This window comes from Anomalospiza imberbis, chromosome 2 (assembly GCF_031753505.1).
Source record: "Anomalospiza imberbis isolate Cuckoo-Finch-1a 21T00152 chromosome 2, ASM3175350v1, whole genome shotgun sequence".
Taxonomy (NCBI): domain Eukaryota; kingdom Metazoa; phylum Chordata; class Aves; order Passeriformes; family Viduidae; genus Anomalospiza; species Anomalospiza imberbis.
In genome coordinates, this window is record NC_089682.1 from 18,758,090 (window position 1) to 19,334,805 (window position 576,716).

The 576,716-nt window shown below is 39.0% G+C and overlaps 5 protein-coding genes, 4 long non-coding RNA genes and 1 other non-coding gene across 20 annotated transcripts; 4 read left to right on the forward strand and 6 right to left on the reverse strand.

Moving 5' to 3' along the window:
- The first annotated feature begins 20,521 nt into the window (after positions 1-20,521).
- LOC137468376 (uncharacterized) lies at positions 20,522-34,066 on the forward strand. Its single transcript, XR_010995902.1, has 3 exons — positions 20,522-20,822; positions 22,094-22,182; positions 33,908-34,066. It is a non-coding gene; the product is annotated as an uncharacterized lncRNA (long non-coding RNA).
- A 3,146-nt stretch (positions 34,067-37,212) lies between these two features.
- TMSB4X (thymosin beta 4 X-linked) lies at positions 37,213-38,823 on the reverse strand. The gene is made up of 3 exons (XM_068180056.1): positions 38,702-38,823; positions 38,006-38,117; positions 37,213-37,673 (listed from the first exon to the last, which is right to left on the reverse strand). The coding sequence occupies exons 2-3, from the start codon at positions 38,103-38,105 to the stop codon at positions 37,639-37,641; spliced, it is 135 nt and encodes a 44-aa protein (XP_068036157.1). The 5' UTR covers positions 38,106-38,117; positions 38,702-38,823; the 3' UTR covers positions 37,213-37,638.
- A 51,933-nt stretch (positions 38,824-90,756) lies between these two features.
- On the reverse strand, positions 90,757-96,715 carry LOC137468378 (toll-like receptor 7). The gene is made up of 2 exons (XM_068180058.1): positions 96,482-96,715; positions 90,757-93,935 (listed from the first exon to the last, which is right to left on the reverse strand). Exons 1-2 carry the CDS (start codon positions 96,482-96,484, stop codon positions 90,795-90,797), a joined length of 3,144 nt encoding a protein of 1,047 aa, XP_068036159.1. The 5' UTR covers positions 96,485-96,715; the 3' UTR covers positions 90,757-90,794.
- An 8,447-nt stretch (positions 96,716-105,162) lies between these two features.
- LOC137468379 (toll-like receptor 7) lies at positions 105,163-112,685 on the reverse strand. Of its 2 annotated transcripts, XM_068180060.1 has the most exons (3): positions 112,430-112,685; positions 112,293-112,339; positions 105,163-108,819 (listed from the first exon to the last, which is right to left on the reverse strand). In XM_068180060.1, exons 2-3 carry the CDS (start codon positions 112,293-112,295, stop codon positions 105,679-105,681), a joined length of 3,144 nt encoding a protein of 1,047 aa, XP_068036161.1. In that variant the 5' UTR covers positions 112,296-112,339; positions 112,430-112,685; the 3' UTR covers positions 105,163-105,678. The 2 variants fall into 2 exon arrangements, with proteins under 2 accessions (XP_068036161.1, XP_068036160.1); XM_068180059.1 differs by having other exon boundaries at positions 112,293-112,430.
- Positions 112,686-117,773: 5,088 nt separating this feature from the next.
- Positions 117,774-141,251, reverse strand: PRPS2 (phosphoribosyl pyrophosphate synthetase 2). 2 transcript variants are annotated; one of them, XM_068180061.1, is made up of 8 exons: positions 141,075-141,251; positions 131,134-131,317; positions 128,460-128,480; positions 125,716-125,814; positions 124,549-124,673; positions 121,862-122,035; positions 118,916-119,075; positions 117,774-118,055 (listed from the first exon to the last, which is right to left on the reverse strand). In XM_068180061.1, the coding sequence occupies exons 1-8, from the start codon at positions 141,194-141,196 to the stop codon at positions 117,963-117,965; spliced, it is 978 nt and encodes a 325-aa protein (XP_068036162.1). In that variant the 5' UTR covers positions 141,197-141,251; the 3' UTR covers positions 117,774-117,962. The 2 variants fall into 2 exon arrangements, with proteins under 2 accessions (XP_068036162.1, XP_068036163.1); XM_068180062.1 differs by lacking the exon at positions 128,460-128,480.
- Positions 141,252-176,398: 35,147 nt separating this feature from the next.
- On the reverse strand, positions 176,399-473,914 carry FRMPD4 (FERM and PDZ domain containing 4). 7 transcript variants are annotated; one of them, XM_068180066.1, is made up of 18 exons: positions 473,536-473,911; positions 288,025-288,141; positions 279,569-279,650; positions 243,091-243,251; positions 240,897-240,999; positions 207,119-207,164; positions 198,468-198,572; positions 197,170-197,277; positions 194,087-194,218; positions 191,908-192,027; positions 191,035-191,171; positions 189,676-189,802; positions 187,274-187,363; positions 186,506-186,688; positions 183,160-183,298; positions 181,513-182,574; positions 179,909-181,180; positions 176,399-178,764 (listed from the first exon to the last, which is right to left on the reverse strand). In XM_068180066.1, the coding sequence occupies exons 2-18, from the start codon at positions 288,044-288,046 to the stop codon at positions 177,416-177,418; spliced, it is 5,238 nt and encodes a 1,745-aa protein (XP_068036167.1). In that variant the 5' UTR covers positions 288,047-288,141; positions 473,536-473,911; the 3' UTR covers positions 176,399-177,415. The 7 variants fall into 7 exon arrangements, with proteins under 7 accessions (XP_068036167.1, XP_068036168.1, XP_068036165.1 ...); XM_068180067.1 differs by lacking the exon at positions 473,536-473,911 and adding an exon at positions 390,745-390,907; XM_068180064.1 differs by lacking the exon at positions 279,569-279,650 and having other exon boundaries at positions 186,506-186,685.
- Positions 227,782-232,591, forward strand: LOC137468381 (uncharacterized). Of its 2 annotated transcripts, none has more exons than XR_010995903.1 (3): positions 227,782-228,108; positions 229,453-229,572; positions 231,334-232,591. It is a non-coding gene; the product is annotated as an uncharacterized lncRNA (long non-coding RNA). The 2 variants fall into 2 exon arrangements; XR_010995904.1 differs by having other exon boundaries at positions 231,530-232,591.
- Positions 414,597-414,680, reverse strand: LOC137469839 (U5 spliceosomal RNA). The gene has a single exon (XR_010996717.1). It is a non-coding gene; the product is annotated as a U5 spliceosomal RNA (small nuclear RNA).
- Positions 473,915-474,090: 176 nt separating the features above from the next.
- On the forward strand, positions 474,091-476,414 carry LOC137468383 (uncharacterized). The gene is made up of 2 exons (XR_010995905.1): positions 474,091-474,268; positions 476,082-476,414. It is a non-coding gene; the product is annotated as an uncharacterized lncRNA (long non-coding RNA).
- A 24,394-nt stretch (positions 476,415-500,808) lies between these two features.
- On the forward strand, positions 500,809-525,268 carry LOC137468384 (uncharacterized). Of its 2 annotated transcripts, none has more exons than XR_010995906.1 (5): positions 500,809-500,900; positions 502,736-502,848; positions 517,052-517,207; positions 517,417-517,779; positions 525,096-525,268. It is a non-coding gene; the product is annotated as an uncharacterized lncRNA (long non-coding RNA). The 2 variants fall into 2 exon arrangements; XR_010995907.1 differs by having other exon boundaries at positions 500,827-500,900; positions 502,733-502,848.
- Positions 525,269-576,716: the final 51,448 nt, after the last annotated feature.

A 576,716-nucleotide genomic window follows, 5' to 3' on the forward strand; every position in this document is an offset into this window, starting at 1 on the left:
TACTACACAAAACCTGAGCTTTCCTCATGTCCTCCTTCTGGCACTTCATCCTATGGCTATTAAAGGGGAAAGGGGTCCCAAAGACCAGGGAAGAAATAATGGAAACAAAGGTGAGATGTTTTTTTCCCTCATCCATCTGAAATTTATTCTACACTCCCCACTTTGAGAAGAATTGGTCTATCTCATATTCCTTCACTCTGACTGGAGTTTTGCGTTTGATAAAAAAGAACCACAACCTAAAAGAAATCAAGGTGGCAACTAGATTTTTGTCTTTTTCTTTAAAAAGCTAAAATAGATTTAAGGAAGAGTTATTATAAGGAATATTCCCAGGTGACTTTTCTTTTGATGTCTTAGTATGGTCTACATTTATTAACTATATAAAATGCCTCCTCTCATTTTAGTGGGTTTTTTTTTCCAGTTTATACAAATGTGATAAAAGGATGCCAATGTTAGAGCTGTGTTTCAGCCCAGCAGGCTGGATAGGAAGGAAACAGGTTTAATTATGGCAAGGTGTGGATTGCTGATACCAATGCATGACTTCTGAATTTACAGCAATCAGTAAAAGATGCTATTTTGCTTTAGAAGGAGAAACATTTCTTGAATGGTGGGAGAGGACACAACTACATGTTGGATTTTTTCAGAAAAGCTTTTACTCTCACATTACCAGGAGGAGAGATGGAACCCCAGCAGACTCAGTTTTAAGCACTGAGGAAATACTAAAGTTTCAGAGTATTGGCATTTTTTTAACTGAAAATTGCTTGATATTTTTATCCTTGCAAACATTTTTAGCATCCAAATTTGATTTAAGTGATTTCCCCAGGCAATTAGGTAAAGAAAGTAGCCCAGTATTATTCATTTATCTTGCTTCATGCTGTTCCTGGTGGCAGAGTGTTGTTTTTCAGTTTCCCATGATTTTTCATGAAAAATGAGAACACTGAATTCTACACTGAACAATGCAGTTCTGCAGTTTTGTTTATTTTTGCAAATGAAAATCCTGGTTCAGCTTTGGACCTAGCACCTTGTGTTAGTATTGGACGTAGAAGCTAGTGTTAGTATGGTGTAGGTTTGGCTGATACATTCCTCCAGATAAAGCATGGTTGGCAAGCCTTAGATCTTCATGCACAAAACAGCCTTTTCTGTAGCACAGCAACCAGAGAAATATACAGGATTAAGTTCATCCACCAGGTTTGTTGTGGTGGTTGAGCTCCTAACTGTTCAGTGTTCCAGAAGGACGAGGATCACTGAGTGCTGATCATGGAGGGTAGGAGCAGAGATTTTTGAAGGCCAGAGGGGAAATACACACTGAACAAGAATGAGAAGAGAGAACAGGGGAAGAACAGAGCTGAGGGAGAAGAAAAAAATTAGAAGCAGACAGTGCAAGACAGAGAAATAAGTGAAACACAGTGGTGCATTGCAGGCACAAAAGCAGAAATGGAAGTGAAAGAGGGGGTGTTTCAAAGGGGCACTGAACACCAGCCCCGGTGATGCTGTGTCAGCATTCCTCATCCATAAAGCACTCAGGTCTCTACCATTCCCTGGCCCAAGCCTGGAGCAGAGGTCTCTCTCATGACTGCAGCTAAGGACACTGCTGTGCCAGCTGCCACAGAAACAGTCCTGCTCTACTCCCCTTAGTCAGGCAGAGCCATACTGAATGAGGCACTCTAGAAAGTGAGGGTACTGCAAAAGAAGGTGGGAAATCCCTCCTGGCTAAGAGAAATAGCCTGGGGTCAAAACATACAAAATCCCAAAGCTTTCCATCACTGCTATTATCACTCCTGATCTATTTTTATGCCAAAGTAGCTTCAGGTATGGTTCCTGCAGTTGGCTGAAGCGAAGAAACTGAAAAAACCATAGCATAGCCCTTCCACACAGTAAGTATCCTCCCAGCAATTAGCCAGCTTACTGGGAAAGAGGAGCCTTGTGGAGTCACGGTCACTTGTTATTTTCATTCTGCCTCGTCAGCCTTTCCTCTGTCTGTGTCACAGAAAAAAAGTCAGTTGCCTGAAACAAACTCCAGTTGATCTGAAGTCTGAACTAGCCCTGACCCTAATGACTCATTTCCATATTTTTCCTATTTGTTCACTAGCCAAGAAAAGTTCCCCTTGGTTTGCCAAATTTTCAAGATTTTCAGTATTTTCAGTATTTGGTTTGTAAGTATGGAGAGATTTTCCTTGTGGATAGTTTGACTTGATCTTTTTATTTGTTCACCCTTGTCTATGTGGTTATGTAGTGTGATAGGCTGGAGCAGACAGGAATGTGCTCCCTTAGGCCTTGCACATTTTCACATTAGTGAGAGATAACTTGGAAGAGGAAACTCTCTTCTGGAGCCCAAGCAACACATCCTAATATTCAATTACCCTCATAGCTGTAGAGAATGTTAGTGAGGCCAGTGCTGCTTATTCTGAAGTATTTGTCTAGTTGTACTGTGTGAATCCAAAGGAAAAGCTGGTCTAAATTTCTCTAGAAATGTTTATCTCTGAGCAGATTTAACTAATTTAATTTCTGCTTTGGTTTTGGTCTGTCTGGTCTCCATGCCACCTCACCACTGGGACAGCCACGCTTGGAGCAGAGCTATCCTTTGAAAGATGTCCGTGATTCATATGCTCCTACCACAGCTCCCTGCAGCAGTTCAAACTACCACTTTACTTGCAGAATAAAACCCAAAGCAGAATTAGGAAGTTCACAGCCAGATTGCTGTGTAATACATTAAACAATTAATCATGCACTCAGTTTGCACACTCTTGTTTTGTCCACAGAAAAGATTTGTGATGACACTTTTGTTATGCTATTTAATACCCTTACACCACTTTACAGGCTGGTAGCTTCTCCTGTCAGTGATAAGGTACACAGCAGGGCAAAGCATCAATGGCAAAGCCTAAATTTTTAATTCAGGAACTCATTAAATGATAAGATAAAATTTGAAAAAAATATTTTATGACTTAATCACAGCCTTGATTTTTAAAAGCCCAGATTTTAACCAGGTTGTTGCTTTCTTAACTGCCTATTGATTTGTGTTCATGATAGCGATATTTTTATAATTTCTGTCAGAGTTATGTTTAAGGCTATCACAAAAATTCATTCCAGCCCTTCTTTTTGCAGTGACCTTTCCGTGCAGATGTTCTGCAGAAAACCCAGTCCCCAGAAAACCCGACAGGGATGAGCCAGGAAATGAAATGCTGAGAATCTCAGGCTTGATCTGGAAGGCAGCCAGGGCACACTCCCAAAAGCAAGCAGCAAGGCTTCTGCCTTGAATGTAGGTCACCACTCACTTATGGAAATTCACTGCTCATGTGAAGAGTGCCATGAAGCAGTGCTTTAGGGAGAATAGACAAACATGTAATGCTCTCTGTGCAGTAATTACAGCGGTGTGAGGGGGAAGGCTCCCAATTGCTTTGGCTTTTTCTACTCCTTTTTCACCACCTCTGTACAAGCTAGGTTTGTTAACATCTGACATCACTAGAGAGATTCCCTGAGGGCACATTTCACTTGGAAGCATAGTTTAAATACAACATTTCTTGATACAAATAAAGCATCTGTCTTTTCTCTTCTTAAATAGATTACACCCAAGAAGTTGTTCCAGGCTAAATTCTATTTTCAAGGTGAGGAGATGTCAACGAACTAATCCCCCATTGCCTCCAGATCCCTGCCCACAAGCTTGCCTGCAGCAATTGATGGGAATCATTCCACCCTTGAGGAATACAAACACACACACAGATATTCATTGTGGAGATCTGACTTCTCATGGGCTCTACTGACACAAACTGCAGAGCATGCTTACTGTTTGCATGTAACCACACAATTCAATATGCTGGTATTGTACTCTGAAAGCAAGGAAGAAATAACTGGTGTGGTCAGAGCTGACAAACTTTTCATCTGTTTTCATTTCACATCATACTCATCAGAAGAACATCTTCCTTCTTATATATCATTCAGTTCCAGGGCAGTAATGCCCAATTCTCTGCTGTTTTTTGAGCCCTTGTTTTGGAGATCCACCACCAGCCACTTAATGATCTGCTCTGCTGGCCACTGTCATCACAGTGTGCCAATATCCTGCACATTCAATAAACCTTAATGTATCTCAGGCATGATGATGCAAAGAAAATGTAAGTATTTAGACAGGTCTCAAAAGACAGCACACTAAAAGTCTTGTATCGGTGCTTCAGTCTCAGATGAAGCCATCAAGGTCTTTCATATTGACTATCTGTTCTGAAAAGACAGCATCTCCTCTTGATAATGGTCCTGTTCCTGCCTTTCCATCCTCCAAAATGTTTATACTGCCCTTTGCATTTACACTCTGTTTTTTCTTAGTTCCTGCATGCATTCCTCTCTGTGACACTCAATCTTTTGATAAAATCACTTTTTTCTCCACTTTTCTGGGAAGTTACACTTCCCAGAAACACACTCCTGATAAATAATGCAGCTGGGTTGCATGATGCACACCCGTGCTGGAGCCTTAGCACTGTAGCTTTGGGCCTCAATGAGTAGTTCCTCCTTGTCTGTGACAACAGGTACTAGAGAAAAGGGCCTCTTATCCACCTGCATAACAGCAGCTGTAAAAGGAAAAGATTCTGCTTGGCAGACAAAAGTAGGGCATCAGGCCCCAATCTCATACAGTCTCAGTTCTGGCTCAAGATCATGATTATTTCATCTTGCTGGGAAATACTCTAGTTGGAGACATGCTGCATCTTAGTTCAGTTACTAGCAGCTAAGAGGAGAAACTCATACAAGTGAGTTTCAGATCCTAATTCTGATACAACTTAAATACAATTTTTAATACAACTGTCAAGACAAAAGGCTTTACTGGCCAATAACCATTTCTGAAGAAATACATTGAGGATTTAGGGAGGACGTAGGGACCTACATCCAAAATTAAACTGGAAAAGAAAACCAAAACAAACAAAAACCCCCCCCCCAAAAAAAAAAAAAAAAAAACCAAAAAAAAAAAAAAAAAAACCAAACCACTGGCTCTGATCTTTGGGAATTTTGTCCTTACTGGTTTAAATTCCTCCACTCCTAGATGTGCAATGCTGAGCATACCTAGAAGTGCCTTGCTGCTAACCTGGTTGAACAGGCTGCCATCCAAGCCTAATCAGTAATCAAAGACTGGACTACAAATTCTCTTTTCTATCAGTTAGCAGCCAGACAGACAAATCTTTCAGTTAAATCTTTCAATTAAATCAACCACAGCCCTTTCTGTAACATAAATCCTGAATTGCCTTGTCACTTGTGCTCCAAAAAAACTCCCACTGCTCTAGCCAGAGTCTGGGCTCACAGCCCTGGTTGCCAAGATGGGGACAGGTTTGCTGTGAGTTCATCAGACACTAAGAAACTTTGTTCAGGGTTTGTGCAATGACACATACAATGAACAGTCCGTGGGACTTGTCTACAAAGTCTCTAGCTCCAAAATACAAGCCTCCACCTATTTAGTACAGGAATAACTCCATTAGATTATAATATCAGGAAATAATGTACTTTATTCAGACACCTATAGGAGAAGGGTACAATAATAGGTGTCTATTGAGAAAAAAATAATAAAATACTCAAAAATCCTTGGTGGAAAGAGCTCATTGACCTTGAGTTCTCAAGGGGAAAATGATTTATGATCCACCATTCTGAATTATTTCTCCTCTGTTCATCTTTATGGCCTAGAGAAGTATTTCTATTATGCAGCTCTAGTTACCAAAAAGATGGATATCTAGTCAGAGTTGATTGTCTAAGGTCACTTAATAGCAGATATGCAGACAGCTCCAGAGGAAAAGCCACTCCTCCCACCTCAGGCACCTTCCTTTGACTCTCCATATTGACCAGAGAAGCTGAGATGACTAGTTCAGACTAGGCAGCTACCTTAAAGTGATGGGTCCCCAGATACCGCCCTGTGTATGTAACTAGACTCTGGTGTGGGTGCAACAGAGAGTCTGTTGCTGCCCCATGTTGGGCCAGGGCTTGTTGCAGGCAGGGCACCCTGTCTGATCCTGCTCCCACTGCCAGACTTGCTCCAGAGCCACAAGCACCTGGCTGAGGAAGCATACTTTCTGAGTGGAGTTGAGTGGAGCAAGAGATTAATGGTCTGGGAAAGATGTTTATGGTGATGATGATGGGGTGAAGGAGATACAAGAAGAGAGTGGTGGTCTCTTATCTCTCCTCTCCCTCTCCCATTGACCTTGGCAATCACATTGACAGCCAGGTAAATCCCATCACACAGGTCTCACACTTCCATCCTCGTACAAGCTCATTTGTTACTGTGAGTGGGCATGTAAGAGATGTGGCTGCCAAAGCTAAGCTGTTGGAGGGAGGAGAGGCAGTGCTACCCCATCTGCAGACCAGAACATGCTGGTCCCCATGTTAGAGCAAACAGCCTCCATGAGGTATTTATGGGAAGGACAGGAAGACAACCAGCATTCAGATATCCTGAATATGCAGATTTATATTTGGAGGCTGTTAGAAATAAAATATTTTAAAGCAATCACATTAATCAGGGACTTCTTATGAATTTACTGCAGTGAGACCCAAATGAAAAAAATCACACGTGCACACTGCATGTAAAGGTTAATCAAAGGCAGCTTCTTCTTTTGGCAGCTACATTCTTCTGCTGGTCTTTGCCAGGAAGCATTTATTCCATTGTTTTTCTTTATTTTTTTCTTTTTTTTTTCATTTATTTTAACTATATATGTGCAACTCCCACTCCCAGGTTTTCTAAAAGTTATATCACACCCATTTTTATATACATGAAGAAGAAAATGGTGAAGCTTTAACATTTAAAATGCTACTTTGACAAATGGGTTTCCAGTAGTTTTGATTGAGACTTTTCTATATCTTTTGTAGAAGGGGATGATGGATCCTTTTTTGCAGACACTGGAGGTAATCCCTTTAAGAAAACCACCTGAACTAGCAGAAAACCTCAGAGCAGCCCCTTTGTCAAGTGGCTATGCAGGCTTGTTGATATATTTGTTCTGGGGACAATGCCTCTTACACACTGACCAGCTGGGAAGCATTTGGAAACATTTTATGGACAGATTCAGCATTAAGTGGTGGGGTTGATGGCAGACTGCAGTGCAAGAATGTAGTATTTAAGCCAGCTTTCAACAAGCCCATGTCATTTTTAGATGCCATTTACCTGGTAGCACTCACCTTGGGGAAGCACAGATGTTGCCTGTGCTCTCATTCACCCAGGCAGATCACCTCACACAGCTTCAATCACAGCCAAGCCATCACAGAAGCCCTAATGGCAGAAGTTGAAAGAGAAGCATTAAATCAAAGCACTACCATTCAGCTGGACAGTGTCCCTGTCTCTCTATGTGCTGCTCCTGCTGGAGGTGGAATGGATCTGTCTGTGTGGGGCAAGACTTGTAGGGCTTCCCAGACCCTCCTGCTGCTGTGAGCCAGTGCTAGGACAAATCCAGGTGGGGATGCTTGGTCCTCTGGTACAGAAACAGGGCTGACACTGGCTGCACTCTGCCACAAGCACCACACTTCCCATAAATCATTAATTTTTAACTTCTTTCAGTCTGTGCCAGGAACTGTAAAATAACTCATCCTCAATTTGAAAAAGAGATTGAGATAAGCCAAGATATTACCTTTCCTCTCTGAAGAATTTTACTCTCCAAGGCCTAGTAGGTACAGCAGGACTGTTAGCACATTTCACCATCTCTGTCCTTTCTTTCTAGCTCCTCACTGGACTTCTCTCATTACAGAAACACTCAAATAATTTTCTTCTTCATGTTCTTATGTAATTTCTAAAATTTACTCTCTGAACTTTCATCTTGTTTAAATTTCTCTTTCTCTCCTTTTTCCATTTCTAGAAAGGTATAAAGGCTAAATGAGGTGAATGAAAGTTTAACCCTACAATGTAGTTGCACTTTCCCAGTCAAGCCCTGGTTCTCAGACTCAAAATTCTTACATTAAAGTTTCTCCTTCAAACTTAGAATAGATGCAGCTAACATGCCTAAAATTTTAAAGGCAGATTTCTGAGTCCTTTTGGCCTTCTAGGTAAATAACTACTTCTGGCTTTGCTCTCAAGATACATCAAGTAGTCATGCTGTCTTCTTTCAAATCTTCACCTGAAATGAGTTTTCATCCTGATTTCTTATTCACATTTAGACTATTTATTTAAAAATTTCTAGTTCATTCAATAAGTTTGCAAGGAAGGTATAAATGAGATCAAAAGCCTACTTTGGTTGCTTTTATATGTCCATGCAAAACAGTATGTTTTATAATCTCAGTGCTTTTCCCCTTAGATACAGTGTCTTTAAAAGCAGTTGATACCATTGCAGCATGTTATCTACAACTGCATTATAAATATCAGTTGTGCTGTCCCAGGCACTCGGGGACATTCTGGTGACATTAAGATGGGTACAGCACAGCAGGAGGGAGGTGGGGTGTTCTGCACCTGGGCTTAGCCATGAGACATGTTTGTTGTTCTTGTGCCACACAACCCTGCCCCTCCAACTAGCTGGAATCCATCCAGAGTCTCCAAGAAGACATAAAATACTGCTTTAGTTTCAGCATGAAAATAATCCCTGCTGTGCAAATATCCATAACTACCCAACCCCTGGCAGGGGCTGGCAATTTTGCTGCAGGTCTTGTTCATGACAGCTTGTCCATCCAGGTCAGGAAAAGGTGGATGATTGGAGTAGCCCTGGGAAACCTGTATAACCACATGCTGCCAAAAACCCATTCAGTGAATGGTTTCCATCTTCCATGCACTTTCATAAAGATTTTTCACAGCATATAAACTGGAGAAGATCAGGATTTCTTCTGGTTAAATGATATTGGTAGTCTGTGGAGAAATACACTTTTCTTGCAAACTGAACAGTTACTACAGAGAAATTTTAGTATAACTTTGATCAGAAAGGGTCTGTTAGGTACAGACAGGTAAATCTCATCTAAGAATTTTGTTTTGTTTTAGTCATGAAACAAAATTCACATTTCCTAAAACAAAACAAATAAAACAAGATGAAAGAGAATAAGAGAAAACAGAGAGAAGGGAAGGGCTAAGATCTGATAAATGTTGGAGACTGTGACCTATTACTTATGAAATTACTGTGCTGTGAAAATAAAAGTTTATTCTGTTCTACTTAGGAATTTAGGTACACAAGACAAACAACATTTCTCTGTTCAAATCCAGCTTTTCAATGGATCAAATACATTGGTAAACATTACAAGCTGTGTTCTAAATTTTTTTTATTCCACCAAATTCTTCTCAGTTTCTTTGGCCATCTCTTATTATCTCCTTAGAGGACACTAGCTTACAAGTTTTCTTTGTATGCTGTTTGTCTCACTGCTATTGCAGGACAAAGTACAGCCATCCAAGATATGTCTCCAGTGCTAAGATGATTCAAAACTGTTCATATGACTTATGTGCTACCTATCCCTACAGACATTTTATTTTGCTTCGCAGCTGCCTTTCCAGATTTTATCTCATTGCCACTTACCATAGTATTTGTTGTGTGGGTGTATTGCTAGTGAACACAGCCTAGCTAGATTTACTTTAAGATGCTGTGAATTTAAACTGCAGTAAGTTATTATGCCTTATCAAAGTGCAAATATTATGTTCCTACCCACATGCCTCTTGCAGAGCTGCAGGTCTTTAGACTGGAGTGAGTCCCTCCTCCTGCCCAGTTAGTATAAAAGCCTAGACAGAGAATTAGGTATCTATTTATGTTTGGAAAATAAAATCAATGAGTCCAAAAGGAATTTAACCAATATTTTGAGCTTGTGTGCACATGTATAGCTGTGGTGTATATCGATATCCAAAAAATTCCTTCTTTCTCTTTCCTATCCCTTCCTCACGTCCACTCGCCACAGCTCAAGTGCACAGTAAAGGTCGCCTATTAGAGGAGTCAGAACAGGAATACAGCGTATCAAAGTCTACCTATTTTGCTCTGGCAGAGCAACCCATGAGGAGGTGGTGCAAGATGATGTCAGCCCCCAGGACGGATCAGAGCTGCCTTTCCTTCAGCAGCCTCCCATCCTGTCCCTACTTTTCTGGTCTGACAGTCAGCACAGCTCAGAGCCTGGCTGTGCAGATGAATTTTAACAAAGTCCTTTGAAAATTAGTGTGGCCACTTCCATTCAGGAACCACATGAGTTTTACTCAAGACCTGCACTGACATACATGAGACCTAGCCCTTGGAATACAAAGCTGGAAATGTTCTTCAGCTGGTGGGGAATTTTGGCTTTTTTTCTTCAGTTCCTATTGCAATTTTTGTCATAACCAAAGAGACCTTGAATTCTGGCAGATAGCATGGAGGAACTGGGAATCCCTGTTCCTCATTACAGTATTAGACTGAGCTGTTCCCAAGGTGTTATGAAACACTGCAGTGGGGTCACAACAGGAAGCACAACTATCATCAGCGAGTAAAACACAGGCATTCCTTCCTATTCTAAGACTCCAGAACTTCCTTATCCTCCAACTCAAAATCCTCTTACAGCTGTTGCATTTATTTAAAGCATTTTTTTTTTCTTATTGCTGCTTGGGACACATTAAGAACCCAACCCCTGCTCAGTCCTTCTGCATGCAGAATTTGCATGAGAAACAGGCAGAAAGAAAATAAAAGATGCTTAACCAATCTTTAGTAGAGATCTTTAAAGCTCTGGACCAAGGTCTGCAGACTGCATTATGTACTCTTCTGGTTCCACCTGAGCTCCTGCCAGAACTTTGTGTCATGCTCCTCCAGCCTCATTTCTCTTTTTCTAATTATGTATGGTGTGCCATCAGGATGGAAAGTAATCTCACAGCCTATTTAATATGTACCTGTTGACTCCCATACAACAATTTAATCAGAATTTGATAAGGTTTGGAAAAAAACCATCTGTTTAGAGCAGGCCAAAAAAGTACAAGCAGTATGAGAAACTGGCTTCTATGGCTCTCAAAAACCATAGAAGGGATTATTTCCAACTAGGTGCAATGCCTGGGTCAGATTCTATTAATTTTATTTATATGAGCAGTCAAACCATGAATAGAGTGACATGACTGCACTAGGTAAGCAGGATCCAGCCTATTATATTCAGCTCCCTCAACACACCTAGTCCTCATTCATCAAGAGTTCCAAGGACATTTTGACCACAGCCAGGCAACACAAACAGCGAGTTTAAGCACAGGATTGTCTGAGCAGTTAAATTTAGGCACATGCTTAAGCATTTCCTGAGTTAAAATTCAGATCAGTTCTTGGGGTTTGGTCTTGCCTGCTCTCATTTGTGGATACAGAGGAAAGTCTTTGTGAAGATGTGGCTGCTTCCAGCCTTCACACAGATTAACATGACACAGTTGAACATTTTTTTGCCAGCTGGGGAGTTTACTGTGTGAGAACGTCTCCAGCTGCACAAAGAAATCAATACCAGTGACCCCCATGAGCTGGATTTCTTTTCCCTCCTTTAAGGCTGACAGTCTGCACAGGCAGAGATGTGAAAGGACTATTGCATAAATCCAGGAGGATGAATGTGAAAGCTGGTTCCCAGGTATATCATGGCTAAGTACCACTGCTGTTGGCTGCAAAAGGGATGGCTTCAGCTCCTGGCCAGGGCTGTGAGCGAGGAAAGGGAGTCCAGCAGTGCAGGCAGTAGTCACACATGGCGTGAGAGCAGCATGTCTGCCTTCATTCACCACTGTGTGCTCAGCACCTTCTTTTAGGAGACAGGTACAGCCTGCTCCATCCTTAGGAGAAAAAGGTTAGCGAAAACATCAATCTGAACATTTTTACTTTATCCTTAGTGCTCTGATGTAATTGATACTTGAGCCCACCCACAGACTACTGGCAGGTTGCAGACAACTTCCCAGTGGCCATCCTGTATTTCCATAGTGCTCAGCTTTTGTTTCAGGATCCTGTAGCAGCTCCAGCTGCACCAGACCTCAGGGCCTCCCCCTGCAAAGCAACCTCTGCAGCTGCAGGATTATCTGGCTGGCAGGGGCAGGGGCTGTTGCCTTTAAGGTTGACTGGCTTCTCAGGCAGGATGCTCGGCACAGTGATACAGGGTAGGTGTATATCACAGCTTCTCAAGGTTAGTCAGCAGCTATTATTAGCCCTGAGGTGTTGATTGAGTGACCCTTTCTTTAACTCTGTAAGTCAGGTACAGACTGCAGAAAAACTTGCAAAAGAGTGAGCAGTGACAGACAAACTTCAGAGGACAAAAACACTGTGATCCAGATGGGTCAGCCTCCCTCAGCCTTCTTGAGTCTCCATCCATCCTGGGTAAACAAACATTAGTGCTGGGTTGCTATGAAATGGTCAGAAAAGGAGGGCAGCAATATAAATTGTAAATTGTGGCTTTCCTTCTGGTATAAAAGTATCTACAGCCAGAGGATTTGATTGACAAAATCAAACCCATTGCATTGCATACCCCCTATGCCCATTGCCTCATGTTTTGTAGCCTTTTGCAGAACACACACAAGTCTAAGAACCAATGTTCATTTTGCAAACAGCTGTTCTGACTGAAAATGGAACTGCCTTGACTGCCTCCTGCCCCAAAATGAAGATCACTCCCTGAACTCCACACATACATAGAAAGAGGTCTTGAGTGAGCTTCTCCTCATCCTCTTCAGAAAAAAATGCACTAGGTTACTCGACCTTGCCCAGATTTCCAGAGCAAACCTTGCTGATTTCCAGAGCAGCTGGTGCAGTAAAAATTGGGCTATTTGAAAATGTTGCAAATCAGGAATTCAGAGTCTCCAGACACTGTCAAAAAACTTGAACCTTGAAATTTATCAATCAAAAATTCTCCACACTAGCACTAAATTATTCAGAACATGTTATTAAAATCATACTGTGAAGTAAAATGGTGCTGTGCACAGACACCCACATTTTCAAATTCACTCGCAGACTCAACTCCGGTTTTGCACATTGTCACAGCTTGTGTCTGAGGTTCTGACAGATACCAAGACTTCTTTCTCCCAGAAAATACGAAAGAACAATACCTGAAATAATGAGCCCAGTGACTAAATTTAAGCACAGCACTGAAAAATATCAGGTCATCGAGATTCTTACACTTTTCCTTGTTAATATGCTGCTTCTTTGAATGCACTGTTTAAAACAAAGTTGAAAATATTAACACTACAAAATGCAGCTGGATTGGATTAAAAAGCAATGGATATTTCCTGAGATAAGTGCTTGTCTGCAAAATTTCAATTCTACAGTAAACTTTATGGATAAATAAATTTTTTTAGTAGATATAAGTATCTGAATTAGGAAATTTAAAAAAATAACAGGCACAATGGGCACATCCAGAAGATGGAAACACTTATCCATGGAAGTTCAGTTTCAGCAAGTCTAAAATACTATTTCTTCAATATTTTTCTTTTTTTTTTCCTTTTGGCAATTGTGAATTTTGTTTGATTTTCTTACAAGTTTGTCTTCTTGTGAGTCTGATAAAAATAATCTTTTCAATCTAAGCTGAAATAGAATGAATTAAGCCCAAGCCACATTGATATTAGCATATAAATGATTCTTACAGAGTCAGTGTGATGTTTATTGTACAGGATTGTTGCAATACAGCATATTTTGCAGGTTCAAGAGACTAATATTTTAGTGCAAAATACCATTTTTGTTATATAGGTAGGCATTGTACTGTGGTACTGAGCGCATTCATTAAAAAAATCTATGAAGCATTATTTTTTCCATATTTTTGCAGCCATTTTTGCTTTGATACAAGGATAAATTTTAAAAGGTAGTCTGCAACTGCTCATCACCAGCAATTATTCTTAATAATATATTTCAGTCACCAAGCTATTCTACTAGACATATGTAAAGTAAGACACACCTCACCAAGGAATGGACAATCTTATAAGGTCTTTTTCTTTTTCCTTATGAAATATCCTGCTTAGAGATATATTGAACAGTTTTTGAACTCCTGAAAGAAGAGGGAAGTGGAGAAGGAGCAAGCAGCATGGTGAATGAGCTGGTTAACAGGGTGATCCAGAGCAACAGCTCAGGTCTCAGCTCTTGAGGTACACTGGTTTACAGTTCAATTCTATAAACATTAGTTCTGCAAGCTGGCAATGACTCTCATCATCCTTTTGTGTTTATAGCAAAAAAAAAAAAAAAAGTAATTCTTTTTCAGGCTGTTAGTATAATAAAACCTCTCTGTCCAATCTGTGTCTGAAGTGTAAATGCCCTGAAAAGGGCTGATGGCTTGAGTCCTTCTCCTGCTCTTGTGCTTCCTTGTATGTAAGTCAGCAATTACACTGTGTAAGCTCATCTTATAAACTACACAGGACAGGGCCAGTTCAGTTCTTGTGATAGCACACCCTCAACCAAACCAATCCTTCCTGAGCAACATGAGGGTCCCCAGCTGCTTCCTTCACAAAACACAAGCACGAAGTATCCCAACCATGGTAACTCTTCCAGAGGACCAGGCACCCAGAGCTCAATGCTGTCTGAGGCTGATCAACACCGCATAGTCACAGGTAGTGGGCAGGAAAAGCATTATCCAGCCTGATCATTGCCTTTTCCTCAAGCCACAAAGCCTTTTCAGCTTCCTCATTCAAATACAAGGGCCAGTCCTACAGCTTTACAGAGAAAATCAGAAATCAAACTCCAGTTTTACTACTCTGGGTGCTTTGTTAGTGAGTTTATAAAGTGCCAGTTGAGAATTCTCATCTCTATTTCTTCAAACTCTGCACTTTCCCTCTCACAGAGGTTCCTCCTGAACGGATGGGTAAAACTGGTTTATGACCCCAGGTATTTAGTCTAACCTTGAGCAAATCAGCAAGGCATGCCAAAGTAGCTGCCAGCAGTGTTCACCCATCCCATCCCTAACTGAGTCCAGCCTCTCAGGCTAAAGACAAAGGTAGAAATCCCCTCACACATCTTCCCAAAACTGGTCACTCATTAAGAAGGAAGATGGCAGATTATGTATAACAAGTTTATTTTCTAAATCCAGAACTGATTGTACCATTATTCTTATTCTCTACTTCCCCCCAATCTTCTTTCTCTTTAGTATACACTCTTTGAGTAATGTGAAAAGTAATCCTATTCTTTCCTTTCTCTCTGCTTAGCTAAATAAGCCAAGATCCAATAACATCTTCTCATTTCTTACTCTCAGTTTCCTCATCACCTTAGTAGAATTCCTCTGGTCCAATTTCAGTTTTAATTCCCTTTTTTTTCCAAATATAAAAAACCCTCTGATATTCTCCAGGTGTTGATTCTGTAGTTTTACTAAAGCTTCCTTTATTTCTGCTGAACATGCTTGGATTGATACGTGATAGAAGTGGATGGAGCAATGTGGTTGGAAAAGGACTGCCTGGGACTACCCCAGACATTCAATCCTGCTCTTGAGAGTCCCTGAGATTGAATCCCAGCATTATCAAACTGGTGGTTCACAGACCTTCAGCCACCATTCCACATTCCCCCTCTCTGCCCTGCTGCCTCTGACATCGGGACCCTGCTCATGAGTCCATGCTCCTGGCTTTGCCCTTTCTGCTTCTGCAATTCACTCTGTTTCTGTTGCTCTGATGGGTCCTCTGGTCCTCTATGAAGAATGATGCTCCATCCTTTTCAGCATTAGTAGCCCCATGCCTCTTCATATTACTGACAAATGTCCTAAGCTTAGGCCACGTTTTGTACCCAGGTGAATAACGATTGGTTTCCAAACACATTCCCGAAGAATATCACTGATTGGTGAATTGGTTTCCAAACACATTCATGAAGAATATCACTGATAACTTCGCTCATTCTGGCTCCCCGTGACATGTTCACCTGATTCCCACACTAACTCCTGTGTGAAACCCTCTCCCCTCATTCCATAAATAGTTGCAATTATATTTCAGCAATGCTCAAGGCACATTGAGTTATTCACAGAAAGCTTAGTAAACAAGCAGTTCAGTAAAATATTATTCTAGGTTTAAAAATGCAGGTTTTTGCTTTTGACAAAAGTAATCATGAAGGCGAGACCTCCTCTTGTATTCTAGGGTGAGGCTGTTGGACAGTTTATTGTTTGAGATATTTAAAATTAAAAATCAGAAGATGCAAACTTAGGATGTATAAATGTAATTTTTTTCTTGTTTTCTGGTGAACTCCAAAATGCTAAAGCTGATCTTTCTCTACTCAATAAAATTAAGAATAATAATAAGAAAAATGCATTCTTAAAAGCATAATGACAAAAGTAAATAATATGCACATAATGAAAAGAAAAAACTAGGTAATAGTTGAAAATACTAAATGCACTATATTTTTTAAAAGTTTAGCTTTGGCAAAATTATTGTGCTGCTCTTGTGCAGCTAGCAAGTGCGACTTGAAAGTCAAATAACACCTTGGAAATTGTATAGCAGATATTTATTGCAACTTCTCCCATCCTCTATTTCCCACTCTCTTTGTAAGACTTGGAAATAAATTGTGTTAGTAAACTGTAAGTGTGAGAATTTTGAAACAGCTAATCTTCACAGGATATTACAGTCATAAATTACCTTTAAAAGTATTGGGGCAGTGATCTGGTTTACAATGCATTATGCAGTTATTGGGAACTATCTCCAGAAGGTGTTATTAATGGGAGCAAAAAGCAGTAGTCAATGAGTTTTTCTGATACAGCAGTGTTAATACCACATCACAGAATTTCTTCAATGAATTTGCAGAAAAAAAAAAAAAAGGATATCTGATTCCTGCCAGCCATGATATAAAAAGAAATGTATTTTGCATGCAGAACTATTGTATCTCTGAAAATTGCCACCAAATTGTCACTGGAAACATCAAATCATCTTTTTGTTCATTTTTGTATTTATTTACCAAAACACTTATCAAGGTCTGAAATCAACAGCCTTTTCTTAAACCATCTGAAAATGCCATCCAGTGAAATTTTCAGATGATTTCCTATTAAAACACAAAAAGACAGCTTTATAGTTAGAAAGCAATAGATTTATAGTTGAGTATGCAACTTGGCAGCTCTGAATATGAGACAGAAATAGAGAGCTGACTTTTGTGGCTACTCCTTTCCTTGTGCCCAAAGATAGCTCTCCCTATCTTTCAGAAACATTGCTTAAGGCTTTTCCCTGACAGACAGGTTGGCTCTGAGCAGAGCCCAGCTAAAATACAGGGTCCAAATCAACAGATCCCAGCCTTCCTCTTGCCAAGTAGTCCACAGGTCTCCCTTACCAGCCTTCTTCTCTTTCAGTTCTTTTTTATTTTCACATTGTGCTGCTTCAGACAGTGCTTTGTTAAGCAAAGCAAAGCCTACCGCTCCTGATATTTTTTATCCTCCCCTGATTTTACAGACCTCTCTTCTGTGACTAGTAAAAGGCAATGCCTTTGGTGACTTGATGCAGAGAGGGCTTTAACTTCATATACTTATATTCAAGGAAACCTGCCCAGTGTCCAGGGACAGCTGGCCTTTGTTCAAGCAAACCAAGACTTTAACATAGGTCACTTCTAGATGTAGGACTCCATGGCTGCCTTTGCCAGCTCGGCATCACCTTGCCAGGTCTCTGGGTATGCTCACAGCCAGGAGCCAGACCCAGAGCCAGAGACACATCCTCTCTGCAGTGCTTGTGATCTGCTGGGCTCCAAAGCTCTACTCAGGGCAGGTTTCACAGAAATTGAGTGAATGCAGTGAAAATGGGTGAATGCAAGGATTTTCACACCATGCAGTAAAATTATACCCAATTCATTTATTTGACAAAAGGGAGAGGCTACAGCTAACAGATTAGCACAACTGAAGTTACAAATTCAGGTGGCCAAATTCAGAGGCATGAAGCTGAGCACTGGGAAGCTGGCCACAGGCAGCAGAAGCCATAGATAGAAGGGCAAAAGCCACAGCAATGAGCCACCCTCCTCCTCTCCACACCGCTCCCAGACGTTGGTGAGAAACACACCAGGGCATATTGCAGTGATAACGTGCTCTAACGCAGTTCCCCTGGTGAAATGCTGGTTTTGGGTTGACAGTGCAGCCTCAGTGTAAAGGGTCAGAGCAGCTGCTGAGCCTCAAACAAGAAACAGGGACGGATGTGGTTCTATGTAATTTTTAGGTGCTGCATTTCTGTGATCAGGAGTGGAGGGAAAATTTAGAAGGGGGTTGTCACCAGCCCCAGGTGTTTGAATCCCTGCCTTGGATTAGGGTGGACTGCTAAAACCTCTTTGCTTGCTCTGGGCTTATGGATTTGTGGAAATCCTAACATTGACCTTCGTTTTGTTATCACATTTGGGATAAACAAAGAACAAGTCAGTGATCTGTATGTATCTTTGAAATAAATAATTTTTAATCACTTCCTCCTTGATTTGATACGAAGACAGTGTCTCTGTGGACTGCTGCCTTTCTCTGTCTCTGAATTAGAGCTCACAGCAGCAGAGACGTGTAGCCTCCTCTCTTCCTCCAGCAGCTGAAAGGAGATATTTGCCAGCGTGTGCTGTGGGGAGCAGAGTCACTTCCTTACCATTTTTGGCCAGAGAAAGAGATTGCACCAAACACGGAAGCACTCATCATTGTGTAGTTCAGGAAAATATTCCAAGCATCTCTTTTGCCTTCCTGCCCATTTTTTTTTCTCTTTGGTAAAGGAAGATGCATATGCTTCCATGTTACATTGTTTGAAAACAAAAGGCTGAGCCGACCCAGACTTGTCTCAACAGTTTTATTTGACCAAGTAGGATTCTGCAGTTGAACTGAATCTGGCTAAAATGCAGTGCAAGCTTCAGCAAGGACATTTATGAACACCCTGGGGCCCAAGTGCCATCACTCAGTGCTGAGGCATGGGAAGGTAGTGCAAGTACCTCCATCACATCTGTCTTTGGGTTTTCCAGCGTGAAACAGCTCAGTGCACTCAGAGTTGAAAACTTGGTCCTCCAGGTTTGGCTGGCACCACCGAGCAAGTGGTGTAAGGCACAACCGGCCTCAGACTTAATTGTAGGGATCTAAGGAAGGCTGAAGGGTGCTGAAGGGGCCCCCTAGGTAATGTCCCACAGGCTGCTCAGGAGGGCATGTCTCTCTTATCCTGGATGGGTGCCCATACACCTCCTGTCCCCCATGAATGCCTCCTGCCCCAAAAGCAGTGCCTCCAGCAAAACACAGTGCCAGCATGACTGATTTGCAGGAAATCAGTGGTTTTGCTTTCAACACACCTTACCCCAGCAGAAGAGCAAGCAAGCGGTGAGAACGATCCAATAGCAATGTGCCCAAGGCATATGGGCTTTTTGCTCAGCTGCCTTGTGCTGGGCTGTGAGATGCCTCCCTTTGCATGGCCCTACAACTGCAGCAGGAAGTCTGCAGAAAAAGGAAATCCATCACTTTCCCTAGGACAGTGCCTCACAAATGTTGTAGCACTTTGTTTTTTTTTCCTCTCAAAGGATGGAGGCTTCAGAGGGTGTGCATGTTGCATTTCTAATTTCAAACTCCTGAAGGAATTCTCCTCTATAGGACTGCTTATGGCCTTGTCACAGGCTTGTGGTGCTCCCTCCCAGGCACATGAGCAGTGCTAGTGAGAGCAGCCATGGGAGTAGGATTCCCAGACAAGCATTATCCCTTGATTACTATTTAGCAGGGTAGGGGTCCATGCCTTACATTGACACACCACAGCACAGGGGGTCAAAAAAATCCCCCTGTCTGGGAAAGCAGTTGATCCGTCTTCTACCAGGGAAGCCTTTCAAAGGCAATTGAAATGAAAAAAGAGCCATTCTTCATTATTAGTAATAATAGCAATAGCAGCAGCAGCAACAGTGATTTGCCTCCATCATTCCCTCCCCTGAAAAGCTTTTAGCCTCATCTGCCTTAGCTTTTAAATTAACAGCATCTGGGAATTTAGAGATTATTGATTACCTGGGTTTCATCCCATTCCTTGGGATTCAACAGGGGTATATCATCACTCTGTGACTGCAGCTGATTCGTAGATCAAGGTTCGTGATTCTCCACCTCTGCAGATGCTCATGGGCTTCTTTCAGAGGCCGCATGCAGAGCTCCAGAGCCTTGCCCAAACTGCTGCTAGAGACCAAAGACGTGCCTCCAGGAAGAAGGTTTAAGGAGTGTCCCCTCCAAATTCCTGGAATGAGAAGGACCAGAAGAAAGATCTTTCTCTGATTACTGCAGATCTTAAATAAGGACAATATTTTCTGGCAAATTTTTTTATCCTGAGAAAAAGTTTAATCCTTCATTTTTCCTAGTAGCAGTCTACAGAGAAAGGTTACTCCTCTACCAAATCTAGGAGTTTCCAGTCACTTTGGAGCTGGCTCTTTCTTCTGTTCCCAGCTGGTTGCTATCCTGCTCTGAAATCCCAAACATTTTCCGAGGATGAAAATAAAGATCTCTCCCCATCTCCTCACAAACCTCTGTGGCACCCTCATGGCAGGGAGAAGTGCACAGCTGAGGGAAGGGGCAGGACAGCCTGAGTGCTGCCTGTCGCTACTACTCTAGTTAATACTCCTAGTAGTTAATAGTACTGCTGCCTGTAGTATTAGCCCCTGCATCTTATCTCAGATCATATGCCACCTCAGCTTTGCCACTCTGAGGCTCAGTGTGGCCTTCTGCCTCATCCAGTGCAGCCCCAGCCTCTGAAATTCATGCCCGGTTTGCCCTCCTTTTTCTGTTTTTGCGCACATTTTCTCCTTGCTTCCTGTCACACTTCAGTGCTCCCTGTGTTTGAGAACAAAACTCTTGACAAATGTCACTGGCAGTTACTACCATGAGCATTAGACAGCTGAGGTTAACCACCAACTTTTGTTTGCATCCCAGAAGTACCTAAAAGATGAGCAGCAGCACTTTTAGGCACAAAATGTTAAAAGCAAAGACTTTTCAGTGTCAGTGACACCTCCCAGTCCTATGATCACTGAGGAGGTGGCTCAAAGCCTGCTCCTGACCACAGCACCCATGGAGGTTTCCCAGTGGAATTAAAGAGTAAGGAGATCCAGGAGCATCAGGTACAGCAGTGCATTATTTGTGTTGTCTTTCGCTTTCACTTTATGATATCAAATATTACTCAGTTTATTGCTTGGTGGATTGATGGTGACTCTGCATGGCAGCTGGTGACTTAATGGCAACACCCCGTCTGTGACAGTGCCATGGTGACCCAAGCCTATGCCCACAGGCTCAGGGATCAAACTGACATTGGGGGATGGTGGGAGAGAAAACCTTGCTGGGTAGAAGCTATGATATTCACTGAGCACCTACTTCTTAGCCTCTGATTCATCTTGAAAGCAGTGCTGGTGGACCCCACAATGCTCACACAGCTGCTTGCTCAGCCAGATGTCACCCCCTCACCCTTGCAAAAAATGGGGTGAAGTAGAAGTTCTTCTAGACAAGAAAAGCCTGACTCATGTCACTAAACACAGCCAATGGGGGGACAAGTTTATTCCTTATCTGCTTGACTCCCATCCATCAGAAGGGCTCTTGAACCAGGTGGCCAGAAGCAGTGGCTGGGTTTAAGGTGTTGCTGAATGATGTGCATGATGAAACTGGCAGAAACTACTCCAGGGTCCCTTACATTACCCATGACTCAGGCATCTATGAAGTTATGCCCCATTCCTGTTAATATTTTTTATCATTTCTTATATATTGTCTGACACTGTGTCAGCTCTACTGTTTTATTAGACTTCCAGGTCAAGGGTTGTGAACTTTTTTGTCATTTGACAGCAAAAAATTTTGATTTTCAGTGAGGATTTCAATATTCTTTGCAACATATGTAGTTCTCCAGATGTCTGAATGCTTATAGAGTCAATACAGGCTTCCAGCATTTATCATGAATAGATTACATGTGTTTGTTTCCCAGCGTGTCCAAAGTTCCCTCTTCATGGCCTCTGACTCCATTATATCATGTCCTTCTCGTATGTGAACTCTTAAATCTAATATTTAAACATTAGCCTGGATGCGATAATATTTTTGGTTTATGTTTTATTCTGCATAGCTCTGGAAAACAGGACTGGAAAGAGTTTTGAGAGGTCATGAGAGAGAAAAAGAGAGAGAGAGAGGGATAGTAAATTCCAGCCAAATGTCTCTTAAATTATGATCAAATGGTAAGTGACTCTGCAAGCTCACAGCCTTCTGGGTCCTGGGACAAGGATGTCTGCAGAAGGAAATAGGTCAAGGGCCATGGCTGATATGGGTAGAGGCTTGGGTTTGTCGCCTCAGGCAGGAAAGGGTGTCTTTAGCTTCTCGAGTATGTGAGGTCTCTGGTGGATCTTCCCTGTTTCAGACATTAGTCAGAAGGAAGTGCCTGCCACTGGCAGTGAACTGATGGTCATCATGGGACTACACAGGGAAAAAATGATGCTAATACATTGGGTAAGAAGGGTGAAATGCAAGTAGTACATATGTTTGCCTTAATACTTTCACAAGCTTTTAAATGCTGAAAGTTGAAGAAATGCTCAGTTGTTTGCGGCTGGTGCACCCATAGTCGCTGCAGGAGGGTACAGTCACACATAACAAGATATGAACACAGCTGCAGTTGTTACGTGACTAAGTATTGCCTGCTGGTGCAAATAATGCCAAAATAGTCACCACATTGCCAATATTCATCTCACTGCTTGGAGAAAAGTAATGGCACAACCAAATAATGCATTACAAAACCACTGCAGCACTGATCTGATCTGATAGTGCTAGTCTAGTAACACCCATGGTTACAGAGCAGGGAAATAGTTCATGCCATGATGATCATAGGATATAAATTATGTATGGCTTCAGCTGCCCTGTGCCCATGCTATTCCCTAGCACGCAGCTGCTAGTTTCCTGCCTTCATGCCATGTGTTAAATTACTATCAAATAATTTAGTTTGCAAAGGAGGTCTGCGGGTCATCTGCTCCTACACTTCACCCAAAGCAGAGCCAAGCTTGCATTTGGATGTTCAGAGCCCTTGGAACTTTGAGGATCTCCAGTGGTGGAGGTCCCCTCTGCTTCCAGTGTTGACTATCCTGATTATCGTAAGCTTTTTTCCGATATACAGCAGTTGCAACTTGCAGGTGGAAAGACTGGTTGTATCCTGTCTATAACATCTCATTACGGCTGGGTTTGCTCCAAGCTGCACAAAGCCAGTTGCTCTTGCAGTCTTTTCTCTTATATCCTGAAGTCCCTGGTTGCTCCCCACTGGATTTGCTTCCATATGTCAATGAGCTTATTGTACTTAAGAGCCCCCTCAAAACATTTTCCCAGCTGTAGTTTCTAACCCTCCATTGTTTTCAATCTTGTAAGATCAAGAATGATTAATCTATTTATTTAAAGGAAATAAAAGAAAAAGTCATATAAGGGCACAATCCCTGGGCTGTCTCTGCATTTAGCATCAGACAGATGGCTCACATTCCACCTGAGTCTCTGGAGGCAGATGCAGTCCAGATCTAAATGGGGAGCTGCTCAGCTGCGGCCATGTCAAATGCTGACCATATGTCACAATGGGTAGTGTCAAGGGGAAGAGGGGAAAACACAGCTTTACAACCCAACTCAAGTGTCCTGCAAATCAGCACCAGAGTCTCTTGTACTGTCTCCTGTTTGCTGTCAATCTTAGAAAGACAAATTTTCTGTCATCAGCTGTCAGGCAAATAAGTTCCCTCAAAGGATGAAAGTCACAATACATAACATCTCCTAATGGCTCATTCTGGAGTATGATCCCCTTCACATGGGACCACAGAACCAGAGAAGTGTCACTGGCCACTTAAAAAGCAGTAAACTTCATTTGGAGGTAAGGATGCAAGAGTAACCCATATGGAGGTGAGTACAGGAGGATGGGAGAGATGGCAGCAGCTACATACAGCCTACAGTAATGGAAAAACTTAGACTGGCTTCTGTCTTTTAAAGGAAAATGCTTCTCACTGTTAACTGTATGGAGAGCTTCAGCTCTGTACTCACTGCTCTGCCTAAGAGCTAGTCCTCCGACCTCAGCTAAATTAAATGCTTGAACCTCACCCAACGATTCCAATAGTGTCACCCAAGATGCATCCTAGGGTCCCATTTCTAAAACCGCTACAAGGCAAACACAAAACAATACAATCAGTACATAAAATTGCAAAAATCATCATCACATCAATATTGATGAGCTCCATATCAGTTTACTGCTTGAATAATACACCAAAAAAGGTAATTGTTTTCAAACTACACAACTGTAGGCAGCAATGTCTATGAAATATACCCAGGTGTCTGAACAAAGGTACTGGGAAAAAGTACATTTGGAATGTCTCACAGACTTACATGGTTATCTTTGACAGACAATCTCTGCGGTGTTTATCAAGGTTCAGAGTCCTTTAATGTGTTTCTGTTTGGGCACTCAGACTCACACACTGTCTTACTAGACAGTAAGAAAATTTTAAACTGAGCTGGACAAACATCTAGAAATAAAAAGCAATGAGTCTAAACACACTATTTCAAACTTCTGCCACAAGTAATGGCCAGCAGTTGTACCACAGAAACGACCGTCATATCAGTGCTGCCCTGGTGGCAGTCCAAAAATACTTGTACCATTGCTAGGCATGACTCAAGAAAAAAGAATTACTTTTGTAGCTGGAAAGAACCAAAGGGCACCACATCCATCTGCTTGCCTTATGGCAGGCTCAGTTTGCTATTTATCGTGAGCGGCGCAGTTTGAATTCCAGCTCCTGCAGCTCGCAGCTCCCCCTTGCCCCTGGCAGGGAGCTGAGCGCGGAGTCAGCCCAGGGCTGCGCTCCCCGCTCGGGCGGTCACCGCGTGTCGCCGAGCCTCGCTGACTGCGTGGGAGTGGGGCTTGAGGAGAAGCTGCTTCCCAGAGGGTGCAAATTACATGCTTAGCAGCCCAGAGAAGGTGCAAAGCACACCCAACCGCGCTGTTCTGGAGTCAGCTATGCTCCTTCCCAAAGGCTGCCCCCTCTCCTTCCCTGTGGAGCATGGCGGGAAGGGAGGGACATGGCAAACCTGGGAAGGAACAGTCTAAAGGCAAGGGAACAAATAGCTGCTGAAACTGGAATTAGTGTCTTGGTGGGAGGTTGGGAGTAAATCTATCATACTTAGCCTCTCTTTCAGCTATTGCAGAGCAGGACATTACATCTAACGATGAACCCAGCAGGTACCATATAGGAACAATATGGCCTGAAGGAGCAGCCACTCTTGTTGCTCCTATAAGTACTCTCTGTTGCTTCTTATAAGAATCCTTACATAAGTATACTCATTATTTATGCAAGACTAGAATCCCAGATTCTTCATCTTAAGAATAGCCAAAAGGACAAATTTCTTGCTGTCTGTTTAGCACCTTCAGAGAACAAAGTAAGGAGGAAAGTGGAAACTCCCGTTCAGCTGACATGGAAAGATGCAATGGCACTGCAGGCACATTGGCTTCACATTGGGGCTTCCACCTTCTGTTACTGCTGGAGGGCCCCAGTCCTTCTCACCCTGCTTCCCTCTCACACCTGACAGAATCAATTCCTGGCTATTATGGAGATACCCATCTGTTTCCAGCTAATGAGAACAAAACTGATAGGAAAGCTTCACCTAAAAACTCACCAAAAATGGGAATACATGGGCTAGTTTTTATCAGAAGAAACACAATGATGTTGTAAAGTAACTGGGAGTTTTGATAACTGTGGACTGTGGTAGACTCCATAGGATCTGCTTTTTAAAATTTGTCCTGAGCCAAATTTTGAAGGGCCCAGTCCTTTAAGGATGACTTCACAGAACAACTGGAGCTACTACCAAAAGAGAGGGTTTTCAATGCAACCATGTGTCCAAACAAATTGGATGCTTTGGCAGATCTGTCTTCACCTGTGCATACTATTCGAATTCCGAAAGCTGACATAAATGTAATGTAGAAGATTGAAGGTAGAAGATAGTCCAGGTATTTAGGCAGTTTGCAGTCTAAACAAGAGAAGTGGCAGCATAATTAAGATTTTTTTTTTTTTTAAGAAATACCAGTTGTTGATGCTGTTAACACTCTGAACACATTTCCTAATTACAAGATGTGCACTACAGTCCCTTCCCTCAGTTTGTGTGGGTGCTCTGGGATCCTTCACTTTCAGCACTGGAGTCTGTCCTTACAGATTAACACAAAGGAGCAGAGTATGAAACACTGTAAATCAGGAAGCATATGGGAATAAACTCAAGGAGTGAAAAACAAAGTAGGAGGAAAACTATATTCCTAAAGGCAGTAGGGCTAGGCAAATGCTACATTTGGTAAATAAGGCTATATATTACCCTATAAATTCTTCACATAACTATGTATTCCGTACTCAGAACTTTTAATACTCTCTGGAGATTACATCCATGTGGTCCTAAATACAGCACTCACTCAACATATGAAATACCCCTGCTAAAATAATTGCAAGGGATCTAGGGGAAAAAGCCAAATAAAACAATCAGTTAGATCCTTTTGTATGAGAGATCAGCCATTTAAACATTTTAATGTTCTTTTAAGTTGTTGGAAGAAAATCAAGACAACAAGATATTAATGGCAGTAAGAGACCTTGATATTTGGTTCATTTCATGGGGGATTTATGAGAGACATATATGCTTACTAAGATTGCTTTCCCTAAAGTGGACTAAGTTTCTATACTTTGACCCTGAACTCTAAAGTCATAATCAACCAAATAATCTCCATAAATTGCACTTTTCTTAAGAGGAAACAAGGCACTGCCCTGTCCCAAATTTTATCTTCTAAATGATGGAAATTCCAGCTAATATTTGCACCTGTTGAAATTATACCAAGAAAATAATTCAGAGAATACTGCATAAGAAAGGTGTACATTTGTATGGTACAAGCTCCACTATTGTTCTAAAATGACTGAACGTTTACCTTTAAGGTAAACTAACCAGAAGACCAAGAAGAGGATAAGTGAGAAAATAGAGGCTTTTAAGATAGCACTGAAAAAGGGCAGTTATTAATTTCCAGCCCTGTGAATTTGTTGCTGAAATATGACTTCCTACTGTGAAACAGCATCATTGCTCACAACTGAGAAAGGAATTAAAAAAATAATAATACCATTTCATTTAATTTTCATTTAATCATCATATACTCATACCTGCTCTCTGAAGGTGGTAAAGTATGCATATTCTTGTCAATTTAGCTACTGACTGAGTTAAAACTATGGAATTTTTTAAAATTGTCATTGTCTTAAGGGATGATGCATGTATGATTGAATTGTCTGAAAAGCAAAGAAGGACCATAGTAAGACCTAGAGGAAATAGAGAGTGGCATCTTATGTGTCTTTTGTCTGACTTTTGTCTAGCTCCAGAGAAACCTTGAAATATAAAATAAATTTTTCTCTAAGCAATGGTAGTGAAGCCTCAGGCTGCCTCCTTATTTTGGTGAGTGTATTGTGGGTTGCTGAGGGATGAGGAAGAAAAAAGGACTGCTCTTGAACAAGGACCAGTTTCCTCAGTCTTGAGAGACAGGGATGGTGATGAGGAGTGCGGATGGTGGTTATTCCCACTGAAGGAATATTCTTTTGCTTCTGCGTGTAGAAAAGTCTGTCTGTGTAGGCACCTTTCTTTTGCTAAACACATCTAGTCATATCATGCAGTAAATGATGTGTCAAGACATATAAATTTACAGTTCCTCCAAATTCAATTTGCAGAGCCATGCATGCTCTCAGTCCAGCTGAGTATTTGAAATGGAACTTGCAAAAAATAAAAGGAGTGCAGTAACAGGCTTTTGTTATAAGGGAATCCACATCATATCTATTAGGCTGGTTTGGTGTTCTAACTTTTGTTTTTTAAAGACCAAAACTAGCAGACAAGTTCCCTTTTGATGTCAACAGAGATGTCTGAAGTAGCTAGCTGCATATCTCCTTGTTTATTGAGATAAAACTCAAGCATATTTTAACATAAAAAGTATTTGTCAGCTGGGTCAAATACATAGTAACTCTAAAAATACTACCAAGAATGTTAAATGCAAATTAAGAGTCATTTTTTGTCTATATATATATATATATATATATATATAATTTTTGTAAGTGCACAGTATACACTAATAAATTGGATTCTGCAAGCTTTCACTGGAGATATTGAGTGCACTATTGAGTGCTGTAATGTTTGAATGTTCAGAAGGGCAAAAGTGTTTGACGACCTTGCTGGAAATCCTGTTTTGCATATTAAGAAAGAAAGTCTGTGTGTGATATGCCCCTTCTAGTCAAGCAATAAACTGTAGATAAATTGTGCTGGATTTGTAATAATGGCCTCACTACTGTCAAATTCAATAATAGTGGCTGAAGGCAGCAGACAGTCCATTACCAGACAGTCCATTACCAGATTAAAAATCTATACTCTGTATCTATGGAAGAAGCAATCTATAAGGGACCACTAACATACATTCATATCACAAAGGATAATTTCTCTGACTTCATTACATTTGTTGAAAGAATTTAGTATATATGGCTGAAATTCAGCATGGTGTTATAAATAATTCATATTGGCAAAGACCAAAGTGCAGGCATTGATCACATAATTAATTGATTTATCTACACAGAGAACAACTGCCAAATCTTTGTTCATTGGTTGGTCCTGCCGGTTACTGCCACCCTTTCTCAGCCTGGAGCATGGCCACTCCATAGAGTCCTCCACACAGGAGTGGACAAGGGTGTAAACTGCTAGTGATTGCTTCATAATCATAAGCTTGTATTGCTTTGTTCTCTCTGGTGGCCCATTTACTTTTAAGAACAATAAAATTTTAGAAAGATACCATGCCTGAAGACACATGTTATTAAGATGCCCATAATACAGCAATGATCTAAGCTATATTACTTCTGTAAAAATATCAGTAAAAAGGAATTTTAAAACATGCTAACTACTGCATGGTACTCCAGTTTCCTATCTGCCTTTAATTCCACATGCATATTTGGATACTGTTCTATGTGAAGGATGATGAGTGAGATGTTCTGTTCCAGGAGAATCCATGTTTTAAGTAGATCCATCTTTGCTGTCTCTGGGCCAGCAGCAAGTAACAAAGATAACAAAGTTTTCAAGATCATTTACCAGAGCTGGGCATGAGGGGATGACCCTCTCCTCCTGCCCTCTTCTAAAGCGCTGCACAGAAGGAAGTTGCCAGGGGCGAGGCTCTCACAGAGACTTGCTGCTACCCTGGACATATCCAGCTGAAGTCGTGGCTGCCCTTCCCATCACCTGAGGCTCCATTATGTCACCTGTCCTGGGGTGGACTCTTACAAAGCCCTGCAGAAACAGCAGTGGTCTTGGCTACTGAGCAAGACGGTGATCAGGGCAGGAAGGCCTTGACCGAACAGTAATGCCTTTTTCTCTCAGCATTTGGGAGCACACTCCATTTGGAAATTTCATTTGTGTGTGTGCGCACTATAAACAAAAGGTTCTCACATTCATTCAGGCCAGTTTTGCATTGAGCTGAATCCTAACCAAGTGCAAAGCTGTCTCCTCTCCCTGCTGACTCTAAAGAGAAGCAGCAATGACTCACTGGTCTTCACATGGAGATTTCACACGTTTGCCTTAGCATATATGCCAGCTCCACTACATACAGCCTGTTTAGCTTCGGCACTGCTGACTAGAAGGATGTACAGCACCTCCACATCCCTGCTGTGCAAGATAAGCATACGGTACTGATGGGAAATGTAATTGATTTTACTGGCACAGCCTGTCCTGCAGCTCACAGGCAACAATCTCAAATAATTTAAAGGGATCCAGTAATCTGCTATTAAATTGCAACTATTAGTACATGATGTTGCTTTCTCAAACACCCCAGTGAACTATTTGCAATGGCTTCCTTTCTTTCTTTGTAAATTCAGCCTCCTTCTTTCTTTCTCCTTCCATTTATATCCTTCAAATATACTTATCTGAGCACTCCTGAAGGATGACATGTAGAAAAAAAAAGCTATACCAAGACATAATTACACTGGCATAGCTAACAGAAAAGACCTAGATGTTTCAAATGTCAGTAGATCTGAAGATGTGTGGGCAGGATTTACAACACTGGTATGTTGCCACTGGTAACTGACTGCATTTTTAACCTTCCCACTGCTGGCTAGCAGTGCGAAAAAGGATAAGTCTAGGAATTTAGCACTAGAAATAAACAAGCTCATTACAACTCTCTAAATTTTTTTTTTTGAAGCTGAGGCAAACAAGAGGAAGGATTGTATAAAGGTTAGAGAGGTGCTCTTTCTTCCTAATAGTCAGACTACACAGCACCAACCCTTCCAGTTTGCTGGCACGCAGCTTTTTCCTCTGCTGTATCAGCTGTGAGGACCACTTTTGGTCACTCCATATAGACGGGAAAGAAAAGAGTGACCCTTTTGCTGGCAGTATTTTAAAGGCACAGCCATCTCGGGCAAAAGGTACTTGACAGAGTTCCACTGTCAAAAAGTTGGCAGAAGTTTCCTGCTGAGAGTGAGCAATTTGGAGACACCAAGCAGTCCAACAGACTATTAGACCATATAGCGAAGTCAGACATGATCAGAAGCAGGGAGTGCTTGCTGACAGGGGTGTTACACCCATGATTTTGGTTTGGTAAGCGAGGACCAAAGAGAAGACCATACTTCTTGGGCACATAATGGTGGTGCTATTAGGGTGCTTATCTAGATGGAGGAGAACAAATTTTGGTCAGGATTCAATGAAAAAATAGAATATGTGAAAGAAGACAGTGAGAAGAAAAAGTCTTGAGATATGTGATTGCACTTCATATGTTGTGCAAAGAGGGGGGATACTCCCATTCCTTCTGAGAAGTGGTCATTGCAACAGAGTCCAGGCCAGGAGGCCCCATACAAGCTAGTATAAATTGGGGAGAGTTTATACTATATGGCACTAAAACTATGCTATTGCCCTTAATTAGACACTCAAATAAAAAACGGCCTCATATCTAGAAAACTCACTGAAATGAAGGCAACCACACCTGCTCAACACCTTGGCATTTCATAGGGACTTCACTTCAGCAAGGAGGGTAATTTCATTGGAAGGTGTGAGCATGCAACTACTCTATTACTGTTAACCCTAAATGTGCATTTAGAAGTCTTTTAGGCAACCAAATTAAAAAACTGTGTGAAACCATTCCTGGTCTCAAAACACTTGCTGTTTTTGAGAGTAAACTGTAGATGTCACAGCATTGCCTTTGCTAAAAACAAGCTCTGTGGCTATCAGCTCAAAAATTCCAGCTGAGAATGATATAGAAGAGACAGTGCTCTACTCGTGCTGCAGTGCATGTGATTTAACAGCTCTTCCATTTAAAGACCTTTAGGAGAATGCCAGTCTGTTCCTAGTTTTAACCTTTAAAATGAAGCAAGGACTTCAAGAGCGACTTTGGCATGTCTCAGTGTAACCTACACCTCCTACATGCATCAGGGATGACTTTACAAGCAAAGCACGAGGGAAGCAAACATGTATGAATATGTACAGTCCATGGACCCCTGTAAAGGGATGCATGTCTCCCAGAATTTCACCTCTATTCCTCTTAGCATCATTCTAACTCCTCGTGCTGAGAAGTGGTGTCATTTTTAGCCTCATTAATTTTCAGGGCTTCCCCTTCCCCCCTCCACTTAATGCTGGCAAGTCAGCTACCACGAGTAAAGCAGGCAGCAGATTTTTCTGTGTCTCTCAGAGTGGTAATTAAAGTTGCTAAAAAAAAAAAATTAAAAAATTAAAGAAATGTGAAATTCTTCCCAGGAGCAGTGTTCTCTGTATGATCCAAGCATCAGCTGCTTTTGTAGTTGCAAGCTATGGAGATGAGATTGTCTGTGATCCATCTGTCCTGCCCCAACATGTCAGAGTTATGGGGTATAGCTCAGCTGCTAGGAGATTTCTTATTCCTAATTCATTCTGAAACAATACAGTAGGAGCAAAATCATTGATGCTTTCACCAACTCAATTTCCTTGGGTTTTTTTTGCGACTGCTAGGGAATAATAATTTTTGTATAAAGCTCATCTTTTATTGCTTTCTTGTGAAAGTCATTTTATTATGCCCTCTATGATAAATTTTCATGGGACCTTCTAGCCTTTGGTGTAACGTAAGGACAAGATTTTTTTGAAGAGGTAGGCATCAGGCCCCCCATCAGCCAAAGCCTTCATGCAGGTTGCAGTATCCTTAATCTAGTAATCCATTTCTTTAAGTAATGGATTTATATTTGAGCTGTTTGCCCCGTTCTTTGGATGCAAAGCCATCACTGGGCCAGGACCAAAAGGTTATGGCTGGTCTGCATTCCAGCCTAGTACTAGTAGGGCTTAGGCATTTTGTGTAACTGCTCTATGTGACTGAAACTTTGTGACGGAAGTGATGGGAAAGCTGAATTGAAATGTTAAAATAAAAAAGTCTTTGCTGCCCTGGGGAGCACCCTGGGGCTGCCCCTGGGGCCCACCCTGTGATACTGCCAGCAATACACACCATAGGATGACACTGTGGGTGACCTGCCAACAGGTCTCTCTTCATAGGAACCCAAAATGGTGTGAGTAAACCTGCTGTGAGCCTGGAGGGTGCTCAGCATGCTGAAGATGGTTTCCACTTTGGCAGTGTGAATGCTCAGGGCCATGTCCACTTTTCTATCTGAGGATGTCACTCTGCAATGGCCTCTTTTCCCCCACTACTGGTTCTCACATTAAACATCAAGAAAAATGTGCAGTACAAAGAATGGACTTTTTTATTCACACTGCACAGGGGGTCAGTGGCATTTCTCAGAGGCAGTGTCCAGTTTAGGTGGGAGGATGAAGAATATCCTTCTTTTGGCTCAATTTTCTTGAACAGACCACACGATAAAGAGCAGGTGAGGTGAACTAAGATGCATGAAAAATTAATCTAGCAAATAGTTTTTCTGATTATTATATGGCTCCAAAATCAAAATCAATTATCTTACATCAAAATCTAGCTGAGCAGAAGGCTTTAAAAATAAATTCCAAAACTTCAAGTGATGGTTGAAGAAGTATTTATCCAATTCAAAATATTTTAAAGTGCTATACCTGCTATAAACCATATCATATATAATTATACATCAGATGGAAAGGAAGAACCATTATAAAAAATAAAGCATAAAGTAATATCTGTGGAAATGTGCAAAATACATTAGGTAAGATTTGAACCATCTGAGAATCTGAATTTCGTACTTTTGGTCTATAGAAGTTCATTTTACTTACTTTAGAGACCTGAACGTTACTGCAGTAGTTTCACATCACTAGAAGATACTAGGAATAACTAGTTTGCTCATGGCAGATATTACAGAACACACAAATGCATTCCTCTTCTTGGTTTATTGTTTGTTAGTGGGAGTTGTTTCAATTTTTGGGGATTTTCTTTCCATTTTCAAATATACCTCAAAGTGCAGTATGTGTACTCAATATTTGACGATAACATGCAAACAAAGAGCATTGCAAGTGTCTGTTCATGGAATCTGCAGTGTCTAAAAATCACATGAGATTTTTTCCAGGCCCAAATTTCAAGCCCATGACCACATGCCAAAGATAAAATTATGAGAATTACAATCATGGGAAAAATTTTCTTCATCACTGCAAGCCTTTGGTCAATATAATGTTAAATTTTTTTTAAGACAAAGTTTTGATGGGGAACGTGGTGAATATATGGGGACTATTCAAATGCTGGAAATGTTTTTAAGTTGAGTAAATCCACTCACTCAGTTCCAAAATATTGCTGAAAGGAAAATCTGTGTAAGGCAAAAAAATAAATCTAGAGCTATCAGAAAACCTGAGGTCACAGGAATTGGAAATTAAAAAAACCTCCATATTTAGTCATCTCACTATGGCATTCTTTGCATATTATGGCCTGAAACTAAGGCTCTGCTTAGCCACCAGCAGCTACTTACTGTGAGGGAGCAGTGGCTGCAGAACCTCCACCTTGCCAATTCCCATAACATTGCATGAATCTTGTCGTGCCTGACAGTTTTCATAAAGCTCAAGCTCCATGAGACTGAAAAATCTCCTGAGAACTCCAGATTTTGATTACAAGGAGAAAAAGCGATGTTGTAATCCTCATGACTGTAGAAACAGGAGAAAAAAATTATCTTTGCTCTGCTCCCAATATGCTAAAAGCTCATTAACCCAGAGGCAAATTCAGCATGTCTGAGAACCCACCATGTTTAATTTTTATTTTTTTCTTTCTAAACAGGAAGAAGAGGAAGTCAGAGAGGGCTCTGATATTTTTAAAACCTGGTAAAAGCAATTCTGGTCATTAACTTCAGCTGAAAACAGAGAGAAAAATAAACTCCTGTCATTAAGCTACAGAATTTTGAAACAGGTGTATGGTAAAGCACAGAGTGTTTTGGTTTTATTTAATCACCATATCACAGGGACACTAGCAAATGAAACTGCATACAAATAATGAATAAATGTTGCCTGCAATTCCTTTTCTCTGAATTAACAAAATAGCCCATTTTTAGAATTTGATTGTCTTGCCTATTTGAATTGAAAATGCACAAATCTGGCGCATCACAGGATCTCACAGAGGGACAAACCTGTCATGCAAAGGTTGTTTTGCATAGTCATCCTACTGTATATCAGCAAATAAGCAAGAGCTGCATTTTTTATTACTTTACACCCATTTTAGTATCAGCCCAGTGGAACTATTGCACTGAACACTGTTTCATATGCTCATTGTGTTTTATATGATGCTTGGAGTAGCACAGGGTTCCTTATTAATAAAATTCCGCTGTGCAGCAGATGTGTGTGGCAGCCATATATGATCACAATACACAATAGGAACTGCTCATTTCTACACTGTTTCTAGGGAAGTAAAGGGTTACTAGGGGAAGTGGTGTTTTATCATACATTCAGCATTGCATAAAAATAGCCTAGAAGACCAAAATGCTTACATTGAAGTCTCCACATTTCTTTAATACCACAATGATCTATTTTGGATACTGTTAGCATATGCTTTCTGTCCAATATAAGTATAGTTAATGATATCTGGGAGCATGCATGAAAGGGATAGAAAATCTTCTGAGAAATACTGAGAAAGGAAGAATTTGCTTCAGTACTGGAGGGCAGAGCTTCTCACCACATCACCTCGGCAGAACTGCCTCTCGGATGGGGGTGGGGAGGCAGCAACACCAGACACCATAAGTCTCATAGGGCTGGCAGACTATGCCTGCACAGAGTATGAGATCAAAACCCATATGTTTCTCTTTCTAATGACCCTTTTTCATAACCAGGTTTTGGGCTGTATTTTTTTTTCTAATTAATTTGTGGCTGATGAAAGTTTCTAGACTGACAACTGAAGAGACTGATTTTATTAACAACACTCAACAACCAGTCCAGACACAGTCCTGAGTATTACAATCAAATCCAAGCCTTCGTGTTTCACATCATCAGTTGCATTGCCATGAAATTCAGATGTGACTACCTCAGTACTGCCTATGCAAAGCATAGCAAAGACCTGCCACATTTTTCTTTGAATGTATGAAAAGAGCTGAACAAGGAGCAAAGCAGGGGCATGATAGACTCCAGTCAGTAATCCCTGAATTTGACCTGGAAGGTTTTTTTCACAGTTGATTTTGTAATTTTGTTCAGTCCTTGATGGCAGAATCAGAGCTAGAACAGTAGGAGTGGCTTAGTGCTTTATCTCCTGAAAACAGATCTGAACTTCACCACCTGGAGCTGCAGTTGGTGGTACCCTTTGACCAGCACTGATCACTTTGGATATGCAGTTCTGAAGTCATAGGCCTCATTACTCATTACATTTTTGCTGAACTGTGCTGTATTACAGCATGCACTTTCATTGACTTACACGCAGAGCTGTGTATACCTCATGCTTTGCCTCCCTTAGAAATACCTTGCTGTTTTTTTCCCACAGATAAATCCATACTAAGCAAGTGCTTGCTTCTATTCCCCTGCACACGTGCAGCTCATACTGTACACTTCTGCACCAAGTGGTGTCACATCCCATGTTACCTGATAAGGATCAGTAGCTGGGAGTTGATTAATTGACTTTTCAGAAACTCAGCTTGTAAGTTTCCCATCTTTCCCATTATACATGGGGAATAAAATCAGAGCTTAAACAAGCACAAGAAATGGTCATTTCCTTCCTGAACTCATCACCTTAAATTACTGTGAAGGTCCTTATATGACACCAGGATTTCCCAAATCTTCCCATGGACTGCATCAAAAAATCTCAAGCCTGAACCGAGATTCTTATCAAACACTCAATTCTGCAAGCTTTCCACTGCTGGGGGGCTGGGGATTGTGCCCACAAGCATGTGGCACCCCTCTGGCTGCCATCTTCTCCAGAAGCACAGACATCCACCAAATCTCCAAGGAGAGGAGCCCCACTTCCCTCAGTGGTGTAAAACCAAGGACAGCTTATTGTTGCAGTCAGATGCTTCCAGGAAGCAGTGATAGGATGAAACCCCAAATCTACGTGACCCCACCAAGTCAGCATCCTCAGCAAAACTCAAGCTTCCCCAGAGGGACTAATTTTGCTTTATAGGAATTGGCTGAAATTAATGCAGCCTCAAATCCCTAAGATAAAACTAAAGCACTGCAGAAGCATGCTCACCACCCTCCTACAGGTTATCTGACAGCATTTTTTGTTTCCCAGAATGTTCATTACTCACTCCATTTTGATGAAATTCATGACTACTAAAGTCAACTCCTACTGATCTCCCTGGATCACAGGTTTTACCCGCAGTCATTTGAAGAAAAATAACCAAAAAATTGTCCCAGGCCTGAAAAAATTGCTGTAAACCAGCAATGGAGTGTGGCTATTTGCATGCCAGATTTATTAGGATCTTTATTTTTTAAGTTACTACAAATGTTTTTGTCCCCAAATGGTCCATTTTGAATTTTTAAGAAGACTGTAGCTTTATAAACTTTGAAACCAGTTCTTAGGATCAAGGAGACTGTTACAATATGTTGTTCAAAACATGAGCAACATAGTAGTAAATTTATTTTTATTTCCATGGGACACCAACCACCAAATGCTTTACGAAACTAAAAAGCTTATGTTCCATCTTGGACTTAAAATTCAAGTTACAGCTTCCTTTAAATACCATATCAAAATAACAAGCCTTAATTATTAAACAAACTAATTAGGGGTTTATACAACCGAGGCTGAATCTCTGCAACAGTACAGAATGGTTCTTAATAAAAGAGCTATGCTATGGGTGGGGCAAAGCAATAAACACAGCCCAATTTTTTTTGCCTTTATCAATCTCTATATAAAAGAAATACTTAAAGGAATATACTCACATGGTGACAAATTATAAGATATGCAATTTTTTACTGAAATCTGTCTAAAAACTAGCTTCGAGGATCACAGGTTTATGTATTGGTGAGCACACATATTGAAAAAAATGAGAGTGGTGACTGATGTTTGAGGCATCTCCAAAGGTTTTATAGTATCCTGTGTCTCAGTACCGGCTCTTATGCTTCTTATCCATTGATACAGTTCTCCAAATAGAGGACATAAATACCATCCAGGTTTTAAAACATTTTATTTGCATATTAAAAAAATTGTGCATTCCAATAATTAAAATCATTTGAACAAAAAAAAAAAAATGGCACTCGATTAACTGCATTTTACAGCTCGCAGGACCTTGATACAGCTTTGCATTTATTCGTGTGTTACTCTAGTTTACTGTAGTCCCACCCAAGTTCTTCTTTCATCAACATGCAAGCTCTTTCATGCCACCAGGACCAAAGCCAGACAGGCAGAGGGAAAGGCAGCGCCTTCATTCAGTGTCAGTAGTTCTCTCTATTCTTTTGATGTGAAAGGGGCAGTACAGTCATTTTAAACTTTATCCAACCTCTTTGCATCTTACAAAGTTAAACAGCTAAAAGAAGTAAAATAAGAAGGCAATGCTTGTGGAATGTACAGTGCATAATTTGGAAGGGCAGATTTCATTACGATTCACCCGCTTGCTTCTCCTGTTCAATTGCTAAAAGGGGGGAAAAAACAGAAAAAGAGGAAAAAAAATGAAAACCGAGAACCTGAAATGCATTCACATGACAATTGCTATAAGATGCTAAAATAAATGTATATTTTTAGCTACAGATCAAAACAGGGTGTAGACAATTGTAAATTAAGCTCTGCTAGGCGGTGGGTTCAGGTTTTCGCTGTCTAGCACAGATATAGCCGTGTATCCTCCCTCCACCCTACACCCGCCGCACCCCCGGCTCCCGCCTGCCGCCCCTCTTTGTCTCCTCCCGCCTCCCCCCTTCATCCTTTCCTTCCTCCCTCCCTCCGCGCCTGCTCCTCCCTGCCACTCACTTTCTTTTGAAGGCAGCGGATTTTTCTCTTGCGTCTCTGTCTTCTTCAATTTGGACTTGTCAAATTTCTCGATCTCAGCCATGTCTGGTTTGTCGGACATGTTGGCAGGTGACTCTGCGCACGGAGGGGAAGAGCCCGTTACCCCCGGCCAGGGCTGCCCGGCCCCCCCGGCGCCCCTGCGGAGCCGCGCCCGCCGCACCCAGCGCGGGGACCCGCGGGAGCCGCACGCTCAAGCTCGCTCCAAGTTAAACGCTTCACCCCCGACATATTTAAAAATAATACTAATTTGTAGGAAGCGTCTGTATAATCCAATATCCCAAGCGTTGCGGTTCACCGCCAGTCTCCACCGGGGGCAGGTTCCACTATCTGCGTGCTGCGGAGTACAATAGGGGGGACGCACCCGGCGCCGACCGCGTTTTTAACTCGTTAAGAGAAAAGTAATTTTAAAATATAGCCCTGTGACGGTAACAAAGCCGCCTCGCGCCTCGCACGCCACCGCCCTGCAGCAGCGCGCCCTCAGACAATACCCCCACGCGGACAATAGCCCCCTCCCTTCCTCCTTGCCTCCCTCCCACCCCCCCGGGACAAAAGCCCCCGCGCCCTGCCCTGCCCGCGGCCCCCCCGGCAGGGGTGCCGGGTTCATGCTGCCCGTGCTGAGGGACCCGGGGGGGTGGCTGGGGGTGCGGCGGGACCCACCGGTGTCGCCGCGCGGTGATGCTCAGTCCCGCCGCTCGCTGCTGCCGCCGCTCCGCACGCCAGTATAAAAGGCGCTCGCTGGCGGGGCGGTTTTATCCCCGCGCCTATGCAAATGAGAGGTGATGTCACCAGATTTTGCCGCTTTCCGCGTTTTTTTCTCTCTCTTTTCTTCTTTCCCCCCTTGCTTCCTCCCCCTCCCTTCTTCGCCCAGCCCTCGTCCTCCCCGCGCACACGCGTACACGCACACAAAGCTACACACACACACGCACATACAGACCCGGACACACTCAGAGACACAAGCACAGCTTTCAGCTCGGCTCGTAGCCGAGCATCGCCCCTGACTCCTCGGTCCCTGCCCCGGCCCCGGCCGACGGGAGACATCCCCAGGACGGGCCGGGGGGGCGGCCACTGCCCCTGGCTCCCGGGCCCCCGTCCCGGGGCTGCTGCGTGTCCGGGGCGGGCCGGGCCGGGGGCTGAGACCAGGACAGAGGCAGGGACCGGGGCCAGGGCAGGGGCAGCCGCCGGCCGCCTCCCGCGGCGGCAGAGGGCTGTGTTTGGCTGGAGCCGGGCGGTGCCTCTGCTCCACGTCCCTGCGTGACGCTCGCCTGGTTGAGCAATATCATCTCGCTGATAACGTTACTCAAATGTCGGCATTTAGATGGAATAGCCGGAACCCTCGTCCCTTCAGAGCTCCGGGAGCTGTCGCCGGCGCGCCCCTCAACCCCCCGCTGCCTTTGCATCCCGATGCAGGGACAGCAAAATCCCATTGCTGATGTCGCTGCAACCCTGCTGCAGTGGAAGAAGGGAACCACCCCACAACGCCCCCCGGCCAGGCTTTGGTGCCGGGCCAGCAGACAATGGCTCTGGCCAGATGCCGCCTGGCCCTGCCTCCCCCCGGGCCCGCTCCCTGGCACCGCCCGCCCGGCCCAGTCTGCCTGTGCCCGGAGGGAAAGAGGGCTGGGACCAGGGCTGGGGCCGAGGACGGGGCTCCTTGGGCCCTCGGCTGGGTCAGGGCTGCTGCCTGGCCCCGCTGCGGTGTTCCAGATGTGCTCAGCGGCTCCCTGGGCTCGGGGGACTCCGTGAGGCAGCTCCGAGCAGGAATCGCTGCCAGTCGCAGCATCATCTGGCTTGGTGGGCAGCTGCTGTAGGGGAGGGGGCAGGAGCAAGGAGTGTATGGGACGCGTGATTCCTGTTTCTGCAAATACGGCATTGGGAAATAACTGAAGTATTCACGTGAAAGAGCCGAGAGACGCCGGGGGGAGTATGTGTGCGTGTGCGTGTGGCTGACTGACAGGGAGACGGGGAAATCTCTGCGCCTTTGTCTGGCGGCAGCCCTGCACGGGAGCAAAGGCACGCTCGCTTTCCAGGTCTAAGGGGGTACAGGAGCAGGCATGTGGGAATTCATTTAATTTCTGCTCCTTCTTGTGTACCTGAATGGAAACCATGGAGAGTATTGCTCCCTGCTCTTTGCCCTCCAGCAGGGTATTCGATGCAAGTGTGATTAATGGTGAATTAAAAGCCCTGAGTCACAAGCAGTATTAATACATGCAAGGAGAACTGTAAATACATTTCAGTAAAATCCCTGGGGATGCTGCTTTCTCTGTTTCTCTGTTTCAAGGGGGAGGTTGTCCTCTCTCCCCCTTGGCTGGCTATTTTTCATAGCATTTCCGGAGCTGTATTTTTGAGGAGGTAAAATCTTGTCCCCATGGCAATCCCAACAATACTTTCTATAGTGAACCAGGATTTCCAGTCAGCCCACAGTCTTCCTAAAGTCGAGCTCCATTGCATTTGGAGATGTGGTGTATAAAGTCTAGTTTCCTCCTGCAGTGCATGAGCACCTCCAAAACTGAGATGAACATGGTGTGAGGCAGGAACTGTACAAGACTGAAGGCCAAAGGAACCTCTCAGGAAAGTAAGGACCAGAAATAGATCATATAAATTTGGGATATTTACATATGTTCATAATAATGGCATTAAAAATGTTCCCAAGGGATCTTCTGTGTTGGATACCAACTAAGTCTGCTAGCTTTTGAGCAAGTTCTGTAAAACGAGTTTATGGCCGTTTACAGCTTTGATGCTTTAGGGCATTGAACCTCATGACGGGAATTGTGATATTTCCCTGATGATCAGTTCATAAGCATCCCCAATGACGTTACAGACCCAGACTTTTCAGTTTTGCCAAAGATTTTCCTGATTTTTAAGTGAGAGTAAATGTAATATAAATATTCTTTAGAATTGTTTTCTTCTATGGATTCTCGATCTTCTCGCAGATTTGTCTAAGCAAGTCAGTATTCCCCTGACTTCACTGCAGAAAATGTTCTCCTGAAATTAAAGAACAGCAAATGTTTGTATGACTGGGGTCTGGCTTTTTTTCAGAAACTGCTTGTCCAGTAGCAACATTGCCTTCTTTTCTTCTACTCATTTTGGAACAGAGCCATGGATTCCCTAAATCAGTGTAAGCCACAGCCTAAGATGGAGCTTTGCTGCTATCTGCAAACCAGACTCCACTGCTGAGCTTAGATTCAATTATAGTTCTGAGATACAGTGACAAAAGTTTTACACTGTAGCTGTTTCTCTGCCTTCCCATACCTTTTTTTCTGGTGGAGTAATACTGAGGTAGTCACAGTACTTTAGTAATTGTACATGTACTTTCCATACGAAGACAGGATTGTTCTGGTGAAGCAAAATGAGTGTTGCATTTTGGTGGCAAGAGGTCAGCTAATTTCTGTAGAATTAAATCCTCTCCATAACAGTTTGCATTAGTGGTGTAGCTAGAAAAATTGCACATCTCCTTGTCCTTTTATGTTTGCTTATGTTTGTTATTATTTGGAGAATGCAAGGAAGATACATGTTCATGGAAAACTGTCACGTCAAGTAACTTCTGAGGACAACAAACCACACTTCGATGAGATAGAGCTGACATCCTCAAGAAATGTCCGAGGCCATGAGTTGTAAAGGACAGCTAGCTTAGGAATTCTTAGTTTGGATATTAATGAGCTGATAATTTTTTTTAGTGCTTTATTGAGGTTTGTGTCAGCAATTTCTTACTGTGATTATTAAAAAAAAATAAACAAATCAGCTGAAAAAGTCAACTAATATTTGGTATTGTAGTACCCTGCTAGACATGCCCTCTATCAGTCATTTGCATGTTAAAGGAAAGCACTTTTCAGCACATTGGTGATTCCATTTGCAAGAAGGAAATTGAACCCTTGCTAACAGTTTTCCTGCTAACACCTTCAAGGGATGAGCTAGAACAAGGCAGCAAGTTCTTTCTTGCCTTCTATGAAATTCACATTGCAGGAAAACTGCTAAACCATAGTTCTTGCATCTCATTTGTATGTTCAAATTTGAAGCCTTATAAAAAAACATAAGGATTTCTTCAGGTAAGTACATAGTGATCCTCTTTGCTTAAACGTAATACGAGACTTGCTTAAGGCCATGGAGCAGGGGCTTAATCAGATATTAGCAGCTGTCAGTGGAAGTATCTGTATCTCAAACTCACTTCAGTGGACTTTTCCTTGAACTCTATTCGAAGAATGTTTTGAAACATGATCAGGAGCACAAGTCTTCTAACCTTATGCTTACTCTGCCATAGAGTTTACACATATATTAAAAAAAAGAAAAAAGGAAAAGACCATGTGATGAAGCTCCCAAGGTTAATTCCCACCTCTACCAATGATTCAAATTGGGATTCTAGGCACATAAAATGACTAGCAAGATAAAAATAAACTCTCTATGCAAATTTCTCCATCATATGGGAAATAAATTAAAGAAAGGGAAGCCAAGTGATTGTTTTCCAGGTCTCAGTTTCACATGTGAAATCTTCTTTTCACATGCTTGACTCTCTGAGAGAGGATGCTTTCTCTCACTCAGTATACTGCTAGAGGAAACAGGAGCTGGCAGTGAGCCCGAGAGTGTAAGTGAAGAGACAATCCCTTTGGGCAGTCGCTTTCTGCACTGCCTCCCTGCCAACAGCAGCGGGGTGTTGACAGTGACATCAGGGCTTGGGTGTTCAGTTGTTCAAACACCAGAGCACAATATTTGTGGTGTGCCACATTCCACAAATTGCTACCGACAATTATTATTAAAAAAGGGTAATTGATTCATGGAGCAACGTTTTTCAAAGGCGAACCTTCCCATCCCCCACCACTCGATTTCAGAAGAGGGATTACAAAATGCTTGTCGTAGTTGGACAGGTTCTGGTGCTAATTGGCTTTACAAAAAGCGGCATTTCCTTTTTTACAGTGCTTGACAAAAGGGGAACTTTGCAACAGGTCATGACTTTCAGAAAGTAGTGGGAGAAGAAAAGAGAAGCCAGGCTGGGAAGCTCAGATTGCTGCACAGGAAGCTAAATACCCTCTAGTAGCAGATGCTCCTCTCCCACACCAATCTGCCTGACTCTGTTTTCCCTGCCTTGCCTATACCCGTAAACAATAAATGAAGAGTGCTGAGCCTTTATTTAATGCACACGAAAAGCTGTGACAACGCAACAGTTTGGGAGCCAGGCTATTCAAACACTGCGAGTGGAAGGCTGCCTGTATACCATCAATAATAAAGCAAACAAAATGAAGGGGCCTTCAGCTGTCATTTCTGGCTTTTCAGGGATACTAAAAATTTATTGCCATCATACTCTGAAATTTCTACTAAATGAAGAAGAAGCAAAAGATGTATGTCTCAAAGTTTCATAAGGATATCTGTAAGTTTGCAGGGAACCACCAAACATCCAGTTACTTGTCTTGTGTTTTTCACACAGGGCAGGTAGGTACTTGGTTTAGCAGTGGAATTGGCAGTGCTGGGTTAATTATTGGATTTCACGATCTTACAGGTCTTTTCCTACCTCAGTTATTGTATGATCGTATATGTAAACACTATGTTTGAAAGCTATCTCTAGAAACAGTGTTTGAGTTGCAAAGTACTTGAGAGAACTGAAAACAATACCTTAGCATATCTCCTGCCTAAAGAAAAGCATCTCTGTGATAAAGTTTCACAAGTGCTTGCCATCACTTTCTGAATTTTGCAGCAACTTTTCTCTCATTTTTATGAGTAAAAACAATAATTTTGAATGTTTGTAAATGACAATATCAGCATTATGCATCACAAAAGCATGATGAATCATTTCTCCTAGTGCAACTCAGACACGTCTTGTTCCTGCAATGCTAGGTTTCTCCTAAGCAAAAGTGCTAATTTTATGGCATGTGTATGGGTGTCAATAGAAATTACAAACAGAAATCTCAGGCAAATGAAAAGACTGGATTTTCATGCCATCATTGAATATGAGTTTATTCAATGCAAAGGTAAAGCTAGATAGGCATTTGAAATACTGTGGTGTCCATTCAACATACAAAAGACAAGGCAGCTATTCTTATCAGCTTTCCATTGAAAAAGGAATGACCGAAGTAAACACTCAGAATGAAACAATGACTAATAGCGTCAAACTGCCTAGGCTATTGTATGGGCCTTGGCAGTCCCCTTGAGGATTGCCAGTCCGCCTGTTCTTAAGAAACAGCACAGAAATAAGGAAATACCTGTCAGAGACCATCCCCAAGATACCCACATTGCATACTGTACTCTTAGATGAGTTTCAGAGTGATAAAATGTACCCAGCATCATTAATTCGGTGAATTATGTCTTTCCAAAGTGGGGCTCCCTCCCTCCACAACCAAAATTCTTATGGCAAGTTAGCATGACACAGAAGAGTAGTGTAAGTCACTAAGCATACGGAAGGACTTATTTATCTAGCTTGAAAAACAGCACTACCCGTGAGGCCACACCTGTGTGGTGTGCTCTGTATATAGTTATCTCTGAGCTGGCTTTAAACTAGTGGCAACTTGGGACTCACCCCAGGTTTATTGCTTTATGTTGATTTTCTTGGGTGGATTTTACTGCTTGTGCTGAATGCTGCTAGCCATATCTGAGGCATTTGCTTTAAAACCATCTTAAGCATATTCAGCTATCAAGCTTCTTTCTGCTTTTGGCTTTCCAAACCCATACAAGTGCAACAATCTTTTGTCTCCTGTAAGGTTGTAGGCAGGTGAGGTTTTTCAAAGTTTACATGTGGGTTTATCTATCTAATCTATTTATTTTTCAACACTACTCCCTTCTTAATTTAATTTTAGGAGAAAAGAAAGAAAAAAAGAAAATAGAAGAAAATAAGTTTGCCACCCAACAAGATATAAAAATAGCTAGGAGGTCTGCTCAAAACCTGACACACATCCTTGACATTCAATCTGACACCAGGGTAAGAAGTGAGAGATTAAGCTCTTGAGGTAAAGTACATCCAAGTCATTTAAACTTTCTTGATGTGATGCTTTCTTTATAGTGCCAGTTTGTAAAAAGCAAGGGAGAAGTGCTTCTTGTAACTGCCATAATCCTGGATTTTAGTTGTCTCTGGTGTATTCCACCAGAATCATGGACTAGGTGTGTGTGTGTGTTTGTGTGCGTTTATGTGGGTGTGGGTGTGTGTGTGTGTGTGTGTGTGTTGCAGGTTAACCTTCTTGAGGATGAAAGGCACAGCTCTCATAGCATCTCTCATCTCACAGCTCTCTTATCACCTGACAAATGTGTCCTCAGCCCCCACGCAGTTCCTGAAACTTGCGGGTCTTTTTCTCTCACATTTTTCTTTTAATTTGGAGGGGAATTACAATGTCTAAGTGGAAACAGAAGTGCGGACAGGCAGGGACATCTGTTGTAGCAAAGTGACACATGCAGGTTGTGTGGGTTGAAAAGGACCCTGTGCTTGGTAGGTAATTAGAATTTTCTCAGGTTATATCACGGTCTCAGTCTTTCAAATAATCTTACCTGGACTAGTTTTGCTCTTGAGGCCATTAAGACGGGAGGGGCCTCAGGAATGAACCACTTTGCCCACAGGAGTGTTCAGGTTATTCCACACAGAAAGGTATGGATCAGTGCTAGAGATTAAAAATTGATCAAGCTTGTGATTTTTGTTTTTAAAATGTCAGGCTTAGATGCATACACCCACAGACATGGTTGATGGCAGAAAAAGTAGTGGTGGGAACAGATGGAGAAGTGTCCATTTTCCCTTGAAAGAAGAGGAACCTTCAGCTTTACTCACAGCTTCTGGTGATAACAGGGTCTGTGGCATCTCAAGTTTCACCTTATGCTCATTATCCTAGATACAAATCTGTTTATGTCTAACAGAAACAAAAGCATTCTCTGGCATGTTTTAAAGTTGGTAGGAAGTTTCTACATTTATGAAAAATACAACAGTAACACTAATAGATATTGACATAGTGGATTATTTTAAATATGCCACTACAGGCAGGCAAGCAGAGCTCGTATATGCAGAAAGGTGTACAGCTACCTTGAACCTGAATGCAAGCTATCACACAGAAGGAGACAGAGTAAAAACGTGTAGGTTGCATTTTTTTGAGTCCATGGTCGTTTGCTATTGATATTAATAAGGGTCCAACTTCCATTTATCACAGTTACTCATTGTGGTTACTCATTGTGCCTTATACAGAGCAGCTGTGAAATTGGGGATGGTACCAAACGTTCCAAAGGGAGCACATCTCAACTCATAGCCTCGTGGAATTCAGACTATTGTCTCCCTCACTTTTAATTTAAGTTTTATTTCACAGCAGTGGTCTTCATGAAAAGCATATTCTGGGATAAGAAAGAAGAGTGTCCCTGTAGACTGAACTAGATGTGAGAGTTGTGTGTCTCTGCCCACAAATGACTGACGTGCTGGCGTGCCGACCCGCTGCTGCTCAAGCAGTGTTTGTCCACTCTTAACGAACTGCTGCCACCAGTGGGCTGTGGTTTGTATCGACACTCACTTTTAATGTTACAAGTCCGCAATGCTTGTCATAATAGCCAAAATATTCCAAGAATCCAGGTCTAAAATCAAGCCATGCACGAACAGGACAGCTGGAGGGAGACATGTACTAGATGGAAAGTTTCATTTCTCTCTCAGCAATACACACTCAGCATAGATGTTTATTCTGTTCATTTAGACACACCCTCAAGTTCCTTAGGGGATTATTTTTCTACAATAAACTTTACACTGTATCTGCTAGTGTTAGTCCTGCCATTGCTTAATCCTAACATTGGTTATTTGGAGGGAATGCAATTGTATATGTATAAACTGTCGGGTTCAAATTTTACTGGGGAATGCCATGGGTTTGCACAGATTGCACATCAGTATTCAAAAAAAACCCACAGGCTTTAGACACTGAAGGTCGGCTGCAGCAGAAAAGATCCATACGTGTCCTGAAACAGGCACGTAAGCTACTTTGAGTACCCACTGCTTTGCTCTTGACTAAGTTAATCAAAAGTCTAGAAATTACATCACTCCAGAATTCCTTAATGTTTGATCAGACCATGACTAACACACACCAGAGCCATGACTCCTCAAAAATATGTTTGTTTCTACCATTTCTGTGAGAATGTGGCCAGAGATTGTGGTGATGATAATCCTTATATATATATATATATAAAATATGTGTGTGTGTGTGTGTATACACACACATATAATATGATATAATGATATATCATACATATATATACTGTATACAATACATAGAATATGGAATATGCAATACATATACAATATAAAATGCAGAATACATTAAAAATATAGAGTATGTTTTTAATGCAATTTGAAAAGGTAGTATACCTACAATATTATATTACATTATGCTACATTGACTCAATGTTTTTAGTTATATTTCTTAGCCTGAGGGTCATTCACATTAACATTTTTTACCTTGCTGGAAAATACCATACCCAGGCAGTAAGGGTTAATGTTGCACATCCAGTTCACATACCACTAAAATGAAAGCAAAGCAGCAAGGCAATGGAGAATATTTCCTATTTGGATGTGTTACTAACATGGGCAAAATTATTTAAGAGAAAAAAATTCAGGGTCTTCAGCCAAAAATGGATTTCCTGAAAAGCTTAATCATTGTGGAACATCCCACGTCTCCTTAGCACTGAGGGTAGCAGTATGTACTACATAGCCCACGGTTTGCTCAGGTCTCCCATCTGGACCCCAGGAGCATCCACTGAGCCACACATTTTCACCCATTAAAAGATGGTACTGAATTGAAACACAGCCCTGCAGTGGGGTCGTGCATAAAATTGTTGCTCACATGCAGCTTAAAACTATCACCATCTTTGCTATGAAGTTGAAAAATCTCAAATTTGCTTCAAATTCTTCAAAAGAGTGAGGGACTAGGACTCTGTAAATGTGGGCTGATTCCATTGCTGAATGAGTAATGAATTACAGTGGTCTAATGAGACTCTCTCCTGCTGATCCTGGGGCAGAGTTATAGCAAGAACTTCATTTATCACTTGCTGGTGAGCAAAATGACTGTTCCAGTTCTGCAGTGAGTCTAATCCCATATTTTTGTTCTGTTTGCAATTCCAACACACTGCCATGAGGAAGGCTCTGACCATTAAGGGAGTACTATTAATTAGGTAGTATGCTTTTTTTCCTAAAATTAATTAATATGAGGAAACTAAAATTATATCTCTTCTCCCAGAGTAATACGAGGTTATCAGAAAAATAGGAATGTCACTCTTGGATAGCAGGAGGATGGTACTCAGTTGTTTGTCTCAATTAATCCATAGAATTATGGACTAATTGAGACAAACAAGAAATGAAAGAGTCTGTTGGTGTTTGTTCAAAGATCTTTCTTGAGCCCATACCATTGGGCACAATTGCTTCAGCGTCCTCATCCATCTACAGCATATGGGATTCCAACTCTATGGTTATGTGCTCCATAAATAACTTGCTTCGGATTGGCTGACTTTGCCAATAGCTGCTGTTTACACTGTATTTGGAAAATAAGACAATTTATTTTGAAGATGAAGCAAAGAGGAAACCCTACAATTTATGGAGTTTTTCCTGCCTGAGGGAAGAGAGGACGAGCAAGAAGTATGAAGGGAGTTAATCAAGAGGAAATGCTGAGGCTTTTCAGTTTCCTGTTCTTGGTAAGAATGAGGGACCCAGTGATGAACAACCTGCAGTCAGAGAGATGAGCACTCACTTGTTTTCAATTTAATTTTCAATATTCTAAGTCAGTAAATCACCCCAAAAGCTTTGAAGAAGCAAATCTAATAGGAATCCACATAATCTCATCACAGTCAACTGCTGGGAAAGTACTTTGGTGAGTATACTGAACTGCATACGTTTTATCTAATTGAACATTTGTATGGCTTCATTAGCTGAACTGTAATTTGTTTTAACATATGCTCGGAAAATATTTTATTATGTGTTAATATTGCTTCTGGAAAATATGAAAATGATGCTCCCTAAGACATTAGAATGCAAACCCTAGTAGAACAGAGATTAAACAAGAATAAGTAACTGCTTTATTAAAAAAAAAAAAAAACAACTTATGGGAAACATATTTTATGGGGACTCTGAACTCAGATAGTGAGGAAAAAATAGTGCCATAGATTAGAAACAGACGGGAAAATAGGCTAGAGGTAAATATTCAGGTCTGAGTACAGTAAGTGATCACTTTGGCAGAGTTGCAAGGGCCCATACAAAGACTGAGATATGGATGCTTCTGCATTATTGCTGTGAGAAGCCCACAGTGAAGGGAGGCATGAGACTTTATACTGCTTCAGGAGAACAGACCCTATCTGGGCATTTGTTTCATAACACTTTTCATAAGCTTTACCAAACTCTTCTTAATACCTAGTGGGAATTCACATAGTTAATTTTTAGTTGTATGAGAAATCTTTTTACCAACAGCAGATGCATGGTGTTCCACTCTCACTGCAGATCTGCTTTTGCTACAAGGGCAAGTGATGAACAGATATCTCCAGTTATTCTCTATGCGTCATTCATTACCTTTATTAAATCTTCATCAGGATGCTTTTTATTGTCTTCTTTTCAGAGTAACCAGTGCAGCCCAATCAGGTTCTCTCAAGATGGATATTTGCCATGGCTTTTGAGACTGCCTCTCTGTTTTCTAGGCAGAGAACAGAGCAAAGCATGGTGACCACAGTTCAGTCACGCCAATGGTGCCACCTTGCTTGTCTAGCCAGAGTGATAGTATTGCAACTGAATGCTTAGGCAGTTGTCCCAGATAAGAGCAAACTGGTCATTCATTTAAAGGCTTGATGAAATTTTCAGACTTATTGATTACTTTTCTATTACTCATTGGCTCCTGTGTATTGTTTCCTTTTCTAGAGCTTCTGAATTAGATGGAAAATGGCAGCAAGTGGTCTTTTTTGCAATTCAAACCAGCCCTCCTTCTTTACGTGCATCAGCATTTGCTTTTTACCAGCTCTACAATCATGCTTTTAATAGTAATGCCTAGCAAACTAAACACAATTAGGGAGAAAATAAATAATACCATAAAACAGAGAGCTGGTGTTTGCAGGGGATACTGTTTTGCTGAGGTAAGGCCAAGTGGAGCTGTGCATGAGTTGTATTAATGCACTTATGAATGGATTGCTCAAAATGGGCTATGCTATGTCATTATGCTTTGGACAATTTTTTTGGAGCTCAGCAGTTTGATTACCCTTTGCCTTTAATAATTGAAACTAGACACAGACACAGAAGTCACATATGAGACTGCTCTTTTTATTTCAGCTATTGAATCTTTCGTATATCCAAAGTCCCTTTTGATTTGGGGAAGATAACACAGAAAGTCAGCTGGCATAAAAAGTTGTATATGCTTATTAATCTGGGTAGTTGCCCATCTGCGCTCAGCATCCATAGTAACTCACCTTGAATTTAAAACTTTAAAATAATCCATTATTTCTTTTGCACCAGCTAAGATATTCTATGGATATTACCTAAATTAGTATGCCATTAGCATTTGTCTTTGTCCTGTGGTTTGGTGCCAAAATAGGTCAATTTGGGGGCCCCCCGCTACTATCCCCAGACTATAAGCATGGCTGAGGGTGTATGATATCAGCTGAGATGGGGACATCAGAGACTTACTTTTGATACTTCTAGTCAAAACTGTCTCAGGCAGAGAAAGCTACTCTTTTCAATTAATGGGCAAAGGAAAGGAATGAAAGATTAAGGAAGGATTTGGTAATGGAGAAAGAATGAAGTAAAGAGTGAGAGTGATCAGTCTACCTCAGAGAACTGATTAATTATTTTCTGACACAAAGTTTTGACCCAAGCTTTTTTTTGGGTAAGATTTCAAGAGACGCTGTAAAATGACTTTGTATATATAAATGGGTATTTGGGATAATTTTTCCTTCAGCATCTTAAATACTTTATATAAATCTGCCACTTTTCAAATGATGTATTAAAGTACTTATGTGGTTGCATAATATCAGTATTCCTCTGATATTTTACAAATACATCATCAGCATCAGATGGATGAAATCCAGCCTGCCATAATCCAGATGCCAAACATAGGCAATGCCTCACTGAACAATTCAGTATACAGCCTGGAGAGCAGGAGAAAGAGCCAAATTTGCCTTAATGTTGCTACCATAGGTTTCCTGAAGCCCACAATGGGAGCTCAGGAAGCTGCAGGGGAAGATGCAGTCTGCTCATAATAGTGTTTCCTGGATTAGACTAGGGAAGGACCAGAGGCATCTCCCGCAGGTGGTGCCTTCCACAGGTGCTCAGGGGGACATCAAACCCCTCTGTCCTCCACTTGTGATGTCACCTGGCTCTTTGCAGAGCAAAGGTGCAGCACGTGCTACTGCCTGCTCTTTGTACTCTGCCATCAAAGATGGGGCAACCTCCAGGTAGATGGAGCTACTCAGTCAGACCCTATGGGGTTAAAATTTTATCATACTACGAGAGCATCTTGAACCTCATCTCTCATTCAGACCATGATGGGCTGAAAACATTGCACAAGCATGAGTGCAAAGAGTCTGGCTTGAAACCACTTGGCATGGGACAAGGGGCAAGAAGGGGCATTGCTTGAAACCACAGGATCTCCCATTCCCCAGACAATTTCTGTACCTCCTAGGATTTGTTTCAGAAGGTCTTATTCCCTACCACTCCCTCACCTAGTTGGTGATGTCCATCTGCCTTAATATGGAGTGAGACATACTAAGTATCCACAATCATGAAATAAAAATTTCTGAGCAAATGAGTAGCTAAAACTTAAGCCTCCCTATGAAATTTTAAGGAAAATGAGAAAATATCTTATGCCTTTGGGTGCCAAAACATAAACTCTGTGAGGACTTAATCACACTAGTTTAGACAGATGAAGACAGGAGTGGCATTCAAGCTAAGGGAAGATTGAATTAGACAGTGAGGTTGAGATAAATATATTCAAACTGAATCATTCTGATGAAATTTGACAAGATATTCATGGAGCAAATAAAAGTAATAACTTAGAGGGTTCTTCAAAGAATGTGGAAGAGACAAGAGAGATCTCTGAAAAGCTGTAAAGGTCAAAGTCTACATTAATTTTTAAATGGTTGGATACAGAAACAAAGTGTCATAATATACTTAACAGTCTAACTTCAAGTCTCAGAAAAAAAGATTAAATTCCCAGAAGGTGACATCATGATAAAGAACTGCCAGCAAGGCTCAAGCCAATCCCATTTCTTTCTTTGGATAATGGGAAAGCAATAAGTGTAAAATATCCTGACTCCCTTAGGGCCCATGAGACCACTCCTGTTCTTGTAACCAGACTCAGGAAATACAGCCAGGATGGGAAACCCCTACAAAATGTGTCCACTAAAAGTAAGAATCAGCAATCAGTCTTCTATCAAGGTGAGAGGTGTTTTGAGAGGTGGATTTTTATTAGCAGCCTGACAGACACAGTCTTTAAAAAAAAAAAAAACATGGAAGTGGCTTGGAAAACTTAGTCTCACAGAAAAAATGGCCACTCCCTGATTCCCCCAAATGCTGCTGAAAGCAGCACAGAGGATGCGAGTCATCCTACCTAAAGTCCGTCTGCAGCTGTAGCCCAGACTCTTCCCACAATCAGTGCAACAGTCTTAGATGATTCAGCCAATCCAAGGATAGAGGTTGGGGAAATGAATCACTCTCCAGTTTCCTCTCACTCCCATCCCATTGACCATAGGAGAGTATAGAAGGACTACCTCACAACAGTCACTTAACTTTTAGATTGCTAATAGTAGGTGAGACCTTTAGTCCTTTAGCAGTAACCAGTGAACCACCCAGACTCTCAGAGATATTTGGGTATACTGAATTCTCTTTAAATTCAACATTAAGTAGATCTGATAACTTAACCTGGGATCTGTTGACTGAGTGAGGAGATTCCCATAAGAAATAGGTTTTATGGGGATCTAAAGGCTCTTGCCTGTTCCTGTATTTTCCAGGGAAATCATTGGGCTCACTAAGGACTCCTAAACTTAGGGTGTACTCCTGGGCCACACTCCATGCCATATTACTGAGGGAAAAGGATTGTAATTTGCACAAAGAAATCAATGGAGTTAATGCTGATCCCTACCTCAGTATCCTCTTCCCACACAGGTCACAATGATGTTAGTGGAAGCCTTTCTTGTGAAATAAAGACCTAAAAATTGTATCTTAATGTAAAGAAACCTTGGATGGAAATGCTTCTCTATGTTTTATACTTGGCCCTTTGCAGACATTCTGGAGGGATAGTGGTTTCCAAAATATTGATAATTCTGCTATTGAAAAATTATAAGGATGATTCTCCTTTTGGCATAAAAGGTGATGAGCAGCAGAACTTTATGCACTGAGAGTCAGGAGAGACACCTCTGCTACCCGACAGTATTTTTCACGCAGCCTTTCAATGCTATGTTATTTTGAAAGTTTTTCTTAAAAAAAAAAATTCTGTCACATCTCATCTCTAAGCCAAATGAAGCCTAAACCCACAGCACACACAGAAGTGGAGTCAGGTTGCTAAGGTCTGGAATTAATCAAGCTATTTGGCCCTACACTCCAAGACATTGAGGTACCAGAGCATGTCCAGAGAAGAGCAACAGAGCTGGTGAAGGGTTTGGAGCACAGGTCTTATGAAGAGCAGCTGATGGAGCTGGGCTTGTTTATCCTGGAGAAAAAGGCGACTGAGGAGGTACCTTAGTACTCTCTACAACCACCTGAAAGGAGGTTGCAGCCAGGTAAGGATTGGTTTCTTCTCCCAAGTCACAAACAACAAATCGTGCTATGGGAGGTTTAGACTGGATAATAAGAAAAAATTCCTCACCAAATGGGTAATCAAGCATTGTAACGGGCTGCCCAGGGAAGTGGTTGAGTCATCATTCCTGGAGATATTGAAAGGACGTGGAAATATTGAAAGGACGTGTAGATATGACCCTTAAGGAACATGGTTTAGTGATGGGTTTGGCTACTGGGTTAATGGTGGGACTGTAAAAATGCGGATGTTGGAGTAGTGGTTGCTGCTGCCTATAATCTGTCCCCAACAAGCCTCTCCTGTAGAAAAGCAAGTTGAGTTAACCTTCAGGCAACGCAGTCAGACCCTTACTCAACACTCACCGCAGCTGGCTCAGCAATAGAGGCAAGGAAGGCTCTTTTTGCAGGGTTTTATTCCAGCAAAGGAGATCACATGTGGCTGAAAGGAACCCAGCGAGGCAAAAGAGAAAACAACCATGTGGAGAAGGCAGCTTAAGAAGGGGAAGGGGTGGGGGACGGAGCTAAGGGCTGGGCAGAGGGGTTTGGTCTCCAGGGAAAGGGGGGTGGCCACCAGGGATACCAGTCCAGTGAGGGGACAGGGAAAGGAGAAACCAGGGGAGTTACACAGGGGGAGTTGACACAGAAGTCTATTTGGGAGTCTGTTTATACCCCCAGGAGCACTGACTCTATGGTAAGTAGTTATGGCCATTGCCAGGGCCAAGGACTTGGGAATTGACCGAGGTGGGAGACTTCATGGGATGGTACAGGACTGGATGATCCTAGAGGTCTTTTGCAATGTGAATCTCCAACTCTATGATTCCTACTGGTTAGCAGCACATCTGAACCCAGTGCACAGCCATACCCACCCCCATCCTGTGACCACAGTCCCTGGTCACTTCTCACTCCTCTCACAGCAGCAGTTGCATCAAGGTGCTTGTGTCCCACTGCATCATCACCCTGACACCACCAAGATCTTCAGTGAAGACAGAGGACAAGTTAGTGTTGGTGCAATGACCATGATTTTAGGCACAAGCGGCTTTCTGAATTGGGTTAAAGGACTGGCTTCTCCTCTCCGTTTGGATGGAGACTGAAATCGCAGCATGTGCGAGGATCACTGAGACCAGGAGTGACATTGCACAGCTGAGGTCCAAAGGTCAAACCAAGTTCCATCCCTCTTTTCTTGAGGAAAGGCTTTCTGTGGTGTCTGTCCTGGCCCAAAATGCTCCAGTACATAAACCTGTTTGCTTAATAATATAATTATCATATAATTATAATATAATTTTCATATAGTTAAAGAAACAACCAGAAACTTACATCTTATTAACAGATGCCAATAATTGATCAAGGCAGATGCTTACATGTTTTATTCCCTAATCCATATTTTTAAAGCTTTGTCACAGCTCTCATAGGACAATGCACTTTCTCTTGTGTATTTGGCAGCAGTGTTTGAAACAATAGAAAATTAGTTGTTCCATTACAAAATACTTAAATCCTATGTCCTGATAGAATATGAAAGCAAATACTGAACATAGTCCTGTATTCTTTTCAATCCAACTGTAAGGGGAAATTGCTCTCTCAGGCAGACAGCCTACTGCTGCTGAGATCCTTGAAAGGCTCCACATCCTGAGGGAAGTTGCGTTTAAAATTAGCACACCTGCCTCATGTGTCATCCAGGCAGATCCTGTTGCAGGAAAAAAATTAGATTAATAGGTTGGAAAACAGTAGTTAAATCTTTAATTTTGTCTTGTGAAGATGGAAAGTGATTCCTGGAGTAGGATATGGAGTGCATGATTTTGACACAGTCCACTCACACCAGTTTGAGTATTGGCTGATGCTTTGTAAGGTTCTGTGAACTTTAGGTCTTTATTTTATTTTAAAGCACGTTGTTTTGTTCTTTACCATTTTGTATATTGCAGGATCAATGGATATCTACTTCTATTGAAAGGAGTTTCTTTATATCTTGCAGTTCCATGAGGAGGAAAAAAAAGTGAATCCTAGTTTACTATTGAGGTCACAAAGGTCATGAAAAGCCAAAAGTTTCAATATAATAAACCATTATAATACCATGCAGTTTTATAAATGTATATGTGCACATTCATGTTAATATACTTGTGTGTTTCAGTGGAAAATAACACAAATCAAGCACAGCCTATCTTTTCTCATGGATGCCACTCTTTGCTTGATTCCTGTTCTTCTCCAAGCCTTCTCACACATTCCTAACTATTCTGTTTTCTTTTTCTTTGCATACCTGCCAGATTCTTCCTCTGCCCACAGAAAAATTTCTAGCATGTCTGTCACTATTTATATAGTTTCCAGAAAAATTGTTCTTGCTTGCTTAGTTTTCTAACAATATTAGATCAGATTTGAAAGTACAGTGATGCTTAAAAATAATGATAAACTAAAAAATACCAAGGTATGGCATATAAAGCACATATACTTTTATTTCTTTCCATTTCTATGCAAAAATTTTTGCTTCTCTTTATGTTCTCTGCTTGCATGACCCCTTCAGAATTGCAGCAGCCAGCAGTACTCTGCTGAATTCATTGTACATTCATTTGCCACCTCTGCATGACCTTGTCACACTGAGCTTTGAGCCACGCTGGCTGAGCTGACATTTAATGGCTCCCCACATCCGTTTTGAGAAAGAAACTGAAAGGGAAGTATAGAGTGCAAAAGAACATTTTTTACTTTCTTTCTCTTCTCTCCTTGGCCTCCCCTCCTTGCCTGCCCCCTTCCCCTTTTAGGATTGTCATGCATACAAAGTCACGGAGTTCCTGGGGGGGATGGGGGCGGGAGGAGAAGTGCCCTTAAAGATATGGTTGGGGTTTATTTTCTTTAAGCCAGCTGTTTAAATAGTTAGTCATTCAAAGTTAGTCACTCCAGGCACCCTCTGTGCAGCCACAGGGGGAAATGACCTTCAAGGGTCAAAGACCCTAAGGCTAAGGTAAGTGTCTACTCAGATAAATCCTCAGTGGAAGTATCTGTTTCTCATTGTTGGCCATAACCTGAGCCAAATTTACTCATTAAAATTAAGGGAAGTGCACCCTCCACTCAATACGCTGGGGAGAAATGCAGTCCTGCTCTGAAATGGGTGGAGGGCTGCTAGAAATCAGATGGTTGATCTTTTGGTGAGTGCAGCTGATACTATTTGTGTCTTAACATCTTAAGTGGGTTGGTTAAATGTGCTTTAGCAAGGTGCAAAAGTAGACATTTGGTCCAAGCAGTATTCTTACTAAGTTACAGCATGACAGCTTAAGTGGATGTGGAATGCATTGCTGTAGTTGAGGATGACTGTGGTTTTCTTCCATTTCCTTGACTTTATTTACTCATTCCATTTGCCTGAAGGATTGCTCCAGAGGTTTTTGGCTGCATATTTGAACTATATACTGTAATTAACAAAGTTTCCAGGTGTTCCCCAGAGAGGCGGGCAGGGCCTTCCTAGTTCCATGGCAACACTGGAATGACTGCTGGCTACCAATATTGAAATGTTAATTAGTTAATTGCTCTGTTTGTTTTCTCTAAACTACCTAGAGACAACCTGCCTCCCCCCCACCACACCGACATTCTGGGACTAAAATGCAAATAAGAAAACCCCCTGGGATCATGGGAGTCTTTTTTTGGGGATAAACACACCCCTAAATAAAGAATTAAACACAGTAGAGGGGGATAGACAAATGCCCCAGCTGAGGAAGAGAGAAACATATCCCCTGATCGACTTTTGTCTGTCACCATCACCTAAAGTGACTAGACTAGGCTGGGGCAAGTGGAGACAGAAGAGACAGAGCCCTCTGAGATTGCTACTAGGAAAGGAGTAGGGACAGCTGCTGTTCTGGACTTCAGCAAGAGACTCTGCACTCCACGCCTCTCGGTTGTGCCACAGGGAAGAAGAAGGGACAGCTGCTGCTCTGGACTTCAGTGACAGACCTTGCACGCCTCCTTCCTTTTGGCCACCTGAGAAAGCTACAACAACTGGGGGTGAGCTCCTTTAATAAAGAGCTGAACACTAATAAAGGCATTAGTTCATTTCATATACTATGTTTGTTGAACAGACATTGTAATTAATGGGTAATATTTGTTTTCAAAAGAAAATCTTTAGCTACTTTCCTTCCTCTAATGATTCCTAAAAAAAGGAAAAGGATTAATCTTGGCACAATTTTTCTGGGAAAACTAGAGTGGCAATATGATGATGCTCTGGGTAAATAAGGGAAAACAAACTCCTCCAGGGAAGTAGGTGCATATTTCAAAATAGTTCGATTAAAAAAAAAATCTATTTTTTTTTAAGGGAAGTGATCTTGGCAGCAATCTTCATATTAAGCATGATATGATCTACAAAAGAACTTAGTAATTTCCTTGAATTTAAACACATGGTTAGTCTCATTGTCTATTCCCATGCTAAATGTAATACTTATGCACTTCATTAAAGATAGATTTGCTGCCAGAAAGTGTCACTGTAATTAGATTGTTACAGCTGTGCATATTTGAACCTTACAGCATAATTTCCCTGATTAGCATGATAATTTTTAAGGGCACCTTCTTTCAGAAAATGCAGTTGATTTTTTCAAGTTGTCTTTAGTAAAAAATAGCTTTTGCACAGAGTGGGAGAGGACCTTTTACGATGCTCATAATTCATGCTGCCATATTTTTAGGACAACACCGCACTCTGCTGGTGCAAAGGCTTCCTCTGTCTTGTGGCACTCTGGAAAGGCCTTGGGAAAGAAAACACAGATTCTGGTGAGCTGTTAATATTTTTAACCAAGGACGTGCATTGTCTGCAGGATCCTTATAAATGGATAAATAGGAAATGGTCTTTTTTCCCCTCTCTACTTCTTACTTTAAAGAATAGCCGAAAGTACATAGATATTCTGCAACATTTCCTGCAGTAAAGAACACGTGACTATATGATAAGCACAGCTTGGCTGTCCACACTATTTGCAGGGCTCAATAGGAAGTTCAGTGTCAGATCTAAACATCTTTTGCCATTCCCTGATGTGAATCCCACAGATTGAATTTCCAGTTAGAAATAGGAGCAGTCAGCAGGGTGCAGCCCCAAACCTGCACTCCTAGTGTCCCTTCCCTCTTCACAACTGGTATCATCTCTCCCTCATCTGTATTTTCTGACTCCTGGCCATTAGATGGCAATCGTGACTATCATCTGCTTCCCGGGTTCATGTCCTCTGTTGGCCAAACTGCCTGTGTAGCTTGGCTCCTAAGACAACCTTTTCTTGTCCCTCTCTGCCTTTCTCATCCGTAGCAGCAGTAGTTTTGCAAGGTCTGGTTGTTAAGCCTGGCAGTGGTTTACAGGGAAGAAGGGAATTGTTTATGTTCAGAGGGACATTGTTGTCTTGGCACAAGAAATGTGCCCTCCAGCTGGAAGCAGCAGCATTCCATTAACACTACCAGGAGCTCTCCTCTGTACAGTTTTCTTTCCAGTTTCCCACAATTGCTCCAAGTGGCAGGGCTCTGGCTGGCATTTTAGAGGCACTGGGTTCAGCTTTGTGGCTGTGAACTTAAAAAGTTGCAAGTACATCTATTTATAGCCAAGATTCAAGTTAAAACTGATATATGATGCAAAGACTTTTAGTTGAGAATCTCTGTCATGAGTCTCCCTTTTGGCAGGGATTTGAAGCTTGTCAGATGAATCACCCTGAGGTCAGTTGTTGACTTTCTCCATATTATAGTCCTTAAAGAAGTGTCCTGTTCCAGCAGAGATGGGTTTGTATTTAGCCACAGCCTTTTCTGCCCCTTCCCTGTCTGCAGAGCTGCCATGAGGCCAGAGAGGTTCCTTCTGCAGGAGGTGTCCACCAGCATCCCCACTGAGGTGTGGTCACACCTGGTCAGCTGCAGGAGCCCATGCTCACAAACATCCTGCTCAGCATCAGTAACTGGGTGCAAAGCTGCAGGCTTTGAGCAGCTCCTGATCCACGCTGGAGGCATTTCTGCTTACCTGCCTCTCCAAAACATGCCTTTTCTCCTTCTCACGAAAGAAGGTCAGAGCTGCAGAGTGTGACCTGCCCACCAAAAGGGCGAGATAGAGTCAGATGAGGCTGGAGATGAGAAAGGACCCTGCACCCAGGGCATGTGCTGGAGTTTGGTGAAAGGGGTGGTTGAGCCTGGGAGGTGAGGAAGAGAAACATCACACTGTGGCTCAGAAGAGAAGCTGCTAGATACAATGAGAAAAAGCTGAAACTGTAAAGCCATTTCTAATTTTGGCATTTTCAAAATCTTGAAGGCTGAACCTCCACCTTGCAATTTGGTTCCCTTATGCTGTCTCTAGCTGTGTACTTCTAGGCCCATGCTGTCAGGCAATTAGTCAGCTGTTACGCCGTTTTTAGGGGGGATTTCCCCTGACTGACTTTATGATTTGTTCTGATGGGTGTTTGTCACATGAAAACATAAGTAATGCTATCAGTTGCTAATATATTTAAGGGAAATTATTTTTATAAGGTTTTGATTTGTTTTACATGCTTTTGCCACTGATAAAGGGTTTATGTTGTGATCTTAACACCTGGAAGTCTATACAGTTGTGGTGTATTTTTGGTCTTTGATGCCCTTAAATATAACACATTTTTGTTCTTCCGAGTGACTAAGGGAGTGATGGGGAATTCATAAAGTAGATAGGTAATTAAAATAATCTGTCAAAGAGGGTGAGACTCTGCTTCTGGGGCAAGTAAAACACAAGGAAGACAAGTTAGAAGTAATTGTATTTGCTAAATTGGTATTCTGGGGTTTTTTCACATGTGAAAAATATAAGTTGTCTGGACCAAAAATTATGTCCTTGTAAATCTCACTGTCTTTAATAGTATGGTAAGGCAGTAATTGCAACATAGGAAGAGGGCTTTTACCTGGAAATAGAAATATATTATCACTGTGGATCAGAAATCACAAACACACAGTTCTGTAAATGAAAACACCTTCTGCAGATTTAAAATCTTACCTTTTCTTAAGCTGCTGTTCATAAAAGGGCTGTTAAAAGAGATAATGCAAAAGACTTTTTGGCTTTTTAGCAGAAAAGGTTATAAGAAAACTGCAAGTTATGGCACAGCACCAGTAGAATATGCAGTACAGTTCTGGTTTTTGAGGCTGACATGACAGTACAGGTGTGTCCAGAAAATGGATTTTTTTATTTATTTGCCTAGATCTTTCTATTATCTGTTTCATTACTTGCTTGCTATCAGCAATGTTTATAGAAATAGATTTTACATTTTTTAGTGGCACAAGATAACATTATGTAACATGCATTATTGAACTGCCCTATAACCATAATTAAAAATAAGAAATGAAAAGAATCAACCATGAGAAGAACTTTCTGGCAATCACAGGAGCATGGATTTTATGAAATGTCTTGCTCCAGAAAGTCTGTCAGAAGGACAACATCCCCACAGGAAAGGGGACAAAATACTTTGAGAGAAACATGTTACTGATGCTTAGACTAATGACATCATGGAACAAATCCTGTTCAAGGACCCCCAGTCCGGTCCATTTTGATCAACAGTTACAAAAAGACACACAGTCATGTTAGTTTCAACTCATTTTACTCTAAACATCAACACTGAAAAAATTGAACATGAAATTTCTTTGCAGATTGCAAATGCACCTGTAACTGCTGGGGAATTTTCTCTTTCTCCTAGCTGCCAGGAGTGACACCTCGCAGGAAACATTAGTCAGAAAGTTTCTGATTTCTCAAGCTTTCATTGAGTGTCACCAGAACTAAATATAGAAAGATTATGTAAATAGTAATACTTGGCCTATTTTTGCCACCTCTTTACTAGCAAGGAAATGAAAATAAAATATGAAACTACTTGTAGAAACTCCCCAAATCTGGAAGAGTTAATGTCTTTCTTGAAATAGGCTTTTTGTTAAAATTTAAAAGGATGGTGAAAATAGATAGTGAAAATGCTGCAGTTTTGATAAGTCCTTTTACTGGCAATATTTAGTAAAAAGCCTTGATGTTGTATATGTGATACATCTGAAATTTTCAAAACTGGATTTTTTCACATTCTGGTATCAAACATAAATTTTATTTAAAAATCATTCTTCAATTTTATTTTTACTGGAAGGGTTTAAAATCTGGATTGAATTAAGTTAAATGATAAATTAGGTACTTTTTAATACCAGATTCAGGATTTACAAATTTTCCATTTTGAGGGGAATAACTATTAATAGTTCAGATTTTTTTTTTTTTTTTTTTTTTTTTTTTAAGGTAGAAAGCTGATTCTGCACTGCTTAAACTATAAGGAACAAAATAGCAGGGAAAACACTTTATTATTCTCTGAAAATTTTTTAAGTGTTTTATAAATTATTCAGTTCTAATTGCTTTCCACGTATGTGAAAAATAGTGCCCTATTTCATCACTCAGAAATCATTCAAAATTCCTTTCCCATCTTAATTTAATTTTCTTTGTTTATATTTTTTGAGAAAGCCTTCAGAAAGTAAGAAACTGAAAATCTCTTTCTTTATGCCTAGTTTGGGAATGAACCACAGATGATGGAGACAAAAGGACAACACCACAGATAATTCAAGGACCTGAAGGAGGCAGCAAGGTGGCAGCAGGAATATTCACTCCCTGGTTTTAAGATCAAGGGTAGCTGCCCAGAGTCTCAGGCTCCCCTTATACTTAGTGGAGATGGTCATGCTCCCAAACACAAGGTCTGGGGTTTTTAGGAATCTTGTCTCTGGCTGTAGAGGAGCCAGCATAAGCTTTTACAGTGCCACAAGAGAACATTTTCTGTTTCTGAAAAAGAGATTGATGAGCTAATTATTCTAATTAGCACAAAACTAAAGCCCTCCTGGAAGTTTAGCTGTTTAGCAGCAGCCTATATTATATGCTTTATTTAATTTAAATCATCTCCAAAAGCACATACCCATAAGTATGTCCCAGCTAATCTACTTGTGCCATTGCAATTGCAGGCAGATTTTCCACTAGGTTCAAGGAAGACAAGCACAGAAAAAGTTGATTTCATGTGGAAAAGATTTTTTTTTCTTAAATTAATCTTTGAAGTCCATAAGACTCTAATCAAGAACGCGGAAAAAAGAGATTATTTTTATGAATACTAATATCTTTGGGGAAGACAGAATGTCTCACTTAAGAGTAAATTTGTATTCCTATAACACAATTAATATTCTAAGGAGCAAACCCATATCTTTTGAGAAAGCCCCTAAGTGCCTCCTTGTGTGCTTCCTCTGTGTTTCTTTTCTATTATTAAATAGCTATATTTCAATCACTTTAAATAAATTATATTTAGCTGCTGATATGAGCCATGAAAACTCTGGATTTCCATCACTGCTTTTGTGCCTTCAGGGAACTACGTAAGAGAAAGTATAAATCCAGTTTCCATAAGACAGGAGTATGTACTGAAAGATGAGCAGGTGGTTGAGTGCTTTGGGGGACAATGAATTATTTGAACTGTAAATTATTTTTAAATTAACAATGAAATAGTAAGAATAAATTAATTGAAAGCTAGCAAAGACAAAAAGCACTTAGCAATTCCCCTGGCAAGTGAGGTCATAACTATTTAAGCTGTTTAAATTTATAACATTTATTTCCCAAAAAACCATCAGTATAGCATTTATGAATGGGAACTCCAAGTTATATAATACTATCACACTTCTCATAAAATCAGGCCAAAGCTTTATAGATTCTGACTCTTCCAAACTTCTGTAGTATTTGCAGAACAATTTTCCAGTGAAATTGTAGCCACCTTCACTATTCAGGTGATTTCTATACACTTATAGAACAGTTTCTAAGGCAAAAGTTAATTTTTCTGTCTCATCATTCAGTGAAGTCTGTATAAAATCTCTACTAGCTTTGGTTTTCTGTGCACCCTGCTGTTTATAGACTGCCAGAAAAGACCTTTGACCTTTCCTGCTTCCCAGGCCATTTCTTCCTGGTGTGGCTCAACCCACTTTTCTCCAGGCCAAATGGAAGCTTGGTGTTTTCCCAGTTAGTCAGTCTTGGCTTTTGGGTGTCCTACACAATCTGTGTCTTGTAGGGAGTGGTTTTTGTGGCCATGGATGCAGAGCCAGGGAATTTGTCAGGCAGGGCTATTGTAGCAGTCAAAATAATAAAAAAGAAGAAGTAACACAGTGCTGAAACCTCATTTGGGCACACAGGTCTGTGTTCAATGTGCTCCAAGCTGCCTAAGGTTCTGGTATGGCATAGATGAGATTTGTTTCCAGTCATAGGATGTTTACATTAACATTTTCATATATCCCTACAGAGAAATCAGGAATTGCACAGTAAAAAGGATTCCCTTTATAGCCCAGTTGCATTAAGTAATTTTACTTTTAGACAGGAAGGTTGTTTGCTTTATGTGATGAAAGTGGTTGTAAAAACAGAAATTAGTTATGCCTCACAAAAAAAAAAATATATCAGAAAGCTGGGATAACTTCTTCCATTGAAGTAAAAATACCTGAAAGATAGCAAAGTCTATCTTTCTTTGAAAATGTAGTCAAGATGATTACACATATTTTAGTAATAGAAATTATTATGGATACTATCATTATATGACATTTGTTTTTTATTATACCTAAATTTTTGCTTTTCATCTTAGATAGTTTATTTAAGGGTTTAAGTCTGTGTTTTCCAATCAAAAAGCACAGTAGTTTATTGTTTATAAATTGTTTGGATAAATGCTGTGGACAGTCAAGAAATTTCTGGTGGGTCATTTTATGAAGTTCTTTGTGGCATATATCAAAATACACCAAAATACAAAGATCTCTTCATTGATCTCAATAACTTTCATCTCCCTTTTTCCATAAGTAGCTGAGGTGGTTTCCATAAAACTCAAGCTTTTGTAGAGAGCTGTTGACTATAATAGTCTCTGTGAGTGTGAAATACCAGGGAATCTGATGAGTAGCTGAGGTTGAAATGAGCCACTGATGTCATGGAGTAAATGCCCTTTGCTCAAAAGAGTATCAGCTAAGGCAGGTTGCTCAGGGCTGTGTCCAGTTAGGTTTTGAATATCTCCAAGGATGCAGACTCTGCAACCTCTCTGGGCAAACCATTTCACCCTTGGATTTTTCTTTTGAAGACAAGGGTTTCAGCCCCGCTTTTGCAGGATACTTCACACAGGATCCTGATCTTCAACATCTCATGGTCATGGCAACCAAGGCTGCCCCTGACCTTCACATCCTTGACCAGTTCTGCCTTTTTTGTAAGTGCCAGGGACATTACTGTATAGCACTTCAGAGACACATCCACTCTTGATTTCCAAGAAGACTGTGACAGCTTCCACCATCATTTTGTCCTCTTGGCACCTCCTTATTCATGTGCATACAGCTGAGCTAGACCTTCCTAAATCTTAATTCCTGTTTTGTTTTTTCCAAGGTCTTAAATAAAGAGAGATATAGAAAACTCAGCTTGTATCTCCCTGTCACAATAAAGTCCTACTTTTTTCATTAAGGTCAAATGCGCCTAAAGTAGGCAATTCATGAAAAACATAATGAAACTAAGTCCTCTGTATGACTGTAGAAATAGTTCAGATTGGGTTGGAAGATAAGACTGATATAATTCAGAGCCTATTAAATGCTATTAAAGACAAATTCAAACACAATATCCTTTAAACACTTTCAAATCTCTGTCAGTGAAAAAAACCCAAAACACTGTTTGAACTTGGAAGGCTTTATAAAAGATGGTACAATTAATTTTTAGCAAATATATATCATTGCTTGACTTATCTTCTGGCAAGGGAATATTATTTACACCAGGCCTGTATCAGGTTTTGACTGATTCCCTACTACTAGCATTGTTGTCACTACCCTGTAATAAAGGTGATATTCTGAAAGAATGAGATTAACTTGTGTGATAAATAAGTCTCCAAAACTGCAGTTAGGAAGATTTTTCAGATTTCTGAAAGGCTTAAGATGTTCATCATAAAGTCCTTGAACATCAAACCTCTTCACTACAGTTCCTGGAGGGAAGCAGGTTGCAGGGGGAGTTACACATGTTTATGCTCCTGAGTGTGCATTTCTCTTCTGTGATTGAAAGATGAATCAAGAAGCTATAAATAAAACAGAATAGAAGCTCACTCCAGGCCATTATCTTTTGTTGAGCAGCTGAATTCTAGAACAGCAGGTTTTAGACGTAAAGCCAGCTGGTAGGTGTAGTTAGAGGAGGCTTCCATGTCAGCTGTGTCCTGGCTATCAGAAGGTTTGGGCAGCAGCACCTTCACCCCGACCTCCCCACCAAATCCTGCACTGCTGGTCCAGTGGCTGTAAGGTGTGGAAGGAACAATGCTTTGTGAGGAAAAGGTTAGGATTTTAGAGGGTTTTGTTTGCTTTGGGGGACATTGAAGTTTTTTGTTCCTTTTGTTCAAGGATTATTGTAATGCTGATTCTCCTTCAAAATGCTTCTGTCGTTGTGTAAATACTGAAAGAAATGTTGCTGATGGAAAATGCGCAATTATTTCTCAAATACAGAGTAGTTGAAGGAAATGGAAGCCCAGCTGGTACTTTACATAAATTGTTTTCATCAGCCAGCAATTCCTTAGGATTTGCAAAGCTAGCAAAAGATTCATCTTCAGTTTCCACCATTTTCTTGCATAAATCATGAAGCATTTTGATTGCCTTTGTTTAGTGATTCCTGTGTAGATTCATTTTCATCAGCTTTTTCTGGCCCTGAGAACAATCTTCTGTTCTTGCAGTTTTCTGAGAGTTTCACTTCAATTGCATCTCTATGTGTTCTCCTTTCAGGTGATGTATACTACAGCCAAGAATGACAGAGGAATTATTCATTACAATGGTAAGTGGCAGCATTTGGATACTTGGATTCAGCCAGAGTTTTGGAAATATCAAAGTGCAGTTAATAAAAGACTTGTGACTGAGGCATTCAGGTTTCCTTTTTAGAAAAAGAGACTTTAAATTTTCTTTTAACAGGTACTTAGAACTAGCTTTTAAAAATTCATGGCATAAATACACACATTCATGGACTGTTTTTTTTTTTTCTATGACATTAATATACCTTGCTTTTGCTATTAGAATAGAAAAACATTTAAAAAGAGAGGTAAGTAATTGAATTTGAATTCATGGAGGGACTGTGCACAGCAAGGATTGTGAAGTTCTTCTGGACTTTCATTGCTTTTGTAGAGAAATGAGATGCCTCTCTAAATAAATACCAACAGCATAGACAACAGAGACTACTTAACAGAAAAAGGGTGTATAGTTTATGGTGGATGAAAATGCTAGAAATCTCTCTGAAAGGCTGATCAGACTTTTTTTTATTTTAATATATTTGCATATGAGAGTATGTTTGTACTCCAAAGACAGGTGAAGACAGGAAGAACGCTCACACTGAATGTGAGATATCAAGCTTGTAGCATCAGCACTCAGGCATCTTTATTTCTGTTGTCAACTTTGTTTCTTTCCTTTTTTTTTTTTGGAAGGAAGGTTAAGTATCATAATGCAATGGACCGGTCTCTAATATTTTGAAGCACAATAATGTTTATAAGGAAAGACAAAGAAAAAAATATAAAAACATTGTTATGCAAAATAATGCAAGCATGTGATTAGAAAGAAGCTATTATAATGTTGTAGCCAATATTCAGACATACAAAGGGAAACTTACAAAGAAGACAAGAAGAAGGGAAGAATGTGAGATGAAAGATGTGAAAAGACTATTATCAAAAGGTAGATATTAAAATTCTGATTAAGTGGTAATATGATAGCTGTTGAACTGGTCTGACCGAAGAAAACATTGTTTCCTACAAATAAAATGCATTAAAACTTGTGGTTTTTAAAGCACAAGAAAACATATAAATATATTTAATAAAATCTTAATAAATTATAATATAATAGTTTAGAACAAAGATAAAAAATATCCATAAAACAGGATTACTGGTAGCCCTTAGTATTTCATTAAAATGACTGGTTGTCCAAACAAATCCACTTTTAAGAAGCGTTGGAAAGTCCTTATTTTTCATCACCACAGGATTACCTGGGAGATTTCGTAAGGCAATCCCAGCTTGTACAATACTAAAAAGCATACATTTTTATAAAGCATTTTTTTCTAGAAGGACGATGATTTTCCAGTCAGAACCAGTGAGATTGATTCCAATGACAAATACACAAAGCTATCCTGAATAGTAATCTGTGTTAAGAAAGAGCAAACTCAGCCTCTGATTTCTGAAATCCTTGGCAGCACTTTTGTGTTTTAAAAAATGAAAATACTCATTCTCTTTATCTCTCTGACATAAAAAATGATCTGTGTATAGTAATGGCAAAACTGAAAGCTCTCATCTACTGATAAACTGACACAGAGGGGCCAGCATGTAAACAGAAGTGATCTGTGTTTTTCTAGCACCTTCTCTGGAATAACTGGAAGTCACAATGATTTTAATAGAGTAATTTCTATACTTATCTAGTGTAGGAATATAAGTTCTAATGACAAAAGATGACCAAGAGGGACACAGCCACACATCAAGTTGTTATGCCAGAATAGATCACAAAGCTGGTGACCTATTCAGGAGGAAAAGTACAAAGGAGAGGAAATTACCTGAGCACGGTGCCCACACAACTCTATGCTTTCTGCATAGTAGCTTAAATATTTATGTACATATATATGGCACAATAAACTCCAGCCCCAAGCTTTTATCATGTATGGGAAATTTATGTTTATTGTTCTCATAGATCTTAACAATAGAGTTCACAATGGACACCTCTAGAAACTTTACTGATTATTTAAAATATTATTCTCCGGGGCAATGTTGACAATAAGATAATAAATAAGATAAGCATGATTTTGAAATGTGCATAATAAATATTATAAGCAAAAGTATAAATATATTTTATTTATTTTATGTACAATTCTTGTAGCTTTGTTAATCATTACTGCTGTGTAATATATTCCCTCTAGCCTAAGAGAGGCTTACCAGCTCCTTTTCTTTTTCTTCCCTTGGACAAGCCATTTAGAGAAAGAAAGTGCTCAGATGCTTAGATGGCAGAAACTTTTTCCAATTTCAATTGTGGTGGCATTTGGAAAATGATATTGCTTATGATTATGTTAGATGTTATGAAATTATTTTCATTGCACTCACTCTGAGAATGGCTGTATCATTAGTGAGTCCATCAGTGAGGATGTACCTCACTTGATGTTGGTAAAACATCTTATAAAAAATACAGAGATACAACTGTCCAGCCTCCAGATGTTTAAATACCTCACATCCAAAAACTGTATGAAATACACCGGACCACCCTGACAGTAGGGTGTGTGCAAAGTTTTTCTGCTATGCATATTTTTTTCCTTCCCTCCCTGATAATTAGGACAATAATTTGTTCCTCTGTGAAGCAAGCTGCACTCAGATTTCAGCATGAATTTTAATAAAACCTCAGAGTGTCTCTTCCACTCTGCTAGACACAACTGTTAACTTAAGGACACATCCACAAGTCATAGGATTTGCAGCAGGTTCTTAGTAGGGTAGAGAGACCAAGAACTAAATATGAAAAAAAAAAAAAAACAACCAAAAAAAACCAACCAAAAAAAAAAAAAAAAAAAAAAACAAACCAAAAACTCTGAAGTGACTAACTGCAATTCAATAACCATAATCCAACCCTCTAATCCGAGAAGAAGAAAAAGAAAATTTTCTTTTTTGCCAGTGATATTGAGGAGAAGGATCAATCCTGTTGTATTCGGCTCAGTGGACATAAACACCCCAACCTCTGCTCAGATTGGTGGTTAGATGCATAAATGGCAGGAGGTGGACAGGATTGCAGCATGCCTACATCTCCTACTGCTTGGCATTAGGATGCCTCCTCTTAGTGTGCTGCCTGAGTTGAACTCCACCTTAAGTTGCCATTCTCTGTTCTATGCCCACTTAGAGAAACCTGGATGAAGACTGTGAATTATCTCCCATAGGTAGATATTTATGTAAATATATATATTTACAAAATAAGGCTGTAGCCTTAGAGATCATTGTATTTTGGTGCTTAAATGCCCAGGTGCCTTGGAGGATTCCCCTCAGGTGGGATTTAAGTAATTAGCTATTTTTGTGCCTGGGTATCAGTAAGCCAACATCTATGATAGTTTCACTAAGGGAAGAGAGACAAACAAAAACTGATCTGGCTGAATACCAAAGCCTGCAGGGAGACAAAATCTGGGAAAATGTTCCCAATAATTGCTTGCAGCCACTGTGAGAAAGCTGTAATCACCTGAAATGTTCAATAGCAATACCTCACTTGCTTGAATATTAATTGGGCACTGTTCTGGGAGATCCTGATGGATCTCCTCTTTGCAAGATGAGGCTCCCTGTGTCTTTCATCTCATTATCTCAAAGCACTTTACAGATGCAAAATGATTTGCAAAGGAATTCTGATTATCTACATTGCCCACATGATTAAGGCAAAGCAGAGAGAGACCTCCCAAGTACTCCTGGGTCATTTGAAATGAGCCAAAAGATGTCCTGCACATAAGCAGTAAGCACTCTTAAAAGCAGACATTTCTTCGAAGCTTAAAGGTATGCCTTTCTCTGCATATCTTGTAAGAAGCATCTGTCTGTGCTGTCCCAAACATGCAGGCAAGAATTGCTTTTCTTTTGCCTGGACATGCTGTACCCAGCTGCCTGCCAGATGCACCTGGGTCTCAGGACCTTCCCTCTGGGCACAGCAGGACTCACTTCTTCCCCTTCCCTCCTGGCCAGATTGCAGATGGGTGAACCTCGTGCCTTCTGGTCAGTCAGCACTGCCTCTTGGGTGTCCTCCACAATACCTATGTCATCAGGAGTATTTTCTGTGGCCATGGCCACAGAAATACACACAGCCAGGCCTTTGCTGGGCAGAAGCAGTAGGTATAGAGGGCATCCCAGAAAACGGTTTGTGATTTCTGTCAAAATAATGCTACAGTAAGTAGGAAGTCCTATGAATCTGTGCAGACCAGATCAGATAGTTTCTGTTTGGTGTCAGGAGCTGCTGGCTGTTTTTGATCCTAAAAAGAAAGGCAAAAATGCTATCAGGAAAGTTAACCATGTTATTAATATCCTACAGAAGGGATAGCAATTTATCTTATGCTTCCTCTGATGCTGAGAATCCCCAGTGATACAATGTAAGATAGACTTCTGGCCATGCCATGGCACACTACTCGACTTTCCATCTGTGGTGAGGTCCACTAGCAGGCATCTTCAGAATTTTTATAGGATTTTCTTAGAAGCAAAGCGACTCTATCTGTCATATTTACTGTGGAAAAAAAAGAGAATGTTTGTAGGAAAGCATGCTGCTTCACTTCAAGATAACATCAGGAACATCCTTTTGGCATCACGGCTGGTGACAAACAGGTGCTGCCTATGGGCTCTTTGGTTTGACTGGTTGGCTGCATTTATTGTATGGTAAGGCATGAGGCACAGTCCTCAAAGCCAAGTCATCTATAGTACAGCAGGGCTCAGCGCAGGCCTGCATTGCTCAGCTGTACTGCACATGGATCGTGTTCTCCTCCAAGTCCAATAGCCTGCTGTGTAGGACCCCCACGGCTGTTGTTCAGGTGGTTGTTGTTGCCTGTGGTATAAAGGGAGTAGCAGGCTGTGTACATCAGATGAAGTCATAATTTTGCCCATTTGCCTTTTCACGACATGTTTTTTCAAGCCTTGCAGGTTGACCAGCTCTCTTAGCATGCCGAAATTCAGCTCAAGGCACAAAGGACATCCTATTTCAACAGCACATCCCGCATCAATCTCTGAAATCCTGTCAAGCCTTATCAGTGAAGTGAGCCAAGAATCTCCAGAAGCATCAGCAGCCATGATAAGGCCAAAATTCTGCTGGTTTGACTTCACAGGAGTTAATGCACTGAAGGGTGTAAAGGCAAATGCTTTCACTTTGTTGGTGCTCACACCTAGCATAGTAAGTATGCTTCAGTGGGGATTGTTACCTGTTTAATGTGGGATATACCAAGATGTGTTAGGTTGTGCATATTCTTTAAAAATACACGTTTTTCCCATATCTATCTGTTGACCCATAAAACTTTAAAGTAGTTTCCTTAGAACACTGATACCTTAGGAGGATTACTGCTTCGACGGTTGTCTCTACATGTAGAAAATGCATTCCAACACAAGCTAGAAACCTTCAGGAAAGGGATATTTTCAGTAAATGGCAACTGAGATGTGAGTCCTGCCTATTGTGCCTCACTTGAGTAGTTCTAGATTTTTAATTTTTTTGTACAGCAAAACTAAAAGTAAATTCCAATATAATGTTTGAAAGAGATTTAAATATTTGAAATCACACAGATTGAATTTGTTGCCATTCAAAACCTGACTGTTGTAATGAATAGGGTAATTCAATCAGGTATTTTCCCCAAAGCTTATTAACTGATCTGAGTTAATGAATGTGAGGCTTTTGAAGCTCAGATCCAGTGTTTTTCTAGGTCAGGGTCTGAGTCCAGTTAAAATAAATAGTCCAGGATTTTTTCCTAGCTGAAAGGGTACCTGAAGGGGTACCTGAAAGGGTCAAATAGTCATGTTTTCACCAAGTCAGTCTAACAGACCAGTCTTATCTTTTCCTCAAGGTGACACCTTGCAAATTCATTTCTGTGAGATTATTAACATTTTGAAAAATAATGAAGTTAAGGTTGTTTTATAAATTTTATGCCAGGAAAAAAAAAGCTGACTATTTTAGGGAAACAGTTTTTGAGAGATTTTCAGATAGGTCTTCAAACATACCATGGAAGATTTAGTAATTTTGAAATACTAGAGAAGAAAAAGAATGTGCGAGGTTTAGATACCATCAGCCTAAATTTTTTCCTCAAAATTTAAAGATAACTTTATGCAGAAAGGTCAAATTCTGAAAGAATTTTTAAAAGCTGTTTCTTTCCTGAAATAATTAAATGTAAGTTGTAAAACAGTTCACTGGGGCAAGCTATGAATCCAGATAGCAGAAACAACAGTTGGGGGAGGGTTGGTAATAATTCAAGCATTTAATTAAAGTTTTTGCAATCCACCAAGTGTTTGGATGGAGGTGTTACCCGTGAAGGGCTCACATACAAAATGAGCATTATACAACCTCAGATAATGCCTGCTTGAATTAAGATATTCCATATTAAAAAGTATATTTAAATCTCATCTATGACTGGTCTTTATACAGTTGTGCAAAGGTAACATTCAGTTCCTGAGGACAGCAAGTGGAGAGATGCTCTGGAAAAGCTGCTGAAGAAGAAAGAATGGTTCAGTCAGTGAAACCTGCAAAAGCCCCATCTCCTGAATCAAATTTCTTTCCATGAAGATTGCTTTAGTAGCAGTTCTTCCTCATACAGTTCTGTAAGAACAGTAAATAGATTATAAATGTTCTGTAAATAGAATTGTCAGAGCAAACTCCTGGTAGTGGGAACAGCAGTGTTAACATTTAGTCCTAGTGCTGCAATGAAAGATGAAAACCTGAGTCTTCATGAAGCTTGTTACTGAGAAATAATTTCCCTAATCCAGTTAAGTTGAAAAAAACCAAACAAATGAATTAGATAGGAATTACCTGACACATTATGATTAAGGTTATTCTTTAGGATTTGTGAACTTCTGAAAGACGTCATCAGAAACTGCTTTGGTATGAATATAGGCAAACATCAAAGTGACTGCATTATCATTTATTTCCACTTATTGTTAAAACCTTCAAGCTTCAGTGAAAGACTATGATGAAATGGATTATTTCTGATTTTAAAGTACATGGTAGTTTTCTGGGGTAATAAAAGACTTCTGGTCCATGAGGATCATAAAGAGCAAGCAGAACAGATAGGCTTGGATGCAGACATTTTATTTCCAGGGAAAAACAGTTTTTCTCAAGAGAGAACAGCTGGATGAGCAGTCCATTAATAAAACCTGTAATATGATAATTTTTTCCTATAGGTCTGATAATCACATTCTAGATAATTTTTAATTATACAAAGCATGCATTTATGAAAAGGTCACAAGAAAAACTTAGCTACTTTATAAATGTCATGGATTCTAGTTGTTTATGGGTTTAATAAATTTTTCTCTCCCAAGGTTAAAGAAATGGCATTAGAGGAACAAATAGTATCCTGGGCTGGTTTTGAGGGCACTATTTAACATTGTTTATACTGACTAATCAGTAACATTGGCACATAGTCTGATACAAGAAAAATTATGTGCTTTTCAGGGTAATTTACTTTAGAGAGATGTCATAGTCTGGTCCTTAGACTGAATGGATAGGCATTAGCTGTGCTTCTGCATATTGTCTTCCAGCTTTGTTTCAGCTACGAGGAAACCAGAGTATGTGTTTCAACACCATTCCACATGATGAACCAAAGCACAGCCAGTCAGAGGAGGGGGAGAATTGCTTTCAATTTTAGTTGCTCTATATCTAAAGAAATATGCTGTTGCAGATATAACCTGTGACAAGAAATGGGCATATTAGGGGCTTTTTTGCCCTAAAAATGTTCAGCTGAAGAAAGCATGTCTAATCTGAGGAATGATGTCTATCTGCTGGACACAAATTGCTGAAGCAGAGCAGTAATTAAGGTATTGCCTCCAGTGGAATATTTTGAGCTTTACCTTATTCCTTTGTTTTCAAGGACATGGTATTTTATTTAGCTGAACTGGACATCAGTCACTAATAGCTTATTAGGACTTCTCCAAATGTTTAAGAAAGTGCAAAACCTTCTGGAACCGTAGCTACCAAGGGACTTCCACATCATGTTACCTGCTTTGATGGAAACAGAGTGAAATTATTCTGTGATAGTTGTTCACACCATGATTAGAAACACTTGAAATACTGGCATACATTCTGAGTCCTTGGGTTTGTCCAGATTGAAATCAGAAGCTTAAAAAGTCTGGGTGATAGACTTCATTAGATGACACCCCATATTCAGCATAATAAACATAAAAAATTCAAATATTTTTTAAAGAGATAGAGAATGTAACTTTGTTTAGAAAGTTTTGTAACATAAATTGCAGCTCTTTCTATTACCAGATAGAACTGAGTAATATTTTCAAACAATATTAATATTTCTAATCTTTTCATAGATCAGAGGAACCTGAGACGATTTTTGGACTTGAATACTTGGAAGTATTTTCAAGGTGCGTAAATTTACTTTTCAAAGTAAGCAGCATAATGAGTGGGCATTTAAACTGCAGATGTAATGTTAGCACCAAATTCAGCAAAGAGACCCAAATTAATCTCTCCCCACTCTCAAATGCACCTCTGGCATCTCAGATTTCGAATGAAAGAAATCTTGTGCAGGGATGCACGTTTTCTCAGCTGACAGACCATCTCTGTGATTAACTCATCTTTGTGATTAACTCCTCTCCAAGGCTATCAGAGAGCAAGAATCTCTTCAGTGTCATGTTTTTGTCTCTTTGCTTCTGTGCACTTGCTGCACTTTGACTACATTTTAGAAAAGTAGTGTGGTGGTAGACTTTTATTTTGGTTTTTTTTGTTTTTTTTTTTTCCCTGGCTACAGCATCCTTCCCATCTGACAGTCACAGAGCTGTCTTAAGGAGGAAGAGTTGTTCTGTGCAAATCCCTCCCGGGGTGGTTTGTCACACTCAGCAACTCAAGCTCTGTGTGGATGGCAAAAAGTGAGTTGTGCTGCTCTTTGTGGGATGGTACACTTCTATTTTTTCCTAAAGGAAGAATGACAGTTGCCTAAAAGAAATCATTAACATACAAGAAGTTATTCAAATTTTTTGCAGAAGGGCAGACTTAACTCTTTGAGCAGCTGATTTTTTTCACCAAAAAGGTATTCTGGCTGATTCAAACTTGCTGCTTAACAGAGGTAGGAAGAGATGCACTTCCCCTTATTTCAGTCCAGGCTCACCATTTGAAGGCAGTAAGAGAGCTGATGAGATAGTTGAGTTGTGGGCACAGGAATGTAGTTCCCGCCTCTGCACACGGATATGACAATACTCAGCTCTCAGAAGTGAAGGGTACAGAATATTCTGAATCTTTCCTGAGCAGCTACTTCTTCTCCCCTTTGTACTAAGTAATCTAGTCTGACAAATTTACTGGACTGGTAAAAGCAGTGGGAATTGTTTACTTTCCCATTCTGTACAAACATTTTCAAGATGAAAAATTAAAATGTTTCATTTCAAAATTGCCACAACAAAATGTTTTCACTCATTGAAATTTTTATCTTCAGCCCCTTCTAGCTTACTGAACAAGGTTCATTAACCTGATGTGCAGTTAGAAATTCTGAATATTTAACCAAATACTCAGCTGCTATAGTAACCAGGCTCACTCCCATTCATTTTCAGTTCAGAAAACATGAGGGAACTCACACTGAAATTGTGACTTCACAATTTCAGAATTGAAAGCAGTTCAAATCTCAAAAGCAGTTCCACTGTATTTGCACTCTGAGGGAGGAGTCTTAGCACTTATCTGTTTTCCATGGGCACAGGACAGTATTTTCATACTATTAAAAATATTGTGTGTTGCTGATGTATTCAGACAGATTTGAACATGAGCTACAGTAGGATGAAAATGGATTTAAGGATTGCTTTATGTGAGGGGCACATTTATGGCAACAGGAGTGTCCCAGCAGCAGTGCTTTAAGTAGAAAATAAACAGGAATGTAGGAGATTTATATCTTGAGCTGTCTTCTGCATTTTTTCTGGGTGTGAGGTTAGTATTGCAAATTCTGCTACAAAATAAGGTGTTATTAAATAATATTTCTGAGCTTGTCTTCTCTTCCCTATTTGGTAAGTACTCATCATTTGGATTGGGAAAAGTATATGCCAGGCTAAAGCAGGAAATGCCTCATGTGACCCATACATCGACAATTTACAGGTGATCCTGGGTTTCATGGACATGAGCTATGAGATGAAACTAGAAATGACAGCCCAAACAGTGCAGACATTGCATGCCCTTAAATATGGCAGATTTTAAATAAAGAAAAAAACTGACAGCAGATTTAAAATCCAGGAACTGTGGAGCTTAGTTCAATTAGAGGCAGATTTCAAATACTGTTTATATCCTTAAATTTATCTGGGCTTATGGAAGCATTTGACAGATGCCAGTGCAATTCACTTTGGAACATCTTGAAGGTCTATTGCAGGCCAACAAAAATCATGAACCTCATCAAAGTTTTATGCCAAGGTTCTGCTTGAACAGTTAAAGTAAATGGGAACTTGCATAAATGGGCTAATGAAACTCTCCTGTCAACCATATACTCATGCAAAATCTCACTGTCAGACATTGACTTTATTGCAATAAAGAAAGGAATTAAAATTATATGAAACAAGTATGGAAAAACAGAAAACACTGTACCAGAATACTAAAAAGATACTGTCAGCTCTAGCCTTCTAAATTACTAGACAAAAACTTTGAGGACTGTCCCTCCCTACAAAAAAAAAAAAAAAAAAAAAAAAGACAAAGATACTGCCAATATAATATCCTCCAAAAATGGACCTACTGAGCAACTGCTCCCTCTGTACCACAGTAGGAGACAATGGCATCCAGACAATGGCATCTCACCTCTAAGGAGGATGCCAAGCAAGGGCAGATACCTGAAGCAAAGAATGTCATTAAGTACCAAAGCAGTACCTGGCCTTCAGCATCTTAAACACATTTTCATCACCAGTAGTCTAGACCATATGTGTCCCAGGTTGTCCCTACAGCCAGGAAGAGGTGTGCTTCATAATGTATCATGTACTTTTCTCTCTCAGCTCTGGCAACCTGCTGGAGGGCACCAATCATCCCTAGCTCTCTGCAGTTCCAGAGTTCCTCACAATGGGAACTCGGTGTGCAGATGTAGTGTGTACCCAAATCTTTACTCCTCCTAATGCATTCAGGATATGGCCATGGAGTTGCCATGAAGAGAAGACCATACTACAGACCAAAGTGTGGCTCTCAGAACATGCCTCTGTGTCCTCTGTTCAAATGCAGATGTTGGGAACACACTGAAGGCAGAAGCAAGTGTCTAAATGACCTTGAAAGCAAATGCTTCAGTAAAGATCTAGGAATTGGACAGATTAACTGTATAAAGAACACCAAGACTAAAAGGAAATAGGAATAGCTGATCTCCCAAATGATTCAGAAAAAAAATAAGAAAGTGTATTGTAACTGTATCACAGATAAAGACACAGCAGCAGCTAGAAAAGGAATGGATGGGACAAATAAACACTACATTGGCACAATGCATGCAATTCTTAATCCAAATAGCCAGCCAGAGATTAAATTTTTGTAGATTACTCCAGATAACTGGAGAACTTGAGGTTTGAGTCCAGCATTTTTCTTATTCTTACTGCTCTGCAAGCTTTTGTTCATAAGAATGGACAAGTTATTATTTTCTTGTCAACAACAAAGGTTGCCTCAGCCACAGTAAATACTTTTATTTTCTCAGTACAAGGAGAAAAGGAGTTCCTGGCCAAGGAGTTCTCTTGGCCAGGAACTGCAAAGACTCTTGCTGACTCTTTTCCCATCCCACAATGCTGCCCTTGATGCTTTTGTAGGCTTCTCTTACAAGCTTTCTCACACCACCCAGCTCTCCCTCCCCCACCATTTCTTACTCACACATGCAGAGACACCTGCCTGTGGAGGACCACGCTCAACAAAATTTCTGTTTCCAGGAATTCCAATTCCTGACTTACCTTTGCCTTTCATGCAAAAATAGTGATGAGTGGTTAAAGAGTACTATTTGTCTTCTGACTTTCAGGGAAGAATTTAATGACTTCTCATAATCACTTTATATAACGTGGTGGTGCCCAACAGCTTCAGAAAGTTGTAACACAGACTGCAATAGCAGATACATCTGACCTTGTCTGAGATATAAGGATATCTGATAGTGCAGAATTTCACTACTATTCATCTGCCTAAACATGCAGATAAGTATCAGGCGAGATCTACAAAAATGCTTGCACCTACATTACTTTACAAAGCTACCCCTGAGGACCTGATTCAAAGCCATTGTAGTCACAGAGAAATTACTATTGCCTTTATTAGGATTCAGTTGAGATTAATGTTGCACACTTCTTTGCTGCCCTTTGCTGTCTCTGTTCCTGTGATTTGAATTGCTCCCTCAAGGCATTGCAAAAAAAGGATGGAAATGTTAGCAGCAATGCATGGGAAGTTGAATACTTTTCCTTCTCATTTTGACAGTATCTGTTTAATAGAAAAGAAAAATATTGTTTTAAAACTTAGAATTCTTCTGTTCATATATTTTAAATGATGTTACATCTTTTAAAAATATCTACATCAATAGTGAAATATTTCAATTTGTTGGAAAAGGAATAAACATGTATGCCACTTACTTGCAGCCTCAATAACTGGAGCAGGGTGACTGAAAATCTATCCCATGTTCCTGAAGTAAACATCATGTCCATGGAAATCATGTGCCAGTATTTGATTTCCTCAACACTGTAGAATATATAAAACCTGCCTTCAGTAAATATTTCCCAATATATCAAAATGCCTGATGACAAGGAGTTTATGGCAAAATCTCATTTTCTAGCTGTCCTAGGCACCAAACCAAATGCATTAATTAAAACCTAAGTGTATTAAGCCACCTGAATAAATAAGGGGACAAGTTTTTTGTTGGGTTTTGTTTCGTAATTTTTTTTTTTGTTGGGGTTTTTTAAGGGTATGTGACTGGAAAATGTCTGAATTGGGCAGATTAAAAGGAAGATGGTATCAAAAACTAAGAAACAGGAGCCGGTTACTTTGCAGTTTTGCAGTGGTGGAGAGAGGGGAAAGATGATAAATGGAAAGCAAAAGTAGGGGTGCATGATTGGTCTGCAAAGGAAAAGACATAATGCTGGATTTAAAAAGTTTAAACCTGTGATGGTTAAAGAGGAACATTGTGTACAGAACTGTTCTGCATCAGACCTAATGTCTGCCCCAAGCTCATTGCTATGAACTCTTACCCACAGTGTCACTATTGTGATTGAAGACCTATTTCCAGCATCATCTCTGCTAGCAGAAGAGAACTGACTGCAGAAACTCTGATCAGAGCATGCTAGAGACGTTGTGATACTTGGTTTTCTACTTTCAGCCGGTAAGGTAATCTGATCTAAGGAAAAATACAATTTCCTTTCTGTAAACATCTAATTATCTTTCAGTGATAGATCTATGAGGTTATTAAATTTCTCAAAAACAGACATGTCAGCTTTTCTAAAGTTTGCATCTTTATCAAGAACATTTAGCATTCACTCCTAAGAGTGTTTGTAGAAGAAAATTTGAAGAACTTTGTACATTCTTTGTTTTGCTCTTTGACATAGGTTGTAACAAAATGATGACTTCCTCTATACACAATGATTTTAGGGATTGTAAGTTTTGAGAATGGTTTCAATACCATGACTGGATTTGCCTCTGGTAATTGAAAAATAAACCCTGCTCTTCCAGAGCAGATGAACTCTGTAGAACCTCTCCAGAGGCTATGACCTGACTGAGGAAATCAGATGCAGAAGGGATTCACTCACAGGTCTGGCAGTTTTTGAAAGCATACAGCAGGTATTTTGTGGAGTCAGAATTAAAGTCTTCTTTTTTAAGGATGTATTTGAACACAAGATTTTCCAGAGCAAAGCTCAAGTGGAGAAGTGCAATTGAGGCACTTTGACTCAGATCAAGGTGCTGTAGAGATAGGGGTAGGAGGCTCACACCCAGGACAGGTTGCTGGGGGACAGTAACAACATGGTCAGGTTGGTGAGAGCAGGACAGCCCTAAGTTCTGCAAGAAGATATTTTCCACAGAGTTCACTAAAGTCCCAGTTCCAACCCCCACCAATTTCCTTCAAGACTGAGAAGGTGTTGTAATGGAAAAGATGCTGATGGGCATGAGACCTAATCAGGTCAAGGAGGTGGAAGGCCTCTAGGTACTGTCTCATCATTGCCATTAAGATGTAATTCCTTCAACTTTTTTAAACTTGAGAAAATTGCATTTAATCTATACATAGGCTGAAGACCTCTCCTGGTGACACCCTTTGAACTCAATGTGCCAATTGCAGTCCAGTATCAAAATCTAAACTTTCTCAAATCTGCTAAAATCCTCTAAAAAAGTCATGCTTTTAGGATCGCTCTTTCTTTAGTCCTCCCATGGCCTGACTTGAACTCAAAGTTTGTTGATTCTACTTTTTACATACTAAAATAAAGTATTAATCCTGTAGTACAGATCAAGCAGTGCTCATAGTCTGTATTAAAGTGACCAAGGTGAAATTAGATTGCACTCTGATCATTTACTTGAGGGCAAACACCTTCACATGAATAGAAAATGTAAAAGGTGTTGGCATTAGCTGTTACAAACCTTCAAATCCTCTCCAGTAGATTAAAAATTGGCCTGAAGGAGAAGCTTAAATGATGAAAATGTTATGAATTCCTCTACAATGATAATTCAAAATTTATTTGCACTAACAGCTGGATCACATGCAGCAACAAATCTGAAACATAATGCAATTCTCTAGTGTAGGTATTCCAACACTACACTGTGACACATAACCATGCAAATGCAAAATTACTCCAACCACTTACATAATTAAGAAAAAAAATTAAATATGAATTTGTGCTGAAGGAGATAACTGTTTACTTGTAGAAATGAGAAAGAAATGCTGGCAGCTAATGCAGTGGTTTTACTGGAGTTAGATGAAGAAATTTGTCTCGATATGCAATACAGGTGTGTGTCATCAGCATCGCTGTAGACTGACACAAAGTGTTTCTTGCATGTGATTTTATTTAATGCATGCGCATACAAAACATCTCATACTGGATAGCTAGCACGAGTTATTTTGTCATCTGAAATGAGAACAAAACATAATGACTAAAGAGAATATTGACATTTGAGATCACTGGTGAGTCAGCTTGTTCGCTCTTCAGAAAAAGTTCCCCCATAAAATACAAAGTGAAAGTGAAATAAGGGAGGAGAACAATAAAATGTGTTACGAAAAATACAAAGTAAAATTGTTATGTCTGAGTGATAGGTGGGCAGGTGATGAGCAGACAGGAATGTGAGGATTCAGGAAGAACTAACTGTCTCAAAAATACTCTTCCTCAAGAACTTAATACATCGAACTGAGATTCCAATGTTCCAATCATAGAATAGAATGACTTGAGTTGGAAGGGGACTTATAGATCAAATAGTTCCAACCCTCTGCCATGGGCAGGGAGACCTTCCACTAGACCAAGTTCCTCAGGGCCTGATCCAATCCGGCCTTGAACACTTCCAGGGATGGGGCATCCATAACTTCTCAGGGCAACCTGTCCCAGTGTCTCACCACCCTCACAGAAAGGATTTCTTCCTATTATCTAATCTAAACCTACTCTCTTTCAGTTTGAAGACACTCTCCCTTGTCCTGTCACTACACATCCTTGTAAAAAGTTCCTCTTCATCTTTCTTGTAGGCTCTCTTCAGGTCCTCAAAGGTCACAATTAGGTCACCCCAAAGCTTTTCTTCTCCAGGCTGAACAATCCCAGTTCTTTCAGCGTTTCCTCATAGGAGAGGTGCTCCATCACTCTGATTGTCTTGGTGGCCTTCTCTGGACTTGCTCTAACAGGTCCATGTCTTTCCTGTGCTGGGGATCCCAGAGCTGGAAGCAGTGCTCCAGGTGGGCTCTCACCAGAGTGGAGCAGAGGGGCAGAATCCCCTCCCTCACCCTGCTGGCCAGCGCAGGACATGTTTGGCTTCCTGAGCTGCAAGTCCATGTGGCCAGGTTGTGCCCAGGCTCTCATCCATCAGCACCCCCACGTCCTTCTTGGCAGGGCTGCTCTCCATCTGTCCATCCCCCAGCCTGTGTTGGCACTGAGGGTTGCCCTGACCCAGATGCAGCATCTTGCACTTGGTCTTACTAAACATCAAGATATTTCCATGGGCCCATTTCTTGAGCCTGCCCAGGTCCTTCTGGATGAATCCTGTTCTTCAGGAGCACCAACTGCACCACTCAGGCTGCTGACATCTGAAAAGTTGCCAAGGGTGCACCCAATCCCTTAATCTCATTTGTAATGTTTCATTCAGCCAATATGCATTTTCCATTCATTTACACTACAAGAAATTTTCATATTCTGTCCCTGAAAAACAGTTGCATTGTATAACTGCAGTGCAAAAACTATTGTGCTCTGCTGTAGGCATGACAACATATTGCTATGGAGAGACAAGACACAGAGGGAGAGGGAGAGAAGGAGACAGAAGTTTTAAATTATTTTAGTTATCAGGAATTTATGAAAAGGAGTAAATACAATTTTAGACTTTTTTCCCCTGAACAATATATAACAGTATATAGTATCCAGTATATAACAAATCACAAAAAATCAGAGTTAAGGATACTTAGAGGAAGACTAAGAATTTAGAGGGAAAAAACCTAAAAAATTCACAAGACAGTGAAGTATTAAGTGCCCTTTGTGTGCTATCCTGAATAGTTTATCTTTCATTTAAGTGGTCTTTGGGTCTGGATAATTTTCCTTGTCCTTCAGTCAATGTCTCTGGCCATCCTTCTCAAGCTTACACTCAGTGAAATGTCAATCCTACCTCCAGACAAAGAGGACTAGTTAGGAGGATTGCCACTGAGGCTTAGTCTCCATTATGCCAGTTTGCCTTTAAAGTCCTCTCTGAGCCCTCTGCCCGGTAGCAGAATCAGAAAAAAAATATGTAGGTACGTATGAGAACATGATTGAGTCTGGAGGCCAATGTTGTGAGCTTTATTTTTCCCAAAGAAACAATATTAGAGAGCATTTGTGAGTCTGCATCAGGTTGTCTCATGAAAGGACAGTCTAAACTGGAGAGTTGGACAAGGTGGAGGCATTGTCATTATCCTTTTCTAGCACCCAGCCCTCAGTGCAGCATCATACTGAAGGAAGAGCATCTCCCCTGGAACTCCCTGGGCCTGGGTCCTCCCAGTTAAGAGGGAGCTGCTTGTAGCAGAATTTGGGTTTTGACACTCTGAGCTTCTCTTTCTCAATTTTGGCTTGCAGGCCAACTGCCCACAGAGTGGGCAATTGGAGCATCTGCTCTTCTCCCTTGCTGCTCCTCCAGTCCTGTTATCACCCACACTAGTTTGAAGTGCCTTTCCATGAAACACTAGAAAAGGAGAAGTTTTATTTTTTTTTTAAAGAACTGGCCTATCCAAGAGAATTAAATATCTTTTCATTATACATTAGTAATCACTCATTGTGTGCAAAATTACTAATACAAGAAAATTTTTAAGAACAGTGCGAGACCGGAATTGTCAATTAATTTTTTTGTACCTAACAATAGAATAGTGCTTTGAGAAATTATGTTTCTTTTGTGCTCTTAGGTTCCTCTTTCTTTGGAGCTAGTTGCATATTTAGCTTGCTTTAGAAGTACCATTTATTGAGGTTTTGTTTTTTTTTTTTTTCTTCCAATATGTAAACCACAGTCTTTCTGTGAGATTTATTAATTAGTTTTGTATCCTGTCGACAAAAATTTGAAACCGGGGTTGTTTGTAGAAACCTTCTGTGGTCCATGGCATTAAAATTATTCTTGTTTTGTTTTGTTTGTTTTTTTAAAGTGGAAGATTTTATGGATGCATCTATATGTATATATGCATATATACACAGACACGTATACAGTACATACATGTGTAACAACACTGGGATTAGAGTCTCTGATCAAAGGGGAGAGCATCAGAAGGTCTTAGCTGCTGCAAAGCTGGGCTCCAGCACAGCTCCTCTTTGCAGAAATGGTTGCTCCTCTTTCCCTGTCACCTGCAGAGCTACCCCCCTGATGGCAGGATTTCTGGGACCAGGGATAGAGCCAGAGAGGGTGTACATCACACCTCAGAGCCCACGCATATGCACAGATACAACCACATCAGACTCCAGAAAACTGAAATCCAAATATGTTTGTAATCCATAAAATTAGCATTTCTGCTAGGCAGTTTCTGGGACTGGATCTCACATGAAAGCAAGGTTTCATTCACAGTCATCCATCAGAAGCCAAAGAGCATCTGAGACGAAGCAGTACGAAGAGGGAATCTGTTTTCTTTGATTTGCTCTTTAAATGCATGAGGCAACTGTGTCTGAGGAGTACCTTACACATATTGATCCCCATCCTTAGAAATGTGTTTAGGAAACATTGCCCATGATTGTAACATGATTCCTTTTCTTACTTGGAACAAGTGAGAAAATAGATATGTAGGGTGGAAGATAAGTATTACATGACTAAAGTAATCTCATAACTTATTCTTTATGTGAATCACTTGTTCTAGGACATGTTTGTCCAACCTTTACAAAATTTTGAGTTATCCTTCAAAGTTCAGTGTGTCCCTCTCCCAGAGATCACTGGGCTGAGTCAATGTGCCAACTTACAATCCATGCCAGCATCCTCACTCTTCCCTCTCTCTTTTCAGATCCAGTTGAGGTGCACATCAAAACCAAAGCCCAAGATGGTCACCCACAAGAGGGCCTTCTTCTTTTCTCATGCCAGGTTCTAGAATGGGTCTTGTGTGGAATTGCAAAAGATATCCAGGGTAAAACAACAGAAAAGGTGGTTTCTTGATATTGCAGGGGTGGAAGCTAAAGCCACTAGCTTCTGCTCCCTTTTTCATCACCTCTTTGACACACTGGTATATACCTTTTCCAGCATTAGGTGCAGGCTATACATCACTTCTCCTTCTGCTTCTTGCAGCAGCCCAAATTTCTGGTTGATTTTCAAAGACAAATAGTCAAGCTCTGGGATTTTGATGAGCTGATGCCAGTGCTGCCAGAGGTGGGATTTAAGACACTAAAACACACCCTGTCACAGTGATGCTGTGGAACTTCTGAGAGGAACATACATGGTGAGAAACTACAGGGAAGTATGGAAAGACTTTGACATTTCTTTTTCCAAAGGAGCAAGGGTCAATAAAATTATTTCTTTGAAAGTTCTTTCTTTTGCATCATGAATAGAAGTTCAGGATAGACAAGCAAGAACATGGCTTACTGATTGTTTTTCCTAAGTTAATATTGGAACTAAAATTAAGTCTTAGACCAAGGTAATTAGGTTAAGAAATTTTATTATGAACAGAATACAGGATTCAGTTGCAGTGTTTAAGAGCATAATCTTATATGAATATAATCCTTCCATACGGACTTGTGGACCTCAAATATTGTGGGTAAATTATGGCAAAGAATCACCTGGAAACCAGCCAATAAAAATAAAAGCTAAAACATATTTTATTCTATGTTTCAGGAAATTTTCCTTTGTTCTTCTACATTGAAAGCAATTTATCACTGTGGGAGATCAGTTGGAAATTAGATTTCAATTATTCCTTCAGTTAGCAGAGCAAAAGCATAAAAAATTATGTCAGGGAAAGAAGGAATATTCACAAAGGACTTATTTACAGATTTGCTCTTTGGTTGAAAACTACTTTGTCTGTTGAAAAATACAAGACTGGGCATGTGTGTTTTTAAGCAACACACACTTTCATACCTTCTCACTCTTGTGGAATCTTAATAAAATACTGATAAGATATATGATACCAGAGTTGCAGATATTACTATGGGGAGTATGACACAGATAAATCACATAGCTAAGATAGTGTGACTAGAACTTAGCTTGTAAAATGAAAGAAAATATTCAGAAAAATATTTAGAAACCAAAAGTGGAAGCCTTCCATTTCACAGCTTACAGGCTTTTCCAGAATTATGTCAATCTATTATCACTCTTTCAATAATATCATTGCTAGAAAAAGACTGAAACTTTATTTCCTCATATGTTTCTGAATTCTCATCTGCAAAGATGATTTTGATTTTATGGGAATTTCTCTTTAAAAAAAGCTCAAGTTACCTAGATATGCTTTTGCTCAAAATGTTGCCCTTAGCAGTATGGAGAAACAATAAAGGAAAGAAAATAAAGAGATATAAGGGCATGGATTTTGATCTGTGGCTATTCTGGTACACTTCTTTAGTTCAGGACTGAATATCTTGAACAAAGATACTGTCCCACCAAAAGAAACCACCCTAACCACCTTAGTTTTCAGAACTTAGTAGGGCTTCCTACTGTCTCATACTTTACACACTCAAATTAAAAATTTCTCACCAGGTACATATTTGATTCTCCATTTTGGCTATTCTTCTAATTAAATAATCCCATGTATAATAACCTCTAAGTGCTCATTAACTAAGGAATGCACACAGCTTGCTTTTAGAAGTTGGATATGCAGATTCCCTTTTTAGTTTCAGCAGCAGCATATGGATTTAGTAGAAATTATTTGACTTCTCTGTGCTTTATTTTTATCACTTATACTTCTAGAGATAATGATGGATTAATGTGTGTGTCTTTTGTATTTGGACACAAAATCTGTCTTCCCAAATTAGGAGAATAAATTCCATAGACATTCAGTGAAGTTGAGCTCATCCAGAGGCAACTGAAAGTAATTGTAACCAAAATTATCTGTATATCTTCTTCGCAGTAAATGGAGAAATTTGGCCCGTGGCTGATTTTTTTTCAAATTAACAACCTATCATAGGGTTAATTTCTACAGGCAGATACTTTCAGAACAAGATTGAGGAAATGAAAAGGCAGGGTTAGTCAGAAGACAAAAAATAGGTTCACAGTTGTAGAAGACCTATTGACCCCCAGTGTGATCTACTCACAATGTGTTTTTAAAGATGCTGTTATAAAGTTTCTTTATGAAATATCATGCTTGCTACATAGCACCCCAATTTTATTGCAGAACAAGAGACTAAACAAGCTATGTTGAAATCAGACTTGCTTTGATTTCAGAAGTCACTTCAAATACAAATTTTTCTCACAGGGAAGGCACCTGCAAGTTCCTCATATGTCAGTTCTTAAAAACAGAGAGATCAAAGAAATCAGAGAGGATTTTACAGTCATATAAATCTGTGCTGTAAGTATAGATGATTCTTACTAAATTTCAGTGATTACTATTTTTGTGTCACACTAATGACAGTAATTGTAAATAGCACATTTTTCCTGCCAATTCCAAAAGAATGGTAAAAAATTCAATCAATTCACCAATATTCTTCTTCCTTTATCCGCCTTCTGCTTCTTCCATTCCATGGCCACATAGGCTAAATACCAAATCTAGCCATGGTCTGATACAATTTCTGTAAGGAAGCAGCAACTGATGCAGAACATTCTTTGGTCATCCCAGTGGGTGTTTGTAGTACATCAGATACTTTGATGTCCATGTGACATGGTTATTCAAGACCAACTTATTGCACATGTGAGCCTGGAGCAGCAGCCACTTTGCCTTACTGAAAGTGTTCTCAATGCAAACACCTACAGAGATGATGGAGAAAAATTCTCCCTTTGGGTGGCAATTGAAATGATTGCATCTTGCATCCCTCTTAAACTCATGCATTAAGATGAGCTATTCATAAAATGTCTCTATGATCTCACCTCTGAAGGGAGAATGACATAGAGACTTGTTAATGCAGCTGTAGATGCCCACTTTTAAATTGGCCAAAAATCCATAGTTCCTCCTCCTAACTGACCTCACACCAAATCACAAGCTATACTATCACAACACCCTGATGTACAGAAACCTCAGAACTCTTCAGTAGTTTGTAATTTGGACACAGCCACACCAACCAAGCAAGCAAGCTCCAAGCTCTACCAGAGAGAAGTGGCCAAGTGAGGGGGCACAGCTGTGACAGATGTGCCAACTGGCCTAAGGCATATCTTGTGCCATAGAATGAAATGTCATGCCCAGTATATAAACTGGTGAACTAACACAGAAAGGGATCTGATTGTGGTTTGGAGATGGGTTGTGCATCAGTAAGCAGGTGGTGAGCTATTAATTGTGCATCACTTGTCATTTATGGGCTTTCTTTCTCTCCCTCTGTCTCTCTCTCTTTTTTCTTACTATTTTTGTTGTTGTTGAAATATTATATTTGACTTCATTTTAACTACTAAACTGTCCTTATCTCAACCAGCAAGTGCTACATTTCTTTTCTGATTCATCTTCCCCATCCCACCAGGATGGGGAGAAGTGAGTGAGTGACTGTATGGTGCTTAGTTGCCACTTGGGGTTAAACCACAACATCCTCCCAAGTCACCCAGCCTTGCTTTCACTTTCTTTTATCTTAGCTCCAGAGAAAGATCCCTGGTCAGCCAAGCCAGCCTTCTGCCTCACCAGTTTGATTTCCAGCATTTTGGAGTCACATGTTCCCATGCTCCAAGAAGGTGGTGTTTAAATTTTGACCACACTGGTAGATCCCAGAGTCTTCAAAACCATTTTCCCAAGGGGCCTTACAAACTACTTCCCTGAGCAGCCTGAAGTCTACTCTTCTCACATTCAGAATTTTCCTGGCTATTTTCCTCCTGTCACTAGATATTTTATATTGAACTGCTTCATGGTCCAAAATGTCCACCAATCACCAATTCACTCATGAGACCTTCTTATTAGCAAGCAACATATCAAACAGAATACCTTTCCTAGTCAGCTCCCTTAATACCTGTATCAATTTCTACTAATTTCTACTCATCTCATACCCATCCTGTTCATGCTTCTTAATGGAAGAGGAAAAAAATACCTCTCCTCTCAACCTCAGAAAGACTAAGTGATCTAGTACTCCTGCCCTTGTCAGCGGCTGAGAAAGAGGATCTGCTTCAAATAGACATTTTGTGGGGGAGGCAGAGGGACATGGTGTGGGAGTAACTGTGGGACAGAGGTTCCTGTTTCAAGTACTACCTTGCAGAGAGAGTCACATTACCGCTCATGGTACATTTAGACATACAGATTGGTTAGGCTTACAAACAAAACCACCAGAAATACACATCATTAAAATATAACTCTAAAACTCCCAATTTTTAACCAGGCCCCTATCTTTTTCCTACTTATGTATTCAATCAATAAAAATGTTATGGAAAATTGAGAGGGGAAAACCCTTCTAATCTGTAATATTATTGTATGAAGTTTCTTTTCTTGTGTTTCTTTGTTTTTCTGTCTTGTTGCCAAAAGAAAGGATCAGCCAGAACACTTAGGTGAGGAAATGCACGTGGCATCTGAAATAAACAAGTTTAAAGCAGTTAACAGTGACAACATCAGGCAGAGACATCACCAAGACTAGTTGCCAGAAAAGAAAAGGGGTCAAGAGGGGAGAAGCTGCCCAGACTGCTGCAGACAGAAGCACCCAGCAAGGTGAAAATGTGCTGCTTCTCCCAAAACAGACATCATCTCATCAAGCAGAGAACCTGCCTATGTCATGCTCAGAGGTTTAGGCTGCTGTTACAAAAGGTTTCACTTGAAATACTCTCATGTGTTCAATGAGTCTATACTGTGAAACAGAGTGGGGAACAGACACAGATGTTTACATTTCTTCATTTCTTCAGGTTATCCCTAAAGTCAGACCCATTCCTATCTCAAGTGCTTAGTAGTGCTCCTTCAGCTGCTGTGGGAGAGGGACCTACCGGGGGAACAAAGAGATAAAGGAGTGCTTAAGGCTGCTCTGGAGAACCACAGCACAGCTAAAGAAACGGTGAGAAGAATGCTTTCCTTATGACACCTGATCTTACATGATTTTGATTTCCAAATTCTGTCTAAATTTTCTTCTGGAGGCTGTCATCAGGCTCCAGCCCTGGCTAGAGCAGCTAACACCCAAGCTACAGAAAGGGTGGTCACTCAGGCCTTGGGTGGAAAAAGTCCTCAAACAAATAGTACAACATTAGAAAGGACCCCTAAAGTCCTCAGGGAGGAGCCAGCACAGCCAACAGCCCAGGAGGAAGATGAAAGGCAAAGTGAAAAATTTTAATTGGAAATTAGCAATAAATGTGTCTGAACTTCTGCTATGCTATAGTATAGCTGCATGTTCCCCCTTTCTTACCACCATTTCCACTTTCTCTTCTTTTGCTTTTACTTTCCTTTCTTTGTCTAGTCTCACCTCCTCATTGATTAACTTCATTTTCTCCACCTGCCTTGTGCCTATTCCTCTCTGCTGTCCTGCTCCCCCTCCTTGCTTTCACAAAGCAACCTGCAAGCCCTACAGAACCTGAACTCACATGCCTTCCCATTTTAGCATCTTCCCTTGCTGTACAGAGATCAGTGTAAAGCAAGGTGCATGTCAACTAAACCTCTGTTCGGGCAACACTTTCTATTCAATTTGGAATTATAGGATTTAAAAAGTTATTGTGCCTTTCACCTTGGGGTATAACATCAAGGTGGTATATCTTCCCTGATTTGACAGTTTCTGCAAAGGAAGTTCAGAATCCTTTGTGGAGGATTTTTTTATCTTGTGCATCATAACAATATTGGCAATGAGAGTAGAGCTAAACAGTTTCTTGGAGAAGCTTGTTGTAAGCCAGAGAATTACTCATGGCTATGGCATTTTTCAGGCACTGCCAGAAGTAGGGCTGAGACTGAGGATTAGTTGGCCATTCCAGGACTGAACTTCTGCACAGCCTCTTCCTCAGACGGACATAGCGGGACTTCTGCAAAACCTTCTCAAGAAATATCAAGATAATGACATCCATTTTTTCATCCAGAAGCCGCTGATGAGCCATATAAAATGTTGTCTTGAAGCGGCCACTTTTAATATACCTGTTGGTCAGCACAAAGATGGTTTTTTTGCTCAGCTGAATGCTCTGGGAAAGGTTGTCAAAGACCGGCTGTCCTGGGAGCCAGTCCCTTCCTTCCAGGCATAAATTGAACTGCCTGGCTTTTTGGTTTTCCAGCCTTTCCACCAGCTCTTGCAGCACCCACTCGTTCACAGCTGGATCTTCACTGTCATAGGCAATAAAGGCATCGTAGCAGGCAGCTGCTGAAGACAAGCGCCGATAGCCCTTCAGCCTGGCAGTGCAGTAATGGTAGCTGTACCACACATCCCAGAAGTAGAGATGGCTCATCACTGTGAACACCATCAAGCCAAGGATGGCTGAAGCTGACAGAGCATACAGGATCAAATACGATGTGTCCAGCTCACAGGTGTACAGATCCAAGTAAACCACGCTCTTTCCTTTATGTGCCCCTGGGCCAGCACAGGTGACGTCAGTGGCCAGAAGAGGAATGGTCACCTGCGTCCGATTGATCCACCAGACAAACCACACAGCCTCACAGTTACACTTAAAAGGATTGCCGTGCAAAAGCAGCATCTGCAGGTTGTTAATGACATTTTCAGGGAAGCTAGATTTCTTAATTATTTCAATCCTGTTTGAGCTGAGGTCTAAGTACCTCAGTTCAAAAGCACCTCTGAGAAAATATTTAGTTAAACGTTGAATGCGATTGTTTCGGAGCATCAGTTCTTGGAGAGATGAAGTGCAGTTGGACAGCTCTCGGGGAACATTAGTCAGAAGGTTATTGCTCAGGTCCAGAGTTACTAGGTTCTTCAGAGATGGGAGGTTTCCCCAGATGAAACTCTTCAGTCGATTATTTGTTAAGTTGAGGATCTTGAGACTGGGAGGCATTTCTTCAAAAACACTATGAGGCAAAAAACTGAGTGAGTTGAAGGAAATATCCAGTTCTTCCAGGCTGGTCAGATTCTTGAAGAAGGACAAGTATCTAGCATTACCATCCATCCATAAAGCATCTAAATGATTTCCTCTGAATTCTAAAATTCGAAGAGATTGACTTTCCATTCCTGTATCAATAGTGGTAGAAATGTCATTCTCATTCATCATCAGCTTCCTCAAATGGGCAAGGTTTTTCATAAAACTAAGCACATGAGTAACACCTTCTGCCAGAAAGTAATGCTGGTTATTGCTCAGATCTAGAATTTCTAAAAATTTTAGTTCTTTGAAAGCCATTTGGTATAGCAAATCAACCCTGTTGTTAGAAAAATCCAGATATTTCAATCCAGACAAGTAAGAGAATTCACTTCCATTTAAAGTTTGACTTATTGCATTATCTGACAAGTTGAGACATTTGAGGGAGCTAAGTCCTTGGAAGTCTGAGGGGTTGACAAAAAATACATTGTTTCTGCTCAAATCCAGAGTTTTTCCATAGTTAAGGCAATCTTCCTTAACTGAAGTTTGGTAGGAAGAAGCCTCTATGTCTTTGGAACGGCAGCTTCGCTCATACTCATCATACCTGAAATAATGCATCTCTTGTTGTACTTGCCTGTTGTATTGCTCGACTGAAATGCCAGGATTAGAGCAAAATCCATAGAAGTTGCTTTCCCCTGAAGAAGGAGAAATTTTATTCACTGAGAGGTCAATGAACTTAAGAGCTGGGAATTCTTCAAACACTGTCATGTTTGCAACTTTAATAAAATTAGTCCCGAGATCCAACATGGTTAGATTCCTAAGACTGAGCAGTGGCTGTAGATCTTGTGCCCTCAGTTCTTTAAAGACATAACCCTTGAGCCTCAGGGTTTCCAGGTTAGAGAGGGAGGAAAATGTCTTAGAAAGATTCAAGAAGGGAGAATACACTTTCAATTCAAAGTTAAAGGACAGATCAAGCTGTACAAGGCTAGGGAGAAGTTTCAAGAACTGAGCATCCCCAATCTCCCTCATGAGGAAGTTTTGGGAGAGGTCAAGTTCTTTGAGATTCTTGATGTTTTTAAACCAGCTGCTGGGTATGCTCTGAAGAGAGTTACTGTGAAGCCTCAAAATCCTTAAATTTTCCAAGGAGTCAAAAGCATTTGAATGTATTTGAATCGAGCTCTTGGGGCAGGGAATGCAAGGATATGGGGCATTATAGCAACGTGGGCAATTGCCACTTAGGTCGAGAATTTCTAGGTTGGGAAGGCCACCTAAATCCTGTTCTTGGACCTCTTGAATCATGTTGTTGTAGATATACAGTTCCTTTAAAGTAGATGACAAATTGGGTGGGATTTGTGTTAAGTTGTTGGACTTGAGGGATAGTATGGTTAACTTTTTCAGTGCCAGGAAGGCTGTTTCCTCAATTTCAAATGAAACGTTGCATGGATTGCGGTAGTAACAGTTCTGTCCAAGATACAGTACCGTCACGTTTCCTAGCTCTGAGAAGCTGGCTTTTTGGATAGAAAAGATATGGTTTGCTTCCAGGCTCAGCAAGGTTAAAGTAGCAGGAAGACCTCGGGGTATTTCTGACAGCTGGTTTGCATCCAAGTACAATGACTTCAATCTTGTCAGGGCAGCAAAACTGCCATTCTCAATTTTCAGGGGGCTGGTGCACACATGATCTTTGGGACCCAGTTTGACAGGCACACAGTTGCATCTGAAGTCAATCTCCTGGAGGTTTTCAAGACGATCAAAGGATTTTGAGTAGATGTGGGGAATATGGTTAATACTCAGGGTAAGGTTGGTAGCATTTCCAGGGATCCCTCTGGGGACTTCTGTAAGGCGCCGGTCGGTGCAGTCCACTGTTAGGGTACCTTCTGAAGATTTAACATCACAGGGTAAAGTTTTGGGAAACCAAGCCCCTGACAGCAGCTTTGGGAATACGAAGAGCAAGATAAATGCCAACGCATTTGACATCTTTGCACAAGGTACCTAAAACCCAGGAAAAATAGAGGTATTAGTTTAATGCAATGAGAATATTTCATCTATACACTGGGTCAGGCCAACTATACATCTAAATTCTGGTTCTTGTCTCACACTGACCAGGAATTGATGTGTAAGTAGGATTAGAAGTTTCTGGAAGCATACACTGGTATTTCATTTCCATTTTTTTTTTCCAGAGGACACAGCATTTTATGCAGGTATAAAATGTTATGAGACTAATGAAAGAATGTCTAGCCTAACCAAATGGCCCATGATATTCCAGCAATTGCCTGTCTTCATCTTTTATTGCTGAGCAATGTCCCCCAGGGCCAGGAACATTAGCCAAGGCTAGTGCCTATGGAGCATAGCAGAGAGCTTGTAGGGAAACCATAGTGACTCCTTGCACTGCAAGACATTTTGCTCCATCACATGGGTACCCTTTACTCTGCATCTGACGATGCACACCACAGCAGACCATGAAGTGCTGGGTGTCACCAACCATGGACACAGAACCACCAGTCCGAGTGGGCAATACTGGCAGCCACTGCACATCAAAGTCCACCTTTAAAACGAGGAAGGTCTAGGGATGAGGCATACAGCCATGAGATATCCTGTTATATATGTGGTAAAGGGATTTCCCTGAGATCTGTGGCTGAGGGATTACTCTGGGCATGATGGTGTGCTGAAGTGTGATACATTATCAGGTGGAAACGGGTAACCCTTTTACCCTCAGTCAGCCAGGTCAAAGAGGAAGTGATGCTAAATTTTCACAATTCTCTACTTTCCTTGTGCAAGACCCAAAGTCTTTGTAATTGCTTTGTTGCTCTTGATATCACTCATTTACATATAAGTGGCTGCTCTCTGTCCCCCATTAATGATGGCAGTAACAAAATATTTGACCACAGTCTCTTCCACTTCTCCCAAAAGTATAAACTGGCATTTGAAATCTTAATTGGCAGAGGATGAGAATTGAGTCATTTTATGGACTAGTCAATGGAGTTATTTCTCTCTCTTCACAAAACTAGGGATGTTTCTTTGGTAAGATTTGCACTGGGAGCGCTTACATAGCGCTGTACATTTGTACGTTGCAAGTCTAGTGTATTTATCAATTATCCAATAAATTGCACTACTGGTGCAATGGAAGTGTGTTCATGGAAGTTCTTATTGAACTAAACCAGACTTACAGTCATGAATCAGTAATACTCACAACTGGTGAATCTGTTGAGGAAGGAGATGAGACTTGTAGTGTAAATCAGACTATTGTTACATCTGGGAACCTTACCAGACTTAGTAGTAGTTAATTGGCTCAAATCAGAAATTAAGTCCAGACACATCCAGCCCCTCTGAGTTCTGAGGAACAGCTGGAAAGCAAGGGAGGTTATTTTATGCCAAATTGCTACAAAATTAATGCAACAGGAGGAAAAGTTAATTAGATTCAACCTTCAAAGATGTGATAAACCAAAATAAACACTGTCCAACTATTAAAGTATGACATGGGCAAGGTATGATTGCAGTCTAGATTGAAGGCACAAATTTCTACATGCACTTATATACAGCTATTGCAGTCAGACCCTTAATTTTAGGTGCTTACCTAAGTTTCTCACTTTATTGTCATTAACTTAGGCTGCACTGACATTCAAGAGAGGAAGAAGGGAAGGAAGAGACAGACTGAGAGATCCCTCTCCAGCTGCTGCTTGGCTCTGAAGATGGTGAGAGCTCTGGCTTACTACACACCAAACAGAAAGTAATGCTGCACATTTAGGTGCCTGGAATTAGTTGCAAAGAATCTGGGCTTTGAAAGTCTTCATGAATATGTTTGTAAGTTTCTCATGTAGTTCTGTTTTTTTAGGGACCTAAGTGCAGTTGCAGAGTCAGCCTAGCTCTTTTTGCTTCATTTCTTTGTATGTTCTTCCCTTTCCTGATGATCTTTTTAATGCATTACTTATTTCAACTGTAAAGAGTTACATTCTGGTGCTGTATCTGGCTATTCACATGTGTAAAACCTCGCTTCCATTATAGTACTAGAAAAAACAAAAAGCCTTCTAAATAAGAGCAAAAAGCAATGCTGTCTTGTGCAATGTCTTTGCCATGAAAGGCTTGCTTAAAAGTACAGCTAGAGTAGGGGAGCTGTTCTTTTCTCAGTAATCTATGCTTGGCTTTATAAGAAGTTTGAAAAGAACTAATCTACTGATCTTAACTGGCATGTGCATAAACTCGTAATGATTTAGGGTGTTCTTCAAATAGTCAGCAACAGTACAGCTATGTGTTTCTGAAGGAAGGTTTTTTGCAGGGGTTCCATATATTTGTTCATGGGGGAAAGGCTAGAGAAACATCTCAGAAGTTACAGCAAGTATATGTATATATATATTAGGCTCATTCTGAAGTATAGAAATACAGAAAAATCTTTTCCTTTCATAATTCTCTGCAGCTTCTAATCATAACCGTAAACTGAACCATTTAGAAAACAGAGAAGTAGAATATGTTCTTGAAAATCTTCTACAACAGTTCCACTCAAAAATGTCTAAGAGCAAATTTAAAATAAAAGTTGAACATACCATATTCTTTGTGCTTCCAGGTCTGATAGATTAGATTCTGGGAGAGACCATAAACTGGAGCAGAAGAGAACGGCATCAAAATGGTTTACAGTGGTTCATCTGAGGTGTAGGGTAGAACGTAACATGACATAACCCACTCAAGACAACAGTAATCTACACTGTATCTTCTTTCTCTTCATCTGAACACCAAAGGAAGGCAACTTTAAAATCCTTAATGAGAGAGTATAAGATGAATAAGCTCCTTAATGAGAGAGTATGAGATTAATCAGCTAGGAGACAAAGGCATTATGAAAGGGTAATACTCATGTGATCATGTGATCACCAAAGATTGCAGAAGCTCAAGTTCCTTTTTTTTTTTTTTCTTTTTTTAAATGTAAGCTGCATGAAGGGATTTAATAATTTTTATAATTATTATTTGGGATTAATTTCTGCAGGTACTAGCTTCAAGGATTCAGATCTTTCTGAGAATCCCTTTTGTGCTAATATGAGCAGACAAATCTCTTAAGCTGAATACTTTATGTAGAAATATGGAAGAAATGTCTGTTAAGTGAAAGGAACTTGGGGAAGGGAACCAAAACCAAGACAAAAAGGATAAGGACATAGGTAACTGAATACAAAGAAGTGAAAACTATGTGGAAGAGTGTGCACAAGTTGGATTGTGAATGATTTCTTCAAGTAACCAGCCACATCCCTGGTACATGTCACTGGAATATGAGATGTCTAGTGTTCACTTTGCTTGCATGAAGGTTTTCTAAAACACAACGTCCAGTCACTCAACCTTGCAATTTTTGACAGGTGCTCCCGCAGAGTCTATAACTACAAACTGTGGAAATTTTAATAGCTGTACCAACACTTAGCAGTTTCTTTTGCTCTCAAGTTGATCTTTTTTATTGTTTTAATATTAGGAACTTGTTGTCAACCAGCTAAAAGCTCAAGGAGTTTCAATTCTATGCAAAGTGAAACTGCAGCTTTAGCTGACTGCCAGTAAAATGCAGAGCCTTTCCTTTCTTATCTTTATTTCGTTTTTGCCTATGAAATGTGGGAAGCAAAACAGAGCAATAATTCCCTTCAGAGATTGAGGCAGGGAAAATGGAGGGGAGTTTTCAGAAATCCAGGACTTCTGAATTATAACTTGATTTTGTGAGGCACAGGGAGTCACTGGTTTACGGATTTTAAAAGTTCAGTTTCCCTCAGAAATTGCACAAAATCTCTTTTGCCTCCTCTGAAACTCTGTAACTGAAAGCAGAAAAGTACTTCCTACTACATCACGTGTTAGGGGAGGAACAACTGATATGAATAAATGTATATTACAGCTGCTGTGAGTGAGGAAAATAATTTAAAATTAAGCAGGAGATCTTAATTGTCTTAATCTTACATCTATAAATTTGGTTGATAGCTGGCTTGAAATCAGATTGGTGAACTCACATTTCCTTTTTTTTGTTCCTTTGTCTACAAAAGGTTGCTTTATCTCATTTGTCAAAATTAAGATTCCACTGTGTTTATTTTAAATCTTGATAAGTTTACTTACAGTCCTAAAGTCTTGCTGCAATGTCTTTTCTCTAAAGTGCTGACCCTCATTTCAAGAATAAGGGTACAACTCCATCTATGCATGGTTAATACAACGTTCAGTGTTACATGGCATAATTTACCTATAAAATTAATCAAGAAAGCCAATTATCTTGCTCAGATTTTGAAATTCATAAGTGGAATTTTCAAACTGATATTGCATATAGGTGTTGCAGAAATGTGTTAACAGGCACTAAAAACAACCAAAACAATAAACAGAAGACAGCATGGGAGGAGATTGTCCTACAACAAGGGCAGAGGAAGCACTCAGGGCCTGGTGAAGGAGACAGATCTGTGTTAAGAGCCTACCCAAACTGCCCAGGGTGCTGAGATATGGCCATGGGAACCACTAATACCACAGAAACAGACACTGCCTTTTCTGAAAGCTCAGGCTGCCCCAGGATACCTCAGTACCAGGACTGACTGGTTTACAACAGGTTAAAATCATTTGCTCAAAGCAAAGGTGCCCAGCACTCTTGTTTTTGAAACTGAGTTACCTTCAAGGGAGACAGAAGGTATCCCGCAATAGCTGAAATAAGATGGAGCTATTTTCCAAGTTCTCCAGGGTCCGCACTGCAACTGTGTCCCTTCTGCTTGCCCCTTCCTCATAGGCAGATAAGAGTAGCCACAGACATCATTCCTTCTTTTCTCTGAGGGATGATAAAGAGAAGTGCCAAGGCAGTAATGCTGGAAGTGATGGTGCACGACAATGGAGAAATTGGTGGCAAATCATAAAACTGGCAGGTTTAGAGGAGGTTTGGCACTTGTAAGTGGGATATCCTCAAATCCTGCTTCTTAGTAATGGCATTTCTAGCCTTTTTTCATATTTCATGTAGGTAATCCTGCCATGGTTTATGAAGTCATCTTCAGGCAAGAGCACTGAGGGGACACTAGAACTTCCCCTGCAGGACAATATGGAACTCAGACACTGCTGGACCCAAACAAATCACATAGCAGGAAAGCAACTCCGTATGCAATAAAGGCTTAAGATTATGGCAGGCAAGCTGCTGTAACATAGCTCACATTAGACATGCATGCATGTCAATTTATGGGGTTCCAAAGACCATGAGACATAATTTTTTCATTTATTTTAGACCTTGATATTGTCTTTTTGACAACTGTGCATGACAGTTCTATCTGCGAGGGCTACTATTCAACAGAGATTATTTTGATTCTAATGTCATGAACTCCACTTGAAATGGATTGATTTGTCTCCCTCTATGTATGTATATTTATACATGCAAAACACCTATATACAATAGGAATGTGTTTTGTATAGTGTATATATTGTATATATCTAGATACAGTTGCAGATAGCACAAATGTTTTTACATGTTTAACCAAGTGCAGAGCCCAGCCATTTACAGCGGTGCAGGCTTCCACTCCCAGCCCTGTGACCTTCCTCCCTGGTTGCCCTGGAGTCTGCTGGAGACAGATTTTCCCTTTGCTTTGACACCACTGTTCTCTGAGCCCTGCAAGCCTTAGTGGGACCAGGGGTCTCTTCAGAGCTAAGCAGCAGTGGCACATGCCTCATTCTTGCCTTCCCTGAAAGGTCACTCTACAAGTGAAGTGTTGATGTGTGCCACTGCCACCAGGTACACCCTGCTTCAAACCCTGCTCATGATTGCCAATTCATGAGTCAAGCAGCCATCACCTGTCCCTGAGTGGATCACATCTTCATTACCCTTCACCTCATTCTCAGGCCCTGAAGGTTCTGTGAACCCAGAAGAAAACCCAGACAAACTATTTTTTCTCCTCCCTCCCAGGCTCAAGTTTCCTGGGCAAAAGGTGACTGCTCCCCTCCTTACTGTCCTGGAGGGTCCCAGGCCCCTGGCCCACCAGGCCCCCACGGAAGAGGGAGGTGAAGTGCAGCAGCCCACGGACTAGAGATCCAACCAGTTATGAGGCATAAGTGGGGACCTGAACCAGAGCTGCTGCTGGACAGTGAAACCCATCAACCTCCAGTAGCAGGCATGCCTACACCATTGTTTGCATCCTCTGAGGATGGAGGGAGTGGCTTATTCTTTTATATGTTTTGAGAGTCTAATTATAGTTATATAGTTATATAGCTATATTGATAGAGCAAAGCATGGACTAAGATTTGACTTGATCTGCGCAAGTTTCAAGACACTCAGCATAATAAGTTAGGATTTAGTGATTGGAAATCATAAATTGAAATTTATTATAAAGTCTGTATTATACTACTTTCAGCTTGTACTATGTTAATTTATTTTGTAGAAATCCTGTGGCATTTTAAAAATAACAATTTATGTGCTATACTAATCATAATATCCTATAAACAATGCTTTCATTGTAACTACAATATAGTACTGTTGGAACCCAGGGAACAGGGAATATTCTCTGCCTGTCCTGAGAAATCCTGATCACCAGGAAAACACTGCTTTTAATTTTTGTCCATGGAGAAAGCTTCTAAGACTTTGGGATGAATTGGAATCTTTGAGTGTGTGAAATAGATAGTAGTATAGTTTATCACAGGGTGAAAAACTTAGAGTTTTGGGTTTTTAGTATGGAGATGGGTAGAAAACAAGATGGAGAATTTTGGATGTTGTCTGATCTCCTTCTTGTTCTTCATCTACTCCATTTTCTGCAGTTTTGGGAGCACAGGGTGATAGGTTAGAAAGAACCACAATGCAGATGTTGCGTGGACAGAAAAATAATTAGTTATTGGTAGAAAGGTAGAAATAAAGTATACGTTCTAAGAGTTAATTTGACCAAATAGCTTTAAAAGACCTTAAATCTGCGTGTCTTGTGACTTTGGCGCCTTCTCTTTGTACGCTAAGTCTGAGATGTAGACGGCATGCAGAACTTCTGATAAGAGAAAAATAAACAACAACCTGAAGACTGAAAAACCAAAAGTCCCATCTGTCTCTCATTCCTGGCACAGAACATTTTTAGGGTCTCTTGATGCGGGGTGACCCACAAGGGAGGATTCCACATAGCACCATCATAATTTTGCCAAAGATGAGCTCTTCCCTTAGTGTTAGATGAAAGCCATCCATTATGAATCCTACTAATAAAAGCAGATATCTATGTGTATGTACATGCATGGGGACACAACACCTAATCTGAGCTGGGAATTCAGCAAGCCTCTCTGATTTGCCTATTCTGTACAATTTCTTTTATTTTTTGCCTTCTTTTATGTGTTCTTACAGGTACAGCTGAACATGGGTCTGGAAAAGACAGACATGAGTATCCACAATCACATCTCATTTGTCGTAACAACCATACTGGGTCTGGCTGGCATGGGGGCCTTTTCTCCATAGGAGCTCTCTGGTACCCTGGTACAGATTGGTGACCAAAGCAGTGTGGATTACACTCAAGCATTACACCTGTTGGGGAACTTACAGAGCCTCAAGGCCTTCTCCACTCCTCACACTGGTGAGCAGGCTGTGGGTGAGCCAGAGTCTGGGATGAGGGCACAGCCACGATTATGGAGCTCAGCTGACTAAAGACATAACTCATGCTATTAAGGTTCCACGTGCAGCAATAAAAATGGGGAGGGGTGGCAGGATGTGGATTTAGCTAAAGCAGCCATCACTCAGAGGCTAGCTGGGCACTGGTCTGCTGCCAGGAGGTGGTGAGCAATCACTTTTGTATCATTTGCCTTTTTCTTTTTCCCTTAACTTATTATCCTGGCTTTATCTCTACGCAGGAACTTTCTCTCCAACCAGCTTTCTCTGAACCTGCCCTCCCAATCCTGCCCCCAGCCCGGATGGGTGGGCCTTGGCTGCCAGACAGGGGCAGCTGCCACTTAGCACAGGAGAGACCACAGAGTTCCAGCACTGACAGCAGACACCTGACAAACGACTGCGAGAGGGACTTGTACAGTGAAACACACTCAGGTTTCACTCCCCATAGTCAGTGCCTCAGAAACAGCTTCTGAATGTTTGACATTTAAAACTCCTGGGAGTCTATGACAGGAACTTCCAACAAAGCTGCAAATATCAAATACTCTTACCAAGAGAGCCAAAAATGTTTACTTGCAGTAGGGTAGTGGAATGATTAAAAGTAAGGTTTACAGACAAAATGAGCTAAATCCTCCAATTTCTGATATGCAATGGGTATATTTTCAGTTATCTCAAAAGAATGCTGCAGAGAGAAGAATGTTTCCCTCCAGTCTGAACAGAGAGATCTTCAGACTAGAATCTAGGCATGGACCAGCAAGCATAGAGAATTAAACACCAAACCCCTCACCATTTTCTTTTCTCATGGATTTAAATGCTGTCAAAACAGAGGCAGTTTTCACAGAGCTGTTGGAAGTCACCTGTAACTCTTCAGAAGCATTTTGGGTGTACATACAGTAAGATTAGTTCTGCAATTTTACTTCTGCTCTTTCCCCCATCTCATCCTGTTAAATGCAGTTGAGTGGGTTTGCTTCCAACAATCTGAGAAATACAAATTTCAACTGCTTATGAAATGCAAGTCAGACTCCCAAGGAAATTTAAACATAGTGTCCCTTCTGTCAGACCAAAAATTATCTTATTATGAAGATGTTTACCAGTCTGGTGTGATTAGGTGATTAGCAGTTCATCCTTATGTTCAAGACGGTTGGAGCATGATTTATGAACAAGGTTTGTATGACAGACAATGTTTTATTTGCCTTGTTTCAATGTTTCTCTATTTGACTTGTGCAGGCTGCAATCTGCATAAGAAGAGTTTCAAAAGAAACTCTTTTGAAGAAGAGAAGCCCAAGCAACCTCTTGGCACAAGTAATTTTGAAGCTTTATTTACAGTATTTGTGCACAGGGAAGGCAAATAATTCAGCATTTTATTTGAAACAAAGATCTGATATATAAAGCAACTGAACTGATACAGTGCATTAAATGCCTTTAGTGTAGTACTCAGGTGTAAACTTTGGTATAATGATGTGGCCCCAGCCCTTCGGGGTTATTAACAACTTAACTGCAAAGTTATGTGGGTTAAATGATCTTGGTTTTAAGAAATTTCTTTACCAAATAAAACAATACTGTTGATTCATTGTGTTATTGTGTTATAACATAGTTATAGGCTCGTCAGGAAGGATAGGCTATGCAGGGAAGTCAGGGGATGGCTCTTTATATGAGGGAGGGGTTGGTGACGACATGATTGGGAGTCTCTGGGAAGGATGAAGATGTGTGTTGTTGTATGCTATCAACCACCCATGTGGGACCATGACACTAAGGAATTGTTCCTAAAATAATTAAGAAAATATCTCTAGGTCAGCTGTCCTTGTCCTTATGGATGATCTTAACTTCCTAGACCTCAATTAAGAACACTATACAATGGACACAAGCAGTCTTGAAGCATGCTGAAGATGATTTCTTGGTGGAGATATTAAGGGAAATGACTAGGGAACGTACCCACCTAGATTTGTTGTTTGGAAGCAAAGAGGGATTCATGGGCAAAGTGGTGATTGGTGACTGTCTTGGTCACAATGAGCACAAAGTAGTTGAACTTCAAATCTTCAAACTTCAAACTTCAAACTTCAAACACAACCATAAGAAATCACAGCATCATAAAATAAGGTTGGAAAGTCTAATCATCAACCTAGCACCATGACCATGTTCAACATTAAAACATATCAAGTGCCATATCCACATGCTTTTTGAATAATTGTAGGGATGGTGACTTCACCACTTCCCTGGGCAGTCTGTTCCATTGCTTGGCAACTTTTTCCATGAATTTTTTTTTTCCTAATATCTAATGTAAACCTCCTCTGGTGCAACTCCAGTCCATTTCCTTTTATCCTGTCACTTTCTACATGTGAGAAAAGACTGACTCTCACTGAATACAGCCTCCTTTCAGGTGGTGGTAGAGAGTGATAAGGTCTCCCTGATCCACCTTTTCTCCTGGCTAAACAGTGCTATGGAGAATTATGTAAAAGGATTTACTAAACTCTAGATAGACAACATCCACAGCCTTTCCCTCATCCACTAAGCAGGCCATTTTGTCACAGAAGGAGACCAGCTTGGTCAAGGAAGACCTGCCTTTCATTAACCCAAGCCAGCTGGACCTTATACCCTGGTTGTCCTGTACTTCTTGCGTGATGGCATTGAAGATGATCTTCATGACCTTCACTGGCACCGATGTCAGGCTGACAAGCCTTTAGTTCCCCAGATCCTCCTTTCAATGGTAAAATAAAATCAAAGCATCCACTCTTCTAAATAGGCCCTGATCTTTCTCCTGTTTCTGTTGTAAATCAGTAACACCACCATGATAATTTGGAGAGGAAAAAAATCCTTATTGTCTGTAATATTATATGAGCATTAGTTTTCTTGTTTGTTTTTGTGTTCTTGTCTGTCTGCATGTCTACTAAACTAAATCAAAAAGGGACTATTTAAAGAAAGGACCAGTGTAGAGCAATTTCTGAGAGAAATGGGTCACGATCTGGATGTGCGTGATTTATATGTTTAGAGTGAAGGTTGAGCTACCCCAGCCTCGGCCTCAGATGTGGGACTCGGAGGCCTGAAAACCTGTGGTGCAGTTAAGAATAAGTTTGTGGCGCAGTCAGAAATTATGTTGAGGTATAACACAATGTACTGAACTATCTAGGTGTGAATTATATAGGTCTGCAGGGTGAAACTTTAGCCACCTTAAGACAGGAACAAACAATGTTTGCTTGCCAATGAGAGTGTGCTCACGATTGTAAACTATCTAGAAGTGTATAAAAACTACTGTCTGTAAAAAATAAACAGAGAACGTCGGATTAACCACATTGGTTTGGATCTGCGTTTGTTCCTGTCCAGCCACCCTTTTATTTTTAGTCCCTGTTTTAGACCAGACAGAGGACTTAGGCAAGGAACCACCAGAGGCAGCTGAGATCACAGAATCATAGAATGGTTTGGGTTGGAAGGGATCTGGAAGATATCTAATACGTTGTCTCTTTGATTTAACTGATTTTCTCAATTTGCCTTGTGCCTCTCCCTCTGCCAATCTGCTGTCGTCTTCTTGCACCCATGCACAAGGAATCCCTTTATCTTATGACTCCTTTTCACCTACAGCCTACAAGATCTTCTGAACTCATACCTCTCTGTTTCAGTCCACACACATCCTTCCAAATCTCTTCAGATTTGTGTGCTTTTTGACTGTGCAATTGGGAGAGTTCCTATACCAGACCCAAACCCCTGACATCAGCCCAAACAGAATTTGTATTCCCCAGTTTCCCCACTCAGACAGAAATGGGAGACTCAAAAGCTGAAAGCCTAGGATGAAAAGATAAGAAAGCTTTTATTTTCCCAACTCCTAATATCAAAGAATGGGCTTTTCTAAAGTCATTTCCAGGCACAAATGTGTCAGTGATTTCTTTTCTTGATTTTCATAAATAGAGCAAATAGAGAAACTATACATTTTTATTAAAATCCCATTTATTCCAACAGTGTCTGAACAGCAGCAACTTTAGGCATGGTCCAAACACTCCATCACTCTGTGGATTTAGCATGTTGACCAAGTGTCAACCCACACTTCACCCAACCATAGGAGATGCTGGAAGCCTATAGTGAACAAAAAGCTGGAAGTGGAGATTTTCTGTAACAGTGACTTCCAGGGGGTAGTGCATCATTGCTTGCTGCATACTAAAAAGTGCCAAGCAAGGTGCATGTGCAACATAACAAAATTTAAGGGAAAGGACAAAACTAAACAGTTTCTTGGAGAAGCTTGTTGTAAGCCAGAGAATTACTCATGGCTATGGCATTTTTCAGGCACTGCCAGAAGTAGGGCTGAGACTGAGGATTAGTTGGCCATTCCAGGACTGAACTTCTGCACAGCCTCTTCCTCAGACGGACATAGCGGGACTTCTGCAAAACCTTCTCAAGAAATATCAAGATAATGACATCCATTTTTTCATCCAGAAGCCGCTGATGAGCCATATAAAATGTTGTCTTGAAGCGGCCACTTTTAATATACCTGTTGGTCAGCACAAAGATGGTTTTTTTGCTCAGCTGAATGCTCTGGGAAAGGTTGTCAAAGACCGGCTGTCCTGGGAGCCAGTCCCTTCCTTCCAGGCATAAATTGAACTGCCTGGCTTTTTGGTTTTCCAGCCTTTCCACCAGCTCTTGCAGCACCCACTCATTCACAGCTGGATCTTCACTGTCATAGGCAATAAAGGCATCGTAGCAGGCAGCTGCTGAAGACAAGCGCCGATAGCCCTTCAGCCTGGCAGTGCAGTAATGGTAGCTGTACCACACATCCCAGAAGTAGAGATGGCTCATCACTGTGAACACCATCAAGCCAAGGATGGCTGAAGCTGACAGAGCATACAGGATCAAATACGATGTGTCCAGCTCACAGGTGTACAGATCCAAGTAAACCACGCTCTTTCCTTTATGTGCCCCTGGGCCAGCACAGGTGACGTCAGTGGCCAGAAGAGGAATGGTCACCTGCGTCCGATTGATCCACCAGACAAACCACACAGCCTCACAGTTACACTTAAAAGGATTGCCGTGCAAAAGCAGCATCTGCAGGTTGTTAATGACATTTTCAGGGAAGCTAGATTTCTTAATTATTTCAATCCTGTTTGAGCTGAGGTCTAAGTACCTCAGTTCAAAAGCACCTCTGAGAAAATATTTGGTTAAACGTTGAATGCGATTGTTTCGGAGCATCAGTTCTTGGAGAGATGAAGTGCAGTTGGACAGCTCTCGGGGAACATTAGTCAGAAGGTTATTGCTCAGGTCCAGAGTTACTAGGTTCTTCAGAGAGGGGAGGTTTCCCCAGATGAAACTCTTCAGTCGATTATTTGTTAAGTTGAGGATCTTGAGACTGGGAGGCATTTCTTCAAAAACACTATGAGGCAAAAAACTGAGTGAGTTGAAGGAAATATCCAGTTCTTCCAGGCTGGTCAGATTCTTGAAGAAGGACAAGTATCTAGCATTGCCATCCATCCATAAAGCATCTAAACGATTTCCTCTGAATTCTAAAATTCGAAGAGATTGACTTTCCATTCCTGTATCAATAGTGGTAGAAATGTCATTCTCATTCATCATCAGCTTCCTCAAATGGGCAAGGTTTTTCATAAAACTAAGCACATGAGTAACACCTTCTGCCAGAAAATAATACTTGTTATTGCTCAGATCTAGAATTTCTAAAAATTTTAGTTCTTTGAAAGCAGTTTGGTATAGCAAATCAACCCTGTTGTTAGAAAAATCCAGATATTTCAATCCAGACAAGTAAGAGAATTCACTTCCATTTAAAGTTTGACTTATTGCATTACCTGACAAGTTGAGACATTTGAGGGAGCTAAGTCCTTGGAAGTCTGAGGGGATGACAAATAACACATTGTTTCTGCTCAAATCCAGAGTTTTTCCATAGTTAAGGCAATCTTCCTTAACTAAAGATTGGTAGGAAGAAGCCTCTATGTCTTTGGAACGGCAGCTTCGCCCATACACATCATACCTGAAATAATGCATCTCTTGTTGTACTTGCCTGTTGTATTGCTCGACTGAAATGCCAGGATTAGAGCAAAATCCATAGAAGTTGCTTTCCCCTGAAGAAGGAGAAATTTTATTCACTGAGAGGTCAATGAACTTAAGAGCTGGGAATTCTTCAAACACTGTCATGTTTGCAACTTTAATAAAATTAGTCCCGAGATCCAACATGGTTAGATTCCTAAGACTGAGCAGTGGCTGTAGATCTTGTGCCCTCAGTTCTTTAAAGACATAACCCTTGAGCCTCAGGGTTTCCAGGTTAGAGAGGGAGGAAAATGTCTTAGAAAGTTTCAAGAAGGGAGAATACACTTTCAGTTCAAAGTTAAAGGACAGATCAAGCTGCACAAGGCTAGGGAGAAGTTTCAAGAACTGAGCATCCCCAATCTCCCTCATGAGGAAGTTTTGGGAGAGGTCAAGTTCTTTGAGATTCTTGATGTTTTTAAACCAGCTGCTGGGTATGCTCTGAAGAGAGGTACTGTGAAGCCTCAAAATCCTTAAATTTTCCAAGGAGTCAAAAGCATTTGAATGTATTTGAATCGAGCTCTTGGGGCAGGGAATGCAAGGATATGGGGCATTATAGCAACGTGGGCAATTGCCACTTAGGTCGAGAATTTCTAGGTTGGGAAGACCACTTAAATCCTGTTCTTGAACCTCTTGAATCATGTTGTTGTAGATATACAGTTCCTTTAAAGTAGATGACAAATTGGGTGGGATTTGTGTTAAGTTGTTGGACTTGAGGGATAGTATGGTTAACTTTTTCAGTGCCAGGAAGGCTGTTTCCTCAATTTCAAATGAAACGTTGCATGGATTGCGGTAGTAACAGTTCTGTCCAAGATACAGTACCGTCACGTTTCCTAGCTCTGAGAAGCTGGCTTTTTGGATAGAAAAGATATGGTTTGCTTCCAGGCTCAGCAAGGTTAAAGTAGCAGGAAGACCTCGGGGTATTTCAGACAGCTGGTTTGCATCCAAGTACAATGACTTCAATCTTGTCAGGGCAGCAAAACTGCCATTCTCAATTTTCAGGGGGCTGGTGCACACATGATCTTTGGGACCCAGTTTGACAGGCACACAGTTGCATCTGAAGTCAATCTCCTGGAGGTTTTCAAGACGATCAAAGGATTTTGAGTAGATGTGGGGAATATGGTTAATACTCAGGGTAAGGTTGGTAGCGTTTCCAGGGATCCCTTTGGGGACTTCTGTAAGGCGCCGGTCGGTGCAGTCCACTGTTACGGTACCTTCTGAAGATTTAACATCACAGGGTAAAGTTTTGGGAAACCAAGCCCCTGACAGCAGCTTTGGGAATACGAAGAGCAAGATAAATGCCAACGCATTTGACATCTTTGCACAAGGTACCTAAAACCCAGGAAAAATAGAGGTATTAGTTTAATGCAATGAGAATATTTCATCTATACACTGGGTCAGGCCAACTATACATCTAAATTCTGGTTCTTGTCTCACACTGACCAGGAATTGATGTGTAAGTAGGATTAGAAGTTTTGGAAGGCACATGTTGATTTTTCCCTCAAATGCTTTTTTTATTATATCCTAGAATTCTAGTATTAATTTAAATACCACTCTCTGAAAAATGAAATATTAAAAAAAGATCTCCTGATAAAGTGACAAAGGGTGAATAAAGTCTATGTCTCTGTGAACATTCTTTTTTAAGGGATAATAAGATTTATTAAGCATACTGCAGATTGCCATTGCAAAATAGCATAGATGAGCACAGTTACTTTTTCAAAGGGTATGCAAGATGGATAAAGTCTATATTCACTTAAAAGCTTGTGTAAACTGTCAAAACTTCACTAACAGGTGACTGAGTTCCTAACTCAAATTTAACATTATCATACATATTTTTCCTCTAGTAAGTGTTAGAATGGGTGTAGAGTTGACCTAAGCCAGTTAGTGTCTTTATTTCTATAAAGTTTAATACCAGTTTACATTTTGTCTGCCCAATAAGGGAAGAAGAATGAAAAAAAAATGTATCAATATGAGGTGGGTGCATGAAAATCAAAGGCAAGTTTAAAATTGGGCATGTTCTATAAACAACTAATAATCAGACTCCATAACCAGAGCCAAAATCCCACAGGCATGTTAAAAATCTTCTCTGTCTGTCAAGTCTTTGCCGACTTCATAGGTTTGTGTGTATTATGGAAAAAGCTTTTAATATTTCACAACTTACTAATTACTTCCTCAGCAGCAGTCAGTGTCAAGGAAACCCTGGCTGGCAGGCTGTCAGGCTTGGCTTGTGTGGCACAGGTAGAAAGGCCCTGACCATCTTGCTGCCGTGCCTAGGATCTTAACTGCTTGTGTCTGGTGCTGGTCAAGAGTTTTAAATACAAGACACACCACAAAAATCAACAGCCTCATTTCTCCCTTGAAAACTCAGTGGTAGAGGCTTGCGTAGCACATAGAGGGCTCTTAAGCAACAAGGATTAGTTACGTGTGGCATAATGATTAAATGTCAAAACCCAGTTAAGCAAGTGAATATCGGATGATTAGGTAATATGTTCAAGATACATGGAAATGTTTTTATCTCTTTAGCTGGGACACAAGAACATACAGAGACCTGTCAAGCAGTCTGTGTGAACCCTGTTGAGTGCTGCCAAAGCTGTGCCTTGCAGGTGACACACACTTGGAGGTGAAGTGAGGCTTCCTCTTGCACACCCTGTTTACTCTGAGCACTGTGTCCCCTGTAAAAATTTGTGTTTCTGTGTTACCTTAGAGAACTATGCTGATCTATCTCTGCATCTGTGTATCTGGAAGAGTGCTCTGCTGACTTGCAGAACAGCCAATAGGAGAGAAGACAGATCAAGTCTCACACAACACTGCACTTCTGCTATCTTGTCTCAACATCCATATAGCATCACTTTGGTAATTCCTTCGGTCATCTTTGGAATTACTGAGCCCCCAGTATAGAAGGAAAAATGTAAAAGTCCACTGCAGACCTTGTCTTCAGTGTAACGTGATACAGTGACATGGTGCTACAGTGCTACCACAGTTTCTTTGCCCATTCTGTGGAAGTGCTATGGTGCTTTCTTCTTTTCTGCAGATCCTCTGGGAAAAGACAAGGTAGCTAAATACCATGGCTGGTAGCCATGACTGTCATTCATACAATTATTCAGGAAAGGCTCATACAGACTAACCAGGCCATGCCTGTGTATTCATATTTTATTATCTCCAACTCTTGTGTTTTCATTTGCTAGGTATCAAATTAACCATCATTTGGCTTATTGGAATTCACTTAGGAAACTCACCCAGAGATCACTGGGTAAGACAGCTCACCAGTGTTTTCAGTACAGTCTAGCCAATCCACTTTAGAGCAGGATTAAGTTTTTTGATCTCTTGATGTAGAAAAGCACTTGTATAAAAATGATTAATGAGAATAATCAGTGTAAGTGAGGAGTAAATTTGAAAAAGACAAAAGGTATTCATTTTCTCTCACCACCTGAGCTTTTCAGTAGAACCCTTTCTTCTCCAGTAATGTGGTCAGGGATGTAGGAAGGAGAAGGAAGGACTCTGCCATTGCTATTAAATTATATGGAAAATTGAAGCCCTTTCTTAGAGTGACAAGGGACACTACCAAAGAAAAATCTGGATATATTCTTGAAAAAAATTTGCCTTCCTTCATTCTTTCTCAGGGGACACAGCATATTATTATACATGTAAAGGATGTTAGGAGACTAATGGAATACCAAAGAATGCCTATGCTACCATGGCCTGTAATGTCCCAGCAGCTGCCTGCCTCCATTTCCTGCATTAGCAGACCAATGGACCCCAGAGTTAGTCTGGTTACCCAAGGCAAGTGCCCATGAAGTACAGCAGCACTGAAATTCAAGATAGAGTGGGAGAGAGGAGAGAGAGGCCTCTCTGCAGGAACTGCTCAGTTGGAAGATTGAAAGACATCTGCCTGAGTACACACCAAGCAGAGATTAATGCTGCACATTTAGGTGCCTGACATTAGGTGCAGTGAATCGGGTTTGAAAGTCTTCATGAATATGTTTTTGAATATGTTAAGAAAATACTTTTGAGTCTTTTACAATGCTGAGGTTTTGAACTCTCACATATTTCAGTATTTTTAGGAACCTAAGTGTTGTTGCAGAGCCAGCCTAGCTATTACCATCTTTGTGCTTCATTTCTTTTTATGTTCTTCCCTTTCCTGATAATCTTTTTAATGCATTACTTATTTCAACTGTAAAGAGTTACATTCTGGTGCTGTATCTGGCTATTCACATGTGTAAAACCTTGCATCCATTATAGTACCAGAACAAAAAAAATGACTTCTAATAAGAGCAAAAAGCAATGTTGTCTTGTGCAATGTCTTTGCAATGAGAGGTTTGCTTAAAAGTACAGCTAGAGTAGGGGAGTTGTTCTTTTCTCAGTAATCTATGCTTGGCTTTACAATAAGTTTGAAAAGAACTAATCTACTGATCTTAACTGGCATGTGCATAAACTCGTAATGATTTAGGGTGTTCTTCAAATAGTCAGCAACAGTACAGCTATGTGTTTCTGAAGGAAAGTTTTCTGTAGAGATTCCACATGTATTATAGGTTATGACAGGAGGAAAGGGTAGAGAAAAATAAACACCTAAGAACTTAGAGCATTTTGATAAGACATCCATTGCTCGTTCTGTAGCACTGCTGTACAGTAAGTATTAATGCAAATTAATACTCTATTTTCTGGTCATGATGCACTGCAATTTCTAACCTTAAAAGTAAACCATACCATTTAGAAAACAGAAAAGCAGAATATATTCTTGAAAGTCTTCTATAACAGTTCCATTTAAAGATACCTAAGAGCAATTTTAAAATGAAAGTTTGACGTACCATTTTCTGTGTGATTCCAGGTCTGGCAGATTTGATGCTGGAAGAGACTATAAAATACAGTAGAAGAAAACAGCATCAAAGTGGTTTCCAGTGGTTCAGCTGAGGTGCAGAAGAGAATGGAACATGACATAACTCACTCACGACAACAGCAGAAATCACTACTCTATCACTATTTTTCACCTCGATTGCAACTTGAGAAATAATTGAATGTGAAACAACTGCTGCAACCTACTTCCTCAAACATTTGCACTTTAAACAACAGCACCTCATCTACAGCTCCACCCCCACAGAAATAACTGAGTACTCCTATTTTTCCCCCTTTAAACAAATTCTTACGTTACTCATACATCTATGTGCTTTTATTCTCATATGCTGCAATTTGCTCTCTTCTATGCTACTTTTGAATAGAGATTTCATTTCAAACTGTGTTTTACCTAGATACAGTACCACACCATAAAAAACTATAAGACCTACTCATAAAAAGGTTAACATCCAAACCATGGGGAATTCCAAAGGAAAATTGTGAAATACTTGACCACAAAGTTTAGGCTCAATCAGCAAGGAGAAAAATGTGTTATATAAGCATAAGTCAGTCACTTCAGACTAAACTAAGATCTGAAGAAGCTCAAGTTCCTCCTTTCCCCCACCCCCTCTGTTTAGTGTAAGCTGCATGAAAAGAGAGACGGAAGTTGGTTATTGATGTTAACAATAGTTCAGTTTTGGAAGTTTAGTAATTCTTATTATTATTTGGCATTCACTCCTGATGAAGATAGCTTCAAGAACAGGGACAGTTCTAATTTGAATACTTTATGGAAGAAATGTCTATTAAGTGAATGGGACTTTGGGGAGGGGAAACAAACCCAAGGAGGAAAAAAGGATAGTGGCAAGGGCACAGGAAATTGCATACAGCAAGGTCAAAACTGTGTGGGATAGTGTAGAAGGGCCCAAGCTTAAAACTACATGGATAGACTTATGCTGATGACAATCCAGCATTTCAGAGAACATGGCTTTTTTCACACAGTTTCATGCTTACAAGCCTCCATGCTCACCAGAACAGACTGGTTTGATTTTTAGGATGTTTATTAGGTAGAGTTAGTGGGATCTTTTCATGCTTTCCTTCTCTACATATTTTTTTTTTTACATTTGAAATTGCAATTTATAATTTCTCTGACTATGGTGGAGCTGAGAAATTCATTTCAGGTGATAGGAACATGAAGAATAAACAGGGAAAGAATTTGTAATCATACTTTCAAATTGCCTGTGTTTAGTGTCTGGGTCATATGGACATAAACAGGGAAGTTATACAGCATCACTGCCATTTCAATCGAGGCCTAGAAAAGGGCTTATTAATTCAGAACTATATTTCTCACCTTTTGCCTGAATACTAGAAGTACTGCAATGCAGAATGATTCTTCTCTTTACTGATAACTGGATTATGCTTTTCAAAAAACACTGAGGTTTTCATTGGGAGCTACCATAACTAATGCAAAAATCTTACTAAAATCCTGCTGTGTGTTGAAAGGCCATTCAAGAAATTTCTGGTAGGAGGAAAACCTTCACTCTTCACTAGCAAACACTACACTAGCTACTCTGCTCTGGATATTTCGCTGTGTATGTCACAACAAAGGAAAGATAGCTTCCACTCTAGAATAGCTTATATTATTGACCCTATAGCAAAGATAATGTGCTTAACTTATTATGAAAGAAGATAATGATTTGACACAAGCTGGACTGTGTACGCTGATTTCAAGTACCCAGCCATGTCCCTGCTATGTGACACCAGAACATTAATTGCTTAGTATCTACTTGTTTTGGTTGCAAGTGGGTTTCTTAATCAGTGTCCAATCACCCAAACCAGTAATTTTTTACAGGTGCACAGGGTCTTTGGAAATCTTCCTTGCAATCTAAACCCACAAACTTCAGATATTTTAATATCTAGGCAGACACTCAGAATTTTATTTTGAAATAAGGCTGATTCTTCTTTATATTAGAAACTTGCTGTTACCCATCTAAGAGCACAGGAGTTTCAATTCTGTACAGAGTGAAACTGCAGGTTGAGCTAAACATTAATAGAATTGCAGAGCATGCTTTTGCTGCTTTTTTTTTTCCCGCTAAACCTATGAAATGTGGGAAGCAAAATACAGCAATAATTCCCTTCAAAAGGGGTGGGAGTAAATGCACTGCAGTTCAGAACTCCAGAATATAGTTTGATTTTTGAAGGCACAGGGAGTTACTGGTTTTACTGATTTTAAAAGTTCAGTTTCCCTCAGAAATTGCACAAAATCTCTTGCCTCCTCTGAAACACAAAATAACCAAAAACCAAAAAAGTACTTCCTACTGCATCACGTGTTAGGGGAGGACCCACTGGTAAGAGCAAATGTATATTGCTGCTGCTGTGAGTAAAGAATGCAATTTAAAATAAACCAGGAACCTGCAATTACTTTAGTTGTTCATCTATGAGTTTTGTCATCAGTTGGCTTATAATCAGATTGGTGAATTCACAATTCCTTTTTTCTCCCTTTGTCTTCTAAAAGAAAACTTAAAGCAACTTGCTTTAACTTATTTATCAAAATCAGGATTCATGTGTGTTCATCTTAAATCTGGGTAGTTTATTCACAGTCCTAGGGTCTTGCAGCAATGCCTTCTCTCTAAAGTGCTGACCCTCGTTTCAAGAATGAGGATACAACCCCACCTGTTCATAGTTAATACAACGTTCAGTGTAACATTGCATAATTTACCCATGAAATTATTCAAGAAAAGCAGTTATCTTGCTCAGTCTTTGAAATATATAAATTGACTCTTCAAACTGATGTAGACAGATGTACAAAAAGAACCAAAAAGAGAAATGGATAGCAAAATTGGGGAAATGATAACAAAATCACTTGCAGATGCCTTAAAGCTTCAGTATGTATGATCTGTGTATGTAATGTAAGGTCCTTGCTGAGAGCCGTTGCAAAAATGTATTTGCACACACTAAAACTAACAAAAACTATAATTAGAAGAGAGTATTGAAGGAGACTGGCCTTCATCAAGGGCAGAGGAAGCACTCAGGGCCTTGGTGAGCATGGGTCTAAAGACCAAACAGAAATTAACCTGGCTACTGCAGAAAAAGAGAATAAAGTATGCCTATAAAAGCATTAATAACCAAAAAAGGGCTAAGTAGAATCTTTATCTCAGTTCTGTTTTGGGCCCTTCAGTACAAGAAAAACATTCAGGTTTCACTCCCCACAGTCCAATACCTCAGCACCAGACTCCAAGCATTTGGCATTTAAAACCCCTGGAAGTCTATGACAAGAGCTTCCAGCAAAGCTGCAAACGTCAGATACTCTTACCAAGAAAACCAAAAATGCATACCTGCACTAGGGCAGTGGAAGTCAATATAAAGTTTGTGTACAAATATGAGCTAAATCCTTCAACTTCTGCAATGCAATGTGGTGATTTTTTTTTTTTTTTTTTTTGTTACCTATAAAGAATGCTGCCGAGAGAGGAATGTTTCCCTTCAGGCTGAACTGACAGATCTTCAGACCAGAATCCAGGTATGGACCAGAGAGCATAGAAAATTAAACACCAAACACCTCACCATTTTCTGTTCCCATGGCTTTAAATTCAGTCAAAACAGAGGCAGTTTTCACAGAGCTGTTGGAAATCACTTGTAACTCTTCAGAAGCATTTTGGGTGCACAAGCTGCAGCACATACAGTAAGATTAGTTCTGCAATTTTACTTCTGCTCTTTCCCCCATCTCATCTTGTTAAATGCAGTTGAGTGGGTTTGCTTCCAACAATCTGATCCATAAAGCAACTCAATTCATATAGTGCATCAATTGTATTGTATGCCTTTTGTGTAGTTTTTGGGTGTAAACTTGGCATAATTACGTGACCCCAGACTTGGGGTCTAACAACCTAGTTGCAAAATAATGTGATTATGTGATATTGCATTTAAGAAATTTCTTTACCAAATACTGTAAATTCATTTCCACTGTTGTAACATAATTCTGAAAATTCAACTCTAATGAGGAACTTCTCCAAAAATAAGCAGCTGACCTGAATTCTCACCACAAGAATTTATATACTTTATTTCTGTATTCATCACTGAAAGCAGTACAAGTGAAATTCTGCTTTACTTATTTTTATGGAGAAAAAAAATTTCACAGAAGCAATAGAAAATTACTGGGAAAAAAAAAGACTAATTAGATTTATTCTCAGAGAAGAAAAAAAAAATCCTTTCTGAAGACTGTCTTAACTGGAATGGAAAAATTCACTTCATAATACACCATTGTATTATTATAAATATATCCTCTAATAAGCAAGATTGGATAAAATAAGGGTTTTTTTTTTATGCAGCACTATAGCAAGGAAGCACCTCTCAAGTATGGCAATGCTTTTGTAATTAAAAACTGCAATTTTGGGTAGGAAGCTTGAGTTCCTGTGATCTAGGTGCAAGGATAGTATTTTAATACATATTACTCCTCTAACAGAAAGACTGAAAACAGTTCCTAATAGGCTTCAAAGACCTAATTACAAAATTACAATTTTGAGTCCCAATTCCCCTGCCCTAATTCATTACTGACTGCATTACCCATATTTAACCATAAGCTGTCCTATAACACAACAGGAAAAGTTGTTTTCATAATGATTAATTCTCTAATGTTAAAGCATTCAAGATTAGTTCTGTACCCTAGTTCACTCACTGCACAGTCAAGTATTGTGGTATTTTGTAACAAGAATTTGGAGATGATCCATTGACTGCTTGAAATACCCTGTACTTTCAGATACTTTTCAACCATGGTACAAGACCAGTCTGTGTAAGTGTGTTTAATTTTCTGTTTGGACTTGGCACAATAAATCTTTACAATATTAACAGGAAAGCTTTTATTAAATTAGTCCTATCATCACAATCAGGGAATGTCTAAAACTATTGAAAATAGAAAAAATGAAATTTACACCAAACTGCTCACAATTAAAGCTTGGTCATTGTTTAGACAACTGATATTAATAATACTGGGAATACCAAAACATCAATCTTACAAGATAGCAACTTTACAGAATAGATGTTAAACAAACAATTTAATGTGATGAGAGATTTACAAAAGAAAACAACAGCCCCAAATATCTTGTGGGGAAAAAAAGTGAACATTAGGTGTATCAAACAGGTCATACTATGTATCTGCCAACAGTGCTTCAAAATTAACATGACCTTTCCATATTGTGAGGGCTCACAAAATACTGTTCATGGCACTCAAACATAAACAAAAACCCCCAGCTGTTTGCCCAACAGATTAATAGACACAAGAAACTCAGGTCCATAGCATTTAGCTTAACACAGAGAATGATCTTACACGTATCCATCCCGTTAAGTTCTGTGAACAGTTTGCAGTTCTGTATAGAAAAATGGATCTGACGCAGCAGTTAGCTGAATGTGAGAACAGGCACATAGAAAATCTTGCACAACACGTAAGACTTCCAGACTGTCAAGAGAATTCATAAGGTTTCTGCAAGATGGAGATTTATTGCCCATTTACAAAGAACAAATGGTAATTACAAGACAAATATGATAATTAAACAAACAAGCTCTCAAATTGTACAAAGATAATTTCTCATGGTTGATGTGCATACTTAAAAACAGTGTCAGCTTAAGAGACCTTTGCAAAGATGCAGTGTAATCCCCTGCAGTTACAAGGGGACGTGACTGAACAGGTAAGACACTGATTCACCATTGTGTGTTCTTCGAATTGCCTCTGCCAGGATCATGGAAATGTCAATAAACTGAAAGAAAAATTGAGAAGAAAAATTTGATGGCATGCCAAGAGCAATAAACTACGCAGTTTAGAACCATATAAACAAACATTCCATCTACCTTTGTAGCTTTTATTTCTAGAAAGTAATAAAACATTAAAGCTTAGGCATTGAATATATACATAAGAACTGCAATAATACCAAGTAAGAACTCAGTTTTTGAGTAAGAAAGCACTGATTAGGATCACTGAGCATTGTATTGTTGAGTACTTCTGACAAAGGGCATGTTGTCAAAAAGCCCCACTATTCTTGCCATCAGATGGCAGTGTCTACTTCACATAAATACAGTTTAAAGGAAGCACACCTTTTTAAGTGCTTGCCCTGTTTCAATAAATACCAAATGTTAAGCTTTTAAAAAAATCCAGTAAAGCATTTAAAACCTCAGTCTTTTATGTTTTGCTCCACTCTGTACTAAGGAAAACCTCCAAAAGGGATACACAACTTTACAGAACAATTCCATTTGTGTTTTTCAAGAAAAAATAATGTCACCTGGGATTTCTGTGGCCTCCTCAACAGAATAACTAAGGTTCTACATGCAAATATTGTACGAATAATATTGATTAAAAAAAAAGAAAAATCCAGTCAATTTTATATTTGTCACTTTTCCACAATCAAGCATACTCAAGGTGTGGCAAATACCAAATATTTTGAAGTGCCCTGTTATTTTACTTGAATCCCCTTAAAACAGTTCTTTAGCATGTTTTAGCAAAATGTTTTGCAAAGAATGTATTAAAGAATATTAATTTTATCTCATAGCACAAATTCTAGCACCAGTGAGCGGTGAAACACAAATACCAACTCTAAAAAATTACATAAAAATACCACTGTACCTGTATTTTTGGGCAATGTTTCATTTTCTCTTCTTGGGGGATTGTGTTGGTTACCACAACAGCCTCAAACGATGCATTATTAATCCGAGAGAGGGCAGGACCAGAAAAGATGCCATGAGTCAGAATGGCATAAACTTTAGTAGCTCCAGCAGACATTAACCTGTAGAACACACAAAAATAGCATGCTGTGATGCATGTTTACATACATGGCTATAGATAAAGCTGGATACAAACTGCCAAAATACATTTTACTTACAAAGTCCTACATACAAAATATCTACAAAATAATTCAGACATTTGTATAACCTCAAAAAGTTGGAATTGTCTCAGACAAACCCCCAACAAAAATTATAATTAAATTTAAAAGTTCTTATTTGCAGCAGTGATACTAATCTACAATGCTGCACTTTGGACCACATCAGCACAACATAAAAATGAACTCCAGTACAACCTTTCTATCTTAACCAGGCAAAAAATTAAGTAGGTTGGAGGGCAGTATTCACAACTCTATTATTAAATATGTGCCTCCATTATTTTCTCCCTTTATTTTCATTTGCAATTCAAACAGTTCTGCTTGGAAGGAGTTTCTGAGGAAGAAGAAATGTTAATGATTAAAAGCCTAGCTTACTGCAAAGTTGTGGGAATACATGCTGCTGATCCAAGCCCACAGTGAAGTGATGCATGAGGAGGAAAAAAAGTATAACTCAAAAAACTAGAACATCTTGTGAATGAGTCAAAAATATCCTAATTTAGTTTCTAATAGCTTCAATGCCTCCAGATGCTCAGCTATGTCCTACTTGCTTCTCTATCTAGTCTTAGTAACAGAGGCCCTGAGAAATGGCATTTTATCAGATCATCAAAAAGGCACAGGAGGAAGCATAAGAGAGAAAAAAAAATAAAACCACAGAAACATCGTCTCACTTTGAACAATTTAACAGAACTTAAGTTTTCTGGTCTTTTTCAGCATGACATTTAGTACCTGCAGCCTATAAGCTGTATCCATTACAACAGGGTGAGTATGTACCAAGTGTGTGTACTTCAGTTTTTACTTAATCAAGTTGATTTGATGTACCTGAAAATATATTTCTTAGTTCATCTGCTTGAATCGCATCTAGGTTGCTGAGACATAAAGAGTTCTGAGGAGTATTTTGGTGCATGAGTCTTATTATACACAAAGTACATCCCACCTGGATTTGACATTAATGAAAAGCACTAGTTCATGCCAAGAACATGACACAAGGCAGCATCACTGAAGCAAAAGCATCCTTGTTAGTGAACACTGCAGATGAATGACAGTTTTAGAATTGGGTCTCTAGAAATGTACTGAAGGTAAATAAAGAGTACATCTTTCAAAACAGGAAAGAAATAAAGGTTTTTGACAGGAATTAACTTCCTCTATGCACAAGAGTATTAAAAAGACGTTGGCTAGGCAATTTGTGATTTTGATCTGCAAAGGGCACGGCCTAAAAGAATACTTTGAGATATGATGTAGATTCGAATGCAGATAGCAAACAACTACACAACATCTCCGCAAAATTTCATCCAATTTCCATGAAAATTGTAAGAAACACAAGACTATATGTGAGTTTTTGACATCCTTTATATAGGTGCAAACAGCAAGTCTGCAACTAAGAACTGTAAACTCATGAGATTAACTTTACTTCAAACCACCAAGAACAATGTCTAACTCACTTGTTGCTTTCATACCATTTCCCACAGCATTCCCCTGTGAAAATTTACATCTCGTAGCTTGGACAGGTATACTTTTCACTGCGTAAAAAACTGGTTGGATGGCTGGGCCCAGAAAGTGGTAGTGAATGGAGTTATATCCAGCTGGCAGCCAGTCACTAGTGGGGTTACCCTTAGGGCCAAACCCATTTGATATCTTTATCAGGGATCTGAACAAGCAGACTGTGGGCACCCTCAGTTAGGTTTGCAGGTAACACCAAGTTGAGTGGGAGTGTTGATCTGCCTGAGGGCAGGAAGGCTCTGCAGAGGGATCTGGACAGGCTGGATCAATGGGCTGAGGACATTTGTATGAGGCTCAATAAGGTCAAGTCCTAGGTCCTGCACATTTTTGGTCACAACAAGCCCATGAAGTGCTACAGGCTCAGGGAAGAGAGGCTGGAAAGCTATCTGGTAAAAAAGGACCTGGGGGTGCTGGTTGAGAACCAGATGAACACAAGCCAGCCCTACTACTAACCTGAAAAGAACCAGCATAAAGGCACCTGGAAAACAGAAGTAATCCTTTCTCCTTAGCACTGCTAGAGCCTTAGTTAGGCTAGTGGTTCTACATTCACAAGTTCCTCTTCAAGAAGTGGAACAGCTGGAAGGAATTCAGAAGATGTCACAATTGAACAGAAGTCTAGAAACCTTGTGGAAAGACTGAACATACTCATTACTCAAGAGGGAAATGAGAACTCTTCAACCAACTTTCAGACAGAAGACAGGAAAACTTATGCTCACCTCCCCAGATGAAAAGGACAAGTAGTTTTATGCTTAAGATTTACAGTGAAAACTAATATTACATTTGCATTGGACACGATGGTGAAAATACTTTGCAGTGTTAAATCCAGTAAAGCTTTGTTAAAGATAGCCTAAGGAGAGTGGAAAGGCTCCGTGATGAGGTTCAAGGAGGAAATTATTTTTGAGCTATTGTTTCTGCCTTGGAACTATATAGTGCACAAGATGGACCAAGACCTTTCCAAGTTATGACATTTTATTTATGCTGTGCTCTTCCTAGGTACAGATCATATATTTAGTAAATATTTTCTCAATTCATGTTCTAAATAAGGACACAGCTGAATCACAGAACTGTGACCTATCAACTCAAGGGTCAGAATGACTTTATACTACAGAGGTTAGGTTATAGGCTTTGAGAACAATTTCAGTCATCAGCTTTGAGCGAGTGAGAACTATAGTGAGACAGATCATAGTAACACTTACTTGTCTGCTGCATGACATATTGTGCCACATGTGTCAGCCATATCGTCTACAAGAATTGCTACTCTGTCTTTCACATCACCAACCAAGACCATTCTGTCCACTTCATTTGCCTTCTTTCTTTCCTTATGAATGAGAGCAAATTCCACATTCAGTCTGTCAGCAATTGAAGTAACCCTAAGTTACAGGAAGAAATAGACCATGTTTAGAGAACCATTTTAAAAGAAAAAAACAGTCATACAGATGTATTTGTCACAAAACAGTTTTTGCCTTCTGGCTTTCAAATTACCACAGCAAAAACTTTTGCAAGGAATGAGACAGGCAGAAGCAATCTTAATTCACTGCTAATTATGAACCAGAGTGTCTTAAGCTATACCCCAAAAATTAGTTTTTTAATTGAGTTGACTTTGGTTTTCTGTCACTAAGTGCCTGGCTTTGAAAACATTTCAGCTATTTACAAGCTTTTATTAAGCTGCTGCAATACCAGTCACACTAGGTAATTTAAAGTAGGGGGAAGTCAATTCTAAGCCTACAGGAATGTGCACTTTAACACTCTAACTGAAAAATACCATTGCAGGGTTTAAAACCAAGACAAAGGGAGAAAAAAACTAAACAAGTTAATAGTGATTAATAATTATTTTCACAGTACTTGACTAGTAATCAAGTAGCTTACTTCATTAATAATTCCCTTAGCATATATCTGCTTGACAAAGACCTTTTACAACTCTTCAGGGTGACCTCTGGTGGCCAAACAAACTTCTAATAATAAACTTCTCTTGTTACAGACTTCTGTTTGCTTTTTTCCAGTTTGTTTAAAATAATAGAGCTCTTAGGTATAAAGAGACAGGAATAAACAATTCCATGTTTTTTCCTAAATGCTGATGCAACCTTTTAGCCTACCTTTTTAGACTATGAATGTTGTTTACAAGGTTATTAACATGCATGGTTAATAAAGAATACAATTTTGTTTCTTTACCACTTAAATATGGAAGTTTTAGTTACCGTATTTCAACAAACGGACGATAATCAAAAGCCAAAAAATTTTGGCATTTTTTTATGGATAGTGCTATGGATATTTCATAGCAAGTCTCAATACCTCAGAGTCATTAAGATATCAATAGAATTTCTATGCCTTATCTCATTTGCAACATCTAATAAGCTGGGGAAAAACCAAGCAAGTGGTAAGGAACAAAAGACAATTCAAGTATTTGAAATGAGTGCAAGAAAATGGATTTATTTTAAATTAATATTACAGATTTAAATTTTAAGACCATTTATGTTCAATTTTCACATTCTATTAACTTTTTGTTAGATTTTATTTTGAAGTTCTACATATTTTAAATAGAAAGGTCAAACAATTTTCTTTAGATGTTATTACTGGAGGTTAAGAAGAAGCTATGAATTTATTGAAAACAACATCTACCCCTGCTTCACTAGAAACTGGTTGATTGTATTACAACAGAAAGACACTAAAATAGACTGTACTATCTATATTAAATACAGTGAGTGATTTCTGAAAAATAAATTTTTATGATTAATTTGATAATGCAGAAATACCTGTTAGGGGAAAAAATGCTGTCTTCTGACTTGAATTCTATGCAAAGATTGTATTTTGTGTTAAAAACAAAACCAACATAAAAATCAAATGCAAAAATAACAGTATCCTGATCAGAACAAAGAAATTTAACTGACTAAGTGATCTTCTAATCTTTTAGAATGCTTTCTATGTTCTTCACATTCTTAACTTGATTAATCTAAAAAAACCAAATAAAAAAAAAAAAAAGCAACTAGGGGTTCCACTCAGTCTTATTTCCCTAAAAATCATCACAATATGAATGTTCACAACAGACTCAAGGACTTCAATTAAAATCAAATGATGACAGACTTTCACACTTTTCCCCATACTACATTTCAGACATTTAAATTGCTATTGGCTTACAGGAGTCTTACTTCATTTGTCTTTGTTCCCTCTGCAGCAGCAGCATGAGCAATAAAATCTGAGAATAAGCCTTTTGCCTCAATGCCATGCTTTATGACCTCACCAGCCAGTCTGCTTCTGAGCTTTGGCATTGGTTTATGCTCAATCAATACCAAATAAAACAGAGTCTGCTAAATGAGTAACACATGCTGTGAATGAAGAAAGCCTCCAATGAACTAAGTTTTCAATTTTTACCCTTCGTCACTCAAACTTTCATTCCCTTTTCTAGTATTTATAATGCAAAACTTGGGGTCAGCAGGTTTACATCTGGAAATCAATAATGGAAAGAAAAAAGAAATATGAGTCAAGCAAGCTCTTACCTAAATGCCAGCAGGTACAGTGGGAATAGGCCATATGCTTTGACAGAGAAGGGAAACTTAGGCAGTTCCAGAGCGAAGCAGGAAGAGGTGCAGCAACTTGACTAAAGAAGCAAGCAGCAGGAAAAATCTCTTCCCTCTGGTGGAGGGATTCAGCTAATGAGGCCATATCCAGGGAGAGAGAAAAATATCTTCTTTAGAGTATAGAAAGCTTCTGAATGTTTTCAAGCATGAGCAGCATTGGAAGAACTAGCTGTTCTGTTTTTACAATGCAGTTGGGTTAATCATTGACATACCATATATCTTGCACAATTCACAGAGGAATATAGAAGACTAGACAAACTGGATCATTAACCACTATATGTAAATCTAATTGTTTTAGGCTTGTGTAGTACCTTTTTGCACCACCCGCATCAGGTGAGACTATGATACAGTTTCTCCACTCAGGAATGTTCTCTTTAATCCACTGCAGGACTGCAGGTTCTGCATACAGGTTATCTACTGGAATGTCAAAGAAACCCTAATCCAAAAGAGAAAGACTTTAATGAATATGTGTTTGTATCTTACCTGGAACAAAGACAAAGGGAAAGAACCAAGACATTGCCTTTCATGAGTGGCAGAACTTCATTAGTATTTTACACTGGTCTAATTCAGCTTTTGCTACTACTATCAAATTCTGTTGAAGTCAAATAAATATTAAGATCTCAAAAAATATCACCCAAGACTAGAGAAAAAGGAAACAAGTGCTCTCAATTGATAGAAAAATCAGAAAATATGATCACCTCGAGGCACTCAAGTTAATTCATGCTAGCGAAAGCTCTCAAAACATCCAGTGAATAATACTCAACTTCCATAAATTTCAACTGCTTGACATTAACAGCAGTATTGCAACATGGGGAGGACTCAAACTAAAATGGAATCTTTGTACAAGTTGTAAAAACAAGAAATCTGGTTTAGACCTTTTTATTTATGTGACAGCCATCTAGCATAATAAGAAATTCTGATTAAATGGAGCACCAGAATGGAAACATATGGTGTTTTCTATTAAAAAATAAGTTATATTGAAACAAGGTACACATGAGAATGCTGAATTATGTCTGCTCTGTGTCTGAGGCAAAGGTTTTGTGATTTGTCAGATTCAGCAGTAAGCCAGGTAAGGGTTGCCAGGCTCCATCTCCACTTCTTTTAAGAAAATATTACACCCTTGGCTGTAACAACAAAACTCGGGCAACACTATAATCTCTGACAAGGCAAGATTAAGAGAATTTGCTCCAAGCCAGTATATTTTATATTCTGGAAGCTCTTATATTAGATTTGGCAAATTCTACCAAAGTTCCAATGCACAAATATTTGAAGTAACTACAAAATCACCCCATAAAATCGAGACTGATCTCTTTCTAAAATGGAGCTTCATTAGAAACAGGTAGCAAGACTTTCTCTGAACCCTCACAGTTCTGTACATAGACTTTCAAAATAATGACCAAAGTCACAGATAATTACTATCAGCTTGTCACATTAATTCAGTAGAGCTTCTAGGACAGCAGATAAGAACCAAAAGTTACCTGGATCTGAGAAGCATGCAAGTCCATGGTGATGATGTGGTCAGCCCCTGCAACTGACAACATGTTGGCAACAAGTTTTGCAGAGATTGGTGCACGGCTCTGAGAAATAAAGCACAAACATTTACATTTAAAAAATATTTCTACTAGATGCAAGGAATAAGAGGATTAGCTATTTTTCTTGCTTTTTTCCTTTACAATATTTGGAATCTAGATATGAAAAGCTTCAGAATTTCAGTCAAACCAGCCTGTCAATCTTGTTACTAGGGTTTTGAAACTCAGTAAAGCATTTAGGAAGATCTAAATCTGTTTGCGCAGTCTGCCTAATAATGCTTTGTATTAAAGAGATTGAATTTGGGATATAGTTTTCCAATTCTTCTACTTAAAAGTTTTAGCTAACCTCACTTCCCTACTCCATAGAAACACTCAATTTTATCTTGTTCTAAGAAACATTGCAAAACCTGAAGATCGAAGGCAAAATGAACCCAACTTTTGAGAACACTGCTTTAAAACAATGTTAGTATCAAGCATTTCTTCATAACACTCTAAAGGTTGTGGCAGATCCTTGTTGGCAGGTGTCTTTTACCCTTTTTTTTTTTTTTTAATTTATGTTTAATTCCTGGATGCAATTAGGAGTCTAGAACTACCAAAAGGTACAGGGGAGGATGAAGAAATCCTAAGTGGAATGAATTAAAGAAGAAAAAAAATCTTATTAGCAAAGTTAATGCCAATGTCAAGAGGTTTTTAAAAGCATCAAGGATGCAGAACAAACAAAGAAAGGAAACTATGACTGGAGGATACGTCACTTTTTTTTAGTTACTCCAAAGTTTTTTTCATTTTTTAAGCTCTGTAAAAACCTGTGTTTCCCTAGACAGTTTTCTCTACACTAAACAAAACCTCCTGCTTTCTTTTATTAATCTTTAAATAAGGCTAATAGCTGGCAATAATATTAACATGAAGGCAGAACTGCAAGTCAGAGTTTCCATCCCAATATCAGACTGCTTTCTGCTGGCACATTATTCTCTCCTGCTACATTTCTTTGTCAAACAGCCTCATTTCACCTCCCAGGAACTTCCTCTCCTTCCAGCCCATACACACAATAGCAGAGTATCTCTGCTTTCATTCCATTGATGCTCAAGGGCATAAGTGACAATGAGCTGAATCACTGACAATTTAGCCTGGATGCTTTTCCATCTGTGTCCTGTCAAGAAGCCAATATTTCCATCAAAACTGTTTCTAGTCTAGGTGGACACCGGGCATTTCTCTGTTTTAACCTGCAGATTGACAACAGACTTCCAGAATAGAAACTGAGATACCGCAGTCTCATTTTATGGCCAGATCAAGTTTATCACCATCATTACTGAAATTCTTCATTTTGGAAACCATCCCTTTTGGGTGTTGTGTTTCACAGAACATCACCCCCATTTTGTCTGTGTAAGACACACAGAAAGCAGATGCAACAGCCAGCATAGGTCTCTGCAATTCAGATGCATGTTGCTCCAGAAGAATTCATCATCATTACTGCTTCAGCACAGTTGATTTTCCACTGAGAACAACATTGCTCTTCATTTAAGTTCAGTTCAGTAAGTTACCCAAAGCTTTCTGGATATTTCTATTATTAGTAGCAAATTTTTGTTCATGCCATTTGAATTCCTGATCACTTCGGCTCATTTTAGCACCTGACATTTTTAAGCTGGACTTCAAAATACTCTCAAATCTCTGTTAACTTCTAACAAAAAATATTTAATATCTACTCTTTTCATTTTGTTGCAGTGTTCTCTTACCAGCTCTTTGCAAAACTCTAGTTTAATGCCTCCACTAAGCTGGACTAACAGGTAAATCTGAAATGATAGGTTTGCTCTCCTGCTTGAACTATCCTATCTTTCCAGAATAGACACTTCCCTTCATGGAAACCTCAGCTAACCTAACCTCATTATTCAGAAACTTGGACGACAAAGGTGAATGAGAACCCATGATTTTCCTTATAATGTAGTTTCTAAGGTTCCCTTCTGATGAGAGAGGTAAGACACAGATTCACAGTATTCATTGTTCAATTCTTTGATGTAATTTCAGATTATTTTCAGAATTATTAGTGTGAAATGCAGCATTAGATTATGCACAGAAACTAAATTGTTAAAAAAAAAATCACTTGAATTACCAGTGGCAGGGGGAATTCACAAAGCTAATATAAATAACATCACAAGAGTAACTGTGCAAAGGACACATAGCTGAAAGTAAAAGTTGCCCATTAAGACCAAAGCTCTGTTGCCTTTAAGCATCTTAGTACATTGTCTTGCTCAATATTCATCACATGCACACTGAACAGAAAAAAAAAAAAAAAAAAAAAAAAAAAAAAAAAAAAAAAGGAAATCAAAAGAAAGCCCAAAGATTTATAACTGGAACTTTCACTTCCAAGAAAGCCAGTTGTGAAGTGTATGGATACTGAATGTTCACTAATGCATTACCCACATTTATAATTTCAAAACGAGATTTCCTTTGAAGCCTCAGAAATTGACAGCCATTATCTTGAATATCCAAATAATTTTTTTAAACTAGAATCTAGGCGTTTTCTTGTAGCAATTATTCCACAGGATTACTGTCATGGCCTAGGCGAAACACAACTGAAATCAAGAAGTGAAACTGAAAATGTTCCTAGTTATACATAATGTAACCCAGTAAGTTTCACCCTTCAAGGCCATATTAATGGAAATGTGTAGTGTTAGATTAAAAAAAAAAAAGATACCTACCCAACGCTCCACGGACCCCTTCTACAAATCAAAAAAACAAAGTTACATGAGCTGTAGAACACCAAACTCATCTGTCACTGTACTTCTAACTTATCTCAAAGGCATCTCTGCAGCATCCTACATAAATGTTTCCTGCCCACAGCTTGGAAGGTTGGCATATTAGAGGATGCATAAGTGCAGTAATAGTCAAAGCACAGAAACATCTGAGCTATTTTTAAGTTTAGCTAGCTTGCGCATCAGATATATTCTAGTTTAGGGCAGCATTTGACTGAATCTAAATTAATTTACTGACTCAGTAAGCCTTTGGGGTTACTGGGAACTTATCATTCTCAGTAAGCCTTTGGGGTTTTATAATCTGTTTCTCATTTAAAGATAGTACAGGTTTAGCGCTAACATTTTCAGAGTGGACTAGATTGTTCAGTCTAAGATTTTTACTACAAGGCCCTTTCCTTACATGAATAAATGAAGAGCACTTTCATTGTTCTCAGAAATCATAACTGCACCAGAGGTATGACGAATACATGGTTATTTTAGGCAGCAAGGATTCAGTCTATTTAGCTCATAATGAATTAAAGTCACTAACTTAAATTCAAACTAGAAAACTACATCCATCTACTGAAGATTATACTGCTTCAGTTCACAGTCAAGCAAACTTCAGTTCATAGTCAAGCAACATCTTCCACCACAGAAGAAAATCTGTGTGCAATCAGAGGAAGAAAATGGCTGGCACTTTACTGACACTTCAGCACAAAGCTTGTGCACTCATGATGGGTCAAGGACCAAGTGATCTGATGCAAGCTGGAGGAAAGATGTCCCTGTCAATAAGCTGTCCAATGCTGACAGCTGTATTATAACTTATTTTGCAACACGGAGGTCAACTACCAAGGTTAATTTCCAAAGATGGCAAACATTTTCTCAATTGCAAAACAGAGGGGGGAAAAAAACCCCACAAACAACAACAACAAAAAATATATGCCTACAGTTGTGGAACTCAGTGACACACAGAGGACAGTCTGGAAAAAAAAAACCAACTCAAAATCTCTATTAATCAAAATCACTTTCCTAGGCTATTCATATTCAGATGGCATTTCTGAAATACAAAATGCTCCTGGATGGCATGCTCTGTGCCACCACACTGGAGGGGTGGGTCAGAATGTCTCTGGAAGTCTTCCATGTGAAGTTTGGGTACCCTTGACATGACAATTGAGATGCATGGAAATTTTGGAATATACTTATCCTTTTCCCATACCAAGATAAGTTTGGTACAGCAGAACTTCCCAAATATGAAGTGGGAAATCAAAACATAGTGAGATGCTTTTCCTTCTTTTCAACAAAATGCCAATTGTTACCCTTTCAAGGTCTTTTGATATAAAGTATATCAGCCCTTGTAATCAAGGGAAAGAATCATCCACTACAAAGCACAGCAAAAATGAAGTACCCAGAGACGTAGGCATAGAATAGGGTCTTACTTTTTAATCCTGGAATTCCATTTTTGGAAGTATAACAAGTAGACCATCACTGTAGTAGTATGGTATTACAGAGCCTGCACTTAAATAATTAATATACCAGAAAATAAGTTTTTTAAAAATTTTGTTCTTAGTTATCACAGGCTATTAGATATTTTGTAATAATTGCTATTATTTTTAGCTTCTCCATTACTTCATTCCTGTTAGGTTTTTTATATAAAAGAACATAAAGATCAAGAGAAGGCTTGCAGAATGGTTTGCTTGATGGCCAAAGTGAAAGGGAGGGGGCAGTCCATTTACAGGAAGTAAAGGAGAGAGACAATCTTCGAAAAATACAATCATTGCAATCCAATCTTTAAAGCCAAATTCACATTTCTTATTACTTCTTCTCAAGTGAGCTTACTTTAAGAGTACCATGCATATAACCTATCAAAGGGGTTTTTATTTGTATATATCGTAGAGATAAAGTCCAGTTTTCAATTTTTTAAAATCAGTCTCACTTTCCACAGAGGGTTTAATACTGTGTTACCAACTTGGCTGAACTGATATATTCATCAGTTACGACAGATCAAATTCAGGAAAAGGGCAATAAAATCAGTAGAGCATTTATGGGGTTTCCATACAGTTTCTTTCCTTCATAAATCAAAACAATTATTACACACAGATTTTTTTTTAAATCTGTCTGGCTGTATAAAATAATGCTTTTGTTAATTTCTGTTCTGTATTGTGGATTTTATCAGTTCCTTCCATTTTGCTCTGTTTAACCATCTAAGATAAAACCTACCTACATAATTGTCACAGCATTTTGAATTTAGTATTTAATTCCATGCAATTAAAATTCTTAAAAAGGTGTTCTCTCCACATTAATAGGGATTAAAAAACCCAAAATACTTTGAAAAAGCAGGATAAACTGCCCAATAAAATGCAGTTTTCTAGCAAAGTACTCTGCAATAGACCACATACATAGAATATACCTATTTTTGCAAACTGAAGTCATGTCAATTATCAAAACACAAGCAAAAAAATATTGTCTCACTTCATTCCTTGTGGATAAAATAATTGAACATTTTATCAAGGGAAAAGGATGGCGTGGGGGGGAAATAAAATCTTTCAAATCACTTAAATGTTTATGAAAATTGTTAATCTCCAAAAATTTCAAGTGAGCAAGCTGAACAGAAGCCTTCCAAAATTACACAATTCTTACCTACCTTGTCTTTCTTATCTTGCCTGGCATATGGAAAACATGGAATTACAGCAGTCACTCTGGAGGATGATGCAATCTTGCAAGCATTGATCATGATGAGTAGTTCCATTAAGTTGTCATTTATTTCTCCACAGCCACTCTGGATAATATACACATCTTCCCCTCTCACACTTTCACCAATCTCTACACTGAAAGAGCAGGAGATGATAATTTCAACACTTAAATTATTGGAAAAGCATTACTAAAAAATAAAAATATAAAAAAATCCAGTTATGTTTTAACAAACTACCATAGGTTTTCTGTAAACTTCCCATTTAGAGTAGGATTATTTTTACAGTGATTTCCCTAAAAGCCTCCTTGACAATTTCAATATAAGCCAGTATGGTGTTCATCAGGTCAGCACCAACCAACAGCTATAAAATCTACACCATGATGTTCAAGTAAAGCGTTTTTAAAAGACAAAAATCTTACAGAAAAGCTAAGAAGGCTGCTAATCAACAGCTTATCATGGCTCAACTCTCATATCAGTTTTTCTATTTGCTCTGTGCTTACATGCTTTGGTTCATTATGTGAGTATCTAAGTTTTTTTGTTCTTCCACGGATTTCAAGACAAATTCTGGGATCAATCACTGCTCACACCACGGAATTCAAAAATTAAATTAAACTTAAAAACAAACAGGAAAAATAAAACTGTTGAATGCATAGTTCTTTCTCAATTCTAGATCCAAGCAAAAAATATCTAACTGCTGAACCACACTAACTTTTCACACGTTACTCCAAAACTTACATATAAATATAACAGAGAAACCTTAGTTTTTCCCTAAATCAATGTACATTGTACACAAAACATACAGACTGCCTAAATAATTAAGTAATCAGACCTTGCAAACCCATGCTCTACTATGTTAGTCTCAGTTATGCTAGAATATATTGAGCCCTTATTTCAATGGTTCTATCGTTACCCAAGACACAAATAAGCAGAAGTTTCTGACTGGAAACCATGCAAATGGCCCAGATGTGGGTAGAATAATTTCTCTAATGGGTCCTTCAATGCTGAGGCTTGCTCTAGGCAAACACAGTCCTAACAAGTTTTGTTTATCAGCTCTCAGGGTGCTATGTAAGACTCCTGAGCTTTCCACAGAAAGGAATTTACTGCTTTTAAACATCTTAATGATAAGCACATTTCATTTATCACTATCAAGATAGTTGAGTACATGCTCTCAACTCCCCTATTTGAGTTCTCTGCAGCCTCAAACCAGCTATATAAAGATCATATATTAATTTTTCTCCTTAACCAAATACATTTTTTTTTTTTTGCCTAAGAATGCTACTAGCAGGATTTCTTAAGGTCAAAAGAAAGCAAATCATCAAACATCAGGTCTCTGGAAGGACAGAGGTGGTAAGAGGGACAGCATCATCTGCATATATGTCAGGAAACCTTTCAGAGGTTTTCATCATTCCACAAAGACTCAATTTTTTGGTCACAAAATTGTTATTTCCCTCTCTAAGTTTTTGACTACTGGAATGAGGCCATTCAAAGAATACTGTTTTGATTGAAATATTTTCTAAGTTTGTTTTCCTTTTTGGAGCTGGACAAGTTTTGGTCAACCTTACTTTTTTCAGCAAGATACTAAGTGTGATACATGATTGGAAAAAACTAGCCAGGCTTAAGTAGGAGCCTTCCTGAACACAAACCCAGCTCCATGTGAAGAATCTACTCACAAGTTTACAGATGTGGCTACAATCATTATTATAGCTTTGTGGTTATTGTGAGGGCTTAAAAAAATTCTGATTGCACCCTGACTCAGCAGTTACACAGACCTGCTTTATAATGAGTGTTATCTCATACCACACCTTTGGAATATGCCCAAAGAAAAATTATTTTATTACTTAGGAAAAAAAAAAAAGGAACAGCTAATTTAACAGTCTAACATTACATACTAGGAAAAAAAATTGGCTGAGGGACAGAAGTAAATGATCTTAATGTTCTCTATATACTGAAAGAACACTTGGAGTTGGTTTACTCTTTTTAAAAACTGTCACTTCTATGCACCTCATTTAAAAAAATAACAGTTTTCAGAAGGTCAAGGAATATACTTTCAGATAAATATAGGTCTGGTTAATACCATGTACCTGAAGTGATGATTTTTCCATAGTCATTAACTATTTTTTTCTTATGATCTTGGGCTACCAATAAACATCAACTCGTAAACAACTTAGAAAACAAACATGTTACTTCTTTCTCTCTTAGTGCATTTGAAAAAGAAGTGTAGCTATGTTTTTAAGGCTAGAATGACATACTTACTTGTCACATAGAAATGTGAGTAGTCACATTTCCCAGTCAACAAGACAGAGCTGTGCAACAGATCAGTACGTCTTATTTCCTACCATCTCAAAGAGTGGTGTTAAGAGGTATTGTGTGGACTCAACAAACAGATACGCACAGAGCTGCCTATTTCACCTTCCCCGAGCCAGAGAGTAAAAGATAACCAGTCATTGTGTTGCAAGTGTTCCATCAGATACAGCCTGTACTAACCACACTGGCGGGGGTTTGGGTGGTGTATTTTTGTTGTTGTTGTTGGGGTTTTTTTTGTTTTTTCTGTTTTTTTTTTTTTTTTTTTTTTTTTTTAAACTGGAGGGAGGGGAATTGGCAGTTAGGGTTTGTTTTGGTTTGTGTTTTTTTGCCCTGTCCCTTTCTTTTTTTTCATAGTCAGACAACCAATAAAAGACTATAAACTAAAGAATCTGGTATTTGAATGATGTATTTCAAATATCTATTAGACAACACTAAGCTAACTGCAGTCAAAGTTTGTGACAGCTATCTTATTAACATTACTACTAAATTCCCCCATCTATCATCACCTTATTAACTGTTTATGAGGTTATTTAAACAATTTCACATAGGGCACAGAGGAAGGACACAAAAACAAGCTCTTGCCTCAAGATTACAAGCTCTGTTTATTTTGTGCAATTTAATCAAATTCAGCTATTTGGTAACAGTTTAAATAAATTTCTCTTCAAGAAGAGTCAACAGAACCTGTACATTAAAAGCCCTGACACCACACAATTGTGTTTAAAAGGGAAATTTACAAAAATCAATAGCTCAGAAAAGTAATTAACTCTGAACCAATTGCTTGGCATCCAGAAGCACAAGGCTCTAGCTGGGAAAGATACACATATGACAGGACATGATGAATACCAAGTTTAAGTGTTGGTATCTGCCTTCAACTTGCAAAGGCTGATTTGAGAGTTCAATTTAATAAGTAGAAACTTGGACAGACTAATAACCAGGAATTAAGGATACAGCACAAAACCCAGTTAGGTTATAAACTTATTTCAATGGCTGAAGCATCCATTAAGCAAAAATCAGAACCAGGAGTAATCGCAGATTGCGATCCTTTTGAGCTAGATATATAGTGCAGTCCCAACTGAACTTAGTGATGGGAACTATAAATTTGTATGTCCTAATTAAAAACCAAGCACTTGTGGGGAAATGGGGGATTAGATATGTAGAGCCAGACTAAAAAGGTAAATAATGTAAATACATAATTAGGATGTTCAAATCATACACTTACAAGGGCTCTATGTATTTTTTTAAATAATTACAGCAGTTTAAGTTTCCAGCCATGCTTATAAAAAGTAAGATTTCTCAAGCAAATTAGATGCTAATAAAGTAGATGTGTATTTCAGGCCCTTCCAACACCCAGAGAAGAGGCCAAAAATGAAGGTCTAGAGTCCTCATACAGTGTGCAAATGGATCGATAGCTCAAAAGTGATGAAACAAATCCACATGCTGAGTTTGCAATTCATTGAAACCCAGCCAATGGCAAGCACTGAGCAGCAGGGTGTGTTTGACCTCTTACCTTTGGGAACACATTTCCCAGAGTAAAGTCTTTCAACCCAAGAGTTTTAACTTACTGGGCAAATATTTCATATGATGTAATGTCACATAACAAAGTGGGTACCAGCAAAGCCCAAAACAACAAAGAAACAATAAAAATGCCAGAGCTGGTTTTAAGGCTATATGGATCCCATATCTCCTGGCACCCATGGTGTCCCCTCTACTCTAGGCTTTTCCACTTTGACTAACAGTTCCCCTGCTATATCTCCATTAACAACTGCCCAGTTCTAATGCAGAGCACTGGTATGGTAAACACCAGAAGATAGGAAATATCTTGTTACCCTCCACTCTGGCACACAGCCTGCCACCACAAGGGGAAAACACCTTTTCTTGAGCAAGTTCTGGGTTTAACAATATGCAGTCCAAAAACTACCCTCAAAAATTTGGAAACAAACATCTAACAGGCCTGAACATGTGCAAAAACTCTTCAAAGGCTGAGTACCAAACTCTGCACCTCAGAACACCTGGGACTGTCAGCCATTATTTGCACATATAAGGGGTTTTATTTGGCTTGCCTTTGTTTTATTTTTCTTGGTGGGGGGGGGGGGGGTGAAGGTGGTGTTGTGAGGGTTTTTTTTTGTTTTGTTTGAGTTTTTTGAGGGTTTTTTTTTTTTAATTTCAAGTATTTAGCATCTACACAAAGATAATAGTGCACCATATATGGCAAGGTCAAATAAGTGGCATTCTCAGACCAAAAGCTTTAAAGGATTTAGGTCCTTTTCCAATTCAGAGAAATGAACAGTGCAATAAATGGCCATATTTGCTGTGTCTTCAATTCCCTATACAAACAAAACACTATTGTGGCTTTAACACATACAGAGCGCAGTCCAGAAACAATTTTTACCTTCTCCAACCAAGCTGGTAAAATCTATTTCTCCAGCCTCCTCTTGCTCATGACAATGTAACCAAGCTGGGAGAGAGGGAAACAGCTGCCCCCACTGAGAGTGGCAGACCACAACCAGCCCAGCTGGGAATCACCTGCTCAGCAGCTGGGCAGTATAAAGAAACACTTCATATCCCCATGTGTCTCTAATCCCTACTGTCTTCAGCTGTTCTAACACCAGTTTGTGACTTCAGCTTGCTCATTCCATGGTTAGGGATCTGCAAACACCAAACCATCTACTCAGTGAGGGTGATACAGCTCATGGATGCACACCAGCTGATCCAAAGGAACCAGGTTACACGAGATGCAGTAAGGTCAAGTCCCATCTGAGACAACTGCAGTACAAGGATGGTGATGGGGACATAAGAAGGAAGTCTTAAAACTAGACGACAAATTGTAAATACCTAGGACATAAATTTCCAGGTTTGCTCTTGATTTTTTTCAGTTACTTTCTTCATGAAACAAAGTGATTTAATTTTGCCACTTTGTGTGAAATACAGACTCAAACTCATCCTGGATTCTCCAGGGAAATATCAACTACTTTTTCCTAACTTCCAAGATCAAACATCAGCCCACGACATCCAGTTTAATTTACTCACAAAAAAATGGCTCTCATATCAACAGCACAGATTTTCCCATACAGCAGACAATGTCTGTTCCATATTTCCTTCTGTAAAAGCTAAATGACATTCACTCTTATTTGATGTTTCTGAAACAGTCCAACTTCAGCAGCTGAATAAGGCTGAGGGTAGGAAGCCTTCAAATTCATATGTGCCAGGCAGGACTTCAATTCCCTTCCTCTCTGATCAAGAAAATCTACAAGACTCACTTCAGCCAGTGGGTCTGACAGCAAGAAGCCAGGAATCTCAGAGGAATGGGTGGCAGCACTAACATCTTTCACCAGGAAAAACGTGTGTAAAAGAATGCCATCTGTGAGTAGTTTCTCCATTTTGAGAATAACAAGTACATCAAGGGCAGAGTTAAAATAAATAGTCTTCAGAGAAGGAAGAATACCCTACCTTGTAAGAAAATAAAATTATTTACAAAGTAATGAATTTAATCATATTTTTTCAATTGACTCACCAAAAATATCTGCACTGGGGCTTAACTGTACAGCAACTTTAATTAAATGCCACCTCAGTGTATTTGAAGATAATTTTGCAAAAAGCTTCAGAGTGTTTAATATCTGTATGCATCTGTTACATGTCAGTCTAACAGTTTCATGATGCTGAGGCTACAACAGCCATCCCTGTTTAAGGACTTTCATTCCTTTCTTCTTCCTCCAGCCTCAAAACTGCTGATGACAGTTGGCTTGTGGGGTTTGAAGAAGATAAACTGACTAAGCCCCCACTGCAGTCCTTATCATTTTGCCAGATATATAAGGTGGTGCCACCCAAGCTCCTACCATGACACTGTGGCTGGCACTTAACTGACACACAAGCTGTGCAGACTAACAGTTATTGTCCACAACCAGAGTTTATTGAGGAGCTCTGGTGCTGCATTTGGTAGGGTTGCCTGACTTTAGTAGCCAGCTGAAGGAAAGCATTTCCATACAGTTTAAAGGGAAGGAGGAAAAAAATGGGCAGTAATTGAGTCTGCCAGCAATTTCCCCAACTTTCTCAGCACAGACATTACATTTACCAGCTACAGAACCTGAAAGAATATTGATTGCCTAAATCAGAAGAGGACTGTGATATTATTGCTAGGTACACCAGTCTCTGTACAGACAAAAATGAGAAGCCTTCCCATTTTAAATGTTCTGAAGCTGTAAACATACAGGCACTGGCTATTCAGCCACAGCACTTGTCAGTGGTTGGCCTAACCTCAGCATCAGTTTCTCAAACCCACTTACAGCTGCTGAGAACTGGGACTTAAACCTAAAGCCTGTTTGACTTGAAATATAATGCAAAATATTTAATAACTCTTCCCTTCACTCTATTCTGCAAGCCAGACTAATTACAGCTCTCAAGTGAAAGGCTTCCAGCTAGGACCTTGTGCAAGGATTTCAGCCTGGGGCTGCACACAGTTGTCAACTTATGCATCATTTATATTTAAGAGAATACAGCAAATAGCAAACCAGAGTTTTGAACAAAAGGTAAATCTTCTCTGCAAGTTGCTAACTTAACAGATCTGACAAAACAAGAGTTTGACCCTCAGGCCCAGGCTTATCTGTTTGCATGGGGGATTGCTGGACTGCCACTGGAAGGTTTAAGGTGCTTTGAGCTTTTAAACTATCAGGTTTTAGTATTCTGCAATACTGCAAGTGTATTTCATAATGCCAATACACTTGTTCATAAATTTAAAAATGGAAGAAAAATTATAAAAAAGTACTGTGCTGGAGTCACTGTATATAGGAAGAAGTAATTTTTTGCTTAGATACACACAATTTAACAGTATAGAAAGACTGGAAATCCAGATGCCTCAGGAAAGAACCCCTCTGCATAAGTATCAATTTTACCTGTAGTTTAATTGCAAATACATTGTTGAGGAATTATCTTACTATTATTGCTGGGGATTTTTTTTATAAAGAACATAAGTCTAAAAACTGGAAAGTCAACATCCTGAAGTAACTTGCTAAGAATATTTATTACTTGCAATATTATATAGTGGATACAACTGTACTTGCTGAAGGTGAAACAGGAAATTCAGATTAGACACTCAAAAGAAGGAAGTTGTAAAACAAAACAAATAAACAAATAAAACCCAAACACTTCAAGGTTTAAAATATTAAGCCATATTAGTTCAGGGAATTAAATAAATAAATATAATGTCAGCCTTGCCATGTTGCAACAGAAGCAAACAGAAATAATATTTCTAATAAATACATTCCGTATATGTGTACATCACTACTTCCCTAAAATAATAAACAGGCACTACTAGATTAGCCAAACCACTGACATACTGCAGTCACCACTACCTTCTTTTTAATGGTAGAGAGAAGTTTCCATGCCTGGAAAAATAGGTGTATCCTGAAGCCCAGAATTTCATTAACTTATCTTATAAAATAAAAATACAAATTGTGGAAATCAATTTCTACCTCGGATGAAATCTAAATCAGTTTAGTTCTGCTGTTTGCTATGTTTCAAGCACAGATTAAGATAAATGTCTCTGGAGAAGAAACATTAAAAATATTAGACAAGCTAGCAAGGAAGTCATGCAACCAAATACACAAGTTAAGTTTTATCATGCAGAAAGGAGATCAAAGAGCAATAAAATGAGTATGGGGCTGGAAAGAATTGAAAGAAGATTTAAGCTTTCATTTAATCAGGAATGAATAGAAGAGTTAGAGTGTGCAAACATTAGATTGCATAAACACCAATGGAAGAGGGTTTATAGTAATGCCAGTGAGCATAACTAGAACAAGAGCAACTGCACTGAGAATGCAAAAATGTAGACAGAAAAGGACAAGCTTTGTGAGGGCAATTTTAGAACACATCATGTTAATCTTTCAAAGGAAGCAATGAAAACATGCTTTTTCAGAAGATTCAGAGCAAGAACAGATAAAAAGAAACATACAAGAACTTCAGAGACTAGCCAGATATTTACAGCAGGAACTTGTGTTTCAGAATCAGCTGACAGCCTAGACTCACATACCTATACGGAGAAGCAGTTGCAGTCTTACCAGCTCATGGAGTGAACACACCACTGTCACCCCAATTTAAAATTCTTCATTAAAACTGAGCGAATTAAATAGGTGGGTCATAAAGCTAAGATGACACACTAATAAAGAGAGGTAATATTGATAGAAAAAGCATTGGCAAGCACATTCCCAGACTCCAGGTGAGCAAGCTGTCTTCATGGTTTCACACAGGATTTCTTGCACTGTTACCTGTTACTCCCTGTGTTTGGCTGGCTAGGAAACTGGTATGACTGCACTTCCAGGAGTAAGCCAAAGCCATCACAACAACTTGTATCACTCTCATGTATGACCATCAGTCTTGGACTAGGGAGTGGAGCCCTACAGGAGCTGTAACGGGTCCACCACACAAACACCTGGATGCTAATGCAAAATAAAGACCAGTTGCAAAAAATTCTGCAAGTGTAATTCGACCTAGACCCTTTTTAAAATCTGATCCATCATTACCATCCTGTTCTTATATCTGCCTGTACTCAGACCTACTTACAAAACTGCATGACATACTGTAGTTTATAAGACTATTTTTTTATCCTTAGGTAGCTAAAGGCGATTAACTGCGCAGTTAATTATCTGCGAGCGGCGGGATGCACCTGCCGTCGCAGACGAGCTGTCTGTGCAAACACCGTTCCCACCGCACAGGAGGGAGGATGCTTTTCACCCGGCCAGAGCCGTGCCAGCCCTCCTCCGGCCAAGGAGCTCCCGACGGGAGCGCTCCCGAGCTGGGCCAGCACAAGCCAGCAGGGACACCTGCGGTGCGGTGCTCGTGCTCCGCAGGCGGGGGAAGGGAGGGGGCACAACCAGGGACGAGCGCCGGGCGGGACACACCGCACCACGCCGAGCTCCCGCGGCTGCACCTGCACCGAGCCACCCGTACGCGGGTCCCGCACCGGCTCAGCCGCCCTGGCAGCACCCGCCGCCGGCAGCCCCGGGTGACGCCGCGGCGGGACCCGCCGCCGGCAGCCCCGGGTGACGCCGCAGCGGGACCCGCCGCCGGCAGCCCCGGGTGACGCCGCGGCGGGACCCGCCGCCGGCAGCCCCGGGTGACGCCGCGGCGGGACCCGCCGCCGGCAGCCCCGGGTGACGCCGCGGCGGGACCCGCCGCCGGCAGCCCCGGGTGACGCCGCGGCGGGACCCGCCGCCGGCAGCCCCGGGTGACGCCGCGGCGGGACCCGCCGCCGGCAGCCCCGGGTGACGCCGCGGCGGGACCCGCCGCCGGCAGCCCCGGGTGACGCCGCGGCGGGACCCGCCGCCGGCAGCCCCGGGTGACGCCGCGGCGGGACCCGCCGCCGGCAGCCCCGGGTGACGCCGCGGCGGGACCCGCCGCCGGCAGCCCCGGGTGACGCCGCGGCGGGACCCGCCGCCGGCAGCCCCGGGTGACGCCGCGGCGGGACCCGCCGCCGGCAGCCCCGGGTGACGCCGCAGCGGGACCCGCCGCCGGCAGCCTCGGGGGTGTGTCCGGGGTGCGCCCGTGACGCCAGCGGGGCGTGGGAACGGGACACGCGGTGAGAGGGGGCAGAGGCACACCTGGTCTCCTGGTTGCTGAACTTCTTGGTGACCACCTTGCCCAGCTCCAGCCCGAGCCGGTCCGCCACCCGCTGGGACAGGTCGTGGTGGGAGCTGCCGCTGAACAGCACAATGTTCGGCATGGCGGGGGCGGGCGAGGTCGGGGCTGCGGCGAGAGCGGTAGAGGAGCGCGGGGAGCGCGGTGCGGGGTCAAATAGCGGCGGTGCGAGCCCGCCCCGCCGCCAGGAGCGGGAGGGACCGGGGCGGGGCGAGCCGGGGGCGCCGCGGGGCACAGGTGTGGCCGGCGGCCCTTCGCGGCCACGGGGTGGCGGTCGGGGGGATGGCTGCCACCGCCTCCTCCTCGCCGCTTTCTCCTCCCCGTCCGAGCCCGGTGCGGTCCGTGCCCCGCCAGCCGCCTCTGGAGCGGCGTTCGGCCGGGCCGTTCCTCAGGCGGGCAGGGCTCTCCCCGCGCGTCGCTCCCGCACCTGGAGAGACGCACGAAAGGAAGATCTTCACGGGGGCTCGGCTGCCTAGGGGATATGTGGTTCAGGTGACACCGGCACCTAAAAAAAGCCGAATACAGCTATAGCTAGGTTGATGTGGGGTTAGATAGGTATCTTACTAGTTTTACTTAGCAGAGCTGTCCTTAAATAACCTGTGACCGATTCTGTGTAAACGCTACGCATTTTCCATTAGCTTGGTTTTGTCGATTGTTGCTTAGAAATATGCTCACAAGCAAAGTGCTACCTGAAAACTGACTAAGACAAAAAGGTCTTAACTCTCAGGTAGAGCTGTTTTAATTTGTATGTATAAAAATAGATTGCATTGGATAGGTGACTTCAGAAGCACCTCAGTTTTCCCGCTTTAAGCTTTTTCTTCAAAGAGCAGCGTCTTGAACATGTGGTTATTTATGTTCTGTTCCTAGGATAATTAATGGCTAAATAAACTCCATTCTTGATTAGTCAATTTTTCAACTGAATCTGAAGTCCAGTAAGGATCTTCCTCAAAAAAACCCCAAAAAAACCCCCAGACAGCAACAACAGAAACAAAACCAAAACTAAAAAAAAAAAAAAAAAAAAAAAACAACAACAACAACAAAAAAAAAAACACAACAAAATAAAAAAGAACCAAACAAAAAAAAACCCACACAAGCTAAATTGAATGTTTTGGGTTGGGGAGTTGAGGGTTAGTAGGTTGGGGTTGCCATCATTCTCCTTCTTCTCTGGTCCAGATCCTTGCACAAATTACAGACACTTCTTGCTAAGTATCCCTTCATTGCAGAGGGAATATAAATAAGGGATTTGGCTTATGGAAATATAAGTATTTTGGCTTACCACAGCATAATTCTAGAATCTGTTCTGATATTTGATACATTGCCAGTGTCTCAGCAAACAAAGACTGTTTTTTGGCCCATTCACCGACTTGCCCTCTTTCTATTTTCTTTTTACATAATGAAAAAGAAATGTGTTTAACTGTCAGCACTGTAGGCTTATAAAGCATCTCAAAGTCAAACTTGTGATTCTTCCAGTTCATACATCTTCTTCAAAGACTAATTTTGTAGGTCACATTTTATTCTGAGTTTCTTGCAATTCCAAATTTTGCCCACTGTCCTGATTTTGTTGTGATTTTTAGTACTGATTAGTCTAAAATCTTTAGACTCTGTGACAGGACATCACAGCTGATATTAAGACTGAAAGTTTCAAATCTGTGAAAAAGGAAATTTGTCAATATGACCTCAGGTTTATCAGAACTAAAAGCATTGCTAGACAGAAAAGGGCAATTTGAATTCAAAATAACATAATAAAGGAAAACCATATTTACTGTCCACTCAGTAACACAAGAACTTTTAAAATCGTCTGCAGGACTAGAAAAAAGACAAAAAACCAACTTGGACTGCCCACAGTTTTTTAATATATATTTGCCAGTACTGAACCTTACAATGAAATTGGTGATTGTCTTGATCCACTCTTTTTTCCTTAATGCATCTAGTTAAAACTCTTGTCCTTATAATTAATATATATTCCTTTATCTGCTGGCTTAGCAAGGCAAATTTCTTTTCAGCCCATTAAGACTCTTGTGCCCAACAGCTAATTAGTTTTTATCCAGTAGCTACAATATAGAAATTGCAGATTAAAACTAGTCATGAAGGCTGTCATGCAAAAGAAATAATGGTGATTGACATGCTAAGTGTGATTGTCTTTCCCTTGGTGGTCATAGACTAAAATAGCAGATCAGAATTCAAAAGTTAGCACCATCTCTACTTGAAGCTTTGTACTTTGCTAAAGAAAATAAAAAAAAAAACCACTCTTTCGATAAATGAAAACAATAAGGGAGGTACCTGCCAAACAGGAGAAATTAAAACTCTCAACCAGAAATTGCTTTCTTCCTTTTATCATCTCATTGTGGTTAGAAACAGTCTTGCCTGATGTGTAGGCTGTAATAATCAGGAAAGAATAAGATGCTCTTTTTCTGGTAACTAGTTGTCAGTAAGTATTGGTCAGTTTAGCCAGGACAAAGACTGAAACACCTACAAGTCAGCTGGACCTGAGAAAACATATGTGAATCAGCTCCTGCAACAGGAAGCACTTCCAGCAAAGGTGTGAGAGACAACGAACAATAAGAGACTTCTAAATATCAGAAGCAGAAATCAGAAATTCTCTGATTTACATACAACTGAAAAATTTTTGCCCATCTTGATTTCGTTGCTCTGCAGTATTGCAAATCTTAGCATACAGCTTGCTTTATGATTCTCCTTACTGTTCCCATACTAAAAAATATTACACCATGAAAAAAGTCAAAGTAACTCAGGGCTTTATTAGTTTTTGTATCACAATGCCTTCTGACTGTTTCGTAAGGATTTTTTGTTTGTTTGATTGATTTTTTTCCCTTCCAATTACAAAATTACTTTTATGGGAGAATTTCTGTTGGAGAAAAAACCCCAGACTTAAAAGAACTGACAAAAGTCCCTATTGGACCTCTGGAAATACAATCTGAATATCAAACTATTTAGTTCCTTCATTTTACTGTCATAATTTGCAAGAGTCCATTGACCAATTTCTGCCCTCAGTTACATCATTTAGTTAGCAAATTGTGGCTTTGGTCTTGAAATGGTCATGAAAAATCTGACATTTAAAATAAATAGTTGCTGGCTGTTTTTGTTGTGTGCATTTTCAACTGTTAGTGCACTTCTTTGTCATGATTTCAAGGTTTTCTCAGAATCTCCCTTAAAAACCAAAAAAGCAGCTAATATTTGCTTCTAATCACTTGTCTTCACAGACTTTGGCTTGAAGAGTAAAAAGCAAATATTAGAGGCCTTGATATGGAATAGCAGCAGCTGACAACATTACAGTCACATCTGTCCAAACCTATTATCTCTGCATTTTGAGACCTGTGATTCTATTGTTTTCAAATGCTGATCTGGTTCTTCCAAAGCTTGTTCTATCCTGCAAGTATAAAAACATAAAAAGTTGTTAGATGAATAACCCTACTGAGAAAGCATAAATTTTTGTCATAAAACCCCTAGAGTTGCTCCTACTGCTCCATAACTTCGCATTTTTTTTCATGATCTTGGCCACCCACAGCTTCCAAATTCCCCTCAATGTTCCTAACTTACACATAGCTCCAGTAATCTCCCTCCTAGCTTCCAAATTCCCAATGCTTCCTGGCTTTGCTCTATGGCTTCCCATGATCATTTCTAACATTATCTCTGGATATTTTCTGAATACTGAATATTTCAGTTGCTGCTTCTATTTCAGATCCACAGCTCTGTGATGTCCTATTCAGCTGCTATTGAAATCTCTTTGATCACTTAGCTCCACTTTTCTTTGTCAGCAGATACAACTCCTACTGTCTCACCAACTTTATTCTGGAAAACAGCTCATTGCCCTTGTTACAATTATTCTGAAGGAAGATGCTAAGCCAAACTATTTTCATAAATTTCTTCTAATGTGCATCATACACACCTTTCTTGACTCTAATAATCATCTAATAAGTGCATCTTGTACAGAGGAGTGCATCATGATCAATAGAGACAAAAAAAAAAGAATTTTCAAACTACAGGTTACATAAATTTAACTGTTCACTTCATGCTTTGCTATCTGGACATTTTCACATCAATGTTCTCGACTGTTCTTAGCCCCCTACCTATCTACACAGGGATGTTTTCTTTTTCTCTACCTATTTTTCTCTTAAACTGCCTTTATTTGAGCAGCAGATAATTGTCTTTTGGTGTTTAGAAACCCAGAAAACTCATCATTATTTTTCCAGTCTGATCTTCGATGGATGTGTTTCAAGTGCAGGAAGCAATCACTCGTTATTCTTGTAGCTAGGACAAGTTACAAAACTTACACATATATGTCACCTCATAATGCTGCAGTTTTCCCAGACAGCTTACAAAGTATCTTTCAGGCTTCTTTTATTTAAAGAAGTACTCTCTGGAATCTGTAGTTCATCCTGAGCATAATTTTGTCACATAACCATAACTAAAATGGTCAGCTGTAGGTAGTGTGGGTATTGGTGTTGTTTTGTCCTAGGGGTTTAGACTAGGATCCTTCCATTAGGCTTTCCTGGTGAATCATGAAACATTTAAATTTTTTCAGAGATTTAGTTCCTACTACTAGATCATTTCTCAACTTTTTGTAGGCTGGGTTTTTTTTCCCAAGAGTTTACTTGCAGTTTCTGTAATACCTCTGTCTTAGATCCCTTTACACTGCTGGCTTTTTTTTTTTTTTTTTTTTTTTTTTTTTTTTTTTTTTAAATTTCTTCCATGATTTTTTCTGCTTGAACTACAAAGTATCTCATAATTTTCATGCTTGAATGATGCATCTCTAACCTAGTACCAGGGCTTTTACCTGTTTGCCCCAGTTAGTCAGCCACCAGTCTTCAACATCTTTGTTACCACATGTCTGAGTAAATAAAGGCAAGACAGCAGACTGATCTTGGAATTAAATATTTCTTTGTAAGTCTATATAGAAACAGATTGAAGTTGATTTGCAGAACTCAAGCTCTCGGGATCCGTTACTGGAGAAATGATCATATCAGTGCCAAGGTAAGGTGGAAGGACAGAGCAAATTGTTACGTATCATCCATTCAGGTATCAGAGGCAAAAGACCAAGACTCTTCCGAAGACTGTTTTCTACCCCTTTAAAAACAGCCTTGTTCAAGATAAAGGATCGAAGATTTCCATTTCTTTTGTAAGTCTGAATCTTGTGCATTCTGCTTCAGGCTAATTTAGAAAATTTTAGCTTGTCTTTTATTCATCTTGATTCTAAGTCCAGCCATGGGACTGCAGCTTAGCCTGCTAGCCTGGCTGCTTTCTCTTTAATCTTCTACTAAATGAACACATCACCATGCTGTGTCTCTGTTCTATCAAATCACATTTTGCAAAGGAAAACCATTCTACATGGACATTTTTGATTGGAAAAAGATAAGGAAAGAGAAGCAAACGAGAAGCAAAGAGATCACAATCTGAGACTGCACTCTTTCAAATCATTCTTGCACAACCACAGGCACCTGTTTTTAATCTGAGACTGCACTCTTTCAAATCATTCTTGCACAATCACAGGCACCTGTTTTTGACTCCAGTCAGAGGTGGAATGTCAGGTATCTCTCTCAGATATGTTCTGAGCTAGTGTGGCCTTTCTGATGTTTTATACCTGTGTTCTGACAGCATAAAGTGCCGAGCCAAAATAAGAAAAATCTCCATGCAGGTAGAAGGCCCTTAGTCTATTTTGGAAGTGACAGGATAGACTTTTGTGATGTCTGTGATGCCCATTCTCTAGTTTTGAGTAAAATTTGCCTTGAGAAGTTTGTAGCAATTGTCTTGTGGTTTCTTTGGCTGTGGTTGTGCAATGAGACCCAAGAAGACTTCCTTGCTTCTACATCTGAGTGAATATCCCATGTCAGGATAAGATAAGCAAGTGGACAATTATTTACCAACTACCTCTTGATAACAAAAACCAAGCACACCGAAAGGAAAAGATCTGAAGTACAACTACAGAAACAAAATAGGATTGAAAAAGAGCCCGTATATTACTGAGTCAAAACTTCCCTTCCCCTTCATGTTCCCATACTATAATTCCTATTAAATGCTGCTAGTTACTTTAGAAATTGGCATAGAACCTTCATATAACAATAGACAAAAATATAAGAATATTAACAAAGTAAAACTGAATTTCCTGAATCTGAAATTAGGTATTCCTACAACATTGCTACAAACACAAAGATAATAGATACATCAAACTTAGAATAATAATTTTTTTTTGATATTTCAAAAAGTCCTCAATTGAAGATTCTTTAAATATTTTAAAAATATTTTTGGTGAAAGAAAACCGCAGAAAATATTTTTTGCCTATTTATATATTTTTTTCTAATTGTTAAGTATTTGGAGTTATTATTGAATTGAACTAAGGATTTGGCAAAAACTGGAGAAATATTTTCCCATAAATATTCTGACGAAGGTTTAATCAACTTCACTATAGTGTTATTACATGAGACAGCTTTGTAAGTTGTGTGTTTTATTCAAATCTGGTATGAGAAATATTTTCTTCACTAGAAGTGACAGGCATGCAAATCAAGTTTCACTAACATCAGCATAACAAGTACCAAGAAATAAAAATTTGATGAAATGCAACACGACTTGATACCTCTACTTCATCATAAGTCACTCCATCTTCAAAATGCTCCTTCATATTTGCTGCCTTTGTATATAAATCAGACCAAATGCCTTACAGTCAAAAGCAATTCTCAGTCATCAAGGTCATGCAAAGATTTTGGATAATTTAGCATATTAGACAATCTGCAGCCTTTACCAGAAAAAAAATTAAAAAGAAAAAGAGGGTTACAAATGGGTAAAAAAAATAATAGAGGAATAAATATTGAAGAAATATAATAAGACAGTGACTACTTTATTCTGAAATAATTTTAAAATAGTTCTCAGTAATTTTGTTTCAACATAATGGTATAATAATAACAGACCCTAAAAATATTACATGGTCTTGATTTCTGACCTTGTCTTGTATCCTGACTTTAAATTACTCAAGAAGTTCTGCCCTAATATTCTGTGTAGCATATCAGTGACTAAAATTACTCATAAATAAAATACATAATAATGCATCCATTGATGAACTTCATGATTTGGATGAAGATATCTTTGTATGTGTGTATACTTGTTGCCTTGAGTTCAAGAACCATTTTCATAAAATCATTCTTCAGGATCCTTATATTATTTATATCAAAACAGGACTCTACATTTTAAAATCTTCTTTGAAACATTTAGATCCTTAAAAATCTTTACGTATTCTTATTTTTCCTTCTTCAAATCCTATAAGCTTTTTCCTGCTTCCTGCTCATTTTTATGGAACTATCTTACGAAGGAAAAGGAAAATAAGGTGCATACGTTTTTAAAAAAAGAAATAAATGAAAAACCTCAAGCCATTTCTTGCCTTTGAGACAATCACAGTAACAAAAATCTCACTTGCTGTGAAAGACACTGGGAGCCAGCTCTCCACTAATGGTTATGGCTAAAAGGTCCTTTTGCCTGGGAAAGGCATAGATACATCTTGTTGACTAAGCAGCAGAAATGCAAGTCAGTGGAAATAGTGTTAAGGTTCATGCCAAGAAGGTATATAGTCTTTGTGAATCTCAAGAGATGACATCCAGGCTTGTTTGACCACAAATATCTGTGAAGTATTAACCAGGAGGAGGAGGAGTTTTTTTTCAAATTGACAGCTAAAGCCTTAAGCCTACAAAAGACGAATTTAATGATAGACGGAGTCATCAAATCTGTTGGAAAAGCAAATGTACACAGTACAGCAGTCTTATATACCAGTGAATAAAACATATCTAAGAATTTTCCTTTGCACCAAGGTAAAGTAGTATGCAGTTAGATAAAATCTCTTAGCTCCAAATCAGTGTCTTTGTGCAAACTACCTATTTGTAATGACCCCCAGAATGATGATGAGCTCAACTGCCCCCAGGAAGTATTCGGGGAAAGCACTGGCTAGGAAGGGCCAAGCTCACACCAGGGCACAGTTTAGTGGTTTGTTAGCATAAAGGATCATCCTCTAAAGGTCAGCAGTACCCTCAGACATGCTGAAATCTCCTAGTAAAAGCACAGTTATTCCAGGAAATGTTTCTGGTAATGATTTCTCCATTTCCCTCCCCCCTCTAACCCTCTGTTTTCCCAACCACACAAATTGGAAGCTACTGATGAAGTGGCTGTTCTCAATTTGATTGGCACTAGAAAACATCCACAAACATAAAGATGGGAAGTAAGCCTGGTGAAATTGAATGAGAAGAATTCATTATTGTAAGGAGAGGAAGAAGTCAAGGGATTAGAAGAAATAACAAACTGTAACACACTCAAGGACCTGGCAGATGGAGTCTTCTGGAAACTTAATTTAGACAGAAGACTGCCAGGAAGATAGCATTAAATGAATAGGTTTATAAATGGAGAGTGAACAGCAAACATCTCTGATGTTAGACAAAAAGCAAAGACAAGAAATTACTGTGGCTGTACCAAGAGTTTTAAAACAATGTGAGAATTAAGGAAAAATCAGACAAGGAACAAGGACATCTCTCCATATGTATGAAGTAAACAGTACTAGGGATTAACAAGGGGATAAAAATAAAAGAGTTAAGGGACATAACAGGGATTTAAATTAAGTAATTGAAAAGATATTTTCTTATCAGAAAAAGAAAACTCTTGGAGTTAATTCTGCTCTTGGTAAACTGATTTACCTCTGGAAGTACCTATGTCCACTAACTCTCAAGGAAACCAAAGGCAAAAAGGCAAATATGTTCAGTGTCAGGACTGATAAGTTCATTTTAGAGGTTAAAACCTATTGCTCTACAGAGAAAGAGTAGACTAGAGTGTAGAGTAGGAAATTCAAATACAGAAATGTAAACATTCCTAGAAAGTGAAATGCTTTTGACAGTCTGCTACTGTATCCTATAACCAAGATGTGCTACAGAGGGGGATGATAAGGTGGGTGAAATATTTTCTTGCTCATCAGGCTCAAAGGGTTGTGATCAACTGTACAAAGTTCAGCTGGCAGCTGGTTACCTCCTGCATGCCTGAGGGGTTGATACTGGAGCTAATACTGTTTATTTTATTTATTAACAACCTGAGCAACGGGGCAGAGGTGCACACTCAGGAAGTTCGAACTGGGGAGAGTGGTTGGTAGGCTGGAGGACAGGAGTGCTTATTGAGACAAACTTCAACAGGCTGTATAAATATGCCATCAGGAACCACATGAAAACCTCAACAGTGGTAAATGGCCTGAACTGAGAGAGCAAAAAGCCCAGGAACCAGCTGGGGACAGACCAGCCACAACACAGCTTTACAGAAAAGGACCTGGTGTTCCTGGTGGACAACACATTGAGCATAAAACAGGAATGTGGCAAAGGCAGCCTGGGGCAGCCTGGGCTGCTCTAGCGAGGGTGTGACCAGCAAGGTAAGGCAAGTGTTTCCCTTTTGCTCTGCTCACCTGTTCTGGGGTGCCATGCAGAGCTTGGAGCTCACCAGTACAAGAAAGACACTGGTAGGCTGGAGTCCCGCTATGAGTGATCCACCAGGATGGTCAGAGGGACAGCATCATAAAGGAAGAGGAGAGGGCGAGAGAACTGGGCTGGCTCAGCCTGAAGAAAAGACAGGGATATTGCTGCTGTCTCCGAACACCTCTCGGGGTTGTAGAGATAGTGGAGCCAGACTCTTTTCAAAGGGACAGAATGGTAGGAGAAGAAGCAATGGATGTAGGAAGGTACAAGGGAATTCTGATTAGAAACAGGAAATCCTATTTATCCATGAGGTGGTCTGACACTGAAACAGGTTGCCCAGAGAGGCTATGAAATAGTCATCCTTGGAGACATTCAAAACTCAACAAGACCCTGAGCAACTTAGTCTAATTTTATCTACTTTGAAAAGTCTTTAAAAGTCCCTTAAACTGGACTTAAAATTTGTATGATTCCATAATTACAAAAAATTGCTAATTGATTTTGAAGGCAACCAAGAGTTGGAATTGCTTAATATCTGAGAGGAGCTATTCCCTTCTCAGAAAATGTTTCCTTATGCAACTATTAAGTTGCCTGCAGTAGAAACCTGTATTTTTTCCCCAAGTTTGAAGTAGATGTCACATCAAATCGTAACACAAAAGTAGGTGCTTCAAGGTGGTAAAACCTTGATATTCCTGTCCTGACTCCTCCGTACCTGTCTAAACATAATGGAAACAAGAATGAAGCCATGAAAAGCCTAACACATCCAAGGAGGCAAAATAACCTTTTTAAGCAGCGGGAAAATTAGAGGTCTTCACTGTCACCACTTGAAATAAATCTTAGTCTAAAACCAACCAGAGGAGTTTCTTTGCTTAGAAGAGAAACCTTTGTGCTGCTGTTTTACACTTCATTAGAAATCTTTTACCCATTTCCAATCACCTATATACCCAGTTCCAATCACCTATACAACATGGAAAGTTCTCTGTGCTGAGAACTTAGAATTGGACCATTAATTTAGATTTTCTATTTAAAGAATTAATGCTCTGCATATAAGTACTTTGTCAGTGACTGGTGTTTCAGAATTACATTAGTAAGGGCAGAACAAAACTGCTGCTAGGGTGTCTCTGTTTTCTGTAGGTAAAAAAATTCTGAATTTCACCCAATGCTCACAATCTCACTGTAAAACTACAGATAAAAAGACTGGTTTTTCTGTCTCTAGATCTCAGCATAAGTACTTGTGTGCAACAGAATTTCAGTTTCTGCTATCAGGTCTTACACAGTTTCCAAACCTAGTTCTAAGTTGTCATTCTTTGTCCTGTTTTTAATGATCAGAACAAAAATAAATTATATGTGGTTTTCTTCCATGTAAGGTGACATTATGCTTTTCAGCCCTAGTACTCTTATTGTTTGGCTCAAGCATTCCTATAAAAGAGAGAACCTGACCTCTACATGAAATTTAAGAGAAAACATACTGTTATTCCATGAAGAACACCTCTGAGTGAGTTGGAAATAGGCACAAGTAAAACCGAATAACAGCAGACTCAGGCTTTCATTACCTTGGGAAGGTGGGGGCATTCTAATGGTTGCTCTAAAGATTTTATATGTCCTTATATTCCCAACTATATTTCACTTGCACACTATGTGTGCCTTTTCCTCCATTTTTCTTATTTCCCCTTCACATAACCTGGTGCTCTGTATTCTTCTGGGTCTGATCTCAGCTGCATGCACATCCCAATTCAGTACCACTCCATAAGAGAGACAGACAAGTGATATTTTTTCCTGTTAAATAAACTACCACCTGATGTAATGCTCTGGTAACATGCCCATTTTTCACAGTTTCAGAGCTAAATTTTTGACTAGAAGACCTATGGGGAAAGGCTACTGTTTCTCCCTTATTTATAATACAGAAGCTGTATATTATGGACATCATATAAGACACAGCTATCAAGACCTGAATATCATTATTTTCTTCCAGAGCAGCTATGGGATTTCATACAAAAGGTTATCGTAGTTAGGCTTCTCATAGTCCCCATTCTCCTGGAAAGAAAATCACATGGAACATTTCCACAAATGGATATGGACAGAATAATGATCTCATTAGGGAGAAGCCACTGTGTTCTCAGGAGGAGGAAACATGCCTGTTTTCTTAGAGTGTTTCATCTGAGCTTGGTATGTGCCTTGCCTCTCCATGGGAGGAATTGGTCCCAGCTTTTTGTACATCCTAAAGAAGTGGAAGATGACTACTATTACATAGCTTTATACACCTGCTAGCTTTTATTTAATTTTATTTCCTTGAAATTCAGAATAATCCTTAGGGTGTCGAAGCAGAATAAAATACTACATAATTTTTCCCAGTCTCCTTAAAAGAAGGGGAAGATGATGCATCCCTTCCCTCTATACCTCTGTAAAACCTGATGACTTTGCCTTCAGTCACTAGACCCACTCATCAAAAGGGCACTGGGCAAAAAGTATGTAGAGATATTGCCACTTGTCTCACTTCTGTAGAAATGAAGCATACAGAGAACTGTGAGATGTGAGAGAGGAATCAAAAAAGGAAGGTAACTTTTACTTTTACCTTTTGCAAAAAATGTTCTAGTATTAATAAATGAATCAGGTATTCAAAAGACTCTGGAATACATAAAACCAAAATATTATTTTTTTTAAATTTATTTTGCAGGTAGGCCTTATGCTTGTACCTGGAAGATCAAGATATAAAAATGTCAATCCAAATTTATTGCAGGAAGTAGCTTAATCTAATTTGTTGTGAACATGGAGAAGCTCCTCAGTGGTTTTCCAAAGGCAGTTTCAGGTGCTGTATTGTTTTATCTATATGTTAGTCTATGCTAATATTTTTATTTATATAATTATATTGCAGCCAGATTGGAATGACCCAATTACTTTTTTATCCCATTGTCATTCTAGGATGTTCTGGCACTGTAGTTTGTGATACTATAAAATAAGCAGTATTTAGAATTCAGATGACAAAAGTCTGGATCATCATCAAGAGAATCCTTTTAGGCCCATTTCCAAGTTACTGACTCGTTCCTCAAAGGTAATTTCAGATTCAAGTAGTATCCAGTTCACATCACATTTAACAAAATAAAAGAAATATTGAAGTAAATCTGTTAGCCATGAAACGTGGTGCAGAGACTGAGAAAGGAATGAAAAGAAAAAGGAAAGGAGAAGACACTCTTAAAATATATGAAGAGAAAAAGGGAAGAAAAAATAGAAAGAGAAATGCTGCTGAAACCTCCATGCCTAGGTATCAAGAAAAAAAGGTTGTCTATAATTCTCAAAAATTACTTGCAGACCACTTTCTTGGATCACAATATGGCAGAATGGCTACATAAATAAGCCTTTCAAACTCGCCTGTATAATTTATCTTCTCCAGTCACTGGGAACCTAAAGGTTTCTGAGAGCTTAAAGGGATTTTTAAAAGCAAAATTAGTCAGCAAGCTTATTTATTGTAGCAAGTTAAAAATTAGTTAGTTTGGGGCTCAAACTGCAAGATAAGCAAGAAAAATTAAATGCAAATTTTACCTATCATCCCTAATTTTTTGAATGGATTTAGGGAGACACAAATGGAGAATGCCCAGTGCTCCCTTGTGGGATCCAGGTCTCTCCTTGAAGGTAACAACATGCTGGAAGTAGTCTAGCTTGATTCTCTCACAGGGAGCAAAAATGTTTATTAATTTTGGATCCAGCAAATTGCAATCAAGCCCTGAAAACGAAATTGTCCCCAGCTCTGTAATACTGCTTCTGAAGCCCTCATTTGTGCCCTTAGCCACACCCAAAATGTTTTCAGATGACCAAATGAGCTGTATGAACTCAGGTAAAGGGAGAACACGGATGTTCCAGAGTGATAATTATTTAGTGTATTTTGTGCCAGGGACATACCCTATGAGATAGGATGGGGGAATATTACATACAAACAGAACAAATTTATTTTGTAAATGATGCATTTCATTTTTGTAAATGAACTTATTACATGTGGTTGAAGGTGATATAATAGCCCATCCTCTATCCTAGTGATATTCAGTGTTAAATAAGTATCAGTGTTAAATAACACTGCTGTGACAGGACTACTGATGAGACACATATTATGGTTATACCCGAAGTGGGTTCAAAATCATCAAAACCACAAGAAAAAACGAATCTGAATTCAACTTCATGATGTCTCTGACCACCAAATTACAAAATCCAAAGAAAAGTCTGCTTACTTCACAGTCAGTGCTGCTTGGTTGTTACTAAACCTGAACAGTTTCCTTAGTAAAATTATTTAGAAAATTTTACCCTTATTTACAAATAGTTTTAAGATGGTGCTGGCAATTTACTACTTTTTGCAAATACTGAGTGCTATACATACTGATGCATGCTTCTGCTTGTTTTTGCTGCTGGAGCAAAAAAAAAGGCAATGTACACTTATTTAAATTTCTAAATAAGGAAACAAACCTTCACATCTCCATTGAGAAATGTAATTCTGATTTCCTCTAAGGAAAAATATATGGGGGCTGGGGATGGATGGGGGGAAGATGTGCCTGTTTTGTTCTTTCTGTGCTGTGGTTTGGTTGGGGAGTTTTTTGTTTGGTTGCTTGTTTGGTTGGATTTTTCATGGGGTTTTGTTTGTTTGTTTGTTTGGGGGTTTTGTTTGTTTGTTTTGTTTTGTTGGTTTTTTTCCTTAATATAATTATGGCCATAAATACAGCAAAGGAAAAAAAAAAAACAAATGACAAGAATCTCAAAAAGGAGAGGATGTGTACTTTCAAAGGTCAGAATTAAACGATTTCCACAAATTAGTATTTTTAAGAGTGACATTTTAGCAGCAGAAAAACTCAGCATAAGAACTGACAGCTCTAAAAGATGAACCAGGGAATAACATGGATATGCCCCTAAAGCTCATACCTTGGCCAGGTGTGGGGCCAGTTACTGAATTGTCTGCACTTCCTAGACTCAGAGAACAGCACAGTCTCTCAGGGTATTCTTGCTAAGATGGTTTTACAACATAGTTCCCTCCCTGAGATGCTCTGCTAATGTATTAAATGATCACCCACTGCTTTTATACTGTACAGATTTTACAGTAGATTGAGAACTTTCAGGACAAAACATGAATCACAAAAAGCAATTTCAAACTAACTTTCCTCTAAGTGTTACAGGCAACAATTCTTATTGACCTCTATTTAAAAAAAAAAAATTATTAGGTTAACAGCATTAATAAAATGTTTGTGATTGATGTTTTCCCATAATTCTGCAGAGAATGACTATCAATTCACCAGTGCTCCAGGCTTTTGTGATTTGACTCAGTCTTGCAAGCTTAATGGATGTGATTAAATTATTTTATGCAGAGTAAACATTTGCAGTGTTTCTCTTCTTGCTCCTGTCCCAACCTAAGCAAATAAACTGACTGCCAGCATCAGTCTCATGCTTCTCATGTGAAACCTATTGTGAACTTTCAAAGCCCAGTACTGTAAGAGAGAACCTGATGTACTTCTAAATAAATTCACAGATTAATTTGCTTAACAGTTTTGAACAAGTAAGGTTATGGCCTCTGTCATTTGTCTACAAAGTATTCTGTGGGAAATTAAATGCAGATAGGGAAGAAAATAATTGTTCCCTATTTCTTTTCTGTTGCTTAAAATGTCTCTCCAGAATAAAATATTTCCCCAATATCCGTCCTTTGCTACACAAATAATTTTTCTTTCTTGGAATTTGAAGAGAATTCACAGGAAATAAATCATATAGGTTGTACTTCTGTAATAGAAGGTTGACTTTCTAGAATGAGAAAATCATCCAGTAAAACTGAATGTGGATTAGTTGCTTTCTTTCACAGGCGTCGCATCTAGCATTGCTAAATCCCTGCTGAGACTTCTGTTTGGATGTGAATGCACTGACTGAAAATTTCCTTCAAAGGATTATTTAAAGCATTTACCTATCAATCCTTAAAATCCTTAAATCCTTAAAAGCCTTCTAATTTGTTTACATGCGTTATTCAAGATCATACAATCTGTCAGTGGAAAAAATCAGGACAGGACATCAAGAGTATCCAAGGGTTTGGCCTCCTGTTATAATATCCCAGTTAACAATCTCCTGCCATGTGCACACACTTGCTCTCATCCCTTGCATCACATTGCACAGCTTTAAAATAATTAATATTTGACCTGTTTAGAGATAGCTGGACATCACATTGTTAAAAAACCTGTTTCAAAATCACCTCTAGATTGTAAGAGATGCACTTTTTGAGTTTGGTATCTGCTCAGATCTAATTTTTACAGAGAATATTTTGAAAAAAATTCATTAACTGCTTTCAGGTAAGGTGGTGGTAAAAGACAAACTTTCACTGTAACAAAATATTAGCACTTCCTCAGAGTTCTCAAGCAAAAATGTTTACATTTTGTTACTTGAAATTTGTCACATAATTATTTGCCACACAACACACTGCAGAATAACACTTTTTTTTTTTTCCTAAATCAGTTACTCAATTGATATGTGAATTTCAAATGAGTCTATGAAAAAAAACATATCCAGATCCTCTGCAGCTTTTCCAACCTTGGCCATGACACAGCATACTCATTGCTTAAAAGCAGAGTGAGGTTAAAGATGAAGTCCTGCACTTCTGCAGCCAATTACAGAGTTTTGAAAGGGCCTGGGCTGATGCTGTAAAAATAACATTGGTGAGGTGGCAGTAACTTCCCTGTAGCTGCCGTGGATGGATACAATGGGGGTCAAAACTTTTCTTGTTGAATGTTTCCAGAAGACAGCTGCTTCTTACTCTCAGATCAAAGACCTTATGAGAGAAGAGAGAAGGCAGGGGCCTGGTGCTAGTGATCCCCGCTCTAAACCTCACTTACAATGACTTCGTGTACATGGTCTCTTCTATTAGGATATGAAAAAAACCTAAGATACACCTGTCTTATCTACTCAGGCTAACAACCAGAGGATATGAGAAGAATAAAATCTTCCTTTCAGTAAGGTTATTCATTTGAAGATTTGGTTTTTTTCTTGTTAATTCAGTTCCCACTTGATGACCTTTGGTGCTTACGAAATACAGATGGGAGCAAAAGCAACCAGGATAATTGTTACTGCTAGCCAGGGGTTTCAACATTTTTGTGTACAAACAGTCTCTAGACTGTTCTCATTACAGGTAGCCCTCAAAATCATGGGTCAAGAGAGCTGAAGCAAATTGTGGGGTTCTCCTAATTAGGGGGCATTAGGTGACAGTCTTGGTAAACCCAGGGTGCCTCTGTTTTCCCTGGCAAACTGGTAGTTTACAAACATTATTTAGGATGCTGCTTTTGACCTAGAAAAGCATTTAGAGACAGTTTTTATGAACACCTTTTGCAATGCTAATCAATATTAGCAAAGGTGTTTATCTTCTACATGTTAAAAAAAGATTCTTAGTTTGTCTCTCTGGAATTCACTCCCAAATGTCATTTTAAAATGGCTGCTCCAATTATTTTGACTTTTTAAGAGATACCTAAAGATGTTTCTCTGTGGTCTTATTTAGGTGGGAATTAATTAAATTCTTTAGTTGGTTGGGTTTTTTTTTTTTCCTTTCCTTGGGGATAAGATCATACTATCACTTTTATTCTTGGTAGGGTTCCCAATTTTCTATCCTGTGAGAGAGTACAGATTGGGGCAGGCCACCCAAAGAACAAGGCTCTGAATAGCAGCCCCCAGAATGGAGGGGATGGAAATATTTTTCAGTGTTAGATGCATCTAAAGAATTGAATTAACCAGAGCAGCAAGGCTCCTCTGCCTGAAAAGCCTGAGCTTAGACAAACATCCTCCACCTAAGTGAGACAATGCAGCTGAAGAGGAACATTCAGAGAAAGCAAGTGTGGTAGAGCTGGGCCTGGTGGAGGCAAATGGTTGGGTCATGCAACTGATGATGTTTCCACTGAATCAGGTTTGGTGAGCAAGAAGGCTGAGAAGAAATGTTTCCATGAGCACACCAGCAGCGAGTGGTGCAAGACATTGTCGGACTCTGTCTCACAGAGAAGAAAAACTTTTGGTAGGGAATTGCTGGAAATTCAAGTTTTTTTTTTTTTTTTTTTTTTTTTTTTTTTTTTTGTTGGTTTTCTGGTTCTGTGTTTTTTTGGTTTTTTTTTTTTTTTTTTTTTTTTTTTTGTCACAGCTTTCACTAAAAAAGACCTGTGAAGAAGTGAAGTGTTTAGCACAGCTAATAAGAAATGTCACTTCTGACTGAAATACTCAAAAATGGACTGTAGAGTACTCAGTCATTTTCTACTGAATTTGGCCTCATGTACTTTATGCCAGGGCAATTAAAAATAGAAACTGAAATAAAGCTAGAAAAATGAACAGTGCAAGACATGAGGCACTGAAATCAGAGGATTACATTGAGTTCTTGAAGTCAGTGGAAGTATTCAAGGGTTGTGTCTAACCCATAAATCTGCAGAACTTCAGGAATTAACCTCAAATATGTAATGGATGCCTGAAACAGGGAGTAACATCTGTATAATGGCCTGTAACAACATCAAACAAAACTTTACACAAGCCCTGTTTTTCTGTTTTCCTTTGTTTGATTTTTATGTTTTCTCACATTTTAAAGGCCTTCAGTTTCTTCTGTTACCTGTAATATAAGATTTTTTTTCCTGGCCTCCTTGATCTGATAACTCCATAAAAGCTGAGCTGCAGTCAAAGATATCAAGATGTGCCCATTCAAATAAATCTGGGCTACAAAGCAATATAATTCCTGCAAATGAGAAGCAAACTCTGTTACTGGCAAGATTAATCCCATCAGTATCTACACTTTTACAAACTAGACTTCCATAATTGCACTGGCATCCCAGTCCCCCTACACAGTTTCCATTGAGAGGGGAGTGGAGAAAAAAAACCTCAGCATTTCTTGAGCACAAATAAACTGGCTTCTTTTAGGTATTTTCTTTAAGATGAGAGGAATTCTGTTGCAGAATTGCCCATTGTTTATCTGTTGCCTATAAAGTGAAGGTGGAATGATTAATATTTGTCTGATAAATGTCACACTGAGTGTTAACAGAAAAAAACCATAGTTGGAGTTCTAGTTTTAAAAATAAACAGATACAACAATCAAATCTCCTTGCCTTGCACTGTGACGAGATGCATCCATAAATTTAGAATGAAGCTTTTTTGGTCCATAAGTGGCAGTAGAATAAGTAGCAAAATGAGTTAGCAGAGTCAGTTCATCCCATATTTTTAAAGGTATATTCAGTTAAAATTATCTGTAGCAAATGTTTATATTTTATTGTGAGACTCAGAGGGTCATATTATAAATTTGCTTTCCACTTCATCTCCATTTAGGCTGATACAATACAGATGCTAAAATCTGTTTCTGAACAGATTAATTTGAATCTTCAAAGTCAGGAGCTTTGAAAATCTTCATATCTTCCCATCACTCCCATAAATTGCATGCACATTAGTATTTCTGGGATTTTCATTAAGTGATTTGTCTGTTCTTTCTCTTGATTTTTCTTGCTCTTGGAACAAAAACAAATATGCCCCTTCTGATTTGCTTGTTTAACCTGATAAGGTACTAAGATTAATTTTTTTTTCATTCATTTGCTAATAAGGAGACATTAGCAATCAGAAGATTGTCTCATTAAGGATTTGATTCACACTGCCTGGGGATGTAGCAGCATTTCCCTAGCAGCATTGGCCTTGTTCAACAGATGTTAATGAAGGATTGATTTTGATGCCATCTATAATGAAGACGTGAACTAAAAGATTAGGTCTTTCAGTCAAGCTTATCTGAGATTCTGAAAATAATCGAAAAGCTTAAAGTGACAGACTGGGACAAGACTACTCTAATGTAAACAACCACTAAAAATACCAGGCTATCAAATATTGAGTGCTTGCACAGAAAAACCAGAAATATTAAAATTAATCAGGAAATATTCCAGAATGATTAATTGTTCTCCCCCCACACTTTGTATATACTCAGGAGACGTCAATAAAGCCAACAAATACATTCAATAAGACATGATAACCTGTTTAAACTGGATCAGCATCTACTTTTCCTGGGTAGCTTTAGATAATGTGGAATGAGAAAATAGAATTGAAAGTGGCACCACAATTTAACTTTAAATATTCGTGTCTTTTAAGAACCTAATCTCTATTTTCTAATCTTCTATCACCAGAGATTGATTTTTTACATAACTATAACCAAAATAATTTTAAAAATTTTCTTAACTCCTTTGTGCTTTTTGTTAAAAGTCATGTCATGATTTAAGTATCAAATCTGAGTATGTCAGAGATAAGATGCATTTGCCAGTTTGAGTGAATTTTTCTTGCTTTAAAAAAAGCAGGAAAAAAAACAAAACTAAATTTGCAAATTTTGTTATCTATAACTATTTCTTTGTCATGCACTATGACTTATAAAGTCCTTCTAAAAATCTGATGGAGTTTCTGTCTTTTGAGGGGAGTGATATTGCAGCAATTGATTAGTGTGAGCTGTTTACACAGAAAATAATAGAGCTTAAGTGTTTTCCTTTATTGTGAACCAGGTAGGTCAAATTTAAGATGGCAGCAAAAACAAATATTTAAGTAAAAAATCAGCTTTTATTTTTACTTCCCAATTGAAGTGGCTAATGGACCTTACGGACCTACACAATTTATGAGACTGTAGAGTAACACACCTTTGAAATCAGTGTCTTGGAAAAATTTGTTTGCAGCTAGAGGCACAAACATGCACTTTGGAAATCCACAGAAATATCAATTCACTTTTACAACAAGGAGTATAGAATATTTCAAGGTATATACAGATATCTTATTCTTACTTATATCTTTAATCTCTTTCTTTTTCTGTTAGTCATTTTATACTTTGTATAACCTTTCATTCTTTGTTCCCATTTCCATTTAATTTCTTTTCCTGCTCTAAATAAAAGCATAGAAAAGAGTCTGTACTCAGATATTTGATTTCATTTTGATTGCTGGAAGACCTGAAATTATATTAGAAATATTTCTAAACAAATACACTGTTTCTTTCCCCCCCCCCCCAATTGAAATCTAAAGATAGTAGACTAAATGTAATAAGAAGCTATCTGGCTTTAATATTACCTGATCTAGCAGAGAGAAAAACCCCATATTTTTCATTAAATGCTTCAACATATCTTGCTTAAATGCATGATTATTAAAATAATTTTATTTTTCTTCTGAAGAATTGTCCACACAGTCTCTTTCCAATTCTGCTTGCAGGATATATATGTATAACAGAAGTAAAACTAAGAGTTTGGCTAGAAGAATCAAAGTCTCAGTATTGCTGTAAAATATTGTGTTATCTCCTGGTGGCCTTTTAATGAAAAAAAAATTAAAATGCCTCTCTTCAGAGTTACTTTTTTTTATTGAGAGTCATCATCCAGTCATCATCCATCCTTTCTATCTGAACACAGTGGCTGTCCCTGCCCCAGCTTACGCTCAAGTCTTAGTTCACACTTTTCAATAAAGAAAGGCACATGGTTTTATATAACACTGGAACCATTTATAGTCACTTTTTCCCATCCTGCTTGGAAAATTTGGATATTCTACTTGAATTGGCCACATAATTCAATGATGCAAAGAGATTCCAAGGGTACTGACTTCCCACCCCCATGTCTGAAGATCTTATCCCACTTTTTAGTTTTGTCTGCTTTTCCCACCTCCAAGGTTTGCCAGTGTTTCATCTGCTTGAAAAAAACCCCAACTTTGTATTCAATACTTTTGCTTTGCTGAGGCTGGCAAGGCTCTGAGTCTGTGCTAGTTTTTAGAACAAGAAGTGACAACTTTTCTTGCTACTATGATGCTTGTGTTTTTTTTCTGTTTCCTCTGGGTACTCTCTCTTTGGGATTTCAGGAATCTTCTCATCTATGTCAGCATTCCTCCCCATCTCTGCTTGTTTGACTTGTCTTTGACACATTGTAGGGAAAGTCCAATTCTTTGAGACGTGCCAACACTCTACATATTTGTTTTCCTTTGAAACATTGAAATAGCTTGAAAGCTATTTATGTGTCTGATGGGTTTTTGGTTTATGGGCTTAATTGTTCTGTTTCTTTGCCATTTGTGAAACATAAATGCCCCAGCTTAAAAGCACAATATTATTCTCATGACAAGTTTCATCTACGGCTATGTGACTTTCTCACTTCGTCTAGCACAGCTGTTTGGCATTCCTGATGTTAAGTCTCAAGTATAAGTAAACTCTAACTCAGTTTAAGTTGAGTTATAAACTAAACTGTAACTCTTCTAAACTTTTCATTAAATGAAATGTTCACTCTTCGCTTCTTTACACCAAGTGAACTTCTCATTTCACAATATTTTTATATCACTGTTATTCTGTCAATGTTTTTTACGTTGTATTATTTGGTTTGGTGAGGACAACATTTAGGAAGAATCAGAGACCCTTCAGGATATAAGGGTAGAAAGTGATAGAAATGGGATAAATGTGTAGTGTCAACTGGTAATGGTAACAACCTCAACCACTGGCAGTAATCAGGGACAGAATGATTAAGAGCTCCTGATGTACTGAAAAATGTAAATTTGATGATAGTATGTACATATGAGGTACTGTCAGTAGAGACAGATGATTATCAAAGGCCTGATTAAGCAGATTCTAATGAATCTCCTGGGTTAAAATGGTAGAAGAGTTTGCTGATTAGCTAAAGAAAACCAGAGGAAATGTGAAGTGGAAAAATGCTACCATAGATTGAAAGAGAACAGTTTAAAAGGCCCCAATTGCAACAAAGATTAATGTTGTTTTCACCTCGAAATAAAGAAGAAATTTCTAGCTCTGCAAGGAGAGAGGTTGCAGAACACCTATCCAGGAGAAACAGGTACAAAACCTGTGTGAATATCACTGTAGCATGCAAAGAGATGTGTTTGGGGTTTCTAACTCCAGAAAATTGCCTAAAAATATCAGGGAAGGTCATAAATCAAACACTCAAAATTTGTGACATTTCAAAATTAAACCTTCCTATCCCTGCAAAATTTATGTTGCTGTTTCCTTTATGCATGATTTCTACAGCACTCCTACTCAAAGGACAGGCACTAGGATGTCAGTGGTATATGAAACAGGAACGTGGAAAGCAAAGATATGTGAAGAAGGCAGTACCCAGATATGGCTGTACAGAATGGGATTCTACTCTTTCTCAGAGAAGTTTGACATGTTGAGGTTTCTAGGATGGCTCACAGCATTCTGTATGGATTCTGCCTGAAGAGCACAAGAGCAAAAAGTCTCTGTTTTTACCTGATGTAAAACAAGTCTCAGTGTTAACACCTTTCACTAAGTCAAATGAGTAAATGGGGATATCTGAAGAGGCAAGTCCTGGCTGTTGTTTTAAATTAAAGGAACAATATTATCCACACACAAAGCCTTAATAAATTAAGGATATTGAAGTGATTTTGATTTTTCAATGTTTATTCCGTGCAGGGGTTTTTAACCTTGAAAAGAGTAATAGGAGGAACTAAGGTTTGGGTGATTTTTTGTCTGTTTTACTTTCTGATCTTCATATATGAGCCACTTTTATGCTCTGATTGCTTATTTTGAGGACAGCTCATAAAACAAATTAAATTCAATTTAATTTAAATTAAATTCAATTTAATTCAATTTAGGTTTACAGCCTTTTTTTCCATTTTCAAAGGTATATTTAAGAGGACACTGTTACTCTAAGTTGCCAAACAAATCTGAACTCATGCTGGGTCGAGAAGTGTTTGCAGGAGCAAGTATTACAGTAACTCATGTATTGTAATCATGATCAGGATGGGGCAAGATTGATGGGGTCCAGTCCTAGGAATGTCATCATAAGTTGGGAGAATTTGACAACATTTCAAGATAAATTATTAATAAAGAACCAAACAAATGAATGTTTGCTCTTCAGGTTGCTCCTACAACATTTTGTGCTTTTATTCTGCAGCACCATGAGAAGGGACATAAGTTAATTAACAACTGTTTTACTAGAGCTCCACTGACATCACCGATGATGCACATTCAAAGCAAAGAGTGAAGAGGGCTGGATTGCTTTTGATCTAGTTCTTTTCTGAAGTGTTGGCAGAATATTTTAAAATCATCAAAATGCACTTTGCTCTGTCAACAAATTCACTGCTTTTAAACCAGTTTAACCATCAGACAAAGACCATACTTGGCCAATTTGAACTGAAAAAGAGATATAATGAAAGCTGTGAATACATAATGTGAGTAGTCTCATGGAAATTGATGTGCATCCGAAACAATAAATGTAAACAAACAGCTGTTACAATCCCCTAAAATGATCCATCTGAGATTGTGAGATTCATTTGTAGAAAACCTTGGCCTTTTGAATTGGAATGTAAGAACTACACAAGGATTTTGTGCACCTCTGAGGAAATAACAACATATGCTCAAAGTAAAAACATGGCATTTGCCTCAGAAAAGAGAATCTTTTGACTATTCATTTATAATTATGGCATTATTCCTGAAATTGTGTTTTACATTCTCCATCTGCCTTTTTTCTGCTATTTATTATACTGACCACCAATTTACTTGAAATGGGATTTAGAAATATGAGAAAAGTATAGTTGGGAATTCTGCCCCCTCTAAATCTTGAAAAATACATTTATGTAATTTCTATACAAATGCTAATGAGTGTTCGGGAAGATCTGCTGTTAAACTGTGAACAATTATGAAGGGCTGTTAATCACTCCTATTAAAGTTTGATGCAAAATAAAATATTGAGATTTGTCTAGAACCCAGACACTCCTTTCCAGGCTCTCAAAGCTCATTGCTTTATGTCCAGTACTGGTAGTACAAAGAGCTTAGGGAGGTCAGTGCATGTGTACAAGAAGCTCTGGCAGACAGTGCTGGTCCCTGAGCACTCAGAGAGGCTGGGAAGGCTGGTACATCCCAAACCAAAAGAGTACAGACATGATGGTGCCAAAATCAACACCAGGTTATGTAGTATTATCAGTTATTCTTCCATGTTTCCTTTACTGGCTTAAATATGCTTTTCAAAAAGGCTAATAGGATACCATGACATAAAAGAAGGAAGAGAAAACACTTTAATGATAAATGCAAACAAACAAACAAACACAAAAACCAAACCAAAACAAGATCCCAACAACAAAAAAGGGGAAAATGTAGAAAGCTTCATAGACCTTCTGAACTGATGAAATTCAATACCCTTAAAATTTCTCAGCTGGGTTCTTTCATTTGCTGGCTTTAAAAACAAAGAACTTGAAGATCTATAAGGCAAGTATGAACATTTAAGCTGGTCAGCTAAGATTTCCTTAATAAATTATCAGAGAGAAATGGGCATTTCCTAGATGTGACTTCACTTACCTAATTTTTGATCTTTATTTTTCAGTGATATGAGTAACATCTAGTAGTGCCTATTTCTCTCCAGTTCAAAGGGAGCCCAACATTTGAAGACTTCTGATAAAAACATCTCCAGTCATTTAAATTAATTCTTTTTTTTTTGTTTGTTTTTCAATAACCATATTCTGCTAATGATCCAGTAAAAGAACTTTTGATCCAAGAACCTAAAATACATGTAAGTACCAGAATTCAGTCCTAGCAACTCAAAGAAAATCTTTAACATTACTAGTTCTGGAACTGTTTCTTACTGTTCAGTGCTAAAATGAGCTTTAGTTTCACTTTTAAGCACCTTTGGTGGAATTAATACTCTGTTCAAATTTAAATCAGCAGGATGATCAAACAAAAATAAACCAATTTCATATTAACTTAGCATGAAAAATATGCTAAGTTATCACACAAATGTCTCCAATAGCTTGGGAAAAACTTTCTCCTAAAGTTTCACAGTGCATTAAAACTTTGTAAACAAAAATTTAAAAATGCAAGTATGAATAGGGCAAACAAGGAAAAAAGTCTGAAAAGCTGGGAGATGTGCTCTAACTGACTAAACAACATCCTCAAACATACTGGAAAAAGCTGCACATGCCTTGATTTAAAAGCATTTTTTGTGGAGTTCTTTGTACCTTTCAAAGCACTTTGTTGACTCAAAGATAAGAAGCATCATCAATTCAGTGATGATCAGATGTCACTCAAAGAAGTAGGAGTAGATGACCTTGACAAATGCTAATTGATGTGAGTTAAAATTTAAAACAGTGTGAAGAGAAAGGAGGGGGTGGAGGGGGGCAGAAATCTTCATCTCCCTATATTCAACACTGAGACAAGCTGGTCGTCTAGGCTTTCTACATTGCCAATGGAAAGAGAATAAAAAACACATCCAGGAGGTGATTTATCCCAGACATCTTTGAATGTGCCTCTGGAGATGTCTCTTCCACTCTGTGCATTGACTGCAGAGAGTGTTTATGTGATTTATACCTGATACCCAGCATTTAGACAATTAGAGCCAAGCAAGATGACTTCTGCCCTGGGGAAAGAAGAAAAAGTCCATTGTAACTTAGGAGTTCATAAGTTTTAATTGATTAAGGAGAAGGAACTGGACATACCAGTAATTCACAGAATGACTCTAAGCCACCAGTGTGCTTCAGGCACAAAAGGTAAAAGGCATCCTGTGGTAAGCCAGACAAGAAATTTTCCACAGACAGAGAAGAAATATTACCACTATGTAAAAATTGTTCAGATCTCATCTGGAATTTGATGTACAAGCACCAGTAACAGAAGAGAACAATTTAAATAAAAGATGTATTAGAACTAGTTTTTTAGTCGAGGCTTTGGTAAGAAATTAAAAGCAGTGATGTCCTGGAACATCTGTCTACAAAGAAAGACCCAAGACCCAAAGAAAACCTCAAGTGCTTTTCAGATGGGTCTTGAGCCTGCCTGTCTGCACTGAGAAAACACAAATAGACTCAGCTAGAAGAAGGTACCTTTCAATGCAAAGGTCCTATTGACATAAGAGATATAAACAGTGCAAATTTTTCTGCAAGGAAAAAGACACCCAATCTATTAATGTGTAACTTGTGAAGTGCAAATAAGGACATTTAGGAAGACTAATGCAATTTTAAATTAGATTACTTTTCAAGCTTTGCAAAGAAAACTGCATTTTCCTGACTTTTGGAATAAGCAGGGAAGAAATAAAAAGCAGGAAATAAAAAAAGCTAGATTCCAGTATCTTCCAATTATTAAAATAAGTTGCCAGTGGGGAACTCAGTTAAACAAAATGAAGTTTCTTTTAAAATTTTTTACTGACATTACTGCAATTACAACAATACTGCAATTGTTATAGGAGACCTCAAATCTATACTGACTGTACTGATAATTTTTTTACAGGCAAGACATGCCTTTGTGTAGAATCAGGTTTTTTTCATAATTTAGTGGTTAATTTACTCATTTTTGTGGTCTTTCATACAGCAAGAGAGAAAAACCATTGAAAACTACTTTTTTTTTAATCAGTAAGACTGGCAAGAGAAATTCATTCAGAAAAGAGAACAGGAGCTTTGAAATTGACTTCATAAAATATGAAAAAAAAAATTAAATTGCAATCTTACCTTCATGCCATAAGCATGTGGGCTGAACAGGCTGCCTCCACAGAGACACAAGAGTTGTCCAAGGCTCTTCACGACATTCTTCAAGTTTTGGTGCAGGTCCCTGAACCATTCTGCCTGATGCAATTTGTGTTTTTATGGAGGACATGCTGGCAGGAAGTTCCATCGAAGCATCTCCAAGGCAAAGGTAGTCTGCTTTGTTTGTTTTCCTGGACACAATATTTTACCTGAATCCCTATCAGTGTACAAATGAAGCAGTTGAAAGGCACATCCTCACTTTCACTTGTTCTGGTGAATACTTACCCCTCCTGACTCCTCAAGGAATTACTGCTGCCTTGCTTTTGTAGCTCTTCCATATATTTAAAGAAGATTGGCTTTAATATTCTGTTTCATTAATTTAAAGAGAAGATGCTGCAGTAAACATCTTACTTTTTAGAAGGTAGGAACTACTTTTAAAAGTAAATCACCTAATGAGAAGAAATAAGCATACTTAATGAGAAACATACTCAATGCATCACTTCTTAAGACATAGTTTTCAAGTGCAAAATCTAAGTATCTGAAGTGTATGAAAGAAAACTGAGATCACAGTTACAAGAAGCCAAATTTCAGTATGATAAATAGCTTGTATTGAAGTGTCTAATCCAAGCAGTGTCTTGCATAGGTAGTAATGTGTCAGATGCATTCCATTTGTTGAAACTTGACTAAGCTATAAGGTACATCTGGCTGCTTTAGGCAGCAGCAGCTCAGCTGTACAATTAGCTGTACTATATTTGCGTCCATTATTTGCTTGTGGAAGTGACCTGTAGCAGAAGCCCTAAAAAAGGTATTCAGTGGGGCTGGAAAACATTAAAACTTTCCACCAAATCATGCTGACTTTGGACAAAACTAAGAGAGGGAGCACAAGCAGTTTTCTCCTCTTACTGCAGAAAGCATTTGAAGATAAGCTGGAGAAGTAAGCTTGGGTTTATGCACTTGGAGAAGTTTGATCTTGGGGCTCTGTTTTCTCAAGGTTGCCAGTTCTTTGAGCCATTCATGAAGATTTCAAATCAGAAATTGTGGCGAGGATGCCAGGATGCTCCATTTCAGCAAAATGACAGATAGGGAAATTCTTCAGGCATCCATGGTGTCTGCATTGCCAATCCAGGGACAAACTAGATCCTCAGCTGCATCTGTGGCCATTTCATTGGCAATACAGGTTTAAAGTAAAATTGGGTCCTTTGACATCTCTTTCAGAAAAAAACAAACAGTCCTGGCCATTATGAAAATGGGATTCCCATAAAGTGCTAAGATCACCTCCTTCCATGGATATTGAAAGACTTATTTATATTAAGGAACTCAGCACTTCTACTGAAATCAAACCCTGGAACACAGGCTAAAGCCTTCAGATTGTTACCAACAATACTTAGATACACCATTTTCAAATCTGTCCTATATACAATCTTAGAGTTTAGTACATGAAAAAGAAGATTTACAAGGATAAAGCTGTTGATGACATTTACTGTCACCCCAAGCTGTCATTTGAAAGGCATGAGCAACGTGGGAGAATCTTGCAATGCACTGCCAAAAGGGATTTAAAAAGCATATCTTCTCTCTGAAGAGCAACTCAAAAAACATCATAAAAACAATTACCACTGTGTAACATCTCAGTGTTGCTCATTATCAAATTATTACATAAAAATGGGAGGGTAGTGCTTGTTGTTAGTAGTTCACTGCACATCTGTGTTAGAAGCAACTATCTTATTTTGAGCCTCTGTTCATGGTATGAAATAACAGTAATTTGTTTTATTGTTATAATAGTAATTTCATCTTTGTTGATACAGACTGCTGTCCCGTTATCCTTTATCGTAATCAACAGGTAGAATAGAGAATAGAAATTTGTCTTCAAGAAAGAAACATAACTTACCAGTCTTCTTTAGGATGCACAGACTATAAATAAAGCTGTTCTGATGGTACATCTACACCTTATCCCTCCAGACTGCAGAGATTTTTGCAGTAACCATGGATGATGTATTCACATTGTTATCATCACCTTTGACACAACAGCATAAAACTCTCCATATCGTGCCATAAATTGTTTAAATGATCAGCCACACAGACATGGTCTGAAACATTGAAGCAAGCCCTGCTAATAGAGTTTGTAGAGCTAATAGAACTTCTTTCCTTTTCAACTTTCAAATTAATATCCACATTTGCTCACACTGTGAGACTTCATAAAATTAACTGACACAAATTATCTACCAGAGGTTCTTGACTTTATCAAGTGCTGCGGCAGCTCTCGAGGCAGCTCACCAGAGATGGCACAGTGCCTGGGGAAAGAGTGGTGGATATACTGCGGGTCAGCAACTCAGCAGCCTCACAGAAGCTGTATACTCAGTGGGAAGTATCGATTCCTAAGTTTTATAGCAAAACCTGAGACACCTACCATCCATCTAGATAACTGCTGGATCTGTCAGAGATATACACAGTCTGTATATTCTGAGATAGCCTGGACTACAAATATAAAGGGAGCTCTTTTGCTATTAAAGGTACAAAATAAAGTTTCTTAGAAGCCCAAGGGAAGGTGAAGGAAAGCATAAACAAATAAGTGATGTTAAAGACACTACCTTCAGCAAAAATGATGGCTGCATCTTAAGAGCTGGCCTATCTTTGAAGAGTAAGGTCAAAAAAGGAATCACATGGGTATGCATTTCTCTGGTTTTCTAACAGAGAAAATAACAACAAAGAATGCCACTTTTTTTGGAGAAGAAGAATCCATGAGTGTGGATATTCTCAGTTCAGTCAGAGAGAAAAGAGAGAGAATTCTTCCAGGCCTAGCCTGGGAAAGTTAGGAGAAGGAACGAAAACAATTATTATCTCTCTTTCTGTTCATATTGTTTTTAGATATGTTCTACCACCATGTGCTATTCATAGTGCACCAATGAAATTTTTTCACTTTGAAACCAATCATATTTCACCCTAGCGATCCTGGTTATAAAAGAGGAATGCTACTTATTAATAAAGTTCATTCTTTGCCTTCTAAACATGGAGTCTCTTCATTCCCGTCCCTGCCTCAACAGCAACACATGAGCACATGAAACACCAAATTAAAATTCCTGCAAGTGACTTGCCTGGCAGAGGGAAAGATCTTGATAAGCATAGCTCAAGGCTGTGACAGATGGTAAACAGACTTCATTAAGGGTAAGAAATATGCAACAAAAGACCAGACTGCTTCAGTTTGAGCAGGTAACTTGGAACAGACTGGACTGATGGGAAGGCCAACAACAATATCAATCCAAAAATCTAATCTAGTTAATAATTTACATTCCATTCCATTACTTATAAGGCACAAGAGAAATAGGAGTGTGAAAGAGTGAGTCTTTCTCCATCTGCAGCATGGAGAAAAGCATTTCTAGACTCAGATGAGTCAAATAGCCCACCTTCCACAGGTAACTCACATACCTAACAGGTAGACGAGAAGCAGCAGAAGTTTCTTTGAGAAAGGGAGAAAGTTTTGATATTAAAATTCTGCATCCTTCATCCCACCTTACCCTCAACTGGGGAAACTGAAACTGGGGACACAGGGCCTGGAGGATATGTTTCATCTACATTATCAGGGGACTGTCCAACAGCAGCCTGATAGTTCAACCACTCTCATGAAAGTACTGAAGACACATGAATGAGTATTCAAGATACAGGAAAATTAGCATTTTGGGACAAAAACTGACACATCAATCTGCTTGTGATAGATCCACTGGTATAGCTCAGACAGACAATTTTTGGGGAGGACCTGGTAGATAAAATGCTAATAAATGAATATAGTTCTATATGACATTCTGCCAAGGGCTAATTAAATACTGGAAAAGAGAAAGAAAACCTACACACACCCTTTCCAGGTTATCAAGTTTAAAAATGGGTAATTTAGTGATGAAGTCCTCATTTGAGTGAACAGCTTTAGATATGATAGAAAGCCATTCCTGCAGTTCAGATAATGTGGAACTCCATGATACAGATGTGAAGCTTCCAGTCCTTTGGCCAGTGCTTGTTTAATCCTGTTGCCCAAATGGGCAATCAAACCAGAAGGAATACATCTAATGCCATTTCCTAGAAAGGTGGAAAAGGTAGGCGTCATCCCTCAGTGGAAACTTGATGCTGCCACCACAAGAGAAATTTCTCCCTCTTCAAGTAATATCAATGTTGATGTAGGGACTTTGTCTGTGCTGTCATCCCTGCCACTTAGATTGAAAAGTCCTGCTTCATTTTAGCATCGTGGCAACAGGGAAGCATCACCTGGAGGGTAAGTCTTAGGATAACCATTTCTGGCTGTGTCAAAATGAAAGCCATTCCCTGTGAGAAGGTGACAAGCATTTCAGCTTAGCCAATATTCTCAATATTTTTTTTTTTGTGCTTTGCAGTTTTAGCCTCACAGATGAGAAGACACTTCTTTGGCTACTAGATAAACACCCAAATGCCCTCTCATTCCACTTTTAAAAGTATGGTGAAAGGATCACATCGGTGCCTTGTTTTACAGAGGCACCTCTTAAACAGGTGACAAGACATGAGTCCAGTCTCTCTAATCAAAAAGGCAAAAAGGCAATCCTGAAAGAAGGCATGAACAAATGACAATAACTTAGTTGGCTGTTGAGAAAAACTGAAATAGTTCAAGGTAACATTTGTCAAATGTTTAGAGAATAAGAGAAGACTGTTGCAAATGCAGGTGTCATAAGGAGTAAACACCCCAGAAACCTGAGCAATAAGGTCCACATAAACCCAGTGTAGCAGGACAACCACTTATAAAAAGGAATTCAGAGTATTCTCCTAGTGGAGCAGGTGATATAATACATTCCTTTTGCTCTCTCTTAGCTCTGCAGGCTCAGAGTAAATAATTGCTTCTTTTTTCAGAATGACAAAATTAGCTTTAAAATGCAATTAAGTATTTCCTATTGCATAAAAATGGGCCCCAGTCTCTCTTTGTAAAAGAAATGCACCTCAAAATCAATACTGAAACATTTACATTTGCTAGGGTACAACGGGGTGTTAGGCTAGCTTGCCTTCCCTCCCACCCTTATGAAATCAAAGATTTGCTCCCAGATCTCATGTGCCAGAATTTGTTCTCCCCAGAATCCATTGCTTTACAGGCTCTAAAGGAAGAGTTTTGATTGAGTCTCATGAATTTCCACCCATTGGCATCTTCCAAATTCCATTAGTACTGACAGAAAATTTCAGATTTTACCTTGTGAACACCTATAGGAAAATTTATTTAGTATTTTATTTATTTTATTTTAACTCTTTTATTTATTTTAGTTTAGACTTTGATGATTTGTGTCTCCAGCTCTCAATGGCTTTGGCTAAATCTAGGTCTGAAAACATATTAGCGCTGTTCCACGGATAGTACAGTGGAAGACTGTGATCACCTTCTTTTTGTGCAGAACAGCTACTACTGAATTTTGAGTGGCAAATTAAAAATACTGGTTAGTGTTAGTGCCACATGTTTATCACTAAACTATTTGTGACATGAACCAAGTTTTCAATTTATAACAATTTAATGCTTACTGCAAAGAGACTCTGGCTCTGGCCTTACCCTAGTGAGGCAAATTAATCCCTGATAAAATACTACTAAATTTAACTGGATTTCAGTGCAGTAATCAGGTATCTCGTTGATATAAATTATGTTTAAACAAAGTTACTCAGGAATGCATTTCTCAGCTTTGAATAGTGTGCTAATGTGATTATTTCACATGTCTGGTGAGCCATGACATCAGGACATCAGGAAGCATTCTGGATCTTCCAGTGATCATGACTTGAAGGAGTATTAATGAAATAGAAGGAAAAAAGTGTAGGTATGCAGCTTTGTTTCTTAATATCAAAATGGCAAACTTTGCCCAATTATTTTATAAAACAGCCTGAACTCAAGGACTCAAACATGAAGGTGCCTGTCATTTTGCCAAATTAAAAATCACTAAACATATAGCGTATATAAAAAAGTTTATAAACGTGTTGTATTATATAGTACACAGATGACACTATATCCTTTAGCATTTCTTTACTGCCTTTAGTGCAAGTAGGTACATACTGATGGCATTCCCTCATGTCATGAAGTTAAAATGTGCAATTAATGCAGGAAGCAATTAGGATGCCACACAGGAAGACAAGGTTACCTTAATGCTCAAGATTAATAGAAGCAGCCTATAATTCAGCAGCAATTGATGTACAATTGATATGCCCCAGAATTAATAAAAGTCACATCTATTATCATTCAATACTCTCAGCTGGACAGGACAAGCTGAATCATAGGATCACAGAACAGTTTGACCTGTAAAGGTCATCCTGTCCAACCCCCTGCAATGGGCAGGGACATCTTCAACTAGATGAGGTTGCTCAGAGCCCTATCCAGCCTGACCTTGAATGTTTCCAGGAATGGGACACCTACCACCACTCTGGGCAATCTGTTCCATGCCTCATCACTCTCATAATAAAAAAAATTCTTTCTTGTATCTGTCATTCCAACCCATTATCTCTTTTTGTGCTGCAACAGGCCCTGCTAAAAGGCTTGTCCTCATCCTTCCTATAAGGCCTTTTTTGAGTATTGAAAGGTTGCAATAAGGTCCCCAAAAGTCCAGTAGAAATGAGAATAACTTCTGACAAAGGATTGTGAGACACTAACCTAATATGCCTGTGAATACTAGTGATTCTAGGAGACTGTAGACAAATCATTTCCAGCAGCTGTGCCATTGTACAAAGCTCTCACAAGGCAGCACTTAAAAGCCTGCATATAAATCTGTATGGAGACATTATGAAAAAGACATTCACATGGTACCACATGGGATATATAAAGTCCTGGGGGAAGAAGAAACTGCCTTCTAAGAGATGCCTTAGAGAGCTTGGCTAGATGATCCTATTTATCAAAACTGACAGAAGAGCATGGTGGTGGTTTATGAAATCACACCATGGAGCCCAGTCAAGGGTGACCATGCTAGTCAGGGGCTGCAGCACATGATATATGAGGAAAGACTGAAGAAACTGGTTTTACTCAGTCTGGAGAAGAGAAGTCTTAGGGGAGACTTTATTTCAGCCTACAGCTGCCTGATGAAAGGATAGAGAGAGGACAGAGCCTGACTCTTCTAAAGGATGCGCAGCGATACAATCCAAGGCAATGGATATTGTTGGAACATGGAAAATTCTGATTAGACCTAAAGAATTTTTTGCATTTTTTAGCCATAAATACTGTCAAATATTTGAACTAGTGCCCAGAGAAATTATGGGACATCTATGCTTGGAGGGTGTCCAATAAACCCTTTAAACAGCCCTGAGCACCCTGATCAGATTAGACCTGAGCAGGGGTTGAACTACTTGATTCTATGAAAATGCATTAAAAAGCAGCGGATTCACCCCTCCCCCACCCACCACCACTTGTTAAACACAAAAAAAACCTCCAAAAACAAAACCAAAACTAACCAAACAGGAAAAAACAAACAAACCAAAAAGCACAAAAGAGAGAGAGAGAGACCAGGGACCATAGTTAACTTTAAGGAGCAAAATGAACATGTTTACAATAAGAAAAGTTCTTGAACAGTAAGAAGAACAAAAACCTACTTACCTTTGAAATAAAATTAGATCAATTGAAAAGAAGTGGAATGAAAAGAACTGGACTAAAAATGCTTAAAGTGACATATTCCTATCGATGTCAATGCTTAGTTGTGACAACCTACATTTATTTTTGAAACTTAGTAATTCTAAATCACTGTTGACATTTTTATAAACTCAGGATACTATCAAGGAATAGACACCAACGCAACAGCTCAGCTTGTTTTTTTCCCCCAGTAGTATTTGCAGCACAAGAGCAGCACTCACAGCCCCACTCTGGGCCGCCAGAACGAGAGCACTGAGTGTGAGCACCACACAGGACAAGCTGCTGTCACCCACCAACAGTGTAAGTCAGCCTGCAGCCTACCTCTGAGTGGCCTCCAAAGTGGGTACATGCATGAAGCGAACTGGTCTCAGAAATCAGATTTTTCTACTACAGACAACAGATGAAGCTTCTGGTACTATGTTTCTGAAGATGTTTCTCTGCAGTCAGAAGGAAAGGCATCTTTGAAAGACGGTGTTTTATGAAGTGCATGAAAGTTTTTGTTGGTTTAGTCATTTTAGTTCAGCACAGAAACCTTTGCATGTGCTTTAAGTGAAAGGCTAAGTTTTCAAAAGAAGAGCAGTAATACCCTTTGCACTTGGTGTTTTGAGAAACAGGTGAAAATTGCATACATCAGTTTGGAGAATGGAGGCTGCTGCTCCTTGGTCACTGAGAAGTTCACCAGAGGCTCTTGTAAAAGCCTATTTGCCAGCCAGAACTGAGAGCTGTTTCTTTGGCTGCCTCTAAACACAAGGCTACAAAATTTTTTCCAGAAAGGTTCAGATGGAAGAGATTATTCACAAATTGCCTTTGTCATCACTCAAGAGAAGAACTGTCTCTAGCTGGAAATATTTCAGAGATATTTATTGTATTCTGAAAATTTCATTTTATTTCTAACTTATTTACAGTTAAACATTCAGAATCATAAAATATGAAGTATAAAATATTTAACAAAATAGATGCAGTCCGTGTTGTTCAGGTGCACCATAAATATATGATGAAACAGTAAACAGCATAGGAATTTTCTGATGGTCCTCTCTGTCATTTAGCAGGAAAAAGGGTATGTAGACCTGCCTCATACATTCTGGTCTGACCATTATGGCATCAATCATTCATTTCAGAGAGAACACCACCACCACTCTGGTTTCTGTGTCCTGAGTCCTCCACAGGTACCTTCACCGTCTAAAATGCCAACACTAAAGTTCAATACATCAGATCCCCTCTAAAGTTGGTATATTCACATATTCAATACATTTTTTTAAAATACAGAATTTCCTAGAAAAGAAGAATCAGGTAATTCAGTCCATATCAACAAAAGTCATTTATTATATATATATTCTCTAGTAAGTTATAATAGTCTCTTGGATTTTAAATGTCTTTTTGCTATTTTCAATGCTTAAAAATTATAATTTTAAAACATTAAATATTGTGTTATATACATTATGATTTAATTAATCATTCTAAACATGGAGCATTCTCCAAGTGAAAACTTGGATGAAACAGAAGACAATTTCATTGACATAACAGGCTTTAGAAGTTCACTTCATACAACCATAAATTTGACTATATGAAAAATAGCCAAACATCAATTTGCACCTATATGGGACTTTTTTCTATTTGTTTTTCTGATCTTGGGGATAGGGTTTTTTGGCTGTTGTTTTTGTATAAACTGAAGGACAGATCTAGTCATTACTTTTGTCAATGTTCAGTATTTTAACTTTTTTTAATCTCATACCTATTTTATATAAAATAACAAAATATACAGAGAAAGCTGAGTTTGTTACATTAGTTCATACACATACAGTAAATAAAATTTTTTAATGTATGGCTTTGCAAAGATAGATTATGAAGTGACTTTTGTATTTTATTTGTTTAAAAGCATTTTAAGAGAACGTGTTAGTGTGCTTACAATAGCGGCCATGGTATTCGGATGTCGAGCCAAGAGTTTAATGCTAGGATCACCGGAGGTCTTGCCTGACACTGCTTCTGCAGCCCTCAGAAGACAAATGTAGTTTATTACAACCTCATCTATCTTAGCTATAATTTCCTGTTGCTGTGTTTCAGAGTTCATGACTTTAACTAAACGCATGCAGGCTTCTGTTAAGCAACAGAGTACTTGAAAGCTGGAAGTCATAGCTAAAAGCATTTCCTCAGGGCTTTTATCAGCCATGGCCATTTTCCTGCAGGCACTTCCCAACTGTCTCGATTCCAAAGATAACAGTTGTTTGTACTTAGAAAGTTTAAGGTCATATGTTTCTGGATGTAAATCTTCTCTCTTGCCCATACTTGCTCGGACCAGTGAGAGTAGCTCATTGGCATCCTTTTGTGCTGCAATAAATCCATCAGGCATTGCATATGTCTTCTCTTTCATCACATTTATTTGTGTGATTCGTGCATCGAAGGCTACATCGTTGAGATTCACATCAATTTGGCCACCTTGGGTGTCAGCACTGCTCTTCTCATGCTCCTTGACTGCATCACGTGGGGGCTCAGCAGCTTTCGGGGACTCCAAGACTTTCTGCTCATTGTGACCAGATGACTGAGCAAGTGGTTCTGCGAGCTCACACAGGGTCTGTGGTTCGAGATGTGAGAGCTGATGGCTGTCTCGGTCATCTTCCTCCTCATTGTCATCATTTCCTCTGCTGAGGAAGCAATAGCTAAAGGGGCCCCGACACCTCCAGGTGCTGCTGGTCAGCTTTCGCAAGGGCAGTGTTCGACACTGCTTGGAGTCCTTTTGACTGGTGCCTGTGCCTGAACACCTCTTACTGTCCTTCCTATCAGTGCTGACAAACACACAACTCTGAGAGTAACTTTTTGACAGCTTTTTGCCCAGAGAAAATTCCACCCTTCTCTCCGATTTGGATTCATCCTTTTGGGTGGTGTCCAGGCATTTCAAGCTGGCCGTGGCTGCCTTCTTCTCAAACAGCATCTCAGTGCCTGCAGATCCTCCAATGCTGCTGCTGCTGCTGCTGCGTCTCAGCATTTTCTTGTTCTGCGGCATCCTGAGGCTTCCTCCTATCATGTCATATGGCCATAAACTAACTGTTGCCCCACAAGCCTGATTTACTTTGGGAATGTCACAAGAGTCTTCATTTTGACTTGGCACCTTTGATTCTGATAGCATGGATGATAGCATGATGGAGTCAGCTAGAGGCTGTCTAGGAAAAGCTGTAGGCATGCCTCCTTGTCTTCCCTTTTCAGGCTCTGTGAAAGCTACACTAGGGGTAGTAGAAGAGCAGACAGAATAATTAAGCATCACCCTGATAATATTCATAGGCTGAACTTTTAAATATCTTCTAACAGTCAGTACAAATGGTTTCCTGGTATTTCCCAATGGTTTCCATTCCTCAAAATATTCCATCAAAAATTCATTACAAGTCTTTCATATTTCACTAAAATGCCTTTTACAACCGATCAACAAATTATAATTTATGAATAAGTAATTGTTAATTTCACTACAGCAGACTTACTCAAGAAAAGGAATAGCAAATTACGTACAAAACATCCTAAATTTCCCCTAATATATGGATTGCATGTTTTCTATTAACTAATTAGATTAATAATTTCAGATTAAAACACCTTCTTTAACTGCACCTGAAAGAGTATGGAAAGATGTGTTCATAGCAATTTTGGTTTGTTTTTGTGGCAGTTTTTGGCAGAGAAAGATTATTTCTCATTCTAAATCCTAGTCTGTTCCACTTTTGGATTTTCATGCATTCACACACCACTGCTACATGTGGGTTGCAATCTGAGAAGATGGAAACATTTAAAATCCAACTGAAAGAATTTCAATGCTGTCTCTGAAAACTGCATTTTTTATAACTTTAAAGAAACACCTACTGCCAGATTTTAAAGTAAATTCATGCTTAATAATGTAGTTACATTATTAATAATGTAGTTACATTCTTAACATCTAGAGCTTTTTATTCATATTGGCATGTTTTTGACAACCTGCTAAAACAGCATATAAGATACCTAAGAAATGAATCAAAGGTTTTCCTCTCCTACATTAATATAACTTCTGAAGAATTTCACAATCTAACAAGTATCTGGATCTCAAGTGACTTTAGATTTTGGAGAGGTTTCCAAAGAGTGGAAGAGAGGCCTCTCCATCAGTGGCCCTCCAAATATTATAAATGCAATGAGAGGTTTTTTAAAAAGCTGATCCTTGCATGCAGCTCATCAGAATATCTCAACAAGTAAAATGAACAGAATAAACTGAAGGTCTAAATCTCACTGTCTGCTACAGCCTGATGATGTAGTTCCGAATAAAGATAATAGAAATGTCTTACCTAGACCTCAACATGAACTTGTAACTCTAAGAATAAACAGAAGAAATACTCTATTACTGCTGTACCTGTAGTTTCTTTTATCTTGGGGATCCGATGACATCCTTCTCTCAAAGTGCCGAAAAGTGGTTCAGCATTGATTGCTGAATGCACAACAGGCACCGTCATTCTGTGACACACGGCTTCAGGCTGCTGGTGCAGGTCCTTGTATGTCGTTCCATGGTTTGGAAGAATGGCAGCTCTTTCATCTGCTGGAACATAGGCAATGCCCTTCATTGATGGATCAGAGATGATGTGTTTACCATCAGAGGTACATAGAGGGGATTCAACGGGGGTAGCACACGTGCTACTGCCTGTGCTGCATCCTGCATCCACTGAAGAGCACTGAGAGCTCTGCAGCGAAAAATGGCCTTCACTTTGCAGAGACGACATGCGCTTAGCCAAGTGATACTCACAAAGTCTAGCCACACTCTGCTCAGCTTCTGGAAGCTTTGAAGGATGGTCATCTGCAGATAAATCAGTATCTTCTGCATCATTTAGGTCTTTGGCTGAAGACACGGAAGTCATGTCTGACAGGAAATTTTCACCTTGGCTAAGCCCTGAGGTGTCATCCTGATCTACCTCAGGATCCACTTCATCCTTACAGTCAGTTTCTGTTTTACCAAGGACAGGAACTCTTGGAAAAGTCTTCCCATTAACTGTTTCTGGGCTTGGCTTATCTGCTGCCCCATCATCAGCAGCATACCATCTTTGGCGAAAGGCAGTTCTCTCCACATTAAAAGTGCTTAGGCGCTGGCTATCTCTTGCTGAAAGAGTTCCAAATTTAGCTTTTAGATCTTCATCAGACTCTGCTTTTTTACTTCCCTGTTGCTTTTTCACAGTAGCATTGCCATCAGAGGATGCTTTTACTTCGCTATCTGTCATCTTATTTTTCCTTTTACTAGTGCAAGAATATACCAAGGATCCCATGTGCAATTTGCTAAAATAATCAGTGACAGATTTTGTTTCCATGGTCTCTGGCTCCATTTCCATGTTATCGGAATGAAGAATCTGCTTTGAAGGCACAACTTTTGACTGTAGCTCTGCAGCCTGACCACCAGCCAAAGGCTGTGAGGGCTTCATGCCTGGCCCTCCAGCCTGATTCTTAGAAATGGTAAATTCAGTCTGCTCTTCCACAAGTGGTTGGTAGCCTTCACTTGTGGTCAAAAACATGCGTGCAGTGTTTTCCGACTGTTTCTGTGCTGTGGCTAGTTCAGAGCTTTCAGTCATTTCAGAGGAATTTGTTTCATTGCCAGAATCTGAAGATGACTCAGGGCTATATGCTCGCAGGATAGCTACACCTGCAAGCCACAAAAAATAAGAGTCAATTAAATGACAGCAGCTGAGGCACCTGGATAAGCGACAAGCAAAACGGGGTGTATTAGAGACAAAAATATTCTTTGTAAGAATACTCTGACTTTATTGCACAGTTCCCGAGACAGGTAGTTTAATAACAGTGGTGGCTCCATTAAATATGAAATACGATGTATGCAAAATGATGGCAAAAAAATAAAAGGAAAACTAAAAAAAAAAAACCAAACCAAACCAACCCTCATGAAATGGAGTACTTCCAAAGCTAAATGGATGAGATGGAATGATTTTCAATGAATAAATGTAACTATGGTGAAAGAACCTGAATTGTCATTCGTCTGCTGTTCCTCTGAAGCAGCCAAAGCTTCTAGTGCTTGAAGAGTAGAGACTACAGCATCATCTAGCCCCTTCTCACACTTCCCCTCTGTATTAGTAGGGACAGCATCGATAAGCGACACTGGAATTTCATCATTGCCTAGATTACTGTCTTGCTCCTTGTTGTCTCTAGGCTGTGTTGCTTGATTCTGAGAGTCTTCCTCATCAGAACTGTCCCTGAAACCAGGTGGAGGAGCAGCAATGGCCATGTTTAAGGTATGCAAAAGGAAATCATCTTCATTGTCATCACCTTCCGGAGGTGGAAGTGAAGTCAAATCAATAATGTCATCACTAGAACCAGAAAGGCTGAGAAGAGCAGGCCTATTGATTTCTCCTACCATAATATCTTCTTCACAACTTACTTCATCTTCATCTTCAGCATCATCTGTGTTTTCTGCATAACAGATATCATGCAGCAAAGGCTCTTCTATCCCTTCCGCAGCTCCAAATATTTTACCATCGCTTATAGTTGCGTAAACAGAGTTTGTAGCAAACTGAATGCTTTCAGCATCTGGTGACAACTCCAGGCCTTTAATATCATTGGCATTACTAAGATAAATGGCTCTTTGTTTTTCCAATACTTCTGGACTTTCATCCAAAAGCCTTTCATAGCCAAGAGTCTGGGGACTGATACCATCCAAGTTGGGATCTCCAAATATAAAGGAAACTTTTGCTCCCCTGGGAGAATCCTGTGCTTTCTTGCTAGGTTCCAAACCTGAGAGTGACAGCAATGAAGGCTGGTTAAAATTTCTACTTTCTTCTGTTTCAGCAGGGTCATTTTGCTTGGCCAGATGCTGATCAAATCCACCTGAATTATAAGTATTTTCAATGTACAGATGTCTGTGTTCTTTTTGACACAACAGACTTTCAGAAACATCTACAGTCTTCTGCTTTGGATCAGCAAAGGACATTTGAGCCTCCTGATCTCCTTCAGCCAGGAAAGTGGTAGTTTTTGGTATACAATTCCACTCAGAAGCAAGGATATTATGCTTCCCTCTATTTTCAGGTCCTATAGCATGGTGAAATAAAATCAACATTGTGAAATCAAAGAACAAAGTCAAGTAATTTGTAAACAATTTGTTGATGCTAAGTATTAAACACTCTGAATAGGATAGCTGAACCATCAAATACTTCAGAACAGTGTTTTCAAATTCACCTCTGTTCTAAGTTAAATACCTGTTGACTTAATGACCTAAAGTTTAACTGGTGCTTCTGTATTCTAAAACAAATCTAAACCTTAGCTAGGTACAAATGCTATTCCAGGCATAGTAATACAAAAGCAGCTGGTTTCTACAGCACCATATGTATTCTGACAAAAGATATATGCATATAAAATAATAACACTCACAGGAAGTGTGCATCTGTCTACTAGAATGTGAAGGAAGTTTGACATGTGGTTTATTTTACCATGGAGATGCTATCATAGCCTGGGTATTGGAACACTAAAAAGCTGAATTGAATACTGTGGTGCTAGGTCTGAGCCAGCAATCAGATGTTATTTGACACACCTTTCTATTTATCTGGAGGTGCTCTGGCTTAAGCTGACTTCTGCTTTATACACTGGACCATAGGTAACATGCTGTGAGATAAATACCTGTTTCTCGGCTCCCCACATTTTTCTTGTTGGCCATGTTAAATATTGAACGCCTTGAGTCAACCAGCAGTCTGTAGTATCCAGCTGTTAGGCAAGCAAGATTCATTGCATCTGATGACTCCATCAGAAGAGTAATAGGCTAAGAAGAATACAATCAAGTTAAGGCTGTTCCTCCTTAATTTGTTTGCCTGTTGACAATACTATTACATCAGAGCAAAAGTAATTACATCACAAACACCACATTGAAAAATACACATGAGAATTTATTTTCCTCACTACCAATATCTAACAGTATAAAAAGTTTAGTCAAGATTGGAGCTGTAGTAATGTAGAAGTCCAACTAGACATCTTAACAACTGATTGCTATTTTTCTGAATGAAGCTAACTATTTTAGGACTCTTGCTCCATCTTTTTCTTGCATAGGTATCTTACTCTGGCAAAAGTGCTATTTAATGTTACTCTGAATATGCCCAAGGTGAAGAACCTGGTACATTAGGTGCTGGAGTCTTGCAGTTGTATTGGAATCTGCTGCTTCCCTGAAAATGTGGTGCACTAAGTAAATGCAAAGAAGCCTGACGGGGAAGCAAACAGTCAGGGAAAGTTGAGGTTCATAAAATATAGCAGTCAGGTTAAAGCTATCATTACACTGCAAGACAGGGACAGGTTAAAAGATTTCAGTGTTTGTGGCCTGATGTTACTGAAAAGACAATTGGTGAAAAAATAAGCAGATAAGCAGAGACAAAGAGATCAGAGAAAGATCACCAGAAGGGTGACCAGCAAAGAAAACAAACACAAAACACTAAAAAAAAAAAAAAAAAAAGCTAATCCTAACAGAAAGTGAGACCTCAGAGCTTTGAAAAACTGTGGCTGCCAGGACAGCAAGCATCAGACTCGAGACATCCATGTGAAACTTACTTTAATTAATTTTTCTTTTGCCATTATGTATACATTTTCTTGTCTAAAAAATTGGTTCAAGTCTCTGTAGCTTTTAATACCAAAAACTGCTCTCCTCAAATGTAATTTATTAAGGTGGCTAGCCTCTACAACTCCTAGAAAGTAAATAAAAATGAAGCCCTTACCATGATGCATAGATAGAAATTAGACCACAGACAACCCATCATATCACTCACAGTTTGTAGTGACTCATAGTATTTGGACATTTTTGACAATTTATCATAATTTAGCATGCAGAGCCCACTGTCAAAAGACAGATGCAAGGACCTATATCATTCATTCCAGGAGGAATGCCGCATGCAACAAGGATGGCTCTCCAACCTACTCAACCCCTTACTAGTAAAAAGACAACTGATTCTGATGGAAACTGTGGCAAAAACATAACTGATGATCACAGCTTACTACCAAAGCTTACTACCATAGGTCCGATGAGTTTTTAAAAGCCTGTACTACAGCATCTTGGACAATGATGTTCCAGGTGCCCTGAATGTTGTATAAATTGTTTTCAGCAACTTGGAAAAATATATGAAGGTTTTTTGTTGCTTTAACCTATTTTTGCTACAGCTTGAGCTTCTTTCAAGGTATTCAACTATAGCATTTATAGTTTCTATAAATTATTAAACCTACAGCATATTAATTAATCTCTTCTTTTGAGCAACTACTAAAAACTGACATTTGAAATGCTACATTCGTCTCAATTTTTCTGCAGTGATTGGCAGAAATTGATGAACACTGCAGAACTCTCAGATTTCTGAAAACAATTCTGTGAAGTACTGCTACTCTGCTGAAAAGTTCTGTGACAGCTAAACTTTTATTGCCTGCTTCTGCCAAATGAAACATGTTTGAGAACATATTTAAAGAAACAAAAATAAAATAAAAATCTGAACTGTCTGTTCATTAAGAAAATAATATCATATATAACATTCAGAAGCTGGATCTATGAACCTGCTATTTGGGGGTAAGTGAAAGGATGAAAACATCATTGAGAATACCTACCTGTGTGTGCCTGCATCTCCTTCACAGGACATGGTCACAACCCCTACTTGTGCCCCACAGAGAGGCAACTTTTTGTCAAACTCCACCCAGAGCCTCCTAGATTTTTATTTTATAGTCAGTCTCTCTGGGTTTAAGATCATGTGTTGAAGTGCAAAGAGATGGGGATATGCACAATTAGCAATAAAACAGCAACCATATTATAATATACAACAACATAATACCATGGTAATACATAATACTATGGCATACTGTGCTGCATATTACATATGGGCAGATGGGAAGGATTTCATTTCTATATTACTTTCCCCATCTGTAAAAAGGTGATGATAGCTTTCTTACAAGAAGGCTATGAGTTTAGCACAGTAATGCAGGTAAAGCAGCCTGATATCCTCAGGTGTTACCATTGCTAAGTCAGGTGAAAGAGATGCTGTGTTCACCAACCTGTAAATTTCTCTTAAATTGCTGTCAAAGAGCATCTAGATTATTTTACAACAATGTTTTTTTCATTACCTTAAATACAGAGAAACTGTTCCAGGTCAATACACCTAAAGCACTCAAAGCAAAACCTAGTAATATATTCCTCATGTGTGCTTTTTGTGTATAACTGGGTAAGCAAAAACAAGTGTTAGGTTTTATTTATTTTAATCAAATGTTTTAGTTTCAAATACAATGAGAACTCTACCTTAATTCTCTGGTTATTCAGATTAATGCCCTAGAAAGTCTATGGAAACCTTTCACTTCAAAGCCAAATAGAAACCACACTAAAAACAACCAGGACAGTATAACATACAAAATTCCTCTCATTTTGCCACTAGATGACACACAGATTCAGAGTGTTAAGTGATATTTAAAAGAAATTAAATTACTATAGGTAGACGATGAGCATCTGTGAATACCAAATATACTGGAATTATAAAGGTTAGGATAAACACGATTCATTGCTACAGTTTATTTAATTGGAAACTGTTATGTGGTTACTTGCAGCAAACATGTGGATATAACACTGGATTACAGGGGACACTGGTCCAATGAAGCTGGCAATTCTTTACTGGCAATATGTATACTGTATATGACATTAGAAGGAGCTTAAAAAGAAGTTCAATTTCATCATCACCTTTTTTTACCATGGAAATCCATGAAGACAAAAACAAAGCAAGTTCCTGGGGGTCAGCTGAGAGAAAAATCAAAGTAGAATTCAGGTGCTGGAAAACACCAGCCTAGTACACTGTAGGCCCAACCTGTAATATAAATGTACTGTGACCAAAAAAGAGCTCAAAATGTACTCTCAGAGTACTACTGGCATGGAAATGTTCAGAACAGCATAGCTTTATCTAATACTCAAAGAGAAAAGCATTATTAAAAGATGTATAGCAACACAAATCAATAACAAACTTACTTTTACATCTAAGACATGCAGCTCAACTCTAACACTGCTTTCATCTTCTGTAAACATCTCAATTCTGTTCACGTGGCTGAAGTCTGCCAGGAGAGCCACAAGATTTGTTTTGGTGTTTATCACATGGCTGATTCCATACCGTGGCCCTACTAACAGAGTCACTTCTGAACGCTTTTCTCCCTGCTTTAGCAGAAAAAGAAAGAAAGCACAAGTAAAAAACATGATAGGTACTGCATAGTGACAGAAATCATCACTCCCTTCTTTCAGTCACAGAGAGTTACATTTGCATGGCATTTCTACATTAAAGATCATTATGTTTTTACTAGATAGATACGATACACAAGAGCATACTTAATTAATAATTTCAAAAAAAGTAAAGAAATTTCTTGCTGTATGTTGATTGCACTCTAGATTTTAGGTGGATAGTTAGATGGACAGACGATGGATGGACTCTGCTTCTGTTAAAAGAAAAACTTGGTCATTAAGATTTTTCCAAACTAACAATTTTAGCATTCAATAGATAATTGGATGGTGTTATTTGCTAAGAAAGTGCTATCTATCTCCAAATTCCCAATATAATTTTTATTATGGAAGATATGTTATTTTCAAGATTAATAAACAAAAATTGATTTGGTTCAATAAAAATTATTTTTAAGCATATGAATAGAACCTAAATTTCTAAAGATAATTATATTATCCAGCTTTTGAAAAAAAAATGCATTAGATAAAAAAAATCAAGAGAAGAGACTATTTTAAGAGAAATGTTACCACTAGTGTTGCCTTGAAGACACGCCCTCCATATAATCGTAGATCACTGAGGAACTTTAGATAATGCACCTTGGCTTGCAGAGCAGAGAGCTGAGAAAGGAGAAACAGGGGTAAGAGGTAGTTGTGGAAATAATTACATTATAAAATTCCGAAAGAAAATGTATTTGTGTTTTATAAAGAGAATGGTCTACAATAACAACTCTTTGGAGCCTGAAACTAAGTCTTGAGATGCTTGAGCTTCAGATGAGGTGAAACAATTTCATTCTTAAAATTAATATCTTGCTTGTTTAATTAAAATGCACTGAGGACTTGGGAATGGGCTGATCAGAGCACTTCAAGAACATCCTAACAGCTTTAATGAAAGGAAAATGTTAAAGTATTCCGATTAAACATCTGTTCACTGAGGGATTTCAAGGCTAAGACAGCAGCTTTCCATTCATAAACTCCTTCAGTTCTTAAACGTTTATGTACCTATACAGAGAAAGAGGACAGCTACATATCTTACATTTTGCTAGGTATTTGTGGTGTTGGGCATTTTATTCCACCTTGTTACCGCATTTCCTACTTTCTAAAATAACACTTTTCCACTATATTTAGCAGGTAATAAATCAGGAAGCCAAATACAGCACATGAATACATATGATCATGTCATATAATACATGTCAGAATTTGTCTCCTCTTTTTTTTTTCCTCTGAGCTTAAACTATCTACTTAAAAAAGAAAATTTGGAAATATTTTATGAGACAGAAGTTAAACAAGAAACAGTTAATTTCACCAGTCTGAATCCAAACCTTACACTTCCCTTGTGTAAATCCTTGCATCTGGACGTTTAGAAGATAATATAAAACAATCTCATATCATTTGCTAGTTTCATTCCAGTCACTGGATTTCTAATTCAAAATCTTATTTAATCTTGAACAGCATTTTAAGGGTCTCTATCCTAAATTTTTCCTAGACAACAAGGACGAAATGGAACCAAAGCAGAGCGACTAGTGGCAATGCTTTGCCCTTTGCTGCACCAGGTGATCACTTGGTGCAGAAATACACAAGGGTTGTAAAAAACCAAGAGAATCCTGAGAATGACATGCTTCCCTTCATGAGAAGGAAGACAAGACCCTCCAGAAAGAAATCAGTCAGTTCCTGTGGTGGTACCTACAAGTGAGACAGGAGGGGATGAAGAGCTCAGATGCTTTCTTTTTCAGACCTACCTGCTAAGAAAGCAGGTTGGCAAACATACATTTCCAATGCTCAAATAAAAAAGAATGAAGCAAACCCAAAAAAGTCTGCTTACTGCAGGAAGGGACTGTTACAATACCTCTTCTAGCCAAGAACTGATACTGGTATGCCACTGTAAGACATTTTTCACACCGGTAAGGGCCGCAGCAGTGATGGCTTCCAAAATAAATCCAAATTTATACTACCAAGATAAATAATAAGCAATTGGTGTAATTTAGCTTTGGTTTCAGAAGCACAGGAGACATGCACTGCTTCAGCCTTTCTTCCTGAGGTCAGACACATAAAGCTACGTTCACACTCATGATGTGTTCTGAAACCTCCAAGCAAGATTTCTGCTAATGACAATGAGCTTTAGCTCAGGCACCAGATGTTTTGAGGTTTTTAGGTTCAGAAACAAAGTGTCATGAAGCAGAATTCAGCTCATTTTTTGTCTCAACTAGTCACTCTCAGGTTCTTTTTATAGTCCATGAAGAGACATAAGCATTTCTAGGACACATGAAATCTGACCTATTTCTGGTCCTGAATATGGGATGGGATGAATTGCTTCCTGGAAGTGCGCATTTCTCTCCATTGACTACACATGAGAAGATGACCTGCACTAAGAAACCACATTATGGTGTCTAAAAGTAGTCTCAGCTGCATGCATGTAACAAAGGCATTTCTCAGAGACATTGTCTTATCCATTTTTTCCAGCTGAAGTGAAAGCTTAGTGCTAAGGAAAGTATTTTACAACAGAAAAGAATTACTGCAAGAACCATCATCTATCCAGTTAGATCTTGGCCAGCAAAAAGTCTTTCTCTACAGTGTAACAGAAAACAATCTGAAAAACAGCATTTATGTCAGATGAGACTGAGAATAAAAACTTTCCTAGTAAATCTGCCACTCATAGAAAGTGCAAGTTAATTAAAAAAAATCTATATATGGTTATCATACATGAGGTATTAATAACCAGTTCTCTGTCATTCTCAAGATAAGAAGATAGTTTAGCTGGGGCATAATTAAGTATTTTTAATAGTTCTTGGCTATGTTGAACCAGCATCCAAAGTTAAATCTCTGAAAATATAGTGCCTAGGTGTTTCTCCAAAAGATTAGCTTTAAATGCATCCCGTACATGCCATACTTTTGTTCTTTAAAACATATTTTCCATTAAGATGCAAATGCAATACCTTTTTGCCTGGAGGAACTAGGTTTTGATTTGCTTTGACAAGGTGGGAAAGTGCTTTCTTTATGTTCTTTTCTTTCATGCTTTGCAGCACAGCAGATGGAAGAAAAGTCTCTAATCCCCATTCTTTTCTGCAATAAAAGGCATATATTTAATTTCACATTCCTGTGATGATTATTTATCTAAAGACTGGTGACTACGATGCCAAGTGAATGATTACCTGAAAACAGAAGGAGAGTTGATCAAGTCCAGAATTTTGCAATAACATGTTATTTCTAAAACTTAAACAATTTATTTCTCACAAAAAAGGTATTTTAAAATGATAAATAATCTCTACCCCCTCCATCTCTTCAGTCACGCCATTCAGAAAAGAATGTTTAGGTTTGATATCTAAAGTCTATGTTAAACACCATTTAATTACAATGACAAGCATGATTACAGAATTAAAATAGTAGATAATTTAACAATGCAATGTCAGATTTAATTTTATTTTATTAGTTTCTTTTTGAACATGGAAATCAGAGCCATTTTATTGCCACCTTTATGTCTGAGGGTTGCGGGGGGGGAGGGCTGGGTCATCCTCAAATGCAACCAGTTTGCCTCCATTTACCAAATTCTTTTTCTGCTTGAAGCACACCTTTTGACATAAGACTGACTTCACTTGTAAGTCACTACTTCTGCAGATTCATTAACAGGACAGGATATAACATTGTCTTCAATATGATGGATAATGTCTTCAAGATAGAGTGTGTGACAGTTATTATTTCCATTCTGCAAGCAAACTAAGCAACAGCAACAAAAGGTTTGGGGCTTGGGGTTTTTATTTTGTTGTGGGGTTTTGTTGCCTTTTTTTTTTTAATCCAAGCTGATATACACACATTTGCACTTTTCAATATTTCTTTTTCATTGTAGTTGTATATATGTATATGTAGTTATATATATATGGTGTCTAACATAAGACAGGTACATAGTGTAGTACTTCTGCATTTAAGAAATATCAGAAAATCCAATCTATGACCTACTGTCCTCTGAACCAAGCAATAATCTGAATCTTACTATAATAATCTTTACTAAAACCATAGGATACAGACCATATAAACTTAGATCTTAAATCACTGAAAGCAAATGAGCTAATCATATTTACATTTACAGTCTATTTCACATGCCCAAACAGATGATCAAAAGGTAAACAGGCCAAAAGGACAAAATGCACCACTCTTAACATATCTGAATTTATTTCAGTGACAAAGATTAAATCTAAAGTGGCGCATGCATACAGGCATACTAAAGAAACAACCTTAAATAATCTACAAGTTACTCCTAACGTTTCACTTTTAAAGAACACACAGCATTTTCAACTTACTCTATGTATTTGAGGGAGATTTTCTGAGTTTGCTTGGTGGTCACAGTTGCAATATACATTTGTAATGCAGCCAGTCGCAGGGCAATGTCATATTTCAGTTCTGGTCCAAATCTTTCCTGGACCACATCATTACAGCTCTGCCGAAGAACCAGTAGAGGGAGCATCACGTTAAAAAATCTTGCACTAAAAATAAATTACTGTTTTTTTCTTTTATTTTTCTTCCTTTTTTTTTTTTTTAATTAACTCTTTATGAAAAGTAACCCCTAAGTCAGAAGCAGGACTCTGTTTTCACTTTCAAAGGTGTCAGATATTCATGATATGGACACTAATGAAGAATGCCAGTACTTCTGCCAAAGAGCAAAAGGCATTTTTATTTTCACCTAAGCTCTCGTCAGCCTTCTTGGAGAGAAGACTAATCCTCCATCACAAAGAGTGCTGGGAGGGTGTCAGTATATCTTGATTCAGGATAGCAGGATTCCACCTGGTGAGATACTCAAGAGATCCACCTTCCTTGTACATCAGCTTTCCCATCCCCTTTACTGGAAGCTCCTTTTTGGTCATCATTTCTGTCTGATATTACAGTACCATAAATAAGTATTAACAATTAATTCAGCTTCACTCTTCTCTAAAGCCAAATTTATTTTGGAAAGATATCAAAGCATTACTACTTGGAGAGACTTATGAAAAAAGAGGACTTTGCAGATGATAGAGATTTGCAAATTCCCCAAGTGCATTCATTGGTTTTATGCAGCAGTAATCAAAGCCAGGAATCACTGCAACCAAGCTTTTCTATGTGGAGATGTAAATTTATATATAGAGGAAGTGTATTTTTTTATTCTCCTTTACACTAGCAATGGCTGTGCTTTCACTTACCTGTACATAGAGATACTCAAAAGCAACTGGATCTCTTCTTAAAAGATCAATAGGATCCTTTGGGACAAAGCTAATCCTGAAAAGACATCTCATCTTATGCGAGCCTGGCCTTTGGGTCACCTAGGATAGTGCAATAATAATATTAGGACTTGGCAACCCTGGTAGAACAACAGGGTCTATAGTCTTGGGCAATGTTACCCTGCTCCAGAGCCCTGTGGTAGCAGGAAAAATAATTCTGCCCAAGAAAGAGCTTGGCCATGGGCTACTTATTAAGTTCTTCACCTAAAAACATTGTATATGTAATCTTGTGGAAAGGATTTTTAGACTCCATCAGACATGACTGCCTGATACAACTCATCCTCAAAGCAATAGGATACACTCAAAACCAGGGTGAAGCAACAGATAAAACCGATCTTAACAAAAACCATCCAAGTGAAATGCAAACTGAATTGAGCTTCAGCAGGACTAAAATACATAAAAGAGAAGAGTTAGGTGTTTGGGGAGAGGTCACATTTTATTTCTTAGGCTGTCTGAGAACACAGGTGAGGCCCAACTTGGCAGCTGTTACTCTCACTTTCTCTTGCTTGTTTTAATCCATTAGTCAAATTGAGAGAAATTAGGTCTTTTTCCTGGGTTTTTCTGGATTAAGAGGTCTACTCCATAACTTCTGACTGAGATCCAATGCATTAAAAAATTTAAAAGTCTGCTTTGTGTGTTGGTCAGCAAAACATTTTTAAGCATCTAACTCTGTAATCTGGGTATATTCATAGGAGACCACTGCCTAGCAAAGGAATAATTGGATAACAATCCAAACCCACCACTGTAAGTCATGATCAGCAGCAACATTATAATGGCAAATTAAAATAGTGCTGATTTTACAGGAACTTCAAAGAAGAGACCCTCAGAATTAAAGTAGTTTATGTAATTTATTCATTAGGCTAATGCAGTTAGACAGTTAGGGTACTTTAAAATCAACATATTTACTTGACAAAACTGTACTTTTAAAAATCTCCAATAGAAGTCTTTGTCTTGCTCAAATAATTTTCAAAAGTTCTATTTATTGCACATTGTCTCACCTCTTTCCTAAGTATATAGACATACTCTGTACATATTAATAAAAGTTCCAGATGGGATTTTTGAAAGCTCACTAACTCGGTTTATTCTGATCTTTCTGATTTCAGTGAGAATTTTACCAATAACTTCAAGGAGATGACTGGGCTAGGAGGACAAGTGTTGAGTATTTCTGGATATTGTTCAATCACTGAGTATATACACACAAGAAAAGAATGCTAACATGGCAAAGGCAAGTGCTTAAACATTAGAAAATGCTAGAAAGACTGTTATCTGTTAAACTAAGCTCCTTCACACCATTACACAGACTCTAGTTATAATTACAGGAATTCTGTCATTTAAATTAAGTAATTTTCCATGTCTAAGATTCCATTTCTCCTTTTTCCTTCTTTTTCTAATTTAACTGAAATTAAAAAAAATATGAATTTTTTCCTGAAACACAGAAATATAGTAGAAAATTTCAGGCTAAAAAATTCGGCAAAATGATAAGCAGACAAAATCAAGGTAGTCTGCTGGTAACTGTGAAGAAACTTTAACTTTAGTCACACTTCCCTGATTTAAGGAAGAAAGTCATACCAAGATTTTCTGTGTCACATGTCATCATCAATGAAGTGACATAAGGTACCTCTGTGTAAACAAGCCAAACCTGACTTCATCAGAAAGAGGATTATTCCCTGTCACAGAGATAGAGATCTGTATAATCAAATTGGAACAAAATATCAAAATAAAGCTCTTAAAGAAATTTAGGCAGACTCTGCTTCTCAGAATTGTTACCATGGATTTGCCAGCTGTTGGGTATGTTCGCTAGCTGAGCCTCGTGTGATATGAAAATGTTAGGTAAGCATTTTTCAGATTTCAGTCTGATTTTTTAATTCTTAATATTTTTGAAAGGTCCAATTAAGCAATGAAATATGATGTTTTTATAACAGAAATTTCCTGTGAGAACCTTATTCTTACAATCGCATCTATACACAAATATCCTAGCTATTTGATAGACTGCATCAAACTAAAAAGCTTGCAGCTAACTCATTTGAGTAATGAAAAAGATGGATAATTTACTGATTAAGCCACCTCATTAATATTGGTTTTCATATACCATTACACAAACCTGAGTTAGAGTCTCTTGTTCATGTAGCAAAAGGAGTCTCGTTCCAGATCCTTCAACTCTCTGCTCCAGCATTAGGGAGAAGTGTTCAATACACTTGATGGAAAGCTTTTCTTGGAGTGTTAAGATGACATCCTAATTAACAAAGGATTTATAAAAAGTGTGTAAATTCATGAAATGCTTGGGAACCAGTTCTTCACTGCCACACACCCTGTATGTACCCAGCACAGGGCAGAAATCCAGGCTTTGTGACTGTTTTGCACAAGTTTCCAGGACACCACAACGATTCCTCAAACATCCCCAAGATGGTAACAGATATGAATGTGAGAAATACATAAATGGGATTGCCAGGAATGGACAACATTCTGCTGTGATTTAACATGTAAATCATATTGGTGTGGCCCATAAATCATATCTGTCTCCCTGGAAATAAAACCCATCAGCAAAGGAGAGATGATCTTATTACTATTCTCTTCCCTTTGTTGGGGCCACGTCATCAAGCAGACAAACCAAATTTATAAATTCAACAAAAAAATTTAGATGAATGGCCTTTATTTGTTCTTATGGCAAAAGGTTTTTAAAATTTCACTTCTTGAGTTTTAAATGCTGACAGAAAAGTCAATGATGATGATACCTGTGCAGAGCAATAGCTCTAAACTGATGGACTGCATCAATTTTTAGGGACTCCTGATTAGCCTTTTTCACACTGAATTATGACTAAGGATAGTTAACTTGGGAATGACTGTATCTAAAATAACAGCTAAACAAACCTCTTCACAAAACCATTCAACTAATCCCTGCCTTACTTTCATATAACGCTTTGTGAATGTATGCAGATTATTAATATAATTTGTCAAGGTATCTTTTACTTTAGTGAATACTGTAGGAAAAAGGAATACATAATAACCCATCATTTAGAAATCGTTTCACAGTATGTTGGTGACAAGATTAAAACATTTCCTTCCATCTGAAAGATTTTCAGATATACCTAAGTATCCAGATGGATAGGATTTACTAAGGAGATCATGACGAATTGTAATCCAAATGTTTTAACATAATTTAGGAAGATTAATTGATCAATTACAGCATGTTTATGGAAAATCAAGACCAAACTGGTGGAAGGATGAAAAAATGTACGTGGGAAGATGGTGACAGCTCTCTACAATGTAGAGAATATAAGATAGCATTAATGAATTGCTAGCTATCACTCTAAACAATGAAGGCTAATATTACACTATTCTGACCAATGGGGAATTTATTACTTACATTAAATCTACTTTTATACTTCTAAACTATGCTAAAAGACTATGGGCATAACAGTAATGTGAAGCAACATAATACTAAATATAAGCTTTTAAGAGAGGGTAGTAACAGCACTGCTTTCCACCACTAACTTTTCTGGGCCTTTTAAAATATAAGGCTAAGGCACACAGCCTCTGAATTACTGCACCAAAGTTTTTGCTTTTCCTCTCATCTGATAATTTAAGAGTCAGCCCAGGTGCCATGACCCAACAATATGGAAATTGAGAACTACAGGTTAGGTGCTGCTTGCACCCTTCTTTTTAAGTGGTGAACTACTGGACTGCTAGAGGTGAAAAAACCTGCATTTACCTTGACTCACATAGGTCATGTCACCCCAGTTAAGCAAAGAAGCAACAATCCACACCCATCCATCCATGCATATACACACACATGCAAGAATATGTCATTTATAGCTGTGCAGGCCTCAGAATATGTAATTGCCTGAATTAGATGCAAAGGAAATTATTCTTACCGATAGTCAAAATTACTAGGTTCAAAGCAGGTTTACAACACCAATACAGCTAGGTAACTGAGTCCACATGGGTATCTGTGCCAATGAATCCAGATTTGACATTTGGTTTGATAGTACGTGACACATCCATGACAGAACTACTGAAAACTAATGGAATGTGATGGCCAAAGACTGGTCTTCAGGGGCAAAACGTCCTGGAATAGGTTGGTTGTTTATATGCTCATAACAGAAAACACTAGAAAATGGGCTTGTGCGCTTTAGAAGGGTACGGAGACCTCACTACCTATGTGAGTAATGTCTCCTATTTCTTCACCAGCCAAATTTTCAAATGAACTCAAGGAATTCAATTTCCATGAATGGAATGCTTGTATCCATACCTGCATTCAACTTAAGGCATATATGCTACATTTATTAACAAATGCTTCATGCCATTTTTAAGCTTGACTCTAGCATCTATTTTGCCATCAGACTGGAGTAAATTTCTTGTCTGCCTTAGTAAATAAATCTTTGCTGCTCTAACTGATTGAGCATGCTGCTGTATCACAGTGAGCACAAAGGCAGCCTTTCTTCAAATATGCCTGGTTTTACAATCCCTTTAAACTAGCGAAAGCTGGCATCGCCTGCCTTCATTGATCATTCCACCCATGCCCCTCTCATGTCTCAGTGTCCCAAGCATGCATGCAGCCATGCAGTGAGCTAGATTTGGTAACCAATCCATGTTGAAACTAGCTTCCCCAAACAGTAATGCTAGCCCTGCTGCTTACCATGCTATTCCAAGGCTCTCACAGACATGATGATGCCTCTGATTTAGGAACCCACATGGAACAGTGTCACAGACATTCCCTGGCAGACTCAGTTTTGTGCCAGGGCTTTACCTTTTTATTTCTGCATGTGAAATGTGCTATGGAAAGTGTAAAGGGTACTACACTGAGGCAAGTAATTTATCACCAACATAATCCTACAATATTCCATCCTCAATTTACTGAATGATAAGCTGGATGATATTCAATCAGTAACCAACATCTTAATCTTCTTAGCTCCTGACTTTTGCCGACAAATCATGCTAGTGTTTGGCAGCATATCAAAATGATACAAGCACACAATTTTGATTGTGCTCCAAGCACATTAAAATCATCACTTCTTCTTCACTGACAATAAAATACATTTTTAGGAGCAGAAAAATGGACCAAATCCTCATTATTTCTGAACTAAGAGTCCAGCTCAAACTGAACACACCAGTAATTTTCTTCTTAAAGTGTTCCAAGTAAATGATTATTACTGAAGGTCTCATTCCAAGGAATAGCTAGCTTACCTTTATTGAAGTGCTGCAGTCAAAACGGAAAGATTTGGTTTGTCCATTTTCAAGATATACCTTTAGAACATTTGGCATGAAAAGAAGTGAGTTGTCCTTAACTGTTTCCTGTCAAGCAAATTAGTGGATCAGATTACAACATGCAACGAGAGAAATATAAACCTTGTTCTATCAAGAAGTACATAATTCTGACAGAAAAGCAAAAACTGAGAAGGAAGGTGTTGACCCAAACTGAAAGCAGAAATATCCGTGCCCTGCAAGGGTCTAGCCAGGCTCATTATAGCTGCCCTCTACAGGTTTCTGTCCTGGAAAAATATAACTGCTCACATACATTTTATGTCTGGCTTGGAGTACTCTCTTTCCCTAAATACTATCTGTCTGACAATAAATATTGCCTCTGAAGTTGAAACATTTTCACTAAAATAGATAGATGGATTACTGTTTCTCTGAATATAGTGAGCTATTTAGTGTGTTCAATCTAAAAAATGGAAACTACAGTTGTTAGTAAGGATTACAATCAAGGTAATTAACATGTTCTTTATAGGGGGATATTAAATGCCGCTATTTCTTTTCATCATTTAAGAAGAGCAACATATAACATCGCTACCTAATTTGATGATTCATAACCAGTACAGCAAAATAAAGAGGGAAAAGGAAGGGAAACAAATCTTTGAAGGTTTTGTTTGCTTCTTTTTATTTTAAAAAGCAGAAATTGCTTCAGAAAATATGCAGTATCAATTTAGATTTGGAAGAGAGTTGGCTAAAGACATCAGTGTGGAATGATCCTCTGGCAAATTATGAAAAAGAGCGGGGAGTTCATGTCTGAGGAGGAGCTCAGTGCCTCTCAAAGGGAGGCTGACGTTGCCTGAGGTCTGGAAACAATAAGTTCAAGGAGATAAAACAAATTTTAAAGCAGTCTGTGAGGTTAATCAGTTTTTAAATTAAAATCTTAATCAGTTTTTCTGACATGGTACCTCTCTTGAGCTTATGGATTTTATGAAAACAAAGTTGATCCAAAGAAACCAACAGACAAACACTATCAAGACTATAAAGACAAACATATGTGTTATCACCACAAAATTAATTCACTAGCATCTTAATTTTATTTTAACAGACATTTTTTCATCAAAATGAACTTTAAAAAAGATCTTTGGAAAGCTTCAGAAAAAGAAAAACCCTTCTCTTTGCAAGTCTGTCACTGCTTTTCCTGCCATGCAATTACCTCCCTTTCCAGGCTTGAGCTGTACCTTTGGATGAAATACACAATCCTTTCTGAGGTTAAACAGCTGAATACTCACCGACACCTGCCCATTGATAATTACTTCCTCAGAGAAGCGCACTTTGACAGGATTGGACTTCAATCTTGCCTTTTTTGCAGCACTAATAAAAGCTGATTTAGGAGACTGGAAGAAAAGATGATGACAAGATGTATCACATAACTTAAAATTTTTTTTTCAGTTCAGTTGAATCCTTTTTTCAGTTATTCCCCCTGTTTCTTATATGATGGGAACCCATGCATACAGCAATATTTTGCATGCAGAAGAATGGAAACACAGTCAAACCTTTATGCATCCTAAGGTAATCTCTATGTACATACACATAATCTCTATGTACAAGCACCAGTACATACTGAACATACTGGAAATTATCCCACTGTTAGACTGGAGGAATGAGAAGGGCTCTCAGTGCACACACAAATTCCTGTAGTGCTCCCACAATGACTGCTGCCACCCAACCTTGTCTGCATGAAGGGACACTGACCAGAAACCTACCAGCGACCCTTTCTTTACAGACTGAATGGAAAATCTTTGCATAATCTGTGATCTACTGGATAGACATGCACACAACTTTTGCAAAAAAAGTGTCTATGAGGTCTCCAAATGCAGTGGCATCTCATTGTATTTGTCCACTTCAGAACACAGGTGAAAACCACCAAGAGGCACCTGCAGTCCATCAGGCTTCCCCGGAAGGCATTCCCTAAAGACACCCTCTGCAAGGCATGCCATCAGTATTGACATGTTGTAGGGCTTCATGGATTAGAAGTGTAGACGCATTCCGAGTTTTCTTCTGGGACCTACTTGACTTTTACCTACTAAATCATACAATGAGTTCACCTGCTTTCAGCCCTTGGGAAAAAAAAAATCTCCTCACTTGGGAAATTTGATTAACAGCTACTTTTTAGTAACAAATTAAATATTCAATAGGATTTCTATTTTTAGCAGCAGAAGTGAGGTTGGTTTATTCTCAGGTCAGTTACAAACACAGTGGTTCTGGCATTGCCTCACTTCATTAACTGTGATAATGGGCAATGGAAGACTTTCTCATTTTGGCTGAAAGTCACTGGGCTCTTTTGGGCCAGGTTTTCATCCATTTGTTTTATGAAAATATGAATTAAGAATTTCAGAATTTTACTCTAAGTCCTGGGAAGTGGTCTTACCAGTTTTGAATAAAGACTTACATCACATTGGTTTTCTTGTGAGAAATAAGTGGAGGCACAAGTGGTGATGATCAATGTGGCATGAGAGCTGTCCTTGTAAACATGGGAAGTCTCATTACTATCACTCAAATTCTGACTCAACTAACAATCTGCAGGAGTAATGGAGTAGTCCAAGGTAGAAACAACATTCTTCTCTGTTTCTGTCTCTGATCTCTGCTGAAAGTGCTTTAAAATTTATTTTCTTGTGGTGCAGAAGCCTTGTTTCTAGTAACTAGCTGGAAGAAGTCTAGCTCAATTCTGCATGCCTCAAATCTATCATCACATTGAAAACATGGTAACTATTAACATAGGTTCAGTATCAACTAGTGAACAAGGAATGAACACTGCCACATTCTCCCAGGAAATATCAGAGACATCCAGTAATTCCTGAGGCACAACATAGAATCAAGAAATAAAAAAAAATATTCTTTGCTTTCACAGTTCATTCTTTCTTACCTCTCTAGCACATATGACCACACAATAATCAATAATTGTAAATAACAGAAAATTCAACCCCTTGAACAAACCAAGCCCAAACTCCAGAGTCAGTGCTGAAAAAAGTGGAAGGTCCCTGTGGCAAGCACCCCTTCCCCTTTGGAAGTTTTGAAACAACCTCCAAAGAAAAAAAGAATAGTGAAAAAAAAAAAAAAAAGCATCTCAGGGTGGGGGACCTTGTTAACTTCTTTAGCAAGAGGAGACAACATGGAAATGCTGAAACAATTTAAACACTGCTCTCTGGAGATTAATTCCTAGAAAGACACAGTATAAAACAGTACCATGATTAATATAACAACTCTAGAGATGCCTTCTCTAATTTCCTTCCTCTCCATGTAGTCCTTCTCCGCAATGTGGAAGGGGGATAGTCTATTTGGCGCCCAAGTAATAGAATGCAAACTGGTGCAGCACAGCAGCAGGATTAGGCTACCGGCTTTCCCTTGCAAGAACATGGGGAAAACAGTGGCTTTCTCTTACTATTCTTGCTGAAAAAATCTCTGTGCTGTTGCTTGCTCTTATTACAAATGAGTCACCAGTCTAGCCTCTCTTAACAGGCAGACTGCCAAACTTTTTCTGGATTCTGGCAAGATTATTCCCATACAGCAAATCTAGCGAACCACTATGTGTCCCTATTGCTCTCTACAACTTCTTTCTTTTTCTCTCTACACCCTCAAAAGTCACTTGCAGGAGGCATAAACACTTAAATTATGTTATTGCAAAAATGCAATCGGACAACTAAAGATTTGAACATATGTGGGCTCCCAAGACCCCCTTTGGGATGTGGGGTTTAATGTACCCATTGCACAGCCAGTGGAGCATGCCATGGTATACCATAAAATGTGGTTCTTCTTTCATTTTCACTTTTCTGTGGCAACATGGGAAGGACTCTGGCCCTTTGCCAGGCACTCTGGGTGAGCCTGGAGCAGACTGTTTTCCAAAAAGCTCCAAACTATAAACTAGGGGTGTAAGAAAATGAAACAGCTGTGCCAGGTATTTGGGAGAACATTCTCTGCTGGTTAAAGGTTTGAGTAATAGCACAGCTTTTGCATTTAATTGCGCAATGCCATTGTTTCTACCTCTGCATCAACTTGACACTTGACATTTTCTCGCTGAGAATAGAAGTGTTTCCAAAGGATGTTCAATACCTGGGAAAACAGTTGGGTTTCATTGCCGGAACTCGCCTGTCTAATAAAGCCTCAGCAAGATGATGCGCAGCTCTATTGCATTTTAATGTCTTTAGGTTTGTAGAAGAATGCTATCACTTAATGATTACATAGTGCCAGATAATAATTCATTTATTTGTGATGCTCTGTGTTTTAGCCAAATGGACGCCATTATTCTCAGTTAATGACCTTAAGCAGGAGGTGTTTACGCTAATGGAGGACATCTATTACTGCAAGTAAAGTATTTGCATTGTCACAGATAAAAACAGCTTAATTAAAGTGACTTTTGCAAAATGAGGGCACACATTTTAACAAGGAGTCAAAATAACTCAAAACCCCCCAAACTTTACTCTGTGTGACCTAAGCCCTGTTTCCTATTGAAAGCTCAAATTCATCAGGATTTTAAATAATTTTTACTTGTTTACATAGAATTCAAAGAAAAATATCAGCTGATCATTTCAACACTGCCTAGAGAAACAGCTAGCAAGAAAAATGAAACATTGCACAGAGATATACTTGGAGGAAATAAGAGTGAAGACCTAGACCCTATTTGAACCCTGCTTATAGCGACTGCAATCAATGGGCTTCCCATCAGCAGGGTCAAAACACAAAAGATTGCGGAGCAGACTTTCAGGAAAATGTTACTTTCTCATTTTCTAGACTTCTCAAAATTAGATCCTATATTTGTCAGCAGCATTAGAGCAGGTCATTTATTGATAGACTTTAGAAACAACATCCTACATTATGAGAGAAAATTTTTGATGAAAGTACACATGCCTAGTGCTTCATTTGTACTATAATTTGGGGGAGATTGTGAAGGAAGTGGGTTTTATTTGCTGAAAAAGCCCCTTTGAGTGCTCTTGCCAGTAGAGGTGCTGCAACAGCAAAACCTTTACTCATTCTCAAGAAAAAAAAATGAATTAGTAGCTAAAAGAGAACAGTGTAGTACTGACAGATCATAAAGAAATAGAATGACAGCAGTATAGGACAATCACAAGGTGAAAAGAAAACCTGCTCTGTGACAGTAAGCATCAAAATTAGAAATACTACATTTAAAACTACAGAAATACTATAGTTTTTAAATAGTCACAGAGTGTATATGTGCAATAAATTTTAAGATTGTTGTTTAAAAATAGTCATTAGTTTAATATAAAATATTAAGTTTGCTAGAAAATAAGGAAAAAATTGCGTAAGTGCAAAAAATGAGTTGACTTTTTGGTTCACCGCTAACGGCAATTACAAGCACCATTATTTAACAAGCAAATAAAAGGTGAGTAAGAGGAAGAATTACATTTATTAAGTGGAACAGAACAAAATGCCCAAAGGCAAACTAAATATGGTAATTCATAGTTGCGAACAAGGCTGAAAAGACTACACTGGCTCACAAGAGCATTGTAGAAGAGCAAGTAGGAACATGGAAGAAATAATGTGGAGAAGTTTTACTACACAGTAATTTGTGATAACCACATGGCACTGACAGAGGATCATCAGGAATATTTCTTTGTTAAACTCTTGGCACAAATTTAATTGCTGGAATAGTGGTCAGATCTGGGTTCTCTCTTAAAAAGTTGGCAATCTATCATAGACAATTGTATTTAGTTATTTGCATTATTTATATTTTACCATTTTTAGATGGTAGTCACAGTCTGATCATTAGTCCCACAAACTCTCAATATGATTGTTACCACAACCATTATGATCCATAAATGTCATTTATTGTAGTTTTTCTGCAACAGTTGTGTCTTAAAAGTATAACCATGTTAAAACAAGAAAAATCTCTTTCAAAACAGAAGATCCTATCTTTTTCCCATTGCAAAAATTAATGCACAGCAAAATTGCCATTGATCTCAGCCAGACCTGGACTTCATCCAAGGAGCTTAAGAGATTACTCATGAAAGCAACCTATCAAATGATCTCTGCACATAAAATCTGAAAGGATATCAAACAGACAAGTTATTTAAGTAATGCTTAAAACTTAATAAGGCAACAATCAGAATGATAGTTCATTTACAGAATAAAACAGTCAGAAATTATAATAAAATACCATACTTCCAGAAATCAAAACTTTGAATTGCTTTAACTGCTTGAGCTGCTCGCTGGCCTCCTCAGGAGCACTGGTGATAAGAACCTAACAGAGATTTGTAGAATGATGGAAAGAAAAAGATAGCCTAATACTTTGGCTTAGTCACAATTAAAACGAAATTTTAATGTGTTTTAATGTGTTTAAGCACTAAACAAAACTGAATGCATTTAAGAAAAAATTATCTGCAAAAGCTTTCAAAGAGCGAACTACAGAATACTAAAAATCTAGATTACATCTGCTTTTACCTGCAATCATAAAGGATGGTTACTTAAATGCAAAATCAAACCACATTCTAAATAGCACAAATAAAACCAATTAAGAAATAGCATTTTTGTAATCCATCTTTGCAGATATTTTTCATGCAAGGTTAGAAGGAAAATCACCATCAAGAAGAGAGATTGATGAAATGTTTATAGAGATGCATTTCTGTCAAGAACAGGGAAGAAATTCAGTCTTTATTTAAAAGCTCTTATTTTCCTTTGCCTGGTTTCTACTTCATCACCCCAGTTTTATTGGCAAAACAGTAAAAGGAAACATGAAGGAGGCAAAATTAAACCAATGGGGAAAATACATGTGAATCATAATTTTTGAAGGCATAAATATTATTTCCAAACTGTAAGGCAAATCATATTTGTCAGAGGATCCCCTGCACAGAAGACCAGGACAAGTACACAGCTGGAGTCAGCGACACCCAGGGGTTGCAAGGCTGAAAGAGATGCCAGCAGGCTCAGGCACTACTGACAGCAATGGCGTGGCAGTACGAGGGCTGGCATGGACCTGATGTTCAAAGTGACTCAGGAGTACCCAGGTGACCTTGCAGCCCAAGGTTTGCATAAACTGAGGGGTCTTGCACTGCTTTAAGGCCAAAACTTGTCTGCACAAACTGCCTTCATCCCAAATGCTCCACATCTCTACAGAGACACCCTTGCTTCCACTGCAGAAAAAAATTGAAGCTGAAAACAGTAAGGGGAAGATTCTATGAACAATAAAACCCTGGTCTGGACAGGTAGAGAGCTACAATAACACTGCACAAACGAGATCTGCCAGGGGCAGCAGTCCTGCAGTCAAGGCCCTCCCAACCAGTTCATTTCACTAAGCATCCCAACTTTGGGGTAAAAATCAGTCAATTAAAGCTAGCACCAACATTCAGACATTAATCTCATCTTCTAACTGTTCTGTGCACATTCTTGGGGAGACTATCTTCATGCCTACATGAGCTTAAATGTTTATCACCCCCAAAACCACAAGTGCTTTGTCTGCTGAGGTAGAGCTGGGGGACTCTGACAGACGTACCAGAGTAAGACAATGCAAATTCATGTACAAAATGGGCACATCAGTCCAAATGGCTGACAGAAAAGTGTTTCAGTACCATCCTTAGCTCAGTGACATCTACAGGTATTTCAGCTATTGATTAGATTTTGCTGCTACTTAATAAGAGGAGCAGATTCTGCCTTGTCAGGCCTCACAAAGAGCTTGAACAAATAGGTGTGAATCACAGACTGACACATTTGAAGAATGGAAGGTACCTCAAAGATCATCCAGTTCCAAGCCCTCTGCCATCGTCAGGGATACCTTCTAATAGACAAGGTTGCTCAGAACTCCATCCAACCTGGCCTTGAACAATTCCAAGGATGAAGCATCTTCAGCTTCTCTGGGGACCTTGTTCCAGTGCCTCACCACCCTCAGAGTAAACAACTTCCTTCTAATGTCTAAACCTACTCTGTTTCAGTTCAAAGTTACTACCCCTTGTCCTGTCACTACATGCAACACTTCACACTTGGTTATGTTAAAGCTCAGGAGATTCCCATGGGCTCATTTCTTGAGCCTGTCCAAGTCCCTCTGGTCCTTCAGGTGTGCCAACCATCCCATTTTACTTGGTTTTACTTATAAATCTGCTGAGGATGCACCTATCCCTTTGTCTACGTCATTGACAAAGATGTTAAATAACACTGGTCCCATTACAGACCCCTGAGGAATGCCATTTGTCACTGATGTCCAACTGATGATGGGGATTCTGAGATGTTGACCACAACCCTCTGGATGTGAGCATCCAACAAATTCTTCATCCAACATTCTTCAACAGTGCCCCTAACAAATCCATCTCTCTCCAATTTAGAGAGAAGGATGTTGTGGAGGACTGTGTCAAAGGCTTTACAGAAGCCCTGATAAAAGCTATCTGTAGCCCTTCCCTTGTCCACTGATGCAGTCACTCCATAGAAAGCCACTACATTAGTCAGGCAAGACTTGTCCTTGGTAAAGATACCAGGTCATGACTTTCCTTCTTTTCCAGGTTAAAGGCTGGAGAAGGACTGTACCTGTGCTGTAAGGTCTTCCATTGAACATGGAGTGCATAATTTATTTGGGTTTCAGCTTCCCTTCCATTCAGTGCATACAGGGCTTGCTCTCAGTCCAGCAGCATAATGATAAGAGGTCACAGCACCTCACAGACATAGTGCTATGCTTTGCTGTCCACTTTCAAGGACTACACACAGGTGCACTAAAACACGTCCTTTCTTCACCTGACATTTACAGACAATAATTAAGTCTGTCAATGGATGAAATCTGAATAAAAAAGTGGATGGGGATTTCTTTTCCCCAATTATATATATTCACTGTGACCTAAATCACTGGCTGTAAACCAGCAAGCTTTAAAGGCAGATAGGTTCTTTATTTAGTCAGACTAGGCCTCATTTTCACTTAAGGTGACTGATATTGACCTGATCCCAGATCACATTCCTGACAGAGGTCTTACTGCAGGGTGGCAGCCCTTGCCTGTTTTTGCTGTGGAATGCATGCTTTTCCCCCACAAGTTAGGTGCACTGCAGACTGGCTTCTAGAAAGGTGCAGGACAAATAAAGCTGCATGGCCACCTCAAAACCAACCAGAAAGGCTAATGACTAGTACAAAGACACTGTTGCATTTTCAAGATGTACATTTTGGCAGCTTCATCAGATAAACTTGTTTTCAAGTCTTTGTGTCAAATCCACTTCATCTCTTATTCTTGTGTGAAAAGGATGTGATTACCCCTTGTTAATGAAAACTGCAATGCATCAGTGTAAACAACAGGGAGCCAAGTGGACCTGCTGAATCTGAATTGCTCCTGATGCACAGCTGAGGCCCCTCAGCAGCCCGCAATGTACACATGGCTGTGCATGGACAGATGAGTTTCCTCCCCTGTCTTGCCTTCTCCCATCTTTTCATGGGAGATGGGTTTGAGCTGACAGGTCATGAACCCACTCCCACAAACCAGAGAGCGAGTTGCAAAGTCACATCGCACCTACCAGCTCTGAATGGGCTGCAGTTTCTCCCAGTCCATTCAAGGCAACCTCACATGGTTGCCGGTCTCTCTCTGCTCTCCCTTCACAAGCTGGAGATACCGACAGAGCCCTCCCTCAGATAAGGTACAGCTGGCTTGCTGCAGCAGCCTAACTTTGTGGGACTAGGGCAGAATAAAAAAAAACCAAGGAGCTGCAACAAACAAGAAATTGAAGCAGAACTCAGAATTCTGCTCTACCACTATGAGTTTAAAGACTGTTATTTTTTAATTTACTTATGTAGCCTTTGAGTACAGGGCACAGTAATGCCATCTTAAACACCACCTTCAATAGACACAGCCCTTACTGCACTTCTTTTTATTGCACAGACAATGTAGGGACACAAACAGAATATGGGCAGAAAAAGAAGCTGCTATGTTGCTAGGAAACTAATTCAGAAAACATTGACAATACTTACAGGGTAAGGTTGAACAACAGTAAGGAGGATCGATTCTTTGCAGCTTCTATAAAAAGAAAAAACAAAGTAAGATCAAGTAAAGAGTCATGCTTTTATTCACTATTGATAACTAGCTTTTCTTTTTAATGGAGAAAACTGCAGTTATATGGAAGAATGTTTATTACAATGACATAGCAGAATAATACAGAGATTAATAATATGCCAAAATAATGATAGGTGTGAAGAAATAAGTTTTTTCCAATCTAATGAATTGGCCTAACTTTGCAGTTTATGCTACAAACTTTTTGCTTCATCAGAGAAACGTGCATGCTGCAATAATGGCTGTCTCTAGAAAGAACGAAATAACCTTTGATTAACTGTATTAGTTCAGCATCTGTACTCCATGTGTTTCTTTTACCTACTTTACAAATGCAAGTCACTTTTATACCGTACAGCTCTTGTACACTTCATCTGTTTGAAACAACAGCATTCTTCTCATCTAGATGTGACTAAGTGGCCTAGACAAATAATACATGTATTTTAACTCTTGGTGGGTAGATGGGGGTGGTGGATAACTGTAGAAAAGAAAAGTGGAAGAGGAAGGAAGACAAGACAATCACAGTCAATATCTCTTGTATTACCTTTTGATCAGATGGTTGCAGTGGGTGGTATTAGTTAAGAAAAGGTCAATTGCCATTTTGTTGAGATAGAATTAAATTTCTCTTGGTTTTACTACTTCCAAACATAAATTGTTAATTTATGTGACTTACCACCTGGCTAAATTGACATGGAATTGATTTTGCATGCCTGACCTCTTGAGCAGAACTAACTAAAAAAATCATACTGTACTGGTTGTATATAGGGTCACCTTATAGGCAAAATAACACCTCTGATATGCAACTTAAAAAGCCAAAAGGCAAAAAAAAAAGAAGACAATGAAGGCCTAGTCAGAAAACGGATCTGGAAAACCAGTCTATACTTGATGAAGCAAACACATTACTAAGTGCCAACAGGGATAACAAATTCTACTTTTGCCAAAGCCATCAGTCCTGTAAGGAGCAAAGTCCAATCTAATATCACGTAACTATAAAAAAAAAACTAGTTTGAGCTTCAATTCTTTACTTCTTTTATTAGATATTTGTAACATTACCACATTTTTTTTGGGGAATCTACAAATGCATGTTAAGAAAGGTAATTTATCTCAAAAATCTCATTATCTCTGTGCTATCCACATCTATCCAATTATTATTGCTATATTAACCTAGGTAGGTTAGTACATAGAAAGGCTCACAGTTGTTAGTTTGGGATAAACTGCAGCCCTGGGATAACTGCACCATGACCAACTGATCTTTTCAATTACTTTGAGCTCACTACTTTATGTTTCTCATGCTGTGTATGATTACCAACACCACCACTGCCTCCTGCAGTCTAGCTATGTTAGAGAGTTGTCTTTAAAAATCAAAATCAGCTTCTCCTGAAAATGTTTTTCAGCTATTCATTATTCTTGTATTAAACCTGTCCAGGTGTCAGGCTAGGCAAGATTCATCCTAGATTAGCAGGTGTTTTTTTTTTTTTTTTAGCAAAGATCAAAAGATATATTTTGTGGACAAGGACAAGACCTTCTTGCAAGATAAACACTTGCATTGGAAAGATTCTAGACTCTGCACCATACATTCAACATTTCAGACTATAATAAGACCCTTTGGAGTATCTGGACACAATCATGTGACACATTCAAAAAGTTGGTGTCAAGCACTACACACAAATCCCTCATCACCAGAGTAAACATTTCCTGTAAAACTTGTGCTACATACAAAACACAGCACAGTTACAAAAGAAGTAAGTATTTAATTATCAGCTTTTTTGATCTGCAAAACTCAGTCATGAATCCATTGCTCATTTGAAAACTTTCTCAACTAATGATGACAAAACTCTGCAGCACAGCTCATCTTTTTCACTTCTGGTATGGCTAGCATATCCTATGGATCTACATGATAAACCTGGCACAGCACTGAAGACTGCCAACTGTACCATCTATTGTATATGTCACAAGAATGGAGAAACAATGGAATCACTGACTGTGTTTTGTAACTTAAATGTATGTGGACAAACTTATGCCCCTGTGTGACAGTAGAACATATAGGCCATTAAGTTTGCAGAAACAAGGTACATCATCACACTGAAATGTGAGCTATGTCTTTTAAACAACACCCGAAGCACAGTGGCAAAGGCTAAAAAAAACCCAATTGCAGTCTTAGTTTCACCCTGAAATGTCTTTCCTCATTTAAAATGTGGCTAAATTAAAAAAAAAAAAGAGAGAAAGCATACATTACAGTTATTTTATTACCTTTCATACTCACTTAACAACTACCTAATTATTTCTGTGCTCTTTTAGAGTCACTCAAAACCAAACATCTGCAATATCAGCTTAGAAAACAAGTTGCTGACTTTTTGAGTGCTCTGCCATCTGAGTGGCTAACACCAACATCACAGCAAAATATCTCCATGTTTCTTTCATTTCCTGACATAAGAATCAAATAGTGATAACAAGGCTAAAATCTGAAAAATCTGATGGGAATTTGTGATTCATCTCTCTGTTCTTCTCCGTGTCCTGCATGGTGATTATATTTGTCCATTCTCACTACTCCTCACAGCTACTTAGGCTGCAACAAGAAGAGAATATAGATAGTTTAGTTTGAAAATCAAATTAAGTCTATTATAAAGGTTAAAGCTGCATTACTAAGTATCAGGCATTTCGAGCTGCATGAGGCATTAACATTCAGCTACAATGTCAGCCTCTGTGAACTTGAGGCTGGAAATCACTGCCTCTCTTCTGCATCTTGCTAGCTGGAAGAGAGGAAGGGCAAAGGCTAGTGAGGGACATGGGAGAATCCCAGTATCTGAGCCAAACAGAATAAGTGGGTCTGTTATTCATATGCATCCTACAGCAAATATAGCATATAAATAGAATATATATATATATGTTGCTCTTAAGAAGGAAGAATGAAAAATTGTTTATGCTAATTTATAGCTTCTAGCAATTTTACATAGAGAAATACTTGGGTTTTTTCCCACTGAAGATGAACAAATAAAGAATTAATTAAAGCTATAATAAATAATATAGTTTTCAGGGAATACAATTCAGAAAAATCTTCTAACCATAACTTAGCTGTTTCATTCACAATGAACAATAAATTCTGAAACTCTTGTTCTGAAAGAGTTTTTCTCTGTTATTTTAAAATAATCTCTTTCAATTTGGGTTTCACTATTGATGAGAAAGGTCTGAAGTCCACAATTGCAGATTTTGATGCCATGATCTACAGTATGTTTACACAACATTTTTGAAGTAAGGGAATGGAAATCAATGGGTCAGAAGCTAACTAAAAAATGTAACAAGTTACCTCAAATGCCCTATTCAAAGCTAAGGAAAGTGGAAACTATCTTTCAATATTATGAATATTAACACAGTATTCATAAGCAAAGAGTTTGCAAAGTCACTCTCTTGTGGTACATTTTTAATTATTTCATAGAATGAATCACAGGGTTGGAAGGGACCTTAAAATAATTTAGTTACAACTAAGGATCATTTTTATTTGAGCTGAATATATATTTTTAGATAAAACCCATTTCACAGTATTTATATTCATCTAGGGCAGTTATAAATTTCACTTCCCCAGGCTTGAGCAACAGCTCCTGTGGAAGAGTTTTTCCCAGAGATCCAGGTGTATTTATTTCCAGGGATGGACACATCTTCTGGAAGGACGTTGATGGGACATAATAGACCCAATTTAAGGCAGTTTCCTCATTCTCAGTTGTTATTACACAGCACAGACACACAGAGTGAGCCTTGAGGTCCTGTGATGATGCCAACCTGCCTGAGTTGACCTGGGGCACCTTGATAAATGATCAGACAAACTCAGTATTCATGGACACCCGTGAAATAATGTGGAGGGATCCAGGCAGAAAGGGTTTAAGAAGGGTGTGCTGGGCTGTTTTTGTCACAGAAAAAGCAGCACTGTGCAAACAAAAACACCCAAGCTAAAAGCAATCTGCACCAGACAATCCTCCAGCAAGAGACATGGCATGTGGGGCTTTTCCCTTTCCATTTCCAAAGATAACCCTGCAGAACACAAACTACAGGCAATTGTTCCATGACTCTAATTGACAAGTACAACAGATCACACCAAGCTGGAAGCCATGCTACTGTGGGCAGATACCTTTTGGTCTTTTAATTACATCTACCCATAGATAATCACTGTTTTAGCAGCAGGTGAAGCATCAGACCTCTCCAAGCCTAGGAAGATTTTTTACAGAAAAATTTTTAGGTGAACACAGAAAATTATACTTTCTCTAGAGGCTGTCAATACCTGGCAGAACCAACTGCTGGAAAAGTGGTAATGGGATTTCAGTCTCTGCCTGTTCAGCTGACACCTGGGAACTTTCTCTGAAGATCCTGTACACAGTGAGAGATGGGCATTCCTGCCATCACACCACACAGGCAAAGCAGGGTACACCACACACGGCATTACATCCCCAACTCCATCTCAGAAGACAGTTGCAGGAACGCAGCAAGCAGGAAGCATAGCAGGAAGCTCATGATATAGGACACATCACCACAGAGGTGAGGTCTGGGGTCCCAGTTTAGGGAGGACAGGTAACACTGCATGAAATATAATCCAGAAGATGGGGATATGAAGCCAAGGTGCCAAACTTTGGGTTCAGACACATGAAGAACAACTTAAGAGATGAGCATCAGCTTGGATACTGTTTTCTGGAGTTGACAGAACACAATGATCATAGTCCAGGTCTTATTTTTGGAGATCAGAATGTTGCATTGTAATTCCTGGTATCAGAAGGCAGAGACATCACAATCACATTTAGAAAGCTGTGGCTGCCCTGTCTGCTGGTGTTAATGATATTACCTGTCCTTAGCCTTGCTGCCAATGGAGAGAAATACTCTTGACATCCAAGCAACTTCAGCTTGTGAACTCCTGAACCCTACAGTTTAATTTGCATAGCCTGCTGCTTCACAAAGTCATTAAAATTTAAGTGTGCCATCAAATATGTGAGGGCTTGCAACAGCAGAAGCAATCTGCACAAGAACTTGGGAATTTCACAAGAATCCTGATTGAATGCTTGAGCCCTAAAAACTGTGTAAGTAATGGATGCTTGAAACAGCCACTGCCACATAAAGTATAAAACACATAAGGATGGGATTATTACAACACTGCAGGATCAAACAGCAGCAGAAACACAGCTGAGTGAAAAGATGCTCTGATTCAAACATAAATAACTTCAATAATAGCATACTGAAAATTACTGTCAAAGCAAATTGTGTTCTGTATAAATGTTCTTTATTTTAAAGCCCTGGCATGGTGTGAAAGTCAATCTTTAAAATTGTCACAGTCTACTGCTGGCACTAATTGGAACCCTTGTTGGTAATCTCTATAAGGGGTCAGGGAGTGAATGTGTCTGCAGGCTGAATTACACTCGCTTCCTCTGACAGAAGTGGTCCCTTCAGATCAGGGCTGTGGCACACTGGTGGGCTTTCATACAGCAGATGCCATCTCAGATATCTCTGCAATAAAGGCTTTGAGAATAAAAACGTCTCCTCTTCTTTAAAGCTGTTCATCTGTCAAGCTTTCACATGTACCAAATTCACACTGTTTCCTTCTGTATTAGCACTGTGGCAAGGTGAGCCCTATAAAGTTGTTGAATTTCAGTGCTGTATGATGACTATATTTACCTCTTGTCAAAATAAACCCTCCTCTCACAAATACTCAAAGTTTTCCAGTTGCTCATATTTTAAACTTTAAGGCTGTTAAAACTTTGCAACTGAGCTACTAAAATGTTGATCAAACAGTAAATACTTGTGTATGCTGTAAATACCTGTGCATGCTGTAGAGGAGTGCTTTGGCCAAGCTGCTTGAATACCAACAGCAGCGTTACACTTCTGTGTAACTTCTGAGCAATGTTACCTGCTCCTTACTACACTGGCCTTCAATTAATTCTTGAGGTCACCTCTACGTATTGGCAATATGCAGAAAACTTGACATTGAGGTGCCTTCCTTAGATAATCATTTTCCTACTTACACAGATTTATGATGGCCTCCCTCAACCCCTGAGAGCACTTAGGGTAAAACTTCAAGATGGAGCCGACAACATATTAGGAGTTACTACACTGGAGTTCTCTGATCCAACAGAAGCTGTATGTGCTTATTTTGGTCAGCGTATCAAAAAACAACCAAGAGCCAGAAGAGCATTTGTGTGAATCCGATGGACTGAGACTGTCACCAGGTCCAACTGTTGGCATACCACTGCCAACACCATCACCACATCAATTAATTCATGCTGCATGAAGATGCCATACAGCCAAGGAAAAAAAATGCAGTGCTTATTCCCCTATTAATTAATTGTTCAGCTGTCCTCTTCTAATTAGACTTTCTACACATTAGTTTTAAAGGATCAAAGGCAGACAAAATGAGATAATATTGGTCTCTCAGGTCACTCATCCAGGCCAATGTTCCAGTGCTAGTTTTTCTATCATTAACCACCAAAGTCTCAAAAGCTCTGAGGAAACGTTAATTTTCAAAGTGTAATAAAGAAAATGAATATGAGGCAGACCCAAGATGTCTATTGATGATGTATCTTGAGAAATGGTTCTATGGAGCTTTAATACAATACTAGCAAAGTAAAATATTTGCATAAGAGTTTGGTCTCACCATGGAAAGGTCAGTTCTAGTCTCTTGAAAATTTCTCATCTTTATTTGTCAGACTCTGCTGTTTCCATCAGACTACAATTACTTTTAAATGGCATATCTGTGAGCATTTTGTGTAAGCCCTTTCAGACAATTTCTAAGTGAGCTAAGTGCAATTCTGCTCTCCCATTCAGCAGCTGTCCATGCACAGATCCAGCAGATACACAACACCTGCCCACTTCTCACAATGTTGAGGGATGTTAAACCACGCAGTCAGTTTGGGTTCAGTCATCCTTTGCACTGGCATTCTTATTGAGGATGTCCAGGAACTTGGGCTGTAACAAAACAGCAAAGTTGCAGAACAAAATGCACAACATGGTGAATTCTAACCGTTCCAGAAAATCCAGCCCAATGCTGATAGAACAGACGATGCTTTGAAAGAGTGGCATGAACCACTCACCTGAGGAAGCCACTAAAGTCTTTCATAACCAGCAACGGTTATTAAATACATTCAATTACTTCATCATTTCTTGTGTTCAGTTTTCAAAAACAGAGCCATCATGATATTTCTATAGTAGCATACATTTTCATATAAAGTTTAATTTTAAAAATGCTAAATGTAATAACAACACCCTTCTGTTTTCTAAAATCGCTTCTAAATTTTTGTAAATATATATGGATGGTCAAACTGAGTTCAGAGTTCACTTACTTGGGAGACAGAAAGAAAAGAAATACAACATCTTGAGAACGCCTCTGTACAGGTCTCTTATATTCCTCTACATTATCTGAACTAGAATAAAATAAACTTTCTCATGCTCTCCTGAATTTCCAGCACTTGTTTAGACACCTTGATGCAGTCATATAGTCTCTTGAATTTTTATTTCAATTTTGTTTCAATAGTGGAAACAGATAAAATAATTAAGGTTAAGGCTGAAGGGTACCATGAGACAACTTTTCAAACCGTGGAAATTGGTGTTACTCCATTCACTTATCTCAGTATAACACAGAGATTATCGATATGATCTAGCAATTGAAAAGGATGTTTCAGGGAGTAAACATAATTCTAACATTCACATAATGAAGCCTTGTTGATTTCATCTTCTTTCTTTCAAAGAGATGTTATGTACATTTTCATTTAGAAAGAATTTCTGTCTCTGGTGGCTTATTTTTAATGCCTGTTTTTGCTGACACTATGTTAGAAGGCAACAATCATCACTTTACTCAATAATTTTTTTTCTCTAGTCTGGATGCAGCAGATATGCTCCATGAGAAGGGAAAGTTTTGAGATAATTTGTGCTGGGCTATTTCTCTTCATTTTAAGTGGTAGAGCAGCTTAAACTTATTGTAGCAGGGGTCCCCCTCGGGTAATAATTAGCATTGACACCCATGTTTGCAGAAGGTTGAACAAAAGCTTTATTAAGCTATACTATATGACACTATACTAAAACCTAAACTACTATTATGCTAAAGAAAAACCCGTGACCCTTACAGACAGTCCCGATACAGTGTGACTCCAATTGGTCAAATGAAATCAAAACACCATCGCCAGAGTCCAATTAAGAAATCCCTCTTTGGCAAACAATCTCCATAACACATTCCACATGTGCCAAACAACAGATGTAGCAAATGAAGATAAGAATTGTTTTTCTTCTTTCTCTGAGCTTTCTCACAGCCTTCCCCAGGATTTTCCTGGGAAAGTCTGTGTCTCTATTCAAAGGATATGTGAATACCACATAAACTCAGCCTAGAAGTCAACAAAAACTTCATGGCACAGCTAATGGCTATTTTTGCAGAAATGTAAGTCTGTGCCCAGGTTAAAACTACACTGATGATCAAACAAGCAAGGTGCAGCTCTGCTGTCACAAACCATTAATCCAAAGCTGGACTGGAGAGTGACTGCCTATGGATTTGAAGGAAAGCCTCCTTGCTGGGATGGCTACAGCATTTTCTGGAGCAGGAAAAGCAATATTGCTGTCTTCCACAATGAACACTGCCTCTAGCAGAGCTCTTGTTTGCCTGCCTGGCCTTCACAAAACTTAGGCAATTGATATACTGATACTAATATAATGCAAATTTTACTTCATTAGCACTTATATTCTCCCAACAGTTTCTCCTCTACTCTGATTTTTGACATAGATGGACATACTTTGGACAGAGAAGATCTACCATACATGCTGATGCACTATATTGTATAGTTTTGTACAGTATATTCTAGATACTATGGCAGTTAACAAAAACAATTTTTGGATATCAATAAAAACAACTGTTTAATAAAATGCATTATCTAATGCCAAACACCTTGTATAAATAATTATATCAATGAATTAAAATAAACACTAGCATGACTTGTTCCTTGCTGAGAAACAAGGAAATCACATACTCTAGAATTATACTTCAAATTGGAAATACGAAACTAAAAGAAAAGATAGCTGCAGATGTCAGAAACTATAGAGGAGCAATGCCAGTATCTGTATAATTGCAAAAGCGATTTATGGGAGTTGCATGTTGAAGAGGACGAAAGATCACTAAAGATGAGAAAACCTTACAGATATTTTTACTATGTGACAAATTAACCATAATCTTTTATGATCAGAGCTTCACTTTCATTTGTACTGAAGAATTAGAAACCATTACAGCTGCTATTCATAATCTCTACAGCACTGGCATTTTCATTTTCACATTTGGGCATTGTGTATGTAGTAATGAAAGGTCAGGCATTCACACACATCCTTCATTCCTGAAGCTATTAAATTTTTTCTTTCCTTGAATGCTTTTCAAATAGCAGAACATGAGATAAATTTTGCTGATTAAATGTTAAATGCTTTAGGATCATCTTGTTTTAGAGAGTTATCTGAGTTTTTATTAATAATGCATAACATTCACTTAAGGTTATTTTGTGTTGGAAGTCCTTCACAGCATTATCTTAGCTCAAAGTAATTCAGCCAATAAAGAAAAAGAAATTAGAAGAGGAAGATGCAATCGGAAATGAGACAAAGCTCTTGAATTCTGAAGAATGCTGTATTTTAAGCACTATATTATATACTGTTCTCAGTTCAATACTATTGGCTTTATCATTGTTTCTTAAAAAAAACCCACATTCATTCAAAGAGTGATGGTATTTTTCTTTCAGATGTCTGAACATTATTACTTTTGCTTTTCAGTCTTATCTGCTTTTTTGGGACCAAACTATCTGAGCCAATCTAAGAGCATCTCAATCCTTTGTTATGGAACACAATGCTAGAATAATGTCTTAAATAATTACAGGTTGCTGGAAATGGTTTTAAGAAGTAAATGTTTGAACAAAACAAGATTCATTCAATTCCTCATTAAGAAAAGTTTCAGCAGTGTCTTGAGCATTATGGGTTTTATTATTAGTATTACTGTAATTATCATTATGTCTGCAAGGTTAGACAATTGATGGATACTGAGCTGCAGAGACTAATGCAGAATGATTTTTGCTTACTGCATCTGGAATAGAAAATTGATTGGTCAGATGCCAAAGACATATCCATGTGCCACTGGAACAGTATAAGCGATGGCAAACGTGACTTCATAATGATTTGAAGGAGCAGCCAAAGGGGCTACCTTCACACAGCACACTAATTCAGACAGCAGTCCCAAAGTGCAAACTCTTTGGTTATATTTATATCCTCAACATTATTTAATTTATTTAAGAAGTAGACTGACAGGAGAAGAAATTGAGACAGAACTTCTGCCAGACAATTAACCACCTGTTCCTGTTAAATTGCATTAGTTATTAAAAAGTCCTGCCATGAATATATACCATGTATCTGGAATGTTTCAAATTCAAAGGTTCATGTCCTTTTTAAAAAAATTATTTAAAGGAAAAATGTATTTACTGCGCTAAAATCAATTAGATATAACTTAAAAAATCTATTCTCTTTAAAGCTTTGTCCAATCTTTCAAAATCATATTATTAATTGTAATTTAATAAATCTTATTATTTATGCTGGTTAACCTAAAAATCCATTTATGCTGCTATACCTTTTATGTACTTCCCTTTTTATGTATCACTAGAACAATACATATTTTTTTTTCCATTTTTCTTGGGACAAAAAATCACTAGTATGAGTTTCTCTGAAAACTTTCAAAGCAAATGTATGCTGCTCATAAACATGGTCATTAAGACAAAACTTAATTATACTTAAGCAGAAATTCTTCCCTGATAAATGCAAATATATTGTAAATTAGAGAGGGGGAACGAATGTTTGAAAAGGGGAAAAGAAAATTGCTCTGCAGACTCAAACCAAGCATAAAATGCTGAATGGTTGCATTCTTCTATCCACACAGAAAATGAAGACATAATTGCAGTGCAGTCGGACACAGAGATGTGAGCTCTAGTCTAGATGGGTAACACCAGCAGTAAAAATACGATGCGAGTCTCTTCAGTATCGGTTCTAAAACCGCCCCCGCTTGCCGAGCCAAGCCGATGTTTTGGTGCCCGCACCCGGCAGATTCAAGTTCGCTTGGGGACACGATTCACACAGGGGCCGTGCCCCGGCCCGCCCCAGCCCGCCGCCTTCGCAGCGTCGCCACGCTCTGCGCCGCAGGATAGGGGAAAAAAAAACAAAAAAAAAAAGCTGAAAATGAACCAATTTATCCCTGTCCTCTCCCGCTCCTTAGGAGCTGCGGGTAACAGTCAGGGCCGAAGGAAAGGACAGTAAAACAACTCTGCTCTTCAGGAAAACAGTAAGGGGGAGGGAAGCTGTTCACGGGGGAGGTGAATCACACAGCTCACCACTTAGCTGCAGCCAGAAGGTGGTAGGAGGGAAGATGCGTACTGGTGTAGGGGATAAAGAAGAGGGGACTGACTCGATGTGACTTGCTAAACTGATTTCATAGGTATTTCGCACACCATATATTTGGTGTACTTGTCAGCTGTATTTCGCACACCATATACTTGGTGTACTTGTACTTGCTCGCCGTACGGCTGACAGGGCGCTGCTGCTGCAGCCCGCAGGAGTGCCCGAGCCGCCGCCCTGCACTGGGGGCTCAGAGCGGCGGCGCCGGGGACAGAGCCTGTCCTGGCACAGCCCCTGCTCCCGGCACGGCTCCTCTGCCCAACCAAGCGATTGCTTGGCACAAAACAGTGAGGCGAGTCGTCTTACGCAAGCCGTCTCTAAGCAGAAGCCATGGCAGCGAAGGGGCGAGGGCCCATCGCCGCTGCCGCCTCTCCTGTGGCCGGCGCTCTGAACCAGCCCGTCCGAGCCCATCGCCCTGGGCGCCGGGCGGCGCTGGCAGCGCGGGCGGCGCTCGCTGCCGGCAGCTCTCTGGGGTGGAGCACGCAGGCACTCACTGTGAGCTGCAAATGAGCCGAAGGGAGCGATGGCAACCCAGGGGCTCTGCTGGTCCAGCCAGCACGACCAGCCACGCCGCGCACCCATCCAAACAGAAGATTCACCTCAAGCTGTCTCAGAGCATGAGGGACCACAGCTCAAAGCACTTCTCTAGATGCTTTCTGAAATCAGAGGGACAGCTGCAAATAGCTTCTCCCATCACCAGCATCCTCAGCAAGGTTATAGGCAGCTAGTTTGGGCTAAAGGCCTGGTTTTAAAGACTTGGAGATCATAAAGATGGATTTTCAATCAGGTGTGAGAGAAGTTTTGTTGTTCAGAAATTACCCTGGCCTGTCAAACACACAAACAGAGCAACAGGCTCTGTGGGCTGCACACAGGCTTTTAGGCATCTAGAGTCAGCTACCTGGCCTTTGGATACTGCAGGGCTTGCTCTTGTATTCTGAGCCAACTCATGCTATGCTGCATAAAAATGTATCCTGTATTAGCCATGTAAACAACTTCACCAAGTTTGAGAAGGTGCATGAAGGTGCCCTTCCTACAGAATAACTCCTATAAAAAACAGCCTTGGGGTCTGCAGATTTCTTCTCTTGGATGAACATCCCATTTTCCTCTTTAACAGCTTGTACTTCTGTTTCATCAATAGTATGTTGAGGACTTTCATTTAAAGCTACCTCATGAACTTTAGGCATCACAAATATCCCTAACTTCAGCTGCAACCATGAGATAAGCATAAAAAAAAAGCGCTTCAAAAACCTGCTTGACTTGTACACACTGACAACAATCTATCTGTGCAGGAATAAATTCCTTGTTCCAAGGACATGCATTAAAATTCAGTTCTCAAAGGGGACATAGGAGTGGATTTAGCATGGAAGGATATATGTTCTTTAAGGGCAACAGGTCAAGCCTCAAGATTAAAAATAGACTTGTCAAAATTGAGTCTGACAGAAATCACTGTATCTCTATGTTCCAATGGATATAATATTCTTCATTATGTAGTCAAAAAGTAATTTTTTGAGTTTAATTAGACTGCAAATATGATTTTTAAGAAGAAAATTGAATCACTATTTCAAAATTACATTTACTGCTAATGCTAGAGTGCCAAATTATGAGTATTGGCTGGCAGATTCTTTACATCTACAAGTCAGTAGTCTTTTGCATACATGTAAGCAAGGAGAACAGTTATGAGTCCATCCTCAGGTATAATTTTGGCCTTTAAGTCAGCAAAAAGAAGATGAAAGCAAGAGCAAGATCTAAACAGAGAGGTCACAGGACACTGATGATGCATTTTTATCACCTGCAGCCCTAACTAGACACCAAACTGCCCATATGCATGTCACTACTTCCTTATGTCACACATGGCAAGAGAAGAATAATAATAATGAAAAATAGTTCAAATTTACTAATCTGTTATTCTACAAAAAATAATCCAACTACTAGAAATCTTTTAAACCTTGCAAATCCTTTTAAAAATTTTTTCTTTGTCTTTTTTTTATTTTCAATATACTTTTCATTCCCTAATTCTGTCCTATCCTAACTAAAAGATAATCTCTCGGCAAAAGCTCTTTATCTAAAGGAGCAACATCCACAAAAGCATATAAGGAAAAGAGGCAGGGGAGAGAAGCATATTTATAGAATCACACTCTCAAAGCTAATCATTAAAACAAAAAGTGGAGGAGGAGATCAGAGAGGTTTGAGAGGGTTTATTTTGTTTATTTTCCTCCCTCTACCCTCTCCCCAGCTGCAGCTTCCAAAGAGTCATTCAAAGGTCATACCTTCCCCATGGGTCTTCTAAAGATCTGAACTCCAGAAGGAAAGTTTCAGGAAGGTCACCTGTGAAGGGAATCTTTGCTCTTCAAAATCTGTAAATTCACCATTTGAAGGACATACTATTCACATCTTTAAAGGCAATTATAAACAACCCACAATCCACTCTCCTAGTTCTTTGATTCATCCATTCATTGAGACCAAATATTCAACTTTTGCTTTGCTGTTCTGCATGCTGCTGCTGCCAGTATGATTAACCTATTCAGTGAGCCTGACACACTTCAGCAATCTGGAACATGGGGTGGTGACTTTGTACTTCCCTCACAGTGCTGCTGCTGCCACCTTGTACATCAAAGCAGTGCTTTCCATGAGCAGAGGCCTAAAGACCTCTTTCTGTTCTGTGCATGGGCAAAGAATTCCAGGTGTCCCAAAGGCTCTGTGTATTGCAACAGCCTGCACAACAAAGTCATTGGTTACTCAAAGCCAGCCACTGGAGATGCTTATGGATCCCTACAGCTGGGTGACATGACCTTAGACCTTCCACTCCTTTTTATCTCGCTAGCAGAGGGCTGGCTCTTGGAGGCAGTGAAAGCAAAGTCACCCTCCCTGAGCTGCCTCCCTTGAGCTCGCTATGGGGAGCACAGGAAGAAGGGATGACTCTTCTCCAAGCTGAAATCTTTTCTTCCTGTGTCCTAGGCTGCTTCAGATGCCATTTAGTGGCTGTCCATCTACCCATTATTAAGAAGTAATTTTGAAAATTATACTACTCTGGAAATGTAAGAGTCCCTTCCCTTTGCAGAGTAAGTGTCAGATCCACACAGAGTCATTCCCAATCCAAGGGAAATGGAAAGATGATGATCACTCTATAGTTTTCACTTGAAAAAAGTCATATTTTATATATTCATTAAGGAGGTCTTTGATTATGTGTGCAGCCAATGATGACTGAAGGGAAGAACCTACAGAACCTCTAGGTTCTTGTTGTGCTGCTTTTTAAAGGAAATTCAGGACTGTTGCGGAAAGTGCAGTAAAAATCAAGGGAAGAAAAAAAGTGCTCATGCTTTTTCTAATTAAAAGGGTTGTAGAAACAGATTCTTCCCCAAGAAAGAATATTCTGTACACAAGTCATTGCGTGCTCTCTCTGACCTTTCTCTGAAACAACTGGAGCCAGGTCTATCAAATACAACATGTAGCAATAAAGGATCTCAGATCTATTTGGGCTTGGTGATTCCTAAATGGCTGTTTTCCTCTTCCAAGTGATTAACTTTATCATAAAGCTTGTGATAATGCTCACATTCAGGGGTTACCCAGTACAGACTGTATTGACATTTTTTGTTGCATTTACTACTCATCAAAGTTCTCCTGATCTTCAGCAATCACCACCAATGTATTTGTTATATGGAATGTAAGTTCTAAATAGAATGAACCTTCTCTGCACAAAATGCTTAGTTCAGGAAAGAAAATGAGTTCACTGCAAACCATGTGACAATATGTGCTATAAAGATGGGTGTTATCAATTAACAACATATTTTGTTTTACTTATTGAAGTTTTAATTTAATAGGTCAGAATTTGAAACTGAGGCATTGCTGATTCAGCCTGCTTTGTGTTTTCATCTCTAGCACTGTATTGATACCTGGAAAATTAAACCAGCTAACTTAAGGAAAGTGAAAGCAGAAACATGAAAAGCAATGAAATTTGATTTCAAAAACTTTCCGTTATTACAGAGAAGATGGTAGTAATAATGCAGATAAAGGTAATTATTACAATCCATCAGATAAATGGTCAAACTGCACATAACACTTGTGAGGAAGAGGATGAAGACAAAATTAGGAGGGATGTGGCAAAGGCACAATCACCCTTTTCTCCTCCTCTAACCTCTTTTCATAGTAAAACAGCCTCAGGGAAAAGAAGATGCACTGATTTATATCAGAAACTTTATCTCAGTGCTGTCAAACTCATGCATTAAATAATGGTGTATCAAAGCCTACCATGACTTCAAAGCCATGATGCCAGCTATGATAAACTTCTATCTTTTGTTCTTGCATTCTAGGTCTTTCTGAGCTCATGATTTTATGCTTTCTGCAGTCAAGAAGACCATGCTCTTCCACTGAAACAACACTGGGACTTTTGTCCATTCACCTGAATACCATAACTCATAATGAAGTACCTAACAGTTTAATTTGGACTCATGAAAGAAACAGAGAAAGTGCCTGCTTCCAAATGCCCGCTTTTTTTCCAGCTCCTACATAAAAAAATCCTCTAGTTTTTTTCTGTTCTAGCTAGCAAGTGATGTTGAAGGGTGATATTGCAAACTATGATAGCTCTCAGGTGCAGCCCATGAGCGCCTGCACCCTACCCCAGAGATGCTGATGTGAAATCACTTCAAACATAAAGTGATGCAGTGAAAAAATGGTAGGAAAGTCAGTACACAGACCATTGTACTGATGGACAGAATGAACACAAACATTTTAAACCTCTATATGTTTTCATTTACAGGTTGGGGAATGAACAGATCAAGGGCAGCCCTGTTGAGGAGGACTTGGGGGGCTGTAGATGAGAGGCTGGATTTGACCTGGTAAAATGGACTTGTAGCCCAGAAAATCAAACATGGCCTGGGCTGCATCAAAAGCAGTGTGGCCAGCAGAGTGAGGGAGGAGATTCTGCCCCTCTGTTCTCATGAACAGCTGCATCCAGCTCTGAGATCCCAAGCACTGAAAGGACAGGGACCTGTTAGAGCAAGTCCAGAGGAGGCCACCAAGATGATCAGAGGGACGGAGGACCTCTCCTGTGGGGAAAGGCTGAGAGAATTGGGATTGTTCAGCCTCTAGAAGAGAAGGCTTTGGGGTGACCTGATTGTGGCCTTCCAAGACCTGAAGGGAGCCTACAAGAAAGATGGAGAGAGGCATGTAGTGACAGGACAAGGGGCAGTGGCTGAAAGAGAGTAGGTTTAGACTAGATATTAGGAAGAAATTCTTTACCCTGAGGGTGCTGAGGCACTGGAATAAGTTGTGCAGGAAAGCTGTAGATATCCCATCCCTGGAAGTGTTCAAGGCCAGGTTGGATGGAGCTCTGAGCAACCTCTGTCTAGTGGAAAGATGTGCCTGTCCATGGCAGGGGGTTGGAACTGGATGATATTTGAGGTGCTTTCCAACCCAGGCCATTCTACAATTCTATGATTTATTTACAATTGTCATTTGTTGTAATTTCTACTGTCATAAAACCTCATGCTGGAAAAACTCTTCCAGTGTCCCTCTCCTCTCCTCTCCTCTCCTCTCCTCTCCTCTCCTCTCCTCTCCTCTCCTCTCCTCTCCTCTCCTCTCCTCTCCTCTCCTCTCCTCTCCTCTCCTCTCCTCTCCTCTCCTCTCCTCTCCTCTCCTCTCCTCTCCTCTCCTCTCCTCTCCTCTCCTCTCCTCTCCTCTCCTCTCCTCTCCTCTCCTCTCCTCTCCTCTCCTCTCCTCTCCTCTCCTCTCCTCCTTTTGTTTTGCAACATATAGCATTACCTTAAGAATGGGTCTGGTCTACTTGAAATATCTGATTTTTATGTTGTGTTTTCTGAAAAAAAAAAACGAATGGTGCCTTACTGAGTTTCAGAGAAGGGAGGGTGATGGGAAAGGGACCTGAAGAGGCTGGCATGGGTTATCACTGGGAATGGCATATCCCCTGAACTACCCTAGATCAAATAGGAAAACATTTTATTAAAGCCTGTTATTCCACCATTTGTCAGCTGTATTGTAAAATTAGGAGGCTACAAGTAGAACCACTACAAGTAATCCATGGGATAATCATTAAACAGTCTGATTCAAACCCCACTGAAATCCACCAAAAGACTTCCATCATCTTCAGAAGGCTTTGGATCAGTCATGTTGTTGGAGGATGAACATTGCTCCATTGTTCCATCCCAGGAAAATTACACAAAAAAGCACAACAGGCAGCAAAGCAACACCTTTCCTGCCACTTTTAAAACACCTTTGTCAAATTTTCCCTTAACAAAGCCTTAAGCAAGTAGGGACTTCTTGTCAGAAAGCAAGATATAAACATTTCTAGAAGTAGGCAGTATGTATTTTAGCATGTGTATTATGGACACATCATTTTAGCATGTATATTTATGGACATATCAACATATAAAATATTCATGATGTTTAGAGCTGTCCTTAAACAAAAAGACCAGGCATTACTCTCTGTGCCTGCAAAAACAAATCCACCACGTATCTTCGGTAAACAAAAATTAGTTCATTTAAAAAGCTGTAGAATTGCTTTATTTGCACTTGACTGTTTAACACCCAAGAGTTTCAATAGATCTGGCACTGGCAGGAGAGGGTGAAACAACACTATTACTTTCTCTGTATTATGCTTAATAATTATAAAATGCTGTGTTTTATTGCTCCATTTGCAATAAGAATATTGCTAAACAATTATCTTAACAAATGTACTTTTGATGGAAGAGCCACTGATGTTTGTCTTTATAAATTAAGCTAGTCATAAAAGTCCATATTTATAATAGTATTACCTTATTTGAAATAACAAAATAGTCCATTGGTGGTGCACTATGAGCACCTACTGGGAAATTCATGGAACCTGCCTCATATATTAGATATCTAAATGAACAGCCTTGATAAAAGCATTTTTTTTCTCCTCATTGTTAATAACATATATACAAAAGTACTATAATTATCCTAAAGCAGCAGCTGGAAAAAAAAAAACTCTCATGGAGATATTGGTAATCTGTCAGGAAGAGAGTACAGTGAAGAGAGCAGACAACTAAAAATCCAAATATTCTTTTCTTGAAACAATTTAATTGTTCAAAAGCATCTATCAAATACTTACACAAGCAAATATTAGAATATTTTCCTCAAATTTAGTATTTAGTCAATAGACTATAATTTCTATGGAATATTTTGAAGAGTAGAATATGAAAATATTTAAAAAATATACAGTACAGCAGCTATTCAAAGAAGTTACTGCACACTGCCCTTTGATAAAACATAATCTTTCTAATCAAGGGATTAGTAAAAAAAACTGTTGCTTAAATAAAAAATAAGTTTTAGATCAATAAATCCTATCAGATTAAGGCAATCATGCCATATTCTTGACCACAGTACAACCAAACTAAATTATTACTTCTTCCTACTGTTTCTGACATTCAGAGCTATACTTCTCAAAACAGAATTTCAGGGCAGAAAAAAAGAAATAGTACTGAAATACACTGTAAACTGTCTATGTTCAGCATTGTGTACCAGAAAAGTAACTCCGTGTCATCCTGTATTTGACTTCCACTGAAAAACCAGGTCATGAGCCCCAGCGAAAAAATACACACCTCAAAAAACGAAAAAACAAACAAAACACCAATCAAATAAAAGAAAGAACCTGAAAAATAATTTTAAAAAAAGTAATGTCCTGCGTAGCATCAGTATCTGTTGAGGCTGCAAGTCAGAAGACATCCAGCTGTGGGCAAGCCTTTGAAAGGCTCTGGGCAGCACTAAGCGCAGATAGACAGAATACAGGCATGGGTTACAGCGAACAAGAGCCCAAGAGCAGAAATTTACTGCTGTAAGAGAGAGCTACTCATTTTTCCTCCTTCCTGGAAAACTCACATCTTCCCCAAAAGGACTGATAGTCCCAAAGGAGTAAGTACAGCTTACTCAACTCCTCAAAGTCCAGATTCAGGGATGAGACAGAGCAGTCTTACTATTCTGATGCACTCAGAGATCCAGGACCAACACACAACTTATATCTGTCTTGGTCCAAGCACAAACTTCCCGGCTAAGCGTTGCTGGTAGATGTTTTGTAAAGGCCTTATGTTATGCTAGAGCTATAGCACATCTTTCCAAACAGATAAAAGTTTATAATTTAAAGACTTGAAATGATGAGGAATGACCACAGTTCTCTCTATCTCTTATCTCTCACAATGTTATTAGCTGTGATTTCTTAGGACTAGACTGGACTTGTTTTATCAAGCTGAAAAGGTACCTGCTATCCCAGTTTGTCCTTGGTCAAGTAAACCTGTCTTGATCTGTCCTGCAGCAAGCTAACTAGGCTGAGTTTCTTATGAATCTCATAAAAGGGGAAACTTGTGGTTAATTTTTGCTGCTCTTCCCAAACTACATCCAATTACCAGCACACTTTCAGGAACGGACAGCACTGCAGACCTTCTATGGTTATATATAAAATTTATATTGCCTCCCTACTCCCACTTGATATTCTTATTCTTTTTATATCCATTTTATATTCATTCTATTAGCTACAATGTACTGCTCTGAAAGGTCAGATTCAATGAATTATTTAATGCCACGGCAAGCTGAGGCATGAACTGCTGTATCTTAACAGTCTCTGGTAGTTTCACCCTAGGCTGAGCTTCGTTATGTTAGCCAAAGGGATCTAGAGAGGAATGGTCTCGATACCAGCTTTAATCTACTTGCTCTGAGCAACAGACACAGTCACTCTTGCACTTCACCTTGGCCAGCCTTCTTCTGAAACAAAGTTTTTACTAGCAGAGGCCATATTCAACACACCACAATGGGAAAGAGCACCTCCCTTGTAATGCCAGCACACAACTTTCAAAGCTCCTTTCCCTAAATTTCTGAACTTCTGGAATTTCACCAGCTATTGCCACAACAGTGGTTCCATCAGCTAGATGTGTGAAGACCCAGGTTCAGAGATAGTCACAGAAATGATCAGAGTGTTGGAGCACCTCTGCTATTAAGACAGAATGAGAGAATTGCGATTCTTCAGCCTGGAAAAGCGAAGGCTCCGGGAAGACCCTATATCACCTTCCAGTAAATTAAAGAAGGCCTCTAAGAAAGATGGGGACCAGCTATTTAGCTTGGCCAATGCTGCAAGAGGATAAGAGTTTTTAAACTAAGACAAGATATGTTTAGAATACAAGGAAGAAATTCTTTACTGTCAGGGTGGTAAGGCACTAGAACATGTTACCCAGAGAAGCTGTGGATGCCCCATCCCTGGCAGTGCTCAAGTTTAGATTGGAAGGGGCTCTGAGAAACCTGCTCTAGTGGAATATATCCCTGCCCATTGCAGGGAGGTTGGAAGTAGATGATCTTTAAGGTCCCTTCCAATACAAACTGCTCCATGACGTGCTTATTTTATCATCCTTAAGTACCAGCTTTGCCATGACCTCCAGCTCTGCCCTCCTGAACTCCTCAGCATCTCATAGGAAATGGAGTTCCAGCTGTTGCTGCCTTACTTACGAAATTCTCATGATAACGGCTTCTTCTGTAGGTGAGACAATCTCCAGAGGGATCAATTTAAGTGGACTGTGTATCTTTGGCAAAATGTATGCAGTATCTCTCTCTCTCTCTCTCCCCATAAGTAACCTGTATATCCTATGAACCCCATAAAACTAGTAATACTCATAAAATGATAGGTGTTATAAAAATCCCCTCTACATCTTTCCCCATTTTAACGTGTATTTTTCTTGTAAAAAAGAAATGAAACATGTGTTTTTTTTTTCTACTAGAGAGAATCACAATGGCATGGTAGAATTTGCACCTTTTATCTATCACTTTTAGGTAGAGATAAAGGAAATGTTTCAAAGAAATATTTTAAAACTGTCTAAGCAACTCACCTTATACAGCTTGGCTGTAGAAACCATGTAAAATGGTCATGACAAACCATGTAAAATGTCAAGACAAGATTTTGGGTAACATGAGCTGCAGAACCTCAGGATCTTGTTTCTAAGTAACGCATAAATCCCAAATCCATTATAATAGAGCTTTATGAATCATATTCCTCTCTCTACACACATACATACAAACATGTGCAAATGCCTGCATACAAATGTCGAATATATACTGCATACTTATGGCATGTTATTTGTCCAATAAAAAGAAGTCTTATTTGTTATTTGTCCAATAAACAAGTCTTATTTGTTATTTGTCCAATAAACAAAACTAAAGTCTTACATTAGCAAACTGTATCCTCAGTCTATATATATGGGAGCATAAATTATGCAATTTCCTCTTTCTCCAAAAAAACATTGTTGCTAAAGTATGTGCTGAATTTTCTTCCTCTTTCATATGTCAGTGTGGTACAGCTCCTTCCTTAAACCCGTGGCAGTTTCAATGAATTATTGATGAACTCAAGCCATCTGCTGGACACTGCAACATGACTGTAAATGGTGTAGAACACTAAGAAATTGATTCAATACTTTTTAAGGGGAAAAGGAAGCAGTATCTTTACTAACGCAGTTGTCCTAATATTTAATTAAAGACTTTGAACACAAATAGAATGTCAGATGAAATGCAGAACAAAAGGGTATTTCTGGTCACAAAAGTGCAATTTCCATGTAAAATTGAGCAGTAAGGAGAATGACACAAGATAAAAATTAAAAAGAATATGGATTACAAACACAATTAATTGTTTTAATTTTTTGCTTTCTTCCAACATGGAGAGTTTTTTGCTATTTCTCTTGATAAACTCAGGCAGATGATATTTTCCTTTTAAGACTCTGGCACACTCTAATGACACAGAGAAAATAATATTGAGCAGAAAAGATTAAGTATGGAATGAAGATTTCAGTGTAATGACTAAACCTCATGATTCCTATGGTTTTATGAAATGCAGATGACCTAAAGGATTTTCAACTGCTGTAGCAACCAATTTCTTCTACAAAAGAACTGCTTTTTTCGCACAGTGCTTTCTGAGTAACAGTCCTGCTGAAAAGCTGAAGTGATCATAAAATGAGTAAGTTCCATGATACAAGATGACAAGACCTTTGCCTCTCCTGGAGTCTTGTTTGATTCATAAGCTGAACAAATGTGGTTTTAACTGAACCTCCAATCAAACTGAATTACTTTATTTAACAATATAGACAGTGGACTGCAGGGATTTTCCCTTGTGCAGTAAGTAAAATATATGAAGCTTTAGTCTGCATGAAGAGGAATAGGAGCTAAAAACAATTAACATTTCAGCACATAATATGTAAGAAATATGCCTTTGGGGAAATGTAGGCTGATGGCAATTGGGTTTTATCTCTGCAGTCTCTCCTTTGGTATTTGCAGTCTCTAGTTCGATATTCTAACTTCTTGGTTTCTCAGAACCAGCTCCTTTATTTCTCAAACAAAGCCAAAGCAAGACTAATACCAACATCATTTGGAAGTCACCTGCTTTGAAATACATCATTTGTCTTTCTCCTCTTCCTGTTGCTGCTTTCAGGAAGTTTGTGAAGACTTAGTTGTTGAAAGTCAAGCAAAAAGTCAAAGAGAAAATTATGTCTATGGGGAAAAAAGCCTAAAAAAGCTAAAGTAGTAGCTAAAATACTTTTCTTACACTGCTTGTCATGTGTTGCCTGTAACAAATTACAGATGATCAACTGTCACATCAGAAATCAAGGAAAGCTGACTAATAAATCCCAGAGAAATCTATCACATTAAGCTGCCTTTTGAAGCATTCCATATTTTTAAAATTAATTTCTTATTAGCTGTATTTATTTTCTACTAGCTTCTACTACTTTTTGTCTCAGATTAATGAGAAACTGTTTTTTTCCTTTGATGTTCCACTGTGACCCAGTCATCCCAATCAGTGGTAATATTTAACTGAAGAATCTCACTTTGGGGACTAATGAGTCAGAATATGTAAAACTGTTCTCTTCCCCTTTTAACTAACCTCCTGATTGGGCATATCAGGTAGAGTTAGAAGTAGGTACTCAATCTCTTGGCAATTTTGGAAGTCCTTGTTGGCTGCACTACTGCCAAATTATATGATCTAATTCTGCATTCAAACTTTTCTACTCCATCAACCAACACAGAAGTCCCCACAACATTTATATTCCAACTACATTAATCTATCAACTACTAAGAGAGACTTGAATCACAAAATTATTCTTATTGGAGGGAAACAGGATAGAGAAAGGACTTGCTAGTGATAGTCTTAAGCCTTTTGATCAGATTTTTTAAAAAGCTTCAAAAAACCTCAAAAATCAGGCCTTGCAAACACACAAAGAAAAGAAGTCAGAAAAAAAAAATCAAAGTCAATTGCACTGAGAGCCAGATCCAATTATTTTACAAAACAATTTAATCTAGACATCTCTCAATCAAAAAGAAGTCGCAGAGAGTTTTATCAGACTAGGATTCAGAGAATCATAAAAACATAGAATTGCCTTAGTTGGAAGTGATCCACAAGGACCACGGAAGTCCCACTCCTGGCTGTGCACAGGACCACCCCACGAGTCACATCCCGTGCCTGCAAGTCTTGTCCAAACACTTCTTGAACTCAGTCAGAGTCAGTGCTGTGGCCATTTCCCTGGGGAGCCTGTTCCAGTGCCCAGCCACTCTCTGGGTGAAGAACTTTATTCTTATGTTTAATCTCAACCTCCCCTGATACAACGTCAAGCCTATTTTTGTCTCTTTGCCCCTTCCAATCTAGTTTAACTATTAAGTATTCACTTAGGTACTTTCTAATTTCTCCTATTTTTTGTGCTTTTCCAACTCTTCAGACAAACTACAGGTTATATGTTTCAAGCACTGACATCCCTTACATGTTTTTGGCAGATTGAAAGGCAACATTGCCATAAGAGAAGGAATATGAAATGGAAGTGTAGAGGTAGCCACTGAAAGTGGACCCTAATATTCTGAGGGACAGCCACCTTACAGACACACACAGGTTCAGGAAGCACCATTCTTCATTTTATTTTGCTTTATAGACTAAATGTCATCTGGAAAATAAATAGAATTGTGAAAGTAAAAACTAACTCTGAGAATCAGGAAGACACAGCATCAGCATGCCACAGAGCTAGAGAAAGATCTTGTCATCTTCAGGGACTCCTGAGTCAGCTTCCATGACACAATTCATTAAAATTACACTGTTACAGCAATGGATCATGGAGTACCAACACCTTTCCATGACGTTTGTCTCTGAGTAGGGTTTTACTCATTTACAGTCACTCTCCTTATGTCCCTCCCACCCCAGGGAATCCTGCTTCCACCTTGACAGGGGGAAAAGCCTGAAAACTAAAGATTAAAGATACTTCAAATTAGTGGAAATATACAAGACATTGCAAATTGGTCACAGTCCTTTCACCCTTCTCTCTCAACAGTTTAAATTGCCTTTTATCTCCTATGAACACTGATGCATGTAAAACTGCCACCTTCAAAACAGCATTCCTTATGAAGAGGTAATGTAAATGCCTTTCCCTCATACTATGTACCTGTAGCTGACAGAAGTCTCCAAGGGTCAACTTACAAAAAACATAAAAAATATCACATTTGCCTCTTAGCTCTTGACATCACCTTTGCCATCTTTCTATCAAAATACAGCATTTTGGTGTAATTCAGAGAAACTACAAGCCACTTTATTGACAATGCAATCTACATATCAGTGTTTTAAACAACTACACCTCTGTCATCCTGAAGCTATTTAGGCAGCAGATGAAAACCAGTTAATTTCTGTGATTCATACAGCCAGCACTGGCTCAGGATAAAAGGGAATGCTGATGCCACCAGTGGGAAAAGCCACATTGTGAAAGCCTTCCCAAAGCATCACAGGCCCACAACCATCATGTCTTCTCAGAAATGGCTATGTTTTGCCATTACAATAGCTTCATTAGCTGATGTGTATGTGCTGAATTAGTGAGCAACTGACTGGCAGGATAAGGGAGTTGTAAAATTCCCAGTGAGGGCAAACAGACACTTCTGTAAGGACAGAGTTACTTTGTGAGTTCTGTGCATGCAGTGGTGTCATCTTCCTACTTCACAGCCACTCCATGCTGGCACATGGTGCATGGCACAATCCTCTCCTGTCAGCCTATACTGCTTCCCCAGTCCCAGAAACTGTTCTGCAGAGTCTGGTGTTTCCCAAACAGCTCCTGAAACTGTCTCTGGCTTGTGTTTCTCCTGACTTCTAGTTTCTGCTGATTAAATTTCATAGTGAATACACCTGTGTAAGTATATCTGTCCTGTTGTAATGTCTTCAAGGCATCCACAGAACATTCAAGTACAAACAGCACAATGTAAAGGGCTGGCTTGCCCAACATTGTCTTTGAGGATTTGGAAATGTCATTTCAAAAGAGACATATAATGCAGCTGGAAAAGAGAAACCTTGTGGTAGTTTGACACCTACTTTCCAACCCTCCCTGCCCCACACACAGGATGGGAGACTTTTAGCTACCTCCTGCTACATTACAAGAAGATATAATAGTTTGGTGCATGGGGCTTGCATAAACAGTACAACGAAGGATAAACATCTATTGCAGAGCATGCAATATAAAGGTAATTCATCACATGGAAGCATTAATTCATAATAAACTCAAAGCTGGGTGTTCATTTGAATGACTTTACACGGAAAAAATTACACTGAAACATTGACATCAGTGCATCTGGCTTTAGAGCAAATCTTCCATTTGGACAAGCCAACACTTTTGTTTAGTTGGATGAAAAGCAATGAGCTTATCAGAACAAGCTAATGAGAGCAACATTTGCTGTTTCACATCTGAAGAACCAATCAGTACAGTTACTTGTGTTTTGAGCACAGCTGTTCCACATCTCCATTCATACCCTCACATTCCATAAAGCAACTTGTTAAGGAACAGCTGACTTGAAATTCATCACGGCTGACTCCTTTTTCTAGAGAACAGAGTGAGATGATGACACAACATTTCAAACAGATGACACATCAAGCCTTGAAATTTCAAAAAAGGGCCTAAACTTGCTAATTCTGAGGGCCATTCAGCATGGTTAACACAAAAAGAAAATTAAGTTTATACAACAAATTAAGATCTCAGCATTCGGAACATCTGAACTATCAAGGCCAAACCTTTCTAAACCATGTCAGTCAACTTTCTGCTAAGAATAAGCAAGAATATGAAGCTCCATGCTTTGAGAGGTACGATGGATTTAAAAGAGAACAACCTCCATAGTTGGCATTGATTTTAACAATAACAAGTAATATCTCTCTACAGCTTTCAGCTCTTACAGGCCTTTGAAAAGGTGGGCAGGCATTTCTGAAATGTTATTGCAGATTAGTAATTAAAATCTGGAGGAACCGGAATTAGCCTTCAATATATTAACTCAAGAACAAGAAGCACCACAACAGCCAAGAAAAGAAGATAAATGAGATAATATTAAACGTGTGCTCTCACAGATTCAGAGCTAATTTGAGGTATGATCCAGTTATCTCTGTATTACGTTGCAGAAACACCTCAAAAGATAGAAGATACATATCTAACAACACCCCTCAAGACAGAGAGGAACTGTGTGGCAGTCTGTTATTGTACAGTTTGTTCTTCTGTAGTAGGTTTTAATATTCCTTGTTATAAGTTCATAGTGGTTCAGTCTAGGTACCCCATTTGGCTTCCCTAATGGTTCAGTCCTGAGTTGTTTACCACAGTTTTCCCCACCAAAATGTATGTCAATCCACATGTCAATCCACCTGTACACCTCCCTTGTTCCCTTGTCTCACCCCTGTCTGTCAAAGATAGCACACTCCTTTGGTTCTGGAGTGTTCCCTGCCTTTCATCCCTTCCTCGAAGCAGAATTGGGTTGTGGGGCTTGCTCCCTCCCTGTGTTGGCTTCTATTGGGGAGCCCTTACCCTGCACCCCTCCCCTAATGCCCTGCTATTGGTCAAAGGTTGTGTCCTCCCCGTGTTTCCCCATCCCTATAAAAGTAGCCCCTTCAGGTTCAGATTTGTCACTTGCTCTGCCCTGACTTTGACATTAAACCTTTGGAGACTCAGACAAGTGTCCCTCCCTTATTCCTCTGCCTCGTCTTCCTCGTGCCCTGTGCCTCTGCTGTGCTACCCACGCCGCAGCAATCACCGCCACCCGCGACAGTCTGGGCAGAGACTTGGGGGCGGCCACGCGCATGTCTGCCCGCGGCCACCAGCGGGACAGCGAGCCGGCCAGCCTCCATCCCGTGGCCGTCGAGAGCCAGGTGCAGAACTGACTTCTAATATCCTGACTCTGAGCTCCGTGCATGGGCTAGCTGATCAAATGTAGCTAATTAAATGCCCTGGCAGAAAGCTTATCTCCTTTGATGGCACTTGTAAAACTCTTACTGATCACTTGGTCCAACATTTTGTCCCTTTGTTCACCATTATGTGTTTAAAACGCAAAACACTAGCAATTCATCAATCAGGGCCTGACACAAAGTGGGTACAGCCTCCGGATTTATATACTGAACTGGGAGTATAATGGAGTACCTTCAAATTAAAATGTCTGCATGACTGGTTTTTCAGAAAAAGCAGTTTTCAAAGTTCATGGTTGCTAAGTAGTATCACAGCTAATAGCTTAATATGCTTCATTTTTTTCTCTACGATGCTGATGAAGAAAGAATATCTTTAATAGTAAATCCACCAAAATTACTTCATCCAGTATAAAAAACTGTCTCATCTACATCCAGAAACATTTGAAAAGTGACATTTTCAGCTGCTGTGAGATGATGATGATGAAAGGCCCTGTTACTGAGCTCCCTTTTACGCTTGCATTTAGCTCTGAGGATACAGAGTAGGGAAGGTGGTTCCCTGATATACACAGTCAAATAGGAGTGACAGAATCCTCATTCATTTCACAGTGATGGTGAGGAAGGTCAATATTGATTAAATTCATGTTAGCCCTTAAAATGCAACATGCAGCCTAAAATCCTGGAGGGTTCCTTCTCTCCAGTCTTAAGGCAATACACAATTAAACCCTAAATTCTACTGCAGAATTGAAAGAATCCTCTAGATCCTCTTGGTGAAAACTTGCTGTGACATTAACTTGCCAAAGGAAGAGTTATATCAGAGAGGTTTTTGAGTAATTTCTTTTAAATAGAAAATAGAGCCAACAAGAATAAAAGTTCTTAATGAATTTCACCATTTTCATTTCTTGCTTTTGCAATTTTAGTCTTTTAGTGGAATTCCAGAGGATATCACATACTCATTTACTGCTGTTACAGTTGCAAGGAATGGACTAATCTAGCCTAATTTAGCAACCTAGAAGTCAGGTTTCTACTTAAAAATACTTTTCTGTTCTTCTTTAGTCAGTTTATAATTAAGCTTTCTGCAACAGGCTAGTTTTTCCAAAACAAGTATTTCAGATGGATTACCCTCTTCAGATGCCAATTTCTCCTGGATGGCTGCCTGGATAACTATTTTAATTAAAGTGTGAACAAAGTACCACTACCATGCCACTACTCACAGTATGGCTTATGGAGTATGGAGTACACTTGTGTGTCACTTATAATTTTCAGTAAAATAACTTGCTAAATAAAAAGTTTACATAAGTCGGGATCCTTGTAGACTAATGCCTACTTGATGTAAACTAAGAAAAACAAGTAATTCATGTTATAGGAGTTTCCTATGAACAGCTAATAAGGAAAATTACTTGTTAGATGTTTTTCTTTGTTTCAAAAAAAGGGTTGGTTAAGCTGATTCTTAAACAGGTACAAATGTAACATTAACCAATGATAGTGAGATATATGAACTTCTGAGCAACCAATTAATTGATGCTGTACCTTAATATACCTTCTAATATGTCAGTGTTGCATTGTTGCTCCCCTTCATATAAGGAAAATATTGCTCCATTGTGCCATGACATTAATGTTATCTCAAAGTACTTATTGTTAAGTATGTGTGAAAAGTTTACACAGAATCTGTATCAGCAGCAAAATAAACCCAACATAAATAGCTCCTGATAAATTTTGAACTTGCTGCACTTCAGATACATCCTTTGTATTCTGTTCGCTTGCTACTTGCCTTGACTTGAAGCTTACATCTAGAAAAGTGATCTTGTTTCTTCCTCTTTTTTAAAGTTCTGTAACTGTCTGTCTTGAATGGAATTCATCTTGACCACAGCCTCAAGTGACTTTCATAAAACTGACCTCTCTTTGCAAAGGAAACCATAAACATGACTTCTGAGTTTGTGCTGGAAATAGTTCAGAAGATCACATATGGTGCAAAAGCCATTGAACAGCACCCAGAAATAATGAGTCCAAATGGATTTTGTCTGCAAACCAAACTTGATTCATATTTCTGCCACCCTGGCTTTCAAAGGATGACTTGAACACTAATTAAGTGTTGCCAGTAAAGCAGAGCCAAAAGAATTCAGTGGATCAGAATGACCTACAGGGGATATTTATAATCAATGTACCTGATAATCTCCAGACCTGAGACTTCCTAGGATACAAGAGTGTCCCTCAGTTCTTAAAAAACAAACCAAAATCTCTCACCAGGTTCCTGCTCGGTATCTCCTGGAGTCAGCAGAAGAGGCTCTAACAGTTTTCTACTTAAGGAAGATTATTTTCAGTAATGAATGTTTAAAAAGTCCATACATAATTAAAATACTACAATGCAATAAAAAGCCAATAGGAAAATTTCTAACTTATGCATTGCATTTAATTTTTTGAGTTTTCCTATAGTAAAACCATTATACAAAAGGGAATTTCTTGAAAAAACAGTATATCTATTTCTAATCCTGTAGGAGTAACAGACAATGAATTTGGAGCTGATAGGAAAAGGGCTGAAGAAAATAAAATTATCTAAAAGAAATTACTCTGATTTATTTTGTGGGAAATTTAGAAATAAAGCTAATTTATTGGTTAGGGATATGTTTTTTCCTAACAAAAAAAAATTAATTCACATTTTTCAGTTACGCTTTTTGCTGGATGTTTTGAATTTTTTTTTAAGTTAGACTTTTTTAAGAAAGCAGAAATTGCCTTTTCCATTTTTCTTTTCCTTCAAGCTCATAGCTCTTTTCATAAGTTAATGTTCTGAAATTTTTTTATTGGAAAACAATTAAATATTGTGTTTCATTAAAAACTCAGTTTAACATTCAAGATTGACTTAACATCTAACATTTATGTATACTTTGCTTGGAAGTTTTGGGCTTTCCTAATCCTGGTGAAGTTTGATGCTCACCTGGTTGTGAAATCTACCTTTTTCTTTTCTTATGCAATTTGGGTTTTTTTCTATTTGACATGTTATGATCTTTATATCAGTATTTTGAAAGTAGATTAATTTTTTCCACACTCTCTGCAGTTATAATGACAAATTGTTTGTTGACTTTACAAAAAGCTTTGAGGGAAAGCTGCATAAAAATAGCCACCAAATTTAACATTAATATAAAATATACCTTGTTATACCAAATCAAAAAGAGACCACAGGAAAAAAAATAGTGGTGGAATATCAATTTCTCATTAATGTGTAGCAGTGACCACAAGATAGTACAGTTTAAGACCCTGAAGAACAAAAGGAAGAGGAGTCTAGTCTAAAATCAGAGTGCAGCTTGTTCAGGGTACTGGCAAGCAGGGTCTTTTGGGATGCAGTTCTGAAAGGCCAGAGCTCAGTAGAGCTGGGTGATCTTCACAGAGAGCCTCCTCCAGGTGCCAGAATGGTCTATTCCAATCTGCAAGGAAGTAGGCATGCAAAGCAGGACACCAGTGTGGCTCCACAGAGAAAGCCTGAACAAGACCCAGTGCAAAATGGAAAGAGATGAGATGGAAATGGAGACAGGTTACCCAGGAGAAACAGAGAAGCTGTACCTGGCCAGGAAGTGATGGGGCTTGCAAATCTCAGTTGGCACTGAAACTTACCCAGGGTAGATGAAGGATAACAAGAAGGGTCTCTACAACTAAAAAAGCAGTGAAAGCCAAGGGAAATACAAACTTACTGCTAAATTGAATGGGTAACCTGATGAAGGATACTGAACAAGCTCATATGTTTGATGCTTTCTTGGCTTTGGCCTTTAGCGGTAAGGTCTGCCACCCGGGTCCCTGAGCTCAGTAACAGAGTTTAGGGAACAGAGGCAGACAAAGGCTGAATTAGGGATTGCTTAGGTAAAAGTGGCACTCACAAGTCCATGGGCCTATATGGGATGCATCTAAGGCTGATAAAGAAGTTGGCTCATGTCTTTTTGAAAGGCCACTGGTTAAGAGCTGAAGCACCTACACAGTGTGGTTGTGAGTTGCAATATTTGGAAATATCAAAGACTTGGTTACGCAAGTGCTGAGCAGCCACATCTAACTTTGACATTACCTGGCCCGGAGCAAGAGGTTAGACTGGAAGACCTCCAGAAATCTCCTCTCAGTTCTTCTATGTTTTTTTGATTATGCCCAGTGCATAACCTACACATTTAAAACACCCTCACTGCTGACCACTGAGATGCTGCTACCTGCAGGAAAGCAAGATTCAAAACTTCTCCCATGCACATTGAAAAATGCAGATGCATTGAAGAGTTGCAGATGTATCTAAGCCATATGAAAACCTTCAATTATACAGAAGAGATTCAGTATTTCATTGATGTAAAGAATTGCTGATGCTGTCGTGTCACGACTGCACATTGACAGTGTCTAATCATTCCAGGCATGCCCACTGGCATGAAAAGAAAGCTCTTATTTTCAAAAACTGTAACATACAACCCCAATATATTTCACTCCAAACTTCATCAAAGAATGAGTCTCTGCTAAAATCCCAACAGCAGACAGGTTTTGAGAGCAGAGCTAGAAGTACAGTGTAAGAAAAAACATCACCTAAAGCTTTCCTTGGAATGAAACACTTAATTTGACATTACTTATGTAGTCAATGCAATTGGGAAGGGTGACATTCTAAATGAGTTTCTCATATGAAGGCAGACAGAGAATTAAATATACAATAAATTCAGTTTGTCTCAGTTCTAATCAGTCTATTTTCTTTTCTGTTATTACTATATATTGCTAGAAGCAGAAAATGAGATAGAGATCTTCACTTTGCTTAATATCAAAGAATCAGAGAAAGAATGAAGAAGACATTATTACTGCTTTATTGAGAAACAAAGACCTCAAAAATTAGTATAAGACCCATCTTTGAGGCTTATACCAGTAGTCAACACAGAGCAAAAGACAGAACTTTATTAGAAGCAGGATAGTTCTTTCATCACAAGAAGTCTACTCATCACAAGAAGCTCATAGCAAATTTTGTTTGTTAGTTGACTTGCAGGTTAACACTTTTTTGAAAAAAATCTGAAAATAGATTTTGTTTAATCCCACCTAACACAGATGAAGGCTGTCAGCATTGCTGGCATTTTTATACCATTTCTGCACCATCTTTGGAAGTTTTCTTTCAGCTAAATCCCCAGCAAATGAGCAGCTATTTGCAGGAGGAGTACAACTGCTGTGGCACTTCCTGGACAAATTTCTGTAAACAAATGTGACTTTTCAAAATTACACAGGGAACAGTGAAAACACTGATAGCTGTAAGTTTTGAGGAGAGGTACCTGTACCATTAAAACCTGAGCATCTCTCAGGAATCAACAAGACCCACCAATTCAGAGTTTACACCAATGGGAAGGAGAATACAGAAACAAAAACTGGTGTACAGCAACCAGACTACTGGAATTTAAATTATTCATTCTTAAGTTTATTTTTTTACTTACTTGCCATTTTTCTGTGCAATGCACTTATATTTCTCGTTACTCCAAAAGCAAAATTTATTATATGAATTGCAATACATCTTTTTCTATATCCTTAGCATTTGTCACTGTTCTTCCTATATCCCATTACAAATACTGACATTTGTCCTTTCCGGCCACTTTTTTTGTCTGGTTTTCTGCCTTTTTCTCTTTCCTGCCTGCTTCTTTCATGTAGCTGCATCCCACCTAGACACTTTTTGAGCTTCTCTGTATATTTACATGCATTCATTCACTCTCAAAAATCACCCTACCACATTTTCTTTATTCTCCATATAAAAAAAAAACCTGACTTAACTTTCTTCATTTGAAAAATGAACAGTAATGGAACAGTGAGTGGAGCTTCCATGCTTCAGGAATCATCTTTTCAATAATCCATACCAAAAATAAATACCAGGAGAATACTATTCCTCTTTTGATACCCAAGTACTTTGGAGCTACTCCTGGATGTTTTTATATTTTTCAGCTACTCAAATGACATTTTAAGAGGACACTTCATTTCAATACTAAAATAATTATTCATTCTTCACTATAACTAAAGCAAAATTATTTTCTCTTTTCTCACCCATGAGAAGGCAAGACTTGCTGTACTACTGAATGACTGCACAAGGCAATAAGTCACTGGGTTTGTAGTTTAAGTGACAGGACATCAACTACCTGACAAGGTCGATGACTCTCTCCCTTGGAGCAGTGCTGACTGGCTCATCATTAATCATTATGATCTGATCCCCTGGTATAAGTTTTCCTTCAGAGGGGCCGCCTGCAGACAAATGAAGAAAGAAAAAAAAAGAGCACAGGTTAGCAGACCATTGTAAACACACAGACACTGTTGTTGTTCATATACTACAGGTGTGTTTTTTCTTTAGCTATTACTTTAACTATTTCTGATGTTACCAGTACTCCCTCACAGGAAAATCTTGCAAGCTAGTGGTTTAGCAGCTTCTACTGAAGTTCCTCAAGTTCTAAACCTGTATCTAACCATCTAAACGAAGGGCTCAGTTTTCTGAAGGGCCAAAAGGACCCATAAGCCCTGGACTAATGCAGCCTTTAAGGTGTGATCAACCATATTTCAATCATTCTTGATCAATGTTTGTCTGATATTTTGTAAGACCACCCTGAGAAGGATTTCTTTTCTTGTGAACAAATTATCCTCTTTAACCACAGTTAAGAACAGGAAGTCTTTTTCCATGGTAAATATACCAGATCTTCCTGGTTGCAATACATTGTTTCCTGTCCCAGGCAAAGTAACACCAGAGAACATCTTATTCCTCTTTCCTATGAAACATCACTTACACATTTGAATGTCATTCACAGGTCTCTCCTATGACTTTTCTGTTCTAGGCAAAACAAACCTGTTTTCTTCAATTGAAGACAGAAAGTTTTTATACCCCAGCTGCTTGAATATCTTTTCTGCTGGATTCCTACCACTTGATGAACATGAGCACATCCAAAAGCATTGCTACTTTCAGTTAGACATGAATATTTAGCATTAGTCTGAATAGACAATCAGTCATGTATATGTCTATGTGGTTTGGATTCTGGCACTGCTGAAATGTACATTGAGTGCATTGTATTTTATAAAATGCACATATTACTTTGTTTCTCAGCACAATTACATGCCCAGAAGATGATGTGACATCACCGTTCCTAGTGTAAAGATATATCCTCTGTAGTCTTTGTCTTTACAGTCTGCAATGATGATACATAAAAAACCAAATAATATTACCACTATGAAGATAAAGTCTTAAAAGAAAATTTAAGCATCAAAACCAATTCATTCAACAACTGAGCTAATGCTGATCTTTTCCTCTGTTTGCTTTGAAAACTTTACTCCACTTCCATATCCCACATAAATGGATACAAATCCATGTAGGAGAATGTTGTCCTGAGCTCATATTTCCTCCTATTCACTTGGAACAGAACATAGTAAACACATTTTTCAAATTTTAACATAAAACTACATTAATAATGCCAGGCTGAAAGAAACGAGCTATCTGGATCTAGTTCAAATATTAGTTATACTGCTCACTTCACGTGAAAGCAATGCAAACATAATCAATGCACACACGTTGGTAAATGACATCAGAACTTCATAAAGTCGATTTTGCCTCTCCTCTGCTCTCTGTGGGTGTTCTAGAGAACTTATCGAACAAGAGCAAAGTCAAATCCCTGCCCTTGGCTGCAATTTTACATAACAACTGAACTTTTAAGCATAGAGAGCAGGAGCCTGCTATTTGGGAAATGGATTATCCCTGGTCTGGTGTCTTATAACTTCAAAAAGATCAAAAAACTCACTAATTTTCACCGCAGGTAAGATGTTTAGGGATATCTTTTGACCCAGCTTTTAACCATATAGTTGTACAGATGCCTTCATTAAAGAAAACAAAAGCCAGCAATAGCATCCTCTTTTTCAAAAAGATATATTGTTTTTAGAAACCTACCTTTCTTTGGGAAGATGATTATGAGAATGAAAAATATGCAAGATTTTATCTGAGAATTCAACATACCTCTTGAAAATGCTGATTCAATGGTAATGAAGGTGACAGCAAAGCAATATAAAGATACCAGGGAGAAGACTTTCTTTCCTTGAATGAAATGGGTTAACTTTTTTCAGGCAAACAATAGTAATGGCTCTAAGCAATAACTCCAAACTGGCTTTTTGCCAATAAATTTATGTAATGTTCAAAAATGAGTGTGAGGAAGGAAACCACTGCGTAAGACAAGGCTAAAAATCATATTTGTGATTACTTTGCCTGTCTGAATATTTCAACAGTTGTCAAATTTGTAGCTGCATTTCATCTTAGTAGGCTAAATCAAAGTTTTTTTCTGGGGTCAGGTGGGGAAAACATACCTGGTGTTACTGAGCGTACAACAACTGGCTTTTCACTACCAGCCACAAACCCAAATCCTAGCACAGGATCCCTCCTCATTTCCACTTTCCGAGGGGCTGGAGGGGTTATTTGGCAGCTCTCTATTCGAGGGTCTTCAAATGTGGCTGATTGTGTCATGTGACTGTGAAAAAAAATAAAAGATGGAAAAAGGAAAAAAATCATTAAAACATGATTTTGTGGCATCTACCTGAGCCAAGCAATTTGTGCAACGATATGAGATGAATATCTGAAACGTTCTCACTAGAGGAACTAAAACACCAACTTAATAATTTTCTATTAGATTTTCTTATGCATTAAGTAATAATGCTGCTGGCAGGTCTCAAATAGTAATCGATATTATCAGGCTTAAAGAGGCCTCTTTTTGACAGCACACATTTAATCATATCCTATATATGAAAGAAAAACAACCTGATAATAAAGCCTTTGTCATCTGTGCTTGAATTCTTCATCCTTCAATTTTTGGAAGGGAAAAATAATAGTAGTGGCCTACTCATAATATAAAACACAACAATTAGAGTCTGCCAGCCTTTTTAAAAAGAGGACACACATTTTAATTTGGGGATCTAGCATGTTAAGCAAGTTTCTGAGCTGAATCGTCTCCTTTCCTAAGGCACCCATAACAGCTCAATATTTGCTATTTGGATAAACTATGTGAAATCACATAAAAATGTTCTAGGGCACAAATAAACAAAGAAGATATCAATAAAATATATTTATGTGGAATTACTAAAATACTTTACTTTCTTCTACGTGTTATGACAAAGCCTATTTATTGTACCTAGAAGAAAAAATTCTTGTGGCTGGAGGGAAAGATCTTGAGTTTTCAAGCAGAAAATAGAAAGGATGAAAGCTATCCAACATCATATATCCATGAAATAGGTAACAGTTTAAAAGCATAAAGATTTTAAATTAACATTAATAAACACTGAAAGGCGGCTGATGCTGTACACAGTCAGAACCAAAACATACTTTGCATTTTTCACCCAATGCCCGGAGTCCACACTGAATCACAGCTACCAATTCCCAGTGCCAGTCAGACAGACAAACTGACCACTCGACTGTCATACCCCAAACACCATTCATTGAACTCATGTGCTTCAGGAAACCAAACTACCACTGCAGGCAACAAGCACTATCTGGTCAGCACAGTACTAAGACAGATTTCAGCTCATGGCATCAACCTATTGCAGAGAGAGATTTATCTGACAGATCTCAGATAATATTTGTTTTAAGTTGCCTGATCAAGAGTTAGTTCTTTTTTACCTTCAAGAGACTGTACGTGTGCGAGCACTGAACTGACTCTAGCTCATGGTAAATATATGCAGTAGACAAATGGAGGAAGCCAAGTCCCAACCCCACCTGCAGAGAGGGCACAGGCTCTGAGAAAGGTAACAACATGTGCCCAGCCTAAGAATTCTGAAATGCACATCAGAGAGGCAGATATCCCTACAGCACTAGGCAGTATCATCCATTGGTGTCCTCATAAGTAATTAACATTATGAAAGTCAAGTATTTGATAATTTTACATATAACATGTTATAACGGGAGGGTAAAGGGACATACCGTGCAACCAGCATTGTTGTTCTCACCACCTGTCCCTTTTCCATCTGTGAGTACAACTCCCTGAAGAACTCCAAACTGGCAGTCCATAAGGAGAAAGGTATCATTCAGAGATCTATTTTCAGCATCAATGACAAGCAAAAACTTCTCTGATCTTTCCCCAACACATACACCTTGGGCATGACATCAGTTTACTTTCTCTCCATGGTCTGCTTCATTACTGACACACAGAAGAGCAGCAAAATCTCAGTAAACTCTCAGTGGGAGTCTATTTCTGTTACTGGATTTTTCTAGGGCTTTTCTTCAAAGAAGCTTTCTATCCCTATGACTAGATTCAGTCTGCCTAAGAGTAACATGCTGTCTTTTTATGCATATGATCAGAAGCAGCAGAAGCTACTTCCTTACAAAAATAAGAGAGCAACAGAATATCTCTGTGCTCTCTTAATATATAGGTAAGGTGGGGTCAGCAAAGAAAGTAATTGTTTTTTTACTAGCTAGAGCATCACATCTGATACTTCATTCTCTTCCTCCTCTTCCTCCTGTTTCTCCAGCTTTTGTCAGTTTATTTTAGATAGCATTCTATTTTGGTTTTCCAATGAACTGTTAGAAAACCCAGATAATTATATGCAGACCCGTTAAGAAATCTATCTTCAAGAACTCCCAGGCACCTCTTCTCCATAAATTTCTATTTATGGTTTGTGTTTCTAGATATTCAAACATTTTTTTTCTTTCTAATGAGACAATATTTGAGGTGTCACTGGTCTAAAAAACGATCTATTTCAACTTGAGAACTTTGTTTTGGTAGAGAAGACAAAACAGCATTTTTCACCTCTCTTAGATGATAGCCCCAAAAAGTTAACTTTCCACAAAGATAATCTATTTAATAATTTTTTCCTAATAGCTGTTTCCATTTTTGTAACTGGGGCTCTACAAGCCCAAAAAGAAAGCGCCTTCTGTCCCAAAGAGAAAACACCATATTTACAAGCAATGTGAAAATACTACTTGAGCCTTTGAAAACTACTTTCCTGTCATTGTACTTACTCTGTCTTCTAGAACCTTTGCAATCTGTTTTAAAAAGGAAAAACCTCAAAACAGCCCCAAAACCCCCTAACAAACAGCAGCACTTCACATTCTAAGAGCAGACAGAGATTTGCTTAAAAGAGCAGCCCTGCTTCTGGATGCTCCAGCCCTTGCCTTGGCTGGTGCTGAGGATTTGCAGCAGCACAGCACCAGTTATTCAAAGCCTAAGCAAGAGGATCAGCGAGGAGCAGTCCATCATGATTCTGAGTGGCGCAGCAGACACTATTGATTTTTAAGGTTATCCACCTTGAAATACATCAAGTAAAAAGACTCTGCAGCTCACGCTTCCACAGCTTGCTGCATCAGATATTCTTGTGCCATTCAGTACGTTGGGGTGTATTTCAAGAGAGTAGCAAGATGTGTAAGTATGATCCCAGAAGAGATTAGATGAATGCTCAAAGCTTTTTGTGAGGGTACATTGACAAACCCGCTTCCTCCTGTGGTAAGTTCATTACTGAGATGCCAGTTGTGATACCACACAGTTCAAGACTAATTTGAATTTTGCATTAATTAGAAGTATTTGATCTCCCTCTCAGCTATGAAAAATATTAACTTCTGCAGAATAACTATGCTACGAGTTCCAAACCAGAATCTAATAAGCTTGGACTCAAAAAAGCCACTTTGGGGAACCCTACCCAGAACATCCCTTACTTACTTACTAAGATCTTATCACACTGTGCAAGATCTTAGAAGAATAACTGCAACATTACAAACTTGCTATATGCTTCAAACACCCTAAAACATGTATTTAGATACATTTAGATACAGCTATTACATCATACCTAAAGATTTACTTTTCTCAAGGAAAAATGGGAGAAAAAGAAAAAGCCTGATATTTTAAATATGAACTGTTCTTTCCACGTACCCAAACTCAAGCTGCCTTTAGATTGCCTTTTCAAAGAGAGACACTTATTTCCTCCTATTTTCAACAGCTGATATTAGTCCCTGCTTTACAAAAGGCCATATTCTCTGATGCACTCATGTTGTCAGCAGTGGGAAACTGCTGCCATATGAAGGAGAATAAGTCTTAGAGAATTTCTTGAACAGATATTTTATATACCAGACTCTTCTGAGAGATAAACTACCAGCTATGGAAAATCATAGCAGAAGTGCATTCATAAGCACTTAATCTCAAAAATTCTCTGTGGCAACTGCTCTAGTCAATATAGAAGGTAGCAGGGGAAATGAGAGAGAAGGCAACTGAGTGTGCATGCACCAACACACAAAGCAGAACAGAGATGCTGCAGGGTGGCATAAAATTCATGTGCACACTTACCCGCAAAGGGGCCTACAGTGAGCAAAGGAGGAAGAAAATTGGGAAAGAAAAACACCTTGGGGAGCACTGATCAGCTGCATCATGGCAGCTAGCACCTGCAAACACATTCAGTAGCCCAGGACATTATGAGGAGCCTAATATAACATTTGCATATCCAAATTCATGCTTGGCTTAGTCAGAAGTGTGGTTTAAGACTGACACTTTGAATCTTCACATAATTAGCTTCAAAATTATTAACTTGGTAATATTTTCCATGGAAAGCTTCCTAGCACTGTCCTTATTTAAAACAGAGGCTGAATAATCCAAGAAATATATAAACAAAGACTGCAGTTGAGAGCTTGGTTTAATAATGCTTACTAGTAATTAAAAGCAAAGTATCTGAGTACAATGCTTTTTTAGCCTTTGCATTTTGATATGTCATTCCCTGACATGTCAGAAGGTTTCTTTTTGACAAAAAATGGAGTTTTCATTTCCACAGAGAAATGCTTAGAGCTCTAACTCTTCTAAGAAACTGAAAACTACGGTGTGAACCCAGCGATCCTGGTATGATAAACATTACTTTAGAAATAAGTAACAAATGCACCAGAACAACTTTAGCTCCATTCTGCAAAGACTTCCAAAAAGAAAGCAGAAAAAGTGATACCTCAAACTAAGTTGAATACAACTGCACACCCACAAACTCTAAAACAACTGTAAACAATTAGCTGTTGCATCATATTTGGACAGAGTGGAGACCTGTCGCTTTCAGGTGTCTCATTGCATATTCCCCCATTACAGTTTGTTTCAATTACTTCACAGGTTAACACCAGCTTGCAATTTTGAGGTGTTTAATCCTTAGCTTTTAAATAGTTACAGTATTTCTGCTGTACAGATTGATTTACGTACAAATAGACTCTTTTTCACTTGAGACACAGCAGGTGTAAACTTAGTCAATAACAAAGAACAGTCTGTGGAAATGTCAAATCACTCACAGACCAATGAGTGGAAGTGGGCAAGGAGGATGGAGATAAGGACTTCTTACCAAAGGTTTAATTCATACATAACAAAATCACTTCAAATTGTTGAGCACTGTTAAAATCCTGTCTCATTAATTTGGAGGAGGTGGAGGATCGGCTTTGTTGATTGTAGTTGTGATTTTCAACAAGATCTGTACAAGTTAAGGACACTGAACAAACTTTCATTTACAATTATCCGAGCCCCTGCCATGAGTCTCTGCCCATCCTGCCCCAAAACTGCCTCTTCATACTCTGTGAACTCTGTAATACTCAGAGTCTTGCGGTCTGCACTCAAAATTTAGCACTAAGTAAAATGGCTTGAGACAGATTTTTGGAAACTGATAACATCATGAGGGTATTCTATATTTTCCTGCTTGATAATCTGGAAAGACTACCAAAATAACAATGACAGTTAAAAGAGAACTGTCATAGAGACAAAGAAATATGCAAATACTCCAGAAAATGAAAAACTGATCTTCATTAATTTAGCTTAACTAGTAGCTAAGTATGAAAAATAATTTCCTTCCTTCCTTTCTTCCTGGAACCTCTCAGTATATCCCAAGTTAATTTATTTTCTCTAAGAAATCCCCCAAGAATTATTAAGAACTAGGACACAAGTGTCAAAATCATGCATCAACTGCCTTTTACTTGAAAATGATAATTCAAGAAAAAAGTGCACAAGTAGTTATTACATTGCTCAGTAAAACTGCTGCTCCTACAGAGAATCTGGTGTCTTGACAAACTCATTTTTGCTCCATTTTGCAGGAAACCAGAGAATCGCTCAAAGCTCTAAAATTTTTTTAGACATATTCAACAGACAAAAATTTTATTTTTGGTGTTTAAAAAAGGAGTCAACTTTTAACACTTCAAGAAAACATTCTCTGTATTTTCACTGGTTTTTGTGCAGCTGTATATATCAAGAATTCAGTATCACAGCCACAAAATCCAACTGGGGCTATTTATCAGATGTTTTTGTTTCTTTCTTTCTAGGACTACTTTTTCTTGCCCCAGTGTCAATTTTTTTTTTTTTTAAGCTTCTTGAACAGTTAAATCCTCCAAAGTCAGGTCATTTTATAACACCCTAGAAAATGTTTGGCATATGCCATCTGGATGAACATATGGTATAAATGTAATTAGAAAGAAAAAAGTTTGCTGGTTTCAGAAGAAGCTGGTGACAGCTTTTTTGATAAAATTGGATACAGGGAAATCTGACACGTAAAAAAAATTCAAAATCCACTCTTCCACTGTTGGGCATGATCTGCAATCTAAAGCAATGCAAAGTGAATCAAAATTGCACTGAATAAAACTGACATGAATGCAAATTCAGAGGGCTAAAAGGATTTATACTCAACTTTAGTCAGGCACTGGGAAAACACACTGAAAATATAATTCACTATGACAATTAGGACTCATATTATTACATGTGTAAAATGTGAATACTTCTGCATTATGCCTTATTCTATATAGGAATGCCATATATTGGGAAGAAAAAAAAAACAACTTCTATAGTTAAACCCCACAAAGACATAGTAATAAGTGTCAAGCCCCAACTGCCAACTAGCAGTTGCTTGCTTTGAGTATTGTATCTACAGATTGCTAGAGAAATTATCCTTTAATACTATTCTTCTCTCAGGATAGCCACAAATATTTCAAAAGCTCTGTTCATGATGAACATTGGATTTCCTGTCTCTTGTATTGGGACGGGACTTTACAGGCACATACCAAATAGCAGAAATTGAACAGAAACATTTCAGTGAAAATTGGTGGAGAAAGGGCCACCCAAATGATGGAATTGCCTCCTCTGGAAGTTGAGCATGATGCCAGCCTCTGTCTGACTCTCTGCCCAAAATACACAGCCAACATGGGTGTGCCAATGACAAGTAAGTCTGAACTGCAGCCATGCATATGCGGCACGTAATGCATACGGACAGTCCACCCCTATGCTCCTATGCTCAGTTATGCTCCTACACACTGCTGAGTGGCACTTCTGCACTCAGTTTCAGTTTGCCCCCAGCAAACTTTTTCTACTTGGGTGACACCAGGTTCAGCAGAAATACTCTTGGTTTCAAAGTCTGTCATTGAACAGAGATTCAGGGGCCGATTCTTGAGCAGGATTTCATAGCCAAAGGAAGCTCACAAAATACTCATATGTACAAGACTGCATGCATGAAACTATGGATGAACTGCCTCCCACAAGAAATTCCATGGCAAGTCCTGGGCTGGAGCTGTGCAGACACAGGGTAATCCAAAATGTGGGACAGAGCAAGACAGCATAAATAGCAAATGGCTAACATTGGCTGGTTTGGCCACCAATTGGTCCTTGCCTTTTCCTGGAAAAGAGATTTATGATGCCACAATGTCACTGGTATTTCCTTCCTGAAAGGAGCCCTTTTACAGGTCAAGTCTTGCATATGCAGCATGGGCTGGGTGTTTGGCTACCTGCCTGGCTCAGTGCCTTCAAGAAGGAAACTGTGCAAGATGCTTCTGCTAGAAATCAGAATTACTGGCTTTCCTCCACAGCAGGAACTTCTTACAAAAGTTAGGATTTGAAGTACATCTAGGTTTTATCCTGACATAAAGCATTTTTCTTAAAGTGTTCTGAGTTACTCTGTTTAGGACAGTGAACTACTTTAAGGCCCTTAAAATGATCTGAAATGTAGCTTTTCATTATCCTCTCCACATGCATCAATAAACCCTGTTGCAAGTACAGACATAGAAAAGGGGAAAAAAAATCCAACCTGCAAATACGCAATAAATCCATTTGGGCTGAAAGTGTCCTCTGGAAAATAGAACAAACAACTCCTATTCATCCTGCTTTAGAGATTTCACACTAGCCCCATCAAGAGCAATCTCTTAGCCCTGCCTGGCCCAAGTCTGCAACAAACAGCAGAGACCTGTGCTAAGGGCTGCCAGCATTTCCCATCCGGCAAGAAAAAGGAGCTGCCATCTCCAACTCAACATGGACAGTTTGTCCAACTGAAATGTTATAAAAAGAACAAGGGAGGAGAAGCAGCATGGAAATTGCTTTTAAGGTGCTGATTAGATTAGGAAAGCTACTAACTAAAAAAATCTAGTCTGGTGCAATGCTGGAAGCTTGCTCCATCATATGTCACTCTCTGTAAACACTAAGTGTGGGTAACCTGATGACGGGGTAAGAAGACAGAATGCAGATTTAACGTGCCCGTTGTAACCCCCTGGTAGAGCTGGGCTTAGCATGAACAAACAGCTGAAACACTGAAGCCCCTGCCTTAACAGTTCTGTACCTGCATAACTCTTTGGAACTCAGTACTGTTATGAGCATATGGAGATAAGCAATTACAGCAGAAGCAAAACCCATTTGTTAATCCTTTGAACTTAATCTTCCTCATTCCTTCAGCGACTGAATGGATGAGCAGGTCACAGAAAGGGTTCCGAATTATCTACTCATCTTCTTCCTTTTTAGTTACAGTGGAGGGCTCCTGAACCAAAACTTGTCCTTCTGATGACACCATGTCGACCCAGCATTCCACCAATTGCCTCTTGGGCATAGTGCAACCTTTCTCAGGGGAAATCAAGCATCAGCTGGCAGTGTTAAAACAGGTGAAACACCAGCAAATGGGTTAGTTGATAAGCAGTGGGTACTGAATATTGCAGCTGCTTAGTATATCGACAACCAAGTATTTAAATACTCAGGGATATAAACCCTGAGTTTATATCACCCTGGTCAGTACAGCTCTCTGCACTCAGAAGCAGGCTGCACCTGCTTCTGTATGTTCACTTCAGGAAAGGGCAACACAGCAACCCAGTTAGAAACATTGAGTTTGTTCAAGTTCAGGGTAACACAGAGGAGCAATCTGTACATCAGTACAACAAGCTGTCTCCAGTTTCCCATGCTGGGTATGAATTCTCTTCACTGAAAATTCCAGCACAGGAAAGATTAGGAAATTGCTTTTATAAAGATGTCCAACTCCCACACTGATACAATGACTGCAAGAAAAACCTTTAATTCTCCAGCTACCAGACAGAAAGGGATTTGCAAGCAACCAAGGGGAATAGAATGAATCTAAAAGATTTTCATAACAACTTGTGAAAGTCCCAAAATCAAGCCTTCATGATCTGCAACAAAGTCTTCACAGTTAGTCTTCAAAACAATTCTTCTAGTTCTGTAATTCTGGAGAAGGCCTTCAGGACAGAGAGGAAACAAAGAAACCATCTCTTTCTCCTTTCTTTTAACAAATACAAATAGAGAGGATTACTCTTCTTGACTGCTGATTTGGGAGCATGCCATTATGACTCTTCAGCGAATGCAAAATGAAAAAGAGAACTTAATTGAAATAAGCTAGAATGACAGATTGCACTGATGGGATGTGAGGCTGACAGATAGAGCTGTCGTGCAAAAATTAAGCATAGGATTTTGAAAGGAGAAAAAAATCAGGTGTGCTTGATCTTTGGATTTTTTTCCAAATTATTTTTCTGGACTTACTTTTTCATTCCAAAGTAAGCAGCTAACCTTTCTAAGTGAGAACACTTCTAGTAACCACAGGATATTTTATATATCTTAGAAATAGGAGTGCTGCAGATCATACTGCAGCTTCATTATATCAAAGAAGCTTTTGCTAAAGCCTGCAGGTAATTTCTATTTACCTACTTACCTATGAGAGAAGCTGACCAACTGCCAATCCATTGTGTTTGATAGTATCTACATAAATATTGTTAAAGACACTATGTATGGTAACAATGCACAAGAATCATTACCCCCTTCAATTTGTAACTGCCAGCAAGCTTCCTCAAGAGGTGAAGGAGTTAAAAACTAATATACAACATTTCAAAAAAGATGCATTGGAGTTAAACTAGAGTGACAGCTGCTCTAGGGAAGCCTATTCGGTTAGAAAACCCTTACTTACAGGTGAAGAAAAAGGTCAAACAAAAGTGTCATGTACAGTAACCTTGACACAAAAAAATAAATTATGATGGAAGTTGCAACCAGGCTGATCAACACATCAGATCTCCCTGTGTATCTCAAGGAGACCCAATTCTCTGTAAACAGTGAAATCTCTTAGTAAGGCAAGCAGTTAATTCCAAACTAGAACAATCCGCACTTTGGAGTTCAGAACAATTCTACAGATGGTTTGCTTTCTGTTTAAGCCACAGACATGTCACTCTCCTCTGACATCTAAAGCTGACAAACTCTGCAAAGCCCCATCTCATGAAAAACTTAATTAAAGGCCTTCAACGTTTCATAACCGAGAAAGTACATAAAACACTTTGGAATGTTGGGGTTTTTTAAGGAAAAACAACACTAGTGCAAATCTGACATTAAATACAATGATGAAACAATAACTTTAAAGACTTGGACTTTTAAAAAAACAAATACAACTAAAATGAAATTTTGGTCATTAATACTGCACACCTGTAGTGCACATTTTCAGCCTGGAAACTGTCATGTCTCTTTTTGTACATAGACAGGTCAGACTAACAAAACAGGCCAAACTTGAAGAAAATAAGCCATAACTAACATTCTGAAATATATTAATTTCCTACTTATCTTATGAAACCTAAGAACAAGGATAGATCTGAGCCATTGGCAGTAAATGTAAATCACTTTATCTTGTAAGTGTAGGTCTGCTTAGGATTGGGCTGATCTGGGTTCAGGACTACATGGAAAGAGTGATAGTTGTCAGCCATACAAAACCAAGGGCTTTGGTTTTTTGGCTTTGTTTTCTTTTTTTTTTTTTAGCAAAATCACCACAAAACTAAAATAAGTGCTGAAGTACACACTTATTTAAACATCATTCTTGATGTGATCTGATTATCTGTCTGTAGCTAAATTTAGACCAATACTATCCCCCATTAAGTTTAGTCCATACCATGAGGATAAATTAATTTTGTAGGAAACATTCCAGTGATGAAGTTCCAAATTTACTATGTAAATTACTTCCACTCCATAGGGCATCTCATAAAACAGTGTTTTTCTGATTAGAGAACGCTTCCTGGCCCAAAGCCCCTTAATTTTCAAAGAGCATCATTGGCCTTTAAAACATAGGGTAGAATTTAAGTGGCATGGCACAGCACATGGGAAGAAGAAAAAAAAAAAAAAAAAAGGAGGGAAACATCTGACTAATTATACCAGTAAAACCTCAACTCCTTAGAAAATATACTGTGGCCTCATTTTAGCGAACTTTGGTTTTAAATGCCTGCCATAAAAGTAAAAGAGCATTTCCACCAAGGAATGTGAAGCCAAGCCAAACCAAACTGTCTGAGTTCAGAGAAGGTTAGTGGAACTCATCAAGCGTCTGGAACACAAGCCTTATGAAGAATGGCTGAGGGAGCTGGGAGTGTTTAGTCTGGAGAAGGCTCAGAGGAGACCTTGTCATTCCCTACAACCACCTGAAAGGAGGTTTTAATCACTTGGGGATTGGTCTCTTCCAAGTAACAAGCAGTAGAACAAGAGGAAATGGCATCAAGTTGTGTCAGATGAGATTTAGATTGGATATTTGAAAAATTTCTTAAGCAAAAGGTTTGTCAAGGATTGGAATAGGCTGCCCAGGGAACCAACTCCGGAGGTATTTAAAAGATGTGTAAAAGTGGGGACATGGTTTAGTGGTGAACTTGGCAGTGCTGGGTTAATTGTTGGACTTGATGATCTTTGAGATCTTCTCCAAATTTAATGATTCTATGATTCTCTTCTACATACAATATCTTTGCTGACAGATCAAGGAATTATGCACATCTTGGTCACATCACAGGCTAAAAGTGAAACTAGCAAATAAATTTCTGGACATTTAGTAGACCAATTCTTAATAGAATAAGAAGCCAGTCTATGTAGGAAGCACAAATTCCTCAAAAGCAAAACAGCCCTTCCCATCATTAATTACTCAACAACCAACATTATATTTTTCAAATCACAGAGAGTCTAGTCTATAAATGGAACACACTTTCATAATATAATAATATAGAATTTTTATTTTAAAAAGTATGCAAATCAAATTGTTTTTTCCCAAATCAAGAACTCAGAAAGATTAATTAGAGAAGTTTTACTGATTTCTGACAAGTTTAACTTCAAAAACTACATAATTCAGATTTGGAGCTAGGACAGAAAAAAATCTGTCATATCAGGAAATTAAATTACTCTCTGAATTCTGTTTTGAAACACGAGTCATACATATTCACAATTGATTTAAAACAACTGGAATAAAAACAAAGCAAATTTTATATTTTCTATAATAATTAAAAGATCTGGCAAGAGAAAACAGCAAGTCTTCTTCAGCGATGGATAATTAACCTACTCACTGTTCTGTCAAAATCAACTACTCTACTACTTATGTACATAAACATAAGGAATAGATTTGGAAAAGTTTTAACATTTTAAATCAAATTCATATCCTTGTAGAACACAGTTACTTATTTTCTATTGTGTAAAGAATGAGATCAAGTAAAGCATGAGCAATTCAGGGGATCTTATGTCTGTCCATTATAGTTTTGCTATAAATGAAATAGTAGGAACAAAATAATGTGTTTCAAAGAAGTCTCATTTAAACTTCTGCATCCATATTCTGTAGAGTTATATAGATTACTCTTTTGCCAGTCGTAGGTCCTGTATTTCTACCTCCCAGTTACGGCCTGATCCAAACACATTAAGCTTTAAAAAAAAAAACAACAAAACAAACCAGAAAAAAACTTGCAGCTACAGAAAAAATAGAAAATGTTTTGCAACAAATCTTTCTGTTACACCACTTCAATTAAACTTCTCTTCTTCTGGTCTCCTAAGACAGAAGGATAGGAAAATTAAACCACTTTTAAAATAAACCTGAATTTTTTTTCTTTAGAAAATAGGTAGATGCATGGCAACAATTTAGAATACTCAGGTATGAAAGAAGAATCCCATCCTCACTAGCACAATCTTGGGGGAAAAAAAACCAGCAGCCAAAATCCAGCTAAACGCCAGGCCACATACACATTCTTTAAAGTGTGAAGATGGGAGAGGAAAAAAAGCCCAAGGAACATGAACACACCAAGTCCAGGGTGACTTTTTTCATAGTTGAACCATGAAACAGAAGGAGAAATGGGAAGGAGAGTTGGTAGAGATGACATCAGAGGACAAGCCACTCATCAGCAACTTCTCTATTCCTCTTAAGTGTATATAGTGTGGGAAAAGAGTTGCTACTGCCAACACAAAATTCACAGTCAAACTTCTGGACTGCTGGGAACACTCGATGTTATACCTGTGACATTATCAGTGCAGGAAAAATTACAAGGAAAACTGTCTAGAAGCCTCCATAACTTCCATATCTTACTTCCAGCTTCCTTCCAGAGACCGAAAAAGAAACCCAACTTGTTTTTTTTCCTACCAGGATGCTTTCTTACAGATTAGCTCAAACATCAATCAGTATTTCATTCCTCCCTGAATCCAGAGGCAGCCTGACATATGGTAACATCTAGGTAAAACTCAGCCCAGGCGAGACAAAAGTCTTTGTGGGAAATAGAAAAACATTAGGAAGCCTTGGCAACATTATCATCTCACCATCCGTCAAACTCTGCACTGCCATCCTCAGTCTACTCCATCAGCCTGCATTCCCTGTTCTTCTTCTGGCCATACTGAAAGGACATTATTACCCTGTAAAATCCAGGTGAGGCACTGGTAACCTACAGTAATGAGACCAAAGCAACTTCTGTTTTAAAGGGGTATAATTACTCCAGCACACACAAGCCCAGTTAAAGCCACTTTGTAGGGATCACAGAGTATGGACACCAGTATCCTATTTTCCCAGTTTCAGTGACAATGCCGCTTGGGAAATCTTCTATAGTGGAGCTTAGATCCTTAGAGGAAAAGCCATCACTAATCCAACCCTGAAGCTGTGTACACATTGCCAGATGAAATAAAACATGAGCATGAACTGAATGTTTTCTACAAGAACAAAACCTGTCTCTTCCTCTTAGATCTCCTTGTAGCTGTAACTAAGGGCAAATAGAAGACTGGATTTTCATCTGAGTTTTGCATAGCTCTTGTAAACTTGAGGCTGCAATGCAGCTTCCATATCGAACAGCTGGGAATAAACCTGCATTTATGTGCTGTTAGGGTCAAATCAATCCCTTAGACTGAAACAATATGGCACAGTCTGTCTGGAAAAAAATCTCCAGAAAATATCCAGATCCTCTGCTGCAGTGTGTCTTCCTTTGCATTTGTTTATGCTTTCCTTTACGGACCTTCAGTCAAGACTACACTTGAAGTGTAATCCTTAGGAGAAATTTAAATCAGTTATAGTGGAAGTATTTAATTTGCTCCCTAAATAACAATTCAGATTCTCTTTTAGTGAAAGTTGCAGGGGCAGGGAGAGGAAAAAAAAAAAAAAGAAGCTTGGAATAATTAATCCCTTCTATCAGTTGGAAGACTGCTATAATAGTTTGACCAGGCTCCTGGAGTTATAAAATATGGAGCATTTGGGATTCAAAGCAGACAACTCTCTGCAGCAAAATTAGCAATTCATCTCCATTCTTCTGTATATAAATGAGCAAACAAGTTACAGCCAAAGTGTCTGCCTGCATAGTCTGCTTAGTAATTCTGAATGCAGGACTTTCCAGTGCACAGACACCCGGAATTAATGTTGAAAATACCCTGGCAGTCAGTTATTACTACTGATAAATATTAAATTGGATGGGAGACTGTACTATAAAAACTGAAACTAGAGAAATTAAATAGCTGTGTTTTTTAGCCAGAAAGACATGTCCTCTAAAAGATAAAAAAGAGAATTCTTCAGTAGGTATATATATGCTAATGATTGATGAGAAGAAACTTCAAAGCAGATGAGTCTACAAAGAGGGAGATCTATCATATAAATCTTAATTCATTAATAAAGATTGTCTTGTATAATTGTATCCTACGAATGATGCTGTTGGCACAAAACAACATGGACAGTGTTTACTAAATATGGTAAAGTGCAGTCCTACATTCAATAGAACTCTTTAAAAAAAGTAGTGTTTGGGGGGTTTTGCATGTTAATATTTTGTAAGTACATTATGTGCTTGGATCAGAAGGCAACAAGGCTGGATGCAGTACGTTGTCCTTCCTAATTTTGCACTAACCTCTGAAAGCTCAGCTTTGGTACAAGTATGCTAAGCAGTGCAGTATATGTTTCTGTGCCAAAAAAGTGAAATCATGGACAAATTACCTGATTTCAGGAAAGAAAATTACCTCCATCCCAAGCTATTTATAGAGAAGACTTACTTCATGCTATCAACGAAGGCCATAAACAGCAAATAAAGACTCAACATGCTGCTCGCATGATCACCTGCTCCATTCAAACTTTCACACCCCTCCACTGTGCCATGATCAGAGGGACAATGGTCCTGCAGGAAGGAATGAACTCATGCTGATGAGCTCAGAGCACCACTCCAATGTTTGAATTCAGCTGTGCAGGGGATGATGAGGCAGGCAGCTGCCTTTACCAGTCGGAGGGCCTACGTAAGGCACACATTGCATTCAGACTCAAGTCTCAGTTCACATTACACAATGTTTTCCAAACCTGAGCAGTAAGTCAGGGATTTGGTATCCTCGGCTCTAGCAGCAAGCTCTCAGAGTCTTTTCAAATTAGGGCTGAGATCTTACTGACTGGGAGCTGGGTCTCCAAGCTGTGGGGAGGCACATACACTAAGGAGACACTATAAGTCAAGCATTTTTGATTAGCCTGGGTCTTTTACTAGTGGAAACTTCTAAAATTATTTCCGTGTCTATCTGGATATAGTCCAGCAAATCAGGTCCAGCCAGCTCCAGAAGCAAAGCTCAGTTCAGCATCAATGGTAACACCAGAAACACACTCCCCAGCATGTGCCTGGTCCCTGAGCAGCTACACAGGAAACAAGACCCCAGGTCCAACAGCATGCCTGGGGAGCACTTCTGGAGAGGGCTCAGTTCCTTATGATCTTAATAGATGCTGTAAAAAGGATGACATAACAGGTTCAGGCATACTGGAAGGCATGCTGCTTTTCAGCAAGGCTGGATGGGCAATGCCTATTTATTTAGGCAGCAATTATATTTTTGTAAGAATGGCAGTAAAGGAATGCTTATAGGAATAAAAAAAATACTTTGAGTCCCAGTTTGCCTAATAGCAAGTTATTAGAGTAGCTTATGTAGCTGAGAAAAAAAGCAAGCTTTTAACCAGAAGGTCTTGTTGCCCAAAAGCATGGGTTTGGTTTTTATTGGTTTGTTTTTTTTTCCCAAACTATCTTTGTCATCCCAGTGTAAGGTACTATCTCTGCTAAAAAACACTGCCTCAGTTCTATTTCTAGATCCATCACAGTTACAAAAACACTACCAGCACAAATTTATTCACTGTTCTCAGGGAGGGCTTTTCTGACTCTGTTTTTAATGTACTTCACAGTGGATAATATACTGAGTATAGGCTTATTTACCATACCTCATCTTAGACCAGATTAAATTCAACCATATATATCAGAAAATATCAGTTTGAAAATACTGCTTAGCTGCTCTACTCAGTAAGTCAGCTACAGATCACGATAAATCACACATGGAAAGTAGATGAAGTTTCCTATGCACCACTCTGAAGCTTCCAGACAGATGAAGATTCTGCACTTTTTTGCTTTGCAGCCTAGGGTGCTATCAATGCTTTGGTGACTTCACATATAAAAAGTCTAAAATGCCACAACCTTGTTCACAACAATCAGACAGACACATTTTGTATCTCCTTCTTAAAAAAAACTGAGAGGTAATCAGAAGGCATTTTCTGCCTCAATGACAAGGACTAGCTTCCATGGAAAAGTCCTGCTATCTTGCTTGTTTATCAAAAATGTGGTATAACTAACTAATAGTGAGGCTAAATACAGAGTCAACATGTGCTTGCATATCTCAAAGGAATTTCTAAGAGCTTCTGTAAAGGAATAATTCATTATAACAATAAGGTGCCAAACAAGATACAGTGGCACATAAATCAAGCTTGGGAACAAACCCATCCGCTGACTCTCCCCGCCATTCAGATGATCAATCTCTGCTTAAAGCATACCTGCTCCTGTCAGCACTGCAGCTCTTACCTGCCAAAGCCTGCCATTGACTGGCATTGCCTTTGCTGATGGCCACAGTGCCTGTGGGCTGCCATGAAATTTTTAACCAATGCAAAGCCTAAAGCAGCTTGGTAATAATATAACACTTCATACATTTTGTAAGATTCAATGACAACATAGTGCACCTTTTCAAGTTTACACAGCATGCCTTTAAAGTATCTTTTACCAAGCCTCAAAGAGAAATAATTCCTTTAACATGGGTTCTCTAGGAAAAAGAAATACTTCTTGGCAAAAAATAACTTCTGCCAGCTGGATAACTGACAAAAATGGATATTCATGTTCAGTGAAAAATAAAAATGGAGCTTTACTAAGATAGAAGTGTTCTCCAAGCACATTCTTATTTATCATTTCCCAGGTACTTCTCAAGAGATAACTGATTTTGCTCTGCAAATGGACTAGAAGATTCCCAGTATCCCCAAACTCCCTAATATGTATTTCCCAGTAATATACAAGCACTATTAGCCTAGAACATTTCTGTCTCCCTAGTAGTACCAATAAATTAATTATGCCAGAAGCTGCTCACTGGCTCTGAGAGTAAATGGCACAGAACAGCCTGTGCCAACATTATTACTGCACTGTACTTCTCATTATAGTTATCCTCTTAAACTCCAGAACAGAAGGTATGATGTCCAAAAAGTCTTGTGGGGATTACAAGACCCCTACAGCCTATACTAAATCCCAATCTATCATCACAGTTTATTTGGAAAGTCTTCAGGAAAGGCACATGCATGAGGATGTCAAGGATCATTCTAATCATTCAGCTGATGGCCCCATCAAATTCTTGTCCCTGAAAAAAAAAAAAATCATACAGTACTGCTTAATTTACAAAGGCTTCTATCTCCATGATGTCTAAAACAATATGATCTTTTTGAGAAAGTCTGTAGCTGATTTAGTGCAAATTAAATGATAACAGCAATAAAAATTGTGATAATAGAAGTTTTGGAGTGTAAATTGTCTTGTGTCTCATTCTACTCACATTAATAGAAGTATCATGTCTAGAAAGATTCATAAACATGGCCCTTTAAATACACCTAACAACAATCAACCAGCTTCTGGTCAAAAGGCAAACATTCTTTAAGCACAGCTTCTGCACAGGAAGCACCAAGAATCTACTAACAGATTGCTGGAAGATGAGGTGGTGTATCAGGGGATCTATGGAGTCACAGAGCAATTGAAGCCAGAAATGACCTTTTAAGATTGTCTAGTCCAGACCCTTCTCAAGCAGGGACACTTAAAGCTGGTTGTCCAGAAATGTGTCCAGATGGATTCTGAGCACCTCTGACAATGAAGGCTCCACAACCTCTCTGGGGAAGTGGATTCCAGATGCAGCCACACCAATGCTGAGCAAGGTAGAAAATCACCTTCCTTGACCTGCTAGCAATGGACTTCCTAATGTAGCCCAGAATGTTTGTTGGCTGCCACTGTCCCGAGAGTGCATTCCTAGTTTATGGTCAGCAGAAAAAATCTTCTGCTAAGCAGTTTTCCAGCTAGTCAGGCCCAAGCCTATATTCATGCATGGTGTTGTTCCTCCACCAGTGCAGGACCTTGCATCTCCCCCTCTTGAACTTCATCATGTTCATTTCCCCTTCTTGAACTTCAGCAGGCCTGTTCATTTCTCCAGCCTGTCAGGGTCTCTCTAAATAGCATCACACCCAGTCAGTGCATTAACATTCTCCCAGGTTTTTTTACCACCTGCAACCTTGCTGAGAGTGCACCCTACCTTATCCTTCATGTCTTTAATGCAGTTGCTACTCAGTACTGAGCTCCGTACTCAGTACTCTGGGGTACCATATTAGTGACTGACATCCAAATGGACTTTGCACTACTGATTACAACCCTCTTGACTCAGCCATTCAGCCACTTTTTCATCCACCTAACTTGTTTCACCCTTATTTCATCTTCTTGCCTTTGAGGATCTTATGGAAGATTGTGTAAAACACCACTAAAGTCAAAGCTATCAGCATCCGCTCCTTTCCCTCCAAATCAGTCACATCATTTTAGAAGGCTGTCAGATTGCATAGGCATGATTTACTCTTTCTAATTCCATGGTGATTGTTCTGGATACCCTTCTTGTCCTTCCTCCATATGGAAAACCTTTCTGTGATAAATTGCTCCATCACCTTCCTAGGGATCAAGGTGAGGCTGACCTGCCTGGAGTTCCCCAAATCCCACTCCTTGCCCTTCTGGAAGAGAGACATGATATTTGCTTTTTTCCTCACTTTCAGAAACCTTCCAAAGGTAGCTGAATTGCCTCACAATCAAATAAGCTAGTTCCCTCAACACTCATGTATGAACTCTACCAGGCCTTATGGACTTGTTTACATCCATTTTAAGCATTCCTTAATCAGATCACCCCCCACTAAGGACAAGTCTTGGCTCCAGATTCATAAAGGGATTCATAAAGGCAAGTAAAGATTGAAGCAAAGAAAGCATTGAGTACCTCAGCATTTTCTCTGTCTAATATCAGCAGTATCCCAGAACCATTCAGCAGTGGGCTCACATTTTCTCTTGTCTTTCTTTTGCTGCTGATATACTTCTAAAATCCTTTATTGTTGTCCTTCACATCCCTTGCCAGAATCAAGCCACATGAGTTTTGCCTTTCCTGATACCATCCCTGCCTGACTGGACAGTATCTCTATTCCTCCTGGGTCACCTGTTCCTGCTTCCAGGCTGACTGCTTGTTTGGATGGACCAAATTTGATATTGCAGAAGATCACAGCATCATAAAATAGCCTGAGTTTGAAGGGACTCGACTCACAAGGATCATCAAAGTTCAGCTCCTGGCCCTGTACAGGACAGCCCCAAGACTCATATGATGTGCATGAGAGCATTGCCCAAATGCCTCTTGAACTCTGTCAGGCTTGGTGCTGTGACCACTTCCCAGGAGAGCCTGTTCCAGTGCCCAGCCATCCTTTGGGTGAAGAACCTTTTCCTGACAACTAACCTTATTCTCCCCATCATAGCTTCTCTCATTCCCTGGGTCCTGTCCCTGGTCACCAGAGAGAAGACATCAGTGCCTGCTCCTTTGTGTCCCCTCATGAGGAAGCTGCAGACTACTATGAGGTCTTCCCTCAGTCTCGTCTTCTCCAGGCTGAATGACCTAGTGATCCCATCCAGTCCTCCTATGGCTTCCTCTCTCGATCCTTCACCATCTTTGTAGCTTTTAGACACTCTAATAGCTTTATATCTTTCTTATTGTGGTGCCCAAAACTGCACACAGAACTTGACATGAGGGCGCACCAGCACAGAGTGGAGCAGGACAGTGAACTCCATCAACCTGCTCAAGATGCTTCTTGAAGATCAATCTTGAACTGCTCTTTCCAGGGCCATGGGATACCATAAGATACCATGTGATTCTTCCAAGCAGATACTGAAACAGGCCAAAGCCTGCTTTCCTGAAGTCTAAGGCTGTGGTCCTGGTTTTTGCCCTGCTCCCTCCTCTCACGCTCCTGAACTCCACCATACCATGGCCATTACAGCCAAGGTTCCTCCTAACCTTCATCTCCCCTATGCCACAAAGCTGTTGATTTGTGTTGCATACCAGCAAGTTATGAGGCTGGTTCACATCATCCCTGACAACCTTTGTGTGTAAATGTGAGGCTACTTCCCATGGTTCTGAAGTCTCATCTACTTCTTCCTGGTCAGGTGGCTGTGCTGGTTTTACCTGGGTTCAAGATAATTTCCTTCACAGTGTCTGGTATGAGGCTATGTTTTGGATTTTTGCTGAGCACGGAGTTGATAATATAGAAATGTTTTTTTATTGCCGAGCAGGGCTTACACAGAGCCAAAGCTTTTTCTGCCTTTCCTACTGCCACACTGGTGAGGAAGTTGGGGGTGCAGGGGAGATTGGGAGGGCAAACAGATAGGACAGGTGACCCCAACTGATCAAGGGATGTTCCAGACCATCTGACATCATTCTCAGTACATAAAATGGGGAGAAGAAAGAGAAAGGGGAGGATATTTGAAGTGATGGAGTTTGTCTTCCTAAGTCACTGTTATACATGCTAGGGCCCTGCTCTCCTGGAGATGGCTGAACACCTGTCTGCCCATGGGAAGCAGTGAATTAATTCCTTGTTTTACTTTGTTTGTGTGTGTTGCTTTTGCTTTCCTTATTAAACTGTGTTTATCTCAACTCACAAGTCTTCTATCTTTTACCCTTCCAGTTCTCTCCCTGATCCCACTGCTGGGGCAGTAAGCAAGAATTTCCTGGTGCTTAGCTGCTGGCTGGGGCTAAACCACAACAGTGGCCTAGAGCAGACTTCCTACAGCATCACCCATGTTGGTTTACCTTCCAGTCCTGACCTATACACATGGATCTGGTCATCTCCAATCCCCACAGCAGAATTCTTTGCTTCCCAGCTGCTGTTTCACAAAAAAGATGACACCTCTTCCTTGCCTTCCAGCATAGCCATCCCAAAGAGCCGGTAACTCTCAATTTCTAAATAAAACTTACTGCAAATGCAAAACATTATAGTATCTAATAACATTTTCATTTCTAATCTTAGATAAACATTTTTAAAATCACTTCCATTACTTCCTATACACCAAATAACACAGGCTAAAGTACTTTTAGAAAATAAACCAAACTGAATGGAACAAATAACATAGTACAGGTAAAATACACAGCAGTATATGAGTAAAGCACTACTGTTTGTTATAGACCAAACAAGGAATTGTAGCAAATTAGTTTTATAGTTAACTACTTCAAAGAAAGGCTATGCTTTCTGTATACATACAGGTATGTATATGAACATAAATCACATGGGGGATGTATGACTTATTTCCCAAACATTACATCCCCTAAGGAAAGACACGATAACGGCAACAAAAAGTAATGATGTGTGTTAGCCATTAGGTATGTAATTGGATCCAAAATAAAAACAAAACCAAAGCAAAAAAAAAAAAAAAACCTCCAAAAAACAACAACATTTATTATTATTGTTCATGTTCACAGTTTAAGCTATGCTTGACCATAGATCAAGATTTTTCAGAGTCTAGGAATGAGTGCTTCTTTTCTAAGGATAGATGCTAAACACTTCACATTTTCACAACCTCTGAACCACCCTTTTTTAAGGCTTATAGCACACATGCAAAATTAGTGTCTACTTTAAAAAAATACTTTGCCAAATGTGGAAAAGAAAGAAATAATAGAGTGAGGTAAAAGAGAATTCTATGACATTAATTTTGAAAAAATGTTTTGAGAATATATGCAAAATAAATCATCAAATTTTAAGTGATGTTGCAAAAGAAATTAAAAAGGAGATATTTTAATGCAACTTAGTGGAAGGTTTACTAAAATAAACTAGGATCTATTGCAAAGCAGTTAATTTTTCTAACTTTGTTAACTATTTCAGATGCCTTTGTTTCCTTCAGTCTGTGGAGGTGGGGGTGAAGGTGAGGGGTTGTTCCACTCCACTGAATGCAAAAATAATGATTTTAATCTCCAAAGACAGCTTTCAAAGAAATATATTGAAGATCAAGCGGTTATTTTGCAGTAGAGCAGGTTTCTGTAGAGGTTAGAACAGATCACATGAGCTACATATGCACAATACCAATTTTTCCTGATTCGTTAGTATCCATGAAGAAAGCGGCACAGCTGCTCTCTGCCTTCTAATATTCCCAGTAAGCATATAAAAGAGAGAACAACTGGGATGCAATCCCTCAGCTCCCCCATAAAGCCAAAGTCCTGGAAAGCCGTGAGCCAGTCCTGATTTAACTGCTGTAGGCTTTGGTACAGGATTTTTACTTGCTGAAGTAAAACTTTCAAAATCATCAGAGGAGTGAAGTATCTGGGACTCAAACTGAGCTCATTCCATCTCGGGAGAAACAGTCTCTGGGGACTGGAAAAAACTCCAGCTTTTTTCCTCAGCTTCCCAGGGTCTGGGCATCCAGCAAGCTCCCAATGCACTGGAGAATGACTGTTCCCCACCCAGCATAAGGCTGCATTGTAAAGTCCATCAGTTAAATCTCATCAAAACAGTACCCACAGGCAAGCTGAAGCAAGGCCAAATGAGTCATCTGACAAGTGTCATATTTGGTCCCTGCTCTGCTTCAGTGAGCATTTAATTCGCATTTATGCAACATGAAGCTGTACCATTGTGGCCAGGAATGCTGACTGCTGGATAATCTTGTGCAGGGAACAGGAATCATGAGCTTATCTCACAGTAGATGACGAAACTGACGAACACAGTCATGAATCACTTTGAAAAGCAAATGCAGTTTCTAATATTCAGGCAGTTTTGTGAATCTAGCTATGAATGGACCATTTTGTGTAGAAAAATATGAATTTCTGAAGAAGTGGAGTACTTTTTGTTCTAGTCAGGGAACAACCCGGAAGAGGAGAAACAGTCACACGCATTACATTTGATTTGATCTGAAATAGCAACTGAGCTGAAAAAAACCAATTATTCACAGAATAAAGCTGCAAGTTCTCATAGAATCACAAAATCATTTAGGTTGGAAAAGGTCTTTAAAATCACTGAGCCAAATCATTAACCAAGTACTGCCAAGTCCAACACTAAACCATGTCCCTAAGTGCCACATGTGCATGTCTTTTGAATACTTCCAGGTTATGAAATCACTTCACTGGGCAGCCTATTTCAGAGCTAGAAATGCTTTCTATGACGGAAGTTTTCCTAACATCCAATCTAAGCTTTTCCTAGTGCAACTTTGAGGCCACTTCCTCCCACGCTGTCACCTGGCAGAAGAGACTGACCCCCACCTGGGTACAGCCTCCTTTCAGGTGATTGTAGAGAGTGATAAGGTCCCACCTCAGCCTCCTTTTTTCCAGGCTAAACAACCCCAGCTCCCTCAGCTACTCTTCATGAGTCTTGTATTCCAGACCTTTCAGCACCTCCATTGCCCTTCTCTGGACTTGCTTTGGCACCTCCAAGTCTTTCCTCTAGGGAGGGAAGGGACCCAAAACTGAGCACAAGATTGGAGATGTGGCCTCACCAGTGCCGAGTACAGTGGAATGGTCACTGCCCTAGTCCTGCTGGCCATGCTATTGCTGATACAAACCAGGAGTGCAAGATGGAGGCTGCTAACTGCAACAAAATATAAGAGATTCTCCCTTCCAGAAAAGACTACTGCATCCCTAGAGAGTATTTCCATTAGAAGATAGGTCAGGCTGAAAATCTGAGTCCATCACTAAGGACAACTATCTATTAAAGTGAATATTTGAGTAGTGAGCTGTGAGAAGTCTGAAATCTATGCAGCTTTCAGCCAGAGCTTGGGTGCCGTGGGAAGCCCAGCTGCTGCACTGCAGAGCACAGTACAAGTTTAACCTGCTCCACTTCACAGCAGCCAAAACCTGGGGCTGCCATAGCAAGAGCTGTACTGGTACCCGTGCCAGCTCCGTTAGGGTTGACTGGGCTGCACTGATTGCAGGATTCACAGCAGCTATCACTGTGACTGCAGTGCAAGGAGATTCCTGGGTTTTGACTAGCCCTTTTTTCTTCCTGAGTCACAACTGAGACCCTGATTTAGAAAAATGACCCCATAATGCACTTATCTAAGAGAAATGCATCAAGGTCCCCATAATTAACTCAATAGACCTAATTAAACTCAATCATTTGCAATTTGGGTTCTACTAAGGGGCTGACAGGTCATCCATTCACATCCATAAACATTTATGTGTGGATGATGATTGCAGAACAAGGTCAGAAAAGCTACAGGCAGCCAGCTTCCCATTCACAAAAGCCCAAAGCACACTTTGACTAATATCTCTAATGAAAAAATAAAAATTGAAATGCCTCCATGGTAGCTATTGACAAACACCACAATATGAAACCTTTTTCTACACTTACTCAAACTAGGAAAGGATATTTTTGAGCTCAAGTGGCTGACAAAACAATGAAAGCACAGAGAGAAAAATATGGAAAAAAAAAGAAAAAGAGCTGTTATTCTAGGATTCATGAAACACTGCCGTAGAGGCAGTAGAGCAACTCATGGGAGAAGCAGTAAAATATAAAAAGTGCTTTTGTGTCATTTCTGTTGGTGTAAATCAGTGGGGCTCTGCTGACATTAATGAAACCAACCCGACTTATGGTAGAGACTCTGTCTCTTTATTTCCTGTGATGACAACTAATGTCTAAATTCAACAGCAGATTTTGTAGAAATATATTATTAAAGATCTACAATAACACAGAATGCAAATGTAGTCTGTGCAGGAGAGCAGTATTGTATTCATCTTGTGGTCTCATATTGACAGTGGCAATGATACACATAATTAAAACACTAATAACACCTCTGTGAAAGGCAGCACCACAGCATGAAATGAATACTTCAGAACTACTAGCAGTCACATTTCAGGACAACTAAGTATTATAATTTTGTAAGACAAATTTTGATTCAGTTAGCAAGAACTGCAATACTTAACTCATGTCACTTCTAAACTCTAAAAATGTTTTCATAATGTAAATATGCATATAACACACAGCTAAGTGTTTTGGGCATTTGACAAAACAAACTATTAACATTCATGTTGCAGACTTAATGCTCCCATCCATTTAACAGGCATAAATACAGAGAATTCATATGCAAAAAAATTATAGTAAAACAGGCAGAGCAATAGCAAAGCTTATTACAGGTCATAACTGGATCATGAGCCAGTTCCACTGTGTTGCAAAAAAATTATAGATGTCATTTGACACCTGTTCTCTATCTTTCCTGCTCCTATCTCCTTGTAAGACCAATTCTTCTCCACCTAATCCTTCTCCTCTCATGGTTCCTAATGACTATCTTGTTAAACTCAATTAAACCAAGTCCTGCCACTCACACTAATTCTGCCTTGAATTGTGTCATCCATATTTTTTACCTAGCTTCCCCCTCAGCTCTCCATTCTGATGCCCAGCAGTCGCTATCAGCATACTTCTTTTTAGCTGTGTGATTTTTGGACACATTGCATGGGCACTACTGCTCCTTCTGTGTTTCTGGCAATTTCCAAAATTTTCAGAAGGCTCTTAACACAGGAGAGCTTCACAAAAACAACAACACAAATTATATCCCTGGTTGCAAGGGGATGTGTGGGTCATGTTTCAAATATTTCTCAAACACTGGGAACCAAGCTTTGCAATGCACTTTGGCAAAACAACTTCTGTTTCTCCAGGAAAGGGAAGATATTTTTCAAAATACCAATTAGGTCTCAGAAAAGAGATGGGAACAGAACTTTTCACCGCAGTCAAGGAAAGTATGTAAGGTTACAAGTAGCTGAAAAGTGTCTGCTGATGAAAGGTATTCAGCATCCCTTGTAAAAAGAATGAGATCCTGAAGAACTTGGTAATTTCATGCAAGTTTTGCCAAGATTTTGTAACACCCATAGAGCAGTATAGCTTTCTATAAATCTGCAATGTCTGGCTTAGACAATCATCCTCATTTATTGCAGAGAAAGCACATATAAATAAAAATGTTATGTTCCTGAAGTACTGTTAGAAAGAATTAAAATACGATAGTTGTAATGGCAAATGAGAATCCAAACATCACTGAAAAATGGAGAGCAAACTCCTTGTTTTAACTTGTGATATATTGTGTCTCTTTATCTTTCCCAGAGGTTGAATGACAGAATTTGGAATTGACCGCTTTTGGGACTATGCAGTGAACACACACATTATTCTGTTTTCATAAAGGATTTTTTTTTTTTTTTTAATGCAGAGATAAAGGTGCAGCTGATCAACCAAGAAAAACTAGAAAGCACATTGAAAGAAACAGCTGGCTGTAAAACACAGCCGGGTGAGAAGTGCCACAGGTGACAGGGAAAGCTGGGTGTCATGGGCAGGTGAGGGGGGACCATGTGGAAGATCAAAACATTTGACAGGACCCCAGCCTATACTTGGGAAACTGAACTTGCAAGGCCAACAGCACCAAGAGGAGTGTATTGGTCCTACTGTGTAAAGCTAATGGCATCTAGGTGATGGTTCACAAACACCAAGTTTAGGTGCAGATGTTATGGAAGTGAAACCAATGAGGAAAAGTGATGTGGAGCATGGCACTGGAGAGACCAGAGACAAGGGTCTGCTGTGGGGAAGACCACAGGTGTGGATCAACTACTGGTGACACCCACTTCTGCACAAATATGGGGAGGTTTTGTGTGCATTAGGTATACATGACCCAACAGCAAGCACCCGATATGCAAGATCCAGTTGCTGATGGGTAAGAACAGGATTAGGCTGTTTGTACTGGTCTTGTTCATGGCTGAGCTGTTTGTGCTGATGTGGTGCCTGCAGAGGCACTGGTGGCCTGTGTACATGATCTGGTGGTCATCTGTGTCAGTCCGGAGTGTGTTTGCATGCGGTCATCGGGACTGCATGCTCAGCCTAATGGGGAGCAGGACCAGGGGACAGGAGATTGCAGCAGCCTGGTGCTATCAGACCAGGATGGAAGGAATCCCTTATGATCTAGATGGTCACCAATCTGTCCTCTCTTAAAACATTTTGTACATTTCACTAGCATTACATTAGTTGTTCTACTTTAATTGAAACAACATATATATGTCTGAGAACTCATAAGGAGCATTAGCATTCTATACATTAGGATAAGAAGGGAAAGAGACATTGGAGCAGCCAGAAAGGAGGTCTGATGAAGCGTGTGAAATATTCACCAAACCATTCTGGACATATGTAGCCAGTTTCCTTGCTCCAGTGCCAACCCTTGTTTGACACTATTTTATATCTGTATTTCCTTGTATTGGGTAGTTGTGGTAGGTACTGTAGGGTCTGTGTTGCAACATTGCAAATTGTTGATAGCCTGTTCAAGGAAACTGTTGTCTCTTCATGCCAGGAAAGGTGTGCTATTGATACTGAACAGCGAGAATAAAAGCCAGTCTTTAAAATAAACTAATAAAACCATCAAAGCCCAAAACTAACACCCTCTGTGAAGGTAACTTGTGGTATTAGACTAAGGAAGTTGATTATTACACAGGTTGCCTAAACTATAAAGGCTTTGGCAACTTGTATCATATGCATGCCAAATGAATTCAAATTGTTGGGTGTTTCTCTGAAGAGCTGTGTAAGTAGCACACTTCTAAAGAACTACCATTTATATTACTGGCAGCAAGTCTTCTCACTCAAAAATACCACACATATTACCACAATTAAGCAGAAGTTCACATGAGCAAAAGGATTCCCTAAAGATTGTTTCAAAATAATTATATCAGATACTAGCAATTGCTTTTTTAGATAGGTGGAGAGAAGAGGACAACCAGCATATCCTGATGAAATTAATAACTGATCCTGGTTGTTATCAGAAAACAGTATAAAACTCAAAACTTCCAGAAAGAAATAGTCCTTTAACTTGACCTTATATTTGCAGACTACTTCTATGTTTTGTCCTTTAATAAGATTGGTGATAATGCCTGTTTAGAGAAAGAAAAACATTTTGCTGATACTATGTATAAACACTTCAAGAAAAAAATACTTCCTCTCCTATCTTTCAACAAAAGCATTTTTTAAAATAGGCTTATTCATCATTCTCTGACAGCATTTAGAAAACAGCATTTATCCAGTTTTCCAAAAGCCTGGTCAAATGATATCATCTCCCTGAATATCATCCCATTTAAGTATTTTTATTACCCATATGGTAACTAAAACCACTGATTTTTATTCTGCTTTTATATGGCAATCTAAATTGCCTTGAGTAATCTGTCTAACAGAGATAATTAGATATGATTCATTAATATTTGCAAAAGGTTCTAAGGGCATATAGTGGATTAAGTCTGTTTTGTAAATGTGTTGCTTAGATTTCATGTTATACATGCTAAAGAAATAGGTAAAGTGTCACTTGACTTACAGGAAAACAGGAATGGGAATGATCTGGTTTGCCACCATCTCCAATCTCTTGCTGGCTTACAGTCTATGATATAAACTGTGTCCAACATCCTCCTTTAAATATTTACCCAATAATCATTATTGTAAATACATTTGGGATTACTCAATCCAGTGACCTGGCTGCAAACTTGGAAATTAACTCCGTTGCTTCTCTCTTGCAATTTGAATGTATAGTACCTTTAGGGTTTTTGCCACAAATTACTCTTTTTTTAAAATATTTATTGCTTCTTCCTGGTGTTCATTCCCCCTTGATCATACTTTTGCTGTATTAGACAAATCTAGGTGTTCTTGTCTCCCCTAATTTTTTGCCTCACCAAAACCATTCTAACAGTAGTTTCTGAATTTGTTATGATTTGAATCCCCCCTCTCAAACACATCTAGCTGCAGTAAATAGTAATTCCCTATCTCTACAACAACATTTTCTAGTGAAAATAGCAGATGATGATACTTGGATTTCTCCCAGCAAATCAGCTAATAAATCAAGATTCCTTTCCTCGTCCATTTGAACAATTGCTTTTAGATCATTGGGAAGATTTTGTTATTAATCCTTAATCATTAATCTTTGTGTAAAGAAGACAGACAAGCACAGTAAAATTCAGAGGTCTCCCATTCCCTTTTGTATGGATAAAGAGCCACTGTAAGAACTAATTCATGCTACTCTTCTGCAAAGCCATCTAGTTTCTGCTTTTTATTAAGTTCTTGATGTTGGTCAGTCCTTTTTAACCTTGCCTTACACATCTGTGTCTTTTTTTGCAATGTATTTACAGATGTGGTTATTCAGCTGATTCTGCCTCTCTTATAACAGTATTCAGGTGCATGCACATTACTGAAAGAATTGCGACTTTAGAAAACAGACTATAAATCCAGATGATTAAAAATGTCTTCCTTAAATATGTAACACACTTTTTACAATTCTTAGCATCAGCAGTGTACAAGTGCAGGAGATGTATCTATGTGTGTACATACACACATACATGTCTTTTGTACTCACACACTACTCTATGCCATCATGCTGAATCTTGAAACTGGGATTGGAATAAATCACTCCTGGCTTCTGCTGCCTCTCTCTCCTTTACATTCAAGTTTTTGCCATAAGAATCCCCCTAAGTCTCATATATATCCACATTTAGCTCTCCAGTAAAAACAATGCTTTTCAGATTTACTGAAAGCAGTAGCCTTTCTATAATGCAGCCAATAGACCACTTGCAAGTACTGTCTTGCAAAGCTATCCCAAAATAATTTGAGAGTAGCAAAGTCGGGTGCCAGTAGCAGCTTAGCTGTTGTTGCAGAAAGATCAGTCTGAGTTGTAAAACCTGCTTGAGAAGCCAAATAAATTTTCAGATAGTCCATGCTAACCTTTATGGTAGCCTAGTAATGGCAGACAATCCAAGGAACTTAAAAGCTCATTAGGGAATAAGACACTGATTGGTTACTGCAAACACTTAAGTTTTACTCTTCCATTTAGCAGAGGCATTTAGCATTTGTGCTGTATTCTATGAAAACTTAGCCAAACACTCAACAGAAAATCACTTTTCTATCATTAATATTTACTGACTTAAATATGGCACAATACTTAGTCTGGCAACATGTGGAAAACTTAGCTTTTTAATTTGTCACTGAATGGTACTTGTGAAAAAACTCACATTCAGTTCTTAAGCTTTAACAGAGATTTGGGGAGGAGAGAGTGACAGTAAATCCCTCCTTAAAAAATTAACTTAATCTTTTCATGCTTTAGATTTGCAACCCATAATGAGAATAAAGTCAATGTCTTTCTAGCATCTGCTAATTAAAATGTAACCACTTAGTACATGAGGATCCCAATTTTATGTGGTAGACTTCCTGTGCCCCTGTAGTATGAACAAAAAAAAACAAAACCACTAAAACCAACCAAAACCAAACAAAACTAGCCAAATAAAAAAACCCAAAACAAACAAAAAACAAATAAACAAACAAAACCCCAAAACCTCACCCCCCAACTCCCCCAACATAACAATAACAAAAAAAGAACTCCAGTGACCAAAGCCCAAAATTTTTTGAGCAAATTTCTCTGGAGGTTCTGCTGATTAATTCTTTAAATTTGAGTTCAAAGTCAAACAACAGCATCATTAAGCTAACTGCTACCTGGCTAACTGATTCACACTGCCAAATCTTGAGCATGGGCAGTCATGACATCATTTCTTTCTTAGGCTGTCTGGGATATGCCAGCTCACTCTGAGTACAGCTTGGTGGAAAAGAAGCTTATGGAAAAAATCAAGCCATCCAACCAAACTTCCCCCTCCAAACCGCTCCACTTGAAGCCCTGTCCTGTCACTCTCCCTAACGGCGCCCAGGCTTTTGTCACAGGGCTCAATTGCCTATGCAAGTCACAGAGGCAAGGCTGGGAAACCAGCTGTGCATCTATTACACATTATGTTCAGGTGATAGGGTTCCTCCTTCAGGAACAGTGTTCCTGAAGGCTCACGCCATGAAAGCAGCTGTTTCTATGATCTGCCCATTAGCTTGCACTTGCTTTAATTAATTCTAGTCAGGGAAACTAACAGGACTGTCTCAAATAGAGCTTGAGTATACTGATGGGATTTCTCTTAGCAGGTACTGTTCAAAGCCTTTTGGAAACTTCTGGCCAGTTGTAGTGTGACACTCTGGGGAGCCAAATCTTTTTCAAGACATAGCCACAATTTTGGCACGTGTTTGAAGGCATTGAGACCCGTTTTTTTTATATGTATATTTTAACTAAAAAGATTCCTGACTGGAAAGTTACAGCTTGTCAGTGTGCAACACCATTGCTATGCTTACAGTTTCCTTCTCAGAGATAGATCACTAGCTTGTACTTCCATAGGACCCTGTTAAAAAGGTGGAACTGCATCTTCATTGGATGCTGGCTACAGGAATCATGCAACAAAACCTTTAAATTTCATTACTATGAGCTGCCAAAATCAGCCCCTCGTGGCCTAACCCAAAGTGTCTTTTATCAGTATGGCTTTTTGCCAAGTCTCTTCTGTCCAGCTCAAGGCACTGACTGGATTAAAGAAACCAATAAACACAGCAGCAAGAAGAAAACACTGCACAAAAGGGATTATAAGCAGGAACAGAAATATGAAGTATCTCTTTAGACCCCAGGTAAAACTACTGTTCCCACGTGGTCAAGCCCAGGAACAGCATTATCTAAAACAGTACTCCTCAGAAATCATCTCCTTATCTTTGAAGTTGTTTCTTAAGACACTTCCTCCATATACCCCTGACTTTCTCGTTTACCTTAAGTTTCATCAATGTTTCAGTACTTCTTCCTTCTACATTTGCTGGATGTTTATGCTAGGAGCTAACTTTAACATGGGCTTTTGCTTTTTTTGAATGGTTAAAGAGTGCAGCCATAAACAGACACTCTACACTCACTCCTACCAAATGTGCTTGGTATTCATCTCTTCCTTTACGAACATAGCAGTTACAATGACTTCTAGATATATCTGCCATATTTATTATGAATTTTTAACAAACGTTTTTCATCCCAAGATGCAAAGAAAAAAAAATTGCATTTCAGTATGCAAGGAAGGACATTTTAACATAATGCTGAGTGTCAGACAACTAGGACAATTGAAGCAATGTCTCTTTATAAGAGCACAGCTAAAAAGCCTGTCTCTTTATGCACAGAGACCTGAGCTTATGCTTGAAATTAACAGGGAACCAAAGACATCCAAGACTGCAGAGACTCCCACAATCAAAAGCAAACAACAAAATGTAGCCTGACAGGGTAGGTAAATTCTAATTACAGCTGAAGAGGGTCAGTTGTGGGTCCATCTACAACTTGGTCTCATAAAATGTTTTCCAAGTGTCTTATCTGCTACGCAAGGGTGGGAAGTCCATCCTGCCACAAAGAATGAGAACAGCATGATTCCAAGACCAACCTCAAACTAGTAAGCACTAGTGGTGGGAAGCATACACCTTTCATCTCAACATATTGTGAGCTCAAAATACTGAAAGGATATTCAGAATGCAGAAGCACGGCAGAGTTTACATCTGCCTAATACAGGATGACGAGCTACAGGATGAATTGGTTACACATTGGGGGCAGCTCACTTCTGCATCCCACAGTTTGACAGAAAAGCAACTCTCCAATCAAGACAGTCTGGGAGAAATGGGATTGTCCAGTCTGGAGAAGAGAAGGCTCCAGGCAGACATCAGAGCAGCCTTCCAGTACCTTAAGGGGCCCTACAGGAGAGCTGGAAAAAGCCATTTTACAAAGGCTTTCAATGGCAGGACAAGGAGCAATGGTTGTAATCTGAAAGAGGCTAGATTTAGATTAGATACTAGGAAGAAATTTTTTACTCTGAAGGTGGTGAGGAACTGGAAGACACAAGTTGCCCAAAGAAGTTTTGGATGCCCCATTGCTGGAAGTTTTCAAGGCCAGGCTAGACGCAGTGCTGAGCAACATGGTCTAGTGAAAGCTGTCCCTGTGCACAGCAGGTAGTTGGAACTGATTGATCTTTAAGGTCCCTTTCAAGTCATTCTATGTCACTAGGAACCAAACCAAAAATCAGTCTGAGAAAAGAAAATCAAGCCAATCCTAAGCCACATAACTGAAAGCTGAAAACTACACATGCTAGCAGATGTGCATTTCCAGTAGTATTTAATAAATACACATGAAAAAGCTAGGAATAGAGTCAGAGAGAATCAGAAAAGGGTTGATTAAAGCATTGTCCTATGTCTTCACTGAATATCAGTATGTCTATCTGCACTATAACTTTAGAAGTACATTTCTCATTAAAATTTTTACCTGACAGCACAGCTGCCAATAACCTTCTCTCCTAAGTGAACCTAAAATCACTTAAAAATTAAAAGAAAAATGGTGTTATTATGCTGTTAATTTTTTTTAATTATGGCAAGATTTTTCCATGCTATTTGTATCCTAAATAATATGCCTATCCAGGTTTTAATTATGAAGAGCTAAATAAATCCCATGAGCAAATGCTTATTTGTATCTGTCTGCTAAGTTTCTTCTTGTAATTCCAGCTAATTATTTCCCCTGTCAAGAAAATATTGTCTGAGGTCCCAAGATGTCACAGAAGTAGCTCAATCACTTTCATTTTATGTCTCCCAATGTTCAATACAGAAAATGTAAATTCATTTGTCTACTGCTGGAAGAGCCAGAAATTTGAAATAATCTCTGCACTGTCAGCAGGTCTTTACCTTATGTGCTTAATCCCTGTTACCATGGAGATATTTAATTGCTCAGCGACACAGTTTGATTGGTTTATTTTAAATTGAAGTTCTTCTGTGGAACGGTCCGCGATTCCAGCGAACTTGAGATAAACAGCTTTTAAAATACTGCAGTGAGTCATAATGTTGTCAGTGACTAGATTAATTTGAGTTCAGTTGAACTATTTCTTTACCTGAATCTTATACATATATGACAACATACAAAATATGAGAATTCTTAGAATTATATTTGGGAGCTGAGAATTTTGAGTATAATTAGGCAGTATTTTATTATAAGAAGGGCAATGTAAAACTAAATGAGAAGTAAAATTCAGTAAAATTTTGGTAGTATCATCTTGTCTTTCTAAAACAAATTATCTTCCTGTTTTACAATATCAGTCCAGACAAGAACCTTTCACAAGAGGCTTATACTTTATTTTCTTTACAGAAAACTGTAAATATATTAATATGAGAGAAATTAATCCAACAAGATGAATTAGATTTCCTAAGTGCTGGCTTTCATATACATCAGCATGCAGTTTTTAGTACTTGAGTGTCTGCTGGAAATACAGTATTTCCTGGCATGGCATAACACATTAAGTAACTCATTTAAAATTCTGTACATACACAATGATGAACTGGTAAACTTCAACTGTGCTATTTAAACAGCAGCAATAGAGTGTGCTAACTCTCATACTTTGTCAGCTCTATCACCCAGCTCCAGCACATTTTTCTCTCAATGTCGTAACTGCAGCTCTAGGGGAAATTTTCACCTAGCCTTTGCTGTGAAAGGTCTCAGTTACATCACCAAGTATCAGATAGCTTTGCTTTATTTAATTTTTCAAGCTCATGTCCATTAAGGCCCCATGTACAAGCTGCAGAAAACACCTTTTAGGGGTTTCTAGGGCTGTATTCCCCACTTTATTTTTACATAGCCTGGTTTTACTTCATATGCAGAGTATCTGTATTTGCATCAACTGGGATACCAGCGTGTAACCCAGAATAAGACTTAGCTTCTTACAAACCACTACCACTCTTCCAACCACGTCATGGCTTTGCAGAAACAGAACTTGACACCTTTAATCTCAGTTCTGCAGGGACCACACTGTTTTAGGAGAGAGATGTTTGAAAAAACAGACTCCAGTGGGGCCTATCATTCTCACACAAACTGTTTACAAGAATTAATTTGTTTTACACTCCCAGGAAGGGTATCTTGGTGTACCAAAGCAATGCTTCTACAAAAGCATTTACATGCTGTAATTCACTGATGAGCTGCTGTTACTCCGTATGAAACACCTACCTAGAACACTGTGTACTCCAACAATACTGAAGATTTAATCTTTGCACCTCTGTGTTAATGTACTCTGTGATCCTGGGTTAGAGTACTTTGATTTTTTTTTAATACAGGTTCTACTCCAGAAGTGTTATTCTTTCCTAATCCAGCTTCAAACACACAAGAGTAACAGTGCTCAGGATGCAATTCTCTGATTTTCATGGTGTCCCCATCCAGTTTGTGTTTGGAGAAAACAGAGAGGACTAGCTCAGAAACATTGAATTTGCTGTAGCAGAAGCCCACAGTATGATTCCCTGTACTCCACTTAGGTATAATTACATCCAGGCATCCCAAGGCAAATGACTGAGCCAAAGTTTCTTCTATTCTGAGGAGTCTCACCCACATTCACACCTTCTTGTATAACCCCCCTCACCTTTCCAGTGTGAGAAATACTCTTGGTTCAGTCAGTGAGGGTTCTATGTGTGTGCAGAGGGGACTCAAAAACTGCAAGCCAGTAGAGAGGGAGGGAGCCACGCTGCTGTGACTAGCTCCTGAGTTACAGCACACTAACCAGGTTATGTACAGCTGCCTTACAATGCAATGAACTCTCCATTTTTCCGTGCTCTAGTTAAAATAAAACAGCCCCACAAACCATCATCTCCTTGCTATCATACCCTCCATTATTACGATTTATCCCAGCCAGTATTAACACCACTTTGTCTGTCATATTTATGACTGTTGTATTTATGTCTAGAGCAACATCTCTTTGTGAAGGAAGGACAATCATTAAATCATCCTCTCTTTTCAGGAGGCTGAGCTGATTTAGCAATACTTTCTTTTTCACCATACCTGAGTAGTCTCTAGGCAAACCACTGACATAAACAGGTTGCTATACAATTTTCCTTCTTCTCCTTTCTAATTATTCAGGTTTGCTTTAAACAGTCCCTTCCATTTGTGTATCCCTGCTGCTGCTGATCTCTTCTAGACCCACTCCCCCTTCCACCATATGATTCTGTCCTTGAGTAGGTCAAATCCTTAGCAACAGAAAGCAAATTTGTATTCAGTCTGAAAGAAGCAGAGTAGCACTCTTTCTCTAATAGCACACTATTCATATCAATCGTCTGTATTAGTGACAAGGGAATTAAAAAAAAAAAACATAAAAGAGATAGAAAAAACCAAGAATCACCATACCAATCAGACCTGTTGTCCGCCTGGTCCAGTATTCTTTCTCTGACAGCACTCAGTACCCGCTTCAGAGGAAGGTGCAAGAAACCTTGTAATTATAGAATAACCTGATTAATACAGGAAGTTTCGTCCTAGCCCTAGGCAGTCAGCAGCTGACTCACCCGCTTGTCTGAAACATAAGATTTTATATCTGCTCTAATTTTTTTAATCCTATGCAATTTAACAGTGAAAGTCTTATTACAAACGTATTTTGCAAATGTACATTTCAATCCTATGAAGCATTTTAGGCTTTACTGTAACCTGTAGCTGAGAGTTCTATTTGCTAATTATATAGGTTGTACTATTTTTATCACTGTTAAACTGCCTGCCATTCAATCTCATTGGATGTCCCTTTTAGGGACTCGGGAATAAGTGGGCCAGAGTGTGATTCCACTGCCTTTTTTCCCCTTGGCATCTCACCTGGGAGTGGAGATGCCCGAAGAGGTGCACGGCAGTCAGCCTTTGGCTGGAGGCACTAAACCAGCACACGGGCTGCCTCTGCTCACAGCCCTCACCCAAAGGAAAGGTGCCCTGCACAAGTGATGAGTGCCCGCATGAACGAAGCAGCAGCAGCTGTGCTGCTCATATTTTTGTGAAAATCACATAAATCCCCAATGAATCCAGTCAACATTGTTTCTGTACTTAGAGATGAAAGAATGCAGTGTGCTTAATAAAGTGCTATGTAATGTCATACCTACTGGGCAGAAAGTGGCTCCTGTGACTTCAAACTTTCATTATGGCCTTATGTACTGTGGTAGTTTTAAGGTAAAATAACAACAGCCTTTTCAAAACCCAGGAAGATGAACAACACAGTAACACCAGTCAAGGCTTTCACTATATTTTACTTATACCCATTGATGGCTTTCAGAACCTTCCAACAATGCAAACACCTACAGAACACATGTTGGGGTAGGCTAGACATAACAAAAGAAAATAACAATTTAAAAAAATTGCAGAATGGTCTGATCATCTTCTGTGCTTGTTTATTTTTAAGTAAACTGTGAGCCTCAGTTTTGCATCTGGTATAAATTAGTAGTCCTTAATAAGCAGGATGCTTGCTTGATGGGCCATTAGTATCATCAATGATTGTGTTGTGTCATTCCGCACTGCTGGCCAGCTATGAGAACTGGGTGTACAAACAGAAGCACATAGGCTAGACAGGATGCATCAACAGGCACAGAGCTGAACTTTCAGAAAACAAAACTGAGTTCCTCGTCTAAGCAGCAGACACTAAAAGAATAAGATGAAGACAACTAAAGAAAATTTAGTTAAGTATTTGATTATAGAAGAATATGATAACATTGTTTTATTGCAAAGAAATATTGTACCTTGTATGCTTTGCAAATTTAGGATGTTGTGAGCTACAATAGTTACCAAAGAACACAAATACGTTACCTTTATTTTCTGTACAGGGGAAAATCTGATATTTAAGAATTTCATGTTTCAGGAATAGCACAGCTACTAAGCCAAACAAGGACAACCTAAATGTAATGATTTCACAAGCCAAAAATCATGGAGATTATGTATGCAGGATAACATACCTTAGAGAAAAGAATTAAGCTTGCCAGATACACCTGGAAGAAGTCTAGAATAATTTTCTGATACAAAATACAAAAGCACTAGCAAACAACAAGGCACTCAGGATATCAAAATATGATGTGACACAGAATCATTTAGGTTGGAAAAGACTCCAAGTCCAACCTTTGACCGATTACCACCTTGTCAACTAGACCATAGCACTAGGTGCCACGTAGAGTCATTTCTTGAACACCTCCAGGGATGGTGACTCCACCTGGGCAGTCTGTTCCAATGTTTAACAACCCTTTCCATGAAGAAATTCTTCCTGATGTCCAAGCTGAACCTCCTCTATGGCAGCTTGAGGCTATGTCCTCTCGTTCTGTCACTAGTTGCTTGGGAGAAGCCAACCCTCATCTTGCTATAACTTTTTTCAGGCAGTTGAGAAGAGCAGCAATGTCTGCCCACAGCCTCCTTTTCTCCAGGCTAAACACCCCAGCTCCCTCAGCAGCTCCTTATATGATTCAGCTCTCTAGAGCCTTCACCAGCTCTGTTGCCCTTCTCTGCACACACTCCAGCAACTCAATGTCTTTCTTGAAGTGAAGAGCCTAGAACTGAACACAGAATTTGAGGTGTGACCTCAACAGTGGCCAGTACAGGGGAACAATTACTTCCCTAGTCCTGTTGGTCCCACTATTTTTGATGAAATCCAGGATGCTGTTGGCCATCTCAGCCATCTGAACACATACCAGCTCATGTTCAGCCTGCTGTCAACCAACACCCTCAGGTCCTTTTCCACTGGCCTGCTTTCCAACCACTCTCCCTAAGCCTGTAGTGCTGCAGGGAGTGCTGTAACTGAAGTGCAGGAGCCAGTGACTTGGACTTGTTCAACCTGTCTGACAATCCAGGAGTCAGTCTGTCACATTCACACCACCTAAGCTGGGACCAAGGCCCCTTCACAGCTACACACCCCACACTCATAGTCAGACCAGGTTTCCTTACAAGCTCGACCCCAAGTTTCCCATAGCAGAGTCTCACAGGCCTTGATGCTTAGAATAATTTAATCATGGTGCAATAACAAAATAACAACTTGAGCTGGATGCCTCTGAGGAGGGACTCCAGTAAAAAAGGAAACCTGGGCTTTTATATCCTTACAGTCTAAGCACAGGGAAGTCTGGGATCCTTGGCTCCTGCTGTGTCTCTGAGTGTCCAGTCAACTGACTGGGCCATAGGGCCCTGTGCCGTGCCCTTTGTTATGCAGAGTTGGCAGTTCACAGCCTGAAGTGCCAGCTCCCACCCCATAGAGCTGGATCTGCAGCTCACACTGCAGCTGCACGCCGAGCTACCTGCACTGAATGTATTACTCAACAGAACCTCACGTTACTGGCCTCACCCCATTGATCCAGCCTGTCCAGATCCCTCTGCAGAGTCTTCAAACCTTCCAGCAGATCAACACTCCCACCCCACTTAGTGTTGTCCATGAACATACTGAGGGTGTCCTTGATCCCCTCAACCTGATCTTCAATAAAGGTATTAAACAGCACTGGCCCAGTACCAGCTCTGAGGAACCCCAGTAGGGACTGGCCTCCAACTGCATGTGATACCATTTACTTGGACTGTTCTCTGGGTTCAGCCATACAGCCAGTTTTTAATCCAGTCAAGAGAGCACTGTCCAAGATGTGGGCTGCCAGCTTTTCCGTGAGAATGTCATGGGAGACAATAGCAAAGACTTTGCTGATGTCCAGGTAGCCTACATCTTCAGAGTTTCTCTCATCTGCTAGGTGGGTCACTTAGTCATTTCAACTGCCCTAGCAACCACATCATATTAACATAAATAAAATTTAGAAAGACTTTTGACAAGTAGTACTCTCCCAATTCTGCTGTGTATTCTGAAGATTGACCCATGGGTTCAAGCCAAGCAGTAATAATGCTGCAGGCTTTGATCTCTGGGTGTGCTTCCTTTCATTTCGTGCCTGGGATCCCAACTGTTTGTTCAGTTTGTTCCAGACTGGAGCACAGAAGCAAGCTAATAGGCACAAAGGACAGATGGTCAGGGTCCTTGGAGTCAAATAGGGAGCAAACCAAAGTGGAAACACAGACAGACCCCATCATCCTCGCAGGCAATAGCAAGAATAAGTAAACACAATCAATAAAAATAATAAAGCAAAATAAACATAACCAATAGCACCTCTTGCAAACTAGGATATGGCAATAAACTGACCTAACAGACCCCTCTATCTTGAGAATCTAATAACTAACTACACCTTAGTGGAATCAGTGTGACTTTAAGTTCACATGAGAAGGGCTACACTTCCTTTCAGCTAATTTTATTTCATATTCTCTGGTCTTTATTTGAATGACAGAAAGCAGATCCATGAGAATATCAAAGTATCTCATTCCTTAGGAATTAAACAGCAATAGGAATCAAAAAGGTATGACTTTTGAAGGCAGTGAATGTTGCTTCAACTTGCACCTTAAAGTGCAGTTGCAGGGCAGCTTAAGACAATAAAACTGTTGGAACTCTATTCTCAAACCATTCAGATATTTCAGTGTGGCAGCAATGTTCATCACCTGTTAATATCTATGGTCTGAGCAGAAGGCTGGACAGGCTGACGTTCAGAGGATTCTTCCATGCTAAACCATTCTGCAACTTCCTCAGACCATGGAAAGGACTGGCTTAGAGCAAAACCAACATAAAATTTATTGCTTTCTCCACAGGATTGACTTTTTATTAGCTTTTGACTGTTTATTTCCCTCTATCAACTTCCTCTAGATCTGACAAGCAGCAAAAATTCCAAAAGGGAAAGGACAAAAATGTACAGGTCCAAAAATCAGTAAGATCACAGCAGTGGCAAAAATAAGGACCTAAAATTGCCATGAGGCTAAACCTTTTGTATACAAAATCAGCCAAAACCTTCTGCTCCACATACTATCTCTCTGGAATACTATATTCACACAAAGCCATTTTTAGTAAGTGTCATGCTTTTATTTGAATTAACATTACAGAATTTCTCATAATAATATACTACACAGCATATGTAATAGATGCAAATAAAACACTTAGGACTTTAAAGTGGTTAAATATACCATATTCAAATTATTTCATATTAAAAGTCCAGTTTAATACAGCTTGTGGAATACAGAAACATGCTGGGAGAATTCTAGATGATAGCCATCCTCCCATACTGAAATGTACTACTTATACTACTTATATCATAATCCTATTTCAAGTAAAAGGGGCAAGTTAAAAGAGAATGGGTGAAGTTCTGAAACTTTTATGAACCATGGCCTAAACTTAAGAAAAAATATTTTAGAGGTTTGCAAAATGACCCTGTACAGAAGAGATAATGAATTGATGGCAACATCTGAAAATATTTTGATAAGAGATTCTTCTCACAATTTTACAAAAGCACTGCCTGGCGATGGAAGCTGCCCCTGATTAGCTTATGTCATAAGGGCTTTCAGACATTTGAAAGAAATCAAATTTGCTTCAGCAGAAAGAATAAACATGTCTTCCCATTCATGCCTCAAAGTATTTGCACCAACACTATATAATTACATTTCACCAGAAGATTCTCCTGGATTCTCTCTTCCTCCCACAATTTCAAAACTACAATATGTCTCCTTGCAGTTTAATGGATATGTACATATGGCACAAAGTAAATTATTTAATTAAAAAGCAGTTAAAGTTGCTATGAATTATGTTACTTCCTTGTACAGAACTCACACATACATTTCATTGTGATAATACCTGGTTATACATCTTTAATCAAAACCAAGCAAAGTATTTGAATTGCTTTTTCTCCTTCAGTGTGATGCAATTTGTTAATCTGCATGGCTATAAAAAGCCTTAGAGACAATAAAAATGCTATCTCGCTGATCTCTCTCCTGTCTTTATTGTCATAACAGTCAACAATCATCTCACGATTTCATTCCTAAAATCTAGGTATGAAAATGAAGGAAAGAAAATGAAATTCTGTTTTTATTTATATAGTATCATGAAGTATTTGCAAAAACAGTTGTTTTGAAAGCCAGAGAGAGCTTCTCTGCCAAATAACAGTCACTGTAAGGACAAACACTATGTACACTTCCACAGAGGAATCACTGGCAAGTCACTGGTTCTATTTAGTCTTTGGTAATTCTTCTAAAACCAAGATATATCTAATGGAACAACCCAGTCACATTGCAGTACCACCTGGGCTGATGTTCCCTAGTAATGGTGGATGGCTGGTGACTCGCTGCAGCAGTACGTGGTTCCAAATGGTTTCCTGACTTCATTCTGTTTCCAAAAGTACTGGCTTTTTGCAGAAGTACTGCATTCCTGAGGAGCATCATTTCATGTAAGATGCATTACTACTCTGGAAGCACATCTGTGCACATGCTGCAGCCAATGCTGTTGCTGTAAAACATTCAATACTGTATGAATAGGTACTGTAGGAATATGTACTATAAACCACACAATGTGCAGGTATGTAGCAGTGTTCAACTTGCACCTGAAAATGCTCAGAGATTCCAGTGGGCTGGAAAGTCTGGCACAAAACATCAAAGGCTTCTAGAGTGGCCTCATGCCCTTTAACTCTCAGAGCAGACTATTTTTCTCCATGTAGTCTGCTCTCCACATGCAGAGGAAAATGGAAGAAAGACCAGAACCCAAAAGAGAATGAAAAACAAGCACCTTGTAAGAGCTTGAGAAAAAAACCTAAAGCAACCACCCCAACAACAAAACAACCACAGACCTCGTATTACTTAAGGCATAATTTAGCACTCCCTGTTATGGATTTTTTTTCTTAGATGCAGTTTTCTCAATTTAAGAGAGGGACGTGGCACTTCAGGGTACTAAAAGCCATTCCAAAAAAATAAACAAACTAATCATTAGCTACAGAGGATTAGTAAACATTCCCAAATTGCAAAATTAATGAGTACTACGACACTGATTTTTGTAAGCTAAAGCTGTTCACAGCTACACAAGTGCAGCATCCCGTTATGTGACCAGTGAGAAAAGAGGAGCAATCAAATGTAGCACCTCTCCTCATAATCAGGATATTAATCCTTCAAATGAATCTCATTCACACAGGCAAAAACATGCCAAGTCTGTAGAAAATAGGAATGAGTTGTGCAGGTATCTTCACTAACATGAGTAACAGAAATAACAGTCTCACATCTGCACAGCACTTTGGAGGGTCACCTTTATTTCTTGACAAGCCTAATTAACTCAGGCAGAAAACCTATGCTAATACAGTTATATTGTGCCTGGCATTCAGCTTCACACTGCCCATCTTTCAGACATCCAAAGCATGACAAATACTTGTTGAAGCAAGAAAACAACATTTCAAAGTCAGCTTCTGAGCCCTCATTAACCCAGAAAATTTGTTCCAATTTGGACAGGTCTGAAATTGCTATAAATCTTGAAAGCCTTCAGGTCACCAGGCTGCTACAAATCTTGCTTTGGCTCTGAAAGCAAATGCCTCCTAGGAAGCCAAGGCATACCCTGTGGGCAAAAGGGCTAGGGAAGCAAAGCACAGTTACAGGGATCTTCAGCCTTATGCTTTACAATTATTTTTTTGCAGTTGAAGGATCTTGAGAGAATTAAAGACTTTTAATAGTCAATTAAAAATATGTTTGATCCTTCTACTCTGTGTTAAAAGAATTCTAATTCTCATCCACAACTTTTTCAAGTACCTGCAAGTTTCTAAATAGGTTGATAAAGACAAAAATTAATAATTTAAAAACCCAAAACTTCACAAGAACAGAATCAAAATGCTAACCTTAAAAATGAAATGAAAGCTAAAGAAAAGAATGCCAAGCAGCCAATGGTTCTGCTAACCCACTACCATCACCCCTTTTTAGTGAAGAAGTTCCAAAGCCACCTAAGAGTACATTTGCTAGAACAGCAAAATGTGTTCTATCCAAGGCACCTCAGTGTTTTAAAAAATAATTATGCACAGTTTACAATGGGAAAAGAAAAGCCAATTATGTTTACAATTATATCATACATATTGATATTTATTTTTTAAACCAGAGCTAAAAACTATGGGAGAGCTAAGAATTAGTATATTTACTATACAGGATCCAAACATACACTTTCTTATTACCAGTATAATGAATATATTAGACAAACCTAAAGACCTCACATTGATGCCTTGGAGCAGCTACCTAAAATAGAGGCTAGACAAAATTAAGAGTATAAAAGTGTGTCTTCATTAAAGGCCTTCAATAGGTACACCTTGGGCCAGTAGGCACACCTAAAGACTCTGGGGGTTTTTACCCAAGATGGAAAAGAGTCACAAGTTAAAAGTTTGGTCTATTTCCATATCAGGGGTTAATCCTCCAATTACAGTTTCAGGTAATGAAGTCATTTACTCCAAGTTTGTCCCCCTCCACCCCCTTCACTGTTGTTTACATCTCTCTGGGCCTGAGACAATAAGGTGTCCTTGAGTTTCAGGCCTAGAGAGGAATTGCTTTGTCTGAATAAATAGGAGAACAGTAGCTGACAGGCTGTGGAGTTTTAGAGTTGTACACTAAAGCAGTACAGGATCTGAAAAATATAAAAGCTAAATCCTAAGGCATCAACATGGAGGAGAGTTGGAAGTCTCAGTCAGAACTGACCTGCCTCATTCTTTAAACATGACATTTTTTATTTTTTATTCATCTTTTGTTAATGACCTTACTTATACTTCTCAAAGAATTACAGGTCCTTATATTATGAACATTCTCTTGAGCAAATGAAGTAACCAAGTACCAAAGCAAAGAGCAGAAAGCACAGTCTGAGCTATTCGTGTGCCATGAATCAAACCAGTGACCATAATCCGTGTAGGGCTGAAGCAGGAATTAGGATTCCAAGGCGATACCGTTGAGAGCAGGGCTGCCGTGCTGTGCCCCACACTGCACAGCTCATACTGCCCACGTACCTGATGAAGTAGTCTCTTCCATCTCTGTTTGCCGTCATCTCCCATCCATAAGGTGTCCCCTGGTTCAAGCTCCAGGTCCCTGAAGGGTGAGGCCAGCCTGAAGACTTATTCCTGTGGCTGCAATTTTGGAAATTGTGGAGGGGGAAAAGAGAGGGGAAAAAAAAGTTATTTCTCCCTTGTACTTCATATGATTCACTTGACAACCGAGTACTTTCATAGTTGTGAAATAGAGAGTCAATACCCAGGCAAGGGAACAGAGGTTAGCAGATCTATTTACATTTATGATATTCTTTCAGTCAGTAGAAATATATGCTGTCCTTTCTAACAGAGTTCAAACGTTTGGTTGGTGAATTTGTCATTCTCCATCAGTCCCACATACACAGTGCTAATTTTGAGTAGTTTTTAATAAAAGGAATGGGAAGCATTTTCATTCATCATCACTCCTTGTTCAAATGCCAGCTCTCAGCACAGTTTTAGGGAAAAAAGCCAAAATCAAACCACACACCCACTACATCACTACAGATCACACTCACAGTGCAACACCTGGCACGAGAAGGAGCATCAACTTTCACTCTGTTAGGAAACCATTTTTTGCTTCTTGTGCTGGAATGAAGAAAGGCCATTACACCACTGCACAACACGCTAAACTGACTGAATATGTAAATCTTGTTGCACTTGATCACTATCCATTAAACTCTCCCACCAAATAACCTTTAAAAGGCTGCAGCATCTCTGAGCCCACACACTGTCAAATCCCACTGCTCCAGCACTCTCTGCTAGAATTCCCGCTCCCAAAGTAGAACCCAGCCAGCAGGGCCAGCATTCCCAAGTGACAAGTGTTTCCCCACTAATCTGAAATATTTTGTGAGGTACTGACTCCATACAAAAAAAGATTCAGCTAGCAAGGATCCACCATAATTTCCCACAGGAATAGCCAGTTTGCACACATTCTTTTCCCCTCGCAAAGATTAAGCTAGATATTACTGCACGTTCCCACTTTCTCCTGTGGGATTAAGAGGTTCAGAAGACAACAAACAAGTCTTTTAGCAAAATAGTCAAGCCATTAATATCTATGTACAATCTGAAAAAGGGAAAGAGGAGGAAGAGACAGGGCAACAAAAAAAGCTAAAGACCAGCTAAGGGCATGTGACAGGCAAATAGGAATGAGCACCCAACACTTAACACAATCTGAAATTTTGACATGAAAACCAAACACACACAGAATAAGAGCATGTTTTGAATTAGTTGTCTTCCCCGTTTCTGTCTTTTCTCCACCCATCAAATATATTACAGCTTAGTTTTATGTGCTAGATTTATTTAAGTTCCAATCGTAGCAAGGAATTTACTACCTTTTCCACAGATAGAGACATAAGAACTTCTTTTCTTTAGAGAAACAGAGCACAATGTAACCTGACAAACTCTCCTGAAGGAACAGAATTGGTCTCCATGGACAACTCAACAACTGATTGTAAATTGCTAAATTCAATGTGCATAGTTAATCTTTCCCAAAGGAGGAATGTATCATTAAAAACAAACTAGCTGCTCAACCCTCCCCCTTCATTTCAAATATTAATCACAATTGAGAAAAAATATGGTGCTTCAAAATACAATTTACATGTAAAATAGAGCATTACAATGGAATGCTAGGTATCATTTAGTTTATCAATTACATTAAGTACTCTATCTTTAAGGAATAGAAAAACATTTATGTTATCATGCTCAAACACTGTTATTTGCCATAAGGCATGGCTTAAATCTAATATTAAAAATGCTAGCACTCTTAAAAAAATTAGTTCTTCAAGGCTAATCAAACACATAAATGTCAGATATGCTACACTACCCCAGATAAAAGCAACTAGTCCATTTCTGATCCAAGTAATTTATTAGAGAACAGTCATACAAGGAACAAATCCAAAATACTTTCAACACTCTCTCATGCAGTTTTTTGTTAAGCTGAGCATAAACATTCCTTTTTCTCCATATGTCTGAGAGACAAAGAAAGGGTCCCTTCTTTTAGACAGGAGCCATTCTACAATGTGAGAATGTCAGCTTAACTACATCTACAGAATTCAAATAACACTTTAGAATATTTGGAATCCTAACCACTGCAGTTAACTAAATACACTGGAACATAACCTTTTTTATCAAGGCTCTATAAATGGATACCCATCCATTTAGCAGTTTTCATTTTAATTAGATATGTTTCACAAACCCTGTGCTATAGTTCCACCATCTGTTAAATGGATACAGTGACATTTAAATTCCCAAGCAAAGTACATCAAACTATCAGATAATTTGTAGAAGCATAGGACAGTGATGATGATCAGTATTGTAACTCTCTGCATTCAAATTAAGGGCTCATCTTTGTATGGATTATAGCATTAGTGGATTTTAAGGTAAATCTAATTCCCTTGAAAGCTTTCTTTGATCCCTTAAAACATTAATGGTGTCAGAACTGTATCATATATGACAGGTAGTAAGTGTCCTATTTAACTATAAATATGTCTAGATCTGATCTACTCGTCCAGACTTTTTTATAATCAGTGGGATACAAATTAGCACTTGAGACACTGTATGAACCTACATTAGATGTGTGCAAATTAACAGTGGCTCCACAGGGAAAAAAGACATCATTTTTCCTATAGCTATTGTGCAAGTCAATAATAAACACTCACGTCATAACAATAAAGCAAGGTCTTTACTCTCAGGGGTGACTAGGATTCCCAGCTGCCCGTATGGTCTAGAAAAAGGAGCAAGTGAACTGCATTTTTTTCTACACCTCCCTTCACTTTTTCAAAATAACTCTGTTTGTCTGCAAGAATTCTTTTCAGTGGCCAGAGGGGCAAAAGATAGCAAAGAGGAGATAAATGCCAGAAATGATAAGCAAGTCAGGCATTTCACTTGGGGGAAGAACAAAGTCATCTTGGTAATCTTTAAGTCAAGAGGATGCCTTAGTGGTGAGGAAGATCATCAGGCCCTGGGAGATCCCAGTCCAAATCCTACCTCCATGCTGGTGATCTTGGATAAATCCCTCAGCTCACTGATCAACATTTGCCATTTCCTTCCTGCACAGGCAGAGGAGAAGCACACCAAGACTGCCTAGATTTATGGCACTTACAGAGACCAAAAAGACAAAGAAAATGCACCTTCTATTTCAGCAGAGGCAGCACTGGCACTGCTGTAACTCACTGCCTGCTGTCCATCACCCTCCCTGCTTGCTCACAGCAGTGGGAGAGCCTGGCTGCTGGAGAGCCTTTAGGAACTCAGTTCTTGGCTGTCAAACTTCACCGTGAAAGCTAGGCCAGCACCATGCAAGCAGAGGTCTGAAAATAAGGCAGATTAGCTAAAATATTCCTCAACCTGCTTTTGACATTCCTACTGCAGCAATATAAAACCTAATCTCTCAGAATTGCTTGACATGAAACAATCAGTTCATTAAATCACCAAAGTGGTGATTACTGAAGTGGTGTGTAAGGAATCAATGTGTCCTGTGGAGGGACATTCTGATTGATAATGCAATAGCTCTGTCACAGCAAACATCTTCAGGTCAGCCTTTTTTCTGCCCTGTGCTTGAGTAATGACCTGAAACATGAGATCATATGTAAAGTCTCCTGCACTGTATCAGTGATACATGCTTTATGTGATATGCAGAATATACTCAGCATAAACCATGCCTTAACAAGAAGTGCAAATCCGTAGTATTATAGACCTCTTCTTTAAAGATCAAAACTAGAACAGTTTGAATTTTTAAAGCATACTATTAAAGCCTAATGTCCAGAGCAGTTCAGATAGTGTTAATAATAAACACAGAAAGCAATACCATTTCTTTCAAACATGGAAAAAAATAAAAGTTTAAATAGGTTGAAAAAATAAATTTAAAAAATTAGTATCTACAGCCAATAAGTATGTAATATTGCCCCAAACCATTTTTTTTAACCAGCAATTGGAGATTCCTCTTAATAGGTCTTTGCTATAGAAATCTTGACAGACTTTTTAATTGTGCCACCTCTATAGCTCAAGCCTGTAAATTCTGTTGTAAATGTTGTTCTTCTCTGAACTAGTGGAAATTAAGTTCTCAGGCTGTAATTTTAAAACAGCAGAAACTGGCACTGCCACAAAAGTACTCCCATTTTCCCAGCATCTCCTGCTTTACATCACAGTGGCTCCTGTGCCAATGAAAGTAAACTGGTTCACCTTAAAATTAGCAAATTAAATGTAAATTATTTAAATTTAAATTATTTAAAATAATTGATTTTTTTTTCCATTCAGATTCATCTCTGCTTCCTTCATGGCCACACAGATGGTCACATGGCAGCAAAAATCAATGGTAGAACTGCATTCTTCAGAGAGTCCTTAGGTAAAGCACAGAGTTAAATTGAATATCCCAATTGTATTTAGCATATTTAATGTCTAATGGGACACAACACTCAGCACACAGTTGGGGCATGTCTTCCAAAATGTTCCCATCAAAGCAGCTCCCCCTGAAAATTCCCCCTCAACATAACTACAAAAAAAAAAACCCAAAAAAACAAAAAAACAAAAACCTTAGCTTTTTTTTCCTCTGCCTCATTTTCTCCCAGTGTTGCTTTTAGTCAATATCTGTTAGCTCATAGGCTATCAAAAACTGAAATAATCCACAGAGTTTCTGACAAAAGTCTTCATAATTGTTTAAAATCTCTGTATTTGCAACCATATGGAGCCCTATGATTTTCATAAATATAAATAATTTAAAATATTAATAATCTATGCATACTTTCTCTTTAGATATTAGAAACTTTTTAAGCATCTACCTTGGATTTCCTCAGTTGGATTAAAATTGTGGAAGGATTACATTCTAGTCTTCTTTTATGGCAACCCCTTGAACTGCGGCAACTGTGGTGAATGGTTGAAGTTACAGAATGTTTTTTATGGGGATTCACATTATAGTGTCATGTTTACCATTTGGATATTCGGTGTCCTGGAATCATCTTGTTCAACATCTTGATGTTTCTCATAGTACTTCCTCATCTACAGGAACTATTTTTTCCTCAAAGCACTGTCTGCAGGGGCATCAGTGACTCACACAAGGCTGACCGTGTAACACAAGCGACTCAGCGCTGTGAATGGAGTAACAGTGTCGATACACTGGCTTCCTTTACATATATTAATATTTATATGAAGAAAAAACTTCCAAATTTCGAGTCTTGCCATGTAGCCTGGCTTCATTTCAACACTCCATTGGTACAAAAGCCAGTTCTCTGCTTCCCACATGCCAATACATAGGTCAGTCCCTCTCCCATCCATCATAAAAGAAAGACATCCTGAACAAAAGCCACATGGCACTCCCAGAGTTGCTTGAAGGAGACACAGCTCCACAGCACAGACGCAATTCTAGCTACAACAAATCCAAGGAGGTACCTAGAGGAACACCAGAGATAAAACATTTTGTATTATTAGTTTTTAAAAGTAAGAACACCACACCTGAAGTATTTGCAGGGCATGTCTATCTGCAAATGGGAAACATTATTGTGACACAAGTGGAGTTCAGTAACCATCTCTCTATGACATTTAATCTTCCACTGCCTCAGGAATGAAACCCTTCTTTCTCAATCCAGTTCTCAACCTCTCCTATCCCAGAAGGCTACTGCAATACTTTTACCTTCATCCCACCACTTTAGCTTGAAAAAATGAGAAATGAAAGTTTTAAAGAATCTGTAGAGATACTACCAAAATCAATCATCATACCCTGCTGTTGAAACTCCCCTGAGGGGCACACAGACATGCTGGACAATAGTTTCTGGATGCAAGATCAAGGACACTAAAAGACTTCTTGTCTTTGTAGAGATGAGTCCTATAAACCACCAGAGAAGTTGTCCTAGCAGAAACACAAAATAAGAAAATTAACTGCCCCAGATGCCTTCTGCTGTAGTAAAAAGCTTAATTCATACTGAGTCTCTTATTACTAAATCATTTAAGTACAGAAGGGAACCCTAATGACTTCAGATATCCTTCATCTTCTACAACCCACATGCTTTCAAATGTTTGATGGGTAAGAAAGCAGAAGGGTTTTAGTCCTCATCTAAATGTGTGCTATTTTTGAACTTGTGTGTGTCAGTTAAAAGGAATTTGATGAGTATCATCCCACAAATGAGTTTAGAGTTTCAAGTTTGTAATTAACCAATCACTAAAGGTAGAATTGTTGTCCAAGACTGTTTTTCTTATTTAATCATAAGAAAAAAATGCTAGAAAAATATTTTTATCCTTTGATACCTGTCATTCTCAATAATTTTGCAACACAGCCATGCTCTGGTCAAAGGCAGAATAAGGTTACTGTATTTTTCAGGCTTGCCTGAAATTTTCTTCCTGCACCATGCATCATCAAGAAAATACAAATGCTATTCAGAAAATAAAGGCATTCACCTTTCTTCTACCTTGTGTTAGTTTTTTCTGTTTTCCTAAATTCCTATTTTCCTGAATAAAGCCAGGTTGCCTTGTACCAGTTGATCAGAAATTGTCTCCAGCTCGAAATTTTTCTTTCTTAGCCATTAACTACTCGCCAAACTCCAGCTGAAGCAAAAAAATTCCAAACTTCTTTTTCTCCTGTCCCCACTTTCCACCATAAATGCTCTGAATTATTCACAATTTCACCAAGTACCACTCATTCTAAAACACAGTCTTTCTAAATGGCAGCCTAATGTAAAATGCAGGCAAACCCAGTGGGAAGAAATTATGATGTCCAGCTCCAGAAGGCTGAATGATTTATTTATTATAACTGTGCTATAATACATTAATATTCTATATAAAGGAAGATACTAAAACTACATACCTACTTTCTCTAACTACCATATTTAACGCCCTACCAACTCATGACCCTCTTCTCAAGAGTCCAGACACAGGTAGATCTGATTGGCCATCAGGCTCAAACAATTCTCACCAGAATCCAATCAAGCAATCACCCCAGGTAAACAATTCTCCAAACACATTCTACATGAGAAAAACAAGGAGCAGAAATAGAAATTGTTTTCTTTTTCTTCTCTCTGTGCACCTCTATGAAAAATCCTGTGTGAGAGAGAGATATGTGCTTGCCACAGCAGCCTATGCCTAGACTGAGAACAGAAGACACTCCAATGAATTATGATTTCCTCCTCCAGAAGTCACTGCTCCTTCTGCCAGTCATGAGACAACAAGGGTCCATGCTGTGTAGCTGATCTGAAAGGTAAGAGATCCCTTTTACCAGGGATTCCATGGCTGCCGTGGGGAACACTCTGTGGCAGCTCTCCTGCCCACAAGCAGGAAATACAGCAGGAGGTGCCCTTCACTTCATCAGGGAAAAAAGAGGGCAGTTCCACATGGCCAGAAAATTCTGTTCCTGGACTTTGTGAGACACTCACAGGCTCCAAACACTTCAGCATCCATTCCAGACTCCTGTCTGTATCGCAGGCAGTACAGAATGATGAAGAGCAAAACCACCGGCTTTTCAAAATGTGCGCTGTACCCATTACACACCTCCCTGTACAAGGAATGGTTCCTCTCAGTCTGAAACTACGACAACATGATGTTACCTCCAAACAAACTTTGTTCTAAGGATCTAAGTGTAGAACATTTTTCACCAAGGATCTTCCAAAATTTCATTTTTGCTCTCTTCTCTCTTCTCTGATATGCGAAAAGACACATATCAGCTAACCAAACAGCACAGTGAAGTACCTATGGAACATGTTTGTTTCAGTTAGATAGAAAGCTCATCAGAATTGAGTGTTGGCTGCCCAAAGAGCCACTGGTGTCCTCTGTGGACCCATAACTATCAAAGGCACAGGCAGGACACTGGGACAAGCTATGAAACAAACCTTGTGAGGCAATGCTGGACTGTTCCAGGTACTAACAGCCTCCACATGCCTTGGAAAAGGGACAGGGCAAAGGTCTTATCATTCCTTTAGGTACCTTGCCTGCCCCAGAATGTTTCCTTTCTTGTCTCTAATTCCACAAAAAGTTATAAACTCTATATCACTGTCAGAGCTGTTTCTTGCATTGCTCTATTCTGTGTAAGCTGAGTTTTCCCTTTCAGCAAAAAATGTGCATGTACTCTGATTCTCTACAGACATTGCTGCCCAGTTAATGCACTTTCATGTCTGTTGTTTGTTTTGGGTTTTATTTGATTGGTTGGCTTTGTGGAGTTTTAAAAATATCTGATACAGGTCTCATTTTTAATTTGCCTATGTTTTACATCCATTATTATTAAAGATGTGCCCCCATTTCACAGAAAACAAAAGTCTCCGTCATATTTTCTTTTAGACTGCCAGGACTTTTCATTTAAAGCACACTGATCCCATTAGAGATCCAAGTCCTGAAGGAATTGCTTTCACCTCAAGAATTTTGTATTGCTAAAACTAAAAATTACACAAAGCAGCAAGTAATGGTTGGGACTTGGATGCCTGTGAAAGGCTCTTTGACATTCTGTTCTATAGGATGCTTTAGCTTCATGCTGATGTTCACTAGAAAGTGAAAGTCTCTAAAAGATGATGTGTGAGAGATGTTTTTCTCTGTTTTAATGGGGATTTTGACCTTAGGCTTTCTCAGGCCTACTCAGTATTTCAGGAGAAAAAAAAAAGTTCAACAAAAGGAACTAATGAAAGCATATGAAGCATATTTGTCTCTCATTTAGTAAATGGAGTATTGATATTTATTTCTAAATCTTCTGAAAAACCTTTTTAATTTTTTTTCTCTCTCAACCTAGCATGCAGGAAATCTTACCATATGACATGCAGCATACCCCTAGACCAGGCACAAAATTAATTTTTAATAAAATGTGATCCCTGACAAAATCACAACAATTATCAGATGCTGAATTTTATCTCACATATGATTTTTAGGGTTTTTTTCTTGTTTTAAAGTGTTGTTACTTCTAATCTCAATGAATATTTGTCCTCTTACCAGTTTTGCAGTAACGTGCAGCCATGACTCACCGCTGTGTTTCAGGTAAAGTTCAGGAATTTTGCCATTTCTGCCTTATGAAAAACAAGTCCCATAAAGCCTCTGATAGAAATGAAGTCTAGCTCACTGACTGCATTGCTACTAATAATGAGACGTTATGGTGGTAGAGAGTAGAGCACTGCAAACACAATACTGTAAAGTGGCATCATATTTTAAATAAAAATAACAGTATAGCATATAATTTCTTATCACCTCTTACACAGCTGTCCATTTTATGCCATCAAAATTTGAGGTTTATATAGTTATTAAAATTCAATTATGCACACAGCATTTGGAAAAGCTAAAGGGAATCTCATTTTTCTGCATAGTAAATTCTGAATTTTTTTCAATACCTTTATATGAATACAGTCTGCCTGCTGTGAGCAAAATGGACAGTCATACATTAGAAAAAGCAGCTCAGAAAAATTTTAAGCACTTCTTGGTAAATTATTTTTATTTCTGTAATTAAAATGTTTCACCCATGTTTCAGGCCTTTGGTCACCTGGAAATTCTTCATGGCATACTGTAGCTGGAAGGTGACATTTTAGTCTGTAGGAGAGTGACCTTGCATTAGAAGGATGAAGTGAATTGCCAAAAAAGAAACAAAATTGCTTTTGTAAACCTGGATTAAAGACTAACTTCCTACTGCTTGGTTTTGGTAGGAGCTCTTTCTACATCTCAAGATGAGCTCCATCAGCAAAATAGTAGAACAAAAGATCTGGCTGGATCTTAATTAAGAGAAGAGTACTGCAGAGAAAAGAGAAGAGTGAGAACACCCTCATATTTACCAGTTCTTCAGATTTCTACTGTAACTTAATCTCTCCTTTTTCAATTTCTTAGGAAATAAAATGAAATGGTCAATAAATTACATAAAGATAGCTGATCTTAAACATATTTTGTAAATGAAATTAAACCAATACTATCCTCTTATTTTTGGAGGCGAAAGAAAATTATATTTTAAATATTTTCCCTACACAGAAATCCAGCAATATGAAACATCACTGCATAGTGATTACAGAAGAAGTTCTGAGAGCTAAAGGGTCATCTCCTTACAAAACACATTTGATGACCTTCAAATGAGATGCAGCCACTGCATCTCAGACCACTGGCTGAGTCTGCTTTCCAGAAGCAGCATTTCCCATTCAATAATTTTAATTACCAAAGTAATCAGGTTTAAATCGACTTTCAAATACTATATACAAGAACATGATTGTAGATCAAAGTATTTTTTCTACTTTCTAGATTCAAAATACCTGAAAAGCTCAATATTCCACTTGCCTTTAAACCAAAATTCCCTAAACTGGGAATATATGATAAAATAGCCATCCTACTCTTAAAAGGATAACAACACTATGCATTTTTCTATACTTCACTCCCAGGCAAAACTTACAAAGAACGTCAGAAAAGGACCAGAAAAAACCTGTGCTGAGCAATCTGCTTACATTCTCAAAACATATGCAGAAAAGCCTGTGTTTCGACTGCTATCATGCTACAAGGCTGGGATTTTTTATTCTTTTATTTGAGTTCCTTTGTATTTTTCCATAGAGAAAATTATGGTTTATATGGCAACATACTGAGAAATATTGTAAGTAAAGGACATGTTATGTAGTAGTCAGACATTTTCATCAGTGGTAAGAAGCCTGCATCTAGACAGGAGGTTATTTAATGCACTCTGAATTAAACACAAAAATCTGAAACAGTTTCATTCTTAGGAAATTACCAACACTTGGCATGTTCTGTTGCAGAATTATGTCACAAACCAAGGCATGTGTAGAACTTTAACAAATGAGAAAGAATTATTCAGAGGTGGGGTGTTAAAACTTTGTCTTTAGCCTTAGTGACTTCGTGAAGTGAGAGCCAATAAAGTGGAACCAAAGTCTCATGTTTCAAATTTATTTTAGAGCTTACATCCTGAAGGGCCAAGTGCACTACTTAACTATATGCATCATCAGAATATGAGGTGCCTTGAAAACTAACTAATGTAACTTACTGAAGATCTGAACAGAAGCTGTACAGATCCAATACAAAATTGGAGACAAATGATCTCAGAGCATTCATCCCTTCAACACATTCCAAGCCAAACCACAGAGGAGCTTAGAACAAGGTGGGCAAAACATCCATCCATAAGTGACAGAGGCAGATTCCCATGACAATTGATCGAGACATTTGCTCAGGAATTATTTTCAAAATCTTTTTTCCTGCATTCTCTACTGGTTAACATACATGTCTTTCTGAAATTCCATGGAAATGACTGCTTTCCACACAAGAAGCTACAAATGTGTAAAGTTGCAAAAGAAGGACAGGAGACAAAGGAAGAAATTTCTTGGTTGCAAATGAAAAAAAAAAGAAAACCAGAACCAAGGCAAACTTAAATCTCTGACAAGAGCCCCCTCTATCCCAGAAACACACAACAAGGAGTACCAGTAACATTAATGTTCTCTGTCAACTTAGAATCACTTTTTACCCATTACTCAGTTTACAATACACTTGGTGAAGTCAATGACTGCTCCATTTCCTTTTGCTTGCCTTTAAGATTAGCAGCAAGGCTTAGAGTTCATCTTGAATGATGTTTCTAGTACCAGCTGCCCCAAGCCACGTGGCAGTCTGCCATTTTCATGTTACACAACGACCAGCAAAAGCTCTTGCTGAGCTCTGAGGCAGCAGTGTTCATGCTCCAATAGCAGCCTACCAACTTACTCATGTCACAGAATCACAGGGCAACTCCGGTTGGGAGGGACCTCACAAGGCCAGCTCCTCCAATTTCCCACTCAAAAAAATCAGCTTAAAAATATGAAAAATAGTTATTACACTAAAAATTAGGTTGCCTGGAGTTATATACTTGAACTCTATATGTCTAGCCCATTAATCATTAAGCAAAAGACAGAAAAAGAAAAATTTGCCGATTCTATTCTTTCCTGTTTTTTGTTCTGTATTCTGTTCTTTCCCCATCTGTGTTTCCTAACTCAGTGATTTTTAAACTCAAAGTCTGGAAACAAAAACCTGTAACACAAAGTGCATGTTTTTTCTTTAATTTGATTTATGACCTGAAAACCATTCTGAAGGCAGACATTACTTTTACAATCAAAAGAGAAAATACAATTGTGAAATATTGCAGCATAAAAAGCTCCTGAAATACCAACGCTCCAGCTATCTAAATCCCTAATATCTTATAATGTTAAGCCATATAGTTACACATCTAGGTAAATTGACTTATAAATTTCTTCTAATAACAGGCTCTTAGAAATGAAATTACACATGCACACAGGAAGGAAAAAAAAACCAAAACAAAAACAAACCATGACTTAAATCATTCCTCCTCCAATTTTCACCAGTCCTTGGTTATATGCCATGGTAGGAGTTGGGGTACATATGCTTGTGTATATTCTGGCAAGCTACAACTGCATTGCTACTGTGACAGCTACTAGAAAGTCCCAAAAATCTCTCTCAGCTCTCTGCAAGTGATAGCTACGGAAAATGATACAGACAGAGGTACAGCCGGCTGAGCTAACCTACTTACAGCCAGCGACAAGCAGCTTCTTTAAAGATCTTGCAGGAGAAAATTGAACTTTCCCAGCAGAAAGAAAATTAGAGGGACATTGTGACTTACACAGGTTTAATACTGTTCTCTGACACAAGGCTGTAGTGCTTCTGGCTGTTTTCCTACAGTAATATTAATGAATCTGTTTGTAGCTTGTAACTGCCTGTTACTCCAGTCAAGGAGTGCACCTACACCCACATTTAGATGGAGTCCAGCTCTTTGATATCATGCATTCTCTAAATTCACAGTTCTCAGAGCTTGCTGTTAATTGCATTGCTAATAGGAATGAAGTTAGACATAGTATCAATACAGGAAAATCTGAGTGAGAGCATACAGAAACACTGACAGTCAATGCAATTCTGAAATGAACTCCTGTGTTTTCAGTGCAGAAACTGTTATTGCAAAGCTTGGAGTCACCTCACCACACGTGGGTTTAATCCATTTAAGGGGTGATATATGCATTGTTCCACCTACTATTGTATTGTTTCCCAATAACTTCAGTACATAGTCCATAAATTAGGTCCCCTCATACCAATAGGGAATGAAAGGGATATGCTCAAATGAACTGGCCCCAACATCAGCACCAGCTGTATCATGTCAGGCTTTCATGAGATAGTCTCAGCACAACAGATATTCTGGAACTAGTGAGCTAAAGGTTTAAAAATTATTCAACGAGTATATGTGATTTTCACAATAAAAAATGTGTCATCTTCCTGAGTTGCAAGAAAGGAGACAGAAAAAGAAGAAAAATGGTAATTTGTGTGTTCCCCTTCACTTTAAGGAATTTGATGAATACAAAATGTGGGACAATTTGGGAAGTAAACAAAATTGCTCTTGTTTTAACTGTTCATATATGATACAGCAAAAGGTGAAGCCCTGACAGAAGGATCAGAAGACCTATGTCAGGCTATAAGAAGCCTTGGGTGCCCATGGGACGTTGCAGAAGTCCACTTTATCCAGGGAAGATAGAAAAACAATATAAAGAATGGATACTCATGGTCTGACCGAAAATGGCTTGAGCCCAGCTTCCTTGTCATGTCCCTTACAGTGGGAAGCAGCAAAATTCAGGGAAGAAGTAACCAGCATTTGAAATTATTTTTTTCCCCAGCTGTGATTATTAAATTACTTAATCCCTTCTTTTACAAAAGCCATTAGATAACAGATGATTCTTGTAATCTGTGCATTTTTGTCTTGCACAAACATATCTTACTTGAGACAGTGACTGCAGACAGAAGCAACTGAGAAGACTCTTACCAAGTTTAGTTTGAGAGTCACACATTAACTTTTACTCTTTTGCACTCCCTCCTCCAGCACTGCAAATTTGTTGAGAAATAGATTCTTTCCTTGACAGGACAAAGTAAACCAATTCTGCTAGCCTAAACTCTGGTGGTAAGATTAGTGTAAAGGGACCTAGCAAATGCTGAGCTCTCTGCTGCTTTAGCCACAGGAAAGCACTACTAGCAAAGTAGCCAGCCTCCAGGTTTCCAGTCATCCAGCCATTTTCAGAGTTTCACCCCCCAAGAAACAGTCCAGGAAGATGCCAGAGCCTATTTGGAATGAGTACTATGTGCTGCTGTTTCACTGCCTTTGCTAGCAAGCTTTACCCCAAGCAACAGGTCAGCAGGCTGATTTTATCACCCATCACTCCATTATTCTTCACAGAGCTATTTTTATTTCCCCAATGTATTAACTCTCCCACCCATTTTCTGAAGCACAGAGCCAGAACTTGACAGCTTAATTTCTGTAAAGACATTCGGAAATGCTACATGTATTCATAAGGGCCCAGTTATTTATAAAACTGGCAAAAAAAAGTGCCCAGTAACATGAGTTATTTACTGTGATATTTTCTGTGATTCTACTGAAGCCCACCTGAACTTTTAGGTGCTTCAATATCCTTAAAAACCTGACTGCAATGATTTACAAAGATAAATCTAAATTCAAAACAACCTAGGTTCTGGTTTTATAAACATGTTATCAAGTTTAAGTTAACTTGAGACTGTCTTAGGCATTATTAAAATAAATTAGTATGTCAACAAATACATTAGTATTGGTGAAATTAGTTAATTTTATTTTTAAGGTCATATCTTAACACAAAAAAAAGAATAAATTTAAATATGCCTAGGTTTTTGACATTAAAGTTGTTATTCTAATTTTTAATTTAAATAAGAGGATTATACTTTGTTCCAAAACAACAATATGCTGGGTTTAAAAGTTCACTTTGAATGACAGTACTTACACATGAGGACTATGGCTTCACAACACTATTACTGAAGATAGACAGAAATTCTAATCCTACTTAAGGTACCGGAAGTCTTACTACTAACGTTAGTAGGGTCAGGTTTTCATTTCTGCAGTATGATCAACAGCAAACACCACTACCTAACTGTGGGGCTGCTGACCTCCAAAGCACAACTGGTGGTCTTGTTTTCCCTAGCAGGCAGGTTCCTGCAGCTATGGGCAGGTGTGTGCTCAGACAGCAGGCACTGGAGTGCAGCACATGCCCAGAAACGTTCCTGTCCACATCAGCATCTCACCAACTCTAAATTAGATCCACAGAACTGACAGCACAAAGAAACAGCACAGGGTGGTTTGGATGGTAAATATTTGCTGACTGTCAACTTAGATTGCAACAGTGCTAACTCTGCTGCTGGGTTAAACACAGTTGATTCAGGATCCTGAAGACATTTATTTGGGAGGATACACTTTTTTATTCCTCTATACTGTTCCCTAGAAGTAAATATTTAGGAGAGAGTTTGGAAAATAAGCTTTTTTGCTTAAGTCACAACAAGGCAATTCTTTCATTTTACCAGCTCTGTCACAGCAGGCAGACATGCAGGCATATTTGAAATCCAAGTAGACAGCAAACAATGTTTTTTAAACTGGTCTTTGTGATCTATTGTGTCATTAATACAGACATTTTGAAGTCTACAAGTTTACAGGACTTATCCTGACAAAATATGTAAACATGATTTATTTGCCTCTTTTTCTACCAAATGCTACATTTGCAAAATTATTTTAAATTCTTTACCCATTTTATGATCAAATGAGGAACAGCATATCTAGTTGCAAGTAAAAAGGAGAAAAAGGAGACCCTCAAATATATATATACATATATATATATATACACACACATGTAATGCATGCATGAATTATTAGAAATACACATCATACAAAGCAATTTGCTTTCCCACCAAGCTTCATTTTACCTGTGTGCTTGTAACATTTTTTCCCGCCCAGTTTTGTTGTTTTAGAGCTAGGACCTCTGTTTATTAGAAGTTTAATTATTTTGTCTTCTAATTAAACTTCCTGGAATCTTGTTATTTCATGGTAACTTCCATTCAGATATAAAAAGAAGTTTCCTGAATTCAAAGTGGAGAAGGAAAATTTTTACCTATGAAATGTTGAGGTAGAATAGGAATTGCATAAAAGCTTTTATACAAGTCCTGCTGTCCTGGTTTTGTCTGGGAAAGAGTAAATTTTATTCTTAGACACCTATTCCTGAGAGATCTGACAGATATTTGTCCTTCCATATTTATTCTTAATCACATTTTTAAAAAATCTACTGCCCCAAATCACAAACTTTAAAAAAAAAAGCCCTTCGACATTTTGCTTATAGAGGGACAGCAAATGAAACATGCTGCTTCTTTACCTAAAAGCTGTAAGAGGTTTAGCATAAATCTTACAGAAGACATACAATTTCAAGTATACAATAGGAAGGCGTCAGAGTGTCCAAATACTGGATCACTCACACAGCAACTGAAAAATATAAAGACAGAATAAAATTGAAGGAGAAATAATTCAAATTAATAAGTCTGCACACGCTCTTCTTTTTAGCATTATGTTGCTCAAGACTCCTGTTTTTCCAATATATACACAAAGGTACTGTGTAACTGAGTACCTTGTTGCCAGAGTCCTTGCTTGTGTTTCTCTGCTGTCATTTCTCTGTGCCCTGGCCAGTGCCTGCCATGAAACACAGCACAGCTGGAAATGGCCTTCCTTTGGCTGCATCCTTCTAAGGTTCCCAACAGCCTGCCTCCAGGGAGAGCAAGGCAGGACAGTCCTTCCAACCTCCTTCAACAAGATGAGGAAAAGCTCCTCTGCTACGAGCCCTACAAGGTGACAAGAGTCATGTGAGCTATGGGCTGAGCCCATTTGAGGGTGGAAAGAAGTGGAGTGAGGCACAGTGGAAAGCTTCAGCCTTGCTCTGAAGGAGCTTCACTTCAGTGCTGAGAACTTTCATCCACGCAAAAGCCAGACATGAGTTTGTGTTTGGCAGCATTGGATTTAAATTAACTTAAAATGTCTCCCACCCAGATCTGGTCTCTATGGTACCATCCTTTGTTAAAGGCTCGTGTATTAGGCATTTGGCTATAAGCATGAAATATCTTCTGTCCTTGACATCTAGCCCTGAGGCCTGAGCCCTATTACTAAGTTTTGAGCTGTCTTTACCATAGCAAAAACAGCTCCCATGCTGCCAGTCCTCAGGGCCTGCCTCTCTAGAGCTGTGGCAAGGTGCTGTAGTTAGACCTAGCATGGCCTGTTACAGCTTGTGCATGGGGACTGCCCTAAATCAATCACAAAAATGTCACCAGCAAAGAGATCAAACTCTAATATTGCTTTTTACACCACATTCCCTTTTATCTGTTAAGAAGAGGATGCTGCTCAGTTCCCTTCAGTCTCGTCTCCCAGTTCCTCAGGAGTTTATAAAACCCTGTTATGATTTTCTTTTGTTGTTGCTACCATTGCATTTTCCTCCACCTTCCCCCCACCAAAAACCTCTGGGAAGGCAGCCATCAAACTCTACCAGAGTTTGCTTTTTATAACTGCTCTACTTCCTCTTATATTTTCTTCTGTGTGTGCATCTGTGTGCACACCACCTGTATCTTCATTAATATTTACTCTTTTAAGGAGGAAAGTGTTCCTCAATTTACTGGCATATTTACTTCATGTGCCTTGCTGCATGCAGAGTCGTCAAACATAAAACATTTTCTCCATTTGAACAATGCAAACTTATTCTGACACCAAATTTCCCTTGTCACCCCTCTATGTCTTACGTTACTCGCTCTGTGCACAAAACAATTTGCAGTTGCACAGATGCATAACACGATGATCCTTGAATACATTTTTTGGCTCTTGCATCCACCTTTCTTCTCCCTTCTTCACCCTGTATCTTGACTACCATGTGCTCTGAAGAGTCAGCAAGCTCAGGGCTCCTTCCCTTGTCACTACAGCCGGCTTTGGAAGCTGGGAAGCGGTGAGCAGTAGCATCGAGCCAGGGAGCAAAGCCTGCACCATTCCTCTCTCTGTGGGGAAGTGCAGCCCCTTCCCTCGAGATGCAAGGGGTGATGAGCAGGGAAAAAACAGATTAGTTCCAAGGCACAACTCTTCCCATAGCACTGCCCAAGGCACTGGAGCTAAACACTTCCACTAAATATAAGCACATGCCTGGGGGCACAGTCTTGCTCTGTTTATATGCTTTATGAAGTTTTTTTTTTCCCCTACTGCAATCTCGGCTTCTTTCATAATGTTCTCAGTTGGCTTTATCTAAACCAATATCTTCCTTTTTGCCGCACTAATCATATTTGACTCAGTGTCTCCTACTGACTGCTCACATAGCTGTAACCATTCTCATATAGCAGGAACCAGGCATGCATTCATTTCATAATGCTCTGCTTCCTTGGGGAGTATCCCGTGGACACCTTTCATCATCCTTCTCCACCACTCCACCACACTCCTTTCACCTCTTAGGTCATGTTCAGCTGGAAAAGGCTATTGCTTGTTTAGTCTCACTACTTTTCTAGGAAGAAGAAATAGGATACCAGTTTAATCTGTAGTTGAGAAACAAGCAAAACAGGGCAAAAATGATTGCAAAGTAGGCAGATAACAAGGATAATTGTCCTCACTTTTTATTATAACACATTGAGTCAGTAGCTTTTGTTTACCTTGTAAGTAAACATGTGAGATGCATAAGCAAAGAAAATGCCAGGAATGGAAATACACTGCTTTGGGAACATAACAACCAGCTTGAATCCTAAAAGGGTCAGTGGAGTGAAATCCCAATGCTCATTCTAAGTATGCCATTGGTTGTATCACTGGGTCACATTTCACCCCATATAAGAAAGAAATTTATTATTACCAGCTGTTAAGATACCTGGCAGAACACACATTGCTCCTACGAAGGCTAACCCATTTAAAATGTTTTTAACTCATTTACCTGGAAGCACTGGGAAGAGGAGAGAAACTAAACCCTCTATCAGCACATGAAAAAGCAGGAAAACAGCTTCTGCCAGAAAAATATCCAATTTGTACCTTCACTGAATCCAATACATTAGAAACATCTCCCTGCTTCCTAGCACCAAGTTGGATTATCTAATTAGTTTAAAATCACTGGACCAAAGTTAATTAGAGAGAAAGAAAGAGGTGGGGGAATACACAGGTGTATCATATATTCCTCAGTTTGTATAGGAAGGGATGTAAAGCAAAATCCAATTAAACTATTCCAAAACTGGGAAAACCTAAGTTCAGTAAGAGTCCCTGTTATGAAAATGCATGTTAGCAGCTTGCATTGTCATGACTGTGAGACATCCAGGTTCATTTTTCACTACATTATCATAAGGGTTATAATTTCGCTCCCAAACACAACAAAATCCTGGGACCAGGGGCTGATTGACTGGGTAAAGAGCTGTCAGTTGAGAACCTGACCAGTGAAGCAATCCCCTTACATGAGGTACCACTGACCATCCCTGGAGCATGGAGGCAAGCAAACCCCATGCCATGGGATCAAGAGTCACTGCTTGATCAGAGAAGGCTCAAGCAAAAGCCTGAAATTTCCAATTATTTTATAATTTATTTCCATTGTTACAAAGTGTCATTCTTTCAGGGTTAATATTCCTAATACCCTGAATTTATGTACTGTATTAGAACAAATTGATTAAACAGTTTTTAATCTGCTTGGCAATAAAGGATGCATCAGGATCATCGAATCCAGCTCCTGGCCTGCTGCAGCCCCAGATTCACACAATGTGCCTGAGAGTGTTGTCCAAATGCTTCTTGAACTCAGTCATATTTTTGAGATTTCTACTCATGTGGTTTTAAAAGGACTCTGAAGAACACACTTTATTTCCATTTAGCAAGAAAGGCTTAGTGAAACCAGACCTCCCTTCATGGTGGTTACACGGTGGTCTCTGGCAAGCCACGAGAGGTGTAGGGATCACAACAGCGATGGGGCATGGCCTGGACAAGAACTGTCTGGGGTGGAAGGCAAATAACTGGATGTAAAGTTTTGATGCTGCATTAAAACAAAGGAGCGCACGTGTACAAATAAAACAAAACTGCCCCAAACACTTCCCAAGGAGCACGGACCTGTTCTTCCCTGACTGCCCACGGAGATGTTTCCACAAATATAAGGGCACTGAAGTACAGTGTTGCACTTGTAATTTTCTCTCAGATAGTCCACCTTAAGGATTATTTGTCCCATACTGCATGAAACATTATTACTTCCAGATATGTCTTTTGATGTTTTCATCCTTCAGTTTGTTGGGTAGAAGATCAGAAGTCCACTTTCAACAGTACCTCAACATATCAAATACAGTAACATCATTGTATTACTTCCCAAAAAGGTATACAATTGAAACCCTTGAGTCAATTCTCTTTTGATTACTTACAAAAGGCAGCTGCTTTAATATAAAAGCACTTTTGAAGGATCTTTATTTTTCTGTAAACAGATACACATTTTTCTAATTGAGATTTTTAAAACCTTCTCTTCCAAAACTCCTCTTTCATCTGAAAATTATACCTAAATCACACCTAAAATGCATCAACCCCCCATGCTGCCAGTCTGCACACCCATATGTCGCTGCTGCCCTGAGCTGCATGAAGTCATGCAGCGATGCTGCACAATAAAAAAAAGAAAAAAGAAGTGCAAGGATGAAATGCCATCAACAAATTTTTCATTCCTAAGTTAAAGGAAACGGTTGAATGATGCAGCAGAAGAGATATTAATCTTGGGCATTCTGTAATCTTCTCTGTCCTCGGAATAGTAGTAAAGCAAGGAGACATTTTTCCTTGGAAAGGAATGACAAGCTGAAATATTCCTTCAGGCACCACATTCCTCATTTCACTTTTTATCAGACAGCAGGACTTATTTGGTTTAGCTGGGCCTAAACTTGTTATAGTGACATCAATGATAGAAATGAGAGGTGGACAGTGGAAGAGAAATTACAAAACCCTTGCACATTATAGAATAGTTTGACTTAAAATGTATAACAAACACCTTCCATAGGAGTTTAGGGTGGCAGGTGTTGTGACCTTCAGCAGATAGATGCATCTCTGATAGAATAAATAAATTATAATTAAATAATTACTTACAAGAACTGCAAAAGTTCTAATGCACCTAATTATTTTGCATCCAACCAGATACCTTCTTATGTTTAAAATGAAGACCCAAAGGAGATAGATTTAAGCAGGGATGAAGAACCACCAGGGTCCATAGCTTCCACCTCACTCCTTCTTTTTTAATTTAAAGTAAAAATGCATTCCTGAAGAAACATCTTATGTCAGATCTGTATCTACTGAGAAAACAGTGCAATAAGGGTCAATGGCTGGATGGGATCACTAGATGAATTAAAATGAAAAATGAGGGACACATTTAATCATTATAAAACAGGTAATTAGGGAATCAATTTGAGACATAAAATCAAACCTGGAGGTCATTAAAAAACACACAGGTAAAACAGAAAATATAGGCCCAGTGAAGAAATCAATGAGTGCAATTTTTTAAACGGGTAAGACGTCAAATTAAAAAATCGAAGTAGCTCACAAACTTTAGGTGATTCATGACAAACCAGGTGATTCATGACAGCTTAAACAAAAAGAAGATAAGATGATTTAAGACATTCTTAAGGTAGGTCAGCATGGACCTATGGAAAATAGGCCAGTCTTTGTTAGATCTAATCGGAGTAAAAATTTAACAACTGCACATCTGAAAAATTGTGCAGCTCCCAGAATTAGCAGTTGGCTCGAGGGGAAGTATGAAAATATCAGTGTGAAAATATAGTAGGAAGAATGATTATTTCCCAATTAGAATATGGACCAGTCAAAAGGGAATAAAGGAGAAAAATGGAAGACAAAGTTCCACTATGCTGCCAAAAAGAAATAGGCTTGACTAATCTTTGCTAAGCAAAACCCTTACACAGGGAACATATAGAGAGGATATGATGGTGGAAGAGGAAGAAAATCCTCATTCAGTGAACTTTCAATCTCAAACTATTTATATATCATGAATCTTGATAAGCAATGCTGCAACATTTCCTCTTTCTAGGCACAGAGTTATAGAATGGCTTCAAATATAAACACCATACTCATGGACTATGGATTCTTCTCTCCATGAAATCTGTAACAGTTTTAGAGGCTGCACAGAAGAATCCCAGGATTGCTTGTTCCCACATTGCTAAACTTCATCCAAGGGCTACCAGTAGTCTGTCTTTTTTAAAGGAGAGAATAGACCTTGCCCATGCCCTTCTCATGCTACCAGAAAATTATCATCCAAAACACTCATGTCAGACTTCTTCCAAACTCTTCAGATCTGCCATGCAAGCCCAAATTTTTCTAAATTACTTTCTGCCTAGAAATCAGACAAACCCAGAGGATTAAATTCTACCTTGTATAAAGCAAACCAGTTGGAAGCCAAGTGACTTTGAATTTTATTATATAGCATAATGAAGCCCTTAATGTTAACACACAAACACTACCCATTACACAGAAACACATACAAGCTTGTGGATTTCCAGTAACTTTTTATAATGTTTTATATTCTAAGCACAGTAAATATTTTCAAGAAGGATGGTAATGACAACACAAGTGCATCTGGATAAAAAATGTAAGCTTATTATAATTTTGCAAAAACATAATTTTTCAACTCATTGGAAAGCTTTCATAATATTCTTGCACTAGTTATCCCTTCCTGCTCTAAAATTACCATTAAAATTCAGATGATCATGGAATAGACCTTATGCCTCAGTCTGCACTTATTCTTCACTATTTTTCACTAAATTTGAACAAAGCAATATAATGGCCATGAAAATAAACCAAGCAATGTGTCAAGACAATGCAACATTCTTTATCTGAGTCTCAAGCATTTTTACACATTTTTAAATCAAAAATATTCTTTATTCAGATATGCCCTACATTATCTTTTACCCTGAAATCAGTCAAAAATTCCAAGAAAAATAATATAATTTCATGCTAAATATTTTAAATTAAAAAAAGAAAAATGGAATACAAGGCCCAAATAAAAGAGCAGTCTCATGTCTAGAGACTGTCTATTGAATGAACCATTGCACTGATCAAGAGCAGCACAGACAAACCCACCATGCTTCATTTTCATCTTTAACTCTGACATCAGAAAAAAAAAAAAAAAACAACAGCAAGACCCCAAAACATCAAGATATCTGGCATCTCTGAGTTTGAAAGCCGGCACATGAGCATTGAATGAAATATGGGTACTTATTGCTAGGCATTAATTCCCAGCATATCTGGTAATTATGGAGATGAAGAATAACTTGTTCATTATCCAGTTCAGAGCAGCAGAGAAGAGAGAGATTTGGTGTATACTACACAAGACCCACAACTTAGTCCCCAGTTGAAGAAACAGCCTAAATTGTAACACATTAGATTTTGTGGAAAGGGAAAAAATAAAATACTTTCTCAGCTTCTGTCCACCATCTTACAAAAATTGCATTAAAATCAAGTTCTTACAAAGAACACTTTTTTTACAATATTGTACTCAGTTCTCCACTTTCTGTAGGACAAAAAAATTGAGACAATGGGATTACAGTAAGACAAGAGAAAAATATCAGCCCAAACCAAGTTGACCTATACAGAGCAAGTTCATATGTCTCTTCATGAATGGCACAATGCACTCACAATCCAGAAAAAACTTACGCAAATTAATAAACTTCTCTACTATATATACATCACTATTTTAATGATAAAATATAAAATCCAATGCTGTCAACTGTTTAACAAGGATTTTGATTACATTTCTATACTGTCAATTAACTCATCATGGCAAGATTTCTTCAAAAGGTTCAGGCCTTTCAAACACCTACAATTAAAAGAATATGAATGAAAGTATTTTTCCCTGGGAAGCTTTCACTTCACATATGGGTTTGTTGTCTTGTATGATATTGTTGTCTTGTATCAAGACAACAATAGATCAAAGATCAAATTTATTTTGGGACAGATTAACTTTTTTTTCTGGTTCTAATGTAAGTTCTAGCAAAGGCAATCATTTCTAGAGTTATAAAATTTTCTTTATGATTTCCAGGTGCATCACCACTGAGTAATGCAATTATGCCAAATTAATGCAATGTGTCATTACACACTTTCCTTATTAAAGAAATGCTATATAAAAGCCCCTTGTAATACACAGAAATCTCAGCTTCTTTTTTCCTTGAGGTGCAGAACCTGGCAATGATACAGGATTTTAAATAGGACAGCAACTCAAGGAAAAAATAATAATATAGAAAATACAGCTCTGGGCTGCAAAGACATTTTTATAAAAAATAAACCAACAGTAATTGTCAAAATGGTATTGTGAAAAACCAACAGTCTTCATTGTTTAATATGTCTATATGAATAATTCAACACATCTTAAAATATCATACTGATTTTTTCTTTTTAATGAAGAGCAAGAAAGCATCAGAAATTTTTACAGTAGAGATTCCCACATTCTTCTGGTAATACACTAGTTTTGACTATAAATTCCTCAGGTGACAACTGGTTATTCTATTACAAAGATATTTTAGAGAACCAAAAAACATTACCGCTTTTTTTGCTTTTGATGAATCCTATTCCACAGTGATAACTTTCGTTTAATCTTATTTGAAGCCCGTGTAAGAAAAGGTAGGCTGGCTGTTCAGGTCTTCTATTTTTGTAAGTTGCAGTAATGTGGTTGTTTAATACAAGCAATTTCTTTTGGATGAAGTACGTTGCATCTACAATATAACAATCAACATGCAGGTACGCATTCAGCCTACTGATTTGGCATTGACCTATTAAAAGTATTCTCTTACATCTGTTTTAATTATCAAGAAATTCTTTGGGAAACTAGCCTTAAAAAAAGCAGCCTTAAAACTGCAATCTCATAAGATTTCCTCGACTCTCAATGGACAGACTGAAGTTTCTTCCAGGAGCAACCCTGCAGAGGAAGTTGGAACACTTTTTGTTTTTGCTAGAGGAGCTACCACGTCCTCTCTACTCATTATAGAGGGACTCTACAAAGACCAGACTCCCAGGGTTAAAATTTATCACACGTATGTGGGTCTTTGTTTTGTTTCACATTAGCAACTCACGAACCTTGTAGTTCAAATATGAAAGTTAGTGGTACCTCATACAAAGCAAACAGGAATCAAAACCATTGCTGAGAGTTTTCAGACAAAGTGCCCTTAAATCTTCCTGCTCAGAAAGCAGAATAAAATATATTCATGAAGAGAAGCTCACCAGTGAGATGAACTGAGGCTGCAGAGTGCTGTTTTTTGTGGTCTGAATTTAAAGAAAAGCAGATTCTGCAGGTCTCATCTGAAAATATATTCAGTTTTGACTGAACACAAGAATGTAGGAGGGAAAACTACATTAGCATCTGCAATTAGTATTACCTTCTCAGAATGAGAAAAGAAGGTTTTTTTCTCTAGGCCAAATAAAGTCCTGTCTTGTCAACATCATAAGAAAACAGTCCTCTATATTATTTTTGATATAGAGGCAGAAAGAGGATTACACTGAAAGCTGAAATAACAAAAGAAAAGAACATGGTCCAGGAATACTTTTCTTGCAATAAAGCAATTATGAGCACATTATCTAAGATCCTTATCTGGTTAAGAAAAAAACAGTTAAAATTCAAAGAAGCTCTTGAGTCATTAGACAGTTTTGAAGGATCATGTGCATAGAGCTTTCAGCTAAATGAATTATTAGTGTTTTTCACAGATAATGTGAATCCATTTTCAAGCAATTAGTCTGCAAGCATTATCAACTCCCTATATGCTGATAGTTACCTGTGTACTCTGCAAAATTAATGCTAAATATTTAGCAGGGTTATACAAATCTCATTTACTCTTCAAAAGGATGTCATCATGAGAATGAAAGCCTTAACATTTACACTCAAACTGACATGTTTTGAAAAGAAAAGCCATAGGAGTTGAATGGGACAAGAACCTTTTGACATAGACATTTTTCAAACCACTGGAAGATTTCAGGCATTGACTCTGATCCACACTTGAATAGTCTTTCTCGTCAAACCCTGCCACCCCAGCACCTCAGGGAATACGTATAATTCACCAAATGCATACTGCTTTCTTACAGCCCCTTTCTTGAAAAACAGGAATGAATGCGCTCCCAAACCACAAAAGACAGAGTGTTCACAGATGTTGGATGCTTCACAAGTTTCAGCTATGTCACTCAACCAAAGCAATCCTCTCTTCAGTTGTAGTAGCTTTGCTGGGCTTGAAAAAACTGTTTCATGAGGTTTAACTAGCTTTGGGAATTAATCTGCAACACAAAGATGGGCCCTCTCCACAGAGGCCGAGATGCAAAACTAACACTGATGTTCTGACTGTGATCACCACAATGCTGTATTTATACTTGTAAATACAGCAAAAGCTCTGTCAGAGGAAAAAATAACTCTAAAACCCTCCTACAGGTACAGCATCTCTATCATCTGCAGGGAATACTGGGAGAGGGCAACAAGCAATAGCCCTGAGAGGCTACAATACTTGAGAATCCTCAACTCAAGTAACATATGATAGAAATGACAGAACTAATTCAAAGAGAGCTGGCAGCAGTCAGAGGCTATAAAATCCAGACAGCTTTTTGTACATTGTTATTATTAGTATTACAATAATAATAATAAAGGAGAAATAGCTAATGCATTTGTCTAGCACTAAGATATAATGTGCAAATATTCAGAAGAGCAGAGGCTGTTTAAAGCTCGTGTACAGTGAGAGACTAACATTTATTTTCTTGACATGTGCACCACCTAATTTCTTCTTAGAATATCCATTTAGTGTTTAAACTGGACAATCATATAGCATTAAATACTATCTCTGCTCAGTAAGCAATCAGTAAAACCTCACTGAATCTTGGCATTTTCCTTCTCTTTTGCAGATATAGCCATCTCTATGAGAATTTCTGTTAAGTAGTACCATAAAATGACATCTACAGTAATATCATCAGACAGAGATTCTGTGCACAGCAGCCAGTTCTTGCAGGTTCTACACATTTTTTCTCCCATGAATATTGACATGCCGATATCAACACCTTGCTTCTCATTCTTGCACAGACAGAAAAGAATATATTTGGTAGCCTGCATCTGACTACTATCCTTACTAGTAACTTGTACCAGAAATTTGTATTTACTCATGTTGCAACTGAACAAAACCAAAAAAAACCTGTTAATGAACCCCCAACTGAAAGCTGCTACATTCCTCTCAGACAGCACAACCAGCTTTCCTCCAGCACATTAAAAAAGAAGCAGGGCACACACTGCAGCTTAAAAGCTGACTGAAAAAACAGTGGCCATGCACAGAGCACCAGAGGATAGTTCCTCATGCTCTGCTGCACAGCTTTTTTTTTTTTCTTTCCATCTGAAATGAAATTGGAGACTTAATCACCTGACTCAATCAGGCTAATCTTATATATTGATACTCAAATTAAAAGCTCAGTGGGAAATTTCATATTGCTAGGAAAAGATGGCTCCTTAGCTTCTACAGGAATAATTTTGCAAAAAAAAAAAAAAAAAAAAAAAAAAACTTTGTAAAAAGGAAATAATTTTATTATTTGCACTTTATTTATTAATTTACTCAGTGTATTTTCATTTTCTACTGTAGCCAGTGCAAGGAAAACATTCAGTCCATAAACACCTGCTTATCACTGAGGCAACATGTGTTTAATAATTTGGTGGTTAGCTCTCAAAGAATCCTCAAAAAAGCCAAACTTCTTTAGGGGAAATAATTTTAATATGCATGACTAGTAATTCTGTACTTTTATTCTATTTGTAAAATTAATTTATATGAATATGAGAGAATAAACCCCACACACTAGAATTTTTACTCAATTTCATGTTGTTGTAAATGTTCATGTTTTTAAAGAGGTAATTACAAATGTGGCAATATTTTGCTATTACTTCATACTAATTCAGTTAATCACAGTTTGGCTTAATAGCCTCCTTAGTTTTCAGTCATCTTTTATTTCCTAATGATATATCAGCTATGAAGTTTCCTTAGCTTAGAACTAAGTTATCTTGAAAAATGAAGTGTCCAAATTATAATTATTTATTTGCCCTTTATACTGTAATTTGAGGATCCCAAAACAGCTGAGCAACCTCAAAATAGTCAACCTCACAAAACACTTGCTAGTGCAAAAGTGGTTTTCTTTTTCTTCACAGGTTCACAGCTTCACAGGTGGAAGATTGCAGCATGGAGAAATTAGGTGGCAATATGCCCCAACAGTTTCCTGTGCCAGTCAAGAGCAGCACCTTGTGACAGCTCCTCATCTCTCCATTTCAAGAAAACAAAACAACCCTGAGTACCACACCAAGGCATCTTCATCTGCATCTTCTTCTGAGGGCCTTACTTAAGCTAAGCAAAACCCAAGTAATTCTCCAACTTCTTTCTACGGCCTAAGACCACAAATCTGGCATGGATCAGGAGAGAAAGGAAAAGGAGGATAAAATTTACTTTGGAAGCTTCCCAAGTCTGTGGCCTGTACTCCCAGCAGACCACACAATGTGGAGCTACCAGTGGTGTGGAACCCTGTGGGTAAGAGCAGAGTTACTCAAGGGCTGTCCCAAGCCCATGTCTAGCTCCTGGAATGGCATCCATGAGCTACATCTATATAGGTCAGGGGGTGGACACTGGAAGACAGGTCACCTCCTGAGACAAGGGTCTAGGGACAGGAGTAGAATAGTACAGTCCCAGAGATGGGGACAGAACGGCATGTCCTTTACACAGCTTATTCTCCTTCCTCACAGCCTCCCCCACAGTCTCTCATCGTGCCACCCTTCCCACCCAACAAACCCCCTGACACAGCCATGAAACACAGTTCAGCAGCTTATACTCAGTCAGTCCCCGTGTCTTCTATGTGTAACATATCATGGCAGCCGTCCAACAGACCAAATTTGGGATTTACTGCAAATATCAAAGAAAACATTATTGTAGGATGTAGTAAATGATGATGCATGAGATGCATCCCAAATACTTCATTAGTACTGAAATACACTAAAAGGCCAAATTAGATTTTATTCACATGGAGATAAGATGGAGTCTGCATCCTTGGAGATACTCAAAACCCAACTGGACACAGTCCTGGGCCACCAACTCTACGTGTCCCTGCCTGAGAAAAGGATTAGACAAAGTGACCTCCAGAGGTCCCTTCCAGCCTCAATCATTCCTGTGATTCTGAAGTTCGATCCTATGAAATACAAATAACAGTATTTAGTACATATTTAGAGTAGACATATTTGGTACAAAAGTAGTATAAGATAAATTTCTGCCTGTGTGTGTATGAAACTACTCTATGCTACAGCTGCAGTTCAGGGACTCCCAGAAAGTGCATTGAAGACAGAAGCAGAAGAGCAATTACTACCAAACAGGACAAGAGGGAAGATGTATCTCCTGAGAGGCCCTCAAAAGGAAGGAAGCCTTGATGAGAGAAAGCAAGGTTGCAAACCTCTTACACTAACAGTGTAATTCAGTTTTTGGAGGTAACACACTTCAGAATTTCCCACTTGGCTCTAACAGCTTCCAAGCTTCAAAGAGGCTCCACTCTCCAAGGCAGCACTCCAGAAGTACATGGCTGAGGAAGCTCCTTAGTTTAACCAATGTTGAGGAGCATCTCAAGACAACCTCTAATAAGAAAGTCAGGAGACTGGTCACAGTATTTTTTATGTCCGTGCCGTGAGAGTTTTTAATTTTTTTAACAAGTGTCTGTATTTTGTTATGTTAGAACCAAAAAAAAGCTGAAAGTTCTTCAAGCAAACCTGGTAACACATCTCCTGCAGAAACAACACAGCCAAGTAAATTGGTGTTAGCAGAAAGCTTTCCTTAAATCAGGAGTTGATGCAGTTTCCAGTCAGGTGCAAGAATCGTTTTCAGGCCTGGTATTATCAAATGTCATTCAGCATGTATCATCTAATAAGTTTTTCACAGGAGGTATAGTTGAGAGGTGCCACACAACTTGTAAAATTCACGCTGTGATTTTGTCAAAACATAAACATCTGAAACAACAGTGAAGGACTAAGCAAGTGAAAGGAACTTTACTGTAATGGCTTTGTGAAACAAATAAATTTGTGCCCTTTGCATTAGTCATACACTTCACATACCTCTGAACTGCAGGACTAAACTTCCATCAGCAGTGGAAAATGAATGGCACAGGGCCACAAACCATCCCCTAGCACATCCTAGTCCTTGCTGTCTCTTTTATTTGCAGTCTTTGGCTTCTGGCCCTGTATGTGTGTGTATTTCATGGTCCATGCCTCAGAAGCCTCCAAGTGGAGCAAACTTCTATCAGACACAGACCTTCCTGCTGCTTCGCTGTACCACTTCAGCTGGCAGAGACCTAACAGCATCTCCTCAAAGGCAATGGGAGCAAAGGACTCCTTCTAAAATAACTCCCAGCAGGGAACTACTGGTAAAGTAACTCCTCTGCTACCAACTGCGTAAATTCTCATTGAAATTCATTTGAATGCAAAGACTAACTAACTAAATAACCCCACCTGTACTTTATTTAAGATACTTTTTTAAGTAGCTTATCTGACATGACATTAAATACCTAGGTTTTCCTACATCTGTAGGAAACAATATAATGTTCATGGGAAGTTATAATATTTATCTGTTTTCAAATGACAAGAACCTAAAGCATTTTTTTTAATTTAACTCTTCGTTTGATCTGTTCACTTTTTGTTTAGGTTTCAGTGCTCCCCTGGGAAACATTTTCACAGCTGCAAGTATGCTGTGTCATCTGTTATTCCCCATTTCAAAATCTTAGACTCTAGTGCAGGAGCACACATTAATCATTTATACTGTATAAAGACATGAAAAATTAATAGCCCAGCTAGGATTCCAAGGCATCCATTTAATGAGCTGGGACTCAAACCTAGGAGCATCATGTCATTACCCTTACCTGTGTATAAAATAGTTCTCAGAAAACTTCATCAAATGAGACCTATTACTACAAATTCAGCACATTAGACCTCTGAATTAAGCATTCAAAAACCAAATCAAGTATTTATGGTCTGGAACAGGGGAAAAAGAACCTTTCTTCTTCATTCATGTTGCAGAATATGGAAAATTCAACCTTAGGTATTGAAAGATAAAAATAATAATACAAAAAAGGCATTAGATATTTAGTAAACTTGCTCTAAGTTTTAGTTAGTTTAAAAATAAAACTCAGTGACTATAAAGGAGATAATGCTTGACAATTTTCAAAATATTTGGATACACTTTGAGAACATCAATTAAAGACATGCTTACTGCTGCAAGAACAATTAATGTGACAAATCTAAACATCACAAACACAAAAAAAAAGAAGAATTAATAAAAAACAAGCATCAAATGATGAAATTATTTTGTTCCAGTGCTCTGAATTGTGATCCCCCTTCATAGTCAGAAGTATATATAATTGCATTTACACAGGCTAAACAGGGAAATACAACCATGCCTATTTCCATGGCATCTGCTTTAGTTTGACCAGACAGTCTATGCCAATGCCAATTGTACCCAAATGCACTTTGAAGCATCTACAGGAAGGCCACAAAGTAGTTCCTTCTTAGAATCAGTAATTTTCCTTCTTATGAGTGGTAATTTAAAAGCTTTTTTTTTTTTTTATGCTACACCACATCCCATCAGGAAAAATGGAAAAGCTCAAAATGAATAACAAAAGCAGGTAGACTGATTGCCTTTGAAAAGGGGAGGGCAGACAGGCAAGAAGAAACTGGTGGAGGATGCAGCATCATCAAGCCACTAGGCAAGACAACTGTTATAATATAAAAAACTTTGCCACAAAACAATAATTTCTAGAGAAAGAATTAACATATTTTCAAAAAAAAAAACCTAAGTTGTAAGATGTAGAGTTGGAATATATCAATAATCAGACAAACTGTAATTTTCACTCTTGAAATGTTTTTAAAATGAAGTTCCTTATTTCTTAGGGAATAATGAGCCATTTGCATCTATATTGTGCAAGAACACCTGATGATCAGGAGTAAGGTCTTCTGTGACCTGCAAATGCTATTTCTTTAGGCCAGAATGATAGTTCTCATTGATTAAAAACTCATTTTTATTTTCCTCAGAGCAATTCACAATTCACATAGCTACCAAAAGAGAAAAAAAATTTGAAATGTGAACCAGCTGCTGGAAGTCTTTTAACTAAAAAAACCACGGTGTACGCTTTTACACAGTTCAAAGGAAATGTGTCTGCCCATAGGTCAAATGAAACTCTACATCCTAGTAAAATCAAAACTGTAGCATGAAGATGGCATCATGACTTTAACCAAATTGCAAAGATCTGATTCCCCATTTTGAAATGCTTCATGTTATAGGAAAGATAAAATCTCTCAGGTTAAATCTCAGTTTAAGGTAGTCTGTTTTTGTGAGATCACATGCATATGCAAACCTATGTATTTCACTAGTAATTGCCTGCACATTCAGCCCCCTGCAAAAAAAACGTGCTGCTGTTCAGCTGTGACCTGCCAAACCACAGTCTGTCTTGCCCTCCTTGCCTTAGAAAATGTCAGTCTCTTCATGGGTCAGATCCCAACACTGATCAGTTCAGGGGGTATTTAAAACTCAGTGGGGCAAAGATGTTGCCTGCGAAGAGTCAGAATGAGGACACAGCCTGATGGCAATGTAAACAGTGAAACCCTAATTCAGTCCAAAGCTTTCAGTAAACTCTCCTCACCAAAGCAGAGTTAACTCTGGGTCCTAATTATGGAATTCCTCAAACTCACACTTTTCCCACCACCCTGACTCTTTCTATTTATAAAACTCCAGCTCTTCAAGATAAAACACAACTGTTTCAAGGATACAATTTTTTAAAATATCAAAGTACAGGATCCTTCCCTCAAATCAAGATAGAAGTACCATAATTCACTAAGCATGTGCACTAAGTGGGTAAGTTATGCTTCATATCTTAGAGGCATATAATTTTGGGACAAAATTATCAGGTGTCACTGATGCAAAATAATTTTTAGAATTAGAATCTTTTTAGAATATGAACCAACAAGTATCAAAACAAAACAGCTATAAAGTGGCTTGCAGCATGAAAATTTGATAAAAAAAAAAAAAAAAAAACACCTGAGGAAGCCTGTCTCAGCTTAACAATAGTAATAATGACAAAAGGTCCATGATAACTTTAACTTTACAATAAAAGTCCCGACAGTTACAAATTTCACAGACAATGACAGTATCTGGAGTTTGTTTTCTCTTGTCAACAAATTCTTTGTTCTGAATGATGACAAACTTACCTAAATAACTTGCTACCATCACATCTCTAGACACTGGGAAATATAACAAAAGGGGGAAAGTTATGGCAGGAGCAAGTGAGCACAAAGCTGTACCTAAAATTAACAATGAAGGAAGCCTGAGGAAGAAGTGAAAATGTAGCCTGTGACATGGTTAATATGGAGTTAGAGATGCACTGTGTGCAAAACCAATGAAACATTCTAAAAATTTATTTAGAATTAATTCTAAATTTACAACAACTGATACCACCTAAGGATCAAATGAACTGCTGTAGCATTCAACATGAAATTATTCCTTTTAATAATGACTAATGGTTTTGCTATAGATGAAAAAAGGCTGTGGAGCAATTGGTCTTTTCAAAGGGCATAAACCACAGAACTCACCCAGGCCAAATGGCCATGCAATTTAAAGCCAGGACCCTATGAATCTTGCATAAAGATTCCCCTTTATCCCAGAGAGTAATTCAGGTTTTAAGGGATATATGGATGTCTTTAGTTCAAGCTGCTGGCCAAGGTAAGGTCAAACCAAGTTTGCCCTCAGGGCTTTATTGCATTTAGTCTTGAACACATCAAAGAATGGAAACTGCACAGACTCTAGGCAACCTGTTTCACTGCTTAATTGTCCTTATGATAAAGCTTTCTTTCCTCATATCCAGTCTGAACCTCCCATTTTCCAATTTATTACTATAATCTGTCATTCTTCAGGTAAATGCCTCTGTAAAAGGCTCAGTTCTGCCTTCTTCATAATTTGCTGCCAGCCTGCTGGTTAGTCCTCCTGAACTGAGCAGTACATCTATCCTTATAACTAATGTGTTGACAAAATAATTTAACCTTGTATACTTCTAACCTTCATTCAACATTTACCACAGTGCAAAATTTAGGCTTTATTTCGCTTAGTTTTCATAATAAAAATTTTCTGACTTCTACAATCAAGCAAATTATTGTCGTTACTTCTTGTAATGGAACCAGAGTGTTTTTATATTCAGTCATTTTCTCAAGAAATTAGGAAAATCATGAAATGAGAGTACAACCATTTATATTTTTTAATACCAATGCAATAACCATAATAGGCATTAAAGAGAGAAACAAGACCAAATCCATCCTTTCCCCATCTATTCAAAGGTAGTGTGTCAGTACCATGCAAATCATACTGCAGGCTGTACTGTCAAAACCAAGAAATTACAGCATTTCTCTCAAGCTGATGGGTAAGTTCATGTCATCTTAGATCCTTACATAGCTTCCTCCATCTCCTCAACACAAAACACAGGGATCCAACAGCACATAACCAAAGAAAAGGAAAGCCAAGTACCAATTCAGTAAAGCCTCTTCTGCTTGAAAGAACATACTGTGGAGATAAAAGCTGTTAAACTCCATTATAGCTCCAGAAGTTCAACTGTGCAATGCAGGATCTTAGTTACCTGTACTCCCAGGAAGAATCTAATTATCCTACTTACTCTACGGCAACTAATGGTTCATGTTTTGAGGAAGACACGCATGGGAGCACCAGTACAGAAAAGCCTCCTGAGTAAATCTGATTACTGCATCACTCCCCCACTCTCTGTCTTGCAATGTACTGGGTCTTTTTTTGGGGAAAGAAAAAAGGGGGTGAAGGAGGAAAAGCAGCACAACTATAATTGCTATTAAGAATTTACACAATATTCAATGAGATGGCCAAAAAGAAAAAAGACTGCAGCTCAACTAAACCAGACAGGTAAGACGCTGGTTGGACACTCAGGCTGAGTGAGCTGTAGCCCACCCAGAGACCAGCACCAAGTGGCAGGAGAACTGCCGGGGTCTGTCCTGAGACCTGTAACATCCTTATCAATGACCTGGAGGACTCAATAGTGTGCACTGGGCTGTGGTTACTAAAGCCTCCTGCAGCTCCTGGGACATATGAACAGGGGCACAGCCCAGAGATCAAGGTAAGGGATTGTCCCCCACTGCATAGCACACATCAGACCACATTCCAGCAGGTGAAAGAATCTGTTTCCTGGTGATGATAACGAGGCAGCTAAGTGAGTAATCCCAAGAGCTTGTGTCATCTCCATTCCTAGATTTTTCAACTTCCAAGTGGTCCAAGCCCTGAGACTGGTCTAGAGCCAGTGCTACTTTGGGAGGAGATAGGTCCACATCCCATTCCACCAGGGAGAGCCATAAGGGAGATGAGAAAAATTAAGAAGCTGTGCTGACCAAACTGTCACTGCTTGGACACAGGGCAACATGAGTGGTATGTCAGTGGCAGCACGCTCCTGCCTCTCTCCTGGTTTTGGGAGGGCACCCAACTCTACAAAAAACTTTTCATGTGTCAGATGCCAAGAGATGCATGTGAGGAGAGAAAGTACTGACCAGTGAACTGAAAGGCTTTAAGTGACAACATGTATCTTTTCTATATACTCTACAAGTTCTGGAAGGAAAAAAAAAATACAACCAAAACCAAAAAAAAAAGACTCATTAACAATTATTTTAAGCCAGAAAAGGACAAAGCAGTAAGACTCAAAATATAAGTGTATTTTACAGAGAAATACTTAGAAGGAATTAAAAGTTTTAGCCATGGAAAAGGAAATGAAGACACAGAATAGACAAATGCATGAATTGAGGCCCTCAAGTGCACTTTAGAGAACATTGAACAGGTAAGTATGATTTTAATACCCAGGAGCTACTGGAAATAACCACTTTTTTCAAATAAAGTCTAATTATTAAGGTCTGTCAAATTTATTTTATTAGGCATTATGTAATTAACATAATGATAACTCTGTAATTTATATTAGTATAATGAACTCTGCAGTTTGGTATATGTAGTCTTACATACATTCATCAAGCTGACATTTTGATTGGTGAAAATTAAATTTTACTTCCTTTGGGAAGTGACAATATTCTAGCTAGATTTTTCTCATTGATTTTCTGTAAATATATAGTAGCAGTTTGGTGCTGCTCATATATAAAAAGCCTACTCTTCTTTACACAGTAGAACAATTAATTAGAGTGTTGTTGACATTTTCTACAGAGAGAAACATGGAAGTATTTAAAAGAAATATAGAAAACTAAAAATATACCATGTTGAACCAATAAAAAAAGAATAGACTCATCTATTTTTAATTGCATTGTTCCCATTACATAAGCCTGGAAATAGTTTTCATTTTCACAAGTCTTCCAGACAAAATGTTGAGCTATTTTGGAAAACCCTCATTTAAATGATAACAAGTTTTTTTTTTTGTTTACCAAAAAATTAAAATGTCAAAAATTTGAAAATTCTGTCTAAAAATTAACAATGAAATCTGTACAAAACTTTATTGTGCATGTGTAGGTGTGTGCATAGAAGAAGAAAATTAAATTTTAGGAGAAAAATAACCAGTTCTTTACCAAAAGGTACTGATCTCCAGATTGGTTTCACTTAGGAATTCACTATTAAAAATAAAGACAAATTAATCACTGAACTATTGTCTCTCTCCCTTAGCACTGAACGGGTTCAATGGAAATAAAACAATAAAAAGCCAGTTTCAATTCCTGTTTTATATCACAATGTGTTTCAAGCACAGGTACCTTGCAGGTCTAAGGGTACAAAGGTCTGATGCAAATTTTGGATGAGAGAGCAAATGGATGAAGTAGTTAAAAAGAGAAGGTCAAGGCAGAAGAAATTTAGCTATTTTGGCCATTTAAACCAAACTTTTCATACAATCACAAAATAACACAATGGTCTGGGTTGGAAGGGAACCTAAAGATCACGAAGTGCCAACCCCCCTGCTATGGGCAGGGACACCTTCCACTAAACCAGATTGCTCAAAGCCTCATCCAACCTGGCCTCAAACACTTTCAGGGCTAGGGAATCCCCAGGTTCTCTGAACAGCCTGTTCAGTGCCTCACCACACTCCTTGTAAAGAATTCTTTCCTTTTATATACTCTAAATCTGTCCACTTTCATCTCAAAGCCATTCCCCCCTTGTCCTGCCACTACATGCCTTTGGAAAAAGTACCTCTCTAGCTCTTTTTGTAGCTCCCTTCAGGAACTGGAAGGCTGCTGTTGACCTAGTGCCTTCTCTTCCCCAGTCTGAACAACCCCAACCCTCTCAAACTGTTCTCCTAAGAGAGGTGCTCCATCTTCGTGGTCCTCCTCTGGACTTGTTCCAACAGATCCATATCTTTCCTGTGCTGACGATGCCAGAGCTGGACATACAGCTCCAGGTGAGGTCTCATGAGAGCTGAGTAGAGGGGCAGAATCACTTCCCTCACCCTGCTGGCTACAGCTTTTAAACATTTGACTGAAATCCGAAATCATGTACACAAGCTAATACATCCGGGGATGGTGAATTAAAGTCTGACATACCAGACAGTGTTGGAAAAAGGCCTTCTGTGGGCAGCAGCAGCACAGGAGCTCCACATGAACCTCCCCACAAAATGAGCTCGTGAGTATGACTGCAAGGCCAAGGTGTACCGACAGGGAAGAGTGACACACAGTTAGACAGGGAAGAGCTGAGATCAGTGCTGAAATGCGGGGTCTAGCTTGAGTCTCCATATCCAAGATATGCAGCAGAGAGCCATAAACTGCATCCAGAGGAAAAAAAAAAGCAGCTGTGTGTGAGACTTGGACACTGTGACTGGATTCACAAACAAACGGCAGAAGCATGTGACTCATGCAGAGTAACAGCAGGTCTGGAAAAGGCACTTCAATCTCACAGTGCAAGAGAACGAGAGACAAAAGTTGACACTGAAGTCAGACAAATTCATATAAAAGAAGGCGAGAAGGTGTTCACATTCATCTATAATACAAGGGTAAAAGCAGTACAAGAGCCATGGCACCTCTCAGGAATGCAGAGAACAAATACGCTTCTGAAACAGGCGGGTCTCAGTTACACGTTCGGGGACACAGTCAGGGAGCAGCCTATTTAAACAGCTCGCAGCAAGCAGATAAAAGTACAAGGTTTAGAGGCCCCTTTGGGCTTCATAAAATGAAATATGGGCTTCAGGGAAGGAAGGAAGAGCGCTCAACATGCTTCATTCCAAAATGGGGGTAATTGTGTCTGCTGTGCAGAGGCACATGTCATTGCAATCAGAGTGCTGGGACACCAAGGTACCCAGGTACAACAGACTGCACAGACGGCTCAAGGACAGCTTGGCACATCCGGGACTTCTCATGTTCCGCCACACCAGTGCTAGCAAGCTCCCTCAGCCAAGCCTACCCAGCAGTGTATTTCTTGGGACACACCACTTGCCAGTCTCCAACATTGTTTTTTTTGTTGTTATTATTTTGAAAATTACTAGTTAGCCAGTTTTCAGTTCATTGTGTTCCACACTGTTAAAGGAATTACTTCAAACAGTGGTAGTGCAAAGTAAAGGTTTTGCAGAAATAATTTAATAAATGGAGTCAATTTAGTACTTACAAATATAATTATTTTTAAGGAGCAGAAAGATAAAATACAAAAAAAAATGTAAGTTTTTATTATTCCCACTATTAATAATCATGTTTTACAGAACAGACTAAACAGCCTCAAAATTTCTCCAGTCAAATTTTAAAAAATTTACTATTTTATTATTGTACTACTTAATTGATTTTAAAACAACCAATATGTAATTCACATGGTGTAAATACAGTGTTATTATCTTACTGACGATATGGAACAATTTCCTCAAACAGTCAAATACCTGAATACCTTGTCCTCAGGCTATTTGTTACTATACAACTTTGAATATTTATTGCAAGCAGCAAGTCCCGCCAGGCTGTTATTCCCACCTTAGCTATCACAGATTAACACGGTGCTTTTGTCATGCAGCTGCTGTACTTTTTTTCTTACAGAGTTTAGACATCAAGAGAAAAATTATTTTCAATTAAAACATTTTGTTTTCCTAAAAGTGATCATATTTCACCATCAGGTAACTCATGCATTAGCTCGCAGTAGTACAGACTACCAAATTATCTTTGCTGAATTGGCGCCCTCTGGAGCAATGGCATAATGGGGCAACATTTCAAAGTTCCAGTCCCACTGATGGTCCTCACCAGAATAAATTCAAAGCTAAACACTGTATATTGCCACAGGGATCAGGGCATCATGCAATAACTTCACAGAAGTCTCCCCACCTAGGCTAGGCTCCTGCATCATGTTGAGTTCCCCACGCATGGACTCCAGAGATTTCCCTGGCTCCTTCCACAGCTGGCTCCAGCTTCTCTAGCTCTTGCAGAAAGAGGCTCCCATGTTCCACACAATAAAACATCATAAAATCTGCTTTCTGAGGGGCAAAGATTTTTTCTAAAAACTTCATTTTGCAGCCATATCCCTTTCAACTAATCTCTCCACATAGATGTTCGCATTAAAGCATTTCAGATAGATTGCACAAGTACTTGCAACTGTGACCCTTCATACTAGAGAAAATCAGATGCATACAGGTGCACTTTTAAAAGCCAAAACAACAGATCATTCACACAGTCTAGCCTTTCCTCTTTTCAAATGAGTCACGTTTGAATGTGACTGTTACATCTAAATTGGGGATTAACCCACACAGCTGCAGCAGTTTCCCAGCACTTTCTACTCCATATTTAACCCCGTAACATCACATTTCCCTTCAATCTCAAACAAACAAAAAAATCCCAAAATTACTTTTCAAAGTATCAGTCACTTTCTATCAAAAATAAGAGCAAATCAAGGGTCCAAACAACCTAAATTAATTTTTAAAAACCCTCCAATATGTAAGCAGCACACAACCTGCATGTAAGAAATCCTGGTGCTAACAAGGCTGTGCCAAAGCAAATAGTCCTTACTTTCTTACAGCTTTTGCAGGACTCTGTCTGCATACAGATCGACCAGAAGAGGCATCATTTCTATAACGCACAGCATCCTGCTGAACATTAATCATCATTACCCACTTAGATATGCAATATGCAAGACTGATTACTGCTCCACAACTGCTCCCCAGCTCTCTCATGCGTGCCAGCACTCAATGCTACTCCTCTCCACTTTCTCACAGAGAAGTTAAAGGAAAACAATGAATTTGCATGCTCCAAAAGGAAAGACTATTTAAATGTCAAAAAGAAAGTTTAGTGGCACATAATTTTAGAATTATCACTGCTCCCCAGAAATTGAGCAAACAGGTAATTTTTGGATTCTTTATTAGTTTTCTTGCATTTGTTCTTTAACCTAAATCTATTTCAAAAACTCAACTAATTCGAAAGGAACTATTAATTTATACTATATAGGGGCTCTTGCATTCTGTCAGGTTCCTACTTAGGACTTTCTTCTTGTTGTTTACTTTTTTGTCTTCTTTTTAAGAATATAAAAATCTGCTTTTCCAATGAAACAGCAGAATTTTTTTTTTTATTATTATTTACTACTAGTTTGTAATATCAAAAACTTTTAACAGGAAGTTTTGAAAGTAGGAAAACCATTAAGATAATCTCAAATACAAGCTTTTTATCTTTTTTTTTTTAACTTGAATGTATATTGGACATCACTAAACAAAAACAGCAATAAAGCATGCCTAAATGTATTAACTTTTCCTTGTTACACCATGCATCAGCACCTTTTAAGCAGAAAGTGCCAGAGATCATGAGATAGTCTGTATCTTGCAATGTCCAGCATTTCTTCTTCAATTAATCAGTTTTGAAGAATGACACTAAAAAATACTAATTGCAAATGGAACACTCTTAATATTGCAGTCTGATGATGAAAGAAAATGTGGTTTTACTTTTTATGTAGTTTAGTAATAACAGGTTGTTTCACTGCTTTCATTTAAAACTAAAAATCTCAGTATTTATGATTAATACATATTCAATAAGATGTGGGAATCTACAGCCCATGCCTGCACTACTATGGGTATACAATACACATCTGCGCACGGGGTATCTGCACTAATATGTAAGTTAATGATGAACTGCTCAGGAATTTGGTTTAGTGCTTTAGTGTTGTACTAAATGATTCTATGATTCTATAGTATGATCACGTGAACTTACATACTCTTAGTACCAAGGGGTGCCCTCATTGTTGTCAACATCCTCACGAGGAAGGGGAGGGGCAGGTACCAATCCCTTCATTCTTGTGACAGGAGTTGAGGAAATGGCATGAAGCTGACACAGGAGAGGTTTAGGTTGGATATCAGGAAAAGGTTTTTCACTCCGAGGGTGGTTGGGCACTGGAACAGGCTCCCCAGGAAAGAGGTCACAGCACCAATCCTGACAGAGTTCAAGGAGCATTTGGACAATATTCTCAGGCACATGGTGGGGGTTCTTGGGGTGTCCTGTGCAGGGCCAGGAGCTGGACTTGATGATCCTGATAGGTCCCTTCCAACTCAGCAAATTCTGTGTTTCCATGATTAATGGAATATCTGAAGTCCTGTTTGACCCTCAGTCCCCAGTAAACAGTTGGGAAAGATTTTTCTATAAAATGTAAAAACAGAGGACAATCTGCATAGAAAATAAAACCTTGCTCATCTTACATAATTTCTAGTTCCACATGAATATGAACATACTTGCTTTCTTTACATACTGCTTTATTCTAATCTGAATCCATTCATGATGGATTCAGATTAGAAAAAATAGAATCTTTTATCTGCATCTGTGAACTTGTCTTGTTTTATTCCCCAGCCCCAGAGAGTTTAAAAATATCTCAGTGGGTGTTTCTTAAGATGTTTCTTGGGTTTGCAGTCAGCAATTCTGCTAAATACTTAGCTATGGGTGACAGCAGGAACATTTTTCAGAAAAGAGCAAGAAAGACCTTAATCTCATGGGCACTTTTTCACTGCTCTCTCCCTCTTCAAAGAAAATACCTTCCTGAAACCCTTTCCGCAGAAGCTGAAGCTTACATTGGAGAGAAGGGACATTCCTCAGCCACTTTGCTGACAGTTATGGCTGTGTCCAAAATCCTTCCTTCAACAAAAGAAACCAACCTCCTCAGGCATCTCTTCTGTGGCAGAACAGACATCTTGGTCATCATTGATCACCCCACTAAAAATGGGCGTAAATGTGTACTTCAGAAATCTTCAATAACATGGAGTTACCATTGGGCTAGCAGCTGACTGGTGAAGCAGAAACTACTCCACTGAGCAGTGTACGTACAAGGTTTCCCACCGCCACACATGCTGGGCTGCAGGCTGAGAACTGCCCTCTAAAGCAGCTCCTGAGCTACCTGCAGCAGTGGAGAGGCAGCGAATTTCTAACACAAAAGGAATGTCGAAGGTGATACATGCCATTAAAAAACCAGAAAGACCTAGCCCAAACTTAACTGTTAGCCACTCAAAATGAGTTCATTCTTAATGAAGGAGGGGGAAAAGAATAAATGATGGCACACAATTTAGGCACTGACAGATTAACTGTGGAACCTTATTTCTCAAAAAAAATTGAAACAACAAAATTTGTAGAACATAAGTATGGCTAAAATGAAACAACAGATCTTTTTTGATAATTCCACTACTCCATTCATCTTTTTTTTACACTGACATACCCTGACTCCTTAATAAAGGTGTTTGGTTAAATTACTAATTATTCTGCATATGTAAATCAAAACATGAGAACAGACTAATAAGTAGTACAGACACTTGAGTATTTAGATGTTAAGATTAATGACACTCATTGACAGCTTGTAAGAAAACTTTCTTTAAATCAGTATTAATAAAATTATTTTGCTATATTAATATATCTATTGAATACCTTTGGTATCTGCTGAATAGAAGCAATACAGTAGGCTTATCAGTCAAGTACAGTGAAGAGAATAGATTTCTTAATTTTTGTATATCAGTGGTAAAATGTACCTTCATGGTGGCATTGGCCACCTATCAATATGACTTGCATACAGAAAGTTATCCTCCCAAAAATATTACTAACTCAGAAAAGTTTATCTGTTCTATGGGGTTTTTTTGGAAGGGACTTAACTGAAACAAACAGAAAAACTTCTTAGTAATGCAAAACTTACAAATGCATAACTAAAAATTTAGATGAAAGCACAAAATCACAGGCTGGGAGATTCTCTTTCAATCTTCTATCTCATTCTATCATCCTAAATTTTTGGAACTTTTAGGAAAAAGATCCTACACACACAACTTTCAGAAACACTTCTAGCTAACCACTGAATAGTAGAAAGCTGTATGTTTCCTTTGGTCACATTAACCAAAGAAAGGCTTCCCCCTTTTTCTGCTCCACAGTTTTCATGGCTTTTTCTCTAGGTTTTTGGGACACAGATGTCATTTTAGCAGCCAAAAACTTAAAACATCTGCAAAATGAAAATCAAAAAGAAAAAAGGAAAAGAAAGTTAATTGTGTTCCTATTCCCTTTTTATTTTCAGGATAGAGGGAACATAAACAACAACAAAAGGTTTTCAGAAAGATGTTTCTCTTCAAGCAGTATTTTGAGAAACTACTCATTATGCATAGAGATAAAAAACATTTTCTTCCTTAGTATGTAAAAAGCATGGTAATACAGTGAATTTAACCAATCCATCAGGGTTGCAGATTTTTTAAATTACCAAATTTTTAATGCAAATCTATAGGCATCTGATGAGAGCTATTCCTGTTTCCCTTCCTGCCCTCACATCTCCGTTTCTGAAATGCAGACAGATCAATCTCAGCTGTTCTTCTCATGACACCTTCAGAACATGGCTATCAAAGAAGTTCATAAATTCATTCATCAAAAGTCATATGGTGTTGATGGCACTTTGGGTGCTGAGCCAGTGCTGAGCATGAAAGCTCCAAACCAGCTCCACCTGCATCCGCTGAATGTGGATCAGCAATTCTCAGCGTCTTGTCAAAGCACACCCGTAGGCCATTTCAGGCACAGAACAAAACAAGTTTTTATTCCCACAGTGTAAACTATAACATGCTGTCCAAAGTGTAATAACACAAAATTAAATCAGAAGCAAAGGATCAGGAGAGTGTTATACAAATGCAGGGGGAAGGTTGCACTCATTCTTGCTCTAGTTTCTTCCCCAGCCTTTTCCTATCTTGTACTTCATACTGGGATGGGAGAAAAGCTTAGGCTTTTTTTTCCCTGTTCAAAATAAAGTCTTGCATAACTCAGTTCTTCATAGATGTGAATGTTTATTTTATGATTATACTTGGAGAGAGGTGGAGAGAACAATATACTTGATGGCTTAAAAGCATCTACATTCAAGTATCTCATTTAGTCCCTTTCTAGCTGTAGAATCACTTATCTTATATTAATAGTATATTTAAATAATAGATCTAAATAGATACAGGCTGAATGGCCAGCAAGTATGCTCACCTTCTCCTGTAGGCCAGAAGTGTGGTCTTCAGGTACTGACTTAAAATTTTCAAACTGACAAGATCAAGGAGATCACACCATCTGAAAGTCAGATGCTGTATCTAGACATATCTTGTAACCAAAAAACTCTGACCTGCATTGCTGCTTCCAGTCTCTTCATTTAGTGTTCAAAAGGATGATGGGAACACCCCCTGACAGCTCTTGCAGCCCTTTGTTCTCTTGTTCTGCAAGGTCTGCTTCGAGACTCTATCATCCAGCAAAAGGGACTCTGGGATCACTGTCTTTAGACTCCAGCTCTGTGTGTCTTTAGACTCACACAAAGAACTCAAAGGGGCCAGCCAATGTTCCTACAACTGTCCCAAATGTAGCCCTACTTGTGATAGTTAGGACATCTTTCAATCCAATCAGGACTTGTCTTGAACCCCTTAAATGTCTTGCAGAAGCTGGAACTGGGAAACAGAGATAACTGGCTCTTACAGCTACTCTGGCAAGACTTTGTATTGAGGCTGGTGATCCTCTCGTTAAGTGGGAAAAATGGATATCATCATTACCTGGATATATCTATTTCCTTTGGGACATATTTTTTTAGTCAAAATTAGGCAGGTTTTAAATGTGTGCGCTCACTGAGAAGGAAGGGTGTCCTACCACACTGACAAATGCGACTCTCTTTCTGTAATCTCTTTGGAAAATATTTAACTTCATTTCAACATGCGATTAGGTTAGGTTCTTATTGGACTACTAAAATCTTCAGAGTAATCATCCATCTAAAGCTATTCTACTGTCTGAATTAGTGGTGTTTTCTATTTTTATAAAATTATTTGATAAGAACTCAAATAGCTTTTAATTTTTTTATGTAACTGCCAAATCATAATACAGTAGGTCAGAAAATGCCTGAAGCAAAATATAATCCATGATATATATGCTCTTTTTTTTCCCCTTTTCTCTTGCAGGCCTGAGTAATAGAAGGGCACAAGCAGTTTCACATGCTGTTCTGCATCGCAGGATTTAGTCAGAATTAGCTCACTGAAGTAATTAGTTTTTTTCCATACTCATAAGGATTAATGAAGGAAGGAAAGGTAAAATATCTAAATTAGACTAGCCAAGACAAAAGAAGGAAGATTTTTTTGTCACTTTTTGTAGAGTGAAAAAAACCTATTTTCCAAATGATTTAAGATATGCTTTAATATTACTACAGACTTACAAGCTATATCAACATATGAATTTCTGCATACATGCACTCCGTATTATGTCTGTAAAATACATTAGGAGGCATTAGTAACAACTGCTAACTGAGGCAATGCTGATGTGTGTAACCCAAGGAAGAGACAGGGGAGTATGAACACATGTTTTTGTATTGCTGTCTTGTAGAAGTCATCATGCAGCAACAGTTCCTCTTGTGAGCTCAAAAACCATTGTTTTCATCTCTGTATTCTTACTCTCCAGATCTTGTCTGTGTTGTTTTCAAAGACTGTTGCTTCTTACAGCTCTGCTCTTCATTCAGCAAAAATTGTGAAAATAAAGCCATACGGCACCCAAGTGACTATCCCAGGATAGCAATCGACCTCTATTCAGTAAAATAAAACAAAGTCCAGTTTCAGACACAGGAACATATATGAAAAAGGACATGAACTGAGGAAAATCACAGAATCATAAAATAGTTCGGGTTGGAAGCGACCTTAAAGAACTTCTAGTTTCAAACCCTTGCTGTGGGCAGGAATAAAATCAAGAAAACAACTCTCTATTTGCTGAAATTCATTATTCCTTTTGTAGACAACAGGCAGGTCTTCCCCAGTGTTTAGGATAGAAAAGCCTGAAGTTCACAGATTTTATTGTATGCAGTGGCCATCTTCTATACAGGTCTCCTATTTCTGATTTTTAAAATGACAAAAATATTAACCAAAATAAAAAGTCATTGTAAGAGTCAGAGGAGGTTCAAATTCAGTTGTTTCTATGGACTTCCCTACAGTTAATTTTCCTTAGCAGGCACTTAGGTACAGTGCCAGGCAGACAACAAGCACGAGTGAAAACAAAATGATACTCTGCACTCCAGCTGTACAGTACTGCCAATCCTCTGAACTTTGTGAGATTTGCAACAAAACATGAGGATCATAAACCAGGAGAACTGTAAAAGCTGGTGTTATGCTCAAAGATCTTACCAAGTAAAAATTTAATTATTAATAATATGTAGCTTTAATCCATGTTCATAAGACGATAACATCAAATAACTACCCAAGAAAAGTGCTGAAACTGGTGAATCACTTCAAAAATACAAAATACAACCCAGAAACCAAGATGGACTACATCATTCCAGATTATCCAGCTGCAAATTTGGATGTTTGAAACCCTTAACCTCAAACCCAGAGTAATTACATTATATTAATTTTTCAATACTGAAACCAGCCACATACATCTGAAGTTAAAGCACTGAGTCTAAGTTCATAGAAATATCACAATTTTGTTACACAACTAAAATCATTATACTCTAACAGACAATGTAGCAGAAAATCACGCATTAAATTTCTTTCTAACACTTAAGATCCTTAGTAATTTAGACATGTACAACATTCCTAAGTCTTATTTATCATTTACAATAGGATGGTTAAATTGAAAAGGAAAGGCAGAAAACCAGCCTATCTTTCAGACACATTTATACATGAAAACCTAAGCTTAAAATCAAGTTACATCTTTCTTTCCTCAATATAGATATTCATCAAGCATCCTGTGCCTTCCAACTTCCTTGCAAGTTGTCGTAGCAACCACTGCTATGTGTGGACCAATTTTACTAATAGTTCATGCAACCGTATTCAACAGATAATTGTTAAGATAACCAATGTTGGTTTGGTACCTGAACACATAATATTTTAGTTTTGATTTATATCTAAAATATGAGCAACTGAAAAAGAAAATTACCTTTTCAGAAAGGGCTTCTACAGAAGACTGATAACCCTAATTTTCAATCTTGACAATTCTCTCCTTCAGCTTCCCACACAAACAAGCACAACAATTAAAAATAAAGCCATTGCAAATCAGAACCACTGTTATCTGACAATTTTTAGCTTTGCAAAATAAGTTGATTCATAAAGACATTACACCAAAATTAAACAAATTATCACTGAAATAGGTATGAGCTGTCATCCTTCTCAGTTGCAGAAGCAGAGTAATTAAGAATATTAGCAGCATGCAGTCTGAGCTGCCATGTCAGCATTACAAATTCTTCCATTATGCACACAGCTCAAAAAATAAACAGAGATAATTTAAAACATCAAATTTTGCAGCTGTTTGGGACTTCAGACATCATGCACTAATAATACATCTAAACACATACATTTATAGTTTCCAGTTAAATTTCAGGTCAGATCCTGAGTCTATTTTAGGAATATCAATCCTGCTTTCAGAAGGGTAATTATGCTTCATGCAGATACACCCAAGATAGAAACACTTCCCAGACAGGCACAGCTTTGGTCTCATGGTGCAAGGATGAATGGTGCAACAGAACCACCTCTGAATGGGGTATGCCTGTATTTCACATTTCCCTTCAGCATTCCAGAGGCAAAGACCAAGAGAAAAAACTTCCCCAAGTCCCCAGGTTCATTATGGAGATACACAGTGCATCTGGTCACTGCATACACATCACACCTCCCAGTCCAGGGTCATAAACTGCATGTGCAGATCTCATAAAACCTGCACACCACATGCCTGCACATTCAGCTTCTTGCTACAGCACTTGAGTATTCCTTGAGCCTCTACAGTAATGCCATTCCTGTAATAATAATCACAGGAATGGTGGCAGCATATGATTTTTGAACCAACTGCATTATTACTGTCAATCAGGCTAACTAGTTCAGTGGTATTTTCAAAGGTGTGACTACAGTTAAGGCATACCTTAAAATTAATATTTCAGATACTCCCCAGCTTTAAAAAATGGCATCAGAAAATCCAAGCAATATAACTTCCTAGCTAAGAAAATCTTGATTACTGCTGATGGGATTTAACACAAAATTTGCATAACCTCTAAGAAAAGCTACCACAGTAAACAGACTTCAATCATCGTGATTAGACTGAACAAGAAGTCTGATAAACTGATACGAAGTTCTGCAGTTTGCTTAATCTTTCAAAGGGAAAAAATCTCTATTTATTGGGCTCATGTTGTACTGGCATACACCCAATCATTTCTTGTGCACAAAGAATGTTTTTCATGAAGGTATGAAGAGTTAGAAAGAAAAATAAGCAGGGCAGTAAAAATTTGATTACAAACATGCAACCCCACAGAGACAGCACTCTGTGCAGTCTGATCTAAAACATGAACAAGGACAAAAAGACAGCAATATATTTGCTTTCAGACTACCTCCTCAATCTGCCAAAGTATATAAAAATACTAGTATTGGCCATTATGCAGTTGAACCCAAAAACTCTCTTTGCAGCAGACCATGAGACTAAGAAGTTACACAGTAAGAGGCAGTCAACCTTGGAATTACATATGCTTCCACTAGGTTCCCTGAATCCAGAGAGTACTCACCAACTGGTGAGTACACTCTTTCAGGACATTAGGCCCTTATCTAATCTACGCTGACAGAAAAGCTGAACTCCGAATACATGAGGAACACTCAGTTTTTCAAACTACCATGGATTTTCAAATCCATGTCTCCAATTAAAAAGTGAATGCAAACTTTTCAAATTAAAGCTCAGATGTAAAAATACTATGCTGCTTTATTTCAGCTCAAGTGGTAACAGTAACTAGAGATGCACTCTGTATAGGGTGCATATTGGTACTGGAGTAACTATCATTTTGTACATAATCTTACAGCATTTTAAGAGATCCAGTTCTTTTTCCAGTCCTCTGTGAAATCTGGGATGATGACACCACACAAAATACCCCAACAAACCCCAAGTGGTCCATCAAAGCATCTTGCTGAAAGAAATTGGTCTCTTACATCTTTTTGCACCATACTTGAACCAGACTGTCCCCACAATCCTCTGTGTCTCTGAGACTTCACAGAATCAAAGTGCTGGCTGGGATGTCTTCTGCCCAGGAGGAAACCATTGCTACCAGCAGATGAAGTCAGTCACAGTTTTGTCCAAAGGAATTACAAATTCCTCTGAGGACAGAGATTAAACCACTTCTGTGTGCAACCTCTTCCAGGGCTGCTTTGTCCATGCAGATAAAACTTTCTCCCTACTGTTAAAACCCAAATTACAATTTGTGCCATTACATCTTTTTGCCATCTGTCACTACTGAACAGAAATCAGCTTTAAGATCTTTGTAAATGCCCTTCAAGAAGTTTTAGGATGCTACTGGACTGTTCTTCAGATTCCTCTTTTCTAGACTATGCAAGCTCAACTCTGTCAGCCCCCCCTCACACCCACAACTTCTCACCATTTGCTAGACCTCCAAATGGTCCTTCTTCAACTTTTCTGTCTACCTCTTGAAGTGCCTCCAAAACTGAATGGAGTATTCCAGCCAGCCTTACAGACCCTAAATACAGGAGATAAAAACAGTCCTTGAGGTACTGCTTCTAGTGAAGCCCAGTGCCTTATTTACCTTATTTGTGTCAATGGCACATTTAAGGATCTTGCTCAATTCAATATAATACGTGGGTTAATTTGCACCAAGTGCTCTATCTGGATTTTAGATCTACCAAAGTGATTCAGTAAAACTGAAAATATGCACAAACTATCTCTTGCTTCATGACCCAGGATGTTGATGAAAACCCTAACAGTGTCAGCCTCTGCCATATTCCCTGGAGTACCCGGCTTGTTAAGGACCAATTGTAAAGCACCATTAACCTTTCAGCAGCTAGTCTTCAACCCATCTAAAATTCCACTTGCCTAGACCATACCACTTCAGCTTCGAAATGAAACCTCTGTGAGAGACAGTGACAAAAGCACTACTGAATTCAAGAGATCTACTGCTTGCCCTCACCCCTGCAATAAGTCATTTAAGCCAAAGCAGCAATAAGGCAAGCCCAGTACAATTTGCCCTTGCTAAATCTATGCAACCAATTTCTGGTTGTCCCCTTGTTCTTTATGTGTTTGGAAATAAGAGTATACTCCATGATCTGTCCAGGCCAAGAGATGAAGCTATGCAGCCTACAGTTACCCAGATGCTCCTCCTTGTTTTTCTTAGAGATGGATAACACATCAGGCTTTTCTCTTTCACTAAGGACATTCCCCAGGTGCACGTAGTGGTCTCACATCTGCCAGCTCTTTCAGAACCCTCAGCAGCTCCCATCTGATCCCATTTTTCTGGATATATCCAGCTCCTTTAAGTGCCCACTAACTTGTTGCTTTCCAGATATTGGCCATTCAAAAAAATGCTGGCAAATACATAGGCAGCGGAATGGGCTTTTTCCCTGAGGTCAGTAAAGCATTTAGTGCTTCTGTACCATTATATACTAGCTGGTTTCTTCTATTCAGTGAATTTACACCTTTCCCAAACTTCCCTTTGCTATCAATCAACTTTAAGAATCCCTCCTCCTTACTTTAGCTGGTTTTGGTTCCCCTTTTTGCATTATGCCTTTCTGAATTTTAGTTCCCAAAGCAGTTCCTTGTCAAGAGGGTCTTATTTAAAAGTCCCTAATCTTCTTGCACAATAGGATTATTTTTTCTTGAGCTCTCAGTAAGTTTTCACGTCTTACATGGGAGCACTGAGGAGCCTGCCACTCAGACACCTCTCCTTCTTCCCTCTGCCCTCAGAGTCCTGCAGTCACCTTCAATCTGCTGAAAGCTTTTCCCGGCCACTTCACTGATGCCTGTCTAGATGAGTTGCCAAGGAAGCAGTCAGAAAGCCAGGTAAGCTGTGACAGCCTCTCTGCAACACCATGGATCCAGGCTCCAGGCAAGCAGTAGCCCTTCCCAGATGACTGATCTGGCTGGCAAACACCATGCCCTGTCCCACAGCGGGTGAAGTCAGAAAACACTAGCACTTGTCATGGCATCTTCATAGGACAGATGGGTCTGAATCAGTTAGGTGTCCAGCCTGCTGTCCCCCCAGCAGCAGAGATATCCGTGCTCCTCTGCCCACGAAGCCCAGGCAAACAGCCACGAACAGTGCCGGAGCCTTCTGTGCGCATCTGCCAGCCTCCCCCCAGTCCAATTCTTAGAAACTGGTAGGGGTCACCTAGCAAGGTTAATTTGATCTGATAACTGGGGGAGAGAGCGAGAGAGAGTGAGCACTGCAACCTGGGGCTAATCCAGCCCCGCATGGGCACCAGCTGCTCAGCCACATGGCAGCTGCCTGGGGCCACAGGCAAGTGCCTACTGCCCCTCTGATTCCCGAGCGGGTCAGAGACAAGTGCTGGGGAAGGGATCATAGGTCCTCCTGGCTAAAGGCTGTGGTAGACTATTTTAGGACCACTGAGATCACCACCCATCTGGCCAGCTTGAAAGACATTCGACAATGAGGTAAAATGTGTGAGAGGCACAGAAACAGGAAGAAAAATTATATAAGCTTTTTTTTCCCCCTTTGGAAACCAGGCTAAGTCACCCCTACATATGCATACATCCTCCATATCAGCAATCTAGTTTAACCAAATCTCAGTTTCAAGTCCATGCATTTATTTCATTCCCCATGAATGAATATCATCCTGAATTCCTTCTCTATTCCTGCTTGGCACTATTGAGACCATATAGTCAAAACATGCTCTTTTTGTTTCCACATGATGGAGGAAAGATACCAGGTATCACAACTCACTATTTGCTCTACCCCCCTTCTTCCAATATGCTGCTATAAAGAGAATCAGAATTTGTTTCATGCCTAAAAACAGAAGATGAAGCAGGTGCTAAAATTCTTAGACTTTCTGTCGGGACAGTTTTATCTATTACTGAGTTCCATTAAGAGATAATATAAATGGCTCAATGGCATTAAAAAGTTATTGCAGATTTGCTACCATAAAGTTGAAAATGTAGCCTTGCAGAATGTAGCGTACTCTCCCCACATTAGAAATATTACAAAAATTCATTTAATACAACTCACTACCAAGCCTAAATGGTTTGACAGTCCATTGTTTGGAAAATTAACACCTGCAACATCAATTAAAGGGGATTTAATCCAAGATATAACTTTAAGTAAAATTAAAAAAAAATTAAAAAGAAAAAAGCTATAGTCAAATCTACTGATTTACATTTTAGCTATAATGTAATAGAAACAAATCTGATACAGACATTAGTGGGATTTAGGTAACTGATGCAATACAAGCAAATTATATTGATTTTCCCCCCTCCATCAGCTGTGAATCAGATAATGTAAAGCAAACACCAAACAATATTAATAGAAACAAAAATGAAAGTCTGCAGGTTGAAGTCAGGTTGCCCCATGCAATTTTTCTCATAAATAAAATTCAAGAACTCCTAATTACTTTTTCCTTCAGTACTCATTATCACATGTCATATTTGCTGAAGTCCTAGCTAACAGCTGAAGGTTCAGGGTCATAATTTCTGACATGCTGGTTATTGTGAGCCAATGACTGAAACTTAGTTTTAATAGATACCACAAAGCTTACTTCAATCAGATACTTCTTTAAAAGTCACCAGAAAAGGCCTTTCTGTTGCTGAAGCCAGAAAATAATCTTATGAGGAATGGAAGGCGATAGTACAACTTTATTTAATGCACTACGGGGTGAGGGGGGAGAACATAAACCAATCTGTCATTTCCTGAGAACTGGACATAAAACATGTTATCTTTGACAAGTCCAATTGTCAAACTGCAGCTCAACATTCAGTTTCAGAAAATGTCAAATTGCCTGTCCTAAAGCAATAGTAACTAACTTGAAGCTTCAAGTCCAGTACCAGCTCACTCAAGCCATAGTAACACTTGAGATGGAAGCATTAAACTTAATTGTCCAGATTGCAGAAAGCAGGCATTTAAAGAAGGGATGGGCAAATCTATCTTTCAGGCCCACTTTTACTGGAGTGGAGTGGAGGTTAGCTGAAATTGAATCTACTGTAAAAATAATTAAATAAATAATTGCTGTCTTCTTTAAAAAGGGAATTGACTTCTACAGATTAATAGGCAGAAAATTACTAAACAATCAGGCTTTATCAAATTCCCTCTACACTATACTCCCTAACATTCCCTCTACCCTCTAGAGAAGAAAGCCTCCAACTGGAACATTTTGGCAGGTGAACTGAAGTAAACTAGGCTATATGCTTTCCAACTCCATATAGGCTATATGCTGAAGTAAATTAGGCTATATGCTTTCCAACTCTATCCTAAAACAGGAAAAAGAAAAGAAAAAAACCAGACCCCCACCAAAAAAAAAATTTAAAAAACCCCACAGAAAAGACCAAAACAACAACAAAAAACAAATAATTCCCCCCCAAAAAACAAAAAAACCCCAAAAACCAAACCAGCCAACAACCAAAAAAAAAAAAAAAAAAAACCCAAACAAACATAAAACCAAAACCCAAACCAAAATTTAAAAAAACACCAAAAAAAAACCCCACACGAATCAAAAGATGCAAACTCTACAACTAAACATGAGAAATGTTATCCCTTCATCCTGGAAGTACACAAGCAGTTTTGGAAGTCAAGATGACCATGACTGCTTGTTGTGAGACAGGACCTGTGGAAGTATTTCTCCATAGTACAACTCAGACTAAGGAATATTGCAGTGATTATGCAGAAACTCGGTCCTTTTCTATCAAGAAGAAAGTCCTCCTTCCACCTTTCTTGGACTACCTCCCACAGAGATGTAATTTGGAGAAAAGTGGACAGCACTGGAGTCCTAGTGATTGCATGTCTGGGTCTGTAACATCAAAACATACCAACAGAAAATACTGCAAACAATAATTTAAAAAAACAAACCCTTTGCTCTTTAAAGGTGCTTTAAAGTTGCACTGCTGGCACCACTAAACTCACACTGGCTGCCATCTAGATATTTTAGTATTACACTAAGTACAGGTGATCCAAACTCTTCTGCATCCACCAGCATTTCAGGTTTTCACCAGCCATAGAAATGCAATCACAACCTGTCCCTATGGATGCTGTAAGGACTCCTCCACTCAGTGGAGGATTTCGAATTTCCACATAAGGAGAAGTACTCATGTGAATATAAAGGAATAACTAAATACTTTACACAAAGAGTGCTGCCTCAATATGAATGTTGGAGACTGGCTTAGAAGAAGAGTGCCACTCCCCAAAAAAGCAGTAGAAGTGATGTATTTTAAACATCACCATTCCTATGTCACCTACCATTGTATTTCTTCTATTCGACTAAAGTTCATGGTAGAATGAATCTTATAATCCATAAGTGGTTGCTAGGATTCTTAAGACTGCCTTTTGTCACAAGGTCTTTAGAAGATTTTTAAAGGAGATGAGGAGATGTCAAGCAGGCAGGTAAGACTTTTTTTCCCCCAGATAATAGAAATATTAATTAAATCAATCTTACAGGAAAAGAAAATAACTGCCACTTTACTATGTAAACATCACTGTGTTCAAATTCTACTGTTCCCTTGAATAAGGATAAAGGTTTTATAGAAAAAGTAAAAAAAAAAAAACAAAAAAACCCAGAACTGATTCTAAAGTTTGGGTTTCTAAGACTTATCTATTTTTCAAAATATATTAGTTTTTTAACTGTTATATTTGTTTCCACTTTTGGAGTTTGCTTTTATAACTTTAATTTCAATAGCATAAAAGTTCATTTATAATCAATTCTTGTCTATCAATAAAGATGAGAACCACAGACTCCAGGTTTGTAAATTCCTCTCCATGTGCCACACTATGGTCATGATAGTGTCCAAGAGTTTAAGCTACATTCCCTCACTAAGCTTCAAAGCTTTAGACATGAAGTAAAATCTGGTAAAATCTGCCTGTCAAGGAGCAAGAGAAGATGGAGATGCCAACACAGCCCCTCTGAACAGCAAAGGTATATTAAGATACTAAAGGATGAGGATATCCAACTTTAAACAATCCAACCAGCAAGTGACAATCGCACTTTCAACACCATTTATGGAACCATTTTGGTTTCACCCAGTAGAGTAGTTTAGATTTTGACCTTCTGAAATATTGAGGGTTTTGATTCTTCTGTGCTGTTTGCTAGAACACAAGCTAAACTGAAGGGGAAAAAAACTATGGCTATCTAGAGTTTTTCATTTGTTATTCCTCCCAAATTCCTTTATGCCCTGCAGATGATTTCCCTTTTCCCAGAACTTTCCTCTTTAGGATTCTTCTACTCAAGCTTCATTCTACATCTACTTTTGGTGCCTCTCCAGCCCCCAGAGATATGACAGAAACATTAATCCCTGATCTCCCTCCCTCCCACACACAAAAACCTAAGGCATCACATGAATCCTGTGGCTTGTCCCTCCCAGCTATTTTTCTCTTCTGCCAGTGTCACAGCTGTGGCTCCAACACCTGGTTTGTCTGCGTGTCTCACCACAGGCAGCTAAGCTGGCACAGAAAGACACCATTTCACCAGAAGAACGGAGCAGGCAGAGACTCCAAGGCTGCAACTAACTCCATTTCACACTCCTCCCTGAAAGCCTCCCACTCGCCCCAAAACCTGGCACTCTTGCTGACCTGTTTCCCCATCTGAGGGGGCTGCTTTTACAACCAAACCACAACAACACTGCCCACAAATGTGCAGAGAACAAACATCACGTGGGCCTACGTGTGTCTCTAGTAAGCTCCTCCTAGGCTGCTGAGAGCTAGCAAGCAGAACTCCGAGTCATGCTTTTTGGGTCAGAGCTCAAAAAGTTTTTGCTGTTTGACACAACAGGGCTACAATGTACTGCTCGGAGTCCCTGTAAAAACAAGGCACAGGTGTGCTCACTGCTGCTCCACACTGCAACCCCTCTGGGGCAGAGCCAGCACAGCAAAGGACAGTTCTTGATCTGAAGCCAATGACAGGCCTGCTTTGGATATAGCAAAAAGTCCTCCATGTTAAAATACAAACAAACAAACAAGCAAAACAACAACAAATCCCAAAACAAATCAAACTCCTCAAAAAACCCTCCGCACAACAAACAAAAACCCCAAATCTCTTAATGTTTCCAAAACAATGATACTGAACATGCATCTTCTTAAAGAGGAATCTAATTAGTGAACTGGAGCATAAAGTCAAAATGTAAGCCAATGTCTGCAGCACTGAAGAATGAGAAATACATAATTAGTGGCTATCCTCACAGTCTGAAGCCAAAGATGTGTTATTCTGAAATGGCTCCACTGTCAGTAGTTTCCAACTAAACGGAGGCAGAACTGCAACAGTAGCCTTCAAACTGAGTAGATGTGACTGCAGATTCAGGGTAGCATTCAGAAAGGTGATGCAATCTAGACTTACACATTGACATCTCTGAACACTCGGAGCAAGACGTTTTGTACATATACAGAAATGTAGCTGTGGATGTAAACGTTAAGACAGACATTCATAGGCAAAGTTAAATTAAGCCCCACAAAGAATACAAAGCATACACCCATAGAACTGAAGGCCTATTAGGTTAAAAAATTAATCAGATATTTGTTTTTGAACTACATTTATGACAAGAGATAAATGACAATGTAAATTACCTCAGCCCCCTGGCAGGCAGGGAAATTTGCTGCAGGGAACAAACAGGTAGTAAATAAATAAATTAAGAATATGTTACCACGCTTTGAGCAGAAGGGCTACAAGGAAATGGACTCTTTTCCCTCCAGCAGAGGTCACAGCAGTCAGTAGGAATTATTAGCATCATTCTCATAACACACGAACAAGCCAAGCTGCCAAATAGCTACGCTGCAATAGTATTTCAAATCCTGAAGACAATTTCTCTTCAGAAAAGGAAATTGAGCTCCTTCAAGCAACTACACTTGTCATTTAATCTCTCATTATATATTTTCCTTGTTGCACATCTAGTCTCGAAAGACCTCTGACAACCCTGCATTTTGATGCAGGGCTTTTCATTTTAGTGAAAGACACCAACATAACACAATAGCTTCCTAGAAATTGTAGCCCATTTTTTTTTTTTCTTCTGGCAAAATGAAATTGTATAATCATGGCAAATTCATTAATAGAGAAGTTACAAATTGAGTGCATGGATGCCTGAGGGTTTAACATCTGTGAGTATCTTTTCCAACTGATCAAATGCCTGAGCTCACAACTCCCAAAGAGACTGCTGGTTCCTACTCTCATTTCTGACCACAGAAATTCCCACAAAGGAAAATAAGGCACATTTTTATTTTTGTTTGTCCATAAAACAAAACTTACCCTGATGAATTGTGTTGTTATGATATGTTTTGAAATGGATGGTGGTTGAAAAAACTGATCTTTGGAGGAAATGCTGTGCATGCAAAATTCTGATTCGCTAAGGAGAAACCTCTGTGTCTGTTTCTATCAACTAACAGCTTTATTCAATCGATGAAACACTACAATTTACTATGAAGCACACCTATATCTATCCCCAGAACTTCTTGTTTAAGTTGTTCATGTATTTTTTGACAAAGTAAAAAACCAACCCAACTAAATCCACCAGGTAAACCAGATTATACCAAACCTGGTTTCCTCCTCTTGCTGGAGGAACTGTTTGCACACCTGAATGTGGAACACACTACATATCTGCCTGCCTCAGCTGGGAAACACTGCAGAGCATAACCCCCAAATAAACAGGTGAGCTAAGTGGTTCCCCCACTATCTATTTCATATCTATTGTTTCAACATACTTAGTTGTAGCACCAAGGTTTTTCAGAAGGCAAATTTAGGATATACACTTTGGGAGGAAGTGGGAAGAAACAGTACCTAGTCACTTGCATCGGCATAGGTTGTAAATCTGGCACTCGATGACATGTGATGGAAGAAAAATACATCTGAAGCACAGAAATACTACTGCTGCTATGAAGGCTGCAGAAAATGAACAGTTCCTTGGACTGGAATGATGAAGAACATAAATTCTTCTAAGTATATTTTCCCCATACATACACCTTGTAGTGATAGAGATGTAACATCTATCAGCAATATCAAAATTTTATTTTACTTTTTTCTTTGTTTTCTCCTTTTTTTTTGTTTTTTACACCAAGAAGGCCATTTGGTCCATCAGTATATTTGGACTTGCAGACTATAATATATCTCTTTCCTAAGCATCTAGGTGATCAGCTAGTTGCTGCTTTCTAGTTTTCAAATTTCTGCTGAGAAATTATTAGATAAGAAGATTATCTCATCTGTCCTCTTATCACCACCAGATGCACCATGGCCAACCAACTGCCTCAGCTGCAAAGTAGCACAACTGTTTGCATCAAAGACCATCTCCATCTATTCTTTTGTCCATAAGACATAGACATTCAGTAACAAACCTGCTCAGGTCACACCCTGCACATCCAGCAAACTGGGAATTAAAAGGACAGGCCAGATGTCAGAGGGAGCAACTCCTTAGTAACAGCACCACTGTGGTAGCAAGAGCCATTTCAAAGAAATCTTATCTTCAACAACATATGGCCATGAGCTCCAGGCATGTTGCATGAAGCAGGGGAATAAAATCTCTAGCTATGCTGAAAGATCAAGAGGTACAGGGCTATGTACTATGTGACTGTACACCTACTTTTTCCTTTTAACAATATTTGGGATGTTTTTTCTTTTCCCCCTTCAGATATGGATGCTCACGGTTCTAGCAGCACAGGAAGCACATCCCAGTGTGTGGAGAAAAGACCACAGTCTGTTCTCCCCTCAGGAACCAGGGGTCTCATTTTTGCCTACACACCTGGCTCTTCATGTCCCTAGGGACCAGGGGGCAACACTTCTCACTTTCCTTGCCCTCTACTTACTCTGCAGGTCCCACTGATGGCTGTAGCTGCCAAATCCCTGTCAAACAGTGCTTAAGGGCTTGACATTTGACTTTTGGGCAGGAGGTCCACTGCTCAAGCAGCTGTTCCTATCTTTTGGGCAAAAGCAGGCACTGGATAGAAACCATTTGCATTTCTGATTCTGATGTACCATCAGACAGGACACACTGGTAAGGCATAGAGCAGTTTCAAGAATATGCTCAATGCTCTGTAACTGAAGAAAAAAACATACATTTAAAACAAAATTATAAAATAAAAAGAAAAAAATAGCTGTGTCATAAAAATGTTTCACAAGATATGAGTTGTCACTAAAGAACAGATGGCAGAGATGTTGTATCCTTATTAAATCCAATGTGATTCTGAAGGGCTTCATTGTTTTGGAACTTCTTTGAAACTGAAAACCAAATCAATTTATACAAAAATATTACTCAATTGCACTTGCTGCTGCTGACTCCAACTGTTGGGAAATGTGAACACATATAAGTGTGAAGTGTGCTGGTCTCAGAGAGAAAACTATGGAAACTTATTTATCTGAAGTAAGAGGGCCATAAAGATGCACCTCATTTACTGAAGAGGTAACCAATGATCACAAGCAAAGTTAAGAAGTACTAAAAGTTTATGTGAAAACAGAGGGAACAAAGTCATCCTGAAGCCATGATCCAGCCCAGTTAAATGTACCACCACCCCTTGCTATACCATTTCTCTTAGCAAATGCCCTCTAAACCAACCACGACTCACGTCAGCCGAGGTTCCTCTTCAGAAGCCTGACACAGATATGACCTTTCTGCAGCCCTACTTCTAGCATCCACATACATTCACCACTCTCCTCCCTTTCCTTCCCTATGCTTGTACTTGTTAAACAGACAATGAATTTTAAACTCCTTAAGTATTGTTTTTTAAGTAACCCAGGTTTTCAATGATGTCAGACACCCTCTAGACACATTGGCAGTATGGAAAAGGATGTTACAGACAACCTCAGAAAGAAGGAATAAAAACTGTTATGTCATTTTTTCCCCACTTGATCTCATATCTGCATACTTCCACTGCACTGTTTCCTATCTCTTCTGAAGTCCAAACAAACCCAAAGAGAGCAGACAGCTCTTAGAAATGTGAAATGCTTCTTACATATTTCACTTGAACGTTGCCCTCAGAGAGCCTGTGGGAGGTATTCAGAAAAGCAATCTTTGGTTTAGTGATGTTTGTCCCCTTTAGCTTGATCTATTGCTGACACAGAAAAAGCGACTCTTCCAAAGAATCACAGAATCACAGAATAATGAAGTTGGAAGAGACCTCTAAGATCATCAACTCCAACCTATGGCCTAATACCTCAACTAGACTATAGCACCAAGTGCCATGTCCAGTCTTTTTTTAAACATATCCAGAGATGGTGATTCTACCACCTCCAGACAATTCCAGTACTTTATTATTCCTTCGGTGAAAATTTTTTTCCTAATATCCAACCTATACCTTCCCTGACATAGCTTGAGACAGTGTCCTCCTGTTCTGTCAGTTACTGCCTGGTGAAAGAGACCGACCCCCACCTGTCTACAACCTCCCTTCAGGAAGCTGTAAAGAGCAATAAGGTCACCTCTAAGCCTCCTCTTCTCCAGGCTAAACAACCCCAGCTCCTTCAAACATTGCTCACAGGGCTTGTATTCCAAGCTCCTCACCAGCCTTGTTGCCCTCCTCTGGAGGCGCTCAAGCATCTCAATGTCCTTCTTAAACTGAGGGGCCGAAACTAGACACAGCACTCAAGGTGCAGCCTCACCAATGCTGAGTAAAGGGGAAGAATGACCTCCCTGCTCCTGCTGGTCACACAATTGCTAATGCAGGCCAGAATGCCACTGGCTTTCTTGGCCACCAAGGCACATTGCTGGCTCATATTCAACCAGCTGTCGACCAGCACCCCCAGGTCCCTTTCTGCCTGGACACTGTCCAGCCACACTGTCCCCAGCTTGTAACATTGTAAGGGATTTTTGTGGCCAAAATTTAGAACTTGGCACTTAGACTTATTAAACTTCATGCTGTTGGACTCTGCCCATCCATCCAACTGATCTGTCTCTCTGTAGAGCCCTCTTTCCGTCCAACAGATCAACACAAGCTCCCAGCTTAGTGTCGCCTGCAAATTTACTAATGAAGGACTCGATGCCCTCATCCATATCGTTTATAAAGATATTGAACAGAACTGGCCCCAGCACAGACCCCTGAGGGATACCACTGGTGACTGTCCCCAGCTGGATGCAGCACCGTTCACCAACACTCTCTGGCCCCGGCCATCCAGCCAGTTCCTAACCCAGCAGAGAGTGCTCCTGTCCAAGCCGTGGGCTGCCAGCTTTTCCAGGAGTGTGCTGTGGGAGACAGTGTCAAAGGCCTTGCTGAAGTCCAAATAGACAACACCCACAGCCTTTCCTGCACCCACCAGACAAGGACTGCGATGCAGAAACTGGTATCTCTCTTGGACAGTGAACTCCCGTTTGGAAGAGCAATTTTCTCTCCCCTGACCATGAGAAGAGCAGGGAGAACGTTCTCTGGAGGATTTTACGTGCATTACCATCACTGAAGACCCTTCTTAGCTACCACTACAGATGACTCCTCACTTAAATTTTTAGCCATGTTCTCCTACACCTCCCTACCTAAATCCATCACTCAGCTGTTGCTCTCTAAATATAGCATGCTAACAACTATGAAAGGTGTCTCTAAATATATTTAGTTTACCTAAATGATACTTACTCATCAGTGCCACGTGCAAGTCTGCTATTACTGGATAGCTTGCAACTAACAGAAAAATAAGGAACCTTTTGATAATGCAGTTAAGTTACAGAGGAGACAGGTAAACATAAATATAATTAAGATTAGTATGTGACAGAATCTGTTACTGAGCATCTTAAATGGAGACTCTTCACTGAAGCTTAGCAGCTCTTGTAAGCAAGATGCCCACGGTGCAGTGTATTGTGTGTTTTTAAAATGATATCATGAACTCACTAGCCTATAAGAGAAAGTATGTCTAAATCTACTATCAAAGTCTATTCCATCTACTAAGTCATTAGCACCCTTCCCATAGTGCAGAGTTTCACTACAGAAATTACTCCAAAAGAAGTCCAGGTTCATAGAACATGGCAGCAAGTACCAGGTATAAGCCCCTGGACAAACTGGATGAAGTCCCACTGTATTCATTCCCTGTGGAATAACACATTTTCAAGCTGGATCTGAGAGCTCTCTCACAGTCATGTGTCACTGCCAGAAAGAAGCACATTAAAGAGCTGTAAAGCTAAAAATATAAGTCCTTTAAATAAGACAGAGCTAAAGAATTGCTGTAAGCATCATAAACGAGAAAGACCAGTCAGCCACTGATTTACATGACAGGACCATAAGGACTGAGAGCAGTAAGAACACAGCATGCAGACATGAAAAAGAAGTGCTGTTTAGAAGCTTCCTCATTTAGCCATATTATACACTTTGAAAATTATGACAAACCCCACTTATAAGCAGGAAGACCTATATGTTCTGACACTACCTTTCTCACACACCACTCAGAACAAAGTTGTGTTTGTTTACCTTTACTACCCTTGATTAAAGGTGAAATTTCACGCTGAAAACAGCATAAGGTGGAAGTTTACTGAGGGCATTGAGACAAACAATGAAATGCATAATTTATTCTAATATTTCTTCTGAAATATCCTATGAAGTCTGTAGATCCTCTCTCCTCCTCCTCCAGTGACAACCTTCCCATGAGAACCCCTTTCTAGCCTGAGTAAAACCAGCTTACACCACATCTTTTAACAATAAATTTCACTTTCCAAATCACAATAGCAAGTTCTGTGCCTTCACTTTCTATAATGTGACACTTCCACCCATATCTTCCAGATTTTTAAATAGCACAATTTAAAAAAAAGTTCATCCAGTTTCTTTCTGCTAGGAGAACTGAAAAGAACTCACACAGAAATTTCCTTTAATTCTCCCTAAAAAGAGGGAAGACTAAAAGAACTCTCCAGCTTGGAGTGAGTTTTTGAAAACTTCACATGGCCTACCAAAATGTACTATAAATGCCATACACAGGCTTAAAAATTTAAACTGGAGAGAATATATAAGGGAACTGCTGATCTTTAAGCAGCAAGGAGAATACCACAATCTGATTGTTACTCTGCTGCCAGAACCCAGCACAACACAGTCCCTCTCTACTCCTACCACCCCTTTACATTGTTCCAATAAAATGAACACAGTATTAGGCAGAGGTGAACCTCTGGAGAAAAGAGAGCCTGAGCCCAGGAAGTTGGCAAAGGAGATATTCAGACCAACTTTGTGCAAGACCACAGTTTGCCTGCCTTTGTTAAACCAGCGCATGACTTCTTGTATCTGTCTCACTAAACCTATCAGACTGTGGTAAGTATACCGACATCTACAACATCAGATTAACACTTTGCTCAGAAAAGAAAATATTTCGAGTAAATACTGCACTTCTTTCAGCTATGGTCTTGACCCCACACCAGTCACAGTATAGGATGTGTTTATCAATAACTTGTAGCCATTTTACAGCTATATAGTTCATGGTTAGGTAAGGAGACAGAGAGATATCCTACTGCTCCCAAACAGGAACTGGAAAAATTGTTAGAGGTACTCATGATATTCAAGCTTTACTGCAACCAGTAACTTCAGGAGTTGGCGTTAACAAGCTTGAGGTTTTGTTCTGGTTTATAATAGCTCTAAATAAAAGAGGTCGCAGACATTGAACATCCTTGGTCTTGCATCAGTAGCTATAGAAAAAACTGGCAGATTCCAGCTGCTGGGCTAAGGAAAACACATCTGGACCTGCCTTGTGAGGGACAACTACTTGACCCTAACCAGGATGGTTTCTCCATTGTCAAGGTCCTCTTTAGCCAACAGCGCCACAATTTGTGACATGGTTTTTGCTTTCTCTTTTTCTTTGTAAATACATGACATGAGCAGACCTGAGCCTCGTCTCCAAAGAGCCCAGCTGCAACTGTTACTTACACATCATACTAAGGCATAATTTCACTCAAGAAAGAAGGGATAAGGGTAGGGGTTTGCTACAGCTAATGAAGAATGACAGCACAGGTCAATCACAGGTGTAACAAGAGCATAAATGCTGTGATTTTTGTCCTTGCCAAGGCTGGATGTTCATGTTTCCAGAAGGCAAGCATGAACACCTGCAAGGGTAGCAAACACTGCACTGGCAAACTTCCTGCACCCTGTGGCTCAGCTCCCTAGTGCCATGTGCTCTGAACTAGTTGGAATGGAGAAGCAATGAGGTTTGGAGAAGATATTGCTGTTTCTGCTTGTGATAAATAAAATCATATTCAAGACTCTTGTCTTCAGGTACTATTTTTCCAGACACCTACTAAAAGAAAATAATAGTACCAAGTTAAAAAAAAAAAAACCACACACAAAAAAAACCCAAACAAACAAAAAAACCAAACAAATAAAAATCACTGAGTGTTACCCTATAATTTCTCTACAATCATAAAATTTCCAGGAACAAATCATAGTTATTTATTACATTATCCTGATGTAATGCTAGCCTGGGCTCACCTGAGCCCCTGACACCATCCCAGTCTTACCCCAATTAGCCAGGAAGCTGCCAGCTATCAAGGCAAGAGAGGTCAGAGTTTAGTTTCTATATTGAGAGAAAGCATACAAGCATACATATACATTTATGATGATCTACAATTGCGAGTTGGTATTTACAAGCAAGGGCTGTAGAGTCTGGGAAGCACACCTAACACACCAGAAATGGGTTTTTTTTTTACAGTCACTGTGCATACACCCGTATTTTAGATTAAAATAGCCAACTACAGGAAAAAAATCCTATAGAATTTGTGGAAACGTGAATGGCTTACTAGTTGTCACCCTGTAACAAACTGGTCCTAAAACAAATCAAAAAATATGAGAGAGAAATTCTTCTGTTTTCCAGATTTTCAGATTTTTAGTTGACTTTTGACAGAATTTCGTTCACCAAAAAAAAAAAAAATTGTTTCTCATCACAGGCAGGCAGGCAGCTCTTTTTGTTTGCAAGCACAAAAAACATCAGAAAAGAAAACCAAAATACTTTTCTTGAAATCAGAAAGCTCATAAAGGAATTCAGTGGTCAGATTTCAATCACCAATTTAAAAAACTGCACATTATAGATGACAACTGCTCCTTCCAAACCACAGATACAGTGCTCTCCTGTACTTCTGCACCCAAATTCTTGTCACATATCCCATACTCTGCACTCTGAAAATATAACAGGCATGAGTACAAATTGAAACTTGTTCACAGCTAAGAATTGTTTGTCTTCCAATGCACTCCATGTAGTGTCAGTTAAGAATAAGTTCTAGGATACACTACTAAAATTGTTATTAAAATTAAAGTTCTCCTGGAAATTGCTGTGGAACTTTTTTTTTCTCTTCTCACATCCAACAACATTTTGGAATATTTATTCTTAAACAATAATTTCAACAAACAGTAATAATTCTGTCCAAGTTTAAAAACAAAACTCACATAAACTCTGAAACCAGGCTGGAAAGTTGTAAAACCAGCTTTAATGTCTTCATATACATTTTTTGAGTGTTTCAAGCAAGCTGACTACTCAAACTCTGGTTCAGCCATCTAGGTTTTCTGCAAGTTCTCCCTTTCAGTTTTCATGCTTCAGGACAAAATACCTAAGAATAGATGCAAAATGTTTACAGAAAGAAGTAATTACCAGCATAAATATCACTACAGTTTTAAATTTCCAATCAAAAATAATGAAAAAGTTCATAATGGAAAGGTGTTCTCCTACCCACAGGCAAAGCTATAGACGAGCAAGCTTTGCTCCCATGTTTCATCAAGTTTTTTTTTTTTGGTAGCACTGCTGAAATGGGACCCCTGGAACACTCCAGCTGCTGACAGGCATTTTTTATTCTTTTCTGAAAAGACATTCATGTGCATGGATGGACAAGAACAAGCCATATCAGACTCTGTACACTGAAAAACAATCTAGTTACAAAAGCTGGAAGCAATGTCTTGCCATGTTACATACTACGGCCTTATTTTCATATCGCAAATGGATCTTGCCCTTCTTCAGAAGATACAACAGCACACAGAAAAATGCTTTTTTCTTTCTCTCACTCCCATCAAACTCTCCTCATCTAAAAATATCTTTTTGCTTGTGTTTTCAAGTGCCACTCACCATTATTAATGGCCCAGAGCTAACCAAAGAGATGCATCAGCAATTATTGCTGTTCCCACTACAAGTCCATCCTCTATCACATTCTGCAGAGCCTATCAAAAATTCACATTTCCATCAGCAAGTACTTTATAAAAGACAAAAAAATGTAATTACACGTCTCATGTCATGTCAAAGGAATTGACCTTCAGTCCTACATCACTGCTGCTGCAAAGGACCCTACTTCCTTACAATACTGGACAGCTGCTTCCTCACATCTCTCAGTGAAGCCTCCAGAGGCTAATTAGCTCAACTACATGCTTGTCAATACAGCTTTTAAAACTCTACACAATGCATCAGGTTCACAGAAGGAGAACTGTAATTGTTGGTGGTCACTGCAGAGCATAGCAGAAGCCTGTTGAAGCTTTAATACACTCAGCCTTTATTCTAGGAAAAGTTCATGCTCCTGAATTCAAGAGCTGGAACCCTACTCCGTGAAGACTGGAAGCTATCCAGCAGGGGGATAGGAGTGGAGCTGATAAATTTGGATTTTTTTTTCCTCAGCACTTTGTTTAATGAACTATATTCCAGTTTGTAAAATTACTGCACTCAATCTTTATAAAGAAATGTTCTGCATTTTAGATTTGTTATGGTTCAGCACTTTGGCTCAGATCAAAAATAAAATACAAGCACAGTAAACAACTGCACTTCAGCTCTGCCAAACAGTTATGAGCTATAGCTCATCAATATAAAATAAAATTAAATTAAAAAAAAAACCAAAACAACAACAACAACAAAAACCCCCCCCAAAAACAAACAAACAAACAAACAAACAAACAAAAACCCCAACAAAACAAAAAAACCCTACTCGGCTTTAGAGAAGACTTTTGTTCACAGATTAAGTATTTAAAATTTTAGGGACAAAAATAATTCCTAGACCCAACAACAATACACATCTGTGTTTGTGTATATGCACATAAATATATAAAAGTAATCCTGAGATACTTATTCATCTCTAAAAAACCTGTGTTTTGCTCCCAAGAACCCATGTGAAAGTTAGAACCTATTTTCTTAGTCTGAAGTGGAATTGCACCAGAAGTCAGACAAAACACAACTTACAAACAATACACAAGTTTCAGTCACAAATGCATATTGGCTTCCTCTGGTAATGCCACCAGCCTTTGCAGAGAAATTGTTCTTTGGATTCACTATTTTCTTTCTCATTTAGCATTTTCTGTCTCTGCATCTCTCTGCTTTAATAGATTAGGAAGTTCCCTAACTCCTTTTCCTTGAATCCAATATCCTTCTCATATGCAATTTTATTTCACATGAAGTCTGTGGAAAACAGGAGCAGAACAGCTGGCTGCTGTTTCTACATCAAAGTCAACACCATGGCTTTAGTCCTTCCCTTGAAGGAGGTAATAAGCACCAAACTCACCTTGTATATAGCAGTTGCACAGATGAAAAAAAAGCTTATGAAAAGGGTAATTCAGAAATCAGCTGGAAATCCGTAACCTTGTACAAATTACTAATAGTCTTGCAGACTTCCTCTGCAAACCTCAAATAAGTCGCTTCAATAGATTTTCAGGAAAAAAGAAAACACCTTGAAGATTTCACAAATTCAGCTTTGCAGAACAGTGATTTTTTTGGTGTAACAGCTACCTACTTAGAACAGGAATGGCTACAAGACTAAGAAATGTCAGTTTCCACTTCATCATTTTCATGTATTGCCTATTACTGCTTTCTAGTCTCCCAGTAAAGGGGTTTCAGTCCAAAACATTGATATATGTCTTCTACAAGGCCCAGGAGAATATCAGTAATGATATACACACTAGTATGGTGCCACTTTACTTCAAAATAGAATTATGTACAGCATTTGTTTTCTGAGCAAGCATCCACTAGCATTAACTTCCCAGTTACCAAGAAGTAGGAAAAAAACCCAAAACAAATAAGCCCACCACTACGTCATCCTTAGAGTATAATTGCATATTTTTCCCCCTAATTATTAAATTAGGAGCAAGCTAACAATTTCTACCTACTACTATCAAACTATGAAACCACTGAAAGAGACTCCACTATGAAACAGCATACGAAAAAGCTCTGAAAAAACATGAGAAATCTGATAACTAAGATACGTACAATTTTCACTCCTTAGCCTCATATTATATATTTGAAATATAGCTAATCTAGAGTGTATCATATATAAAACACTGCAAAACCTAAAAGATTGCCAACCCACAATAACCTAGAGCAGTTTTGTTTGACAAAGCACTTTCACATCAACTAAATGTTTCCCCACATCACCTCTGCATTGCCTACACCTTCATGAAGTTGGAAATACCATCTCTAAGTGGCACCAAGCCACTGAAGTCCAATGAGGTGCTCTAGTGAGTATTATAGCTCAAATCACTGCAGACAGAAGGGACTGGAGAAGGTGATACAAGACGATTTTACTGACGCTCCACCATGGCTGGACCCTCTCTGCACCCACCTTGGTGGAAGTGCCAGCAGCTCCCACGATCTGTATGGATGTCCCCATTGCCCCAGCCAGAAGGGGGTTCTCTGCTTCTGACCAGCTGCTGACCACTGGCTTTTGAAGCAGAAGGGCTACACACCATTGCTGTCCACCAGTGCCATAGAGCCAGAGATTACAGTGCTCTTGTGCCATTCACAGCCTCAAGATCACATGTTCAGCATTCCTGAAGCAATTTCACTGTAATAGGTACTTGAAGAAGTTTTTATTTTTAATTAATAGCAAAAATATGCTAAAAACTCTTGGAAATCTTTCTAAAATGGAAGATGGGTATTAATTATCATGCACCAAGGATTATATTATTATATTAACAATCATGATCATATTATAGAATCACAGAATAATAAATCCAGTACTGCCGAGTCCACCACTAAAAAACATTCATAAGCACCACATCTACAGGTCTTTGAAATACCTCCAGGTGTGGTGATTACAGGCATTTTTCATTATACAGTTTCACTAAAACTGAGAAATCAAACTTGTCTGGCACCATAAACACACACAAATTTTCCATTTGTTTCTCTTACAATAAACAATTTTATTATTTTTCTCTTCTTCTTTTTATTAAGTATTTGATATCAGGTGCTAAAATTATTTCTTTCTATTTAGGGTTTATGGCATCTCTTTTTTCTGGCTGAAATAATACAGCTAGCTCCTGAAATTCAGAAACCGTTTTTTCAGCTAACTGAGAACTAGAGAATCCTACAGACTGCAGCTAAGATGGTCAATGGGCAGAAGTTTATCCAGATCTTCTTTAGAAACCAAAGATTTATTTTTCTACAAAGAGATTTTTAAAAGTATATGCATAAACACACATGAGAAATGCACTGATTTATTTATGACCTTCCAATTAACTTTATGTCTTTTCCTCCAAGCCCAAAGCTAATCCTTAATATGGAAGTGACATTTACATATTTCGCATCTTAAATTTTGAGTGGGCAAAAGGCTAGCCAAAAAACTCACAAAAAACATTACTGCAAAAGGACTTTCAAAGACTAAGAAAAATTTGACAAGACCACCTGATCTGCAGCAAGGATTTTATTGTCCTGTTGCTACTTTCTGCAACGCCTATAGCCTCATCATCCCTTTTCATATCCATAAAGCATTAACTTCAATGAACTGTTTTCATTGGCAAATGACTATTCAGTTTCTTAGAAACCCCATGCAAAAAATTCTGAGTCATAATTACCCTTTAATTTCACTCACAGCATTTTCCCCAACAGCTGCAGCATCCCCTTCAATGAAATCTGACTGATGTTTATTGTATATACTCAACCAAATACAAAATCCAGTAGTTTAGTACAACTGCATCCATTCGAGGAACTTGTACTTTCTTCACAGATTGATAGCAACACTCTAAAGCCAAAAGATTAATAATTCAAAATTGTTCTTCAGGATCTGAAAGGAAAAAATTTTCACCAAACAATGAAGCTCTTGCACAGAAGTAGCTGTCTTCAGACATTAAGCCACCTCTCTTTCCCTAAAAAATCCTGGAGAGTGACTGTATCTATGAAAACAGCTGTGCAGAAAGGTAGCTCATGTCCACTTTCAAGCTGACCAGTCACCAGGAAGGGCTGAGCTCGGTCCTTCCTCGAGCACGAGCACAACTTTGAGTCTTTTCCCTCTCTGTAGCTCTCAGATGGGTGTGAAAAAACCTTCCTGAATTACTACAGCTTGAACTTAAAAAGTAGCTTCAAATATAAAATGTAGTTTATAACACACCCAGAGATATTCTTTATGTTCTCTGACAAATATGAATACTGTAAATACTGACAGCTCTCCTAGAAACAAATGTTTAAAATGTTTAGAAGTGAAAGACGGACATGCAGAGCTGCCAAATGAATTGTTAGTTTTGTAGAACTAGAACCCTCAGCTTATCAGCAGAATCAACTATATAATGATATTGAAAGCATCCTGTTTATACACAGGAAAATTGGCTGTCATCACCTTCATCTTTCTTATAGGTAGTCAGAAAAAATTATTAACTCTAACTTACTTCCCAGAGCAGTTATGGACTCATCATTGCTGGAGGTGTTCAAGGCCAGGCTGTATGGAGCTCTGAGTAACCTGCTCTAGTGGAAGTTTTGTCTGCCCATGGCAGGGTTGTTGGAAATAGATGATCATTAAGACCTCTTCCAACCCAAACTATTATATGATTCTATACAACTTGATGTTAAGACTTAATTGCAAAATATTGCTCTAATGTTAATTAAAATTTTAAATTCCATTCACAATTTGGATTCTGAACAAGGAGCTAAGGCAGTTTTGCAAGCAAAAATAAAACATTTGCCCATGCAAAGCTAAGAACAACAATTTTAGAAAAGGAGCAGGGCTTCAGTGGTGACATGACAATGTATCACTTAGAAGTAAACAAAAACATTAATCATCAGATTTCAGAAAAGCAAGAAACTATGTTCTGGTACTGAAAGTTAATTAACATTTAAGATAGCATTGGGATTTGACTCCCAGTTTTTAAAAAAAAGAGTTCAAAATGAGTTGATTTAAAAATAAAATATATTTTTTAAAATTCCAACAAACAACTCCCAAACACTGACACAACAGCATAAAATTCAGTGCAGTCAAAACCTGCCATGCATATGGGATAGGAAGAGGCTGTTGTAATGGGTTTACCCTGGCTGGGTGCCAGACACCCACCAAAGCTGTCCTATCGCTCCTCTCCGCAGCTGGACAGGGGAGAGAAAACATAACAAAGGGTTCAAGGGCTGAGATAAGGTCAGAGAGACATCACTCACCAAATACCATCACAGGCAAAACAGACTTGGATTGGAAATAACTGCATTTCTTATTAACAAAATCAGAGCAGGATAATGAAAAATAAGATAAATCTTAAAAAAAACACCTTTCCCTCCTTCCCAGCTCTACCTTTGTCCCCCACAGTGGTGCAGGGAGAAATGGAATGGGGGTTATGGTCAGTTCATCACAAGTTGTTCCTGATGCTGCTCAGGGAAAACAGTTCTCCCCCTTCTCCAGCGTGAGGTTCCTCCCACAGGAGACACTTGTCCATGAACTGCTCCAACATGGGTAACACTTCCATACCGTGCAGTCCTTCAGACACAACCTGCTCCAGCATGGGTCCTCCATGGACTCAAAAGTCCTACCAGGAAACCTGCTCTAGTGTGGGTTCCTCTCTCCATGTGTCTCCTGCAGAGTCCCTCTCAGGCATCCACCTGCTCCAGCATGGGTCTCCTCCACAGGCTGCAGGTGGATCTCTGCATCCCCACGGTCCTCCATGGGCTGCCAGGGCACAGTTGCTTCACCACGGTCTTCACCATGGGCTGCAAGGGAATTTCAGTTTTGGTGCCTGAAGTAGCTCCTGCCTCTCCTTCACTGGCCATAGATGTGCCTCTCACATATTTTCACTCTGCTCTTCTCTGGCCACAATTACATCCACGCAATAACTTGTTTTCCCCTTTTTAAATATGTTAACACAGAGGCATTTCTATAATTCCTGACTGGCTCAGCCTTGGGCGGTGGTGTGTCTGTCTTGGAGCTATCAGGAATTGGCTCTGCCAGACACAGGGAAGCTTCTGGCAGCTTCTCACAGAACCCACCCATGGAGCTCCCCTGCTACCAAGTCCTGGCCACCCAAACCGAATACAGCTGTCCCACCCAGGAAGGATTAGTGTCTTTCAGCCTTGTAATCAGTATTGAAAGTGGTGGAAGTCTCAACATGCATCACTTTTTTTCCCCTCTCAAACACCAGCACATGACAGAGCTGCCTGTCATTTCACACTGTACCAAGCAATAAACACAATCAAATCCAGAGCATCTGAAAACCATGGGGGCAGCAAAGCAATGCCATGGACCAGAATAATTCTCTAGGCTTCATGTCATGCCTTTTTCCATCATAGGCCCTTTCACTCAAAATTGATCACATGCAGGGTTTCCAAAATTAGCTGCTGTAAAAGAGATGGTAGGGGTGAGTACTTAAACAAATCCTTGTGGAACTTAGTAAGCTATGTTCTGCTCACATAATACTTTCACTCAAACATAAAATCAAACCATGTCATCTGGAAACCTATTAACAGATACATGGGAAACTCACAGGAAGCATTTACCTAGCTCTGGAGCACACCTTACAGTCTTAGGATTCCAGATTTGCTCTGTTTCAAGTGTCACTGCAGTAAATACACACATAGAGCCCAATGCAAGATTGTTTTCCCTAGTACAAAAAGCAACAACAACAAAACCAAAATAAACCAAAGAAACAAAAACAAACAAACAAAACAACAAAAACAAAACAAAAGAAACCCATGTTCCTGTACTGAAGTGCTTTAGAGGCTGCATAAACTTATTGACCTTGTTTACTCCCAGTAATGATAGCAGGGCCACCTGGTTTCTGCCGTTCACCTGAGACCACTAATGTAATCAAATTGTCCAAGGAAGCACGTACAGAATATGTCACTGCTTAAAACTTCTCTATACTAAATCATCCAAACAGAGCCAGTCAATGCCAAGATTAGCTGCATGTGAGTTTGTATTATTCCTTTAGGAGGCTCCAATCCAGAATGTCCATGGAAGAATGTGTAAGCAATCTGAAGGCAATGCCACTAATACAAACACTATACGTGTCTGTTTTGCATAGACAATTCAATACCAGCTCTAGACACATATAGCATATATTTATATACAGAAATGACATGCATACACAGATACATTTTTAAAGTAAAACGCTGCTATTTTGAGTATTTTCTTAGAGCAGGTCTCCTGAGGAAATATTGCCAACGACTTTCACTATGTAAGCAAGACCTCACAACCAGGAATACAAACTTTCACTGCAGCAGTGAATATACAAGACTTTTGATCCTATCTCTGAGAAAGACAGGGGAAAAGTAAATACATTAAATAATAAAACATAATAAATCACCATAAAATCCTGAAAAGAGTTCTTTCAATATTAAAAAAATAAATATATAAACAGAGAGCATGTGCCTGCAGAGGAAGAGAAGCAAATAACACCTCAAATGCATTTGTAACTCAAGACTTCCCCTAATGTTTCAGACACCATTAAAGAGGAGCCCTGCTGAAATAGTGAATTCATTTATTTCTGACATTCAGCTATATAGAGAGGTGGTGACTCTGTGTGTGTGTCTATTGCAAGGTCGGAGAGTTAAACCAGCATAAAATTAGAATACCTCAACATTCCTTGGTTCTTCTAAATCTCTTCACTGTGAGAACAATGCAAGTCCAGATCTAGTGTCCACATACAGCCTTACCTTTTGTTTCTAAAATTAACAAATGATGCTTTTAAATATGCCTAAGGAACTGCAAGATGACTCTGTGCTTCACCCAAAAGAGTGACTGTGACTCTCCTCCATGCAGCCCCTCAGTACATTAAGGAAAAACTTAGCAAGTTCAGTGAGCTCTGTTATTTTTAAAATAGCAAACAAAAATAATAAAAACAAAACATTCATACTGAAATCTAATTATTCTTAATAAATGTTCTGGTTGTAAATGCTGGATCTAAGGAAGTTCCTCATTTACTACTGCCCTAAGCAAAGTTAAAGCTGCAGTGCTGTCAGAGAGAGAAAGGGAAATGATACAGAGAAGGCACATCCTACCCTATTTTATCTTCCAGAAAAATACAATCTAACCATCCTCAGATATAAAAAAAACTTACTAAGTCACCTATGAAGATCTAAACTTCATTGTAAAAACTGCATTAGTTTAATTGAATTCTGACCTGTGCTATGCAGCCATCCGAAATCTTGCCAATGATCTTTTCAACACCACCTTCAATAAACACAGTCAGCAAATAAATATCCAATAAACAGCAGTTTAAACAGCAGTCAGCTTAACCTTTCCCCTGTCTTTAAAAAATGCCAGACTCTTCAGTGTTTGCTCAAGACTCTTCTTTTACCCACGTTCAATTTGATTGAGCCAGTGCAAACGCGCTGTTCATCTCCTCATGAGAGGAGGATGCATTGATGTGAAACATGAGGAGAATGCCTAGTGCTGAAACATTCTCTCTGCATCCTCAATGAGATTTTATTACAGGGCTCTCTTTCTTCTACCCTGGCGTGTGTCAGCATGCCTGCAAGCATTCTATTTCTTTTATGGCCAGACACTATCTGTACATTTGTATTTACGTTTGGTATACACACACACCCCCTCTATCACACGTGCTTTATGACCCCTCAGGAGCTACTCAAAAAATTATGAAACCTATCCAAGTGATAATAGGAAACAATGACATAAAAATATATATTCTGATAATAATCCATACAGCTAACTTTCTGGCTACTAGGAACCAGATTTAAACTCTTTTGGCTTCCAAAAACATTAAGGGCTTGAATTTTGAAATGTGCCTAAAGGTAAGTCTATTTTATGAACTAGCTCTGTTGTCCTCAGAGAAAAACCTGGCAGTTCAATTAAAGTACAAACAAATTTTTAATTAAAAATAGTTATTTTTTTCTGTTGTATCAGAGATCCATATGACAAATTTGTATGTCTCAACTTATCAACCACATTAGTTAAAATCTGCATTAAAAAAGACCCCAAACAAACATGGAAAAAAAACCCAAACAAAACTACAAGACCGCAACAAACTTCCTAGACCCTGCAACTCTTTAAAGAACTAGTGAAACTGCAATTATTTGTTAAAGAAATAAGACTTATGAGAAGAATGGCTTCTATCAAGATCTGTGAATACCTTGGGCTGTGACAACTAGATTTAACCAGCTTTGATAAATAATAGACGAGCCTGGCAAACATTCAGTTTTTCTAGTTCTCCACCTACATCGTTCTACAGTTCCTGATGATACATTATTTATATTCCAGGAGCATTCTCCACGAGGTAATCTCCTTTCTACACAAGCAGGAAAGAAGTCTCTGTAAGGTCATTCATTCCAAGACAGTAAGGAAGTAAAAAGTTATCATTTTAAAAATTCAGTTTCCTAGTTATAATAAAAATGCATATTACAAGCAATGGGACAGAGAAGCTGCTATTCTACATGAAAATTTCTTTGAAATATTAAGTTCAAGAAAAGTGATATCTGTGGCAATACCTTTCACTATTGTCCTTGATAAAACAATAAAAGCTCAATAAAATGAAGTCTTAAAAATATAACATCTTGATGGGTCCTGTATCTTCCTTGCTTTTCCCATTTCTTTGTTTTTCTTTATTCTTTTCACTATATAGTTATTATGCACTCCTATTAACACCATATTTCTCATTCCGTCACTATGCCTGTACTAAAACACTGTCTCTTTTATACCACTTATGCTGCAGGATTGATCCCTGGAAGTTTCTGGAGTGTCTGACTGTTTAGTTAGGGATGGGGGGAAGGGGATTTACACCACATATTCCCACTCACTGCCCTGGACTGACTGCCCCCATTGCTCAGCCCTGCAAAGAAGGGCAGAAGTTTCAGAAAGGTCTTGCACTGCTGGAAATTAGATTTTCTTAATAGCTGCAATGCAACAGGGCATGTTGTGGTGAGTTATTACAAAAGTCATCAGGGGCTTTCTGGGCTCATATGCCCAACTGAGAGTACCTCCAGTGTGATAAAATTATTCTATTTAAATTCTTGATGATCCTTAAAGTTTATCAAGCAAGACTGTTGGTAATTTCAAAAGAAAGACACACAGCTCCAACCAAATTTGTTTTAGAAAATTTGTTTTGTTTTAGAAATTTGTTTTACTCCAGCAGTGGAGTAAGATGATAAAAAGAAAATATTATGGAAAATTTTTTAGAGTCTTCCTATTCTATCTACTGTTGTTGAAGCCATGCCATTATCTACTTATCCTTTTAGTGGATAAAAGAAGATGACATCATGGAAAAAAAGCAATCTACCTTTTTGGAATAAAGACAAGGAACTCTGTATCCTTCTAGTTAATGCTCAATGCAATGTGCAGAGGAAGAAAAAGACATGGGAACTTCATTACAGAAAAATTATAAATTTGAGGACACAATTCTGATAACTTAAGGTATGGAAAATTAATGCTCTCCAGAGAATTATATTAATTGTAAGATACAGACATAAATATTACAATTCCAAATTGAGAGACAGAGTAATCACCTATCAGCTATTCTTGTATGAACAAAGATTCAATTTTTCTACCTTCTGGTTTCCTCCTGAGTTTTTAAGCAACACATGCTGATGTTGTAAAAGGCTGATATTAGGTTAATTAGTAATACCTAATATGCATAAGTGCTTGCTGAACCAGTCCAGCACTTTCACTGGTATCTTTTTTTCCTCCCCTGTATTATTGATTTCAGTTGCAGACCCACAGGGAAAAATTAAAATATTTTCCTTCTGTATAGGCAGAGTTGCTGATTCCATGCTCACTGTACCTTCATACTCAATGAAATGCTCACTTGGTGGGGAAAAAGAGCATTGAAGGCTTTCTAGGTAGCACAGAGATTCCAATTTTTGGTCATTCAACATTTAATCACTTATTAGTCATTTCCAATATCAGCCAGTTCCACATTTTTTTCTTATTCAAAACAGAGTGTTGCAAGGTAATTATTACCTCTTCATATATGGGGGAAGTGGTAGGATTTTTGTTCTGAAGGTTGGGTGAAAGCTTAAGGCATCCATTTATCAAACGTTCTACAGGAGAAAGAAACAAAACCAAATCAAACCACCACCAAAAAAAAAAAAAAAAGGGGGGGTGGAACCCCAACCACAACCAATTCAGAGAATAAAAATGTCCCTTTCTTTCCTATCTGACATAGAAGGCAGACAGACTGAAGAACTTACATTCCACCATATGTTGAAACCTACTGACTGCAGTACAACTCAATTAACATTATAGATATAACATGTGTAAGAGGGAAAAAATCTAAGAGCTGAAAGAATGTCAACTCCCTGGTAGTTCAATATTTGATTTGTTCATTTTTATTCTAAGCTAAGAACTGACTCTCTTTCTAGTATGTCCCTCACTAAATAATTCCAGGAGTAATATGTATTTTGCATTCAGATCAAGATTTTTCTATTTTGCCTACTGAGGAAACTCACTGTTTCAACTGCTTCACCTTTAGTCACAACCAGCACAGATGTGCAATAGGGAGTTTGTTCATCAATCCTTCTCAGTGATTCAGAGACAGGGAACTGGAAGCACCACCCATGTGCACAATCCAAGAGTTGTTCTCTTACGCCAAGTTCCATTTGCCCCATTTCAATCAACTGAGTTAAATCCTAAAGTCCTGTTTTCTTCTATTAGCTCTCAACTGTAAGTAAAACAGGGACTAAACCACATCAGGACTTTCAGCTTCTGTCAGACCAGCTGTGCTGGTTCTTTGCAGAAGGCCCCAGCCACATGCCAGTTTAATTTCAGGTCACATACCAACCTATGCACCAACAAGTGAATAAACTTTATGTTCTTATTTATACCAACCAATTATTCCACCCAACACAGCAGTTTCTGCATGTTTGTCTGCAGAAACTCAAAAGATCATGCTGACTGCCAAGAGTCACCATCCAGTTAACAAGAAAACAAACTCAAAGAATAAATGTACTGATGATTGATGAGAAACCTTGACAACATATATAGCTATCAGGGGAGGGGAGGAAAAGTCAAACAATTCTCATGCTGCAGAGTAATACCCCAAAATATCAATTTTACACTAAGGTTTGTAATTAGAAGATCACCAAATCACTGCTTAACTGAGTGAGTGCTCTGCCACATGCAAACAGTTCTTCAAAGAGGCGATGTTGGAAAACACTTTATACAAAGTATAAAGTAACAGAGAAAACTAAACTCACAACTTTGCTAATAAAAATTAATCTGGTTAATTCTAATACAGCCAATAGAAGTTCTCTGAGGGTATGTGGCTTCTTAGCTCTCATTTAGGACAGAGTGCTTTCTTGAAAACATGAAGAAGAGACTGGGTGACAGCACAAACCAATGCAAAATGAAACACTGGAAGGGGACATTTACAGTTCTGTTTGTGAGTTTAAGGACCAGAAATTTAAAAAGCTAACTCAGTCACTAAAATACCACTGGATTTCAACAGGACCAAGACATCATACTCTGAAACACCACAGATTTTAATTCCACACATATTTCCCTATCAATAAATAGAACTATTCAGAAAGTCACTCCACCACTGTCCATCTATCCAAATCACACAAGTCTTTGGAGGCATTGTCATTCCACAAGACAATAACTCTATTACTTCACTTCACCCAAGGTAAGAGTCCAATAGAGATGAGAAGCTGGTTGTTAAGCAGTTATAAAATAACTGAAAAGCAAGAGAGATCACAGCCTTGTTTCCTATAGTCCTGATTCATAAAGCTGCCAGCAGTGGAGCTACAGTAACTCACATGCACCAGGATTTTCCACTTTGACATTGAGTATCCTGAAACCTGACTCTTCTTCTTCTGGCCAGTTGTTGAGGGGGAGAGGGTTGTCTTTTGGGTGGACTTTCTTTTTTTTTCCTTTTTGGTCTTTCCAGGGTTTTTTTGGTTTGTTGGTTGGTTTGGTTTGATTTGTTTTTTTTTTAATTGCATACATGATTTACATAGCAAAATGTAACCTTTTTTATTTCTAACTCAAGTTTTTCCGGTTTCACATCTCTTTGGGAAAAAAAAAAAAAGCCTAAAAATTTCAGATTTTGAAGTCTGAGAAAACAAAATAACAGCCAAAATTTCATAAACAAAAGTTTTGGGGAAGTCCCACTTAGGAGGAGTGTTGGGGCTGTGAAGACACTGAAAGGGATTTATGCAGAAAATTTTTTAACGGCCATCTAATGTTAGGTGTTCATTACCACCCTAGACCACCAGCTTACCTGTACTTTAGTAGTAATCCATCCTTAACTTGCCAGACCACTGTCACCCACCTATCTTTGAAAAAGAAGGGCCAGTGAGACACAGCTGAGCCTATGGTTTACATAAAGCAATCCAAGAAAATCCATCTGCCAATACATACACTAGAAATCTAATCAGTAGTGGGGTTTGCATGTTTGCACAGCTGTTATACACAGACACTCTTATCACTGCTATTTTATCTGTATTTCTTAATAAAGTGTGTGACTGTTAAATTATTGCCGTCTTTCTGCTCTTTCAATCTGTTTCTCTGATTTTCACTTATTTACATAATTTCTCTTCACCTTTTATTTCCTTCATTATTTAACAAGTTTCTCCACCACTTTGCTAGACTTTCCAGCCTCTCCTTTGGCTACATGATTTCTTCTTTTCCATCGTACTTTGTGGTTTCCTTATACTTCACTCTTTGCCAACTTGACTTTTTTCTCATTCGCTACTGTCTGTAAGAATCAGGTTTGTAGACTATCTCAATATGAAAGGCACCCATAATGATTGAGTGCAACTCCCTTGTTCCTTGCAGAACTATTTAATACTTTGGACAATGCTCTCAGGCACATGGTGTGATTCTTGCGGTGTCCTGTGCAGGGCTAGGAGTTGAACTTGATGATCCTGATGGCTCCCTTCCAACTCAGCATATTCTGTGATTTTTTAATTCTAGGCTCACAGTGAGCACTCTGATCACAAAGACATTAATAGGTGAAACACAGTAGCATAAAATTTCTTCTTGTGGAAAATTAAATTACCTCTTATTAAGGAAAGAGCCTAAGGATTTGTACCGTGACTGTCATGGCACTGTGCACTATCTCAATGCTGAACACACCACCTTCCTATTAGCAATCCTTCTTCCTATAATTGACATGCAAGTGTCTCCTCTTGCGAATCAACGCACTCCAGCCCCATCCCCAGCAGGGTTACAGTGCAGCACCTCCCCAGGAGGAGGTCAGTGGATGGTTACTGTTCACTTTGAAGACTGTCTCCATCACTTTTAGTAGGATATTAATGACGTTATTCTTGAACCCAAAAATGTAGGACTGATGTGAACATTACTGGCTTTTTTGAGAGCCCATTTCATTGATTAACTGTACTCACAGCTGTGAAGCTCTTTTCAATATTCAGCTTAATTATGCTTCTGCTGACGCCTAAAGACTATTACTTCTTCAAATGCTTATCATGGTCAGCCATCTAAATGTGTTTATTTTGCAGAACATAAATAAGTGATGCATCTAATCACAATGAAAGTGTTACGCGGCTTCACAACATTTTTGTTGTCTGGCATAATGAGCAAGCCCAGAATAGGCACTTGTCTGTTGGCACTGTCACCCTGTTATAGAATTTCCATTCATTTAATAGCTCTGGGCTGGCAGCTAAAGCAATCATGAATGGCCAGAAAGCATCCATTGACCAAAGCCACAGTCAAGTTTAGACAATTTAAAGTACACCCCAGCTCTCCTGCTAGAAAGATTTGGGGTTTAAAGATTAAGGTTTGTAGAGAAACTGAACATCTGAAAACTAAAATCAGAAGAAATGAAGACTCCTACAGTTGGCCTGTCATTAGCAACAGGCCAATGAGAAAGGCACTGATGGCAGACCAGCACACAGGTACTTTCCACACAGCATGTAAAACCATCCCTGCTGCTAAGGAAAGAGTTTTGCCCTCATATTTGCAAGTGCAACAACTAAGCATGAACTCCTTTTCTTTTCTGATGCCAAAATGCTATTGATTTAAATTAGCAAAAAGGAAAAGAAGAGCGCTTTCTCAGATGGGGTATATTCTGAAATACTCCATGGTTCATACTAATCCAACAGTGGGCAACTAGGTTTGCTCCCTTCTCATCACAAAACCTAGTGAAGTATTTCCCCAGTGCCTCTCTGGGAAGACAGCTTGCTCTCTAGCTGTTTGAGCTGAGAGGAGCTTCCTCCACTTAGGATGAAATCCCCCAATGGCCATCCTTTAATTTTCTACTTATCATTCACCAACCTAAGAGAAGTGTGTACATAGTCTCTGCAAGCGGCTGAAGGGAAATCACTTCTTTTCTTGACTCCTGGTGAGTCACAGCACTGTTAGAGATGTAAAAAAAAAAAAAAATTCTTTTATTTAATCTGTATGTCCTCTACATTTTTCTCAAGGCTACGGATCCTTTGTAAGTCTCTGAGCAATATCAGTTCTTCTGCCCCTACTGCTCCAGTACAGTAACATGGAATTTGCCTAGTCTTCCTTAAAATAGGTGAAACTGCCAACTCACAGAAAATCAACAACCTTTGGTACCTACAGTGAACTTAGGCAAAACAAAGTGGGAGCTCAAAGCACTACTGAAATGTACGGACTGTGGGGGGAATATACCAAAAGCTACGGAACAAGAGACAAATACAAACATTTATGTTCCTATGAAGGGCACATAATTAAAAATGCAATTAAGCAGGAAGTCACTTAAGAAGATAATAATTCAGAAGAACATATTTGAGTACAAAATGCAGTTAATTCAGACAGGAAATAAGAATTAAAAAGTAATTATTATGTTTTGCAAAGGCAGAATAACTGAATAACTGTAATTCAGTGTAACTGAATCACACTGTTCAGTGCCTTGTGGCTTGAGGGGCTTTTTGCTTTGGTTTGGTTTTGGTTTTTTTCTTTCTGTTACTGTTTTTTTTTTATTTTAAAGTTTAACTAGTGGATCCTCTTACCTCCCCCATGCCCTCCCAGATCAATAAAAAATAGTAATTTAAAAAGTTCCACTTCAGCATCCCAATATGCCTTAGGGTAACACCACATATAACGTCATGGAAATAGCAGGAAGAAAGCCAGCTATCAAATAATTGACTACTGGTCAAAGCACTTATGCTTAGGACCTGGGTCCTGGTTTCCTACAGGACAGAGACTTTCAGTAGAAGCCATTGTGCCATAAACATAATCACACCAATTGATTTTAAAGACTGGTTAAAAGCTATTGCCTGTGACAGACCAGGTAAGGCAAACGATCTGTGTTCAGGGACTAAAAAAACTGAATTTGCACTTGAAATATTTTGACCTCCCTCCCACAGGTGCTCCCAGCAGAACTCCAGCAATGAATACTGAAGCCCTATTTCTCCAGCCTCTATTTGAGACTGCACATCAGCTCCTGCACGTGCCTCCCTCTTTTACACTCAGACAGGGAAAAAGATCTCCCCAGCCCTCAGCAACAGCCCCCAAGGTGTCTGCAGGAGAAAAAAGACACAACATCTTTTCCAACAGAAGCACATTTGGTAGCCTTCAAGAAGCAGATGGGGTAGTAGTGAATAGTAGTGCTATTTTAAATAGTATGCAGATGTCAGAGGATGACAAAAAGAAAAATATGCTAAATAAAAAAAGCTTAAAGTGTCAAGTACCTTCATGCAAACCAGATTGTACAAGGCATGGGGCAAACCAACAGCAGCAGCACGTGAGCCTAAAATGCAGCAGCACCAGCTGCTCATGAAGAGGAGCAGCAGCGATGTTCACCAACTCCATATACACCTCAGGATTACCCCTTCATATTTCTGCAACACTTCCAGCATAAGTCTCATCCCAACACAGTCCCACTTCCAGGGACCCTGGGTTTTCTTTTACTGCAGTATACTAAACCAGAACATGCCATACTTTTTGGTTTGGTTTTAAATTGTGTCAAAAGATACTAAACATGTAGACCATCTTCTAAGGAGAGCTGCTTCAGCACCAACAGTTCAGTAAAAAACAGCTGGACCTACAAGCACTCACAAATCTTGGAAATCATTTTATCACATGTTACTTTACACTAGATGCCCATAGTAATTTTCTTCAAATAATGTTTTTGGAGATAGCTCCCTCTTCTTCCAAATGCCCTAATAATCTTTCAAAAGAGAATAATGACCTGGATCTGCCCAGATATAGTATAAAGTATCTCTGCAGTTCACCACATTTTTAATTCACTTTGATGTCTGAGCCACTGTAGATTCACTTTCATGATCATTTTCACAAGTAGGTTTACAGAGAACACACATGCTAACCTTTTGCAGAAACTGAATTTAAAAATTAATTACCAATATGCTTTCCCACCAAAACCTTTAATATAAAATAGCTCTCAGCTGAATCAGGGAAATTAACAGATAATGTACTTATCCTGTCCAAAACAGAGCAAAGGAGTTAGCATGCTGGGTAGTAAAGTTGAAGCAATAAGGCCCAAAATTCAGAGTAATTATGAAGAAAAGAACATTTGGAGAGGGCTGGTGCTCAGTCAGTCACATTGTGAACAGAGAAAGACAAAATTTGTTAAATAAATTATTCATTAGTATTTAACAACTTGGCACAGGATACAATATTTGTCTTCTGGCAAAAGAACAGTGCTATGAATCCATCCACTTGTAAATGCACTGCTGAAAAAGTTAATGCCATTTATTGACAGGTTAATTTATAATATCACCTAAATTAAAATGAGATTATTTTATCACTTTCTGCCTGAAATGAAACTGCAGCTGATTGGGAGCACTGTACCTACAGTCTAATGAATGATTTCAAGCAGTTCAGTGTCCAATTAATACCAGCATCTGGTTTGGAGATTTTTTCCCCCTGTCAAAGTATTAGCCCTATATTAATTAAACTTTTACTTAATAGTAACAGAAAGTTTAGATGTTGACGTTATTGTTCAAGCAAAAATACAGATAAAATGGTCAGGATTTGGAATTCATGTAACCAGAGCAAACTTTGTATCACTTGCTAGTGTACAAAACAAGGTACGAAACTTTTCCAAGCCTGATTTCAAGAGTTCTCCCAACAGAATACTAACTGGAGAAATGGATAAGAGTCCCCTATGCCCAAGACACTGGACGAGTGACCCATCTACTTCTACCTGGAGCATCCTGTCTGAAGCTGGCTTTGTGATGGACCAAACTTTGTTTGGACAAAAAGGTGACTTCTGGGTGCCTTCTTCAAGAAGGTGACTTTTAATCTGATCTTTGCCTTGAAAAAAGCAATTGAATAATTCACTGAATTTTAAGATTTGGTTTAGCTGGAGGATTTGGGACAGGGAGACGGGGTGTGTGGAGGCAGTATTCTTTGACTCATTACAATCTTAGAACATGTGAGATTAATGGACCAACATTTACCTCCTGCCTGCTTATTAACACTGGATTTAGAGTAATCAAACATAATTTCTGAAATAAGTTTTTTTCCCCCAGAAAATTTTCATCACTAACTCTACCTAGCACTACAATATCATAACTATACAATTAATATTAAAAAAAATAATAATAAAAAGTGAGGAAGTATAAAGTCCAGACCTGGCTTGGTGTTTTAACACCGTGAATATGGGGGATTTAAGAGTATCTTATCCACATATTTTATCAAGTTATTCCTTAGGAAAGGGATAGTGCCATTTCCTTAAGGCATTCTTACAATGACACTAGACAAGAGATGGTAATTTGGTGTACCAAATGGTCACTTGAAAATGCAACAAGTACTCATTTCTGAGAGTGACTGATTCAGTAGTTGGGTTACGCTTTGCGGTTGCCAATATTTTGTTCACTGGTCCTAAGCTGCACTGAATAAATTAATAAAGGAATTAGGAAAACAAAATGGAAACAAACAAATAAAGAAAAAAGACAAAAAGATAAGTGCTACCTTTGCTGCATAACTGTGATACTATCTTGTATCTTCTCCCTTAATTTTGAGCGGCATTACCAGCACCAATTTGAATCCAAATACTAGAAATCTTCACAGAAATGCTTCAATGACTTTACATATACTCCTACCTGAAAATCCATAGGAAAAAAAAAGCCAATAAAATCATACTTTTGTTTCTCATGAATGCTCAATTTTAATTAAATGTCATTACTTCCACTAGATCACACTTCATCTTTCTTTCAGAAGCCAGGCAGAAAATCTATGATTCTGCTCCTTTTAAGAGTTTTAACTATGTTTCTAGGTTCCCATATGCCTTTTACTTACAAGATGTCCTATGCTTCCCTATGAACTGAAGCAATTCTATCCCACCCATGTAGCAGCTCTATGCAACTGTTGCCAAGCCAATAAATTAACAGACTCATGGGCTGATCATTCAATGTAATTCTTTTTTGATTGTTTCTGGAATTGACAGACAGCAGTCCCCTCTCATACCTGAAGCTCAAACTCAGCTTTGGATCCCCATTATTGTACCGACCAAACAGTTTTGATACAAAGAAAGAGTATAAAAAGCTTTCTAACACTTGGGTCCCCAAGATGATCACATTCATTCTTTTCCTCCACTGTAATGGGTCTGCACTGCAGATTTAAAGGTTCAGGATTCATATTTTGCCAACAGTGTACCTAGAAGAAACTCAGAATTCCAAACCACTTTTCAGAAGGAAAAAAAATAAGAAAGTGTGGGTTGTTTTTCAAGTTAGTATTTCAAGAGTGAATCCAATTCTCTGTCAAAAAGGACCTTTAAGATATGTGGATAAAAGCCAAACTCTATGCATCATGAGCAGATGCATTCAACCTTCTGCTTCTCCTAACCCCAAAGGAGCTCCCAATCCAACATACTTTCACTGTCTCACACCTCTCTCTTCCTGCCATAATTCTCTCCCTCTGCCCCATGGGCAAAATTTGGGTGCTCTCTCCCAAGTTGTGCAGGTTCTATTCTTTCCCACCCTCTTCCAATATCCTTCTCTCCTGCACTCCTGTGTGTACGTCTTCTAGCATAAGTATGAATTAACTGAAAAAACAAATAAATGCAATGTAATATTTGTCTCATTCTACTGTAACTAAAGAAAGGAAATCTTTACTGCAGGCATAGGAGCAAATGTCCTAATGGGGACAGCTGCAAGCACTGAATGTTGCCAGAAAGCTGGTGATTGCCAAAATAAAATATCAGTATAAACCAACTGCTATGCCAGCTATTCCAAGCCTTGAATATATACCTCGTTTCCTAGAGATAGAGGTCACTTTTCCAAAACCATAATGTGCATTGGATAAATTAAGCAGCTGACTGAAGGCCACTAGAAATTCTCAGTCTTGAGACAGCAATGAAAATGATGACATATCTTGTATTATTTATTAAAACTGTAATAAAAATATTTTGGAAAGTAATGGCCATGCTTGAGAAACTAGTAATGACTACACAAAACTAGAGTTGCCTGAGATAAATCTCATTTAATTTTAAATTAAGTACTTTGAAAAAGTGGAAATAAATTACATTACTGATATGTCTTGGAGAGCAAATCCCTCTGGGTATACTCATATTCCAGATCTTGAGAAAAGCTTTTCAGTTGAACTCACAACATGGCTCCTCCCTTGGTTTGTCAGAAGACATGCACTGAAGTTGACCATGGAACACAAAGTACTAAAAGGTTTTTTCTGTTCAAAATGACCATCTCCTGTTCCTCTCACTTATAAAGAGAGGAAGGGTATCCTTTATAGAGGCTTCCTAGGGCAAACAATTAATTTCACACTATTTTTTCCTTCTAAAGGTAATGGCTTTTTTGGCCATTTTCTTCTTTGAAAGCTCCATTTCATAATTTCAATCATGTACATCACTAAGATTCACGAAAAGCAATTCTAAAAAATTTCATTACCATGATAATTAGCATACTGGCATTCTGTCCCTTGAAAAGAGTGACCAAAAACACCTAATTTTTTTCCACAGCAAAGAAGACGCTTGATGTAACAGCTATGTTTTTTTTCCAGAAAAAACTTTCAGAATTCTGGGGGTTTGGTTTCTGTCAGGTTTTTTGGTTTGGGTTGGGTTGTTGTTTTTTTTTTTTTTTTTAATATCAGAGGTTTTAAGCTTGGTTGCTTATAATCTGGTCTTTGCTATGAGCAAGCCAGAATCCAAACATCACCTGTCAGGCAGTTTCACCATCCACATCATCAAAAGGCAGGGTAGGAAGCACCCCTGACAGTATTTCAGGCTGGACAGCCAAATATAGAAACTCAGAGAGGAACAGAAGGGTAAAATGAGACTAAGTAAGGCCTGTCATCTAATAGTGAATCAGTGGATTGCTTAGGTTTTCCAGAGCGTCCTGAGATTTTCCATCACTGCACCTTGTGAATCCAGTACAAGCATACATGCCACCTAGGAGATGATGACCTGAATGAGAACTCTCATTCCTTCCTCACAGCTGTACTGTCCCCAGCACAGCCCCTTGTGGTGGTCACACATTCCCAACTGCCTGGGCACAGTCAGCCCCAGCTGCAGGAATGCTTTTTCTGCTATTCCCTGCCTCCTCTAAAATCCCAGTTGCCTTGCTTCTACTCCACCATTACTTGCCACCTGCTGCCTCTGTGTATTGCCTTCCCTCATAGTTGACATTGGCAAGATTGTCTTGTAAATATACAGAGATGTTGGTGAAATTAGCAAAAACCATTATTTGGGCCACTTGCTCACCTTGCACCTGGGCTTGAGCTGGGCTTAACAGCTGAATGGAGTCTGGGGTGGACTGAAGGCTTCATAGCCTGATGTTATCCCAATGAAGCACAGGAGAGCACCCATATCTCTGTGCCAGCCATTACCCTCACTCTCCCTCCTCTATTCATAACAATCATTGTAATAAATCTGGTCCTTCAAGGAGATTAACAATATGAGTAAAATTCTCGCAGATGTCAGAGGGCCTGCACTGCCACTCCAGCTGGAGGGAGGAGGATACTGAGGTGTTACAGTTCTATGCTGTCTTTGTTTCAACCATTAGCTACAAAACTCAGTTTAACTGAAGGGAATGAAAAATGAATTTTCATCATTTAATTTATATATCAAAAAAATCACATCAACCAATATGAAAATAAGAAAACATCTTCCCCCCACCATCTCTGATTGCAGCAACAGGTAAGCAATTATTTTGGACTAGTCACACTTCCATTTTTCTAAAAAAGTAAAAAATTGATACTTGAAATCCTCCATTAGGGAGGGTCAGAATACAAACATCACATAAAATGTTCACTTGACAGGCTTGCTCCTCGCTCTGCCCTCCAAAGCAGGGACGCCTCTTGGGTAAGATTTGTACCTCTAACCACATCAAAGCACACACAAGGACAGGTGTATAGTGCACTACATGCTCATATTTTCAGGTTAAGTGAATTTATCACCAGCAATATAACAATAATCTATAACCTATTGCTTCAAGAAACTGCACTTTGTGAATCTGTGATGGTGAAAGTTCTGATTCAATGTAACCAGACCTCTAGTGTTGAATTGGTTATAAATAGGAATTAAAGCCAGCTGTACCCCACCCCTCTGATGTCTGAAGAGAAGTTGGAACACAAGGGGGGTTATTTTCTGCAAAGTTGCATATTCTTATCACAACAGTTATATAAGGTGTGAGTTATACCTTATATAAGGTGAAAATATGCTGCTTATTTTGACAGTTCAATAACAAATAAACAAAACAAAAAAAACCTACCAACCAAAAAAAACCACCACACACCCCCTCAAAAAAAAAAAAAAAAACAAAACCAAAAAACAAATGAACAGCAAAAATAAAAGCGCATATATCAATGGAGAGAAACCAGAAATCATGTTCTACAGACAGCAGAAGACTGGAATCCTATTTTAAACAAGAACTAAGGAGCCAAAAGTACCTCACATTAAACACGGGAATTGAAAACAAAACCCATTAGAAGCAATCCAGCCTTCACTGAAATATATACACATCATCATTACCAATAATAATTTGGCTCTTCATGTGTAATCACTGCATGCTAGCCTCACTTTATATTCATAAGGGCCATTAACGTCAAGAGGAATTGTGCACATGGGCACCACGTTGCCCCTGTGCTGCTCCTCAGTCTGCAATCTGCTGTGCAGAGAAAACCATCTCTGCTGGCCACTTCTTCCCTCTCATCCAGCTCAGGAATGGAAACAAGAAAAATGCTATTGCTTTTTTTTCTTTTTTAATACTCTAATAATTTTGTACTATTAAGAGCACCAGAAAGCTAAGTTGTAACAACCATCTGTTCACATAATCATTCAAGCCAGCCCATACTGGAGGCACTGCAAGGACAGAATCCATCACAATCCCTGCTTCAGATTCTGATGATTGATTTCAGAGGTTATCATCATCTAAAAATGGCCACAAAGATTAAGGATTCAGAAAATAAATTTACAAAAAAAACCACAACCTGCTCCCCTCTCCCAAAAAAAAAATCAAAACACATATAAAAAAGCCCCAAAAACAAACCAGCCAAAAACCCCAAACTGAAACAAAACCAGAAAAAATTTAAAACCCACCCAAGCACTAATCCACCATACTTAATTTAAGAAGTCCCTCCTTCTAATTTCCCCCAAAAGATACAGGAGCAGGGGAAGCAGCATAATCTGCCTCCCCAGCATTTTGACAATATCCTCACAGGATGAAATTTGCACAAAGAAAGGACAACAGTCAATCACTGCAGTGTTGTAGGAAAGGTTCAGAAAGAGCACACAGCATTAAATCACTCTCATGAACACACCAGTTTCAAAGTTCATCAGCTGCACGGGCATTATAACCCCCAGCTCTCTGAGGTACAAAAACAGAAAAGTCTGACTGAAGTCTACTACACACAAGGTTGAACAAAGTGTTGAAATACAAACTTGTTACCTTGCCCTTAGTAGCTCAGATGAGCCACAAAACTATAGCTTCCATCATATAAAAAGCTAAGCCTCCAGGGAGCTTCCAGGAACATAACTGAAACACTGAAGGAATTCATTTTATAAAACTGTCTGCAATAAAGAGAATAAATTATTCAATTGGACCAATGCTTTATTTTCCAGTATATCTTATCTTCTTCTTTTCTGAGTAGAGCATATCAAGTCAGTCACAGTCAAGACACAAAGGTACAATATTTTCTTATCAGAATAACACAGGCAGAGAGATTTCTTGAGGTGGACTTATTTCACCCTTTTGCTTCATCCTAAAACTATGTCAACCCCAAATCTATCACTACAGCTACCAAATCTAAAGTTAGAGCTCACACAGGAGCCTACAGAATTGTAAATTCCAAATGGTTTTGCTTTAAATAAAAGATCAGTAGAAAATGCATGCATATGTAATCTTTATTTCTCAGGTTTATTTAAAAATCCTGCTTTGGGCAATTCTTGCATACATTTATAACATGTTGTCAGTCCCTCATGCACTTCCTACATTCCTCTTACAGAACCCACAGCTTGGTATCCACATAATCTCAAGACACTTATTTATGTTTTCCATTCCACAGTAATTTCTGATTTTGCTATCTTCCTTGCAATGATTTAAACAACATGCTCTTAGATAAGGACACAAACCTTGCTTGTCAATGCCCATTATTTTGCTATAATTATATAACTAAGTAATATTTTATTACTTTATCATATATTTTATTATAATATCAAGTATTATGTGGGATAAATATAAGTTCTGTATTTTGCAGGACTATGGTTTAGTTAGATCTTATTTTCATAGCATACTTTAATTAGGAAGTCATTTACTTTGGTCATGAGGATTCAGCAGGAAGTCACCAAGCACTTCCATCTTGTTAAACAAGATTCCATCCCCATCTGGAGAGAAAAGGGAAGGGCACAAGCAGCTAGAGGGAACAAGTCTTCCACATGCATGAGAACAACTTCTTTTCACTGCAAGCAAAGATTGGTTCCTGGTTTGACATCTGTCCCCAAAGCTTTGCAGAATTTCCACATCACTGAACATATTTAACTTGTCTGTAGTTTCCATCTCATTTTACTGGGAAAAAAAAGCATACTGCCTGCAAAAATGAAAGAATGGGGAGGAGACAGGTGTATGGAAAGGTACCACCATCACCACCCAGCCTCTATGGAACAGACAAATCCCACTGGAACTGCAGCAACTTGAGCATCTGCATTCTAAACACGCCATGCTAGCCCACCCTCCAGCACAGCACCCTGGTCTCAGAGGTCTGGAATTTAAAGATGTCTAAGAGCATCTTTGTTACTCTAAGTTTCAAGCTCCTGCCCCTTAAAGGTTACTGAATGATATACAAGACTAACTGAATAATCATCAAGATATAATTGGATTTGGAAAAATCCATATGTTAAAGCCCTTAGAGCTTTAGCAGTGCATAACCCCTCTCCCCTGCCAAAAAAATAAACTAAAACCAAATCTGTCTCACTTATGCAAAAAAAAAGTACACCACAATTGCAAGGTAAATGCTGTATTTTGGTTTTTAATTTGATTTAAAAGGAATTCCTCATTACTAAGGAAAACTATTAGGTATTACAACAAAAAAATGCAAAACACGTTTTTATTAGTTAAAATGATCTTTTGATCAGTTATTTCAGCAGACAAAATTACTCTTCATTTCCTGTAGAAATGAGACAGCCTTTACAATTTTTCAGTTGCTTCTTCACATCAGCATGTGGGTTACTATAAAACACCAAACACCATCATGGGCAGATCACACAATTTCACCCAGCACCAGTGAAACTGTCTCTGCTTTAGTGATAAGTCATGTCTGAAACCATTTTTAAAATATAAGAAGGAACTGCTACTTTTTAATGCAGCTTGCACAAAGACAGATCACCACTCATCCTTCACTGGCATAACTGTGACCTCAGAAAATACTTTTTTAAAAAAGCTATTTTTAGGTATTATTTTTAGGAAGCTAATTTTTGAACTCCCTTTGTGATACAGTCTTTAACATAGAACTAGTCACTAAATAAATCTATGGAAATACATCTCTAAAAACACTCAGTGTTACAGACTAGGTAAAATTGTAAAAGGTTACCACAAAGATATTTCATAAAAATACAATTTCTATAAAGAATCCATGAAAATATATTATGAACCACTGATATTTATTACAGTATTTCTAATAAAAATGTTATTTTTATTTTATAGCAAAATATTATTCATTCATTCTCTTTGAGTTCAGAATTTAATATCCTTAGTTTACCTTTCTGTGCAACAATAAAATTGTGATGGATACCTGCTTCCACATTGAAAACATTTGGACAGTTTCAGATTACTACTTTTTCTCCTCAATAACCCATTAAGTGTTTGTTTTCCAATCACTTCTTTGTAACCTAGTCCTTATACAAAATAATATGATAAACCCTAACTCACACCTAGGATTAGAGCGCTGAAGAAAGTGCAATAGCTATGTATTGCAATTGCTGCTCTTTGAAAAAGAAAATGAGGATTAAACACATTAAATGCAATCTCACACATCAGAGAAGAATCTCTGCCCCAGAAGGTGAGAGATTCATGAGCAAGGCTCAGGATTTTGAAAGCATTATAAAAGTCAGTTGTCTAGGTACTGATACCCTTCCACTTACTTGAAAGAATCACAATTACACAGGAATACAGGCAGGAACTGAGTACTAATCCCTGAGGGTCAATTCCTCTGTAACTTTCCCCAAACATCAACATATTAAATAAACAACCATACACAAATCTCTAAAAAAAGGGAATTATCTCTGCTTAGCTCCCTGCCCTGGACCAGCCCCAACACTACAGGGGATTATGAATCCTTTTCTGCAGGGCTACCCACCCGCCCTTGGGAAACACCTGGCCTGTGTGACACCTGCTGTGTTCTGCCTTTGCTTTAGGGATGGCAAACTGCCTTCCAGATAAAAATATGCACAAAAGTGCGAACAGATAGAGACTCAACTTTTGAGCAACCTGGTCTAGTGGGAGGTGTCCCTGCCCCTGGCTGGGGGTGGTTAGAACTGGATGATCTTGAAGGTTCTTTCCACCTCTGTGATTCAAGTCAGAAAAAGTCTGCCCATCACGTCTTCCTCTTAGTTCAGCTATATGGCTAGAAGCCATTTCTATTTCAGAATTGCAAAGCAACTGGTTTGGTATAAGAAAAGAGGATCTGGATGGTAAGAAAATAATACATCTGAAATGTTGACCTTGTTAGTATTCCCATAAAACAAAGCCATAATTCTTGTAAAGACTAGTTTAGGGGAAATGACAGGATGAAAGTAAGTACTTGTTTAGGAGCGTTAAAAAGGGTAAGGAGTGAAACAAGGTTTCTGCCTGAAAGAAACAGGGAGAAATAACTTCAAAAACCAAACACTTCAGTGACACTATGACTTCATTTTTAAGGAAACATGTTAGTATTGTGCTCACAGAAATAACAGCACAGTTTAAGCAAGAAGTTCAAGCACCACAATCACTCAGTGACTCAGCTAACCCCATTCAATTCAACACTGATGACAGTACACCCATTATGAAGCATGCTAATAGCAAATTGCAGTGTGGATTAGGAGAAAAGCACAATATTTTACCCTTGTCATCTGTATTCAGGTCTCTGAAAGAAAGCTAGTGAATTTACAAAAATAACAGTACTTATGTAATCCATATTTCTGTTTCAGGTTTACTGAGGACAGGTGGCTTTTAGAACTGGGCTTCAGAATTTTTTGCAGGGATTCTGAGTTTAAGTAAAAGTTTGAAACAGTCTCTATTACTGTATTACATACAGTAATACATATAGCCTTCAAGTGAAACAGCATACTATATATAACTTAGCACTTTTTATAGCTTTAAGGGTATGTGCTACATTAACTAATAATGTAAATGTGATCTATTAAACACAAACCAGCTCATTAAAGGTTTAGATGACCAAGCACCTTTTTTTTTGTGGTGCATTGTACAGTTGCTACTAAAATGAGGTTCCTTGCCCAGGACAGAGACACTGTTCAAATGAGAAGTTAGTACTATGCAGCAATCAAAAGATATTATAAAATTATAAACTAATTGTCACCCTCAGATATAAGACTGTCAAGTGAGAGAGGATGCTGTTATTTCAGAATGTATGTTACTTGGAAATGCAGCAGCTTATCCAAGTTACACAGCCATGTAATAAATTGTGAAAGCAGAAAATTTAATCAAAATTCTGACTAAAGGAAGTAGATACTGCATTGTGTTTCTCACGGCAGTAGTAAAATAGAGATGGCAGATACCTTCATCTATGTCCCAGAAAGCTAGTTATGCATGATATAATCTATCATATAATCTATCATATCCAAATATAGCAATACTTTTTAGACACCTATTTTATTTTAGTATGATGTTGTAAAAGACAATAAAAAAATCTATTTGCAAAGCAATGCAGGTGTATGCATATCTATGTCCATTCAGTGTGGGTATATCTCAGAATTAACCAGATTTTATCCTAAAGTACCTATGCAGAACCTCGTCTACTTGTTTGTTTAAATATCTTTATCTCCCACCACAAAATAACCTCACAGTAATTCAGCTTCTGAAAGCATAGACACACACTCAAGCCCCCTCAAAAAAAAAAAACCAAAAAAACAACCCAACAAAACAAAACCAAACAAACAAAAAATCCCACAACCAATCAAAAAAACCCAAAAAAATCACACCAAACCCACCAACCAATATTTTGTGATCGTAAAATGAGCATTGAGAATTTCTTTCCCAGTAACCAGGTTGCAATGTCCTTTCCTAATCTGGGCTTCAGTTTAAACATTTTGTTCTCTCAGTTGGATTCATCTGTCTAATCCTTATGCTTCTGGGCACAGCTGATGGGCACTATTCTGCATGACTGTGGATACCATGTCCTTTCAGACTATGCTTACAATATTTCACCAATATTTATACATACCTTTGCTCTGGCACGAAGGTCATAAGCAACCTAAATTTTGACCTAAATCTAAGCCCACAAAATACCATCTTAATAGGAACTATTCTTGCACTGACCATCTTTATCATTGCCATGGACATTCTCCTACAACTAATTTTTTGGTTGTTCTTTTTTAATTAAAGAAGTTGGGTTTTTCGTGAGGCTCTAGCAAATAGGAAGAGCTATCTCTTATTCTTCCTTTGTTCAGAGAAACAATATCTCTTGCCTCCATCCCTAGTAAAAAGTTGCCGTCTCCATTAGGCTCAAATGGAAATCCCAAGACCCTCAGATATACACCACCATGGATTGCCTGTTTTAGAGATGACACCTGCACTACATTTTTCTGTAAATAATCATTACTTAGCTTTTCTTCTGCAAACACACATGATATATGTTAACATGGTTTCTGGAAATGAAACATACAAAAATGAGGCAAAATGTGTGTAAATACAAAGTCATTTTTCAGATGTTTTCCTCCAGAGGATGATTCTTCCACCCCAGCATGTTCAGCTGCTCTCCAAAGTACAAAGGAACAGGAACAAAGGTACTGGAACATTTTCATGTTACATGGTATTTGTACTGGTTTTTCTCACTTCTGCAACATTATGTGACAGACTAAACCACTTATCTGTCACCAAGAACCAGAGCTAAGATTATTTGTGAAACTGGCACTTAAAGGAGAAGGGGAAAGGCTAAAGCAGCTTTCAAAACTTTATATTATTTCTTAAAGGTTGGATTAAAAAAAACCTGGCTACTGAATCATAGTCCACCTCTCAGATAACATGGAAGAACTTTCATGCTTGCCCTTCAAGAAATTCCTACATGCCTGTATTCATTTCCTACCTTCTTCTGTTACCAAATAATCCTTCAGTTTCTTCTCATCTAGAGCCACCTCCTCTCTTTTGGGAGCTCTGCACCCCTGAATTTCCTTTCACTATTTTCCACTCCTCTTTCTCTTGTCCTCTGCCTCTTTCAGCTTTTGCTCACCAGAGCCAAGAAGGAGCACAGGAATCACACCAGGGGCACCCACATACCCCCACACATGTAGGTACCACCAGTGCAGCCCTCAGAAGCTGTTTCTGAGTACGAGAAGCTGGGTACAGGAGGCAGGTGGGCTCTGTGAAGCTACACAGCCTCTCAGGGGTTGAATGGGCCCCTGGAAGACAGCAGGTCCCAACTCCTGCTCACTGTCAGGTCACTGATGACTCCTGGCTGTGTAAGATGAGGCTTCATAGACCCGACTAGAAGAGCCATTCTGTATCTTACAGGATGACTAATTAAAGTAGTGGCTACTTTTAAATGAGCATATAACTGAGTAATTTTTCATTTTAGTTAAAATGGCCATTTTCACTGTGTCTTCCATGTTCAGCTGTATTTCACCATACTTGAAAAGTATTATTGTGGATATCAGAGTACAGGAGAACGGAGAAATAGGCACACCTTTTGTCAGATTTTGATTAAGAAATACAGTAGAATGGATCTTCATTAATTCAAGTCTCACTAGTAAGACCAACACTGAATTATTAAATTATGGTGAAAAAGTTCCAGAACAAACAGCATAAACAGATTCTTAACTTCGAAGTGTATTTTGTTCATTTATGCTGACAGCTGTAACACAACTATAATTATTTACTACACCTATTAAGTTACAATCTTTTTAAAAAACCCTTCATCATAGTATCAGTCATTGAATTTCTCCTGAGTAATGCTGAAACCTGTTTTTCCATTGTTTTTCTTCATTTTCTCACTTCTAAGTGAGAAAATTAACAGACATCTTCTGGCATATGTGTATATATATATATATATATATATATATATATATAGCAATGGCATAGTGGGAAAAATCATTTGTACCAATTTTTTCAGAAGAAATTTTCCTTCTAAAAATACAAGACTCCTCATACTATGCTTTTTCCATGTGATGGCATGGTTTAGAGGAGAAGAGGAGATATACTAGCATGTTAGGAAGATTGTTGTTAGCCTGAGTATAAAATTTATGCCTATTTATCCCTTGGGGTCTTTCAGTGAAGTCTCAGATGGGAAAAGAGCACAGAATTGTACTTAGGAATAAGTAACCCTTCACTAGTATTTCAAGGTATGTTTTCTTTTGGTTTTTTATTTGATGGCAATAGTTTACCATCACTCAGGAAAAAAAATCAAATAACTTGAATTGTTTCCACACTTTCAATATAGCAGTAAATAAAGATATAAGCCCACATCTGGCTTGGATCAGGACAGCCAGAAGAAAGGTTCCAATCTGGTGGGAAACCAGTAACTAATCTATTTAGAGCTGGAGAAAGGTCATCTTCTTCTTTGTAATCCAGGCTGAAATGAGCCAATGGAATCAGTAAAACCCAACCATGCATCTTATGAAGAGTAACAGTTGTATGCTTACATGTATTTTGGGATAAATGGTTATTTAAGGAATGGAACTTGTAGAGCAAACCCATTTTAAAGAATTGTCATTGCTCTTCTCATACAATGATGACCCAAATATCTGTAGAATTGAAGAAAGACATACAGATCACTTTTCAGGCAATTCAAAAGACAATGTCCATGAGCTTAATGGAGGTTTTTATGACCTTTTGAGAAGCCAGAATTGATTCTGCTGGAACAGACAGACTCACAGTTGAAAAACTGTGTTTTTTCTTCAAGTGGTGCTAGAAAATAGGCCTATGCAAGTCTTAACATGCTCAAATGACAATGACAACTACACTGTTTAATTATATTTCTCTATTACCCTCTAGCCTGGACCACAACCATGTAATTTTTATGGAGCATGTATATAAAACACAGTGCTCTAGCAGAGCAAACCTATACTACCTCAGATTATATAAAACTATTGCAACTTCAGCATTAGACTGCACAGGCTAGAGAGGAGGCCTTCCAAATCAGTTATGCACTTTGGACAGAAGAGAAGGACCACACTAAGTCACTTCTAGTGAAGTTACAAGGGACCCAGACTAGTGTAACAATGCTGCCTTCTGCTTAAAAGCAAAAATATAGGAAACAGATGTTCTCTAGTCCCTGGAAATTCTGGCATATTAAATAAAAAAACCCCGAAACAAATAAAGCCCTTCTCCCCCTCCTAAGCTGCCAGACAGAGAGCTGGCAGGTGCCAGGTAGCTGTGGTGAAATTAGATGAAATTGGAAAAAGTTCCTGCATGCATCTATTTCCTCAAGACAGGATCAGCTCTGCCTATATCATTCTGACAGTTGTCTTAACATGCTCTTAAGGAGGAAATGTCACCTGGAAATGTAACAGAGTACATGTAGTCCATCACTCAGCTCGCTCACAGAAATACAGGGGAACATCAGACTTATCAGAACTCTGCAAATCTTAAAAATTCACAAGTAAATGGGTGACAGCAAGAAGGAAGTTTTCTAGCTACACTCTGCTTTGTGTCACCTAAGCTAGTTCTCCCTGCCATATTCATTACATGACAGCAGAAGTCATCCTGGGATTTTAAGAGATAAAAATACCTAGTGGATCAAATTTTCTTCTGAAACACAGTGATAGACTGACTTGGTTTAGTGTGATTTGCTCTTGATCAAACTGTTTTCTTCCACGAATCTTTAAATAGTGTAACTATTTTCCACCAATGTTTTTGTTAAAGAAAGTCAAGTCTTCAGCTTTGTCATGGTTTGACACTGGCGCAATGCCAGCGACCTCATGAAAATGCACCTTTCCAAATAATTGCTGTGAGATGTGATCAGGAACAGAGCAGAGCAGGCCTAAGCTTAATAACAAAGAAAAGAACTTTATTAAACTACTACTACTATAAAAACTACAAACACTAAATCTTGGATGAAGACCTTCCAAAATATCCCTCCTCCTCCCACTTAATTTCCAAACAAACCCAACAGTGAGACACCACCCAGGATCCTGATCAAATTGCCACTTTTCAGATAATCAAATACTCAGTCCTTCAAGAGAGACAGGAGTCTCTCCTGTGCCACAGACCGCCCAGGAAACACAACCGCCACCCTTGTGTTTCCATGTCACACATGGCAACTACCCGGAGAAAATCTGCCAGTGTGACACTCTCTTTTCCATGTCACAGTGCTCTCACCACCGTGCATGGCTCATAGGACTCTCATAGGACTCTTTTAAGGATGCTTTGCCATGGACCAAAAGAGACAACAGTTCAGTTTCTCATCTCGGGACTACAGTCCCCCCTATTTTCCCCTGGGGCCGAGGGTCCAAGAACAGAAGTCTTCTTCTCCTCTTCTTCTTCCTCGAAGACAGAGGGCCTCTCCACACCTTCTTCAACTCTCCTCTGTTCTCTCCACTCTTCTGTTGGTAATCACTGAAACAGGTCTCTTGGCTCACCAACGCACGCCCCTAAGTGCAGCTTCTGTCAGGAGAATTTGGTTTAGTCTATGGCTAACAAGAAAAGTCCAGCCACAAGCCACTCAATCATCTCCTTCCAACTCAACAATTTCCTCTTCCATCATCTTGGATCCCAGACTGTCTCTCTTCTACTTCAAATCAAGGAGGAGTAATATTTTACAAAGCCTTCATTTCCCAGGAAAGGGTTAAAAGTTCAGACTCCCTGGACGGCTGAAATCTCTGCCCAGCAGCCGATTCCCAAGGCCAAAGCTGGGCACCTTCCCCCCCGCCTTCTCCTCCACCAGCAAAGTTACAGGTGCCGTCCGGACTCTCTGTCTCTTCCCTCTGCGGGGGGGACGACGACAAAGGCATCTCCGCTTCTCTCCACCCTTCCGTCCACAGGAGCTGGCTCGGTTCCAGTCCTTCTACCCCTCAGCTCACCTCGACCAGGCCTCATGGCTTCCCCTCCCCCACCCAGCCCCATGGCTGGGCAGGGGAGGTCTGCACTGCACCCTGACCGGAACCAAAGAGAGCGAGCTCTTGGGAGTTCCTGCTTTTAACCCACTGTGTTCTCAGAGGCGTATCCACACCTTCAGTGGCCACTTGATGTGCCAATATCCAAACTTGACCACTAATTGGTTTGACCCAACTTTCTGAAAGAATTCACTTCCATGTCAAACCACGACAAGCTTGCATTCTCCCTGAAAGGGTGAAAACAAAAACCAAAAAAAAAACCCAAACAAACAAAAAAAAAAAAAGGCGAGAGAAGCAGAATGATATTCATTCCTCTGCACACTTTCCTTGGCTTTTACCAGTTTTCTGGGACTTAGTAAAATGAGAAATTCCAAAAGCTGTATTATCCCCAAAAGTAAATGCTTCTCCTACACAAGCAGCCACCACACATGCACCATCATAAGAACCTCTGTCTCAGCTGCCAGCCACTGCATACAATTTGGTATTTGAAGTTACCTACAGCTGTTAAGGCAAGTATGGCTAGCAGTGACCTGGAAAATATTTCTTGAGTTGATATTCTCCACAGATGAGCTGACTGACTTTGTGTCACCTTCTGTAAATTACCTCCTTTGCTTCCTTTTATGATCTATGCCATTATATTCTTCTGTACCTTCCTTTGTCGTACATCCCAAAATGGTCCATTACTGAAACATTTCATTTGCAGTGCACCTTTTCTCACATCCATTCTACTTCCTCTTTTTCTGTGTACAAAACTGTGCTTGTACCACTTTCTGATGGGTTTTTAATTTTATGCATTTTAAGAAGCTTTAAAAGGAAGCTACAATACTGCCAGAAGCAGTAATGACTTCTTCACTTCTACAGAGTACTCTATTTTATTTAACACTCACTGGAATATTTGAAGGTTTTGGTAGACAAGGACCCAGGCAATCTGGTGCTAATGTAGTTCATTTGTCTTTGTGAAGGTCAGCAATTCTATCCACATTACCAAAAAATACCGCAGACAGTACACAATCATAAGCTTTGCTACACAGCATTTCCCAATAGCTGTAATATTCTATTGTCTGCTCCAAGATGACTAAGAAAAACCAATATCCCCATCTCCTACAGATACATTAAAAAAGAGGTCTTAGTCAGCATATACAACTGCTCATCTTTGTGTTCTGAAGTCCACTGAAAGATTGTACCATTTGCAGTGCTTTTACAGCTTAGTGTTTGGAGAAGAGAAATGAACTGCTGTTCAGAAGATTCCTGAAAAGACCCAGAACCAGCACCTTTCCTTCTTTTTCCAATGAAAATACACCGAGTGTAGCATTTTTATTTCCATGCTGGCAAAAGTATTAAACATTGAGATTTAAATTCTTGCTTTAGGGGATTTCTCCAGGCTTAGTGCAGCAAAAACTTAAGACTCATTTTTCCCACTCTTTTCTTCTTTAATTTTCAGTAATCACTGCTCCAGCTTTGAGTCATTCAAAACAGCAATGTGTTTCTGAGCAAGAGCTCACATTATTTTTTTGTTTATTACAGCTTAAAAGTAATTCAGTGATATCCAACACATTAGCAAATATAGGTTAAGTGCAATTTACTGCATAATTGCTTGAGAGAAGAAAACCTTGTATTTTTGAAATGCAGCAGAAAGTAGTCCTTCATTTCCATTGTTGAGGACTACAGAAAGAGATTCAGTAGGAAATAAAGTGATGTTTAGAATTCATATGTATTCAGGAGGCATCTATAATAAATATTTTAAAATTACCTGAAATAACAAAAGATCCAACTAGTCTGAAATATTTTTCAAAGAAGTCAGTAGACAGACACATACTGTAATGCCTGCAGAATGTTTCCCCAAGAGGTTATATTCTATTGTCATCATTACCAATGTTTCTTCTTCACAGATTCTGGGATCAAAAACCCCCCTGTGCATTCCCAGATACAAAGTAAATTTTCTTTCTGAAGCTTCTTTCTCTCTGCCCGGCTCTCACACTGAAGTGCACCACTATAACTCTCTAACTCCTGAGACTTACAGTTGTAAGAAAAATACCACTACACCCAGAGAAACCTGGTAAACACCATAAGGGCATTCTCTTCAACCAGTATTGGCCACCAGAGCAGACTGCAATGAAAAAATATAAAACAATCTTAAAACACTGAAACTGTTTTCTTAAATGTTAAATTTTAATCCAGTATATTCAGAAAAAAACATTAAAAGCAACATATCCAGGTAAATGAATAAGCAATAGAGATCCTAATTTCAATAACAGGCACATATATGAAAAATAGAATAGAATTTGAAAAAAAATGGGGTTGGGTTTTGGTTTATTTTTGTTTTTTTTTTTTTTTTTAATGGCATTGACAGTGCCTTTTCTTCTCCAAACACAGTTTATCATTTACCTTCTCAGAAGAATTTCAGTGTGCTAAGTTAAAAAGTCACTGCACTCTAGAACAGATCAGTACTAATTTAGGAAGACTGATCGTATATAAGATAATGAATAATCCATCCTGTAACACGACAGAAACTGTAATTACCTGGACCTGGGACTAAAGACTTCTCAGGATCAATGTATGCAGCATTTCACTTTTCCCTACCACTCTCAGAGATGCTGCAAAATGATTAAAATAAAGTTGCATGTATAAGATAGAGGGGGAAAAAAACTAAACAGAAATTTTTAAACAGGGACTGAAGTGACACCATCATATGATACTTCCTACACTTTCAAGCTTTGTAAAGTCAGTCTCACCATTAGTTCAGGTAAAATGAGAGGTTATATTTTACTATGATTTTCATTCAGCACATACTCATTCAGTGGCACTTCCAGACACAGTTTAATACAATGCTTCAAAACTGCTAATATAGGTTAAAGTGATAATAAGCCATTGTGTCCGCTTCAAATTAGAACTGAGATGTATCTGAGTCTAAGAATATTCAAGGGAAAAAAAGGTTTAGACTCAGAATTTGTATTTAATGAAGTAAGAGCACTATACCTTCTTTCTGGAACTGCAGTTGAAGACACTGAGTTCTGTCATACAAAGGACTTCCTGTGTAGGACCAACAGTTTCCCAGCCCAAGTTGATTTCTGCATAGCCTGTGATTGCTTGCGAAATCTTGTACAAATCTGCACACAGCATGCGACGACAGTGTTTTCAAAAGGCTGTATGGTTTCCAGGACAGATTACAGCAAGTGTTTTTTTAACATTTACAATTAAATTAGCTGCATACTAGTGGGCTCACAACAAAAAGAGTAATCCTCACTTTGAGTTTTGAGAAGGGGACTACAGTTTGTGTTCTACTTTCTAAACTAAGCAATGCTTCAAGAAATTTAATAGCATTAAAGGATAGGTCTATCCCATACTGCTAAGTAGGCAGTCTATTCAAGGTGGTTATTGCTGAATTTTTGTAAAGAGTTCAAGTCAACAGTACACTAGAGCCTTCTCATTTCTCCCTCCTGAAAGAAATAAGCAGCAAAAAAGCCAGAGTTCTGGGATGCTCTGAAATAGCAACCTAATAAAGGAATTCCAAATATTAAAACTCACTTGAATTACAGTAAGAAAAACACACAAAGAATCTTGTTATTAACAAAGGCACTAAATATCAGGTATACCACAAAAGTGAACACTATATATGCCAAGAATAGCAGAAAGTCATCAGCAAACAGTAAAAATGAGGAAGAAAAAGAAGACTTGGCAACATAGATATTTTATGACAACTTGTTTTTATCACCTGACCTGCTAATCAAAACTAGAAGTATGAACACTTCCACAAATTAGGAACAGTAAGATTGGAACTATCAGAAACATGGCTAGTAAGTAGTGAAATGGCACTATTTACACGCCAAGGTTCTCCAATCTTTCTAAAAAAAAACCCCAAAACAACAACAAAAAACAGCCCAAAAACCAGAATAAACAAACAAAAAAACCCTACTACCAAAAGCCCTCTTACAAAGCAATTACTCACACTTCAAGGTAAAGCAAACCAAGAACCAGATGCAATGGTCTGATAACTGCTATGTAATAAATTTTTTTCTGTTGTTTTTTTTCATGAGAAAACATACATGAAAGTATGTTTTCTCAACCAAAAGTAAATGAGGCATATTTTTTAGGCATTTTATAAATATATGCATTTGTACTCTTACTATTTATACAGTCAGACCATAGAAACATATTCTTTGTTAAAGTAGACTGACACTGTATGCTGCACAACACACTTTCTGTTGAAGTAGTACTTGTTCAGACAGCTCCCAGTCAAGCACCAGCCTGGTGCATTGTGCTCCGTTATCAATCAGCATCTTCTGCACATCTGTCAGACACTGTTCCAAGAACTCACATTCTTTGAAGGTCAATTCCCTTCCTACCACACTCAGTACACTCAGTCAGCACAGCAATGACAAAAATGAAAACTTTCCCATCTCCTTCTCCAACCTTCAGACAAATCTTGAGCCAAAAAGCTTTCAGATGGACCTTATTGGTACATTTCATCTTTTTGGGACATACTGTAATAGAATCAGAGCACTAAGATATAGACCTGGATAAAGTAGTGTTCCATACAAGATCTAAAAAGCACAAGGAAACAATTTCTAACATACACTAATTCTTATACCTGAGTAAAGAATCACAGAATGGGTTGGGTTGGAAGGGAACTTGAAGATCATCTAGTTCCAATCACCCTGCCATGGGCAGGGGAACCTTACTCTAGACCAGGTTCCTCAGAGCTTCATCTAGCCTGGCTTTCAACACTACCAAGGATGGGACATCCACAACTTCTCTGGACAACCAGTTCCAGTGTGCCACCAGCATCACAGCAAAGAACTTCCTCCTAGTATCTACTCGAAACCTATTTTCTTTCAGTATGAAGCCACTCCCCTTTGTCTTGTCACTACATGCTCCTGAAAACAGTCCCTGTCCAGCTTTCTTGCAGGCTCCCCCCAGGTTCTAGAAGGCTGGAACTAGGCCCCCCAAAGCCTTCTCTTTTCCAGGCTGAACAAACCCTGGTCACACTGCTTTTGATGTGGCACAGGACGTTTGGCTTTCTGGGCTGCAAGCGCACATGGCCAGGTCATGTCCAGGCTCTCACCCACCAGCACCCCCAATCCTTCTCAGCACGGCTGCTCTCCATCTGTTCATCCCTGCCCACATTGATATGAGGGGTTGCCCCAGCCCAGGTGCAGCACCTTGCACTTGGTCTTATTAAGGTTTATAAGATTCCTGTGGGCCCATTTCTCAAGCCTATCCAGGTGCCTCTGGATGGATCCCATCCTTCAGGAGCACCAACCACACCACTCAGCCTGGTATCACCTGCAAATATGCCAAAGGTGCACTCAATTCTCTTGTCTTTGTCATTAAAGAAGGTATTAAATGACACAGGTCCCATTAAGGACCCCTGAGGGCACTACTTGTCGCTGATGTCCAACAAAACTCCAAGGCACTGACCACAGCCCGCTGGATGCAAGCATCTAACAACTAACCTACCTAACAGTCTACTCATCAAATCCATCTCTTTCCATCTTTGAGAGAAGGATGTTGTGGGGGACTGTGTCAAGGGCTTTAGAAGTTCAGATAAATGACAACTGTAGCCCTTCTCTTGCCCACTGAAATAGTCAGTATCATTGTCAAGTGTGAATGTTAGAGCACCTGTTTCTTTAATTAAATACCAAATAATTTTGAGGCCAAATTACATGCTTTTGAGAATTTGTATTGTAGCAGGAAAGATGTCCCAAAGAGCTGGATCTGCAGTTATGATGCTGAAGGGCACAGGATGAAGCTGTAGGGAGAAACAACAAAGGAGAATAGGTACCAGATGGCAACCATAAACTCAGGACATGGCCATCTATCCCCTCTAGCATATTTTACATGCTGACAAGTACAGACACTTATAACATTGCCAATACAATCTGTCCATCTACATTTACCTCTAAAATGAGCTGAGGTCAAATTTTTATCACCATATGCATTTCTATTTAATTTCAAGTAGGTTACTTTTTGTGATGTGGTGCTGTTTTATTTTAATGTCTGATTTGACACAATCTTATGTACCTGACAAAAATCTTGAAATTAAGCCGAAAATAAAGAATTACAGAGTAAAAATCCTAAATTAAGGATTAATACATTAAAATATTCAATACTGAAAAAAAGAAGCTACAATGCAGTTGAAAATCATATTAACAATCAACATCAAATCAACAATGCAATCAAAGTTTATAAAAGCTGTATGCTGTTTCTGAGTAGATCACATCTTCTTTTCAAGGTGCATTAGATAAACAGGACAAAGACAAAAACACCTTTTTTTTGAGGAAAAAGTTAGAATGGTCTGTACCTGAAAATTCTGAAATTCTCCTAAAAACTTGTGAAGAACTTTTAGAAGCCTTTCAGCACCATTTAGGAACAAAAAGCAGGACTGTCCCATTTCCTTAAAAGAGTAGGACTGAAGAGTTAGTATTTTAATGTGCAAAAAGTCATTACAAGACAAGATATTTCAGGTAACACTATCCATCACAGCTGAAACTAGAGAGCTTTCAACACCTGAAGAATCTTTGAGGAGTTCAAAATATTTTTATCATCTCCCCATGTTGGAAATTACCTGGAATAAACAGACTTTTTGGATTTCATATAGTTAAAAGAAAATCTGCACAGAATATAAAATCAGTTTAATCTGTTACCACTCAATTTACTTTATTCAAACTGTGATAACTTACATGAGCTGGGGATGTGGCCTATGACTCATTTCTAGCCTTTTAGTCATCTGATCTGAAGCCGAAGTGCCTGACTGCTTTAAGACAAATAAATATTACTTTTGTTTTTTGGAGCAGAAAAAAATATTTTTAAAAATTAAATTGAAAAAAAATATATTAACAAAAGCACATAGAGCCCGCTTTTTTTCCCTGCAAGTGAGTATGATTGAGCTTAACCTCTGAAAGGGTGATTAAGCATTGGAAAAGGCCTCTAGGGAAGCGTTGGAATCACTCTCTTGAAGTGTTTGAAAAATAAGCAAGTGTGACACTTTGTGATTTGGTTTAGTGGGCATGGTGGTATTTAGTCCATAGGTGATCTTGGAGGTCTTCCCCAGTCATAATGATTCTATGGTAAAAATAATTTTTCGCAGTTTCAAAAGTGCAAAGAGTTATGTGGAAAGTCTTCCTAGTTCCCTTATGAAACAAACTCTCCCAAAGCAGCAGGTGATATTGAAGAAAGCACCAAAGCCACCCAGACAATCCAGCACTGCTAAGAAGCCCTAATGATCTGCAAATGCACTCAAAGTATTGGCATGCAAATTAGACATCATGAACAATCTTCTCTGCTTCCAAATTTGGCATATTTATTACAACTTGAAGAAAATCTTCAGAAAGTAGGCCAGGTTTTTACTCAGCTAAACTTGGACACAAACACATACACAATCTGTCAGGGATCAGTGGCAGCATCACAAAGAAACAGTCTCTTTTGTGTAAAGCTGGGTAGTCGTGAAGCCTGCAAAAAGAACAAGGCACTGGGCTTTAAAAATAGCCAAAACAAGAAGCTGCACAACAATCAAAGTTACTTGAGCATAAATGCCCCAACAGACTGATGCCAAATTTGAGAGCACAAATAAGAGAAGGAAAGTATGTTTCTTTAGCTGACACTATAACAGATAGCTTGAATAACATAACCAAAAGTATATCAATGGGGGCAATACTGAAGGGATATAGGCTCTTCTCTGCAGAAGAAATCCTGTTCTGATTCAGATATCAACAAGGGATTTGAGATCCATTCTTTTCTTTCCTTTAAATTTCTTCTCTTACATGGCCATTACACGGCCAACTTGCTTAATTTCTTGAATCAGAGTGCTCCAAGTTGGAAACTAGTCAGTATTTGCTCTCATACCCAGAAAGATTTTACACTGGGCTAAGTTTATAGTACTCTCAAAATATTTCCTGTCAAAGTTTTACAATTAAAACTCGTGATAACAGAGCATTTATTTTATTATAAGTGTATGCTGTAATTAGTTTAGATACAGAAATGGCAGAAAAGCTTCATGCCAGCATATGATGTGCTGGATTACCTGAATTCCTAAAAAATTCACAGATGGTAAAGCAGGGAGATAAGAATCACTATCCTAGATGCCACACAAAACTTTCCATTGCAAACTGTCCATTCTAGGTGCTGGGATTCACCTCCTTTTACCCTGTCATGCAGTATCTGTAAACTCATCATCTCAGTTACTTTCCTGACAATACATGCACCCAAACTTCTGAAGCAGCATTTCCAGTCATCTAAAGGAAAGAGATGCAAAAAAAAAAAAAAAATCTTTTTTCAATCAGTGTTTATGCCATTTCCCTGGCATCATCTAATCTCCTGAATTTTAGAACATGGCAAGTAACATCCTTTTTCTTGCCTTTTTATCTGCGAAAGAGCCATCAGATAATGACTCATGAGCCACCTCAAGACATCTATAATACATTTCTCCAGAATTATTTGCTGACATTGCTTATGTTTTAAAAATGCATTAGCTGGAAAATGTTTATTCCCACCCTCAATTCAACTGACCTTTCAGATGACTAGATTTCTTTGGAACATAAGCTCCATTGTGCCTCTTCTTCACTGTCTGTCAGTCACCTGTCAGAATTCAAAGCTCTCTTACTTCTAAAGAGGTTCCTTAGGAAGATCAAAAAGCCAAGTTTCTCTGAAGCAAAGATTAATTCAGAACTAAAATCTTATTTCAGCCTGAAGACATAGTCACTTTACCAAACATTTTTTGCTATAAATAGCAGAGATATGAACTGGCTTCAGACTATCTGGTTCTACTACTGTTCCTGTGAAACACTGGAAATACTGCCCCATGTCCTGACAAGATTCATGTAAGGGAACAGACATGAGCTCATTAAAAAAAATCTCAACCAAAAAATGTGTTGAGACTTTTAGAGGAAAAGTGTTTGCCATTGAAAATCTACCCCACAACAGAATTGTTTACAAGATCTTCCTAAATTGCATGTAAGGCTAAAAGTGAGGTATCAAATCAGCACATTCAGCTTTTTAAAATGTTATATTTTCTCAGGAGAGTGGCACCTGTCCCCTCTGCTCTCCTCACCAGCTCAGCAACACCACTGCTACAAAAAAAATTGGGAAATTAGTAGAATCCACACAAAATGAGTCCCCAAAAAAGATTAATTCCCACAAATGTTTATGCACACAAGAAAAACAATTAAGTACAATAGCAAAGTGTGTTCCATGCCTCAAAAATCAACAAAGCTACTGAACACAACAAATTCACAATCTTAAAATAAAACCAACAGTGTGACTATTCACGGGTTTATAATTAAGCTTCTTCTTAAGTGCTTCATCACATCAGTTCCTTGATGAATATGCAATTAAAATTTCAGGAAAAATCATAACAACTTATGTTATGTTAGAAAACCATATAACTATTACATTCAAGATTTACTCACATTTAAGAGACAGTTCCCAAACTTTTCTAGCTCTATTCTGGCCTATTTTATTTAATCTGAAGTTAAAAAATATTCTTACCAGAAAGAAAGCTTTGATTTCTGCCAAATCTGTTCCAGTAGTTTAATATTTCAACATTCCCTGATGTGTGTGCATTGCTGACAGCCTAGGAAAGTGTTTTAGCAGATGAAGTATTAAGCAATTAGGCTGCCCAGAGAGGCTGTGGAGTCTCTTGAGATTATCAAAACCTGCCTGGACACTGTTCTGCACAATCTGCTGGAAATGAACCAGCTATAGCAGGGAGGTTGGAATAGGTATCCCCAGAGTTCCTTTCCAACCCCCACCATTCTCTGATTCCGCAATTGTTCTTTTCACACAACATGAGTGAGGATTAAAAAGGTGTAAACACACCCAAAATAAGACACAGAACACAGGTGTTGAATCTGTAAAAAAATAATCAAACCAGTGCACACATCTAATATATTGTAGATGATCAGAACATCCAAAAAGAGGCTTTATTTATTATTTCTAACACTAACTAACAGTTTCCTCACTTAGAAGATACCTTTCTTCCCTAATGTATGAAAAATAGCAACATTTATTACTGTAAATACGTATTTTAACAGAGTCCATTCAATATTTATGCAGGTTTCAATCTCCTCTGCTCATGAAAATGGCTGTTTCTAAAGACAAAATCCAAATCAGTTTATCTGAACTGCTTCAGCCGATGAGACCAATTCAGTTCATGCCACCCACAGACTTCTGTCCTGCAGCTTTTCCACATACATGAACTTCTCTGTACAGGAAAGTCAAAAGAGATTTCAGCTGTGCAATATTTAGTAGCTCCAGAGAATTGACTTCAAAATTGCCACATTTTGCTCTTCACTTGTTCTGAATTCCAGTAGATAGATGCTATGGACCATCATGGTCTGCCTGTTAAACTTTTCAAATTTAAAGGTAGCAATTCAAAAAAAGCTTCAAGGTACCAAACATTTTAAGTCCTCTGATGACTAATGGTGGTTTCAAAATAATATATATTCCCTCTCTCCTCCAAAAACATTATGTCCTGCTTTGCCACAAGAAGAAAAAACCTAACTCACACAAACAACAAATTGGCTGAGTACAAAAGGACAGGATGGCTACATCGAAAGAGCTGCAAAAGCAGAATATAAATTAACAAAGACAGAAGCGTTATCTTCATCCAATTTTGTGCTATTACAGTCATTTTAAGCATTGTCTGCTACAAGAGTAAACTTGAAATTTGGAAGCAGATGCATGCTAATTGTCAGTCAACACTCTCCACTTAATTCTTTATTATTGGGTCCATCATTTTTCTTAAATGAGTTCGAACTTTTCCAACTACACACTTTATTAGTGAGTTATTTGTACTTCCCTAAGTGCTACTACTTCACCAGTGTTTAGACACAGTTCTGTGCCCACCCAGGGAAAAAACAGTGAAATGCAAAATGAGACTGCATTTCAGATAAAGTTACTTTTCACTTTTTCTTAAAAGCAAACTACAACACACAAGTGACTTGTAGTAGACAGTGTCCTGCATTTGTATGGGGAAAAAATCATCATTAATAGCTGACAGCAGTCAGCACACTGGAGACTGAGAGCACAGAGAAGGAATCAAAGAACCCACATGATACTCTGTCTCATGCACCTGCAGAATTTCCCATGTGAGGGAGTAAACTTTCAAAACAAGTTAACAGTAGTGTTGGTTCATCTGGAAACCCACAGGATTCCACAAGAAGAAACAGCCTCAAGTTGCACCAGGGGAGGTTTACATTGGATATTAGATGTAGATAGGCCACTTGGGTACAGGGTTTAGTGGTGGCCTTGGCAATGCTGGGTTAATGCTACTCGATGATTTTAAAAGTCTTTTCCAACCTAAATTATCCTGTGATACTATGACAGTGAACATTTCAGTTAATTTGTAATTATTGTAAGGATGGTTCCTTCAGTTTTATACACCTTGTCTGTATACTTCAGTATACAATCCAGTTACAGAAAAATAAGACACAGGATGGAAAACAGTCAAAACATCTTACAGACTCAAAATGAAAATTGAATTCAACCCTAATGGCAACAAACTCCAGTGAAACAACAATGTCAGTTATTTAAAACATTCACACATAAATACAGAGCTCCTGTACTGATTTAAGTAAGAGATAAAAATGATCATATGAAATCTATAAGGAATCATATGGCCAGGAAAATATTCTCCAGATATTACAATGAAATTTACACTGGAAATAGATGGATTTTTTTCCTAAGGTTTGATGGGGAAAAAAGAAAAAAAAAAGTTCTACATTTATTTTTACACCCAATTCCAAAAGATCAGCTAAATTTTTTATATAAGGTAAGTTATCTACTATTATTCATATACAATTTACACTGCCTGTTCTTTTTAATCTTTCACTCAGCCGTAAGAGAAGTCAGCTGACCTGCAGAACAACTGTTCAAAGACCAACCGGGAGAAAGGACAGCAGTGTTATCACCACAGGAGGATGAGACTGTTTCACCACAAGTAGCTCCTGAACTGAATGGGAAACTTTTCACACATCACCAGAAATGAAAGCATAAGAAAGACCTCGGACACTGCCTTCACTTTGCCTCCTCTCTGTACTGAGCAATTGCTTATTGAACTGTACAGTGCAATTAGTCAAGGCAGTGGGCATAAAGAGGCAATCCAGATGACTTGGACATTTGTTTTGTTGACAGTATTTTGTGTTGACCTGTTTTCCTCTCAAACAAAAAACCCCAACCAAATAAAAACCTCCCAAACCTAAACCTAAACAGGAAAGAGTAAGGTTATTCTTTAAATGGATATCAAAAGTGTGTTACGGGCTTTTTAAGTTAAAGAGGAGACTTTTTTCTTACTCTGAGTGCCTTGTGCAACCCAGGTCAACTAGCAATTTTAGAAGGTGGAAGAGGATTTGTGGCCTGCAGAGAAAAATGGGTATTAGACCTTAATACTTACTACTGAAATATAAAGACAATTTCACTTCATAACTAGCAAAACCAGACAGAACTTCAGAACACTGAAGTGAGTTTCATCTAACCAAACTCATATCTACATCCAGCAAGAAAGCTACTTCAGTAGAGACCACGGGCTCTGTCCATCGTCCAGGGATACTCAGTGCTTCCCACTGTAATGGCCCTCTGCAATTGCTCAGCTCTGGCAATGTCACACAGCCAAGACTAGCAAGTACTACAAAGAACAGCCCTTCACCCAACTTGAGTATTCCAGAAACCTTAATGTAAAATAACTCCTTTTTAGAAACCAAGGCTGGGGAGAGCATGATATTTTTCTAACAAAAATTATTGACAAGTAGTTTTTCCAAAACATTACATCTTCCAACAGGAAGACTTTAGCCCCCTGAAATCTTTACTAGCTCTTTTGCCCATGAGCTACATTAGTTTGAATTAGTTACAAAACAATGCAAAAACTATGCTAAAAGTTGCTAAGTAACTTCCACATCATTCATGAAGTGTCTTCTAAACTTTCCTTTGCTCTTAATTCTGCTCACAAAATATCCATTCAATAAATATTTCTCTTCCAGCAATGCTGGTATATTTTTCTCTTAAAGAGAGAAGGCAGATGAACAGAAATACTTAATTAATGACTGTTACAAATCTGGTTTTTATAGTTCCCTTCCCCAAACCATTTTACCCACCTCAAAACACTGCATTTTAAAGGAGAATTGAGAGCAGTTCCAGGTAATCTGACTGAACAATACTAAAGCAGAAACCAAAGTACAGGACATATATTTTAATAGTCCTGCCAACAAGAGGACTAATTACCTCTTTCAATCTGGGAATGTATGACATAAAGTATAAACAATTCTGTCAGAGAATGTGTACACAAGCTCCCAAAGTGCCCTGAATTTACTTCAGTAGGAGCAAACTCTACAATCACTCATACTCTCACCAGCCAGCAGACACTAATTTCCAGTTGTCAGGTCCCTTATGACATTCAAGTCTCCTTGTCTAGGTAGCCCTGTTCCTTCCTGTTTGCTACTTCTAACAGCAAACATTCTTTGCCTCTGTCTTCAACATGGATGATGGACCAAGGGGGTCTCAGTACCCTGAACTGGAGGACCATCACTGTAAGAATGATCAAATCCCAGTCAACTCTGAAATTGTGCACAATCTGCTACTCCAGCTGGATCTCTACAAATCTATGGGGCCTGATGGGATTCATTCAAGAACTCTCAAAGAGATGGCTGATGTCATCACAAAGCCTCTCTTGATGATTTTTGAGCCATAATGGGAATCCAGGGATGAACCAGCTGACTGGAAGCTGGTGAACATTGTCCTCATTTTCAAGGAGGGCAAGAAGGAGGACCCTGGAAACTAAAGGCCTGTCAGTCTTCCTTCAGTGTCTGGTAAAACCATGGAAAAGATTATTCTGGGATGTACTTAAAAGCACCTGAAAGACAATGCAGTCATTGGTCACAGCCACTATGACTTCCTGAGAGGAAGGAAGAGCTTGTCAAACTCATTTTCCTCTTATGACAAGGTAACCCACCAAGGTGCTCAAGGGAAGTAATTTCATGCAATCTTTTTGGATTTCAGTAAAGCTTTCAAAACTGTCTTCTCCCAAGATCCTTCTCGACACAATGTCCAGTTCACAGCTGGATAAAAATCAGGTGATGGGTGAGCAGCTGGCTCATGCACTAGGCATAAAAGGTTCTAGTGAATGGAGTAACATCAGACTGGTGACCTGTCACTAGTGGGGTTCTGCAGGGCTCCATCCCTGTGCTCTTCAATATCTTCATAAACAATGTGGTTGCAGGACTAGAAGGGACACTAAACAAGTTCTCATATTATACAAAACCGGGAGGAGCTGTTGACTCTCTCAAGGGCATGGAAGCCCTGCAGAGAGACCTGAAAAAATTAGAGGGCTGGACAATCCACAGCTGTTTGAAGTTTAAGAAAGATAGGTGCTGGATTCTGCACATGGATGGTGCTCCACACAGAGTGGGGAATGAGAGGCTGGAAAGCAGGGCCATGGAAAGGGATATGGGGGTTCTGATCAATGGTAAGTTGAACATGACTCAGCAGTGCCCTGGCAGCCAGGAGGGCCAGCCCTGTCCTGGGGCCATCAGGCACAGCATGGCCAGCTGGGCAAGGGAGAGGATTGTCCTGCTCTGCTCTGAGCTGGGGCAGCCTCAACTCGAGTGCTTGGGTCACCACAATATAAGAAAGATATTTAATTATGAGAGTGTCCAAGGGCATGCCACGAGGATGGTGAAGGGCCTTGAGGGGAATCCTTACAAGGAGTGGCTGAGGTCACTTGGTCTGTTCAGCCTGGAGGAGACTGAGGGGAGACCTCACTGCAGTTACAATTTCCTCGTGAGGGGAAGAGAAGAGGCAGACACTGATCTCTTCTCTCTGGTGAGCAGTGACAGTCATCACAAAGGAACAGCCTGAAGTTGCATCAGGGGAGGTTTACGTTGGATATCAGGAAAAGATTCTTCACCCAGAGAGTGGTTGGGCACTGGAACAGGCCCCAGGGAAGTGGTCACAACACCAAACCTGACAGTGTTCAAGAAGCATTTGGACAATGCTCTCAAGCACATGGTGTGACTCTTGGAGATGGGCCTATGCAGGGCCAGGAGTTGGACTCGATGATCCTTGTGGGTCCCTTTTAATGTTCAGTTATTTGGTGGTATTTTTAGGACTTCATGTTCATGGACACTTCCTACTGATTTTGGTCTTGTTGGAGTCACACTGCTTGGCTAAAAATTCAGGTTTAGCTGAACTCATCATGACTAACAACTGACACCTTAGTACTCAAAATCTAACAATATAGGAGAAGATTTATTTACCTCTTGTCAAATAGCCTACATGCCACTTGCTATGAAAGGGCTCTCCACCAAATTAGACAACGTGGCTGAACAGAAAACCTGTGGGCTGTTTTCTCCCTTGCCCAACAGCTTGCAGAGTGACCTTCAGCAAACCACCTCCTGTTTGAAGTGGTGGTGGAATGGAGGTAACATACGTGCTGACTTCATGTGCTATATATGGCTAAGTTACCACGATGATGCACACTGCTCAGAGGTGACACACTCAGTATAAAACTAACACCTACTTTAGAGAGACAGAAATTTACTCTCTGAGGATTCAGAAAGTATTTATTTGTTCACATTCAATACCTGATGATTAAGAGAATGAAAATGGATTTTTAATGTGGTAAAATGGCATAGGAATGGCAACCAAATTCAACCATTTTGTACATTCTCCCTGAACATCATTAATGCAAAATGAAATTAAAGCCAAAAGGTCAGGACATCAAAAGGAAAACCTTAACCTAAAGAACATTCAATTGACATTTTTTATTCTACTCCCATCCCTGTAAACTAGATAACAAGTGATACTACTTACATTAAGAAAAGATTAATTGTCTACATGCCAGTAGATGGAATCAGTTGTCTCCAAAAAACACATCTAGACTCCTTTAGGCTTTCTTAAGAAGACATCCATGTTCTGCAGCTGACTGACTCACAGTAAGAAAGAGGCAGCAGATGCCCTCAAGACACAAAGGCAAGTAATGCCTCACCAAGTAAGCCAGAACCCAACTCCAGCTGGAGAGTAGACAATGTGCTAACCAAAGCATCACCCCAAAGTCTTCCATTTCTGAAATTTGATTCCTCCTTGGGACCATTTTTTTAACCTAGCTAAAACCCAAGAACAAGCAAGGTCAGTTCACCTCTCAGTGTCCATCCTTCTGGATTCTAACTGCACAGCTCCACCACCTGTCGCACAGTAAATTCAAAACACCCCTGAATGGACTGTGTTACTATGAAATACATCTTATGCTCTTTGAGATGCATTTCCTAGAGTAAGCCAAAGTAGGAAGGCAAAAAGTATAGTCTACTGCAAGGAAAACAATTGTATTCTCTCCATATGGCACACTTTTATGCTTACCAAAAAGGGACAATAATATTAAAGGCATACACACAACTTGGGAATGAGAATTTCTTTTTTTAATAAAAGCCTATACTGAGGGACTGCATATTACAAATATAGGACTGTAATTGCTTATTTTTAGTACATATTTTCAAAAGAAGTTTCATGTGAAGTCAGTGTGAAAAGCCGAATTACAAAGGATCAGCTGTGTACAAGACATAGGAAACTGTCAATTGTCTCTGGCTTTTCCCCAGTAATTAACATGTCTGAAACAAATTATCCACACTGCTTACAAAGCAGAAATTCAGTGTATCTCATGGTTATTGTAAACACCAAAAAACTACACAAAACATCAGGGCAGTTTAATCATTACTTTTCCTTAACATTATGGCACCTCTGGACACTGAATGAAGGAGGACTTAAGGAAAATTATTTATATTCTAAAACCCTGAAAGGCTATTTTTAAAAAGCAAAATAAAAAAAAGCTGATTTATCAACTATACAATTGAAAAAAAAGAAATGCAAAAGGTATTAAAAGAGATTTTTACTAGAGTTGAACATGGAAAATAAAAGGTTTTCTTCATCCTTTAAAAACAACAAATTTTACTAAACTTAAAAATTATGTGTCCAGTCAAGCATGATATCCATAAATAGATTCTTAATCAACATGCTCTTCTGTTACATACAAAATTTGAAGTTACAGTGTATTCAAGAGAAAAGAAAATAAACCTGCTGCTAGGGAGGCTACAAACATGGTGGGGCAAGTGGGTTTTACAAAAAGCAACACTATAATGCAGATTCACTAATAAGTGATGGAGCTATAATAGTAACACTGTTGCCTTTTGCTCAGCCTGGAAATGAAACTTGAGACAATTTTAGCAAGGAGATAATATTGGAGTGGATGTTTATTTGAAGGTTTTCAGGAACAGTTATGGAAAGATGTCTACAAAATCCTACTTCCTCCAGGGGTGAGTACATTTTTATAGGTCGTAGGAAATTAGCAATAACTGATAAAAAGCACCAATTAGGAGGACAAGTGGTGATGTAATTTTTTCTTCGGTCAAGCCTTTTCTTTGGAGCCCTTCCTTCAGTAATGGCTGTACTCTGTCCATAAGAATGTATCTCAAAGAGTTGTTCTCAGCCTCGGTTCCCAGGTAGAGCCAAGACAGCACTAGGGCCTTGTACACTTGGGGTTTGGAGCTCTGGAATTTTTGTCTTTCTGCCTAGGGAAAGGCCATGGAAAAGTACAGGGAAAACTAGCTACTAATACAGTAGGTGACAGAGTTACAAATATATGTGTGAAGAATACAAAGAACATATAAAAGAAAAAAAAGACAAAACCCAAATGGCATCAACACAGAAAATACAAATCTAATAGTAGTACTTTTCTACATTTAGGTGTATTTTTTTAAATGTTGAAAACATAGTATTAATATCATAAAATTAGTAGATAAAGCAACTAGTATGGAGGAGTTTTAGCTTCCCAAGGAGAATATAGCCAAAACAGTATGGATTTAAGGCAAAACTTTATGTCAATCCAATTTAAAGTAATTTTTTGCAAGATTAGAAATATGGGTCATAATAGGTCTCCAGTGGTGATAATCAACACAACACCTTTCACTGACTATATTGACAACATGCTATGATCGACAGTATTTTCATTTAATTACCTGAAAAAGTTGAATTATTTGATGGTGGAAAATCAGAAAATAAATCATTAAGCCAAGAAAATCAGTGGTACAATTCACTGAAGGCAGTAATTTGACTTCCATAAACAACAAGGCTCAAGTAAAGAACCAGAGATTTACTGGAAATTAAATAAATAAATAAATAAAAATTATGAAGGCTGCATTTAATTATGAATTTCAATCTAAAAAAGCTATGAACAAGACTTAGGGACCATTAGGAGCTAACAAATGGAACAAATTTCCTAGTTAAACATTCAGGAAAACTAATAAAATTAAAGTTGAATCTGTAAACTTAGAATCTCACGTAATCTGAAATAATAAAGAGCCTGTATGACAACTGTTGTTCTGGCAGCTTCCTCAAGACAGCATCAGAGAATAATATCCAATTTGGGTGCCCACATATTGAAAAGGGTAGAGAAGAACATGACAAGAATGATTGAAGCAACCGAAAAGTATATTTTACAATAGCACACTACAACGTATAACCTCATTTTACCTCAGAAAAAAAGGCTGAGGACAGTTAATACAAATTGAGAATAAAGAGTTCTCTAAATCAAGAGTTGCAGCCATGCTGTCTCAGACTAGAAAAGATAAACATATCATTAAGGAAAAAAAAAAAAGCTGTGAAACTTGTAACAGTTTGGAAGTACTCAGAGGAAAACTAAAGAAGTTAAAAGACAGCATTGTTTTGCAAGAGAAAATGAAACAACAAAAGGAATGGAAAGAGCACTGACAGGGATTTCTCTCTCTGCCTGCCCTGCATGGCCTGTGCTATCCACAGGTGACCAAAAGAATGAGGGTGAGAGCTCAATCAAACAGAAAAGAAGTTTTGTTAGAAGAAGATGCCTTAGTTAACCCAATGGAGTTATCAAAAGAAAAAATGAAGTTGTCAGTAATCACTCAGTATAAATAAAGATGACATGCAAATATACTGATGACAGCAACGTTTGAACAGTACTTACACAAGTGGTTGCATACTAAGGCCTTTTTTAAAAAAAAGAAATCAGCTAAAAAAATGAATGTACAGAATCCAATGGCAATACACTTTTTTCCTGAAGGCACTAGGCCAGCTGTGATTCTCTACACAAGCCTTTGAGATGCATATTCAAATGAATTCTTCTTTTCCGTCTGGAAATTATATTTAGAGAAACAAAACACAGCAGATGTTATTACATTTCCAGATGTAGGTTTCTGTCCCAAATCAACCCTCGACACTGAAGGTGCCCTGGCTCACTCTGCTCCTTGCCTGGCAGCAGCAAACCACAGCCCACAAGCTAAGCCAGGCGTTGGCACTTACATCAGTTGTACAGATTTTGGGAGATTTTTCTAGGGCACTGATACCTCAAAATCTTCACGCACATGAAGTCTGTGTTTACAAAGGAAAACTTCAGAGCTGTACAGACATCGACATTTATTTTGTGAGACTTCTCTGTAACATGGTGTCAGCAATGATCTTGCAATTTACAGTATCAACTGCCCCCTAGTTCTACACAGTTAGAGCTATAGGAGTTGCATATGCTCTTCTGCTATCACTGTGGACTCCCTGCTGCTGCCAACATCATGGGTGCGCTACAGCACTATTCATTATAGCCATACACAAAACAAAACAAAAAAAAATTATAAGGGTGGCGAAGCACTGGAACAAGTTTCTCAAAGACCTAAATTAGAGAAGCAGAGTCTAGACCATTTCAAATTCAGCACCAATCCTGCTTTCAGGAAGAGGTTGAACTAGAGTCCTTCTGAGCTCCTCTCCACCCTCAATGACTCTATGACAGCTCATTTCAGTCAACACCAGCCTGGGCTGACATGGTAACAGCACATACTATTTGATATATAAACTGACTGCAGAAGGCCCAGGTAGCTCTGCAAGCTCCTCTTCCTCAGAAAAGAACTTTGACAGCTCACACTAAAAGCATACTGCCTCTTCAGTGGCACATGATGTAGTTATCCTCTTTTAGGACTTCTGCTGGAGAGCAGTTTCACAGAACATGTCACTAAAGTGAAAAGCATCAACTTCACCTTTCTATTTCTGTACCGAGCTGCCACCCAGCCCCATGGCCCCAGACTGCCAAAGAGCTGCTCTGCCAGCTCCCATGGCTATAGGCAGCAAAAACCTGCACAGCAGACACCTGTAATTCTTTTCTTAAGGTCCATGCTACTTCACCAGGTATCCTCTCAGCTCTCCTCCCCTTGCATATTCCCACGTTGCTCCCCTTTTTATATAAATCTGGTTCTTTTCATACTCTATGTCACCAGGTCACCAAAAAATCCCAAGCTAAGAATAATATTGTTCCTGTTTTCCCTTTACAAGTATCCAACACTCAGATCCAACACACAGATAGTTGTCATCTTTCAGATTATTAAGGATCTTATTATAAACAAAAGATGTAAAAACAACAAGCAATAACAAAAACTACAACCCCAGCTACATGATATGATTTCAATTTTAAAAATACCCACATAAAAAATAGGATCCCCGAACAATTTTGTTAGCTCAAAGACAGTAAAGAATGAATCCGCACAGAATGGGTGAGCCCAATTAATTTAAGTAAGACTTGTATCATGCTTCTTTGAGACAAAAACAATTTTATTGCAAATCACTGAAAGGACCTTGCATGTCCCTCATCCTACAACCATTTCTATTTTATGGCTCTGTCTGCTTCTGTATTTCTCTGATACCACTGAAGGTAAGGATTGACTGCCTTGAAGGGTAACATCCATGCCTAAAGGAGTATAGAAACATGAACAGAGGGGCTAGGATCCTAAATTCCCAGATTCCATTTTACATTAAAGGGAGAGACAGGCACTAGACATAGAAAATGAAACAAATCATCCCTTGCTAACAGCTCATTCAACCCATTACTATGCACAACTAGACAAACTACCTCAGACTAAGTGCTAAAACACCTGAGCTCCATGTTAGGATGTGCTTTGGCATAAGAAGAGCCTGAACAGCTGGACATGGGTGAGAAAAGCCTTCTTGACTGCCTATCCTGTAAGGTCCTTGTGTTTGCAAATGGGCAACAGAGACCAATAGGCGTAGGAAACAGGAGAGCTGGAGCTCAGCCAAAGCCAAGGAAATTCAGAACCGTGGTGCAGCCACAAGGCAGTCCTGTGTGTGAAGCAGTCACGGGGAAGTGCCGCTCTGCCACTCCTGAGCACGGGCGTTGCAGTGCTATCAGCTAATAAACAAGAGTAGTAGCTGCCTTCAGAGTTTCTTCATCTCATAATTAAGTCCTCATAAGTACCCTTGAGTTAATTTAGAAGAGCACATGCACAGGATGAGAGACAGAGAACTATTTAGTAGAGTAAATACAGGAGTACCATTAAAAAGCCAAAGCACTCCACAATCACAAGTAGTAATCTTACAGTAATATCAGGTATTTTCTCAAAATGTAAACTCGGTGCTTCAGGACTTTGGCATGCAGCAAAACACTGTGCAATAAGTAATAATCCGTTATAATCTATGTGATTTATAGCATCAAAAGAGAACCTATCCAACAAGAACTATGTAGAACAAAATTCAATGTAAATGCAAAATCACTTTACATATGCGAGTAGGGGAAAATCCATCAAACAAAGCTGAATAAAAATCACAGTAAGACTGAACTAACAGAGTTCCTCATCGTTGCAAAGAACAGAATCACTACTTAATCTCTGTAGCATACAAAAGGTTTTGGTTTCACACACTTCATCTTTTCAAGGAACCAGTCAGGTGTCACCAATATCATTAACAGAACATCAAGATTTGCAAGTTTGGTATCACTAACCATACCAAAGAAATATATAAACTATATATCTGCTTTTTGGAACAAAGCAAGGAGGAAAATTAAAATGTGATCCCATGTATCATCTTAGTTCACATTATTTTGCATCTTTGTTGAAGTTGCAGGACCTTATTAATTAAGTTGCAACCATTATTAATTCTGTCCCAGAAAGAGTCACTCCACACCTTTTCAGAACTTTGGAGGGAAAACAAGGATCACTCATTTTAAACTCTAGAAAATACACAATTTCTAACAAGCTTATTTTCTTCCTGTTTTTATAACTGTTTCTATACAATATTAGTCATAAAACATAACAACTAGAAATGAAGCAATACATGAAGTAAATAGATTTTTCTTAATGTTACCAAAAAGATATTCAATGTAATCTTTCAAAACACTTGATCTGCCCTGGATATGCTACCCGTCACTCCCAGGAAAAGAGGTAGCTACAAAAACTTCTTGAAAATCATTAGAAGATTAGTTATTCTTTCTGCTGGAGGTCTGCAGTGAAGCAGCACCACTATCTCCTCTCCTAGATGCCTTTCACAGCTTCTCGATTTTTTCAGGAACAATTCTTCAGCAGATTTTTAAAACCATTACATTTGTGAAGTGGAGCACAGGATTCAAATTAACCCATTCTGGGACTTCTTTCCAAGTCCCAGTTGCTTCACTTACCAAGGTTCTAAGTTCTAACTAGAGAAAGTCTCTGGGAAGCGGAGCAGCAGAATACTAAATATTTTGCCCATTCAATTTCCAAAGGTTTATAAAAAACCAAAGAATTTCTTTAGCTCTCCTAAATGAAATAAGGACAAGGCTGTGAAAAATTTGTAAAGGACATTCTGAATGGGGGTAAAAAATCCAAAATGTTATTAGCGTCACATTTTCACCTAGGCATTCATATTTGTTCTTAGTTGTATCTCTATCAACACTCTTATGAAAATAAATAAAAAATTCCAGTGGAAGATAAAACCAAGTGGAAAATGGCTGCAGAAAGAATTTGCTCCCTCCCCAAAAAACACAACAGGGTCCTATGACACCAGACCAATTTTCAACAAACCCAGTTACATAAAATTCATAACCATGTACCTCAGACACATACAGCTGGTTCACTTTGGAAGTTAAAGAAAACTACTCAACTTCTCGAGCACATATGATACTTGGAAAAGGGCTTTGCAATTTTCCTTTGCCTGAAAAGCAAATTTCTCTGCACAAGACTTTTATTCAAAAGCTACTGATTATCCTACAAGAATTAGATCTCAGTTGAATGGAAAACAATGTTTCACTCACATATGGAATCTAGTCAAGTCTACCATGAAAACAAACCTGCTCAAAAAAAAGAGAACAATAATTTGTGTTCCTGGGACAGAATAAAGAACAAAACCAAGAGATACAATGACTAATGAACTAATATGTGCCCCTATATTCATACTAAAGCCCAGTAAATGTTACAAGGATTTAATTTGTGCAAGATGAAAACACATAAGAAGGTCTTCTATCCACCATTGAGTCCTTTTTTTTATTGAACACATTTAATATATTCTGCTCTTAACATCTAGGTACTTTTTCCTATTATATACTGAAACATCATTATTTTCTGCTCAGTAGGTACAACACAGCATTACTCTATGGTTAGCCAGTCTATTTTATGTATCAAGCACACCCTGGAAAGCTCCTTTTATTTTTATAAAGGAGCTTTTAAAAAGAAAAAAATATCTGTAGGGACGGTTAAAGAACCTTACCTGTGGTGTTATATTTTAGTTGAATGGTATGCGCTGTCTCACCCCTGGAAAATGTATGGTTTCTTCCAAGCCTGTGATCCTCCCCTGCAGTATCCTGTGTCTGTAATCCCATTGGCCCGATCTGTTCCGTGCCCACTTTGAATCTCCCTGTTCAGTGTGCCGGGGGGACGGTTCTCTCTCTCTTCTCCGGCTCTCCTGGCTGGTGCCCACTCAGCCCCTCTCTCCCCCTCCCCTTTCCCCCTTCACTCCCCTTTCCCCCCCACTCCCTCAGAAACCATGCTGCCTCCTGGGGGTAGCACCCCCAATAAATCCTCATCTAATGAGCATCCTCAGAAGCCGTGTGGAGTCTCCTTGCCTGCCTGCTGCCACCAGCGAACTTGCAGCCTAAGGGGGGCCCCCCCGGGGACCCCGGAACGCGCCACTACACTTACCAACCCTGAATCATTTTAACTTTCAAAGCTTAATTTCCAAGGTAATTTTGCCCAATCCCCTTTACTGCAAACATCATGCAACTTGAGGGCTTTCAGCTTGGTCACAAAACAAGTAGATGTAATGAACCTAATGAAGCAAGTGATTGGGAAAAGCTACCATGATTTACTGAGGGCAAACCACACCAACAAACCTGATCAACTTCTACAACAAAATCTTTTCTTCTGTCGACATAGGGAGAAGAACAGGAAGTTGTTCACCTGGACTTCAGCAAAGCATTGAGTGCTGTTTCCCACAGCCTTCTCCTGGACAAACTGGCAAGATACAGATGGGATGAGCTGTCTGCAAGACGGGTCGGAAGCAGACTCACAGGTCAGACTTGGAGGGTGGTGACCATGGGTTTTTAGTTAGGCTGGCAGCCTGTCACAAGTCATCCCTCAGGGATAAATTCTTTTCAACAGCTTCGTAAATCATGGGGATGATGGGTTTGAAAATGCCTTCACCAAGTTTGCTCATGACACATTAGAAGGGAGATCCATCCTACAGAGAGCTGGACAGACTGGAAAAGTGGAGTAGCAAGAACAGCATGACATTTAACAGACAATGCCAGGTCCTGCACTTGGGGCAATATAACCAAATCCTGTCCAAACAGGACAGGATATATATGGCTGGGGAGCTGCTGTGTTCAAAGGGACTTGGGGGTCTTGGTGGACAACAAGCTGACCATGAGTCAGTAGTGTGTCACTGCAGTAAGGGATTGAATCCTGGGCTTAATCCTCAGGGGCATTCAGAGGTAGGGATGTCATCATCCCACTCTGCTCAGCATTTCACAGGCCACATCTGCAGTACCATACCCAGTTCTCATTCCCCCAATTCAAGAAAGATGCAGACAGACCAGAAAGAGTCCAAAGAAAGGCCGTAAAAATGACCAAAGTGTTATAAAATATGTCTTTTGATGAAAGACAGAAGGAATTAAACGATTTCTCCCTGGAGAAAAGAAGGCTCAGGAAGAACCTCACAACAGTATTCAAGTATGTAGTGGGTATATGCAAAGAGGATGGAGGGTCTCTCTTCAAAGAAGCCACGTGGAGAAGGCAAGGGGGAAAGGGTACAAGCTACACCGAGAGTGGTTTCAACCTTAGCATATGATACACTTTTTTATAGTGAGAATGATCATTCCCTGCAACAGCCTCTCTTCAGGGATGTGGTAGAGATCCCCCCACTGGAGGTTTTCAAGATGAGATTAGAGAGGGTGGTAGATAATTTCAGATAGATTCCCATTCCCAAGCAAGTTTGGACCAGATCATCTTTCAAGGTCCCTTCCAACCTGGGCTGGTTTACAATTTTATGACTGTAATTTTTGAAAGTAAATACAAATTTTTTGTAGCCACTCTAGCTTTATTAAACCTTTTTTCCCCCAAAAAAGGATGCTGAAATCAGTGTGGCTGTTCTTTCTTTGGCTTAGGTTTAAGGTTAAGACTATTGTTACATGCCAACACCTCCTTCCACCTTCATCTTACTTCTTAAAAGAGTCAAAAACAACATTCCACATCACAGGCCATTTTAGTTCAAACCAAAAGTTTTCCCATGGGGGATACTGGCATTATGGTAACCGAGTTTCCAAGGCCCCACAAGCCTTGTGGTAGTCTACCTTCAGAGATGCAATGATCTCATGTTTCTTAAATTTCTCTGCCTGAAGGAACTTAGACTAAAAACAAATCTATGAAACAAACCAATGTGACTGAAATAGAGCAGAATGACATACTTTATCTAGGCTATTTTTAGAGAAATGTATTAAAACTCTCAGTTCTTGTTAAACCTATTTTTCTTTCACATTTTTTCATTTTTCTTTAGCAATTGCAGCTTGTTGCTATCATCCTTCTTCCAAAACAATTTACATCCAAGTGAATTAAATAAATAATATGTTATTCCTTCCAAGCATTGTCATCCTAGAAGAAACACAAACAAAATGCAGAACTACTTCTCTGTGAAAGCAGTTCACATTGTTCCTAGATGATGCATTAGCACACAAAGCTTATATAAGTGCTTCATTTACTGAATTAGACCTACACCTAGCATGGCGAACAATACAGTCTTACTAAAACGGTATTAACAAACGGTATTAACAAAAGAAGGCTGGCCAAGTGAGATGTGCATTATCTTTGATCCCTGAAGCAGAAGAAATCTGAGAACAGCCAGGATGCCTCAGCAGACAACCAGCACAGTCTTCTGAGACTCATTTGCCAAACTTCACCTAGCAGCCTGGCCATTAAAAAAAAAAAATTAAAGGGGGTTTTCCTACATCAATGCAGGTGTTGCCTGGCACTGGAACTCCCGTCCAGATTCTTTCCACATTGCTTATCAACAGTTCCTAAAAAAATGGGACCACATGGACCAGCTCATGGCTCCCTACATCCACCACTTGTATGCTCCTCCTCCTCCACAACACTGATGGCACGATGGCTGTGTGAGCCCCAGGGTGACAGAGGAACAGACAGGGAGACAGGGAGACATTGCCAAGAGAGTCTGTGCAAAGCATGAGAAAACATCACCTCACCTGCACCCTGCTAAGGCTAAACAGAGTTAACAGCAATGAACCACTCAACCTCTACAAGATCAGCTTTCTCCAAGTGTTCATATGAGCAAAGCTCTGAGGTCAGGAAAAACCTAGGGCTGTCTCCTGTCAATCTAAGGCAAAGCTCAAACTATAAAAGGTTTTCAGCTGTCACCAAAAGGCACCTACTTTTACAATTTACATAAAACTTGCACTTTGAGGAGTGCAAGTGATTGGGCATTCTGCTTATCTGTAGAAAAGACTAAGCAAATTCAGTTCTTATTTTATATGATGATATTACTGAATTGCTCTTTTATATTATGCATCCCTCAACACTCATGCCTGCTCCTCTCCATGAAAATCTTTACTAAGAGGCAAAAGATTTATACAATTTGATAAGAAACCAGAGTATCCCTGGAAGTGCTGAAAAGATAAGTGGATGTAGCACTCAGGGATATGTTTGGACTCAATGATCTTAGAGACTCTTCCCAACCTCAATGATTCCATTATATATTGCCCTTATATACTATTCATACCATTCATATGTTGGTTCTTCTGAACTTTTAACTTCAAGAACTTAAAAAAGCCTACTCATGGGGTAAATATAGTCTTAAACTCTGCAGTTATTTACACATATTTTACATATTTATCCTATTCAGAGAAGGCAAGATTCTCCTTGAATCTTGGATACAAAAGGCATGTCCAAAATATAAATCATAATTTCTTAAGATGTACTTCTCATAAAAAGATATATTCTTTTTTACTTTTTTTTTTGGTAGGAATTTTATCACAGTCACAACATTCTTGTACTACTCAGTAAATGAGGTTTAAAACTGGAGAAAATCAGCATACAGCTTTAATGTAAACCCTGCTATGGAAGTATACAATGATATTCATTAAATCACAGATCTGTAAGCTTTGTTAAAAACAGATTCTTCTTAAAATGCACATTTTATTATAGACATCCTGCAACCCCCCTGGACAAAGCATTAAAAAGTTTTTATAATAAAACCAAAATATGACATATAAAAAACAGAATAAATGCAATTAAATACATTAGTAAAACTTGTCTGGTTTTCATCTATATATACCTGATTTTTATTTTTAAAATTTATGGCTTGTCTTTCATCCTGAAATATGAAGATTTTCAACCTTCATAAGCTACTTATTTCCTGGCTTTTTACATGTGGAAACAAAATGTAGGGGAGCTTCTACACAAGTCTAGAAAGTAATAATGAAAATGCAAATTCGGAAAACTGAAATTCACTTTTTACTTGTATTTTCTTGCAATAAATAAATCAAGTAAGTCAGACACATTTCTTATGTCTGACAATAAAATCTCTTACTGGTTTGGGGTAAACCTCTTACCGGAGAGGTTTTTGGTTTGGTTTTGCTTTAAAACAAGGGAGCATCTCTCTTTTTCATTTCCACAGTACCCATTAAACAGTGGTCTCCAATCAATAGCTGCCTGAGTGTCTCTAATCCAGTCAAAGAAGAACCCTTCCTTAAATTTAAAGAGGGGAAGAAAACTGCAAAAATAACAAACTAGCAATTTTTAAATACAGTATTATATAAACTTTTACATAATTCACCACACTGCTGAATAGAAAACATTATGTGAAAGGAATCATCACCTTCAATAGGTTTTGATCAGCCTTTCCACACAACAAACCATCCTAACAGAGACGTCCTGAAAAACATGCTTCAGATATCATTAAGTCTGAACCAGAAAACAGATGCTTAAAAATAACTTTTGCACTTCTAACCTTTTAGACTGCACCGTTCAGTTATGCAGGCTTTCCTGAATATCAGTCTGGAAATAAAACAGAGCTCTAAGTATTACCCAGAAGGGAAAAAAGAAAAAATAAAAAAAAAAAATAAAAAAAAAAAAAGGAAGGAAGAGAATGACACATCCTGACATCCTGCAGGCACAAAGAGGATGTGGCTCCCATAAGGCTGGAGCCCAGGCTGCCTGGCAGCACAGCCACAGCAGAAGGAGAGCACGTGCATCGGAAGAGAGTTGCATGATGGCAATAGGAATGCAAAAGTTAAATGTTACAAAACTACTTTTTCCAGTCATCTTCTTACGAAGGAAACACATCAAGAGGGAAATGGAGAGCAAAATAGGACACTACTAATGGAATTTCAGTGGTCTTTATTTCTAGTTTTCAAAATAAACAACCACAGAAGAGAGAGATCTGCAAAACAGTGAGCAGCTGGAAGACAAGCAGAAAGCTATGATTGATCAAAACCTCCCCAAAACATATTTACTAAGGTAACAGGAACAGAATTCAACACCCTACAGCAATATTCTTAGTAGATGGGGAAAAAAAGCAAGGATTCTTAAAGTTTTTTTAAATTACTGAAATCAAATCATGAAAAACACTCAGCTACAAATGAACAAACATATAGGATGTCTAAAGAGACTATTTAAAAAATATCTCTCTCTTACAACATTAGAATATAACAAAGATCTCAGTGCTGACATGGAGAAAAATTTCAACATCAAGGCAACTTTGTCACTGTTAAACCAAATTTCAGGTGTGCATTGTTAGGACTTGAGGGAGGAATTAAGCCAGTTGGGCACACGTCCCACTGAGAAGAAAGAGGCAAACATTCAGTATACAATCCTACCATCAAATATCATGTATTTTTCTGTCAGTCTACAAGGCCAGGCTGTATATAGACAGAAGCTACTGAAAACAGTAGGGAAAACCTACAGAACTGCTAACTCCAGAAATGAGAACATTTTCAGTCACACAAGAGAGCCTTCTAGAAAAAATGGATCAAAGAGATACATCCTAAGGGTGCAAGTATTTAAACCACTGTTTGTTTATAACCCTAAATTCCCATGTTAGAGAATCTCTTTTCTGTAACCTTAAACAGTGAGGAGTGACTACACTATCAACTACCTGATTGTAGGGGGTGGGGAGGTTATTACCCAGCAGACATCACACTGAAAGATAAGGTGGCCTCCATATTTGTATCTTAGTCATAATTACTTGAGTTACAGAAATCACTGTACATGCCCTACATGGAAACAGCTTGCCTGCTCAACCTACAGTGGAAGTTTAAGTTTTGTCATTTTCGACTGATGATGCTCAAATTCTTGGGTTCAGAATATGTAGTACAGAAAAAAATAGCAGAGATGTATAGAGGTGTAAAGAAAAAAAAAAGAATATGAGAGTATCACCCCATATAGGACATGCCTGCCTAAAAAAAAAAACCCAAAAAACAAAAAGCCTGCATACCAAAACACTTAAACTTCAGTCTTGTGTACACCAAGAGTTCCTGCTATGCAAGGAAGTAAACACTCAAACTTGATTGGTGCACACAGGTTGATGGCATTTTTTAAGCATGCTTCTACACAGGAATGCAAAAAACACCAACACATGAAGAAAAAAACACAGTCCATGTCTCACCACTTAAAGTTATGAATCTTTGTTCAGGTTTCTAAGTGGTTCTATGTTGGGGTTTTTTGGTGTTTTTAGGGCGATTTCTTGTTTTATTTTGTTGTTCTTGTTGGTTTTTTCCCCTGGTTTGACTTCATTTGGAATAGGCAATGCCAGGGTATTTTCAACTAATTTGAAATTATGGGGAGTCTGTATGGAAGGCCTAACAAAAGGGTTTATGTAATACAGCAAAACTTCCTGAACGCCCACATTCATCGTTTGAATTCGGAAGCAAAAGGGGTACTGCCATCCTCTCATACCAAAGGCTCAAAATTACACATTCAGATTCCAGCAGAAGACTTGCAAGAGTTTAACAGAAATAATGATAGCCTGTCCATCAAATGGCTGCCAGGTACAAAGGCTTTATATACCTCTTACTCCCACTGTCTGAATGATGCTTTTAGAAAGAAAAAAAAGTAATTTGCTTTGTATGGACTTTACAGTCCCCAGGCTTTTCTTTTTATTCCCCCATTCTCTTCCCTCCAAGAAAAAGAGACTGCCTTAAAGGAAAATGCTTCTCAGTTCTAGAGTTACAGGCCAGATTCTCCTGTGCATTGGTGGAATTTACCACAGTAGTAACTGCCTTTTATCAGCATCATACATGATTTGGTGTTACTTCAAACTAGATCCATTTTAGTGGTTTTGGTCTGTCATATGAAGTGACAGTAATGCTTCTGCAGAGCAGTTTTCTTTGGATTTTTTTAATTTAATCCTTGCACTCTTCAACAGACACCTTTCAAAAGTATAAAAAAATATGTTAAGCTTGAACTTGCTTACATAGGCAAAAAAAGCTTTAAGCAAAGATTTGTTTCTCTTCTAACTTACTACTTGAAAAACAGCTACCTGAATAACCTCACAAAATGCTTCCCAGAAAACACATTTTACATGTAGGCAAAAAATACAGCCTCTTTTTCAGCATAATCTCTCCTGACTATTTACAACTCCTATGGTTTCTCTTTTACATGTTGTATTAAATTCAGACTAACAGCCTAGGCATCTCAACAAATCTCTTCAAATCACACTATGGCTTGCTGCAGCTGTTAAATGCCTTAAAAAATCACACATAAAAGTTAATAAAAGTATTAAGAGAAGCAACAAATGAAAACTCCTAGGGGAAAAAAATCCCAAACTATAAATAACAGGTGACTGGATAGTAAGGTAGATAACACACAATTATCACCATGACAGCCTCTGTACTTCTGTTTCAAGAGAAACTGTCATCTGCATTGCAGTGCCCTAGAAAGTAATTTTTCTCTTAATATATCTGATTCCACTATTTTGCTCAGGTTTAATTCTGTTGCATTAGTGTGCTGCATAATTAGCAGCCAAGCAATATGATTTTGCTGCAGAATCCAAACCTGTAAGACAAACATTTCAGATGTGTTTTCAGCTGCCTTAGTATGGAGACATAACTGGTGAGTGCCAAGCTCTACTACACATATTCACTTTTTGAAATGCAAATATGGTAAACAACCACCATATAAATGCACTCTTAGAGGTGATCATGAGCTGCTGAAAGCTGCCCCAAACCTGCAGCACAGGTGGCAAATATAGATGCACCTGGGGATTCCTTCATCAAGTAGCATGGAAGAACTGCTGCAAGGCATAGAACACGATGTGTCCTTGGGAAGTCAGCTCATTCCCAGCTGACCAGCTACAGGAGATCCTGGGACAGACATAGTCCTTTGCAGGAGTCCCAGCTCCTAAACTTCTTAGCAAGCGAAGACACAGTGCTGTATGAAGATTGTCTTTGTATATGCAAAGATTGGTCGCACCTGAATTACATTACCTAATAATACTTCTTACTGGGAGAAGCAAAAATAATAGCATTGAATTCTGAGGATAAAGTTTGTCACTAACAAAAAAAAGGAGCAAACAACAAAACAAAAAGTCTGCATTCAGAAAAGAGAGGAATAGCTAATTCAGCTTTCCTCAATAGGAGATGTGGCAGATACTATGTCATCTAGGCACCAGAGCCTGCATTTATGAAGTTGAACACTTGACTAGACAGCCATTATCTTCACTGAATCCCTTATTTGTGAGACCAGTTTTGAGTAAGGGCAATGAAACAGAGACAAATCTGGACAGAGTTTCAAATATCCCTGGACAACAAAGGTAAAGATCAATCCCCAACATGACAGAAAGCATTATCTCATTCTTAGTTGTTTCCTACACTCATACACACATTTTAACTTCAAAACCTAATTATTTTACAAGGACCCAGCACAGCCTGGAGACAGACTTGCCACAAAATACAGAAAACTGCAAAAACTTGCAGGAAACAAACTCAGTGATGGAGATGAACAAGGCAATAGCATCCCATTTCACACTTTGGAGTCACACACTTTGGAGGCCCCTCCATGCTTTTGTAAGAAAATAGGCTTAAAGAACAAAGGTTACGGCACCAGCTGCACCAGGCTCCCAAAAAGTTGGTTTAGCCTTGGTCCCAGAAGCTTATGATCTTAAGTTTCATAACAGCATTCAGAGCTCAAAGAACAATTTATCATTAGTTAGAAGTGGCTGGTTCTTTCAACCTAAAAAATTATACTGAAATTTAAATTCATCATTTCTAGTAAGGACCTCTCCTTGTTTTCCCTTCCTAGACCTTCTTCTTAGAAGTTGAAGAAAAAGCTTCTTGTCTAAGTTACTGTTACCTGCAGCTATATAGGAAGAAGAGGAAGAAACTGTGAGCCTCTCTTTCTAGAGCAGGTGAATGCTACTTGCTTCTTCCTCTGCAAAAATGAGATAATAATAGGTTACACTGATATTTTTTCACACTTCTGGTTTCTTCTGAGCATAGGAAAATTACACACTGCAGCTGTCCCATAACTTAAAAACAAAACAAAACAAAACAAAAAAAATAAAAAGCCAAAAATCAAAAAAATTCCAAGAAAAAAACCCAAGGAAATGTCCAAGCAATCAGTAAGACTCTAATGCTGCACAAAAAACAAAGCAGAATTCAAAAGAAAGGATCTCAAACACTTTTCACCCTGAACTGGCATGTAAAACCTCCAGGGAACTCCAGATTTACTTCCAGGCAGATTCAAAGTCTGAGCAGTGGGCCTGAGCAGTGATCTCTGGCAGAAAAAGAAGAACCACTGACTAGGTTTTAAACACTGCTTTAACTCTTCACTGGTATCTTTATGGATAACTTCAACATAGATGTGTAAGTATATAATATAAACTAAACATTTTTGTTATTACTAATGTATTTTTCTAAGAATAAAAGACCATAAAACAAACATCAGGTATTTGCAGGAGGATCGTGTAAATGTATTATCCAAATGCTGTTGCCATCACATGAACATACTTGCTTGCTTTTGGAGATCCCAAGAGTTTTGCTTAACAAAGCAAGTAAAGGAAAGAAAAAGGATGATTCTTCACTGTTAAAACGTGAGTCTTTTTGCTGAGAGTGCACACATGAAAGATAATAACTAGCTGACACTAAGAAAACTGCCAAGGTTTTCTGCAGTACGTTACCAATATGTTCAAAATGTTCCCATTAAGACACACATTTTTTTCTCTTCAACATTTTTTCATTTTACTATGAAACAATCAAATATCTGCAGTTATTTTCTCTTTTATAGAAAGGAAGAGTACGTTCAAATGGTTGAGCATCTCAGCAATCACAAAGGAAATTGGTACTTAACATGAATTCATATCTCTTGATGCCTCACCCTATATTTTATGAGGTGCACACTCACTTTGTGGAAAACACAGCTAGAATTAAAATATTTCATAGCAGATGTAAATCATTCCAATAACCTGAGGAAGCTACAGTCTTAAACATAGTGCAAATATAGTCCTATTATAACTCACTCCAGTTTCAATCTCCTCATATCTCCCTGCAGTAACAAAGTGTAAAACAGGCATTCTCACTACAACAGGTCTTTTTCATTCCTATTCTTGTATTTTATTAAGCACTGCCGACCATGCTGGAAGTAGTTCACCAAACAAAACTGTAAATAAGATTAGCCTGCTATTATTAAAATATAATCTTCATTTTATTTTCTAATTACCATCCCTCCCATCTTTTGCAGAGCCCTGACTGCTCACTTGAAGCTTGGCAGGTCCCAAACCATTGGAATGTTTTAGACCAAAGCCTGTTACCACATATGATCAAGTATTTATACATAAACACTTCATTGAAAATATTTAACAGTTTAATTTCTCACAAATACTGAGGAATAACATACTATGCAAGAGGCAGAGGTGCAAATCTCTTAATCTTTTTTTTCCACAGAATCATAGCATTGATGAGGTTGGAAAAGACCTCCGAGATCATCAAGTCTCACCTATGACCCAACATCACCCTGTCAACCAGACCGTGGCACTGGGTGCTGAGCCCAGTCTTTCCTTAAGCACCTCCAGGGACAGTGATTCCACCACTGGGCAGTCCATTCCAGCGTCGAATCACCCTTTCTGTGAAGAAATACTTCATAAACTTTCTTCCACCCAAACCTCCCCTGGAGTCACTTAAGACCATGTCCTCTTGTCCTGTCACTGGCTACCTGGGAGAAGAGGCCAATGCCCACCTGGCTACAGCCTCGTTTCAGGTACTTGTAGGGGGTGGTAAGGTCTCCCCTGAGTCTCCTTTTCTCCAGGCTAAACAACCCCAGCTCCCTCAGGACCTCATAGGACTGGCTGCTCCAGACCCTTCCCCAGCTTCACTGCCTTTCTCTGGAATCTCGCCAGCACCTCAGTGTCCTCCCTAAACTGAGAGACCCAAAACTGGGAACAGGACTTGTAGTGCAGTACAGACAAAGAATCACTCTCCTAGTCATGCAGGCCACACTATTTCTGACCCAGACCAGGATGCCTTTGGCATTCTTGGCCACCTGGGCACACTGCTAGCTCATGTTCAGCAGCTGTTGATCAGCACCCTCATGTCCCTCTCTGCTGGTCCACTTTCCAGCCTCTCTGATCCAGCCTGCAGCACTCCAGGGGTCCACTCCAGCAATCTATCCAGCTTGTCCAGGCTCCTCTGCAGAGCCTTTCTACCCTCCAGCAGATTGACACTCCAACCCAATTTGGTGTCATCCATGAATTTGCTAATAGTAGACACAACCCTCTCATCCAGATTATCAGGAAAGACATTAAGCAGGAATGGGCCCAACACAGATCCTTGTGGGACACCACAAGGGCCTAATGCCAGCTGGATGCAGCACCATTCACCACAACTCTCTGGGGCCAGCCATCCAGCCAGTTCTTAACCAACAAAAAGTGCACCTGTCCACGCCAGGGGCTGCCAGCTTTCCCAGGAGTATGCTGGAGTACTGCTGAGGATGAAGGCATAAATCAAAGCGGTGCTACAAATATCTATAAAACAATCATTTTGATACACCTCCCTGTTCCTGGGATGCTTGCTTTTACTAAGCATAAATAATATTCTAATTTATCACTCTTATGGAATACCCCTTGTCCTTCCTCTGCCAATATAAACCAATAATGAGCAAGATGTTAATAGCATGAGTGGCAGTCAGAAGAAGAAGAAAAGAGCCCATCTACAGCATAGAAGGATGGGCAAGAGGAACAGATCTATAAACACGGGCTAGATTGCAACATTGGAAATAAAAATAAAAAAGCCAAGAACCAACAACAGAAAACAAACTCACTACCTGAGAAGCACTGCAGTTAACTACATTATTTGTATTTACTTGCAGACTGCAAGAGGAGCAGATAGGTAGTCAAGATGATTAATCGAGATGTGCAACTAGAAAGGAATACTGAAAAATAAAGCTTCCACATACTTTTAACAGTAAAAAAGGAACACTTTTTCTTTGCTTGAAATTCTTTGTTAAGCAAAATTCTTGGAACTTCCAAAAGAAAGCAAGCATGTTCTTGTCATGGGAACATTATTTGGGTAATATATTTGCATTCCAAAATGCCAGCAGCTTTCTGCTCTGCCCTTTTACCACAAGTGACTCATGTCCCATCATTTGAGATTTGCTATGTTTCAGAAGACAGCAAAACTTGAACTTAATATTTCATATCCCACAAGACCCCAACTCAGATAAATGTTCTAATAGCAACTGATTTGGTATATATAGTTAAGGTTTTAATAAATTATTGCTTTACTTGAGGTTCTCCATTTCATATAAGGAACTTCTAATAAATGTTTTTCTCTGAATACCTCTGAAATTTACTCCTTTTCTTAAACTTTGCTTTTATACTGTCATTTTCCACAGTCTCACACTATTTAAGAAGCTTTCTTTGAAATCTCTCAACTTTTGACAAGATGCCTTTCATCACATGAACTTCTTTTGAAAATTTCACATACTTCTTGGGCTTTATAAAATAAACGCACAGGTTGAAAATCATTGCCTTGTGAAAATAGTTTTCTTTTTTGTGTTTTCTATCCTTTGTACAACATCAAAATAGAGTAAAATATGCAATGTGGCACATTAAATATGACAAAGGAGCAAGACTTTATCAATGTAAGTAAGTATCTGAAGGGGGGCATGCCAAGAGGATGGAGCCAGGCTGTTCTCGATGGTGCCAAGCAATAGGACAAGAGGCAATAGGAAGAAACTGGAATACAGAAAATTCCAAATGAATATGAGGAAAAACTTCTTTACTCTGTAACCTACAGTTACCTACAGTAATGGTCTTGATATGAACAAAGAATAGGTGACATTCTCTAGAGGATGAGTATAATAATGTGAAAGACTACACTAACTGATTTTAAAACAGTCATCTAAAGGGTAAATTTCCAGAGGAAACAGGTATTATATTAATGTAACAGGAAACTAGACTAGAAGGCTAAATCTCCATAATTACCGAAGGAAGGAACTAACAAATTTCTGTTCCTAAGTTTCTATATAAGTGTATTCATTAACAGTAGATTAAATGCATTCCTGTAGAGGATTATTCACTATACAATCTACTTTCATAAGGGAAGACTGTTGATTGTAAGGAGTAACTCAGAGAAATTTTTCTAACATGCCTGCTTAAATTTTTTTAGCCTTTCTTTTTTTTTTTTTTGGGTGGTACGGGTGGGTGGGTGGGAGATTTGTAAAAGATCCCTTAGAAGGAGGATCCAGGAAAAAACATTATATGATGATTCACTGAATCCATTTACCCTACCAAACTGCCCCACAAACTACAAACTGAAGAAAATAAATACTCAGGATTACAACAGTCATTTGTATTTTAGTAGTGACCAGTGACCTTAAATTGGAACAGTTAGGGTGATATCTGCTATACAGAAGGAATAGCTCACAATGGTAGCAGAAAACTAGATTTAGCATTTTGAGTAACAGTCTTTGATGGAGGGACTTGGCATTGGCTGGAGTCAATTATTTGATTTTTTTTCCCCTTCTTACCAAAAAGATTTCCAGCTGGTCCATTCTTCTGGGGAAAATAGCTGCTGGCTGACATTGGAATCTAGCAAGCATCCATCAAAAAACACCAAGAAAATCTGAGAGACAAAATTATTGATTAAATGAAAAGCCTTAACAACATGAAGCAATTATTTAGTACCCCATGTATATCAGTATGCATTTTATTCTTAGCATGTTTAAGTAAGGTTTAAGTATGGTCTGCAAGATATCTGGCAAACTTTACACAAAGGAGTAAAAGTGAAATGTGTCTTTTAGGTTGTTTTTTGGGAGTTAGGGGTTTTTTTTACTTAAGTGACAGTGTATGTTTATAAAACTTGGCTTAGGTGTTATTCCTATGACTCTAGAAAATAATTCAGCAGTTTGGCTGATTTACTAATGAACCAAATGAATACTATAGGGATGCACCAAACAAAAAGAAGAAAATAGGAATCAATAATTTTGCAATGCAATAAAGCCTTGGTGGAAAGAACAGCAGAAATTAGGAATCAAAAGTATTTTAAATTCAGAGTTATTGCAGCATTATGACAGATCTCAGCATTTATAGATAATTTGGCATTTATCTTTCAAGCTTAAGATCCTGGATTACAAAAAAGGATATCATGGCTACTTATATGTTTTTATTTTTATTTCCCAAGTCTTTTAACTGGGAAAAAGTATTGCATTTATTTCATGTCTGAGATGGGAGCAAATTCATGAAAAGATAGTTATTTTCCATTTCTGAAACATATGGGAATCACACCTGATCGTGCAGCTCATATCATAAAATTTTGTTTTCCTATCAAAAAGTAACTCTTCTATTCAACAAAATGAAGCCTTCAATTTCTTGAGAAGATATCACTATTGGAGATTGGGAAATTGTAGGAAATATTGCAACATATTTCTCCCCATTCTATAGAGACCTTACAAAAAATATATATTTGTACACAACAAGCTCTGCCATTCAGCTAATAGTTTAAGATAGATTTCAGCCAGTTTCATTACATTTATGAAAGATCATTTTAGTCATGATACCATGATTTGCAGACAAATCTTGACTGACAACTTGACCACCAGATTTCACAACTAAAAATTCAGAGTGTTTCTGCATTTTCAGTGACGTACACTTCTTGTGATTCATCACACAAAGACTATAAGAAATGGAAAGGATGGGAGATCACTGATGTTTCTTGGACAAAAGTGTCCCAGAAAAAAACAAACAACTAAACAAAAAGACTGCAACAAACAAAAACCAAGATAAAACAAAAAAAATTAAAGAAAACAGAATTACTCTTGTCAGAGCTACCCTGACAGCTCATCACATAGGGCTGGTCTTGGTTCCTCAGTACAGCTCCTCTACTGTAGCTATGCCAGGCTCATGAACTACAGTTCTGGCACAAATACCTGTATCACTGACTTTCACCTTCCAGTGTCACAGGATCAAGATCTTCCTTGTCACACCAGTAACCAACTGTAAAACAAACACAAGGCTGTCCTCAAAGCAGAAAGTTTTGTTCTTGCAGTTCTGCAAATCACCCTCTTAATGGCAGTGGAAGACTGCCAGTCCTGAGCTGCATAAATAATGGAACTAGACCTCGTCAAGCTGAGAAATGAGAATTAATAAGGCTGGCTGAAGGTGTGATAAGGAAGACAATATGAGGGCTTTGATAAGAAGACTGACTTTGTAAGCCAAGGCTTACTTGATTTCTTTCTTAAGAAATTATAATATTCTAAAGATAACTTGCACTTTCACAGTTACAAACCTACAAATGTCCTTAAAAGGAACATCCACACGCTGTCTCCCTTAAAAAGGACCAGCATAGCAAGTTTCAAGTAGAAAATAAAGCACTACATTTACTAGAAATAAACTTAAAAACAGTAAACCTCACATAATGAAAAAGTAAGAGAGCTTGAACAGAAATTTTCAATACAAATTCCTACGGGAGTGTTTAGAAACCTCAGGGGAATCCCTAAAGTTCACCCCATTTTATGTACTATCACAAAAAAGATCCAAAACCTACAATACCTGTGTGCAAAAATGCAACTTATGTACCTAGCAGAGCAGAACAAAGCCATCCCAAAGTACACAGCCATTTTGAACACAAAGCATGGGCACCAGCTGACCTCACCAACAGCTTCTCTGCTCTCACCCTGAGCTCCCTCATCATTTCCTCACTGTCTCATTCTCTTCAGACTGCTTTTGGTACAAGTGCACAAAGGAATGCTACATAATCCACGTACATTCTGTTCACACTTTGTTAATGCAGCCTTGTACATCTGCCCAGAGCTTTAGAAGGGAATATTCTAAACAAATTAATGTAACATGCAGAATATAACCAGCTCCATTGCCTGCCCTGTGTTTTTCTTTTAAAACTAGCACATTGCCAACAGTCTGCAGCTCAGCAGCTGGGCCAGACACAGAGCAAGTTTAACAGAGGTAAAGGTTCAACAATGTAAAGGAAAAGTAAAAAACCTTCTCTGTGGTGCTCCTGCTTGTCCACGAGGCTGTTGTTCTCTCCAAAGAACCTTGGCTGGCAGCACTCCAGCTCCTGCTCCCTCGGCGTGTGACGAACACCCCAGCACAGGGCACAGGGCTGAGCCAGCCCGGCCAGTTCCAGGGCCACATGCCAGCTCTGGCTCAGCCGTTCAAATCCTTCCTCTCATGAGAGGCCCTCTCACTTTTTCAGTGTCTGAGATTATCTTGCCCTAAAGAGTACAACTCTTTCAGGTCTGGAAGGTGCACATGGTGGTTTTGCAATGTTAAAACCACATTTAAAGTACTTGGAAAGAAAACAACAGCAACAACAATAAAAAAAACTCCCAATGTCTACAAGCATTTTGTGGTTTAGAAGGATTTCTTTGATTAGGTGCCTCTAGAGAATTTGCAGTAGTACTCCAGGACTTACTCTTGGGGCCAGCAATAAAAATCTACAGGTTTTTAGATCTATAGTGGATGGCTATGTCCATTCATGTTAAAAAACTGTTTCTTCTTCTACTGACCTCATGCCTTAGGTACAGAAGCTATTGTGAAAGGAGTACACTTCAGGTCACTTCTATCAGTACATGAACAGCCTTTCCAATTTCAATGTCAAGACTTTCCCTCTCCCCCCTGCTAAATGCTCAGTCCTTCTCTAGCACATTAATGATCAAGTTGAAAAGTGGCACACACTAGCAATTTCAGCTTCTTAGAAGGTTTCTTGCCCTCTCTGCACTATAACTTAAAAAACAAAACAAAACAAAAAAAACAACCACCAAAAAAACCCACAAACAAACCAATGAACAATAAAACCCCTCCCTTTTGCTTCTTGGAAAACAGGCAAAAAAAATCGTGGTTTTGCAGGTTGGTTTTGGTTTTTTTTAATTCATTCCAATAGGAGCACAAAAGAATAGCTCCTGTTTCCTCTCACTTACACCAAATTTTGAAAGCAGAAAGGACACGTTCAGCTTCTTCATATTGAGATTCACTCTGAGTTCAAATCATTAGCAATGGCTCAGAGGATCACCAGCACCCACAAACACAAGCGCCTGAAAGTTCTACAGCTTGTGGATAATGACCTCTGGCCCTGTGGAGATCCTTACAGGGTGGGGGTAGGGGGAATGTTTTTTATGGAAATAATGAGGAAATGAGAAGGTTAATATTTTTTTCCCCAATTCTTAATGCAGGAAACATGCAGAGAAATGCACAATCTAAAAATAAATTGAGGTTTTGGATGTAGCTAGAAAATGCCTATTATTCACCTGAACATTTCATAATCATTTTTTTACTGTTCAATCACAAGCAGGAATGTGATTAGCTCTTACCTAAATGCTAAATCAAAATAAACACTATGTCCACTGTCTGACTGTTCAAAAAATTGTTCTCTGCCACCCGAACACCTCCTCCTATGGATAAAATGAAGCTTATTTGGATTCACTGTGAAGAGTGCTTCCTCCCATGGCCATACCCAATGGAGAGCCTCATGCCGCAGAGCGCGCAAGGCCCATGGCTGCTGGGAGCCTTCAGCAAGGAAATATCATGTCAGAAGCCCTTACCTCAACAGCAACACTGCTCCTCAGGTCACTGCTGCTTATAACCAATCCTCTGATAATGTTTCATAACAGGTTACCCCTTTCATAAGAACCTCTGCATTACTGTAAATGTGTAAGTCTTGAAAATTTCCTCTTCTTTCAGTTCAGTAAGTGCACAGCATGCACACATAGCATAGAAAACTTCTGATGCAGTAGTGCAGTCATTCCATAAATAATTATGTATAAACAAAGATATGAATGGAATGTCTATATAAGTAAAATACACAAGTTTTAAAATGATTGCTTGCATATTAAGCAGAGATAACATGCTAAGTAATTTTGATATTCTTCAGCATATTCCCAGAGGGTAAAGAGTTATCAGCTACCTCAAGAACACAGTTATTTTTAAGGATAGAAAGGTCATTTAAGTATTTGACAAATATTTTGAAAGAAAGGTATGCTTTCAGTACATCTAAAAACTTCAATGAGAATCCAGATCAAGTTGTCCAAATATTTTCATCCTAATATTTACTCCTTCTCCCAAAATGTGATTCAAAACAAAACCAAAGAAAAAACTCCACCCCACTCACCTCTACAAACTCACTCTATAGCTGTTTATCATATTTCTGCTTTAGAATATGTTTAGAATATGTTATCATATTTCTACTTTAGAATATGTTGTGAATTCACATTCACAAATGTGAATTTGGAGATCCTTAATGAGTGTCTTGGCCATGGCACCATACTGTGCACAGAGCAAGACTGTTGTTTCCACAGCATGAAATGTATGCAATATTCACAGATGGGAGAAAAAAATTATAGCTTTTAACTGTAGAAAATCAGATTTTTCAGTTCTAATACCTACTAAAAGAATTCTTGCACAGTGCTTATTACAGAAAAATATAAGATAACTAAAACAGTGGTGCATGCTAATCTAGTTCAGTATTTTATTTCCTTCAGTTTTCAGTAGTGAATAATACATATTATTTATAAAAATACCAGATCAAAAACACATTCAGTAACTTCTTATTAATTACTTCACATAAAAATATTACAATATTCTGCCTGTATCACCGCACAGGTATTACTGCTACTTATGAGAGGCCAGCTGTAGATGTAGAGGTGATCCATGAAGATTTTGAAATGAAATAAAACACTTATCACACCAAAAGAGAAGACAAAGAGAGGGAGAGAAAGACTAAACTGAGTATTCACTGCAGTGAATCATAGGCAACTCACTCTTCCCTATGAATAAGCAAATAACCTAAAAGTTCTTTAAATGTTTGGTTTATTAAAAAAACTGGAGGAGTTAAGGCTCTAATAATCTTTGCAGAATGGTAAGTCACTCAAAATCCAAGTTTGCAGTGGATTTAAAAGAGCTATCTATTTAAAAGAGCTATCCATAGATCCCATTACTTTTGGTAAGCCTGCAGTGATCTCCCTACAGTACTTATGGTCAATGCTATAATGAACTAGATTATGTCCATGCACTATGTACAAAATCCCATCACAATATCTTTATCTCATTCTCCAAAAACCCTCTCTCCTGACATTGCTTTGTACAAATTTACAATGCTTCATGCACTAGCAGCAAGCTTGCCAAACAGTTTTGTCCCCTCCAAAGAACAAGATCCCACCTTGTGACAGTTGTCTGACAATCACCATTAAGACTGCAAAGAGCAGTCATCTCTATACTCAAAAATACTCATCTCTATACTCAAAAAAATCCATGTAAGTAATTATATCCATTCTTTCTGAATTACCTAGATAGGCAGGAATGGTGATTTATAAATTAAGGCAGGTCACCTTAAAATTGCATCCAATGAGTTGTTAAAAGTCATAACTCTTTTACATCATAAAAACATAGAACATCTGATATAACATTATCTCAATAAGTGTTGCATAATATGAATAGAAAAATATGCTAGCAAATTTTTATAATACAGTGTGACTATGCACTTGTAAACACAATATGACAAGTTGCATGCAGCAAGATTTACTTTTGACCATTATTTATTTCTGAATTCCCAAAGTCAATTTTACAGCAGTCCTTTTTCAGGATGTGCTATCAATATGAGACTCCAGCAGCTTAGCAAAAGAATAACTATTTGCAGAATCAAATTATTAAGTACTTTCTCAGCATAGGAAAACCTAATAAACACACAAACAGGAAAGAACAAGCAGTGGAAGGAACTAACCTCACACTGCAAGGTGACGAGTGAAAAAGCTTAGCCAGGAGCCAGGTATCAAACCTGCCCTCAGTCCCAAAATGAAAGCATAAAAACTCCATGCTTACCAGATGCAACTCACCTTCAGAGGACAACAGCCTGAAAGAAATACCATTTTGATCAAGCAACTGTTCTTTCAAAATAAACACAACACTGTGGGACATGCATGGACATAGAGAAAAACACAAACAACTTCAACCACAGCTGGGCACAAGCAGGCTTTCATCCTACTCCTTTCCACGTTCATTCCCTCCCTCCTAACACCTAAACAAAGAATAGGAAGAGTTAATGGAGAAAGAAGTACATTTTTTTAAAAATCTATCACAGAAAAAAAGGTACAAGTATAGCTTCACAGCATGTAAAGATGCGCCAATGGAAAATGATTTGCAAATCACAAGAACTACATTTCTCAATATAGCAGGTTAATAACTCATGTTTTCAGCACAAGTTATACTCACCTCCTGCTGGCAAAAAGTCACTTCTTAAAAGGAAGTATTTGGTTATCCATTCCTTTGACTGTTTTGGCTTAACTTTCCAGGCAAGTTAAGAGGGTTCAAGTAGAAATCATGCATGAAAGATTGAGCTTGTGCATAAAAGCTGCTTCACTGCAGACGGTAATAATTTATCACATACTTAGATTTTCAACTTGAAATAGACAGGAAAACACACTGGGATTCTACACTGGGCTATTTTATTTTCCCAAACTGAAGCAAACACACAGCCTTTGGAAGTCATGAGGCTTCTTTTGCTCCCGGGAAGAGCTTAAGCAAGGACTTCTCAGCTCTGAGGCATAGAGGGGGAGAACAGCTCTTTGCTCCATCTAATGGTGAAAGGGAATAAGCATTTCCACAAGCTTTTGCTTCATACCAGGTGAAGTCAATCCAAGGCAACTCATGCACAATTTTTTTGTCATGATGGAGCTCGTTTGGTCTGTGTGGTGATAAGGCATGACATGAATACACAGAGCTGTAGAAGAGGCAGAGGCAGACACGTTCCTGGACAAGGCAGGTAACCACTGCTGATGTCAGATCCCAAAACAGGAGTTATGGCTTTTTTCCATGTCTGTCTCTGCTTCTTCCCCAAGTCTCCAGACCCTGTGCTGGAGCTGGCTGCATGTGCCAGATCTCCTGCCATAGGATGGTGATGTGAGGGCAGGCAATGTGGGGCAGGGCCAACAGGACCAACTTCACACAAAGCACTGGGCAAACAGCTGAGCACCTCCTGCTGCCAAGCAGGGTATGATCTGGCAACACAGCACTCTCCCCAAGCCAGCCTGTCCTAGTGACCCCAGCATCTGTGTGAATCTGCCACCGAAGGCACGGGTGGAGGGAGACCAGCCTGAATGTCTGGCCTCCACCCACAACTCAATGTTTGGCTAAGCAGACATCCTTATCCTGACAAAAGGTCTGTGCTGCTTTTCCACTGAAGAACTGTCAATGATCTCTTACTCTCCAGGGCTTCCAAGAGCCCTTAAGTGGAAAAAGAAAGAATCGGGACAACTTCTACAAGACCTAAGATCACAATGTTTCCAGGGAACTTCTGAAATGGCGTAGGAGTCCCTAAATACTGTCCCAGTCTGTTTCTTACAGTTCTAGCAAGAGGCTGGAACTCTATGGTTCTCTCCTAATGGTTCTGGCAAGAGGCTTCCCCAGTACCATCTTCTGCAATCAGGAGGCATACACAGGTTTAGACAAACCAGATGATGTGTGGTTTGTTCTCACACAGCAGATGCTATGCTGAGCACCAGGGCAACACAACAAGGTGGTTCTGCTCTTCCCAGGCATTCAGACCAGAGAGCAGAGGGCACTGTCCCTCCACATTCACACCCAGAGCACAAGTAGATGTTCACACACCAAACACCACCGACTGCTTACTGCATACCATGTTCACATATACCTTCATAATTAATCAGCTCCTGAGCAGACAGTAAAAATACCTCATTTGTCCTTTTAGGAAATTAATTAATTTGGAAGTACTAAATCTTGGTATGGAGGTGTTTTGAGTTTTTTATACAACAATGTTCAAGGGAAAAGGACTTTAAAGAAAGTAATTCCAAGTACTCATAGCACTTTAAACAAGCTCAATTTTCAGAAAATAAGGAGGAAGATTTCCTTAGATGTTAACTGGTGGGAAAAAAAGAAAAGCCAAATAGAAGCAGAATTATCTTCTAACCTGAAACAAGAAAAAGTGCTGAGTTTTACCCAACATAACCTCCCTTCAAGTCCAGTAACGCAGCACAAGTTAATTCAAATATCTCCTAAAGATAATTGCATCTGTATGTCAAGACAGTTGGACTGCTCTGCAGGTACAGAAGTTTTATTTTATTCTAATTCTGTATGCCACCTAGAAATGTTATGATCTGGTCATCTGGCAATTAATACCTAAATTATATCCACTTTAGTAAAACACTTAATACTTGTATTATTAAAAATAATTGAAACCTTATCTCAGCTCATCAATTTTTTTGTACTTTGATTTCTATGACAATATGCATATATTTATATATAAAATAATGTTTACTGCCCTATTCCTGCTATACATTCCAAATTCCATAAATACTGAAGACAATGCCTGTACATAGTAACTTGATAAAAGTAAATGAAATAACTTACATGAAAATGTTTTCTTCTGCTGTATCTTACTCGAGTTTATAGGAAGAAAACAAAATCATACTTCACTTCTGTGTTTAGGAAGATGTACGATGTAAACAATGCAAAAACTGTCACATGAGAGCCCTGCATTACTTCCAATAAAAATATCTGTCACCTGCCATTTATATAGCTCACATCTTGCTGTGAATGTACTCATCCTCTTTGTAGGGAAGACCTCATCCCCTTATTCTTCCACCTTGGAACATAATACAAAATACTTAATAAGAAAAACTCTGGGGTTTTATTTATTTCATGCACATATGTCATAGAAGAAAATAATTCATACTAATTTTTCTTAACTTAAAAAAAAAATTAAAAACATGCCTTAGAAATTTAGCTCTGGGAATGGAGTTCGGTCCCATATTGATTAGCATTTTCCTTTTCCTAATATGCGCTGGTGCTTGTTGGGAGTTTGGCTAACATAAGGAATATGTATTCCTATCATACCCTTACACAATTAAAATATGTAACTTTTAATTTATACTCAGAAAAAATAAAAAAAAAAAAAACAAACCAAAGATGAACTGTCATCTTGCAATAATCAGTTTTGACTAACTTTATACTAGCTTTCTTTTCCCCATAATTGCAGAAGCATTTTTTTATAAATTCTATGAGTTCAGTCTTCATTTAGAAACATGGCAGCAAACAAGCATACATACACACAAGGCCCAGTATATGAAAATGTTTTGAATTATGTCCCCATCACTACAGAAAAAATACCACTCAGAAGTATCAGATATATATAGTCAGTACCTTGGCATCAGTTTGAATAGCTAAATACAAATAAAATAAGTACAAATATCCATCATGAAATGGGATTCAGGATGGAAAGCTCCTTAGGCACATGAATAAAGATCCTTCACTGCCACACCACAGTATAAATACCAGGAAAAAAGTCCACATTCAGAAACTAAACATTTCAGGATTCATCTACAAATAGATGGACTAAATTCCTTCTGATAATAATTAATCACTAGGTCTTACAGTTCCTGTAATGTACTAGTTAAAAGAAGAGTAATGCTATCTGTCAAGAGGTGCAGCAATGAGCAAATTAAACTGGTTATGTTTTACCAAAATTTCTGATGTTCTTCACATAAAAAAGAATTAATATAGTCGGAAGTGAGTCTATGCAACTCCTCAGAGAAATCTGCCACATGGCATTTCATAATTTAACAGGCATCCACTTAGCAAGGAAACATTGCTGAGATCAAAGAATTCACAATTTTACACAGATGCATATACAAGAAACATATAACACACCTTGACCACATATAGGTAGGGCAGTCCTAGACTTGAAAATGAGGAGACCTAATTTGCTAAAGCCAAGCTTTAAAGGTCTCAAATATATTACTTACCATATAATTCAATTGTAGCAGGTAGAGCTAAAACGTGCACAAAATTTAGGGTATTAGAATGGAAAGTAGTAAACAGTTAAAACATCCTACTTGCAGTAAAATATTCAAATTAATAACAGAGGAAAGAGAGGTGGGAAGTTTTTGATCTAAATACAAAAGAAAAATTATAATAATTTTTAAGATCCTGCCTGCTTTTCAACAGTAGTTTGAGCTGAAAGTTCAATCCCATCAGCAGAGGCAAAGGTACCTTCTGTTTTATACAATCCTTATGTTGAGATGAGATATGCCTAGTTAAATCTGAACGTTCTCTAGCTCATCTTTAATGTCCTTGGTCAAATTCTCCTCCACTACTGCCTTAAGTAGTAAAGGCTTCCTCTAGCATGCAAACTCTCCAGGGTTAACTTTCCTTTGGAACGCTCCCAGCATTAGATATAACTCAATTAACATTAGTGTAGTTTCTCCTCATTTCTTTAGCCCCTCCTGTCTTGCCTTCCCTCAGGTACACTAGTGCTCTTATCTCCCAACACTTTTGTTCTTTGCTTCAAACATTTCCTTAGGAGTTCCAATGTACAACAAAATGATATCCTTTTTTTTAATTTATCCCAGAATCACAGGTTGGTTTGGGTTGGGTAGGACCTTAAAGATATCTAGTTCCAATCCCCCTGCCATGGGCAGGGATGCCATTTAATTACATCAGGTTCCTCAAAGCCCCATTCAGCCTGCCTCTGTGGCCAGGTAGGATGCCAGGTTTATCTTTCTCCACACTTAATATATTCACTATATTCTCATCCACATTAACAAAATATGTTACCTTTTAGTCTCACATTTATTTACCTATTCTTAATATTTAAACTATACTTAAGAGATTTGTATTAAATAAAAATTCAGTTACCCAGTATGTTTATGAATTTTAATTTTCTCATTAAAAGAATTTTAGCTGACTGAGTCTTGATTTTCATTTTGATCTCCTTTTCTCCTGCTTGCTCCTTTAAAACATATGACTAAAAGAGTTTAAAGAATATAAGCCTATGAGCCTTCACTCTTAGATGTGATGCATGCACATGCACTTTTTTTAATAAATCCGATGTTTTTAATTTAAGTAAAATTTGATTGTTTGTATCTCAGTAAAGAATAGGTAAAAGAAGTAGCAAGGAAGGAAGCATACCATGCAAATCATTGCATTACACAGCATCAAAACAAATGTCTTCTTAATATATGAGATATAAATCCTATTTAAATCCTGTAATAAAGTATAACTGCCATCCAATTTATCAGCTAAAATCAGTATGTCATATAAGTCTGTCTTATTAGATGACTTATTGTCTAGAAAGGGTAGTTCCTTACTCAGCTTTTGAGTAAGCAGCTAACTTAAGAAAATGTTTTGCAAGAACAAGTTAACATTTTACTCCATTGTTTCAGTTATAATACTGATGGGTTTAAAATAGATTTCTGTCTACTTCTCTTGCTTTCCATTTCCCAAAGCACATTTCTTTCAACTGTGTTCACCCTTCTCTATTTTTTTACAAGGAGGAAGGGGAAATGAGAAAGCAAAGAACTTATGCAAAGAGATAAATGCCTAACTATGAAGCTCTACACTTGGCTTTGGGGAGATTTAAATGACGGCTCAGTAATTTCAAACCATATTCCAAGGAGCATATTGTGATAGACTGATCCCCATCCTCACCATGTACCATTCAGAGGAAGGAACTGTGAACCACAGCTTGAGATGAACCTGCTACCAACTTCCTATAGTTTGGGAGGCCTACAGATGGGCCAGCTGGTGACATTTACCTTCTCCTAGAGGCAAGTCTGCCCAGACTGAAGTTACCGTCCTCTAGGGGCACACAAACTCCTGTTATGCCAGGAGCCAGTTTATCACAGTACTTGGGTTTAAGTGAACTCATCTTCAGCATTTGTCGTGGTTTAACCCCAGCCAGCAGCCAAGCCCCAAGGCAGGCACTCGCTCACTGCCCCACCAGCAGGATCAGGGAGAGAGATGGAAGGGGAAGAGAACTCGTAGGTTGAGTTAAAGAGAGTTTAATAGGGAAAGCAAAAGCCATGCACACAAGATAGCAAAACCAAGAAGTAATCCACTGCTTCCCATGATCAAGCATCTCCAGGAGAGCAGGGCCCCATCACATGAAATGGTGACTTGGGAAAACAAACATCATTGCTCCGAACAACGTTCTGCCTCCTCCTTCCCCCCACTTTATATACTGAGCATGAGGTCAAATGGTATGGAATATCTCTTTGTAATTTGTAGAAGGTCAGAAAAGGCCTTGGCTCTCCATAAGCACTCCTCAGCAATACCAAGAACTCCTCCATATTAGCACTGCAAAGAAAACTAATGCTACCCCACCAAAACCAGCAAGCACCGTAGCAGGTTAGGTAAGCAAAGACACACTCCTATGCCTTCTGGCTAATGGGTGGTAACTGCTGAAAAAAGCATTAAGCCAAGGGAGTTTAAATAATCTACTGTCCTCGATTTTTAACCAATCTTATAAAAATCAAAAATCAAGACAAAAAATTCAAGCAGTAATTTAAAGATGCTATCCTTTACATTAATAAAAGTAAATCAACTCCTACTCAGCATTGGTATCCTGCACCTCTGTCAGACCTCTAAAAAAGCTGGTTTGTGCTTTCCTTTCTAAACAGAACAGAACACCTTAACACCCTGACTGCTGAAACCATATGAGATACACCTCTTCTGGAAAACTATTTTTAAAATATTTACAAAGACATTTGCTGCAAATAATGTTTTGTTTCCTCTAAAAATCTCCTCCCACAAACACATAAGTCATCCAAAAGTCAACTTGGGTCTCCTTCTGTATCACCACTCAAACATAGCCAGCACCTATCTCTACAACCCTGCAAGCCTTCCTGGCACTGTGTCAGTGTAACCAATTTAATCAGCTGAACATCAGAGGAATTTGCAAATTGAAAAAAAAAAAATTTAAAAATACACACATGCCTCCTGATGCCCAGAAAAGACACATAGGATTTTAGATATACAGAGTTGACCACAGCCTGGAGACAGGTCACCACATCTGTAACCAGACTGCCTACCTTGGCGTACCACTTAAAACTGCCCTAGAGTCACATTTATCTTTTGCTGCATATAGATTTTAAACCTCTGTATTCCCTAATTCTTCCTTGCCGGATGTGATTTCTAAAATTACTCCAATTAAATCTCCTTCAAACATAATTGGAACATGTACAATTAGCAGGAAACAAGTTTGTCAGATTTTAAAGAATTGCCAGAGATGACCTATCAGCCCAAAATTAGCAATTTCTCTACATGGCTTTTACTAACAAACTCTGAATCACTACAAATCTCAGTCTATACTTACTCTCCACCCTGAAACACTCCTCCCAAACTCCCACAGGCTCTAAGATTAAAATGTTCCCTCATCCTTCAATCGGTGAAATATTTTAGACAGCCTTCACTACATTTACTTGGCACCTTTCTTCCCCCTCTGGACCTACAAACATAATAAATATTATGCTCTGGTATTTTGTGCATACTATGCAGAAAGCCTGATCTTTGGAAGTATGTTTGGCATCATAATTACCTGAGAAATAAGATTTTAACACAATTCTAATGGCAGAGTTTACAAACAACTGGCTAACAGAATTTTCTGTGAAAGTTCATGAATGGCATCTCATTGCATGAATCAGACTTTTTACTCTCAACTGGAAAAGGGTATTTTTTTTTATCCTCCAGATATTACAGATAATCATGTCACAGAAATTTCTTAATAAGTAAAAAATAATTTTAAAAATCCAACCCCACAATCAAAAAGCCCAAAAATAAACCCATATGACAGCTAAACAATCCAGGGTAACTTATCATAGGTTGGGAGGAGAAACACAGAGTAAAAGTTACTCTGAGACAATAGGGAAGATTCTCATTTCCTGAGCTTTTTCAGTATACATTAAGAATGAACCAGGTATTTATTGAGTTGCAGCTGAATCCTGAGGCTAACAGTGTTTCACTTAAATCAAATGCTAAACTGGGTAACATATTTCAATACACTTAACAGTGGGCCAATGGAAAGTGATAACACAAAAAATATCAAGCCAAATGTTTCTGATGGCTTTCATTTTACACTGATTTTATTCATTTTATAGTTGGGCTTCCAAATTCTTAATATTCATGTGCTGCTCTATGTTACGAGCACACTACTTATGTCCAAATCTTAGGAAGAGCACAAAATACAGAGTGTGCAAGCTGAGCTCTGGGTGCAAAGGGAACCAATGTCATCCCTTGGACAAGCATGGCCAAAATTGCAACACCAAGAGAAGAAATGAGGTTTGAGACTTTTTTTCCCTATTCTACCTGTTTTCTGCAGGCAAAGGCATTTATGGGAGAGTGGTACAAGTGAAATATCTACCTTCTATACAAGGAACTCACAGCAGTAATCAGCATCCATCCAAAAAGGAAAGCACAGAAGCGACTCCCACTACAGTTCCTTCACATCCCATGAAGGGCAGAACATCCCTGGTGTCGTCCATCCTTCCAACAGCTCCACTGTGAATACCAAACTGCCTTCTGCAAGAACTGAACCCCAGTGGCAGCACAGGCATGGCTTTGCCTAGAATCAACCTGCCAAGTCCCACTTTTTAGGGACTGTAGCATCCAACTACACCGACAGTAATTTCCAGACCCCACTGAGAATGCCCTTCTATTGGCCACTGCTAAAACCCAGTTTGCTCTTGCTCACACCTACACACATTTGTTTTCACACCACAGGAGGACTGACAAGGTAGCTTTCAGCACAGAAAGGAAAGCCAAACATTTTTCCAAAGTTTCCCCGTTTCAGATATCATATTCAAATACTTAACAAGGCAAAATATTTCTTAAGACACAATTAGTTGGCTAGCATGACAGGCAGAGGTCTACTATTTTTCTAGAGAGTTGAATTAACTATTCACTAAGTTAAATTCTTAAGTTGAAACAAAACTGGATATATATGCTATTTAAAGTCTCTAGATATACAGGCTTCACATACATAAGCCCAGGTATGTACCACACTGGCCTCACAGAAATTAAAGGAAGTTTTGCTCTGAGCATCACTGAAACTGAGGATTTCTTTATTAAACTTAGTTTTGAGAAACTACTTTCAAAAATTGTTACTACATTCTTAAATAGTTACATTAATATATACAAATATATGTCTGCCAGCATTAAAAATTAATGTATGTACACAGAAATTCATAGAATCATGGAATGATTTGGGTCTGAAGGAAGGACCTTAAAGATCATCTTTGGTCTGGGACACCTTTCACTACAGCAGGTAATGCAGAGCCCCATCCAGCCTGGTCTTTAACACTTTCAGGGCTGAGGAGTCTACAATCTCTCTGAGCAACCTTACCACCATCACAGTACAGAATTTGTTCCTAATATTTAATCTAAACCTGCCCTCTTTCAGCTTACGGCCATTCCCCCATGTCCTATCACTTCAGGCCCTCGTGAACAGTCCCTCTCCAGCCCCCTCTTAGATACAGGAAGGTGCTGTAAAGTCCTGATGGATCCTTCTCTTCTCGATGCGGAACAGCCCCAACTCTCTCATTCCATCTTCATATGAGAAGTTCTCCAGCCCTCTGATCATCTTAGTGGCTCTGCTACAGTCCACAGCTAAAAAAGTTGACAGCTAAAAAATTATGAATGTAATATTAAATGCGAAAGGAGTGCTAACAAAATGTATCTGGCATTTTCAAACACAAATTATTTATCCGTTCATTATTTTGATTTAAAAATCAAGTAATTTGCCAACATAATAAAATTAAAATTTAAAAAGACAGTATTTAATGTAAATTTGTAACTAATTAGTACCCCACAAAAACAGTTTTTGGCTCTTTGCTATTTAAGAGTTCACTAATGATCCAGAAGACAAAGGGTTGCTGTTAATACAAGCCACCACTGGCAGAGGAATCAGGGAAATAATCTAAAATTTATAGCTGGGTAAAAAATATTCTAACCTATTCTGTAGAACTCTATACATTTTTTGAAAAGTAACATCTACAAAAAATTCCTAGTGAGCTAGTAGGTGAATCTGATCTCCTAGGATGATGACACAGAAATGAAGAAGTACAGAGCAATCTTTAGATAATCAACAGAAAAAAAAAACAAATAGTATTAATTTTAGTACGTTGTATTGCACTGGCCAGGTAGAAGTTAACAGCGCTTATGCGGTTCTCTTTTAAACCTTTTAATAAAAATACAACTAAAACAATTCATATTGATACAGTAACAACAAAGGACTAGAGAAAATGCCTTACAACAACAGTTAAAGAGATGTCTGATTAGTTTAGTACAAGAGTATTGAAAGGTGACTTCATTAGAGAGTATAAACATCTCACTAAGAATAATGCACAGGAGCTCTGAAGAAGAAACCAGAGGCAATGCCTGGAAACTGAAGCCAGACAAATTCATATTAGAAATAGAGCTTAATTACATTTTTCAGCAATGAGGACCATTAACTACTGATGAAGTTAGAGTGCAATGCATCTTCCACATCTGTAAAGAAGACCAAGCACTTCTAGAAGCTGCACTCCATGATAAGTACCAGCCTAACAGAAAGGCAGCTGCACAGATTCAGAAAAAGCCCATACTATACAGAGTTTAACCCATACAATGTAATGTTCCTGCATGACCTTAAAATTGCTACGGCATATGAATCAGTGCCAAGCAAACTAGTAGTAATAAACCACACAGGATCACACAGCAACATTAGAAAGAGATTCCCTAATTTTTTTAAGTCACTCAACCCTTCTACACAGAAACAAGGCAGCTCCATCTAGTAAAAACAACACATTTCCCCCATATGATCTCATTTCATACAATAAAAAGGCTTTTCATTTCATGCATATCTTAAAAAAATTAACCTTTTTCTACTACTTAGCAGCTGGGATAAATGTCACCTAGATATTAACACAGCATTACTGAAAATTATATCAATACTAACAAAATACAATGAATGCTAATTACTCTAATACTTCAAAACGTTACCACTAGCTGGCAAAGCTCATTTAGGTTTGAAATAACTATTTTGATAAAAAGAGAAACATTGATTACATAATTTGCACTCATTTTGTCACTTCTGTCCTTTTTATCATTTTCTTTTCTGCCGCATAGTTGCTTGACACTGCTGACTCACAGGCGGCAAGTATATTCCCAGACTGAATGTAAATGCATCTCATGCCCCTAAATTGTCATTTTCCAGATATCCATCTCCTTCTTAACACCACCTGTACTCTAAGAGTGCATCTGAAAAGAGATTAAGCAAAGAAACAGAACTGGCCTCCGAAACAAAATTGATTCATGATTGCTTTGTAGGAAACCATTTCATTAGGCATTCAGCTACTCCTCCAGCATACACAAGCAGGAACTGTAAAAAAAATTACCTTAATTTGCAGATCGTAAATACCAAAATACACACATCCATTGGACAGTAGGGCTTACTGGCCTGCAAAATGTTATTGTAAATAAAAGTGGGAACTTCAGACTACCCTATATTCAGCTTATAGGGTATGGATCCTTTAGGAAAGAAAGTCCTTACCTAAAACCAACAAACACCACAACAACAAAATAATCACCGAGGGGAGAATAAGGGTACAGAAGAGGACCTGGAGAGGTCAGATAGCCCAAGTCCCATTCCAGTGTAATCCAGACACAGAGTTTTCCAATCTGTTCCTCAGAGTCTGCAAGTAATTGATTCCCGAGCTCACGATTCTTGATGCTCAAAAGTATTCTGCCCATTCTTTATCTGTCACCTGTTTGTCTGTCTTTTTTTTTTTTTCCAGTATCTAACCCACATTCCTTTAGTTGCACATTGAAATTCTTGCCCTATCCTTTATGAATAAAAAGCATGTTGTTGGTTCTCCTCTGGCATCAGTCTTCTACATACATGAAAATTTGTTTCTCCCATCAGTAAATAAGGCATGATTTGTTCAGACTTCTCAAAAGGTCACCTTTATTAGACACCTTATTACCTGTTTCCTTCCCTTAAACTAACATCTTTTAGAATCCCAGTGCCTTGCCCACATCAGTGCATGGGCCCAAAACTCTACACTGTTTTCACAGCCTGCACTTAGCTTGAGTACATCCTCACACAATCTGCACAAAAACAGAGGTTGAGAAAGCTGTGGGGTAAATAAAAGGAACATGCTATGAGGGATCAGAGACACAAAGATTCTGGCAAAAAGTAGAGTTGGTCCCAACTGCACTCAATTTTTTAAATCAATATTTTAGTCTACAGATTTTACTTTGACCTCATTAAAAATATGAATTTATTTGTGCAGCATGATAAAAAAGGGCTGTGATTCTACCTGTGGCTTCTAGAATAACAAATTATACCAATGAAGAAAACTCTATAAATCCACTATAAATAAGGGGACAGAGGGAAATGCATAATTGTACAGTAAATAATTTGCCTAATTTCAATAGTTCTTACACTATACATTTTTATTACATTTTAACAAAGAATAAAACATTTTACCTCTTGGAAAAGTTTGACGCAAAATCTTAACTGAGCTCTGGAATACACATAGAAATAATTCCGCATAAACTAATTTATCATTGTTCTACATGGTGTCTTCCACCTGATCTACCTTGCTATATTTCCTTCCTGACCTAGACAGCTATATACCAGCAATACTGGCTTCAAAAATGCCTAGACAAATGTTTAACAAACTCAGGACAAAATTATCAACTTTTTTGCCACTTACAAGGAGAGACAACAGAGTGTGCAACCTTAAGCACAACAGTTTTAAAACAGCTAGTAAGGTAATAATGGAAAGAAAACTGTTGCACATGGAATTTTTTAACTGTAAACTTCAGCTTTTACACCACTAATGAAGACCTGAAAGCACAATTTAGACCCACTTTTTCTGTCCTTTTCCTTGACTTCATATGTGCAAGCCCTAGTGATGCTGACGTCAATGGGATTTTTGTCGTTCAGTTCTCTGGTCCATAATTAGGTCTCATATCAGAAACAGTTATTTATTCCAGCATTTGAAAGGAATTTTCATCTACCTCAAGCAACTTGCTTTTCAGTCCTCAGTCCTTCAGGCTTACACAAAAGAAAATTGAATAAATCAGATTTATTTAATCTCTATCAATTCGTCAGTGCTTTATATGGTTGGATCTGAAAGCCTCAGATTAACAAACTGAGGGAAAATATGTATGAAGAAGGCACCACAGCTCACCCAGCCCTAACAGGCTAAAGCACATTTAAACAATTAAATATTTATCGTTAGATAGAGCATCTGAGTTTCTGTAAGGTCTTAACATACACTTAATAAATGTATCATAAAATGTGATTCATAACCAAACACTGATACAGATGACTCATTTTTTTCTAGAAAACCTTTAATACATCAATCAGAACACGAATTACACAAACACATGCACACACAAAAGATAGATTGCTACAGAAGGGGCAATTTGGCTGCTTCTCAGCAAACAGAGATTAAAGCACACAAGCTCTAGTGCATACAAGAAAGAAGATAAATAACCCCAAAAGATCACAGCACGTACTATGTGATCTGTGGGTACTTATGCTATAAAAGATAAAACCTGCTTCTGTGAATAAAACTGAGTGATTGCAGTATTCCGTTTCAATACACTTTTAAACATGTGTGAAAACATAGCAATCACTCTATGTGCTGCAATATTTTTCTAGTAACAGGTACAGTTTTCTAATCCAGTACAGGAAATATAGTGATGGCTATTATTAAGTACCATGGCCACCTAACTTAAAGCCAAATGCATTCACTAAGTTTTGTTCTATAAAGAATACTACTGCTGATTTTTGTATTCAATTCATGTTCCCAAGTAATTTGGAAGTGTGCTTTTGCATCATATTTCTTTATACTGCACAAACACCAGAGACAATAAATCACCATAGTCCTACTTTTAGTAATATGATATTAAAAGAAATTCTCAGGAAGGATTTCTTTACTGAAAGGATGAAAAAAGCATTGAGGTGGACTCCCCAAGGAAGTGGTAGAGTCAGCATCCCTGTAAGTGTTCAAGAAACAACTGGATATGGCACTTAGAAGTATATGGTCTAGTTGACAAGGTGGTATTCAGTCAGGATTTAGTGATCTTAGGAGCCTTTTCCAACATTAATAACTCAGTATTCTAAAGCTACAAATGCAGATTCCTTAAAAAAGAAGGAATCAGCTGTCAAAATCAACAGGAAATTTCTGTTATAGTTATTATTTGATTGGGAAATGCTAATTCTACATTACCCCTTTTACAGAATCTGAGATATTCGTGGAAACAGAAAACAAGAGATGAACTGTAAGTGTCACAGAATCATCTTACTTCTTTTGTCAGTTGTATCACTATGGTTGGGGCCAGTTATTGCCATACCCTATCAACATTCAAATATTTGCTTCTCAGAAGGGAGGGGGGCGGGAAAAAGGGAGGGAGGCAAGCAGAGAGGGTCCATGCTGCTTTTTTTTAAATGTTTAAGAGTCTGTATTTAACTGAAAATTTCCATCATACATACATCAAAACACAACAGGCTCCTCAGCATCCTTACTTTATCTCTGCTTCCAGGGTTGATTTTTGAAAGCTAAGAATATTTTCATGCTTTTCCATACTCCTCCCCCTTCCAAGCAAGTACCACAGCCTTTCACTGCACACAGCTTAGTGTACAGACTTTTAATTCTATCTAAGCTAAATGAAGTTTTGTTAAGTTAACCATTTGTTAACCACTCTCCTTGGTCTGAACCAGTGTGTCTGCTATTCTCCTGAAAATGTAGTCAAGTTAGCAGAAGTTTTAAAGCAAAAAAAGATTTGGCAGGGAAAAAACTTACTGACAGGCATCCTTCTGGGGAGGCCTGCAGCAGTCTGTTTTGCCCTGACTGCAAATGAAGGGAGCTCTCATACCCTCCTTTGTGTGCTGGCCATGCATCCATCCAAGGCAGCCTGCACTGGTCCCAGAGGGCCATGAGGGCTGCCCCACCTGCAATTTGAAGCAACTGAGACAGATTTCACTTATGGTTGTTCATCCCCTTGACCAGGAGCTGTTACAGCGAATGGCACAAGAGCTGAGCCTGCAGAGCTGCAGCCGCGGCTCGCTGGCACACAGACGAGCTGAGATGGCAGCCAGCACAAGCGGGGTTAGGAAAAAGGAGCAGGGAAGTGCCAGGGAAACAGAAACCTGCTGAGGGGCAAGGACGGGACAGAACAATTCTAGCAGTGATAGAAGCTGGAAATAAAATAAAGCTGAGAGAAGCCTAGAATCAGAAGATGCAGTTGGGAATAGCTGTGAAGTCCACTTGATTCCTTAATTTTCTATCTCAATCACACATACAGAACATACCAACCAACTGCTGATATTCTGGATATTAAGACTCAATACATGACATATGAAAAGATTACTGCTATTCCAGATAATGGATGATGTCTTTATTAACATAAACAAACCAACCACCTAGATAAAAGAAATATATATAAACAGTATATATGTATCTATATCTAAACACACACAGTAACTGTACAGACACAGGGGTACAAAATGCCAGCTTTTCCCAGATGGACAGGTTTAAAAAAGAAGAAAAAAGGAAAAAATATCTATATCTATAGAATAAGCAAGGTCTTCCAAATCACTTAAGCCAGTGACTACAAACTACAGCTGTAGGGCATTTCTTTAGCAGAGGCTGAATTGAGCTTTTTTCCTGAAAAAGTGCTAAGTAGAAATGATGTCTTCACTAACAAGGTCATTTATGGCAGAAAAAATGATTCTGACATTTGCAATAATGGAAAACAAGTATTTATCTAAATTAATATGTTTTTTAAAATATTTAAAAATAAATTTCAGACCAGAATTAAATTTTAAAAATTTTAAATTAAAAACAAAATAAAACACACAACAACAACAAAAAAACCACACACAAAACATGTCCCCACAAGTTTGTTCTCATTGTTCAGAGAGGGCTAAAAATATAAACTACCCCATGTAAAATCAGATCTATGTGTCCCATATCAAAAGTGAAGACCTAGACGTTTGTTTAGCCTTAATCATTTCACATAACAATCCCTTCTCCGTAAACAGATATTAAAAGGCTGCTGAATCTTACAGCAGCAGAGCAGAATTAATTCAGTATAGTTTTAAGTATGAAGATACAATGATAGGTGAGACCCAGAGCAGCTTTGGGAAAGAAGCCGTTCTGTGCATGCTGCAGAATAGGGATGCAGGGACTCTGAAACAGAGGAGACATGGCCAAAGAGAAATATTAAGCAGCTGATCTATGTTAGAGCACTATCCCACCTCACACATAGAAATATAGGCATGACACGAAGAGAAAAATAAAAAGACTATTCAAATATGACAAAGTTGCTCTGTCAGCATTTTGTCCTGCATTTCTATTTGCCAGTTTGACATACCATATGCAGAAATTGCTCAATCCTCATTCAGATTAATTCTAGTTTTCATTAAGCACTGCAGAAAATGTTTTAATAGCAAAAAAATTGACATCCTTATCATACAGCACTTACAAGTTTCCCTACCAAGTCTATTCTTTCCGTATTGGAAATGAAGGATTCCTAAAGTCTTTAAAAAAGTAATATTTTAAATAGAAGAAGTCTAAAATTGAAGATGTAAGAACATGACATAATAAAATTAACTTATGAAAAGAAGTGCTAGATATTTCATTCTGTGGACTTTAAAACCTTTGCCAAACATTTGGATAAAAGAGTCTTCATTAAGGACTAGTGTGAGATCATCTGTTTTGTATCACTTTGAGTTCCTTGTGCTAGATACAAATGTTGCTAATATATTAGACAATCTTTTTGCAGAAATGTTTTATAGTATCACATTCCTAATGCATTTGCGCTCATTTCTACCACAACATGGCTAATGCAGCCAAAACTGTGCTCCTCTGCACAATCCTCAACAAGACTCTCAGATCTCACATCACTTTCACAAGTTTTCGGTCAAGATTTTTTACATTAAGGTGGCATCTTAATTTAGAGGTATTAGGATTGTTTTTATAGTTAAGACTCTGATAAAATTTACAAGAACGTCAACTACAGCAAAACAAAATATTCCTATTTTATTAACTCATTTCAGCTGAGAGCCAGAGAACAAATACTAAAACTGATTAAGTCCAACTGTCAAAATTGTTTGTAGGATGAAGCTTAAGTATCACAGGCTTTCTTCTGCAATTTCTTCTCCTTTCTTGCATTGCCAATACTAGAATAAGAGAAGAACAAAAGCAGATTGCAACAGGAAAAATAAAATCTATGTTTATCAAAAGGTACATACCTCAATAAACTGTTTTCTTAAATTTGCAGTGAAATATATCGGATTTCCTAAATATCACCCTTTGAAAGGTGGTATCATTCAGAAGTTAATTAGCTGATATTTTACAAGTTTAGTAGTTCTTATAGAATTTATACAGATTTTTTTTTAAAACAATCCACTTCTAGCTTCCAATATTAATCTCATATTTCTTTCCCTGATTTAAATTAGCAGTATCACAATGTAAGCATTTGCCAACTATGAAACACACAGATCTTTCAGTAAACCAAGAAGGGAGAGGCAGAAGCATTTTTCTCTTCCAGATGTAAACCAAAATATTTTGGACAAATTTCTTACCCAACTTCCAATCCTAAGTAAACCTGAGTGATAACTTCTGTGAGTCCATCAAATATTTTCTGGGAGTTGTTGGGCTTTTTTGGTTGGTTTTTTGTGTGTCTGGGTTTTTTTCTGGGATGGTTTTAAAGCAAAGGAAGTCTGAACAACAAAAATGAAAATCAAAATAATAATTAAAATATACTCTCAGTGAATGTGGGAGTTAAGAGGAAAAGTGTACCAGCTATGAATATAAAACAACAGAAAAAAGGAAAGTAGAAGCCTATAGCAAATATACTACAAGTTAATGGCCCAGTCTGGCCCAGAGGGACACTCATTGGATGTGTCTTTGGAAGCAAGCCTCGATACTACATAAATCACAAATGAATAAGCATTATTCAAGCCTTTTCCAAGTACTCTGAAACAAATAAAAGATATTCTCATAGACAGAACAGCCAAAACTGTTCAAAATAAGTCCACAAGCCATTACAATTTTAAAATGGGAACATCAGGCAAGCCCTTCCCTCCACAGCACTGTCACCTGTGCCTCACCTTCCCCAGATCCCCGACTTCCTTCCACTTCACACCCTCCAGAACCCTTTTCCAAAGACAAGATACAAGTGCTGCCATTTCCCTGTAGGCAGCTAAGCACACCAAGAAGCTGCAACCACAAGTTGCTGCCCTCTCTCAGCTACTGAGGAATCAACACATAGCATGAGAGCAGCAGGGAAACAAACCCAAGGGAAACCAGCACCTCACAGCACCCACGGCTGATGGTACAACAAGTCTGAGTTGAAAGCTCTCAAGTGCCTCATAAAATACTTCAGCTTACAGAACTGTTTACATTCAAGCAAAACTGGGAAGGGTAAAACCCTGGCAGGTTGAGGGAGAGCATCATGTCCCCAGTGAGGTACATGTGGAGTTCTGAGTCCAGCTCTTGGCTCCCCAGTGCAAAAGAGATATAGACATGCTGGAGCAAGTCCAAAAGACGATTAAGAGCATCTGACAAACAAACAGGGCTCAGACTGGAAAGGAGAAGGCTTATCAACATGTATAAATACTTGCTAGGGAGAGTCAAGAAGACAAAGACAGGCTTTCCTCAGTGTTTCCCAGTGACAGAACAAGGAGAAATGGGCACAAATTTAAATACAGGACACTTCATTTGACTTAAGGAAATATTTTGTTACCAGGAGAATAGCTGAACACTGGCTTAAGTTGTCCATAGACTTTGTGGAGTCTCTACCCTTGGAGATATTCTAAACCCAACCAGATATTGCCTGAGAAGGGCGTTGGACCTGATGACATCCAGAGGCTTCCAGCCTCAACATTCAGTGATTCTGTATACACTAAAATTAAATTACCATTCTGCTGGTTGATGCCAAATAAGAATGAAAATAGAGCATATGTACAAACATCAGCAAACACAACAATTAATTAAGTCTCCAACTTAAAGCTATATTGAATGAGCAGAACTAAAATAGCTAGGGCTTCTGCTTATAATTTGTTGGCCCTGACCTTCCTCTCTCTCAAGGACCCTCCACTGTTTGATGAGGTGACATTTTGTAAAGGCAATTTCTAGATTCAAAAGAACAATTTAATGATTCAAGGGGGTGCCAACTTGGCCACAAAACTGAGGAATGGTTTGATTTTTCTCTCATTCTCTTTAAACACTCATTCTGTTCCTGCTATTTCTCTCCCAAACACACATTTATTTCCCTCATTTCTTCTCCATGCTATTTAATCTTTTGCATCCATCAGGAATAATCCTCCCCTGTCATCACTGTATCCTGAATCACCAGCAAGTGACATTCTTGGAAGTAATAATTTAAGAGTCATTTTAACAATGCAGTCCCTGCTTCTTGCTTCACACTAACATCTATTTTTTGCTCCAAAAACAAAAGGCAATGTCATCCACAACCATATTAAGACCCTCACTGCAAAGCTGTAATTAGTCTTCTTTCAGGCCTTGCCAACATTTCTTCTTAAAGTGGTAGCAAAATTGTGTACAAACAAGCACATCTCACCAGTACTCTGCCTAGGAATGCTTCCAAGACAAGATTTCACAAGGAAGGTTTGTAAAAGCTGGAACAATTTTTCATAACCTTCGCAGTTCAGTTGATTTATAGCAGTTGGTTTCAGAAGTTGCCACCAGTAAGTACAAGTGAGACAAGAACAGGTGTACTCTTTCTAAGGATAAGTGATTTCATTTTTCTTCCCACTGCCCATTTTCCTCTATCTCCTCATCATTTCCACTTGCTTTGCTATTTCCTCCTTAGCTCTCCTCCTAATTCTGTCCTTAAGTCAAATTTCTACCTGCTTATAGTTGATGTTGCTACTAGATATATTTAGGAAGAAAAAAAACCCACAAAACCTAACAAAAACCCAAGAACTGCAAGTTGTGCTTTGAATACTGATCCATATAAACCACATGACTTTCTGCATGTGCTTAATTAATGCATTTTTCTATTGTCCTCAGTACTCTTTCCTTGTTGCTCTTTCAGCAAGATCTCCAGTGGACTCCTGGCCTTTTTTATAACATCAAGCTATTTTCCCAGGCAAGTTCTGAATTATTTTCAACTAAGTGCTATTAATTGTAAAAAATAAGATTGAGAAACAAAGAATAGATCCTTAAGGCACACATTCAACTTTAAACTCAGAGCTGGAGAATTTAAATTTAGAGCACATAAGCGTGGCTGTTCTTCTGTGAAGATGAGAATGAAAATAATGTTGCAGATCCTCAAAAAATAGTTTAAATAAAATACTAGTTCTGCTTTACATACCACAAGCAGGACTATAGATAAAAGTTCTTCTTCAGCTTCAGGCTGAACCAACTGAGGAGAACAACACAACTACTTCCTTCCCTGCAAGAGCCTACCAGATCTGTATCTGCCAAGCAGATCTACATGAGATTTACAAAGTCTTACCACATCTTTCTGCATCCTCATTCTCTAGAAAATCCCTCCAAGTCTGCTGGTGTCACTGTAGTAATTAAGAAAATAATTATTTTTCAAATGGTGCAGAATTATCCAAATCATTTTGACCAGAGGTCAAAGTATAAGGGCACAAAAATGTTAATTCTGGCACTGATTATAAAGGCCCAACAACTTCAAGAAATCTGGGACCATACAGGCACCAGTGCCTTCTTCAGCTGCAGCTGAAAGAGAACATCAAGCAACTATTAAAAAACTTCTTGTTAACTTGTTCCAAGAATACATCACCCTGAAAGAACTGTTGTATCAACAAATAGCACAGAATAAAAGCCGCGACTCTAGAACAGATGAACTTACCTATGTGCTGATCTTTAGAATCCAAGAACCTGCCATTTTTAAAAAACGAGGTGATCAACAGAGGCCCTTAAAACTAACAGATACAAGGTTGCTGGTGGAAAAATGGAGTAAATCAAGACAAGAAAGAGCATGCACAGTGCCCAGATGTAATGCTGCAGACATTTTCCCTGTTCAGGTAATACATTCCAAGTTTATAATTTAGTCAGCAGTTTTGCTAGCCTTCAGAACCCTTTCAATTCAGCATATATTCAAACAGAGACAACAAAACTTCACAGGATTTGCTCCTATACCCAGAGCTGAACAAACAGTTGCATCATCCACATGACCTACTACTCCTCAGAGAATCTTCGCTTGGATGCCTTAAGACCAAGATGAATGGACAACTCTCTTCTCTCAGAAAACACTGGAAAGAAAAGGGGGAAGGAGTGTAGAAAATCTACTGTCCTTGTCATGTATCATTTTTATCTTTTGGCTTGAAAAACACCAGGATTTTCCAGTAAGACCCCTCAAGATGCATTTGGAACTGCAAGTGCATTGTGACCTGATGGGAGACAAAGCTCACTCTAAAACTGCAGCCCATCAATTATCCCTTCTAATCCAATGAACCTTGACAGCTATAAATTCTGATAAACAAAACATGTTATTACATAGCTGAAGATATGTGTAAGACTGTACTTTGAAGGTACCATCTTGCTGCACAAACTTGAAAGCTGTCTTCTGGACCATCTAAGACAAAATCCAAGGACACATTCATTGTCAGGCTGGACACAGCTCTGAGTAACTTGTTCTACTTAAAGACATCCCTGCTCATTGCAGGGGGGTTGGCCTAGATGACTTTTAATAATCCATTCCAACCAAAACTAGGGCAGAGAGGCCCTGCATACAGACCTCAACAAATTGGCCATCACCCACCAGATGAAAGGCAATGATGGGCATATGACCATATAATGGGCAATCACCAACCGTATGAAAAGTGCTGAATTCCACACCTGGGATGGGAAAACACTGGTTGTGTGTATAGACTAGGAAGTGAGAGGCTGGAGAGCAGTGCCAGGAAAGGGACCTGGGGGTCCTGGTCGATGGCAAGCTGAACATGAGCAGCACTGAATGTGAGGCAGCCAGGAGGGCCAGCCCTGTCCTGGGGGGCATCAGGCACAGCATGGCCATCTGGGCAAGGGAGGGGATTGTCCTGCTCTGCTCTGCACTGGGGCGGCCCCACCTCAAGTGCTGGGACAGTTTTGGCCATCATAATATTAAAAAACCCCTAAGCTACTGGAGACTGTCCAAAGGAGGACCACAAGGATGGTGAAGGGCCTTGAGGAGAAGCCATATGAGGAGCAGCTGAGGTCACTTGGTCTGTTCAGCCTGGAGAAGAGGAGGCTGAAGGGAGGCCTCATTGTGGTCATCAACATCCTCACGAGGAGAAGCAGAGGGGCAGGTACCAATGTCTTCACTCCTGTTACCAATGACAGGCTTTCAGGGAACAGCATGAAGCTGAGTTGGGGAGGTTTAGGGTGGATGTCAGGAAAAGGATTTTCACCCAAAGTATGGTTGAGCAATGAAACAGGCTTTTAAAGCTGGACAGAGTTCAAGAAGCCTTCAAACAACGCTCTCAGGTGCATGCTGTGACTGTGCAGGGCCAGAAGTTGAACTTGATGATTCTGATAGGTCTCTTCTAACTCAGCACATTCTATAAACCTATGATAATTCCATTATTATAAAAAGTGATGTATAGCACAAGCACAGCCAGTGTGACAATAACCTGATTTATCATGCATTTAATTTGCTTGCTAAAGAATATGAAATTAACCTGTGTCACCAGCATTTGCTGTCATTAGTTCAGCACTTTCTTGCTACAGGGATGATCAAATGCTTCCTGACATGTGAACTTCAAAGAGCTTATACAACAAGGACCTTGGGTAAAGGAATCCTGAGGGAGGAGTGGCAGCTCCCCACAGATATGTCATAGCCTCAGTCTTCTTCAAGGGGAAATGAGAAAACAAACAAACAGAAATGGCTTCAATCACCTCCTCCTTAATCTCTGACAGACCAATCCAAGTAGACAGGAAGAGGAGATGACCACACTGTGGGAACACGGCTTTTATAGGACACAGGACATGTAAGTACTCCACAGTCCTGGAAGCTTCTGTGAGTGACAGTAAACAAGCTGTATCAAGAGAGAGGAATTATGATAGCACTCCTAATTTTGTGGTGCCTTTCTTATCATGCAATGTTGGCATGGACTACAGTTCTAATGGACCATCTTTCCTCACTTAAGCATTAAAATAGTTTCACCAAATTCAGTATTATACAATTTAAGAAACAATTGTCTCAAAAAAGGGGCATCCTGGAGTCATCCCAAGTCTGCCTTCAGACCAGTGGAGTCCCTATATATAAATCATGTCCATTTGGGGTGATATCCCTAGGGGATTTTAAAGAGACAACATTTCTATAACAGCTTATCTAAGGACCACTAAAACATAACATAACACGTCAGTACATCTTCTCTAAGAATTAAAAAGAGAACAAAAATAGTCTTGGAGCTTTCTACATTGATTTCAAAGAGACTTCAGCTAAGTAGCTTCAAAATGACAGTTCTGCTTTAGTCTCCCAGATTAGCTTGTTAAGTCTATGAGCATAACACTGGAAGTAGCACATCTAAAGTAATAAAGCAAATAGATGCAGACATGAAATATGGAGTTCTATCCCAACAACAAACTGAAATACAAAACAAACCAAAAAAAGAAAAAAAAATACAAGAAGCTAATAAGATTGCAGGTTTTTTTTAATTATTCTTTTCAAAATATCATGTATCACACTCCTCAAGCTAATGAAGTCAAACCTAAGTCTCAGAAAACACTTAGGAGAAGACTACACTCTTGAAAAGTCTCCTAATTTGAGTGGGAAGCTGTTGCATATCTGTTAACAAGCCTTTGCAACCAAAATAGCTATTGCCATCAAGACCAATTTGCTAAACTTAATCAACTCCTCCATATCCTTACATAGTTCCCATTAGTGAATAGTTTCAATACCACCTTTGCTCATTACACAATGTTTGCAGTTATCATTAAAAATACATAATTTGTAAAAGTACATATAAATTTATATATATTTGTACACTAGCAAACCTACAAATCAGCATGCCAATAAAAAAACAAGAAAGACCATAGGAACTACATTTGAAGAAACTGTAGAAAGCATGAGTCTCAACTATCCAACATACCCAGTCTGCACAGCAACACACAATATTCTTCCTGATTCATGAAAAGCCCTGCTGGTCTTACAAACCAACTACACTGGTTAGCTTTAAATAGCAAACCACAATTTGGTTTTGCACTAAAAGTCCTTGTGCCAAGCATAGTTTTTCCTAGTCTTTTCACTTCTTCCATTTCTTTCCTCCCTATTGGAGCCCACAACAGGCTGATATTCCCCATTCTTTATTCACATTCAGTCTAACAGAGTAAGCCACTCTGAATTAAATTGTGTGACCTCAGCATTTCCATGGCTTGGGATCTGCCTCATGGAGCTCAGTCACATCTTGGAAACAAGGTCTTCATTTGTGCTCCCTCTTCTGGCTTTACGAGCATACGGCACAACCACAGTAGGGTGACTTGGAGACCACCCCAACAGAGCCACCACTATCTGCGGTCCCTCCTCCCCAAAAAACAACACAGACCCACAAAGAAAGCATTCACAGCCTGCACACTACCACCTGCTGTGGTGGATCATGCTACCAAAATAACCCAGATCAGTACTCATGGGAGTGATTTATATTATTTCACTGCTCATCACAAAACAGCAAGGACACAACTTCCAAAGATGGAACAAAAATAGCTTCCAGCTAATTTTTTAAGCCTATCCTAGTGTTAATTTTAGCTTTGGAAAACCATCACGTGTAACAGAACACAGAGTCCAGCACCTTCCACAAGGAAAAACCCCCGTGACATTAAAGGCTCATATGTAGATATGTCTGGCAGAAGAGGCTTTAATTTTTCAAGCTTAGAACACATTTTAATAAATTATATATTTATTTTCATAATAAAAATAAGAAATTACGTTATTTAGCAGTACCGTCTTTGGCATCAATGAAGTCCAGGAAAAGGAAGTGGGGGAAAAAAGCCAACTGCACCATAGCTGACTGTTCCAGCATAATGTTGCACTGCAGTGGAAGTCTATTTTGAGAAAACTATAGTTGCCAGCAGCATAACCCTCTTAAGTCATTTTGGTAGAAGTTGTCAAAATGCATGTTCTTTGCAGTCTTGCTAGATTTGGAATACTTTATCTGACCTTGTTTTACAACAAAATGAAAATTCTTGACTATCCTCTAATAAAAGTATTTGAAGAAATGTTAAGTCTGGATGAAAACATAGTAGGTAAAATAATCTACAGTTTTCTCTGGACATGGGAGATAACAAAGTGGGACTAAACAGAGGCAAAGCTGAGTAAGGAAGGGAGGAACATAGTCTAGGTATCTTTATGCATAAGAACAACTTGGGAATGGGTAATGGAATGAGATGGACAGAAGCTGCCAAAGCTGTCAGCTGTCGGGACCCCTAAGTCTCATTTCTTCTCTGCATGCCTGTGTTAGAATGAGAGAATAAAAGCTCTGGAGAAGGCCAGGAAAAGGGATTGGAATCGAAGGATCCCTTTCCTAGGCAGCTAATTACAACTACTTAACAGTCAGACATATTCTTCACTACTCCATTTTCATTCTTGTATTTGTGGCAGAATTCTTTCTTCCTGGAATATCCTAATGCCTGGTAGTCAAGAGCAACAGATGTTGGCTCAGATCTCCAGCCTTCAGAGGGGATATGAAATGCACAACAACCAAAGAAGGGCAGAAATTCTGCAACACCATTGTGCCTAATGATATTTTCTGCTAGCTGCTGCCAAATAGTTTTCCAGATCTGCTTATCAGGGACATCTGGTATTCTGCATTAGCCAACATGAACTGGTCTGGAACACTCAATAGCCTCAGGAATGTGGTGTAAATTTTCATAGCTAAGGATGCTTCTTTTTGGACTCTTGGACTCTGCTGTAGCTTTTGGAGGTCATCAAAATTTTAGGTTACATCACAACTTTGTAAATGGGCTCTATAATTCACCTACACACTTGCTTCAGCAACTATCAAATCTCATTTGGCATCCAGCCTTTTTAGCTTCTGGAATGATTTGTCCAGTGATTCTGTATGGTCTGTAGACAGCTTCAGAAATGGTGCTTACAAACTCTCACAAAAGTTAATGTACATGAAACTAGGTAACAACAGTTCACTTTTGCATACCAACTAGAAAATGTAGGGACACTCAAGAGTAGGTAGATTATCTCTTGCCCTCCATTTTGTTATTTATTCTACAGTTCCTGTAGACAAGTGAACATTGAAGCTACTGAAGAGAAAAAAAAAAAAAAACAAAACAAAACAAGAAACAACAGTTGGAGAAATCTAAACATAAATCATCATAATTTAATTTACCAACAAACACTCATCAGCTGACCAACAGCATGTCTTCCAGATTCTCATCACTTTATTTACTGTTTATCCTCTGCAAGTGGAAAAATGGTGATAGAATTCAATTTTGTTTTTACCAACATATACAGACTGCTACATTCAGAATATCCTTCTAAATTACAGTTTATATTAAGTGCTATTCTGTGCAGCCCATGGAAGATGGATGAGAAGACACTTTTCCCAATGAAGCATAGGAAAGCTTAAGGCTCGTGTTTTCCTTGTGGTAGCAATATGTTATGCCAACAAATACAATAGAACATTTTCCAAAATGCTATTCCTCATGACACCTTCTCCATACTAAGGCGAAATACAGCTAAGATCTGTAGCAAACTGACCTTTGACTCTATTTGCCTAATTTCATCAGCTAGAAGTCAAATTACATGCCACAAAAATGCAGACTCTAACAGATTTTAGAGTAAATCAGACTATAACGTTCCAGAAAAATACAACCCTTGATAGTATTTAAGGCTTGCAAAGAGCACAACTACTGAACAGGCATTCATTTTGGATGCACGCATTGTTTTAAAAAACTTCTCCCTCTTAAGCCTGTTTTGTCGTTTCTTCCTTTTTTTTTTTTTTTTAACTGCTCTGGAGGTCCAAAGTTTTTGATGAAATAAGGGTAAATATCAAACCCATGCTTTACCTCACCTGAAAATTTAGTTTTGTATCTCTAATAAAATCCCCTTTTTGCATCAGTTCCCAAATATTCACCACTATGTGGAGGTTCTTTCTATCATCCAGCACTGTTGCCCTGATTTTTAAAAGTGTTTTCTTTTATAGTTCTTTTGAAAGTCTTAAAGTTCTCATAAAACTTCTTCAGACTTCTGATCTGTCTACATATTTCTGCTGGAGTTCTCATGCACTGTTCTTGTAAATAATGATTGGTTTGCATTCTTCTTTGTGGGAGGAGAGAATTGATGGACTGTTGGTTTGACCATTGTGGCTGGAGAGGTGGCAATTCCATCCTCCAATCCACGGTCACCTCTGGAATTCTGTAAATATCAGATGCTCGAATAAAAACACTCTCTTTTTTGGCCTTTGAACTTGCCGGGCGTTTGTGTGCTTACTTTCGTGTCCAATAGGGACACAGCACTTTTTTTTTAAACAGTATCTGAAACTACGTGCAATGTTCCAGGTGAGCATGGATTGTCTCACCAGATCGTCAAATCTATGCCCCATTACAGTGGAAACTAAGAATTCTTTAAAAAGCATTGCCAAGTCCATCCCTTGGATGAACAGAACACTCTGATTTTAGAGCCTACCATTGAATGGTGATGGGTTTTCTACAAGAAATTCAGGAAAATATAAGGGTTTATTTTGCAAATGGTTAAGAAGTTACAATCCAGTAACATAAATTAAAAGCTGCTTCCAACCTACTGACAGACATGTCACACTAAACATTCTCAGCAAAAGCATTTCTCCTGATTTTCTGAACTGTGGAAGTAAAAATCAGAAGGAGGAAAAAGGGATAAAGGTAAGCAGGGAAAAGAAAAAAGCCTACCAGTAAAGCTTTTGGAGTTCCCATTCAAGGGAGCAGACTCCTGGCTAAATCCAGAAGAAAGTGATCTTGACTGCAGGTGGTGCACTCTTCTGTCACCACCAAGTGCCACTGCAATCAATCAGAATCACTATAGGAACATGGGGCAGAGGAAAGCAGCCCATTTTAAAATTTAAATGTAAAAGGTGCACTTTTAATTTGAGAATGAGTATTTTTAATTATGCACTAGAAAGGCATATTTTAGGACAATTCCACATGGAAATAACATGTCCTTTAGAAAATTCTTAATGTCCAATATCTACTTTGCATAATGAAATGCCAAAGGTGGCCTTAAATTTCAAAACTCACCTTGAATTTATTGTGTCTTCATGTGGAAGTTCAATATTCATTAGCTTATAGAGTACCAGACACCAAACTCCTAGTTCTAAGAGGAATAAATGATAAAAAATGGTCTTTAATTGTTGGGGTTTTGTCCTTCCCTACAATCTTGAAATAAAAAGAAATGCTCAACAAATCAGACAATTAGAACTGCTGGCTTTTTCTGGAACAAAATTCTCTTCCATGTTTTATCAGGTGACAGTTTAATTCTGTGATCTGATCTTTACATTGAGCCCAGCATCTGGTCATTACATAGGTAAATTTTCCTTCCAGCTGACCACCACCCTTATCACTAAGTATTTGTATGTGTTGATAAATATCAAAAATACTAAACAAGTCACCAGGTACTAAACTGCAGAAGTACCTTTCTCAAAGGTGAAATCGTACTTTTTTTTCTACTGTAAAACAACCACAACTTTCAATACAACAGGCCTAAATTATGAAAGTCTAATTTGAGAATGGAAAGCCATGATCTTTGCCTCCAAAATGACTGTTCATTTATGTAGCAAAGACTCTCAACAGGTATTTTCTAGGAGCTGTATGGTAAGCTGAGCAGGCATGTGTACACAATGATGCATTTACACACCCCTAAATCACCAAACATGCAACTTCTTTGCCATTATTAATGCTGAGTTTTCAGCAAACTATTCAATACAGTTGCTGGATTATGTCTGCATTATGAAGAACAGATCGTGTTATCTTTCAGTGTAATACAAATTATACATCCCTGCTGAAGAGCCTGCCAAGGCTGCGAACCATCACATTCAGAAGCAGCACAGGGAAGCAGACCCAAGGTATGTATGGCAGGTTTCCTTCCCTCACCCAGCCTGACAGCAGCAGAGGCTGCAGCTCCACGCTGAGGGCACTTCATTTACTCTGCTCAGGTACACGGGGCAGTTGTGGCTGATCAGACACACAGAACTGGCACTTGGGACAAGGCAGGTCCTACCAGATGAAATTAGAGCTACAGTTAAGCCTGCAAAGAAAGTTTTGGCTGCAATTCAAGTTGCACTGTTATTTACTGAGCAAAGAGATTCTGTACACAGGGTTATCTGGCCTATGCAGGGTGCACAGTCCGGCTGGAAGGAGAAAAATCCACTGCGTTTTGATTATAAGGTCTGTGCCACTCAGCTCAGAAAGAAAAAAATGACAAAGACAGAATAAAACAATTGCATGTATGTGAGAAAGAAAGTAGCCATGCTGTTCTTACTCAATTTTTGCAAAGACTACACAAAAACAAGACTAAAGTTTCCTTATGGTTTCCCATAACACTAAAACTTTACGACTTCCTGTCACTGTTCGCTAAAGGCAGAAGCACCATGAACTTCCAATGCTCAGAACTGTTCTCCCCTGAACATAAGTATAAATGAAAGCCTAAACCTATTCCCCCAACACCTTTAAAAGCCAGAATACTGAACTAATTAATAAAAAAAAGATCTGGATCAAGGAGGTGTCTGTTGTGGTCAGAGTGCTCACACACATGCCTGTGCCCCTGCCGACAGTGCCAAGCAGACCAATGACAAGTGGTGAGTCAGTATTAAGTACTCACTGTGAAAGGGGGGAACTAGCAAAAGAAAGCTGCTTGAGTTGGAAATTGATTGGAGGGGGATGAGGGGAAAGAACTATAACAGCAAACCATACCACAGAAATTGAGAGACAAACTGTTTTCTGCTTACCATTGCATTTGCAGAAGAAAAAAAAAAGAATATTTTGAACACTGAGTAGATCAAATGTCAGTTCTTATAATTACAGCCGGGTAAACAAATATATACTGGTAACATTTTATGCAGCTAAAATAAATTTCAGCCATTTTGAAATAACACCCAGTAGAACAGGTATTGTGTCCTCTAGTTGGAAAGCTGTTCATTGCAGCACTGAACTATGAATCATTTGGAAAAAAAAAAAAAAAAGAAACCAATGCTGCTTTACCTTCTACTATGAAATAAACATTTTAAACATTTAACATGAAAACAGAATTTCTCTTTTTCAGAACCAGTACGTAACATGAGAAAATGGGATGAACTCTGACATTAATGGCTAAAGAACATTAATGTAAGGGAAACACTTCCAAAAACATACATTTGCAGAATCATTACAAGACTAAAGAACACTATGAGGTTTGGACAAGCTTTAGAAAACACATCAAAAAGTAAATCAACATTCTGCCATTAAAGAAATGCAAAGTACTTTTGCTGAGATGAAGGAGAAGGCTTGCACTGACATCTGGAAGAGTGAAATTCATCCTTCACCCTTTACATGCCAGGTTACTATTAAAATCTATTAAACAGTCAGGGCACTAAGTAGCACACCCAGATACCATAGACAACTTGAATCCAGCAGGACAACTATGGAAACAAGTGGCAGGGGCAAACAATCTGCCAGCTTTCCACACTGCCATTTCAGAGCCTCCCTGTCTCAACAAGACCTTCACAGGATCTTAATGCCTATCAAAGACATCAAAAGAGAATAATCAATGTTTTGCTTTGAAAGAACACACCTTTGTATCAGTAAACAAATATGCAACATATTCAGCATCAAAAAAAAAAAAAGATATTGGAAGCTTTTCTATCCAAACATGTCAACTAACGAAAAACAGACCTGTATTCCACTATTCATATTCCACAGATATTATTTATAAAGTGGTCTTCTGTAGGGCATGCTAACCATGAGTCATGCAGATGTATGATTTTAGCCACCTAGAAAAAAAGTGTGAAAGCTTCAGTATTTTTAATTGTGCTTCCTGAGAGTACTTTTTTGATATACTATATATTTTTTTACAATAAAACACCCAAGCTAAAAGAGCTTCAGTAGTTCTAAATTAAAATGTTTCTATGGAATCATTTGTTGTGAGGCTTTTTAGAGATCTCCTTTAGACATATCCTTCAAGATCCCCAGAACCACCAACTTTTTTAGACCACATATCCAATGATGTGATAGAGTTGATGGATAAACATTGCAAAGTATGGAAGAGATCATCAAGGAAGGGGGCTGATGAAGTACCATATATGTATAAGGAATGACAGAAGATACAGAAGGAAGAGAAAAATTGCTGTATGGAAACTCCTCAAAGTTTACTACGGCTCTTCCTAAAAAAGAGAAAGACACATGGTTCAAAGCATAATTAAAAATTCAGGCTACTTATGCATCTATAAAACTCCCACTTCCAGTTTAAAAATGAAGAGCATTTGAAAAGCAAGCCATTAATACTCTCCAGTTATTTTTCTGTGGTCTCAGAAGTAGCTCTATACTTGCTTCTATAAGATGCTCTTTCCAAGTTCAGAAATAGAGCATTTGAAAGAAACCTTTTATCTCTTCAGACAGCTTCCAGAACCTGGAGAACACATCCATGGAAAGGATATAACTGCAGACTTGCTGCTAGAAATGGACACATGTTCATTATTTAAAAGATAACAAAAAAAACCAATTAAACTACCTCTCATTTATCCTGGACAGTTCACCTTCTAAAAGCAATCTAAGAAAATTAATCCCTTGGACAACCACACTCCTCTGCTGCCTAACAAAGTAAAAATATTATTAGAAATCTGCTTTTAAAAACAACAGGAAGCCAGTTTCTTTAGACTGTATAGCATGGTAGCAAGGGTGCAATACCTTCACATATCAGGATGTGCAAGATACACAAAGCTGCATTTAGCACACAAAACCTGTACTTGGTTTCCCAAGGGCCCAAGCAAAGCCAAGTCAGTTGAAGGGAACAGAACAGGATTCAAAGGCAGGAAATGACAAGGAAGCAAGAGGAACTAGGAAAGATCTGAGGAATTTCAGAGGGGCTGAAGCAGCCTCTCCTCACTGCAAGCCATCTTTTGCAGAAACTCCCCTCTTCCCAGATTTGCTCATATGTGGGGCTCTCATGTAGCCTCCCCACTCCTCAGTTCCCAGAGGTACCTGGAGAAAGGGTTCATCTCCTTGTTGTCCCACAGCAGCACCCACCACTAAATGGGGTGCAATGTAACAGAGCTCTGCATACTCCAGAAACTCCACTTCCCCTTCTCCCCTTCCACCTCGCTGCCCAAGACAATATGCTTCAATCACGTCTGCCAAGCCAGTTTAGATATCTACATCAGCAGAAATGAAACAAACCAAAACCAGTTTTCTAGTGGTTTTAGTCCCTGAAGTAGCTCACGATGGTGTGAGACATAAAGGGCTGCAGGGGACAAAATGTGGAAACTGAAAAGCAAAAGAAAGTGGAAATCAGACCCCACAGACTCATTAGGTCTTCTGCCAGTAGACATTACATGAGGCTGATCATATTACAAGAATGCCCCCTCAAAGTGCTTCAGAGTACCAGAGCTTAGTCCTCATTCTTCCCCATGCCAATAAAAAAAAGTAAAAAAAAGTAAAAAAGAAAAAAAAAAGAGCACCAAATGCTTAAATGGACTTTTTTTAAGCCAAAATGAAACATAAACACATTCCTGAACAACTACAGATTTTGCAGTCAAGTTATCTGCATTCAAGGAAGGCGAAGTCACAGGGCTCACCAGTGAACCAATGCAGGAGTTGAGCTTCACCCTAAGAAAAGGCACCATCCTGACTGCAGGGTCTCCAGGAAATAAAATACTCAGGGAGTCAAGGACCACCTTGTTATTTCATGTGTTGGGTTAGTTCAAGCTTAGCCACCAGAAACCCCTTAGAAAAATAAAGACTTTCAAGAAGAAACTCAAGACCTTAGAAAACAAAAAAGTTGTTTCTGATCCACAGCTGGAGCGAATTCCTCCCTTTTCTAAAACAGCAGTCACACAGATTACAGCACATCTCACCAATTAATTCAACAAGCCTTATGAAGCAACTAAACTTCTACCCAGGCAACTATGCAAGTTCACCTTCACATAAATATCAACTAGTCTTGAACAATTAGTTCAATTAACTCAAGGCTATTTAGCCCCCACCCAATACAACATTCATTAAATTCCTTTCTCCAATTTTTCTCTTCCTTTGCCATTCCTCCTCTATTACATGCTGTAGCCCATACTCACCCTGCCTTCAAAGCAGAATAGTCAAGTACAGATCATTCCCCATGTGCAGTTTTTCTCTGTCCCCCTTCACTGAATGCCCTGACAGGAGAAGGCACTCCTTGTAAACATGACAGGTAACACACAATACATTATGCAAAGCAAAGACCTAGGCAGATAGCCAACTTCATGACAAAACTATCTGCCTCCCTCACTGGGGAAAAAAATTCTTCCAAGATAAAAATTAAAAATTCAGTTAACCTTATCTGAGGTTTGCAACAAGTCAAAACTAAAAAACAAGAAAAACAGATACCTTTAATAGCAACAAATAGCAACTTTCATATGATCCAAAACTTAATGCCTGTAAAAAAACTGTGAAATTTGCTAATTTCTACCTGAACACATGTACTACATTTTGACTTAGCAGCCACATTGTACAGTCAAAACAAAACATGTCTTTTCTATGATACAGTTGTGCAACCTGTTACGTAGTGCAGTGTTAAACAGACAGCCCACCCCTTTCTAGAGTGGGTAAGGCCTTGACAATACTGCCATAATAACCTTCAATTTTTTTTTTTTTTTTTTTTTTTTTTTTTTTTTTTTTTTTTTTTTTTGTGGGATAAAGATCTAACATCACAAGCAAAGAAAGATCATAGGATTATAGAATGGTTTGAGTTGGAAAGGACCTTGAAGCTCAGATCCAACCCCAAAGTCTGAACTTTAGCCCTGCCGGAGCTGGCTCTTCTGTGAAATTGCAACCTCTGCTGTCTCAAGGCTCCTGTCATAGATGCCTCAAGGCTTGTCACAGCCTCATTTAGAGTAAGTCAAAGTCAGTGCCATCATTCAGGCATTCAGGTAATGAAGCATCCTGCCTCTACAAATCTGCTTAGATATGGAATATTTCCAGATTTCTTCTCCAGTTCTCTCCTGCTCTATTTCAGCCAAACACAGAGCACAAGTGAAATAAGGCAGCTCTGACTTGTAACACATGTCTGACTTGTTTTACATGGCTGGTGCAACTGCTAGTACTCCTGGTAGCATTTACTGCCATAGAATAATGGGCATTTTGCTTTCCAAACATATGAGTACTGTCAAATCCAGAGAAATATAATCACAAATCCAAGATTAAGAAAAAAACAGTGAAACTGCAAAATATATAAGCAATATAAGCAAAACCTTATGTGCTGCATAACGCTGGAAAAGTATTTTAAACAAATATGTAAGCACTTACATAAGAAAGGTTGACAGTTTATCTGAACAATTAAAACTCAATAATGCACAAACATTAATGAAAACCTTCACTCTAAATAGGGTATAATCAGTAATGCAAAGTTTTACGAATAGTGATTTTCGATTTTCTTCTTCAACAACATTAGTTTCAAAAATTATGTATTTTCTCTCCCACTCCACAAAAACAAACAGAAAGGACATATGCAGAAACAAATTTTGAAGAACAGATTTTTTTGGTCATTTTGACTGTTAATGTAAATCACTATGTAGTTTTCATCAATTCAAACATACACACCTTTTTGTTTTGACTATCTATAGATACAAAAAAGTCATAATACCTTACAATATCCCAAGTCTCTTTCCCTTAAAGTCTCAAAAATTTCAGAAAAATCAAAAAATAAACTCTATCAAGAGCCAGATCATAAGAAGATTCATTCTCAGCATTTGACTCTAACATACCATCTATTCTGCAGAGCCTTATCTCCCCACACTCCCATAGCTAAAACTGATACCTGACAAGTCCATTCACTAACTTTATTATAATTAAAAATGTTGGTTTTTAAAACTAATAAAAAGAAATTTATTAGTTTGTAGCCAATAATCAACCTATTAAAGGGAGTTTCTGTATGCTCTGAACTAAAGGAATACTGGTAGAAACTTCTACAACACCAGGTCCTAATTTAGGACAGAGAGACTTTTGAGTCCTGGAGTACTTTACGTCTCTAGCTCCAATGTACTTTCACAGGTTTAGATTTTAAAAAGTGTGGATTTCACTAGGATTTGAAATGCAATTACTTAATGAAATTTATACTACTCCACTGTTATTTGCTTCATTTCCAGTCAATGGAATAATTATCAGAAACAGAGTCTCACTGATTATTTTAAAGGTCTTTAAACATACCTTCAATAAATGTGCAGCCTTTTCACTTCACAGATTTCTTCAAGGTACGTCACAAAACTATTCATTTTACTCATGATTATAAAAAGCAGCTTTAAATACAGTTTGGTATTATCAGAAGTCAATTCCTGTTCAAGCATGTCCCTGTAGTACTTAAATGCTGATACTTTATCAGCACCAAAAGTTTCCATAACGTGGATCCAAATAGGTTATATGCAAACAGTCATGAAAATGAGTAGTTCATGTACCTGGATGGTCTTCTCTGATTTAACAGAGCTATTTGTGCATGACATAGTAGGACTGGAATCCAAAATTACCTTTCCTTACATTTGATTTTTTGCATTATTTGTCTGCAGCAGATAGAGATCCTTCCCAGATGATGGTTCATTTTATAAAAGGCAGTGGCTCCTACATGACTTTAGTCAATTCTTTACCCCATCAGTCAGATGCTAAGTTGTGATAGATCTGACATAACTGCTTGGAAATGCTTTCAAAAGCAGTAAAATACCCCTTCTGCACCACATTATGAGTGGAGCTGAGACCATGTATTATCCTCTCATTACTTCAGGTCATGGTTTGTATTCCCTATGAACAGCTTGGTACACCTTCATAATGATCTAGAATGCTGCAGCATATGGAAACATATCCTCATTTTTTATTACTGCTGTTGTGAGAATTTTTTTCTATTTAACTGAAATTTCCCACATGAAAGGCTATTGTGTTTTCTGTCAGGCTGAAAAGCAGACTTCTCATAAACAAATAAACCAACCAAATCACATGAACAAGCAAACCTTCTCCTCCCTCAAAAAACTAAACATAAACTGTAAAACACCTCAGGCTTGTCGTGGCATCAGTGAAATAGAGGCAAAAACCCACAAAAAAAACCCTCTTCTGTCTTCTCACACCATATAAAAATTTTAACAGAGTGACTTAAACATACACACACAAGAATATTGGTGCAGGCTACAATTATAAGAGAAACTGTCCCAAGATTCTTTATTTGGCCTAGTCACCAATAATTTTACATTGAAGTCCTTTAGATTGAAGTCCTCCAAAATAAACCAAAAGCAAACAGAAAAGACATCTTCCTAGAAATAAAAGCATTGTATTGAACCTGCACATTTTGGTTTTTCTTAAATCAAAGCATCAAATTTTTCATTCCATCTTCTTCAGTAATTAGTAGAAGAGGAGAAAAAAAGCAATCCTTGGAGTTCATTCTCTTTTTTTTTTTTTTGCTTTCTCAAAAATTTTTTGAGACAATGTTGCTTCTGGTATACAGAACTTACATATTTAGCAGAGTTGCATGATCATTCACGGACCACTTGACAAGTTTACAGCAGTTCGTAATGTAAGGAGTGGTTTTAATAAATCTCTAAATTGCTGGAGTCACTATGACATACAACATTACTAACATCACAAACATTAAAGCATATGTCTCTATTATGTGTGTCAGCTAACAAAACAAAACAGACAAATAATAAAATATACGGTAATGTCCCTATATTAATGTGACTAGGCAAATGTGCCACTAAATGTAATGCAGTCCTCAAGGAAAAAGGCTGAAATGAATTATTGGTTATTTGAATTATCATCCAGTATAATAAAATCCTTTTTGGAATTAAATTACCTCCTTTGAACATGAAAAGGATAATCATAGGCTTTCTTACTGAATCTTTTGTAAATACTGAAAATAACTTACAAGCTATGATATTGTCATTTCAAAGAGTAATCATAAAAATTGTTCCAAAAATCATATGCAAAACAGCATCAGTAAGTTAATCGCACTTTCAGTTGTCTCTCCATTAATGTATAGTTTTTCTAAACTTCACAGGAAAATAAAGACTTAGCAAGGAATATCGCAGATAAAGAAAGGTGCTATTCTGATAAAGAAACATCCCAAAATCTTCTTTAATTAATAAAAAAAATTAAAAAACAAAAGCAAAAAAACAAAACCACAAACAACAGACAGGCTAATTTTAGAACTTTAAATCAAAAAACATACATACGCTTGGCTGCATAAAAATAATTAAACCATGAAGTCAAGCAACCTGATTCCCTAAAAAAAAAAAAAAAAAAAAACCACCCAACCAAACAGAAAACCAAAACATACAAACAAAAACACAACAGAGCGTCAACAGAGCTTAGTACTCAGAAGATACAGGCACAGCTTCTAGTCTGCTACATTTTAAAGCAGATCTAGGAGGGACCCTTTCACACCAGTCTGGCACGACATCCAAAGACAGTATCTGGAGAGAACAAAACCAAGCATAGGGCGACAAAGGCTGGAAAGGGAGAGAACAAATGCAAGGCTCCACATCAGTTTAATCTTCTTTCACTTTTATCAGAAGCAAGAACCCAAAATTTCAAACATCTGAGCAAGTACTAAGTCAGTCTACCTGACTAGAGATGGCCAGCTATGGAAAGATAAACACAAAAGATAAGACGGTGAGATTTATCCATCCCAATGAAAAAGAAGTTAAGAAGTAAGAAGTTGGTAAGACATTCCTTCTCAGTTAGAAACCCAGCCTCAGGTTTAGCATAATCGCAGCAAAAAAACATATTTGACTGTTCTGTGAAAAGAAGAGCTTGCAGGGTTAAGGTATTTTTTCTTTGTCATTGTTTTAAAGCCAATTCCAAGGGCCTGGCTAACAAGGACATGGCTATTCAAATCCCATTTTAATGGAATAAATTTAAACTCAAGGATAATGGATGACAATGCTAAACTTGAGCAGAAAAGTAAAGATTCAGGTAAGACAAATTTACCTACCCTCTACGACAAACTGGCATGGCTGTTAAGGGCAGGTCCAAACCTTCCTGGTATCGTCCTGTTTGTTACACGGGTTTAACTCTCCGATAGTTATACTTTTAACAGCTACAATGAAGTCTAGATTTCTACTTTCTTACCCCATACTTCAGGCCTACTTGAAGATTTTCTTTCTGGTGACAAATTACTCCATGAGCTCAGAACTTCTCCCAAAAATATAACTGTGACAGAGATGTCCACCCTACCCTCAGCAGTATTGACACAGCTTAGAATCTGACAGCCACTCATGCAGACAGTCATGTCATTTTCTCCCTAGTGTTATCTGGCAAAGCTGCAAACAGGGGAACAGGAGCTTTGTATCCCAGCTCTGGAGGGTCACTGCCTCACTCAGTCACATTCAGGTGATATCCAGACTTTCAGATATCTTTCCATATCAAAGTTATACTTCCTGCTGTGAAAGCTCTGAAATAGAACTGACCTCAACAGCCATCACAAAAACAGTCATTTCCAAATAAAAAAAAATTCCAACTAAAATATATATTCTATGAATACAGGCTTAAATTCTTGATAACTTCCATTCACTATTCTGACCTATTGTTTCACAGTTCATCTGTCCAGTACCGACTAGAAACTTGACACTGTGCCCTTTTCTCAGATTTACCTTGATCTGAAAACAGTTTCATGTTCAGAACAGCAGCACCATCCTTCCTCCATTGCCTATACTTATGCTCAAGAATCACCACTCCTACTGTTTCTCCAAGCAGCTGCTAAAAGCAACTGAGAAAGAATCGCAGGCAAGACAGACTTCTGAAACAGCCTCAACTCTCAGCTATGCACCTCACCAATGGCCCTAATCCTCTGCCCCAAATTACAGATGCTGCCACACCATACATGCTTATGCTGCCCACACTACAGAAATATTCACCTGCTTTGTACAGCTCCACATCAGAGCACTGATACATTGAACAAGACTTGTCAATCATTCTCTACACTTGGAAAGTCATCACAATAAAAGGTAGTTGTTTGTTTGTGTTTTTTCCTCCAGAGAATGACACCATAAGATTTATACCAAACATTTACTCCAGACCATTACCAGATTGGTGAATTTCCAAAATGGGATGGGGGAGAGGCTATGTCAGGGAAAGTGTGACCACTATTTTTGCATGGTATTTTTGGTTTCAGTGTCTGATGGGTATCTCCAAACTTTCAACAGAAACTTTATCACGAAGCATCTGTATGTTTATGCATAGTACACAATGTGACAGACCTACAAAGTCAAGGAAAGGATAAGATTACCAGAGATCATATTTGTCATAAAACCAGTTTGGCATTCTCTCTCATTTCTGCACATAATCCTTTTCCAGATTATGCCCATATTTTCCACTTACCCATAAAGTATGGACAATTGTTGAAGCCATTTTAGAAGCAGAGTCTCTAAAAGACCCTAAACACAAAGGTATCATATAAAAAAACCAAATAGGCAATTAAAATATAAAAAATCATGTATGCTATGTAAAATTTTATATCCAGTAGCCGCCTTCTAGGACTTTAAACCCCATCTTAAGCTTATTCCAGATAAAAAAAAAATTATATGTTACTTGATCGAGAACAATATTAAATTCTTACCAGACAGATTAAAATCATATCATGACTTCAGGAAGCATCACTTCCAGTAGCCATGTATAACAGAGCTTAGGTGTGCCACTGCCTGCAAAATCAAGGCTGCAGACTAAAACTGTAGTAAAAGACTTGCAACTTAAAATGAGGAGATCTGAATGCACAACAAAATAAAATTAAAAAGAAGTTCAGCACCAGCCATGTTCAAAACAACTTTCTGTAGGTAATCTGCCTGTAAGATCACATTCTCAGTTAAATATTTTCTTCAGAAAGGCCTTCCTTCTAACAGCAAACAATTGGTATTTTTGGGCAAACTAGTTCTCCAACCCAAATGCACAAAAGGACTAAAAATGGGGTTTACACTGGAACCTGTCTTCTTCATGAAGCTCTCATAAAACTGGAATAGATACCTGGCTGTAACCTAGGTAACAGCAAGTAAAGTCAAGTCCTGTGTAAACTATTATGTCTTTTAACAACCAGAAAATTAGAAATAAAAAGTGCAGCTCAGTACAGAAATAATTTACTGCAATCTACAAGATAAACACAGTAAGTATTTCACATCCTTAAATGAAGCAGAGGCAGATGTAAGCTTTGAAATTTGCAACTTCATTTAAGAAGGAACCTTCAGGTTCTTCTGAAGAATTTCTGTGATCTATCTTTACTTAAATATAAATCTAAGCTCTGTCTTCAAGTATGCAGAAAGCTACAGATTTTGTACACACCAAGAAAGACCCAAGCTTCCAATACATATATCAATTGCCATGCACCTGACATAATAAAATTTTCGAATGACACATCCCTTTCTCTGCCTTTGATTCTAGACCAAGTGTGTGTGAAGACCTGGGAGTTTTTCTAAAACATCATTTCCAAAAAAAAAAAAAAAAAAAAAAAAAAGGAGAAGGTCACATAAATCAGTTACCTGGAAATAGATATCATACATGACCTATTCCTTATCGATGTGACCATATTTTCCCTCTCTTCAAAGTTCCTGCTGTAGCTCCTGCTGCTGCAGCTCTAGTGGTATCAGCCAGTAACACCACCCAAGGCAAGCCGAGGGGGCTGCTTGTATTGTCACTGTCACATGGTGAAAAATTGCTGTGAGCAGGATGAGACAATGATGTGCTTGAATGACAGCAGCTGTTCTGAGCTGGCATGCCACAAGCAGAGCTGTAATCACAGCCAGGTGCAATGGTGGGAATTTTGGGGGATAAAGGCAGTGCCTGCACCTGTGGCACTCTGTAACTTCTAGCCATGCAATATTTGTTCTTTACAGACCATCTGTCATTTTGACAAGCTCCCTACCTGACCGTCACTGGAGCAGCCACCTTTTTTATTTCCTTACCAAGGCCTTTCTCCCTTCTGTACACCCATCCAATTTCTGCCTCATGCGTGCCTCATAAACAGAAAAGGATATGGTAACTATGGAGTAGGAACCAGTGAATCATAAGAATTTGAAACACTCCTAGTTACAGTGATCAAAGCTAAATCCTTTAGGAAGATTATCCACACCAGAACCCTGAAAAAGAAATGTGACTCAAGTACTTTCATACTGCATCTTTGAGATAAAGCACAATCCCCTGTGTAAGTGCGAAGGGTACCTCCAGTTACGCCTAACTACAGTGGGAACATTGTAACAGGGGATGTTGTGCCTCTTGATCTATCTATGCAGTTCCAGGCCTGGCAACCAGCTGCGAACGCAACAGTCCACAGGCTGAGACCACAACTCTGAGGCCATTCAAGAGAAGGTTTATTCGGAAAACAAAGAAATAGAGAGAAATAATACAAATCAACCACATATTTAAACAACGAGAAGTACGAGCCTTAAGAGCAAGGGATAAGAGACTCCAAATCCACTCGCGCCCCTGCACCCATCATCGTGTGAAACGGCAGAGGGGCAGCGCTCACAAACGATGCGAGTGGCGACGATTTCACCACTTCTCCAAAAACACGGCTCCTGGGGGAGCCCGTGTGCCTGAGGTACCGCGGGAGCGCAGCGGAGGGGCAGGGCGAGACCCTTCCCGGCGGCGCGGCCCGGCCAGGCTCTGCTCGCTCCTCGGAACTTCGCCCCCGCTCCCGCAGATGACCGATACCTGCACCGCGGCCACCACCCCCCGCACACCAGCACACCCCTCAGCCACGCCACCGCGCCCGGTTCCGGCTCCTGTCGCCGCTCTTGCATTTTCAGAAGCACTCTGGCCGCCCATTCTGGCCGGCGTCTCAAGGAGGGCACCGCTCTAGCCCAACTGCGGCCGCAGTTCATTGTCCCTTCACAAGGGAGATGGGGATGACCCATCCCGCGCAGGGACATCGGCACGGCCCGGGCAGATCCCACGGACAGCGAGCCCCCACCGCCCCACCCCGACACCGAGCCCCGAGCCCCGCTGCCAGAGAAGTTGGGAGCGGCTCCCCTCGCCAGGCAGCCCCCATCCCTCCCTGCCCCCGCAGGGCACGGGCAGCGCCCGCACCCGCGGGATGCCCGCGGTTCGCGGAGCAGCAGCGGTGGCGGCAAACACCTACCCGGAGAGCTTCCCAATCTTCACAAAGCTAAACACATCCATCCATGCGGCCGGCTAGCTCTGCCCGTCACACTCACTCACTCCAGCAGCAGCGGCGGCGGCGGCAGCAGTTCCATGTCGGGAGAGGGTTGCGTCCAGCGGCAGCAACAGCCCTTGCAAAAAAGCAGGAGTCGGCGGAGACAGCGGCTGCTACCCCCCTCCGGCGGGGAGCTGGGCGTGCAGCATCTCGCAGGACCGGCGCTCATCTGCGCGCAGCCCTCCCCCTCCGCTCCCCCCCGCCCCGCTCCCCGCCCGCCGTGCGCTCTCCCGGGGTAAGTCCGGAACGGAGCGGGCGCCGGGGCTGCCCGGCAGGAGCGCTGCCCGCAGCCTGCGCTCCGGGAGCCGGAGGGGGAGGCGGCAGCGCTCCGCCGCTCCTCTGCAGTACCCAGAGGAGGGAGGCGGCGGGGGTGCTGAGGAGAGCGCAGGGTGTATCGGGGTGACTTCTCCTCCCGCCGGTGGCGTGTCCGCTCCGGTGGGCGAGCGGAGGGCGCGGGCGGCGGCCCCGGCGAGCGCCGATCGCCCGCTCCAGCCCGAGGCGGCGCTGCGGCCGCTGGGCCGAGCCCAGGGCTCCCCACAGGGCCGCCCGGAGCCGCGTTGCCGGGGAAGGAGGGCGAGAGGTCGGGATGCGAGGGGCACGGCTGCAGTTCCCCGGGGCAGGGACCGGAACGCTGAGCGAGAGGGGAAGGGGAGCCCTGGTAAGTAGGAGGCGACACCTCCCCAGTCCGGGGGCTGCACCCTGGGCCTTGCAAAGCAAAAACTTGGGAAAACAGAGAGCCGTCTTTGCTTCGACGATCACACTGCTCCATGCAGTCCTCCAGGGTGAGGAAGAGTCTTTTGGCTTTCAGCCCTCGCACTGAGTGCTCATCAGTGGTGGACCGAGGACGGGCACCGGGCTGAAATCCACTGCCTGGCCTCTGGCACTGTCCTGTGACCTCTCTATAGGTGCCAGGAAAGAGACCTGAACGAATGGAGTCCTCGTTGTGACAGGGACATGACAAGGCTGGTTGGTGACAACATAAGTCAAGCATTCTTCCTACCACATCTTGTGGAAAAATGATAAATCTAGGGCTCCTGACCCAAGAACAAGAACAGATACATTGCCTTATACTTAGATCCTGCATCAGGCTTTAAATGAGGCACTAGAGTTTAGGTCTCCATGAGTTTCCTCTGAGTGAGCAGAACAGGAAGGCAGGTGAAATTCAAATTAATCTCCACACAAACTCTGCACTATAATACAATAATTCTCAGTATGGGAATGAATTTTCTCCACTTAAATGTTTTCATTTGTGTGTTTGTTCTCTGAATAGATTGATATGTGCTCTACTTTGTGCCTTCACAGAGTTTCAGTCTCTTCTGCAGGCTTGCACCTGCACCCTCCCACCAACTAAGAACTTAGAAAATTACAGTAGAGCTCAACACATCTACTTCTGTAGCCAGATGAAAACAATGCACTTTTTTAATATTAAAACTTGTATTGATAAGAGAACAAAAAGAACAGGCCGTACTAATACTCATTGTGAATTGAGTTTCAAACTGTTCTTTAAAACAATAGCAACAAAGAATGATTGATCATCTATTTATATTGGGAGAACATTGAACTGCCAGCTAAAAAACACTTGCTGGCCTAGCATAACTGTAAATGGCTTGGGCATTTTCTGAAACACCATATGAAATATTTTATGCTAGTGCATCAAAATATTTATGTGGTACTTACGTGTACTCTATTTATTTATTGTTATACTATATTTTTTAAAAACTGCAGAACCTGTGCCTGTCATTCACACTGCTCTATTGATTGGTAAAAGCTACAAAGATAACACAGTTTCAGCTGGTTAGAAACTGATTTATTTATAAATCTGTCATTATTTATTTATAGACTGAGGAGATAGGCCAAGATCCTACAAAGCTAAATGAAGCTGATGAAATGATACACCATATATAAAATTAAGCACATATGTTCCATATCAAACAAGGTTCTCATCTTGAGCACTTCATGCTCCAAGGCTTCTCACATAAAGGTGCCTTAAAGCATAGTGGTGAGTGCCAGAGAAATGAAGAAATTCTAAGGGGTCACTGGAATTTCTGTGGTTTCAGGGTCTTTCAGTGGAAAAGCAAATGTGATCCTAGGACATACTGGCTGAAGTATTTCCAGTAGAGATATGTGAAAAAAAAGAATTAAGATGTAATCAGAAATACCATGCTCAGCTTATTCAAAAGGTACATTTATGAAATATGAGAGCAGGTGCAGGAATGTTAAAGGTAATGAAGAGTCAGTCTTATGAAAATAGAGTTTTGCCTAGCAAAACAATGACTAAGAGGTAAAAAAAAATTGTTGTTTATAAACATCACTATTGTAAACACAGGGTGTGTACCCAAAATCATAGGCCTTTATGAAAGTAGTTAAAATTTGAAATGAAGCTGAAATTATCTCCTCTTACTTTGGCTTTCCAAATAGATTCATGCCATATTGCTGTATTTATAGTTACTTTTATATTTTTATTTTCCTAGGCAGAAGCTATTGCGACATTGCAAATTTTCCAGAATGCCTGTGAAGATACTCTTGGACCAGCCAACATGCTGGAGGTCCATTAATAGCAGTATCACAGGAGTCTTACTCCCAGATGTGAGACATGAAAAGAGAGCCTGGGCAAGTGTCCTTCCTACTGTGCTAAATGCTGGTAAACTTTTGGAGCTGTGCAATGTGAAAATCACCCATGGGGAAGGAGGCTGGGGTATGAGAGTGAACTTTGGTTCATGGTTCTTTGGCTTCTGCTGTCATAGCAACTGGATACAAATCTGTCAGTCTCATAGTAAAAGATTAAAATTTGCCTACCCGAAGAAGCGAAGTGGTGGGCGTTGTTCTGTTTCAAGAGTGAGTGTTGATATGTGTAGTTTGGACTGGCTTAGAAGCCATCAACTGTACATTGAAATAATATTTTGGTATTTTATCTTCATTTGCAGGAATATCAGTTAGACTGTGTCATGACTACACTCTAGCACATACATTTATACCTTTCAGTTACTACAGTGGGATTCTTCTCAATATCTACCAGAAGTTCAGGATCCAGCCTCAGCTCGTCATACCCTACCTCTGTGGTGCACAGGTACTTATCAATCCAAACCATCTCTTTCTAGGAAAAGTGACAAAAATTGCCTTTTGCAGGTGCTTTATTTTCTTTGTTAAGTCCAGTGAAAGGAAGCACAGATGCGTACCTTTGACTAGAGGACTAAAGTCAGGTGAAGCAAAACCCATTTGAATGTGACAAAGGTACCTGTAAACACTGAATGAGAACAGGCAGCCAGAGACAGCAAACCAGCATGTACTCAGCATCTCAGTAACAAACAATAATTGAACATGAGCATTCCTAATCTTAAAGCGGGAATCTGACATCAGTTCCTGGCTGAATTTATAGCTTTTTGAGGATGCTTTATTACCATGTACTATTATCTTTTTATTATGCCTGGCCAGAGTAATCAAGTAAGGACACTTAATACTAATGCTTTGTGTAATCATAGATATGCTTGTGTAGACTGTGGGCCAGTAACAGCCTTAAATTCATATAGTAAGGCAGTTTCATAGGCATTTTGAGAAAAGGAAATCTGTGTCATTTTATTATGCTCCCTGTTCTGAAAGAAATGGCAGACATATGTGATGCAGACAGGAATGCTATACAATCTAAACTTTAAAACCAAGTAATCTGTTAAACCAGTCACTGTAAAGACTTAATTTTTTGAAAACCCTATTGTTTTGGTCCTAGAGAATCTGCTATGAAGATGCACTGTATATACTGACATGAATAAACTCTTTTTTTTTTGATCCTGAGTTCTAATGTTTTTATTTTTTTCTTCTGAGGCACTAAATAATCCCCAGAAGAAGATGCTTTGAGATTTCCTGGATACCAAACAGCACAAACATTTAGCCCTGCAGCTGGACCAATAGTAATTCTTGTAATTTATAAAATGCATCAAATTTGATCCCAGATAATTTAAATGAAGGTAGGTAGAATCCTAAACCAAACACATAATATATAAATACTTCTGTAGGTCTCACAAGTTTTTCTCTCAGTGAATTAAAAACTTATCACTGTAAATTTTTAAGACTAGTCAAGTAGGGTTTTTAATTATTTGGAATCTTTTAAAAGATACTTTAAAGTGCTGTGTCTCAGCTTCAAAATGGTTTAAAATTCATCAAGTTGGAATGTTGTTTTTAGATAAGAGCTGAAGGTTCTATGACTTTTTTGCAGCACTTGATATTACTCATATCCAAATGGCAACAATGTGTAGAGAAATGTGATAATAAAATCCATTGAGGAAGGCGGTGTTAATACATAGCTGGTGATGCAAAGTTTTAAGGGAAGATATTTTGTCATTGTGATCTCCTACTTACTGATTGTTATTTCTAAAGATAGTTGGTTATGATTCTGTCATGTAGAAAGTCCTGTAATACTCTGGGTACTTGTATTTTAAACAGTTATATTCTTTTTTTCAGCCTTGAGCCTTTGAAACAGGCATTTTTTAGAATACATTTCTATATCCTGGTGCTTACCAACACTATCCAATTCTATATAAAAACACTGTAATCATTACAGATTTTCTCCATCTCTGTATTTACAGAATTATCAAGAAGTCCCTCTGCTTATGTTGAATCTGTGCACCATCTTCTACCTGTCATTTTTGGCATATGTGTCAAATAGAGTTTTTTTCAGGCCTATTTTATAATGACCCATACAAAGTGCTAAACCCTGTATGTTTTCAATTTTACTGAATAATTTAGTGTGGTGGACATGGTATGTCAAAGTGAAAAATTAGATCATAGATAGAAAATTTAAATCGCAGATAAGATTTTCTTTCTTGCCAATCAAGAAAAAAATCTAGAAGCCTAAAGGATACTGAATTGCATAGAACAATATAGGCAAGAATATTGCAATGGATGCAACAATTCTGCTGAAGCCACACATATGTAGTCAAACCTGTATAAGCAGATCTGTTATCAAGACAGTTAATAAAAACTACTGGTTGCTATTATGAACTGAAAACTTTTGCAGTATATTGAGCCTGTAGCATAAAAAAAACCATCATTAAATAGAATATTTGTCTATGCTGCAATATGGAGATGAGATCAAGATAAGGAAGAGGACGTTAGACAACATTTTCTACTTTGATGAATAAGACAATGCTAATGCATGAGTTATTTTAAAATGAAATTATCTTTAGTAAAAAGGATTCACTTTTCTGGAATGGGTATGTATGAAATATTCAAATCAGAATGTGGAAAGGACTGTTATCTACAGTTGCTCTTTTACTGACAAATGGACCCAATTCAAGAAAATGTTAGACATGCTTATAATCAGCCCTATTCATGGCTTCACTTAATCTAAAATATAACTTGAAACAATCACAAAGTTAAGCATGCATTTAAGTGTTGGTTGAATAAATATGACTTCACAAATCATAAGAAAATATATAGAGATGAATCAGAAAAAAAGAAATTTGAAATGCTAATGTGCATGTACCTGTGCTTAAAATTTATTTACAATAAAAGGAAAATTGAGGAAAAGTAAAACCTCATCCACCCTCTTTCTCAAAGGCAACCCTGATTCTGCCATCAGGGCTTTTTTCATACTATAACCAAAACCGACTACAGAATGAAAATTTTGTGGCAACTTCAGAGAAAATGATCAAAGTATGAATTTCTAAATAAAATGTTAAAAAGCAGGACTACTACTGAAGTCTTTCTAGTACTATCTGTTATTAAAATGATGAAGTATGTGTTGAATTTTAAAAATCAGAGGCATATTCAATTTTTTATTAAGATATCATGAAAACCAAGGACAAGATTGTTATGGTAGAATTGTATTGGGGTAGGAAGCCTTTGTTTTTCTTTGTAGTCTGAAGTTTAAAATATTTATTTTATTATTACTCCCAGTAGCAGATTCTTATGTTAGTTATGCATTAAAAATTTGCCAGCTTATCTGTATTTGTTTATCTTCCATGTTAGAATGGGACATTATGGTGAAACTCAAGAAGTACTGTAAACTTTTGTTCTGTGTTCATTTTCCTGGGAAGTATATGCAAACATCAGAGCAAATAGGGGAAAAAAGCCATGTCACAGGTGCAAAATAGCTTACAGTCAGAGGAGAGAGAGAGAGAAGGAAAAAAAAGCAAAAGAAGAGAGATCTTCCCAATGAACAGAAACTTCACAGACACAGTATTTGAATCTGGGTGCTAAAACCTAGTTTTCTCAGTCCATATTTAGGCACTTGCACATAGGTGGCCTACTTGTCAGTAATACTAAACACTCACAAATGAAAAAGAGATTGCTAGGTACTTTTAAAAACCAAGCAGCTTATACATAGTTGCCTAAATATCTGAAGAGACAAACTTCAGCATGTAGTCTTAAAATTTCCAGCCTGTAGTTTGAAAGATCACACATCCCATATTTTATCCACTACAATGTGTTCTTTTGATCTTAATTGCAGGTTTAATACATCTAGGCCTGTGAATTATGTGAGTTCTCAGGCAGAGGAATTACTCTTAGCTAAAGTAAGTTACAGCACATTGGATGCTCTTTCTGACCATAGCATCAACAGAACAGCCAGTCTGTACATCAGGGGTTGTTCTCAGTGTAAATCTCTGTTTGCAAGGGGTGTACAGGCTACTATTTCACGTGGCTTGCATTAAGAATGTTGTTTTTTCCAGGCAGAAGAGAAGACTGCAAATCTGTCTGTAGCTGAAAGTACAGTAAGGTAGTTACTTGCTCAGCATACCGAGTAACATGATAAGGAGTCTTACATGCTCAAGAAATTTCTGTTTATTCAAGTGACCACTGGTGATTGTCACTAAGGATTTTGATTTTTGTTCAGGCTCTCTAGTGCTTCTAGAACAGAAGATGAATCCCTAATGTGTCTTAACAATAAATACTGGAGAGTAACTATCTTGGGAATATGGTATGTGGAAAGACCAGTGGGGACTGCAAAGCTGAAAGGGACAAAAACATGCCATAAAGTTCACATAAGTTTCTTAAGAAAGTGTGTGCAATTTTTAGAAATGCACTGCAGTTGATGAAAGTTATCGTGCAAATACAGTGCATTTAAAAAAACTATTTACTTACTACAATTTACAAGCCTAATGCTTTCAATCAGGAGGAACTAGAAAACCAGCCTTCCAATCCCCATCAGCAAGTGGCCTGTCACGTGCCTGAGTAACCTGCGTGTGAAGGCTCTTGTGCCATGTTTTCTGCTAACAGAAATCTCTTTGCCCAAATCATCAAGAAACATTGACAAGAGAGCTTCACACCTCTACTCACTTCTTCGGCTACCAGTTCTAGTCTGGGTGAAATGTATAACCTGTTTTGTCTCCATACTCATTATCTCAGACCTGTTTTAACCTTCCCCCTTTGCAGCATGCTGCACCCTGAGGTTGAAAGCAAAGAGATGGACTGCAGAGCATTCCCCAGGGCAGGCTGTTTCAGCCTAGATCGTGCACCTTGATCACACAAATGGACACGCACATCTTCTGCAGTCAGAAAGAGTCAAAGAGCCAATGCACAGCATAACCATCAGTCTGTGCAGATCAGCTTACAGGGTAGAGACATTTTAGAGCACAATGCAAGATCACTTTCTTTGTGCTCCCTAGTAGAAACAGTCTTTAGAATTCACTGACATTTAATCATGTGCCTCATATCACTTCTTTTCAGAGCAGCTATTTTGGTGCTATGTGGGGGTTGTCACAGAAATGGTTGCCTAATTCTGATCTAAATTTTGTAATGTGCACCCAGATCTTCTACAGATATGCATTTTACATCCAAATGCAATAATAATAGAGGAATTAAAAGTGATTCCATTTAATGAAAGAGCAGTAACATACTTAGCAGATATTCCTAGCTCTTGCAAAAAAGAAACATAGCACAATTTCCACAAAGCCCATGGGAAAATTGTTCCTACTGCCCAACCTATTGCGTTAGTTTCTGTAGCTGCAGGTGAATGGAATTTTAGTCAAATTCAAAAAAATCAGGACTTGTTCCATGTAAACATCAGGTGTTGGTATTTTCAAATCACTGCAGGCCTCATAAAATGCCTGGGGTTCAGAACTATGTTGGAGCTTAGCAGTCAGAATAATGTCAGTGAAACTGTCAGGAAGCTTGCTGGCTTCATGCAGCAAGGAACACAGAGCGAAATGAGATTTTTCCTTTTACTTGCAGTGGAGCAGTAAGAAAGAGGTGAGGAAAGGGACTGCTCGCTTTATGTTCCATGAAATACTTTTGTGACTGTAGATTTAAATCAGTCCAGTGAGTACCTTATGAGTGGTTTTAAGATGATATAAATGTCCTATTAAAGGCTTCTTGTATTTCTCTGCTGAGATTAGTACAATTATTTGTTTACAATATGCCAAAGCACTTTTTTTCCCCTTGGATGATTCTTTCAAAGTTAGGTTATTGCATATCTGCATTACACTACTCAGAAGTTTTGTCTGAATGAAAACTGAAACCTAAAATCTTAGCTTTTTAAAAAGGAGAGAAAAAAGACATAAAGAGAAATTGAATTCTCTACAGAGTTGTTACAAGTCCAGTGTGTTTTGAAGGGTAGTCCATGATTGCACCTAACTTTACAGATTTCTGATTGAATGGAAATTCTGCTTTGTCTGTTGTAGTCCTCTAGAAATTCCTCCCTTCACCTCCAAAGCTTGCTGGCCTGCTCTGTCATCTTTGTTTTCATCTTCTAAACCAAACCATGCATGATGTCCAGACCCCCTGCTATAACTTACCTTCTCTGTGCATCCTGCACTCTCCTGACCCTTCTCTCTTTGAGCACGCTTAATGCCCCTTGGGGAAGGAACAACTTCCCCTTCCTCCAAGAGGTCCCTCTTAACAAAAGCACAACATACACTTAGGGGAAATAAATCAGATGCCCTTGAAATTCCAAGCCAAGTCAGCCTCAGTCATTGAGAACCCAGTCTTTTCAGATTGCCTCAAGAAACACATCTAAGAGAGAGAGATGTACATCTGATGTAACAATTCCTCAAGACTCTTTTGGCTTAGCACAGTTTGAAAACATGTCAGGATATTGGAAGTTTTGAAACACATAAAATTAAAAATAAATATTTAGTTGTATCAGACCATCCACTTGAATAATTATTCTGGTTATCCATCAGGCCAACTCCATAATGCTGGCTGTCCTCCAGGGCCCACTTCTCTTATGTCTCTGCCAGATGAATGACCAAATTGTCAAAAAGCCATTGAAGTAGGAAGATTAATAGAACCACACTGTAGGGGTCATGACTACACCCACCAACTTCCTGCTTAAGACATTTGCATTTGAGAGGAACAAACTCTGCTTACCTGAAAGTCACCTTACAACTTCTGAATACTTCTCCCTGTCAAGTCAGTGGAGACTGACTGCAAGCATTTTCTGAGGGCAATTCTGTCTGTCTAAGGTCTGACTGTTTGGTTGTCTGGCTTGTGTTTTGGTTTTTTAGGGGGAGGAGAGGGAGAATTTATAGGTGGGGTTTTACCTCTGCACTACTGCTTGTGCTCCTGAATTGGATATCTCAGGTAGTGTCTGTGTCAAGGTAAGCTTGCACCACTCACCAGAGTAAAGAGAAAGGAACAGAGATCTGTGGTCCTGTCAGCTGTGTTAAAAGAAGTAGTTATACTAAATCACAAAATATACTGGGTTGGAAGGGACCCACAAAGATCATCAAGTCCAACTCCTGGCCCTTTGCAGGACCATCTTCAAGAGTCACATGTGTCCAGCAGTATTGGCCAAATGCTTCTTGAGCTCTGTCAGGCTTGATGCTGTGACCACTTCCCTGGGGAGCCATTTCCAGTGCTCAACCACCCTCTGGGTGAAGAACCTTTTCCTGATATCCAACCTAAACCTGCCCTGATACAACTTCAGCCCATTCCCTGGGGTCAACTGGTCACCAGGGAGAAGAGATCAGTGTCTGCTCCTTCTCTTCCCCCACGAGGAGATTGTAACTGCAATGAGGTCTCCCCTCATTCTCCTCTCCCCCAGGCTGAACAGACCAAGAGACTTCAGCTGCTCCTCATACGGCCTCCACTCAAGGCCCTTAGCCATCTTTGTTGCCCTCCTTTGGACACTCTCTAATAGCTTTATATCTTATATTGTGGCATGAAGTCCCATCCCTGGGCTTGAATGAGGATGTGTTTGAACTCCTAAGCACAAAGCTAAATATCCACCACAAATTGTGTATTGTATTTCAGTGTAATTCGGTATAATCTTGAATCTCTTGTAATTACAGGTCATGTCATCAGGGTTTCAATGACTACCCATTAAAGGATTTTTTAATGTCAAAAATAACACTTTGAATTTAATCTAGGGACAGGCTTTTTACATAAGGGTGCACAGCACAAAGTTGAAGTCACACTCATCATCTATAAAAATAAGTCTATCTATCAAGATCATCTATCAGAATAAGTGGGCAGCCATACTTCTCAGTGGAGGCTTCTTGGTCTTAACTTTGAGGGATTCATATTGACTTTGTCTTCAAGACAAGGAAGAGACAGCAATGTCAGAGGTAGCTATAATATTACATTCATACCATGTTAATTCTATACATCCAGGTTCATCCCACTCTGCTCTTCCCACCAGAGATGTTATCTGCAAAATCCTGCTGTCCTCTGCTACTGATTAATCCTCTGCAATTTTTGGTTGACTGCTTGATAATGAAATTCATAAGGTAGAGGAACGGATACAAATTCTGTTATTAGAAGCCTGACAGTATCTTTGTCTTTTGTAATAAATATGGTACAGAAATTCTCACTTAAATCTCAATTTTGTGCCATTTGGAGGGGGAGAACTGTAAGCCCTTAGTACTGCTTAGATGAGAAATCACCAAGTTAGGAGTTGTGGTGCTCACTGGTGCCAAGACAGCTTAAAACAGTCATGACCTTGTAGATGAAAAGGAGTAATGGCCAAGCTGAGCACCACAGAGTCCTGCACAAAAGAATCATTGGGACAGAGGAGCAATTGATCATATTTTTGCTTTGGATCCACTCCCACAGAGTGGAAAAAGGAATGACTGGTAATTGCTAATATGGAATGAAGGCAGAAATACACTCTGAAGATCACCCACAGTATAGGTAAATATAATCATTAAAGGCTATAAAGTGCAAAGACACAAACCCATGATTTGTCTGTATATGCAGCATTATAGAAAAATTTAGAGAACAATATGGACAAATAACTATATCATTTTTAGAGAATTAAAATTATTATATTATAATGCACTATAGCGCAGTTGCCTAGTTACAAAGCATAGTCCTTATGATGAAAGGGAAAATAATATTCATACAAGTGTAAAGCCCTCCAAAATACAAAAATATTTTGTCTCTCCATCACAGCAATGCAGGCATATAGCCATTGTATCTTACAAGTTGCCAGAATTAGACACAAACATTTTACAGAATTTTACATCCTATTTGAGGTACAATATCTGTTTCTAGTTCTAACTTATTCATATGAAATCATAAGTAATCACTGTGCAGGGTTTGGAATCTGTCAGTCAGAAATTTTAGGTCACTGAGGTGGACAGAAACTCAGCAGACTGAGGCAGCAATAAGAAACAGGTTTTACAAATTTGTTTTATTAATCATGATAGCTTCAAGGTGCTAAGGGTGTTGGTATAGGTCTTAAATGGAAAGGGTGACAGAAGGCCATAAGTTTTTTAAAAGGAAAAAAAATATGCTATTATTCTATAATTGATTTTTTGACTTCACTCATTTAGTCTGCAGCTTTTATGAGTTTGTATGCATTAATTGTGTATCTGGTGTTTAAAAGGTTCACTAAAAAGGGCATATGCTGCTATAGCCCTATGCATACATTCTTACATCTACCTGAAAACCTTCCAATTTACAATTTAACTTCAAAACACACTGGACTAAGAACACCAGACTAACACACTGCAATAAGAACAGTAAAAGCTTTCAGGAAAATGAGATTTCACTGCTTTTATCATCCTGATTACTTTGAATTGTTCTGAAACTTGCAGGAATAAATATAAGACTTTTGAGGTGAAGGATCCAAATCAGTTTGCCTCCTGAAATACCCAGGCTGAATTTCAAACATTATGGGTAATCTTCTGGAGCTTAATGTTCCAGAAGCAGCATGCCAATTTAAGGGTAGAAATAGCCTTTATTGAAGTTATATGCTGATACAACAGAGACAAAAAAAAAAAAATCTATATTCTATATTAATTGATTAAGAGTTTCTCCATTCAGTTCTATGGTCATAATTTATATTTTGTTGCTAGCATAATTTACATGAAAGATGTTTTGTTTTGACATTGTAATAAGATCTCTGTAGACTCTGACTGTTATTTTCCATGGCTGATATTTTTCACACCATCCTACTTTGAATAAAATACAAATTTACTGAACAATGAACATTTTCAAGGGTTGGGTTTGATAGTCAATTGCCTCAGTAAGAGCACAAAAATTTCCAAAATCTCTTTAAAACCAGCTTTATGTATAGTTTTATTATTTTTTTTTCAAATTGTAGGATAATTTATAAGAAAAGCAGTTGTAGTCACTGGGATTATTTTTATTTTTTCTCTCTGTAGCATTAAGATGATTAGACAGATGTCTTGTTGCAAATTATTTTAAATTAATGTGATTTAAAAATACTAAAAATATAATATCATTTAAAATTAAGCTTAGTATTGTAAAATTGAGAATTTTTGTTATATTGTAGCATATCAAAAAGCTTTATTTAAATTAATTAAAATAATATAAAGAATGAAATTTTAAATTCACCAGATAAAGACAGACATCAGAGGAGAGTAATATTGTGAGTAATACTGCAAGAAAATAGTTTATGAATACTTTCAGCCCTTATCCCTCTTCATATTTACTGTCAAATAATTCAAACAAATGCCACCTAAAGGAAGATTGTAATAAAACTGCTGTAACAGGGATGAGAGCATACCCACTACACAATAGTTTTCTGTCATTCTAAGATTGTTCTGTTGAGCTAGGGTTTGGATTATTTTTAGTGTAAAGACAGCAATTCCAATTAGTTCCTTTGTTGTTTTAAAGTTTGATAAATTCTGGCATTAGTCTGTATCACATGTAGATCTCTACAGACTTAATAACTTAATGACAGTGTCTGATATATCAGAGTGGTTGAAAGGTGTGAGGCTTTATGTGAATTTGCTGCTGAAAGCAGTCATAAGAGCATTGAGCACATTAGATGTACACTGCAGACCTCCATTTATTAGTTTTGGGAAGTCTAAATATCTGTGGCTATGAAAGGTTCTACTAGTTCTGGACACACTAAGAAAGTTAAGAATACAGTGAATGGAATTGCAATTTGCAGCGTGGTGAATGTTGCTGCTAATAACAGTTTTGAAGTTGGGAAGCTCTTAAGACTGTTTTGAAGAGTGTGTTTCTGTGGTCCCCTAACAGTTTCTGATTCTACTTGACCTTAAAAAATATACTGTGAATGTGGACAGCAGAGCTATTTTACTCATTTCGCATACTCAAGGATGGGTAAGACTGATCCTTCTTCATAATCCCCAAGAGTCATCTGAGGCCTTGAGAGTCCCAGAACTCTTTCCAAGAGCTTTGTAATGTTCCTTTTTCAATGTTTTGACCTTTCATTAGTGTTATTTTTAGTACATGTTTTGAATCATCTGGCTAATATTATCATTCCTGGTGTTTTTTCCAGCAACATCAAAAACCCATTAGTACATAACTTTATGTCTTTGTGGTGTATTGATCACTGCTCCTTACTGTAATACTACCTAACTATATCACCTTCATAAATCATTTTGTGTGTGTGTGTATATATATAGGTATATATATTTATATGAAACAGAAGTAGTTACCTCTTCAAGGAACATATAAACAATCCACTTTTTAAAGTTTTATAGTCCAAGAAATTCTTCTACACCATCTTTTAACCTGAAGCCCGTTAATTTTCCTTGCTGATCAGGGAAGTGCTAAAGTATATGTATTTTTTATTGACTGTATTTGCTATTTTTCACTGTGTCTGGTCAGAAACTTTGCAAAATGAAGATAGGTTTTTGTATTTTGAGTACCAGATTCTCTCCATAGATTTCTGGCCCTAGGCATCAGTGAAGTAGTAGACATTAAGTTCTATATTTAAAAAAAAAGTGGGGAAAAAATGAGCACTTTGAGAATGCAGACTTAGTAATGCAAATTTAAAAAACTTTTTAGATGCTGTTTACCATTATTCCATCACCTCTGCCTCCACACCAGTTTTGATTTGTGTTTGTGCACAGACAACTTATTTACCACCTGGCTCATGGACTCCTTCCAGCTGAATATCAGGCAGACAGAATTTGGAATAGACATACCTTTGGCTGGAGTTATGGATGACCCACTCTTGCCCATTTAAAGGTTCCTGTGTCTTTCTACAGTGTTCAATATATTCACTGTGCTGAGTAGTCATTTTACCTTGAGAAGTTAATGGTTAAGCACTGAGCTGGAAAATATCCACTGTACCAAATGCAATCAGAGGACTGATGGCCTGCTTTGTCTTACTTGCCAAAGATATGAAGACCCTCCAGTTCTACATCAATCACTCTTTCCTTTCAATATCTATATAAAAGCACTGGGAAAATTATGTGACATCATCTAAAAAGCCAGCGACACAGATCATTTCTTGTCCCAATGGATGATAAGTCTCTTATTCTGCAAAAGTTACTCTCTGTCAGATAGGTCCCAAGTTAGAATTAAACCTAGATCTCTAGGTAATGCCATATGAAATGCCTAGATTGCATTGTTTTTTCTGCTCTCTGTAACTAAAATTCCTTGTTCTGTCCCCTACCAGGTTTTCTGTAGGAAACTGAGACTGTTGATGTTTGATGAGTTTTCTCATAAATGTCATTGAAATCTCTGCTTCCCCCTCCTGTATGTTTCCTTTTAATGTCTGAGTTGAGTCAAGAGCTCCTTGTTTATCCATGCAAGCCTCCTACTGCTTCTGCTTGATCTCCTGCTCATTAGTATGGACCACCCTTGAGGATGGAGAAAGTGATCCTTGATAATGAACCAGCTCTCCCTGACCCCTCTTTTCTCCAGAGACATATTGCATGGCATTCTTCCAAGCAGATCTCTGAAAAAGGCCGAAGTCTCCTCTGCTGTAGGTTTATAATACTAATTATGCCTTGTTCCCCCCCGTCCATCTTCAGAGCTCAAGTCATCATCACTGCAGCCGAGGGTGCTTGCAGCCTCAGATCCCTGAATGGCCCTTCCTTGTTTGTAAGTATGACATGAGCAAAGCAGCTCCATCATTATCTTCTCAGTCAAAGCACACCAGAAGATACCACCATGATTCTAATCCCCCATGAGGACCAGGGCCAGTGAATATGAGGCTTTTTCCAGTTGTCTAAAGAAGATTTTATCCACTTCTTTCTGACCAGGCAGTTTGTAGCAGACACCCACAAAATCACCTGTGTCTGTTTGTCCCCTATGCTAACACACAGGCTCTCAGCCCTTGTACTACCCATCCCACAGCAGAGCTCCATCCATCTCTGCTGCTCCCTCACATACAGCATAATTCACCCTTTTTGCCACCCTTTCCAAAATGTCTGTCTCCATCCATCATAATTCTCCAGTTGTGTGAAGAATCCTACCACATTTCATTGATTCCAATGAGATCATAGCCCTAATTCCTCCTATTTGTTCCCCATGCTGTGGGCATTAATGTACAGGCTCTCTAGGGAGGCACCCAGATGTACTTATTTCCTAGAATGGGTATGAAAGCTTCTCTCACAGTACTGCAGGGTACATAACAAGGATGGGGAGAGAGGAATATTAAGAACATGTCATATCACATCTCTTCTTTGCTGCCGGGGAACTCCCCTTGCAGCACTAAGTAAATAATGTTGTGACCTGGGACTTTTCCTGTATGCTTCATAAATTCTGCACACAAGCAGATAAAAATGATCATTTCTGAATAGCAGAAAGCCTGCATTGCTACTTAGGGATAACAAACATGGTTACAGTGGGCTGAGACTACATGATCTTTACATTGGCTCATCATAAATTCAGGTTTCCTGGCAATTTAGTTTTCTGGGGAATAAAGCACTAACTTAAAAAAGAGCTTACCACAAGTTAAAAAATGCTGAAGCCATTTTGGAGAGACATCTGGAGGCATCTCTTGTCCTGTTGAGTCCCATCTGGTTCCCCTCAAGTATTAAATTAATTCCCAGTAGTTTTTCTCGTGCTATAATCTATATACAGATCACTGTCAAGAGCCACAACTTATTTCAGTAAAAGACCAAGAGTTCCCTCAATTTTTCCATACTGTGCTACAACAATTCAATCTTCAAAAGCAAATTAAACTTTTGAAAAGTTTACATCCTAAAACTACTCTATTCCTTGCTTGCTGGCCTAAAAGTTAAGAGTTCTCTTCAGTCAAACAATACAAAGTTCCACCCACTAATATTACTTAGAAGATATTTTCCTTCTCTTAGCTCTAATCTGGCATGCACTTGTCAAAGGGCAACAGGGATGGAGATTAAGAAATTCTTTGATGACATCATAGGCAGGCATGGATGGGATAAGTGGGATCCTGCTGTTTCAGGAGGCTTTTAGGTTTGCAACACCTGCTTTAGGTCTGCAGTGAGGGGCAGAAGAAAGACGCCATCAAGAAGACCCAGTGCAGTAAATGCAAATGGCAAATAAAAATCACTCAACCTACCTCACGTACTTCTTATCTGTGCAAGTTCATATTATTCTGCAAAAGTAGAAATATACTTATGTTTAGTCATTAGGAGCTTTAAATCCCAAATCTACTGATACTTTCTTGTTCAACATAGGTTCAGAAGGGTGCTATTTGTAGGTGAACTGATATTTATAATAGTTTTGATATCTCTAAGTATATCTTGTGAAAAATTACTTTAGAATGCTTGCAGTTTCAAACTTTGGGAAAACTGACGTATTTAAATGTATTCAAGAAAGGATAAAATTTATATGTTGAAGGAAACTTAAGAGTGAGATAAAATAACTCTTCCTTTTCTTTTCTCCCTCCCCAGCAAGACATGGATCTTGAGCAGTACTTAGCAACATTATATCACCGTAATAAATACATCTTTCTTAGGTGTATAGGCACAATCAAAGCTACTACTATCTTTCCAAAAGGGCACAGAAATGGGGGGGAGGAAATTTTGTAATCATTCATTCCTCTGTGATTGCTTTAACTTCCATGTTAAACTGTGATAAATGATCCAGCACAACTCATTTCACTTGAAGGTTATTTCAGATTATATGAAAACAGCTGGTTTGGGTTTTTTAAGACTGGAAGTTCTAATTCAGACACTGGGCAAATCTCTTCTCCTGCAACTTGACCCTGCCAAACAGTATATGTCTTGTTTTTGCCAGATCATCAAGGTTCTGTGTTTACTTAATGGGTGAAATAGGAGCCAGTATCTTCTGCAGGTGCCTGCCTTGAGCACCCACCTTAGCAGGAGAGAAATTACCCTCTGTAAGCTTCTGTCTGAAGACTGTAGAGAATGTAAATAGCCAGTTTGCAATGACTTAAACTATTAGAAACTTAGTTTATAGAGGCGTAAAGTTAAGAGAGCTGAATTTTATTTGTAAATACCATCCATGTTAAAATCTTATTCTTTTTTAAGGAGAGAATACTGCAGCATTTGTCCTGTTTTATTACAGTGTAGCTTGAAGAAGTCAGAACTGCCTGGGATAGCAGAAACATGAGAAAATCAATGCCTTGTGCAGAGAATAAACATGCAGGAGGAAAACTTGGGAAAAAACCCTCCTCATAAAAGGTATCAATTAGCTGGTTAATCAGAAAAGAGAGAAGATATAAGTTTTCATGGAAAACATGTAGTAATAACTGTTCCTTGAAAGAAGGTAAACATATCTTTGAGTAATGGTTAGCTGCAGAAACAGTGGATGGACTGAAAGAAAATTCTAAGTAAGTTTGTTTTGAGGAGACTAACAAATAATGATGCAGTCTTCTGATTTTGATTTTTTTTTCTTGAACGTATTTTGTTAAACTGGGGGGAGAAAACTTAAACCCCTAGTAAACCCAGATGAGGATTGTTCCTTAAACAAGAATAGCATACACACGAATGTCTAGCTATTTTAGACTTCTCAGAAATGGTTAAACACATGGTTAAAAAAGAAAGGAATTATTATCCTGGCTCTGCAGTAGGTTTAGAATTAATCTGTTTTATTTCTGGAAACAATGTGGCCCTCTTCTTATTGTGGTCATGTTAGAAAGAGGAGTGAGCTGTTATGCAAACAGGCTACAGGGAGCTGCAGCTATTCCCTGGGGGGGGCTGGGGGCCTCCCGGTGTCCAGCTCAGCTGGATGGAGATAAAGCAAAGGCAGGCTTGAAAGGGGAGCATTATGCAGTTAATCTCATGCTGGCTCTAAAACTAACATGTCTGACAGACAGGGTCACAACAAAGGAATGATAGAGAGAAAAGGGTGAGGAGCATGAAATGAGTGAGGTGTCACTGTTCAATGAGCAATTTGAACTGACACATGCAGTTGTTTGTGGTGGACAGTATCTGACACTGTGCCAACTGTACAGGACAGGGATGTTCTCAGCAAGGAGCAGAGTATAGCTTCTATATGAATAATGGAAAATGTCTCCCACATTCCTTGTTCATCTTCCTGGGAGCTCATAGCTTTGCATCATTGTAAATTCAGTAAGTGCCATTTTTACTACTGTTATTCTTAGCATTTCATTGCTAGTGGAATAATTGGGGCTTTCTTCATGGCAACATTATCTTCAATGACAGGTGAATCTCAAGTATCTGGAATTTCATTTTAGTTTGGACAGGCATCCTAATATTTAGATGATCCTTTGAATCATACATGAACTGGAAGTCTCTGAACCTGAGCTGAAAATGTGACAAGTACAAGGTTTTTCATGAGTTTTTAAACACTTTTGATTTGAGTTACACCTAGAAATACAGAGAGAGCAATTTCCTTCTAGTATGTGGCATTTCAATTGGGGGAAAAAGGAAAGGCTTGAAAGTTTGTCTAGAGTGCAGAAGAATAAAGTCCATTTTACTATATGAAGGATTTTAAAATTAGTAAGGGTGTAGTGTATTTTTCTAATTTAAAAAGTTGAGATTTTATATCTTAAGAGGAAAAAAAGTTGTCTAAAAGTAGCTTGATGAGTGAAAATCATCTTGTCTAATTACGTCCTTCTAAAAGTTGGATATCTGAGTCAACTCTCCCTTTATAGTTAATAGAATCATCTTCAGAACACCATTTGCTGACCTGTCTTAGATGTCTATCTGAGGATGAGATGAATGGCTCTCTGGAGACCTCTGTTTCTGTCTATTGAAAAGAACTGAGGATAACAACATTTTCAAAACACTAAGGCTGTGAAATAGAATTTCAAAAAACTTTTAATCAGACCACATGTAAGACAACTAGAGTGATTCCTGGTATTTGCAGGGATCAAGGGCAGGAGCTGTGGAAAGCAGTGCTCCACTTCAGTTTTGTATTTATTTATTAGTTTATTATTGGTATGACTGCAAAGAATGCAGGCAGCAATTTGTTCCACACCAGTTTCAAAATAACTTAGGAAAAAAAATTGTATTCCAGTCCAAATCTTTGTTCCTTTTTTATTTTATCCCATTATTTCTGGACTTCTATCTGTCTGAATCTAAGAATTCAGTGGTGATTCCCAGACGATGAAGTGCAAATAGATCATGGTGATAGACTTTTTTTTTTTTTTACCCGTGACCATTTCAGAATCACTTTGCTGACTGCTTGACCTCAATTTTTTGTAACTTCTAAAATCATAGAATCTTAGAATACCATGAGCTGGAAGTGACCCACAAGGATCATTGAAGTCTAACTCCTGACCCTGCACAGGACAACCCCAAGAATCACACCACATGCCTAAAATAGTTGTATAACTTTGAAGAGATGCTATTTTAATTATTATTCCCCAACAATGTAGCCATAAATGTCTTCTTTTTATCTCTCTAACATAGACTGACCTTGAGCTCTGAATCTGCACTATATATATATATTCGGAAACCAGTGACAGCTTTATTTATCATGCAAAATCCAGAAGGAGAACAAAATTGGGGCTATATTGCACTGGGAAATGCCAAACCTCAGTTTTTCAACTGGATCCACAGTGTAAGTTGTAATGCAGTTGGTGAGACCATGACCATCTTGCAGTTACTGAAAGAATGTTTTAGGTAATTTAGAGACCTCAGGGCATTTGCCATTCACACCTTTCACTTCCCATGCTGTAGCTACAGAGCTACCACACTATTCAGTTATCTAGTTTGGCAGTCAGGAGATAAAAAATACTTCATTTCTGTGACTGTGGATACTGAGTAGTTATTTATGTCAATGCAAATTGTGTATGCTGTTCTAACATCATGGCTTGTGTCAGAAATGGTGTGGCCAGCAGGACTAGGACAGTGATCATCCCTCTGCACTCAGCACTGGTGAGGTCATACCTTGGAGCCAGTATTCAGTTTTGGGCCCCTCACTACAAGAAAAATGCTGATATGCTGGAGCATATCCAAAGTAGGGCAAAGGAGCTGGTGACAGGTCTGGAACACAAGTCCTATCAGGAGTGCTGAGGAAGCTTAGCCTGGAGACAAGGAGCCTCAGGAGGAGCCTCCACAACTACCTGTAAGGAGGTGGAAGCGAGGCAGGGGTCAGTCTCTTCTCCCAGATAACAAGTGACAGGATGAGGTGGAATGGCCTCAGGTTGCAATAGGGGACGTTCAGGTTGGGTATTAGCAAAATTTTCTTCACAGAAGTGGTAGTCAAGCATTGGAATAGCCTGCCCAAGGAAGTGGTTGGGTCACCAACCCTGGAGGTATTAGAAAGATGTGTAGATGTGGTACTTAGGGACATGATTTAGTGGTGGACATGGTGATACTGGGTTAAGGATTGGACTCCATGATTGTACAGGTCTTTTCCAACTTAGGTATTTCTGTGATTCTGTTTGACTTTCAGTCCAGCCTGCAGGGGGGCAGGAATGTTAGCATGCTCAGAGCATGGTAAACTTCAAATATTCTAAAAGATCTCTGGAAAACACTAAGGATCTTAACTGTAAGAGGTTGTCAGTCTTGAAGTGGTTGAGTGGAATGGTAAACAGGTTTTACGTGTAAATGTTTAGAATATTTCTCAAAACTCCTGTGTGACCATGCTTCTCAAGTAATGAGTTACCCATTTTCCTCTTATTTTCTTTACCCACATGCTCTCATTGATGGAATTTCTCAGACAATCTGAAAGCTGAAGAGCACGCTATCACAGAGAATGAAAGAGATGCATGAGATGCAGAGAATGAAAGCCATGCATGAAGCAGAGCTCCCATCTACCAGCCCTGTCCATAAAGCGAGACCAACATGCTCACATCAGCTGCCAGATGAGGGAGTAAACCTGAGTGGCACCTGTCCAGGATAAAGGAGGCATTGCACTATATTTTCCAACCCCTTGAAGGGATTTTTAATGATCATATGTAGCCAGAACTTCAGTTTTACATTGTTTCCAAAAGCTGACAGGATCTTCATAGCTTTGTTCTGAGTTTTTACATGCTATCATGGTCTTGGCTCAGAGGCAGAGTGGCACATCTTTAATTGCTGCTGAACTCTGCGGCACCTGGGAGCTGCTGGAAGTTTGCGATCTCCCTGCCAATAAGACCTGGCTCAGCTACTTTTGTAAGCTCTGACAAGATTGCAGACTGGTGTGATGTTGCTGCAAATGTTGATAAAAGCATAAGGAAAATTTATAGTTTGGATTTTTTTTGGTCTTTATTGAGCAAGCTGCTCAGTGGATGAGACTGACAAAAATGTGCAAAGAACACATGCCACAGTGTGCATGGATGCCTGATCATGTGCATGGATGTCTGATCATATGAATTTCATTTTGAAGGGCTGACAGGTTGCTTGGACAAGTCATTCTTTGTTGTTTTAAGTATGTGGAAGTGTCCATGTGCTGTTTTCCTGTATTTTTTCTAAGGGCACTTGCTCTTCAGTTGCAATTCATGTTATATATATTTTTTTTAATTATTATTTTTCTTATAAAGAAAACTACTAACATCAGCCTGTAAACATATCAAACAAAGATAAATGCTTACTGTTTGAAGGGAGAAGTTCCTTCATCGCATATTCTGCTAGCACAGGATGTATTAACGGTGAGAAGTTAAAATCACTTCACCTCCAAATGGCTGTTCTAATTGTTATTTGAATTAACTGCTGTCATTGACTTAAGGTCTGAAACCTAAGCTGTAAGTGATAGTTTGAGAAAATAATCTGAACACTCCCTCCAGCATTTTTGTGTAGGTTAGTAGGAACAGAAGCTCTGAATGGCATTCTTTTGGTTTTATATAACATTCACCTGCTTCTCTAAATAACATTTTTATTTCAGTTATGTCTGAATCAATTGGGCTAGGACAGTAAAAGTGTATTAAATGAGCCCCCAATAGACATAACACAGCAAGAGTAATACATTTTTATACTTTCAAATCAAATATTGTGAGTGTCTAAGGGGAAGAGGTTTTATTGCATGTTAAATGCAGGTCTTGGAACCGGCAAGTCTCCTTCCATCTTGGTCACTGACTTACCTAAGAAATCTGGTGTTTGTTGTGTATGTGGTTACAGTGGCAATCTACATTTATACAACTCTGAAATGACATAACCCTTCATAATTCAAGCTACAACCAGCCCAGATCAGCTGGAGAAGCTGTGTGAACAGTAAGTACCACCTGCATCAATGGTGGCTGCAGCTGGGCTCCAAAAGGCTCTGGTGAAAGACATCTCTTAGCCAGGTTCCAACTGCTCAGAAAAAAACATCTTCACAGCTTTCAGTAAGTGACTATCTGTGACTGACTCTACCTGTCCTCTTCTCCTCCCTGTGGAAACTGGTGCTAGACTTTGCAATTCTCAAGATTATTCGATTAAGTCAGTTTGTGTGCTTCTTGAGCAAGCATTGGTTCACTTTTTTCCCTAAGTGAATAAATTCAAATTCATCTAAAGTGCAAGAATGTGGAGAGAGAGAAAAAAAGGAAGAAAAATACTACCTTAGCTATGAGGGATGACTTATCTCACTTTACAGGCAAGAAATCCAATAGAATCACTTGCCTGAGGACCAAGAGTGACTTTGTGGCAATACCCTATTTCCTGAATACCCCAAAATTATCATTCACCTAGGCTAGCTGTCATTTAACATAGAGAGCTGCCTTATTTTTAAAGATACATAAATAATTTATGCAAAAAGGAATTAACTTCAATGGAGAAAAATACTTCTTTCCAAATGGTTGAAAGCATGTTTGCAATATGCAAAACCATCTTTGCATCTGGAAAGTCTGTTTTCCTGTCATGAACTTCTTTGTAGAAATTAAAATCATCCTGTGCTGTGACAATGTTTTCGGTATCTTATCTCTATTATACCTAGTCAAGAAAAATATATATTCTAACAACTGTTTCCAGTTACAAACTGAAATTCTGTTGAGACATTTCCAATACAGTAGGGGTCAAATCTTTGGAGAGGGTGAGCAGCTGGGACTCCTATGGCTCAACTGATTAGCACCATCTTACTTTGGAGGCTTGAATTTACACAGTAAATGATCTTATCACCTACCCGGGTTTAGAACTATTGCGAGTTAATAACAGCACTGCAGCCATAGCTGCAAAATATTACACAATAAAACAAAATACATGGAAATAATCTCTCCTGAGTGCCAATAATTTAGATTTACAGAGTAATCCATATGTATTCCAGCTCCTAACAGATTGCCAAAATACTGTTTGGAGACTTCTATTTCAAATCTAGTACATTTTATTATCATTTCAGAGGTTACAAAATTGAGGAATAAATTAAAAAGCTAAAATGGGGAAAACAAACATTTGCAGATTGGATTCAGGCATTCAGATGTGTGAAACAAAGCTCCCTCTTTTGAAAAGCCTTCATTAATGTTTAATTAGCAAACCAGAGCTCACTCCCCAGCGTCCCCTTACCCAGGCACAGCACGAATTGCTCTCCCTCACAAGGGGGGAGGCTGGCTTTGTGGGGTTATTTAGCAGCGTCTCAGGGATGGCATTTTTCAGCAGCTGGTCTCAGGGCACTTCACAATGTCATCATAATTGTCACCAGTGCAGTCAGGGGATGCGTAGGGTTACCAAGCAAAACAAGGCAGGGATCTGTATGGTGACAAGATACAAGTCTTTGTTTTGTGAATTTATGGAGGTGAGGCCTGGCATTTTGAACATCAGTTCATTTTACTCATTGGCTGCTTGGTGCCAGAAATGAGAGCCCACTGTCATGGACACAATGCTCATAGAATGCTATACCAATACTATATTTTTCTAGATATAGACAATTACTGTAGTATCTAAGGTGTTCAGGGATAGGTAATTTTTCACCAATTCACTGGAGCTTAGTAATTTCAACAAGCGTTTCACAAACAATAATTCCAAAAACATCAAGAAGTAATTTTCATATGATTTTAGAAATATTGCCCAAACTTACCTGGATGCTGTAATACAGAAAGTCTGTTGCTTAAAGGTACAGTTCATAATGACTGTATTCTTTTCCATGACATGAGTCAAATACAGAGATTTCACACTGGGCAGGACAGAGTGTCTCTGAGCTTCACCAAAAGAAGACCAGAAAACATTAACAAACATTATCCTTCTTACATCTTTCCAGCTAGAGGCACTATGTTAATGGGAATGCCCATTGAAATCATTGGAGTTGTGCTACTTTCCCTTTGCACAGTGTCTAGTTCAGTGCCCTTGGACTGGTCCCTTTTTCTCGTGTATTGCAGTGTCTGTTATGCTATACATGAAATAGGCTTAAACAGAAGACAAAACAATCTATGACCATGGAAATCCATTCGGCCACTGATTTGAACTTGCCCCGTGTCTGCTGTAGTTGTTTCCACAGCCAATGTGTTTCCAAACCTCAGTCATGGGGAGCAGAGCCATCGCTCCAGGGCTCCAGCAGGTCAGAGCAGCAGCACCTCTGCTCAATTCCAGCTCTCTGCTCACTGAGGGCCACCAAGTCAAACATGGCCTTCAGCACTTTACTGACTAGCCATGATTTTTAAGAAAATTAGATGGTAACACACCTTGTAAATCTGAGGTTCTGCTTCATATTCATATGTGCCTAAATAAATCAGAATATTTCTCCCTGGCCAGAAGTTTATAAGCATTTACTGTAATTAATGCAACTATTCACAAGATGGCTTGGAAAGCAAAGTTCTTTTCAGAACATTATGAATTGATACATTCTAGTAAATTGACATCTGTTCATGCCAACCTTTGAACTCACAATGGCTTACCAAATAAACCCCAAGTAATCTGAAAACTAAAATCTTGTTAATAACATTTTCCCAAAGAAAGGCTACATCAAACAGTGTATTTTTGTCAGAGAAAGTCAATTTTGGAAACCTCTAAATCCCCTAGGTTATAATATTCATATTGTAGCAGACCTTAAGCAAACAATCATTGACAAATTCAGGGCTTTATCTGTGATGAACTCTGAAGATAATATGCAGTGGACAGTACAAAGTGATAGCAGCTCCAGCGAAGGTAAGGGAGGTAAAGGAAAATATTAGAAGACAGTGTAAATATGATGGAGCTTTCAGAAACAAATCTTGCTTTCCCTTTGGTTACAACAACTGTCCGGAATACTCTAAGAAAAATCTTTTCTTTCTGGTGTGGCATATTGCATTAATATCAAAGTACACAATTTTAGATCCAACAGGAAAGGTTAAAAAAATATATGATTAAAGAGAATCATCAAAGGAAGAAAGCCATAAAGGTCAGATATTTCCAGTTACTGACTGATTGGCTTGGTCAATGACAGTGATCATTAACTGCCAAGAAGTGCCCTTCCTGTCAGTCTCTCTTACATAAACAGTGAAATACACAACAACATGGATCAGAAGCTATTAGATGATCACATGTGGAAGCTGGTCTCTCCAAAATGCCATGGCATTTACCGTGCTAAATGTGATATTGGTGTTCTTGCTCTTTCTCTAATTCACCCTCTTTTTTCCCCCATGAAGTCACACAGTACATTGGCTGCACAAAAACCCTGAGAGCATGCCACCAAATGGCTGGTGGCTGTCACTGTGCCAGATGAGAAAAAAACCTGAGATTGATCAAGTGATTAATCTTGCGTTAATATATAACTAAGGAGACATGAAGATTTTATAAGCAAGGACAAAAAGGTCCTTGTTTTACCATAATATCACCATAATTGAATATGGTAACTTTTGTGTTCAATTGAAGAACTGCTGGGAAGAGGAAAAACAAGTAATTATAAAAACAGAAAAGGATTAAGGAGATTTTTTTTTTCCTGCTGGGTACAAGCACCTGGATGGCAGAGAGCCTAGAATTGGATTACCTTTGAATTTTCCAAATTGTTTTCTTGAGAGGAACTTTTTTGACCCATATGAATCAGAGAGAAAGCTTCTTAGAGTTGAGGAATACTAATTTATAAGAAACCTTTCCTCCTATATAGATGCTCAGGTATACACTGACCTCTCAATAATGCTTACTTTTTTTTTTTTAATCTCTTCCTGACTAGCACAATACATTGCACAGAAAAAAAAAAATTATAACCTTCAGCAAGGAATAAAATTGCAAGTCCTAGAAAAAATGCATTCCTTCCTTAAGTTTTAAGGTATCCTTTCAAAGCAACCATAAGTATTTAGAAATAAGTAAATAGCAAATTTCAAATTTAAAAAAAATGAGATTTTTCTCCCTGCCTTTGTTTATGATTTTACAGAAAAGGATAGTTTTCCTAGTGCCACATGTATTTTTTTTCAATTCTTTGTTGTATTTGACTGTTAATTTTTTTTCTATGTGGGTAAAATATTTGGTTATAAAAACCAGTTAAACTGATAAGCAGTCACAACAAACCACAGCAATTTTTTCCTCTTGTAGGAGGCTGAAGGATTGACAGCTGGAGAGATATTTTCCTGTGTCAGTATGTGCAGAGATGTTGAGCAATTTCTCTGGAGAGGATTGATGCTACTTATTTGTATCCCACAAGCAACCTCCCCTGCTACCTGGTGCAGCTGGCCAAGGCTGGAACTAGGCAAGCACTCATACGTCTTTTCCATTTGTTTCAAGCTCATTAGCATCCATTGAGCTGTGCTGTTCCAGCTTCAATATATCAACGTTTACACAACATTAAATGCTGTGCTGTTGAGGTAAAAGAAAACTAAGTCTCATTTGAAATACAAACATGTAATGAAATGCAGCCTGTTGCCCCCCCACTTCAGATCCCAGGGACTGATGACAGCATCTTAGTAAAACCCCAGGCATGCTGTGAAACTCTGACTTCTTTGCTAACCTGTATCTGTGGAACTACAGGTATTTAGAAGCAGCTGTTACCTCCTGCAAAAGGTTCTTGCTGTAGCACCATAAAAGAACTGTTGAAGCTTTTAATCTGGGAGCTCCTAGCCTGGGAAGCTGAGTTTGTGAGGCACAGCTGTTGTACAGCCCCCCCAGCAGTGCTGAAAGGCATGGTGGGAGTGAGGTAAGAGCAGACAAAGCCACACAGGCTGGGATGCCTCTGCCTGGGCAGCCCCAGAGCAGGAGCTCAGAGCCTCTTTAACCCCATCCTCCCGGGCAGAGCACGGTGGTCCCTCCGCAGGTACCGCCCCAAGAGGGGTTTGCAGCAGGGAGGCTCTGGGGCACCAGCAGGGCTTCTGGCCTCCCTGGGAAGGAAGGACTGGCTGGAAAGGCCTTAAGTTCATACCTGATGCTGCTGTGGGCTGTCACTCAGAGAGCAGAGAATTTGTCAGTAAAGCCACAGAGGGACCAAGCAGAAGTATTTGGAAGAAAAAGATTCTTGAATAGCCTGGGCTGCAATTGAAGCCAGAAACCATGCAGGGATAACTTGCCTTCACATTACAGAACTCTAACCCCAAAGCCCTGGGATAAAAAAGATGTTATTTAAATGAAGGAGTAGTATACAGCATGCACTGATTTTGGAGGGAAGTTATTTATTCAGCATTTCAGCATGCTGGGAATTTTGGTTCAGCAGGGAGAGGCTTGTGCTGGGCTTCTGAAATGCTCCCCAGACTTTACATGGAGGATCATCTCAAGAAAAATTAGCTCTTGTGCCTGTTCATCTGGAAAGGCAAGGGGTCCATACGGACACTGCAGGTGTAGGTAGAGGGCAACTGCTGTGTGAGAGAAAGCATAAGCAGAGTGACTGATGAGAAAGACATGACTAGTCTTTGTGTTGATAAATGCAAAGCGCTCCCTATTATAAGAGTTTTGTGGGTTTTGTCTAGGCTTGTTCTGTTTGGACTGTTTTTTCATGAATAAAACACATATAGGAAATGTTTAAATGTTTAAATATTTAAATGATTTTTTTTTCTCCATACTTGCTCTTTGTGAACAGCAATTAAATTTCCTGGCAGGAATGCAAGTGATAAATATGAATTGCATTTTGCATGGTATTTATAGAAAAATAATTTTAATGTTTGTATTCACTGAATTAAAGGTTCTTTTAATAGTCAGTCATGTCCCCTCAGAAAGAAGAGACTGCAGCTTGTGACTTATCATTTGATTTTTGGAAAGTGCGAAGCATAGGCAGCAAGTGAACAGCAGATAAAAAATTAGTGCTGAGATTCTACTAATGACTATATTAAATATTATTATTTTTCTTCATAAACAGAAGGGAAAAATAATCAAGAACATTTGTTATTAAATGTTTTATAGCAATATTTTTCTTTTGATGGAAAGCTCATTCTAAGATATGTGCACTTATGCATTAGTTAACAACACATACCTGCTATGGGGCAGCTCATAGGACAAAACCTGAACGTTTGTCATGCAAATAATTAACTATTTCAGTGTCACATGGACAGGGTATACATGACATGCAGCATTACAATAGCAAGAAATATTGCAGAAGATTTACTGTAAGGGGAAAAAAGGGCTTTAACATGAACCAGTAATTTCTTCACTTAATCCAGGAATAACGATAAAAGGAGAAGAGAAAAATAGAGTTAACTCTTCCCCAGGGTGTTTGAATGAGGAAAGTGCTGAACTGTGAATCAGAATTGAATAGACAGAAACATTAGCTCCTTTCAAAAGGATGTTTGTCTTACAGAGATCAGATATTGTAATAGCACAGTACTGGCTCCTTGCCTATGCTTTGCAGCATGCAAATGAGTATTTTCCTTTCTCAGCAGCTCTACAGTAAAACCCACCATGAAACACAGAAATATACTGAAGAACTCTGTGAAATGACCACCAATTCTGCTGTCAAACACCAGAAACTGATGCTTGATTGGCAAAGCTGCAGGTAAGGGCCCTGTGTTCCAGACTCCCTGTCAGTGGAAACACAAGCAATAAATACCTCTGAAAACGGTACTCAAAAAGGCACATTATCAAAGGTGACTCATGATGCAGGCAGGTGCCAGACAACTATTAAAAAAAAAAAATCTACCTGCTATTGATTTGAGGTGCACAAGAACATGTTTTCATGGTGGATTGCAGAGGAGAGTTACCCCGAGTTCTGAAGGAGCTCTAGTTTGTCATGCTGAACGCCAGGATATCTCAGCCCACAACAAGCTCTGCTCTGCCACATGTAGACCCTTGCAAGCCTGAGATATTTTGATAATGAGATTTTACTGCAAAATGTACTGAACAAACTGGGGATGCTCTTCTGCAGCTGCACCAGCTAAGAATATTTAAAACATCAGAACCACTGAAAGCTGTTTTTCAGCTGGGTCTCCCAATTTGAAAGACCAACATAAAGCTGGCCAATCTCAGGACACAAAAAATGCTTTTTCAGTTTATTAACTTTGTCAAGACTGAAGTCACCACTACAGATTGTGCCACTGGCTAGTTTGGGTATTAAGGTGGAAGGAAGGACATCAAAGAGGAGGGAGACAAATGTGTTATTGCCAATTTAACCATGTATCTGATTCCCTAATACAATCTTTCATGCTTGTGCTGTAATTGCCTGCAGCTCTCTTGATTTCATCAACATCAGTCTTTTGCTTATGTTTGAGGTCTGCAGCTTCTGAGAGGCACATTAACTTATTTTTCATAAGCTACTTCTAGCATATTTCCTCTCCACTGTCCTGTTAACATCTCACAGAGTCATTCAGAGTGGAAGGGACTTCTGGAAGTCTCTCTTTCAACCTTCTGCTCAAAGCAGAGCCAACACTTAACACATTGCCAGATCACCTTCTGCCAAGGTGGTCAGTCTCTGGCCTTTTTCAAGAGAGCACCATTTGTCATAATCCTTTACTTTCAGCTATGGGTCACCATCTCAAAGACCACCGCTGTTTTCCTGTCCAACAAGAGCTCAGTGCCCCATGTCTGAGGGCACCCATCCTTCCACAAAAACAGGACAATGGTCTAGTGTGAGATGATTGCCATAATCACTTACACTACTCTTAGCTAAACTGGAGCAGCTGACTGAACCAAAGGATTCCATAATCCCAATGTCTCACCCTTTAAAATGAATATAAGATTTACAGTAGATTCAAACACAGCATAACTCAGATTAGCAGTGAGCTGCTTGCCATTCCCATCTGTACCTTTCCGGTGAAGTATCACTTACAGACTTGATCACAGAACAATTTTATGCATTTGCCTTTTTGGAGACTGTACCACAGAATGCAAATATTTCAAGGACAGAAATGGTTTCAATGTTTATTCAACATGAACGTGTAGGAAAAGAGAAAATAGCAGGCATGAGATATTTAGGGCAGCCACTGTGAATTCACTGTAGGTCTGGGAAGACTGTCAATACTGAGGGCTTGTGGCAAAATGCTATGAAAATACAGGAACAAAATCAATTTTAGCCAGATTTTTTCCCTCCCAGTACACATGACAAAATTATTTACAAGTAGCTTATTTAAATCTAGCCAGAAGTCAGCTATTTCAGTGGCCTATTGAGCAGAAGAGATCCCCTGTGAGTCAAGGAAGGTCACAGATTCAGCTTTATCATCCAGATAATCTCTCTGACAGAATATTTGTAACACTTGCTCTACCTTGCCTTTGTTTCAAAGCGGATGGCTTGTGAGAGTGGGTTTTGCTGCCATTTTTTGTTGGCATTGGCTAGAACTTGCTGTATCCTGACACAACCTTTCACATAATGATGATGAGCATAGTGTGAAAAGAAAACAAACCAAGAGAGAACAACACATCTTATCTAGAAGCAAAAGAAGTCACTAAGACCACCCTTTCAGGAGCCCTCATTTAACCTAAAGCTAAAAACTGCTTTAAACACCACCCACACTGCAGTCATAGATTTCCTGCTCGGCACCTCTTCATAATCTCAGTGCAAACTGCTGCAAAAGCCGGCAAGCTAATAGCTGATCTGGCTCAGTGCCAGTCTGATTTTGACTGTCCCCTTTAGAAGTCGAGGGCATCTCTGCATTGGCAAGTAGCACAGTGTGATTGGAGTGGATCTGTACAGTGAAATGGTGGGTGCACAGCAGCTGAGGGCCAACTTGTACACATTTTAGGGATATTACTTCAGACTATCTCTGGTCTGTCATCCCTACACAGGATGCTGAGTGGACTCCATCTTCTTGGTTCAACAAAGGGACATGCAGTTTGTATGCTCCAAGACCACTTCATTCACGCTGAGAATGCAAGTAGAGTATACAGAACAGAATATTTGCTTCCTGGGTACAGTCCTGATCTGAACTAAACTGCTAATGCAAACGCATCTTGGGATCACGTAGGAGGGGTCTTGGTCCAGGGAAATCCTTTGTGTAGGAAGAGGTTCTGTCTGTGGAGTTAATAAGCATCATTAGCTGCTCACATTGTCTGTACACGATTAAACACAAAACTGGTAAGTTTGATGAACCATTATGAGAGCTAGTAAATTATTTTCCCCTCTTTATTGGAAAAGGTAGGACTTTAATGTTACAAAGACAAAGATATTCAAATAGGGAAATGTCTGTCTTTTTTATAATTTGAAAGTTTAACAATGAGCAGTACAAATCGCTGATTTTGGAGTCCTTTACATTATTAGCCTATTCTGTCAAGTTTTGATATGAATTGGCTCCAAAAGTGTATTTTTTTGTCCCAGGCCATCACTGCCAGATGTCGTCTGCATCTTCCAGGCATGTCCAAGGTGGCACACCTGGTCTTATGATGCTTTGTGAGTCAGGAGTGATGCTCTGGGGACAGCACTGTGCAGCTAGCTGCATAGAGGAGATGATTACTGCTGCCAAATCACAGAAATCACAAACAATGTATTCCCGTAAGCAGATTCCTCTGGTTAAACTCCAGCAAGTGCATTACATAGGGAGCTTGATGGGCATTCAGAGAAGAGTGTGTCAGAAACAGAATCAGAAGAACACCCCAATGTACAGGCATAACCCTCACTGTTGCAAGATTATGAGATATATTGCTTTCTTTAGAGTTTTTTTGTTGGGGTTTTTTGGTTTTTTGTTTGGTGTGATTTGATTTTTCTTGCTTCTCTCCATTCTGAATACAATGAAGCATAGTTGTTCATAGAGATAAACAGCTTTCACAGAGATGAAGACTCAGCCATATATACCAAGGAGCATATGTCTCATCAAGCTTTGTGGCTATACCACAAGCAGATAGGGGGCTGTATTACTGACTTTGGGGAATAGCTCAGTGCTCTGAAAAAAAAAACAGCCTACATCAGACTGAATTCTGCAGCAGATAATACAGAAGCTTGATGGCTATACAAGAATCCTTATTTAATTCACTCTGTATCCCTGGCACTCCTTGTCCAGATAATCAAACAACTGAGACTGTAATAACTGTGTCTGAATATTTCCTTTCTTTTTAAGCTTTCCAATTCCTTATGCCTGTTCAAGACTAGCCAGCTTTCTACATGTTTTAAGGGGAATGTGTATAATAGAGATTTCTTCCTCTTTCTCATGGCTCTATGGCAGAGCCTGCACAAGCTCTGCACACTCATTCCAAGCATCTTTTGTTCTGATGTAGTATGTTCAAAGAATTTCACTTGAAAAAAAATTAATTATCAGTTCTAAGCCTGCTGAGCATAATTTCAGTGCATATAAACTTTAAAAACAACAGCCATTGTACAGTCTTTGGGTCCGAATTTGCAAACACACTTTCTGAAGCCCCCCTGAAGTGTGAAGGGGCGTAGGGAAAGATGAACCTATCTTTCCATCAATTTATTCAGCAAATCCTCCTGCAGGAGTTCAGTTACTATGCTCCATTAAACTGCCAGTGGTTGCCTTGCTTTACATAGTAGCCCAGCAGTCCTCAAAGGCAAAGTATCCAGAGGCTCTGGAAGACCAGGAGCAGCAGCATTGCCCCGAGAAGGTCCCGTGTGCGTGGAGCTGAAGCTGCCATCCCTCTGCTGCTCTGAGACTGTATTGGTTTGTATTCCATCGGCATATTCCAGGCTTGGTGTTTGTCTTCTTGTCTTTGGAGTAGGGAAGGTGGGGAAAGGGAAATATTTGTGAATGTGGTTCTTTATTTGCAATCTATTTTGTGTCTCTTTATTCTTTCTTTCTGAAGTCTGCCCAGTTTCTGCATTCAGCTGCTGCATCGAGAACAAGGGAGCAAGCTGGCCCCACAGCAGTGGCCCATCTGCCTTGGGGTTCATGGAGGGGAGGAAGGGCAGAGTTTTGTTCATAAAGAAACTATTCAGAATTCTGGAATTTATTTTAATATGCTCCAGAATATACTAGCTTTTTAATTGGTGACCTACAAAGACAGGGTGCCTATTCAAAAAAAATTCTAGCATAGATTTAAAACTTAAGAGTAATGCAAAGCAAACAATGCAGAAGGAATAGATACAAAAATCTGACAATCATATTGTTAATGAAAATCTACAGATGTCTTTGGGATTATCTTATTTTGTGGCATTTGTGGAAAATTAAATAGAGGCAAAACAAGTTAAATAATTCACAAACAACCTACATTACTGAAAGATCCAGAGAAAATTGTTTCAGCTGCGATCCAGTTCAATGGGAAGAGTCAATTCTATTGAAGTAGAAAGGGACCAGATGAGTCCAAACCTTTACAATTCTTGAAGATTTGGATTATGCAAAACTTAACTCTCCTGACACACTGTTATTCATTAAATTCTAGCTTTACATCCAAAAATATGAAAAAACACCAAAGATTCGAAAAGAGAAAACAAACAATAAGAACAACATAAGAAAACTAAAATAAAACAAACAAAACAAAAAAAACTCCAACCTGAGCTGGAGCTGAAGAATTGTCCTTGGTGGAACTGGGAGCAGAATCCAGGCATACCACCTCCCAGCCCTCCTAAGTATTGGACAACCTCTTTTCTTTTAGCAAATAAATGCAGAGAGGCACTCTTTAAACAAACATCATATCCTATGCTATGACCCAATATACGTACAATACAGTAAAATCTTGAATAATTTATCAACAGTATGAGTTCATTATTCAAAGACAAGCATACCATGCAGTTTAGTGGGAACTTGCTTCATTACTTTCAGGATCTTTCAAATCCATTTGTGACATAAATACATGCTTACTAAAACATTCTTAAAACTTCTGAGAGAGTCAGCATTCTTTGCAGAAAGAAAATGCCTGATTCCTTTCTTCACTTTCTGAAGTTCACTGCAGTTTTATGGCATTTTCAATAAATTACCTAGAATGTCTGTGTTACTGCTTGTTGAAATGCTACTTAGATTAGTTTAATTCAAAGGTCAAACTATTTTCAGTGTTTAACTAAGTCATTTCAAAACATGCCTTACCATTAAGGGCACAGAGGTGTGAGTGTTCAAAACCATATTGCCCTTGCAAAGTATGCATATATTTAAATATTTATATTCCCATTAGCTGGAAATGGGAAGAACAGATGTATTAGCTTACTCACTGAATCACGGTGAAGATTCCCAACGGATTATCATAAACATCCATCGTGTTTAAAGCTGATGGAAGCGGGTGGCAACGTGCTGGGGCACGGCAGGCTGGGTTGGTGCCTCCCTTGCGGCACCCTCCACAAGCACACCTGCACACACAGCCCTCCTCGGTGTGTGCTGCCCGGCCTCACCCCTCCTGCTGCCTCTCCCAGGCTGCCTATGGAGCCACGGACACTGCTGCTGCCTCAGAGCTCCCAGAGGCAATGGGGGGACCAGGGGGGGTTCTGTGGCAGTGACGCTCCCACACGCCAATCCATGTCGATGCTGCTGACACGGGAGGATCAATGGGAAAATTGCACTCCCATGGTCTGGGCTGTAATGATTTAATGACAGCTTTTAAAGCTGTCGCGTAGCTTCACCTTGAAACAGGCCTTGAGATTAACCTTAACAAATATAGAAATGTATGTTGATGCAGACTGGATCATGTGTGATTCCAGCCTAATGTTAATGATGTGCCAGTGTCTGCTGGTGTAAGGAGGGATAGGCATAGTTGTGCTTTGTTTACATTGCCTTGGCTGGGATTCTTAGAATAGAATATAACTTTGGGAGTTGTAATGAAATAAAGCTTTCTTCTGCTTATGCAAAAAAAAATTTTTAAAAGTGACAGCAAGAGAAAGACTCTTTGTCAATTAAATATCACAGGACGAACAGTACAAACCAGTCCACTAAAACCAATGAGTGTATGTCTTAAGTTTTCCTCTGCCCACCTGAAGACCTCTGATTTTCAAGGGAGGATGCCATTAGTTTTTTAAAAGTATGCCTTTAAAAGGGTCTTACAGCTCCAGAACTTAAGCACCTTACCAAACACCTGTGAGAAACACAATTTCTTCATGTAAAGAAACGGTATTTTCTTACCAATCTACACTGCAATTTAAACACAATGGTGCTGAGACAGTTGCTGAAGGAATAACAATCTATTCCCCAGTGATCCTGCATGAAAAAAATTTTTCAGCTGTGAAAGTCTGATGACAGCTGAGCACTTCCAAGGGAGCACTCCTTCCTCTCTTCAGACACCAAGTGCCCTCACTCCAGGAGTGCAGCACTGGACACAGCTTCTTTCAGGGAAGGAGAAAGGACAGGTTGTACAGAGTGGCAGGCATGTGGGAAGCTGTGGGAAAGTGCACCAGACCTTACCCCCAGACTACAGTGGGTGACAGGAACTGCTGTCCAAGTAGATGAAGGAAGCAAAACGAGAGGGAAAAATGATGTCTCTGGTCATTAGGCTGCATACCAGATGTGTGGGTCTTTACCATCAAAGGCAGCCACCGTGGAAATGGATGTGCTGAAAGCAGTTAAATGGCATCCCCATTTCTAACAAGCCAGACCCACCTGCTCTCCCACAGCTCTCACCTTTGCTGACACAATTACAAAGAAATGCAATCTCTCCTAGTGAGGTGAAAAACTCCAGAATAGAAGTGCAGGTGGCTGGGTCGCAAACAATGCTGGTGTTGCTGCAGTGATGATTACCGAATCACTGTAAGGTTGGAAGGAACCACAGTTTAACATAGATCATTTCAGCTAAAGGCTAATGTCCAAGGCTAAGGACCTTTCATTGCAGGCCCCAAGAAGAGCAAGACAAGAGAAGACAGAATCACTTCTATGTGGTGGCTGCAGTGGATCGAGACACACTTGGGAAATCCACACAAAGGCTCCAGAGCTTCACTGTAAAAGCAAAGCTGATAACCTGGTGGGTTTTTACTGTACTGTGCCACTCATAGTTTCACACAGTGGAGAAGTGGAGACCATTATGTGTCTTTCCATTTAAAAAGTGCCAATGGAAGGTCCCAGAGTCTTAATTCTGAGGCTGAGCACATTCCACCACCAGCCTTGTTGAAATGCTGGTGTGTGCAGGATCTGTTACGTGACAACTGGACACTCTGGTCTATTAGCAAACTTGTGTTTGGGCCCTTCCTTTGGGATCACAAGATGAGGTAAACATCTCTACTTGTGCAAAAAGCAGACAGGATTTTTTTCCTAAGGTAAGCTTTGATTCTAGCTAAGCAGGCCTATAACAAGTGTAATTGCTGTTTTCTCAAGGGTGGTTTGAATACATGATCTAAGTGTTAAAAAACTCCAGGGTACTGAAAAACTCCAAGTGCAGTGTGGTATAAATATGGGGCTAGGCATAATTTCTGAATTCAGATCATAGTTCTGAAACTAATTTTATTTCTGGCAGTGAGCAAATCGTTAACAGACAACTTGTAGAGACATTTGTTCAAACAGAGCTACTGATATTCAGTATGTAGCTTGAGACATGTGGAGCTGTATTTTCAAAGTGAGTGTCATCCTGAAGGGTTAGCCACAGATGATCATTTTCTTTATACTCATCTAGATACAAGATACCACTACTTTGACTTCTGTCATCAGAAGCCACTTTTTTAAAAAGCAAGTTTTCATCTCAAGCCTTGCAAGTGTTTTTGGAGATATCCCACTAATTCCACAGGCTTCACAGCTGCTCAGACTGCATTAGTTTCCAAATGTCCAAAAGAGGAATAAAGATTTACATATCTAAAAGATTATTCAAGCAATATTTGTGGAATAGTTTGAGGGATGATGTGGGTAGTTTACCCCATATGACTTCTTCACGTGCACTTGAGTAGATAATTTGATCACTTACTTTCACTCTTATATTTTCTCCCAGTTGCATGTGATTTATCTGGATCTTTAATTACTCATTTTTCAGATTCTCTAATATTTTGTAGAGAAATCTTGCTATCTGCGCACACTATGAAAGACATGGCAGAAGGTATTCATGTACCATTAGACACTGAGGTTAAACTCATTACTCAGAAGAAATTAATGATATCATTTTAGTGATAACATGATACAAAATGAGATAGGTCCCAGAAGCCAACATTCAGCACTAGCAGTTTTCTCTCTGGGCTTCCCTGTTTTGAAATTCCAGCAAGAGGGGCACTGAGAGAGGGAAAAACTGATGTATTTTATTTGCTTTTCTCAGAGTATCTCTTCTGAACAAACCAGTGATTAAATAAATTAGCCTTTAACATGATACTTTCGTCTCACTACACTCTTAAAAGCATCTTGAGAATCATATACTGAACATTTGGGGCCAGATGTTCATCTGGCATGATTTGATGCACACACATTGAAACCACTAGAGCAATGATAATATATATATACACTAGAAGCTACAACAACTGGCCCTTAATAAAAGGTTGCATAAGTTATGTAACGGGTAATTCCAGTACAGGATTTGTTTTTAATACGATTGACTTTGTTGAGATGAACCTGACTATAACCTCAGAAAAGATGTAATGCTACTAAAAAAAAAAAAATAAAAGGACAAAGATCAACTAAACCCACAATAACAGTGCTCCTGGAACTCAAAACAAAATTAATTATTCCCTCACTCTTATGTCCAACATTTTTCCTTTTAAACTGGAAGAATGGACATATCTTATGAAGTGCAGACTTCTAATTCTCTCACTCAGGACTCTGAAACCACTAAAGAATAAGGCACCTGTAGATGTAATGCATCTCATTATAGAGATATGTTTGAGTCCAATTAATCGCATCATAAGAGAAGGGATAACCACTAAACTGAGGCAAGGTGAAGCCTCGTCCTGATTTCCATGGTTGCTCTAGGTTACAGTAGGGCCAACTCTTATTTTTACTCTACATCAGTTTCAGTCCACTGGGTGCAACGTGGTTTCTAAGGATAAGGTGTCAATACCATTGTGTAAAGCCAAATGCAGGCTTTGCTAAATAAATGAATACAGAGAACCATGCTGATAAGTTGCCAATTTGACTGTGCTGCTAGACAGGAGATTAACTACTACTTCACAGGAATTATTAAAAAATTAAAACTTCGCCTATCGTGTCAGTGCCTCAGGTCTGATGGCATTTCAATACAGAGAAGTCTCTAAGTAATCAGTAGGTCAAGTATGGTGGCAATAACGTAGGGCAATTATTAAATAGCATGTTAGTCAAATTCCGTTTGGAAAAAAATAAAAATATTATGAACCCTATTTAAGGGCATGAAAAGGGTGATTATTTTTCTACAAAGCAGCTAATCTAGACATGCTCTAGCTTCATTTGGTCTTGGCAACAATCCTCATAAACAGGACTCGCATCGTCTGACACCAGAGGCCTATGGTGCAGTTGGCTGTCTCTGCTGGTCACCCACTGCTTGCTGCCACAGCGGCTTCTAGGACGTGATTCATCTGACCTAATTCAGCTGGCTGCTTTACAGCTAAGATGAATAATGCCTAGAAGTGTCTGTTTCTTTCCATTTACTGTCTATCTGAGTTGCTTAGTGTGTGGTATTGCAGACTGGCAATACTTTTTGTACAAGAAAGAAGAATAGAAGCTAGATGAGAAACTCTGAACTTAAGACTTCAAGTAAAGGTCTGTGTCTGAGAGCCTCCCTTGAGGGTCTCTATTACAGAGTCATGAAAGCAATATATAGACTGGACTTTGGTGTTACACTGGTCTGCCAAGCTGCCAGTCCACTGCTACTGCTCCCCTGATGCAGTATTCCATAAAATTATATTTGCTGGTGTGACTGAATCTGGCCTTCCAGAGGTTTGGAAAGAAATTTTTTGAAGACAACCTTTTACATGCCAGAAAGTATAGGCTTGCCAGCAGTTATGTGAAAAACATGCTCTGGCAGTGTTCAGGCTCTTTTCTTAAAAACCCAACACTCCCCCATCCTTCCAACCCCCAACACATTAAGATCCACACACTCACTGTCTTTGGCCATAATTCAGGTAGACCATGATGTTGAATGTATTCAGCAAGAATCCTCTTCCCATTGTTTATCATAATTAAACCCCCTGTCAGAACTTTTCATACAATGTTTCTCACTTGCAATGTGGGCTCCCAAGCTCATCTCCAGTGCTGGCCATTCGTGAAATGAGCCAAGGTGTGGAAAAGACAGGAATTAGTAACTGGGGGCAGACTGGCAGTGTTGGAGCTTTGAGCATGTCCCAGGCTCACTGAAAAGAGTAGGCAGAGCTGGAGAAGAGAAGTGGTGGTGCTAATCTTGTATCTATGATCTGTTTGGAATTGCAATGTGTTTGTTTAACATTCAGCTTATGTTTGGCTTGTATGTATTGATGTTTGCATTAAATTGAGTAATTTTTCTGCACTTATGTTATATCAACAAAGCTATATAAAGCATTTAGGAGAATTCTTCATATGCTATTATTTATCATCTTAAAATCAGTAAACAGATTGGTAAAACAAGCAAACTGATTTTCAGGTGTGTTACAGAGCTGTAATAAGTGCTATTGCTGTACATGTTCCGTAGTTACTGGAAAATATAAAATCAGGAGAAAAATTTAAGTTGCATTTTTCCAACCTTGCACCTGCCAGATAATATCCTATGAGATAATCCCACGTGCAGAATTAGAAGGTGAATATGCATAGTGGAATCAATCGAGGACACGTAAGAGAAGAAGAGAGGAGTCTCAGTGCTTCTAGAAGTGTTTAACAGTATTTTCAGGTTTAGGAACTTGGATCTACAGAAGTCCCAGGTAATAATTAACTTAGACACATTCCTTACTGCCTTGAGCAAACAGAAACTGACACCCTAACGTAAGCAAGCTGGGACTGTGACCCAAGAAGTCATGTACCACCAGAAGATTTATATCCATCCCAATGTATTATGGCACAGAGTTGCCTCAGAAACTGGAAGAAAGAAATTATAACCAAGGTTAAGCAGCTCACAGATGATTTTCCAATGATTGACGGGTCAGGTCTGTTCAAAATAAAGCTGGGATCAGTCACAGTCTGTCTTTTCAGTGGTTTCTGGCTGCTCCCAGTGACTGAGCTGCTGGGGGACTCAAAACAGGTATCCAGATCCTTGTCACATAGGCTCACACCTTGTTGACTGCTGTGCATGGAGCCTAAGAATGGTCACGTTACATCAGCAGTGACAAGCAACATGCATCTTTTGAAAATGGCTAATGAACAACCCGGACAAACTATAACCACTTCACCCAAGCAGCAATTGGGCTAAAGGTGACACACAAAGAAATTATACTTTGGAATTTCAACAAACCATAATTAAAGATCACTTGATCCAGACATAGCAATACTCCACACTTATTGTTTATTATTGTACCTAATTTCTGTCAAGGATTTCTGATGAGCCGTGCATCATTCTTGTTTAGATGTTGGTATAATGACTCCTGTGGAAGTTTTAAAGAATTAAATATTTTCAAAACTCATGCATTTTTAGAGTGATGTAACTCAGCACTACCCTCCTGTCTTCTAGGAAAATGCATATTTCTATTTTGTAAATTAGAAGGAGCTTATAGCAACTGAGTTATCCACACAAGTGGTATCCTTTCAGCAGGACAGAACATTCCACAAGCAACATTAGGGAACAAAAAGAAAACCATATTTGAAAAAGGTGAAAAAGAGGAAAGGCTATAATGAGTAAAACAATTCCATTAATTAAATGACTTGTAAGGGGTTTTTTGAAAAGTTCCTTGGGCCAATTCACTTGCAACCAAAAAAAAATTAGTAACGGGAAAGAGAAACTTCACTTCCAAGTCAGTCTCCACTCCAAGGAAGGCAGATTTCAGTAACAGATTTGTTAATGGAGATATTTACTGTGTTGGAGGGCTGTGTAGGTGTCATATTTTGGCAGTCAGTTTGACAGGTCAGTCTACAAACCAGAATACAATTCGAAGTCAGATTGAAATCATCATTAGCAAAACATATTTTAGACAAGTATTTAACTTCTCTCTATATGCCTTTTAATGGAGTAGCTAATTTCTCAAGTCATTAATTTTAATGCCACTTTTACATCCTATGCCTTTTTTAGTGTAAAGGCAGTGTTGGAATTGCCACCCAATTTTCATGAGGGAGGTGGTCCTAAGTAGAAGTAATGGACTCACAGACCATTCTCACAACCATCTACAAGGTGACTGAGAGAGCAACAAGCACTCCTTCACCAAGGCATTGCTGGTGGTGCAGAGGTCACATACTGGCTGATTTAACTGGTCGGTGCTTCTTCTTCCACATGGCTTTTTGGTCACTGCCTCAGTCACAAATGGTGCTCCAAATGTGAGGATGCTTCATGGTAACAAAACATGGTGGAGTGTAAGAAATGCATTTCTCACTTTATCTCCTTCATCTCTTTCACATCCCACAGCAACCAAGAGACAATGTCAGCATTTTCTGTCATGCATCTGTATGTGGCAGCACCTTCTGTGGAGGAAGAAAGGGACCTTTCTTAGCACATTTGTCCTCCTTAATGCTCTAACCCCTCAGTAGAGCATTTTCATATTAGCTCAGTTGGGTTATCTACTATTTTTGGTAACCACACAAGCATGCACACAGTTGCTTTGCCACCTCCCACCAGCATTAGAAGCCCACTGCTGAACACCTCCTTCTCCCACTCATTCCTGCACTTGCCTGGGAAGCTATTTGGGCAAAGCAGCAGCTGAAACATAATCTTTTTTAATTACTAGCAGCTACATGTGCCAGTAAAGATGTATGACTGTAAACCTACGTGAGCACTGACCTCAGTGCTCTTTAGCCTAAGTAGAGCTCTCTTGCAGACCTCATCTATATAAATACTGGTTTTATATTCCCCCAAGCACAACAATGTTTTAGCTCTTTTTAACTGGAGATTCATGACTTTACAAGGACTTATCTGAATCACTGCCAATCACTCTGTTATACCCCAAAGTACGTCACTCTGTTTTCTGCTGATGTAGATGATTTTTCGAAAGCAGTTAGCATTTTGAGGAGCTTTAATGTGGGATGCAGGAAAGAAATCTCCCTTACAAAATTTTTGCAATGGTTTCATCCAAAAATCAATCCCCCAAAAATGGCTGACTGTGAAAATCTTAGCTGTGAGAGGTTTGGAATTACAGACTTTGCCGAGTATTTAAACTTTCTCTCTTCATTATTGTGAGAAAATATTATTAATTATTGTGGGGAGAAACCAATCTGAGACTATAAGTCTCCAGTCAAAATTGTATCCATGCTTGATCTCAGCATGTTCTTTTATTCCCTATATATTCAGTTTATGTGCAACCTAGTTTTCTCCACTGAAGGTTGTGAATAACAGATGTAACCTCATTGTCCTTACTGCCTTCAGTGAGCTATAATTGAACACTGCTTTTGGTATGCTCTCAACAGTGTTGCTTGTATACTGCAAGTCATGTAAGTACTAATATTGAATTTATTCCATCAAAAACTAGCCCCTAGGGGCAAAAACAAACCAGAAATAATTAAATTCATCTAGTAAACCACAGGCTCATTTGAATAACATTGCCTTCTCTTGATGCTGTGTGTACATACAGCATGCATAGATCATTACAGCCTGGCATCTGCTTGAACGCCTGTGAAACCAAGATTCTCCGTTTTGGCTTCACAAGCAATGAGTGCTTTGAGCAGGAGAGAGAAGAAATCTGAGTTTCTGTACGTTTTTCCCCAAGCAGTAATGCTATGTACACTAATCTGTCAAATTTTTCCATGCAACACTTTCTGTTTGAACTCCTTACAGATTGCACTAGTACCTTTTTCTTACTTCTAATCTGTCCGAGTGAAATGACAGTAGCCTCGTGTCAAACCAGTTATACATCTGATTGAAATCCATTCACATTTCACCTGCAACTCATTATTTTCTCATTTCTATGTTGTTTTCAGGATGAACCAGTTCACAGTTCACACTTTCTCTTGGAACACATTTATCTACTACATGCCTCAGATGTCCAAGGGCTGACCAACAATCTATGGGACTCCACTTAATATTTCTATTTAGCATGACATAGCTTCTTGCATGGATCTGGCCCATACAGTAAGGTAGGCAGAAGCCTGCAATCAAATTGCATTTTTCAAAGGTCTAGTGGAAGTTTGGGTCTGTATATAAAGATCAGTGATGAATGCCTCCTCTTCTATCTTCCTTCAGCTCTTGATATAGAAAAGTTTTTGCAGTCAGATAAGGAAAAATCAGCATGTACTTGAATGTTGCAAAGTGGGATGTTTTTATTTTTAAAATTTCTCTTTTTCAGCTGTTCTACTTTGTATTTTGCATACGAATAAAAATCACGAAGAGTTACATATCACAGCTTAAATATCAAAGATGACTGTCAAATAATTCAAACAGAAGGCTCTTTATTAAAGTCACTTTACTGAACAATTTTGTATTGGAAACCAAACAAGACGAAGGAGAATACTGAATCAAAGCAAACAGTCTTCTTCTTCAGTTGCACATCTGCACAAGTGCTTCAATACACAGCTGGATAACTAACTCCCAACTTTGGTGAATTTGAATTTGTTTCTCCACAAAATTGAAACATATACTCATCTGCCATTTCTCACAGAAGTAGAATATATAAAGACTTCTTCCAAGGAATTTCATCAAAAGACACCAAGTAAGTGATCAGCACCATTATTTTTATTCTGCTTTAAATTCTCCATATCAAAACAAGACAATGCAACTTTTCACTTACATGTCATTCAGCTTATTTCACATTTTCCATTAGGTTTTGTGTGCTTTCAATAGAGTGTGAATGCTGCCTTGGTGATATACTTCTTTGTTTCTCTGGGAGGTGATGGGAGTGCTGCATACAGCTACATGATGCTTCTAGTTGCAAGAAGCATAACAGGAAGAATGACAGCCACTTGTTTCTGGAGACCTGAAAGCATTTTTCATGACACTTGTATTGCATGAAAACACAATTAACAAATGTCACCAGCAATAATAAAGCTTTGCTAAGGATGTGGATATTCACCACCTTATCACAAATCAAAGAACAATCATCAAAGGAAGAGACACATTCTTATACATAACAGTAGTCTTATTTTATGGCACATCATTTGTATAGCTTTTTTTTTTAACAGCTGGTGAACAAATGACTTTACTATAATGTTGAATTTCTTTCATTAGCTGTATATACTTTTCCACAGAGTTCTGATCCAAAGTCAAATCAAAGTCAGTCAGCTTCAGTATACAAATTAGTATTCCTTTCTATGATAACCCAAGTTTTGACTGACCATGCTCCTGCTGATGCCAATGGCAAACCTGGGGTCTCATTTGGCTGTAAAGACAATGAACCAAAACCATTAGATGGCTAGAAATTTGGCAGAAGCTGAAATCCCAGAGCAGAGAACACTTCAGAAGTTAGAGCTACATTCATATTTTTTAAAACATATCTACATGCAATATGATGTCTCCAGTATGCAAAACACATCAGAGGAACCTGAGCTGCTTTTGTGGTGTGAAATAAATTTTGGATGGAAGAATGAAAATGCTCTCTAGTTTCCTAATGACAATTTTACAACTCACTCTGTGAAATCTTTTCTTGAGTCTTGTTTGCTAGAGCAAACTATATAAATTACAAGTGTATTATTCTAATGACATGGAATTGCTTAAAAACGGACAGAAAATTACTTATAAAACTTTTTGTCAACATCATCAGTTATCTTAAAACTTCAAATTGTTAAACTGAATTAGAAATATTTTCAGATAATCCAACTTACTTCTCCTTAGCTTTCCAGAGATGATTCAGAAATTAAGTGCACCCAAATCCAGCTCTGTATCTGCCCTGCACTGTCACAATCCAGGTTTCTCCCCAAGGCAGGGTGTTATTTCCATGAGTCCTCTTCATGGCAGCAGCTGAAAAAGAATGTGTTTGAACTCTCCTCCTTGATCTCCTGCTTGTTGCAGATCTGCTGTGTCAGGAAAGTAGTTTCCAATACAGGATACCTCTAAATTAACTTGTACACAGCCTGTGTATCTTCTTTGCCTAACCATAGTTCCATCTCCACTGCAAGCCAGCACATGGTTCTTCTGTATCCCTTATTTCTTATTAACACCTCTTTTCTTTTTCTGGTGCCGTCTATGTATTTTGGTGTCATGGTATCCGAATTTTATTTCTCTTCCTTCCATAAGTAACAGATATGCATGTTAGCCCTCCCAAGATTCTGTGTGAGAATGTAGTATCTCCTAATTTGCAGAACCAGGTGCATCCATACTGTAGAGCTGTTTGGCCAGCAAGCCTCTCAGCCTGCCCTCCAGCATGGTCAGAGGCACATACTTCAGGGTGCTGTGTGCTTGAATGTAGTAAGACAATTACCATGTACCCTTGGGCATCCAAACAGGATGTCTGCAAGCAATCTGCAATCTGCCAAGTTGATAAGATATGGGCTGGAAACAGAACTTGCTATGTTGACTGTTTATCATGAGATCATTCTTCCACAGAGAGGGATATTTCTTTCTTCACAGAAGATACTATCATCTCTACTGCTCCTTTTCTTCAAATCTGCAGGTTGTTAAGAGGTCCTGTGAGGAGATATAAATCCTCCTCAAAGCATCGGTGCCAAGATCTGTTGTGTGAGGAACTCTTCTGCTTGCTTCATGCGTGTCTAGTGTGGTGATTAAGTGGAGAGGTGTCCACAGGAAATGCTTACACTAAAACTTATGCTCATCAGAGTTGATGACAAAAATCTTATTAGTCATACTGAAATGCCAAGGGAGAAATTGTGAATTTTATAGGAAATATTCAAGGCTCCTTATCACTCCTACAGGAAAACCTTGCTATCTAAGACAGGATGAATGTTCAGTGACAACTGACTAGTGGCAGTAACACCCTAAAAGTCAGCCAGACACATAGACAATAAACAAAAACAAGCTGTTGGACTTCACTTTGCCTATTCCTTGTAGGCTTTATTTTCATCTAGATAAGTAGCGAGCCATACAACATCATCTGCAATACAAATGCTGCCTCCTCACAAGATCATCCCGGTGTCCAAAGTGGCAATCCCCTGTTAGAGTTCTTCTTTGTGACATTGGCCAATTCTGCTTCTCAGCTTCTGACTCTTCTTCCCATTCTTTATGCTATTCAGCTAAGGATTACTTACTAGTGACTAATGCCAAAGTACATAACAGCCAAAAAATTTCCTTTTAATGGCTTTGGTAGCTTGCATTGCTTCATTGGCTGTAAGTAGAGTTGATACATGATAAGCTTGGTAAAATTTTCTACAGAAACCACCTTCTGACAAAAATTGTCAGAACTGTCATTTGTCACTGAGCAGAAACTGAGGGCCAAAAGCATTTGCTTTCATTGCCAAAATAAAAAAAAGGGGGACATGTCCTCTTTTTATTTAAAAATTACACACTAGAATGGAACATTATTGTTTTTAGGCTAAAAACCAAAATACTTTGGATAAAGGCCAGAACTTTTCAGCTGAGAACTAGCTAATGCTTCATCACTGTGGTTAGCAGATGTGACTGGATCCACACAGAGAGTGAATTTGTTCCACAAAACTTGACATTTTTTCACAGTCACATTTCAAGCGGAAAAGAAACCCTTTGAAAATGTGGTAATAGATTAAAAGGAAATCATCTCTTCTTCACAGAGGAAAGTCAGGTATGCACATATGGAATGGAACTGGCAATACAGCTCTCATGGGTTTTCCCTGTTCATTCTCCTCCCTGCTGCACACAGTCTGTCAGTCTCACTGCAGGAGAGAGGGCTCAGACCTCTCAGATAATGGGCATGTGAAAAGCTGTCACTTCAAATCTTTCTTAAAAGTGTGTTAACCTTTATAAACTGCACCCCAACCTGATTGAGGAATACATTTGGTAAAGGTCCAAGACTCTGCAAAATATAGTCATTCCATGTGCTCAAGACACTTGCTTATTGAAAGGTTTCATCTGTGTGGCAATCTATAAAGAGATCAGAAATGCTTTCCACTTAACATGTCCTTCAAGGTAGGAGACAGAGGAGTTTTTAAAAATTCAGGAGGTGCTTAAATTTATAATCATCCAGTATGCCTTATCCTTGCACAGACTGAAATAAAAAATGATGTGTTTGTTTTCACCCCTGTCCCAGATTTTTTAAGCTGTGAGCATGCAATTCATTGGGGTTAACTTGCTATCAACATGTTAGTTACGGAGTCTTTCCTACAAAATTCCCTGGATGTCTCCTGGCTCCACACCTTAGAAAGTTCCAAACCTGCCCAAGCCCTATCCTGTCCCTGTGCAAGGGAAATCTGTCCCTGTGGCCCAGAAGCTTGTGCTGCATCCTGCTCACTGTTTGGCTAACAGAGGAGTAACATGGCACGGAGTGGCACGGCACAGCACAGCCACAGCAGGGAAGTCCAGCTGCAGCCCCATCTGAATGGCACCACTCTTGGAACATGCATCTGCTGCCATTTATTTAACCTTACTGCTTGGCAATAAAGTAAATTTTTTCCCCCTCCCTTCATCCTTTATTCTTCACCTCTCCACATGGCAAACAATAGCTTTTCTTTTAGCTGTAGTTTCACTCAGAAACAGTATGGAATTACTGTTCCCACGGGTCTGGGGTTGTGGATGTGGCTTGAGCCCTGTATTGCCAGGCTGGGAGAGCTCCATCACTGAGGGGGCAAAGCTCTGACCATAGCTGAGTTACCATTTGGTATTGCCAGTGACCAAAATGCACAGGATAGGTAGAAGTGAAGCCACATGGCTCACCAGAGGCTGATGTTCTTGCATGGCACCACACCCAGCAGCTGACATGTAGCTGTTACAAGTGCTGCAGTTTAAGAGACCATCAATCTGCCTGTTTTACCTGTGCCTGTTTAGCAACTAGCAACTCTGCTGGTACCAACAACTGCATAAGGGTAAAAATTTGGTAAAGGAGCATAAATATTAGCTTTCCTCTAAAAAAAAGTGATTTGTACCTGGGCAAAAGGGTCTACTGGAGTGTGTATGGGGTTTGTTATAGTAGATCCCTAAATCTCTCTCCTGCTACAAATTGCAGCAGCAGTGGGGTGTCAGGGGAGCTGCTGAGCTCGCTCTGGGGTGTGTTATCCCTCAGGAACACTGCCAGATGCTATGTGCTGGAGTGAAGAACGGGTCCCATCAAAGCTGTTTTCAGAGCTTGTTTGGAGTTTGACATGTTTCTCTATTGTCAAGAACTATACATGATGCTGCCCAACAGACCTTTCTTCCTTATCTCTTTCAAAAGCCTATACACACAGCTACAAGGTACTCACAAGTGAATCCCTCAGGTGTCTCAACCCTAGCAGATCCCCCATGGGATAAACTGATGCTGCACCACAGAGGTGGCAGAGGTTGTGAGTACAGCACAGTCGAGGCAGAGGAGCCAGCCTTGGTAATTGGAGGGACTGCAATCCCAATCCCAACAGTTTAGAAAGGCTGTTGAAAGATCCAGTTTATCACTTGGCAAAACATCCAGGGTTTGCCTAGCAACAAAATTCACACAGTCCAAACTGATGCTCACCAAGGTTTGACAGACTTAAAGCACAACCATCTTTGAAACACACTGTTTAAGCTTCTCATTTCTTTTTATTTCACTCTGGGAAATGGATGTAGAATAAGCCAGATCCCTCTCAAGTACTCCAAGTGCTGCTCTGTTAGTGGTGCAACTCAATGGCCAGCGAGGGAGCCCCCTCCTTCCCAGTGTGCTGTGAGGACAGCTGCATTACAGCTCAGCCTGTCAGCTCTACCACCCATGATTTATGGATTTCTATTGCCACCAGAATTAGCTGCTTTGTTTGCCCTCTTTAGACATTAAAAACTCATACATTTTTCTAATTGTATCATTTGAGCTTTAAACTTTTCACCACTATTTTAGAACTGCAGTCTTTTCCAGCATGTTAAACTACATCAAAGAAATATGTTTGCCGCTTCTTTCAAAAATTTTTAAATATTGATCGTTTTTAATGAGCTTCACTGTGAAGCACCCTTGTGACTCTTATCAAGGACACTCTGTAAATGTATGACTGTGATGATGTTGACCCAGCAAAAATGTTTTCAGTACTTTGAAACCTGTAGTTCTGACATGCTTTAGGAAAATAGGCAGAGTTTTTTACAAACTCTCTCTCTCATACAACATTCTGTAGTAGTAGTCTTCACCTGTTTTATTTTTTTAACTAAAGTCACAAGTTGAACCTGAAAGAGAAGGTTTGGAGTGGTTGAATTTTTTTTGTGTTGAAGATCTGGTATTTGGTTTGGGGTTTGGCAGGGGGCATGGTTTGTGTAGGACTTCAATCTTTTTGGTAATAGACCAAAGTAGTGCAATGTGCAATAATGGTTCTGGCATATTTTCAGTGATCATAGCAGAATTTATTTCACCTCTCAGTATGTAGGAATGTATTCCAGTGGGTAAGAAGTGCACATTATTTTAGGTTTGACTCAGTGCAAATATATATATTTAAAAAAGGAATATAACTAGATCAGCCCACACAAAACCATGAAGCCAGATGTCTTTTTTTTGCCTCAAATTCAAGTAGATCTTTTATAAACTGATGTGGAGAAAAAGCTGAAAGGGAAGATTTAATTATATGCTACAATCAAGAAGGCATTTTACATCCCAATTGGCAGAGTTCTTGCTGTGTATTTTAAGCAAGATGAAGATGACAGAAGAAAGCAGAGAAAAAACCCCAGTTTCTATACTAGTTCTCTGGTGCAAGGAACAGCTTGATCTTATTTATTGCATAGTTTTTGCAAGTTCTGATATTTAGAGCCTGTCCTGTAACATCCAGGAACAAACACTAAGGAATTTTAACTATATTAGCATGAATTTAAATTAATTTCCTGGAGTCATAGCCATGGCTCCTAGAGGGATATTAACATATATGCCATTTCTTTTGGCACTTAATGTCTCTCTGGTAGATTTTTCATAATTAATCTTCAGAAAAAATGAATAAGGATTAGAAGGGAGGGGAAATTCTTTCAGCATTCTCTTTATAACGTCATGCATCCAGAAACAAGTAGAATATTATAATTTTCCTTCTTAATTAATTTGCGTTGAGAACTGCCAGATTTATCTAACAGGTTTTTTTTAATATATCAAAACTGCTAAGTGTCAGGATCCAGAATTAATGCTCAACTTTCATAAAAATTGCATTTTGTGGGTATAGACATTTTGACTTCCCTCTCCTTCTAAACAGAAGACTGATCTTAATAATCAGTTCTTTCTGCCCCAGTAGATTTACACTATAAATTGAATATCCTATTCTTGGTTAGAAAATAGGATTCAGTAAGGAGCCTTTTTTGTAGAGCTGCCCTTAGGCAGTAGGTTTCACAGACTTTGGACAGTAGGTTTCTCACTAAGGCATTCTCTCCTCATTTCTTTATGCTTTTCTGAATGCAGAATGAGACATAAACATCATCATAACTATTAGCTTTGTGTATAAACAGATTGCAATATTGGGTACTAAAAATACTGAAGCATTTGCTTGCCACACCTAGTAACTGGTAATGTAAATACAAAACATTAAACTTGAGATTTCTAGTTTCGGTGAGAGCCTAGAGTAAAAAGGGTAATAGTGCTTTTGGGTAAAGGAATAATCTCTGAAGAGGGGAACTGTGAAAGTTTCCCAGCCTGTACTAGTAAATAGAACTGCACATCTATTGAATGTGATTAATGAAGTGTAACAATTACATAGTTACACACGGGAAGAGCAATCAAAATTACCATTGTTGACTTCACCAGAGTATCACTCCTGCAGTACCAAGTACCAGGTATTTGTTAACTGCTGGCAGGCATTTGAACTGACTTAAAAGGGCCAAGACAAACTGAACCATTAGAATCCAAATTTTCAGCCAGGATTCCTAATTCTATATTACTGCTAACTACCTAAGACTTTGCTTTATATGATTAATATGCAATCATAAATATTTCTCTAAATATAATTGCTGAAACGTGGAGTGACATTTTACTTGTCTTCCTGTAAGAGTTAAATCAGGTGGACTTTCAAGCACAAGACCTTGTTCTTCCTTGGGCTTCCCACTCACTGTCCCAGCCTTATTGTGCTGTTGGGGGATGCCAGACCTCGTAGTACAGCTGACTGAAGTCCCACTGCTAAATATTGCTAAGAGCTGATGTCCTCCTCAGAAATCTACCATCATGGATAGTCATCTATTGATTTACATTTTAAGAAACACTTTAATATGTAAGGAAATCAGGGTGGTTTTTTTTTTTTTTTTTTTTTGTAAGAGAAACAAGCTAAACAAGGAACATTTCTGCCACATCCAAAACAAGATTTAGAAAACTAGTCAAAAACAAAGCAATGTAAATGGAAAAATCCTCTCCTTAATACTTACTAAAATCAGAAATACTCTTTGACAAATTACTCCTGAGGCTATCAAAACAGTCTTGCTATTGCTGTTGGAATCCACTGGTGGCCAGACAGTGTATGATTTCTTTCACAAACCTGAACTAGTTACTAATAAAACTTGATTTTGTCCTAGAGAGTAATATTATTTTGCTGCTATAGATGTTTCTGAATGAGTTACTAAATCTGAAGGATTCTGTGATTTTCAGGTGGCAAAAAAAGTCACGGCTAACCATATAACTAGAAAACATTACCCAAATAGTTGAGGACTCTGTGGACTGGAAAACACTATCAACTTTCCAATTAAGAATATTTTTCATGAAACTGTCATGTGTTGGAAGATTTGCATATCTGTGTGCAAAAAAGCTGACAATTTTATCTGTCTGCAACATAGGTGTCTCCAGGTAGGTGTTGCTTGTCTAAGGTCCAAATGAATGCAATGGAGATGTTGTTCCCATGGTCAGTGGTATCTGAATAACTGCTTTTCTTATCCAAAATTCACTGACTCGCTCTCTAAAACTCCACTGATGCTAAAGGGAGATGAGACATCTGTGTAAGTCATGGCACACCTAGATGCTGGAAGTATAAAACACGCTGGGAGATATGGACGAGCTGAAGGCTCAAACAGCAAACCTCAGCCCAAATGTTCTTCAGCTCTGACACTTTGTGACTCTCCCTCACCAAATATCAGCAAGCACTTCTCTTCAGAACTGTAAGGCTTGGAACACTTACTAAGGAGCTGCAACACTTCACTTCAAAGGCCAAATATCCAGTTAGCTGTGAGTCACATCCCATGTATTGATCTCATGCCATCTGGAAGCACAAGCTCAAATAACCATCACCATCACCTGCTGTGTAACTTCAATAAAGTCAAACTCTCAAGGTATTTCAAGGCTCTGAAAGTATTACCGGGAAGAATACTTGCTGGCCACAGGTGGGAGGGGTACAGAAAAAAATAAGGAATTATTATGCCATTGGACAAAATAGAACCAGGGCAGAATAAGTCCCCTTAAGATAATAGATGATAAAAGTAAAGGAAAAGGGGGTCAAGAACAGTCAATAGCTGGAACAGAGGATTGGGCACATAGCCATTCTGGTGGATTTGGGCCAGATATAGCCTGAGGCTGTACTTAAGCAGCTCTGAGTTGGAATGTTTAGATGTTAGTTTCAATGGCTATAAAAGTTTAATTAATGTCTGAGGGGCTTGGGGAGACAGATGAGCATAGAATTAACATCCAAAAATTACTTCCCATAATGAAACCCTATTAGTTTCTCATAAAACGTACAAATGCAAAGAGAAATATATGAAAATGTTTGGGTTTTTTCTTTGGTTACTATAGAACCTTTGAAGAATTCCTTCATAAGGCTCGGAATTGTTACTACAGCTGTAATTATTTCCTTTCTAAACTAAGAGGTTTATTTGTAAATATCTTCAGTTTCGAAATACTGTGTCCAGAAAGAAAAAACAAATCCACAGATTTGTGTCTTTATTGCACAGAAGACTGAAGGTGCATTTCCCTGACACTAGGTACCTTAGTGTGCCAATCTCAGCAGCAAAAAATTGAAGAATCTGAGGGTGCATTTTGCAGCTGCACAAAACCTCATCAGTCTTGGTGCCTTGGACATGTATTGATCATGCTCTGTGACGAGGCAGAGTTTTCCCCTGCAGTGTAGAGCTGCATACTTAACTGTGCATGGCATTTCTGCCTTCCTGCTGCAGCGTTCAGCACTAATTAGTTCCAGAGACATTAGATTGGACCCTTAGATCATTAACACATTTTAGTAAGTTGAACATTTAATTTGCATTGTTACGTATGGTATTATGAATACATTCAGTACATGATATAATGCCTGAAATACCCATATATGCACTTTTTGCATACCCACATATGCAAAAAGTGAGTAAAAAATGCAGCCCATTGCTTGTGTACATCCTTTTCTTGGGTCCTGAAGCAGATGTCTACTAAACACCCTTGGTTCTGCATACTGGAGTTTTCTTCCACAGCTCAGTGAATCCACATATCCCCCACCTTTGATCTGTTAACATCATCAGCCAGGCTCTCTTTTTTCCTTCCAAAGCAGAAAGTTCTCTTTGCCACCCAAAATAACACTGTCCACTTGGCAAAATAATCAGGGCAGGGAATATTCCATCTTGTATCATAATGATTTTATAAAACTGATTGAGCTTTTTTGCCCTTCATGTTGGCTAGAAGCAGGAGTGCTGTGCTACTGAAAAGTGGAGATTTACTTTTTTCCCAGAGTATTCACAGGTATTTATTTTTCCTTCATCTTTCCCCCAGGACTCCCTGTAGGTAGATGGCTGGCCAGCTTAGTTCCTGTTGAAGTGATTATTTAACGTGGTGAGAATGTGTTTATTGTGTGGTTAATGACAGCAGAAATGTAGAGCCTTGGATGGATGCCTCTTTTTTCTTCCCTAAATCTAAACGAATACATGGAAATCAACTTATTTTTCTTCCTTATTTTTCTCAGTTGTTAAAAGCAACCAAAGCCCAGGGAATTTAATTGGACTTCCATATTTAAAGGCATATTTTTTCACCTTTGCTAAACCTTTGTGCATTTTCTTTCTGGTACAGAACTGAAGATTCAGCTTAGATAGGTTCATTTGGAAACCATGTTTGAAAAATAAAAACTCACTTTTTTTTTCTCTAAAATGCCTACAAAGAGACCTATTTAAATTACATTTTTGAACAAGCATGCTTAGATATTAGATGGCTAGGTTATTTTTAAAACATCTGAATGATGGGTTCTGATTTTCATGAATGTCAGTCACTTACCGTATCCAGAGGAATTCACTGGGGCTGTGTATTTTTCTGCAGTTCAGAGAATTAGTCCTTTCCACACAAAATACCAGAGTATTTAGGCTTGAAAATGTGAAAGATATTATCAGGAATATGGACATGCAATTCTAAGGGCATCTGTTTTGAGACTTGTAATGAAGGAGGAAGCCAAGAGAGCACTACTGGAGTGCTGCGGCAATGGGTGTGTTACACTGTGAAAGCACAGCCCCAGCTCCTGATTCCTGTAAAATAAAGTTATATGAAAACACCTCCACATCAGCACGTATGTAAAGTATCTTGGGCTTCCTACTGATCTGGAAAACAAAGTTCATAAGAGCAGCTGGAAATAATCCTTCCCCATCTGGAACTGGAGCATTCCTTGAGCTGTGCAAATGTAAAACAAAGTTTCTGTCATCTCTGTGTTAGGAGCAGGAAGATCCAGCCCTCTGAACTTCCCGAAGCTTGAGCTTTTCAAACATAGCTCATTTGCAGGAGAATACATGATGAATTCAGGTTTGGGTGCTGCTCACAGACTATGTATGAGAATCAAAATGGTAATTTTTACTTTTCCCCATCCAATTGTTTTGGGGTTTTTTCCTAATTAGGAGTCTGTACACAAATGAAGACATCTAGAGATTTTTGAGTGTGATTAGAAAGAACATTGTCTACAAAACAAGAAAACTAAGGTGTGAAAAATCATGACCACTAAAGAACAACGCATTAAGGATGTTCATTTCCCAAAAAGGAATTGCCACACTGGTGGCAGTGTGGCATTTTAGGAATTCCTTTCCCATAGCAGAGCAGTGGAGTCTACGGGGCAATGGAATGTTGAAATTATCTGCTTGGTGCCAGCTCCAGCCTCCACAAATAAATACTTTTGGTTGTCAAAAATTTTTAATGCTGCTTCTTTTGATGATCTCTTCATCATTTACCTACTCCTTACCTTTGCAGGGATGATTTTCAGGAAGATGCAGTGCCTGCAAGAATACCTTAAGATCCTTCATCTGTTTCTTCTGTGGCATGAGTGATCAGTTTTCAGGACCTTTGCTTTAACTGTACCTGGAGGCATCACAGCTATAAACCACTGCCTCCTTATCTCTGCTCAAGACAAGCCTCCATTGCCCATTATAAATTCTGCCAACATGGTTAGAGAACATACTGGGGAAATAACCCTTCAAACTTGCTTCTGAGGAAAAAAATAACATCTGCTCATTTCTAGTGTCTTCTGGTATCCTTGCAATGAACCAATTAATTATTAATGATATTATATTTATAGCCAATTCAATGGAAATCAATTAATTAGGCTGAGAAGTTCTTCTGCATGGCCATCCCTGAAGCCTTATCCTACTCATTAATTAAAGTCAGGTTTTGACACTAATTACACTAGGAGTATGCCCTAAAGAGAATCATGTATAAGCCCTGGCCATTACAGACTATAGATTAAACACAGATTAAAAGAAGAATGAAAAACCTCCAGAACTACCGAAGTTCTATTTAAATTCAAGTTTCATCTGTACCAACTCCAGGGAACTTTCTGTCTGTTCCCTGTACACCAGTAGATGCAGAAGTGGTAAAAATGCCTTTTAGTCTGAAGAACCCCAAAAAGCTTTAAAATCAGAAATCACTTGAACACGTCCTGAAGTGCAGCCTCCTTTGTGTTGAGAGGGAGCAGCTGCTCAGCTGTGCACTTCAACAGCAGCACATAGCAATATCAATTCTGACTGACTGAAACCACAAGGACTAATTTAAGCCAAAATAATGTGGATACCCAGAGTTCTGTTCCCCATCAAAACTCTCACAAAGACCTGCCAACAAAAAACTGATTACTACTTTTCTTCTTTTTCCCTATCTTTTCCTCCAAGGTAGAAGTGGGTTGCAGCTGCAATGTGCTGCAGCGTAGATCCCCTCTCCACTTCATGTTCTGCTTAAAAGGAAGATGTACAAAGTTCATCAAGTACAAACAGTAAAGGCTTCACCTGTGCAGGGTGGCCACTCCTGAAAGTTGTTAACAGAGCTCTACAAAGAACTCAAACACCAGTAATTTACACATTTATTCCATGCTTATATTTTTTTGCTTTCTCCCAGTTGAAGCACATTTTCCAGTAAGCCTGTCTCTCCTCAGGTAGAGGAAGTATTAGCAGCTTGCAGCTTGTCTTTATTCCTTTTACAGCAAAATTGCAGACCAACATAACACTCTCTGCTTGCCTTAGATCAAATTATTCTAGGTATCCTCAAGGATGAGAAAGATCTTTGTGACTCAAAGAGTCATACACACTTGATTAAAACACAAGATGTATATGTTGTAAAGGTGCATTGAGTTGAAGTGATAATTTTTTGTGAACAGTTTTTTAAGACACAATATACATTAGTTTAAGAACTTCTGTTCAAGTATAACCTTTGCTCATATGCCATTATTCACTCTCTCAGTGATTTTCTCTATATGAACGTCCCAGAGGCACTGATAGCACAACTGCTTAAGAATCTCCCTGTGCTGTGCAGACAGGTATGTGGTGCACTTTCAGGATAAAGGATTGAACTGTCATCATCAAAATACAGGAATTGTCTATGGCTCTTGTAAGCTCCATCAAGCTGTGAAGCATAGGTGTAACAGATTGCCATGCTCTTACACAACAGCAAGAAATAGTCAAAGCTCATTGAAATCGAAAGTATTTGAGTCTGTCCGTACAGGAGAAGAAACTTATTCCATCTCATTGCATCTGGAAGAATAAATCTTAATTATGTTGTTGGCATGAAGTTACAGAGTAATGCATATCTGAGAAAGACTTTCCAAGTCTTGAAAAAGTATTTTCTTCTTTTGGCATAGCAACATTTTTTTTAATATCAGTAATAATTAATTTATTTTTGATGATGTCACAGTTACCTTACATATCTTTTAAACTGTTAAGTCTTTAGCTGTATTGCTTAGTTTAACTTATGTTAACATTTAATATTCATTAAATAAAAGGGGTTTATGTCTTTCAGATAATTTTTATTGCTGTACAGCAGTCCCAGAATGCTTTGAATTCAACTACCTTAATACTAAAATGATACCTACTCCTTAGTGATAGGTACAAACATATGTGGCAAGTCTAGAGTCATGGAAGCAGAGAATAGTTTGCTTTGGAAAGGATGTTTAAAAATCATTTAGTCCACTCGCTTTCCATGGGTACAGACTTTTCTTTACAAGATTGCTCTAAGCCACATTCTCCCTGGTCTGGAGCATTTCCAGTGATGGGACATCCAGTTTAACCGGGCACAGTTTTTTCTAAACCTACCCTCTTCCAGTTTAAAACCTTTGCCCCTTGTCCTGACCATACAGGCCCTGGTAAAAAGCTCCTATATTCTTATAACCCCTCTTTATATATTAGTATACTGCAAAAAAATCTCCCCAGATCTTCTCTTTTCCAGGCAACCACAACTCTCTTAGAATTTCTCTACAGAGGATCATCTTCGTGGTCCTCCTCTGGATCTGCTCCAACAGATTGATGTCTTTCCTGTGCTGGGGATGCCAGAGCTGGACACAGCACTCCAGGTGGGGTCTCACAAGAGCAGAGCACAGGGAAGCAGCCACCTCCCTCAGCCTGCTGGCCATGCAGCCCAGGGTGTGCTTGGCTTTCTGGGCTGCAAGCACACATTGCCAGCTCATGGCAAATTTTTCTTTTGCTAGTACCCCTAAGTCCTTCTCCAGGGGGCTTTTATAAATTACTTAATCCCTTAGCCTGTATGCATACTGGGGATTCCCCAATTTAGTTGTAGGATCTTGCACTTGACCTTGTTGAACTTCATGGAGTTCCCATGGGCCCACTCCTTAAGCCTGCCAAGATCCCACAGGATGGTATCCCACCCTTCAGGCATGTCAGCTGTCCCATTCAGCTTGGGGCCAGCTGCACACCCACTGAGGGTGCACTCAGCCCAACTAGGACAAACTGGATGATTACTCTGTTGCAAAGCAAGCATCCACTCTGAACTGAAATGTCATAAGTCAAACAGGTCTTCCAGATTCTGAAAAACATCAAATGCCTTGTAAAAAAATAATTGAATTGATAGCAGAAACTGCTCTGCAAAATGTCAGGGGGTGTATAGAATATTCTAGTAGCCTATTTGGTGTGAAAAAGAGAAAAAACAATCTGGAATATTGCATAGATGTGTAGAGCTCATTGCAATGGATCTGCAAACTGCAAATGGTAACAGTTGCTGATTGATTACGATTTTAATTGCCATACTCTGTATGTCAACTGACCTTTATTAGCTTTATGTTGTAGCTTTTATTTCCATTAGAAACCACTAATAGAACATAATATCATCTTTCTGTAATTTGCAATTTGATTAGTGTCTATTTAATAATAGATTTGTCAAGAACCTTAGGAAGTTGATTGTAAAATTTCCTGCAGGAGAGGTAGGTCAAAAGGTCTAAAGAAGAGATGAAAAAAAAGGCACTATGTGGGAATAATTGGGTATCACGGACTTCTTGTAATCATTTTGAGAAATGTGGGAGTAAAGAATGGCAATTTCTTACAGAGTTCTCATATTGGTGTAACTGGGAGGAAGAAGTGCTGAAAGATGGCATCCCTCAATCTGCAGCATTATACACAGTTTACCAGGAACACCTGCAAATTTTCTGGGCATAGCTGACAGCTTCCGGAAGAAAGTCTGGATTGTTTTATTCCCTAAAACTCAGTAAAGATGTACTGGCTCTAGCCAAGCAAAGAGAATAAAACTGGTCTGACAGGTTGGGTGAAGTTCAATCTTTGCATTAAGATGACAAAAAGAGATGGCAGCATTTGCTGAACACTGGTATGGCATGCTCTGCCCTCAAGACTGTTTTGAGATTATTCTGACTCAACTGAAACAAGTGTAAGCAATGTGTAAACATTGTATAAACAATGAAGTAAAGTACAATTAATTTAGGGCTTTACAAATTGTATAACAGAGGTAGAGATAAAACAGAGGTAAACATATGCAGGAGGTGATTCCACTGCTTTTTTTAACTGTTCTAATCTTATTTCAGAGGCAGAATCTCTTCCTAGCAGATTCATCATGTCATCATCCACATTTGTGCCCGTGTAGATGAAAAGTCCCCAACTTAGTCTGTTCTTGCCAAAAATTATCATGGCAGTTTCAATTTTCATCTGTTCTCCATAGATACTGACTATAATTTTTATCCTTAGCCAAGCTTAAATGCTATGTATGCAAGGACTTGCTACACTTGCAGAGTGTGCATCTTAGAGTCTGATGTTCTGTCAACATTCAACACTTCCAGGAATGGGGCATCTACTGTCCCTGTGGGCAACCTATTCCACTGTTTCACCACTGTCCTTTTCTTCCTTATCCCTAATCTAAATTGACCATCTTTTAATTTAAAACCATTACCACTTGTCCTATTGCAACAGGCCACACTGAAGTGTCTGTCCCTACCTTTCTTGTAGTCTCCCTAGAAATACTGAAAGGCTGCTATGAATGTTAACATGTTGATCAAAACGTGTTAAAAGGGCCTGACTGGCCATTATAAAATGACAGATTACTGACTCTCTGCTGTCCAAAGAGTCTATTTGTACCCAACTGAGATACTAATTTTCCACTGTCTGCCAGAAAAGGGACAAATTATTGCTTTGGTTTTATTTTTGGGATAATTAGTTTGGATTTGCTCTGGTTTTTCAGGGGAAAGGTAGGGTTAAACTTGCTTTCATTGCATAATTTCTATTAACTCATTTCATGGGCAGTCTGGAAATACAGAACTAATTTTAAAGATAAAATTAAAAGGAAAAAAAAGGGAGGTGTCATGGATGAGAGTAAAAAGGTTGTTTTCTCCAAAGGTGTTTCATGCATGTGTTTTACTGCTGTGCTGTGCCTTACATTGTTGAGACTCTACTGATAATCCAGGGGAATGTCTTCTCCTTTATTAATCTAACAAATAGGCATTTGCCTGTTTAAATCTGAATACATTCAAATGCCTAAATATTTCACAGGTCTGAACTATGTCACTCTTTCTCAATCACAAACACATGTTGTGTATGTTTAGTTGCTTTCTTAAAAAAGAACCTTAATTTTCTTCAGGCAAAAGGAAAAATCTGTTTCCCTTTTCCCAGCATTATGTCCAGTCAAGGAGAGAAAGCTGTTCTAGAATTGGTGTTGTAGTTGCCTCAAAACACACCATGCTGTGCAAATTATAAGGAGAACTACGAAAGCCAAGGATACAAATTATTAGACAAGAAAAACCCTGTATTATTTTCAGTCAGCACTTCTGAAACATCATTGCTTCTTTTTGCAGACTGCAAAAATGCAATCATCTCAGCCAATTATGGTTTCTTGTAAGAGACTTTAAAAATATATCAAGAAGCCTAAAGTAGTCATTTTGTTATGTCTGTTTACATTGTAGTCCATCAGATTTTAGCAAGTGCAGCATAACTCCATCTTCCTCTTAATTTAGCATAACTTTTTAATCTGTGAGAATAAATAGAAGACCTAACAGTGATTTAACATGGGGTGGAGACATGTTAAAAAAAAACTGAAATAGCCATTTAAAGGGCTCCTTTAAAATTATCAAAACTTTTGCTCAGTAAAGGAACTCCTTTAAAGTGCTTGACTTTTAACTACCTGAAATCACAAAAATATGTGAATTTCATGTAAACTAGTAAAAAATAATGGGAAATCATTTGTTCCTTCTTGTGACAAATCTTGAACCATGTTACCTCCTAGTGTATGGCAACAGCATTTAAATTATCTTGTCATTTATTAATGATTATTTATTAAGAGAAAGGCAGAGTGTCATGTCATTTCATTGTACTTAACCTATCGTGTCACTAAGCTTCATTACAAAGAATTCCTCCAAACCCAACCAACATACATCTGCTTCCCCCATCACTCACCCCTAGCAGGGTATTGGGAAATAACAAATGTTCTAAAAATGGTGTCCTGGCGTTCACTCCTTCACCCCTTTGGTTGCTTACAGAGTAATGTGATCTACTAATCTGTTTGGGATTAAATTATTTATGGTAAAACATACACACATGCAGACACACACACACACATATTCATAGCTCACCCTCATCCTTTATCTTTACCCCTTTACCTCAAAACTGAAAATGTTCCACAAGCTTTTCTTTAAAAAGGCACATTTATTATTAAATTCTGAGTGCAATTATAAAAATCTTGTTACAAGCTCTTCACGCTTACCCATCTACAATAGATTTCTATATTTCCAATATAGATTCATTGGAAATGTAAAGGAGAGACACACCCCTGACTTAATGGCTTAATGGTGGTCTTCCAAGGACTGACATCCATTTTCCGCTGCATCTACTACATCATTAGCCATGACGGAGAAGTTATAAGAGATAATAAATTAAAGGAGTTTACAGGAGCACAGGGAATGCATTGCAGTTACTTAAGAGTTTCTGAAGGAGACACAACAGATCCATGGTGGGAGATGACACCAGGTCCAGGCTTCCTCATTTGCAAAGCAGGCATTCAGAGTTAGTCTTGGTGGAATTCCACATCTCAATGAAGCCATGAAATGATGTCATGTATTTAAGAGCATTCAATGAACCGCAGACTGCTTCCCACTTGGAATAGGGGTGATGGTTTCATTACCCTTACTGGGCATCCTTAACTTGTTGTTATTTAGACAACAGATAATTTAATCAACATTTGAATAAACACATTGGTGCTGTGAGGGAAGAAAAAAAAATAAAGACAGTTTTCAGCTGGATGTAAGTCCTGTTTTTCTTCTAATACATGCATAATCCATGCGAGTCAGACCAGTATACAATTTGTAGATGTTGACTTGTCAAAAGATGCAGGCAGCCAGCATGCTCTGCCCCCTAGAGTAGGGGACACCATTCCCTGCTGGTGAGGAAAACGAGAAAATGGCCATCATTCCCTACTGGTGGCTATTTTGCCCTTGCCCTTGTCTTAGGAGCTCCCGTGGTACAAGTCTCTGTCATGTACTGTCCTGAGTCTGTACCCCTGTGTAACGTGTTACTCTGTGTTTTATGCAGTGCTGCAAGAATTAACATGGTTACTCTAGGAATATCAAGTCTTATCTTCCAATTTCTGTGTTGACTTCCCTGGGAAAAAAAGGCTCAGGATGCAAGATATCTGTCTTTACCTACAAGGCTCAAATTGGAAATAACTCTAACATTCCTAATATTATATGATCCGGAATATACCTATATGTCTGGCCCTCAAATCCAGGGAAATTACCCATTGCAAAGACAAAGATCCGAGAAGTTTCTCGGAAGACAAGAAAAGATGAATCCAAAGTGTCAAACATACACCCACAGATAACCACAAACTGCTTTTATAACTAAATCATTCTTGACTTTGCCTTCATTGACAAAGCTGTATCAAATGCACAGTTATATATTAAAACTCCACTAAATATGTGGCTGGGAAGCAAGAGAAGAGGGGAAAAAAACCCCTTATATCAGAAGTTGCATTAAACCATTTTAAATATTGAATTAGTGAACCTCATCAATGAAGCTACAGTTTACAAGAAGGGAGGTAATTAAAAAATACTTAATCTATCTATATTAATCTAGATAATATTTCATAATTATAAATAAATACAGTTATTCATCATATATAATTTATATTAAATTATAAATAATTCTAAAATAATAATCATCCTTCTAGATAGCATTTAATCTATCTTTTTTTTACATTACATAAAAATATTACTGCTAAGACACCACAAGCAAACTGAAATAAGAAGTTAACATTATAACTTTGATTAAAACAAAATTTAGTTTTGCTTAAAGGCTAATCAAAGCTGTCTGATAAGGATCATATATTTAAATATCAAAAGTTATGGTAACACTCTAAGCAGGTGGTTACTGCCTTTTGTAAAATTCATTTTCATTCAATTAACTCGCATCGGCTCCTTTCTGATTTCTGCTTGTCACTTTAAAAAAGAAAAAAATCACAGAAATTGTAAGATCTCTCAATTGTTATAATTAATTACTTTATACTATGTTGCAATGTTGAACTATAAATACGGCTCCTTTTTTCCTCACACCTTTTCCAATATCTTCTTCTGTGGTGGAGAGCAAGTGAACTCAATAATTTGTGTCTGATTTTATATCCTCATGCCTACACATTCACACACAAATTGCATTTCATTGGAATCTGAATTAAACAACATCAGTCCTACTGAAGAGACTGCTGGAAGGTGTCAGAGCCAGGGCAGATTTGCCTGTCTAGTCAGCAGAGGTGGTTTGCAGGTAGACTGTTGATCTGATCAGGAGCATCTCTCTGATGGTTAGTGGGTGACAGTACGAGGAAATGTAAAAGCCTATCATGGAGAGCTACTTATCTGTCAGGTCACTTGGGCTCCCTGCTTTTGCCCTCTGCTGCCTCTGTTTCCCTCCACATTCCAGCAAGGATCCCAAATACTCTACATTCCTCGATATTTTCTAAATCTTACTTCAAACAACAAATCTCAGTCTTAGGTTTCCACTTTTCACTGTTGCACAGCTGCCTTCACAGACTTTATGGGTTAAGTCCATCCCCCCCAAACAGGTAATCCCCACCTAGCCATAAGGGGTCTCTGAATCTGAGAATTAACAAAGCTATCACAGAGTTCTCACTCCCTTCTTCTTTAGACTGAAATTATTCACAAGGAATATATATATGTATAATGTGTAGGTGAGATGGCTACAGAAAATAATCCTGCATTAAGATCTTGGTGGAGTTTTCTCCTTTCCTCTATTGCAGTTTAAAGTAAAAATAAAGACCCTGCCTGTTTGATTGACTTTCTACTGAAGTTTCTTGAAAAGAAAGATCAGGATGCACCCAGGAGGTCAGTGAAGCTGAACTCTTCCATTCCTGAGGTTCAAGTCCCCGTGAGACTGACATGCCCTCAGGAGTTACTGCTACACTGCCCTGCCCAGGCTGCGCTAGAGTGGTTGGAAGTGAATCGTTTCCCTGGGAGAGACAGAGGGAATGTGAGGCTGGCAAAGAGACACAGGTGGAATGATTACATACTCCTCTCTCTCCTTCATGGTCACATCTTTGAATGCTCAGCACTGGCCCACAGGTGAGATGAAGGGTTTATGATGTTCTTCCTTTCCCTTCTCCTGCCAGCAAAGCGCAGCCATGAGCAATCTCTTTGGAAGAGCATCCAGTTGGCACACTGAGAAGCTGTCCTTAAGACAACTCTCATATCTGCCCCCACTCTCAGCACGCTGCGAACCAGTTTGAAACATGCATGGGTTCAAAATGCAAATTCATGTACAAACACTTGACTGAAGGCTCAAAAGATAGGAATGCCTGATTTCTAGCTTTCACAGCTTTATAGTTGGATATATAATATAGTTGATTTCTGATGGAGCAGAGCTAAATATCCTTAATAGAGATGCAAAAGCTTTACATTATTAATATTGCTGGATCCATAATATGAATAAGAAAACAACAGAAAGGGAATTTGTAAAAGTACTTTCCTACACCAAAAGCCTGAGATAAGATGCACTCAGCTTGTTTCAAAGGAATTATTTTGTGTTTCCATCTAAAATAACCAGGCAGGACTTTTAAATGTTCCTCCTAAATAAATGAAAAGTAAATTAAATAAAAATCAGAAATGGGACTCTAAATTGGGACACCCAAATTCCAATCCCTTTCTGAAAGTCCTGGCACGTGACTATTAAGAGATCATCCAGAAGATCAGTGGCTAAACTGTGACTAGATTTCTCATTCTTGCTGTAACCCCACTCACCTATTAAAACCAACTTTTTAAATAAATCCAAGGAATTATACGTAAGCCACTTGCAATGGCTTTGAAATCCCCATCTAAAGGAAAACATGCATGTCCTTATTTTGCCCCAGGAAACACCAGCTCACTGGTCTCCTTGTGGTTTTCTGTGCCAAGCCTCTGTAGCTCACTCTGAGTGGAAGTTGTGATTCAGAGTAAACAGGGCACAACATGTGGGAGAGAGGAGACCTCTGCTGAGAGTTTCACAGATCAACCCCAACTGCATTTTACAAAAGAGGGTGACTTCTGCAGAGTTACCTTAATAGTCTTTTCTGGAAGTGAGAATGTCCCATGTAATCCACATCAGGTGAGAAAAAAGTTGTAGAAAAATATCTGTAGCAGAATGACAGCATGAGGAAAGATATTTAGGAATTCCAGATATGTTCATGTGACAGCTCATGTTCAGGTTCTTAGAAGGCAGAATAGGGCTTGCTAGCATTTCCAATTTATCAGTGGCATACAGACAACACACCTGCTGGTGGTTGTTATCAAGTAAATTTTTATAATGAACTATTTTTTTTTAGTATTATACATCTGTCTACAGTTTTTCTCAAACACTTAAAAAAAGATGACGGTTGAGATTTTGGATAAAAATTGAGAAAGAAACAGCCCTTCAAAAATATTTGTATCTGATGCATCAAGCAGTAAAATAATCTTAATGACAGTCTTACACTCTCAACAGCTCTAACAGAATAAATTAGGCAACATAAAACAACATTTAAATAATTTAAAATCTGTAAACCTTAAGATGCACCATAACTAAAGAGACTACTGTGATTTATACTAGGGATATTAATCCTCTTTAAAATGCAAGTGTAAAAATGCATTTTAGAGAGGCTAATGAAAGAATATAATATGCTGAATTTTAGAGGATTAGCTAAATATACTTGATTTGTGTTCTAAAACAAATGAAATCCAAGTACCCAAGAGGTTCTTTTTAGCTAACTATTGCAACTGATTTAAAGGGGAATGGTATTCATGAAAACAATCTTAGCCTGTCTCTTGAAGATGTCTAAATCTGCAGAAAAGCATGTGCAATTTCCATTTGACTAAATTTGTAGTTATCCAAAATAACAGCTTCTCTGACTCCCTGAAATTAAAGTGTAGCTCCACTGATTGAAAATTACATTTAGAAAAACACTGCTCTATGTATCCTATCCGTCTGTGTTCCCTTTGGTTTACACAGTTTTCACTCAGGTGTGTTCAGAAAAGACTGTAAGTCTATATTAAAAAAAAAAAAATCCCTGACATTCTCAGACTTGATTCAGCTCAATCAGCTTACAGGTTTTTTCCAACCTAAATAATTCTATTACTTAGGGGTCCCCAAAAAAAAAAAAAAAGATTGAAGCACATAAGAGAGAGAGTTAATACATAGACAGTTACTGAGATGCTGAGGAAATTAAAACTGCACACAAATAATTATATTGAGTACCATTATCAAAAGGGTGTTGATTTCTAATCAGATAGGCAGCACCTTTCCCTAGCTCAGCTCCCTGCCCAGATCCTCTGCTAAAGTCTTTGAGGCTGGTTGTAAAGGAGGGCAAGATCCTAGTTCAATTTATGGTCCCTTCCATCCCCAACTGTTCTGTGAGTCGATGATTCTACAAGTCTACGATGTCCTGGGCTGTGCAAACCACAGCTTTTTCAAGGTAACGCCTTCTTACTCGTATGTTGTGTAGACTGCACTCTGAGACCTAAAAGACAAAATGTTTTGTACTAGGAAAAAAGCAAAATAACCACCATTTTCCTAGCTAGCCTTGAGCTGGGTTTTCATCAGTGATGGACCAGTGTGCACTGGATTCTTCTAGTGAAGCCCATTAGTTCTTTTATGTGAACTTTGCAAAGTGCAGCTTTCAGTGTCTCATTGCTGAAAGCTTCTCAGGATAGTATTTCCCTTGACTGCACATTATGTACCAATCATGTGCTTTTATATCTCTGAAATTCTTCAATTAGTTAACAAGGCATGTCTACTATGCTTTTAAAAGCTATACAGCATGGGCAAATTCGCTTGTATTATTTAACTTTTGCTTACCGTTTAGACCTGGAAGAGTGAAGATTTTGTATCAGGAAATAGGAACTTTATTATGAAAATATCAATGTTAATTAACCTTCAAGAAAAAAAAACAACTGTGGAAAGCAATCTCAGCCTGAAATGCAGTCAATGTTAAATACAGCTTATTTCAGCACCTGAAGGGCTGCCCTGAAAGGCACTCACACTACCTGCCTCCTTAGCACTGCTGTTACTTAGAGCTCTCAGCCACTGAAACCAACATCTTCTTTTTACACCAGGGGAGTAAGCAGAAACACTCTCACCCATTTTGATTTCATTTTTACTTGGGTCATATTTCAGATGCAGCTTCATGACACTGAATTGTGTACAAAACATATGTGCAGTCATTCCTTCCAAAATTCAGATTTGTCTGTCTTTTTCCAAAGGAGCTCATCAGGAGAGCCCTTTTCAGCTCAGTTAACATCAAAATATTACAGTCTAAATACAGTTTATGTAGATGGATCTTCCAAAGTGACCCCAGATCCAGGAATAAAAGGATGCTAAATGTGAGTAAGATCACTATCCATGTCCTGATACAAGTACACCAGCCTTACATGAATGCTTTCAGCTCTTATATAACATTAATGATTTCATGCTGCATGAAAGTGCCTCTGCTTGTCATTTACATCATTCCCCAGATCAGATTATTTACTCAGAAATCACTCTGTTTCCCTTATCCTTTTACAAGCTGTCCCTGTTTATTAGAAGGATCACAGTGAGTGCCTCTATATCCCTAAATAAAACAAGACCAAGCTCGATTATTGATTGTCCACACAGCATAATTGTTCTCTAAGCCCTTGGTTCCGGTATGGATTTCTCCAAGCAGCTGCCTGAAAGACAGCCATGATCTGCAAGAGGCTACCTGCTTCACAGCATACACATAAACCCTGTCTCTGTCGTTTGAAACCATGTCATCTTTTATTTGGCAGGGTAGATATAGCTGTGAAAAACAGTGCAAGAACTCTAAAAACACTTTTGCTGTGTAAAAAACAAACCTCAGGTCATTCCTGAGGGCTGCTCTTCATGAATGCTGGTGTTTCACACATACATGCTACTGTGCTTGCTTCATGTTTTTGTGTGCTTACCTTTCTTTGCTAAAAATTGACCTACATATTCATCTTCTTCTTATAGTGGGTAGGACATGGCAGTCTGGCACTCCTTTTCCCATGCAATGAAAACTTCATTATGGGAAATGACTACTGTATTTTGTTGTAGTCCAACATGTATCCTTGATGACCCTCTGAACTGGAGGGTGGCAAAGATATCTTCTATTAAAAAAAAAAAAAAAAAACAAAACCAAAACAATTCTGTAGGAATCAAGACACCCAAAGGAAATATAAATGCAAAATGCTTTTCTGGTGAAATTGCCTACCTACTTATAATAAAGAAAAGAATGTGAGGCACATGGACAATTTTGGGGCATCAAGACAGAGTCAGCATGGACTTTGTGAGGGAATTCCTGCCTTACAAACTCCTGAACAAGACAGAAAGTACCCCATTAGTACTCACTGGGCTTTCAACCAGCCATCTTCAGGCATTGACAATTCTTAGGGAAACAAAGCAACCACTGGATAAATCTTCACACAGACTGGGGAGCAACAAAACAAACCAGCCAGCCAAACAAACAAACAAACAAACAACCCCCACCAAACTCATGAAACTGGTGAAAAGTATTAGAGCAAAAGCACAGTTTTCACAATAAACAGCAGAGGTCATTGTGATGGGGTGACAGCGATTCCTGGTACAGATGGGTACATTTTGAAGAAACACCCATTGAGTGCATCTGAAACAGGGTCACCAATTCTGAGCTCACTTTGGGAGCTGTAATTGTCAGAGGCTAAGAGACCACACTGGGAAAGTAGCACAATTTCCTTGAAATACTCCTGTATTCTACTCTTACTTTGCTGCTTGTGGTCATTGCTGGGGAACGTTTAGCAACACTCACTACCTCTATTCTTGCAGTCTTGCATTAAGCTGACAAAGGTGAAAAGGAAATGTATGCAGACAAAAATAGTAACTCTACCAAAACTACAGTCAAACAAGAGAGAATGATGATGTGTTGATTGAAGCTTCAGGGAATACTGGCATCACCTACATATTCAAATTACATGCTTAAGGAATATGAAAATATTCCCTCATGAGCATCCACTGAGGCCACTGGGATGCTTTCTACTGGACCTCAGTTGGTTGTTCATCAAACAAAGTAATCTGTGCAGGAGCATCTCTTTTACTATGTCTATATCCCAATCAGTGGAAATCTGTCTCTGTTTTACATACGGACAGCAAAGAAATAATATTTGTTTTACTATTTCAAACATGTCATTTTAGTAAAGCTTCTTTCCCAGGCCCCAGGTTTTTATATTTCAAACATTACAGATTTGATTCCACACTTTTGTAAGCTTACCTTCATAATTTGCTGTCTATTTTAGGGCAACTCATAGGAAAAGATCTATTTATTAACAATACATTCAAAGAAAGTGTTAGTAGAGGAGCCTCTGAACTACCTCTCAACCACAATATTTTTTTACCTTGCTGCATTATTCATGATTGTCAGCTCTTTCAGAATTCATTCCTGTCAGTTAGTGCATGTGCTTTTTTGGATTATTCTGTACATCTGGGTGAATTGACAGGCAGAAGTATTTAGCATCTCTTCCTACACTGAGTACCAATTAATGCAACCAGTTATCTGATCTAAGCTCCTGGGGAAAAGCTATACTGGATCAAAAGCTACTTTTTAAAATTACTCCTTTTGACTTATTTTGCATATTATTATTAAAAACCTTTTACCTGCTGAATTTTCCTAGAAGAAAAATACTCCTTTGCCTGAAAGAGACTCTACCTCAGCTTATGGATACAACAAAAACCTCTGTATATATGGCTATGGAAAAATAGCTTTATATTAAAGAAGCAAACGTAAGTGATGGCCTTGTAAAGGTCCTGAGCAGGTTGCTGTTCCCAAAGACCCCAGCCTCCTTTGAAATAAAGCAAGGTGATACTTCTACTTGGCTCAGTTTGCCACTGGCACAGAGGGCCCTCCCTACCTCTCCTCTCACTGCTACACTGATTCGTGCAGTCATTTCTCTCAATATCTTCTCAATGGTAATACTGAAGGAGAGGAACTGCCCATGGGTATGGGCTTCTAAATCAGTTTTATATTAATATAGTTTCCCTTATTAGAAGTAATTTATTTCTTTCCATTCAGGCTGATCTCCTGCCAAGTGGTAAACCTAGATCCAGACAGTAGGGTAAGTCACAGTGATAATTTTGTACCCCGCAGAACTCTTTACAATGCTCACACAGGGTTAATATATACACATTAATGAGCATTCAAATTTGTTCCCATAATTTATCAGAGGGAAGCGGCTACATTTATTAGGCATGCTCATCAGTGCATAACAACCACTTAATGTAACACAGAATACTCCCAGGAAAATTAGATGACCATAAAAATATCATTGACTTTAGTCTCAGAAAATTTCAGGATCACTGCTTTGCCTTCCAGCTGTTCCCAACCCTCTATGAATTACAAATTGCCCTGAGATAAGAAGAGTAAATAATATTTACTGCAGCATACATTAGTAATTAGCACACATAGAAAGATGGGGCAAAGTGGCAAGAAGGGAACAAATTGCCCAGTGCCTTTCATAGACCTAAATGTGCTAAAATGGATTTTTGCCCTCTGGTGAATGGCTCTGTCACCCCTGCTTCCCACACTGACACCAGAGGGGAGCAACCCCAGGGATCAACCCCAGCAGAGCTGAGGTTTCAACCACTGAAGGAGAAATCAATGTCCCCAGATCTGCAAAGATTCTAGGCGAACCTTGTTTTATTTGCCTGTAAGCACACTTCTGAAAGAAAGGTCAGATGCTCTGGACAGCTCTCCATGGACACACAAGCTGGGCTGCCAGAAAGCCACTCTCTCTTAGGAATGGATTCTGATCCAAGAGTAAGGAGGAGAGCAATCTCTCCTGCTGCTTACCCAGCTTGCTCAACTCAGAGGCTGCTAAAGCCTCTCTGAGGTTGGCACACCAGATATTAACAATTCAGGGCATTTTCCTGAAATTTACTGAGTATTTACTCATAAGAGGAGGGAGGAAATCTGAATATTTACATGACATAGAACACCTGCCTCACCTTCCAAATAATATTTTCAGTGATAGGCTGTGATTAATAACTCCAGTGTACACAGTGTGTTATTTAGATGGTGAAAGAGAAGATCTGTTTTAAAGAGCTTACTGCTGCTGGGAGGAAACGAAAAAAAAAAAAAAGGTAAAACTATATTTTACAATAACGGAGAGAGTTATAACTCACTTTCAGCCTGTAAATATAGATATCTGCTGCTGATTCACAATGAAAATAGCAAGCAAAATGGCAAATAGCATAGCAATTAACCCGCTTTCAGAATTAGGAACAAAACTCTAAGGCAATATTAAGATATATATTCAGAAAACTGAAAGAACACATGTTAAGGATCCCCTGGTGAATATAAAGTAGTCCTCAAACAAATACAAAGAAAATTAACATGGTTCTCCCTACAGTGCCCTCATGCACCTGTAGAGAGCAGCCATGGAATGACTGATTTAATTTATCTGGCAATTTTACAGGCATGCTTTTTGAAGTTCTTGGATCTTATTTCTATGGCCCAGAATAACTAAAATGAAAAGAAGAAGGAGAAATCAGTGTGCTGTTTTCTATGCACTGCACTGACTGAGCTCACCCTGCTCCTTCTCTGGGGCAATCTCCGGTGATTACAGCAAAGCTGTCACAGAACACATGGGGAAACAATTCAGGAACAACGTGAACCTTTTACAATGAAACTCTGCACTATGCAAAAGTAGCTTTGATTCAGTTAAGAAAGAAAATTAAGCATTGTATGTATGAACAGCATGCTTGTTATTAGGATCTGATCTCTTCCAGTTCTTGAAATCACTTGCTGTTCTCAGGAACAGCCCTGCTTGTTGTGCCCAGGAGGAAATGGATGGGAATGGGGATCTTCTGCCTCCAGCCTTGTGTATGCCAACATTTGTGCTTGCAAGAACTTTGCCTCATGGAATGATTTGACTGTTTGATCATTTTGGATTTTTCTGAATCCAAAATGGATTTGACAGGGTCAGGATGCAAAGGTTTCAGTGCTACCTTTGGAAAGGGACCCTGAGCAGAATGTAGGGAGGAGGTGAACATGCTACTGAATGGGAACAAATACATCCAACATACTTCAAAGCTTCTCTTCTGGTTGGTTCTGATTCTCCTCTCTTCTTGGCAGAAGCCTGAGAGAAGGCATGTGATAGGGCTGGGGCAATGGGAATGGGGCAGTAGGAGAGAGGCAAGGATGCTGGTAGAGAGAATGCCTCTGACATCAATTATTTCACCCCAGATGAAAAAAAAAAAACGACCTACCAAGGGATTGGGTACAGAGAAAGCAAAGCAGCTCTGCCTCCCTTTCTTAGCAATTTATGCAAAATTTTTGGGGGTAGAATCATATAAAGCTGCTCTTAACCTCTTTTATTCAAACCAGGGAGGGAAAGGGAAAGAGGAGGGAAAGGGAAAGGGAAAGGGAAAGGGAAAGGGAAAGGGAAAGGGAAAGGGAAAGGGAAAGGGAAAGGGAAAGAGAAAGGGAAAGGGAAAGGGAAAGGGAAAGGGAAAAGAAGTGCCATGAGCAGTGAGCAAATGCAGGCTGTTTTCTTGTTTGTCTGTGAAGTGTAGCTGTTTGACTTAATGTCTAAACTTAAGTTCCAGTTTTAGTTTTCCCTGAGAGGATTTCCTATTTTCTACTGAAACCGAAATAAAACCCCAAACCAGAAACATCAGGTTTTTGGTTCTATGAAGATACTTGCAAGCTCTTTGTCCTCTATTAGGCCACTAATTTTCACCAGCTCTGTCTCTCAGTTTTTTAGGCAGATACAGACAAAATTGCCCAGCAAGTTCAAGAGTGGAAGAGGGAAGAAAAGGCAGCTATCCCACCATACATACCACTGGATCAGAGCCACCAGCCCTCTCCCAAGCATTTCCCTCACCATAATGAAAGTTCTCACTGCCAGGCTTACCTGGTCCTAAGAACTGTTCACACAGGAGGAAGCAGACACTGTCAGTCTCCATACTGCCCAGGCAGAGGAACATTAAGTTACTTAATCAGACATGCTGAACAGAGGCAACCACCCCTAAGTCTGCCAGCCTGGATTAGTGTTTTAACACACAAAATGAGGAAAAAAAATTAATTACTTAGAAAGGCCTGTCTGGCCGGAGAACTTTCCTCCATTTTTGCTGCTTGCAGTTACTGAGTATGTTAGACACTTCAAGAGATTTGATTTATTTCATAACCTAGTGTTATAAATAAGTGGAGAGCATTTGCTTGTGAATGTCCAGTTTTAACATTTAAGCATTTGCAAACTTACTAACAATTGTCTTCAAAACTAGTATGACAAAAGAATATAGAGACACACAATAGAGACATTATTTTTCATTTTATCAAGGGGGGAAATTTCTAAGGAAAAATCCTGTTCCTGGTATAGCATTACAGCAAATACTTAAATGGCCTTCATTGATTTGTGCCTCAGTCTAAAATTCTATACTTAACATTTCACTTCACTATGATTCTATTTGAGTATTAAAATTGAGCTAAACTATAGATGAGCTAAATTAAAAAAAAAAAAAAAAAAACTACATTGAAAGAAATCATATAACTCTTCTTTCAGGAATCAGGGGAAAATGGATATTTACTTGCCTTTGGCCAGATTGAATGATTTTCAATTTTAGGGCAACAGAAACAGCACTTGGGATTCCTACTTATCCTGAATTTATTCCATCATTGCTAACTGTTAGCAATCTTGCAAGACACATTCTCACACAGAGCTCAGCTTCTACTTTAAGGCACCAAAAAAAGCTGTAATTCTCAATGGAAAAGTAGGTTTTGAGGTTTACTGGAGGCTAAAAGATCACTCTTTGGGACATAACATGATCTATTGCTATCAAAGAGCAACGGAAATGCAGTCATCAAAGTTACGGAAATTGCCTTGAGTTACAGGAATGCAACAGATTGGGATCTGTGGTATTACCTTCCTAAATCACAGTTACCCATCAATCCAATGCTCACTCGTATTTTCAGGTGCCTCAAATCACTCCAAAAACACTGTAGAAAGCCTGGCTGCTACAGGGATCATAATTTTAAGCCTCATTTTCTCCATTAATTTCTTTTTTACTTGATGGTTCAATGTTGTTATCATTGATCCGCCTGTCTAACTGCCTGAGAATCTTAGGCTCAGTGGTTATCAGATTGCAGAAGGTTCCACATATGGTAGTAAATTTACTCTGCCAGTGATAAATATAAAAGTACCTTTGTATGTTTCAGATTTTTTGTATTTTAGGTGCATCAAGCATCTCCTTAAACATGCCACCTGATTGCCTTTCTCTGTTACCCTGATTTCACATGTCTTTCATACCCTTCTTCAACTCCTCTGTGAAACAAGGTGTCCCTGTCTATTCAGTTTATACTTCTATGAAAAACTTTCATTACTTCTAATCATTTCTGTAAGGAGTCCATAAGCAGGAAACGTTATAAAAAACAGTGAAATGGGGAGAATATTTTTATATGTATAACAGAAATTTACATATACATATTTCTGTGAGCATATCTGTACAGGCAGAATAGCTGAAGCATTGGCACTACAGGGGAGTGACACCCCAAGACTGCACAGAACATCTGAATCATATGATTATTGTATTAAATATTATTGCTTCTAAAAATTCAGCTCTGTAGATAGGTGAGTATTTTATGTCAGTGCGTATATGTACTTGTGCACTCCCACCCATGCACCCACACATTATACCTGAAGAAACCTTACACATGTGTAATAAAGTATGCTACATCTACAATGTAGAATTAATTTTATTATTGCTTATATTCTCATTTAGACATCCAGTCACATTTTGACCATCACTGAAGATAAAGAGGAATTTTGTGAATTTTTTGAAGGCCCTTTCCATCCCTAAGCATTAGGGATTTTTTTTTTAATTTTTAAACTTGCAATATTGTCCATGATACACTTTTTTTGACATATTCCATCTATCTTTCCACTGCCAGTTTATCTAGTTTTGTGAGGTCTCTTTGTAAGGTGTTTTTCACACTCTATTGCACTTCAGGTGAGCTTTACCATCATTTGAAATGTATTTGTCAGCATTCATAGTGCAGTTCTGCAGTCATCACTTGGCTGGCCTTTTGTCAGTATGGTACCTTGGTATTTACCTATAGTCCTTGCTTTTCTATGGCTTGCTGCTCCCTAATCATAATTCCCTTACCTCATGATACCTAATTTCAGTAACAGGCCTCACTTCAGGAATTTTGACCAAAATTTTTAGTTTTTAAAAGACTGAATAAATTGTTACAGGTTATTTTACTTTAGATATAGCTATGCTAGTATTTACAATAAAGTGTCAGTAGATTGAAAACATCAGTATCTTTTACAGCATCAATGTTGATTTGTGAGTATTGCAGCTCTTCCTGTTCCTGTTGCTAACAACTTCCTTTAATTAATTTCATCGTCTTACTCAATAGTGACACTAAACAAACTTGTTTATCATTTCCACAGTTGCCACAGAGTCTTTGTTAGACATAGGACTGAAATTTGCTACCCTAAGGTCTCTTCTAAAATAGCATTGTGCATTTTGTTAACAACACAATCATTCTGTTCTTGTGTTTCCACAGAATACTTGCTGGAACAGCATCCAAGTTTTCGTTTAAATAAGCTGCTGCTTAATTGCACCAGCTTGTTTTAACATCTCTTCTTTTGACACCTTAGTATCACAAAGTTTCAGCTTTATTAGCTGGAAAACAGCTATTACCAGTATTTTCTGTATTCAAAATGAACACAAGAAAACAATTTTATTTGAAGATTTCATCTACCTCCTTTACAACGTTTAAGGGATGTAGGTGTGTCTGGGAGAGGGGGAAGAGAGAAAACTAGATTCAAATCACCAGTCTGTGCCCTTGATCCAAGGACTAGATGGTCTCAAAATAAGCAATCCAAAGTGTCTTTGGATTTTGGCAATACCAAGTAACAAAATTACCACAATTTAATTATCATCATCAAAGAACACTGTAGGCAAACTCTTTCTAATTTTCTCAATTTCTACATACTATACATTTTTCTATACACTAACCCAAAACATAGATTGATCGAGTTTTTTACTAATAATATGTAACAATTAAGCCAGAGGTTTTCAGGACAACAACTGTGAATTTAGGAGTCTAGATTTCATCAAAATTCACATTTTAACTGAAACATCTGCAATTGCCATGCATCTCGGTGGAATCTGGAGTACCTGAGGAAGCAAACAAAGCCACAAGGAAGAACTGGTGCCACCACTGCTTCTGAGTGACTGATTTTTTTCTTGGACACTTCCACGAAAGGAGAACACCTGCTTGCTGTTTTGAGAACAAGCTGTCCTGGCTTCTCTGAAAGCTTACTCCAGGAGGGGGCTCACAGGTGTGAAGGCATCTCTAGTCAGCCCAAAATAACACTGCCTGGAGGGAAGCAGATCTGAAACTCCTTAAGTCTCTCTTGCTACCTAGACAGCTCTTGTTTTCGCCTTTACAGGTTCTGCTCTAGGGTGCTAATTTTCCTCAAACATTGTCGAAAAAGCAGATCCACCTCCTTAAGCAAAGTCTTACTGGGTGAAAGAACGCCCTGTAAATCTTCCTTATGACTGCAGACTGAACTATCTATTACTGTGTAAGCATCTAGATTACATCCAACTCTATATCTTTAGCTCTCTCCCCTCGCTCCTGCAAAGTCCTGGCAAGATCCCACACTAAACCTGCCAATGATTTTCTTAAGGCAATAACACTTTTGCCAACTTGGAATTTGATGTCTATTTCCCCCCATTTCTTCACCTTACAGCATTAGCACTGTTGCTGACTTGGAAGACTGTGTGTCTAATAAAGTTTTGTAAACTTCCAGTGCAGCTGCCGACTAGAGATCAGCTTCATGTCCACAGGTGAGTGGCTGCAGTGATGAAGGATATAAACATGAGGAAGAGTCAGCCCAAAGCACTGTGGAGGATTTCTGCAATCAGAGGAGAGGAAGCTGGTGTTCTGGATGGGGAAGGACCAGCAGGAGTTTCTTTAGAGGCAGTGCAGCAAAGAATGAAACCCTTTGGCCCAGGACTAGCCTAGAAATGAGTAAAGTTTGATCTGGGTGGACAGCACCGCTTGTTAGAAGATTAAAAATAGCAAGAAACATGAAATCTCTTACTTAGTCAGCCCTTCTCCTGTGGGAAGAAGGACTCAAAAAAGACTAGGAAATGCAAAGCTCAATCCTGTCTTTCTACTGAACTCTTAGTTCCTATTGACAGTTGTTTTGGTTTTCAGAGAATGGCAATTTGGTCAGATGCTCTTCTGTGCCCTCTTTCTTTGAAACTTAAAACAAAAATGAAGAAAATCTCATTTAAAAAGTCAATTAATCAAAGCAAGGCAGAGGTATAGCTCCATTGAACTGTGCAAGACTTAGGACAGGCGTGTTTGTATGAATATTCATAGCAAATTTTCCTGCTACCTCAGTCTGATAATCCCTGTTTATTCAAAAGCAAAGTTATAAGCCACTAGATAAACTAATCAAAGGACTTGCTCTACAGATTTGTCATATATTGTTCATGAAGTTGGACATTTATGCTATTCCTTTGAGTCATTTCATACCAAAATGGAGCTCTAGCCTAGCATTTCATTAGATTCATAAGCAATATAGTCTGAAATAAATGAATAAAGGCAGAAACGTATTGAATTTTTTGCAGGCAACTTTCCAATTGGAATGTTTTTCATTTCTGTTCAGAATTCAAATGTTGCTTGTGTTTTACCAAAGTGAAATGTGAATCTACACATATTTCAATTCATTTCATCGAGCAGTGAGTCTAGAAAGTTGCCTAGATACAGAAGATGACTTAAGGTAATAGAAGGAAAGTGTCATAGTCACTCTTAATTTCACAGAGCAACTACAGCAGCAGGAATTTCAGTTACCAGCAAGTAACAGAGTGGCCTGAAGGTGAATATATGGTATTTGTCATATTGCTTAGCTGTGAAACTTGCCAATATGGCCATAGGAGGGAAAAACCCCAAACCAAAACAAAAGAAACCATGTCAGTGGAGTGTATTACTAATTTGATGTAAGTAAACCATGTTATCAAAGACTGGAAGCTAAATTTAAAAATGAGTGTAGAAAATTCTGAAACATTTAAAATGCAAACAATATCTCTTTTTATTGCAGGAGGCCATGTGATCGCTCATGGTAAGAAATTGAAATAATTGAAATTTAGAAAGTTTAATTATACCTCAGTGCAGCAAATAAGAATCTTTATCTCATTGTACTCATATGAAGGATGGTGTGGGCGAGCATATGGATCTTAGAGATGATTAAATTAGTGACTAATTTACAGCAAAAAGAGAAGAAAACAGACATATAAATAAAAGCTGGAAACAAAAAATGTATTTTCTTTTACAGATATGACTAAAAATAGAATATACACAAATTTTGATATTTTAGATAAACATAGTAAGGCTCATATTTAATATAAATTCCCTTATATTTTAGCAAAACCTGTACCTGATTGGATAAGGATGGTGGACCTTGCTTCTCTGCTAAAGAAATCTATGACTAACAGAAGGGTGGTTGTGTTTGAAATATCAGTTTTCACTCACTGTGACACTTTTGATGGGTCAGCCACTCTCTGATTTTGGGAGGATGATAACACAGGTGTGATGGTTGGGCACTGGAACAGGCTCCCCACCAAGGTGGTCTCAGCACCAGCCTGACAGAGTTCAAAAAGTGCTTGGACAATGCTCTCAGAGACAAGTGTGACTCTTGGCATTGTCCTGAGCAGGGCCAGGACTTTGATGGTCATTGTGGGTCCCTTCCAACTCAGCATACTCTGTGACTGTGATAATAATGCTCCTTTCTTGTAAGGATAGAATTTACCTTTTCAGAACACATAGAAGCTACTGCAGCAGAGACACTTTAGAAGGTGTGCCAAAAATTAGGGTCCAAAAGTCTTATGTGGGCTGATAAACAAAGGGAGAAGTTTTACAAAGTGCTCAGTTGGCAATAATTTCCCTTCAAGAGACAGCTGATGAGATTTCAGCACTGTCAAAAAGAGGTTACTTAAGCATGTATGTTGGAAAGTTTCCCTCAAGTGCATGGGATTGCAAAAATGAAAATGTCCTGCTTCCTTAAATCAAAGTCAAAGTGAAAATAATGCTGACTGTAATGATGGTTAACTGATTCATGTATATAATTTATATCATTTATATCATTTACAAGTCCTTATTGAAGCTAAGGGCCAAGTATAATCTGCTGTACATGCAAAGTTGTCTTGGTTTAAAAACACGTATTTGTTATCATAGGATGATGGTGTAATTCAGGCTAGGAGGTACCTTGGGAGGTCTCCAGCCCACCTCGTGGCCCAAAGCAGGACCAGTGCCGGAGCCAGAGCAGGCTGCTCATGGCTTGGACCAGCTGGGGCTTGAAACCCTCTGAGGATGAAGGCAGCACAGATACTCAGGGTGACCTGCTCCATTGCCTCCCTCATAGGAAGACAATTTCTGTTTTTCCACAGCCCAAAACTCTCATTTCAACTCATCCCTGGTGCTTCTTGTCCCCCCACCCTGTACTGCACTGCAGTGAGGAACCTCACTCCATCTCCTGCTTGTAGGTACTCTGAGGTGTCTCTCAGGTGCCCACAAAGCCCTCCTCAGCTCTTGAAGTGGGGCCTGTGGTGGCAAAAGCCAAATCTCTTACTGACAACAGTTATGCAGACAGCTAAGCTGTCTTCCCCAAAATGTCAGGATCCAGGAGAAAAGCACCAGGATGTCTTCTGGCTTTAGCAGAGGTGCCTGTGCAGAGCAGGGGTCCCAGGATCTGCCCGAGCTCCCATCAGCAGGCCAGGCCAGGAGACACGGGCCTCTGTCCCTGTGGAAGGGGGGTCTCCCTCTGCCATGCCTCAGTGCCTCCTCCTCATGCTGCCATGAGTCTGGGATGCCTCCTCGGGCACAGCTTTCTGTGCCCACCTGCCGCGGGACACTCACACTCCTTGCAGGCTTCTGGATGGAGGCACAGCCCCCTGCCTTTTCCAGGAGTTGGAAAACTCCAATCTTCCCTGCCATGGGAGACCCCACATGCCCCACAGCACCCACCTGGACCCTCCTCTCTGCTCGGGGCTTGGGAAGGGCCTCTCAACATCTCCTTACAAGATCTTACACAAAGCCTCCAGTTCAGCATTGAAAGAACATAAACAAGACTTCATTCTGCATGGTATCATTTTATATGACCTTATATTCTGGAAATTGTAAAATTGGCCATGGTTAGATAATCTCTCTCCTGAAAGTAGAGTTACTAAGGTTTGGTGGGAAAAACTGCCCAAAATAGTCCAAGAGGTACAGCTTTTATTTGCTGATCTTATGTTGGTCTTTGGGCAAGGGGAATAACATTTTAGCTCTGTGTTGGGACAAGTTCCCAGCTGGTGCTGACTGGCAGGACTCCAATAAGAGTCCCTATCCCTGAAGGTATTTAGAAGACAGAAGACATGTGGATGGGGCTTTTAAGGACATGGTTTAGTGGTGAACTTGGCAGTGACCTTAGAGATCTTCTCCAACCTAAATGTTTCTATGATTCTATTTCTTCAACTCCTCCTGGGATCAGACCTCCTGCCCTTCTCCTCCTCCCAGGGACACAGCCATCACCCATGTCACCTCTACCCCTGGGGATATGTCAGAGGCAATGGGCATCTGGGCTGTGGCCAAAGCATCCTCTGTCCTTCAGCATGGCCCTCCTCCCTGGTAGCCTTGCAGCAAGACTTGCTCAGCCAGTGCCACCCCTGCTGCAAAGTTTTAAACTGGTTTGGCTAAACCCCGATAATTTTGGGTATGAACTCCAGTAAACTGGTTTAAATTCAGCCTGCAGTGACTCAGCTGGCATTCATAAACACTAGTGTAACAAAAAACTAATTTTAAATCCATCATCACGTGCACAGTTGCATCAGTTTAACCAGAGCTGCTTCCAGGCGAGTTAAGCTAAGCTGGCTCTGCTTGGTTGCAGCAGAGCCTAGGTCTGGAAAAGCTGATGAACAAATACAAGTAAGACGGTCAGTTACAATTATAAAGTACTTCAGCTCAGGTATCTTCGTGCTGCAGGGTATAAATTAATCACCCACTGCCACACCAAACAAGCCTTTCTTCATGTGCTTTTAGGGGAGCTAATGAATACTTCCCTCCAAAACACCTGCTGCCATCCAAGCTTGGGGCCTGCTGTCCTCTGGGGGAGGCTTCTGAGCTGGACAGAACACTACCCACTTCCATAAAATAATTACAATTCTCAAGAAAAACACAGTGATGTTATCATTAAATTGGGACCAAATCCAAGGTAATGGAGAGCACAGAACAAGCGGTCCCCTTCCACCGGATCAGATGCCTTTCTTGGCATTAACTGGGAGTGCGTCAGCAGGGGAGGTAACTCTGTTAGCTAAATGAATAACATTACTGAAGTTTCTCAGGTTGTCTGTGCCAAATCTGTGTTTAATTGGCCTAACTTGGAAAGGCTATAAAGGATCATTTTATTAATCTCCAAGGTCAGGATTTTAGCAAGGATTTTGAATTATTAAAGAAACTGGCTGATAATTGGGGCAGGAGGTGGAGTCACGCTCACCTTTGAAATCACAGCATCAGCAATACTTTCTTGAGATCTATTACTGGATTCAAAGGGACTGAGACATTCATTTAGACAGGAGAATTGCATTTTCTGTTAAATGATTTAAAATATAGCAGTAAAATCCACATGGATCTAGCATGTTTTAGCATTTGCTGAACTCAGTTGTCCATGCTACTTTCATTGCTTAAGATACACAGATGCAGCACTGTAACCAGACATCCAAGGTTTCCTGTCTTCAATTAAATGGAAATCATTAAACATGAAGCCGTACCAACTTGAACAATTGTACTAAGCTATAAAACACGACTTTGAGAGCTTGGCCTCAGAATACCTCAGGGATGCAGGCAGAGAAGAGAGAGTGGATCTCCTCTCCTGTTGAGACTACCTCTTGGCAATGTAAGTGACCTCCTTTCTGCACTGCCACAAGCTTCCTTCTCATGAGGATGAGCTGTCCATCCTGTATATGGTTCCTCTGGACAGGAGGCAAGCTGCAAGACTTCTTGACCTTTTTCCACTAGCTGCCAGTCTCATTTCTTGGCGTCCCTTCTCTAGGCTGTGTGATTAACAAGGAGTTTACTCTAGGCAGTGTCCATCCTGAAAAATGTAAACACTGTGAGCTTCATTCCCTTTCCATTTGTCTAAGGATCTAAACTCCAAACAGGTGGGAAGATGTGGATCATACACCACAGATGCAACAGAATGATAAAAGGAAGCAACATCCTCTGAAGATCTGGTCTAGTCCTCAAGCCAGTTGGGATAAAATTTCTATGGTTTAAAGCAAATTTTAGTGACATATTACTGTTGTGACCTCAGTTCTTGTTCTAATTCACCTTGTTAATGGAGAGTGAAATTCACTTCAGCTCTGCTCAGAGCAACAATGCAGCTATGGCTGTCAGGAATTCTCACAGCATAATAACACAGGCATTTAACTAAAACATTGCAACATCAATCACCTATTGTCATTAAAATCCAGGATCATTTGAGTAGCTCAAGTGATAATGTCTGAAGTGTTATAAGATTTCTTTCCTTCCCTTGTCTCCACATGCCTGTAGCTGAATTGCAATCCAGCTGTATGAAAGGGGAAAAAATTATATTCCTATAGTGCTTGCTGACCTCATACCACTGTTATCATATTGGATGTGAAACCATGCATCCAGACTTCATTTTCTTTTAATAAGAGTGAAACACTTGCTATGTACTTTTTTCTACTCAAGAATTAAATTGTACAGAAGGGATATATATCTCCTAATAAACTCTTTTTTCATTTTTCCACTGCCTCTACTTTCTCAGTATCAGCCTTTGAAAAACACTTTAATAGTTCTCTGAATGAGAATGTTCTTTTTTTCCCATTGCCTGAGCTCTTTCCTTTGTATAAATCAGGAAGTTTGGAAAGGCAATATGCTTTCAGATTATTAGAAAATAGTTACATTATTGTTTTTTGAAAAGGCCAGCAGCCACAAGATGTTATTAAATGTTTTTCTGAATATATTTAATATTCAATTAAAAGGCAGAAGGCATAGTTCAAATCAAATCTAAGGATGGGTAGACTCCTTTGGGAAATGCCATCTCCCAAGACTTTTAGCCATAAGGGCAATAAGCCATTGGAATATGATTCTAAAGGACATAAGCGGCATTGTATTGTCTGGAGACTCTAAATCTGGATTGGAAAGAAAATCCTAGCCACTCACTTTGGCAGGGATAGGATTTCACTCTGATTTTTTTCCTGAACACAGTATTGAACAAAGGTACTTGGACTTGCCATGGTTTTCATGAAAAGACTGGGGGTATTTTAGGGACTGTTTTGTGTCAGTTGGAGTTGATGTTCTGAGTGGATGAAATAGTGCTTTTAAAACCTCTGAATTCCACAAGCATTAAATTTAATCTTCTAAAATATGTGTATTTTCTATCTGGGAGTACATGGTGCTTTACAACTATTGATAAACTAAGTTTTAGCAGTCCTTTGAGATGAGTAACCATGTGCTTCCTACAGATGCAAAAATTCAGGCACACAACACTGAAGTAATTTTCCAAAAGCAACAGAAAAAAATTAAAATATAATTTTCCTGTGATTCCTCTGCACCACTTCCAGCCTGACCAGATACTTGACTGTCAGCAGTGGTACCTACCTTTCAGTCTACTGGTGAGATACATGAGATACATACCCCTGTGACACACAGAAAGAAAATTAGGTTACAACAGGATGTGGGGAAAGGGATGCCATGCTTTGGCCAACATGTGTTCCTCTGCCCACTGTTCTCCAGGTTATTAGGCCAGATAATGGAAAAAGGTATAAAATCACACTAGAAAAAATAATTACTTTGAAAAGTAGAGGCTAAATGAGAACAAGCTAGAAAGGACAATGTTTGACAATAGTCTTGAAACAAGATTTCCTACTTCTAGCAAGGCAATAATGTAGTTGTGTGAGAAAGAATGACATGATGTCATTTTTGATTCCACAGACATGAGACAAAAAATAGACCTAGAAGGCACTTTGACAAGAATTCTGTAGAAATTAGTTTGTTGATTTGTCTCTGATGATTTCTGGTCACTAATATTTTAAAACAGCAAAAGCAAAAAGAGATGCTTAGCTTTATACAGGTATAATTGTTCATAATTGCTTTTGATTTTCATTCATCAGCACTTATACTTAGCAATACACTTGACCTGAAGTTTAATGTCCATAAACAGGGTTTACTCAGCAGTTGACCTCGCTAAGAATTTTCGGGCTGGAATAATATTCTGAGCTGTTCATTTTTACGATATCCCTGACCATGGCTCTGAAAGGTTTTAAAAATTCATTTACAACTCAGGAATGAGTCACTGCAGTCCTTCATTATATATGGAGAAAAAATGTCTAATGACTTCCACTGGGATGATACTGTGTTCCAGTAGAAGGACTGTAAAATCTATTTCTGCTTATGGCACTTCTGTTTTTTAACTCCTTCTTCTGACTCTCTTGCCTCAAAGAACATTAAAAATTCCTAAGAGGCACTTAAGCATTTTTTATATCCATAGCAGCCAAAGGAAATCCATTTTAAACGCTCTCCTAAAACACTTTTTGGGAAAAAAAAATTTCAAGCTGTGGAGGAAAAATCCCACCTAAAATACTCTACAAAAGAAAGCCAGTTTATTTATTAAAACAAAAGACCACCAAGCAAACATTTCTGCTGAACTCATATAATAAACATCTGCAAATCTTAAGCTTCTTGTTTGCAGGTGCACATGGGTAAGACGATATAAAACTGATCACCACATATGGTTACACTTTCAGCAGTACTGGAGAAGACTCACTGATGCTACCTATTTCTTATATAGCAATAGTTACTTTACCCTTTTATTTTAAGAGTGATGTAAATTATTGTTGGATATATACTAGTTAAATATAAATATATCAAAAGATACCCATGGTAACTGTCAGTAACTATCAACTCAGTTCTCTGTATTGATTCAGCATCCTGGTACTTTTACTTACATCATTTTAAAAATGCGAACATGTATTTTCAATGTTTCCATCTTTTTTTTTAGTTACTTTGCCTACAAACTCATGCTTAACATGAATAAATGGGTGCTTTGAAAAAGAAGAAAAGGAATAAGGTACATATTTCTTATCCAGGATAACTGCTTTCATTTCAGCATGTATTCAGTTATTATTTAGTATGTATTTAATCATGCAACAAATCTTGTTTCACCTTTCAGATTCCCTCCATGACTGTTCCTGTGCCACAGTTCTCTGTCCTGGTCTCAGGTTTGTACATGGTAAGCACTTTGAAGAGGGAGGTTTTTATGGCTAATGAAGTGATTGCTGGTGTTTTGATGACCTGTAAGGGCTCATTTGGTAAAGAAACTAAAAATCTGGTGTAACGCTCTTTTGAATTTGGCAATTACTGCAGTAAAGGACACTGGTCACTCACAACAACTTTGACATGAAAAAGGAATATTAAAACTTGTCCATGGACATGTTTCAGACTAAAACTTATACAGATATTTCCAGTTACTCCCCATGTGACAGGAATGAAGGAAATTTCAATTCATTTTTAGGTGAGGAAGAGCAATGCATTATCTGGAATGTGGTTCTTGTTAATAAGTAATTACTTAGGTGGCTATGTGCACAAAAGACTAAAAGACAGAGAAGACAGTTCTGTTATTTCAAATTTTGGCATTGGAAGAAAAGTACTGTGTTTGAAAGACTGGATGAACAGATTGCTCACAAATTGGGAGCATGCTTCCAGGGAGTAGAATCGCACATGTGCTTAAAACAACAGGCAATAAGGCCATTATCTCTACATATAGCTTTTTGTCCTTTGTGTAGGGCAGAGCACTGAAGACTCGGGCCAAGTGCAAGTAACTTATTACTAATTCCCAAAGAAAAATGTCTGATTTTCAGGCAATCACAACCAGAGGGAATAGCCTGAGCTACTTAATAATAGTGGTTGTCGAAAACATGTATTTTTTCTACATTTAGCAAGGGGAGGAATAAATTAAATCAATTCAAAAAGGAATTAGACAGTATTTTGTATGAATAATTCAAGCAAATTGCCTAAGCCTTGTTATGTGTTAATGGAGCTTTAAGTTTATGGACATCTAATACTAGTCAGACAATGCAGGAAAGAGAGATTTTACCAGAGAGATAAAACCTTGTTTGAGCTGTATGCTTCCATAGGTGACAGATAGCACATTGCACTCCTAGAAAGAAGGGAGGATGATGCAGTATGAGGGTGCTGGTGTGGGTGGAAACAAAATAATAAATATGCCTGTCCCCCTAGAGAGCCATGAAGGGATAATGGGACTATTGTCACTGGCTGCGTGTCCTCGATGCTGCTGCTGTTCCCTTTAAAGCAAGGGGAAATCTGTGAAACAATTGTGTTCATTTCACTAGAAGGAGAGGTCTAATTCTGAACCTCTGACAGTTGTCTCAGAAGACCCTTTTATTTATTCTGGGACAAACTAAGGAACTTCACTTGGCTTCTATCCAGCTTCACTTCTGCCTATCCTTGAATATTTGTTACTAGTAAGTGCATCAAGCTCCAGCTGTGTCAAATAAGAAACTTCAACTATCTACTACCACAACAGCTATATCTCTTTTTGCCATGGTACAGTCAAGAGTGGAGACAGAGCAATTTCAACTGAAGGATTTGGTTATTTAACAACCTCAGAGAACAGGCAAATTACTGAAATGCTGTAACAGCTTGCCCTTTTAGGGAGCCTTTCTGCCACAGGCAACCTTCACAACTGCACATTTCTTTCACTTCCACATGATCTCACTAACTTTTGCTTCCTTTTCTTCTCTTCCCTCTCTCCAAAAACAAAGCAAAGCAAATAAACTAGAAAAAAGCCTCTAAGCCTTGAAAAGGACACTAAACTAAGGTTGCTTGAAGGTTGCTATGTATATAGCTGCTGATGGCATATGGAAGGTTCAAAGATACTACAGAGAGGACTGCTGGCACTAAAACTGACTAGTTTAAAATATGTCATACCATGATCATTACCTGTGGTACAGCACAAAGCTGTAATCTAACTCAGGTAGGGCTTACCATTTTCCTGTGTATCAGTGCAGCAAACTAAGCATCTGCTCTCTCAATTTCTAGTCCTACATTCTAAGCTCAGTATGTTGAGCTGGCAGCCTGGTGCTACTAAAGGTAAAGCACGGCTACAACATGTAGTGAGGTGTTTATATCAAATTATATGGACTATTCTAATAGGGTTTCAAATGCTCCATCTAGGGCTTCCCGCCAACCACAGCCTTCTGCACACTATCACCAAAGCTAGTTAGTATTTATTTTTTATTTCAAGAAAAAAGTCAAAGTCCAGTTGGCCAGGGTTTTGTTCCCAGCCCTTCTCCTTCTCTTACACCATCCCAGGTGTACCTCACATGGCAAAAGTAGGAACCTTAAGGACTGAGTGTTGCCTGATGTATAGAAGGACTTCTTGTGAAGAAAGGCAGTTTGACACCTGTAAGAGGTGAATAAGCTAGAATGGAGAAGGGGAAATCTGTGCTAGGGAGTGTTATTTGACAGGGAAAAATAAAAGTGACCTGTGTGGTCCCCTGTAAGCTCCCATCTGCCCTCCCCCATCTCTGGCCAGGGATTCCTCATGCAGAGCTAAGCACAGCCTCCTCTTCAAGTCACTCCTCTCTCACCTTCCAATCCCAATACAAATGTCTCTGCCACTGTGCAAAGCTGCCTCCCCACACCATGGACAAGGACAGGCAAGGGATTTTCTTCTTCAAGCACTGAAATTTATTTTGGCTCTTTCGTGGCTATGCTTTGAGCTGGCTCAGAGTTAAGTCATGGCTTGATAGCGTGCATTGCATCTATGTTGGGGGTGGAGGAGTGACCAGCAAACGGAGAAAGGGGTCACCATGCAATTATATTTTACACAATTAGCTGAGATGATGTCATCTTAGGGATCAGAGCAAGGAAAATTAGACCTGGATTCCTTAGTTCTTTGCCTGCTTTTTTTTTCTGGTTTGCTGCTTGGGTTTCCTTGTTATAGGCAGTCTGATCATCCCCAAAGAAGCAGCCTTACATCATCCTTTAAAAGAATGTGCTTTCTCATGTTGGAGCCAGGTTTCCATTTGCACTGGCTCACTGCTGTCTTTCTAGGCAGCTGAACCCAGCTGTATGAAGGACACCCTCAAGGGGCTCCATGGTGCAGTGTTGCCCAGGGTCATGGATACAGGCACTAGGATGGGAAGCAGGGAACTTTGCCTATATTTGTCATATTTTGGCAACTATCATCTTGTCTCAGGGCACCATGTGCAAGGGAAGCAAGACACATTTGATCCTGGAGCCCAGGAATGGTTGTGATTAGAATTAATAGTGTGAAGACCCTGGGAGAAATAGGGGTAGAGGTGCCAAGATGAGAGGAGGGGTGGCTGATACTAAGTCAGAAACTGGGGTAGCAGAATGGGAGAAGACACGGCACACGGTGGTGAGGGATACAATAGGGAGACAACTGGGAGCAAAGATATGAGTGAACTGGGACAGGGGCACTGGGTAAATCATGATTTTAAATGGTTATGATTTTAGCTGAGGGCTAGAACCAATTAATATTGAAGATACATCAATGATAGGTTAATGATTATTAGATGCTTAAGCTAAAGAGAATTGTTATATTATGAGCTTATTTGTAGAAGGAAGTGGAGCAAGTGAACGATTATAGGAACACACTGAAACCAGTAGAACAATGCCCAACACCTGGACCCTATGTCAATCCATCACGAAGCGGGGGGCCTTGGATCATGCCAGAGGGTCACAGAGACCTGACAAAGACCTTCCTGACTTCCTCCCTGGGACCATGGACCCAATTTGAGACCACCGACCCAATTCAAGAGAAGAACTGCGTATGCATGAAGGACTAATAACCTCATTTTAATACAGAGCAGGGATGGACGGTGCTGGAGCTGTGCATATGTATTATTTTGGGAAATAAATAGAAGGCAAAAATCCTTGTGCGGTGCGGTCACGCATTTCAGGGATGACCCCCATGGTGCCACCAGCGGGCACAATAAACATACCACTTTCTAACTTTGACTAGTTAGAGAGTTTTGTCCATGGTTTTCAGTTTTAATGATTCATGAGGATGGGGAGGGACGCATCCTAGCTGGGTGCAGAGACTATGACCAGACCACAGAGCCAGGAGCTAGTGGTGATGGTTGGGAATAAGGAAAAGGACGAAGGAGGGACACAAAGGCAGAAGGTGGAATTTTCTCTGCACTGAAATTATTTTTAAACTACATATATAGTAAAAAAAAAAAAAAAAAAAAAAAAAATTAGTGTCCCATGAAGTTTTGTATGTTTTGACCAGATTTTTAGATTCTACTCCACTGAAAGTCAAGGCCTGAGCATTCAGTTTTCATTGTGTGTTGCTGTTTTCCACTGCTCCAGACATAGCACGGAGGTGACACCTCTGTCTGTAGGGTAAGGTGAGGGCTCACAAAATCCTGCCTCTGGCTGCCTGCCTGACACACATCTGTGCTGGAAGGAGCACCTCCTTTGCTTTGTCCTCAGACTGCCTGTGTACTTATCCTGGGCTGTATGAAGAAGATGCCACAACAGATAACAGTCACTGGTCTTTGAGAGTCATGGATAGACAGTGCCCAAAATATCTGATATTAAGGTGTGTGCAAGTGCAGTTTTATTGAAGGAAAGAACGTCTTCTGAATGCAGGATAAATACTGATAAAAATCAAATAAAACAGGATGTTTAAAAGTCTGTAATAGGCAGGAGATGGAACAGTAGAAAGACACATAGGGTTTCTTGACAGGTGCTCTTTTTAATGATACGAGTCCAAGCCAGATTCCCTTTCAATGCCACACATAACTACTGAAGTCCAAGCAACAGACTTAATTGCAGCAGGAAATTGCTGTTTTAAAAAGCATGTCTGTAAAGAATAGGGGAATGCATATGGCACATATGTGCTTCGACAGTTTTGCTAAATAAACCATGAATTTTGACAAGTGTGTATCTGTAAGTTTGCCATGGAAATAGGATTGTATAACATCACAGCTGAAACAAAAGTTCAGCCTCTGAAAACTGTGGGGGCGTGCTGCTAAAATGTTTGTTCGAATGTTAGCTGACTAGTTTCATAACTCCCGTGCATGCAGTTAATGCTCTTTTAGACAATAGATGGAAAGGGTGGATGTCAGAGATGCTTAATAGAAGCATTAAAATTGTTATAGCTAATAGTCAGATCTCAATTTCAGTGTTTCAAAAAATTATAAAGGCTTCTTGTATTAAAAAATTTAAGAGATGAGCCTTCTCAGCTTGTTTATACAGGATTCTCTAAAGTGGAGGTCTGGAAAAATATTTGGTTCTCTGTTTAATGAGGAAATTACACACTAGGGGATATCAATTTCATTCGTAGAATCTGGTTAGTTTGACAAACTAGTAAGGAATGGGCTGTAAAGGCTTTCTCTTTCAGGTTGTTGATATAGAGCCATTGCCCTGATGCCAAAAGCAGGAATTACAGTGAAGAGGAGTTGTTACTATTAGTGAACCCATGATTCAGCTCAGGAGTCTCATCCAGAACCCAGTGAATATGTTCTCACTCAGTATACCACTGGCGTGTTTGGCAATGCATCAGCTGTCCCCTCAACCAATACCAAGAATTAAGTAGGTGTAAAAGCACATCTCCAAGAGGCTTCTAAAAGTGGTAGTTCTGGCATGAGTTTGATATGCTTCTTCTTCATGGGGGAAACAAATTGCCATCAGCCATAAGTAAGCGTGGACATTTTTATCCAAAAGATAAGCAGCAGAGTGAGGGTTCAGAGCAGCTTTTGTTGCACTGAGCACTAAAAGCCACCCACAATGACTTTGCAAATCAGTCATACCCAGTCAACCGATCTTGACCAGCATTCAGGGGATGTAAAACATAAATTAACAAAACAAACTTTTCCAAATTTGACCTTAATTTAAAAATCCTTGGGATCATTTTCAGTCTTCCCTGAAGGTCTGTTTTGTAATTCACACAAATTGGCTCATCCCAGTTTCTGATGGTATTAGCATGACCACAGCACATTTTCCAGGTACGTTTGGCTGCCCCTGGCTGTAGAGGGTTTTCGTACCCTCTTTGAGTACAGCTTGTGGCAAAAGCAAAGTGAGCCTGCCCCAGGGATATACACCAGGAATGACCACTCCACTGTACTGCAGTTTTGCTCTGTCCCAAAAAGAGGACTGGCTGGGGGAGGGGGAAGGTGTGCACACCTGTGCATGCAGGTATGTGCCTGCGCACACTTGTGTATATGTGCATATATGTTGGAAGACAGGCCCTTTCAGCTGCAGCCCTGGAGGCAGGCTATTGCTGAAGGAGCCAAAGTGTCTATTGGTCTACTTCAATAGCCACAAATTGTCCCAGGAACTGCATAAGGCCTGCCCTACATAGTGTTTTTTTTCAGGTTAGCAGTATTTCTCCAGGGAAAATGATCTAGCAATTACTGTGGCACCTTCAATTGTTTATAAGCAAATTGTTCATTAGGACTCTATTAATGATAGTGCTCCTTATAGTAAGAAGCAAGAAATATGTAAGACACAGTCTACATCTTAATTCAGTCCATCTAGACTGTTCCAAAATGCTGTGCTGGAATTGCTTGGTTTATACTGAGCTGGTGACCTGATTGTTCTTTTATTTTGTGCCAGATTTTGTCTGGCATACATACATGTCACAAAATAACACACTACATGTGACTGAAGTCAGGCACACAAATGACCAAGATGTGTGCCAAAGCATTTTTGCACAGAGACATAGATCACGGTGTCTTGGCTTTTACAGGTGTCACATGAAACATCTGTTGGGCCACATGCAGTAAACAGCTGCCAGGGATGGACATGCCATGGCAGGCTGAAGTATGGGTACCACCTTTTTGCTTTCAGCTCCCATGGATTGGTTGAAGATAAAACTAAACAAGAGCCTCACTATCACAAAGCTTTGGCAAGCCCTTGAAATTCATCTCTGGCTACACTCCTTACGTTGCTATACTCTACAGCAGGGTGATGTGTTTTGCAAGATTGGGGCAGCAGAGTCATACAGCAAATACAGAGCCTGTCGTTAGGATATTTGAAATCACCAAATAGCAGAGATGCTGTTACAACAGTTTGTCTCCCCCAAAGCCCTGACACTTGATCTATTAAATCATGGAAATCACAAACGCTGCAGTTTCAGTGCACTGGGAGGATTGTATTAAACTCAATCAGCAATTATTGGTAATATGGGATAAAAATCTTTACTCTAAAAGTAAGCTTTAAAAGGTCATAATGTAATCGCTGCCACTGATGGTCTCTGCAGTGGCTGTTAGTCTGATTGCAAAGCAGCAGAGAAGAAATGCAGATGCATAAATTGAATGCAAACCCCAAACCGCTATTTCCGTCACAGTGTTATTGGCAAAATTATAGATGCAGCACACATCATCTTTCTCCCCACTTGCTAGATTTAATAAATTTACCTTTATTCTTCACCAAATTTCCTCTTTATTGTTGTTCTGTGAATGTTCATTATGAGAAAGCACAGAAATGCCAAATGAGACAGGAAAAGTAGGAAGTGTATGAAGGAGACAGTGAGAGATTCAGACAAGTTTTCTTGGCCCTTTGTGTTGCTCACAGAAAATTTAATGCATGAGTTAAAGCTGCACTGCCAGTTTAGACCTGGAGCTGGACATGGTGGCACCTTCCACTGCAATGAGATGCAGAATGGAGTCTGATTTGGGTGGTGTTGGGGTTTGCACCCTGACAGGTGTTATGAGCTGCCAGCTTGCACCAGTGCTGGCAGTCTCTGGCCCCCTTGCACCAACAAGTTCAACAGTAGAGGCACTTTTAATGCCATTTCTTCATGCCATTTCTTCATCCAGGGGGCATTCCCTGCTCAGTCACATCTTCAATTCCCTTTCCCAAGGGAGGCCTGAATCCCTTGAACCTCACCACTTCCCTAAGATAACTAGCAGAACAGATTTCAGCTTTCCTTGGCTGCTTCCAGAATCCCGCTTCCATTCCATGCCTGCTTATGCAAAGTGGTCAGCAGAGTTAATTCTAGCCCATTTTTAAGGTAGTGCAGGTAAACTTCATCAAAGTCTCCTGCAGATGCCCTCATTTATATTTTAAAAAGTCTCAGAATAATTTAGTGCTTAGACTACAAGTTTTGATGTAACATGTTATTGCATGTCAGCTCCCACATAAGCATCTGTGTGTGCTCCCTGCCCTAGTACCACTCTGGCTTGAATGACTTCATTTTTGCTATATATTAAGAACCATTGACAATTACTGCAGATCCCTCATACATAATAATTTGCAACCTATTAGCCTCTACTGTACCACTTAGATTCTATCACTTTGAAAATAATTTCTGCTTAATTGAGTTAAGGTCAACTCTTATTGAGAGTGCTGGTGCTGTGACTAAATGCAGTTCAGCTTATTTACTCTTAACCCATATTTTAACATTTCTGATTGTTAATATACAAGAAGCAGATTTTTCAAACAGGAAACAAACACTTAGGAACATCCTGAGCAGTGCGGCTGCTTATCTTCACTGTGCATTCTGATGTGATGTTACACTTCTGAATATGCCCGGTCCCACTAAAACATAAATAGTCTCCTCTTCCTGGCAAATTGACTTCTTACTCTAAAATCATCAGTAAGTTACTTCTAATAGTGGATTTACAAATTTCTCATGTGCTTCTTGAATGGCTCTAATTTGTTTAATAAAAGGAAAAATTTTAATTAATCAAAAGCTTCTCAGTGGATTCTGAATTAATGGTAGACTGAGAGGTAAAATTAATTAGAATTTTTCTCCAGCTAAAAGAGTAAAATAATCTCTTGCTCGTACATGTTTGGTATAGAGGCTACCAGGAGCACCTCAGGCCTTTATGTTCTGAAAAGCTAATAATATCAAACTTAGTGAAACATAGTAAGTCATGAATACCAGGGCTTGTGTAGAGCTGTCTGTGCTATCAAAGTGATTTTAAACAATAAAAGTTTGCAGCCTTAGAGCCACTCCTCCTTCTCTGTTTCATTTTAGTCCTAAACACCATAGCAACCTACCTGACCACTGGAAAGGATGTCAGGTCCTGTTTCTACCATCTTGTCACTGCACCCTGCCTGCCTCAACAAACTCAAAAGCAGTCTCTTCTTTAAAAAGAAAATACTATTGCATGGGATTGAAGTGGGCATCAACACACTAACTGTGATAGCAGAACCCAAATGCCACAAGTTCTGAGTACCCCTCATTCCTGCAGCTTCCAAACCAGGCTCAATATCTCTGCGGCACAAGCTGAGCTTGCAGCAAAATGCAACCTCTCAGACAAAACCCCAGCTGGTTAATGTAACCATCAATGCTCTGCGGAAAGATGAGACAATTCCTGTATTGACCCAAATCCAAAGCACTCTTGAATCTAAGGTGACCTTCAGCTTTAGATGAGCAGAAGTTGCAGAGCAACATACTGCACATCAAAACATTAAATGCTCCTGCTGCCTCTCAGCCTTCTTCCCTCCAGTCCCAGGCACAGCTGAGCCAAAATGTCTCTCTTTCCTCCAAGAGCTGCTGCCTGAGCCCCAGCCACCCCTTCTGCCAGCACAGAAACAGCCCCACAGCCCCTTGGGTAGGCACACACCATCTGACCACAAGCCCCCCTCTCTCCCACCTTCTTTCCTGACCTCTTGTTGTCCATCAGCCATGGCTGGGCACCTGACCCCAAACTCAAGGGCCTTACACATTTGCACAAGAAACTCTGCTTCAAATTAGCTGTGCAGTAGCTAATTACTGCTGATAGGTGAGGGACTATTACTGGAGGGGTTCAGGAATACACATTCTACCCCCTCAAATACCATGGTGCTCATCCTGTAGCTGTGATCACAAGTCTGTCATACTTGTGACAGAATATTGCAAGGTGAAGCTCTTTTTGCTCTAGGCATTTTATAGCATCTGCCCCAAAGTGAGAAAGAAAATGGTTGAATAAGCTCCAGAAATTCTTATTACCAAATGCAAGTCTGCACAGCATTTAAAATACAGCTGGAGTCACTACAGTTCTGAGGTGTTGAATCAAGTGGGGTTGCTGGTTTTTTCTCCCTCAGATTAATTTATCATATTATAATATTATAAGCTATTACAGTACCTGCCTCAATTCTGGAGGAAGTCATAGCCAGATCCAAACCTCTGATCAGAGCCTGAAGGTTTATGTGGAATTTAATAGGAATTGAAGGTACATAGCACTTCTTAGGGCTTGGCCTGGACACAACATATTCTTCCCCTCTAATGTAAAATGCTGAAACTGAAAGTTATCTGGTTTAGAGATATCTGTACAGACCTACTGTGTTCTACTATGTTTACCTGATATTGCTATCTATATGTCTACCTGCCATTCCTAATAGCTTGTGAAGCTGCTGGCCAATTTCAAGGTTATTTAACAGAGTAGCAGGAGAATCAAGGGAGTTTAGTTTGAACATGATTAATGGAAAGAGGAAGTGAGGTAGAGAAATGACAGCCACCCAGGCTGAACCAGTGTATGCAAGGTGGCTCAACATCAAGACATAAATCTTCAGGGAACCAAAGCATAAGACTGGTTCCACTGCTCACTGAACTGCTTCTCCACCACCCTGAAATCCATCAAAAAACATCTGCTGGAAGCTTTCACTGCAAGTGGAGCAAGATTCTCAGTGAATCAAAGGCTTCACAGACAGCTAACAAATCATACACCTCCTAATGTGAAGGTCAGGCAGCTGCTGTGTTTCTATTCACATACTAAATGAATAATACTTATCCTAGAACTGACAGAACAAGCCATGTCACTGCCAAAGTTCATCCTACCTAACAGTGACCTCAATGAAGGTTATACTGATTAGTATAAAAATACATATCTCCAGCTTTAAAAAATAATACAAAACTGAATGAAGTGGAAGATTAAAGTCAGTTCAGCATCTTAATATGCTTTATCCTGAAAGGTGTAGGCACTGCAGAACAGGAGTCAAAAGCAGCTCTATCTGATGTTATTTCAGTATGTGATATAAATGTTGGTAAGAAAACCTATGGAAAGAGTTTGCAAAGTTTACTGAATCACCTATACCTTCATTCCCTGTGCTTGTTTCACAAAGTGGAGCTGAGCTCAGGTAGGGTATCAGCATGATTGCAGAGAAAATGACATTTGTACAATGGTTTATTATGTACCTCATTAGGGCCAACTATTTTCAACCATTAGTAGCCATCTAAATGGACACTGAATGTTGTGTTATGGAGGGAGGGTGGAAGCCACATGTAGAAGTATAAATGATACTTCAAGATTTATTTTAGCTGAGACTAAACTGATAACAATAATAAAGAGACAATACTATGATAAGAAATGGACACTGTTCACTGTCCTAAAGATTTGTATCCACACTCCCCTAATTTGTTATCTTCCTTTATATGGTGCCCTTTACAGGTTTTATTTTCTTTTTATAACAGCAGAAGAAGCGTAATTATTCTTGCTGGAAGCTGATGCGGTTTGTGCTATCTCATTCCTTTTCCCATTGATTCCTAAGGTAAATGAAAGAACAGGCTGTCTGGTGGTATTTTTTTCTCTAAAAATGCATCTTTTTCTTTGTGTGCACCAGCAAACCACTAAACTCAGATTAGGGGGATGGCAGCAACCATGGCAGCTCTCACCTGTGTCCATGGAAAAGCTTAAGCCCTGGCACAAGTGGGAGTGTGGGACAGCTCCCAAGCCACCTATTCCCCCTTGACAGAGGGGCTGATTAATGGGATAATTTATCCCAGATCTAAGTTGGCTTACATTCTCATAAGTGTGTATGTATGTATATATAGATAGATAGATAGATAGATAGATATAAAATAGATAATGGATTTTTTAATTTATTTATATATATATATATATATCTGTCCTGCAGTACTGTGTGATAGGAAAGGAAGTTGTGATCAGTGCCCCTGGAATATCTGGGCTACCTGCTTATAATAAGCCCCTAAGAATATGCTGGTATAGTTTACAGCTCTTTACTTACTCCTGGGGGACAAAGATACACTCCATGTTCCCCAAACCAGGAAAGCATAGGATGCCTTACAAACAAAGAGACAGGGGCACATGTCCAAGTGCATCTGCCAAACCTGAGTACATGATCTTGGCTCAGAAAAATAACTTGGATGAGAAAACAGGATTTAATTTTCCCCATTCCCTTGAAAGAATGAAAGAAACAGAAACATTGTAGTGCAGTTAATACAGCCACAGCTGAAAGACCAAGACTGTGGCTGATCACACAGCAGCACACCAGCCAACACACAGCTTTCCAAAAGAAGTCCTTTCCCCTCCCTCTTCCCAAACCCAGAACTTCCTCCCCATTAAATCTTTCCAATCTACAAAGATCAAGGGATCAAGGAGCAGGTGGATCCAACACATCTTTGGACTGTACCCTAGCTCCCACTAGGAATGAGGCAGATGGGAATTGGAGGTCTCTAAGTGTTATGAGATTCAGGTTTTCACCTGGCAGCTTTTGTATCAGAAAAACATCCTTTCCAATTAAAAAAATCTGATTGTTTATATGCCCATATTACTGATTGTGAAGGATATCTGAATGTCTTTGTACATTGTTAAGTAGTTCTAAAGATTGTGCTGAAGTCTGGTGTGTGTATGGTGATCAAAAGAGAAAGCCTCAATTAGCACTGAAATTCAGCCAGGATTGTTCATCTTATCAAAGATTAAAACTGAAGCAAATTTTGGCACTGTCTCTATGCTAGCCTAAAATCCTGTCAACATATATTTTTTTATGCCAGTCCTTCTTTCACTTCTCCAAACCCATCCTCTTTGCTGCAGTTTTGGCAGCTACATATCCAGGTCTTCAACAGCAAAAGACACAGCATCTAGGTAGAAACAAATACTCTCTTGCTCTCTTATTCTGGGCAGGGCTTTTAATCTCTTAAGAGAAGAAAGAAACAGACTCTCCTACTGTCGTTTCAAAAATTAAATGCATTAGCATATCAGCTAGCCTGGAGTTGTCTTCTCTTTCAGAAATTCACCCAGGTTGAATTTTTTCTTCTTTCAATTGCTCCCAAAAACTTCATAGCCCCCTGTGACATGGCACACAAGGGGTGCTCACCCTGTAGCTGTCCTCTGCCCAGGTCACCCTCTGAGGGGCTGGAGGGCAGCTGCTGCAGGCACGCCTGCCATGCTGAGGGACACAGGCACCTCAGTCTGTCCCCAGGTAATGCAGCAGCCGCTCTCAGCACCATGGATCAACCCTCTGCCAGCACGGAAAGCAACTACCAGATTAAGTGTTATTACTCACGGGCAAAACTGCTCCTCTTCCACTCCATCCATGACTTCACTGATGTCCCAGGGAATGCAAAGGGTCTGCTTTTTCCCACTGCCAAAGTCCCTCTCCATGATGGAGGCAGGAATATAGCACCGACCCTGCCCTTGGCGGGAGCAAGGAGCACATGAAGCCACTCTGCACCTGCTGCCCCTCAGCTGGAAAAGGCTGGTGCAAGCTGGGCTTACTCTGTCAGAGCAACTCGGGGGAAGGAAAATCACACAGATGAGAGAAGGGGGGGGGAGAGTGGTGGTGAGTGCATGGAGCCCAATCACTTTACATCATTTTGCAAGTTGGAAACAAGATACGGCTAAGAGGTCATGTGCCCTGAGTGATTTACAAACACAATGTCTGCACAAGAAGGCGCATGAGGTTTTCTTTTCAACAGAAGCAGTGGCTTTTATTGGTAATTTGTCCAACATCCCGGCTTAAAGATTGCCCATCACATATAAGGGAAAGTGTTAAAGCACTTAAAAATATATTAAATCACTTTTGAAACCCACACAGTTGGGGGATGGTGCTTCCTCCAACCAGTTAGCAGAAGTGTAGGATTTAGCACTTTCAGTAGCAGACTGAAAGCCTCTCCAAGGCAGCAAGCAGAGCCTTGGATCCTAGCACTCATATTTGATAAGGAAAAATAGCCTCTTTTTCTGAGCCAGCCCAATTTACTACAGGGATAAGGAAGATGACACTGTGAACATGGCTGTCTGTGTATCCACATTCCTCTTTCAAGTGAAAAATGAGGAGCACAGCAGCAGTCCTCCACTCGGTATTGAATCAAGCCAGGATGCTGGCAGGAGGGACTTACACAACACCATGAATAAAGCACATACCTTTCCTCGTGTACCTTTGTCTGGATGGGGATAACCATATAATGCTTGTAAAAAACCAGAAGAGGATCTTCCCTTACAGAAGAATATTTTGAAGTCACATTTCAAATGTTTAAAGTCCACCTAAAGGGAACTTAAAATGCAGCATGATCAGAGAGGAAGTGAAAACTGTCAGGTACTTAGCCAGCAAGAATAGGAAAGAAAGATCCTGAGCACAGGGCAGCAGTCTGAATATCTCTGGAAGTTTTACCTCCAATTATGGAATACAGAGGATGATTTAAAGGGATATTGTAAATTCAAATTCAGTGTTTTAAATAATTTATAGTTAGAACTTCAGTCCCTTGAACAGTCTATCCCTACACTGGTTTGGCTTCTCTCATCTGCCTAATGTGTTTCACACCTCTCTTGTAAGCACAAACTGAATTTTAAGAGGCTAGAGATTTTCTTTGAGAAAACAAGTTCAAATTTGGTAAAAAAATGCAGGAAACCTTTGGCACAATAAAAAGGACTTTTTGTCAGAGGAAGGTCTTTCGAAAATCTGCAGTGGCCTCAGTACCTCTTGGGGCTGAATACCATTCCATGATTCTTAGTTGTGCTCTGGTCCTAATGGGGAAAATGTGCACCTTTCACATTAGCCACATCATACAGGCAAAAAAAATGCTAGACAAATCCTTGATGCTGCAACAAGGTCTTGTGCTTGGGCCACCACAAGTAATTCAGGTACACTGTGCTTAATGAGGGAGGGCTACATTGCACACTCGATAGAAAACACAGAGTGAGGGGCACAATGTGGATAGGAAGGAGGCAGAGATCCCAGGAGAGGAAGAACACCCACCTCTTGACCACAGCCTTGGGAGAATCAAGGTCTGAGAAAAGGGGTTCATCCATGCCCTGCTTGCTGCTTCTGCAAGGCAAGCGTATCTTTCACATCTATTGTAAGCAAGCTGAGCTGGAAATCATTGTCAGCCTTCTCAGGTAAACCAGCTTGCTGAGTCTTCACACAATCTTCTTCTCACAGCCTTCACAAGTAATCACCCAGGAGCAAGAACTTCCCACTGCACTCAAACTGTGGCAGAAATTATGGTGCTAGTCCAGCTGGGCATTGCCCATTTTTGCCTCTCCACCTCCTCCTGACTGTCTCTTGGTGTACATAAAAACTGCAAGCCTGGAAATAGAACTCTCTATTTTAGTTTTACCACCATTTGGTACTGTGAATCTATGACACACAGCCAAGGCTCCTAGGTAAAACCACAGTGCAAAAAGCATTTAGAAGGATGAGAAGAGTTTGGGCTGGTGTACTGCTGCCCTGCACCAGAGGTGTTGCAGAGGCTCAGAGAGGATGGGAGTGCTGTATGACACAGCAACTCCAGGACTGCTACCAGGTACCTTGGAAGTAGTTCTTATTCTGAGCTACAAAAAATAGGTATGAATTAATGATATAGTTACTTATTCCCTCTGTCTAGGCCTCCTTTCCTAAGTTACCTTAGGGAGGTGCCTAATACAGATCTCAGACAGCAGCATTTTAATCTGTCAGCATTTCTATTTCCCTCTTTAGCTGGACTGTTCTTGGTATTCTCTCTTCCTACCACATCTAAAATAAGGACACTGCAGCCATTTTGACAATTCTCATATTGAAATTCCAAATGGCTGTGAGTGCACTGCAGAAAACACTTTAAGGGACTGTGGCTCTTCAATTATTTACAATATTATACATCTAGCTTTGTCTTAATATAAATAGCATCAAATGGGAGCAGAAAGAGAATAAAACATTTGAGCCTATTTTTGAGACACCTAACATGCCATGGAGCTCCACACCCACCCTCTGAGATCTGTTTGCTCCACTCGCTGCTGCAGCAGAGGGTGCATTGGTAATCCTGCAAGGGAAGAGAGAAAACCTTCCCTGGAGCAAACAGTATAGTCTGCAAGGTACTTTACAATTATTACTGAAAATATCCAACTTCTCTGTTTAGCTTAATGATGGGTCTAGAAGCATTTTACTTCATGCTTAATTCTAGTCTGAAAATCCTGGCATGGCTGGCACCAATGCAAATGACTTGTGCCCCACTAGGGCACAGATAAATGTGTAGGTGATCAGTAGGAGACCAGATGGCTTCTCTGAGGCCTGGGTGTGCAGGACCTCCACTCCCAGTTAAGATACTCTACCAGACTTGTTACTGTTGCTTCATTTTTCATGTATCCAAATCAACAGTCAGTGGAGATTTAGGAGCACTTCATCACATAAAATGCTCACTGCAGGAGCATTTGGAGTCTTTACCAGATGACTGATGAATCTCAGGGTCAAGACAATATATCTGCTCTTGCCTGCATGTATTACAAAGCCAGGAAATGCATGACACTCCTGTCTCCCTGAGAATTGCTAGGACAGTCACCACTCACTCCCAGGGGCTCTGTGGCTTTAAGCAACTTACTGCAGGTAAGACTGCAGCAGTAGGGGAGAAAACACCACAATGGTTTCTCTCTTTTGAAACTATTTTCTAAAAATAAATATCAGTCCAGAAATATTATGATGTCTTCATTCCAGAAAGCCAGTTTACACTGACATTTAGAGGAAATGCCTTACCTGTACAGGCCCCCTTCTGGGATGCTTTGGCCCACTTCAGGCACAGCTGCAGTCCCCCACTAACTCCAACAACATCAGAGCTGGCTGTTCCCCTCACTGTCACTGCCCAGAAAAGCAAGAGATCTCTTTCAGACTGTTTAGGAGAATATATTCAGAAGGGAAAGGAAGAAAATTGACCTTATTTTGTCTTAGACATGAAAAAAATATCCCCTTGCTTAAGTATATGACTGTGTTGGAGTAATTTTCATAACTTGGTCATAACAATTAAGGAAAGTTAAACACAGCTCAGGGAGATGCCTTCATATACTTAATTTGACTTCCAAGAGCGATTCCATGGAAACATATGGAACTGCTCATATAAACAGAGTTACAGGATGTGCAAGCTTTCATGACAATGGCTTGCTCTACATCCCATGACTTTTACAGACCTGAATCTTTGCTGATCAGTTCTCTTTCTTTGGAAATCCCTTCTGCAGCTGGGTTTGCAAACAGGAGCGTGGTGTACAGTGCAGTCACACAGGCAGGCTCTGTGTGTTAATGATTCCCATGCTGCACAGCCATTCACCAGACATTTTCTACACAACCTCATTATCTCAAACTCAGTTGATAGTTCAAAAAAGAAAGAATGGTTAAACAAAGGAAGGAAAAGGGAAAAGACAAACAGGCCAGCTTGGCTGTTGAAAGCATTTACAAAAATACATCCGAAAAATCAAATTAATTTTTTCTTTTCCCTTTTAAAAACATCCAATCCAAAGGCATTTTAAATAGCTTCA

What these genes read in the sequence shown, in the direction of transcription:
- TMSB4X (XM_068180056.1), bottom strand. Translation starts at nt 38,105, where the DNA reads ATGTCCGACAAACCAGACATGGCTGAGATCGAGAAATTTGACAAGTCC. An exon ending in TCCGCTGCCTTCAAAAGAAA is followed by an intron (nt 37,674 to 38,005) that starts GTGAGTGGCAGG and finishes CCCCCCTTTTAG; the next exon opens with CAATTGAACAGGAGAAGCAA.
- PRPS2 (XM_068180061.1), bottom strand. Translation starts at nt 141,196, where the DNA reads ATGCCGAACATTGTGCTGTTCAGCGGCAGCTCCCACCACGACCTGTCC. An exon ending in AGGGGTCCGTGGAGCGTTGG is followed by an intron (nt 125,815 to 128,459) that starts GTAGGTATCTTT and finishes TTTATTTCTCAG; the next exon opens with AGCCGTGCACCAATCTCTGC. An exon ending in AACATTGCCCAAAAATACAG is followed by an intron (nt 118,056 to 118,915) that starts GTACAGTGGTAT and finishes TTTTTCTTTCAG; the next exon opens with TTTATTGACATTTCCATGAT.
- FRMPD4 (XM_068180063.1), bottom strand. Translation starts at nt 473,576, where the DNA reads ATGGATGTGTTTAGCTTTGTGAAGATTGGGAAGCTCTCCGG. An exon ending in AACAAGAGACTCTAACTCAG is followed by an intron (nt 192,028 to 194,086) that starts GTTTGTGTAATG and finishes GCACTATCCTAG; the next exon opens with GTGACCCAAAGGCCAGGCTC. An exon ending in TGTGGGGAGCCGAGAAACAG is followed by an intron (nt 182,575 to 183,159) that starts GTATTTATCTCA and finishes ACCATGCTATAG; the next exon opens with GACCTGAAAATAGAGGGAAG.